Here is a 576,716-nt window from a genome sequence, read left to right on the forward strand (position 1 = left end):
AAAAAAGTTGTTAGAACAAAACATATGAGCATTTCTCATCCGATTCGGCATGTTAAAATCACCAGCTGACGCGAAATTAGTTTAATGCCACATATTCTAACACGTCCTAAATATATGAACGAAATTACTGGTCGCTTATTTGAAAGAGCAAAATTCCTTTAGAGCTTACTTTCTGATATGTGCGTTGTTAAGGTGTTGACGCGCTGTATGAGCCTTCTGTTTTGTTAGCGTGCCCTTTGCTCCCTGTGAACAGGAGATGGGATGACCGCTCTCCTTACCAAGATGGCCGCCGCGTTGGTACGTTGACGGATATTCCGAGACTGGCATTTAAAAGTCCTTTCTTTGTGTCAGTAGCTGGCAGTGGTTGCTGTTGTGCCGCCGCGCCCAGCAGCTGGGCCCGCCCCCGTGGCTTGCAGCCGTGTCTGCTCTCTGTGACTAACGCCTGTCATATGACTGCAGGCGGATGAAGGCTGATACGTGACCCAGCGCGAGGGGACCAGCCACGGCGTTCGCGCCTCCTGGAGGGGCACCAATATGCCTCCCACTCTGTTCCAGAAACTCTTCAGCAAGAAAGGGGGGCTTACCTCCCCCACAGGCAGCAGAGATCAGGAGTTCATCTTCAGGTAACAATACAGTGTGTAGTCCCCCCCCCTCTGCATTAGGAGATGGGGCCTCAGAAAATAACTTGCGAGAGGGGTGGATGACTCCATTCGCCCAACGGAAGCACAGAGTATGGGTTCATCTTCACTTCAGGGCACAATTTTGTGTCCCCCTGTAGATGGGTGCGGGAGTTGCTTTAGCTGCAGGATGCGGGCTCTCGCATGAAAATGAAGTGCAGGGTGTTCAGAGCCAAGCTCACCAGGACGAACTGGGGCTAGCCAGGATAGCACCTTCCGAGAACATCTGGGATTGGTAGCCAAGTGTTGTCCTACTAACTGCTCGACACACGGCATGCACCTTATCTGCTGTGATGATGGCTGAGTTGTGTCAAAGGCTGGTTAGGTGAATGCTAGGGTATGAACAGCGGAGACCACAGTGTATGTTCAGGTAACTGCACTGCGTGTTGCCACTTGTGGAAAGAGGAGAGGACTGTGCTACCTGAGCAGCAGATGCCAAGTCTACAAGTTATTTATTTGACAACAACGCACCTTGTTACTGAGGTGGTGGAGGGTGAGCTTCAAAGTGCATCCTTGAGGGTCAGCGGCGCGCTCCCCTCTATTTGGCAGCTACAAAGCAGTCCAAATAGTTTTCTACGGAATCATGCGTGACTAGATGTAAAATGCCATTGCACGAATGTCACTATTTGTCTTTGCAATAGCTACAGGACATAGTGTCAAGATGACTTGCCAGTCACATTTAGTGTGTGTGCGCGCGAGCACGTATCAAGTAAAATGCCAACCATTTCATTAACGTCCTGCATATACCTCTCTACCTCACTGTCTTTGTTGGCTTAGAAATACGAAGAAAAGCAGACTAGTCGTAGACATGTCATCATATTTCTACTATACGCCTGCTTCTTCTCACATATGTAGTAGTATTTTGTGAACCAGGATAGTTTGATCATATTCGTGCTCTTAAGAGTCAACTGTTACCAAGTTTGGTTCGCGTTCTGCAACGCAGCTGCGCCTCTCCACTTCGTTTGTTATTGTATGCAAATAGAAGTACTCGCATGTTTCACGGTTTGTGAAACTGTAAACAAAAAGTGCTTCTTCCAGCTTTATATTTGGTTAAACGTAGAAAGATACCTTAGTACCAGTCATAGTTGTAGAGAAGTCTTGGTGCTGTATTTTTTTATATTTTTATTTGTACTTCATAAAATGTATATATCGTGTTGTCATGCTGCTTTGTGATCTGCAATGACAGTATTGTACAAATTCTGTAAAAGCTCTTACGTTTGACATCTACTTGGTACTTTACTCAGTGTTTCTCTTTCTTTTTGTTAAATCTGTCCCTTTAATGCACTGAGAGGCGCTAGAGTGCCGGACAACATTATTGCCGCACATTTTTTCTGTTCCGTGCCCACCCCTGCTTAAAAAAAAATATATTATTCTCCCATTAATCCCGAGGACAGACGATCTATAATCAGTTGAATTGCTACAAGGAATCCCGATGTACTTAACGCGGCTGCTTATTCCGTACCTCGAAATCAGAATAGCCGGAATATTATACATTTGAAGTTTGTCATTATCGCTCCAGTGCCGAATAACTCCAAGAAAACCTGTTGTTGACGGAGACTTCTGGAAAGCTTACTTCTGGTGTGCCCAGCAAGTGCATGTAATCAGCCCAGTCAGTTCAGAGGTGGGGGAACGTGTATAAGCAGTACTGTTCCATACAGAAGGGAGAATTGGTGTGTGTATCATTCATTACAGAAGTAATATGTATACAGATACAGAGTCAACAACTGTAAAATAATTTGCAGTAATAGCCTACGTAAAGTAGAAGACTGTCTCTGTTATCACTAGAAGTTGGCTCTTTACATCTCTCGGGCATGCGCTTTGTCCAAACGCAATTTTCCTTTTTATAGTAAAGCAAATACTTGAGCATTGCAGAACTGACAGAGATGAATTGCTTCACAATGGCCAGTCTTTTAAAATTACTTTTATTATATTTGTGCCTATCGATGTAAAGTGTTATTCATGATTGTATGTATTTTGTATAGCCCGAGGGCTAAAACAGCAAATAATAATGGTCTATTGCCCTAAACAAATATATCACTATCAAGTAAATTGCAGTGAACTAAAGTCCTTTAATACATTGGTTTAAAGCACATTAAGTAAATATTTTTAGAATTGTGAGAGCCCAATTTCTGATAGGGAGACTAAGTGTATGTGGTTCTCGTGGCAGACGTTCTTGTGGGTTTTTGTGTGCATAACGAATATTAATGGGCATGGGTGGAGGCCTGTAGCACCCTGCAGTTTAATGGCTTGCAGGGGAGAAGACTCCTATGCAAGGTGAGTATGTTCAATCGAGGCATGGTAAACAATCAGACAGAAATAATGATAAAAGTTAGATGATTTCCAAACCAAGATAACAATACACAGGCTCCCCATCCACTGTAGAAAAGCTTATTTTGACAGTGAAACACATTCAAGGCAAATCTGAAAATCTTGAGGGTTACTCTGTATGTGACAATGTGCATGTAATGGGAATTCCTGAAAGAGCGATGAGCAATATGGAACCGTTGTTCAAGAAAGTAATATCTGAACTGTTTAATACATCTGAGATATCGAAGCATTGTACTGGACTGTTGAGCACATGTGTGGATCTCTCACTCTGGTTCCATTCAGCTTCCAAACCAATTATTGTTAAACTCTTCAGCTAAAAGTGTTGTGATTCTGTCCACCTACTCATGCTAGACTGTCAGTAATATAAATGTGTCTTTTTCAGACTTCGCACTTTAGTACAACCGGCCCTCTTCTACCGCTCGGAATTGGTAATTTTGGATGACCATTACACTTAGCATAAAGCCGCCTTGCTGGCAACTGCACATAGCACTTTATTTTACCTGTTGTACAGTCATATAAGATTCTTTCCAATTAAACCTGCTCTGGCAGGGTTGTACTTTTGCGATCCTTGCACACACAAGCTTATGAGACTAATAGCCTTTAGCTACTCATGTTGGCAATCACATTCTGCACTTTATTTTGCATGCTGTACGGGCATATATACTCCTCTTAACTAACTCTGCTCTTGAACGGTTGCACTTTCTGTGGTTCTTGTGTATATATAAGCCTTTAGTTCTCTATATTTTTAAGCCTTGGCTCGCACAATTATTAATCGTTTTTAGCTTCCTCATCAGCCTTTTGCATAGCTACTGCACACCCCTTTTAGACTCACAAAGCATTTATTAGCAGCTCCAGTGTTTTTACTGTAGCTGGACATGATCGATCCTGTCCAAGCCTCTCTTGCACGAGTCTCGTACTTTTGTTTTAACACATTCATGACCTGGTCCATTGCCCCTCCCCCTTATAAAACATAGCTTTAGTTCGACTACCGTGTAGTGTAGGACGGAGGACTTAGCCGTGTTTTTGAGAGTAGCTAAGGTGCTTCACTGTTTGTCCTCTAAGGCGTCTTGGGCTAAGCTGATAGCACTTTGATTCCTGAAACCATTGCAAGAAGGCAAACAAGCAAAAAGGGCTTGCGTTGACAGAAATGTCTTTTTCTTGGTAGTTTATGTATTATCTGGGGCCTGAACTATACATTGAATTGCACATTGGTTACATATGTAGGGAGTTCGATTGTACTGTGTGCTTTTATTATTGGCTTTATTGTAAAGTTGAATCAATACATTTGATTTGAAGCTGCCTAGAAATATTTCCTCTCTATTAAAGCCAAATATTTCGATTTCAAGTATGCCATCAAGTGTGCCTTTTTAGTTTTAGCAAAAGTATGTGTAAATTTGGATAGTCAGACTGCTTCTGTACCCCAGAAGCTGCTTTGATTTTGTAAAATTGTAATATGTATTCCATTTACAAATGCAGTAAGTGGGAACATAGTCTGTGGTGTAGTGAGCAATCCAACAAATCTCCAGAACGTGCTAAATTCTTTAGTACAGCGTTATGTTTCTTTTGCTGACTGTATTTGAATATGCTCATTCAGGGTAGGTCATGCCAATCACAGGGGTACCCCAACCCATAGTGTACCCTAGTGTATGTAGTTGTTTTCACTGTATTCTAAGTGTCTGTTTCAGTATAGCACTGGGCCTGGGTAGGCAAAGCCCCAGGGTCTGTAAGTCAGTTACCACCAGTACCAGTCAAAAGTTGGGGGGTGCCCAGGGTACAGGATGACTTTGCAACAGTCTGTTACTCATGCAGTCCATTCCTAGAGACAATATCAGAAGTGCTGCTCTGAACAATTTTCTGTCAGCCAAAATGCCAAATCAGCTCTTAGTGTATGTTATTTCTACTTTGCTCTAATGAACATCATAAATAAAGTGCAAAATTAGTGCAGTCTGGGTTTTTACAAGTCTTTTTAAGGAAACTCTGTATTTGAGACTAACATACACGCAGGAAATGGTTTTTATATGTTTTTCTCTACAAAGGCAGATATTCATTTGCAGGCAGAATAAGATTTTCTTCTAGCTGTCAGTAATAGTAAACTTTTTATGCCTCTGTGAAATTGCATGTGGAGATATAACTAGACTAGAAACAACATTTTGGCTCGCATTCATATGCACGATTCTGAAAAGGTTGTTAAATGGGTCAGCAGCTTAATGCACTTGTTACAGAATTATGGTGTATAGTATCCTAGGCAGGGAGCACAGCCTTTCACCCATTGGTGGTTCATGAAGTTTGTTTGAATGATTGAGGCCATGGTTCATTACAGTAGAATGACACACCTTTCTACTCTACATCTGTTAAGACTTATAGTTCTGTTCAAAGGCTTTTGAAGAATGAGGCCATCATTACTTTCACCCAGGTATTTTGGCTGCTGAAAGCAGCCAATATCTCTGCATAAAAGTGTGGACCAAAATAAGGAATTTTCAGGAGAATTTGACCCAGAGTTAAAGATTTTTCCAGCAATTCCTAGTAGACCCTCAGTGTTCATCTTATAATGGCCTAGATTTCTTCCACCGCTGGTATCAGTAATTCAGTTGAAAATACTGATCCGTTTCATAAGCCGCTCATCGTAGGTAGAGGTGGAGTGGAGAGCTTGATAATTTTGAATATGTGTCTACAGATAGCAGTATGTTTGCCTTTTAGAGGAGAGATTAGCTTTATTAAGATGACACAGCAAGGAAATTAAATTGTTGCCCAGCGACTAGCAGCGAGATTCTACTGTACAGCATTGAACCCCTTATGCCAGAAGTTCCTTAACTAGATAGGTAAGGAGTCTGTCAGACCATATTAGGAGTAGTGGAATGACAGGAACCAACAGCAAAGTTGAGTGTGGGCTAGGTCATCGACTGTCCCCTATTAGCATCACACAATGCAGCGTGGAGGGGTAGAGAAAGGTAAAGAACATTTGTGTGTGAATGGAATGAATGAATGCATGTGTGCGCTTAGGACATTGTTTGGGAAGTAGACTACAGCATGTCTGGGAATCGCAGTTTTTAGAGTCTGGTCTTGTATGATGTCGTTCCCCCACTTGTTGACCCCACAGATCCTTTGGCTTGTGTTTAGTATCTGGAAAGCACATATTCTGTGTGAGGGAGGCATTTCTTTATTTTTTCTCAAGGGATGGTGTCAGATGAAGTATTTTGTATTACCTAAATACTCACAGCCAGTTTAACTGCTGAACAACACCCATCAATTTACTTAACCACTTGTTAAATCATACCACACACGACAGACAAAGCATTACTGGAAAAAAACATGCCTTTGGTAGAAACATATTTTGTTAGCGTTTCTTAACTTAAAAACTACACATACTGATGTCGGCACAGAGTAAATAAGACATTTAAAAGTGCGCCAGAATTGTACACCAAAACCCCAGTGATTGAAATGGATGAATTCCCAATCTTAGGGTTAAGAGTGTAATCTGGAAGTTCTCTGTTGCCACTGTAGGAGAGTAAGGTCTGCAATCCTATGATCACCCAGATTTTTGCTTTTTGCTTCACTGGTTTACGACTTTCCCTGGCTGTGGGCCTGCTAATCAGACCCACAGCCTAGCTGTTCTCTCTATTCCAAATTGTACCCAGGTACTGAATTGGCACTGGGCCCTCTCTAAGTCCCTGTACCCAGGGCTGAGATGCACCCAGAAGTCTCCCAGGGGCTGCAGCAAGTATTATGCCACCCCTGGACTGACTAACCAAACAGACACAACTGGCTGCTTGACAGCTGGGGGCAAGGTGGTGTACTCACCCTTTGCTTTAGATATAGTATCCCTATATCTAAACCTAAATGGACACACAGATCTCCTATCAGTCACTCCTATGGCAGGCCTTAACAATCCTGAAGGCAGAGTGCTTGGAATCGTGTGAGATAGTGCTCTGGCATGAGCTGAGCCTGTCTGCGGCTTTCGGGATCCATCCCTTAGCCGTTTCCATGATATCGCATACCATATACTCTTAAGTGCATTATAATCCTCGCGGTTATATGCCAACTCTGGTATCGCTTTATCAAAACATGTCGAGTAAGGTGTCATACGAATTGGAATACTAACCCCTCGCCAATTCTGGCGACGGGGTTAGCATTCCACCCTTCTAGAGGGACACGACATGTATGTAACCTGTAACCCCGGTTAAAGTCAGACATAGCCTTAGCTTCACAAAATGGATGCTGCCACCAAGACACAAGTCTGCCCTCCTGCTGCTGGGAGTCCTCCCAGAGCAGGAGGCAAGGACAAAGGGTTTCCTGTCAGGGGCGGTGCCAGCACCGTCCCAGACAGGATTTTGTGTATCCTAGGTAGGCAGGGCTTTAGAGGAAGGTGACTGCAAGTGGCACCCCGGTGCTCACTGTGCATAGGCCGGCTGAAACCAGTTCCAGGGGCACTCCTGCCCCTGGCCTGGGGAAAGCCCGCCAAAGGAGAGGGGTGTAACCACCCCCCTCCTAGTCCCACCCATAGGGCAGGACTTAGTCGCATGCCAGCCCCTTTTTGCAGGATAAAGGTAGGAACTGGCCCCCTTCCAAATGAGATCATCTTTGAATCCTGAAACTACTTTCCACGAAAGGAACTCAAGACTTCTTCCTAAGATTTCTCCCTTGTGACTAAGGAGTAGTCACCCTGCAGCAGCAGGCACCAACCAAGCATCGCGGTCTGCTGTAAGTCTCCTCGCCGGATCAAGACTGCCCAGCTCGACGAGAACCGGCTTCCCTGGCACCTCTGACCTCTACCTGCATCATCAGCCCAGCTGTGATTCGTGGGTGTGACGAGACCTCGAGGGACCGGCCATCTACCAAGACTGCACGACGCTTGACCAGCACGACTCCCGAGTGACCCTCGACCGAGTGCTTTGGGGTAAGAGAAGCCCCAACCCTGAGCAGCTCCAGCACCGAAGTTCAGCTCCCCTGCATCCACGAGATCTGCGTGGGGCCCTTCTGCTCTTTGCTGCTCACCGCGTTGTCCAGGTCGCTTGCCCGTTGGCTAGTGGCCCTCTGACGACGAACTTCAACGACAAACACCGCTGGTCTGGTTGCTCCAGACTGGCCCTTGCTTCCCTCCTTCAGAGAAGTACCCTGGACCCTCCTGGTCCACTCAAGACGCCATTTTAGGTCCACCGCGTGGGCCTTGCATTTGCCAAGACTTGTTGCCCAATCCTGGGTCCAGCGACGTCGACAGTAAGTACCTTCGTGGGACAGCTCGCACCTCCATCCTGGTCGCCGACAACGCCTCCTGGTCCGAGAGACTGCAGAGCCCAGCAGCGCCCACTCACCTGGCTGAGGTGACTTTGTCCGGTGCCATCCTGGTGCCCACCTAAATCACTGGCTAGTGATTCAGAACTTGGTCCCCTCTGCTTACAGGTTTCTTCTTCCCTGATCCAGGCTTGGATCACTCCGAACTCTCTTCACTGGCCGCCTGCCAGCAACTCTTTCTTCAGGCTCCTGGATCTTCAACGAGGGTTTCCGACGCAACTTCAACCCTATGCAGCCGCAGCCCCTGGGCTAGGTAACCTGAGTACTCCGGTGCTCCAGCATAGTCCAACACCCTAAGTGTTCGGATCCACTCTTGTTTTCGACCCACCTAGTCGGGTTCGCCCGAGAACAGTAACTTTGCAACTGCTAGCCTCCATGGACTTTTTCCCGCCTTACGCGTGAGAGTTCCCACTCTGCACACGACGTCCACAGGCCTCCTGCATCTAATCCCAGTGTTTAGAATTGTAGGCCTAGCGATTCCTGAGTCTAGAAAAGTACTACTTACCTGCTAGCAAGTTCGCATTCCACTTACTGTGTATATGGTTTTTCGTGCCCCTAGGGCATTTGTGTAAATTGTGCGACTTAAAGTATTTTCGTAAGAGTTTTGTTGTGTGCTTAGCTCCCTGACTCATAAAGAGTTCAGGGTAGACTTGTTATAAATAAATATCTGTTTATTTTCATAACAACTTGTGTGGTGTCCTTTCACTTGGTGTTCAAGGGGTAATGTGATGGTAAAACAGCTGGCTTAACACGCCCTCTAGAGTCTTAGCCTTAGACTGCTCGTATCCATGCTACTAGGATAGCTGGTCTATAAGGTTGACTTACAACCAATCATCAATAAGGGTTGTTTGGACTGATACATAGTGATCACTAGAATAGTGAGCACTGCATATCAGGCCAACTTCTCACAGCCACCACGACAACTATTCTTTCTGAGGGCCCCTCTTTCTCTTTCTACCAGCAATGCTTTGGTGGTTATCCTTGAGAGAGAATTCCACTGTTAGATCTCATAAGCAGACACTATTCATCTGACTGTTCCTGTAAAGTTACTGAGCCTCATCTCTCATTTTCCTCTCTTGAATGTGCATACTACACACCCCACCTGTTAATAATGTCACATTTAGGTGAGGGTCCACAACGTGAAGTTTCATTGCCATTAATTTTACCTTTTGCGACCAACATCTTTGCTAGGTATTATTCAGGATCCCCAATGTGAAGTTCAGCAAAGGAGGGTTAAGCCCACGTTTCTCTACCACTGTTTCTTTGAGTGTAATCTCATTGGCCTCTTCTTCAGTGCTTGACATTGTATTGCTAATGCGCTGGACCTTGCATGTGATGCTAGAAGTTTTTGCTTCTGGGATCCAAGCATATCTCAGTCTGCTCTTAATTAATTCATGCATGTCAACTTTAAAAAGACCTTGCAATCTCATACTTCAGTGAATACACAGATTTAAGATGAGCTTCCTCAAACAGTTCTGTTTACTCCGTATCCATCACATACAGTTTATATTTCTCGATGACCCATGATTCTAAAAAGGAGAGATGAGTGTTCTTGATACACTTTTTGTCGCGGTTTTCTAACTGGGCAAATTACTGCAAAATAGGAAATTCAAAGAATCGTTACTCTAAAAAGGAGCTGCATAATGTCAACAATAAATTAGCAGCCAGAGAAGGCACAGGGTCCTCTGATCATCTAACATTTAGTGCAAAAAAATAGCTTCTTAAATACCTTGGTTAAACAAGGTCAAGTTAAGTATATGAAACCGTTGCCCTCTCAAGGCAAACGTTCCCTTTGTAATGGGATACATAGCTGTGCAGACAGTGCTCCCAAACGTTTTCTTTTTATGTATGCACAAAAGGAGGTCCATGACACTTCACCTTTTTGAATTGGTCAAGAATTGTATCTTTGTTAAATCATATTTCTTCATTGAAGGTTGTATATGTCTACAGCTGATCTAAAATAGTGGCATGTGTGAATATCTATCAGAGAAAAGCAGTAGCTAAGCTCGCCCTTTTTGTAATGGATCTGAAAGCAGAATAGAATTTAGTCTCCAAAGAAATATCTATGGTTCCTGAGAGAGCAACTAATATTCTGAATATCTAGTACAGGCTGTGTTAAGTCATCATTCAGGATTACACCCCTGTCCGGTTTCTTTTGACAATCATCTAGTTTAAGCCATATCATCGTTGGGACCTAGAGTCTATAACCTTCATGTGATTTCTCTCTACAGCATGGAAGGAAACTAAAGGGTGGTTTTTCCAAATGACTTGCAGTTTACACAAAATCGTTTCGCTCCCTTTGAAGATATGACCAATTAATCTTTCAAATTCTCTCATGTAAGTGATGCATCTTAATATGAGGAGTGCTCACACAATGGTCATTATTCTTATGGAACGGGCATAATTTTAATCAGGTAAAAATCTAGGCCTTATGACTAGGATGTTATTTCATAGTGATTTAATCTTTTCAGGAGTCAGAGTTATACAGTTACCTTCGTGCTGCAGTAGACTGTGGAGTGGAGGCTAGATGTGGCTACTGCTTTTTTGTTTCCACTTAATATGAATTTGTATGGCAACAGAGTGCTTAGTAAGCACGTGCTGCTGTCACCCATTAATGCACAGTGCCTACTGCCATTGTCTCACGCTTATGTTTGTTTTTAAAACATGTGCTCGGAGGTATGACAACGTCTTGACACTATTTACAGTGTGCATACTCCAGTGTATTGACCTGCTGGCTTTTTGGAAATGTGTGCACTTGTGATGCTTTTATGAGCTGACCGTGTCTATCGATTTCCCAGATCTGCAGCCCTTCATGGGTTTGATTTTATCTGCCATTTTAGCTCATGCTAATTCCAACATTTTACCCACATGTAGACTAGCACCCGCAATATTCTGTTTTTTTTATATATCGCAAACCTCATCGATAACTATTATAAATAAGAATATGACTCTTTGTAGAAAAAAAACCTCTTCAAGTTGACACCAAAGCTCTTTGTGGTGAAACCAGAGCTGGATTTACGCTCGCGCTCTCTGGTGTGTATCGAGTACACAAACGTAACAGCGCTTGATACTGCTCATATTTCTTTATTTTGCATGCATTTTATTTATTGTTCTTTACATGTTCATATAACCAATGGAAGGTAGATCTCAAAATCCTTAGTGACATCTAAGAACCATGCCGACTACTAAGGTATCAATCATGGAAGCATGAGGGGTGAATTTGACCTCACTAGGTTCAACCTATAACTTGCAGACTTAAACCAAGGCTGTGGAATTGGTGACCATGGTTCTAATCCTGCACGCCTCATCTATTTAGCACTGCAATGTGTAATCATGGTAATTTCTGCACCTCCGTTTTCTTAACTACCAAACCTGGGAGCACCTAGAGACTGGCTAAACACTGGTAGTGAGTGATAAGTCTCTCCCCAGCAGCCATTCCTTTCATGCTTTGAGTTAGAAATATTTTTAAAGGATGTGACCACTATTTTTTAATTTATATATATATATATATATATATATATATATATATATATATATATATATATATATATAATGTTTGTATTGGCTTTTAAGCAAGAGGCAGACCACTCGCAGGGTTCATGCAGATAGACAGCAAGACCAAAATAAAATATTTAGCAGCAGCCAAAACGTCAAACTTCACCATGAACAACTGTTAATCTTTTCTGGTAAGATGTCACACCATGAACAACTCTTGCTTGTCACTTCCTCCTAAAACAAAGAGCACCACCCAGCAATACAAACTGTAAAGGTGTCTTAATACACACTGTGACCAAGACTCTTCTGAACCACTCCATTCTGGAGATTCTAGGAGATCTCAACATCCAGATAGACAAGAAGAATCTAATTATAACCACGGCAATCGCATCAAATTCTGAGCCCTTCAACCTCCAACAAATTGTTTCTTGGTCATTTCATTGTCTGACTCGCTTTGGATGTCATATTCGCTCCCCTGAGGTAGGCCACTATGACTGATAATGCTCCAGGAAGCAGGAATGACAACACCATTGCCTTCGATAAACCCATTAATAAAAACACTTCAAAGATTACAACCACCACTAACATCAACAATTGCATCTACAGGCAACGGGTAAAAACTAGATGTCGTAAAACTCGACTCCAATCTCAAAAGAACCACAATACATAGGCAACCTCATTGGCCAACTAGATACTGTTATAAACTGCATCCACTGTCAACCACACAAAAAAACCATTTGGAATAATGAAAACTCAACTCTGTGTACTACAGTGCAAAAGGTGGGAATCAAGGTGATGAAAAAGACTAAATCATACAACTATATAACAGAGGTCACAAAACAATAGCAAGAACCACAAAAAGGCCATATTACTCCATATGCATTATTGAAATGACCTGCCCATCTAAAGAATGGCACAACATTCTAAAAAGATTCTATAATCCAGAAAGCCCACACGCTGAACCAACAGGATCGTAAGCCTTATGTGACAAAATCTCCATGGAAATGATCTGAAAAAAATTAAGGTAAACAATTACATTAGGGAGAATACATCTAACACAGCACCTACACATGGCTCAGCCACGACAAACAGGGAGAACACGCTTCCGCCACTAAATGCTCCCCTCAGAAAAAGAATTCAACAACATTATCGTTGCAAGCAGACATTCACTATCACCTTCAGACCCAGCACCTTCAAAAAATCACTACCCTTTTCTTTCAACATGTGCCGTTCATTGTGGTGTACTTTAAATAACCACTCCATCCCAGATACTTCAGAGCCAGCCTCCCCAACTGCTGAAGAGGGGAGGGTCACCATGACCCATTCAAGGCTTTGCCTCTCTTGAGTAATGACCCTCCGCACACTCAACCATGGTAATAAATAGCATATTACACTCTGCACATCTCTCATATAAATTTAGAGAGGTCTGTGTGTCCTTTTCTTTCTTTGCACATTTATATTAGTCACGGTTACCAAATATTCATTAGTTTAACTGTTCCAGTTTCGTTTTTAGGTCTCGACTGGCGTGGCTGCACACATGCGCAGCTCACTCGGCGAGATTTTATGTTTTTGAGGAGCTTTCAGTAACAGGCTTTAACTCCGCCCCTCTTTCCCATTGGCCGGCGTCACCGTTTATGCTAAACGGTGGCCAGCCATTGGGAAAGAGCTCTTTGTGACCTGTTCTTTTCTCTTTTTGAGCCGTCCCACTTGGACGGGCTCACCTACCTTCCTCCCGTCGCAAAAGGTATCATCTCTTTATGAGGCCATGTATTTCAAACACATGGCCCCATAAAGACAAGCTCCGGCGCGGCATCTTGTATCCCTTTTCTCCCGCCCTCCGACTCGCCCCTCCCTGCTCTCACCCTCCCAATCCTTGTTAAATGTTTGCTTTCGGTTTCATTCAGGGCTTCACCCCAGAGCGGCTCTCCTCCAACTGTTCTTTCCAGCCCTGCTAAGAACTTCTTCAAAAAGGCGGCGGCGGCAGCTTTGTTCGGCGAAAAGAAGGACAAGACCAAGTATTTGGATACTCGTAAGTGTCCTCCCGGCGTGGGATGATGGTGACTGAAAATTATATTTTAGTAGCTTTTCATTGGAAAATAACTGCTAAATGAGAGGCACGGTTTAGCTCTCATATCAAAGTGAATGCACTTTGACTGATTAATGGCAACGCGCTTTATCAAAATTTCCATGGACAACTAAAATATGCAATATACAAACAGGACGCATGTCGAGTACATTCATTTAGCAACTAGATTTCATCCTACTCTCTTTCATTGCACCGTTATTAATTGGGCTACACACGTGCACCGCAGACATACAATCCCCCCGTGACCTTGATAATAAAGCTTAAATGCCATATATTGCAGAAAAGCATCATATATGCGTCACGTGGGATTCAAATGAAATAACTTGCGTGACGCCTGGATTCATTTTAGTAGATACAACATACTTATGGCCCCAATTAACCCCAGGTGTCGTCAGCTGAGGGGTTGGCAGTTTTTTGTTTTTTTTATCTGTGAGAGGTGCATGTGACCCTGGGGTCAAGTTTGTTTTGCAGGCCCGCATCTGCACGCTACACCTTAAAAGAAGCACACAGCGGGGCAATGCATAGGCTTCTGTTCTTGCAGTGTGTGTGAACCGCAAAACCTGCGTGCAGTTGTTAGTACTCGCTGCGAGAACCGAGTGTGGCGATTGGATGACAGTAATTGCATTGCCGGCCAATGACCGTGCTCCTAAAAGGGAGTCTCCTGTAGAGGAGTGTGCGAGCAGCGCCTGCGAGCTTCACTGCCACGAGGACCCATTCGCCAAAGCAGGAGGCAGCATGGCCACAAAGACACCCGACCCAGTCAGCAGGCAAGTACACTAAGCTGTCCATTGAAAGTAGAACCAGGAAATGATCAACAGTGGGGTATATGACATAAGTGCCGCAGGCGGCGTGACCCACCGGCCAAGGTCCCAATCTAATGTAGCTGAAGATTATAAAGAAAGGTCCCACATGCAAAGACCAGAACAATGTTCTCAACAGCTTGTCTTCAATTACTGTAACATACTCTGTATTGGAGTAAACCACTTCTAGAGCACCTACAATAGAAGTAAAGCGCAGGGACCAACACCAGCTTCAGTGTATGGATTTTTGAAGCATCCTGCAAAATGTCATTTTGCAGATTGGGTGCTCCTATTCTTTTGGCAGTATTGATTTTTTTTTAGGCTGTTTATTGCAATCTGGCAGACTCTTGTGGCCATTTATTGTGACACACAAGAGAGTTTTCGCCAGTGGCCTTAATGTAGCAGCTGTTCTTACCAGAGAGTTGAAGGCCATTCACATATGCTGTGTGTACTCCCAGTGAGCCCCCAAACCAGTTTCACACTTCCTAAAATGCACAAGGTAATTCATCGAGGGGATCGGGTAAAAAGTCCAATCTGTCACCAACAGAAGTTTTTCAAACTTCCAGATGTATGCGTTCAAGGTACCAACCAAACTTTAAAAACAATTGATTCTACCCAGACTCCTAGATTGGAGCACACTACACACTGCCCCAAGAACCAAAATATGTCAACACGGTAAACAAAACACGCCTGTATTGCTCATAGGGCCTAAATGAGCTCACAAACCACATGTTGAGTTAGTAATTAAGCCTCTGTGGTGTATAGCACTTTATTAACAAGCATTTCCAATGCAATAGGTCTCGCATTTGCGAGAGTTTGAGCTATTTTTATTGTAAATGACATTGCCTTTTATTTATGTTTTGGTTTTTGAAACGTAAATAAAAGCCATTGTCATTGACCATGCCAATAGGTCAAACTCCAGTAAATGAGAGACCTATTGCATTGCAAATGCTTGTTCTATTGGGGCAATTGCTCAGTAAAACTATAAGCAACAAATGTGTAGCATGAAGCAGAAATACAGCTTGAGGAATTGATCAGCTTATTCATCAGCAAAGTTAAACTAACCATCAGGCAAAGCAGTTTGTGGTATTCTGTGATGCACCCCGTCTAAAGTCTTCGCTTACACAGTCTTCCGAGAGAGTTTTTCATACCATGTCGCACTTGTAGCACACACTTGTGACAAACTAGCACGAGTGTTGGCGTGCACGGCGTCATGCGGAGCAAAATACGCCCATGAATATTTTAATTCATCTAAACTGGAAAGGTCACATTTTAGGTAAATATTTGCTTTAAATCACATGTTAGTTTTCCCACTGTTCGTTCTCATTCTGCAACTAGCCTTTCGGCAGTTTTTTTGTGTGTGTATTGTATAAGAAGCTGTACTTCCTAGGTTAGCGTGTCTCAAGCTGTGTTTACTCATTTGATTTGTCTTTCAGTGGGAGCGGAAAACCTAATTTGCTAAAACACACTGTATTTTCCATTTACATCATTATATGAAAGGCTGCAAGGATCCTGCATTTTTGGCCGTGATTGATGGCAGTAATTCGTATTAATGCGTGATTTCAATTGCCATACTCTTATAAAATGCAATTAAAACCATTTGACTGTCGGCGGAGAGCTTATTTGTCTGATTGAAGTCCTCGACAAATGATATAAATAAATATATATTACGTGTGTTTCAGTATGGAATTCTGCATACTCATTTGCATTACCAATCTCTACTAATTTGTATATGTAACACAGCCTTTGGAGTAATTAAACTTAGTTAACCTTGAATGAGGTAAGTAACTTGTGTATTTTTTTTTCACAACAAATTTTTTATTAATTGAGTATTTTTGATAATCAAGTTTACATAAGGGCATTTTTGTTCCCCAAGACCACGTGTATCTTACACCCAAAAAGAACCTCCAAAACCTAAGCCTACTGTACAATTTTATGCATTAAAATTAGATGTAGAAAGGCCTGAAAAGCCCTTAAAAAAACCTGAGTCATAAAGCATTAGTTAAAGCCATGTTTTTTGTGTATCTAAAACGGTTGCTTGCTTTGTCCTAATTCGTACAATGGTTTGTATTTTTTTTTTCTGAATATTTCTGAAAAGGCTTTGGTTTAGCATTGTTTAACCTGTTTTCAAGATCTGCCAATGCAAAAAAATGATTCACATCATAGTGGTGCTCTTAATCTGCCGATCGTTCCTAATCGTCTTCTTTTATGTGTTCCGGAGTAGCGTGCTACTCACCGAAAAAGCGATTCGATGCCTCGTCAGGGGTACTAAGCGCTATATAAATGCATTTACAATACAATGTCCGTTCTCAAGAGTACCAATTACCAGTGAGTTAAACGTCAACCGGCCTCCTCTTACTCTTCTGTTTTTTTTCTGCCTGTGATGGTCACATAGCCTAACTTAGTTATGGGGTGCATGCTATGCTACTATATCCTAGGTATTTTAAAAACCCAATTATTTGAAAAATATCAAAAGCATGCAGCTTGTATAATTGAAACCTACACTTAAATTGCACAGTGCCGCTGCCTATTGCCATAGGCCCTCTACCAGCATGAGTGGTGATCCAAGCAGAAGCTTACCTTTCTCTGTTAATGACTTTTGAAAGGAGTATCCACATAGTCCGTCACTTCCTTGGTCAAAAGGTTTTCAGGCTGACGTTCTTATTTCCTTATTTTTTCATACCAGCCACTCAAAAATCTAACCCTTCCTCATGGTGCGCCATGGAAGGGGCACACGCTGGGTATGTTTCCTGCCAAATGCTTCAATTACTACACTTCTCAGTCCACAGCCAGCAATTTGGCAACCGTGCAAGCACACAGCATCCTCCTCCCCATGTGGTGAAACTGGTTATTCCTTGTAATCCCATAGTATCACCTATCATACTGCTGTAAGCTACGGCCCATAACACGATGACCCAAGTGGTCATCACACACAGTATTAATACACTTAAAATAGATTCATAAATAAAAACATCACCCTTCCAAATAGGCACCCTACAGGGTGTATTTTGATGACCATGTGGGTAACTGCTTCAACCACCCCACATAGGGGTCGTAAGTGCTGTACAATCTATTACTGTTAGTAAATTCTCATGTATGAGAACATGACCGCAATATTAATTACTTGTAAACATCGACTTTCTGGTTTGGCGTGTAACACATATTGCGGATTAACTGCACGTATTTGTACATTTTTCTTACTTTCTTCTCCCACTTTTGTACAGGAAGCAGGACATGAGCAGAATCACATGATTTTTTTTTAGTTCTGTGTCAGGCTTTTGCAAGACTTTTTGGCAGTTGAGGACTTGACTCTATCATTGTCACCGGACCAACAAGATAAACAACTGCTGTACTTTTTTCAGTTAAACAAAAAAGTATTTTCAGTCTTGCAACTGAACATTTACTAGCACTTTGATATGTTTATGTTCAATTGTCGTTTCGTGTACTACTGTTTCTTTCTGTTAGGTTTTGTTGTTTATTTCATGTTTGTGTTGTTACTTTTTTTTTGTATACCTGTAAAGACTTTCACAGCTTTTTTTTTTTTTTTTTATTTATTGTGCAAGACATGTATAACACAGAGGAATCATAATTTGTACACTGCGTCACGCCAACAACCCGGAGGCAGGCCGCTATGGTGTTCACATCACATGTCAGCAAGGAAAGCAATGGGTCAGTCCTGCCTCAGCGGGCACTGGATCATCAAAAACATTATATAAGAAACAGGATCACCATGGACATGAGCAGTGCAGATCGTGCACGGTAATGATCTTACATTTTATCAGTGCTGCAGGCGACAAGTGAATCTAAGGGTAACAGGTCCGCCTCAAGCATAGCAACAGGACACAGCCTGCTGAAGCGGCAGAATAAAAGAAATCGTCCACAAGCACTGTTTACACCCAACTTGTCCCAACATACAAACGAAACAACATGAACAGTAACCATCGGTGCAGTCGAGAGACATCGAGCATGCAATATCCACCCTCGTGTATGGCCTTACGCATGTGTGCCATGTAGCCGCGAATGAGTGTCTAACAGTGGCAGTATCTGTAGTCGCGCATGTGTCAGGGTCCAAGCGCTGAGCCAGGGGAGGGGGGGGAGAAAGGGGAAGGAGGGGGGGGACTTGGAGGGGGTCGTGGTAGGACAAGCCAGAGGGTCACATGGCCTCAGGGGTGGAACAGGGCAGGCCCGAAGGGTCGCATATAGGGAACATTAAGGGTGGAAGAGATGGGACAAGTCCTGTCAACAAGGAGGATCACACCAGCTCCGCGCATCCAGACAGTCACATCATACCCCTTGCACAGAGCTCTCAACCCATATCATCTGACACACCTACATCAGACAGATCATCGGAGGCTACCGATCCCAACTGCTCTCTGGTCCACTGTAGGAAGGGTTCCCAGATATCTTTGGGTCTAGAGGCCGCTGGCATCGTTTCCCAATAATTGGTCAGTTGCGTGTGTCCGTATGTCACATCTCTAATCCAGTCTGCGTACAATGGAAGGGCCCTCCTACCCCAGTGCAGCGATATCTGTCGTTTGGCATATAGGAGGAGCATAGCATGCAACTTTCTATCGCAAGGCTCCGTGTCCTTGACGTAGCCTAACAAACCCAACAGCGGTGAAGGGGCGTCGGCCCTGTGAAGAATTTGGTTAATAGCAGCAAAAACCGCTGACCAGTACTCCTCCAGGTTTGGACAGCTCCACGCCACATGAATGAAGGACGCGTCTCCTCCCCCACATTTCCAGCAAGCAGTGTCCTCACGGACTCCCATTCGGTGTAGCAGAACTGGCGTGCGGTAGTAGCGCTGCAGAAATTTAAAGTGAATGAGCCTAAGACGATAATTCGGGGATAGCGCCATGAGTTGTCTGCAGCAGTATTCCCACATGTCATCTGACAGTGGTTCTGGGAGGTCAGCATCCCAAGCCAGTTTGGCTTTGGACACCGTAATCGGGGCCTGCTCCTGCATGCAGTTATATAGCCTAGAAACCAGTTTTTTGGGGGTCGGCCTCGAAAGCAGGTTCTGAAGGGCATCCAGGGGCTGTGGCTCTTCAGGAAACTGGGGTCCCAATCCCTTACAGGATTCCCTGAGGGAGTGGTACAGCAACGCGTCCGCGAAAGACACGGGCTGATCGTCCGTCTCCGCTGGCAAATCAACAAAAGTGCCCTCAGGATAGATATCGGCAAATGTAGTCAGTCGCCGCCCGTGGAGCATAAGGGTACCTCCTCTGGCGCACAGGCAAGGTAGCATTGGATTGCCCCGTAAGGGGACAGCCGGCGCATACAATACGGAGAGTCCTGCTCTGTTTTGCAGTTCACGCCAAGCCCAGCGAATCATCTCTACCGTGTCCACATCCTTCGAGGGACGTTTGACCTTGCCATAAAGCGCCACTCGCAGCGGTAACGGGGCAGCAGCAGCGAGCTCCACCGCCACGTGCGGTTGGTAAGGGGTGGGGAAGGCCCAGAAATGAAGAAACTGTGCCTGTGCGCATAGGGAGTATAGCTTGAGGTCAGGGGCTCCGAGGCCGCCCTGTCTCAGTGGGAGCGTTAGCAGGTTCCAGGATACACGCGCCTGTTTCCCAGCCCAAACCAGAGTCAAGAGCAATGAGCGGACCCGCGCATGAAAGTGCGCCGTCAGGGGCAATGGAATATTAACGAACAGGTATAGGAATTTGGGTAGGACCACCATTTTCACCAGCGCTATGCGCGCCACCAGGGAAAGGGGTAACTTGTTCCAGACCTCGATTTTCCTCTCGAGCCAGTCCACCGCTCTGCCAAAATTAAGAGACCACAACTCCTGCATGTCACGACTGATCCAGATACCTAGATATTTAACTGCGTCAGTTTCCCAACGCAAGGGGTACTCCGATGACGGTTGGCTTGTCTCATCAGTGAGGGGGAACGCGACCGATTTAGTCCAATTCACGGACACTCCCGCGAGTCCCTCAAACCTCACGAACTCACGGAGTAATGGATTCACGTTGTCACTGGGGTTCACAATGTACAGAGTGACATCGTCTGCGTATAATGAAATCAGCAGACTACGGGAGCTGAACCCGATCCCTCTCGCGGTGTGGTGTTGCCGTATCCTGGCCGCAAGCGGCTCCATTGCTATAGCAAATAGGAGCGGGGACAGCGGGCAACCTTGCCTGGTTCCCCTAGAGATCTCAAAGGGCTGGGAAACGAGGCCATTAACGCTCACTCTCGCCCTGGGTGCAGTGTACAGCAACTTAATAAGGGTTATGAAATTGCGACTGAATCCCATTCTCTCCAATATCCGGAAGAGATACGGCCACTCCAGGGAGTCGAACGCCTTGGTGGCGTCAAGGAACACCACCGCCGCCTGTACAGAAGGGTGTAAATAGTGCAAGACAGAAAAAATAGTTCTGAGGTTATGCGATGTAGCTCGCCCAGGAACAAAACCGGATTGATCAGGGAGTGCGATGATCGGTAGCATCGGCTGAAGTTTATCTGCAATAATTTTGGCGTAGATTTTCGCATCTACATTGATCAGGGAGAGGGGCCTATAAGAGTCCAGGGACTGTTCGTCCTTGTCCGGTTTCAGAAGCGTAATAATTAAGGCTTCATGCATGGAATCTGGGAGGGAGTTCGATTCGAGGGCCTCCACGAACACCGCATGGAGTTTCGGTGCCAGCTCGTCAGCATATGCCTTGTAGAAGGACGTAGTCAGACCGTCAGGGCCCGGAGCCTTGTTGGCCGGCATGCTTTTGATGACCTGAATAATATCCTGCACGGTCACCGGGAGATCCATGTATTGCCTGTGGTTGTCGTTAAACCACACTAGGGCAATGGAATCTAGAAAGGCCTCCAAAGAAGCCGGAGCGACAGGTTGTCTGGAGGTATACAGGGTCGTGTAGAAGTCAGTGAAGGCTCGCAGAACCTCGTTTTGGCCCACAACCAGGGATCCACTACTGTCATGGATGGCGTGTATGTAGTGTGAATGCGTACGTGAAGCTATCAATCTAGCTAGAGTCCTGCTTGGCCTATCTCCCTCTCCGTATCTCCGAGCCTCTGCTTGCTTCCCTAGGAATTTAACTTCACGGTCTGCCTCCTCATTGAATTCAAGAAGCTTGGTTTTAAATTGACCAGCGACCTCCAATGACAGAGTGCGACTGAAGGCCCCATCCAGATCTCTCAACTCCCTTTCTAGTCGGGCCAGTGTTCCACGAATGGATTGCAGCACACCCGCTTGGCGCGCTATGCACTGGCCCCGGATCACCGCCTTAAAGGCGTCCCACACTATGGCCTCGGACGAAACCGATCCAGTATTTTCTGCAAAGTATGTAATAATATCTGTCCTGATCTCCTCAACAAATACCGGGTCCGTGAGAGCATGTGGAGGTAGACGCCACTGGAAACTCCTATGCATCGCATCAGGCACACATAACACCAACTCACACGGAGCATGATCTGACAGTGATCTGGCCTGTATGTCAACGTTCCTCACCCACGTCGCCACCTCAGGCGATACCAGCCAGTAATCTAAGCGAGACCATGCAGACTGATGACATGTGTAGCAGGTGCCCAACGTTTCCCTGGGGTGCCGAACTCTCCACACGTCTGAAAGCAACCCTTCCCCCATTACATCAAATATAGCCTGACGCGCTCTAGCATGGGTTGGCCTACCCACACCCCTCCTATCAATATCATCATCCAGCACCACATTGAAATCCCCTCCAACAATAATTGATTGGCAATCAAGCAGTGCAATGCGCGCCCATAAAGACAGAAAGAAGTCAGGATCATCCACGTTTGGGCCGTAGATGGCAGCCAGCACAACCGGTTTGCCCTGCAAAGAACCATTCAAGAGCACATACCTCCCATCTTTGTCCTGCTCGCAGGTGCGTTCCCGCCAGTCCAGCCCTCTTCGTACAAGGATAGCCACCCCCCTCGCATAATTGGAGAATATAGCAGAATACACATTAGACCATCTAGAATTACGCAGTCTAGGTGAAGGAACAGCGTTAAGGTGAGTTTCTTGCAGGAAACATATGCCCACATTATGTCTGGCTAGCATACCATGCATCAACCGGGCCTTCTTGTAGTCTCCAAGGCCTCTAATGTTCCAGGTCCACAATTTAACCCCCCCCATCATAGAAGTACAGTAGAGGCAACAGAACCCCGAACGGCAGCCAATCCCCATAGCCACCCATCCCTGCACACAGCACACATAATGCCCCTGCGCCAAGACATGAAAATAGAAGATATCTCTCAGTGCACCAGACCAAAACTACAAACAGCAAACTCTTCAACCCCCCCCGCTCCCCGCCTCCCTCACCAACCCCCCAAACAGGTGGTGACATACCCCACAGAACCCCCAACATCGGCGACAATGGGAAGCACCCCATGAGGCGTGGTGCGCCCAGCGTACACCCCCGTACGGACGGGGTGGCTACAATCAAATGTTAGATCTCCTGGTGACCAGCGGAACCCCCATCCCAGGGTCCACGAAACACTTCAGTTAACCACAGCCACAAAGAGAGCATGGAGTCAGCAGCCTCAGCTCGACGCCCAAGGGCGCCTCAGCGACTTACCACCACGTACTCAGTGCAGACGCAATAACTGCGCGCCCAAGGGAACCCAGGCGTCCCCTCGAGACTCGAAGGGGGGCGAAGGAGCAGTTGTGCAGTTCCACAGTATTAGCCCCTTCAGTCATTGTCACTCAGGTTTTCCGCAGCATCCTCCAATCTTGGCGATTTTCTCCTGGCCCCAGCGCAAATATGTTTAGCGAACTTTAGCGCAGATTTAGCGTCCGTGAAGAAGTGCGAGGTGTCTTCGTGTTGTACCTTCAGCTTCGCCGGGTATAGTAGAGAGTATGGCACACCAGCCTGCAGTAGAACTTTCTTCGCCGGCAGAAATTCCTTACGGGCCGCTTGCACAAGAGGGGTGAAGTCCGGGTAGAAGGAGATGGTATTACCTTGGTGCGTGATCTTACCCCTCTCTCTCGCCAAGCGTAGGATGAGGTCCCTATCCTGGTAGTTGATCAATTTAGCAAGGATGGGTCGAGGTGTGGCTCCAGGCGGAGGTTTTTTCCCAAGCGATCTGTGCGCCCTCTCGACCGTGAAGACTGGGGACAGATTAGGGTCGAATAGTTCATGTAGGAGGTCTGTCACAAACGTCTCCATCCTGCCAATGTTTGTTGTCTCCGGAATACCCGTAATTCGGATATTGGACCTCCTGGAGCGCGCTTCCAAATCGTCTGTCTTGGCGCGTAGATTACCTATTTCCCGCTCCAGTGACGTGATATGTTGTTTGGCCTGAGTCTGGAACTCGCAGCATTCAGTCTGCCTGTTTTCTAGGCAGTCCAGTCTGGTCTCGTGGGCATCCACTTTAGTTTTCACAGACTCCAGCTGCGAAGCCATGTTGTCGAGTTTAGCGTCAATGCTCTTCAAGCTGGACCTCACCTCCATAATAAGTGCCCCGAAGTCTATGTCTGGCGGTGGTCCTTGCGACGACTGTGCGCCGCCCTCCAACTCCGACGTTTGTGTCTTTTGGGGTCTCTTGTTGTCAAAGCTAATTTTGGGTTGCTTTGCCTCGTTTTTCCCCATCCTCGAGGCTCGGAGGTGTCCGCTAGCGTCGCGAGGGAGCAGCGCCCTTCCGCGCCTCTCCTAGTAATGTGCGTGTGATGGAACTCTTGGCGTCAAGGTGCACCTGCCCGACCCAAATGGCAGCAAGTCTCCGGCCAAGTGTAGAGCTCAATTGGTGAGACTGCCCAGTTTTGCTGTGAAGCTGCAGGGAAGGCAAGACAGCACCAAGTCACAAAATGGCGGGCCCCGGAGTTCAAGTAGTGAGGCAGTGCGGTAGTTTGCAGGTCCAGCAGTTCAATGGAGACCCGGGGACCCGAGTAGCAGGGCGCAGCAGCGTTCGACCGGCACTCAGGTCACAACAACGGTCGGCAACCGATATGTCAGGAGTACTGGCTCAGCGGGAGGGTTTAGACCGGTCTCCGCCTCTCCTCAGCTTCGCGCTGCTTCTGCCCCGTCCCTCGTGTGCCGGTCACCAATTGTGTCCCTGTCCCCCAGTGAAGCCCCTGGTTCCCGGATCGCTTACCGCGGCTTCGGGTGTAAGCTCACGTGCAGCACGGCGCCCTTTCTGGAGTCACGGTCGGAGCAGGGGCGGTCCACCTTCACCGCGGTGCCCAGGATCACAGCAGTCAGTCCCCAACAACTGCGCGATCGGGACTCACCGGTGCCTCGGATGGTCACAGCTTACTCTCCGACACAGATACCGGCTACAGCACAGCGGGTCCCCGGAGGCCCACGCAGCCGCAGTCTACAGTTCTCCGCAACGCCCAGAGGCCGGCACTTCCGGCCGGGAGCAGAGCGGGCGCGCAGGTCGGTCAGTGACTGGAACGCCGCCGCTCCTCAGGATCGTTGACGATGCGCCTCAAACTCGAGCCGAGTGCTCCCCCAGGCTAAAGACATCGATTCCGTGGATATCCAGGGTCCGCAGTCACCAGAAGTAGGATTAATGAAGGATCAGTCAGAGTAGCCGGCGGAGCTCACTCAGAGAGCGGCCATCTCGCTGCTCAGCTAGCCACGCCCCCAAAGACTTTCACAGCTTAATTGCAAGTATCTGCTTCGATCTTCTTATACCACACATTAAAATCACTAGTTTGTTTTATAATTACTATAATACTTGACTGATAATTATTGTTCAATCTTTCTTAAGGTCTGTGTAGGAGACTGGCTTAGTATATGGTGCCCACTCCAAGGAGTGATGTACCTTGCACTAATCCAGGCAACCTTTATGGTGATTTTAGTGGTCTTTGATAACCATAGAAAACTCTCTAAGTGGTAGCTGTGGAGAGCAGCCTTCAGGCTTATCTTGGAGTGTAAAGCAGCCTTGTTTACCACATTTAACCAACAGTGTAGATTAGATGAAAAAGAACTGCACAGTGTTTATAAAAATACGTTTATTTATTATGCAACACAATCACTAACACATTCGTATATCTCCTACCCATTGATATCAACAATACACACCAAAATATGTCAAAATAATCCGGTAAGTAGCACAAAGTAAACTGGTCGCCAGGGGATGATCAAACCGTATACTAAGAAAGTGGAATACTTACTGCAAAGGAGAAAAAAACTTGAACCAACAGATTTGGAGGAGCTGGGGACACAAGGAACTACCCATGGTAGGTACGCAGGAACCCCACGGAGGCTGTGTACAGAGTGGAAACAGCCATGTGCCCAATAAAGTCCTTGGAGACGTCACAGTTGCGGTTTTAAAGAAGAATGACCCTTCCTAGAGAACCCAGAAGAAACCCTTTGGAAGATGGAAGGTTGGAGAGCCACCCCACCTGTGGATGCCCCAGGAACCAGATTACCTGCACCAGGGAAGCTGGGTAGATTGAGGTTGGAGCCTGCCGTAGATGTCAAGGGAAGACTTTGAAGAATATGCTTCTGGAGAAGCTTGAGAAGGAGTCCAGTGGAATCCACGGATGGATTTGTGAAGAGGAGAACCTGCATGCCGAGGGGACAGAGTCTATGCGACTCTGAAGTGACCAGGAGGCACGGAAGCACAATACCCACAATGTCGGGAGGTTCAGGAGTGAAGACTGTGACCTTGTCGCTGCATCTGTAAGGACCAGGCGACTCCAAGGAAGACCAGGAGCTGTGCACAAGCTGTCTCACGTCGGATGTCGGTGTCTAGGTGTTCGCTCTCCGGCAGGACCACCAACAGGCCTGGGTAGCCGCAAATGATGTGGAAAGCGAAAAGATGGAAATGTTTTGACCAGCAAGGCTGAAGGGACTCACCAAGTGTAAGAGAGTCAAAGCAGGCCACGAGCAAGCAGAGGAGCCCACTGAAGCAGAGGAAGACCCTTGAGAGGACCCATAGGCCTAAGGCATTGGATTTGCCGAAGGACCTCAGGCAGCTCTCCAAAGATGGAGGCCCACGGTGCAAGGGATGCAGTGAGGACGCTGATCTTCGAGGGTGAGGTGCTGGACGCTGGATCTACTTGTATCCTGAAGATCTCTGGAGTGCAGAGCCAACAAGCCTTGGCAAGGGCAAGTCAACACGGTGCACAAGGATTTGGTCCTAGCGGTCGATGAGGGATACTGTCCTCAAAATTGCAGAGAAGACAGGGAAGGTCTCTAGGCACAAGCAGAAACACCACCTGTGTTGCTGGACCTCGGGAAGTCTGTAGGGCAACAGGAGCAGCGGAATGGTCCGCTTCATTGCAGTTCCTGCAGATGCAGGAGAGTGAACACGGGCTGTGCTAGAGAGATTTAATTTACACTCGCACGATGCTATCATCCTTTGTAATTTATTATTGTTGCTGACACAGTGCATTAGGCGTTTTAATCCTTATATGCAGCGCTGCTGCTCTCACGTTTACTGGGAGCAGCAAACTTCCAGCACACCAGAGCAGGTGTCTGGACCAGCTTGCAGGATATATGTGTGTAATATATATCATCCCTGACGCTTAAACTCGCTTGTGATTGCAATACAATGCACGAGTAACAACTCAACATAACACTTTAATGTGAACCGATCACGGAGCTTGTAGAGAGAGAGTACCCAGATAGATTACATCCATGGCCAAGGCCTCTTGTCCGCCATGGTTTAATTCTACCTTGAAGTTACCCTGCAGACAGCGGTACGTGGAGAGATGGCATGGGGGAGGCCTATGTGCACCACAAAGGGAAAAGTATTTCGTAGTCTTTCCAATTTACTGAACTTGAGTACCATTGATCAAACTATCCTGCAGCTCTGCATGGATTCAGTGCTCTTGGAATCGCAACTCTTGCTCAGAGAGTGTTACAAACTTACAGCCAGCATGAGAAGGACTGTACTACTCACTGTACAATGTAGAGTGACTGGTGGAGAAATGCAATCCAGAAACTCTCGGGTAGGCCACCTCCTTGCCCAGGCTCTTGCCTCTTGTGCTATTCCAGTAGCGGCTGGCAGGGAACAGGGGTGGGAAGTGGAGGGGAGGGGAGGGGAGGTAGAGGGTTGAAAAACATATATTTTAAAAAACACTTACCTTTTGACTGCAGCCGCTGTCTCTCCTCATTGCTTTGGTTCCGGACGCGTCCCGGAACCAGTAAGCTCCCAGGCTCCCCTAAGCCAATCGCAACGCTGCAATGCAGCGTTGTGATTTGTCTGAGTGCCGTGATTTGGTGCTCAGAAGGGGACTATGACCCTCTGCATGTTTCTCACCAGGCTATGTACTACAGCTTGGTGGAAAATATGCAAAGTGCGCATGACTGTTAGGCCGGTCCAATACGGCAAAGCCGTCATGCCCACTTAAAGTATGCAAACCTCTCCTCCCAGGCTCTGACTACAGCCCAGTGGCTACGAAAAATAAAATAACGGTTCTATCATTTTGTTTTTACTGCTCTGATAGCAGTGGGCGACTCTCCTCTGCCTTAGTGGAGAAGCACCCCCTGTTGGAGTATGATTACAACATGTTTGAAACCAAACATGACCAGGTTCGGTGCAGCCATAATATAGTTAGACATCTCATAATGACTATTGTCCACACTGTATCTTAAAATGGCTGACCACACTTACAAAGCCTGAAGAAACGACTCCTGAGTTTGTAGGGGTGTCCTTCTGATGCAGGGGAACCCTCACACTTATAACCAAGAACCCTGCCCTCCGGATTGAAGGGCCTGCCGTAGGGCTGACTTATACGTTTTAAATGTAGTGACCTCCGATATAAGGAAACTTATATCTGTTGTGAGGGGTGCAAGCACAGTCTCACACAGGCTGCGATGGAAGGCCTGTAGTCAGGGTTTAAGTGGACTCTCATGGGTGGCACAAAACATGCTGCAGCCCATGGGAGACCACTGGTGTACCTTTACCCTGGGTACTTCAGTACAATATACTGGGGATTTATACGGGTACACCAGTAGCCAAGGGTGGATGCACCAAAGTATTTACCAAAGCCGATTTAGGTGAGAGAGTACAGTTGCTGATGTCCTGATTAGCAGAATCACAGCAGACGACAGCCAAAACACACTGACACCAAGCAATAAGTGGGGGTAACCATGTTAGAAATATCCTACCTTTCTAGAGTCTGCTCAACAAAATTTGTATGTTTAACAGTGGACTCAAGCCGAATAAATCCTGATGTGATGTAAATCTAGATTAAGGAGTTAGGAAGAATAGGGAGCTAGAGCACAGATCCAAAGTATTTGTTGTGTAATAGACAACTTGACTGAAAGTACCAATCAACAGTAATAATCTTGCTATAGTTGTGTTGTGTAAATGTTCTATTGGCATACGTTGACACAAGGAAATTGTGCAGATTTTAAGTGGTATGTATGAATATCAAAGGATTGTATGCAGCAAAACCAGCCTGTAAAATTATTTGGGTGTTTCCCCTGCTGCTAATACTTCTATGGAAAGTGTTTCTGACTCAGCTCTAGTATTGCTTTTTTCTGACAATCTTACAGTTGAGGAAGCTGGGAGAGGATAGTTTCAAGACTATCAGTACACCCTCTCTATCAATCTGTAGTAACACAAAAAATACTGAAGTCCTAAGACTGGCTGTGAAATTCCAATGTTCCAGGAATAAATGCCCATTTCGGTCACTTTTCAACTCCTAAATATACCCCATCCCTTCCTGGCTGCGTTCAAGCTACAGGTTCATGTATTTCCCTGCGCCTTCCAGTATCGCACTAGACTGATCCCAAATATGAATTCCAGAGTGGCAGACTACACACTAGGGCAAGTAGCCTCTTTGCATGTTAAATATTTTATGTCATATGTCCAGACTAACAGAGCTAGTATGATTGACGGACATCAATAGGCCATTAAACACCAAGGTATCCTATCCCACTTTTTACTGATCTTCAGATAAAGCTTCCTACTCCATAGGGAGAACCATTCATGGTTTTAAATAAAACCTTACAAACCTTATTGGTGTCATGCCTCAACAATGATAACTTTGTTTAATGATTTATTTATTTATTTATTTGCGGATTTGTAACGTGCTTGAATAAACTCCCGGAGAAGTATCTCTGCGCCTGGGAGCAAGGAAACAAAGACAGAGCAAGAGTAGAATCAGATGGATCTAGATCTGGTTTCTAAACAGCAGGGTTTTGAGCTGCCTTCTAAATTTTAGGTGTTCTGAACATTGTCTGAGAGACAGAGGGAGCTTGTTCCACAGTGATGGTCCAGTTACAGATAGAGCTTTGCCTCCGTGTCTGGCCTTTCTTGCACGGGGCACTACCAAGAGAAGGTGGTTGCTAGATCTAAGAGATCGGGTAGGGACATATGGAATGAATTTGTTTTCCAGGTAGACCGGGAGGCAATATCCTGTAGTTCCTAGTGACAAAAAAACTCTCTCCCCTCCCCACACATGGTTGTGGGTTTTGATAAAAGCAAACAAAAAAGAGGGGTCCTACTCTGCCAAAGGGACAGGACACCAACTAGACACAATGTCTTAAAGAATTGATCCCTTTGGGAAACAATAGTTTCACACCCAATTCTTACTTCTCACTCCGCATCAGGGGACTAACACACTAGCCAATCAATCAAAGTATAAATGTTTATTTATTAATCATCAACATTTCATACAAACACTATTTTAAAATTCGATAACATAGAGCAATCCTGCTCTAACAGTCAAAGACAATACCACAACAATATGCTCAAAGTTATTGTACACTAGCTCATTCTAAGCAATATCAAAATTCTTTTGTTTAAAAACAACACAAAGTGCACATTAGTTTCACAAGTGAAAACACAGAGGTTTACTCCCCGTTATGGATGTGAGGAGTGCAAGAAACTCATTCTGGATGGGGTTACGATATTGGGCTATGTTTGCTTAGGCTGAGTGTGATGGGATATACACAATTTGTGTTATAGTGGTATTGCCCCCCAATGAGAATGTGGTGGAAATGGGACTGAGCAGCAGTGTGAGTATTTGCAGCCAACAGTCCGATTGTATATGTTTATTTATTGATTATTATGTGTGGAGAAATGTTTATCATGATATTGATGATTTATACATGCATATACCTATATATTTATTTTTATGTAGATTCAAAGTGCTGGGAGTTTTATACTGTTATTTTTTAGCCTGGAGAAGGTGGTTGGACCTGCTGTTACCACTGAAACGTGTCGCTTCTTGGTCAATTTTTAAAGAAAGAAATAACTAACTTTGTTGTCATTAACATGGATTTATAATGTATTGAACAACCGGATTTCGTCCTTTTTTTTTTTGGATGGAATGTGAATAATCATTTTCATAACTAATGTGCACTTTGTGTTTTTAAACAAAAGAATTTTGACATTGCTTAGAATAAGCTATTGTACAACACCTTTGAGCATATTGTGTGTGGTATTGTCTTTGACTGTTAGACCAGGATTGCTCTATTTATCGAATTTTAAAATTGTGTTTTTAATTGTGTTAGTCCTCTGTTGAGTGATAAGTAAGAATTGGGTGTGCAACTATTGTTTCCCAAAGGGATCAATACTTTAAGACATTGGTTTTTGAGAAAAGGACATTAACAGGCCAAGTAATTTCCGGGGCACATTCCTAGTCCTGATGAAAGCCCGGTACCCTTAGGGGCCTTTTTCTAACAAGAACTGAAACATGTCAACTTCAATAAGGCTTTAGGGCCATAATACCCCGGAATCACCCTAGATATATGGTTTTTATTCATACCGAAAACACATATTATTAAAAGGAATATGTGGGTGTTTTTGTGGTATTTTTATTCTCTAGAAAACCCTTGCAGACAACAATCTCGAAAGTGGTCCCTGGAACATGATTGAGCCCGTCCTATTTTTTAGGGAACAGGATGCGCCCCAATGATGAGACATGCTACTACCAGAGTGTTTGAGGGTCCCAAAATATAAAACAAAAGTTTTTTCGGTCTACGTGGGAGGATTATCAGATAGTCTGCCGTGACCTATAATTCGGATCTGTAAGTAATAAGATCATACAATACCTTTCATTATATTGTTATACATTTCTGAACACATATTCGAAAGTCACGCATAGGAAACGATGACAAACCAAAATCCAGTGTAGTATTGCAGTAGTGCATGACCAAAAGTGGATACTGATGGCCATTTGTGTTCTGGAAACAAAGTCACAGTTACTAGTTACCTGCTTAGCTTGACACATGCTGATGGCGGGTGGCTGTGTTGGAAGACTCTGTTATCTTGCAGACTGGTGCGCCCAAGTTTTCAGGTGCTCTATTTGGGGGAGACTGACTTCTCAACCTTTCTGCTTAAGGGCACAGCCAAATGTCTGATACCAACTTTCCGAGGGTTGCATATGTTCTTTCTCTATGTTTCCAAATATTCAGAAGCTTTTCTGAGGTTCCAAGCCATGGACTCATAAGGGAAATGGGATTCTCCACCCTTGCTTCTTTGGGGCTATATCCAAAATACCTGGATTCCTTCTTTCGAGGTTTTCTTGTGTACCTTCTAAGTTATTTTATCCGATTGCTTGGAGAATCACTTCCATGAGACAATAAGGAAACTGTCTACCAAACGGAGTAAAGCTCTGTGTCCCAGGCGGGGGAGCATCAAGATACAACAGTAAGTCAGCAGTGCTAGGCTCTTCCCATTTTGTGGCAACTTTCCTGTTTTATAGCTAAATGAATGCCAAAAAGCAATATTCTCGGTATTTTCCAAAATAGCAGAAAACTGTTCGAGCTGCTGGAGCGCGTTCCATTTGAACTTCTTTTCAATACCCTCGCATTCCTTAAACAAGTCGGGGTGAATGTGCCTGTAATTTTACTTCTGGCTGTCTTCCTTCCAGAAACCTAGCAAGACAGCTGTCCCAAATGGCTGCTTTTTCGGCAGGAGTATCCTATTGGGGTTCATTTACGTCTAATCCAGATTTACTTTGGACTAGGGATTTTTATTTGTAGCCACTACTTTAGGCAAGAGCAAGGTAGACCAAGTTTATGGAGTTGCAGGGTCTCCAGCAAATGAGTGACTTCTATTAAAAAAAAATGCCTGGTTTATACCAAAAAACCTAAATCCATTAATGAAATTGTTTGTAATGCTGATCAAAAGGCTGTGGCAGTAGAAATTCTATCAGGTGTCTAGGCTGATATAGGCAATTTGGGATTTTATACTTGACTTCGAACTTTAAAACAGCATGGTTTTCTTTTGCTCTGTGCAGGAAATGGGATTTTGGAATGTTACTACAGAGGCATGATAGGTTTCATACTTAACGTGTCTCAGTTTACACATTACGCACCTTATTTATTCAGATACACAGTTTTATAGGTGATTTAATGGTAGAAGTAAACTTTTGAACATGTAAAGTGTTTTGCTTTTTTTTCTAACATGGACTGCTATGGCCTGGGGCTACCGCAGTTAAGGGCAGCAGCCTTGATGCTATGTTTTAAGGTCACTCGTGTTTATGATGCAAATCCTCACTCTAGCCAACATCCGACATCCGAGTTTCATACCAATAGTGCAGGTTCTGCAAACTTTTAATTGCTTTACTTATAGGTTAGATGTGCCTATTGGGGTTAGGCAATCAGATATCCTATTTTAGGGAAGGTGGCACATGCAATGGACGGTGTTTATTTCCCATTGCATAGAGTCTGAATATGCCAGCAAATCCACTCCCTTAACAGCAAAATATAGTTGGAGAGACCAAACAAAAGGCACGTTTTCCTGCAGTGCCTAACAGCCATTGTTAACCAATTGAAAAACAGCGGAACCAGTTTGCTACGCTAAAGACCTATTGAGTCATTTGGAAAACTTGGGAACATTTGCAAGCATAGTGTATTTTCAGAATGTATTTTTATTAAAGGAGAATACCTCTGAACCCTATACAACCATTAATTTAATGCATGTGCATATTGCGTTCATTTTAGTCCTGACCTAGTTGTATTAAATTAATACATGGTGTGCTTGGGTATTTCCTCAATCTTCCAGAGCCCTGAGCAGGGTTAAGCAATTTGTTTGGGCATACGATCAATAGGAGAAACGAAGAACACTGTGAAGAGCATTTGTCCCCCCCTGCCCCCCGTCCCTATTTGAGTAGTTATAGTCTGAAATAGTGAAATAGGATATGAGTTCTTACACCTCTACCCTTGCAGAGGATTGTGAGAGGGTATTCAATAGCAGTGTTCTCCCACACAAGAGAGTACATGGCCATGAAGGGCCTTTGACTTTAACATTGTCACAAGTTTGCTGTTTAACTGGTTGTTTGTTTATTTTAATTTTTGATATGTAAAGCCTCTAAAGAGGCTTGATTCTTTCATGAAGCAAAACCAAAGGAAATGATGGACGGAGCGTTGACAATACAAGCACTCACCCCCAGTCAGCTGATCTGGGTTTAATCCATCACCATTCTTTAGCCCACTCTGCCACCCTAGTTCAGACATGGCCATATGCAAATCAGTCTGACCCTGTGCCTCATGGGAACAGTCCAGCCCGAACTGCCAAGCCATGCCTTCCCTGGACCGGAAACAAGCTTCCCAGGACCGGTTTCTGGCATTGCATCCGTCTTCAGCCGGGCTTGCTTGAATCCAGTGGCAAAGTGAGCAAGGGACTCACGTCTGAGCATACCCTGCCAACTTATGGCGAACAAAGCAAAACCAAAGGAAATGATGGACGGAGCGTTGACAATACAAGCCCCCCCCCCCCCCCCCCAGTCAACTGATCTGGGTTTAATCCATCACCATTCTTTAGCCCACTCTGCCATGTCTGAACTGGGGAGGTTTGGAGTACAAACAAACAATGAATTTAGGCCCAGATCTCTGTACTGGGGTGAATGTATGAAATTGTTCTGCATTCTGTCCATCAACTGTTGTTTTTGCAATTGATTCTTTCATGAAGCATATGCTTAGTGTTGGAAGAAATTGGCATTCTGAGGTGTAATTTTAAAATATTGTACTTCTTGCGTAAATGGCGACTGAAAACCAGGCTATTCAGACCGATATTCAGGTGCGTGTTACGGATAGTGATCACCTCTCACTAAACAAAAGAAGTTTGAAAGAAACTAAAAATTAACATGGTCAACCATGTGTGACCATAAATTTAGTTACTGGAAATTGCTACTCCACTCGACCAATTCCCCCCCCCCCCGCCCCTTTCTTCCCCCCCTCCCCCCCCCTTCTTCCCTGGAATGGAATTGTGTTTTTGAAAGCACTCGTGAAGGACCAAACAAAGACCCTTAAGGGTAATTTGACCTCTTCCCACTTTTATTATATTAAAATTATTTACTGATGCCAGAGGAGACTTAAGCCACTGCAGCGCGGAAATCCTTCCCTAAAGCATCTTTCGCAACCGGTAGAACGGCGATCTGGCACGCTCTCCAAAAATACTGAAACTTGGCTATCTTTTTTTATTTAAATTGTGTGTGAATTGATTTAGAATGTACCTGTTTTTAAAATCGTTCAGGGCAGCTATTCCGACACCCCAGCTGATCCCCCTCACCCCCGCGTCAGAGGAAATCACGCTGGTTAGGGGCGGAACTAGGGGCGGGGCCAGGAGACTTAAGCCACTGCAGCGCGGGAATCCTTCCCTAAAGCATCTCTCGCAACCGGTAGAACGTCGATCTGGCACGCTCTCCAAAAATACTGAAACTTGGCTATCTTTTTTAAAAATTGTGTTTGAATTGATTTAGAATTTACCTGTTTTTAAAATCGTACGTGGCGCACAGGGCGGCTATTCCGACACCACAGCTGTTCCCCCCCCCCCCCCCCCCCGCGTCAGAGCCAATCACGCTGGTTAGGGGCGGGGCCAGTAGACTTATGCAGCACCCAGCGCGGAGGCGCAGCGGACGCGCCACCGGCGCGCCAAAGGCTAGCCCGTCTGTGCCCGTCCGCCCCCTCCGGGACCAGGGGTCAGCCACTATGCCTGTCCCCTCACCTACTCTCCCGAGTCCCTCAAGAAGCTGCATGCGACCCACCTCAGACTCCCCAGTGAAATAGGTAGCCTTGCCATTGAGACAGGAATACACAGTGAACGCAGCTCCTTCCCGGAAATACGAAGACAGCCTAACTTAGCCATACAACCCCGCCAAAGGCAGGTCCAACCTAGCGCCCCCCCATTAGTCATTTTCTACCTCAACACCCGTTCCCTGGTCAAACACCAAATAGACATCTTCCTTCCACTAGACACGGACAAACCTGATATTTTGTTACTGACTGAAACCTGGCTGACTACCGATTCATCCCCCGATATTCTGGCAGCGCTACCCCCAAACTACTACATCATTCATACTGACCGTCCCCCAGGGAAATCAGGAGGAGGGGTTGCAGCAATTATACATGCCAAATTTAAATTCAACACCTTGACATGTCTCAACCTCCCCGAGTCGGAGAACCTTGTATTCAAATTGGAATCTGCCGGTGACTCATTTATCTGTACATTAGTCTGTAGGCCACCGCATCATAGGCCATCATTTCCCCTTTCTCTGAGCGAACAGATCGCCAATCTTGTCATCGACCATGGTAAAGATTTTCTTGTGGGCGAGCTCAACTATTGGTTCAATGACCCCAATGAAAGTTCTCACTCCTCGGAACTGACCGATCTCCTTACTAATTTGAACCTCACTCAATGGGTCTCCTCGCCTACCCATCAAAGAGGGCACATTCTGAATCAGATATGGTCCAACAATCTGATTATAACGACCCCCACTACGTCCCCTTGCATATGGTCCGACCATTATTTAATTAAATTTACGTTAACCCTCACCTCCACCAGGAAAACCCTGATGGGCACTGGCGGACTAGCTAGGAAATGGAACACCTTAGACAGGAAGGAATTCCTTGACACTCTGACTAGAACTCCCCCTCCACCTCACCCAGATGTCAATGTATCTGAAGCTAACTTCTCTAGCTGGCTGCTCGCTGCTAGTAATACGCATGCCCCTCTTAAAAAAGTTAAACTCGTCCACCGATCAGATGCCCAGAGATGGTTCACTCCCGCACTCAAGTCCCACAAACTGACTGTCCGCCAACTAGAACGGCAGTGGGGGCGTAACTACTCCCCAGAGCTGAAGCACCAGTTTATAACAGCACGGAAGGAATACATGAAGTCCATTCTTCAGGCCCAATCCACCCACTTTACCTCGTGCATTCTTAACTCGAATAACAGCTCCAAGGAGATCTTCTCCATTATGATCGAACTGTCCAACCCAGCCAGAGTCCTCCCCAAGGTTATCCCCACGCAAGCTTTGTGCGACTCACTCAATAGCTACTTTATTGACAAAATCTCGACCATCAAAGATAGCATCCCTAAACACCCCACTACTATTCCCTACTCCACTTACAAAAACAAACTCACAATCAACAGTTTTCCAACAATTTGCTTGGAAACCTTTCTGGAGCTTCTAGTTAAAGTCAAGTCAGGAGCCCCCACGACTGTTGCCCTTCTCATATATTAAAATACTGCCTCTCTGCCCGCCCAGATCCGGCTCTTACCCTCCTCAACGACTCTCTTGCTTCCGGCCACGTCCCTACTGCCTTCAAAGAGGCCACAGTGGTGCCTCTACTGAAAAAACCCAGAGCCGATCCAGCCTGTTTGTCTAATTACCTCCCTATTTCCCTGCTACCCTTTTTAGCGAAAGTTTTAGAGGCACACGTTGCTAGATGCTTCTCTAACTTTTTGGAAGAGTCTCACCATCTTGAGCCACATCAGGTGGGTTTTCGGCCTGCCCACTCAACAGAAAGTTATTTTAGCTGTACTGAACACTCTCCGCGAGGGCGCAGACCGTGGCTCCCCTTAGGCTCTTATACTCTTGGACCTCTCTGCCGCGTTCAACACGGTCGACCACACCATCCTAGTTGACCGTGTCGGACAAGCTGGGATCCAGGGCACATCCACCAGCTGGATAAATTCCTTTCTGAAGGACAGGTCGCAGGCTGTTCGCCTAAACAATATGCTGGCCCCCAAACAGAGATTCACTTGCGGTGTCCCTCAGGGTTCCTCCCTGTCCCCTCACTTGTTTAACCTTTAGATCCTCCCTCTGATTCAAGCCCTCAGAGATAGGAAGGTGACTGTCTACAACTATGCAGACGACCTCCAACTGGTCTTCATGGTTGATAACACTGACAGTTCAATCATCGACTTCAGGTCACAATGAGGTTCATTCAATTATGGATGGACCAAAACCACCTTAAGTTGAATCCTGGAAAAACTGAGCTCGTACTTACATGAGACAGTCACAAGTTTTGGGACCCGCACTACTGGCCTCCAGAAATGGGTTGTCCGCCTTCCCCTTCCTCTTCAGCAAAAACACTTGGAGTAACGCTTCATGGCGATCTCTCACTTAAAATACAAGTGGGTCTTGTAGTCTCCAAATGCTTCTTCCATCTACGAAAAATCAGGAAGATACGCCGCCTCCTCACACAGGTAGCTCTCATCCAAGTTGTGATAGCTACAGTTCTATCTCACCTGGATTACGCCAATGCCATCTATCTGGGCATGCCTCTCTACCTGCAAAAGCGGCTCCAACTGGTCCAGAATCATGCGGGCAGACTGATACTGCGACAACCCAGATTGCAATCAGCCTCCCCCTATTGAAGCAGCTACATTGGCTCCCTATCCCCCAACGCTGCATCTTCAAAACCGGTTGTCTGATTTTTAAATCCCTGTACGGCAAAAGCCCAAAATTTATCAACAATTTGATACGTAGACACATTTCTCCCCCCCCCCTCCCTCCCCTGTAACCTACGTTCAGCCCACCTCTCACTCCTCCACACCCCCACTTTCAGGCGGAAGCGCCTTGGAGGATGCAGATTCGCTGTTCTCGCCCCCAGGATTTGGAACTCCCTGCCATTGGGGATCCGAGCCTGCTCTGATCGCCTGAAAATTCCGAAAATCCCTTAAAAACTGGCTGTTTGAGCAAGCCTACATCAGAAGCTCTACTAGGTAACGGTTGATGCTCTTCCGACAGCGCCATGAAACCACCCGGTGTACGTGTGCTTTATAAAACATTTTTAACATTAACATTTAACATCTGCAATCGTATGGTTAAAAATAGCATAGGGGCACAAATGTCATACTGTGTGTTTGATACATTCTTGATATGAATGTGATTGACTGCATTTGAGAGTGCTCTAATCTTGATGAAAGTGGTGCATAGTTTGGGTTTAATTGTAAAGGTATGGAAAATACTCATAAATATAACATTTTCCTTTCCTTGGTTGGTTTCATTGTTATTTAGTCTGGAATAAAGTGGGCCAATCTCCTAAACTAGCAGTTTCTTGAATTGTAAATCGGTGGCAAATATGTTTATTGTTTATCACTACAGATTTTGCGAGTATGGGCATGTAAAGAAGTTTTCACCTTTTGCTTCCACATTTGGTTTTATATGTGTTGTATATTTTTCTTTTAAAGTTGCTAGTCCCACTTGTTCAAGTTTATCATTTATTGTAGTACAGTAAATGTTTGATGGTTTTACAGATATGTACAAAACCTTAAATTTACATTGGGTTCTGTTGGAGCGCTTGCAGTGTTTTTTTGTGTATTTTTTTTGTCTTGTGTAAGTCACAATTTCTTTGAACCACTACAAAACCTGTGTAGCCAAGTAGAGGAATGACCGACTGAGGGACATAGTTAGGTGCTGCAAGGTACTACAGCAATATCTTCTCATATTGTGCTGAGTGTTGAAACTGAACTTTTGTCAGATGTTTAGTACAACATTTGAATGACTAACCCTATCGAAATAAGTTAAAACCTTTGTCCGGAGCTACTTTTTCTTCCTCTGTACTTACTGCAGAATGTACTCACTGGAAGTTTGGAACTTCCTCTCACACGTTTTCATAGTCATGACATTTCAGATGGGGGCCTTAAAGTCTTAGAGTGTGCGAACTGGGATGGATAAATATGAGGTTAGCCCCCTGTGGATACAAGTTCATGCGTGTGTGGATCTCTTAAAGGTGAAGCCCAGCAGATGCTGACAACAGTGCTCTGGAGAACGTGGTGCTTGAAGAGAGAGGTTTGAGCAGCTGGATTAATGAGACAGCCAAGAATGACTGAGAAATTGTGGCTTCTATTTCAGGATTTTGTTAGTAATGTTGATTTGAGCTAGCAAACCGAGCGCTAACTTGAGAAATTCTCAAGCGTTATCTAGAAAGGCTGCATCTTCTGAGCTCAGTGATCTAAAGATGACAGCAGGAGAACACGGCTGTGGTGTAGATATGTATGAAGTGAGAAGCAGACCTCACGGCTTCCATTTATTATTGACATGGATGCAATTTTATTAGTCTCTAAATGGGTGTTAATTTTAATTACTTTTGGTATGTTCAGTAACACAGCAAAGATCCTTATTAAGCCATGTTCCGAACATCCCTTTGAGTTTAAAATCTACAGCAGCATAAAATATGGCACACCAGCCTAGGAATCTCTTGGGGCATTTCTGGGTAGTTTGAAGAAGAGTCTGTTAGAGGACTTAATGGGCTTCCCAAGGTCCTACAGAATAATAACATTTATTTTGAGTCTTATTTACTTTATCTATGAGAATCTTGAGGTCGAGGAGAAGTCGGAAGCCAATTTGATGTAAAATCAACAAATCTAATTAAGACAATTATATCTGTCAAGTAACTCTTTTACATAATTCTTTCACTTCTAGAGTTAAACGGAGCGCAATATTGTGAATTCAGATGAAAAAAAATGGTGAAACCACAGCTGCGATAACTATAGTAAGGAGAATCTGCCGGTTGGATTAAAAATATTGAAAAATAATCCGATTTCCAAGTAATCCAGAGACCCATCAAGTGTTCAAATATTAATCTCAATAGAACAATCCATTCACTGTATCTATTCAAATCTAATCCTCAAAATGAAAAGTGTGCGTAAATTTGGGTTTCTTTGTGTGATAAATTAATGTCTGTCTCTTCACCCATTGAAGCTGCAGACTTTTTCTTTTACCATAAGAAGTGATGTTTAGGAAAAGAATCGTGTAGAGAGTCAGAGATAAGGCCATGAATCAGTGCAGCACGATATTGTACTGCGTTAGATGGGATTAATTGGTAAAACTGTCCTTGATGAAGGAAGTTATTTAACCAGTATTCTTTTTTTTTTTTTCCATTTTTTAATATAGGTAGTTGAGTCCGAGGCACCTTCAGAGATATAATAGGGTGGTTTCTCTAAGAAAGAGTGTTGGGTGGGTGGCATGGAAAGGTTTGTGGGCATGACGTCTTGTTGAGAATTTGATGAATGATAATGTACTGTACATAAAAGTAATCTACAAGAAAGAGGAAATGGGTAGTCTAAAGCAGATGTAGGTTTCACAGTTGCGTACATTCACACGAGTAAAAATAAAGATGTGGGAAAATATATAAGGCTAGTTTCTTTGAAGTTGCATTATAGTAATGGCCGGTGTATTTAAAGATCAAGGCTATAGCTTCAATAAAGGTTTCGGTTAGGATGCGAGGCCTAGCAACTTACTCATAAACATTTCAGAGCAGTTTTGGTAAAAAATCTGGATTAAGCTTGAAAAACATTGGGGCTGATCTTCAAAACTTAGGCTGTCCCAGCAAGTAGAGACTGCTGTCTTCAGCCACACAAAGTGTCCAGTAACTCACTCATATATTAGACCCGTGGTCTGACTTTTTTAACAGTGCTATTTGTTGGGTACCTCTTAGCGTTTCTGCGTTTAAAGTACTCTCACCTTTTTTTCTGACTGAGTTTTTTATTTTGTTGGGGGTCAACCAATAAAAAAAAGTATTCGTTTTAAAATGTCCAGATTTGTTCACAAACCGTGATTTTTTTACTTCAAATCTGTTTTATTTTCAAACCGCAGGGTTCATAATAAATGCATTTGATACACAGCATTAAGCCTACAACCCGAGGCAGGGCCGGCCGCATAGATGTAGTCTAGTAATAGGGCCTAAATGCCCGCACAAAAAGACATAATTGACACAGCGTTTTGCCTACAACCCCACTGGGGCCGACCGTGTACAATGCTGTAAGTAGTGGCGACCATCATATATTGCAGATAGCCCATTTGACCGTTTTGTGCATAAAAGATAACCCAGTAACTAGTCCAACAAATAAAAGGTAGCCCAACGGGGCTCCTAGGTCATATACGAAGTTGAGAGTCTGAGAGGAAAACAAGAGGAGAAGAGGGAGATGTACTAGAGAGGGTAAGAACAGAGAGTATAGTGGAGAAGAGTGAGGCGTGCACCAGGGAGGAGAGCCTACGGGCAGGGGGCCGCAGCACATTGCCTACGCTATCAGAGGTGTCTAAGGCAGCAATCTAGTGGGGTTGGGCAGGGCCACAGCATCGTCGAAGAGGCACAGGGTCCTAAGCCTGGTGGGCATGTGTCGCGCGTGCTCTATGCTGCAGAGGTAGCTAATCAGGGGCTTCCAGACAACCCCAAAGCGTGTGTCGCGCGCTTGCAATTGCGCTATGAGAAATTCCATTGTTCTAACATGCCAGAGCTTTACAAACCAGGTTGCTATGGGGGGGCTTCGGTCCTCTTCCAGTATAGGGCCACGAGCTGCCTAGCTGCTCCCAACATCTGGAGCGTCAGAATCCAATCGCTACGTGTAAGTGCCTTAAGGCCGGCAGGTTTAATGCTGAGTAAGATCGTGCTCACGTCTTCAGGCAAAGGAAACCCCAGGACCCCCTTTATGTGGCTAAGGATTTCCTGCCAGAAGATAGACAATACTGGGCATCCCCACCATATATGGACAAAGTCGCCTGATGCAGATCGACACCTCCAGCACAAGGGGGAGACCGCGGGGAACATCTTGTGGAGACGCTGAGGGGTGTAGTACCACTGGGTCCAGAGTTTGTAAGCGTTTTCCCTCTGTGGGATGCACCGGTATATCTTGGGGATGTCTCGCCAGAGCCTTTCCCACTGTAGGGGTTCAATGTCTGCGCCAATCGCCAGGTGCCATTGATGTTGGTATGTATGAGATGGCATGTTTGTCGGGTGTTGCAGAATGTGATAGATCTTGGAGATCAGTCCCCTCGACCTTCCAAGGGAGCGCGCTAATTTCTCGAAGGGGGTAAATTGTCGCGTGGCCGCTTGTGACACACCCTCTTCCGAGACCCAGTACCTGAGCTGGCCATACTGCCACCTTGCCTCCCGTGGTACACGAAACTCTTCCCGGCAGTGCTCGAATGTTTTAAGTGTGCCCCCGTCGTACAGGTCACAGATTACCCTACATTCGCCCTGTGCCCATTTGTCGAAGGCGTGGGATTTGTGGGCTGGCGGAAAGTGTGGGTTCCCGACCATGGGGGTGTGTGGGGATGGGAACGTGGTGAGGCCCCTGGATACAGCCACCCTGACCCATATATCCAATACTGTCTTTGTGGGCATCGCCATATATGCACACCTGAAACGGGCCGTGCGATGCAGCCATGGTAGGTCCCAGATGGTTCGCCCCGTCACTGTTCGGTCCATGTGGAGCCATCCTTTCTCACTTTCCGTTACTCCCCACTGCACCACAAAGCGGAGGTGTGAGGACCAGTAGTAATGCACCAGGTTAGGGCAGGCCAGGCCCCCCCCTGTCCTGTGGCGACATGAGGAGCCGTTGCAAGAAACGGGCCTCCTCCCGCCCCATATAAAGGATGTAATTTCCCGTTGTAGGCTTCGTATGCAATGGAGTGGGATCGGAGTGGGTAGGCATTGGAAGAGGTTCAGGATTTTGGGGAGAATCGACATCTTAATAGCGTTCAGTCTACCCAGCCAGGACAGCATCAGGGGTCTCCATCTCCGCATATCCTTGAGGATTGCCATCCTACACTCCCGCCAATTCACCGACGTCCACTCACCCAGGGTGGGGGTCAATAAAAGGCCTAGGTAGCGGATATGGTGCTCAGCCCAATGATAGGGCGACGCGTCTTTAATAGCAGGCAGGTCCTCCTTTGGGATCGTACGATTGAGGGCCCATGACTTATCATGGTTGATCTTGAGGCCAGAGGCGCCCTCATAGAGGCTGAGCACCCTGTGCAGGGCCGGAAGGGATTCCAGTGGACGCGTCAGTGTAAGGATAAGGTCGTCGGCAAACAATGCCACCTGGTTGCTCCGACCTCCAAGGGTGATGCCATGTATGTCTGGCGCTCACCGGATACAAACCGTGATTTTTGAACTGTGAATTACTTTTTTGTCCATCCAGAGATTTTTTTTAATGACTTTAGAGTGATGCCGTGCAAAAACTTGCACGAAAATTGAAGATATGCAGCTTTCTTTTCTTCTTCTTCTTTTTTTTAAATTTTTTTTTAGCCTCTCCTAAAACAACTGAATGTGCATTCATTTTTTTTGAAGGGCAAGTTATGTGAAAATTTGTTAAAAGGGCCAAAAATATCCGCTATAAAAAAAACTCTTTCAGTATAAGTCTGGCTAAATCGTGACTGGAGAGTTAATAGATCAGCTTTACATATATATAGATGCATCTATATTTGTCTGTTAGTGTGTGTGCTTATATATATTTTCACACTGATCGATCTCATGTCTGTATCTCTTACATTGACTTTCATTGTTCTGATGTTGCATGATGCACAGGCCTTAATCCTATTGGTGAAGTATCTGAATATCGGAAATATTGCTTAGATTTTCATAGCCTCTGAGTACATGCATATTTCTGATAGGACAACAAAATTACTAGCATTACTACAGTGGGGACAACTGGATATCTGAACGTATGTTGATGGAGAAATTAAATACTGGAATGACGCCTATACTTACATCATTCTTCATTTAGCAAATGTGGTTACTGGATTTGATACTGACTGGTTACATATTGGGGCTGCAAAATATTGACAAATTCAGTGAGGACCCAGTTTTTTTTTTTAATCGCCCTAATTTTGTTTAAAAGTTTCTGTTATTATTCGGTACAATTGATTACACTCTTCCATTTTTTTGCTTTTTCTGTGTCAAGGTCTGGAAATCAATTATATATTGCGATAGCTTTAGGGCACCACTCCAGTAATGCAAACCAGTGTTTGAAATAAAGGTGTCTGTTTTGTAGGCGAAATGACATGCAGATGGTTTGTTTTAACACTAAATATAAGAAGTAGGAGTTCAGTGCAGTGTTCATGCTCTTTTTGTTCATTAGTCTTGCACCTCGTGAAAGTCAGTTTGGCTTCTACACATACTTTTTTTCTCTTGTTGTCTTCCCTTTTTAAAAGTCTATGTTGCTGAATTCTTTGGATTTTAAGGTAACGCTGTCTAATATGTTCTGACTCCCATTATGTACACCTCTCATTGGAGAGTACAGTTTTATTTGCGGTGCTTTAGTCATAACTGGAGTGAGGTATCCTAGTTCAGACAGACGCTCTTCATAAAGTGCATTAGGATTACACCATAATTTACATGACCAAGCATCAGAGTTAGTCTAGAATAGCGCCATGGGGCTACAAATGTCCATTGAGCCTCAAGAGTTTAGTTATCATGGCTCAAAGTAGCATTTTGGATAGAATTGTATCTTGGAAGGCCCAGTAACCTGGTTTGACCTTACCAGCCCCTCCCCATCACAGTTTCCCCTCCTTCTGGGCTTTTGACAACCCCCTTGCTTACTTCAGTTTATGTGGTGCCATTCCAAGCTGAACGGGCAGAGGTCTGTTGTTAGCAACCATGGCTGCGGCATGCTGGCAGTTTCCGTTTCAGCCGCGTGAACAATGGTGGCAGTGGGCCACAGAACTCTGTCCTGTAACCATCTGTGCGGTTGAGTCTCTCTCACCCTGCTCCAATACCTACTACTTCAGCCCCATAGATGAAACGAGACGCTCTGATATTCCAAAGAGCGCTTCAACTGTCACTCCCTCCCAGCAGTACCCAAAGCTCCCTTCAGCTCTTAATCTGCCACTCCCTGCGGCAGTTTTTTTCTGGTTTTCTTCCTAACCTCCTAGAGTTTCTTCCTCTATATCCTGCATGTGAACTTCTTGGTCCGATTTCTTAGGTCCTTGTCTTCTCTGTTGATGATTCTTTGCCTCCGCTTCGCTGGGATTCCATTCTGTTCTAATCCATATCTCTTTTAAAGCTTCTTAGTCCTTCTCTGACTTTCTGCTCGCAATATGCTTCTTCCTGCTCTTGCCCACAACTGGTTATACTTTGTGTTGCTTCTGTACCCAGTAAATGTCCAGTATTTGTAAAGCGAAAAAAATTACCCGAGGCGCTGTGGGCCATCGGGAAGATTAAGCTAGGTATTGCCCAGAGTCACATGGTGCTGGGCTGATCTGCCGCCGGCGATCGAACTGTGAGCCCCCGGGTTCCTGAGTCAGCCGCCTTGGACGCTGCACCACACCTCTTCCCTGTGCAGCAGGTAGTGAAGGGTAAGGTATTTACTTTGGTACTCCATTAGCCAAGGCAAGCTGTTAACTCTTTTTACAGCCCGACAATCATGGAAGTGTGCTTTGCTTCCAACTGCAGCTCATTAAAAAATGGAAGAACACTTATTAGAGCGTTCGTTTAAGACTGTTTATTGTTCAACGAGAAATGTGTCATGTGCAAAGCACGACTACTGCATTTTTCCATTCTCTGATCTGATTATGATGTGCCCAAGTTGTCACCTGTATTCACTGATAAAATAGGTCAAGAAGTTAAGGGCACCCGTCTTATAGCTGGAGGTTTGACATCCCACCAGAAATTACTTTCGTTCTTCTGAGGCTGATAAAGTGTACCCTTGAGTTGGGTAATTATAACCCCTGCTGTTAACAGTGCTTCTAAGTGATAGCCTTCAGTAAAATGCTGTATATAAACACTATTGTTGCCAGTTTAGCTTGTTTCTTCCACTGCCAATCCTCCTTTTGCAGGCAGTGTAACCTTTACTGGCCTAGCTTCAGAACTCTTGCTATCCCCGTCCATCATCTCCTCCTCGTCATTCTAATTATCTTTGCAGCCTACATTGCTGTTCTATGGGAATTTCTACAGTAAAACCTAAAACTTGTCGGGTTGTCTATTGCTGCAATGGCTGTTAAGCACAAGCTGCTACCATTCATATACTTGCCCTGTTTTTAGCCACGCATTTATCCCGAAGAGGCAAGATGTATCATGGCATTCTCTCTGCAGCTTGGCTATCAATCAATCAGCGGGTTATAAATCGCTCTACTCACCCGTGAGGGTCTCAAGGCGCTGGGTGGGGGGGGAGAGGTGCAGCTCCGTATCAGTCGAAGAGCCAGGTCTTGAGTACCTTTCTGAATGTTTGTAGAGTAGGGAAGCATCGGCTGTTCACCAGGAGCCCCTTTCAGGTTTTGGCCGCGATGTTGGAGAAGCCTATCCCGCCTGCTCTGTTTCTGCAGATGCGGGGGACTTCTGCCAAGGCGAGGTCGGCGGTGCTGAGGTTCCTATTGGGTACGTTGAAGGAAACTCTCTCGTTGAGGTATTTGGGTCCGATGTTGTTGAGGGATTTGTAGGCGTGGGTGAGGAGATTGAAGGTGACCCTCTTCTCGACGGGTAGCCAGTGGACGTCTCGTAGGTGTTGGGTCATGTGTTTGTGGCGAGGTGTCCCGAGGACGATTCTGGCTGCAAGGTCCTGGATGGTTTGGAGATTGTGTAGAAGAGTTCTGTTGAATCTGGCGTAAAGGGCATTGCCGTTGTCCAGTCTGCTGGTTATCAGTGCGTGGGTGACGGTCCTACTGCAGTCGGGTGGGGGGGTCCATTTGAAGGTCTGGTGGAGGATGCGCAGGCAGTTGAAATTGGCAGAAGCGACGGCGTTGATCTGGTGGTTCATGGAGAGGGAGGAGTCGAGGATGATGCCGAGGTTTCAGGCATGGTATGTAGGGGTGGGTGGATTCCCGAGGGCGGAGGGCCACCAGGTGCTGTCCCAGGCGGAGGTGCAGAATCTGAGAAGGAGGACCTCGGTTTTCATTGAGTTGAGCTTCAAGCAGCTGTCCTTCATCCAGGCTGTGACGTCCTTCATTTCTTCCTGGAAGCAGAGACTGGTACCTTCGGGATTTCTCGTGAGTGAGAGGATGAGCTTGGTGCCGTCGGCGTAGGACACTATGCTGAGTCCATGCTGTCTGACGATGGCGGTGAGGGGAGTCATGTAGATGTTGAAAAGCGTTGGGCTGAGCGATAATCCTTGGGGTACTCCACAGCTGATATCAGTGAGTTCGGAGAGGAAGGGAGGAAGTCTGATCCTCTGTGTTCCTGCCAGAGAAGAAAGATTGGATCCAGTTGAGGGCGGCTTCCTATATCCTTGCGTCGTGAAGTCTGGCTGCTAGCGTGCGATGTGAAACGGTTTCGAAGGCTGTGGAAAGGTCTAGAAGGATGCACTGTGTCCCTGGTCTAGTAGCATGCGGATGTTGTCAGTGGCGGCGAGGAGGGTGGTTTCGGTGCTGTGATTGCTGCGGAATCTCGACTGGGAGGCGTCCAGGATGGAGTTCTCTTCTATGAAGGCAGTCAACTGAGAGTTTATGAGCTTCTCTGGGACTTTGGCCGCGAAACGGAGGAGAGAGATGGGCCTGTAGTTTTTCAGATCCGTCGAGCCGGCCTTAGGTTTTTGGAGGAGGGGTTTAACCTCGCCCCTTTCCAGTCATCTGGGAAAATGCTGGCTCTGAAGGAGGCGTTGATTGTTCTTCCTAGTTCAGGTGCGATGGCGGAGGCGGCCCTGTGTAATGTGTGGTGGGCAGGGGTCCGTTGGGGCTCCTGAGTGGGTTTTCTTCATGGTCGCGGTGGTGTGTTCGGTGCGGGATTCCAGTGCGTGATGGTAAGCTTATCGGCGGCGGTGGGGAGGGGGTGGTGTCCGGCATCTATTCGCTGAAGTTGTCGTAGAGGACTTTGATCTTCTGATTGAAATAGGAGCTGAGCTTGTTGCAGAGTTCCTGAGAAGGTGTGACGTCCTTGGCTTCGCTCTGGTTTTGGTGAAATGCTGTATGACGTTGAACAGTTCTTTGGCGTTGGTCGTGTTGGTGTGCTTTTTGTCTCTGATGAAGGTCCGTTTAGTGTCTCTTATGCGCTGGTGGTATTCCTTCAGGGCGCTCCTGTGGTTGTTCCGTGCTTCCGTGGTTTTCTGGTTTCGCCATGTTTTCTCTAGGCGTCTGCAGGAGCGCCTGGCTTCTTGAAGTTCAGTGGTGAACCAGGCGGCCTTCAGAGGTCGTTGTTTGGCGAGGTGGCGGAAGGGAGCGAGCTTGTCGGTGCAGTAGGAGATCCAGCAGTGAAATTCTATGGCTGCGGCGTTGGTGTCAGTCGTGGCGCCGGGGGGTCTTGAAGGAGGGTGGTGTTGAGGTGTTCCTCAGTGACTGCTCCAGTTCCTTCAAGGAGGGCGTGGGGCGGGCTTGGGTGCGGTGGTGGTGTTGAAGGTGAAGTGAATGCAGTGGTGGTCCATCCAGAGGGGCATGGTGGTGTAGCTGAAACTGATGTTTGTCCCTCCTGCAAAGATGGCGTCGAGGGTGTGTCCAGCTCTGTGCCTGGGCGTGTTGGCGAGCTGCTTCAGTCCGATGTTGGTGAGGTTGTCAAGAAGAGTGGTGGAGTCGGGGTTGTTGCAGTTTTCGAGGTGGAAGTTCAGGTCACCGAGTAGAATGTAGTCTGTGGGGTGCGACGAGCTCGGCGATGGTGGTTGCGAACTCGGTGTTAGGTCCCGGTGGTTTGTAGACTAGGTTGCCGCATAGGGGCTGATCTGGAAGTGGAGGTGTTCTGTGTTGGAGTTTGGGTCACTCGTGCTGGAGGTGGAGAGTCTGAGGGGGGTTTTGTGTGCGATGGCGAGTCCTCCTCCTGTGCTGTGGGGGAGGCCCTTACTCTGGATCTTGTAGAGGTCGGGGATGGCAGTGGCGATGTCTGGCCGGAGGTGGCATTGGTCCAGGTTTCCAAGAAGAAGGTGACGTTGGGTGAGAGGGTGTTGATCAGGTCCCATATCTCTACAGCGTGTCGGTGTAGGGAGCGCACGTTGAGGAGGATGCATGTCAGGTTTTCGATGGTTTAAGGGGCCTTGTCGAAGGTGAAGGATCTGCGGCAGGTATTGCACGAGAACTGTTCATTGGTGGTGTTCGGCGAGGTTCTTTCGCAGTTGGTGTGTCTTCCGGGATTGAGTGCGTGAGGGTGGTGGGGTCTTGGAGAACCAGGGTTTCTGCCGCTAGCTGCGGTCGCGCAGCGGATGGGCGCAGACGGGCTTGCCTTAGGCGCTTTCGGTGTGCCAGCGACTTGACTGCACAGCAGCTGCCATTAGGAAGGGGAGGGACGATCCGCTGGGAGGCAGGATGGGCAGAGGAGGGGGCGGCCGCAGGTGTAGAGCGGCGGGAGAAACGAAGCAGGGAGAAAAGCTCAGCAGTAAGACACCACAATAAGCAAAGCAGTGAAGACACAACAATAAGCACAGCAGTCAAGACAACAAAACGAAGTAGTCCAAAGAGAATAAAATATTCTACTCAGCGGCAGTGACTGGCACGCAGGGGGCTCAAACCCCTCTCATGAGAAGGAGAGGAGGCTTTGGTGGCAGGGAAATTGGCGCGGAGCTGCTGGGGAAAGAGTATGTCCTTTACCGGAGCCAGGGGACTTACTCCAGACTATCAGACTTGGACTGCTCCAGCCATTGAGCATCTTCATCAAGGTTTCAGTTCAAACGCACAGCGACGCCAGTGTTGCAAAGGAGTTTCATATTACACATTAGAATACTGAATTCCTCCTAGACCTCAATTAATCTTCAGTGCCCCAGGATTAGTGCTACCTAAGTGGGATGTGGCAAGTCACTGGGGTGCACAAGAAACTCTGACACTCAGAGTGGAAAAGGGGAATGGACCTCTATATGGCAGCTGAAAGGGTCACGTACAAGAGTGGAGGGTGCCCCAAACAAATCTGCAAAAATCTGGGGTAACTGGATAGATCATTATGGGCTGGCTTACCTGGAGGAGGCCATACAGATAACAGAAGTTGGGGACCGATAGTGGACACTTCTAATTAACCTAACAAAGGGGAAGATCTGTCTGTGCTATGAAAGTTTATGCTTCTGTGAATCTTTTGTTATACTTGATATTCCATTCTGTTATATGCGACCACCGAGACTGTTTGGCATGGGCTATACCATAAGTCCACTATGTACGACCGGTTACAGTTACAGTTACAAAAACGTATGTTTTTCTTTTGAACCTTGAAAACAAAAATCTTTTTTCAAAAAATAGAATACTGAATTCCAAGAAGAAATTACTATGTTTTAAGTTGGTGAGGAAACAATATAACATAATCAATTACTTTTAAATAACCGTTTAGAGAAAACATTAGAAATAACCTTAAACATTAGAGAAGTCGGTGAATCTAAAACGTGTGGAAAAAGAAAGGTTACAATTCGAGGTAAAGTCGGAGTTTACTGGGGAGTTGTCATCTCGACGTGACTGAGAAGGAACATGTAGTAATATACTTGGAGACTTCCTGTGTATTTGAGCAGGTTTATTGCATGAGAGAAACAGCAGGCATCTTCATTACAAGCTGGCCAGGCACAAACTGTCTCAACCTAAAACTCTAGGAAGAGCCATCTACATTCTGGAATGTATGACACAGGTAAGATACAGAGGAAACTATAGAAATAAAAGTAGGATAAGTATACAACAGAACACCCCACGCATTTCGTGTGACTTTGCACTGTATCACACCGATTGGAGGTTTCTGTTTGGCATGCCGGTTGTCTTCGCTGACGCAACTTCACACAGTACCTCTCAGAATTCCTCATCTCTTGGGAAAAATATGCCCCAACCTTCAGAGAGAGCGCGGGGGTAAATAAAACCTCTAGGCAAAAGCTCCCTGCACACAACTGTGCAAACTACCTCAAACAGCAAAGATACATGGCGTCTACTGCTGCGATAAAATCTGCACAAGATTAAGACGGATACCAATGTATCTGGTTTAATGGGCGAAATGCATCTTTCACGCTGATGATCTTTAGCATGATGCACAACAGACATTCGCTATAAATTCTTTACATAAACGTTTTACTTTTCTGGGTGAGTGGTGCACTTGGATAAGCCTCTGCTTGTTGGAATTGCATATTTGGCAGTTCGTACCCAAGGGAATTACAGTACAAGCTTTTAATTTTATGTTGGATAGTTCTACCGAACATTGAGTGATAAACTTAGGGCAAATAACCGTTCCCAAATCCTCGCTTCAAGCAGTTTCCATGCTTCCAAGGAAAACCTGTTGGTAAACTAGGGTGACCAACCGTCCGTAAATTTCACGGACAGTCCGTAATTTTGGCCGTCTGTCCGTTGTCCGTGAAGGATTCTTTAACGGACGCCATTTGTCCGTAATTTTAACCGGGCACGGCTTCCACCAACCTCCCTCTTTGACTCCGATGCTGCACGAAAGCTCCTCAGATACTCAGCAGCATTGAGAGGCGCAGCGGGATGGCAGCCCTCACACCTCCAGCCCGTGATGACCTGTTAAGAGGTGCTTCGAAGGTGACTGAGAGGAGGGGCTGCAGGTTCAGGAGCAGGGACATCCATTCAGATGCAAACAGCCCTGAATGTGTCATGTCTCTGCTATTTAGAGGGGGCTCACACATTCCATTTCTACCCAGGGCCCCAAACATCCTGGACTCGGCCAGATTACACCCCTGATTACACCGAGGCAGCATGTGGTTCTCTCTCGTCACAGAGCTTAATTACTGTCACTAAATTGTAAGCAAATCTCGGTTCTTCAAACATGCCGTCTATAATGTAATAAAATAAAGAAATGGCACAATCGCACCCACACTGATTAACAAAGGACAATCCTCGTGCAAACGTCGCGCTCAGCGCCCATCACTCACTCACCTTGGACCCAGCCTCCTGTGAGCCGCCACGCCTCGCCGGACCCGCTTCGCGGGTCCCGCTTCGTGGCTGCAGCGGCTGCTGATTTCAGGGGCAATTTACGGACTGGTAGACCGGCAGGGCTGCGAGGGTAGAGCGGAGGACTCCACGGACCAGGAGTCCCCGCGCGCCCGTTTCCAGCTGGGCTCCTCTCCCTGCCGGCCCCGCCCCCACCATCGCAAGCCTTAAGGGGCTGAGAAGTGCACCTTCAGTGGAATCCTCGTGCAAACGTCGCGCTCAGCGCCCATCACTCACTCACCTTGGACCCAGCCTCCTGTGAGCCGCCACGCCTCGCCGGACCCGCTCCGCGGGTCCCGCTTCATGGCTGCAGCGGCTGCTGATTTCAGGGGCAATTTACGGACTGGTAGACCGGCAGGGCTGCGAGGGTAGAGCGGAGGACTCCACGGACCAGGAGTCCCCACGCGCCCGTTTCCAGCTGGGCTCCTCTCCCTGCCGGCCCCGCCCCCACCATCGCAAGCCTTAAGGGGCTGAGAAGTGCACCTTCAGTGGAATCCTCGTGCAAACGTCGCGCTCAGCGCCCATCACTCACTCACCTTGGACCCAGCCTCCTGTGAGCCGCCACGCCTCGCCGGACCCGCTCCGCGGGTCCCGCTTTGTGGCTGCAGCGGCTGCTGATTTCAGGGGCAATTTACGGACTGGTAGACCGGCAGGGCTGCGAGGGTAGAGCGGAGGACTCCACGGACCAGGAGTCCCCGCGCGCCCGTTTCCAGCTGGGCTCCTCTCCCTGCCGGCCCCGCCCCCACCATCGCAAGCCTTAAGGGGCTGAGAAGTGCACCTTCAGTGGAATCCTCGTGCAAACGTCGCGCTCAGCGCCCATCACTCACTCACCTTGGACCCAGCCTCCTGTGAGCCGCCACGCCTCGCCGGACCCGCTCCGCGGGTCCCGCTTCGTGGCTGCAGCGGCTGCTGATTTCAGGGGCAATTTACGGACTGGTAGACCGGCAGGGCTGCGAGGGTAGAGCGGAGGACTCCACGGACCAGGAGTCCCCGCGCGCCCGTTTCCAGCTGGGCTCCTCTCCCTGCCGCCCCCGCCCCCACCATCGCAAGCCTTAAGGGGCTGAGAAGTGCACCTTCAGTGGAATCCTCGTGCAAACGTCGCGCTCAGCGCCCATCACTCACTCACCTTGGACCCAGCCTCCTGTGAGCCGCCACGCCTCGCCGGACCCGCTCCGCGGGTCCCGCTTTGTGGCTGCAGCGGCTGCTGATTTCAGGGGCAATTTACGGACTGGTAGACCGGCAGGGCTGCGAGGGTAGAGCGGAGGACTCCACGGACCAGGAGTCCCCGCGCGCCCGTTTCCAGCTGGGCTCCTCTCCCTGCCGGCCACGCCCCCACCATCGCAAGCCTTAAGGGGCTGAGAAGTGCACCTTCAGTGGAATCCCCGTGCAAACGTCGCGCTCAGCGCCCATCACTCACTCACTTTGGACCCAGCCTCCTGTGAGCCGCCACGCCTCGCCGGACCCGCTCCGCGGGTCCCGCTTCGTGGCTGCAGCGGCTGCTGATTTCAGGGGCAATTTACCGACTGGTAGACCGGCAGGGCTGCGAGGGTAGAGCGGAGGACTCCACGGACCAGGAGTCCCCGCGCGCCCGTTTCCAGCTGGGCTCCTCTCCCTGCCGGCCACGCCCCCACCATCGCAAGCCTTAAGGGGCTGAGAAGTGCACCTTCAGTGGAATCCTCATGCAAACGTCGCGCTCAGCGCCCATCACTCACTCACCTTGGACCCAGCCTCCTGTGAGCCGCCACGCCTCGCCGGACCCGCTCCGCGGGTCCCGCTTCGTGGCTGCAGCGGCTGCTGATTTCAGGGGCAATTTACCGACTGGTAGACCGGCAGGGCTGCGAGGGTAGAGCGGAGGACTCCACGGACCAGGAGTCCCCGCGCGCCCGTTTCCAGCTGGGCTCCTCTCCCTGCCGGCCCCGCCCCCACCATCGCAAGCCTTAAGGGGCTGAGAAGTGCACCTTCAGTGGAATCCTCGTGCAAACGTCGCGCTCAGCGCCCATCACTCACTCACCTTGGACCCAGCCTCCTGTGAGCCGCTTCGTGGCTGCAGCGGCTGCTGATTTCAGGGGCAATTTACGGACTGGTAGACCGGCAGGGCTGCGAGGGTAGAGCGGAGGACTCCACGGACCAGGAGTCCCCGCGCGCCCGTTTCCAGCTGGGCTCCTCTCCCTGCCGGCCCCGCCCCCACCATCGCAAGCCTTAAGGGGCTGAGAAGTGCACCTTCAGTGGAATCCTCGTGCAAACGTCGCGCTCAGCGCCCATCACTCACTCACCTTGGACCCAGCCTCCTGTGAGCCGCCACGCCTCGCCGGACCCGCTCCGCGGGTCCCGCTTCGTGGCTGCAGCGGCTGCTGATTTCAGGGGCAATTTACCGACTGGTAGACCGGCAGGGCTGCGAGGGTAGAGCGGAGGACTCCACGGACCAGGAGTCCCCGCGCGCCCGTTTCCAGCTGGGCTCCTCTCCCTGCCGGCCACGCCCCCCCGGTGCATCCTTTAAAAAGGAGGCAGTAGGCCCGCTGCGCGGGAGCGCGCGGGAGCGCGCCGGGAGAAGCCCGGGACAAGGGCGGGACCGTCTGTGGCCGATAGAGGCCGGGCAGGGCCTATTCCCTTAATCCCTGTGATAATTACGAACTAAGTAATGCCCTCGCCATCACCAAGTGAAACCCCATCAAGGGAGGGGGCTTCTAGTATAGGGACGTTGGATAATTACTTTAAATCTGCCAAGGGAGAGGCGGGCAAAGAAACCTCACTAGAGAAACGTAGGGCGGAGCGTAGGCGCTCCATAGAATCTATGAAAAACAGATCTTCGACTGATATCATCCCCTACCCTATCTCTCAAGATGAAGGTACGCTTCCTGACAGCCCAAATCCCCTGACCCTTGAGGATTTTCCCCTCTTACTCAGGGAAATTCCCTGTACCTCAGGGATGGCACCTGGAAAGCAACCAGACCCAGTTGTCCCAATGCAATCTGTTATCCCAGTCAACCTGGTAACCCAATCTCCTCCTATGCAAATGGCTAAGAAGAGTAAGTCAAAACCGATTGTGGTGGTCGATGTGCATAGGCCACCGCCTAGTAAACGCATAAGGAAATCAATAGGGGGTGGGGGGAAACACAAACTATCTCATCTTGATTTTGGCAAGAAATATACTAACCCACTCCTACCGGGGAAGGCGGCCGAGAAAGTGCCTACTATTCCTCTTACAAAGGTTCAAAGCCCTATCATAGTTGCCACCAATAAGGATTTAGAGGCCAATGCATCAAACAAAATCCCCCCACTTACCTCTTTAGGGAGCATTGAAACTCTATTCCGCTCCCTCTTGCAGCCCATTAGCGATAGTTTGAAAAAAGTGGAGTCTAGGCTCACTTTATTAGAAACATCCCTTACTACCCTGAACACCTTAGTAAGTAAGCAAACTAAGCTAGTGGGAACCCATCTCTCTGTAGGGGATCCGTTAGAAGCAGGAGCTCAAACATCTGCCAACAAAGCCCCACCCCAGAGTGTGCCATTTGCCCCCCCCCCCTCAGCCACTTATGGCTATTAAATTTCAGGCGCAGCATAACAACCAAGCTAATGGACTACCACAATTATCAGACTACCCCCCTCAAAGATCCCAGGTAGAGCCTAAGGAAAGAGGCCAGGAAAACAGTAAAGCCACTCCATATTCTCCGGTCGGGCTAGCCCCAAGAGTACGGAGACCAGATCTCCCGCCTGAAGCCAATAGCCTAACAGTAGTCTTAGCAGGCGCCCCCCATTTAAGATCAGGGGAAAAGGAAGATTATTTATCCCTTAAGAAAAAGGTCATCAAATGGCTTAATTGGAACCGACCATTACCAGCTCATTTTAACAATGAGATTATTATGGTTAGAAGGGTCCCGTGGTTAGGGAAGACCAGAAAATCAATAATAGGGGACTGTATTCTGGTAACTTTTAAAGATCCGGGCACTGTGCTGCATATTTGTGAAGGAGTAAATAGATCACTGGATTCCACCATTCAGACCCTTCCAGTTTCCTTCTTCTTCCCTCCTACTCGCATGCATAAGGTCCCACTGCATGATGAATGGACAAGGGTGGACCATAGACGCAGTCACAAGGACCATATACAACGCCCGCATTCCCAACTGCCAGACACACCGTACTTCCATTTTAATCGTTTCAACTGCTTGAGTGGCCTGGATGGGGTCGACTGACTTGCTGTTCAAAAGCCAGATATCCGGGATAATGGCGCCTGCGGACTTTCGGTACCTTCTATCGTGGCTACGGGTGCAATCTCTGGCCTATCGAATGATCTAGTGACTCCTGATAATGACATCTGTGGCCCTTTCTACCTACCTGTGGATAATGAAGATACAGCTGAGGGAAGTGAACGGGATCTCCTGTTTGTGGATAATGGTTTGCACAGTCACTCTGAGCCATCTGTCCCTATTGCTGCCCCTGTCTTAGGCTTCCCGACGGAAGTGGCGCCTGGAACTCCCTTCTCCAACCCCCATGGCTTGGCCACCGATACCCCTGAACACTTGAAGTTAATTTGCTGGAACATTGCGGGTCTGGCCAACAAACTGGGTGAGCCAGATTGGGTAAATTACATTGAGACGGGTGACGTGTGTATGTTCCAGGAAACTTGGGCCAGAGAGGACTATGGGCATCAAGGTTATATGTCATTCTCCATTCCAGCAAGGTGGGAAGGTAAAGGTCGTCCGTCTGGGGGGCTTACGACGTGGGTAGCTTCTCATTTGGGCTGTGTGGCAACACGTTGGCCGTTTAATTCTAAAGACATCCTTGTGGTCTCACTACTATGGCCAAACAAAGCTAAACTTGTGCTGGTTAATATCTATTCCAGGCCGATGGGAATGGCAAAGGAATCACCAACTATTGATTGATTGATGACAAAGGACAATCAGTTAAACCAGTTCTCTCCTGTAAGTACTGTACATCACAGTGGGGGGGGTGGCATTTTGGACGGAGAGCCTGTCTTCTCGTTGTCTTGTGCAGGAGGGGGCGAGGAGCCCAAGATGATACTAGAACACTGCATGCCCTCCCCTGTGCCCACCCTGGTGGATAATGTTCCCTCTCCTGTGATGGCTCCTGCCCTCCCCTCAGTGATGGCTCCTGTCCCCCCATGTGGTGGCTCGAGTCCACCCCCCGCCTGTGATGGCTTCTGTCCCCCCCTTGTGAATGCTTCTGTCCCCCCCACTGTGGTGGATCCTGTCCCCCTCCCCCACCCCTGCCTGTGATGGCTCCTGTCCCCCTGTGGTGGATCCTGTCTCCGCCCTGGGTGGCTTCTGTCCCAGTCCTGGAACGGCCCCTGAAGCGAGGGTGAAGTTCTTGATGGGCCTCTTCTCAAAAGGGCTCAGCTCAAATTAATATGGAAAGGTGGGCGAGTGAGTAAGTGAAGGGATGGGTGGATGGCTGGTTGAATTAGTGAAAGGGTGAATGGATGAATGAAAAATTGAGAATAAATGGATAATGAGAGGATGGATGGATGGATTGATGAGTGAGGGGAAGGATGGAGAGAAAATGTAAATAGCTGGATGTATGGGTGGAAGGGTAGCTGGATGATGGATGAGGAGAACAATGGATGAGGGGAAGGATTGATGGATGAGTGGAAGGATGGATGGATGGATGATGAGGGGAAGGATGGATGATGGATGAGGGGAAGGATGGATGATGGATGAGGGGAAGGATGGATGATGGATGAGGGGAAGGATGGATGATGGATGAGGGGAAGGATGGATGATGGATGATGAGGGGATGGATGGATGGATGGATGATGAGGGGATGGATGGATGGATGATGAGGGGATGGATGGATGATGAGGGGGTGGGTGAAAGGATGGATGGATGGATGGATGGATGGATGGATGGATGGATGATGAGGGGGTGGGTGAAAGGATGGATGATGAGGGGAAGGATGGATGGATGGATGGATGATGAGGGGGGGGGTGGGTGAAAGGATGGATGGATGGATGGATGGATGATGAGGGGGAGGATGGATGGATGATGAGGGGAAGGATGGATGGATGGATGGATGGATGGATGATGAGGGGAAGGATGGATGGATGGATGATGAGGGGGTGGGTGAAAGGATGGATGGATGGATGATGAGGGGGGAGGATGGATGATGAGGGGAAGGATGGATGATGAGGGGGTGGGTGAAAGGATGGATGATGAGGGGAAGGATGGATGGATGGATGATGAGGGGGTGGGTGAAAGGATGGATGGATGGATGGATGGATGGATGAGGGGAAGGATGGATGGATGGATGGATGGATGATGAGGGGGTGGGTGAAAGGATGGATGGATGGATGATGAGGGGGGAGGATGGATGATGAGGGGAAGGATGGATGGATGGATGATGAGGGGGTGGGTGAAAGGATGGATGATGAGGAGAAGGGTGGATGGATGGATGATGATGAGGGGGTGGGTGAAAGGATGGATGATGATGAGGGGGTGGGTGAAAGGATGGATGATGAGGGGAAGGTTGGATGGATGATGAGGGGATGGATGGATGATGAGGGGGTGGGTGAAAGGATGAATGGAAGGATGATGAGGGGAAGGATGGATGGATGATGAGGGGGTGGGTGAAAGGATGGATGATGAGGAGAAGGGTGGATGGATGGATGGATGGATGATGAGGGGGTGAAAGGATGGATGATGAGGAGAAGGGTGGATGGATGGATGATGATGAGGGGGTGGGTGAAAGGATGGATGATGAGGGGGTGGGTGAAAGGATGGATGATGAGGGGAAGGTTGGATGGATGATGAGGGGATGGATGGATGATGAGGGGGTGGGTGAAAGGATGAATGGAAGGATGATGAGGGGAAGGATGGATGGATGATGAGGGGGTGGGTGAAAGGATGGATGATGAGGAGAAGGGTGGATGGATGGATGGATGATGAGGGGGTGAAAGGATGGATGATGAGGGGAAGGTTGGATGGATGATGAGGGGATGGATGGATGATGAGGGGGTGGGTGAAAGGATGGATGGAAAGATGATGAGGGGCAGGATGGATGGAAAGATGATGAGGGGAAGGATGGATGGATGATGAGGGGAAGGATGGATGGATGATGAGGGGAAGGATGGATGGATGGATGGATGGATGGATGATGAGGGGATGGATGGATGGATGGATGGATGGATGGATGGATGATGAGGGGGTGGGTGAAAGGATGGATGGATGATGAGGGGGGAGGATGGATGATGAGGGGAAGGATGGATGATGAGGGGGTGGGTGAAAGGATGGATGATGAGGGGAAGGATGGATGGATGGATGGATGGATGATGAGGGGGTGGGTGAAAGGATGGATGGATGGAGAGTGGGTGAAAGGATGGATGGATGGATGATGAGTGGGTAGGTGAAAGGATGGATGAGTGGGTGGGTGGGTGAAAGGATGGATGAGTGCATTAGATCGTGGGTGGGTGGGTGAAAGGATGAGTGGGTGGGTGGGTGAAGGATGATGGGTGGGTGGATGAGTGAAATGATGGATGGATTGATGGATTGATAAGTGCAAGGGTGAATGAATGTACGTATGAGTGAAAGGGTGGATGTAAGGATGGATGAGTGAGTGAAAGGGAGGGTAGATGGACAAAAGGATGAATAGATGTGTGAAGGAGTGAAATGATAGATGGGTGAGTGATAGGGTCAATGGATGGATTCATGAGTGGATGAGTAGATGGATGGATGGGTGGGTGGGTGGATGGATGGATGGATGGATGGGTGGAAGGAAGGATGGCTAAGTGAAAGGGTCGATGGAGAGAGAAAGGGAGGATGGATGGATGACTAAAAGAGTGGATGGGTGGAAGGATTAGTAAGTGAAAGGATGGCTGGATTGGTGAAAGGGTAAATGACTGGATGGATGGATGACTGAATGGATGGGTGGGATGAAGAGTGGGTGGATAAGTGTACAGATGGATAGGGTGAAAGGGTGGATGGATGGATAATGGATGGAAGAGTGAAAGGATGGATGAAGGGATGGATGAGTGAAATGATAGATGGAAGGATACATGATGGATAGGTTTGCAAATGGTTGAATATGTTTGGAAACGGCTGGGCTTAATTATATACTATTGCGCGACCTCTGATGTGTCTGTAAAACTTACCTATTGTCCTGAAGTTTTGTCCTGAATTTTGACCTCCTGTCCTGAATTTGTGTCCTGAATTTTTGCACTCACCGTCCTGAATTTGCACCAATGCCAGTTGGTCACCCTATGGTAAACAGAAGCGAGAGTGTAACCTTCTTTCAGAGCTTGGAGTGCGCGGCTCCCGCTTGTGTCTCGTGCACGCCACGCAGGACTTGCAGAACCGGTCACGTGTTGCAATTCTGGGAGTGCTCGGATCCGTACCTGCGCGTGTTCGGCGTTCCCATAACTGAGTGACCCAACCAACACATGACTGACTAGTCGCAGAGACGAACTGACACTCCCTTATCAGTGGAATCCTATGCCTGTCATTATGAGTAATCCGGGAGTAATAGTCTCTTGCCTCTCTGACTGACTGACAGCACACACACAGTAGCTTTCGTGAACAAGAAGTGCCGCTTGTAATAGTGGATGAAGGCAGAGAACCAGCGGCTGAGTGGCTATTATTGGAGTAAGGATTCCTGTTTTGTAATGCTAGTTTCGGCACTTGTCTAAAAAAAAAAAAAAGAAAAGTGGATGGGTCTGAATTTATCGTTTTATGTCTGTGCGTATTATGAATCTGTAATGACGATAAATAGAAACTAAAGAGCGCTGCCCAGTGCTGTCTCACTCCATCATGCCTTTATTTTTTGTATAATTGCTCTATCAGCTAGGCTTAACGCAAATGATTTGTTTACACCTTTTAACCCACGCCCGTAATTACGAAGGCCATGCGTTTTGCAAATGATACTCACGCGTCTTTGGCCACGCCCCCTTCAGACACCCCTCTCTCACACTCTTTACATCCCTCTTAAAGCCGTGTGATGCTGTCTACTGCCTACAGAAAGCGAAGTGTTGTTATTCAGAGGCCAACAGGCAGGGAATGTGTTGTAGCCATAATGTGCAGGTTGTCATGTGACTTTTGAGACACGCTTTCCCTTAGGCGTTGCTGCCCTGTTTACTCTGCCTGCAGCAAGCATCGTCACAACAATGTGACTGTCTGCTACTATAATTTAGCAACACATAGCTGCCAAGTTGAAGAACAATCTGTGTCAGGAGGGGGCTGAGCCTCGAAGGGGGCGGGGACTTGTGCCGAGAAGTACTTTAGGAGGCACTTTTGTGAACCCCCAGCCCGCCCCCAACCCCCCTCCTTCCACACAAAAAACGTACAGAGGCTGGAGCTGATATCCTGGGGTGTTTTCACGCCCTTAATGGACGTCAGCAGTTCAAAGCCGCTTGTAAACGTACTGGAAAACCCCTATTTACAGTGGTTTCAGCTCATTTCCCCTGCCATAGTGTGAGATCGGCTCCTCACCAGGTGATGGGAGCCGAAATCGTGTGTCGCACTGTGTCTCCATGTGAGTTAGCTGGTTTGACAACAGCACAGACATGTATGTTGCAACTCTATAGTTGCACCACGACCACAGCTAGTTAACCGTAACACTATTTAATCTACTTATACAGCACTTATGCTACCATGCTTCAAAAACCATTACAGCAGCTCTACCACAAAAACAAAAATCTATGAAAATGCTGCTGCTACGGAAACAGTATGACCATATAGCAATACAGCAATGCAAAGAACAACTGCTAAACAACAATAATGCTGTTTACATACATGTTTTGCTGACAACTCAGAAGCACATTGCTACAAGACCAGGGTTACAAGGACATTGCTACTGTGACACAGTACTTGACTGCAGCACAAAGAAATTGTAACAACACAGCGCTCTATAGTGGCATCACCAAAAATAATGCAGCAATTTTTCTGGTTCACTTAAAAGTTTTTCATTACATTGCCTGCAAAGCGATTACTATTTTTATTTGCCCTGCCTTGGGGCTACGTCCTTTGAATTTCATAGTAGCAGCAATATATGCACATTTCAGAACCACATATTAAGCCTCCATTTGCATCACAAAAACGTAACTTCTTGGTAAATTACGTTCTTCAAATGGCAAACACTGTAGGAGCAGGTTCATTGAGAAATGTCTGGTCAGAAAAGGGACCTATTTTGAATATATTCACTCATATTAGTGGCATTTGAAGTGTTCTGCAGGCCAGAGAGAGAATGGAAAACAAATGTGCTTTCTTTTTTAATATGTGAATAGATTGGCGATTTGTTCATAAAAGCCATGGAGCAGTGGATGTGCATTCCCTTAAAAGCAGGCTATCCAGGAAATGGATTGACTCAATATATCAGCTTTACAAGCAACACAAGTTTCTCAAAGCATGGTACGTTTGACAGTTTTATTTATGTATATGTCATGGCAGAGCTGCTCAAAAGAATTTGGAGTGATTTCACATTCAGCACAATAGAAGTAAAGTAGGAATAGTGTTCTAGAAAAGAAAATGATACTTTAAAAACGATATCTAATACCATTGAGGAAAAGGGGGTTTCTGATTATTCTTTCCTGAAGGACATGAACCAAAATATTTTAAGTGCTCTAGCAATGGCAGTGAACTCTATGGTTTTGAGGCCGGACATGAGCTTTGAGCATTTTTGGATATTTCCAATAAGAAGATGCATTTGCTCTTTTTGAACCTCTAGCAAATATCAATTCATTGTAGCACTTGTAGGGTTGAATGAGAAGAACTTCTGAATCTAAGATGTAACTGATAACAATTTTAAATTATTTTCTAATAGGAGCCAATGAAGCTTGATGGAGTGATGGGATATAAAGTCATTCTTTATCGCTTCTGTAAGAAACCAAAAACTGCTGCATGTAGTATGTACTTAAGTTGGTTACAGATGAATTCATTAATCCAACAATTCTATTGTGTGTCTCTGGGAGGGAAGATTACTGCTTGTCCTACCAATTTGAAATCTTTTGGCAGGATCATCCGTTTGTTTTTCCACAGATGTATCTGGTGAAGTTCTGTTTTCATGATTTCTTGCTATGTGATCTTGTAGGGTAATATGGGGATTGACAATTAAGCAAAGAGATTTAGCAGCTTGAGCCAGCGTAAGGGATATTCCTGTTGAATGTAACTATTCTAATCTTTTTTTGTACTTGTGGATAATTTACTGAAAATGCGAGCAACTTCCTTTTGGTTGGGGTTCTTTTGACAAGGATGTCATGCACAGTTTCATCCTGTAGATAAATGACCAGTTTCAAAGTGAAGAGCAGAACTATGTGCCATATGCATATTGGTGAACAGGTATTTCTCCATTTGATCTAGTGGTTCTCTGCATGTATAGAATACGGTTAATAAAGCAGAGGTTTGAAGCATGCCACAGAATAGGGGCAAAGCGAGGTTCTGAATGATTTGATTTTTTGGCTTGTATATAGGGGAAAGAAATGAAGAGGATACATACGTTCAACATTGTACCCTTTATTTCCATATTTGGGAAACGTTTGGTTAGCAAGGACTCTTGATAAGGAGCTCTATGAGGAGCCTAGACATATCGGAAAACTGTCTAAGCTATTCCTTAAACAGAATCTGCATAGTCGTGATCTTGAACCCTGACTGTTAGGTGCTGAGTTAAAAAATTTATCTAACAGTTGGGCCAGTCCAGTTGTTTCTGAGATCTTGCCTGTAAGTTGGAGTTGGTTATGAGTTTAGATTGACTCTCATATTCAAAATAATTTAAGAATGTACTTTGACCTAGTGAGGCATTTGACCTTTGGGTGCTGAGCCTACTATTACAAATGTAACAGTGAATTAACTAGTTGCACAGTCACAAAAATTATGCTCCGTTTTACTGGAGGCAAAGCAGTCCAATATACGAATTCGGTATCCAAGGCTGATATAAGGTACTCTAACAACCTAAGGAAACATCCTGCCAGCCCAGGCAGGAAATGTGGAACCCAGTAAAGTATGGCTCTCAATGGAAAGTAAAAACAGGAGTGGTTGGAGCACACTTCCAATGGTAAGCAAGGAGTAACACAAAACAAGGCAAATAGTCTTTTTTTTTTTAATGTGTGTTTTATATAGCGCAAACTAGACCCGAGAAATTGCGTAATAGGTCCAAATGGACACATTTTTTTTTTGTTGGGCACGGGGAGATTAAGTGATTTGCCCAGAATCACAGGATGTTGAGCGTTGCTGCCGAGACTCGAACCCGGTTCTCCAGCTTCGAGGTCAACCGCTCTAGCCGTAAGGCTACATCCTCTCCCCTGTCTGTCTTTAATTTGTTTTCAGTTGTACAATAGCCTTTTATTGCTTCACAACGGGTCCAAAAATGGTACAAGCATTACAGTATTTTGCCATGTGAAGAAATGAACAGCCAACACGCAGTTCGTATTTCGATTATTTATAGTTAATAAAGGGAGGTGGGCCTTATTGTCACACTTTGATTGAAGATCAACAACTTGCTTTTTGCCCATTGGAATCCTTCACACCCTTCTGATACTTCCATGGGATTTGATGTGTGCTTCGCCCATACAACATGGACTAATTTGACCGCTGGGTTTGTGTGTCTGAAGTACTAGAACATGTGAATGGCATGAATGCAAAATCACAAATCGTGAGGTAAATAATTTGAACTAAACCGATATGGAGATCTAATTTTGGTCTTGAAGAAATCCATTTGAACGTAAGGGGCAAAGTGTATTGGCTGAAACATGTCTACCTGTGGCCGCTGGATATACTTATTAATGCTCTCAAACTGTGCCTCCACCTGTTTATATCTTTGTCAAGGGATCCTTCTAATAAATCAGTATTAGAGTATCAAAGACTATTTTAATCATACTTTGGATCCTTGAAAAATAACAGTTTCTTTTGGGTTCAAGGTCGAGCCCATCCAGATACAATAGGTATCTGGGCAAGGATTCTATGGTGAATCATAGCACAAGTATTTTCCTCCTTTTGATTTAGGATACCGTTTGATTCTTGCCAGACAGAAAATACTGAAACCATTGTAAAACACCGTTTAGATGACCCACATCCTGAAATATTTTAGGCAGCCGCTGTTTATTGAGGCTACCTCAAGGCCTAATAAAATCAGTGGCCACCCGTTGAACCGATGGACCTTGATTTAAAAAGCAGATTAAAACATTTAAAATTCAATCGAAAGATCTGTTATCCAAGAGCGTTACAAGAAGCCCTCTCCATAGGTTTAACTTTTTACGTTCGTAATGTTTCAAATGTTTACTTTAATGTTACATTCTGAGAACAACGTTGTGTTGCATATACTTTGACTACTGTGCCGTCCATTTTCATTCGCTATCCTTGTACATGTCCAACTCTAGAGCTGCTGTGTAACTGGTGACCTGGCTCAACTCCAATTCAAAATTTGCGAACAAACGTGGCAAGAATTTTCAATTCTATTAAGGACACGGAGGCAAGGATTATGCTTTCTCATTTCTTTACTAGGAATGCTGAGCAGCCAATCAGAAGACAGTATAGAAAAATAACACTACAATACCCATGAATACTCTGGGTACCACCTGACAACCATAGAGTCACTAGTATAAAATGTCCCCTAGAGAATACCACATCCTCTTTCTTTGGTAACGTAGAGCAGTTGAAGTGGAGAAAAAACATTAGTCCAACATGAAGAACTTGGAGGAAAGGAAAATCCTAGAGAAACTGCTGTCCGCTGATCTGGAACAGAAGATGCAACGTTTGCAGTGGCAGAAAAAACAGGAACCTGTAGGTCCCCATCAGAGATGCCGAAGAAACCGGAAAGGAATCTTCATTTAGGATCAGAACCTGAAAAGAACATAAAGACGTAATATACCATTCCCCCATGGTAGAAAAGTTACAGTAAAAAAAGGGGGGGTAAAGAAAACAAGGTGTGTATATATATATATACAATATACAACATACATCTGTAATAAATAATAATAATATAAGCACAAGTGAAATACTGAAACCGGTTGGGATAATCCTTGCCTCCGTGTCCTTAATAGAATTGAAAATTCTTGTCACGTGTGTTCGCGAATTTTGAATTCTATGTCAGGACTGGAGGCTCCGATTATGCTTGTTCAAAGCTGAGCCACCACAACAGATGCAATATTTACAATCGGTTTGTAATAAAAAGTTTTAAACATAGAATCAGTCGACCAATCCGCTGCCTTCATAATGTCAGTTAAACTCACTCCCATGGAAAGAGCTTTAGAAGCCATAGCTCCCCGTGCCGAATGTGCCCCAAACATGGCAACATCAATCCCAGCTTCAGTCATGAGCTATCGCACCCATCTTGCCAGTGTAGCTGGTGTTGCAGGTCGGAAAGGCTTTTGCAAAGCAATCAACAATTGACCATGCATATAATGTCGAAAAGGAGCAGTACTCACCTCCTAATCCTTGATACATTGTACCACACAAAGTTTTGGAGTATTGGGAAAAAAGGGTAAGTAACTGAGGTCGTATTACACTTAGTGCGCCTAGACAGAAGAAAAGTAACTCCCTCAGGAGAAAAACTACGACCAGCAAGATCCAGAGCACGAACATCAGAAACCCACTTGCAAGAAACCAGACATAATAGCATAGTCAGTTTAGCCGAAAGCTGTTTCCGGGATAAAGAAGTATTGGAGGGCCAAGACTCCAAGAAACGCAAAACGATGGAAAAATCCCATAAGGCAACATACCTTGGACAAGGTGGCTTTACCAACTTGATACCCCTGAGCAACTTAGAAATCAAAGGATGTTCACCAGCAGATTTGCCGTTGATGGTAACATGACCTTCAGGAATTGCAGAATGGAGATTATTAACTGTCCGATAAACTAGACCAGAAGAAGCAAGAGATGCCAGAAAATTTAAGATTAAAGAGACATCTGCCGAAGCAGGATCCACCTCCCGTTGATCGCACCAACTAAATCATCGTTTCCAAGCTGCAGCATAACGTTTGTGTGTGTTGGGAGACCAAGCCTCGCTGATAAATCTGGAAGCGTCTCGCAAAAGGCCTGGGATTTGCCAGTGATCCCCGAAACCCGCCAAGCGATCAGAAGGAGTTGACCGGACACTATCAGGGGATGCGGGTGGTTGAGAGGGTCCAGCAACAGATTCCACCTTTGGGGAAGAAGGAGCGGCACTGCACAACTCATCTCCAGAAGACTGGGAACCAAGCCTGAGCCCTCCACAGAGGAGTGATCAGAATCGGCTCTGACTGATAATGCTTTGTGCGAGCCAAGACTCTGGGAATCTTGACAAACTGGGGAAAGGCATAACACAGGTGAGGGGGCCAGATTTGCAGAAAAGCATCCGTGGCCAGGGCTTCCGGATCCGGACGCCAACTGAAGAACAGGGAAATATGAGTGTTGAGGCGTGAGGCAAACAGATCGATCTGGCATTGACCCCAGAAGCGGGACAGGGACCTGAACACCCGAGGATGAAGCCTCCAGTCGCTGAAATCTGAGGTGACGAAAATTCCAGTCTGCAATAGGATTGTGTCAAACTGGAAGCTACTCTCTAATAATTGTGATGTTTTATTGAAGACAAAGATGCCAAAAATCTTTGGTAATTTGCTAGAATCCTGGACCTCGTTCCCCCTAGTTTGTTGACATAACAGACTGCTGACACATTGTCCATGCGGAGGAGTGTGCAGCAGTTCGTCATGCATGGAGACGAGCACCGAATCACAAATGACCCCGCTAGAAGCTCCAGACAATTTATGTGGAGAGACAATTCTTCCTGAGACCACCGGCCTCCCGTGGACATTGGACCGCAACAGGCTCCCCATATTCACTGACTGGCATCGGATTCAATCACCACTTCTGGGGATACACCGAACAGGGCTCGCCCATTCCAAGACTCCCTGTGTTCCAACCACCACAACATCTCCCACCTCGCTTCCTCTGAAAGAGGGATCTGATCCGAATATCGAGGCCTTTCTGGAGCTGACGGATTTTGAGACGCTGAAGCGCTCGATAGTGGAGAGAACCCGGGAAGATGGCTTGGATTGAGGAAACTAATAGACCGACAATACGTGCAATAGACCTCAACGATACAACCTTTTTGCATAAAATCAATCTCAACTGCCTCTTGATAGATCTGATCTTCTGATTGGGCAAGAGGAGTTGGCAAGATAGGAAATTGACAAGGAAACCCAGGAATTCCATTGACTGAGAGGGAACGAAAACAGACTTCTGAGGATTCACCAGAAAGCCGAGTTACTTTAAGAGAGTTAGTGACCATTCCAAATGAGCGATCAACAACTGAGGGCAATGAGCCATGATGAGAATGTCGTCCAGATATATTATTAGACGAACACCCCGGCCTCGCAGAGACTCTACGACAGACCTCAGAAGTTTTGTGAAGCACCAGGGTGCTGACGAGAGGCCGAAAGGGAGGACTTTGTACTCAAACCAGACTCCCTGCCATTGGAATTGCAGAAACCGACGATGAGGACCGTAAATGGGGATCGACAAGTAAGCATCCTTCAGATCGAGACGGACCATCCAGTCCCCTTCCTGAAGAAAGTCCCTGAGAAGATGGATGCCCTCCATCTTGAAGTGTCGGTACCCAACCGTTGAAGTCTTTGAGGTTGAAAACCAGTCTGGAACCGCCCCCTTTTTTCTGGACCAGAAAAACATTGCTGGAGAAGCCCTGAGGATGACTAGAAGTCCGAACTATGGCACCCTCTTTTTTAGAAGAGAATCTATTTCCGCTGAAATGACCTCCTGGTCGTGAAGGGAAAAAACAAGGGGAGAAGGCGGATGGGGTTGATCCGGACAACTGTAGAACTCTATCCTGTAACCCTTGACAGTCTCTAACACCCATGCATCGCTAGAGATCAGTTGCCAATTTGGGAGAAAAATTGAATCCTGTCCACCAACACCACCTCCGAAGCGGAGATCAGGCTCACCTGAAGTGGAGGAATCGTGATGTCCTCCTTGGTTTCCACCATAGCGTCCTTTCTTGAATTGGTTTCTGCCCTTGCGGGAGGGATAAAAGGACAACTTATTAGAGTAGTTGGAATCTTGACCTCCTCCACGATGGGACTGACAGCCACGTTGGGTATTTTGGTTGGACCCACGGCCGAACGATCGTCCCCTATATAGTCCGACCCGCCCAAAAACCGGATGAAAGACTCTTCTAAGGGACGATTGAGCCTTGTCCAGGCCACTAAAAGTTGCAACAAATTTGGTCAACTCTTTAAGGAAAGGTTGACCAAAGAACAATCGCTGAGCCAAAGGTCTCGACTTAGAAGCGGACAACTCAGCCAATTTCGGGTCCAATTTTAACAGAATAGAGTGTCTACGCTTACAGGACATGGCACAATTAGCATTTTCTAATTGACAAATGGCCCTCTGAGACCATCTAATTAACTCATCTGGATCAACTGAAGAAGACGAGGCTTTCGCAAAACCCAAATCTAAAATTTTCACGAGGGGACCCAACAAATCCAACAACTTGTCTTGACAAGTGTGCCATGCTCTGTCAATACCTTTTTAGGGTATTTTTGTATGTATGTATGTATGTATACTTGTAAAGCGCACTGTTACCTCGTTACGTGGCGTCCTGGCGCTGTATACAGCTGGGGAACCCGTCCTGGCTTTCCCTGTGAGAGGGCACCTCAAGGTGAAGCCAGGCATCCCCGGCGTTGCTGGGGCCGTTGTGGAGATTAAGCAAGCTATTGCCCAGAGTTGCAGAGTGGGACCCATAGTTAGCGTAGGCACCTAAGTGAGAATTATCGAGTCCGCGGACATTGACCCAAGACCCTGCCGCGTCGGGAATTGAACCCTGGTCCCGGGCCGACCTCTGCTTCAGGGTCTGCCGCTTCTAACCGGTGAGCTACACTTCTCTACCTTTTGCATATTTTTTAAGGTATGTGACCATAGTGGGATCAACCTCAGGAGTGCCAGCCAACTTATCGGCTAGATCCGGACGTGGACACTCAGACCTGAGACGGGCATGCTCCTTCTTATCAAAGGGTTGACGAATATGTGATTGGACATACTCTGCTACATCAGGTGAAGGAAGCCAAGATGATGAATTGGGATGAATAATATCAGAAGGGTCGAAGGTGAGAAGTTGCGGGTGAGAAGGTGAGTCAACAAAATGCTCTTTACAAGCTTTTTTAGCTGAAGGAGGAGAAGCATCGTGATCAGAAGACGAGGTAGAGGAAGTGTCACCATCGTCTGTATGGTGAACCTCAGATGCATGAGCCTCTTTGGAATGACCATGGGAATGCTCTTCTGACAACGACTTAGCCAATTTAAGGAAGTCGGACTTGTGTGGATTAACTTTGGAAGCTTGAGAGGAAGAACGTCCAGATGAGGCAGGCAACCAGCCCTGCTGCAAAGCATAATTTGAAAGATGACGTTTAAGGGGTTCAATTGCGCAGACTAGCGCCTTGTTGACTGAATACTGAACACCCACGTCTAGAGCCTCAACTAAATCTTGCTCCATGGAGCCTGAAGCCCCTTCATCGTAGTAGTACTCCTCCACATCATAATATTCTATGATAATTACACACCAGGTGTGAATAGTGCCCACAAGGGGATGGAATAAACTCTGGTAGTCCAGTAAGGCAAAAGGCAAATAATGGGGGAGTGGCAACCAACCCCAAGGCAAGCCAACAGCAATACAGGCACCAAGAAACCTGAATTCAAATGCAATACATTGTGGAGGGATGGCTTGCCAGCACTGACACCACTCTAGGCAGAGCCTATGCACAATTCTACAGCCAAACTGAATATTTGCAGCAGTTGTGCGTACTGTGGGACTCGTAGCAAGCTGTGGGCATAGAGCAGTAAAAGCGCTACTCTCGCGCTACAAATACCGAACTAAGTCGGAATATAAACAAATAAAATGGCCGCCTGTCAGTAAAATAGTGAAAGGACTATGCGACCAACGTGCGTAGTCCTAGAGCCCCGGGTCTCCCGCTCCACCAACAAACGAACGCGGGCGCTAAGCGCCCGTACCGGGGAGGCGTGTGCGTGCGCTCCCAGCCACACGGAGATAGCAAGTCTTGAAATGAAGAAAATACACGCCTGCAGCCGAAATGAATGAAATACAGCAGCGCACAAGGCGCGAAGCCTCTACAAGCGTCGGAGAGGCAAATTAAAAGCCTCTCCGTCAATCAAAGCAGGTACAAGCAATGAAGCATGCAAGCAAACAATAATACAGCAAATAAGCAATATAACAGGCACAAAGCTTAAGAGTAAAAAGTGAAGCACTTAACTGCCTGCGAGCAGCAAAGAAAGAGGATGTGGTATTCTCTAGGGGACATTTTATACTAGTGACTCTATGGTTGTCAGGTGGTACCCAGAGTATTCATGGGTATTGTAGTGTTATTTTTCTATACTGTTTTCTGATTGGCTGCTGAGCATTTCTAGTAAAGCAATGAGAAAGCATAATCGGAACCTGCGGTCCTGACACAGAATTGTAGTCCGTAATCTACATGTCTTTGTATCTGGTTGTTTCGATTTTAGGGTTCTTCTGTGCCCACGAGCATTTGGAGGGCGGGATCTGATCTGTGTTTGTATATTGCTACGTTTTGTAGCAGCCTGCTTCATTGAAGAGAACCCCTTGGCTGGATGGAGTGAACTGTGCTTGAGTGCAAGGCCGTGTCTGCCTCTGCTTTTCGCATCAGCTGGCTCGGTCCAGGCGGAGGAAGAGGGTCGGGGGACTGCAAACAGCTTTTATTTTGACGTACCACGGCAGTTAAAAACGTGGAAAATTGAGCGGAGAATAAACGCATTGAACTGCTCACGCCACTTGTTTGTACCAAAAAAGGCTTTGATAAAGCATCAAATTACGTTCTTAGTCAGCCCACAATAAAAACGCCTGCTTGTTATTGTTGTTCTTACTTACTGCCCCGACCCGTGGCTACAGCTGTATCCAGTAACGCAGTCAATATATTTTGTTAGAAATATAAATGACCGAAAATAGTATATTTTCAAGCAAAGTTTTAATTTTTGTACAAAGTACAACATAATTAATAGGAACGGACGACGATTTAAATATAATGGTGAAATGCTAGGTATTTGTGCGGTTGCGCCGACTGTGGGAGTGACACCTACGCGCGCGCTCTAGTTGTTGACACGCTCTAAACGATGCCCCCGCGTCTTCATTTGGGGAGTGCTGAAATGATGCCGCACGCAGGTGCGCGGGGAGCGGCGGCGGCAGGCACGGGCAGCCTTGTTTAGAGCCGAGCTGGGTGGCATGAGCTGACAGCTCGCAGTCACATGATGGCTGTTAGTGCCTGCGCTCCCACTTGTCTGCCGCTGCCCGTCAGCGGGGCTGAGCTCCGGCATCCCGCAGCTGCCAGGAATGCCACCTCGAGGGGGAGCTTGACACGACGCCGCGGCCCGAATGCCTGACAGATTTGGAGCCGGGAGCTGCAGCGCGGCAGCGCTCCCTGCCAGAGGCGCGCGGTCAGGAGGTTGAGCCCGTATCGGATTCTCCGAGGCGAGGATAAATTGAGGTGCCACAGGCGGGCTCCCCGAACCGACCAAGCCAGTGTGTGTGTGTTTCGATGGCTCGCTTATTCCCGGCAATCCAGCCCTGGCCGAGGCAGCCACGGAGGGGGGAGCTGCCCCCGTTTCCCTCCGCGAGAATGCTGGGTGTTTTAGCAGGCCTGTCACGGACAGTGTGCTGGCTGTGAGCTGCTAGGGATGGATCTTCGCGCCAAGGGGCAGCAGCGTTTGGGACAGGCGTCTTCGGGGCTGTTCGGCCGCTCGCTTTGGTGAGGGCGGAGCAGGTTGTATGCAGCATGGCGAGCCCTTTGGTGTTCAACTCGGACCCCCCAGCAGGTCACCTGACAGTCTTGTGGTTTGTGGATGAATATGGCTCAATGCTATAATTAACCCCGGCTGGCAACCACACAGGCTCGCAGGCTTCTTTCACGGAGATCTTGGAAAAGGGGAACAAGCATGGTACCCAGGTACAGCAGATCCTTACTGTAAATTAACTGGCTGGTTAGTTCATGCCTTCGACAGGGGGAAGTGGGGGGACTACGCCTGGAAAAATACTCCTAAAGTATATGCTAAAGGATAGTGTTTTCAAATAAACTCTTACTAAAGTTTACTTGTTATTTCTATATAATGTGATCAGCATGACATCTGAAAGATGCCTTCTGTAATATACCACGGCATAAACGCGGCATTGTCGTAAATGCTAATTCTTTTTCATCAATGGGGCCTTTTATTTTCCCTTCCAACACACGGAACCTATTCTCTGGCCCTTATTTTGCTAAGGATAATACATACATATTTACCCCATACATGTTCAATTTTAAACTTAACCATGTACTTATGCAGTGCTATGGGTTTCTAAACGATCCTTTAATTGTATTAAATACTTGTATATCTTTGAATTCATATACTTGTAAGGTTGGGGGTACTTTATGCAACCTTCATCTCTTTCTGTCAAATACCGTTGGTGCTGTGCAGTTTTACAAAATGTAATGTAGTAAGTTATGTATGCTGCTGTATTCCAATAAAGTGTAGTATTAACATTTGAAATGATTAAAAATAGCTGTCGTTTAGGTTGTTTTAATCTAGCTGTTGCCATCTTTTTGATTGTATTTTAAGATCCTTTTCATTGCACGACAACAAGGTCAATAAAAAGTTGCCGGAATGTACCATTAATATAATCTGTCAATCCACTAATTTGAGTGCTTCCACACCAAATGTTTTATGTACGCTTTGAGCCTGATGCATCCTATTTTTTTGAACACCCTAAGTTACTTAAAAAAAAAGTGTAAATATTTTAATGTAGATGCTTTGTGAGATAGTTGTGGCTGCCCTATCTAATAACCAGAATTTTATTCAGAGGATCCCCACTTCTAAAAATTGTGTTATTCTATGCAATCCCTTTGCTATTGTCTGTGTTCCCATATGCCAGACGTTCTCTAAAATGAATCACATCTGCATGAAGTGAGAGACAGCCATAACAAACATAATAAGGCGGCTTCAACTCTGATCTACAGAGTGCTAGAGTTGTAAAAGTGTTCAGATTCCAAAAGCAAATCAGGACATGGAAATTATGTCAATATGCAATGTAAACACTCGAGGGTCATCTTTCTCTATCAGACCAGTACAGCATTACCTCATCCTGCTTCTACACCTTGAAAATCCTTCGGAAAATCCTCCCTTTCATCCCTATGCCCCTTAGGAAAAATGGTCGTTACGGCTCTGATTTTGTCAAAAATTGACTACTGTAACTCACTCTACCTTGGAGCCAAAAAGAGTGTCATACATAAACTACAGACTTTGCAAAATGCTGCCGCCTGGCTATTACTAAAACTACCCAAATTCAGTCCCATTAGTAAAATCATTCGAGAACAACTGCACTAGTTGCCCATTTCGGCTAGGATCCAGTTTAAATCTATGTGTATCCTACACAAGACTTTGCACGGGGTGGGACCCGTACAGATCAGCTAATGCATTAAGCGCTACACCCCACAGGGATGCCTCCATTCCGTATCGGCGTCTCTGCTTGTAGTCCCAAGGGTAAAAACGCTGAAATGGGGCAGCAGAAGTTTCCGACACTTGGCCCCAAGGATATGGAATCCCATGCCTCTGCACCTTAGAACCCAAAACAACCTACTACAGTTCAGGAAGGAACTTAAAACTTGTTTATTTTCTTGCACCTATTCGGCTGCCTGATTTTCCAGTTGCACTCTATGGCAGCAAGCTCTAAGAAGCCACGGTAAACATGCGCTCTACAAAAACCCACTTTTCACTTCATTTCTTAAAATAACAAGTGACAAACATTGGTAGTACTTAGAGACTGTTTGAATACTTTTATTAAGCACCATATAAGTAACTTGTTTTACCTGTTCCATATGGCAACTATACACTTAACATGATCCCAGTTCCTTAATGGTGACACATTCCCCTAAAATGGATGCATTATTGTTCACTCTGTGAAATTTGCATCTCCACAAACCAAATCAGATTCTGTTCTGTGTTGAAAACCTTGGATCCACATATGAAGCTAGCTAAAAGCTACCGAAAAGAGCTGCAACACCATACCAATGGCAAATTACGTATTAAACATGTGCATATAACAACAATAAAAATATGTTCCTCCCTGTTTAGTCCTTCCGCTCTCCTATTACACATCAGCCCATTGGAATGACTTTTTGGGTTGGGAGCATAAACGATATCAAAACAACTGTAATGAACAAGCATGATTTCCCTCCGTGTCCCTCTCGTTCCCACTTCTCTGCTAATTCATTAGTCCCTTTTCATACTTTCAGGAGTTATTTGTCCGCCAAGCACTCTTTACAGTACCCAATTTGGCACAACATAATATGCTCCATGCCTTGTTCTCCTCCTTCGTCCTTTTAGCTTCTCTCCAGTCCTTTCTTCCTCATCTTATGACTCTTCACGATTTAACATGTGGAAATGACCTTTGGCCAGTTATGCCTCACCCAGACAGGCAACAGGGCTTGCATTATCACATTGCTTTCTGTGCTCACTCAGTTACTATACAGTTGAAAAGTGCACATGTTTAATGAATGTGATTGACGTTAATTTTTAGTCTTGAGGTTAAGGTGCTTTTTTTGTCCTTGCAGCAAGGTGGAATCTCACATTTGCTATCAATTCAGAAAAAGCTTACCACATCTGAATCCCTTCAACAGTACCAGAGGGTGCAACGAGCTTTAGTAATGAATGGGATCCTGTTGTGATACTTTCAAGTGCTGTTCTTGACCTTTTAGATTAATTTCTACTCCTGAATTGCTTGCCACTAGTACCGGAACACCTAGGCATAATTATATGGGGAATGTTATACACTTCTAAAATATAGTATTCAACTGCCTTATTAGGATTGCTTTGAAGACTAGCGGACATATTTCAAAATGCCATATTGCCAGGAACTCAGGTAGATTAACTCTACAGGGAGATATTTTCGTCCCCTGACTTGGCACAGCTGAACTGTACTCTTACATTTTAGAGCTATTAGAACGCGGTACACAGAAGATACAACAAAGCATTCTTAAAGTATTTTCAGATTAAAGTAACCTCGGATCTATGATTCAGCTGCTGGGCAACAGAGGAATGACCTAGACCCCGGCCTGGTATACAAATATATACACCCTGCTATCCAACCTTTGCAGATTAAAGTGACCTATTTATTGTTACCATTCTGTAGCTAAACCCATTTGAACTAAACTGTCCATCCCGCCCAGTGTACAAATTCTGACAATTTTTAGATATTCAATAGGGATGTTGTGTAGTCTGACTTCAGCACAGCAAGGGCGCATCTTTTTGCGTGTACTTTGAAATCCCTATCCATTTTTTGCAACAACATTGTTCCATTATGTTCAGTCGCTGAGCTCAAAAGAGATTTACCTAAATCTCCATGAGCTAAGCTGGGAGCTATCCAGGTCGCAGTAAATGTCAAATGGCTGACGGCTCAATTCCAACAGAGGTCTTGAAGGTGAACGTGCAGTTATGTTACTGCAGTGGAGCTCAGTGTAGATGGCTTTCCTGACCTGGTTTTGGAGGGCTGTTGTTTTATTGCCCCAACAAACATGTAGTAAATAAAGGGAATGGCAAAATCTTTGTGTATTTTAATGTTAAGTAAAAATGTTAACATATTGAAACTGGTATTCCATTTTGATTAGAATTTCTTTCCCTTCTCCTAAATGATGTGAAGAATATTTTTTTAAAACACATTTTATTTATTTTGCAGTGCGTAAAAAAATAAGGCCTGATGGGCCAACACGCAACAATACAATGATTAATAATAATAGAAGGACAAAAGGAATTACCTGCATGTACATACCCACCATCGCCCACTCCATGGTCAACAATAAACACAGCAATTTTCTTTTAACAGCCGTCTGCACTCTTTCCCCCTCCAGACCATTCCCATCACTCAAAGGTCCGGACTTTATCTTGGATCATTTGTCTTCCAGGTCGGCTGGGTTCCAGGTCAGTGCCCAAGTAGTCTGCCCACCTGTGCCATAATGTAGGGTGTTTCTGGGGCAAACCCTTGCATTATAAACTGCTATTTCCAACCCCATGGGATGTCTAGTCCCTTCTTCCAAGCTTCCAGGGATGAGGTGAGTTTCACTCAGCCACTCATGCTTTTAAATTCTTGCAAAAAATCCTATGAACATACTCTTAGTCATGAGAGCAAAGTTACACCTAACCATTTCATATGGCTCACCTATTACCAGGTGAAAGATGCAACGCTACTTGATTTGTTAGTAGTTTGGGCTACCCCAGTCAGTGGGTCAAGCTGAAATAAGATTGGAGTTTGGTCTCCAAAGACAGAGTTTGGTGTCACAAGGGGCTTTTCTGAAATGTATGCACACTGTTTTCTTTTACCCCTACTTCCCTAGCGAACAACTGCTGGCTAGAAATAACAACATCTGCTTATGCTGCTACTCTGAGATCCCATATTTCAACTTGCCTACATGATATTGACCTGCAAATTGGGCTTCATGAATTGAAAATGCCCAATTATAAAGTAATCCTAAAAACAAATCAAAGTTAAATCCCTTAATAAGGATAATCCTGTTTTAGCTGCAAACAATCATACATGGTATGTGATTAATTCACACCAGTCTGTACGCATCCAGCCATACCTAATGCCCATTTCTCGGCACAAATAAAAAACACATTTTTAAAAATAAGAATGGAAATAAACCCAACAATTTTTGAAGATTGGGGTCAGATCGGCTCGCCCGGCGCTTATTCTTTATCAGGCAAGTTGACTCTGCTGCTATGCCAATTCGTAAAGTTTTAAGTTGCTGCCGAAAAATGGTTGCTATCGACGTCCAAGATGTATCTTAATTAAATCCCATGGCTTCAAGAGAAATCTTGCATGCATTTTTTTTCTGCTTACTTGCACTGTACGGCCTCTGTAGAAGTTAGTGTTTGTGCTGCTAGGATAATAATTTGAATAGTAAATAATGAAGTTACCCTGTTTAAGAAATTATTGCCGCCCTTTCAGAACCTGTTTGCACAATGGAACTACTGTTTACTGCACATTTGCACTTTAATATGTAATGATCCAGCCCTTGTCTGATATATCCTATAGTTTATTTGTATAATGATTGATAAAGTTAATCTGTTTTGTTGCATAAATATATTCATAAATTGTCAAGAATATTTTTGTCATCGTTTTAAAAAGATGCTCACAAACAGTTTTATTATTGGCCTGTAACTACATGTGTTAATGTTTTTATATTTTGTCTGATTACTAAGATGTTTTCATTGTAATGATTTTTGTTAATCAAGCAATAAAGACTTAAATTACATTCACTCAACCACTCTCTTGCTGTGTCTTGCTTAGCTAGGGTTAGGCCCAAAAATATTGGAGATAGTCGATATCTGTTACCACCCAAGCCATCAGTAAGGTGCCCAAGGGTCAACTTGGTGCCCATCGGAATCAACCAGGAGATGACCTGTCGTAAGCAGGCCGTTACTCCACACCAGAATCTTTGTAACTCAGGACAGCCCCACACAGTGTGAATAAACATGCTCTCTCCATTGCCACACCAAAGAGAAACCGGGAAAGCCAATCAAACCCATGCACCAGAGTCTACGGCGTCTACAATAAGCCCTGTGGCGTTATTTAAATTGGATCAGCTTGAGCCGGCCTACAGTGGCAGGTACTTGAGGCGCCACCGACGCCTATGTCCAGTCCTCATTCCACACAGTTGTTTATCATGTAGCCCTAAGGACTGAAAAGGTGTCCGTGGTTTGGTATGTGTTTGATAATTCTTGGCAACTTTATGGTCTCCCAGGTCGCCCATAAGGAGTTTGCCCTCTAAAGTATTGAAATGACATTAAGATTTGCATGTGTGCTCTTCCGGAATATGTTGTCGACTCTGATCATGCAATAAAGAAATAAAAAAATAAAAAGGTAGGAAGGAACAACCAGACAAGCCTTTATTTTTAGGTTTCGCCCTGGGCGTTGCAACTGCGTAGCAGTTGCTCCGCCCACGACGAAACCTCATGATACTACATATGTACTTTGGTTCAGCCTCTGTCTACCATTGGCTAGCTCCATAAATAGAGGCTAGCCATTGGGAGACAGAGGCTGTCAATCACGCTTTCTCTTGAAAACGCGATTCGGGGGCGTTTCACGGTGGTTTTTTAAGTCCCGCCCCTTTGTCCTGGGCCGCGCTGTGATTGGCTGCCGGCCCGGGACACCCCCGTGACGTCATTCCCGGGCCGCGCTGTGATTGGCTGCCTGCCCGGGACCTGACTTGTTTTCAGTGGGATGGTTGGCGAGGCAGATGCTTTTGGTGTAGTGGTCACTCCTTGGACATCTGTATTCTGTTTGCCCCCGCAGCAAGTCAGATTAGGCCACGTTGCAGTTACCATCTCCCTAAAGTAGTATCCTGATCAGACCTCCTCTACCCAAAAATGTGCCTCCTCCGAGCGCATCTGCAAATTTTACCCACAGTTAAGACCGGTTGAAACTACAGGGTCTAATCCAAATATCAGACACTTCCTTCTCTTTGTGCATCTTTCCAAACCTATCTTCTCGACAAGTATACTTTACCCCAGGCATAGCTCGTGGTTATAAAGCAATTTATTTGCCCGCTGGTTTAATAATTTAGTTGCCCACTGTACGTGCAGTCGCTTATTTGATACATTGTAAAAATAGTTTTACAGTTTTATTGTGCACTGGCCACAATAAAAAAAATGCCTTCACAACAGCAATCTCCAGCGGCATCGAGCTGGCTGCTGTTGCGAAGCATCATTTTCGTCCTGCCTTTATAAAACAATTTAAGATATATTTGTTGAGGTTGCCTGGACCCTGTTCCCTTGCCCCTGCACGGGGATTCCTCGCGTGCGTAACCATAGTAACTGCGCTCACGTGCCCGCACATTGATGCCTTGCAATGTTCACTCTGACCAACAGAGGTTATTCTAATCCCCTTCTTCTCATTTTAATTTAGCAGCGCGCATTGCTTCGGTAATTAAAGTGACCTCATCCACTACGGAGTTCCATCTTAATTGTTAACAGGCTAATGTCTGTCTCAACTTGTCTCTATTTCCTCCTCGCTAATGCTGGTCTGTGTATCTTCGAAGCAGCCTAGCAGCAGCATATTGGTGTTACTGAGATGCTGCTGCAAATCCCATCAGAGGAGTGACGACTAAATTTATGGATAATATTTTGAAACTTTAAATACAATGTTATAGGGCAAATATGTTAAAATCAGGCTTATCACGGTTCCCCCACAGTCAGAAAGTCGGAGATGCGAGTGCAGCCTATTAACGCCAAGCGGGATCACGACTTAACAAACTGGTCCCAGAGAAAATTCTCGGGTTACTCGAATGTTTCATTTCATGACACTCTCTGTCTAGCCCTCTTTTCTCCATTCCTACCTCTCCTCTGTTGCACCCATCGCTCTCTCTCCACCTCCCGCCCCACGCCCCCGCCTCTTCGCCTTGCCTGACTCCCACATGCCAATGCTGAGTGACAAAGCCGGATCGGGTGAAGTTGTGCGAGTCCCCCGGTGCGGCGCTCCCTCCCCGGGTGCCGGAGGAGACCCCCCCAGGCTCCCGTGGGCCCCTCCCGCAGGACTGGGGCTCCCCGTTATTGGTGCTGATGGGCTGCGGTGTGCACAGCTGGAGGAATTCTAAAATGCACCCTCCCTTAGGAGTTCAACCCGGCGGATTCCCACAGGTGGCACTGGGAGGGAAGGGGGTGAGAGGCTAAGACTACCGCTCCCACGGGAAAATGGTTTTTACGAGTATGTGAGGGATTTGGGATACAGCCCTAAAGAGTATGGGGGTGTTAATAATGGAATAGGATTGTGGGGCTTATTTGCATATGCCTAGGATGTGGCTGTGTTTTGTAGGGGTCACTGGGCTTTGATGTCTGGACGTGGGATGGGGCTTTGTAAGATCTGATTAGGTTTTCACTCGGCGGGAAGGGGGGGGCGTGGGGTCTATCAAGGGTCTCATAACGGAGGGCATGAGGGGGGGTGGTGGGGTGCCCATACTGGACTTTCCAGGGTCTCATAAAATAAAAAAATCTGTTCAGGGTCTCGGATGGAGGGGTAGGAAGGGGGGGGTTCTTACATGGTTCAGTCCAGGATCAAAGAAGGTGGGGTCGTAGCTGGGAGTCTCAGACGGACCTGTTCATGGTTTCCCCTTAAAAGCAGATAAAGGCGATCTCCCACGGAGCTGTCCAATGTTTCACTCCCAGGAGGGGAGAGGGCGCGGATCTGCCGGAAGTGATGTTAAGAGGCATATATAAGAGATTATCCGTCATTAATAAACATGACACCGAAGCCTATTTTACATGCAAGTTTGTGCTCGCCATTAGGAAGTGGTAGTCTCACCCCCAGAGTCTACAAACATTTAGAATGGATATTTTGATGGAAGCAAGGGCTGCTCCATTTCTGTTCGATGACACCGGGTTTTTCACTTGCTGCGGCTACAACCCTGGGGCGCCAGTGGTATTACCGTGGAAAGTCACGCAAAACAGGTCAGGCTTTGAAAACCGTCACTGTGACAGCCTCAAATGTAAAACCCCAGGCGGGACAAGGTGTGGAACCACACCCCCACAGAGAGGCTGGTGCCACACCTCTATAGCAGGACTGCCTTCTTTCCATCATTAGGGGCATCGTATCCAGTCCTCATCCTTTGTCATCACCTAATGCATTATGGGTATTGTAGTCTTGCTTCCATTGAACTAATTAGACTAAAACACCTGAAAACCATGACTGCTCCAGTGTGTGTGTATGTGACTGCTCCAGTGTGTGTGTGTGTATGTGACTGCTCCAGTGTGTGTGTGTATGACTGCTCCAGTGTGTGTGTGTGTGTGTGTGTATGTGACTGCTCCAGAGTGTGTGTGTGTGTGGGACTGCTCCAGTGTGTGTGTGTGTGTGTGTGTGTGACTGCTCCAGTGTGTGTATGTGTGTGTGTGTGACTGCTCCAGAATGTGTGCGTGTGTGACAGCTCCAGTGTGTGTGTGTGTGTGTGTATGTGACTGATCCCGAGTGTGTGTGTGTGTGACTACTCCAGTGTGTGTATGTGACTGCTCCAGAGTGTGTGCGTGTGTGACTGCTCCAGTGTGTGTGTGTGTGTGTGTGTGTGCATGTTACTGCTCCAGAGTGTGTGTGTGTGTGTGACTGCTCCAGGGTGTGTGTGTATGTGACTGCTCCAGGGTGTATGTGACTGCTCCAGAGTGTGTGTGTATGTGACTGCTCCAGAGTGTGTGTGTGTATGTGACTGCTCCAGAGTGTGTGTGTGTGTGACTGCTCCAGTGTGTGTGTGTGTATGTGACTGCTCCAGAGTGTGTGTGTGTGACTGCTCCAGTGTGTGTGTGTTTGTGTGACTGCTCCAGTGGGTGTGTGTATGTGACTGCTCTGGGTGGGTGTGTGTGGGGCTCTGGGTGTGTGTGTGTGTGGCTCTGGGTGTGTGTGGCTGGCTCTGGGTGTGTGGGTGTGTGTGGCTCTGGGTGTGTGTGTGTGTGTGTGTGGTAGTAATTGCTGTCTGCTGAGCTCGTCCGTAGGGTACAATAGGTCTCACATTTGCGAGAGATTAAGCTATTGGCAATGTAAATGACAATGCCATTTATTTATCGGTTTTCAAAACCAACACATAAATACAAATTTTGTCATTTACAATGCCAATAGCTCTAACTTTTCCAAAGGCGAAACCGTTGCATTGTAAATGCTTGTTTGTTATTGCGAATATATAGGCCAGCGGTTTTTAACCTTTTACCTTCTGTGGCCCCCCACAGAATCCTTACTGAAATCCGGGGAAACCCACTAAGTCACTAATGGAAGCTGGCAAACACTGGCCTAAGCAGTGCCTATTATTTGAGCTTAAAAATAATATACAAAAATAAAGAATCGAGTATATACCAAATAAATGCTTAAATATTGAAATATCGACTATAGAAAAGTTTTCACGTTTTAAATTTTGCTTATTTATTTTTATATATTTTAATAATTTAAAATGTTATTTTGTAACTGTCGTGGGGGGGGGGGACACCCTCTAAGTAGTCTTCGCAGATGCCCAGGGGGCCTCTGTCTACAGGTTAAGAATAAATGATATAGGCACTTAACGTTTCCAAGTCGTCAATGTTTGGAATCGCACACAAATTAATATCAATGACAGCCCAAGGCTTGCATTTCTGACACTTTGTCAAGAAATGCCAGTTCATGGTATCAGCATTTCTATTTTACAATCAAGATTATAGGTACATGCATACTCTCCAACGTGACCCATCATATTTGAACAGTCTTTTTAGTCTTTATTGATTCAAATTTATAGCAATTGTTCTGGAGATATGGTTGATCAATGTCTTTTTGGCAGGCGGTCCTTTGAGTATCACTTTTTAGTGACCCTGAGTGCCAGATAAAGTGAATTAACTTCTGTACATCACATAACATAAATGCTACTGAAAGATTTGATGCTTCCTCTGTAATGATATGGTGTAAGATGCAGTTTACCTTCAGGTTCAAAATAGTGTACCCCAAATGGGAATAGGGAGAGCAAGTCTTTAATCAGCATTGTAATCTTGTGTACCATGACCCCCCCAGAATTAAAATGCAGTTGCTTGAAATAATTTTCTTATACTTTTTAGTTGTTGAGAAAAGCATACTTTTTTATGTGACCATACATTTAGGTGGAAACCTATCCAGGCTGCATGAAGCTAAACTGCGTTTTAAATACCATGCATGGGGCGGTATTTAGAGTGTGAGTCTTTATTTAGTGCTTTAGTTTATGGTGTTTTTTTCTATCTATTGAAGAGTTTCGCTCTTAACTGATATTTTACGATTGCTATAATAGAAATTTTGGTTGGTATATCATCTTGGGGTTCAAAGACTACATGGGCTAATCCACCAGTAGGGAAATACTTGCTGAACCCTTTTGACTCTATGGACACTGAAACAGCACCAGGTTATGTTCTATTAGTAGTGAATACAGTCTCGTTCATAGATTGTGATGAGGTTGTGTTTTGTTTCCCACCAGGTTGTATTTCAGGAATAAAAACACATCCACAAATCTGCTCAATGTCAAATAATCCAGAATTCCTACTCCGTTGGTCATTCTCCACGATTATATGCTTGGAAAGCTTCTTAATAGTAGAACAACTGTTTGGCCTGACTACTTGTTAAGACGGTTCATATAGAAACAGGTCTGTCCTACATTGGATATAATTGAACATTTCAGTTTGCCTGCCTTTTATGAAGCTTAACTACTGACTTCTTCGTTGGAGAACCTTTTTTTTCTTCTTGTTGGTAACTCACATATTTAAAGAAGGATGACGTTGAAAAATCGTCTCCCTGTTTGTATTTGCTCGAAAGATATATAGTTGTTAATTATGACTAAATATAAGCATTGCTTTGGGGCCTACAGCTTTCTTTAATTTGGTACCTCAGGGCAAATGAGCAGGTTTGTGCAGTGCTTGTACTGTTAGCAGTGGAGCTGCTTGGTAATATGATTTAACCCCTGGCAGGTGCTCGAAGTAAGTAACATAAGCAGAGGCTAAGAAGTAAACAGGTTAGTTTACCTTTATCACATTTGTGCTGTTGCAAGTAGTACATGTTTTATATATAGCTTACTCGCCTGCTCAACCTGCGCTTGCACATTTTCTACAACTTTGAAATCCCAAACTGTGCCTTTTCTACGGCTATCATTCAGAAAACACCTGTTGACAAAACGAAATAACACATATCAGCATAGAACGCACGGTGATAGCAAGAGGCGTTTTATTATAAGGAAAAGTAACCTCAAAGAAGCACTAAACACTAGCGCTTAATCTTTATTTATTTATTTATTTTAGCAACTTCCAGTTTTAAAGGTACATGGATTGGGCCACACGAAAAGAATGCCTAAAACTACAATCGCAGGGAAGTCGAGTCCGCATCTGGTCGTTAATTTGTAGTCCAGTGGCTATGTTGCCTGCTGTGAAAGTAGGTCTCCAGGCCGTATAACATTGATATTGGACGTATCGGAAACTCATGAAGTTCCTGTCGGTGCAAATGTGCGGTTAGGCCACGTTGCTTTTTTTCGATTCAGACAATTAACTGGTACGAATTACTTTGCCTCTCCAGTACAGCTGCGCTTAGAGAGTTAGTTATACTTATGAATCAGCCTTAAAACAACAATACTACCAGACATTTTCTATTCAGTCTATAATTTTTGCTGTACTTGCATTTACCCACAAAATCCACAAATGTGAGGCTTCTGCCCTAAGCATGGAAAATACAACCGTGGTTAAAATGTGGTCTGACATTTTGGACCTTATCTGTTGAGCGCCGAAGTCTTTGATGTTGCTCTGAAACTACTGAATACACGTTTGCGCCAGTGTGGTAGCTTGTGATGCAGATGTCCAGGAATTCCAAGTTTAAATTTATTCAACAAAATAACAGTAAGAGGATATTTTTCGTTTGTAATGAGACATAAAATGAAGGATGATATAGTGGCAAAGTGATCCAAATACATAGAACATCAGCCGCAAGAGCTTGTGTGAGTACCATTTTTGAGCCCCACAGATTGACTAGTGTATTTATACTCCCAACTGCTCCTGCTGATCCTAGATCGATAAGGGAAAGCAACTTCCTGGTTTGAAGGCCTGGGGTTTCTTCTAGTACAACATAGAAACACTACACAGTGGAAGTTGATCAGAGCCTAATGTATCTGTGTAATTGTGCGCTGGTTAAATGGATCACCACAAAAACAATATAAATGAGAACCGTACTGCCAAGTAGCTGGAATCTAACTGCTCCGATGTGGCTTGACCCTTCTGGAACAAGTATTGGCAAAGCCAGTATGTCTCACCTTGTCACCTGTTTGCCAATGCTTTTTCCTTATGCTGTGCAGCATGTTTGCAGATATTGTGCAGCACTAACAAAAGAGAAAAGGTATAGTGATGCAGCTGCGATTCGCAGCCCCATCATTCTGTAAGGGGAAGCATGTATGATGACACATGACACAGTTGAAATGACGTGGGAGAAGTTTTTTTAGGTCGAGCCTGCATGAGTATACGCTAGCAAGACTTTTGTGTTCAATAAAAGACTTCGAATCTGCCCGTTGTTTTACTGCTGGTTTGCTTCAGTGTCACTTCTCTTTACTGCCTCCTAATTGGCCAGCACAGGCCAAGTGACACTTATCTTCCTCTCTGTAGAGCATAGACCAAACACAGATTGATTCAACTTAATTAGTGCAGGTCCGATTGGTACTATTTCATTCACTGCCACTACTTAATTTTTTTTTAATGTGCTTCAGCCAGGGAATCTATTTCAGAAGATGGCTTCTGTGTAAATATTTGCAGCAGCCCTACAGCTATTCGCTTTTCTTTGTTCCCTTCCCTCGCGGGGCCGCTCCTCTCTTGCGTGCCTGGTGGGTCCCTTCCTGCTATTTGCCTATTGTCCATTAGCCCACTAGACCGTTCCTCTCATGCTTGCTGGGTAGGGTCCTTGCCTGGAGCTCCCACTGTTCTCTTACTTGTGCTGCCGAACCGCTCTCTCATAGCTTCCCAGTAGATACATTCCTGCCATTTACGCCGCTCTCTATTCTCCAGCGAGGATGCTCCCCTCATGCATGCCCAGTGGGTCCCTTTCACCTGTTCTACCTTCACCTGCCAAGCCACTCCTCTGATATGCATCCATGCGTGCAGCTCCCACTGCTCACTGTCCCTTCTCCCACCAGGCCACTCCTCTCCTGCGCCTGTTGGGTGACCCTTCTTGCAGCTCCCTACTACTCCAGCTGGACCTCTTCTTTCATGTGTACCAGACCGGTTCCTTCAGACTGCTCCTATGATCTCCATGCCTGCTATCATGTCTGCCCCCATACACTCCTAATTTTTGTTCAGAACGAGAATCCTATTAACTTTGCCAGTGCTTGTTGTTTAGTTATTCTCAAGCCTGATTTCTCCCCCTCACTGTCTTTCAGGTCCACAACTGCCCTCCTCTGCTTCTATTTATGCACATATTGTTAGGGCTAAGTTGTCTCTCCCCGAGTTCTATGCTGTCCTCCAGTGGTCCTGAAGGGTTAACCCCAATAAACCAGGGGACCTCATATGGTCTCCAGGCACCAGCAGCTCTCCTATGGTCCCCAACCCCCCCCCCCCTAAATTCGCCGACCACACCACAACCCGCCCTGACTCTCCTCCTATAAATCTCTATATTCATGTTCAGTGTTGGAGACTGAGTACCTATGATCTTCTTCTGTCCTTCAATATATTTAAATTGTAATTGCGTTTAAATAGCGCTTGTGACCCTGGAAAAGGCGTTGAAACATGTTTGCAATGCAGGGCGCTCTCTACTCCAGTCCTCATCTGCTCTTGTCTGTGTTTTTCCACAATCATGGATTTCACCACATGCCTCTTTCATCCACCACCAGCCCCTCCCTGCCCCCTCTATCTTTCAAGTTTATTTTTATCCTTGCCTTTTCTTTCTTTCTGTTTCCCCCATCTTTCTCTTGCTTCATCTTTCCCCTTTTTGTGTTTTTCTCTTTTGTTGGTTAAAGTCTAATAGAACTAATAAAATAAGTGCCAGTCCCCAAAAATTAGTGCTGGTAGGCCCTACCTGCAACCACTGGCTCAAATTAAATTCTGACTGACTACATTATTGTCTCTTGAGATGTGATCCTGCTACAGAAGTAGCACAAGAAGATTAGGGGGCAAACAAGACGTTACATGTCTTAGCGGAGGGGGGCTGCACCCGTGCACAGTCTAATACCCTGTCCCCCTCCTTAAGTCTGTACCATTGAACATTAGGTATGTCTGTTCTCTGTACCATTAAACATAGGAACTAGATTTTTTATCAGGAATGGGTATCAATGTTCCTACTTAGGAATGAGGGAAGACTTGGTCGGCTGTGCTAGGATTCCATCTCCTGAGTTTTAGGTCACAGTCTATATTGGGACATATGCAGGAGCATTCCAAGTTGGTGAAACACGAGGTAGCTGATCGGGTTAATGGCATGCAATAGTCAAGTGTACTTTTCCCCGATCCCTGAAAAATATCAAAGTCAATGCTCCGGCTAATCCAGTTTAAACTTCTCCATTGGGTAAATTACGATCGAGCCAGGCTGCATAGGATGGGGAGGGCAGCTTCCCTGGATTGTTCGAGATGTGTGGGGGGTCCGAGGCGACTTCCTACAAACACCTTAGAGCTGCCCCATCATACAGACTTATTGGACCGAGGTTGTATAAGAACTCCAAGCTATCCTAGAGGTCGATGTCCAACTTGACCCTAAGTATATCCTCCTGGGAATACCGACGGAGATGGATACCCCGTGGGCCCAACTCCTGTTCTGTAATCCAGGTTTGATTGTGGCAAAGTGGGATGTTGCCAAATACTAGTACAGGAGGTCCCCACTATCCGTGAATGGAAAGCGGGTATGGATATGTACATGGCAGCTAAACGAGTCACATATAAAAGTAGGGGGTGTCCCTGCAAATTTAGCAAAGTCTAGATTATTACTCAGGGGTTCCACTTTCCCCAATACTGGTCAATGGTGGGTGGTGATTCAATGTCCGGACCGGAGGCGAGGTTTATGCTCTACTCTATTTCCTTTCAAGTAGTCTTTAACAATAAACTAACAAAACTATCTTTCCCATGATGCACAGGGAAAATGGTAACCAATCAACAGTCCAGGACGCCCACAAAGGTAGGAGTCCCCTGGATAACTTCCTCTTTCTTTTCCTGATCTAGGATTTACGTCACCCTTTTTTTCAGCTCTTGCATTATGGTATAATTGTGGTGTTTTGCTTATTTATTGTGATACTGTTGTCCCGCGGTAGTCTCGTCACTGCTGTGCACGGGCCGGGAGAGTGCATTTCATCACTCCATTCGCGGTGCCCCTGAAAGTCTTGTGCCGCATGAGTACAGTGAAGGCTGGGCTCTGCTAGAGGGCGCATCAGACTAGTGCTCATCTCGTTGCTCCGCGAGGGCACGCTGTCAACAGTTTCACTTAATCTGACAAGATTGAGCCCCCGTGGAGCTTGTGCCCGAGCTGCCTGGAAGACTTCACTCCTGTTGCTACCTGGTGTCCGTGTCATTTTAAAAACAGCCTGATGCCCACGTATAAGTGGGTCAGTACCCGCTTCCTTGATTAGCGCTTCCAACACGCCTCCCCTGGTGCCTCCTTAGCGCCCTCCCCCACTCATCCCGGCTGTTTTAGGGGCCAGGCCCAGGCATAGGGACACCCGGTAACAATAGGGTGAGTCAGCCCCAGGGCACTAGCCAGTGTTTTTTTTCTCTTGCGCTCAGCATTACCAATATCTAGAGACTGTTGCGGTTGCCAAAATAACAAAGCCTTAAGCTTCTAAAAACGACTCCAAACAATTACATCTAAGTCAGTGTGGTGGTCTAGAAGTGTGCAGCAGATCCTTCTGTCCCCTAATTATTAAGCCTTAGATTTTGGTAGAGGATTATACAGAGGAAGAGTCCGTACAGGTCCTCCCCTGGGCAACAAATTCTTTGAAGCAGTGGATGCCTCCATCCACCAGGCATATGCCTACTTTGACCCCTCTCTAATCTGGGGACACCTCCCAATCTCAAGCGCGTCTAATTGAAAAACTGATCCTAGCATGGATTTGGGTGCATCTGAGCACGTTAAACAGGCTTTTCTGGCCCGCACAGCCTCAGGTACACCTGGTGCCTTCACAGACACAGCCGATCTATCCCCACCTCACAGCATGGACACAGAAGAGGATGATTCCCATGGTGAGTCCATTGACAAAGCTGCTCCTTCACTGACCCCAGCTTCCTTGTAGCATGTTTGTTACTGAAAGTTACTCCTAAAACAAAAAAGAAAAATACAATAATCAACTTGTGCTCTCAGGGTTACACAAGACGTGTACAAATGAAAAATGCAAATTATAGTGTAAACACACGATAATGGCGGAGGAAAAATTAGCATAAAAGTAAGTTCATCAAGTGACAGAAACAAAACACAATATATGCCTCCTCTTAATTTGCCAAAGGAAGGCGATGACGGCATTTCGACCTTGTAGTTCATTAGTTCATCATCAGGACAAAAACCAAACATTGGGAGAAACCATCAATTTAAGTTTGGAGACTCTCGAGTGGATTTAGAGCGAGCTTCCAGGAAAAACCAGTAGTCATGCTGCCAATTCAGGCAGAAGGCAGAAGTCACGATTAACTTTGCACACGGGGGTCCTAATGACACTTAACAGAACCGATTCCGGGCAGAAGTCACCCTTCAATTTAGGCCTAATAAGATTGCCATCTCCTCTTTCACGCGTCTCTGAGAATGAATCAGTAAGGTCATAGGAAAGGACATCAGGGCATGCCTTAGGGCAGAATGCCCCTACCACTCCCTCTCAGGCGGTGACCCCAGAGATTGATACCCGCATGGCCACTTTTTTGCAGAAGTATAGTAGAGATCCAAAGAAAGGCATTTATTAAATCCTCGAAGTCCTGCCAGGATAAACTTCAATGACTTCCGGTGTAGGTGAGCGCGATGGGGAGGGAGGAGTGGACAGATGAAGGAAAAAAAACGTTAAAAAAAAACATATCTTGCGCTCGCTGCATCGCTGAGTTGGTGATGCGGTGTTCATAAGGCAAGTGCTTTTCTTTTTTTCATTTTTATTTTCCCACATCGTCTGTCCTCTCCCCACCGTTCTTACTGCACCGGCTGTCACTGACTAATTTCTGGACGCGTGTGGGCTGATCACTAAAATATTGGATTAGGCAGAAGAGGTCAAGGCCTCCAACACCACGCTTTTGCCAGAGATGATTTCAGGTTGGGCGCAGCGTGCTATAGTCTTCCTAGGGAACGCGAACTGCCCTTTCAACACAGAGGCACTGTTCACTCCTCCAAATTGGGGTACCTGGCTTCCTCCGAGGCAGGTGCAGTGGAACAAGGTGGGCTTTTTGGTGAGCCTTCATTAAGGAACTGGGAAAATTCGTTGCTACGTTCACCTCCTTAAATGAGGAGCAGGTTTCCATTAAGGAAATCTTTCATCCCTGAATTTTTGTTGGGACCGGCTGTGGCTGAGGGCTGCTTTTATACCCAAAGCCCTCCTAGAGGCATAAGAAATCGCAAGACCAACCCAGACAGGGAGATTTCTTCCATACCCAGATAGACCACCCTGGACGTGTTTCCAGACGTGGTTCCTGAGGGCAATTCCAGCCTCAAGTTGAGAGTTTGCCTTCCCCCAACTAAAGGTGGGAGGGAGGTTAGTGCTATTTGCGCACAATTGGGAGTGGACTACTTCCTATGCATGCGTCCTACTGACCATCTAGGAGTTTCATGTATAATTGTACGGGACCCCAGTTCAATACTCCTGCCCTCGTGTGCTGGTTTTTGCAGAAGATCAGACCACCCTAATAGACCAAGAGGTGGCAGATCTGATGCAAAAAGGAGAGATTTCCCAAATCTCCCTCCACCCCCGGGGTTTCCTCAGACACATTTTTCTGGTGGACAAGGCAGATGGAGAGCAACGCCCAGTAATCAACTGAAAGGAGCTCAACTGGTGGCTGATCTTCCTCCATTTTAACATGGAAGGTATCCATCTGCTGCACGATCTCCTTCGTCCTGATGACTGGATGGTACATTTGGACCGAGAACACGTATCTGTCGTTCCTATTTTTCCCCAGCACCACAGATTTGTTCCGTTCAGATGGAGAGATCAGGTATAAGAGTTCACAGCGTTCCCTTTCTGATTCTTCTCAGCTCCCTGGTGTTTCACCAAGGTCCTAAAACGGGTGGTGGAAACCCTTGGGGCTCGAGGTTTTTGCCTCATAATTTACCTTGATGATCTCCTCTTGGACCAGTGCCCGTCATGGTTGACGTAACGGGTACAGATTGCAGTGGCTCTACTGCAGAGTTTAGGGTTTGTAGTCGAGAAGAGAAAGTATCTTCTGCTCCCGGCCAAACAAAGACCTTCCTCTGATTTGTCATAGATTCAATGCAAAAGACCTTAAGCCACCCTTCTCGGAAAGTATCCAAGATTCACAGGGAGTGAAGGAGAATGTTGGTCAGGCCCACAACCTCTCTCCAGCTGGTAGCCAAAGTGTTAGGTCTTCAGTTATCCTCTATCCAAGCGGTCTTACTGGGCCTTCTCCACTCCAGAGCCCTCCAGTGCCTCAAGGCCTACCATCTCTAAAGTGGCCTGAGGAACTCTGAACAAGTCGAGCTTACAGAAGAGGTGAAGGTGGAAATTGTATGGTGGCTGGGCGACATAAAGGCATGGAACGGATGAGCCAAATTTGGGTCAGATTTGGATATAGTTATAGAATCTGACGCCAGCAAATCCGGTTGGGGTACTCGCTGCGGGAACTCCTTTACAGGAGGAAAATGGTCCTCAGACAGACTACAACTCCACATCAATTGCTTGGAGCTCACGGCTGGGTCGTTTGCAATAAAGTGTTGGACAATGTGAAAGCGGTTCGCTACATAAACCATCTCAGGTGTACCAAATCCAAAGTATTGGCTGACTTAGCCAAGGAGTTTTGGTCGTTCTGCCTAGCTTACAGTGTCTCCGTGGCTACGGAGTATTCAGGTCCAGAGGGTTCCAAAGCAGATAATGGAAACCGGTGGAATGAAGCCTGAAGCAGTCAGGAAAGCGGACGTTATCCAGGGGACTCCTACGTTTGTGGATATCCTTGACTGATGATTGGTTGATGTGTTAACCTTTTCTCTGTGCATCATGGGAAAGATCGTTTTTTTGAGTTTATTGTTGAAGACTGCTGCAAAGGAAATAAAGAAGGTAAAGCATACTCCTTGTCTCCGTGTCCTTAATAGAAGTGATAATTTCCTTCATGTCTACTAGGAAATGTTAAGTTTTAGGCGCTTTGCATGATACACAAGGCCCTGCATTGCACTGGCCCCCTTTATCTGCCGAAAAGTTCATTCTTATTTGGTGACAACTCCTAAACAAACTAAGTCTGGGGTGTGGGGGTCGGATTTTCTCCTATCTCGTCAGCAAAGTGTGGACATTTGTATTAAAGAGCTCAACCGAGCCTCATCCTTATTAGGAAATCTGTAACAACCCGGCTGTCAATTAAGTTAGCTGTCTTTCTGCAGTCGTTTTAGAGGTTTGGCTTAGCGCTAAAACACTACGGTATTTGTGCGCTTTAGAAAATTCTTACTTACTTTAAATCTATGACCTTGATTACTAGGCGGGCAGAGCAGAATTACCATATGGAATTCTATTCCACGTGATCACGATGGTCCAGTATTCTTACACCCATTTTTCTCTAGGACAGAAACTCTGTATTAAGTTCCATCAGCTGGTAATAAGGGCCTGCAAAAATGTCAGAAAACTTTTACTGCAACAGCAGCAAATCCTCCTCCAGAGTCCCTCACAATGTTTTTGCTAAGCAGGGGGTACAATGTCCCCCTGCCAAAGCTATTTATCAATCCCCCCACCACAAACTGTTGCCCCGCCTTGCAAGGAAGCCCTGCTCACATTTGCCACCTACTCAGCAGGTGATAAGTAGATGGTGTTAACCCCATCAGAATATAGAATAACGTGTGGAATTTTGTACAATAATTCCGTGTCCATTCCTATGGAGTCTAACTCGAAATAGATCTAATTCCTTGTGAAGATACCGGCCTGTAGCACTAATTGTAACTGCTAGGAAACTGCACAGGCTTCCGTCTAACTCGTATCGGGGCATACATGTCTTGTTCATAACTTGACACTAACTATATAATGTCCCTCTCTTTGCGATTTCTCTGGGTCCTGCCACTTGTTCTAGAATTTAAGAAATGGATAGAGCTTTTTCAGTCTCTGCTGCTTCTCTTTGAAACCAAATGGCTGCAGCTCCCAGGTTAAATAGCAAAATGCTTAACTTTAGGAAGGCACTTAAATCAGTGCAATAATTCACAAAGCGCCAAGGTGCCTTCAGGTTTATGAGCCCACTATAAAACTCCACATATAAATACTTACAACTGAGATGAGTATAAATCTTATGCGCTATGTGGAGCACACAGGCATACGGGTAAGTAAAATGTGCAAACTCGCATTTGTCCCCTTCTTCGGCACAAGAAAACCAAAATAATTCAAGTGGAGAGATCCCTTTCCCAAATAAGTTCCAAAAAATGAGGATGTTTGGGGTAATCTCTTACACTTGTACCACCCCTTTTACCTCCTTGAATTAGGTGTAACTAGGATGCAATATGTATCTGTAAAAGGGGAAAAGGCATTGCCAATGTCTTTCGGCACTTGGAGTCTTAACTGAGTTTTAAAAACACTGGCAGTACTGCACCAATGGCATACTCATGGAAACAACTGTGTCCCAATAGCTTGATTCGCACAAATTTAGACGGACTATCAGTAATGTTTTCTGCAGTAGTATATGCTGTCTGTCCCATACATTTCTGCTGTTCCCATTTGTAGTGACATGTAACCCAGTTTGTATTACCTAGGTGCGCAGAAACCCCCTGTGTGACCGGCATGAGCAACCATTAATGAAATGGGGCAACCCAAAAGGTACGGACCTGGGTATATTGCGGTAATAATAAAACAGTGGTCCAAAACCTATTTCTTTTTAAACTGATCCAAACAGTCCATATTCATGTAATTGTTTGTTCATGGGCGTTCCCATAGAATCCGCACCTATGCACTAATGAACTCAGTTACTTCAAGCACAAAAAGGAGAGATATCACTACACCAGCACTAAATCAAATCAGAGTACAATATTTAATGTATTGTCTCTTGATCGTACAATTGATAATTCACAAATTTTCAGAATAAAAAGTTGCCCAAAGGAGCGTGCACAAGAAGAGTGATCAAAAGAGTGTATACAGTGAATAAAGGAAAAGGAAAATCAAAGTGATAATAGACAGAATGTTCACATTATTATTATACAATTACGGTTTCACAGTTTTCCGTATTGAAACTACCTGGCCACACAAAACAATCGTAACAACTAATGTCAGTATAATCCAAATAAAAAGACATAAATGTCAATTGTGTGCACTTTTTTATCACAAGTATGGGTCCACGGTAGAGATAATATCGTCGACGTTTCGACTCGACTTATGGTTGTCCGGTAATTTGAACCTGGACCGTGCGAGTCTTCATCAGGACAGAAATTGGATGGGCAACAGAGGGTAACAGGTGACCCCTCGGGTACAGGGCCAACAAGGTGTGCATCCTTACTGGACCGAGTAGAATTCACTTCTTTTTGATGATTAAATCATCCATCTCTCAACATATTCAGGAGTTTTCAGGTACTTCCTGAAACGCGGAAGACTTTTGGAACCATTTGGAATTTGGGGATCGAGTAGCCTGCAACTACGGCAGTACGCTTCCTGATCGCTTGGGACAGGAGCGGTTTGATGGTACAGACTGCAACCAGAAACCAAAGTCCATAGGCTATTTAAATTCCCCCTGGCTTTCTTGCGCCCTCATGTTGTTTACATGCAGGTCGTTGACTACCCCAAACCCCCCCCCCCCCCCAATTCATTTTAGTGACATTTACTCTCTGGCGAAAATGCATTTATTTCAAGTTTGGCAAAGATCAACAATTACTTCCTCCTGTAGGACTGTTGGTCTAGAGTCAGAACACAGTGCAGCTGAAAATAACTCATCAAAGTGGTTGATAATGCCCTTCTGAACTTTGACCACAGCTCCCCATTTATTCTTTTCTTCCCCAGTTTCACATCAGTGCTTGACAGCTTCAATGACCGAACCCTACTTCCTAATAGCTCGCTGCAAGTGGTCTTCAACATCACTGCCTTGGTTGGAGTCACGCCTGAAAAATGTAGCTAAACTGACCAGATGAGTTCCTCCCAGTCTTTTAAGGCCCCCCTATAATATGTGCCTTAATAGAAGGCTTTCGTCTCTCCCCAGCCGTTTTCAACTTGTGTGCTTAGCCCTTGTAATACCTAACTGCAGGCAATGACATATTAATGTAATGTAATTACCATCTGTTCTTGAAGGATCATGTGTCAGAGAAGTTGGCCAGTTGAACTCTTGCCTTGCTAGCATTCAAGCTGAGATGTCCTAGGTTCACCCCCCTTCAAGTTGAATACTTCTAAGAGGAATTCCTGTGTACTGCTAGCATCAAAAGACAGGCTCTGGTACTGAATTGGACAGCTTTATACCCATTTTGGTGACTGCTCCATAATCCCTGTGCTTCTAACCTATCTAAACCAGGTCCAAGAAAAAGACCAACCTTCACTGCACCAACTGCTCCTCTTCAGAACAGCAGTCTAGTTGCATGTTTACTCTCATCTCGATGCAGACGACACTCGTCTCTTTGTCCTTGAGACACATCTAAAAAGGCAGAAGACCTAACTGATTGGCGGTATTAAAAAAATACAAAATGTTTATGCTGACCACCAAAGTACTCTATTTGCTCTGCCCACATTACTTTCAAGACTGGCTGGATCATCTAGAAGGGTGTGATACATTCTCTACAGTAAAGAATAGACTTACATCCCAACCCTGGCAGCCCACCGTAAAGCAATCTCCGCCTCGTATATCTTTCGGTAATCAACCTGAATTTGGCCCCAGACTGACCAGCTAGACCCTCACCGGTTCTGCCCTGAGAAATAGGAAATTCTTTACTTGATACTCTGCCCTCAGTCTGACCGAGTAACCCACTGAAGCATTAAGAAACTTCTTTGATGACTCCTGTTCGATATTCATTAAAACGGTCTTTCTAGCTAATATTTGCAACTTAACCCCATTGCTGCAGCCATCGGCCGCTGAACGTTCGGAGCACTACCTGGATGATGCTGCGAATGTTCAACTGCCGACGCGGCCCCGCCCACTCTTTGGAACGCCCAGCACTGCGCTGAAATAACAGCCGCAACTAAGGCGTTAAAAAAGGAAACCATGTGGGTCTCACCTCTCATTTCACAGCTATCTACCTGGTTTCTTCAGGAGGCACTGTCAACTCCTCTGTTTTGACCACGAACATCACTGAAGCCCCCAGTATTATTGCTCATTCTCCTCAGGTTTGAGGGGAATTTGAGGATCTTAGTCACAGTGTCCCAATCTGCATCTTGATACACATCCAGTAACGTAGTCAATAGTTCATTGATTCCACTCATGTTCTTTTCCGCAGTTTACCCAGTGTTTTTATTCTCTTCTCTAGGATTGTCTAAGACACCACAGCATTGTCCTCCCAAATCGACAGTTGCTTTACATCTGGGACCCCTCCATCCTTTGCGTTTTTACTCTTTGGTTCTCAATGTTTGTTCTAACAATAGGACTCTGCCAGTCAGCACTTCCTGCTTTTGCTCCATGTCTATCAAGACTGTCTTAATAGTACAAATCTCCTCCTTCAAATCACTATGCAGTGCATTGATAGAATGCAACAAGGCCTTATCACACTTAGGCACCTCATCAGTCAGCTGGGAGGATTAGCACTCCTTAGCATTCTTAAATGTTGTGGCTTTTGGGATAGGGAACTGGTCCTTGCTTTTCCTAAGTCTTGAAATGGTTTCAAGTAGATGGCTCAAAAATGCAGGCAGAAGCAAAGGAGGCGCCTCTGTTCTTAGAGTGGCCTTCATCCACGGTTTTGTATTGGGTGCCTCAATGTGTGTCAAATAGCACTGCTCGTTAGTGGCCTCAAACTTGGTGAGAATCCCCAGTGCATTGCTATAGGCTAATTTTGAAGCCCAGATAGCTCATGGGCCTCAGGTCTCCAAACTGCAGGGGAATGCTTTCAGACAGAAGGCCCTTCTCTGTCACTGCCAGTCCAGTTGTGCCAGAGACTCACAAGCTCTGATTGCCATTGCCTCTCCTCTGGCAGAATTTCACCAAGGCCTCTTAAGCGGTCTCCTGCCTCTCACCTGGCGTGCTGACCTTTAAAAAAGCACCACCATTAGCACTGCTCGCACCTGCACGAGTGCCAGCTCCATCAGGCCATGGAGAGCAAGCAAGCCCCAGAAACAACTTGTCCCGCATTCTGTTGTGCTTCAGAACTTCTCGTCTGTACACCTATGAGCCTGCTTCTGTGGTTATTGAACGTTCCAGGAAGGTAAAGATGGCCAAAAATTAGGCGCAACCAGTCAATAGAAAATAAAAATAACATCCTAACATAAGAACGAAATCCTTCAGAAGCTTTAGGTCTGTGAAAAACCCTCATGAATTTGCTATTGACAAAGACTGTTCAAAAGCATTGTCCATCTATAACGCATTACCAGAAAGATCATCTATTGTATTATCAGGAAATAAATTCATCGTATTACCAGACTGGTCAGATACCACTATCATTGAATTACCCTCACTTTCATCTTCACCCGATTTCGGAGGAACACTATTTGCTAGGCTCATTCTGACCCCATCATCAAAACTGGAAATCTAACACCCTTCAATTTCTAGAAATATCTGTTTGCCAGGTTCTCATTCAAACATGCCTTTTGAATCACAGCAGGTCTCCGCTTGCTCCACCGTTAGCCATTTTCTTCCATGACTGCATGTTTAGTCACTCAAAAATTGTAGTGCTTTGATAATATTCCGAGGACCCCTTCCTAGAATTGGCTGGCCTTTTGATTTTAACCACATCCCCAATTTGAAAATCCAGCTATTTAACTCTTTTCAGTTGGTCATACCCCCACCCGCCCAAATCTTCTGCAACATTCTCACCCTTTCACACACCTCAGACATACACAGATGTTCATCTGTACCCCTGTTTTCTGGAGTACCCAACTGTTAGACTTGTCATCCTGAGGGTGGTCTTCCCCCAAACATTTTGTCTGCTTACCTCCTCTTTTTGCTGAATCTTTGTTGGCATTCGGATTCTGCACACTTTACCATTGCTGCCCAGTGCTAAAGTGCATGTGAGTCTCCCTAAACATGGTAACATTGGTGTATACACAATTTGTATATTTAATTTACTGTAAGTCCCTTGTAAGTGGTATACCATAAATCCAGGGTTTGTAAATTAAATGCTACTAGTGGGCCTTAAGCACTGATTGTGCCACCCACACAATTAGCCTTTCAAACTTGTCTCCGGTCTGCCACTGCAAAGCCTTTGCATGTATTTACACTGTCACTTTGACTTGCCATTTAAAACCCTTTGTCAAGCCTTAAACTCCCCTTTATTACATATAAGTTACCCCTATGGTAGGCCGTAGGTAGCCCACAGGGTAGGGTGCTGTGTAAGTAAAAGTCACGGAATGTTCTATTAGGTCTTGCATGTTCTGGTAAGAAAAAAACACCCATATACGAATTTCACTACTGTGAAGCCTATTACTCTCATAGGTTAACATTCGGAAGTCCTTAAATCTGTAATTCCTGATTAGAAAGGAGTAGTTGTCATTTTTGAAATCTTTAGAACAGTAATGATGAATCCTCTTTACTGGTAAAGTTTGATTTAACATTACCATTTTAGAAATACAACTTTTAGAAATTGAACATTACTCTGCTCTTACGGCTCTGTGTTCCTACAGCCTGTCTCCAATACACGTCTTGGGTGGGTGACAGCTTCACTTTGTGCATTCCCTCTAGACATCCACAAACACAAGAAGGTTACGTGTCTCCGAGTACTCATCTGCATTCTCATGGCTCTTCCTGGGCAGGAGAAAGGGAGGGAGGAATGACGCACCTGAATAGGCAGTGCCCTGTCCCACACAAAGAGCTGATTACCCCCTACGGATAGTCTGGAGGCAGGACCGGGAAGACAGGTCCTCTGTGCACTTGAAAGCCACTTCTTTGAAGTCGGTTCCACTTCAAATACACAGCTGTGTATAAGTACTGGGGCTCTGACAACTCTAAATCAGACACTTCTGGACCTACAACTGCTCTCCTTCAGAAGAACTGCTGTGCCGCATCAAGGATTGACACTCTGCTAGACTGCTGACGTGGAAGTCCTGATTTACTCTTGTGCTGCCCTGCTGCTCTCTGACCCTGCTGAGGAGTGCTGGACTCTGCCTTGCACCAAAGTGATCTCCAAGGGCTTATTGGCTTGCCTCCTGTTGCTTGAGGCTCAGCGCTATCAACATCTCTACCCCTGCTCCTGTGCCTGGTTCACTGAAAGTGGACCCAGATACTTGCATCAGGGAAATTGACAGATCTGCAGACGGCTTGCAGCAGAACCAGCGGAACAACTCTGTTGCTTACTGGAGTAGAATTGGCGCACCAAACTCTGAACCTCTGCATCGCATCCAGAACCGCCACTTCAGAATCAATGCATCGCCACCACTGCATGAAGAAGATTGGCGCATTGCCCCTCCAGCGTGGATTAACCTGGCGCCTCACCTTCAGAACCGCCACACTTCGAACCGGCGCTTCGCAATAGACATGACATTTCACCACCTCTGCATCAAGAAAATCGACACATCCCCTAGACTGTGGGCTCGACATAGACGCAACGTTTGTCTGCATCTTGCTGTTGCGACCTGGTTCCAGGTACTCTTCACCAGGCGTACGTGACTCCAGTCCCTGGCCTGTGCTCCATCACAGTCGGTTTGAACTGTTGACTTTTCCCTGGTCGAGCGAGACCGGATAACCCCCGTAGGTGTTTATTGTTTCTAAGTGCTATAACACTATTTATTCTTTAAAAACTCATAACTCGACTTCTATGTATTGGATTTTTGTTGTGTTGGTCTTGATTTATTTATAAAAAATGAATGTCTATTTTTCTAAACCAGTGTGGTGTTTTTGTGTGCGTGTATGTGTGTGTTGCACAAATACTTCACACGTCTCTTTAGATAAGCCTGACTGCTCTGTGCCAATCTATCAGAGGGTGAGCACAGGTTATCTTTTAGTGTGTATCTGGCTTACCCGGGTATAGTGGCGGTCCCTACTTGAACAGAGTGCATACATCTGCCTACTAGAGACCCCATTTCTAACACCAACCAAGAGAGTCTGTCTAAGGAATTCTTTTCACACACAAAAATGAACTATCTCCCACCAGTAGTACACTGAGGAGTGTTATGATAAAGATGTTTTCAACAGAATTTGGAATTTACATCAAGCCTAGACTTGCAAACCAACCGACTTGTCTCTTTCAACATGAAATTCACCCTGTCCACCATGAAAATACAATGCAGTTAACAAATAAGTGATGTACAAAGACTTCAAGAAAGACTCCACCTGCTGAGATAAAAATTGTACTCCAGTGTCAGAAGTAACTTCGGAGCATCCTCACAATGAAATAACATCAACAAATACTCAAACACATGCCACACGTTTGAAGTGCTAGTCCACTATCACTAGTCCATGCGTCATATTTACCTTCAGGTGATACATAGATCCCACAAAATGCATTCACAGCTTCACCCATGAAGAGTTTGGTAACTCTACAAAACACAAAGGTGTTTTGTGGATTCTCAGGGACTTATTTAAATTACATGAGGTCGTACAAGCACCCACAAGCATGTCCACCTCAGTATCCATCCTGGGCCACCAATACCCACCCTTCTTCGTTCTGTACACCCTGTTTGCCCTTGCTGAGGCTAGACCAAATGGTTGTTAATTATGGTGGAGAACTAAGGCCCCCCTCAAGATATCAGTTCTCCCGATTAAACCATTCTATCAGGGCCAACCACGGACTATGAATTCTTTAAACGTGGTCTTATACAAGTCTTTACCACTGCACTCTTCCCACTCCTGTTGCATGATCCTATACTCTGATGTCACAACATCATCCAGAAGTCCAATTACGTTCTTTACTTCTTCCTATTTATTATCCCCACCAGTATCCCAATCGAACACACTATACCAAAAATCTGCTCTAGCGTTCCTGCCACTAGGAATGTGTTTGATTCTGAAACTGAATTCATACATCTTGGATAACCGCCTGATGAGTATTGGACTCTTTTTTCCAATCCTCTGTCACTTAGCAGATAAACCAAAGGTTTGTGGTCCGTAACCAGCTCAAACTCTCTGCCCCACAAATGCATTGCAAAATGTTTGATTGCCCATACATAACCTAGTGATTCCCTTTCACTGGTATTATAGCAGCTTGTCAGCACCCGAAAGACATCCGAAATCAAAGGCCATTGTATTTTCTTTATCATAAGTATTCTGACTCCGCACTGCACCCAGACTAACATCATTAGCAACCACTGTAACAATCGAACAGGCATCATCTTAAACACTTGTAGAGCTGGTGCATTTATGATCAGTCATTCAATCAGCATTTATAAAGCATTGCTAATCCCCCAATGGGGTATCCAGTTCCTTGCAGGTCCTGGTAGCTTATTTGAACAGCCATGTTTTGAGGGCCCTTTGAAATTCCAGAAGTGAGGTGATTGCCAGAGTTTAGAAGGGAGGCTGTTCCAGGTCTTTGCTGTGGTGTGGGAAAAGGAGGGTCCTTCACTTCTGCAAATGCGGGGAGAATGGGCAAGATACAGAGAGTGCTAAATGTAGGTGAGTCCTTTGCAGTGTAGAGCCTTGTGTGCGTTGATCAGCAGTTTGAATTGGTATCTCTTCTGTATAGGGAGAGGTGTGGCGCCGCGGCCAGGGCGACTGACGTTGGAATCTGGGGACCACGGTTCGATCCCCGGCTCCGGCGGCAGGTTAGCCCAGCACCATGTGACTCTGGGCAAAAGCTCGCTTAATCTTCCCAACGGCCCCCAGCGCCTAGAGACCCTTACGGGTGATTGTGCGCTTTACAAATGTGGACTTAACTTTACTTTACTTTACAGGAAGCCAGTGGAGTTGCCTGAAATGGGGTGTGATGAGGATTCATCAGGGGAGTTCAAGGATGAATCTGGCTACGGCTTTCTGAATGGTCTGAAGTCTCTGTAAGAGGTGCGAGGTGATTCCTATGTAGAGCGTTGCTGTAGTCCAGTCAACTGATGTTGAGGGACTGTGTCTTGGTGCTTCTATGGTGCTTCTAGTGCACAGGGGTGATCTTACTTAGCATATGCAGCGGGAGGAAATAGGTTGATGAGACTGAGTTGGTTTGTGGTCTCATGGTGAGTTTGTTGACAATCACGATTGCAAGGTTTCTAACATGGTTGGAGGATGTGGGTGCGGGTCCTAGGTTTGACAGCCACAAGTAGTTGTTCCATGGGTTGCTGTTGTTGCTGAAGAGTGGTACTTCCGTGTTGTCCGTGTTCAGCTGCAGGCAGTTGTTCTTCACCCAGTCGGCGATGCTGATCATGCATTTGTGGAAGTTGGTCTTGATGGTGGTGGGGTCATCGGCGAGGAAGAGGATGAGTTGGGTGTTGTCAGTTTAGGAGATTATGTTGAGGCGGTGGTATCTGACGATTTTTTCTGGCTGGATCTTGCATGCTTTGAAGAGCGTGGGGTCGAGGGATGAGCCCTGCAGGACACCACAGGCGATCTCCCTTGGTTCACAGGTAAAAGGTGGGAGGCAGATCCTCAGTGTTCTATCGTTGAGGAAGGAGGCAAGCCATCTGAGCGCATTCCCTTGGATGCCAATGTGGTTTGAGTCTTTTGATCAGCTTGTGGTGGCATACGATGTCGAAGGCTGCATAGGGGTCGAGGAGGATCGGAGTTGCTGTTTCTACTTGGTTAAGGAGGGTTCAGATGTCGGTGGCTGTGATCAGGGCAGTCTTGGTGCTGTGGGAGTCTGATTAGGAGGTGTTGAGTATCTGGTTTTTCTCCAGACATGTTGAGTTCCCTTTTGATGGTCTTTTCCAGTACCTTGGCTGGGAATGGGAGCAGAGAGATTGGTTAAGGGTTTTAATTTCTCAAATGTTTTACTTTCCTCAAAGCCCCAGATGTATTTTGCACCACCCCTCAGCAAGTTCCTCAACAGTTGAGCATACAAGGACAAATTATGTACAAAGCAAGACTAGTACTCACATAGTACCGAAATGATCTCACTTGGTTCTTATCTTAGAGAAATGGTCCCTCCCTTTTTGCTTCAGTAAGGTATCTTTTTGGTCAATGCCTGAAGTCAACAGATGCTGACCCAAACAATCCTCCTCATCCATCAAAAAGTGACATTTGTCCCTTTTAACTGTAACATCATGCTGTTCTAAGATTCTCAATATCCTAACACATAATGTTCTTGAACTGGTTGTGGGAATATTGGGATTTCACCCTGATACGCCATTACTACTCTTTCCAGCGCCAAAAGCTTGTACATCAGTTTTTGAAATGCCAAAGCTGCTGAGGCTAGTCCAAACAGCATTCTCAAAAAACTGTATGTCACAAAAGCGTTGTTGAAGAAAGTCCAAGAACTTGAATCTTTGGGTCAGTTCCACTTGGTGGTAGACTGTCTTTCAATCTGGATTCGAAAATAATTTGGCTCTGCCCAATTGGGCCAACCTCTCCTGTATTTTGGGTAGGGCAAAGCAGTCAACTAGAATGTGCTTATTGGGGGACTGGAGAGCTACACACAGTTCCATGTCTCCATTCTCTTCTTTGCTACAACTACTAGAGAAATCTACTGAGAAGAATCAATTGATTCGATGACCTTCTCCTCGCCAAGATTCATTGGATGATGTTTAAACTCTGTTAACACCTAGTGGCATGATCTGTATCTTATGTAATACTGGGATAACCATGGGGTTTAAAACCATATTATGGGTAAAACCTTTATTGCACCTAATCTGTCTTTAAAATTGTCTTGTGTTTTTGTTATATCTCCCCCAACATACCACAAGGTATAGTTGTCACCTCTGTTAAGGAAATGGGCTCATGTGTACCTGGGTTCAGTGCCATGCCAAAAGATTCTTGATCCCTCTAGCCCAAAATATTGCTAACCTTTTTTGCCACAGAGACTTTTGGTGAACATTTCTTGGTCTTTTTACCCTATTTCCTGAAAATACCCCATCCTATCTGTTTCATTTCCTCCAAACGCCACTTTGCGAACGTCAGGCGGTGACTGCATCTGGTGTTGCCAATCCTCAAAGTACAATTTATCAGTAACAATTGTAATAGTGAAACAGAGTCTTCTGTGATACTCCATCCCACCTCACTCAGTTTCACTTCACCAACTGGATCACATGTGCTGTTGATCTTGCTTAGTGACTCGAACATCTCAGTAGATAATGCCACTCTGCTATTGTTCCTGCACTCTGCAGTCTTGCCATTGTCACTCAGCACTTGTTGCTCAGTATTCTAAAACACTTTCTGGATGTTGTTGCACATTCGATTGAAACAACCTATTTGAATGTCATGCACTTTTAACCAGTTACTGGACTGGAATTGTGATCAACGATAGGACCCCCTAGAACCACACCTATAACATGACCCTGAAAAATGATCTTCACTGTTCAATTTCTTGCTGTCACTATACGCATTCAACATATTTTTTAGTATTGCAGTGACTGAATGTACATTCTCGTAGTTACCACTTCATTTACGTTTCCCCAGTTATTTATGAAGCCATAACTGATCTCTCGGTCCCTCTGACAATTTCTAATGTCTCTTCCAAAGAAGGAGTCCTGCAACATAGTATTCTTTATCAAGTGTACCTTCCAGGATGCATAAATATAAAATCTGCCAATGTCACAAATTATAGGATGTTCTCAAGAAGAAATCGTAGGGGAGCAATGCTTGTGAAAATGTAAAAGTCTATTTCAAGACAAAAACGGCACTCACTGTCTTTTGGGTGGCAGTTCTCAACTCGAATCCCCAAGCAATAACCATGGCATAACAAATACAAACATTCCATAAAAAAAAAACATGAACCAAATGCAGCCCCAAATACAAATTGATAGTTACAACAGTAAATCCCAGACTTGAGAAAGGGAGCATGCTGGCGCAATGTCCTTCCAGATTTGCTCCCTCAAACTGTGCACTAAACTGTACCAAAGTGAAGACATCTGATGAAAATGGTATCCGCTTAAAGAATATATTTCTTGGGCACATAGTGCTTTGCTTAGAGTGCATCATCGTACTTTCTGGTGATGCTGGTCAAGTCATGTCCTAATCCAATATTGCCCTGTGCCAGTCTCGGTTCCTGGTCTACTGAGACTCATTGGTTTTGTCTCATAATGTGGATCCCCAACATTATTAATTTCAATGGCCTCAATGACACCTCCAGTTATATCGAACAGTTGAGTAAAGTCTTACTTAAATCTTATCTGTTGCTTATCTTCATCCCCTACTCACACTCCCTATTTCTGAAATTGGACACAAGTGTTCATTGTAACCTCGATCAAAGTTTGGTCTGTGACCCAGCCAGGAGGGAATCCTTGCTAGACCACTCAACTGTGCTGCTTCAGCAGAGGCCCTTGAAGGCCGTGTTCGCGCTCACTCTATGGGCTATGATGGAACCGTGATTTGTTGGCGTTCTAAATACCACTGACATCTCAGAGTAAGATATACAACTCCGTAGCTGCGACAATGCACTTGATTAAATGTTTTTTCCTAAACTTTATTTATTAATCTTGAACTTTTCTTCGCTTTTATGGAAGGAAATAAACTATTTTTATGAGAATCTTATCCCCTACCCAGAGCTCTTTCTGTTTTGTATTACTGCTGTTAGGTGCAAAATTAATTAGTAACTGTCTGGACATAGTGAACAATACTAAACAATTTTTGATCCATGACATTTATTTAGAAGCAGGCTACCATAGTTTCCCAAGTTTGTTTAATCATTATAAAACTAAGCATTCAAAGATTAGTTTAAGACCATATTTTTTTCTGAAAACTTTCCTTGCTAAGAGTGATGATAATTATGTGATACAGGATTATACTCTAATGTTACCGACCAATTTTAAATGCATGACAAATGTTCTGTGATGTTTTATGATGGTATCTAAATGGTGGTTTTAATTACCTATGTATTAATAAATTTGATTTGCTTACTGACTCTATTGACTCTATTCTTATCTGATAAGACCACATATATGGTAATTGCTATTTTCTAATGGCATGTATTTAGTTGTTCTCCTTCTTGGTTCAGTTAGAGTGATTTTGTACACTTCCTTCCAATTTCTCCTGAGTTTATTCCTTATTTGTATTATGTTGGTAGATTAAATAGCCCAGATGTCTAAAACAAAACAATCTACTGGTGTTTATTTGTGTCATACATTGGAATTGGGGAAACCTCTGAGCTGTGTTCACTACTGCGAACTCTGAGCATTACACAGTCCTTAGCCCATTCCATTCCCATCTTTTTTTAGGTCAAGTCTACCATACAGTGCAGCTGCCTGATTGTGAAAGACATATTGTGAGTTTCCCAAGAACATATAGGGGGTTGGAGCTCTCCATTGTTTACTATTGGTTAGCTTTCCTGTCACTCGTTTGCCTGCCTCCTGTTGGTGTCCCATCTTTCCAATTTTCTGTTTGTCCCACCCATGAAGTACAGCCTCTTTACCATATCACTGGCTTCCACTCTTCCACTGCTTGCATTTCAAGCACTACATTTTTCTTTTTGGGTAAACGCTTCATGAGAAGGCATGTTCCAGCTGTCTCCCTCATGTACTTCTCACTCCTTGCTATCTGTGTTGCTCACTGTTTTCCATGTGCTTCTCCCTCCCCCCTTCATGTTGTGCTTGCCTTATGTGCCCTACTCCATTGCTTTCTTGTCTGAGCTTCTCCCCCAGCTGTTCCACATTGCTCTCTTGTCCTTTGTCTCTTCCCTACTGCCCTCCCTGTTGCCCCCCCCCGCACACTCCTATGTTGCCAGTTACTTCTCCCCACCCTCTCTGACCCCACCTGCACCCTCTACATTGCTCTCTCCCATCCCACACCCTCCGTGTTGCTCCCCGATCCACGCTTTAAAAAAACAAGAGTGGTTTTGTGCTTTTTTCTCTTGAAATTTACCTTTCCAACTCAGACCGATAAAATAAACAAAAAAACTAATGGTGACATCAGTTTGTAGGAGCACATGAGTCATGAATTGATGCCAGAATGGTTTCAGTACTTGTATGGAGAGAAGGAAGAGAGATCCATAATCAATGTATTGATGGGGCAGAATTGAACCAGAAAGGTATTTTTTTTAAATAATTAGTTGGGCAGAACTCCGAGGGAGGTAAGTAGTCATGATGCCAGGTTCTTTAACTCCAAATAAGAATCTGCATGGCTTTATCATCCACCGCTACCGTCGTTCCCTTCTCCGGGTCCCAAGTGTATTGAGAGATAACCTAGTCTTTGCTCTTGTTATCTACTATGTAGCAGAAGATCCTCCGTGAGAACACATCCCTGTTTTGGATGGACCACAGTTGTATTTCATTATATCTTTACTGAAAGAAAGGGCATATCGTTGGGAATGTGAAGATTTGAGCAGCACACTTACACTTTTAGGATGGGGAGTCTATCTACAAGTCCCATCTTTCAGTTTGAAGACAATATGGTTAAGGTTTCAGTCATCATTGATTACTGAAGGTGCTTCGCCTTACTCCCAAAAATTAGCTCCCTGTAGTTCTCATGAGATGGATAACAGGCAGTGAATGCAGAATTTAAGAGAGAATCACTTGCCTTGAACCTTTAGCTTCTTAAGCAATTTTAGTGCTGTTTTCTGTTCAAAATGTCAATGTTTAGCTTCTTGTAAGATACGCCCGTCAGTAGGCTTTTCAGTTTTGAATGTTTAGTAGCTCGAACCCTTGATTGGATCTCCTTCAGGCATGCTCATTTACAGCCCAATACTTAACTGTTTACCTAGCTGGTGTTCTTAATTGGCTGGCTACTGCCATTCATGTTTTTTCAGTGTGTGCCTTGCTGATGCTAAGAAAGTCGTAGTACTTGTTAGTAACTCTCTCAGGTTTTGGAGTTGCACATTAAATATGTAGCTTTAGTGAAATACTAAAACATCCTATCCTGCCTGTCAGCAGCGAAGTGCCTTTGTAGTAGGAATTAGCATCCTTCATCATGCATCTTTTCTCCTTTCTACTTTCAGTTCATCAGCTTGCTTGAAACTCTCGCCTGCTTATTTGCATATTTATCAGCTGGCTATTACAAAGAAATATAAAGCTGGTATAAAAACGGGTGTTTGGGTTTTTGCAGCTATATAATGCGGAGTCCTCGGCAACTTGTGGTTGGTTATTTCTCCAGTAAGGGCAGAAGCTGTTTCTGTTTATCACATTGGTAGGACTGAGTAGTGTCCTAGTCCTTCCGATTTGTCTTAAATATGTAAGCACATGCCTATATATTTAGTCCCATGGGTACATTGTGAAAGCAGATCTGCCATTTTTCTCTTGCTTCTTCCCATTGCATGTCCAAGGGGGATACATTTGCCAGTCTTTCTGGCAATGATGGAACAACCCCCAGCTGAATGGAATAAGTTCTGACTAGACTAACCGGCTTGGTTCTTGGATGGTGCATGCATGCTTACCCACACACACCGGTACTTATATACAGAGATAACATACAGGTTCCCACACTACTCCTACATATGTGCACTTATACTCCTGCATGGCTGCCAAGTGGCCTCACGTCATGTTAACTTCAAAGGAAATGATCATAGGCATCCATGCTAAGGAAGCGGTTGCATGACTGCCTGAACTTTTATTTGTAATGAGTTTTGTTTTGAGGAGTTTCTGTTATGGTATTCTCCTTCCTATATTAATTGTCATTGCGCAACCCTGGGCCTGCGCAGCAGCGCTGCTATTGAAACACAAATATGGTTATAACTGCAGATAGCCTGTGATGCATCACTCGTGCATATTTTTCAACCAGTTGGAAAGCCAGAAATTGAATAAGCACTCGAGACCCCTTATTATTTGATCTCCTAAAGGAATTGGCCATAACGAGTACTTTAAACTGCATTCCGAAAGCCAACCCGAATGCTGTGAAAAGTCAGCGACGTTGCAGTGAACTATTCCCTTTGTGGTGGCTATTTCATTAGCCTTGGAATATGGTTGTACTGGGCTCTTGTCTTCCGAAGCACCCACGTGAAAATCAGCAGTGCATCGCTTCCACTGGTAGAGCAACTGCAGGAATCTTTCTGTACTAGGTGCATCCTTTTCCTGCTTCTTGGCTCATGATCAGTAGTGGAGAAGTTTTTGTATAGTGCTGCAATGTCACTTTGTGGGCTCTTTGGAATGCTGGACGCACTCATCCTATGATCTTCACATCTAATAGACTCTAGAAATAGGTCTAGCCATTGTTAATATCTCAGATTCTTTTTGGATGCATGGTGTTTGAATTAGTTTGAGTTCATTTCTTTTAACAGGTTTCTTTTGACTGTTGACAGAGAGTAGATTGGAAGTTCAAGGTCTAGTGTTGCTTAAAATGTCCACTATTACCGGGTGAGCTGCTGGTCATGGAGCATAAATACATCCAGTAGTTGCTTTCATAGTGGCGTTGGATTGTGTGTTGAGCAATATAAATCATTTAATTGAGTATTAGTAACAACTGTTATTTAAAGGGCTTAGCAATGGCAAAAGTTGTAGTGTAAATCGCAATATGACAAGCAAGTCAATATCATGGCTGTAATAGAAAGCAGAAAAATGTCCCACTGTGCTTTAGAGTCCAGGAACTGTACATCTTTCACTGGTCTAACCAACACGTATGTGCTCACTTGGCACAGTTGATAAGTCTTCAGTGTTATACAGACTGCCCATCTCCAGAACTGTGTCCGTATGGAAAACCTCTGAACTGTGCCATCTTAACATCTTGTGGTTGGTCAAAACTCGGTGTGTTTTTGTGCACCCGCAAACCTCCATGTATATATTCTTCTATTACATGCTTTGGACGTGGATGTTCCGGTCATGTTTTCAAGTGTTCCGTGAGGTTCTCCGTACATCAACCTCCGGTTTGCCACACATCACATGAGTGTAAGTGGCCTAGTACCGAGGGGCAGCTAGGGCTCTGACATGCAACTACAAGAAGTAGTATTCCATTTTATAACATTTTAATCATGTATACAAAAAATTGCAAACAAAATAATTTCAATGATCAAATGATGACTTTAGCATTTTATGGATTGAATATACAATACATTTGATTTTCATCTCAAAAATACATTTACATCATAACCCAATGCATTTCGGAACTTGTGTTCCTTCGTAAGGGGTTCTGTGAGGAAAGGAAATAAAGGAAACTAATTTAGACAATGCCGTTCGGTGTCATTGTTTTAATGTGTTATGAACTTTTAAGGCTAATTTTTAAGTCTCAATTTAGAAAAACTGACATGAATTATTGTGGTGGTCAACCTAACTGAATGTCACTTCCGTTTAGGAATCAACACGGTGGAACTGTGTTATGTAGTCTTAACATATTTAGATGAATGTGGTGTTTCTTAAACACACGAAATGTCAAGCAATTTGCCAATAGCATCTGTTGATAGATGTATAATAGATTTTAGAGCCATATTATATATGTCTGTTTAATCCATTTAGCAAAGAATGATTGCCGCATTTTATCCTACCTATCAGAAATAGTGCTGGAGAGTTGTTGGCAAAATTGTGACAACCTGAGGGTAAATAAACTAAGTTTAAGATCCAAAATTGTGGAATGATAAAAAATAAATGAGTTCAAAGTTTGAAAGTAATTCGATTTGGCGTTTCTCACCTGTGTGAAGGGAGAATACTCCCGATAAGATTTAGGGAAGATGGACGGGAGCCACGACCGTGGGTCCTGTGAAAAGGGGAAAATATGCTCGTTTTAGAATAAGGACGTATTTAAACATACGTTTTGGAGCATGTAGTCCGACGACAACATTATCTCATTCAAATTCAATCACTGAATACAGATTGAGGGGCATGGCGGCTTACCCGTAATTACGAATGTAGAAAGAAGATCCGTGCCTCATCTACGCTTCCTACCGGAGTCGGAAAGAGCGGGGTGAAGCTGAAGGTTTAAAATAGAAATAAACAGCAAACTGCCCGCGCGGCTAGTGGGAATGTGTGGAATTCTAAAGAAATAAGTTTCCGTACATGGAAAAAGACCCTGTTTTAGTGATGGATTAATTATTTGATGAATTAGTTGTTAGTAATTTAATTTAGTTATTCCACTCAAAATGTTTATGGTCGTCAAGTGGTGTACACATCGTCAATTTCAAGATATGACGATTACAAAGATTAGTTTGTTGCAATGTTGTCACAAAAGGCAACGCTCTTAATTCTAAATTAGTGTTGTTTTAGTCAAAAAATAACCACATGAGTGAAGATAGTGGATAGAAATATGAGTGGGAGACGGCGATTCCCGATAATGAACACAAAGATAGGACTATACAATTTCTTGAAGGCTTTATTGTTCAAACTTCACTATACTGACCATTTTACAGGGGTTTAGCATATGACTACTGCACATATAATGCAACTATTCAAGGGAAGTCGAATTCAGTGAACGAGAGATCATGTGATTATGCTGAAATGTGGAGATGGACGCTATGAAAGGGACTGAGGCTTTATCTCAACGCTAGCAGGCGTTAATCTGACATAGCACACGTACCTCATTAGCTGTTATACGTTTACAAAAGAGTGCGACTTCCACACACACACATACATCACACATCACATGAGGACACACATGAGGACACAATATAGTAGTAGCCCTGGGGGTTATCTTCTCTTCATTGATACCTTTTTTCTTGGTCACTATGGACTGCCCAATCCATATTTAGTGTATATTGTGCATATTACCACAACTATGAACCTATATAATCTTGTGGGATTGTAGTGGTATTAGACTGGTGACCAAGCACTTTTAGAGGCTGTAACCTGGTGTTTTTTGATGAATGTGCGTCTGAAGCAGCTCGTTCACTTGATTGCTTGAAGGTGATATGTGGACAACCTATTGGTTAACATTTTCAATCTCAAATTGGCCAACACAGCATTTCATGCTTTCAAGGTTGATGAACTGAGAACAGTTAGTTTGAGGTAGTGCATTTTTGTTGTTTTATAATTGTGTGGATAAATTGTGTTCTAACAAGTGTTTTATCAAACAAAGTATTACTCTGGTGTACACTGTGATAATGTGAAGACTGTGGTGAACTATAGGGAAAAAATCATTTTAGTAAAAGGATAAATATTAATAAATGTGTCCATTTGTTCCAGCTGGCCTTCTCCAGAGTTCGATCCAAGTCAGATACGCTTGGTTGTATACCAGGATTGTGAGAGACGTGGGCGAAATGTTTTGTTTGACTCCAGCGCTAAACGAAAAACAGAAGAAGGATCTGTGTCGGTAAGACACTTTGCTAATAATTTGGTGTGCCATTATTTTATGGTTCTTTTAGGAGTATGTGAGGTTGCAGACATAAATGCTTTGTAGTAATTGTACACTTCAAAGAGCGGCCTTTTGTACTATATATAAATGCAGCTTGTGTTGCTGGTTCGAGCTTTGTTTCTCCAAACAGCATAGCCATCATGTTATCCTTGGAAGACTTTTGCACTCTGAGTAAGCTTTGTGCCATGTGATGCCTTTGATTTTTTTTTTCTTCTGATGACATTCAGTAGTCCAGTCCCTGCCATGCGAGGTCATAGACTTGGAAGCCCTTTCAATTTGCAAGGCAAAGGATATTTGTCGGTGCCTAAGATAGATTTTTAATCATGTGGACGGCTTTTAAACAGCTGTTTGGTGTCTTATCATCTGCTTTGTATCTTGGCTCTTTCTGAAAATACCCAGTGTCCATAAATGTAACGTCTGCTTCCCCACCACTGAGGCATGAATGTTGAGCTACCACCTTAAGCTTAAATCTTCAAGAAGAAAAATATAATTACTGGACAGAAAGCCCACAATTAGCTGATTTAAGATCGATTATTTGTATTTTTGAAGAGCGATAGCTTTCATCAACTGTCCACCTTTGCACCACACACCTTCATGTTTTACAGTCCCCTCTCCATTCAGATCAGTGGCATTGATGCATCCAGCAGCTCCATCCTCCTGAAGAAGGCTTAAGAAACGTGATGCCCTTTCCCATACCACAGCATTTTCATTGACACAATCCCTTGTCACTCTAGAATCTACTCTGGCAGCACCCTGCTGGCAGACTTCTGAAATCCAACCCTTGACTCCTGGAGTCGACCCTATATGCTGCCTCTTAAATGGCACCATTCTTTCAATTGGGTTAGCCCAAACTGATCCCATTGCACCGACTCGCATTCAAATACTGAACCATCTTCGGACTAGCTTATTAGTGCCACAAAACTGTTCACTTAAGCCTCTGCCCCTCCTTCACTTACAAAAAATTCTGTGTATGTATCTCTTTTAGCACCCACTCCACACGAAGCAAGTTATCCCTTACACAACAGACCCTAATCATACATAAATCCAGAATATTGCACTGTTTTTGTGTGGCGCACCTCTTAAGCAGACATTCTACCCAACATAAAGTCAGTACCCCTATCCTCTCAATTTTTTATTTGTTTTTTTTAATATCTTTAAAAAAAGGCAAGTGTAAGATTTATCCACTGAGGTCAACAGCAGTAAAACAATGCAGCATGGAGTTAACATATACATTAGAGGACAGCAGCAGTCCAAAAGTAGTCACAAGAGGTATATACACATTTGAAGTTCACACCAGTCCATGAAGAATGCATGAATTTCTACTTATCATTCATCCAATAATACATCACATAAAGAATAAATGTAATATTTTACACTAGCTATTGTGTGCCTGTACAAGCGAGATGGATATATTCCCAAGCTCTAAACCATTACACAGGCCCTATCTAGTAAACCATCATGATCGCTTAATGACTTTGATTCCAGCTGTCCTTTCATTTAAGCTACTTGTAGTCCTTTATTCTCCATAATATAAGTAAGTTGTGCTTTTTCTCAATTCGAAGATAAATATGTATTTGTCTGCTGTTAATATATATTTTTGATTTTACTTGATCAGGTATGATGATATAGCAATGCACTACCCTCGCAGGACAGCAAAGCAATTTACTTAGGACAGTGGATCACATGCCGAAAAGTGCAGGTTAGAGAAGCTGGAATAGGTATTTACTAAAGGAAAGGGGTATTCGTTACGTAGGGAACATAGCCACAGTTGCAGACCAGGACCCACGGCCGGTTCCAGGATTTTTGGGGCCCTGGGCAGAAAGGGAATGTGCGAGGCCCCTCTATAGTGCATAGAGGTGACACACTCGGGCTGTTTGCATCTGAATAGATGCCCATGCACATGAAGCTGCAGCCCCTGCTCAGATGTGAGTCCCTTGCTCACTTTGCCACTGGATTCAAGCAAGCCTGGCTGAAGACGGCTGAAACACCAGAAACTGGTCCTGGGAAGCTTGATTCCGATCCAGGGAAGACATGGCTTGGCAGTTCGGACTGGACTGTTCCCATGAGGCACAGGGTCAGACTGATTTGCATATGGCCATGTCTGAACTGGGGTGGCGGAGTGAGCTAAAGAACGATGTTGGATTAAACCCAGATCAGTTGACTGGGGGTGAGTGTTTGTATTGTCAACGCTCCGTCCATCACCACCTTTGGTTTTTCTTTGTTCGCCCTAAGTTGGCAGGGTATGCTCAGACATGAGTCCCTTGCTCACTTTGCCACTGGAGTCAAGCAAGCCCGGCTGAAGACGGCTGTAATGCCAGAAACCGGTCCTGGGAAGCTTGATTCCGATCCAGGGAAGACATGGCTTGGCAATTCGGGCTGGACTGTTCCCATGAGGAACAGGGTCAGACTGATTTGCATATGGCCATGTCTGAACTGGGGTGGCGGAGTGAGCTAAAGAACGGTGTTGGATTAAACCCAGATCAGTTGACTGGGGGTGAGTGTTTGTATTGTCAACACTCCGTCCATCACCACCTTTGGTTTTTCCCCAAACCTGAGGAATGTGTCTTCTTGCAACTGGGAATGCCCCCCCCCCCTCCCCTCTGGTTCCCCTTGCTACACAATAGCAGTGAAGCCAGAGGAGAGGGGCCTCCAAAGGTGGCGCACTTGCAAGATGGCACTTTTCATGCCATGGTCTGACTATGGGGTCCTGGGCATCTGCCTACACTGCCCATACCTAGCGCTGGTCCTGCCAGGACCGGAGACTGGATTTAATTCTTGGAGGAGGCTGATCTGATACCATGCTTCTTGAAATTGTTTTGTGGGTTCATTAAATAAGAGGCATGTGTTGATGTGGAAACACAGATACTGTTCAAGTGCCAAGGGTGAGAGAGGAGATAATCAGCAGCATATAGTCGGACCAAGCTAGGATTCAAGCTGTCTTCCATTTTATTATGAACTCTATCTCGGTTGAATTCAGCTTCAGGAAGACTGAAGATATCCAAAATTCAGTGATGGCTAGGAAGTACCTTTGGTTCTGGGCATTAATGACACCTTCGCACATAGTTCTATATTGATAGGCTACTGGTGTAGACTTAAGTCAGACGGTAGGATAAGGGCTCAATGGATATTGTATCAATGGTGAAAGAAATTATACTTTTGAGGACAGTCATGTTTGAAACTGAGGAAAGGAGATTTAAAAGCATCCATTTAAGTGTTTTGGCCTAAGTGCCGGAAAAAAGACCAATCACTTGCAGATTTCCATACAGGAGCAGTGGATGTTGAGTAGACGTTGGTTGTTAACAATGACAAAGGCATCAGAGAGATCGTGAAGGATGTGGAGGTATGAAATTGCCCTTGTTTGTGATTTACAGGGCATTGCCTGCAAAACCGTGTCGCTGCTAAAGGGCACAAAAGTTGGACAAAAGTTAGAGAGATACACCTATAAGGGATTGTGACGGTCCTTGTGATCTTGCACTTGAAGTGCCACACCTCTTTTTGAGAACTTTAAGGAAGAGCAACCAGGTGATGGAGCAGTAATTGGTAAGGATGTCTGAGTGTACGTTGGGCTTTTGAGCAGGGAAAAATTTGGCTAGGGTTGATGGGAATATCCAGTGCAGGAAGATTTTTTTGATGAGTTCTAGGTTGATGGCAGTGTGGCGAAGGAACCTGATGATTCAAGAAGAGGCTTACTCGACTTTGTATGATGTTAGTGTTAGGGATGGCACAGTACTGACGAGATTAGGTGAGATGAGAGGCAAGAAAGCATACCAGGGTACCAGGCAGAGATTTTCCTGCAGGGAATGGGATCTTAGGTTATATACTGCTTTATTTTGTTAAGAAGAGGTTATTTTTGGTTGATTCATTTGTCAACAGCATTTGTGGGGTGATGGAACAGAGTACGTTTAGGGAGTATTTAACTGCTTTGATTTCAAATTTAGCTTTTGTTATTCATTACGCCATGTACAGACATTATGTGTGATTTTAGGGACTTACTGGTCTTCGGGAGAATTGGAAGAATACAATGCCTTCCTTAGTTTTTATTTAATGTGTATTTTGAGTCGGAGTTTCATCTTTTGGTTGCGGAGAGCTGCCGGGATCTCTGTTGGAGAGTGGTGGATAATGAAGGTCAATATGTCAAAAGGTGTACCAACTTAATTAGACGAGGGGAGGTGCAGGTCTTAAAGGAGTGAATCAATGGGGAATTTTGTGAAAGATCCGAGTAGTTTTTGCGGACGGCTTGAAATTCCCTGTGTAAGAGGGATGATGGGGAACGGTAGAGTGTGTGGGCCATCCTGTCGAAAGTGATGGGTTAGAGACAAATTAGCTGGAAAAAATGGCATTTAGAGTATTGCAGAGGTTATTGGTGAGTTCAGAGACGTGAAAGAGGAAGCTGCGTTGAGAACTAGAGGTTCAAGAGGGAGTCACATTGTTTGTTCTTCGGCTTGAGAAATATTAGAGTAGCGGGGCACGAGGTGAATTTGACCTTCCAAGTGCTACCTTTCAGCAGTTAAAGATGGCAAAAAGTGACAAAAGTTACACTGGAAGCGAAAATGACTGGGTGATTTGTGGTTTTATTGTGAGCCCATCCGTGCCCCAGAACGTGTTGGGTAAAACTTAACATTTAAGTAAGCATTATGGAAGGATGTATTGTAGTGGCCTTTACTTCCTTATGAAGAGTCAGCAAAATAAACACAAGACCTCTCAATAGAAACACCATGCTAGTAAATGCACAAGAAAAGGGAAATATGTGTCATCACCTTGACCACCATTACATCGACTGACTTATCCACTTGACCATTTCTTTGAACATGAAACTTGTAAAGAGTATGGCCATTATAATCCACCTGCCATTGCAGAGGCTGGGCGGGTTTTCAAAACTAACTCAATTTTTAAATATTTAAATATCTAAGCAATTAGGACAAAAGAAGGTTGGTGTGATGCTCAAGGTCAAAGTAGTGGTTAAAATCAGTAATGGAAAGCGCAAGAAAGGGGCATTGTTTAATCAATCAAAAAAGCTTTCAGGAATTGTTTGCACAAACACGCTGTCTTAGTGTTACAGAGAGTACTACATTGATTGTACAAAAACAATCCTGCACAACCAGTTGTGTGTACAATTCGCTAATCATAGAAAAAGAAGACATTTTATGAATAAGATTTAGCCTGATAGGTTTGCCTTTACATTGGCATGATGCGCATGAGCTAACTCGTAACTTTGGCTCACTTCACACCCATTAGGAAGAGAAGGCTGAGCTGACATTTGTAAACCCACTATAATCCCTCGTCCACACTTTCAGAGAAAAATATTGTGCTAATCTTCCTTTCACACAAGAAGCACTGCTGGTACAAACATCAATAACTATTAAGGGCGCGTGCCCCACCGTTCATGATGCTGGAGTGGGAGGTTCGGCATTGCGGTTTATGCACATCATGTACATCAACAGCAGACACATGCTCCAACTGTGAAACGTTATTTACCTGCATCTATCAGTTTGCACCTTATGTTCTGTTGTATATTAGTAGATCTAAGGGTAGAGTGGTCTTTGTCCACATGTATGGATTCTAGTCCTCCCTAGAGAAAGAGTCCAATAGAAAAGTTGCACAAAAACAACTAGCAATTTTATGAGCGCAACGCTAGATTATGTTGTATTGAGCTGTCGGGATCATGCACAGTATGTTTATCGGCGGCAACAAAATTCAAGTTAGCAACCGATATTTAACAGATAGGTAACATTTTCCTTAATCCAGCACACCATCTGATTTATGTAACATTTTCCAGTTGGTCTTTACTACATGCTAGGCTTTTTCCTAAGTGACTCGAATAACTAAACACATCTACCTTCGCAAAATCATCCATCACCATCTACAAACCTATTTTATTATTTAATTGGGACAATTTAGCTTTTATTACACTTCTTATTGTTGCTTCTTTCCTGTTCTTGCATTGTTGCTTATCGGTCAAATGTCATACTGACATTTTAATACATGCACTTATGCAGCAGCACATAATCTGAACAATTTCTTATAAGGAATTTGCTTTAACCTGGCGCCGCCACTGAAATGTATTTAAAGCAATCTAAAATCATAGCATCTGATTAACTCTGAAGGCAGAAGCCCAATAATGTATTTGCATCTGTTTACTGCAAGTATATTTTAGGTCGGAAAGAAACATCTTTTTCCCCTATAGATAGGCCATGAAATAATTTTGAGTGTGAGACACGCATGGGTTTGACATGTTGACTGGCCTTTGTTAGGAAGGTAAGATGTAACTTGATAAAATTATGCTGGTAAAAAGAGTGTGTGTGGTTCCCATCACCTTCCACACACTTGCTGAAAATTCCCTTGTTCTTCAAAAAGCTCACCCGGAAACAGTCATTCTCGGGCTGCAATCGTAAAGTGCTGAATTACATTCTCCCTGTGATTTGTGTAGTCCAAAGTGTACCAGCCTTCAAAAAAAGAGCTGAAACAAATGGTTCTCAAGCCATGCTTTCTTCCTTATTTTCGCAGTTTTTTCATCAGAGACTATAGCTCGAATGATTCTGTCCTTCTTTTCCAGCCTCTGCATGCCTCTTCATTCTGAGCACAAGCTACTTTAAGTCACATGCATGTTTACCTCAATCCCTATTATTGACTGTACAAATTCCCCACATCAAAGATCACAACCACGCCTTTAAAATTCATACGTCTGCAACTTAACAATACTTAAACGTCTGTAGCTCATCTATTAATACCGCCAACCAATGCATGAATTCGCATATCCCCCCTCTTTCATATAAATCACACCTAACTCCTATTAGTTCAATCTTCGACTTAGAAACTGAAGTAAATTACATGGCATGGTTTCTTTAACCGCTTCAGCGCTACCGCGAATTCCCGCCGTGCGCTGAAATTTCAAAAATGGCTTGTTTGTGACCAAGCCAGCTCGTCATGCGCGCAGCGCAGGTAACGCCCATGACGAGCTGGCTTTGTCACCCGCCAGGCCCGGTTCTAGAGGGTGGGCCGGGTGGGCCGGGCCCACCCAAACATGAGCCTGGCCCACCCAAACAGGAGCCTTGGCCTGAGGCCTGATGTGAGACGTTCCTCCCCCATCAAGTGTTCGGGCTGGCTCTCCTGATGTCAAGTGGCTGCTGCAGCCTCTGTGCAGCCCAGCACAGATTATCGCGGCCCATTGTCACATATAGAATGACAATGGGCCAAAGCCAGCAGGCACAGAATGTGGTGGGAGCTCCGGCCCTGGCCTTAGGGCACAGGTCTTCAAACGGTGGTGCACACCCCCTGGGGGTCCGTGATTGCATTCCCAGGGGGGCACAACTGCGTCTGCAAGGAAGGAATTGTGAATGAAGATCGCCTGCAAGCGTCGAGGTGTATCTGGTGAGTTCACAGGCTGTCTTCTTTTATATGCAGAAGTTAAACAGCATAAAAAGTTTGCACCTGTAATCCTGAGTGTTTCCTGGGGCGCTGTCAGTGAGTAGGGAGACGGGGCTCGAGGGTAAACACAACATGCTAATAACTATGTAATTTTTTCATCTTCATATAATTGCATATTTAAAAAAAAGCGCACACACAGTAAATGAAAAAACAAAGCAAATGGAACGAATTTTGCAAAAATATACTCTTACGTTATAAACCTCAGTTATCTAAAGCAATCACTGCAGATTTCTGTGTCTGACCAGAGAGTCGCCGATTTGAATCCTGGTTTTCACAGTGGGAAATAGTAACTAGTGTATTTATAGAGCTACACGTTCCATGCCTGTGGTAAAAAGCACTATGGTATCACATAAAGAATATATTAGCTCCTCGGCTGCTTTTATGTGTGTTGCTTAACCAGTTGCATAGGGTCCAGTGTCATGAGAGGCCTATTAAAGCCAGGGCCACTGGAATCATGCGGCAGAGGAGGACCAAATCATTTGGCAGGGTTGACTAAATTATGTGGCAAGAAAAGGAAAATTATGTGGGGTTATGCAGAACATTTTGTCATGCATCTACTTTGTCATTTTTACATTTGGTAAAAACTATTTGGGCATTGATTTTACCTCATTAATGCTGGTTTAATACCCAAATATAGCAAAAAGCAAAAGAAAGGTGACCAGTCAAGCTTTGCGTAGGGCGTTTCACAGAGAGATGAGAGCACCTTCACTGCGAAAAGGTGGGGACAGCACATTGGAGCTCATTATTTCTAAAAGGGAGGAGTTGTGTCCTAATGGCAAGAGCTTCCTACTTTGGAACCTAGTTCAGGTCCTCCTGTCAGCTCAACTCAAATCACTTAATAGTCCAGTGCCTAAAATAAAAAAATATATATAATACATTTTATGAACTTGTATTTGTGTAATGTAAATGGTGCTTATTTAAAGTTTCCCAATGCCCTTGGGCCGGGTCTTCCTTACGTAAAACCAAAAAAGTGATGGATAACCTGTTTCAAGATTGGAGTAATAGCCATGGTCGGTAAGTTGTGAAAGAGGCAGAGGAGGTAGGGGGCTAATTAGGGCCTCAGCTATAATTAGTGCAGAAAATAAAATTCCATTGGGGCCCAGGAGTGCGAGGGGCTCACAAGAACCAATTTATTGAGAGAACAGTTTTTTTGTCAATTTCTGTTATTGCTTGATGATTTTCCCTATCATATGTTTCACATTTACTGTGGATTATGAGCTACAAAAAAGTCCATGATATGATCTCAAAAGCTCTGCCTTTGCTCTCAGCCCTGCCTCTCCTGTTTTACGATCCTTGGAATAAAGTTTTGCAGGGGTCCGCAACTTCAAAACATTTTGCTTTGGGGGGCCCCATGCAAAAAAGTTTGAAGACCATTGCCTTAGGGTATGACAGTGAGGCCTCACCACGGGAGATGCTGCTACGACGGGCCCGAGTTTTCACTCCCCTTGGAACAGGAAGTGATGACGGCAATAAACAGGGTTTTGCTCCCTCCCTCCTCGCAGTGGATGGCTGGCCCGACTCCAACTCATTCTGACCAGGCAAGGCATCCTCACTTCTCTACCAACCTCCCATCTCAAACTCAGGATTTAACCAGAAACCAGCCCCCACCATACCTATCTCTTTGAGATGTGGCATTTAATGTATAGGCTTTGTCAGCAGATGCCTTTGGCAGCGAGTTTCCTGGGCCCTAGGGCCACCACAGTGTAACTTTTAAGTTACCTCAGTCAAAGGAGGGTCACCACAGAAAGTGTTATGGTTTTTCTGAGAGACCAAATGTTTGATCATGTACTCCTTCCTTGGAAAAAAAAATAAAGCCCTTTCAATCAAAACCAGCGAAACTGAACATGTTTACGCCATAGTTATTTGTTCAGACAGCACAGTCATTAACTGCTGCCTGCTGGGGTGTATTGATATAACCAAGGCCACTGGAATTATGCACCATTGGGGAGGGAGCATGGCTGCTTGCATCCTGGGCAGGAGCTGAGAAGCCGTGGCACCTGGTAAGCTACATTTAAAAAAAAGATATTATTAAATTACCCCCCCCCCCCCCCCCGCGTGACCCCTCTCCCTCCCCCCGCGAGTCATGGCGGACGCGACTAACTCAGTGGCCCACCCAAATACACCATTGGCCCACCCAAATAAAAATTCCTGGAGCCGGGCCTGTCACCCGCGCTGAAGGGGTTAAGAGTGCAAGGTTAATCTAATGAAAAATAAGCCCCCCAAAAAATTAAATGCACTTAACTTAGGTTCCAGAGCAGCGTGCTGCCCTACGTAAAAAGGTTGCAATGCTTCTTCAGGTGTAGTAAGTTCTATAAAATTGTGATTATAGTGCAATATTTAACACACACTAATACCATACACTTAGTGGCAGGGCAGTGGATTGTAGTTCATACAGACAACATAATAATTTCCTTATACTGCTTACACACGCTCACATGAGACAAACTGTCCATCACCCAGTACTGTGCCAGTCCACAGCAGTAAACCACCCATAAAAAGCTGAACAGGCATGGAGTAACTGAATAGATCTGTCACACATTTAATGGACAATTGGAGGACTTTAATCTAGTTCACCTCTGTGAGTCCCAACTAGTTAGGTGCTACAACCACCATTTGACATCTGACAATCGCACCCTGATACGGGATGATAGTAACAATTTCATCACAGCAGGTCTGTGATCCATGTTGTACTCTAACCTACGCCTGCTCAGGACCATAAACTTTATACAAAATATCAACGAATTGACAACCCAGTGCAGTAACCAGCTAAGTGGACTATGAAAAAAGAAATACCATAAAGGGACCCACAGAGCTGCTCAAAGCTGCCAGCGTACTGAAAACCATAAATTGCTCACCTCTCTCCCATATTTCTTTATCCATCACACTGCTAAGTGCCGCAACCCATTAAACGTGATAACTGCTACTCCGCGGTCCTCACGCTCGACATGGAAACACTTGGCACACAGGATCAAAACAAAGACAACACCCTCCGCACACACCCTATTCGGTGTAGCATGCTACCCATGTAGGCATGTGCTTCAGCACCCCACATAGGAGTAGTAAGAGCTATATATATATGTTGCAATGCAATATTTAACTGGGTATTTACAGTCTTAAAGGCTTTACTTCGCCTTCTCTACTGAGCAAAGGTTTACACAACTTTATGCTCACTAATTCCGAACTTCAGACTCCTAGAAACAATAAATGCTCTTTTGCCGTTTTTTCCAGAACCATTGATTTTATAAAAACTTGCATTATTTTGCTTATACTTGTGCATATTATTTTTCATATTTTTTTCAAATAAGCTGTTTATGGTTATGTGTGCCCTGCAACTCTCAACTTGTAAAGCTTTCTGAGGCCCTCAGCCCTTGTACCCGCTAAATAAAATGAGTCCAATAATTTTTTTTTTAATAAATGGAACATCTCTGGCTTAATCGAGGCGGCTCCCGATGTTTGCCGAAAGCAAGGAGCGATTGTTGAGCAGTTTCTTTTGCTTCTTGGATGTGCTTTGTTGTTGAGAGGACTTGTTTGTGACCTAGTATCAGACCTCCTTGGGAACATTGTTCGGCCCTTGCCCTTTCCGAGTAAGCTTGTGTGGGATGAGCACGCTCTCTTCGGAAAACTGAGCAGTTATAATAACGCCTACTGCAGTTAGCAACAGAGTCCTTGGTCTTCTGTTGTGCAAACAAGTTCTAACTATTGAAGTTGCCTTACACCACATCCAAGTAATAATATTGTAATAGGTTTTCTATCAGGAAACCTTGGAATTGGCAAACACTTTTCCGCTGTCTACTTATCGACCATAATTTTACTGGTTTCCACTCTCTGCCTAAACATTTACATTTTGAAATACATTAGGAATTGGAATTGTGATCGGAACATTGGATGTAAGCATGAATCCTGTGAGGTTGATAGTTCTGCACACTGTTTGCTGTGCTCTCTCATTCCTTTTTTGGAGTTGTGCAAGAACTGGAGCATTTCGAACAGGTATGGTGTACAAAAGTAGATCGCATGGTGTATTAGGACGTCGTCCTCATCCATCCATTGATTCACCCCTCATTAATCCATTTGTCGTTCATCCATTATCATACCTTGAATATCCTGCCTGAGATTTAGGACTTTTTTTCCCCAAAAGAAGTTTGGGGCTGTTACACACCTGTCTAACGAGTTGATCTGAAAGAGTTTGAATTATGTTGAAGCAACCAGAGTTTTTAGTTTTGTAAAAAAATATTCACTAAAACTGTTCCTTTCTTAACACATGTTTCTATTACTTTCTAAGCACTTTCAAAATTCTGGATTGGCCAAAGTCTCCTTGATCCAAACCTCCTAGAGGTGCATTGATTTCCCCTTTATAGATTTTGATTTATTGAAATACCAGCTGTTTTTGTATGAGATGCAACGTTTTGTTCCCACTGACTGTATGGTCTTGAGAAAGTAAGAATGTGAATTTCCTGTACTGTTGCTCTTTTACCTAGAATTCATAATTTAGCCCAAGTCAGTGTGCAAGGTAGATAAACACTTGAACTGACATTTTTTAAAACCATATTAGCAGTCAGTTGCTTCAGTTCAACCATACTAGCATGAACTAATGTAATTTGAGTAGTGCTGGTGCTGTGTAGATCATTGTTAAATTGACCATAACATATTCTTTCGGGTGGAGGGGGAATGGAAGCTGCATTAAAGGTAGTAAAGATGAAGCTTTACGTGTCTTCAGCCTATTGTTTCTTTCAAACAGCTCTCGTGAGGGTTTCACTCTCTGGACACTACTAGCAAGTCTGTAGTCATAGCTTGCTGATGCCCTGAGACAGATTGGTGAGAGTGGTCCGCTTGCTTTTCTGGTAGGAAAGATATATTTGTAACTTACAATGTGCTTCGCAATCCTTTACTTTAAGCAGAATTTCGTTGCCATCATGGGTGCCGAGGAACTGACTCGTGGTTTTCTTTCTGTGTGACTTAACTAGTATTACGTCTTAGAGGTTAGTAATTGTTTGGAGAAGTAAAACTTCTGGTTCCTCAGAGGCTTTTAGTGCACAGAATTAAAACAACGCATTTTGTAAATCATCAGTAAGAAACGTTCTTTAATATGTCCTGCTGTCTAATAGTTTAAAACTTCAGTGAGGGATCTAAGGATTCTACCTCGAAATCCATACTTTCGATTATTTGGATTCACCTTGTCTGGGATCATGGTCTGCAAAATGGGCGTGCCTAAAAGGGGTGACTTTATTATGGGGTGCCTGACTCTCCCCCGACCCACCCACCCGTAGTGAGAGTCCTCAGTGTGCATATTTGTAACCCAAGATCATACTGTAAAATTGTATATTTATATGTGGTTACCTGAAGATGAAAAATCAAAATAGATATAGAATATCTTATCCTTCCTGTCGATTGACCCCCTCTCTCTGACAGACATCCCATTGCGCTTCTTCAGTTCTCTGAGGTTCAGACAGGTCTTCACACAGGAGTTATGGAGGCTGTTGTGGGCAAGAAGCTGGAGATTTCATGAGTGCACCCACCGGGCAGTAAACTGCAGAGCTCCGTAGCTGCATTGATCGAGGCCTGCTTTCTCGAAACATGGTTTAGCTGGACTGGTAGTCCTGGGTTGCGCCTTTTAAGTACCAGGGTGTCCCGAGACTGGACACCGTGTTCACCCTCCCCAGACATCCAACAAAACCACATGGAGGTCAGGTGATGTGAGCAGTTAATTTCTCATCTGAGTCCGGCGGTCGGGCCCCCGGTCCCTTGCACCAGTGTCTGGGGGTGTCCAGCACACTTTGAAACGCAGGCAGAGCATGGCACATGGAACAACATCCTGCAGCCTAAGACCCGGCAGCCCTCCACAGTGAGCACGGTTTGTGAGAGGTAAGGATCACATACGACTGAAAGGTACCAGGCTGCAGTTCTTTGACTGGCGGTGGGTGCGGCAATGAAAAACTAAAGCTGGCACCCACTGCCTAACATGGCCAATGGCAACTGATCTCCTCAGGACCTGCGGTGCTGGAAAACAAGGCAAGGTCGGCATCTCCTCGAATGGATCCATGTGCTGTTTCCGAGAGGCAGCTAGTGCGTTTTTTAGGTCTCGGCTAGCGTAGGCTGCGCACATGCGCAGTCTCGCTGGCGAGATTTAATGACGCTGAGTAGCGAGGTTAAGCCCCGCCCCTCTTCTCTATTGGCTGGCCTCCTAAACGGCGGCCAGCCATTGGAGAAGAGGTCCTAGTGACAACATTCTTTCGATATAAGACCCTTCCTTTTTGGATTGGGGGGCGTGTTTTTGACATTCTTTCTAGGCTGTAAACAACAGTCAAAAAAACGCCCCCCAGTCTGAAAAGGACGGGGATTTGAGACAAATGGCGAGCGATTACTTTTTGGTTAACTGAGAGGTTACAAGTTGTTCTTTCTGGATCTGCACAAGATTGGCATCTTTTGGGCTTCCTGCGAAGCCTCCCAGCTTCTACACTAGAACTTGGTCTGAATACACATTCACGTCAGCAGACAGTAATTCCTCGAATCTGCTCAGTGTAATTTTCTTGTAACCAGAAGCGTGTTTCCCCTTTAAGGTCGGATTAGCTCCTGACTGTCCCTCCTCTCCTGGTGACAAGGCGGCTGTAAATGTCCTATCACTAAATTAAAGCCAAGAGGCTCCACCTTCCAGCCGGGGAGGCAGAGGGCCGATGGAAATGTAGCGAGCAGATTGAGACAGACAGTGAATCATTAGCGAACTGCGAGGCCACCATGAATTTGTCTGGAACCTGAAAAACGGAGGAAAAGAAAAGCGCACACACCTCCGTGAGCTTTGTTTATTTTTTTTTCTGGGTTTTGCGACGACGCCAAAGTGGATGTAAAAGCGGGTTGACCCCTGGTCCAAGATGCTGCTGGTATCCCAGTGGGTTGAAGCACCATTTTTATTATTATTTTTTTTTTAATTATATTTTAAGACCTTTATTGATCAACAGGAGTATCACACAGCGTTTCGCTTACAACCCATCTGGGCCAGCCGCATGCACATTGAGTTGTTCCGTAAGCGTTTAGTGAACACAGCCTCAAGGCCGACAACCCTTAGGTTCGGCGGCGTAAGTGGTCGATTCAAACATTATATAATTATTCATTCAGTTGGTGATGTGGAGAGGTGGGTCTGTAGAGTTTTTTCACTTTTTCGTGCGTAGTATGTGTGAACCCGTGGGTATAGGGCCATGCTAGCACTCATCGGTGTCTGCAAGTGAATTGAGGCCGGTTCGATACGCGTGTGGTATGAGGAGGAGTATCAGAGGAGCACGCCTCCCAAAGGGACGTGGGGTAGTATCAGTGAGGGATGAGGCCAGTCAGCAACCTAAGTGTGTCGGCGAGCGAACATCTATACAGTTTATCCACTCTGTTGAGGGTGTTTGGTGCTTGTACTTGTAATCAGAAAGGGTCATTTCAGCCATGGCTGTCACTCTCGAAGGCCCCATGGTGTTGCATGTATAATATCCAGCTTGGAAAGGTCTGGTCCAAAGGGGAACGGGACCAGTGTATCAATAAACTGTAGAACAGTAACATGAAAAATATATACTAGAGGGGAAGGGAATGGAGGTAAAGAGTGCCATGGGTGTAAGAAGGGAAGTGCGGTGACAATGCGGCGGTAGTGGTCCAGCGGGCGAGTAGGCAAGAGATCATGGCGGGTGGCTCGCCTGCATGCTAAGTGTTTAAGGGGGGGTCACCGTCTTGGGGGTGTGGTGGGTATGGTAAGACAGTAAGACAGTATTTGTTGTGTGGCAACCGGTGGCAGAACCCCCAGTGAAGGTCGGACGTGTGGGGGCGTGGACGCGGGAGGGGCAACATAGTGGGTTGAAGCACCATGCATGGAGGCTCATATCTCGGTAAGTGCCGTCCCCGGTTTATCTCTTCTGTTGCCGGTAAACGCCATGTGTTTCCCAGCACTCTGCAGAGACTTACAATATGAAGGGCAACTAACCCAGACGCCCCTGTCGTTAATAAAATTATGAACTTTCCTGCAAGTGTCTCTTGGAAAAATCTCCATTTCCCAAATAAATGTGCTGTGGTTTACACGCCGCGCCTTGGCTGCGTGTCTCTGCGTAAACACGGGGCGCGGGCAGCCTCGCTCAGCCTCATTACGGGGGCGAAGGGGTTTAAACGAGGCGTGGTGGGAGAGTGCACCCCATCATCTTCGCGTGCGGCTCTGGCTGGTGGGGACGGTGGGAGATGAGAGGAGGGCAGGGATTCCAAGCCCTCCATCCTGTCCGCTAGACGCACTGTCTCTGTCTGAAGACATGCTGCTCACAGCGAGGAACATAAGGATGTGTGTGTGTTGTGAAAGGTGTGCGCTGCCCTTTCTGCGGAGCCATGCACCCACTGGTGCAATGGAAAATACACTCCGCCTCTGCTGTGTGTGTGGTTGTGCGTTTCTTTTATCTCCTGTGTCACTGTAAATTTGCGCTGTGTGTCACTCCGTTTGTTTTATGCCCTGTGCATGTGTTGCGCTGCGTGTGATTGTGCTTCGGTGCCCCTGCTACTTCTCACTGAATGTCGTTCTCTTTCTGTATGTGATTGTGCATTTGTGTCATGGGCTGTGGGTGACTGTGGATTGGTGACTTGAGATCTATCGTGTTCGCTGGCGTTGCGTAATGTTTCTGCATTAGAATCATGTATTTATTTCATTTTTAATTGTGCTTCCGTGAGGTGTGCAGTGATTGCCCAGTGTGTTTTTTTTCTTTGCGTTCTGTATGTCTGTGCTGCTTATTTATAGCTACTGTGTGTGTTTGCTTCAATTATTTTATGTTTCTGAGTTTATCCCGTGTAGTCGATTGTGCACTTTCCATGTGCTGTGTGCCATTATGTAGTGTGTGTTTGTGTTCACATTCCTTGGAGGGTTGATCACTGAATGCTAGGTGGATTGTGTATTTATATCTTGGGTCGTGCCCTCCCTGTGTTGTCAGTTGCCCCGTGCAGTGGACGTGCATGGTGCGCCGCCGCCAGAGTTCTGTGTGAGGGAGTTGGGCAGGTCTCTTGCTGCCGCCAGCAGACTGAGTTCGTGTAGTGAAAATGCCCCTTTTGCTGAGACATCGTGCAACGCAGACCGATTACTTACTCATCTTTTTCAAGTGTTTTCCCTTTCCCAGCCGGTGATTACGAGATAGTTTAGTCAGTTCTCCTGTTTACTTGACTCGATGCACCCATTTTAACCTGCTCAGAGTAGCTTTTCCTTTTCCCAATTAGTAAATGAATGGGTTTTATTAGCTGTTGACGCGTGGAGGGGAGGGGCTATTGGGCAGGGGGATCTCTGGTCTGTCCAGCCCTGCTCCAAAAACAGAAGCAGGTCCAATCCCCTCACCTGTGTGTGCAACACGTTGAGGTAAAAAACTGTTCTCATTGCCCCAATCCACCAGGGGTGACACGCTTCTACCTGCCCCAACTCTCTGGGAGAGACCGGCGCTCCCTGCCTCTCACCCCAGTAAAGGGAAGAGGCTGCAAGTGGCCTTTACCATTAAAGAGGGAACGTACCTCCTCTGGTGAGAACTGGCTGCCAGTTCCGTTTATATGGTCGGAGCTTCGTAAAGCCGTCCATACAGCAGCCCGGAATACCCCCCACCCCCCTCCTATTTGCCCCCGTTCCCTGATCCATCCAGAAAAGAGGCTCCCCCTGCTCTGGTGTCCCCGGGGCCAGAATGTTGGATGCTATCAAAACCCATTCATTATGTTGATTTACATACCATGCATTGTTTGCTCACTATGACGCTTGGTTACCTGAGAGGCTAAAAAAGTTGGGGGTATAAATGCCTAAAACATTATACTGACGAAGAGCTTTACGAGGAAAACACACGTGTGACCATTCAGCTAATGCCTCTCAAGACCCCTTGCAGTCCTCCCATTCGTTTTTTAGGTCTCGGCTAGCATAGGCTGCACACAAGCGCAGTGGTAATTTTGGAACCTAGTGTCAACAAGTTCTACAGAAGGAATTCACATCTGTTTCTGTGTGGCTCTCTTCTCTGTTTGTGTGTGTGGCTCTGTGTGTGTGTGTGTGTGTGTGTGGGGCTCTTTGTGTGTGTGGCTGTGTGTGTGGCTGTGTGTGTGTGTCTCTGTGTGTTATGTGTGGCATTTGCGAGAGATTAAGCTATTGGCATTGTAAATGACAATGCCATTTATTTATCTGTTTTCAAAACAAACACATAAATAAAAATGTTTTAATTTACAATGCCAATAGCTCGAACATTCGCAAAGGCGAGACTGTTGCATTATAATTGCTTGTTTATATTTCAGTGAGAGACCATGTGGTCCAGCCCATACACACAGCCTTAGCAACTCCCATTGTCTATCGAAAGCCTGACAGCGGACCTAAAGAGATTGATTTTCGCTGCTATCAGATGAAAATGTCTGAGGTGCGGGCAGAGCAAGCCATATTAACGTGCTGGTACGCTCCTTTTATATTATGCAGCTTGTAGGAAGGTGGAATCTGACTATATGCTTACCCCAACTTTTTTCCTGGTGTTTTGCTGGTTTTCGACTTAGTTGGCGTGGGACCCTGCTGGTCAGGGCCCCAGACTATCTGCTTTCTCTATAAAATGGACTCCATGTACTTTAGGCACATACCAGATTGGTTACTGGGTCACCCTTGTGAGCCCCTGTATAGTGTACCATAGGTACCCAGGGCATAGGTGCACCCTAGGCCTACCATGGGCTGTAGCATGTATTGTTCCACCCCTGGTTTGCCTTCCAAACTGACACCACAGGTCTGTTCACTCAGCCTGGGTTAGGTGGTGTAAACACCCCTTACTTAGATATAGTATACCTATATCTAGACACATATAAGCCACTCCTATGGTAGTCCTCGAAAATCCTGGAGGCAGAGTGCTTGGTTTTATGTGAGAGGATGATCCGGCATGGGCTGAGCCCCTCTGCAGCTTTCGGAACCATCTGCATATAGCTGTTCTATGATATAGCCATTCCATATACTCTTAAGTGCATTATAATTCTCGCGGTTAATGCTAACTATGGTTTGGCTTTATCAAAACATGTCGTGTAAGGTGTCAAACACTTTGGAATACTACCCCCCCCCCCGCCAATTCTGGCGGAGGGGGTAGCATTGCACCCTTCTAGAGGGAAAAGACATGTATGTTACTACTTTACCCGGTTAAAGTTAAACAGAGCCTCAGCATCACAAAATGGATGCTTCTGCCACAGACACGAGTCTGACCTCCTGTTGCTGGGGGAAACTCCAGCAAGGGCGGCCTGGACAACAGGTTTCCTGTCCAGGGAGGTGCCAGCACCTCCCCAGACAGGGGTTTTGTGTATTGGGGCAGGGAGGGCTGCATTCAGTGAATGCTTCTAGACACTGCCTGGGGCACACCAGGTGCTCCATGCATAGCCCGGTTCAAACCAGTTGCTGGGGCACTACAGCCCCAGCTCTGGCGTGAAACTGGACAAAGGGGTAACCACCCCCTTCTCATGTCCACCCATAGGAGGGACCTAGTTAGGTAATCCAGCCCCCATCCTTAGTATAAGTATGGGAGCTGTGTCCCCAGGACTTTAGATTATCCTGGAACGAAACTTTGATATAGAACTCTTGGACCTTCGACATTCTATTCTGACTAGAAGACTGAAGACATCTCCCTTGTGGTCAAGGAGTGACCACCCTGTTCAAACAGGCACCAACAGCAACTTTGCCGGTCTGCAGTTTCAAAGCTCCCGCCGGAACCCGAAGACTCTGCGACTCAAGAACTGGACTTCCAGACTTCTCTGACCCCGACCCACATCCACAGCAAAGCTAAGACCCGCGGCGGACACGAGAGACGTGGGACCAGACATCTTGGACATCCTGCATTTTGCTACCTGCACTCCTTTCCTGAAGCCTCAGTAAGTTGTGCATTGGGGTACGAGAAGCCCCAGCCCCGAGCATTATTTGAATCGAAGCCCAGGCCCCCACACTCCGCGAGTGTCCCGTGGGCCCCGCCTTTACATTTGTGCTCAACGCGTCTTCCCGGCTCATTGCCCGTTGGCTAGTGAGCCCCCTGAAGACGCCATCTTGAATCTAACTTCCGATCCTGGTTGCTCCAGGCTTGCTCCTGCTTCCCTGATAAGGAGAAGCGCCACAGACCTTGCTGGTCTGCAACAGAGCCAATCTCGACATCCTGCGTGGGTTGCGGTTGCCAAGGCTTGTTGGGTCCAATGCAGATAGCGACGCTGCAGTCATCTAGATCCATTGTGGGACAGCTCGAATCCAGCTCCTGGTCATCGTGGATGCCTCCTGGACCTCGTGGCTGAAGAGACAAACTCACCTTCACCTTAAAGCACCCGACATCGCCTGGTTCCTTCCTGATCACTGGTTAGTGACCCAGACTGTGTCCCCTCTGCTTTCAGGTTCTTCACATCTCCGATCCACCCGGACACTTTTCCTCTGGGCGCCTGCAGCACTTATTTGCAGCTCTCCATAGAAAACAACGACGAAACCCGACATTCAAAAGACACCTATCCACCCGGCTTTCGTGGGTGAGGTAACACGAGTACTCTGGTAGTTTCGAGGGTATTGGCCCTCCTAGTGTCTAAGTCTAAAAGGGTTCCGTCCTAGTCCATCCAGAACTGTCCTTAACTTGTAACTTTGTAACTTTTACGAACTCCATAGAAAGTCAATGGGAACCCGCACCTGTGTTTAGACACTGCACGCGGCTCCCGTGGGTCTCCTACTTCTTAACCTTTGGTTGCTTAGTGTAGCCCCAGCAATTCTACAGGCCCTAGGCCTGCTTTCTAACTCTCACGTGGTACTTATACCACTTTCTTAGTATATGGTTAGTGAGGCCCCTAGGGCTTAACGTTTACTGTGCAACTTATTGTGTATTAACTGTGTGACTTGTATTGTATTTTTACCTCTGACCTCGTAAAGGGTGCAGAGGGGTTGTGTTTAGATTAAATACATATATATTTGATATATATACCTTGTGTGGTGTCCTTTCATTTGGTATTCAAGTGATTATATATGGTAAAACAACTTGCTTAACTCGCCTACTGAAGTCTTAGCCTGAAGACTGCTGGTTCATGCTACCACTAGGATAGCTTTCTATAAGGTTGACTTTACAACCACCATCAATAAGGGTCGATTAGACTGGTACAAGGTGCCCACTAGAACTAGTGGACATCATATGCCAGGGTAACTTCTCATACAGCTGAGCTGACGTTAGTATCAAGCCTCGTAGTGTGGTGGTCCAGGGGTCCTTATAATGCATGACTAATGCATTTTAGTGTGGTGATTCGAACACCAGCACTAAAATGGTTTAGTCTAACCACTGCGTGGTATTTGGCAGGGCTCCATATTGCACCCTCAAAAGCAGCAGAGGGTGGGAGGAATATTTTTCATTTTAAAGCGGGTGAGGGCAGGTAAAATTGTGTTCCACCAGAGCGCTGTCAGAGCAAGGACCAGCCCTGTTTTGCATACATGTCAACACACCAGATTCAGACAGGAGACTCCTAAGTTTTTCAGCCCCCAAACTGTTTTCATTTAACTGTTTCTCGCCTAAAATTGCTTCAGTAGAAGTCAGAGGGAAATCTAAATGCCCCCGTTTTTCTTTTTTTATAATAACCAAAATGTCGCATTCTTTCCAAATGCAGATGTGTGTTTTGCAGACCCTGGCCCGTTAATTTTCGCAGTCCTGTGCGTCAAAAAAAGCCTTTAAACCCTCGAAATCCTTGTGGTTTTAAATGAATAATCTGTGTACGTGCCTGGAGGCCGGGCCGATTCCTGGCACGCCTCGTGCCGCCGCGAATAGTGCCTGCTGCTGTCGCACTGTGATACTGCTTCTTGCACACCGTGTTGCCCAAGGGCGGTTTCCTCGCGGAAGGTGCCACAGCCCGTCGACATCGCTGTGGTTTTCTCACGTGACCCCGCACTTGGCCGGATACGTTGTTGTGATGAAGAGGAAACTCAGACGTTGCTCACGTGCTCCTGGGCAGTCATGAGACAACCATTCACGGGTTCCACCCCGTGTGTCCTCGCGGCGCGTCACGTGGTTGCTGCGAGGCTGCGACAATGCCATGATTATTGTGCACCGCCACTCGAGCTTTGCTTTTCGTTTCGTGCACAGCAAAGTGCTGCCTGCCCTCGAGGCCGCCTGTGGTAATGTGCCTCCAACACAGTCGTCGGCATGACTTATGTTCTATTGCATATGCAAACCGTTGTTCGCAAAGGAAAGATAATTTACAGGTGTGGAGACTACCCTCTCTCGCCGTGGCTGCAGTACTTGGAAGCCCTCCCACAATGTCGCTTTATTTTTTAAACATACGAGAGTAACTCTGATTTAACGCTCATTTCTTTGTTTATCGTGACTCTGCAGTGTTTTCGCCCTTTTGGCGTGGTGTCACAAAACTCAGTCCGCTCTTCATCTCGCGGTTTGTGACAGTGTTCGTACACTGCACCTGCTCTCTCTATCTCAGGTCTCAACTACCCTTACTGAAATGTGTGTTTTAAGGTCTTTAGTTTACATTATTGTACTAATTTGTCCTGAACGAGTCACAGCCCCCTTGCTTGCTTTGTTAAGCTTTGCACGCCGGAAAACGGAACTTTTGTTTTTCTTAAAGACAATGACCCCTTCACGTTCCTAGTTTATGGGGCTTTTTTTTTGCAGATAAAGAGATGCTCCGGAGGGCACCGCAGCGCAACGATCTGGAATCCCCTGGCTTTCCATTTGTATCTATCTACCATTAGTGCTTTAAAGGGGGGAAAAAATAGTCCAGGTACTCATTTATTTGTGGCGCGCCAGTGGGCGCGGCTAGGGGCGGGACTAAAGGCAAGACATGCTAAGCGTATTCATTTATATACTAGTTGCAGCACATACCAAAACTCGAGAAATTTGTTTCTATAAACAAAACCGGTTAATTCGTTATATAAACCAAAAGTCAAACACAGTGATATGTGAACATTTCCTTATTTTGTTATATTTCTATTGCTTTACTCTCACTTAAAAAAATGGCAAACACAAGCAGGCAAACAGACAAACATAAGCAGACACTCACTCAAAAGAATCAGGTGGGATTAAGGCCCTTTTAGCCTCCTAGCCTCCCACGGCTTTCTTAATTGCACTATCACTGGGCTGCCTCGATTCCTTGCAACACCGCATGACGGCGAACACCCAGATATCATGGAAATGAGCACCCGCTGAATAGTTCAGTGGAGGCTCAGCTCAGGGCTATAAAAGTGCTTTGGTTGTCAAAGAGACAGGCTACCAGCACTAGAGGCCAATGCGCCTACCCTTCATGAGTACTGGTACTCTCCACAGCAGTAGAGAAGTGCGGGTGCTCAGAGTGATAAAAATAAGAAATGCCGGTACTCCGTACCTGTGAGTACCGGCCCATTTAAAGCACTGTCTACCATGCCATATTGTGCTGGACTCGCAGGTTTTAAAATGCTTTTTGAAGACCCGCCACTGAGGAGAAAGGGAGGCTTAGAGCCTGGTTTAGATTGATTTTGGCGGACGGGGTGCTGCGTCTTAACTGTGACATGCTGTAGGCCAAAATATAAATCTCATAGGATATTTTAGGATTCAAATTTAGGCGGACGGGATATCCTGTCACAGTTATGACGAATTAACCTGTCCACCCATATCACCCCTTTGTTGTTTAAAAAGAACTTGATTTTAGATATTTTAGAGCTGCGACTGTTTTGAAAATCATGTGAATAGTTGATAATTGTTGAAGGCATCAGTGGGTTTTTAAAACTCGTATGGCACTTTCCCTTAAAGCAGTGCTTTAAATGGGCCGGTACTGAGTACTGGCACCTTTTTTTAATTTTGAGAAGGAGAGTACCTGCACTTCCCAAGAGAAACGTAATACTTTTAATTGGCGAGTACAGTATTTCTAAGAAACAAGCATGTACTCTGGTTCACAGCACCTGCACTTCTATTTTCTCATTTCAAGCACTGTTTTAAAGTAAGGTAATTTGACTTCACATATAGGATTCAAATGCCTTCCTGTCCTTGCTGAAAGTTTACAGGCTTCCATCTACTCAAACTCTGTTTCGCATGGGTTCCATTCAGCTTGTGTCTGTGCCTCAGCAGAATATAGTGAGGATAAACTACAATTATCTTAGAATGTACATGCTTCTACTTATCTGTGCAGTTTGAACCGCTTGACTATCTTTCTGTTCTAGGCTGCTGATGATTTTAAGAGATCGTGACATACAAGCTGTGTCACCATTACTCTAATTTTGTGAAATTCGTTGACTATGGCAAGTGACCTTCCTCTAGTTTAGGCGGCACTATGGTAAAGTAAAAGATCAGCACGCAAGGGTAGCAGAGTAAAGTAGACTTTGTCAATTGAAGGTAAATAAACGGGTAAAGGTTGACTCTTGCTCGTGCTGGTGGGAGAGGCCGTGGCAACTACAAATGCAACATTTTATCAGTTGCTTATGAGATAGATGTAAGACATCAGAATTCCCTTGGAAGGGAACGGTTATGCAGTGGTTGTGGAGGGGAACTTCATTCACGTTGATTTAAAGAAAGTCTCCATTAGTGGTACTGAGACTGTCGAACATGGGTCTGCCTTGTCAACTGATATGACTGCATTTACTGGTCCAGTCTCGAGCTTGCTATTGTCAACCAAATAATTGAGCCGAAGCATAGCATGCAAAGGCGTGCTCCAGGCGATGCAACCTTAAGACTGGTGTTCTATCCGAGATTTTTAAGGTTCTAGTTACAAGCTATATCGGGAGCAGTAGATTAAAGATTCCTTGCTGCCAGATGGGTTCCCATATTATTTCTGGGTGCAGAGGGCACACAGAGTGCTGTTGTGCAGCCGTACCCTAGCATTTGTTGCAACTAGTTCTCTACAGAAATCGTATTTAGCACACTGCCAGATGAAGGGGCTCAATCGTCCTGAATTCTTCTGAAGTCTTAATGTTTCCTGGATTTATAGCAAGTCTTCCAAAAATGCATATATTTTATTAAGCAGTGAAAATACAACTGTGTGCAGTGCACACCAGACTAAAGATAATCATTCATATTAAGACATGATTCCTGTCTGATCAATGGCTTTTGGAATCTATACCTACCTACCCCTGGAGCCCTGTCCAGGTTGGGCATCCAGATTGGCCTTGATGGATATTTTTAACTCCATTTGTACAGGGTACGTGCCATATTCTAGCACCATTGTTGCGGTGGGGGGTGGGGAAAGGTTGTCTGGGATAAATCCTCCATATAGGCAGTGAATGTTGTCTCGCCCACCACCCATCTCTCTACTGCAAAAGCTTGTGTGAGCATAAGCCATTTATTCACTAGCATCAAATGTGGGGTATGTTATGACGTTATGTTAGCTGCACATAGACTACCACCAAAGTGGGATTTGAAGCATTTAGCCATTGCCATTGTAGAGGTGCCCCTGTTCCAGGGGGATCACCTCAAACGAGATTTGAGGCCTAAAAAAGAGGAAGATGGAATATAATGTGGAGCATTGTGAAAGAGATTAAGGGCTTTTGGAGGGAGACCATTTTGATGATAGCAGTCTGAATCATTCAGTGCCAATGGGAATGGTTACCAGAATGCAAGGTCAGTTTACAGCCAAATGAACTGTGGAGCCAAGTTCTTTTGCTAGATTAGAGTAAATGCCATTGTATATTTAGACCACATAGACTCCTAGTTATGTGAAGCTCTCGGTTCCAATACTAGTATTTGTAGCTCATGCCATGTCTGAGGTCTAACCTCTGATTGGGAATAGGTGGACTGGACCATCAGATAGCTCCTCAAATGTATCCAGTGTTCTCAAGGCCTGGGGGCCTGATCCGTGGGTTTAACAGAGAAAAGTTAGCAGATCATCTGCATGCCATGAGACTCTCTCTTCGTTCTCCGGTGAACAGTCAAATACCTGTATTTGGTCATTTAGCCAGCTGCTTAGTGGCGAGGAAAGATAAAAGTTGTGCAGTGGATCCTCTTGTCTAATGTTTTTCATTATAGGGAACGCTTCTAATGTCACCCTGTTAACCCGTATGCTGGCCTGTAGAGCTATAGGAGGAACGTATAATTTAGGAATGCATAATTTAGGAATGCAGGATCAAAATAAATTTTTCTCAACACTTCGAATAAGTAGTGCCATCTATCAGAGTTGATTGTCTACTCAAAGTGACTTTGAGAAGAGCCGAGGAGGCCATGCCAATGCATGTGTGCTATGTAAGCACTAGATATTGTCTGGTGGACCATCCTGGCATAAATCTATTCTGTTGCATGCGGACATCGGAGTCGGTAACGGTTAGTTGATTTATGAAGACCTTAGTTAAAAGCTAGGCTTTGAGGTTTATAAGATATATCAGTTTGTACAAGCTGCATAGCCCCGGTGCACTGCCATCTGTTCAATCGCTCTTAATTTCAAGTCCCCTCGCGTCCCTTGGTTGTTTGCCAGCAATTATCAATGTCTCAAGCATAGCATAGGTGTGAGAGGTGGAAGAGGGGCCAATTGTCAACGGGATGTGCTTGAGAAACTCAATTGGGAATCCATTCTGACCTGAACTCTTGATGGTCTGAAGTTGGGTCAGTGCTACTGAACATTCTTAATCTCGGATCTCTCCTTCTAGAGACTCTCCATCTATCTTTGAGAGGTGTTGCATTTCATGTGTCAATATTGGCAATTTTTTTGTTTTATTATAGAAGTATGGGTTTTAAATTTGTTTTAGCATGATAGGATCAATATTTGATGTACACAATGTGGAAGAGTTGTACACTTGCTTGTACGAATAAGTTGTGTCCTCAGAAACATGTTTTTAACTTTGTATAATCAGATTATATTAATTGCAATAATACAGGCATAATAAAAGTGTAAATATTAGCATGCTTATGTTTTTGATTTAATACAATTCAGTGATGGACTGCCCATAGAACTCCAGTGAGCCTATAGAGAAGCAATACAGGTCGGGTGGGAGTATGTTTACTTTCTTTTTGTCTTTCCCCTCTAGCTCCCGGACCTACAAAATATGTTTTTAAGGGGAACCTTTCCACATATATTGATCACAATCGTCTAGGCCATTTGGTACAGAAGGTTTGGTCTTTGTATGTATAGGGCCTTGTATGTTGCAAAGATCTGGGCAATGGCATGTTGTTCTATCACTTTATATTTAATTAAATCAAGTGCATCTTTAATGTGTCTATTAGGTTTCACCTGTTTGCACAACCAGTGCAGTAATTTACTCGCCTTGTTAAACCACTAGTACACCTAACTTACGGAGGCGACCCAAGTCATCTTTAGCCCCCAAAAAAGAGATCCTACTTCAATATTATTTTATTATAGTCAATCTATCTGAGTATCTCAGGCGTTGGAAAGGAAAGATATTTAGATTCTAAATGTAGGAGTAGCACCTTTAGAAGTGATAGCTCTAACTGGTGATGCCTTTTGGGTCTCCTGATGTAGCTTGTGATGTGTCTTCGCCTGGAGACCTTAAAGGCCTCCGACAATATAACGGGTAAAGTAACTGATCCTTGGATCCATGTGTAGCAGAACTCTGCGTCTTTCCACACATTTTAAAACCATTGTCAGTTAACCACATGCATCGAATAACTTCCTGCCATGTCTGAACCCCCTCACCCATTTTCGGGTTCTACTTGGGAGTAATCTGAGGGGCCGCACGCCAGTGTGCGGGCCTGGCATAAGTTAACACTGCAGCTCTGGCATCAAAAAATAACCAACCTTCGAAAAAGATCCAGGAGTGCTCTAGTAGTAAATAAAATCGTGCTTGTCTGGGTGAAGAATTCGTCATATGTCTGAGATGCACACAGACTCACCAGAATTTGCCAGGCAAGTGGAAGCACGTGGAGGGAGTAGATAGGTTTTAGATCTGTTAATTTTCTCATTCAGTACCCCATTAAAGTCTCCCCGGTGCCAAAGCGCCACTGGGAATTTTTGAAGTTAGGTAGCCACCGGCTTCTAAGAAGGCAGCAGTAAGCAGAGGTGAGGCACACAGATTCAATAGGGACACCTGTTTCCTGTGTGGATGTCCCTGAATCGCAATGTAGCGACTTAGCGCATCTTTCCATGCTTTTAATAACTGGAAAGGTAAGTGTGTAGTCAGATCAAGATCGCCACCCCCTGGAACCCCAAACCCTCATGAAGTACAGTAGTGGAGCCATAATGGCCCAAGACATTATTTTGCGTCCCCATCCAGTCTGTCTCGTGTAAAAAGAGACTATTTGAATCCTATGTCTTGACAACTTTCAGAGAGAACCGTCACTAGTTTAATCTTTACAAGCCATTGACGTTCAAGTAGAGACAGCAGAGCAAACGGAGCGAGGCAACGTCGGTGTTATAGGACATTCCTATGGCGAAGTGCGACTCAATATTCAAACAATGTGTGTGTCAAGAGCCAAAGTGATGGCAGCTTGTTAATACTGAAACAATTACGATAAAACATGTAACTTTCTCAGCCTTTCCCCACTCCAAAACATTACATATCCGTCAATTAGATGTGTTCACGTCCTGCACCACTTGCAGGGCACATGAGCTGTCGAGATATCTACAGAATACGCCTTGTACATTTCAGGAAGGGCTTAAAGACCTGTCTTTTCAAGAAGTAGAACTCTCTCAGCTGTTGGCATTGCTTTGTTAGCGCCAGGAGACTGTTTGGGGTGTTTCTTGTGCTTTAGAAATGTAATAGCATAACATAACCATCATATACACCAATGCCTAAACATATTTCTGTTGTCAAACCATAGCACTGTGGCTAACAAAAAGTGGGCAATTAAACCAGAAAGACACAAAGAGAAACCGAGAGAAGGAAGAAAAAAAAGAATGAATGCGGGGGATAGATTGCAACTCACTACAATGCCTATTCTCGTAAATAACTATAACTAATGAGTATCACATGGCAAGTTATGTGGGTACCAGAGTCTGAACCAAGTGGCATACATCCCTAGTTCTGTCTGTGTTCGGTAAGACATTTTTCATAGCCTCCTTGACTCACATTTTTCCTGATCAGATCAGTCTAAAGTGGAGTCAGATTACGGATCTTGACATGGACTCTTCTCATGACTGCTAACTCCAGACCTTACCCTCCTCTGTTATCTACCAATTAATAGCTTCTCTCTAGGCGCAGCCTTCAATGAAATGGCCCAGTTCATTGGACCATGCTCGAGCAGATGTTTTTTTTTCCCTAGAATTTTTCATTTAACCAGCCAGTCCCAGGGCGCATCAGGAGTTCCAAAGAAGTATGCCTTGGAGTTCAGGAGTAGCTTGAGCTCTGCCGTGTAAAGGGGTCGTATTCAAGGTTCATCACCCTCAACTTTTGTTTAGCTCCATCATTGGTATTTCTTTGTTGCTGTACAAGCCTGTATGATCTAGTAAGATAAAAATTCTTTTAGGGCTGCTAGATTACCTCTTTTTTCAGACCTACGTGAAGGGTTGAATCCTAATCCTTATAATTAAATTCAACATTCTAGCTTTGAGGGATCAATGAAGGGCCCAGAGAGGGCCTCTGTACTAAAGCTCTGTGAGCTCTTTCAATTACGAACAGTAGAGCTCGGTACTAGGTAGCCAAGAGTGTTTCCAGGTGTCCAGAAATTGTTCTGGCCGAGACCACTCCACTCTGGCAAAATCCCACCATGTGAATGTTGTTTTGGTAGTCGCCTCCCTCTGTAATCTTCACACATTCTGATAGGGCCATGGGAGAGGCAGAAAGATTGTGAAATTGACCTGTTAAAGCTATGAACCACACCCTCCAGTTCAGATATTAGGCCTTCTGATTCAATGACTATGTAGACTCTGTTTGCAAGACTACATCGAATTCCACTTCTCTGATCTTAGCCTCCAGGATTTGTCAGTTATTGTTGATGGCTTGAGAAAATCATTTCTGTGTCAAACGAGTGTGTGGGTCCGGCACTATTAGATGCAGAATCAACTTTGCAGTTTCCATCAATAGTATGCCCCCTACTGGAGTAATCTGCTTGGCAGATATGTCGCTTTAGCTTGGTGAGGCAGTTTGTTGGAGTTTTTTTTGGTCATCACACCAACATCGGTTTACAAGTAATATATATGTGGAGTGAATAGAGAACAAGCTGCTGCTGCTAATCCTCCATGGTATCGAAGATGGAGGGGGGAAAACGCAAGTTGGTTTATTCCCTTGGACTGAGACACTTCGACCTCAGTCAATTTCTAAAGGCTTTTTTTTTGGCCGTCACCAGGGGTTTGGGAATCAATAAGTGTTCAGTCAGTAAATTCCCTTCTTTTGGAGTAACCACTCCCATTGCCTCTGAGCAAACAAAGACCAAGGCCACAACTCTGGCAGGTTGTTGTGTGATATTGCTTACTTGTCACAAAGGCGTAGGCACACATCTGTGCCTGCGCAGCACAACCCATCTGGAAGCCACTCTCTCAAGTCTGTTTTCATGACAAAGACGAATTTTGCGTAAAAATAGCTAAAAAAAAACTACAAGCGCCATGAACAATTGCTCACATTCTGGTTCTTCACTCTGTACCTGCAATCTATAATTTTGCTTCAAACAGCGGCATAATTAAACAATTAGTCTTAATGGCATGATTTTAGGAATTTCATGATACAAGCGCAATGCAAAATACTGTCAATTTCGCTGGCATAATTCCCATAATTTCAATTTTACCTGGGCCTGCTTTTTATTTTATTACTTGATGTTGGTGTGGACATTTAATCTCAAATTACTTCCGGCTCCATACTGCGAATCAGTACAAGTGTTTCAGCTGATGTTTAGCCAGTGCTGTGACACCATGCAAATTGAGAAATGCTGATTAATAGCACACAAAACTGAGGACTAATTCCTCGCTGCAGGACTGTCAGTACATTGGGCAAAATCGGTACTATTTCCAGGGCTGAACTGTGAGTTATTTGAAATGTATTTCTGCAGCACACAATTGCAAATCTTCCTGCTGTTAAGTTTAAAGCGCGAGATAGAAGAATCTGAGTGGATAAGAGTGAAAATATGAGATGAATTAATAACAACAAGAAAATGACAGCAGCAATAGTCAGCGGGCCAGAGTAGCAACAGAAGGAAAAATAATAGTTTTTAAAAGCTAGGTTTTTTTTAGAACTTTTTCTTTCTTATGGCTTTATTTGTAGCTTTTTCATACGTTACACTGAACACTATCACTTATGTAAAGAGCTCTGCCTTGATTCAGCTCATTAGTTGCAAGATATAAAGTTCCAGAGTTTAGCAGTGGCTAATTAAGAAAGTCGAAACGCCATAGATAACGGTTCTTGTTTTAGTAATCCCAAATAGAGCTTGATTTGCAGACCAGACCGTACATACAACCTGGCTTGAGAATTAGATTTATTGCAGAACTAAGCTTTTTTTTTTTTTATGAGGATTTTAAATATCTAGGCACATGGGCACGCTGAGAAACAGAAACAGAGACGGTGATGGCACGCAACATTGAAAGTGTGATGGACAGTTAAAAACAGTTAATACAATTTTTGGTATAATTTTCCCTATTTGTTAGCAGAAAAAGTGACATGGTGTATGGTTATGGTTAATGCCCATTGTCATTCCCAAGAGGTGTTTTGGTAAGTTTGAAAACGTGATGATCTCTCTTTATTGCAGTGGACGTGCCATCTGGGTTACACTCCTCCCACATAAGGATTATCAACTTAAATAGTTGTGCGCTGGTTTTTTGGAAGATCCGTGTGACTCAATTGCTACCTTTATTAGTTTTGCAGTGCTCTCTAATGTGCTACTTAACAGTACCCTTTGAGTTGTACAGACTTTGAGAGAAGGTAAACCAAAAACTTTGCACAGTTGGTCATATTCGTCCCAGAAATGAATGTAGGGTTATTTATTTGTTTTCACTATGATGTAGCTTGTTGATCGAGAATGAACTGAGTAAATTGGGCAACGTATATGTTCAAGGTTGCGCACTCTTTACGATGAGTGCAGTGTTTAATCTCTAAATTCTTAGTTAATTGGGTCGCTAATAAAGCCCTATCCTCTATTATTTTGCAAAAACTGCTGTGATATCGGATCAGGGAACATTTAAACTCTATGCCACAATCTCTCCCTTGAACAAATTTAGTGATCTAGACCGCAGAGAGCACAAAGGATTGCTCTGGCAGGACATGAAAGAATACATTTTGGCAAAACATTTGTGAGACTAGTTTCATAGAGTAAATTAGCGTTTTTTAATTCTACTATTATCTTTTACACGTTCACAAACCACATTATTGTGCGTAGTGGAGGCTTGTCTTACATGGGTGCAATTGTATTTCTTTGCAGTCAGTAGCATCTGTGGGTTGGACGTGCTCCTGGTTCATCTAATAGAATATTTTATTGCTAAAGCCTTCAACAAAAGGAGCATTGAGTGAAATAGTCTTTTTTGTTAAAACTTTATTATTGATACAATCTCCTGCAGTAGCTAGAAAACGAAACATGAAGGAACAAAGCCTCATTGCTATAATCTCTCTGAACTTTTGTATAAGGGTAGCTCTATTGATGTCTGTATTTAAAACAAGCATTTGCAATGCAATAGGTCTCGCATTATAAAAGTTTGAGCTATTGGTCTTGTAAATGACAATTTTTTAATTTATGTGTTGATTTTGAAAATAGCTAAATTAATAGCTTTGTCATTTTCAATGCCAATAGTTATAACTTTCGCACATGTGACGACTATAGCATTTGTAATGCAACATGTTTTGTATTTACGTGACTTAGATGTATTGATATTACAAATAGCAACAGCTTTTAATTTTTTTAAATAATTAATACTTAAATAAAAGTGATTGTAATTTATATTGGCAATAGCTTCAACTTTTGTAAATAACGTTTGTGAAGATTATGTTCAGTGTATTTTATTGTGATGAAAATCCAAGAACAGAAGTGAAATAACATCTTTTTGTGACATTTGTAATAAAGCTTGAAACATTGAGAGAACATAATTGAACCAGTTGTTGTTGAATGGTTGCACAGATTGATGCTGTGATGTCGCGGAGTGATGCTGTGGTGGTGCTGAGTGATGCTGGGATTGCGCTGAGTGGTGCTGTGGTGGTGCTGAGTGATGCTGTGGTGGTGCTGAGTGATGCTGTGGTGGTGCTGAGTGATGCTGTGGTGGTGCTGAGTGATGCTGTGGTGGTGCTGAGTGATGCTGTGGTGGTGCTGAGTGATGCTGTGGTGCTGCTGAGTGATGCTGTGGTGGTGGTGCTGCTGAGTTCTCTCTGCAACTGCACTCTGCAACTGCACTCTGCAACTGCACTCTGCAACTGCACTCTGCAACTGCACTCTGCAACTGCACTCTGCAACTGCACTCTGCAACTGCACTCTGCAACTGCACTCTGCAACTGCACTCTGCAACTGCACTCTGAATCTGCACTCTGAATCTGCACTCTGAATCTGCACTCTGAACTCTACATATGGTATGTTATGCTTACTTACGTTCCATATATTATCCATGTATATGCCACATTTAGTTAAGAATATATGTTCTGTTTAGTTACATTACTTTGTTTGTATACTTTTATGCTGCTCTAAAGTTATTTCAATGGGTGAAATGCGGAGCCTGGGTAGCAGGAAGGATAAGATAAGAGAGTGCATCGAGTGCGGACTTGTGAGCAAGCGCCTTAAGCCATCAGGATGCTACTTCAAGGCACGTAGACAGGGTCGTAATACCCAATGATACTCCTAAAGGTAGCTACAAAAAATGGCGTTAGGTTGTGCACACACCCTGCAAAGATGCGTGTAGCGCCTGAAGTCACAAGTTGAACCTGGTGTTGTTCGCTACAATAGACGATAGTTATCAGTGAGGTTTGTTCCACCATGAATCGAAAGTTGGCTGCCGAGAGTAACAAGGCAGTGCTGGGAGGGGGGCTGCGCACCAACTGAAGTGCTCTGGTTGCACGGCCTGCGGCCGTGTGAAGTGATAAGCCTTGAACGGCCTGCGGCCGTGTGAAGTGATAAGCCTTTGAAGTATGGGAGTGTGGGAGGAGTGCTGCTACGGCCTGGGGGAAGCTGGCTGGGGAGGGGGAGGAGAAATGAATGTAAGGCTGTGGGGAACAGAGTTTATAGCCCAAAAGCGCGTGCCTGTGGCCACGTGAACTTCAAGAAAACTGCAAGGAACGAAGCCCTTGGTTTGACGAGGATTTCGAGCACTTGAATTCTCGCTCCTCAATGCGCTTGCGCGCATTGTAGGTCACGAGACCTAAAAAAAATAACTGCCTCCAGAAAGAGACTTTGGTGTGTGTTGCAAATATATCAAGTCTTGACTACTGCATTAGTCTTTATCGCCTACCCGCATGCTGTTAATCTGCTCAATGCTGACTTTGCAAAATGTATCAGCCAAACTGCCCCATGCTCTTTCCTATAGAGATCATATCATTATGGGCTTAATGGCTCTGGTTCACCTGAGCCTTCTTCTAACAGCACCTTGCTTTAGCCCTCAGGTGCCAGCTTAGGTTTGGCCCAATACCCTTTAGTATCTTACGGGGATAACTCCTTAACAGTGGGGTGAACCTAAACATCGAATAATCTGCATTGATTAGGGTCCATGTTTTTTTTTAGGAAACTCCAGAAAGCTTGTTTGCCTGCATTGGTCTATCGTGACATTCAAATTCGTCTTCCATTCACTACAGCACACAGCATTTAACAATTGTTCAAGTCACTGTAGCAATTGCAACTTCACTGTGAGTGATGGCATTCTGCCCTTTCACAAGGAGCACATATACACACTAAGTACCGAACTTAAAGGCTAGGGACTGCAATGGAAATGTGTGCTTTTTGAAGTTAATTATTTTTTACTTTTAGACAATTTTTTTGAAGATTGACAGGAGACCAGCACCAGCCCCCAAAAAAAAGTTTTACAAAAAATATGGCTAAACAAACTGACAAATCCAAAAGGCTGGCAGCAAAGCCTAGAACTATTGGCTTTGCCAATGGTTGTTTTAGTTTGTGAACAGACCATGGCTAAAGGAACCATTACCACCTGGTTTCAGGTGCATATATCATGCATTAAAAGAGAAAGTAAAACATCCAGTGAAAGTTTTTTTTGTTACCTCTTTCCTGTAGCCACTCCCAAATATGGAGAAAGGCATTGATTAATAGAGACATAGTGAGTTGTATTCAGTCACCGGAAATTCTGCCTTTTATGCAAGCCATCCCTAAATTCGTGTAGGAGGCACTTTATTTGCAATATTCAATTTGAAGACTAGTTGTATTCTACTGATAAACTCAACAAAAACATTTGTAAGGTCCAGAAAAGTTTACATCTCTTAAATCCCCATCCTTTTTTGGTAAATTTATGTTGTAATATGAAGCAGTGTGTCTCAGGAATATGGAATTGTCTGAAAGGACAAATGTAAAACTCCCAAATGGGGAAATAGACTATAAACAGTGAAACCTGTTTTATGTATTTACACTGAGAATTCTGGTGAATGCAGTATTGCATTTTAAGAGTCATGACGATATCATCCAGAATTTGGGGTTGTGAGGCAGAAAACTCGAGTAATGTTGATTTTTGTGAAGTTACTGCGGTTTTGAATTTACTTCCACCAGCATCTGTAGTGGCGAGGGTACAAGTATACCCATGGCTCTTTCCCCAACTAACGATCCCAGAAGAGTGTATTTTGCTAGTCTTGTATATATGCGTAATAACGAGTATTTTACCATTAAATGTGAAGCTATGATACCCACTTTGGCACTTTAATGTGAATGTTTATATGGCTTATTTTACTATCCGTTTTCTTAATACACCACAATAATTTTAGTCTAGAGAGTGGGTTTTAGTGAATCTTTAAGTATACAGATCTAGATTGGTAGAGAGATTATAATCCAAGATTGGTAATACATTTAGCTACATATGAGTATTACCACACTGCACCCTTGCTGCATATATCAGTATTACATTGGTAGCATTCAATGTGAAGGAAATTGAAGTTGATGCCCCAGAACTTAATTTTAGTCTGAAAATGTCTAGTATTTGCAGTGATTAGTACAGCTTTTTTCACATTCTCAAACTATTCATTTCACAACGTTTGTTCAAAACACAATTTGGAACCATTCTTTTTCAGAAACTATGCAGTGAAGCTCAAGTGAGGGTATTTGGAAAATGCTGCCAACTGAATCCTGGAGGGGACAGTTCGACATCCTTGGATAGTTCAATAAATTCTTCCACATCTGATACAAATGAACCCTGCTTGAAATATCAGGTGAGCATTGTCGCCCTCTTTTATGTGACTTAGCATGCATGCATATATAGTTCAATTCAAGATGCTTAGCTGGCACCAGATATCCTTTCAAACACATTGACAAGTCATTGACTAGGTTTGCTCTCTTCCAACAGTAGTATGTGACAGCATGTTGGTGGTTCCAGCTCTCATTACTTTATATCCACAGAGGCACATGTTCAAGAGCCATTAGTTTTCCAGAGGTGTCACAGCTCAGCACTACTGACCAAGCCCCCCTTGTATCATGTACTAAACTCTCCCCATGTAAATGAATATCAACTTAAACAAGTAGTGATATTTTCTCTCCTCATCACCAGATTGCAATGACACTGAGTGCGTTGACATTTGTCAGTATATAGATTGTTTTTGAAGTAAGTGCTCATACACATGGGTCTGTCACTCTGACTCTCAGTACATCTCTTCTTTATTTTTAAAAAGCATTCATTTCTGGGTAAGGATAGTTAACACTAATAGGTTTATGTGACTGACCATTGATGGAACGCACTTTCTTGCATTCGGCATGAAGCGGATCGACCAGTAGTTAATGTACTGTCATCTTGTACAACCAGCCCAACCAGTCGGTTGGGCAGCGCAAGTGAGTGCCTCACAAATAAAAGCTACTTTTCCAGATGGTGGGCTCTTGACAGACCTGGTGTATTTCAGTCATAAGCATACTTGCCTTTTGGACAAAGTGCTGTATGTATGCCTCATTAAGGAATGGAGATGCTCCTTATAGACCTTTTCTACTTGATTGCTCAGATCAACCTTTAGTTATCATAACCTAGATCTAACTCCTGGTTTGAATTCAGATTGGACATATATTGTTCCAGATTTCTCCAAAGTTGGTCCTGGAAGGCAGGATCCATGCCAGATTTGTTTTAGCATATCCCCATTTAGATAAATGTACTTATCTTAAAAATCTGGCATGGATCCGGCCCTCCAGAACCGACTTTGGAGAACCCTGCAATAGGTCTTCGTAGCAAATTGATAAGTTTACTTTTATCATCAGTGTCTGCAGGATCCAGAATGACATAAGGGCTGTACAAGGTTAGAACATCGAACCCCTATCAAGGGACACATCTGTCATTTAATATGGCAAATATCGGTTACTTAGCCCCGATATGATATGGGGAGGAAAGAAAGCTACCACACTGAAAATAAAAGTAAGTGATTTGCTACATGTAAAGAGATTTAAGTGGGTATTTATAAAGTAAAGGATAGTTACCTAAAAGTCTCCCTTATGACTTATAAACCACAACACAAAAACGTTCAAGATGGAATTTCTTTTGGTGTTAATGGTGAAACATGAAATAATAGAAACCCAAATACACTTAGCAGAGTGCGAAAATCCCAGGTGATAATGGGTAGCAAGACTTCGCATGAGATTTCTATTAGCTCAAAGGAATCTACCCAAACCTGAAGATCATTCTCAGATTTGCAAAAACCGAAAATAGGCACAAGAAATATAGTGTTTCAGTATCAAGTCTCTAAATGCCACACAGTTCTGGTGAAGAAAGGGATTGTATTTTTAAGTAGTGAGGGATGACAAACGTGGCAGCTTGCTATACGCTGTGAAGTGAGATACTGATGTAAGTGGTTATTGTATCTGAAAGAGACACGTTAGTATTAGATTCCTTACCTTAGAATATCCCCAGGCGTCAGACTGGATCCGGAAATTTTTGCGTAGCAGTACCCTTGCGCATCGGTAGGCGTCGTCTGCGGCTCCGCGTCCGTCGTCGGCGTTGTGGGCGACGTGATGACGTCGTCGGAGTACTTAGGCGCCGCCTCCGCGTGCTGACGTCAGTTCCTCTTTTTTCCGCACCAGCAGCGCAGATCTGGAAAAAGTGGTACCTTAGTCACTTTTTGACTAAATCTTTTTTGATCTTTTGATCTCATTTTTCGAGTCTTCGACTCCGATTCGGTGCCGGTAGGGATGCCTGGTTTCAAGCCCTGTGAGGATTGCGACCGACTGATGTCGGTAACGGACCCTCACCGTCGTTGTCTCCACTGTCTCGGCGTCGACCACGACGACAAGGCCTGTTCCGACTGCCGGGCCCTCACTTCGAAGGCTAGACGGGAGCGGCCCCGTAAGCGACTCGAACTCCGGCAGTCGGCCCCGCGCCATGAGAGGTCCCGGTCCGGACGGAGGTCGAGGGACCGGTCGCGGGAGCAGGCCATCATAGCCCCGGGAGTCGACATCACTCCTCAGGGTCGAAGTCGTCAGGTAAGCACAAGAAGTCGAAGAGACGTGATCGCTCTTCCGACTCCCCCTTACGCTCGCGCGACGCGGCCGGGGGTTCGGGTCGCACCGCCCACGCGGCTCCATCGGAGTCGCAGGCGCCGCGTCCGGCTTCATACCCTTCGGTCCCTGGGGCTAACGCGACGCCGGAGGAGATCGAGCGGTTCCTCATGGCCATGAGGTCCCTCTCCTCCGACTGGCTCCGCGGCGCCTTCGGGCCCAGCGGACCCGTCTGGGGGGCCTAGAGGGTCGGGGGCTTCGGTCCCGATGCTGTCGGGTGCTTCGGCTCCGACGCCGCCGGCGCCGCAAGGTCCCACTGGATCCGGTTCCGGATCCGGGTCGCCGCTGGTGGACTTGACGACCATCCCCGGCGCCGACCCCCCAGGTGTCACCCCCGACGCCGCCCTCAAGCGGCGCCGTCCCCGATGCCTCCCTCGATCCGGCGCTGAAGCGGCGCCGCTTCAGACGCCGTTCTGAGAGTTTACTTTCCATGAACCGGCCCCATCATTTTCTGACCCTGACGATCAGGAGATGGGTGATTAGGAGTATTGGGAGAGGTCTGAGGACCCTCTGACACGTGAATGTCAGTCCCAGGAGGACTGGACAGGTCAACTTGGGGATGCCAGTGGTCTGGATACTTCGCCTGACACTGGTTTTGTCTCACCTCCTACCGTGGCTACGGAGGAGGGGGCAACCAACAGTGTGGTGTTGATGAGGGCAGCCAAGGCCTTGGGCCTTGATCTCCCCGTCGTGGCCGTGAGGACTAACCTCCTCACTGAGGTCCTTAAGCCGCAGTCATGCTCAGCTGAGCCTCTGCTGCTGTTTAACGAGGCCTTGACCGATGTTCTTTTGGGCACTTGGTCCAAGCCCGCTACAGGTTCGCCTGCAGATAGGAACGAGGCCAGACGCCACCGCCCGGCTCCGGGTGACCCATGTTTCCTGTCCACCCACCCCACCCCGAGAGCCTGGTCATCCAGGCCTCCAATTCCCAGAACGCATTCCCGTCGGCTCTGCCGGACAGGGAATCCAAGAGGTATGAGCAGTATGGCAAAAAGATCTTCTCCTCCCTTAGTCTGGGACTGCGGTCTTCCAACACCGCATGCCTCTTGGGCCGCTACACCCACTCTCTGTGGGATACGGTTGTGGAAGTGCTGCCAGAGTGTCCGTTGGAGGTACGGGCCAAACTCGGCCAAGCCCTTGTGGAGGGCCGGGATGCAGCCAGATATTCTATCCGGTGTGGGCTGGATACCACCGACTCACTAGGTAGAGCGATGGCAACGACAGTGGCGGTTAGACGTAACGCCTGGTTGAGGTCCGCCAACTTTTCGGCCGATGTCCAAAACACACTGATGGACATGCCGTTTGCTGGCCGTCGCCTTTTTGGCGACAATGCAGACCATGCGCTTGAGCGCTTTAAGGACTCCAGGGCTACGGCCAAGTCCTTGGGCCTCTCAGCCCCGTGCCAGCAATCGGCTGCCTTTCATTCCTTTCGTGGCCACGGAAGGGGTGTACCCACACGTGCTGCCAGCCACGCTCCGTAGGGCAATACCCAACGCGGTGGCGGCCGTGGAAACCGCCGTGGTGGCGGTCGGGGACAACGGCGAGGTCAGTCCACACCTTCCCCCGCAGCATCCGCCTCAAAACCCTCCTAGTCCATGCTTTCAGGCCCATGTGACGCCAGTGGGGGGCAGGGTTCGCCATCACCACCTCCACTGGCGCACAGTCACGTCGGACAGGTGGGTGCTGCAGATCGTCCGAAGGGGCTACTCCCTCCCCTTCGAGGCGACTCTTCCAGCCATGCCACCGCAGAACCACCGTGTATCGGGGGATCATTTGCGACTTCTGCAGGAGGAAGTTACGGCCCTCTTGGCCAAGGGGGCCATCGAGCGCGTTCCTGGGCCAGAAGTAGGGTGTGGTTGCTACTCCCACTACTTTCTGGTACCCAAGAAGGGCAAAGGGGGCCTACGCCCTATCTTGGACCTACGGAACATCAACGGCTTCCTCCGGAAGGAGAAGTTCAAAATGCTGACTCTGGCTCAGGTCTTAGCTGCCCTGGACCCAGGAGACTGGATGGTAGCGTTGGACTTGCAGGACGCTTATTTCCACATCCCCGTCCTGCCGGCCCACCGGCGCTACCTGCGGTTCACGGTTGGCCACGAGCACTTTCAGTATACCGTGCTCCCCTTCGGCCTTACCAGCGCCCCACGGGTATTCACAAAGGTGATGGCGGTGGTCGCAGCTCATCTGCGCAGGTTAGGGGTTTCAGTCTTCCCCTACCTCGACGACTGGTTGTTGAAGGCGGGCTCGCCCCAGACAGTCGTCAGCCACCTCCAGACTACAGCAGATCTCTTGCACCAGCTGGGGTTCTCCATCAATGTGCCAAAGTCACACCTGTGCCCCACAGAGCGGTTCTCGACTCGCCGCGGTTTCGGGTTTATCCACCCGAACAGCGGGTCCGGGATATTCAGGCTCTGATTCCCATCTTTCAGCCGTTATCCCGGGTCTCGGTCAGGTTGACGCTGCGACTTCTGGGGCTGATGGCCTCCTGCATCCTGCTGGTGCATCACGCCAGGTGGCGGATGCGGGCTCTGCAGTGGGACCTGAAGTTTCAGTGGGCCCAGCATCAGGGCAACCTGTCCGACCACGTCCTGATCTCGGAGGGCACTGCGAGACAGCTGCAGTGGTGGCTTACGAACCGCGATTGGGTCAGCGGCAGGTCCCTCTCCCTTCCCCAACCGGAGCACGTAGTTGTGACGGACGCGTCCCTCCAGGGCTGGGGAGGCCACATGGGAGAGGCGGAGATCAGAGGCCTCTGGTCTCCGGCGGAGGCCCGGCTCCACATCAACCTGTTGGAGTTACGGGCGATTCGTCTAGCACTGAAGGCATTCCTCCCCTCTGTCCGGGGGAGTGTAGTGCAGGTGTTCACGGACAACACACAGGGCGGGGTGGGGTCGTGGACCCTTTGCCAGGAGGCTCTGCGCCTCTGGCAGTGGCTGGAACGCCAGGGCGTGACCTTGGTGGCTCAACTCCTAGCGGGATCTCTGAACACCAGGGCAGACGAGCTCAGCCATCGGGGCATGATGGATCACGAATGGCGTCTGAACTCGGACGTGGCGCAAGGCATCTTTCAGCAATGTGGAGAGCCTTGGTTAGATCTATTCGCCACCGAAGAGAACGCACAACGCCATCAGTTCTGCGCGTTGGAATTTCCAATAGCGCTGTACTAAGTAGCAGACCAAGTGATACGAATCCACGGACCGTGGGAAGGTACGTTGGTTGGTTGGCCTTTTGGTTTTTACGCATTACTGTTAGATGAGGTGGACTACATATGCGTACAAATGGAGTAATACGATTCTTTAAACATTGACAGATTACTTTCCAAAAGCGGACAGAAAAGTCAAGGGACCGCCGCCATTGAATTTATTTTACATATGAGACAGGTAGGACATGAGCGTGAGCTCCACCGTCAAGGATTGTATTTCATGTTAAACTTGAGATAGGACAAATTAAACGTCAAAAATTCGCTTCCTCCTTGTAGGTGGAGACCCCTTTAACAAAAAGGAATGCGATAGCATAGAAGCTGCAAGCCCGCATTTCGGTTTTTCGAATGAAACCAACAGGTATTTCCCAGTGTGAAAAGTTGGTGGTGCGATCTATTTTTGCTCACTAAAATGGAGTGCAGGAAATAATAAAACTTTATTGTTTTTCTACATGTTAATACAGATAAGTGACAGAGCCCTGATGACAGTCTAAAGATTGACTTCTTTGGACCAGAAACGCGTCGGCACATTGGAAGGAGTTATTCGTAAACACTAATCGTTTTTAAGATCAAATCATTACTCCTTCCCTCATTTTGACTTTGTCTCTTTGATCTTCTGTATAAATATTGATTTGATTGTTTATGCATAAGATTGTTTTCAACTGAATGTTGTGTATGTTTTGTATTACATGTAGATTGTTTGCAACTGTATAATAGGATTGTATATATTTGGTGTTTTGTAGACAGTAATGTATATATTTATTGTGAGTAGTTGAATGTTCCTTTCTTCTTTGAAAAAAAGTATAAAAATAAATAAATACTAAAGTTGACAGGTATAAATAAATATACCAGGTCGAACAAAAAAAAGTAGTGTTTGTCCTATTGCCCCTAAATAATTGGCATTCTTTCAAAAGTTAAAAGTGGGTGTTGGCATTTTGTGTTATTTCGGAATTTCCAAGGCGGCACTCGCTCGGAGACGCTTTTCGTCGCGAGTGGAGTTGCGGTCTGTTGTACGCCTTTCCGCCTATACCACTTCTGCCCAGAGTGCTGAAGACGATCAAGCACGACCGGGCCCAAGTCATCCTTGTGGCTCCGGACTGGGCACGAAGGTACTGGTATCCAGAGCTACTCAGTATGTCAGTCGATCCCCCGGTTCGTCTGCCTCTTCGGGAGGACATTCTGTCACAGCAACAGGGGACGGTCCTCCACCCGAACCTGTCCACCTCCATGCTTGGAGATTGAGCGGCGACAGTTGAGGCCATTTGACTTGCCTCCTGAAGTCTGTAACGTCATTCTGGCAGCCAGGCGTCCCTCCACAAAGTCGGTATACGCCTGCAGGTGGAACAGATTTGTGGCATGGTGCACAGCAAAGGCTGTGGATCCTCTTGCTGCCCCTCTCTCTGAGGTTCTTCTCTTCCTTCTTTCTCTTGCCCAGCAGGGCTCTGCTCTGGGCACTATCAAGGGCTACCTTTCTGCCCTTTCAGCCTTTCTGAGGCTGCCTGATCAACCTTCTTTGTTCAAGTCCCCTATTGTAAATAGATTTCTAAAGGGCATCACACACACATTCCCTCCTGTTCCGTTTGTGATGCCTCAGTGGGACTTGAACCTGGTTCTTACGTTTCTGAGGTGCGCTCCCTTTGAGCCATTTCATAACTGTCCTCTCCGCCTTCTTACTCTGAAGACTGCTTTCCTGGTTGCCATCACCTCTGCCAGGAGAGTGAGTGAGCTCCAGGCCCTTTCTTGTACTCCTCCTTTCCTTTCTGTCCATCCGGACAAGGTTGTGTTGCGTACTAAGCCATCTTTCCTGCCCAAGGTTGTCACGGCCTTCCACATCGGGCAGTCTATCACCTTGCCAACCTTCTTTCCGCCACCGCATCCCTCTAAAGAGGAAGAGCGGCTCCACCGTCTGGACCCAAAACGTGCGCTCTCATTCTACTTGGATCGCACACGCCAGTTCCGGGTGGATGACCAACTCTTTGTTGGTTACGTGGGCGCTAAGAAGGGGAAAGAGGTGCACAAGAGGACCATCTCCCGGTGGATCATCTTATGTATCCAGGCATGTTACTCCTTGGCTGAAAAGGAGCCCCCTGTTGGATTGCGGGCTCATTCCACCCGAGCCACGGCGACTACAACAGCCCTGGGCCGGGGAGTGCCCTTACAAGACATCTGTCAGGCAGCTACGTGGGCATCGCTGCACACGTTTGCAAGACACTACTGCCTGGACAGCCAAGTCCGGATGGATGGCTTCTTTGGCCGTTCTGTCCTCCAGGACTTTCTGGTGTGATTATTGGTTCGCAGACCCACCACCGGAGTTGGTATTGCTGGGGTATCTATTCTAAGGTAAGGAATCTAATACTAACGTGTCTCTTTCAGATGCACAAGTTACTACTTGTGTAACGATATATCTGTAAGAGACATTAGTTAGTATTAGATTCCTTACCGACCCACCCATCCTCCCCGTTCTGCGAACCGATATCTAGGGTTTGGGTTAGGGTTATCCCCTTCAGGGCCCTAGTTTCAATGGCATCAGTAATGGTTTTTAACATGGCTCCGCGCTTCTGGCGCGGAAAAGCTGTGTCTAAGAACTGACGTCAGCACGCGGAGACGGCGTCCAAGTACTCCGACGACGTCATCACGACGCCGACGACGGACGCGGAGCCGCAGACGACGCCTACCGACGCGCAAGGGTACTGCTACGCAAAAATTTCCGGATCCAGTCTGACGCCTGGGGATATTCTAAGCTAAGGAATCTAATACTAACTAATGTCTCTTACAGATATATCGTTACACAAGCGATTCTTCCAGTATATTGCTCATGTTCAAGTATGTTACTCACCTGCAACATCACCCTGCCCCTTTGGGAAGTGCATGTGATAGACCTCATCAAAGAATAGCTAGTATTTCCTCAGTTTTCACCTGCATGCCTGCTACCAGGACATGAGATCGCCAGAGACCTTTGAGGGACCTGACAATAGATTCCTTCTCCATTGAGTATTGCTTGGCAGTTTATTTTCAAAGGTGTGTTTATGGATAGTGCTTCATGGGAGAGAACAGATTATGCAAGTGATGTAATCATATCAAGTATTGTACGTAGATCCAGATAATGCTCCAAAACCCCTCATTCCCTTTTCCAAAGCCCATATTAATCTGCGTTGAAAGCCTAAAACGGTGAAATTGCATTACTGTATGTGTCCTTTGGGCGCATGACCTACTACCTACAAAATGCCGGCCCCTTCACTTCACTCAGGCCAGATGTATTAAACACTGGTCACAATTTGCGAATGGTAATTATTGCGACCTGCGTGGTATTTTGTGAATTGACCTATGTACATATAACCCACTTGCAAAATACTGCATCGTAGTTGGTCGCAGTGTGACCTACCTCATGAATACTAATGAAGTAGGTTCCATATTGCGACCCACTATGATTTGCTGCCATCCATAGACGCTGGCAGTAGCGGTGCTGCAGAATCCCCAAAATAACCATTTTGGTTTTAAAAGGTGAATGAGCAATAAACATGCCTTTAAATGTTATCTTGTTTTAGAGGTCAAATGTCAGTTTCTGTTTACTGACAAATTACTGCTTATGTTTTTTTAACATGGAAATTGGCACTTTTTCTGACTGTAAAATGAGAGGATTTTGTAATGTAAATAATGTGACCCTCTCGCTGAGTGTGAAAGGAAAGGCTGAGGGGGGTTAGAAAAAAAAATAACACACAGCAAAACTTGAATTGTACAGATATTTCAAAATGTATCAGTAGTTAGGAAAGCTCAAATTAAGCACTTTGTTTTGTAATTCTGAAGTGTGATGGAAACAAATATTTTAATAGGATAGAAACAAATACATACCCTTTCCTTGATGAATAATGTTCAGTGGAACCCGCTTTCCACACATCATTGTTTGTGCGATGTATAGTTTTATCTGTGAAACTTAAATGTCTGTGTAAATTTAGTGTCCATTTCAATTAAATGTGCCGTCTGTAAATGACAGTGTGCTGCCACATCATGTTTAGTGATATATTTGCAACCGCGTGCTCAAAAATTCTCTACCAGATATTGCCACACACTTCACGCTCATCTGTTGAATCTGGTGTGACTCATTTGCTACACCTGTTCTTTGTATGATGTTGGGAATGGTCACCATTCATATGACTATAGTAATGTAACGCTGATTTCAGCACCTCTACTCTGAAATTGTTCCAGTACCACTGCTGCCATCAAAGGAACGAAAAATAAAAAAGCTATTGTTTTTTTTAATGTAGCCCGTTTTCCCTAAAGCAAAAAAAAAAGAGAAGTTTATCAAACTTTTTTTAGGCTAGACAGGGCTCCATGGAACCACTGCCTACAATTAAAAATGTGTTTTGTCAGCATTCTCAAAGGGGAAGAAGTGTCTTGCGATCCTCTTCCCATTTGTGAATCGTTTCCCACATCCTTTCAGTAGTTGGTAAAATATTAATGTTTTGTGACAGGATTTCAGTCATAAGACGTTAATAAATCCCATTCTAGATTGCATTTTGGAAGGGGGTCCCCTAAACACGCCCCTTCGAAATACTGATTTGATGTGTAGTCGCACACCCAAATTGTGATTAGGTAACGTTTTGCCAAATCGCAATTTGGTTTTTGCACATTCAAAAATGACATTTGTAGTCTGATTTTGCGAATTGGGCCCTTTGCGACCCCAAAAAGCCTTAGAACATCAGCACCGAGACCCTTTATGGATCCCAGAGTGAAGAATGTTGGTCTTCCTGTTTTTTTATATTATTTATATAACGCACAACTCAACCGGGAGGATAACCCCAACTGAAGCAGAAGTTGTATGGTCCGAGGCTAGGTGAATAGCGAGACTTCATTGTCTTGTTGAATTCAAGAACTGCGGAGGCGGATCTGATGTGATCTTTGTAAAGTAGAGGTATGGTGTAGCCCACGTTATCATGCACTGGAAGGTATGGACCTCTGCAAGTAGAAAAGGATGGAAAAAAGGTGTCCCTGGCTTCCTGTGTAGAGAATCAGTTCAGTGACTTTAGTGAGTTGTCGTCCTGTAATAGGAGGACGTGCGGGATGGAGGCTCCAGAGCCATGAATTTTGTAAAGTTGCGTATGTGTGTAATTTCTGTGTTTTAATTGTGCCTGCATGTGACGATTCAGTATTGTGTGTGGTATTTTGTTATACTGTTGCAAGCAGAAAATAGTAGTTAAGTCCATGCAGTGAGAAACTTAAAATATGTCCCATTTTTGCAATGTAAAGATCTGGACACAGCTGGTTTTCTCCTGAGCAAATTATTCAAGACCTCTCACCTACTTCCTTTGTCTGTATCTCACTCAGTATATCACCAAAGGAGTGTGTATACTTGGCTAGGCCCAGAAGCAAACACTGTTTTGCATAGAATAAATAAAGACAATATGTTTCGAGGTCAAAAGGAGTGTATTTGAAAAACAGAACTTCAACAGGCTCCCACTTGCTTTTGAGAATGTCTGATTTATTAACTAATAGTCCTTTTTCATAAATTCTTTATAAACAAAAGGAAGGCCAACAATGACTACCACTATTACATTTCTGCGAGATAACAACACAGTGGTGAACTAGTGAATAAGATTGATTAACCACATAAATAATGCACCTAAACTCAAGTGGGATGTTTAGTTTTCGGAAATTTAGTTTTTAGACATTAAACAACCAATAAACCACCATTAGAAAAAACTCAATTTTGAACAGTTATATCTGATATGATGCATATTTATTGGAACAAAATGAATTACACATAGCTTCCAAGGTTTCAGATTGCTTCTGTGTGACATTTTCATATTTTCAGTGTAATTATGAGTGACATTTCTACGACTATGAGTGACACTTTATTGTGAGCAGAATCAGGCAATGAAGATGAGGGAAACCTATAATTATCAGAAATCACACCTATTTGAGCACCAAGAAACTCTAAGCAACTCTTAAAACTGCTGCAAAGTACCAAAAATGGAAGGGCAACAGTCAGCTGACTTGCAGACTCAACAGATGGTCCGCAGCTGACCGTACAGTATTGGGCAAGCCTCAGGAGAGTGAGGCTGAGGCACACATAGCAGTCACAGCCAGGTTGTATAAATTCAAAAATAAATAAGTTCATCCTCAGCCCTACAAAAATCACTAGAGCAGTCTGCCCTGGTCCGGCGCTGCCCGCTACCTGCCAAGCACCCCCGCTGGCGCCCCCAGAGATCACACTAGCCGCAGCCTCTTACAGAGCTGTACACTACAGGCTTTGCTGACTCAGTGATGATTGGCGTGTTGAGTTCAGAAGTTAAAGTTGCACCACAGACAGTGGCTCTCACCAGACCCAAAATGAGTATAGTACAACTATCGCTGTTGAAAACTGAGTCGAGAGACTGCTGTGTGGTGCAGGTCTCATGTGAGTGTGACACCGGGCAGGCAGATCATAACCATGTGCACTGTAAAATACATTATTAGTATTCGCAACTTAAAGAGATACCTGTCACTCAGGCATGTACTTATTGCGAGGCTCAGGCAAGCTCAGCTCGTGGCAACTGGCGGGTCGTCTTGGCCACAACGACTTGGACTTCGCGTGACTCTTGCTCACCTACATTGTGATGAGGACTGCTGAGGAACAACTCCTGGGATTGGGTCCCATGGTCACGGGATGATCTCTGACTCACCAAACCGCTGTGGTGGGGGCAGCTGCTACTGCTGCGCTGCGATTGCATTATCTCATTCCAATTTGAGGAACTTCCGCAACTCCCAGTGGTGTATCTGATTTCTCCGTTGCCTCTGGTGTCGAGAAGGAATCCTAAACCTGTAAAATTGTATTGTGGAAGCACAGACCTGGGGACGGTTGCACTTCAGTCTCTAATGCTTTAGGTTTAGAAAAGGTCTGGACCACCTTAAAACCTCTTTACTGGAGTGATCTGCCAAATGGCTCCCAGTCAGCATTCGGAAAACATTCTGACTTTGGAAGCCACCTCTATGCCAGTATCAGCAAATAACTCACCTGAAGGCTGCAGACCATTAAGAAATTGACAGCCAAGATCACTCTATACCTCCCATGCCACACTGGCATCTCGCCACACCTGAAGGAGCTCCACTGGCTCCCTGTACACAAAAAAGCACAATTCAAACTCCACACCCACACTTTAAAGGCACTACATAACACTAACTCAGCATACCTCAACAACTGCATTCATAAGCCTTCCAGACACCTCCACTCGTCCGGACTCCTACTTGCACACATACAGAAAACCAGATCCGGCTATCAAGCCTTCTACATTGCTCCTAAACCGCAGGACAACTTGTTGCTACTCATTAGAGCTCCCTTCTCCACATTTCTTTAATTCTGCAAGAAGCTGAAGACGTGGCTTTTTGATTAGTCCCATTAGGCCCTAGGTTTGCCTAGACTCACACGTGTTCAGCGGCAGTATACCCTCCAGAGAGATAGCACACTCTACAAATCTGCATAACAACATAATGGTGCGACAGATGCACAAGGCCGAACACCTGGGCCAGAGAGACTAGATGGACAGACTAATATATTCTGAATAATTAATATATCCTGCTTGACAATGCTATTGTGAAAAACTCAATACGTGTATGCATGTAGCTAGTACTACTAAAATAGAATAAAAACAAGTGACTGTGTGTATTCTAAATAATAGAAAACGGAGCCATGGTAGCACACTCAGCACACTAGAAAACTTGACATGAATATTCTTGTGCATACCAAGCCGAGCATAGGGGGGGTTGTCATTGGTACCTGACCATGTTGTCCTGAATGGAATGGCTGACTCTCCTTTACTTTGACAGATACTACCAAAATCAGATGTTCGTGTGTAAGCTCAGGATGCAGAATTTATGTTGAAATTTAGTGTGACTACCGTACATGAGCGAGAGAGGGAGAGCACAAGAAAGTGTAAGGGTTTCCACAGCTAGGGGATGAGATAGAGGTTTAATTAAATTAAGACGTTGTTCATTGGAGAAGTAGAAAAGGAGATGTCCTGTACCCGGACAAATCAGACCTCTTCTGAGAAGGGAAGTTGTAACTTTTTCGGGACCCCAACGTGCATGAGTTCGGTTTTGAGTTGGTGCCTGCTCCATTTTTTTATTTAGAAATGGGGATTGGGAAAATGATTGCCACAGCAGTGGTCGAGGTTCTTTTGGGTGGGTTGCTTTTCCCACTACTTAATGGTGTCAAAGAAGGACGGAGGCCTTTGTCCTATTCTAGACCTGTGCACACTCAATTTCTTCCTCAACAAGGAGAATTTTGAAATGCTCCAATTGCTCAATGGACCACACTGGATGGTGGTGGTAGATTTGCAGGACACATTTCCACATTCCTTTCCTGCCCACCCACAGGCGTTACGTGTGGTTCACAGTGGGGCACGAGCACTTAGAGTTTACTGTGCTCCCTTTTGTTCTTAACAATGACCCTCAGGTGTTAACCAAGATGATGATGGTGGTTGCAGCTCATCTGCGGAGATCAGTGGTGCCAGTCTTCCACCTATCGCGATGACTGGCTGTTGAAGATGTGCTTGCCCCAGTCACAGACAACACCATTGCTACGTGGTCCTGCAGCAACAGGGCGGGGTGGGATTGTGGACCCTTTGTCATGAGGCCCTGTGTCTCCGGATATGGTGGGACATCGGGTCATGTCCCTGGTAGGTCAACACCTGGCTCTCTGAACACCAGCGTGGCGGACAAACATCCAAAGCCAAAGATGCCTAGCGGATCGACTTCTCCATCCGGAGGTGGTGCACGGTCTCTTTCAGCAGAGGTGAGTGCCATGGTTAGATCTGTTCGCCACCACCAAGAATGCGCAATGTCAGCAGTTTTTCGTGCTGGAGTTTCCAAGGCGGCTCTCGCTCGGAGACGCATTTTGTCTCTGTTGGAGCTCAGGCTTTCAGGACGCCTTTTCACCTAGACTACTCCTGCCCATTGTTCTCAAGAAGTTCAGGAACAACCTTGCCTAGGTCATCCTTGTGGCTCAGGAATGGCCTCAAATAGCTTGGTATTCCGAGCTGTTGAGCATTGCCATCAGTCGTACGAGCAGACTGCACCTTCCAGAGGATCTTCTGTCGAAGCAACAGGGGAGGGTCCTCCACCCAAACCTGTTAATACTGTGCCTTCTTGCATGGAGATTGAGTGGCGGCAGTTGACAGTTTTCGACCTTCCACCTGAAGTCTGTGATGTTATTCTGGCAGCCAGGTGTCCCTCCACCGGAACAGTATATGCTGCAGTCTAGGGAAGTTTGTGGCATGTTGTGCAGACAAGTAGGTTGACTCCCTTTCTTCTCCCCTTTCTCAGGTTCTTCTCTTTATTCTTTGCCTTACCCAGCTCTTCTCTGGCCCCTCAAAGGGTTATCTTTCTGCTAACTCAGCCTTTCTGTGGTTGCCTGACCACCCATCACTATTCAAATCGCCTGTTGTACATAGGTTCTTGAAAGGTTTGCAACATGTTTCCTCCTTCTTTCTTTATTGTGCCTGAGTGGGACCTTAATCTTATCCTAACATTCCTGATGTGTGTACCTTTGAACTCTTGCACAGCTGTCCTCTCAGGCTCCTTACCATCAAGAATGCCTTCCTGGTGGCAATAACTGCCCGGAGTGTTAGTGAGCGTCAGGCTTTGCATTCCAAGCCTCCATACCTGAACATCTACCTAGGCGAGCTGGTTCTACGAACTAGAGGTTCCTTTCTGCTGAAAGTCGTCACTCTCTTTCAGGTAGGCCAGTCCATCACTTTGCCTACTTTTTATGCTCTGCCACATCCCTCTAAAGAAGAGGAACAACTTGACCAACACAACTCAAAAAGAGCGTTGTTGTTCTACCTTTACCGCTCAAGAGAGTTCCGGGTGGATGACCAACTCTTTGTGGGGTGCAAAGAAGGGAAAGGCTGTTCAGAAATGGACCATCTCATGAAGGATTGTGCTCTACATTAAAATATGCTATGCATTGGCCAAAACACAACCCCCTGAGGGTTTGAGTGCTTATTTCACCAGTGACACCACTTTGTTAGCGCACAGAATCCCGGTCCTGGCCATCTACCAGGCAGCAACATGGGCTTCCTTGCACACGTTCACAAAACACTATTACCACAGCGCGCTTGGATGGTGCCTATATAAGCACCGCACATGTTGCTTCCGGCGACACCATGCAGAGCCAGTCAACGCCACCTACCAGCGCGCAGGTACTGCTCACAAAAAGTTTCAGGATCCAGTCTGATCTCAGTGGATAATTTTAAGATAAGGAATCTGTGGCTAGATAGAGTCTCTACCAGATAAGACATTACTGAAGGTAGGTAACTATTTCTTCATTAAGTCATTTGAAAGACTTGTGGCTTTGTGGTAGGGGGGATGGGTGAGCAATTTGTTACACTGGACTGTATAGTGCTTGTAGTTGTTAGTGTTATCTCAACCTGGGTTGTCTGTGTCCCTTTAAAGAACCAAAGATGGTGCATATGGCCATAAACGCAGCCCCAGCACCTGCACAGTCCAGTTCTTGGCGCTCAGTAGGAAATAGCGTTGAGAAGGCTCAGATTGTAAATTGCAGGTTTGTTAGGTAGAAGTGGAAGTGTTCTCATATTGGAGTGGGTGTCTGTTGTGGCTCTGTGTCACATGAGTAATACTGTTGCTCAAGATTGCTGAAATGTGTCATTGTACCTGTGTCTGTGAGACCACCACCATGTTCACAGTCTACCCTTGACTTAGGGTGAAATACACTCACGTTTCCTTTGCCTATTAAAAAGTTGTAGAGCAAATTTTTGCCTTGTCAATTCACTGGATAGAAACCACTGTTCCGGGTATATTAGAGTACCGGACATACGTAAATGTTTTGCAGGTGAACCACATCGGCCAAACTCTATATGACCCCCTCGTGTTTAAACTTTTTTGTAGAAACATTATTAATGAAAATGATGCCTTGTTTTTTTAACATGTTTTTGTTTATTTGCATATAAAGTGATTGCAAAGAAATACCAGCAGACCCAGTAGTTGGTTCCTCTCTCAACTTGTAGCAACACTTGTAGACTTACCTTAGACCCTAGTTTTTAGCTGTCTGCCCCTGTACTCTCTTATTTTTAAATGTAAGACTTCAACCATTCTGTGTTTTCTTTGCCTTCCACTTATACTTCCTCATTCTTCAGGCTTTTGATGTTGATGAGGAGAAGCTAGTTCAGAGCAGGTGTCAATGCCGAATCGGCTTAACCTTCAAATTGGAGCTCTAGCTCAAACTATCTGTGCTCCCTGAATAATGTTCAGCTTTATTAGAAATAAATTCATCCTTCTCTGACTTGTTAGTTTTCAGGTCTTCGTAGAGTGAGACGGTAGTCGTGGGAGAGACCTTGGGAACTGTTTAGGAATAAGCATTGATACAGGTGCAACACTTATCCCTGTTCTGTTTCTTTCTTGTGTGATGTTTACGCATGATCGGAATTCCAATGAAGCCTAGTTGATTTTGTCATTTTCAGGATTACCTAGTTTTCGTCTCCAGTAGCATAGATTCTTCAAAAGTGATAAGCAAATCGGCTGCGATAGGTCTCAAACTAAGGAACACCCTGGATGCCTCAAATCATAGGTAAATCAAACTACCCTCGATTTAGGAAACTACTTAAAATTGTAGTCTTCAAGAAACCATGTGTCTAATTCAATCCTTGGGGTTGTATTTGAAGAAGGTGGTTTGATGTACCCCAGTGCTTTGAATATATCACATAATGAAAACTACAAAACACCAAAGTCGACACATAGATCGAGGAACATTAATATTGCTGCAGTCAGAGGTGTTTCATGCTATAGCTATATGTAGAAAGCATACTGTATGTGTAAAGGCCCTGCATTCCTCTGTAAAATAGCGCTTTGAAGTTATCGCTCAATGACACTATTGTTATAAAAAACGTTAAATATATACATTAAAGGGTTTATTTGTAATCAACACAACCATCGGGGTTCATGCTACAGATCCATCCATAAGGCATACTGGATCAAAGGCCTTGTATACCTCCGAAAATTTCCACAACTAGACATGTTTTGTGCTAGGTGTTCTTAGCCGGTGGACCACCGATCCATAACGCCTATTCAGGGATCTGCGACTGTTTTGAAAATGAAATAATATTAGCATATCAATGCAGTATATATGCACAGCAAATAACCTTCTTGCTGGATGAGCCCTTCAGTTCTGCGTTCTGTGCACGTCTGACCCCCACATTAGTTAGACCTGGAGGTTGACCTCTTGAAAACACATTGGCAACCTGCAATAATCTTAATAATAATCAAGGTATTAGCCATACAGAAGACTCCAAGATGACTCCTCAATCAAATCTCCGAATTGTCATGAAGTGGCCACCATTTGGTCTTGTCTCCATACTGTTCGCCTTGCCTTTCTTCAGAGTGTCTCACTCCTAGAGTTGGCCTCATAACTTTGAAGCTGCTGCAATGCTTCATATTGTGCTTTACATAAACTGTAAATTAATTGAGGTGGTGGTATGTGCAACATTGTTTGCTACCAGCGGAGAATGGAATAAGAGGACATGTTATGTTTTGTTTGAAGAGCAAACCGCGTTATTTTTGCCGATGCGAAGAGCATTTGGCATACCTAGCAATCTGTCTTCAGATGCTGACACCACCAATCTGGAATTGTTCCTCATGCATCAGCACCCTAATGGATCAGGCGCAGAAATAGGACCTTGATCAGTCATCACTGGGAATGCTAGAGGAAGTGGACTCGCACGTAACATCATATGCTTTTCACTATCCAAAAGATGAGGAAACGAGCAGACGACTTCTAGGCAACTACATGTAATGAGACGATGATTCACTCTAAAATGACTAATTAGGTCATGGCATTGCAACCATTTTGAATTATTCTGTGTGTCCAAAGGGACGTGGTGTAAAATTGAAACATGTTATCATTATTAGATATTCACTTCCCAAGACATACATTTGCGTACTAAGTTTGTATGTAATATAACCCGGAGAAAGATGTTTAAAACGATCCCTACCCTTGTGAAAAGCATGCTGATAACCTAAATAATGATTGTAAAGGCGTTGTTTATTAGAGAAATCGATTTGTGTCTGCTCCGTGGTTGAAGGTTGTTTGAAAATAAACCAGGTGCACATCTAAATCTTGAAGCTCGCCTTTGTGACAATAATACATGATTTTCTTGGTTTTGTAGAGTTCCCGGTGTTCCTCGGATGCCAACATGCTTGGAGAGATGATGTTTGGTTCTGTAGCTATGAGCTACAAAGGCTCGACTCTGAAAATTCATCAGATTCGGTAAGAGTACACACCAGCTATTACTTTGAAGATATCTGCATGTTATTTTTTTTCTTCCTCTCTTAATCATTTGTGTCACAGTGCATACAATAGTGAAATATTGAAAGTTACTTAATGCAAATTAATATAAGTAGGATACATGAACATCCTCCCATTTCCAATTGTCATGCAGAATGAACTAACACCAAATGGTCAGTTGCCCACATAATGCGTGCAAAAATCAATGGATGTTTGAGACTTACTACAGAATAGTATTGCAAACTGGTAAACTAACCAGGCTCCCACTTACCTTATTGGCAAATAAATAAATAAACACACAGACTGCCCACCCACACACCTCTTGAAGGGATGTATGGGGCCCAGATGCGTCCTATTTGTTGTTTTTGTGAGCCTACCTGGCACTCCTTGAGGTATTCCTTTTCCCCCATACATATTTACCTCGGAAAACACATTTTTTCCCTTAGACAAAAATACTTTTTTTTCATTCTTATAGCATCAAAGATTGCTGTGAGCACCACAGGAGCAAGGAGCTTGAACGGTAAGTTAATGTAGCAGGTGTAGCTTGAAGGGGGATGCCCACCACAACAACCAAACACAGGCAGTGCACTTTTTTTTGCTGAGATTCTGTTTTGGCTCTTATTTTATTTTTTTGCAGACTTTTTTCTTTGTAACACAAAGAAGTGGAGATTGATCGACTCAGTTTGGGATTTACTGTCTTTTTACATAGTACTTCATTTAATCCAACAATATGGCTATCCCATCATCTGAGTCCTTTTGCAAGACCCCTATTGAACTTGCTTCCTAGAGAGTGTGTTGGGCAAAGTTATGAGACGTCAGACTATGGCTTTTTGAGAGCCAACGGAGATGAAAATATGATAGTTGGGTGCATTCCATGGATGAAGGACTGTCGTAGGCAAGCAAGCATTTTAAAGAGTGTTTCCATGACTTTGAAAAGTAGCTTTCCTTCCAGAGAGCGTATTTCATGGACTCGATAGCCATGAACAGAGCACTTGTTCAACTTTCCTGCATTGAACTCATGACCAGTGAATGATTATCTCACCACAAGTCATTGTGTAATAATAGTAGCAGGGTTCCCAAACCTAGACAATTCCAGTGAATTAAGTTGCAAGTAATCTGTGTATAATTAAAATTGAACCTGTTGTATATCTTGCCACCGCAAAGTAGTCAATTGTGAGGCTGAATGATACCGACAAAGTGAGCGACTGGTTGCTGGTATGGATTTAGTGTAAGGCAATCTTTGGACTCAATGCTATGGCCAGCTGGAATAATAAATTAAATAGTAACGTATGTAATCGTGACAGGAACTTTCTGTTTTCTATCCCTTGCCCACAAAGGCAGGCATTCTGACGCTGCTAAGGTGTTGTTACCCCAGAGGCTTCAATTTTTCTTTGAATAGGGGCATGTGTAGGTTTTATTCACCTGCCTGCTAGCATGCCCTTTCACAACATGGACAATGTAATCACAAAAACATATTGATACCCTTATTCTCCACGATCCAATAACCTGCTTACAGCTCATATTTTGTTTTTGCTGTTTTTTTTGTGTTTTTTTTTGGGATTATAAACTTTTATTCGTCATCCATGCACACACACAGCTTTCCGCCTACAACCCTGGGGCCGGCAGCAAACTATGATTATAGCAGTACAATATGCAAGTCCAATGCTCATGAAAGGGGGAAAGAAAGAAATTGTACCAAACACTGCACCGGCGTCGACTGGTCTAATTGTCCGAGCTGCAAATAAAACAACGACATTATTGTTGCATGAACGCCGATGCCCCAAATCCTTACCCCCCAGTTCTCCGGGAGGGTGAGTTCGGTGGCCTCCAGTGCTGCATTGGTAGTCCCATGGGGTGTGCGCATCCGACAACGTGGTCTAAGTCTAACCTTCCTAACCCAACATACCCACTAACTCCCCTCCCCTCCCCCCTAGACTGCCTGTGTGCCTTGTCCTTTGTGCTAATGCCTTCTCATCGTTATGTGTCTTATGCCCGAGCCTGAGCTTCCCGCACCCTCCCCACCCGCCCATTTCTCTCACTCACTTTGTGCTCCTAACCTGAATATCTCCCTGTATGGGCAGTCTATGTGTCCTGTGGTCTCTAGTGTCAGAGATACCTAGGTGTCCCACCCGTGTGGCCCCTCAGGGAACATTGAAGTTATCTATTCCTCGTTGCCCTCCCCCCCCCCTCTAGTTGCTCCTCTGTCTCCTCCTGATCCTCAACCGCGTCGTTCCTATTCGAATTGTATGTCAGGTATTGGTCCCAAAAGTTCCGCGGCCTACTCACAGGGGGAAGGAGCTCACTATACAGCTGAGATTGCGTGCAACTGTACAGCATATCCCTCTCCCATCCTCGTTTAGTTGGAAGCGGGCCACGCATCCAGCACCTCGCGACCGCTCGTCGTGCCATAATTAGTCCTATGTCAGCCAGGCGACGCGTAGCTAGAGGTAAAACTCTGGTGTGTCCCAGCAGAGCCAACGCCGGATCTACTGGGAGCTCAATCTCCAGTATCCGCCCCAGCTCAAGAAAAACATCTTCCCAGAAGTTGTTAATTCCCGGGCAGGACCAAGCCAGGTGTAGGAAGTCCGCCACTGACTCATTGCAACGTTCACATTCAGGCGTCTGCCGGAGCCCATATCTGTGCAAGCGTTCTGGAGTGTAATACACTCTCTGTAGAAATTTAAACTGAATGAGTCTATGCCTAGCATTCAGCGACACCCGTTTTGTGTTTTGGCAGCAATACTTCCACATTGTGTCACTTATCTCCGTCTGTAAGTCACGTTGCCACGCCTGTCGGGCCTTCGAGGGTTCTTGTGTTCGGTGACACTGCCCCATCTTGTACAATCGCGCTATCATCTTGCAGCTCGATTGTGTTTTTATTACGTAAGTCAGTTCTGGCAGTTCTGGGGGTTCCTCCATATCAGGCCCCAGCAGCTCCTGCAGTGCTGCGCGGACTCTGTGCAGATGGAAACGGTGCAGCAACGTCGCAGTGAACCAGGAGGGAGCGACCTGATCCCAGGTGACTACCCTCCCGTCCTTGAACAGGTCCCCCAACTTAAGTATGCCTAGTTGACTGAGGGCACGCGTGACTCCCTTTTCTCGCAGGGGTGGAAGCCATATGGCCCGTTCTATCGGAACCAGGGGGGAATACAGCAGCGAGCAGTCATGGTTTCTGGCCAAAGAGTGCCAGGCGTGATTCGTAGTCGTAATAGAATCCAGAGCACCCACCCGTCGCGTGGCCGGTTCAAATATAGTAGCCGCCGGCGGGAGGGGCTTCGTGAATAGCGTCTCTAGAATCACGTGGGGGATGTTGCGATCCCCATGTATCCAAGTATGCAAGTGCATCGCTTGCGCGACCCTGTAGTACCGTTCTACATCCGGGGCCCCCAATCCGCCTTGGTCATATGGGAGGGTCAGGACTTGCCACTTAACCCTAGGTTGCTTACCTCCCCATGCCAGTCGCGTGAGGGTCTGAATTAGCGTTCTGAAGAATGCCTTAGAGAGGACCACCGGGAGGTTGTTAAAGAGAAACAAGAACCTCGGGAGTACCAGCATTTTCATGAGCGCGATGCGGCCCGTGAGGGACAGCGGCAACTTACACCATCTGTCAACATCTTCAGTCAACTTCGTGTAGGCTACACCGTAGTTTTCCCTGACTAATACATCCGGGTCTGGGTGTATCTGTATGCCTAAGTACCTAACCGGGTCTTCCGACCACTGCAATGGGTAGTCCATGACAAATTTGTTCGTCACCGGAGTCAGCGGGAATGCCACCGATTTGGGCCAGTTCACCTTTAGACCAGATAGGGCGCCGAACTGCACTACCTCCCTTAGTACTGGTGAGAGGTTTAGTTCCGGGTCTCTGACGTACAAAAGCGTGTCGTCAGCGTACGTGGAGATACAGATCTTATATGTAGGGAAATTAATACCTGCATGACTGTGGTATTCTCGGAGTGCACACGCTAGGGGTTCCGCCACTAGGGCGTATAGCAACGGGGAGAGTGGGCAGCCCTGTCTTGTGCCCCTGCCTATTCCGAACGCCTCCGTGACTGTATCACCAATTCGTAGCCTGGCCGTTGGTTCGTAATACAAGGCGCCTATCATTTGTAAGAAGGGTTCACCCAGTCCCAGTTTCCTAAGCACCCTGGACATGAATGGCCATTCTACGGAGTCGAAGGCTTTCTCCATATCTAGAAATATTGCCAATGCCTTATTCTCCGGCTTCACATGCTGCATCGTCCCCAGGACCGTGCGAATGTTGTATGGGAGGTTCCTAGAAGGGATAAAACCCGCCTGTTCCGGGGCCACCAGTTCCGGGACGAGTAGTGCAAGCCGCGTCGCCAGCACCTTTGCGTACAGCTTAGCATCAACATTGATCAATGAGAGGGGTCTGTACGAGCCGCATTCCGTGTCAGGCTTCCCTGGCTTAAGTATCGTTATGATAAGTGCCTCTCGCATAGTCGGGGGCATGGAGCCTTCCAGGCAGATATCATCAAATAATGCTGAGAGTTAGGGGACCCGTTGTTCCTTAAACGATTTGTAGAAGCCGACAGTCAGCCCATCGGCGCCCGGAGCGCTACCAGACCGCATACTATCTAAGGCCTCCTCTATTTCCTCCCTTTGGATGGGCATCATAAGGAATTCTCTTTGCGAATTGGACAGTTGTGGCATCTTAATATAACTCAGGTAATCGTCAATTGCCCCTTCCATTCCCGTTGATTTCGATTCGTATAGAGCAGAGTAGTACCGCCTAAATTCCCCAACAATCTGTTCCTCGTCGGTGAGGATCTCTCCTGTGCTCGAAATCAGCTCGCCAATTAGGAGTGGCCGTCGCTCCTGCCTAATCATCTTAGCCAGGAGAGAACCAGGCCTTTCACCCTCGCCGTAAGTGCGGGCCGTAGCATATTTGCCCATGTGTTGTACCTATCTGTCTGCCTCTATGTGATATTCTGTTAGCAATTGTTTGATCTGGTCCAGTGCGTCTCCCTCTGGTTCCGCCTGATGCCTCCCGTCAAGGTCTGTTAGCTGGCTCTCCAAATATGTAAGCCGGTGCCTAATAGACTTCAGGACACTGGAGTGTTTGGCCATGGCTATCCCGCGTATGTAGACCTTAAAGGTCTCCCATAGCGTCTGAAAACTTTCCACGCAGCCCGTATTAGTCTCAAAAAAGTTTTCGATTTCATTCGCGAGTTCCCCTCGGAACTCCTCGTCCAGTAAAGAGTACGGGGGGAAGCGCCACGTAAAGGGAGGGATCCCGCGAACTGGCGTCTCCAGGATCAGGAGGAGAGGAGAGTGGTCAGACAGAGTGCGTGGCAATATTTGACAGTCCCTCAAGTTATTGGATAGCTGTTGTGATGTAAGCCAGTAATCTATTCTAGTGTGTAGTGCATGATACGCTGAATAATGAGTGTACCCCCCTCTGGAGTGATGTCTACTGCGCCATACATCTAAGAGTTCCAAGTGCACCATCTCAGTTTGAAGCGCCGTGGCAGCCGCCGACGGGCTCCTGTGTGGTCCCGCAGATCTGTCCAGATCCGGGTCCAGGACCAAGTTAAAGTCCCCGCCCCAAAGCATATACGTGTAATCATACTTCTTGCATCTCCGGGCTAAGTCCACGTAGGAATCAGGTGAATCATAGTTAGGCCCATATACATTCACAAGCAGCAAGTCATGCCCCTGGCCCCTGCATCTGCAGATTACATACCTCCCCTCTGTGTCCGTCTCTAGAGACGTCAATGTGAGTTTAGAGCGCGGGTTTACCCATATTAGTGTCCCCCTCGAGTGTGTGGTAAAGCCCGCTGCGACACTGCATCCCGCTATCCCTCTGTGTTGTAACATCCTGCTGGTGAGAGGTAAATGTGTCTCCTGTAAGAGAGCGAGATCTATGTTATGCCTGCGCAGGTAACTAAGGACCTTTCTCAGCTTCCTGAAGTCATTGAGGCCCCTGATATTCCATGTCAGTGCCCGCAGATGGGTCCGTGCAGTGTCGGACTGTGGTGTAATGATCTCAGCCCCAGCCATAGTTTACAGTATGTGTGTGAAGACTACTTTGCAAAAGTATCCATCGCCCCCGCGAAGCGAGGCCTGGCAGACTGCATAGCGTGGATTTGCCGGTCCCGAAACTAGCGGGACTCACCCAATTTGCAGCTGGCAACACCCCGGCAGTCAAACACATTAACAACTGGCATCTAAATACAAACCCCAACATTCCCCCCACCACCCACAGCAGACCCGCCCCAATTTGGCCTCGCAGAATCCCATCCCTCCCAGCCCTCCCCAGCAACAAGTAAAACATTCCCATGTGCATAACGCTCAGAGGCAAAGGTAGCCAGCCGGCACGACCCAAGCGATCAACTTCCGACTCTGTTGCCCGGCCCCCTGCCCTCCGCCCTGCACCATCAGTAATGTGTAAATGCACCAATCCTCAGGACAATGAGTGTAATTCCCTCGCAGTCCTCGTGTTAGTCCTCCTGCCGTCTTATTTCCATATGCAATCCCCTTACCCCGCCCGTATCACACCCGTCCGAGACCTCCCCAGATCCTGGGACCAGAGTGCACTCCAGTATTAGACATTCCCATGTCCATTCCCCAGCCCCACTTATCTGTCTCTGCCCATCTATGAGTCTCGCTTTCGAGGTAATCTGCAGCGGTCTAGGATACTATGGATCCCTCTCATGAGTTCACTGTGCTCCAGACAACATAGATTCAGATCACTCTTGCTCTTCAAGGCGGCTCGATTCCGCTTCCTGCCGTTGCTCAGCTTGTCCTCCCGTCTTCTCTCGCGCCCACGTCTTCAAAGCCTTCTGCAGGATTGCTGGGTCCGTGAAAATATGCGAGTGGCCTTGTTCACTCGCAATTTGGCTGGGTATAACATTGCGTAGTCGAGGCCCTGTTCCCTAAGACGTTTCTTGTGCGGGGCGAAGTGTTTGCGTGCTTCCTGTACCCTCGCTGTGAAGTCTGGGAATATGGAAATGGATGACCCCTCAAATTGCAGTTCTCCTTTAGCTCTTGCCAGTCTCAGTGCAGTGTCTCTGTCCCTATAATTCAATAGTTTAGCTATTATGGGGCGTGGTGGTAAGCCCGGATTGGGTTTCGGGCCTAGCGTGCGGTGTGCGCGTTCCACGACAAACATAGTTGAGAACACTCCGTCACCCAAGAGCGTAGTGAGCAGCCGTTCTATAAATAGTTCCATGTTCCCAGTCTGAGTTGTCTCTGGTAAGCCCTGTAATGCGGAGGTTGCAGCGCCTCGACCGCGCCTCCAAATCCTCAGTTTTGTCCTGCAATGCCCTTATGAGGTTTTCCGCCCTCCGTCTCGCCGTGTCCAGGTCTGTTTGTGCCTCCTCCACCTCCGTAATTCGCCGTTCGGCCATATCATGCCTTTCCGAGTGCTTGTCTAGACGCTCCGCCATGCGGTCCATTCGGTATGACATGGCGTCCATCTTGGACCCTAGCGCCGCTATATTTGTTTGAATGTTTTGTTCCATAGAGCGGAGCATCGTTTTAATGTCCGAGTGTTCATCTTGCGGAGTCGCTGTATGCACCTCATCATCCCGCTGCGTCGGAGTACTTTGCACTGGGGCTCGCCTCTGCGAGAAGGGGAGCTTACTCTGGGTTCTGTCGCCCTTTTCCATGGTCAGCAGCGTTTTGTATTGGCCTCGGAAGTCTTAGTTGAGTCCGCTGCGGCGCCAACCTTTGGGCCAGCGAGACACTCGGTGCCCAGTACGCGCAGTGTCTGAGGTCGGCGCGCCAACTCCACACCCAGTCCGCGCTGCAAGGCCGCGATTCTATTAGGCCTGCGTGAGTGTGCGTCTCCACTATGGCGGGCGATCAAGTCCCCGTGTGTCTGGATCGGGTGTATAGTGCCCTCAGGACAGCTGCCGCTGACAGGAGGGGTCCGGTTATGCACTGCAACGAGTAGGCACAAGAACCGACATCCACTGAGTCTCAGGTGTTCTAGATGTGTAAGAGCACCAATTAGTGTTGCTCCAGGCGTAGTGCGTGTGTGGGAGAAGGGCTGCTGTGTGGTCTCTCTCTCTGGTGCCCTATCAAGGAACTGCACCCCGCACCTCCAGGGCCGCCGCCGCCTCCTCCGCTCCGCTCACTTGCCTCGGTGTAATGGCGCCGCCGGATACCTCCCCGTTCTGTTGGGCAGACTCACCTCCGCTCGCCTGCCGTCTCAGCTGCACGGTCCGGGGCCTCCGCTGGCTCTTGGCGTCCGCCTTTAACTCCCGCTAAGTCCGCAGGTGCCGCCAGCCGAGGTGTAATCCGCCGGAGGGGGCGTAGTCGCGTTCTGTCGCCGCACGCCTCTTTACGCACCGCGGATGCCCAGCGCACCCGAGGCCGCGGTCTGAGGCCCACTGCACGCTCTTGGAAGCGAGCCGATTCCCGTCCTTTTCGTCGGTCGGATTCGGATTTTGAGCAGATCCCCCGGTTCCGCAACTGCTCCGACCCACTCGAGGGCGTCAGGGGGGTGCAATGAGTTGGATTCGTGCCGGATTTTGTCAGGATCGTTGATGATGCCGGCGGAGCCCGGGAACTATGCGGCCATTTCCTTCGCTCGCTAGCTCCGCCCCCCCTGTTTTTGCTGTTTACTAATATTAAACCTGCAAAAGAAATATTGCCACGTAATGCTAAGAAATGTCCTATTAAAACTTTGCAAATACATGATAGTTTACAAATTAGTCTGTTTCTTGCATTGAGATGTGCGTTGTTAGCTAAAAAATACAAATTAATCCTGTTTTTATATATGATAAATTTCTTTCTTGTTTTCACAAACGTAAACAGCTGATATTAGTACATTTGATTTTATTTCCAAATATTTTTTCTAGATCACCTCCGCAACTCATGCTTAGCAAAGTATTTACAGCAAGAACAGGAAGCAGCATATATGGCAGTCTAAACACGTGAGTACTGAGCAGTTAAACAGAAGGTATTCATGAGATGTGATTGCACCAGGGAAGGGCATAACCAGTCTTACGGAGGAGCTCAAAATTGAAGTGTTAGTAAGCAGAACAGTTAATGAAATTATTACGGTGTACTTCATGGATGTAGGGGTTTGGTATTAAAAATGTGGCAGATGCACAGTGAGAACTGAATGACTGTTGAGCAACTTGGCTATCTTAATTTTCAATCAGCCAACACGAGTCGCGCCACTGTGTATGTTTAGAGGTTCGTTTCATTGGTCAATAGTCGCTTATTTTCAAAACTTAAATAATGGCCCAGCGATTTTTCACCATTTTAGATTTTGAATTCATTTTTCTGTAGGTATTGAATCGAGTTACTGAAGGCATTTCCTACAGTTATTTTAGTATCAGAAATTCGCCTTGGCAGATCTCATTAAAATAACCAATTTAATAATAAAAAAAAGGCTAAGAAGAAATTGGGCTGGCAGTTTGCATAAGATATAGTATTAGTATAATTCTGTTTATTTTAAGGGCTCCAAAATCGAATGACATAATCATTTTCCTTAAACAGTGTATTTCTCCATTTTAATTTAACCCTCGGACTGTATGTGCGATACTTGTTGTGTTTATATTTGATTTTAGACAGTCCTCATAATATATTTTGAAAAGTAGGACTTTATGAAGCCACTCCGTTTTTAGCATAGCATATTATGCTAATAGTATTTACAAACACTGTTTGATCAAAACTGAGGAGAACAGGCAGGGCCGGATTTAACACTGGTGGCGCCGTGAGCGGCAATGTTTGTTGCCCCCCTCCCCCAATGACCACCTCTGACATGGATTCCCTCACTAGCACCCTTTAACAGTGCCCCTCAAGACTCCAGAACCACTTTCTCTCAGATTTATTTAGTTTTATAGCACCACTCATACCAGTGTAAGGTGTCAGAACACTTTACATCACACACATTACACAGAGACAATCATTTGTGTAAATCAGTGTATAGGAAATGTTACATCAGACAGGACTAAAAGGTGTAGTGTAGGAGTGACATGTCATCGATACTGGTAGGCAATATAGTTTAAGAGTTCTTATTCTGGAAAAGCACAAATTCAATATTTAACACATAACGTCATTTTTAGGGGTTCTCTTTAACAATAATAATTGTTTTCTACCCAGAAGAACCACTTTGGGAAGATTAGGGTAATGAAACAGTGCAAAATAATATATAGCTATATAGCGCTAACATATACCTTGCAGTTTGCATGAAGCTCTTTGATGACAGTTCATAGCTCAATGTTCTATATTAGGATTTTGTCTTATAAACGACAAGTAACAAAAGGAGCTCACTTGCAGAAGCAGTAACCCACTGACCTATTTCCATTATATGCACTTTATCTGAATGGTACACATTCTTAGCAGCAGGCATTTTAACCCTCTGCACTACCTTAGGATGAGTCAAAACTTCCACTAGACAAACCTCCGGTCTCTTTCCAGGAAGAGGATTAATCACGGGAGTTATCTTGACATTTTAATTGATGCTTGATAATTGTGAAGGCCAGGAACGCGGCAGCAGGTGCTTTTAAAATGAGAATATACTTGGAAAAATGTCGCCCCCACCCCAAGTCAGCGCACCACCCTAGAGCAGGCCCTGATGAGAACAGGCAAAGGTGCAGATGAGCTGATGGATTTTGAGTGGCATAAAAAACCATAGCGAGATATTACAGTAGGTGATCAAATTGATCACATATGGAGGGGTGTAAGCAAAATGGGGGCAAACCTAGCAGAGCATAAGACCCAAGCAAAATTCAGCTATTTCTGTGTTATGTGATTCTTCCAGCTTGTAAATTTACAGTTACACAAAGCATCAAGCAAACCACTGCTCTGTGAGAAAATAAAGACCACTTTTCAAATAATCAATTTTATTGCCAAATTCCAAAATACTTGACTTTGCGGTGGGAAGATCATTGCAGCACTAATTATGCCAGCATCATTACTGTGGCATCCCCTGTCTGTCACCCTCTGCCTACATTTTTTAGGTCGAGCCTAGACAGCGCATACGCTGTCTGGAAGACATGCTGTTTTCAGTATGTGGGCTTAAATCCCCCCCCTCGCAGCCGATTTGTTCTAGTACGTTGTCCTTAATGGTCCCACCTTCTTGTGTCTTGCTCCTCCCTTGGAGTATTGGCCTGTTACCGCTATCCTTTACCTTTACTGTATTTGTCTTGGCGCACTTTTTTTTCGTTGCTGGGTGCCCTGTTTTTGGAAGTTTCAAAGTAATCCATCTCATGGTTTCCAACTCGTCTCTTGTCCGCCGCTGCTGCAAGTTCCATTAATTTCCACTTTATCTCCCTGGTGGTGTCCCCCACACCATCACCTCCCACCGTCGCTGCTTGTGTTTGCTTTTACTGTTTTTACTTTACCCTGCACTGTTTCTTGCTCGCCTGCCTCCGGGATTGGTCAGCCCTAGCAGGCAGCTTAGTTTGTTTCGCCGCTTCTCTAAAATATTTTTGACTGTATGCTTTGCTGTAGAGAAACTGCCGGGCTATAGGGTTGCTCACAAACCTTTGACACAGCCATTGGCGGCTCTGTATGCAGAGACTCTCCCAGCTTCCCAAACCCCGTTCAGCATACAAGTAATCATCATACATAATGCACATAAAAATGAATACATGTTATCTACATGGGCGCTGTACTTATTGTTTCAGCACGGCGACGCTTTTTTATTCACACTACAGGGGCGGCCACATAGAGCGTCCATCATGCTCTACTATGGGGGCCGATTATCTCCACTTAATGCTAAAAATCTGTGCTTAGCATAGTGTGCCGTCAGATTTGTATTTTGCTGTTTGTCATTGCACCCAGCTATATGGTACAAGTAACATCATACCTACAACAAGTCAGGACTATTTTCTCCCTCCCTCCCCTGATGCTCAGTGTTTACATTTTATATTGAGCCTTTTTTGTCATTAAAATGCTTACAACATCCATGTCTCAGGCACGCTCAAGACATAGGAAACAACATCACGACACACACTCCCTGCCTCCCCCGTTTGGTGTCCATGTTGTAACAGTGAAGTTGTGCCTTGCATACAACCAAAATAAAAACAACATGGAGAGAATGGAGGAATTTTCATTTGTGAAGGCTGACTCTACTGCTCCATGAATCGCTGCTGCTGCGCACGACACAATAAATGCGGCCACTGTACCATATCGGCAACAAAAGGCAGAACGACTTCTCCTTAAAGCGTAGTGAGTTTGTGCTGATTCTTTGACTTTGGCTTTAATCAACATGAAAGCGTTTGCACAATATAAGAAGCCACTTTTTTTTTTTACAGTTCGATGTCTTCGCAGTACTGAATTAATCAACAAAACAATGACAATCTTTAAAGCCATATTTGAGGCTGTTTATACTGAAAACAGTTTAAGCTTGGTCTTCGCTATTCCACAATCCTGTTTTCTGTCTCACAAGTGCCGGGTTGTGTGCCAGGCCTCCAATGCCTACAAAGACCCACGTAATTGAGCTGAATACAGAAACATTTGTGAGGTGTTACCTGATGGCAATGAAGCTATGCCTTCTCCGCAAATATACATGTCTACTTCTTTCCATAGCACCTATTGCCAATATTAAAAATAAAAAAAAATGCAACTAGAGGGGTAGGCCCAAATAACCCTCCTTTACCTGGGCATGAAACATCTAAGATGTACAACAGAAAAAAGTAGTAAGGAGGGATCAATCAATTTTTTATTTTCGTACAAGGCACCATCAATTACCTTGACGCTTTCAATATTTTGTACATATAAGTATTCATGATTCTATTAGATACACGTATCGTATGGCGGGACTGGGTACAAAAATCAATTACTCATACATCAAACGTATTATATAGAAGACATAAACAAATACATAAGAATCACATATAAATCATAATCACTTCTATAGTACAATACATATACATAATATATACAAAAACCCTAATTGTTACTTATACTGATGTACACTTCTTATTCTGAGTAATACACTCCGAGGTAGTCCTCTTTGTGCCTGGGGTATCACACCTCTTTTCTCATTGGCTTATAGGCGCCACTAATCTAAGACCAAATTTAAAATAATTGGACTCCTCCTATATTTGTCGACACAGTCCCGTTTCAGCCCACAATTGTTTTCGGCTTCTTCAGGACAAGGGTATAGACATATCTACAATAGTAATCAAAATTAAAATTACATAACTATACATTTTATTAAATTCTACCGCTCTAGCTCTATCCCATCATTGCCCATACAGTGCTCAGAGAAGGCCAATACCACGTGAAATCAAACCATGCCACTTTCGGGGTGGTATTCTGGATGCCAAAAGTGAAAATTAATCCCAAAAATCCTCTAATCACAACATATAACAGGGTGTACTGTGTGTGTGTCACCATATCAGTGCTCACCCCAAATCAACACCGGGGAATCACCTAAGTAAAAACTGGAGAGTACCTGGAATCTTATCCTCACTCTCACAGCAAGTCCTATACATCAAGGGTACATGTTCCCCACATCACACGGTTCCAAGGTTAAACTAGAATCCTGCGATAACAACAAGAGGGCTAATATCGGTCAAATCAATAATCATTCCTGTCCAACAATATATCCTGAATGGAGCGCTATCCACAAACACATGAACAAATCAAAAAGTTACCTGGAATTATAAACTTTATAAGCCGCTCAAAGTAAACACCAAAAGCCTCCCTGTCGATGGGGGTTCCTTCACCTTGCTGCCTAAAGTGAAACATATACTAAAGTTATATGAACGTCAGTCACCCATAGCGTACTCCTACTTCCAGATAAAACTGAATATCCATAAGTCAGCAAAGATTACCTGTTATACGAGTCCCCAACAACAATTTAAATGTACATTCCTCACTCTTTTAGCCACCCCATCGAGATAGCAAACGCTCTCATACCTGGAGAGTTTCTGTACGCACAAGATCGCGTCATTCGCTTCCTGGTGGCGACATCAATGACAGACTCAAATAAGGCTCCGAGTCTTTTCCAATTCTGTGAAGGGGCCATATGTTGAAGAAAGACTCCTCAGAACTACTATAGATCTAATCCATTTTCGTACAAATCTTATCCCACTAATAGTGAAATATAAACTAAAACGACACCCGCTTTAAAAAAAACGGGAGGGCACCAATCATCTAATCCCATGTCAATAAAAATTATATATAAAAAATATATATCACCAAAAGCAGTCTGTAGTAGATTCAGTCTTATCTCTTACCAGTCTCCCATGTGCACAGATGGCACATTACAACGGAAATATAGATAAAATAATGTTAAAAGTCCATCTCACAGGGTATATCCACATATATTACTCCACCAGGACCACTATTCTAAAAAAGAGAGAGACAGGAAAAAAACAGACCCAAATGAGCTTATCTAGATCATTCCCGTGCCAAAGATTAATCGCGGGAAATTAAATAAGGTATTAAATAAGGTATCACCGTCTATCAGTGCCAACATGCAACGAATAATTACTTAAACTCTATACATGCCGTCTCGGTTATGATGCACAATAGAGACAAAATTAGAAAATATTACCATACATAACGGTCCATGAACGAAATAGCTCCCTCTATGCAGTAAAGGTGAACAACTACACCCTCGTATATCTAAGGGGCTTTTTGATACCCATAACCCTCTCACAAACTAGATATTCCGAAGCACTGTATGTTCAAATAGGGGCTTCCATTCTCACAGCATATCCATATATATCCTTCTTCACTATACACCCCCACTTTTATCCACTACACCTATATTTCCATTTCCAGATCCAAAATCTGGACACACACCTCCATAACGAAAAACATTTTCTTCTAAATCAGTGCCCATAATTCATCCCGGTCGTTAAGACTATCTACGGCTGTATGATATCTCTCTAAAAGGCGAGCTTCTGTACAGTTCAGCTTCATTTCTAATTCTCCTTTGTTGCATGCCTTTATCACCACCAATACAGACCAAACCAGATCGTCCTCACTATGCCCGCACTCAATATAGTGCTGCACCAATGGCTTTCCTTGAGTTCTGCATCTTATACGAGATTTATGTTGCAAAATTCAAATTTTTACAGCTTGGGTTGTTTGGACAATATATGACTTCCCACACGGGCAAGTCGCCACATACACCACATTTTTGGTGTTACAGTTCGAAAAAGTCTGCATCGAATTTTGAGTCTGTCATACTTATACATGTGACACAGTTAGTACACCGGTAGTGTGCAACCATTGTCGGTAGACCTAATAAACTTCTTGTGTCTTTTTTTATCAATGGTTCACTTATAGCTCTGACTAGATGTGGTCTTAGGATTTCTGCTTTTCCTAAAGGAAAAGAGCGGTTTGGCCATGTTAAGGTGTTCAATCAGTCTCCATTTTCTCAAAATTATTTGTTTGACTTTATTAGCTTTGGGATTGAAGGTAAGAACACATGTCATTTGTTCTACTTCCTCCTTTATTTTAGGTGTTAACAAACTTTCCCGTGGGGTATACCACACCCTTTTAAGGGCTGATCTCACCAGTTTTTTCGGATATCCTCTAGCACAGAGTTTATTTTGTAGGGTATCCGCATTTTCAAAATAATCATCTTTGTGGAACAATTGGGGCGAATCCTTAAAAATTGCCCATAGAGCAAATTTTCTTTGAGACTTCTGGGATGCCCACTGGTGAATTCTAAAATGATATTCCTATCTGTAGGTTTAGTATATAGACTAACCTCCAATTTACCCTCATTGTCAAAAGTCCATAGGTCCAAGAAATTAATCCTGGCGTTACTAACAGATTTAGTAAATTTCAAATCAGGAGTACGTGAGTTCAACCATAAATGAAACTGTTCAAGCTCTTCTTCACTTCCATTCCATATAAGAAATATATCTTCGTTGAAGCGAACCCATTTAAGCGTGTAATTTCTAAATGGGGCATCATCATCAAAGATATATTGTCTTTCAAAGTGATCCATCATGAGGTTCGCTATTTCCGGGGCGAAACAACACCCCATCGCCACGCCCTTTATTTGTAGAAACAACTCATTCTTAAAAGAAAAAAAGTTATTTTTCAAACAGATTTTAGCCAATTTAAGTATAAATTCTGTGGGGACCTGATGTGGTCTGACTCTTTGTTCTAGGACCATTTCCATTACCAATATTGCCAATATTTAGCAGGTTCCCCAGCACGTCTACTTTCTGTCTAATTAAGGGGCTTTAGAAAGCTAGTGATTTTCCAAAGATCACACTTTGATACAATGGGAAAGCTGTAACCGGAACCGTAAGAATAAGCTCAACTCGACTGCAAGTAATACCTTACTCCATGCAACAATCACTTCAAAACTTTACAGCGAATCAGGGCTTTAATTTGTGCTTCACAGAATAAGTTACCCAAACCACAAACCGATGAATTATGCAGTTACATATTTTGATAAAAAAAGGGGCTCTTCGTTTGCAGACAAGGCCACAGGGAACAATGAAACAACCACCGATTCCAAGTTAAATAATGCACGTTAAAACTTAGTTTTATCCCCTTAGACAAAGCGGAGTGTGACATATGCCTTTGCCAATTCAAAATTTTTAAGTAACAGCAATCATTTTTACATCATTTTTACATCTTTTTATTGTATTTTAATGTACATAGTAAGTTTCGAAAAGAATACTAAACTTGCAACAACTCTGAACAAACTCTTTCACCTCTCCCCTACTCAAACTTGTGCCCTGAAAAAACAGTTAATATTGTAATGTAGGAAGTAGGTTTTAGACAGCACTTAGTTTTCTCAAAATGTTGATTGAAATTTGGGCTGCACCTACATATCATGGCCACCCCATCTATTTTGAGGTACTCCTGCTGAAATGATTTTTGCAAATCCCCAGTTATAGCACTTCCTTAGTATTTTTCGGATCTTCTGACCCCCTATGTCACCACACGTCAGCTGAGGTCAGGTGGGGTAGGTTTGGTGTGTGTACCTGCTATCAAGAGAGCCAGGATGGGAGGTCGGTCTTTCCGCCTACTGGCTGCCAAGCAATGAAATGCCCTCCCGATGGATCTCCGGATGGAGGTCCAGGAGAGCTGTTTCAGGAAAAAAATAAAAACGTACCTCTTTCCCCGAGAAAAGTAGGGTGGTGGTAGTGGGTAACTGAATCCTGGCTAACTCTACCGCAGCACGGGGACACACTGGTCTTAGTGTAACCATTGCGCTTTATAAATGTGCCTATTATTATTATTAATTGCAATATCTGTAAGCTGCATCTCAGTTTGCCACAGTTAATATAAAATGAAACACATCCAGGCATCTGACTATTGCAAGAACTCAAGAGCACTGGAATATTTCGAGCAAATGCCTATGCCCAGCACCCCCACCCCCTCTTGTCTAACTGATCCCCCGACCAGTCTAGGCACTTTCAGACCAGCTCCTTTTGTCTGAGGAGTCCGCCTCGCTTTTTCGTTTCTGCTCCTTTACTCGCCTCTCTCCCATTTTCAGCTTCTGCCAAGCTTTCTCCTTCTGCTCCTTCTCTTGCGCATTTAACTGCTCCATCTCACACCTCTTTTCCGTCTTTCACTCTTGCTTTGACCCCCTTTGAGTCTCTTTTTTACTCTTGCCTCTCATATGCTCCTTTTCCACATTTTTCTCTACCCCCTCGAGCCTGGGAAGCGCATGCGCTACTTTGCGAGCAATGCTTTATGAACTTGAAGCCCCGCCCGCTTTCCGCCCATATTTGTCATTGGCTTGTTCACTTCTCCTTCCTAAATGCTGGCTTCTAATTCGTTAATCGGCTTGTTAGTCCCTCCTTAGTACTGCCTTGTCTTCATTTGTAACCTCCCGTAAGGACTGGTCCTTTTACTTTGATTGTTGCACATTGTCTTAATTACTTTGTAAGCACTATTTTCTTAATGGTTTCTCCTACTGCAGGCACTACATGCTTTCCTGCAACATTCAGCGTGCCATGCATGGTTTCACAGGGAACTTTACAAAAAAAAACATTTGTTTGTCAACTTGAAAAACAAATGCTTTTTTGGGTAAAAGTGCCCTTGCCGCACATTCCCTTTGATAGCGGCCTCGGACATTTCTTTAGGCACGGCTTGTCTTAAGAAAGAGGCGTGGCCTCCATTAACGTGAAAGCCAACATGGGGCGCTTGTAAACAACAAGCATTTGAAATACAATATGTCTCGAATTTTAGAAATTTTTACCTATTGGTATTGTAAATGACAATGCCTTTTATTATTGCAGGTTTTTAAAACCCAAAATAAAAGTCATTGTCATGTGCAATACCAATGGCTCAAAACCTCGCAATTGCGAGACCTATTGCATTGCAAATGCTTGTTTTAGACATATTGCACAGCAGCACTGGCTGCTATGCAACATTGCTTAAAGCAAAAAAAGTAACATGGCGCTGTCAAAGCTGGCCTTGTCATTGCGATTTTTTTTCATTTGCTTTAAGCCATTTTGCACAGTACCCGTGTTACTGTGAAACATATATATTTTTTTAAATGACAAAGCCAATATATCTCACGTAGGCGAAACCTATTGCCTTTGCCAATGCTTGTTCCTGTAGGGCATCTTTGTGGGTAACCTAGACCAGGCTAAAGTTATTTGTATCAATGCATTTTGTTGAAGGTAGGCATATCATTGAAATCAGTTTCCTGAATGTAAAGTTCCCCCAACCCACTTCCTGTTCCCTGACGCTTACCTGCAGCGCTCTGTCGCAGACTTTGTGTACTGAGAGTGCTTGCCATTATTTCCCACACTAACCGACTGATCGCGTTCGCTACTCCTCGCCAACGACGGCAGTAGCTTCTGCACCAACAGGACTCTATTCATTTAAAGGGGCATCCCACGTCTACTCTGCCCAAAATCATTCGAAGTCTGTTACTTCACCTGAAATTAATTTATTAACCACACTTGAACAAAGCCATAGATATGTTTAGAAAGATGCAAATAACAGTATTTTGTGCAGACTTAATTGGTGCATTTCTCTTATACTTAGTCAGTTGGAGTTTGACATACCTACTTAAAGTTCTGATGTTGTCGCTAAGTGTAACATTTTGGCTGGTGCAATTTGTCCTCCACAACACGAGAATTGGAAGAGGGCTTTATTAATATTTTTGTTTGCTTGATTTTTTAAACTAAAATGTCATGTTAATTGTTTGGAGATCGCTTACATAGCAATCGACTGACTTGGCAAATAAATTCTGTGATGGCGAGAAGAGACTGTTGATGAGTCGTAATGTTCAACAGTGTTTAACAAAGCATTGCTTTGTGACATTCATACACTCAATTCTCTTTGACTGCTGCACTTTGGCCCATTGATCTTTTTATCTTTTTAGTAATGCATTCCTCTAATTCACATTCGATGAAATCACTGCGGGAAAATGATCTCTTGCTCTTGCACTCGCTGTATCTGCAGAGTTATTAAATTAAGTGGATTTCTATGAATTTGTTCTTGATCTGGAAAATTAATTGCATAAAGTTAAACATATACTAACTATGCTATTGTACATTTTCTTGCTTTTATAGTTTGCAGGACAGCCTTGAGATTATCAATCAGGACAATAACACCCTGAAGCCAGACAACAATACGCTTATGAATGGATTGCTCGGAAACATAGGTACTGTGGATTGATTTCAGTACTCTTGTCTTGCAACTGTTATTAATGATATTTCCTTAAGACCCAGTTATTTTAGTTGACAGTAGCATATTATGTTTGTTGACTGCCAAATGTCTGGATGTACAAAATGATTATGCCCCATGAAGAAGACCATCTTTATCAGTTTTTGTAAAAGTCGGTTTGCTGTTTTCCACATTTACTGAGTACCCAAAAGTAGCAAGGTTCATCGGCTCTTTTATGTTGTTTTGTAGTGCTGTGTGTAGCATTTGAGCAGATATCCTTCAACTGAGTAATGGGTGGTGGTCCTTAAAAGCCTCGGCCTTGTAACGAATGTCTAAATTTGTGAATACAATCGAGGCTTTTTGTGCATTTCTTGTGTGCTTGGTCGTGAACTTGTGTAGGTGTGACCTTTGAATGGTGTTTAGAATGCTGGTGCTTGTTGAAGTATGCCGTCCGGTTTGGAATGAAGGTGTGATGACAGTTATGGTGCAAGGTATGATGAGGTACAGGTTGTTACAAGCATGTGTGGTGGGTGATGATGTGAACGAGTGCGTGGTAGACTTTGAAGCGTTTGGACTGTGCTGGGGATTGATTGTTTAAGAGATCATTTCGTCATTTATCTTGTGGCCAGGCCTCGTGGTCTGTAGTGATAGATTTCTGCTGTGCTCTGTGGTCCATGTTGTGGGTCCTTTGCTGCTGTGGCCTTTATGCAGTATTAGGTAAGTGGGTAATGGGAGAAGTGCCACTTGCAACCCCGATTAGAAAATCACTTCTTTCCACCACTGCAGCACACAAACTTTTACACAACAACACACAAAGCTTTTAGCCATAGAAATGCAGTACTTAAAGGATGGATTGCGTGGTGTGGTCTGAGACATTATGTTTTGTGGTACAAAGAAAGGAATTATGTGGGGGCTTTGCTGATAGGGAAATGGAGATTACTGTAGGGGTCTTTCAGAAGAAAATAGTCAAATTCCTATATGCCCTTATCCTGATTTGGATGTGGTTGTAGAATGACATACATTAGCTGTATAAGGCAAATAGTGAGCGAAAGGCAAACTCCAACTTGTATCCCATGATCCAGGGTGCGCCATAGATTGTTTTTTTATGCTCTGATGCCTGTCACCCATATTTACAGCTACATGATTGTTTTTTTCCTATTTATAAAGTCAATAATGTGTATTGTTGTGACCAATTAAGCAGTTTATAGTTTCTATTTCAATACCCACAGGTGTTTTCTACTGTTTCCATGTATGATCTCTTCAACTCTACCATAGTTGTTTGAAATAACATTCGAGTCCGAAAAGTAATCCACAGCATTGTCGAAAAATTAAGATGTACAGTAACTATTGAAGATCCTGTGGCCTATGTCCGATCCTATTGTCTGTTTACACTGCTCTTGAATACACCTCTCAAGCCTGCAAGGGGCACCGTGGCACTACAGTGTCAGTGCAAAAGCAGTTGTTGTGCAATGTGTTAGGTTAATTCCTACTGGGATTTTTACGCATTTCTAACCAACAGGTGTGATTTTGAACTATGATTGTTTTTCAGCTATTTCAGAAAGTAGTTTTTATTCCCATAAAACATTTTTTCCAGATCCTCTGTCTCATCCAAGTAAGGCAAGGCATGAAGTAAAATGTACTGAAGGGTGTACTACAAGCCCATGGAATGAAAGTACATTATTCTATTTGTATCAGCAGGGCAGTCACTGGGTCGAATTCAGTTTTTTATTTATTTGCCATGCTCGAGAAACCAACTAGCTCAATTGAGATTATGTAGTAGCATACAACCCAACTAGTTCCCCCGCCACAGTAGTGTTTAATCTGCACACTTTCTCTAGAGTCAACACGACCCTAGAACTCATGGAAGAGTAGAATGTGGCAATGCTCTCTGTCAAGGTTTAAGCATCCAGGCTCACTGGCATGCTGATTTCCAGAATCCAGGTTTACTTAGAACATTACAGTTTTCTTCTTGATTGGCAGTTCAGCTTCAGACTGAATAGGTCCTTGGAACAAGTGTTCACATGGAACTAATTTTGAAAACAAACTAAAAATATAAAATATTTGTACAGACAGATATGTGTTGAATCAATCTTTATGCCAACATTGTTAATTTGATCAGCATTGATATTTCATTAAAGAAGCAGCAAAAGCCAGTATTATTCAAAAACTCTGGTTCAGCCTAACTGAGTTTTATTGAAAACCAGGAGGATATCTCAAAATGTTAATTAAAAAAAACACTTTGTGAGTGATAGGAGGTCTCTTAGAAAGAGGCAAATGAATAGACCCCAGGTGTGAAGAAAAACCAAAACCGAACAAGGAAAAACAGTGAAGGCAAGTGTGCACATGAACGGTATATTGGTTGCTTTTTTTAAAAAGAAAACAATTTATATTCAGTACAATCACGGACACAGGGGATCAATCGGTATATCACAGTTCTAGAAAACGGTATGTCTTTCTACATGTGTCGACGACGTTTTGACACATTAAGGAATAAATGGGTCTCATCGGACTGTAATGACCTGGGGTCTGGGAGAGAGTTGATAAAAAGAAGAAGCATAATTAGGAGGATAATGGATAAAGTGTGCGCTAATGACGAAGGAATGAAGAATACATACTGGCTGGGTGTGTGAAGTGTCAAATCCGCAAAATAAGGACCCTCTCAGGAATTAAAACCTACGTGGACTGGTTGGTAAGGAGCGATAATCCCTTAATGTTAACTATCCTTAGAGAAAATATGACTTATGTGAGATAAGTCAGTCATTTGCTGCATATACAGCCATATAAGCTGGAAATTGTGTGGGGTATGCCATTTGAATGAGCGGAGTGTAGACCATGTACATGAGCAGTGTAGTGCACTTCATGCATACATGCCAACATTTTTGAAAGAGGAAAATGGGCGATTTAAAAAAAAAATCGTAAGTATGTATCCGCCTCTCCCTGCCCTCCTCCCCCCCATATCACCTCCCCCACCCTCAATTGAAGCGGGAGAAATACCGGGGCTGGGGGAAAAGCTGATATGGCACTCCTTGTGTTTTTTTCAGCTGCCATGCAATAGTGAAACACGAAAGTGGGAGTGTAGTTAAGACGCGCAGCCTCGAAATTAAAATAATGAAACCAATTAAAATCTGCGGTAACTCGACAAAAGCACACATGAAACTTAGTCGAAGCAAATCTGAAATAAGAAAAGGTGAAACATGAATCGCGGCGTGCTGATAAAACAAAAGCCGCTTAGGCATCAAAAGCATATAATCGAGCAAAGTTTGTTTACACATGCTGCCTTCTAGTTTCAAAATGCCAATGCCGTCAGCTGAGCACGTTTCGCTCCAAAAACACCACATTTCGTAAACTTACGCCAAGAAGTAAAAAAAATAAAATAACTAGTGTGCTGAAACTAACCTAAATAGACCGGAGGGAACGAGTACATGTAATGGGCCAGTCGCTATGGGGGGAAACAAACACCAAAAGGAGGGGGAAATACAGCCAGTGCACCACTAAAAAGCCAGGTTTTAAGAATAGCACACAAAAGCAACAATAAAACGATGGTCCTGTTCGAAGCCCACAGGTACAGCATGTCTCAAAGAGATGGCGCATGCAATTCCTAGGCGAGACCTAAAAAACACCTATGTCAAGGCTCTTGTAAAACTGTTATTATATTGTCATGCATTTCAGTTAATGAAGTATAAAAGACAGTCTTTGGCCAACTTACCTCTGTGCTTGAATTATCATGACTTTACTACCTTTTAATAGTTAATGATTATACGTTAGACTGGTTCGTGGTTTAAGAATGGATAACATGTTGACTGTTCACTTATGCATAGGAGTAAAGAAGGTGCTGCTGGATCTTACTTAATATGCATTGTGTTTGAAATCTCAGACTGGCAAATAGATTGTTGAAGTAATGAGAACGATGTACACACTTGAACATATCGCATACGTTTTAGTTGCTGTGTCTTCAGGTGTGAACATAGATTATATATATAATTATAGATGGGTAACCGTGAGTTATGGGGATGTTTTTCACTGAGGGCTTCTGAGTGACACCAAATAGAAAACTAGAGCGAAGCTCCGGTTGTCTATGATGTCCCTCAGAACACTGTTACTGTTTTCCTTCTCCTTCCTGCAGATATGCTTTCTGCCATAGCAGACAATCAGTGCTGCACTGACAGGCTCTCAGAGATCTCATCAGCCTGGCCTACAAGGCCATTGTGATGTAGCAACAGTGGTTTAAGAGTTGGTCAACCGTTCCGACGTCATAGCAGAGACTGAAATAGATCATATTCAGAAACTGATATAGATGATAGTGGCACACTGCCAGAGCCATACATATCAACTGGTTTGTAACTAGAAGATCATGCTTGTGACCACTGGTCCCTCCATGCATCTGCTTTGTACTTTTCTGTAAAATATCATGTTTTCCATTATATTAAAATGATGTTGGTCATTTTAAAATTCTAGATATATGAAACTCTAGCTATAGCTATTCTAGTATTCTAATCTCACCGTAAACTGCTTGTGTTAACTCTTGTTGCTCAAATCAATGTTTATTGATTTGTCTTTTGGGTTTTAGGAACCCCACATGTATGTGCTTACGTTTTATTGTTTTTTCAAGTTGAAGTACAGGTATTGTCAGATTTACGTTCTTGTTAATTGAATTTTAGCTAGCATTCTTAATCTTTAGATTTACTCTTGTGTCACCTGTATTTGAACGTTAACTGTGTGTAGTGTTTCTTTCTTAATAAAAGACGAATTAAAATTTGATTATTGCAAAAATGATTTTGCAAATCGTAAATTTGGTTACACTGTTAAAACAAATCTTAATGTTCCGATATCACTGACATTTCTCTGTGATGAGTACTTCAGCTTGAAATGGCAATGTGAAGTCTGACGAAGCCTTTGCTTTATGTCTGTTGGGCTTCTGTTAAAGTGCCCCTTTGGTCAATTGTTAGGTCATAAATACAACATGGTATAGAATAAATCTGACTCCATGTTTGCTTCTGTGCTGTGTTTGCTGTCAGCCTTTTCTTTTACGCACTAAGCAGAAGCTTGCGTCCATTGCCCTTCACCACTCATCAGAAAAACATTGCATTATTCTTGATGATGTGTGAAGGAGAGAAAGCATTGGTGGACTCTCCTCACCTTCTTTGGCTCTCCAGTTTCAGAGACTAACAAGTGTACTTACGCTTTAGTGCGAAGCAAAGACATCACAGAATTTATTCAGAGGATCAGATTAATGCAGTTGAGCTTCTTTGAAGGAAACCTATTTCTTCCAGATGTAGATTTCATATGTGTACAGTTAACTCAATTGCCAGTAAATGAAATTGTCATTAGCAATATCCTCTCTTGGGCTTTATCCAAAGAGAGTTTGGTTTCCTTTTGGTAAAATGTGTCTTGTAAATGCGCTGGAAACAAAACCCTCAAAGGACGTTTTTCGACCCTTAAATATAAAACATACTTGGCATTCCACCTCCTTTCGAGCAGGGCCCCTCTCATATGTTCATTACATACTGTTATTGACTCAATTTAATATACTATCTATGTGATTCATGCTGGATACAATTGGGAATGGTTACTCTCCTTTTTAAGGGCACTTGCGAGAGTGGCGCTAAAGCCATTCTTGATTAATGAAAGCTGATTTCTAACTTTCTGTTGGCACGTGTATAGAATACAAGACCGCATCTATGTTGTCAACCAACCCTCTGTAGACCTACTTGGTACCTGCTTTAATGTTAATGTGAAATAAAGCACCTATTATGTTTTCGTGGGGGTGCTGACATTTACATCTTATTTTATGTAAATGCACAACATATTTTTTAATATTGCAGAAAATGCAAATCCATAATTTCATGCTATATTTTAGTGCGTAATGAGACTTTGTAAATTTTCAGTGCAAGGGCGCATATTGCATTAAAAAATTATGTTGAAAAACAAACAAAAGAACAGTGAATAACTGTCCCTCACTTCTGTCGTCCCTGTAGGTACGTGGTACCTTTTTACTGCAAATTGCACATGTTACGTAAAGTAGCATTGTTGTGTAATATCGGGAATTTCGCATTACTAGCGTAATGTAAAATTCCCCAAATTACAAGAATTATGGTGGCATAAGTTACTTTTTGCCCATGCCTAGTTTTTATTAGTTGTGTTGCTCCTCTTTCAGATGACCATTTTATGTCAATAATCCCGAAGCACATTTTAGTATTTATTTAAGGAGTTTTGGATAGAAGTGACATGTTGCCTTTACGGTTATTTTAGCTTTGAGAGTTGCAGTTTATCACAGTTGAATGCCAAATTTGCTCATGTCATTTTGTGGTGATGGAGGTTCCTGCCACAAGTTTTGAAATCCACCAGGACAACATTTGACCAGATGAACACTTTAAGCCTCTACATATCTTTTTCCAGACTTGTTCTGCTTTACTAATTTCTTTCTTCCATTATGTATTTTGCATTTTGCCATGTAGGTCTCTCTCAGCTTTGCAGCCCCAGGAGGGCATTCTCTGAACAAGGTCCGCTCCGCCTCATCCGGAGCGCTTCTTTCTTTGCAGGTTTGCAATGTGCTGTATGAGTAGTCTAGTCAGAGTTGCAAAATGGTTGCATTATGTGACCCCGCTGTGGAAATGAAATGATCCAATTCTACCTAATACCATTAAACGTGTTTAGCTCACTTGTGAGGTTTACACATACATTTTAGATTTTGCACATGCTTATATAAAGTAATGTCTGTCTACTACAAAGACTTTTTGAAATCGCAGAGACGCAAACTCTGTTGTTGAGGTATGTAAGTGTTGATATAGTAGGCTGCCTTCAAATTGGCATTGCAAGCTCCAATGGGTTTTGCCAAGTTTTTCCCCAAGATACTTGACAATCATAGCTGTTCTTTGACCATCACATTTAATAGCCATTAGTAACCATTAGTTTTTGAATATAGAAAGTTTTATTTCCATGGTGGGACCACATGACAACAACCATGTCACTGATGAAACTGGGAAAGATCATCAAGCACTGTGGCGTGTTGCTTTTAAATTGGCAGGTATTATGTTTTATTCATCGAAAAATTACCCTAAAAAACAAATGCAAGAATTGTTTTAGAGGCTATCATTCTAGCTCCTAGGTCCTTACTTGTATTTCCCCCCATCTCAAGTCTGCTACTTTGCACTCTCCTCAGGTGCACCTTATTAAAAATGAATTCACTGCATGGACGCTGGTTGCATTTGCTGCAGTTGATATACGCTTGCTTCTAAGTTATTTTATTTTTTATTCTGGAGTGGATTTTATTTTTTACTCTGGAGTTGATTCACTCGCAAGCTCATTAATTTTGAACTTATTCATGAAAAATGGACTCTACACGTTTTATTGGCTGGAAAAAATATTGTCTTTTAGTTTAAGTATTTGGCTATGTGTAAAGAAGACTTAGAGGCATGTTCAACTTGGCAGCAATTCCTGGTGACGGGCTTTTGTATTGCATTAAAATAGATAATTTGAAATAATTAAGTATGCATGACGTAGTTCTAGTATTGCATGGCAAATTATTTGATAACATGTTTTCATATTAAATGGTTAATGAGTGCATTTTATTTTATAGTTCACAGTAACCCAATGGACATGCCTGGGAGAGGACTAAACGATGATCGAGACAGTGGCATAGCAAGATCTGGTAATGTGTTAACTTTGCCCTATAATGCACCACAATAAAATATTGTAAAAAGAACACAGTTTAGTCAAGGTAGCATTGCAGTGTAAAAATGTATTGGTACATATGCCCAAAATTATGCGATTAAATATTTGCTTCTGTGATATCGAATTAGCAGTCTTTAATCCAAACTAAATCTACACTACATTTGTCCATTTCCCATTGTAGTTTATATAATAGTTAAAATAACTATTGATCAGCTTTTGAATTGTGATTTATTCCAGTATAGTCAGTAGAGTAGGCTTATAATGCATTTCTTGCTTTGATTTACCCCCTATTTTTCTCCACAGTCTGACTTTCTGCCTGTTCTCCTTTTTTGTCACTCTTCTAGCATCGCTTAGTAGCCTGCTTATCACCCCTTTCCCTTCACCAACCTCCTCGCTTACCAGCAGCTGTGCCAGCAGTTATCAGCGACGCTGGCGACGTAGTCAGACCACAAGCCTGGAGAATGGTGTTTTTCCTAGATGGTGAGATGTCCTATGATTCAGTTGTATTTTTTTATGTGCACTTTATTAAATGATGATTTAAGACACAAGATATTGGGATTGACATTTTATGATTGTAGTTTATAATAGCTACCATTCCTGAAAAGTAATTTAGACAAAATAGTTCAACATTTCTTTTGCTTATACATTTCAGATTAAATTTGTTTTCAGAAGCTCGCCCTAAACGCACACGTTCATGGCCAGCTGAGGGATGATCACAATCTTGTGCTATTGCCTTGCTTTTATTTTATGTTTTTTACTCGTTTGCTTAACACCCACGTGTCACAACAAAAAATAGTACCCTAATAGTTTCTCAATTGAGTGTAATTGTCTTGATAGAACATAAATTCACAGATCACATAGAATATCTGAATCCCAAAGTTGTCTTAAGATCTTTAACACTTCCTCTATACGCAGGTGAAACTGTATTTTATATCCCGCATCACAAATGGGCATCATTTATGGATCCACTTCACTTAATCAACTAAACTGAGTAGACAATTGGGCCACAGACCACTAAATCAAAGCGTGTAATCTAAAGCAGTCTGTTGTAGAAAATGTACACTCTTTCCCCCATTTTTGATTTTTGATGACAAACTATATTGGCGCCTTTGTTATTAGCAAGAAGGGAGAGAATGAAGGTACAATATTTAATTTTGAGGGTTACTATGAGTGAAAGAAAATGTCAGTAATGCTGAAGATCTGTTTAGCAAAGAGTCTCGCATTGGCTATATGTGGAGGATATGTAAAATCTACTTCTCTGAAGGCTGAAGAAAATAGATTTCTAGGGAACCGTTCTGCATCCTGTTTTACCTCACTCCTGGAAACTTAATTTATCTCTGTAGAAGACACAATTAAGTTTGGGTCTCAGTATATGTTTAAATTCAACGGTGCGTTTAATCAGTGCAGTGCTTCAATGTGTTAGAATTTGGATGAAGCATAGCAAAGATCTTGACTTAAATAAATTAAACCTAGCCTAATTTATATAAGGCAATTCCTCATCTTTGCTGATGTATTTTCCTTTGTTTTGGGAGGTGATTGTGTATGTGATCTGGGTCTGGTCCATATTCAGCGGTTAGCGAAGCTCGTGAACTGCTGAAATGGTTAGTGAGAGTCTTTATCTTATTTAAGTCTTGTCTGAAAGTTTAAAATTACCTATAAGGTGATAACAATGTTAATAGTAACCATACACTCTCTCTTTTTTGGATTGCTATAGTCTAATATCCACTGGTTAGGCATTCCCTTGCGACATTTCCCCTTCTAAATGTGTCCAACTCATTCAACAACTCTTCATGCATTTCTGTTATTATAAAGAGACATTTATTAAGTATGTTTGTCACTGTTTAAAATTACTTGTTTTATACAATTTTACCTTTTTAAATCTTCTGGTTTTTTTCAGTCTAATGGTGTTTATTTTTGCCTTTGGAAGCTTTTTGGTGCCAACAGTAATGGCAAGCACCTTAAAGAGAGAGCCATGTAGATGTAATAGGCATTTCCTCAGTGCTGTGATAATAGTTAAATGAAATTTAAATGTTTTAACATAGTAATTTTCTATTTGTAGTTCATGTTTCTGATTCTACTAAGTTCAGATTGCTGACCTTTAAAATATCCCTAGGCACCAGGCTGGATCTGGAAGATTTTTTCTGCATAGTCCTTGTGTTGACTCCACCCAGGTAGTAGCCCCTTATAGGTGGCACCCCAGCATGCAGACATCAGCTCTGGTCTTTTTTCTCTCTTTCATACATGGTTTTGCGGTTAGCTCCTGCTTTTTCTTCTCATTTGACATACCTTTTTTAAATCTTTCTTTCCAGTGTGCAATTAGATATGACCCCTCCTAAAACTACAGGATTTAAACCTTGCAGGGACTTTGGCAGACAGACGTCAGTGACCGATCCCACACGAGGTGTCTCTCAGGTGTTTGAGGTCGAATCACAACTCTTAGTCATGTGAGCTATATGCTCCTGTGCACCCCAAGGCAATCCAACACTACCAAACCAAGCTCTACATTAGTGAACCCCATCAGAAGTCATGTAAAGGCCATTCCTGCTCAAAATCTAGGACCTAGTCCATGCCAGTCAGCGGTAGTTAATCGTCATCGTCAAGGTCTAAGTCTTTGGGAAAGTCAATGAAAAGACACAAGAAGTTGAAACAGGCATCATCCCAGCCTTGCCATTTTCCACCTGAGAAGTCACAAGGATGTTAAGGTTGCCCCATGGTTCTGTTTGCAGTTCCTGATTGAGGAACAGATTCCGCAACTGATTGAAATTCACCCCGAATTCCCGGGTCTGTTGGCACCACCACAGCTGGTTGAGATTTTCAAGGAGGCTATGCTCCTATCTGAATCTTTGGCATCTTACTGGCACTCTCCAGATCTGGAGTGGCTTTCAGTTAATTTATCGTTGGTGGGTCCATCCTCCTCTGAACCACTTCCACCACTGTCATTCAAAGAGGCCAAATGGGCCAATGGGCCAAACCTTTGCTCCTATCCACACTCGGACAAGCTCAAGTCACCACAAGTCAACTCTCGGTGACACTGCTTTTCTGGCACAGCATCCTACCCTGAGGGCCTGGTAGTAAATGCCTCCACTGGCAAAGTTAACTCTAATTCTTTTTGCCCCAAAACCCCAGAGAGAGTTGGAAAAAAATTGAGACATTTGGAATGAGGGGATGTTTTCTTCGGCCCTCAAATCGGTAAGTGCATGCTACATCCTGGATAGATACTCGTGCATTACGTTCACAGACATTTCACCAGCAGTCTTCGATGACCTCTGTGCCAGTTTGGCACAGACCATTCAAGATGGGCAGGATGCAGCCAAATAGGTCATACAGTTGGGCCTGGACACGACCGACTCAGCTAGGCTAAGTGGTCGCAACTAGTGCAGTGCTCCAGCGCCTTACATGGATGAAATCCAGGGCTTTCTTGGACAACTGTCAAACATTGCTGATGGACTCCTTTTTTAGCCTGAATTCAACTGCTCTATTCGAAGCCGGAGGCGTTAGTCCAGATTAACAAGCTCTACTCTGCCCCAAGCCCCATTAAGCGAGGCACCCTCCAAGGATGCCCGCTATCTCCGTTACTGTTCGCCATGGCATTGAGCCCATGCCAGCCAAAATTAGGCAACATCCTAGAGAGTACGCCATAATCTACCCCTCATCAAATCCTAATATCGTATGTGGACGATATTACTTTATATCTCCGTGAGCCTAGTGTTCGTCTTAATCCCATTTTGAGGCAATTCATTAGGTTTGGCCACCTGTCTGGAATAAAGTTGAATTGAAACAAATCACAGATTTTTCCGCTCACCCCCAACACTCCTAGATTCACCCCTGAGTTTCCGTTGCGCTGGTGCGATGACGAAATCAAATATCTGGGGGTCACCATCACCAGACACCCCGAAGAGACACTTAGGTCAAACTATGGGGCTGCAATTCAAACGATTGGCACGTGGATAGATCGTGCATGTGGATAGACCGCTGGATTACCCTTCCGCTCTACTTAGCTGGCAGAATGGCCCTGATGAATATACCTTATTACCCAGGGCGCAACTTTTTTAATACTCTTCGCTCCTTGCTCATCAAGCTAGCCTAGGGCGGGAGGCAGCGCCGACTAAGCTGGCAGCTTATGACACGGCCATTCTCTAGAGGGGGCTTTGAGGCCCCAGACACGGAGCTATACTATCTCAGTGCTCAGGCCTACTACACAATTTACAGGCTCTACCATCCACCTTACATGCCGCACCTGGATATAGAGCAAGGCTACATGGCGCCAACACCCCTAACCTCCCTGCTGGGGCACAGGTCCCAGGTGAAAGGGTAGCGCACCATACAGTCTCCTGCACCAGCAATGCTTGGAAACGCTTGACTAATGCAATGGGTAAGGCCCTACTTTACTCCCCTCATATACCACTGTCACACCTTTCACACGCCCCAGTCACATAGGAAGCAGTTTGTCGTGATATGCAGCGCAAAAGGGGATTGTACACATGGGTGGACCTGTATAGGGAGCGTCGGTTTAATGACCAAAAGGAGCTACTGATAGGGGAGAGAGTTACCCCCCTAGAGACGTTCCTTTACATAAGGCTTAAACATGAAATCCGGGCAAACACATTGTGCTTCCCGCAGGAACCCATCCCACTGGAGGTATTGCATACGACATTAAAAATGGCAGGCCCCTCACACGCGGTGTCCCGCATCTACCGGGTGGCGCTGTTGGAAAGCCTGCATGCACCACCAGGTGCCAGGGTCACTTGGGAACGGGACCTGGAATCCCCCTGGACAGATGAGCAGTGGAACTTCTGCTGCATGAAGCCTGCAGAAATTACAGCTAGCAGCAGGCTGCGCATCATACACTTTAAGTTTTTGCATCGTACTTACTATACACCCATTTTGCTGCGCAAATTATAACTACTAGACGATGACCGATGCATGAGATGCCACCGGGAGGGGGCTGATTTCCTACATTTGGCATGGAATTGCACTCCAGTTCAAGGTTACTGGCTGAGGAGCTGGAAGCACTGTCTGAGATGGTCTCAGCCCCCTCACATTTTCTCCACTGATGGGGTACACAGCAGACATTGCTAAGACGCATAGAAAGTTCACCGCCCTGGGTCTGCTTCTGTTTAAGCGGAGGGTGGCCTTTAGATTGGGCAGAGGGAGGGCTCCCAAATTCAAAGAGTGGCTTCATGATTTTATATATGGTAAAGACCAACTAACAACCTATGCAGAACTGTTGCTGGCTGCTTCCCACCCCAAGGATAGTTGGGAACCGCTGATTTCCTACCTTCGAGAGCACTACGAGAGTAACCGGGGAGACCCCCGCTGGGTACCCAAGCAGACACCTCCGAAATATAATACAGCAAATTGATGTATGGAAATTCTATAATGTGAGCATTGTTTATTACTGGTCTACGGGTAAACTGTCTGGGACACTGGACACTTCTGCCGGAGAGTTATCTGTGAGCCCAAGCCGGGATGCACGCAGGGGCTTTAGAGCGCACTATTCCTTAAAGTCACACAAATATGTATACACGAAGCCATGCTGTATACGGGAGTCTCCATGTATGTAACTGCCTTCTGTCATTCTGATGTATTGTGCAAGTGCTGATTCATGCTGATGCTATGGTTCATATTAATGTTTGACAAAACATGATGAATAAAGTTAAAAAAAATTAAATTAAAAATAAAAAACATTGCTGATGGACATGCCATTAGACGGTTCGCAACTTTTGTGCTAGAAGGCCTACTCTTCCATGGAATATTTTATAGAGAGTAGAGCCAATGCATGCTCGCTCTGTCTCTCCACACCCCAAAAGCAATATCCCAAATAATTTTGGCCCTTTTGAGGCATCACTTCCAGTTTTGCCTACAGGCAGCATCAAGGCCCTCCACCCTAATTCTTTGGAGGCCATAGTAAGTAATCCAGCAGGCAACGTCCAGTACCACAAGAACAGTGGCCCGCCCAGTCCCCCACTCTTTCATCATCAGCCTTCAAGTGACTTTAGTTTACCCTGAGTGGCACACAACCTCCCTGTTTCAGACAGGAGCAGTAATCTTCCCCACCGGGTAGCAGGCTATAACATCTGGCAGATGAGTTACACAGGTAGTCCAATAAGGTTATTCCCTCCCATTCCTTTTCATCCCCCACATCTTCCACCCTCATCAGAATGGACATTTATTCATTTTGCTGCAGGAAATGCATGCACTTTTGAAAAAAAGCCATAGATAGAGTCATCGCGTCGGAGTTTGGGTCTGGATGCTACGCTTGATACTTCTTGTGTCGAAGAAGGGCAGAGGCCTCCGTTCTATTCTAGACCTTCGACTCTCACTTCCCTTCAATTAGTTCCTGTGGAAGGACAAGGACTATTTGCCCACAACCCAAAAAACAGGATGGTGGCCTTGGACCAGCAGGATATTCATTTCCATTTCCTACAGACTCTTAACTGTGGTTCAAGGTGTGCCACAAGCATTGTCAGTTGGTTTCACCGGTGCCCTTCGGGTGTTCACAAAGGTGATTGCTGCCCATTTTCGAAGTTTCGACTTTCCAATCCTCCACTTCCTTGATGACTGACTGCGGAAGGCGAGCTTGCTACTGTCATTCATGCACCACCTCTAGACCACAGCAAACAACCTTACAACTATGGGGTTCTCTTTCACAGAGGTTTCCCTTCATCTGCGTCATTATTGATTTAATGCATTTTTAGGGCTTCCCTCTGGATCAACAAGCCCAGGACATTCAGGCTGTGATCCTGAAGCTTTATCCTCAGCCCAGGGTTTAATTGATGATAGCTCCTAGGATTCTTGCCTACTCACTTCCTGCTTCATACTCATCAACCATGCCAGAAGGCACCTCCGAGCTCTGCAGTGGGATCTAAAGTGTAAACGGGCCCAGCATCAGGGTACCTTGTCCGATTCTATCCAGGATCTGGAGTGGTGGCTGCTCGACTGCAATTGGCCCAGCTGCAGACTGCTGTCATTACCCCAATCAGAGCCGACTGTGGTCACGTATGCATCAGTACTGGACTGTGAATATAATCTGAGAGAGGTAGGGATCAGAGGGCTGTGGTCTTTCGCAGAGACCCACCTCCACATCAACTTCCTGGAGTTGAGGGTAGTAGTCTAGGCATCGAAAGCCTTCCTGCTGTCAAGGGGAGGCTGGGTCAGGACCTCTACGAACAGTACCACTGCCATATTGTATTGCAACTAGTAGTCTGTCCAGCCACCCTACACCACCTTCTTGCCAGACCAACTAGTGTTGAAAACTAGAGCTGCCTTTCATGTCGGTCAAAAGAGACTTCATCGCTTGGATACCAAAGAGTGCTCATTTTTTACATCTGTCATTCAGAAGACCTTTGCGCTTTGTGGTATTCTATGGGGTAAAGAAGGCCAAGGCAGTGCAGAGCAGAATAGGATTTTGTCCAAGTGAATAGTCCTCTGCATTAAGAGCTACTACATGATGGCCAAGCAACAGCTTCCAGAAAGGCGAGGGCCTATTTCACCAGGGCCAGTGCTGCTAGCACTGCATAAACACATGAAGTGCCTGCCCTGGATATTTGTCAGTTGCAATATTGGCATCAGTATACACTTTCATAAAGCACTACTCCCTTCACAACCAGATCCAATTGGGAGGGCATTTTGGCTGTCGGCTCCACAGGACTTGTTTTTGCTCTGTGTCATTTTACTGACCCACTCATGTGATGGGAGGGTTTATATGCTGTTAGATCTATCCATCAAGTGAGCATCTTAATTTCCTTTAATAACCCTATTTCTGGCTGATACTAAAAATTTCTCACCTCCCTTCCTCCTCCCCGTTCTGTGGAATGGAATCTTTTCCAGCTAAAAAGAAAACAAAGACATGATCAGCACACTGGAACGACTGATTAAGTTTTGAGCTCAGCGACAGTTTTCAAAAAGAAACTGACATAAGCATGCTGGCGTGGAACCTATATGTGGCTCCAGTCGTCACTTTCGGGGTGGAGCGAAGTTGACACTGAGTCACACAATGCCACATACAGCCGTGCAAGTATATGCTGAAACATCTAGCGTCAATGCTTATTCCCATCCATATCCCAAATATCTGCTGCATGAATATATCATGCAAGTATGACTGAATCCTTTTTCTGAGAAATCCACAAGCATATATCTACATATAATATGCTACTTTGTTCTGCATTGGGTGTCAGTATAAATTTGTTTAGCAGCCACTGGGCTATTTATAAATAGTTCTGGAGCTTCATTTTGTGTATTTCAGTTTTTCCAATAAATTTGTTTTTATAAACACACAGAAAAAGACTACAGTAAAAGCACAACATGATTCCAATAACTGTCCTGTCTCCACTTTTTGTAGGTCTGTAGAAGAAAGCTTTAACATGTCAGATGAAAGCGGAGGTTCTACCTCAGGAATTGTGAGGAAAAAAAAGATTGCAATTGGAGTCATCTTCACGCTATCACAGGATGAAAGGGAAGAAAACACATTTTATGAATTCTTTTTCTCACATTTCCCTCTCTTTGAAGGACACATGAATAAATTGAAAAGCGCAATAGAACAGGTAATCTTATTAGCATTACTAAATGTATTAGTTTTCATTCTGTACTCTGTTCTTCGTGGTTGGGGTCACTGGAATATGCTGCATAAAGTAGAGACACTAGAAGTTGGAAACTGTAACTCTCCACTCTTCTCCCAATAAGAAAGGCTTAAAGAATACATTTGGAAAAGAAGGTGTTACTTTATGGATTCAAAAGAATAGAAAGATAAGACGGAACATGGGAAAAGGATAAAAAGTTGAGATACAGCTATTCAAATATATGTAAGAATCAAAGACTATTTGGAAGATAAAGAGGATTAATTAAGGAAATGTGGAGAGTAGACTTCCATAAAACAAAGGACCTACCTATGTGTGACGCGACAAAAGAAAGATTGAGTAAAAAAACTGAGAAGCCTAAGAAAAGCACTTGCTATAACTTTTCTTAAGAAAGAAACAATATATAGTATAGGATAAGATGGAATATAATGTAATTGATAACTGTAGGAAAGTTTATAATCTGATGAATTCCTGGCGTAATGTTCATCTGAAACCTCATCTACAAAATCGATGAGATAAGGGAATATAGTAGCTGTAATATACATGAGAGTAATGAAATCAAATGTACACCGTTTAGTAGATGTTTAAAATTAAAACTGACTTCATTTCCCCCTGCCCAGAAATAAAACCAAGCACTGTATGAACGTAGAGGATTTGTCTATAATAAATTCGGTTATTTTCCTCTTCGATTGAATGATGTTTAAATGTGTCTTTTGTGCAATAATAGTAAATTAGAATCTTTAGACCATTTTATGTGAAAATCTTTCAGAAATTAGTATTTGTAGATGAATGTAGGAAGGTAGGATCCCTCTGCATGGGCACCCCCACTTTTTCTCTGGTACTAAGCTGTTTTGACTAGTCTGACTGGGATCCTGCTAATCAAGACCCCAGTCTATCTGCTTTCTCCCTAAACTGTTATTATGTACTTGGGTACTAACCATCTCGAAAACGGCTGCAAAAAACCCTATTGTGTTTGGTGTCAAACATGTTGGACTCATACCCTCACACCGGTAACCGGGTGGTATGATTCCACCCACCAGGAAGACCCTCCGTGGGGCTTTCGGTGTTCCCGGTACCAGCCTTCTAGCTCCAGACAGCACAAAATGGTTGCTGCCGACCAGAGACACATTTCTGCCCTCCTGCTGCTCAGCCAAGCTCGAGCAGGGGAAGGCAGGACAAAAGGCATCCTGTCACTGGGAGGTGTGATCGCCTCCCAGACAGGATTTAGTGTATTAGGACTGGGTGGGTGCGCTTGCCAGTGCCTGAAAGTCTGCAAGAGGGGCACATTAGAGGTCCCTGTGCATAGTTCAGTTCAAACCAGTCCTGGGAGCTGTTGGCTCCTGCTCTGGTGCAAAACTGGACAAAGGACATGCCAGTAACCTCACCCCTGTCCAGACCCTCTCCTGGGAGGGTCCCCGGAATCTTTCCAACCCTCTCCCGTGGGTAGTTAAGGGCTTACCTGGCAGTAGGACCTTAGATTTGTCGTGGACAAGATTCAGAATTGAAACCACTGCACTTCTATTGTCTGAGCACTCTGGACTTCGCTGGACTTCATCTGGGCCTGACTTATTCACCCTTCCAGTCTGCTGCATCGTCTGTGCCTGTGCATCCTCCAGGAACCTTCCAAGGCCGGTGAAGCATCAAGGACTACCGAAGTAATCTTCCTTGGAGTGAAGGAGTCACTTCCATGCATTCGCAGGCACTGCAACAAAGATGACTGGTCTGCAGATCCCGAGATCCTCCAGACTCTGTGGGTTCTGCAACTCAGGTGGTGGTTTTTCTCAGCCCCCAAGGCCTGCTCTCCCCTCTGACCAAGTTTGAGACCAGCAGCTCAAGTGGGGGTTGCAGTAACCGAATCCTAAGGTACTGCGTCACCTTTGCAGTTGCAAAGGCTAGTTGACATCTTTGTAAGAAGATCTTCGGGCTCCAAGTAGCCCCAACCCCAAGCACCTCCTGGGACGAAAATCATGGCCACACTGCATCGTGGCCTGCCTCTTTTGGTGAGCTGCTCGAGGTCCTCTCGCGACTCCTGTGCCGTTGCCCTATGGGTCCATTTGAGGGTCACCTTTGATTTCCTTGGGGGCTCCCCTGTTTGCTCAGGGTCTGCCCTGACTCCACTGCTTGGCGTGAGTCTCCTGGACCTTTCTGGCCCGAACCGTACACTTTCTTGACCTCCGGCGTGGATGGCCCTTGCCAAGGCTTTTTGGTGTTAACGTCAGACACCAACCCCTCAGCACTCGACATCCTTTGTAGGACCGCTCGTATCCGCCTCCTGGCTGTCCTCCGCATCACCTGGTCCCCGCAGCTGCAGAGTCAAGGTCACTGTCAACTATCCTGAAGCACCCGGCATCGGTGGGCATTCGTCTACCGAGTTCCTTGTCACTCTTAAGTGACCCTGACTCTGTCACCTATGCTTTCAGGTACACTTCAACAAGAATCCATGTTTGGATTCCTACTGGCACTGTCTCCTCTTCCAGCAGTGGCACTTTCCGGACGTCCTCCATTGGGTTCGACGGCGATTTCCGACACCGTTTCACACCTATGCACCAGGCTTCCCTGGGGTAGGTATTGGGTACTTCGGTATCCAAGGATGGGGTGGCTCTCCAACCTTCTGTCTTCCAGAGGGTTTTTTCAGGGTCCACGGGGAAGGGTCCCTAATCTTTAAAATTCCAGCTGCGACTTGCACATAGACTTGTGTGGAGCAGTCACCTTGGGTAGTTCCTTGGGGTCCCAGCAATTTTTCGACCTCTCAACATTGTCCTGACTCGATTTGTGGTTCTCATACCACTTTCTTAGTATATGGTTTGGTCCTCCCCTGGGGCCTGCTGTGTATTAGTGCTATTTACTGTGATTACTTTGCTAAAGTATTGTGTGCTTTGTGTCTATCTCCGTGTGGGAGATATTGTAACGTACTAGATAGTGTTAAATAATAAATACATGTTTTTATAACTACTGTGCGGTTCTCTTTTCATTTAATCTATACTTTAAGATTGCCTTCTGGTAAAACATGCTGCTTTACACTCCTTCAAGGCTAAGCCTGGAGGCTGCTATCCACAGCTACCATTTGGATAGCTATCTAATGTTGTCCGAAACCTCTTAAATCACCATAAGGGTTGTCTGGACTGGTGGAAGGTGCCCACTTACATTTGTGGACATTATATACCAGGCCAGCCTCTCACAATGAACAAAAGTAAGCTGTTGAAAAATGCAGTATTTCTCTGGGAATTCAATTAGTGGTATAATCAATAAACACAATTGAGCCCGAAAATTATGAGTTAATAAAGGAGAGAGCTCTCTTAATAAAGAGTATTACAATGGGCTGTCCATGAGTCACTTCTTCTAGCTTTGCCTAACAAGGCGAAGATTTGGTGATCACTTTGAAATTGGTTAACCTAGAGAAGCAAATAGCCATTTGTCCATCAATCACACAAAGGCTCAGTAGAGGGTAAACCCAATACCTTATTCAATGGCTTTTTGCAGAGGCAATAGTGGCAAATGTCTCTTTATCGGCAAAGGCACCAATCAGAAGCAAGGTTGTGAAGTGAAACATCTGCAGCAGCTATCCAATAAACCATTCGAAAACAATGCTTCCTTTTGTCCCCCACTCAGATAAAATGCAAAACAAAGAAAAAGCATTTTAGAGAATGGTAAAACATAACACAGCTATTGACAGCTCATCATTGTATTATGCACTAAGGTTTGCAAGCATGTTACTAAACTTTGTATCAGATCCAACGAGAAACCTCCATTTAAGACTTGTGACTACTGTTACTTGATATTGCTGTCAGTTACGCACAGACATGCTGATTTTATCTGCACTGTGTTGCAACATGGTTCCCGTATAAAATGCAGGCATACATACCAACCGAAGCAGGAAAGAGGGAGGTTTTGACATTTTAATTGGGGGCGGGGGCTTAGTTTTGCCCATTGATTGCACTGAAGAAGGAGCAATTTTAGGCATGAGGAAGATAAATTAAATCTGATTTTGGCTTAAAAAATCTGGAGTCTCATGCCTAAACCGGGTCTGTTGACACGTCTGCAGAGGGTCTTTCCAACAAAATGATCCTGGTCATCCCTTTAGTTAGGTTATTTATTTAGGAGGCTATACTAATTCTTCCCGAGCAGAGGCACAATCACTGTGCGCCACATCGAGATAGTGCCCGGTCAGTGCTCCCCTGATGACTCACCTTGGACGTGGGGGGGGGTGGGGGGGGGGGGTGAAGGGTTTCTGTGGACCCTTCCTCACATCCAACCTGCACACTAGTTCGTCACTCATTGCACCGGCCTGCATGGAGCTCTCTGCACCCTTTCAAATGCGTGCCAGGGTGCTGCCTGCAGTGTGAAAGGGAACCAGTGGCTTAAGAAACAGCTGTTCATTAATGCTCTTCCTCTAGGGCACGATGGTCGCCATGGTACCCAATTTAAAATGTACAGCACCTCACCATATCAGTGTCTGGAGGTGCTCTGACAAGGTGTGCCACGGCACAGACCAGGGCAGTGTGCCCGATCTGTAATATTGGCCCTGCTCTTAATTTAATGAGTGATGTAATTGATTACATGAATCTGAAAGAAACACGTTAGTTAGATTCCTTACCTTAGAATATCCCCAGGCGTCTGGCTGGATCCGGAAAGATTTTTCGGCAACAGTACCCTGCGCATCGGTATGCGTCGTCTGCGGCTCCGCGTCCATCGTCGGCGTTGTGAACGCCGGGATGACGTTGTCAGAGTACTTAGACGCCGCCCTCGCGTGCTAACGTCAGTTCTTCTTTTTTTCGCGCCAGCAAGCGCAGATCCTGGAAGAGCGTACTCTTAGTCATTTTTTTACTAACTTTTTAGACATTTTGTCTATCTTTTTGAGTCAACTTCGACTCCTGGTGCCGGTAGGGATGCCCGGGTTCAAGCCGTATGATGCCTGTCACTGACTGATGTCGGTTACGACCCCCACCATAGGTGTCTACTGTCTTGGGGCCGGCCACGATGACAAGTCGTGCCCTGACTGCCGGGCCTTGATGTCGAAAGCTAGGCGGGAGCGGTCCTGCAAGCTCCTCGAGATCTGGCAGTCGGCTCCGCGCCGCTCGAGGTCCCGGTCGAGTAGGAAGTCGATTGGCCGGTCGCGGAGCCGCAGTCCTCACCGCTCGTCGGGATCCAAGTCCTCGCACTCAGGTAAGTCGAGGCATGGCAAAAATAAGTCGAAGAAGCGACTACCCTCGCCAGGCGCGCGACTCGGCCGAGGGTTCGGGTGGCACCACTCGCGCTGCTCCGCCGGAGCCACAGTAGTCTTATCCGGCCCCACGCCCTCTGGTCCATGGGCTTCATGCGACTCCAGGCGAGATTCGAGACTTCCTCGTGGCCATGACGACTCTCTTCCCACCGTCGAGGCCTGCCGGCGCACCTCCGGGCCCCGCAGGTCTGACTGGAGGTCCTAGCGAGCCACAGTAGTCTTATCCGGCCCCACGCCCTCTGGTCCATGGGCTTTATGCGACTTCAGGCGAGATTCGAGACTTCCTCGTGGCCATGAGGACTCTCTTCCCACCGTCGAGGCCTGCCGGCGCGACTCCGGGGCCCGCAGGTCTGACTGGGGGTCCTAGCGAGCCGGCGGCTTCGGCCCCGTCGTCGACTTCGGTCTCGACACCACAGGCCCCTGTGGGATCCAGGCCTGTATCCAGGTCGACGCCAGTTGACCTCACGACATCTCCGCTGGCGTCGACCCCCATGGGCGTCCCTTTCTTCAGTCCGGCGTCGGAGCCGCGCCGCTCGCCGCTGTCTCTGGCGTCGATGGGTGAGCCTTTCTCCTATGACCCGGCTCCGTCATTTCTGTCCGTTTACCAGGACACGGATGAAGGGGAGGACTGGGAGGGGTCTGAGGACCCTCTGGCACAGCAGTGCCAGGTAAGTCAGGACTGGGCAGATGAGCTGTGGGAGGCCAGTGGTCTAGACACTTCGCCTGACACTGGTTTCATCTCTCCTTCTTCCATGGCTGCGGATGAGGGTGCTAATTATGCTGTGGTGCTGCGCAAGGCGGCCAAGGCCTTGCGCCTGGAGCTCCCTGCAGCGGCCGTGACGACTAACCTCATCACTGAGGTGCTTCAAATGCCAGTAAGCTCTTCGGAGCCTCTGCTGCGGTTTAATGAGGCCCTCACCGACGTTCTGATGGGCAATTGGTCCAAGCCCTCCACAGTCTCTCCTGTGGATCGGAAGGTGCCCCGGCACCACCGCCCAGCTCCGGGCAACCCCTGCTTTCTGTCCTTACACCCCACCCCTGAGAGTCTGGTTATACAGGCCTCCACGTTCCAAACCGCCTTCCCGTCAGCACCCCTGGACCGGGAATCAAAAAGGATGTAACAGTTTGGCAAGAAACTGTTTTCATCACTCAGTCTTGGTTTGCGGTCTATTAATACCGCATGCCTTTTGGACCGTTACACACACACTCTGTAGGATATGGTGGCGGAGGTGCTCCCCCAGTGTCCAGAGGAGGCCAGGACACGGCTCGCCCAGGCTCTTGCTGAGGGGCGAGATGCAGCACGGTATTCCATTAGATGTGGACTTGACACCAAAGACTCGCTGTGCAGAGCGATTGCAACAACGGTGGCGATATGTCGTCACGCCTGGCTGAGGTCCACAAACTTTTCAGGGGATGTCCAGAGCACTCTCATGGACATGCCCTTTGATGGCCGTCGCCTTTTTGGCGACAAAGCAGATAGCGCGCTGGAGCGCTTTAAGGACTCCAGGGCTACGACCAAGTCCTTGGGTCTGTCGGCCCAGCGCCACCAAACTTCTGCTTTTTGCCCCTTTCGTGGCCAAGGAAGGGGCGCCCCGCATGTTCATCCAGCCACAGGCCGCAGAACCAGATTCAACGTGCTCTCAGACGTGGATTCTGCCATCGCGGAGCAGGGTGACAGAGAGCCGGTCAGTCCACATCTGCTCCAGCAGCATCTGCCTCAAAGCTTTCCTAGTACGAGCTTTCAGGCCCATTCCACGCCAGTGGGAGGCAGAGTTCGCCATCACCTGCTCCACTGGCGTACCTTCACTTCGGACAGGTGGGTGCTGCAAATCGTCCGAAAGGGCTACTCCCTCCCCTTCGAGGCGACCCTTCCAGCCATGCCACCGGAGTACCACCGCATGTCGGGGGATCACTTGCAACTTCTGCAGGAGGAAGTTACAGTCCTCTTGGCCAAGGGGGCCATCGAGCGTGTTCCTGGCCAGAAGTAGGACGAGTTGTTACTCCCACTACTTTCTGGTTCCCAAGAAGGGCAAAGGGGCCTACACCCTATCTTGGACCTCGGGAGCGTCAACGCCTTCCTCTGGAAGGAGAAGTTCAAGATGCTGACATTAGCTCAAGTTCTGGCTGCCCTAGACCCCGGAGACTGGATGGTAGCGTTGGACTTGCAGGACGCTTATTTCCACATCCCCGTCCTGCCGGCCCACCGGCGTTACCTGCCGTTCACAGTAGGCCACGAGCACTTTTAATTTACCGTGCTCCCCTTCAGCCTCACCAGTGCCCCTCGGGTGTTCATGAAAGTGATGGCGGTGGTTGCAGCTCATCTGCGCAGATTAGGGGTTCCAGTCTTCCCCTATCTCGATGACTGGTTGTTGAAGGCGGGCTCTGCTGGAACATCAGGGCATCACCCTGGTAGTTCAACCCCTGGCAGGCTCTCGGAATGCCAGGGCGGACAAACTCAGCTGTCGGTGCATGATGGATCACGAGTGGCGTCTGAACTCGGACGTCGCAAGGTCTCTTTTGGCAGTGGGGAGAGCCTTGGTTAGATCTATTCGCCACCGAAGAGAACGCGCAATGTCATCAATTCTGCGCGTTGGAATTTTCAAGGCGGCACTCACTCGGAGACGCTTTTTGTCACAAGTGGAGTTGCGTTCTGTTATACGCCTTTCCGCCTATACCACTTCTGCCCAGAGTGCTGAAGAAGATAAGGCACGACCGTGCCCAAGTCATCCTTGTTTTTTGGTAAACAACACAAAATGCCCAAACCACAGTTACTCAATACAATTTTTTGATATAGGGTAAGAAACACTTTATTATCGCTTCCCTGGACACCATTATTTTGTGTCAATCATTTTATATTTTCTATAATTTGAAAAAATTGCTGACAGAAAAAAAGACATTGATTGCAAATATTTACAAATATTTACAAGGCTGGACTAATGTTAGCAAACATTAAAGGCAAAGACTATTTACACATTTAGAAATCATTAGAACACACAATAGAAAATATTCTCACATCAGATATTATTGAAAAAATAATAATACAAACATATCAATTACGAACAACAAAAAGCTAACAAACACTGAATGAGAGAAACTAGGGGTTGGGAAGATAAATGATTTAATATCTTGTATATTTTAGTGCTGGACCAGCCGGTCCTAGCTTTAGTGCAACAGTAATACTTTATATCTCCCAACCAATACTGCCGACGCGTTTCTAGACCAGACTGGAGTCACTGGTCTGTCATCAGGGCTGTATGTATCTTGTATCTGTGGGATACAAAAGCAATGTTTTGCTTAATCTAGTGTGTGGGCTCCTTTTTATCATACAGTAGCTGTAATGTCGGTGTGCGCTACATGCCAAGGCTGCTCAGTGTTGAATTTCAGATCGGGTCTTTTGGGGGTCCGTTTAAATGAAATAACGTGGCCAAGCAGAGAAGCCTGAAAGAATTTAAGGGATGTTTTTAATTTTTATCATTACGAAATTGGTACAATATATTCACTAGCTAAAACAAGTTGGGGAAGTGGAAGCATACCTTTTACTTTCAGTAGTGCCGAGTGCTGGCATGGTCCATTAAAAGCGGCGTGACCATCAGTTTGGGTTCTGAGATATGGGAAAGATTAATATTCAGGCGCTTAGCGGTGTGCACGTTATGTTAAACACTCGCTTGGAGAATTTGAGAAGGGATTGCCTACCTTGATTTAATCTCTCATTTGCGCATAAATGGAATTGTTGATTTCAGCATTCTACAAAGAAAAACAAAGTGCACCCTTAGTAGAATATTTTAACTGATTCAGCGCTCAGCAAGTCATCCTTGTGGCTTCGGATTGGGCAGGAAGATACTGGTATCCCGAGCTACTCAGTCTGTCAATCGATCCCAGCCTCTTCAGGAGGACCTTGTGTCGCAGTAGCAGGGGACGGTCCTCCACCAGAACCTGTCCAGCCTTCACCTCCATGCATGGAGTTTGCGGCGGCAGGATCCCCTTTCCGCCCCTTTTTCTGAGGTTCTCCGCTTTCTTCTTTCCCTGGCCCAGCAGGGTTCTGCTCTGGGCACCATCAAGGGATATCTTTCAGATGTTTCAGCCTTCTTGAGGCTTCCTGATCAGCCTTCTCTTTTCAAGTCCCTGTTGTAAATAGATTCTTGAAAGGCATTACTCACATGTTTCCTCCTGTTCCCTTTGTAATGCCTTAGTGGGACTTGAATCTGGTGTTAACTTATCTGATGTGTGCTCCCTTTGAGCCACTTCATAACTGTCCTCTTCGTCTTCTGACTCTCAAGACTGCTTTTCTGGTTGCCATCACCTCTGCCAGAAGAGAGAGTGAGCTCCAGGCTCTTTCTTCTAAACCTCCTTTCCTCTCTGTCCACCCGGACAAGTTGTTCTGAGGACTCGCCCGTCTTTTCTTCCTACGGTGGTTACTGCCTTTCACATCGAGCAGTCCATTACCTTACCCACCTTCTTTCCGCCTCCGCATCCCTCGAAAGAGGAAGAGAGGCTCCACCGTCTGGACCCAAAACGTGTGCTCTCCTTTTAGCTGGATCGCACAAAACAGTTCCGGGTGGACGACCAGCTCTTAAGTTGGCAACGTGGGCGCTAAGAAGGGGCGAGCAGTGCACAAGCGAACCATCTCTCGGTGGGTCATTTTGTGCATTAAGGACTGTTATTCCTTGGCTAAGAAGGATCCTCCTCTGGGGCAGCGGGCCCATTCCACTTTGGACACAGCGGCTACTACTGCCTTGGGACGGGGAGTCCCGCTGCAGGACATTTGTCAGGCACCTACGTGGGCCTCGCTGCACACGTTTGACAAGCATTACTGCCTGGACAGCCAAATCCGGAGGGACGTCTTCTTTGGCTGTTCCTTTCTCCAGGACTTCCTGGTGTGATCTTGGTTCGCAGACCCACCACCGGGGTTGGTATTGCTGGGGTATCTATTCTAAGGTAAGAAATCTAACTTACGTGTTTCTTTCAGATGCACAAGTTACTTACCTTCGGTAACGATATATCTGTAAGAAACATTTGGTTCAAGGCATATGAACTGCAGATTACACACTGTGCATAGATGGCCACCTAGTGTTGGGCCCGGATGTTTGCAGTTTGTTTTTGTTGTAGAAAAGTCTTTGGAAGTCACGGGACAGGTGACTCCTCCTTTGGATCATACTGCGCATGGGCATCGGCTCCATCCCCAGATTGTTTTTTTCCGCCACCTGGCTCGGATGTGTTTCCAGCGCTCTGTGTTGGAACCGATTTCCTTCGACGTGCAATCCTCATCAGCTTCCAGAATTTAGTTTTGAACACGTTTCCAGTCGACGCTACTCCAATCTTCAACATCGAAGATTTCGATTCCGGTCGTCGTCGACGGCCTTCGGGCCTAACTAGGCCTCGACTCGAGCTCATGGAAAGGACGCCATTTAAAAAGTGTCCTCAATGTGGGTCGAAGTTTCCCCACACCGACCTTCATGCGGTGTGTAACCTTTGCCTCTCCCCGGAGCACGAGCCCAGAGACTGTTCCGCTTGTGCCTCCTTCCGCTCCAAGAAGACGATCCGAGACCTAAGAGCTAGGAGAACAATGGCTCGATCTTCAGCTCCGATTCCAGACAACATCTTCGCAGAGGGCGTTGACGTCCCACAACAACATTGCGTCGACAGCAGCTCCGAGGCAGAAGATTCCGAAGTCGAGGACATCACTCCAGCACAGCAGGTCGTAAGTAAGACCGTCGACCCCGACCCTTCCTCGACACATCCAAAGAAGGGCTCGGGTGCACACTGGGACACTGCTTATACTGCCCCACCTTCGGGCCCAGCTAAGAAGCTAACTAAGCCGTCCGGCGATTTGGTCTCGAGTCGGCCTCCCCACGGTGCCGGCGCACACCTACCGGCACCGAAAAAGACAACATCACCTACCACGCCGGCATCGAAACAATCCGCGCCGAAGCATACCGCTAGTCCCTCGGCACCTTAACACAGGTCGGAACCAAGCAAACACGCTTCGGATTCAAAAAGACCACCGGAACCGAAAAAAACATCTGAGCCGAAAAATGCACCCGAACCGAGAAAATCATCGGAGCCAAAAAAACATCGGAGCCGAAAAAGACTCCTGCTTTGCCAAAAACCCAAAAGAAGCTACTTAGGTGCCGAAACCTCCCTCCACACCAAAAGATCGGCCTCCTGCAGAGGACTTCTTTCACCCAGACCCTGCACAAAAGACTCTGGTTAAAGATCCAATCACTGGTCGATTAACTCGAAGTTAAAAAAAAACAACCACTGGATACACTTGCACCGGCTCCTCATCCAAAAAAGGACATGGCTACCTATCCTCCAAGAGTTCCTTCCCCTTCTCCTCCACCTATGCCATCACCACCTGTGTCCCTACCACAACATTCCCCTACATCCTCTATTATACCAGATAATGACAACAGGGATGATAGCTCTGGTGATATAGGGGGTAATGCAGATGATCCATCTATTCCTCCAGGCTCACCTGACCCGTGGGATGATTATAACACCCCAGACATCCCAAATGTCCCTCAGAACGACATGTACCCCTCTAGGCCTTCCCCACCAGAAGACACTATGGGCTTCAATCAATTAGTATACAGGGCTGCGCAGTATCATGGGGTGGACATGCATACAGATCCTATAGATGGAGACTTCCTAATGGATACCTTTGACAATGCACAGAGATCCTCATCCATTTTACCCATGCTTAACCCCTTCCATGCTCATGACGAGCTCAGCTCGTCATGCAGTACACTGCTCGTGTGCTCATGACGAGCTGAGCTCGTCATGAACAATGGGAATAAATCAGAAGCAGCACAGAGGGGCAATTGCTGCAGCACTGATGGTGTTAAAGGAGTGATTAAGCATGCTCCTGAAGTCTTCAAAGACCCAGTTAGAACTCGGGTCATAAACCCATGAATAGAGAAGAAATATAAAGCTGCCTCTTCAGACCCAGCATATATTAAAGGCCCAGTACCACTAGACTCGCTTGTGGTTTCCAATGCACGCAAAAGAACAAATTCACAAACCTCAGGTGAAGCCCCCCCCCACCAGATAAAGAGTCTGAGCTCCTTGACGCATCGGGGGAAAAGAACTGCGTCTCAAGCAGCAAACATGTGGCGTATTGCCAATACACAAGCATTATTGGCAAGATATGACAGGGCACATTATGACGAATTGTTAATGCAGCACCTCCCTGATAAGTACAAAGATAGAGCAAATGAGCTTATCCAAGAAGGGAATAATATTACAAACACCTCTATTCTTTGTGCACTTGATGCAGCAGACACTGCCTCCAGAGCAGTTAACACCAGTGTTTTGTTGCGTAGACATGCCTGGCTACGCATATCAGGGTTCAAACCTGAAGTCCAAAGTGCTATATGTAACCAACCCTTCGATGAGCAACACAAATTCGGACCCAATGTAGATGTATCCCTTGAAAAGATGAAAAAGGATACAGATACAGCCAAATCTATGGGAGCCCTGCAGTTGCAGGCTCCCAGACGTTCCTTTCGCCGATCATCTAACAGAGGTGCCACCAGGGGATACTCTTCAGACACACCTTGTACCTCGTACAAAGCCCCCACACAATCCACCTATAGTAGGGGCTATCAAAGGGGTGTTTACAGAGGAAACAACAATAAGGGCAGAGGTAAAAACAACAACTCCCGCACTGCTTCTACCCCTGCCCAATGACTCCCTTCCCCCTCCCCCGCCCCATTCCACTCCTGTCGGGGGAAGACTACAACAACACTTACCAGCCTGGGAAAACATCACATCAGACAGGTGGGTGCTTCAAATAATTCAGTCAGGTTACTGTCTAGAACTAACATCCACCCCCCAAACATACCACCCAGGCAACGTCCAATGTCACAGGAACATTTGTCACTGCTCAGACTTGCACAAAAATGCAATAGAAATAGTCTCAATGCATCAGCAAAACAAAGGAGTATACTCCCTATATGTCTTAATCCCAAAGAAGGACGGATCTCTAAGACCTATCCTAGACCTCAGACCTCTTTTCATACAGTCTGATCATTTTCATATGGTCACACTCCAACAAGTCCTTCCGCTCCTGTTACAAAAAGAGTTCCTTGTCACTCTAGATCTCAAGGACGCCTACTTCCACATTCCTATCCACACAGCGCATAGAAAATATCTCAGATTTGTGCCGGACGGGCAGCACTACCAGTTAAAAGTGCTCCCATACGGAGTCACAACAGCACCAAGGGTGTTTACCAAATGCCTAGCAGTGGTAACAGCACACTTAAGAAGACAGCATATTCACGTCTTCCCATACCTAGACGACTGGCTCATAAAAGCCAGCTCATACAACCAGTGTGTACAACACACTCACGCTACGGTTCAACTGCTCCACGACTTGGGATTCACAGTAAATCACACCAAGTCACATCTGCAACCTTCACACATACAACAATATCTTGGTGCTACAATAAACACCCAACTAACACTAGCCTATCCCTCTCCAGCAAGGATAACAAGTGTACAAACACTCCTAACAAGATTCAAACTACAACACTCGCTTCCAGCTCGAGTGTTCATGCAGCTCATAGGAATGATGGCATCTTGCATATTTATTGTACCTCATGCAAGACTGCAAATGCGTCCACTTCAAGAGTGCCTAGCACGCCAATGGAACCAGGCTCGTGATCAATTAACAGACCTAGTGTTGGTAGACAGTCTGACTCATCGCTCTCTGCAATGGTGGAGCACCAAAAACCTTTCAAAGGGCCGACCGTTTCTAGAGCCAGTTCCTCAAATAATCATGACGGTGGACGCATCGCTCTCCGGCTGGAGAGTTCACCTACTGCATCACACCATGCAAGGCAGGTGGACACCGCAACAAAAGTTACTCCACATCAACCACTTGGTATCAGGCAAAGCTGTCTTAGTCCACGAAGACAATATGACAGCCATGTACTACATAAACAAACAAGGGGGAACACACTCTCTGCTGCTCTCTTAGCACAGCAGATATGGAGATGGGCTATACCACTAAAGATCTTCCTCTTAGCCCAACACGTTCCAGGAGTACAAAACACCATGGCAGATCTGCTAAGTCGACAAGACACAGCAGATCCACGAGTGGGAACTTCATCCGCAAGTTCTTCAACCGTTCTTTCAAATGTGGTGAATACCTCAGATAGACCTCTTCGCCACCCACGAAAACGCAAAATACCCAAACTTCGCCGCCAGATATCCACACCCGCTGTCCAAAGGCAATGCGATGTGGATGAACTGGTCAGGACAATCTGCGTATGCTTTTCCTCCTCTCCCACTACTTCCGTTAGTGGTACGCAAGCTACAGCAACATTCGCTAACACTCATTCTAGTTGCTCCAACTTGGGCCAGACAACTGTGGTACACCACGCTGCTGCAACTATCTGTGGTACCACACCAGAAACTAAGCCTATCTCCACGCCTATTAACACAGAACCATGGAGAGATCAGACACCCGGACCCAGCTCAGCTCAACCTAGCGACCTGGCTCCTGAAGTCATTGAGTCTAGTTACCTCAACCTTCCTCCAGAATGTATGAACGTTATTAAAGAAGCTAGACGTCCCACTACTAGAGCATGTTATGCTGCTAAGTGGAAACGGTTTGTGATATACTGTCGCAACAACCACATAAATCCTTTAGATGTGTCTATTCAACACATCATAGGATACCTATTACACTTTCAAAAGTGTAATTTAGCCTACACGTCTATCAGACTATACCTTGCTGCCATTGCATTATATTTACAAAATAGACAACATCTATCTCTTTTTAGAGTACCTGCTGTTAAAGCTTTCATGGAAGGACTCAAAATATTAATCCCTCCCAGAACGCCACCTTCACCAGTGTGGAACTTAAACATTGTTCTCACATGGTTAATGGGACCGCCCTTTGAACCGTTACATAAATGTGAATTGCAATTCCTAACTTGGAAAGTAGCTTTCCTAGTAGCTATTACTTCTCTCAGAAGAGTTAATGAACTACAAGCATTTACCATTCAAGAACCCTTTCCGCAAATGCATCATAACAAAGTGGTTCTATGTACTAATCCTAAATTCCTTCCAAAAGTCATTTCACCATTCCATCTAAATCAATCTGTTGAGCTGCCAGTATTTTTCTCGCAGCCACCAACAGTCGCAGAAAGAACTCTACACACCTTAGATGGCAAAAGAGCATTACTGTACTACATCGAAAGGACACAAACTTTTCGTAAAACTAAACAACTTTTTTTGTCTTTTTCGCCACCACATAAAGGCAACCCCATATCAAAATCAGGGATAGCTAGGTGGATTGTTAAATGCATACAAATATGTTACCAGAAAGCCAAACATACGTTAATTATTCCTCCAAAAGCCCATTCTACAAGGAAAATAGGGGCTTCAATGGCATTCTTAGGGAACATTCCCCTAGATGATATATGCAAAGCAGCTACATGGTCTACACCGCACACATATACAAAATACTATTGTGTAGATGTGCAAACTTAACAACAAGCCACTGTGGGCCAGGCTGTACTAAAAACTCTGTTGCAAACCACTGCAACAGATATGGGTAGTCGCCGCTAAAGGTGGGTACTGCTATACAATCTATGCACAGTGTGTAATCTACAGCTCATATGCCTCGAACGGAAAATGCTACTTACCAGTATGCATCTGTTCTTGGCATGTAGAGCTGCAGAGTTGCACACGCCCACCCACCTCCCCGGCTGCCTTTATCTGTTCCAGTATTATCTTAATTAGATACAAATAACATGGACATCACTACTACTTTTACAGCTCCATCACTTCCCTAATGGAGAAAAACAATCTGGGGATGGAGCTGATGCCCATGCGCAGTATGATCCAAAGGAGTCCCGTGACTTCCAAAGACTTTTCTACAACAAAAATAAACTGCAAACATCCGGGCCCAACACTAGGTGGCCATCTATGCACAGTGTGTAACTCTGCTGCTCTACATGCCAAGAACAGATGCATACTGGTAAGTAGCATTTTCCTTAGTTAGATTCCTTATAGCCCCACCCATCCTCCCCGTTCTGCGAACCAATATCTAGGGTTAAGGTCATCCCTTTCAGGGACCTAGTTTCATGGCACCAGTGTCGGTTTACTTGCATGGCTCTGCATTCCTGGCGTGGAAAGCTATGTACAGAACTGACGTCCGCGCGCGAGGGCGGCGCCTAAGTACTCCGATGTTATCCCGGCGATCACAACTCCGACGACGGACGCGGGGCCGCAGACGAAGCTTACCGACACGCAGGGGTACTGCTGACAAAAAATCTTTCCGGATCTAGCCTGACGCCTGGGGATATTCTAAAGTAAAGAATCTAACTAACTAATGTTTCTTACAGATATATGGTTACCGAAGAAAAGTAACGTGTGCTTTAAGGCATATTTGATACAGTTGAATTTTTAAGTAGCAACAGAGGTCTATTTGTTCATGAAACATTTAGCCAATCCCTGTGTATAATTTCTGTGTTTTTGTTGAAGGGAAAATGTCTTCTAGAAATGCATTGTATTTGTTTTTAATAGTACAGTTTTCTTCCATGGGTTTGTACCAGTTCTTTCCACAATGATCAGTTAAATAAGTAATTCTGTGCTTCTTTTGTGATTACAGGGCTTGATAGCTTCCTTCATAGAATTGTTAGTTGCCTAACGATTTTATGTAAACTTATTTGCATGATGAAATAGACGCTATTATTTAGACACATACATTGCAAGCTTTTCTGCAAACGTTGACTTTCCCAATGTTTACTTTTTCAGGCCATGAAAATAAGTCGCAGATCAGCAGATTCCAGTCAGCGGAGTTTGGTGTATAACAAAATTGTTGATGGCCTGAATGAGTTCAGGTGAGTGTCTGAAATGAGAGGTTTACATACATTAAAATAGACTGCATCTCTACTGTTCAGCTGCCCATAGTATGTCTTTCTTGTCATAAAACATACAGCAGTCTATATTAGATACCCATTCCTGCATCATTGGAACAGAGGTGCTTCCCCAGCATCTGGCTATGTTAGGTCTCGGAACAGTGAAGGCAGAAAAGCTGTGTGTGCTTCTCCAGAGGCTGGTCTCTTCAGATGCCTTGGGTTACTAAACGGGGTGTGATCTGCACCTTTTTCTCTTGTTACTTCTGACCGTCCAGTCCCCAACCTCTCCCAGTATCTCTGTAGAGTAGGGCACCCCCAGATAATGTGTAGCAAGGAACCCGTTTGGCCACAGCCCGTTAGGCAGCAATCTGAGTCACTGTGCCCCATTTTGTGCAATGCCGTCCTTGTGTGGTAGGGACTGTGTAGCATTTTGAGCTGGACTAGAGGGAAGCCTGCCCTAATCACCACTTCCCTTGGTAACTGTAGGCCTCGCTCCATGCGTCATCCTCCAGTCTGCCCAGGTCCAACACCCACCTGTTCCTAAGAGAATCAAGCTTGGGAAGGCTGTGGGTGAGCAATGAAGTGACAAAGACTGTGTACCTGTATGGGGGGAGGCTATAAACCTAAATTCAAGGGATGATTCCACCGCCAGGTCTTCCGGAGGTCCTTGTTTTTCGTAGTATATACTACATCTGCAGGTATAAAAGGTACTGACTCCATCTGTTTGTATGCAGCCTTCAGTTCGGAGGAGGCTATTTCCTCCCTCCCCCCTCCAGACATCCCACCCGCCCCCACAGTGGTAATTCCGAGAATGTTGAGTTTGTCAGAGGTGTAAAGCCGCTCCCTGGCTACCGGTCGCACTTAGCTGGAAAAAACTTATGTTTTCTTATCAAATCTTAACAATAGGCTCTTCATTGTTTTCAAAGTTCAATCATGTAAGCAATTATAGTTACACCAATTTCTTTATTGACTGATGACATTTGTGTAAACTTGTTATAATTCAATATTTTGATTAATCATCCATGATTCACAATGTTCTGTTTAAGCATAGATAAGTCCCAGAGTCCTGCCCAATGCATTTTGGGTCATCGTGGCCCTTTCTTCAGGGGCTTTCAAATAACGGAATCTCCTTGCCGGGCTAATTATTACTGCGTTTCTCCTCCACCAGTGTTAACAGGCAACCGAGATTGTGTCCCGGCTCCCTATGAGCTCTACCAAGAAATCCACCAAGTGCTGCATGTGGTTAGCGAGGACCCGTGCCAATACTTTTGCTTCTATGTTCAGCAGCAAGAGGGGACGATAGGATGCATAGACCTCTGGTGGTTTATCCTCCTTGTGTATGAGTACAATCAATGGTTGGCGTAGGTCTCCTTGCAGCACCTCCTCCCATCGTCCCTTCCGAAACATTGCACAGAGGAGGGGGTCAGGGGGCACTATGTGTGTTCGGAGATATTTGAAAAATACAGGATGCAGCCCATTAGGGCCCGGAGCATTTCTGGTTTTTAATTGTGCCAAAGCATCCATAATTTTACAGTTCAATATCTCTGGCTCCAGTGTTTTCTGGACCTCACCTCCCCAGTTGGGGGGTTGGAAGATCTTGGATAAAGTTATTGAGTCACCCCTCGTCTCTAGGTAAGTGCGATTGGTATAGTTCCCGGACGTAGTTCGCAAACACCCAGGCTATGACTCCTGGGATCTCCACCCTGGAACAATCCCACCCCATATATTAGGTATCTGTTTCTGCCATTTTCCCTCTCACCAAGTAGGCCAGCAGTATCCCAACCTTGTCTCCAAGTTTGTATGCTTGCCCCTGTTTTGCCCTAAACCTGTCTCTGGCTTCTTGCTGGGGCAGCGTTGTATAGTCTTCCTGAGTGTTTTTGATTCTGTTCACCAGTTCTGGATTTGGCAATGCAATAAACTAAGCCTCCCAGAACAATAATTGCATCTCTAGTTCGGTGCACTTTCGCACTCTTCTTCTTTTTCCCTACAGTATGGGCTACCAAGGAACCTTGGATTACTGCCCGTCCATAGTACCACCCCAGATTCCACTGAACCAGTGCTCTCCTCAAAGTAACATTTGGAGCCTCAGCCAGTCTGTAATCTCCCACGGGTCGGGTCTCTTGCTCGCCCTCAAGCAACCCAGGTGTGTCTGATAGTTTGTGATTATCGGGGAGTTGTCCGAGATGCCTCTTGGCAGATATTGGGTATCTCTTAACCAGCCCACTTGGTGGTGTGGGACCAGGAGGAAATCTAGACGGAAGAGTGACCTCATGGTGTTAGTTGTGTAAGAGTATTGCAGCTCCTCTGGTTGTTTTACCCTCCACAGATTGTTAGGGGTATCCTATTCCCGGTACCAGTTGCTGCTGTCTGGCAGCCATCAGCCGGTTCCCCTCTCCTTGTGATTTTGAGGGGGAATGTTTTACAGACTAGGAGCTTAACGCCCCTGGAGCCCGCCAAGAATAGTGTGTGTTCCACCAGTGTATATCTACCTCAAGTAAGAACCCACACTTTTTACCACGCTAGGTGTGCCATTTACGTTCTATGAGATAACCCATAGGGTCACTCCTCTCAGGCCCATGGCAGCCCATCTCCCCTACCTTGGATGACATTCCTTGCCTATCCACCATTGTCTCGACCTCCGTAGTCACAGTCTATTAGTGTTAGCTTCCAACAACAACCCCCCTTCTCTATATCCGTATGCAGTGAGTGTACCACATCTCCAATGATCAAGGCATCTGCCCCCCCCTTCCTTCTTTTCTTAACTACTGTCTCAGCATGTCCATGTGGCTCAGCAGTAGGTGAGTGATAGGGTGGATTGTAGTCACACTGGGTCTCCATTACCTCCTCAGACAATCATGTCCGAAGTCATGGGGTCTACCACCGGTAGCCTCATCTCATTCTGCTTGTTCTCTAGGCCTCCCCAGCAGTAGTGTCCTTGTTCGCTTCCAGTGCTTCTCATCTGTTGCCTGCAGACCAGGTCTGGTGACTTTGAATTTTGGCTACAATTCTCACCCTCTGACTCCGCTGTCTTCTATGCTTCGATCTCTGCGTCCTCCAACGCTCATAGCAGTTTCCTTTTGAGGTTCCCGGATATCAAGTGTCCCATCGCTTCCAACCATTCTCACATCTCCGCTGCAGTCTCAAAAAACGTTCAGTTGCTGCAGTTGTTGTTGACTTCGATGTAGGTTTCTCTTGGTTTTTGCACTTTTGTGGTGTAGTCAGTTATTTTTTTTTTTTAAGACATGGCACTTTTCACTGTCACGTGATTGTGAGTATATTACCATGTCTTCTACTCTATTAGTTGTTGGGACATAAAAGTCCTATGCATGGCTAAAGACCTGTACTCCTGCCCTGAGTGCCCAACTGTACTGTTGTCTGACAAAAAAACTCATTAGTATTAGGGATCCATAGGTAGACCAGGCTTATGAATGATTGCCATGACATAGGCCTGTCACACGGATTGCAGTCTTGTTTGACCTATAGGGGTGCCCAAAGCACTCCCCTCATAGTGGGGGAAGGCGAATGCCTTCACCAAGTGTTAAGCAGCATGAGCGTGCTTGTAGCAGCATACAGTGTAGTGAGCAGTAGTAGTGAACAGGGTCTCTTTATCCTGTGTTACTGTAGTGAGGCCTACAGGCTCACTCACCTTTTAAAAGTTCTGCTACAGTATGCTTAACTCACCCTTGGCTGTCATCATGTATATAAGGAGTGCTGCGCACCACTGGAGTAATCACTTGGTGCTGGATGTATGTGTGCCTGGGAAGGGTACAGTACAGTGATCGAGAAATACGGTGCAGTATACATGTGTAGTGCATGTACACCTAGAGGAAACATTACATGAGAGATGTAGTGCTGTGCAATGCATACGCAATGAAAAGCATGTGGTGGGTGTAGGTGTTTGAGCGTGAAGTACAATATATGGAGGGTGAAGTGTTGTGTAGCGCACGTGTGTGTGTGTGTGTGTGCTGGCAGTGTGTATGTTTTCAAATAGCACACCCTGGTACAAAACAGGAAAGCTAGAGTATTGAACAGTGTGCGCAGACTGAATGTGTGTGCTTGAATGTGTGTGTGTGTGTGTTTCTGTAGTGTCGCAATGCATTGAGGTAATAGTTCTAGAGAGTAAGTGTGCTCTGAATGTACACTAAGTGCAAGTGTGCCTGCAGTGATGATTACATAGAGGACCCTGGGTTCCATTTTGGGAGGGCCATGACTGCCTGGTGAAGACATGCATGAGGAGTTGAGGAATAACTCTTCCCCCCCCCCCCCCCCCCACCCCCACCCCCGACAGAATTGTGTAAAGTTGCATTCCTGTGAGCCGGGTGGGACACGTACTGGAGGAATGGACTCTTCAAAAGGTTTTATTCAGTGATAGATCACAAGGAAGGGGCCTGGACACCTCAAGAAAGAAGATGAGGCTGATATGGAAATCAAAAAGAGTGGGACTGAGAGCCCAGTATTAACCTTTTAGTGCCCATGTCTCTGTGACTGACATCCAGGTGTGAACTCTGGTCACTCCCATGAACTGTGTCATCTGACAATGAGCTTCAGTTTTGCCTGCTGCTACAGGCATCCTTTTGAGGGGAAAGAAGAAAATGAGAACTGGACACTTCAGAGGGAGCATAATCCCAACATACAATGTAGACCCTAAATCACATTTGGTGCCTGAAAAGAACTATAAGAAGGGGATGTTGAAACTCAAGATTTTTTTGTCATCTGCTAAGCACCCAGATGGGTTGTATGAGGAGGAGAAGCTCTGCAAAACTTCTGTCTGTGACCACTGGTCTGAAGGCCTGCTAGTCTCCTTGCTGGTTGAAGAGACATCACCCAGGGGACCCAAGGTCACCTGCCCTGGAACACCAGCATCTGCCTGCTTGTCAAAAACAGTGTAACCTGTGAGGAAGTGGAGGGCGTTGGAGCGAACAAGGTCCAGTAAGGGAGCCCGGCTGAGAGGACTCCCTGAACAAGGTGTGAGGGAAACTGCTGCATACTGATCGGGTCGTTGCCCGTGCACAGCAACGGTCCGGCGACCCCCTTATCCCAGGAGAGGCTGACATGATCTGAGCTGTGTAAGGAGTGCCGTCCTAGGCCTGCACCGCTTCGTTTGTGACCTCTTATGCCAAAAGGGGCCATGGTTGTAAGTATTGGGCCAGGAGCTTTGAGGACGTGCCTGCCTCTTTGTCTGTGACCCTGTATGCCAAGAGGGGCTGCTGTGATGAGGGTGATTGTACCGGAAGAGCCTGCACAAGGCTGTGAGTACTGTGACTTTCCCATATGCCTGGGTGGGCTGCCAGTAGCACTATGGTGAAGAGTTTGAGTAGTTGCCTGAACTGAAAGATTGCGGCTTTGACTGGCGAGTTAAGCCCGCACACCGAGACCTGCACCTGACTGAGATGCTGAGAATTTCTCACCCTCTCTGGGCTCTAGTTAGGAGCTGGCGGATCGAATTAGACATCCACCCACACCTCCCTAAGAGGGAAAGAATGACTTACCTTGTGTTTACTGAGCGGGAGCAGCTCCGATTGCTGCAACGAACTGGCAGGCCTGCACAAAGGAGAGAGTTTGCATCTGCTGGGTGTATAGCGAGCCTCCCTACTACACCAAATAGGATAAGGACTTGTGAGCTCCCACGGAGAGGGCACTTGCTGCGCCACTGAATGCCTCCATTCTGCTAAAGCAGGAAATACTGCAACTGGGCCTTTGGGGGCCCCTGGGGACTTGTTGCATCACCATAGACCCTTTTTACTAATTTCTAAGGAGTCAAAGGGGAACTCCTGAGTACGGCAGCCTAGTAAGAATTCCCCAGATGTGGCCAGCAGTGAATGGGCAGTAACCCCAACCACATTATATGAAGAAGGGTGGGACAAGGATTTGCCTGACCAGGACAACTGCCCTAACCACTTTTTTTTGTGGAGTTTAACACTTTACATGAGCACCAGTTGTGTTACAGGCGACACATTAATTTTGTTAGGAATGGGTAGATTTAGTGATTTGCACAGATTCACAGGATGTTAAGAATTCCTGCCGAGACTCGAACCTGGTTCCCCATCTACAAGGTCGACCGCTCTAGCCGTTAGGCCACTTAGAGGAGGATTTAAATATTAGTGAAAGTCGACGAACTGATTAATTTATTCTGTCTTTGTATAACTTGGAAGAGCTCTTTAGGATGAACAAACAGAAAGAGGGCGAAAACTGGGGATAGCGCGACTTTAGCAAAGAATAAAATGTCTAGATAGTGTCATTCGATAAAGTCCTCAATTTAAAGGCATGAGTTTGGACCAAATTTATGAACATGTAGTTTTAAATGGGCCAGATGTGTGGTTCCAGTTGTGTGAGCTTGTTTTGATTACACTTTGCGGGGATGATAACTTTGAGAATATTTGTGGAAGGGTGGGTTGAATGCAGTCTTCTGTGATACAGACTAGGAATGGAGAGTGAAAGAGCTTTTACCAGCACAAGAAATAGTGGTTCAGTGGGTGAAATTATCCACTGAGTAATGGATTTTCGGGGCTGGGCAATCTGAAGGAGAGAACGATTTCTGCTACAATATCTTAAATCTGCTGCTTCACCGCTGTCCAGGTTTTCCCCCTAGTCCCACAGTGTCAGACTGCATAGTTCTTTACATGAAACGTTGAAAGCAATGGTTGTTCGTAGTAAAGAATTACTGTAAATGGTATGGGATTCTGGAAAACACCCACTTCATTATTGGCAGAAAGACCTATTGCATCAAAACATCAACTTATACCCAAGTTACACTTAAGAGTTTTTACACAGTCTGTTACTGCTTGTATGCAGTGCATACGGTACCAAAAATCACTCTTAACATTTTAAACTAGGCGCCTAGTGCTTCCACAGCAATCAGCAGTTGACTGTGCCGCAGATAGTAGCTGGCTCACTTCTTGGTCCTCTTCTGTGATTTTGTGTTATCAGTCATTTCCTAAACCTCAATATTCCCAGCGTACGCCCTATCAGAAGAAGTCCTAATCCATGACAAACTAAATGTAAGTATCCTGGACACGTTCTTGCCCAGGCTTATCTCTGGGCTCTGACTCAGTTAGTGGTTATTCAACTGAGTTTCTTGAGGGTACTATTGTTTATCATCAAGGTTCCACTGCCTGTAGTATTGGTGCACTGCTAAAGGATAAGCAAGACTTCTTGACCAGTCATGCCTCACTCAAGGAAATGGTATAGATCCCAGCGATAACTCACAGTAAGGATTATAGTGTTCAGTCACTAATGTTTGTATAATGGGAATATAACTTTAATTAAAATCAGGAAACGATAGGGCATCTAAGATGGTCCCAAAAAATGAACACAAAACTTCCAGAGGTCTCTGCACGCCCGTAATTCAACATATGAGTCATTCAGTGTTTTAGGTTTTAAAATCTAAGTAATTGTTATATTAGGTTTTCATTCAACACTGGCTCAAAACAATGTTTGGGAGATCACTAAACAATAAATTGATCTGGCTTTACCTTCAGTAAATAGTACGGTTTTGTTTCTTACTTTCGAGGAATTGAGTAATGCCTTTTATATCTGTTGTCTTGTCGTCTGGGCTAGATTCTTTGATGGTAGTTGGTAAGGAGAGGCAGGTGAGCAAAAGCCTTTTGTCAAAGCTGTAGTAATCATCTCAAAAGTCACAGTGAAAATTGGAAGCAGTGGGTGGTTTGGTCTGAAATTTGGCTCTTCTAAATAAGTTATACTGTCCACATGCTCTTGGTAAAGATTAGTGGACACAAGATGTGATAAAGGGGGGCTAGTTTAGTGTCTTTCTGGATGAAGCTCATTTCACAGTTTCAAGGGAGGTGATGGAATGGAGTTGGTCCCTTAAAAATAGCACCCAAGAGTCCAGGATGACTTCAAATTCTGTATCTTGGCTTCTACTGGTTACAGTAAAGATTTGCCGGTGCCAGATTTATACACTAATTAAGGAGTATGATGAAGCTGCAGAATCGGAGGTGCGTTACCTCTCGCATAGACATGTAGCTAGGTCATATGGCGAGGGGGGAAGACCAGGTCGTAAGCTTGCAGAGAAAATTAGGACTCGTGAAGAATATAGCTACATTGATAAAATAACGGACGCCCTGGGACGCGAACACTATGCTCCCCTAGACATCGTAGAACAATTCACGAGTTACTATGCTGATATGTATACATCAAGGAGTGCGGACTCTCACCTTGATATAGAGGGGTTTTTGGCGGATATTGCTTGTGCATGGCTCTCTGACGCGCAGCGTGAGTATTTGTGTCAACCTATAGATGAGGAAGACATAAAGGCTTCAATTCAGTCCTTACCTAATGCGAAAGCGCTGGGCACGGATGGCTTGTCAGCAGAGTTTTATAAGGCCTACGTTGACCTCCTTGCTCCCTATTTGCTCGAGGTGTACGCGGAGGCGCATGAAACAGGCGTTCTACCACCGTCCCTCAGACAGGCGCTAATTATTACCCTTCTCAAGAAGGACAAGCCTCCCGATGCTTGTGAATCTGATCGGCCTTTATCGCTGATCAATATTGATGCAAAAATACTTGCTAAGATACTGGCCACGAAACTTCAGCCCCTTATGCAAGGACTGGTCCTCCCGGACCAATCAGGATTTATTCCGGAATTCTCCACCTCCAATAACTTACGTACCATTTTCGCTTTGATGCATGCGCTGAACCTGGATACACATGCTGCGGCGGTCCTACTGGACGCGGCCAATGCGTTCGATTCTATAGAATGGAACAACATGCTCTCTATACTCCAACGAATGTGTTTTCCTCCACTATTTCTGGGGTGGGTGAAGATTTTATACACTGACCCGTCTGCGAGGATTCGGGTAGGTGGATTGATGTCCGAGCATTCTTCCATCCAGAGAGGCACCCGCCAGGGCTGCCCCCTGTCGCCTTTGCTGTTGTTATTGAGCCTCTGGCGTGCGTGATACGTCAGCGACCTAGGGAGGCAGCTCTCAATTTTAATCTTCACCCAGTTGGTATTTCTCTATATGCCCATGACATGGTGCTGTTTCTACGAGAGCCTACTCAATTTTTGTCACAGGTGCTGAGAGAATGGGCTCTTATCGGGCCTCAATATCAACTGGGGTAAGTCGTTCATTATCCCCCTGACTGTATCTACCCCCGCACCTCCACTGGAGTATCCAATAGTGTGGACTGCGGAACCAGTTGAATATCTGGGTGTTTGGGTTCATCGTGACCCAGATGTGGTGGTGCAAGAAAATTATGGGCGAGCCTGTGAGACACTGGACCATCAGATAGATAATTGGATAGTGCTTCCGCTGTCTCTGGCGGATCACATCGTTCTTACTAAAATGGTGGACTGCCACGCTTTCTGTATTTTTGCTCCAATATCACTGTAGGATTGACGAAGAAATGTTTCACTACGTTACGAGCCGCACTGGGGCGACTTGTATGGGGAGGAAAACAGGCGCGAGTGGCATGGGCAACTATCATACTAGATTATGCTAAGGGAGGGTTTGGAGTGCCAGACCCATACATGTACTATTTGACTGCTAAGGCACAATACGCTTTTTACTGGTTCAACAGGCATGATTTCATCCTCCATGTGGCGGTGGAGGATGAGGACGCTAGCCCAGTAACCCCTCCTGAGCATTATCACCCATGCGCGGCGCACTACACCTAAAACACAAATAAATACCATAAACACTACCATTGCGGCATGGCAAGCGATTGGACATATTACAAATAAGCTGCCTCACTACACCCCAGCGATGCCACTCAAATATCATGAAGCACTATCTGTGATGCACGAGGCTGATCCTCTCTGACTACTTGAGGAGGTGGGCCTAAGCACTATGCAGGATATTTTCCTTGGTGGGACGTTTCTCGCTGATGCGGACTTGCAATACATAACCAATCCCTCACTGCTTTTTAGATTTTCCGTCCACCGGCTGAGACATGCTATTAAAATGCACTACCCTACATACCCATCGGAACCTCCGACCCTTCAAGCGTTACAGCTAATACTTACAATTCCTACACAAAAGAAACTCATTACAAAGTGTTATAGAGCTATTAGAGCTGAGAATCCACATATTTCAACTAGGAGCTTTGATCGCTGGAATGCTGCGCTAACTACCCCTATGATTGATGTGGAATGGGAGCATGTGTGCAGTCTGACGGGTAGGCTTACTCCTAAAGGGAATCTTCACATCATTCATTTAAAATATATACACCAGGTATACTACACGCCCCTGCGTTTACATAGATACGGGCTGAGAGACACCAGTAGCCGTAAACGGTGTGGGTTCGGGGAGGCGGATTTTATGCATCTAGTGTGGGAGCTATTGGGCATCAGTGATGAAAGCAATTTTGGAAATGTCTGGGGTGGAAATGCAGTGTACACCACAGATCTGTCTATAATGCTGTGTTCCTCAGGTGAAGGGAGTTACTGGGAAATGTATCCGTATTGCTCTGCTCCTAGCCAAACATAGAGTAGCTATCACATGAGATACTAAGCAGGCCCCAAAAACGACGCATTGGATTAGGGACATGGTATACTGCAGAGAAAACCTTGAGCTATATGCAGAAGAATTGCCGATGTCCTCTAGACCTAGAGACATCTGGGAGCCATTACGTCCGCTTCTACAACATCAGAACTTGCCTTACTTACAGGGTTAAATGGACGCGTAACATATGTATCAGCACACTGGGGCCGTGACTGGAATACACTGGGTAACGCAATTCAAATAGTTAGTTGAATGTTAAGTCTGGGACTGTTGACTGTTCGCAATGTATCTCTTGCAGAATTATCAGAGATGTAAGATTGCATAATGGTGTCGATGATTTTGTGGTTTTGATTTATTAATGGTTTCATTTTTGTTTTATTTGAAATACAATTAAAAAAAAATAAAAAGATTTGCCGGTGCCAACACGACCCACAAGAGTAGGCACCCAAAAAACTGGAAAGTACAGTAGAATTGCTGATGTCCTCTAGACCTAGAGACATCTGGGAGCCATTACGTCGGCTACTACAAAATCAGAACTTGCCTGACTCACAGGGTTAAATGGATGCGTAACATATGTTTCAGCATACTGGGGCCATGACTGGAATAGACTGGGTAACGCAATTCCAATAGTTGTATGTTAAGTCTGGGACTGTCGACTGTTCGCCAGGTATCTCTTGCAGAATTATCAGAGACGTAAGATTGCATAATGGTGTCGATGATTTTTTGGTTTTGATTTAATAATGGTTTCATTTTTGTTTTATTTGAAATGCAATAAAAACATGTTTTTAAAGATTTGCCGGTGCCATCACGACCCACAAGAGTAGGCACCCACAAAACTGGCATGTACAGTAGATTGGGTTCAGGATGACTTCCAAATAATTAACCGGTATGGTGGCATACCTGAACCAATAGGTTGTGGAATAATGATTCTTCATGGGCAGGGCTATCTCATGGATGGGACACCAAAACCAGATGTCCTGTTAAGAAGTAAGGTGGCCTACTCCTACTGTTCTGCTCTGGCCAGTGGCAGTTAGGCATAGGCACCCTCAAATTTCGAGGGTTTCACTGTACTTTAGAGATTTGGCACAGCCCTGAATGAGGTCAAGTGTGCTCTCGTCTTCTCTCATTGTGTCCATTGGGTGAACTGCGCGCCACCCACATCAAAATCAGGCGAGCACTCAAGCAGATCACCACAGTCCAAGCTCATCTCCTTCGTCTTTCATGTTTTTACTTTTTTCTGTGTCCACTTCTGAAAGGCATCGTAAAGCTCACTACAGTGCTCACATCATGATGGTTTCTTATATAATCGAACTAGATAAAGTAAAGCAATGTAGCCGTGCTGAAGCAATCACAAAGAAAATATCAAATTGAGCCCTCTCCTAAAATGGAGCAACCGCATCTCAGTGCTCCAAAGTAACCTTTCACCTTGGTTGGCATAAGAATCTTGGGACTATTAATTCAGCCTTCACCTTTCTTCAATGCCAGCCACACGTGGGCTGTGGAACAGCGGAAGACCCTGGACTTGGTGCTTTATAGCAGAGTTCATGAAAACCTCATCTTCTGCACCATGCTGTTCTTCTATTCCTCTGTTGCTACACCTCCAAGATTATTACAACGGGTCTGTAAATGGCCCCAGTGCGAAGAAAGAAAGCCATTGGCTGCTTTCCAGGGAGCCGAGTAATGAGACCTACCATGCTAGGAGACAGCTTCTTGGACGCCTGCTTTATCATGCGGCAGATTAATGGCAGAATACTCGTGACCAGGCCTCTTGCATGCCTGCTTCTAGATTTACAGTCGGATGTGTTGGCAAGCTGTGGACTAAAATCCTTTCCTAAATTTAAACCACTTTAGCATTTCTTGAACCCGCATACGAAATTGTAGTCTCATGCTGGTTTTATTTTCCCTGACTTCCCTCGGTTAAGGTCAAGGACGTCCTGGCTAGTGTGTGCCGATCAGCACGTGTACCTACAAAACACGTCCACAGCGTCCCCAGGGGGCAGAGGAATGTACAGTTTACGTCGTGCGTGCGAGTTTGACCTTTTGGTGAAACACGGTGTTAATGCGCAAATGTGTAAAAAAGCAGTTCGCAGGGCCGAAATCTGGTCTGTGTAGTTAGCTAATCGTTGCATAAACTCATTTGCAACGTGTGATAGATTAGTTATGGAGACTGACCATCCTCCAAAGATGCGCTTTGTTGTAGTACAGAGAAGCTGCCACCGATGCAACCTTTAAATGGTCTCTTTCTAGGGAATTGACTTGTTACTCTGTTAGTAGTCTGCTTTGTCATTTGTCATATTACAAAAGGTTTGGATGTTAAACAGTGGAAGTATAGAGTCAACGTTTGTGGTTTGCTAAGGACTACTCTTATGGAACCCCTTTCAGGACGAGGGAGCTAAAATCAAGACTTTAAAAATCGAAACGTAAACCAGCTACAGTGTTCCAAGAGTGTGGAGGGGTGCACATGCCTTGGCAGTCCTCCGACTCTGCTGGCTCCACTACCAGGCTGTCCCGAATAGAGGAATCCTTGCTGAGGAGTTTTTTCCCCACACGCAATTCTCGCCCCCCTCCCCCTCACTCTGGGCTTCTGCTCTGTTATTGCTGAAATGTCTGGTATTGAGGATTCCCTTCGCTGCAGTCACATGCTTGCTGGAGAGCAGCCAGCTGGAACCTGATCGCCCTCGGAGGAAGCACTATCCGTTACAGACCCAGCCACTGTTACCAGAATAGTAAATACCGTGTCATGGGACCAGGCTAGCTTTTCAACACAAACATGTATTTGAATGTCGTGGCATTATGCAAAGAAGTTTAGTTAAAGTGTGGAGGTTGTACCTACGTTTCTGTCTTCTTTCAGTTGTTTTAAATTAACTTTATAATGTTCACTGCTATGTGGTCACCGGGCTCAACTGAGCAACCTGGAAACGGGCAGGGTAAATCGAGCTTCTACAGGTATAGAGGTGTTTTTCCGGGACTGACACGTGCCATTGAAGGCCTGACAGAGCCTGGCGTAAATCGAGCAGCACCTTACCTGGGCAGATTCTGCCCTAGACTATACACCCTGTCTGTGATCGCCTGTGTGCGACTTTTCTCTTTACCTCGGATTGGGAACAGAAGGGATGTATTTGAAGGGGCATTTGCATTGCTGCACTTAGTACTTTGGCCCTAAATACAAGTGCCCTCGTAAGTTCGACAGTGGTTATTGCAGGATGTTCATTATTTTCAAATTGACATGTCGACATTTGTTTTGCAGATGGAGTAGTATTTGCCTTCGTTGAGGTTTTATTCAGAGTAGACTGATATTTATTGAGATATGCCTAAGAAGATTTAAACTAAAAAGATCAATTTGGAAATACTATTTCACATTCATGATTTGCAGAATTTTTCGACCGCAATGTGCACTTAATAATAATCAGTAGGAATATATACGTTTCCAGGGTGGAACAAGCATTTGCAATGCAATAGGTCACTCAATAATTAAGTTTGAGCTAGTGGCATTGCTAAATATTGCAGTGGAAAAAACTACCTAGGCAGTAATTCTAAAATAATAACACAGTAATGCAAGGACCAACACTAAGAGTGAACAGTTTCCAAATAGTTACACAAGTTTATTGCAATCACATAAACAATAGCTAAAAATATACATTTCATAAAAATCATAACCTAAAAATTCTTAAACATAGAAGAGTAAGTTGTGTGTCGACGCGTTTCGGCGACCAGCGCCTTTCTCAAGACAAATTACAACTTTCTGCAAAAAATAAAACAGTATATAGTTTAATTTTTTTCATTCTCAGTTATTACGATATTATCTTAACATAAATATGAATAACTTAAAAGATGACTAGTATAAACTACGTGTTCTATTTATACTATTAATACATGGTCTCTAACTTCTCCTTTGTATCTGTCCTATCTGAATGAAATTCATAGCTTTATCCTGATCACTTATGACTGATGTAGGCATTGAGAATTCTTTCTGACACGTAAATTGATGTATTTAGTTTGAGACTATCATGTTTTAGAAATAATTATTTGTGATATAACGTTCATTAAATATCAGGGAATGAAAGAATGAGACCATGTATTAATAGTATATTATGCCATCAATAGACTTTGGTAATATTCGAAATAGCAGCAGGCTACAATAGAGGTCATGTTATGTGATTTATGCTTCGCCAATTTTGGATTATCAGTTGTGTTTTGATTATTTTAGGACCTTTGTTGCTTGAACAGTGTTTCCTTGCTTAAATAGAACACGTAGTTTATACTAGTCATCTTTTAAGTTATTCATATTTATGTTAAGATAATATCGTAATAACTGAGAATGAAAAAAATTAAACTATATACTGTTTTATTTTTTGCAGAAAGTTGTAATTTGTCTTGAGAAAGGCGCTGGTCGCCGAAACGCGTCGACACACAACTTACTCTTCTATGTTTAAGAATTTTTAGGTTATGATTGATGTATATTCAATTTTTATGAAATGTATATTTTTAGCTATTGTTTATGTGATTGCAATAAACTTGTGTAACTATTTGGAAACTGTTCACTCTTAGTGTTGGTCCTTGCATTACTGTGTTATTATTTTAGAATTACTGCCTAGGTAGTTTTTTCCACTGATTTATTCCCTGACCTAGGGGTTGACTGTTATTTTTTCGTACAGGGAACCCTTGTTGTTTACAAGTATTGCTAAATATTGCAACACTAATTGCAACAAAAGTTTATAAATTGTAGGCCAAAAAAGTGTATTTATTTTTGTAGCAATGGTTGTATGCTGCGCTTTAGATGAATATGTTTAAAAGTAAAGTGCACCATACTACGATTGCTACAATAGTTAATTGTGGATGCGTTAACAATTGATGTGTGCACTGATGGCTGGTGGTGGTGTGTGCCTGTTGAAATTGTGCACTGATGGCTGCTGGTGTGTGTGCTTGGTGGAAGTGTGCACTGACGGCTGGTGGACTGTGTGCCTGGTGGAAGCATGCACTGACGGCTGGTGGTGTCTGTGCCTGGTAAAAGTGTGCAGTGACGGTGTGGTTGTGTGTGTGGTTGTATGTGTGGGTTTGTGTGTGTGGTTGTATGTGTGGTTGTGTGTGTGTGTGTGGTTGTGGGGCTGAGTGTGTATTGTGGGTGTGTATGTGGTTGTGGGTGTGTGGTTGTGGTTGTGGTTGTGTGTGGTTGGGCTTGGTTGTGCCTGGTGGAAGCGTGCACGGACGTCTGGTGGTGTGTGTGTGCGCGCCTGGTGGAAGTGTGCACTGACGCCTGGTGGTGTTTGTGCCCGGTGAAAGCATGCACTGACGACTGATGGTGTCTGTGCCTGGTGAAAGTGTGCAGTGACGGTGTGGTTGTGTGTGTGGTTGTATGTGTGGTTGTGTGTGTGTGTGTGGTTGTGGGGCTGAGTGTGTATTGTGGGTGTGTATGTGGTTGTGGGTGTGTGGTTGTGGTTGTGTGTGGTTGGGCTTAGTTGTGTGTGTGGTTGTGTGTGTGTGGTTGTGGTTGGGTGTGGTTGTCTAGACTGGGGTTGTGATTCTTCCAGTAATGTTTCCACGGTGGTCTTCATACCTGAATCACAGTTGGTGTAGAATGTTGGTTTAGAGGAAGAAGGGCTACTATCCATAAGGAGGGTTTGCCATAGCATAGCTCTGGGTCTTGTACATGGCGAGTGTGTAGTGGGTTGATGCTGCAAGGTGGTTGACAGGAGGGGGTTAAGGTATTGAGGCCATTTGCCCAACCATGTCAGCTGTTCTCCAGACATGTGGTTCTCACCAACTTCTTGCAGGTGGCTTGAGTTTTCTGGCTAGAACGAGTGGCTGTACTTTGGTACTTATGCTTACTGTTCTAACCTGAGACATCACAGAAGGCTCCTGGCTATTGGTAAGGGACTTCTGTTTGCATGACCCAAATGTTAAGTCTTAGTTATTTAAATATTTATTCTAGATCCCAAACCCTACTTTAGTTGAATCCTACCGTTTGCGCAGGGCCCAGTCTTTAATTCCCTGCTCTGACAAAGGTTAAAATGCCTGCAGGTCCACCAATAAAAAAAATCTGTCTATTCGAGAAACTCTGATTAAGGAAAGCTCTGATGAGACTATGACATAATTACAAGAGAGGATAAAGTTATGCCTCTGATGAATAAACTGTGTTGGTGCTATACTGAAACTCCGAAACAATGGAACTGAAAGGAACTTTAAAGCCAAGATCTCGGCCATATACTTTTATCATCAGGACTCTAAGACATAATACCTATGTGCTGTGCATTGCATTCGCCCCAAAAAAATCCCTGCTGCTCAGTAGATTTCGATTAGAATTTTAAAAGTGTGTCCCACGCTTAAAGAATCCGGCTTTCCAGCCCTTTCTTCTTGAGAGATTTGCCAGAACTTGGATTATTAGTTAGGAAGGATGCAATCCCTTCACATGTAACAAGTCTGCAAGTTTCTCTTAACTGGGACCCAAAAATCCAGTTGTAGCACTTGACACGGTCAGGAAATCGAAGCAAAGCAATCCAAGGTTTACTCAAGGGAGGTGGTGTGGGCTTCTAGTAGCCCAGCTTGTTGGTATACAACACTACTCAATAAGTAATTGTCACACCTGTGCTCTGTCTTACAAAAATGAAAAATACTTTCATCACACTACTTAATACTACCCTGAATGGGCTCATTCAACATCCTTACCAGCAAACCCACTGTTGTCAACAGTACCAAATCCCTAGGTGTCATCCTAGACAAAAGGCTCAATTTCCAATCACAAATGAACACCACGGGGAGAAACGTGCTTTTTTAATTGCCTGGTGAATTCCAGGCTTCATTCCAGAGCAAGATCTCAAACCTCCTGTTCCATCGCTTGGTGCTATCTAGAATGGACTACAGTAACTCTCTCCCTACTGGTCTTCCCAAGATTCCTCTTACTCCTCTTAAATCAGTCCTACATTCGATAGGACGTTTAGTCGCTGGGGCCAAAAGGAATGACTATATTCCACAGATTCTGGTTTTAGTTAACTGGCTGCCCATTGAAGCTATTCACAATATGGCATGTATCACTCGCAAGGCCTACACACACCCTCTCCTTGTTACCTGGCTGACGAGCTTGAATTATCCAGTGGTGATAGACCATCACAGAATAAAAACAAACCCCTTCAGGGTATATTCTGTATATCTGGATGGAAAGATGTGAGATATCAATGTGACTTCTGTAAAATGTTTTTGATGAATTAATATATTTCTATTCTGTTTGTATTATTGTATAAATTGTGCCTGTATACATTCGAGAGATATCCACCTGAGTAACATCAGAATATAGCAGGCTCTGTTTTATTCTAAACTAATAGCACACTTTTTAAAGAGAGGTTATACTACTACTATAATCTTAAAATGTAACATTATTACATATAATTGGGCTCAGTAGTTTAGTTTTCTGAGGAAGAGTGTGAATAGGTGTGAGCCTGGTGTGTAAGGAGATCAAATGTCATGTGGGGGACACCACCCTGATTTTGTCATAATCGACTGTGCCCCCTACGTTTGTAAGGGTACCTCTCAATCTATTGTGAATCTGCTGCTAGAATCTTCAACCTTTAAAAAGAAACCATTTACGGCCCAATGCTTTTCAGGAAACGTGAACAGGTTACGGAACTCCTAGTCTCCTAAACTTTGCAACATAGGCCATCTTTAACCCGAGCTGAAAGCCCTTTTTCAAAGACACTTCAGCAGGCCTCTCCTGTCTGTACCTCCCCGGTTTACTTTCCGCAGTGATCACCGCCTTGAGGCTTACCTCTCTACTTCGACATCATTGGACACCGTCCTTTACTTGGCACCAGTCCGCATCTTGTTACTCAATTTAATGACTGTTGCAATGTTTGCCATTCTTTAATGCTCTTAGATTACTGTAAATGTCCTAACATTTTTGGCTAATTTAATTTATGTACATTATGTAATCTATTTCTGTTGTGAAGTGCTCTGGCACCTGTGGGTAAAGTCAGCGCTATAAAAATACATAGGTAAACAACTACATTTCCGGGCGCCGGGCCGCCCCACCAGGCGCAGGCTCGCGGCGTTCTCCGAGACTGGTGTGGTGTGTACGGATTGCAGCCTCGGCTGATAAGTGACAGGGTGGCTGTTCGGGTGGCACTCCCCACTGACCCGCACCCTATCAACTGACATCACAGCCCTTCTGAGGCTCTTTGTCCCTACACTGTGGTTTACAGTCCTGGGTGTGGGGTAAGGGAGGAAGGCAGACAAGCTGAGTCCTGGTGAGAGCCCCAGGGCGGGAAGGGTGAATCTTCAACTCAGAGGACGGCTCCAAAGTGGCGAGGCCCAGGGGAGGGGCGGGTGCAGTTGTAACTCAGGTGAGACCCAGGTGAGCAGTTGACAGCCGGAGGACACTCCGAGGGGGGTGGGAGGTTCAAGCGAGGAGAGACTGCCCGTGCAAATCACAGAGTCTGCCGGGATCCCTCTATCCTCCCCATGACCCCGTGCGCGTCTGTGCCTGCTTCGCAGCTGACGTGAAGAATGTTTTTATCTGCTTGTTAAATAAAGAAGCAGATAAGAATGCTCTTTTACGCCAGCCACAAAACAGGGTACATTGTCCGGAAGGGCAGTGCGAAAAGCGGACAGGGTGGCACCCAAAACCCCTCTTTTCCAATGGGAAGCCAGCGTTTACCATTAACGCTGACGCTTCCCAATGGAAAAGGGGGCGGGCGGACAGTACCCTTTTTAGAAACAATATCTCTCACAGAGGCATGCCAGCAGCTTCGCTGCTCCACCCACGCCTCTCCGAGACCTAAAAAGGACATGCAAATCCAATATTGTCCAAGGAAAAGTTTCTCCTCTTAGATTTTTTTTTTTGTACTTTAATAAAAAAAAATGATTAAATGTCCTAATGCTCACACCTTATATACGTCGATTTCCGATTCCTTGCTCTGTGGGACAGTATGGAGGAGTCCGAAAAGTTAATTATCTACTCTTAATTTTTGCGGGTTTCCTAAAAGTTTGAAATTCATGCACATCATAACCGAAACAATAGATTTCTCACTTTGTTTGAAACTTTGTGAATCTTTACCGCAAGTAAAAGCCCTTGGTTTTCCATGCGCATGTCTTCATCTTGTAGGACGACTATTTGCAATCTGTACACTATGCCGCGGATCTCTGAGCCTGTGTGGCTGACCATGATGTCTGGGACCCCGGAGAAGAATCAGCTATGCCACCGCTTCATGAGGGACTTTATTTTCCTAATGGAGCATACTTCCAAAAACCAGTAGGTTATTTTTCTGTTTAATTGTATATAGAAACATCAGCTGTAATTATCCTTACAAATGCATTGTTCTTCCCGTTTTTTTTCTTTTAAACTCAAAAGCCTTTTTTGTTAGTAGCACTGGGACTGAAAAAAGCAGTGGCTGTGATTCCACGATTGGATCACTTGTTCATAGGTCAACACATCAGTTGAACCACCATAGTGTTCAGATTAAAGTATGTGAAGTGGCGATACCAATGAGCTTCAGGAAAATTACTTTAAAAAATGAACTGGCATGTCGTTTCAAGTGTAACTAATCATAGTGCACCACAATCACGGTTAAAGAATGACTAAACCTATAGTTGCATTAAGCAAAAGCACTTATAGCTAAGCTTTGCAGATTGTGCCCAATGCTTTTATTGTCCACATTTACAGCATATTGACTAACTGAGAACATTGCAGTGGCTTATAACAAATATGCTATTTTCTGAATCTGCCTGTTAGCCACCCACCCAGTAGAAGTTAAAGAGAATTATTATTTTCTTGTTAGGTTGTGAATACTAAGATGGCGTGGCTGGAGAGAAGTTGGTCTGATTGGTGACAGACTCATTGGAGTTCAAAAGGACACATTGTAGAACACATAAATCATATTCATTCTTTAACATATCCCACAACCTCACTTTCATTTTTGGATTCCCTCTACATATGACCATATGTGACAAATAAGTAATTTACCCTTTTTCGTTTTTAATATCGTGCTCCCATCCATGGCATAGTCTTTTATCCCGAGGTTTGCTAGCTGAGTTATTAAACCTAGAGCATGCTATGTGTGAAACGAGTTGTGTAGATGAGAAATGGAGAGCAATAGGAGGTGATGTCTACTACAGCAGTCTAGATTTGCTCTCACGGCCTGTACCTGAGCTTCAAACCTGCTCTGTGGGATAAGAGGAGAGATCACGCTTAATGGTCATAAATTCACTGCTAAAACACAAAATATTTTAGCTCTAAATGTGGTGGTTTTTAGGAACCCGAATTGAAAGCGTTGTGCACATCATACTAAATACAGAAATCTTTGGTTGGTGTTGATTCGGGGTCTATGAGCCTATCCTAGAGAAAGGCGGAGTTCTCCTTTTAGTGACTAGTGTGTGAGCCCCACCCACTGTATGAGACTCTGGGACACTTGGGGCTAATAGAAATGTGTGGTGAGTGGGTGAAGGCGAAACAAGCTGACCTATTGAGAAGAGTGTTTGCTCATTTTCAAGTGCAATTTTTTTAAGAGCGAAGCCAAAGTAAATCCTATTTTACAGCACAGATCTACCAAATAGACATTATTTTGGGTTAGCATGAACAAATAATCACACATAACACTGTAACACTGTGTTCCAATTTCTTTTGTCCCTGGTAAAATTAGGTTTGGCAGATATAAATAAGTCAACTCTGCGTAAAATGGTACTTTAATGTTGATATATGTTCTACACTGTGCGCTTCATGGTTCACTGCCCAACTTATCATTGTCAGGATTTTTTTTTCTTTGGGTGTCTTGTTGCCTGAATCACTGTCGCTCCACTTTTGGTTTGAGGTTGCCCTCTACGAGCTAGTTCACTTATACTCCCTGCTAGCCACTTGATGGCTGGCAAATAGGGGTTGGTATGGTGTATTGCGCCAGAAGCTACTGACAATAAATGCAGCAATACTTTTCTTGGTAGTCCTGACGAATCGTTCCAGAGGTTCTTATTTGAAGATCTTAACCATCAAGGTGCCATCCTTACCTATGCGTATTTCTGAACAGCATCAGCATAATAATCTCAGCTATGTGCGTGCCCTCCTTTTGCTGTTGGTGATGCCTTGACCCGATTAAAAAGCAATAGTGAGAAATCTACATTTTGCTGACAAACATCACTTTCAGATTTTCCCTGTTTCATTTTCGGAGTTCCACATTGTACATTCAGTCACCCAAAAATCTTCTGGGGGCCCATACACTTCAGCGAAAAGCTGAGAATTGCGCCATTACAAAAAAAAAAGAAAATAGGAGGCTTCTAGCATTCTCGACCTTCTTGTAGCACCCATCCTGCGGTGGCACAGAAAGAAAGATAGGCACTAAGTTCATGTCTCTGGGGAAAACGCTGATATTAGTAAGGATGATAAATAGGAAATCTGCATTTGACTAAGAAGTCTTCTCACTAATGTAGTTAATGATCCCCCCTCAAAACCCTGTCATCCTTTCTATACGGAAGTAATGAGGAAAGTGCCAATGTATCTTTTGGTAATAATACTGCTAAACGAGAAACCAATTTTTCATATAGCACTTCACACCACAGTCCCTTTGTGTCTGAGCACTGATAATAACACTTGTTGCTATTAGCAAATGTAATGATTGTTAAAACGTCTCAGAATGGTGATCTTGCAATGTGGGTTGTATGTGCGAAATGTTATCTTTTCTCTATCAAAAAAATAAACAAGAAAACTGTTTGGAATTGATCGTTATTTTGGGTCTCTGACTTCCCAAATGTGTTGCGTGTTTTCTGAAAGGCTAAAGTTCATCAGACTTTGACCAGTCCCATGGTCTGAGCACGTAGCCAGTAGTGCAGCCGAACAGCTACAGAGGTGAAATTGGGTATTAAATGTAATTTTGTAGCATGAAGGAAATAAAGGCTTGATTGAGGAACAATGAGAATGTATTTTATTGTAGCATTTATACACAGCACTTACTACCCATAAGTGGTTCGCTGAAGTGCTTGCCTACAAAAGTGACATTCTACGCCATGTAGGGTGTGGAGTTGTAAGGATGTTGTTTTTGTTTTGATCGATGTAGGAAGTGTTTCCTTGTCATGCGTGCGGACCCCTGAGGTGCCGTTATGTTATGGGAAGTGTTAAAGACCGACGTCGTTTTATGGTTTTTATCGTTCTTTTAACTTTGAACAGCTCTGCTGGTCCCTTTATTGTATTTCATATGATAGTCTGCTTAGTTGGTTACTGCACTGGGTTGTCCAATCTTAGATTTTGTGCATAGTTGTGGTCCTGAGCTGAAGGGAGAGAGAAAATTGGAGAGATATGTAGAGGCATTTTTATTATCATCCTATATCTGAATGTCTATGTGAGATGAAACTAAGCTGTCAGATTGTATAGATATTTGACCTGCAGTGAATGGACTATATTAACCCCTTGAATGCTCATGACGAGCTGAGCTCGTCATGAACCACGGCGCTCCGGTGCTCATGACGAGCTCAGCTCGTCATGAGCCGTGGAACGCTCGCATGCGGGGATAATTCCCCTGCTGTGCTGAGCGTTCCACGGGAACGGATGTCGCCGTGACGAGCTGAGCTTGTCATGAGCACAGGAGCGTCGTGCCTCATGACGAGCTCAGCTCGTCATGAGCATGTGAGCGCTGTGCGCGCCCCCCTCCCCCCCAGCACAGCGGGGGAATATCCCCCGCAGCGAAGGGGTTAAAGTCCTCCAAAATTATCCAGTAAATGTGTGACAGATTTCTTCATTTATTCCATGCCTGTTCATTTGGTGGTTTGTTTTTTTGGCTGTACAGTACTGGTGATGGACAACCCTCATAGCAGATATATATTATGTGAATTTAATAAGTAGAAGTTCCAATTTGATACTAACTGCTGCTTATTATGGTTTTAGTATTATTGTGTGCAATAACCGTTATATATAGAAGTAGATAACTACATAATGCCACAGTTATAAAGACTTGTAGCGCTCACTAATACTCTGGAGTGTCCTGGCGCGGGAGTGAACTGGGGTAGACAGATGGGAACCATTTAGATGAGCTGACTGAACAGATGTGTCTTTGTCACAGTGAACCATAGTTCAGCCCTTTTTTGCTTACCTGCACAACGAAAGCAATTTGTTGGTTAACTTGCTTGCATTTTGTGGGTTGTAGTCTGAGGATAGCGCTTGAAAGTGTGACTGTTTACTCTGTTGCCTGTATGGAGCAAAAGTAAGGTAATTTTGTTTTGATAGGAAGGGACACAGGCAAGATGGCTTTTTAATGTTTGTAAGTATAAGGGTAGCTGGTAGAGGGGTTAGTATTTATTGGTTTGGAGGTTCTACACAAACTAGTTTCATTTTGGCAGTATGCTAGGTAAATGATAGTGGGTGCGGGTGAAAGAGGGCTAAGTATTTGCCTGGCGCTTGAACAAGAGGTTTGGCGAACTATGGGAGGTGACGGGGGAGGTGATACTGCGTGTGGTGATAATTTTTTGCACAAATGAAGGGTAGTAGTGAGCAGTCAGCTGAGCTGTTTTGTATCTGTTGCAGAGACCCCTGATGAATGCATTGGGCATAAAGGAATGGTCCTACTCGGTTGTATGTTTTACCTTTAACCTTACCTTTACATGTTGCTGTGAAATGCCTGGGTGGGCACTCAGTAGACATATGAAAAAGTTAAATAAAGACATAAGGTGGAATTACGCTATCTCCGCAATGATTTTTTAAGCACGGAAGAGTGATGGAATAAGGACCTGGATAATCACTGGTATCTGAAAGAGACAAGTTAGTGATAGATTCCTTACCTTAGAATATCCCCAGGCGTCAGACTGGATCCGGAAAGTTTTGCTTAGCAGTACACTTGCGTGCCAGTAGGTGGCATCCTGCGGCTCTGCGTCCGTCACTGGCGTCGTCGCTGAGATGGCGTCACTGAGAGTAGTTAAGCGCCACACATGCGTGCTGACGTCAGTTCTTTCTTTTTCCGCGCCAGTAAGCGCAGATCCGGATTGAGCACGTACCATGTCCAGATCCTGTTGACCCAGTGGCTCCGCCACCGACTCCAACCCCTGCGCCGCTGGCTCCGGCCCCGGCGCCACGAGGTGTGGCGTTGCCGGCTCCGGCCGCAGTGCCACCCTCGGCTCCGGCCCCGCGCCAACTGGGTGCCTTTTATCCCACCTTTGCCCTGGTTCCCGGACCATTTTGTTCTGACCTGGGACCCACATTGGGAGCAGGCGCCGTTCCCGAATCTGATCGTCCCCTCTCCGGCTCCACCGCCGCGACTGGCCTCCTCTACGCCAGAGGCAGACGACAACTGGGAAGGGTCCGAAGACACGCTTGCTCGGCAATCTGACTCCGAACAAGATTGGGTGGACAGCTTGGTGGTTGCAGGCGACCTCGTTGTCTCCTCTGACCCGGGGTTCGCCTCTCCCCCTCCTACGAGGGAGGAGGGTGCCTCCTACATAATGGTGCTCCGTTGGGCTGCTGAGGCCCTCAACCTTGACCTCCCAACAGTGGCCCTCAAGACCAACCTCCTCACCGAGATGCTCCAGACAGCGTCTACTTTGTCGGAGCCGCTGCTTCCCTTTAATGACGCCCTTACAGAGGTCCTCTTGGGCACTCGGTCGAGGCCAGCCACGGGGGCCCGATGGATAAGAACGTCACCAGACGCCGGCGCCCGGTGACCCTGCTTTCTTGACCACTCACCCTACGCCTGAGAGCCTGGTCATTCAGGCCTTGACGTTGCAGAGTGCTTTTCCCACGGCCCGCCGGATAAGGACTCTAAAAGGCTGGACCAGTTTGGGCAGCCGTTGTTCTCTTCGGCCAGCATAGGGCTGAGATCGGTGAACACCGCCTGCTTGTTGATCCGCTACTCCGACACGGTGTGGGATGCCGTTGCTCAGGTGTTGCCTCCGTGTCCCGAGGAGGTGCAGGCTGCCCTTTCTCAGGCGATTGCTGAGGGTAAGGATGCGGCTAAGTTCGCCATTCGGTGTGGGGTGGACACCGCCAACTCATTGGGCAGGGCGATCTCTACGACTGTGGCGTTGCTGCGCCACACCTGGTTGCGTTTGACTGGGTTCTCGCCCAATGTCCAGAGCTCACTCATGGACATGCCTTTTGATGGCACCTGCCTGTTTGACGACAAGGCTGACCGTGCACTGGAGCACTTTAAAGACTCGCGGGCTACGGCCAAGTCCTTGGGTCTTTCTACTAAGAACCCGGCCACTCCTGGTTTTCGTTCCTCTCGTGGCCAGGGGAGAGGCACCCAGGCACGCCCTTCCACCAGGTCTGTGCAGAACTAGCCTCAGCGCGGCCGTGGTTTCCGCAGGGGTGGGTTCGGGAACCAGCGTGCGGGTCTGTCCACCTCCACCCCCGCTGCTTCCACCGCCAAACCTACCTAATCTGAGATTCGTGGAGCACCCCACGCCGGTGGGTGGCAGGATCCACCACCACCTCCACCGCTGGCACAAGATTACATCAGACAAGTGGATGCTGCAGATAATCTGCCAAGGTTACTCCTTTCCCTTTCAGTCCTCCCCTCCAGCCATGCCACCTCGGTGCCACCACATGTCGGGAGATCGTTTGGTTCGTCTCCAACAGGAACTCACGGCCCTCCTGGCCAAGGGGGCCATCAAGTGCGTTCCTGGGGCAGAAGTAGGGAGTGCTTGTTATTCCCACTACTTTCTGGTCCCCAAGAAGAACAAAGGGGGTCTGCGTCCTATCTTGGACCTCCGGGACATCAATCGCTTCCTCCGGAAGGAGAAGTTCGAGATGCTGACCCTGGCTCAGGTCTTGTATCGCCTTGACCCTGGAGACTGGATGGTAGCGTTGGACTTGCAGGACACATATTTTCACATCTCCATCCTGCCGGAGTTACCTGCGGTTCATGGTAGGCCAGGAGCATTTTCAGTTTACCTTGCTCCCCTTCGGCCTTACCAGTGCCCCTCGGTGTTCACAAAAGTGATGGCGGTGGTCGCAGCTCATCTGCGCAGGTCAGGGGTATCAGTCTTCCCCTACCTAGATGACTGGTTGTTGAAGGCGGGCTTGCCCCAGGCAGTTGTCACCCACCTTTAGACTACGGCCGACCTCCTGCACTTGCTGGGGTTCTCCATCAACGTGCCAAAGTCGCACCTGAGTCCTGCTCAGAAGCTCCCCTTCATCGGAGCGGTTCTGGATTCGACGCAGTTTCGGGTCTATCCTCCCGAGCAGCACGTCCGGGATATTCAGGTTATGATTCCGATCTTTCAGCCTCTATCCCGGGTTTCAGTCATGATGACCCTCCGGCTCTTGGGCCTGATGGCCTCCTGCATCCTGTTAGTGCAACATGCTAGATGCCATATGCGGGCTCTGCAGTGGGACCTGAAGTTCCAGTGGGCGCAGCATCAGGGCAACCTGTCCGGTCATGTCCAAATCTCAGAGGGCACTGCACGTCACTTGCAGTGGTGGCTCACGAGCCACGATTGGGTCAATGGCAGATCCCTCTCACTTCCCCAACCCAAGTTCACAGTGGTGACGGATGCGTCCCTCCTGGGATGGGGAGGCCACTTGGGAGAGGCGGAGATCAGAGGCCTCTGGTCTCCGGGGGAGTCCCGGCACCATATCAACCTTTTGGAGCTTCGGGCGATCCGACTTGAACTGAAGGCATTCCTTCCCTCTGTCCGGGGAAGTGCATTGCAGGTGTTCACGTACAACACCACCGCCATGTGGTATTGCAACAAACAGGGCGGGGTGGGGTCCTGAACCCTATGTCAGGAGGTTCTGCGCCTCTGGACGTGGCTGGAACATCAAGGCCTTACCTTGGTGGTTCAACACCTGGCAGGTTCTCTGAATGCCAGGGCGGACAAACTCATCTGCTGGTGCTTGATGGATCCCGAAATGGCGTCTGAACTCTGATGTGGCGAAAGGTCTCTTTCAGAAGTGGGGAGAGCCTTGGTTAGATCTATTCGCCACTGAAGAAAACGCGCAGTGTCATCAGTTATACGTGTTGGAATTTCCAAGGCGGCACTCGCGCGGAGACGCTTTTCGTCACGAGTGGAGCTGTGGTCTGTTGTACGCCTTTACCACTTCTGCCCAGAGTGCTGAAGAAGATCCAGCGCGACCAGGTTCAAGTTATTCTTGTGGCTCCGGACTGGGCTCGAAGAGTATGGTATCCCGAGCTACTCAGTATGAGCATCGATCCCCTGATCCGACTGCCTCTTCTGGAGGATCTTCTGTTGCAGCAGCAGGGGACGGTCCTTCACCCAAACCTGTCCAGCCTCCACCTCCATGCGTGGAGATTGAGCTTCGACAGTTGACGGCTTTCAACCTTCCTCCCGAAGTCTGTAATGTCATTGTGGCAGCCAGGCGTCCCTCCACTAAAACGGTATACGCATGCCGATGGAACAGATTTGTGGTATGGTGCACAGCAAAGGCTGTAGATCCCCTTTCAGCCCCTCTTTCTGAGGTTCTTCTGGTTTTTTATCTTTGGCCCAACAGGGCTCTGCTCTGGGCACTATCAAAGGTTATCTTTCTGCCATTTAGGCCTTCCTAAGGCTTCCTGATCAGCTTTCTCTTTTTAAGTCCCCGGTTGTTAACCTTTTCCTCAAAGGCATTACACACACGTTCCCTCCCGTGCCTTTCATAATGCCTCAATGGGACTTAAATCTTGTCTTGACTTATCTGATGTGCGCTCCTTTTGAGCCCCTTCATAACTGTCCTTTACGTCTTCTCACTCTAAAGACGGCTTTCCTGGTAGCTATCATCTCTGCCAGAAGAGGGAGTGAGCTCCAGGCTCTTTCTTCTAAACCTCCTTTCCTTTCTGTTCATCGGGACAAGGTGGTTTTAAGGACCCGTCCTTCTTTCTTGCCAAAGGTTGTCACGCCCTTCCACATCTGGCAGACCATCATTTTGCCCACCTTCTTTCCGCCTCCGCATCCTTCCAGGGAAGAGGAGAGGCTCCACTGTCTCGCCCCAAAATGTGCGCTTGCTTTCTATCTGCAGCATACACAACAGTTCCGGGTGGATGATCAGCTCTTTGTTGGCTACGTGGGCGCCAAAAAATGTCGGGCTGTGCACAAACAGATTATTTCCCGGTGAGTCGTTCTGTGTATCAAAGCATGTTACTCCTTGCAGGACATTTGTCAGGCAGCTACGTGGGCCTCGCTGCACGCGTTTACAAAGCACTACTGTGTTGACAGTCAAGTCTGGAGAGACTGCTTCTTTGGCCGCTCTGTTCTCCCTGACTTCCTGGTGTAATTTTGTTCGCAGACCCACCACCGGGGTTGGTATTGCTGGGGTATCTATTCTAAGGTAAGGAATCTATCACTAACGTGTCTCTTTCAGATGCACAAGTTACTACTTGTGTAACGATATATCTGTAAGAGACATTAGTTAGTGATATATTCCTTACTGCCCCGCCTATCCTCCCCGTTCTGCGAACTGATTACTAAATTCAGAGTTCAGAGTGCTCAATCTTCAAATCTCTAGCTGGTCCCCAATGAAAGTTACACTGGTAAAATGTTAAAAGGCAGCTTTAGTGATAGCCTATGGGAGAGCGAGTCCTTGCAGTATTGAAAAAACGAAATACACAGTATTTCACTATCAGGACATGTAAAACACAGCTGTACATATCCTACCTTTAACATACACTGCACCCTGCCCATGGGGTACCTTGGGCCTACCTTAGGGGTGACTTACATGTAAGAAAAGGGAAGGTTAAGGCCTGGCAAGTGGGTACACTTGCCAGCGACATGGCAGTCAAAAACGTTGCGTGCAGGCACTACAGTGGCAGGTCTGAGACACATTTGAAAGGCTACTTGTGTTGATGGCACAGTCAGTGCTGCAGGCCCAGTAGGAGTATGTGATTTACAGGCCTTGGGGACACACAGTGCACTTTACTAGGGAATTTTCAGTAAATCATATATGCCTATCATAGATAACCAATCATAATCACAATTTAAATAGGGAGCACTTACACTTTGTCACTTATCAGCAGTGACAAAGTGCCCAGAGTACCTAAATGAGCAAAAACGAAATCCAGCACTCAGTATAAATTACAGGAGGTAGAGACAGGCAGGGGAGACCACAGCAAGGATGCCAGGTCTAACGGGGGGCATATTTATAGGGGTTAGGGGCATGATTATTTCCCAAAGGAGCCAATTTTACAAAAGGTAGCATACTTCTAGATGGAGATTTTAACTCCTTTCTAGGATGACAGTTCGCCAGTGGGGAGTAAAATGCCTAAAAGCAACAGTATCATTATCGCAAAGCATGATAGATTTAAACCTGCTAAACATCTGGAGACAGCAGCCGATAGGGGACAAAGATATCACTTTTTTCCTAAACTATATAGATCATACACACGGATTGACAGTTTCCTCATTTCAAGGGGTTAGATCACCTAAGTACTTGCCACTTCAATCGAAGCTAAGGCCTTGTCTGATCTTGCTTTAGTATGGTGTATTAGAGATCCAATCGTACCACAAGCATCTTCACATTGCCCTTGACTGGGTAAGAAAATAGTCCTTTGGGACCCAAAACAGATTTGAAGAGGGGCGTGATTGGGCATTATTTTGAAGAGAATGATAATGGGATGGTGAGCTCGAACATTAGTTAGGATGCTATGATAGAGGGGGATACTAATTTCTCATTCATTAGCCTTTGAACAAATAGCAAACCTGAAAAACACTAACGTCGGAAACTCACCAAAAGCAATTAGAATCACTGCATGAAAAGAATACTTCTCTACGAATTTGAAAGAGATATGTGATAGGTTAAATGAGAGTTGGAGCTACTTGTGATGTGAAATGCAGCTAAGAAACTGCTACATATAAAGCAACCATATTAGCAGGGGGCAAGGCGAACAGACTTCTGCCTTACAAGTTTAGACAAATACAAATTAGAAATTGTATTAAGAAGATGAGTCAAAATCGGTACTTGCCACACTAGGTAACACACTGGTAATCCTTAAAACCTTTTCCACCTTCCACATGACTTCGTTCGTAGAGCAAAACTAGGACAAGAGCAGCTGATGAACCTCCTAGAGGACTTCACATTTGCAAATGAGCAGGTAAACTGTGTCCTCTTAGAGGGAAACATTTCTACAGAGATTAGGTTAAAGCAGCCATAAAAAGAAAGTCTCACCGCAAGGCACCTGGCTCTTATGCTTCCCGATGTAATTTTATTTAAAAAATGCAGATCTCCTGGTAGAACTGCTGTCTAAAGTTTTTTTATCACAATTTAACTACGGGCAAAATGACATGCGCTATGCTTGAATCCCATCTTGCCTTATTAGCAAATACCGGAGAAAGAACCTACTTCTTGGCCTTTCGTAGAAACTTTGCCCTCAATAACGATGAGAAAATCTTTACGTCATTGCTGGCTACCACTTGCATACAGTTTGGCTCAACCTGTTCTCTCTCCAGTAATCAGAGTTGTGTGAAGATTCGCTACATCCATCATAATACTAGACGAACGGTAATCGTCCTGGAAGTGGCGGAGAAGAATACACAGCTTGATGAGAAGGCCTTTGACAGCAATTATATTTTTTTAAATACTGGATAGGACCCCCATGGACCCAATAAAAACGTAACTAATCCTAGCCAATTTTATGAAGCCAGCAACTAAGATTAATGTGAGTGCTAATTACTCCAATAAGACTAAATATGAGGAGAACTAAACAAGTTTACCCTATCAATGGAATTCTTTATTCATAGTCCACAACAACCCAAAATAAAGGGGATATTTAAACTCATCGGTTTTCAAATGACTCGGAGGTGTCCCAGCCTTGAAGGAAGAAGTGGCCCTCTTTGGCAGAGTTTCTGGAGTTAAAATAAATTGTACAAAATCATATGGAATGGGTATTGTAGACTCGCCCCATTACATATTTAGACATATACCTACCCCAGAGTACATCGAATTTGTTTCAAAGCAATATTCTCCTTCTGCTTAAGACATTATGTAAAGATCTTCATTGCTGGGATAAAGTAGAAATATCTTGGCTAGGAAGGATGGAGAGTGTGAAAATAACCTGCCTCCCTTGCCTGTTATGCTTCACAGAGATTACCAATCAGGTTTCCCAAGACTGTATGGAAGAATCAGATTCACTGGTTTCTAACGGCTACACTTTTTCGTAGTACATCTGAAAGTGGGGGGTTAAGGATCAAGAATTTAAAGGTCCCAAGTTCACTCAAACCTTGATTGGAACCACAATCTGGGCAGCAAAGGGGTGTAAATGTTCAACAGAATTACACCTCTAATCTATCTGCAATGGCTGACAGAGAGCACGATCGGACATTTGATAACACTACAACAGTACTCTTAGAATATTGGCACCAGATAGCATGGAAAGAGAGGTATACGACTCTCCCCGACCAGTCCAGTTACTCACAACCCAGATTTCCAATCCCAGGAATTAAAAGATGCCTCCGAAGCAATCAACCCCTTGTTAGTGAATTGTTCTCGGGGATGGGGGATGATTAAACACGATGGAGACGATCCAAGAGAGCCTAGGTCTGAATAGAGAAGATGACTACCGTCTGACACAGCTCATATGCTGGATGGGCTCATGGAGCATAGGGAGAGTTGGTGGGCAAGGAAAGCACCTCTCTTGAAGCTATGCTTTTTAACCCCTTCTACGCTCATGACGAGCTCAGCTCGTCATGAGTTACGCCTCTCGTACGCTCATAACGAGCTGAGCTCGTCATGAACCGCGGGTTTTTTAAAAACTCAGCGCAGCGCGGAAATCTGCACCGCACGCATGCGGTTAACAAGCACATCCGGAAAGGCATCACTTGGTTCCAGCGACCCATAATCAACCTACAATTCCTGCACAAACCTGATTGCTTACTCCTTTGGGAGAGGGAGACTATGGGGTGAAGGTAGCAGAGAAAACCGGAGTCAAAAAATGGACAGTAGCATCAAAGTCATCTATTTGCGTGCAGCACTAAGAAAATGTGTATATATTGCTAACTAGTTGGCATCATTCTCCAACTAGGCTGCATGCCATGTTTGGTAGTCCCGTAACATGTTGTAAAAACTACGGTGAAATAGGCACTCTGTTCCGTATGTGGTGGGCTTGTGAAGACATATCAACTTATTTGAAAGAAATAGTGTCACAAATATAAACCCTCACAGGATTACACTGCCTTTGCAACTCCTTTCAGTATGCAGACATATTGGAATGAAACACTGCCAGGTATTAGGGCCTTAACAGGGATTACACTACCGTTGAAATTCCTTGCATACATGCAATGGAGAAATTATCAGCTAAATTGCATGATAGGGCCTACAAATTTGAAGCAGTCTGGCTGCCATTCATGATATGGAAAAGTTTGGCTTGTGGGAGGGGATCCGGTGAACATGTCAGAATTGTTATGCAAATCAGTTAGGCAAGCTCTCTTCCTCATCACCCAGTAACTCGAACGAAGAGGGGCACTGATAGAGGATTTCAAACTTACCTGAGAAACTCCACAAAGAGTGACTTATTGAACAGTCAATAAAAAGGATGAACGTGTGAACCACATGGGTACAATTTTGTAATGTTGTGTATGTATTGATAGCCAACTCTACAATCTTGTTACTGACTTGTGTGTATCTACTTTTCGCAGCGAATAAAAAGTTATAAAAAAGTTGCTGTAAGAAGCATGTAACTTGCAATCACTTGCAGATACTTTGTGATGAGCCTTGCACTGTTGTAAAACCTTCTGAAATGTAGGAGGCCAAAAATGCCTGACGGGACATTCGTATCTTGGGGCAATAAGCACCAAAATATGCATGTTTTACGCCACTTCTAGGGCAGTAATCGTAATTCGGTGCTATTTATCACATGCAATATATCCCGATCCCAGGGTGTTGGAATATATTGAGTTACAATAACCATCTCGCTCTTTTCCTGGTTGACTGTGATCGAGGCCTTAGTGTTTAATCATAGATACGAGTTGTTTGATCACTTTGTGCTCATTTCAAAACTTTGTTAAAAAGGCAGAAATCTTCTTTAGGATTAGTCCTAGGTTTGGAGTAAATGGAATACATGACTGTGTAAAATGTGTGCACATACAGTTACGTCCAGGTGGAATTCCATACAGAATTTTCCAGCACTAAAGATCACATTGAATTTCACTTGGAACGAGATAGTCCCGTAAATCACGGAGGTCTTTAACATTTGGAAGCATTTGATAGTATATGAAGAATTAAATCAGGTCTCGCGCAATAAGACGACACATTTGCATTACCTACAACTGAAAAACATCTTCACACAATTTAAAATGTGTGTTTATTTCTTTCTCTTTTTATTGAATATATTCGAAGCTGAATATACTCAACAGGGATTATTTCTAAATTCTGTGACAGTTTAATAGTGAGCGTGGATGAATTGGGAAGAACTCTGACATTACAATGGAGGAACGTGCAGCTGCGGTATTTGAATTGCTACCTTTGTAATAATGAAACCACTTTTATTAATACTGGATACTGTTGTCAATTTTATTTTGTACTGATCCATCACACGTATCTGTGTTTAAATTGTGTAACATCCAATCACAAAATAATGTTAATATACGGTTGTGGAGATAATAAAGCTGATCACTCAGACATATGAGTGCTCTCTTTAGTACGTTTTTTAAGCCAAACCTTTGATTTCTGTGAAGATGCATTACATACATCGCTACAGCATCGTTTTCTGATAGCTCTTTTTTGGGATTGCAACTTGACTTGCAAATAAATATAGGAAGTGGCAGGTGAGCCTCTGCTTTGCTCTTAGAATGGCTAGATTAGTTACTGCCAGAGCTTGGAAAGATAAAAACCCCATAAAGTTTAGAGCTGGTTAGCGTAGGTCTTATCGGCGTAAGGCTTAGAACTTAGAATTGCCACATTCTGTATCAAACTACAAAAATGTAAGTTTGGACTGATATTAAAGACGTCCTTCAAAATGATAATAGATGAGTCTCTGTGGTCGTTTCTTCCTTTATTTGCTAACCCATATATGAGATCTCGCCTTCCATTTCTTTCTCTTCATCACCTTTACGTTCCGAACAATGAATTTATTTTGCTTTTTTGTATTACTGTTTGGAGTGTTCTTTTAATATTTTCTCTTAATTTGGTTTACCAATTAGCACCATAGCAATGTCATGTTGTAAATGTTGTGGTGCTTCCTTACTGGTTGCACATTTAAAACCTCTATCCTTGGTTGGCAGCTAAAATTCATTCTATTGGTGCAGTGATTAACCTCCGTACAACAATGGCAATGTCCTAGGATTAAGTGGAATCGGTAGATCGCATTCATGCTATGGCTTCCATCTCCTACAATGTCTTCCAAAATCGAGCATTGTGAGAACTTCAACTTTTTTAATAAAAAAATAATAATAAATATTCTGCAGCACATAATGCAAATTCCATTAAACCTAAAAGTTGTGGGTGTAAATATGTTTGTGCAAAGTGCCCCACCCAAAAACGTTCAAAAAATTGCTCCTAAATCTAAACTAGAAAATAAACCACTGCACCACATTGCAAACATACTTCAAATGCCACATTACCAAACAATACCACCAGTCCTAGTTCTCTGAATCAGGATGTGGGATTTACATATAACGTGTCTTTTTTGGTCACTTAAGTACGACTTAAACTCGATGAAACTTCTGAGTCAGGCCTCCTGTGTTAGGAAAACTATAGTTATGGCTGTTACACGCCTTTAACAAAAAAAAAAAACTTAAACTCATTTTTGAAGCACGGACTAGCCAGACACAATATTTTCATTACTGTGACATTGTTCTTTGTTCAAACTTCACGTCGAGATCTCGTGCTTCCACAACCCATTCCGAAAGGTACAGCAAACAAATATCCTCCATCAGGCTGCAGGGATAGTGGGACTTTGGGTGGCTAAAGCCAAGGAAGAAGGAGGTGTCCTCTGCCTGTGATCCAGTTATTGTGTTGATTTTCAGTTCACTGTGTTTTTGTTAGGACTCAATCTGTCACGTAGTCATAGACCAGCATTGTTGCACAGATTTTTGTTCTTGTAAAAAGGCATTTTAGCCGATACAATAAAATCAAACTTAACTTTTCTATTCATTAGTTGCCTATAAATGCCTTTACTCTCTTGGAACGTAGAAATGAGTGAGCCTTTTCCCTCTAAATGAGTGTTCTCACAACTGGCACACAGAATAACCTATTTATGGCCGCACAACAAAACACAATAAGGTACATGTAGGAAACTAATGACTTGTCACTGTACTGCGAACAATTATTTTCTTTAGGACATTAACCCACTCTCACCCAAGGGTGGCATGCTTCATCATCCAGTCCTTCCTCACACCAGAACTAAAGGTATCTGGTGTGGGCTACAACTCCCTCTATAGTGGAGGAGCTCTTGAGGAGTTTTTTTAAGCGTACGTATCATAGTGAAGTAATGGTGTGATTGAGTAACGCGTACTGTATGGAGTGTATCTAGGGAGTTAAAACGACCTCTTGGTCAGCTAAGCCAACAATTCTTTATTGTGGTGCCTCCAAGAGATAGAATAAAAACAATATAGATCTATATAAGTATGTGTGTGTGTGTGTGTGTGTGTGTGTGTGTGTGTGTGTGTATATATGTATATATAATTTGCTTTTCATAAAAAGAAACCATAAAAGCATATACAAACAAAGATAGTTTTTGCAGTCATAACTATAAACAAATAAACGTTTGGGCTCTAAACCTGCCAGTAAAACCTAATTATTATATAGCCATTTTTTGCTGAGATGAATCACGGATCATAAAAAACTAGAAATCATACTGCAAATCGATAAAGAAGTGAGTTGTAAAAACAGTAATGCAGGGTGGAATTGTAAAAAAATATATAGTCACGAAGGCTAGGCAGTATGAAACGTTTTGGATAGACCTTATAGAAAGTGCAAAAGAACATAATGTGTAAGGTGCATTAGCTAGATAGATCATCACAGGGGCATTTAATCAGTACGTTTGACCAGTCATTAGTTTTAGGAAAAGTGATTAGACTGTGAAAAATGTCTTATCTAAAACTCGTCAAAATTACCCAATGATGACAATTCTGCACGGAATAAAGATATGGCTGCAGATCATCAGTGACCAGAATCATCTGTTTTTTCATAACACTGGATTTCTCTAATTCCTGAGATAATCTTCGTTCTTTGAGCAAAACCAGACATTGTTCCTTTAGTTTGTTTCGAAGACAGACAAATTATTTATCTGTAAGGCGGGAAAGAACCCTTGTGATTGTGCTCCCTACCTGACTCATATCCCTATTGAAGTTCGAGGCTCAGCTATATGCTAAAATATTGGTAACTAAGCTCGAACTCCTATTGCACTACAACATAAATACACCCTTGACCAATCAGGATTTTTACGGAACAGATGTTTCATATTGTACAATGATGATCACTAGATCTGCATGCATACGAGGGTGTCTTCATAATTGCTTTCCAAACATGTTATTTTCATAAATATGGTAATATTGGTTATACTCTGCTTAATTTTAATACCTATCCCCGCGATTTTGGTGAGTAAATCTTTATCTGCAAATGGTTTGGAGAAAAACATTGGGCAGAGTTATGACTTTAGTTGTGTTCCAGTGGTGTAACGGTGCGGGGGCCCCCGAGCTCCAGGGGGCCCATTCTTATTAGGGTGACTATATGACCCGTTTTTCCCCGGACAGTCCAGGTATTAAATGGTTTGTCCCAGTGTTCCGACACTTTTGATAATTTTAAAAATATGTCCCTATTTTTGGAAGAAAGTTACGTGGTTTTGCATTGCAACACGTTAAAGATACTTTAATTTTCACAGGCAAAAAGTAATTAATCATGCTTCAGCAGCGTAGGAGGATTTCACTTTGAGCCCCAGTTCATGCTACCAGAGAGGGAAGGTGGCTCGGGGCCAGGGACGATGTCATGCCATTTTGCCATTGATAAGGTTTTTTTTTTTTTTCCAGAGTTTTATATAGCGCGAACTATCGGAGCGGTTTACATAGCACCAGTTACGTTACATGAGGACGGACACACATTCATTTTAGGCACGGGGAGATTAAGTGATTTGCCCAGAATCACAGGAGGTTTTGGCGTCGTTACCGAGACTCGAACCCAGATCCCCAGGTCCGAGGTCGAGCGCCCTAGCCGTTAGGCCAACTCCTCTCCCAGTTTTGAAACTGAACAGTCAATCGAATTCAACTTTCAGAACGACTCTGTCAAGCACAATTATGCAGGATGCACGAGATCCAGCTTCCTTTACTTACCAAGGTGCCAAATATACACCCTAGGTAAAAGTAACTTAAATCTGTATGTAAACGTACCAGAGATTTAGTTTCAATGATTTTGAACTGCAATAGTCAGTCGGAATGGTTTTCAGTGTTTAAAGGTTACTACCACTCACTGTATATGCATGTATGTGTGTGTGTATGTATATATATATATATATATATATATATATATATACATACACACACACATACATGCATACACACACACCTTATATGTCATCCTTTAGTCCTACTTCTATGTCTGGCCTGCCCCGGTTTTTGCTTTCATAAATCTGGTCAGCCTACCCCCCCTGGCACAATGCACAGGAGGCAATCCCCTGGCATGAGAGCTCTTGACTGGGTACGGAGTGAGAGGGGCCCCTCCATGTACATTGCAAGGGGGCCAGATTAAATGTTGCTTACACCACTGTCGTGCTCTTTACTTTACCAAATGCCCTCACCCAAACTCACCTTCTGTTATCAGCACTAATGTTCCTGCCTTTACTCCTATAATGCAGAAAATCAGCGTTAATTACAGAATTTTCAAATATTGCATAAATGTGCTGTTCGCAACCACGGTTGGGATTTGGAAGTCAATCATTGTTAAGATTGTGAAACTAAACTTGTGACATCAGTCAGTGACTGCTTCCTTTGTGCTGTGTCGATTTGCTGTTGGTTTAAAGTGTTGCCTGCAAAAACGTAACTTGGGGGTCCTTTTTTCTTTTCTCAGATTTTTACCAGCCCTGCTGACTGCCGTTCTGACAAACCACCTAGCATGGGTCCCAACTGTCATGCCCAATGGACAGCCGCCCATCAGAATCTTCCTAGAAAAACATTCCTCTCAAAGTGTGGACATGTTGGCAAAAACTCATCCGTATAATCCACTCTGGGCACAGTTGGGTACGTCTGAAAGATGTGACTAAACAAAATAATCTTTTTTTGTCTGTTTATCCTTTACATGAAATTAGGTTGGTACTGTTCCTTTAAACAATCTAAGTGCTCAACTATTCAAGCATGAGCAAAGATTATTTTTCAGGATTATTATTCACTAGTAAAATCTTTGTAAAGTGGCTCGTTAAATATGAAATAATTAACTATTTCTTTGACAGTAAGCAAGATACTTTCTATTAATCAGAAGATTGGACGCCTAGGTGGTATCATCTTGTGATGCCTCTTGACAAGTGTTTGACTATAGATGATTACCGCAACACTCCCTCCCAAAGGGCCATAACCTCCCTGACTATAGCGGATGCAAATTCTGGTTTAAATTAACCACATTAAAATTAAATATGATCTTTTGTGTGTATACAATCCTTGTATATTTGGGGTAGCACCACATGACACAATCCTTACATACCTATTTAAAAGAGGGTGAGGATAATGACATCCAGGATCCGAGAACCTGGACCAGTAGAGGAGCTGCCCCTTTATTATCCTCGTCATCCTAATGTGATTTTTGCTTTAACCTTGGTATAGGCAACCCTAATAAAAATGTTAATAGTTAACTGATAGGTAATTTCATACTCTCATTTTCTGTGAATGCCCTTGCTCTTCTTGAGCACAAAGGAACATGCTTTGTTCTAAGACTTTCGATTGTTCAAGTCTGTCCAAAATGACATCCATCTTTATTTGGATGAAAATCAAACCTGATAATGAAGCATGCTACTTTGGAGGGTAATGATCCTGCGTCTTACAAATAAGCCTATCCTTTGAGATTAGAGTACACCATTGATCTCTAATTTCTGTAGAAGTGTTGATTATCCAGATCCTCCTCCATCTGTTATATTATTGGTATTTACTTTTGTTTCTTAACTGTTTTTGCATAATTTATCATTGTGATTTTCACATCACTGAACAGTGTTGTTACTAATTTAATAAGATCTCATACCAGAGGTTGAACAAAGGTAACCTTTTTGAGGGCTAAGTTGGGCCTCCTCAGTCATTCTTGCCTCCTTTCCTGATGGTGAAAAAAAGACATCGGTCACCACAGGGGTTTTGGTCTTGTAACCTTCCTTACCGTTCTCTTATGATATTTGTTGGGGCACTATAACATCTTACATACCTGTAAAAGATGAGTCCTGCTGGGTTTGGGTGAATGTTCCGAGTGCCAGTGTTCCAATGTGGAAGAGGCCATCCTCCACTCATTCAAATCATGACCAAACACTTCCCTTTTCTTGGCTTGCGTCAATACTCTATAGAGAATGGACTGCTTAAAGGTGCTTCTTTGTTGGACTGCGCCTAGGCTGAAAACTGGCAGATTAAAGCACTTTGGCTCCCTGTCACTCCCCATATCACCTCCACCGCGCCAAGGGAAGCCGACACCCCTCATCTCAGCTGAGAGAAATGCAGAACAAACACAAGGCAGTAGTGCAGCATTGCTCTTTCAGACGATTGGAAATATCACTGGAAGTCCTACATCCCTCATAGGGATCAAAATTACTCCTCTTGGTTAGAAATTGGGAAGCGAAAAGGAACAGATTGAGGGACACACTGATGTATTCTGTTTAAGTACTTAACATTCTCAACCCATACATTCTCTAAAACCTGATGCACATTGTTTATTTGTGGAGGACATGATTGGCCGGATTAGATGGAATGTTGAATCATAGGAATGTTTCTTCTCACTATTTTGTTTGTGGTGCATCCTGTACATTGGACACCTTTTCAATGGTGCTACATATGGTTCTCTAGTTCTGTATGTGCATACTTAGGATGCTGACATAGTCCACTGCACAATATCCTTGAGCCGGTAACACTACCTCCCCCATATTCCACACCTGTCCTTGGATACTAGCCTCACTGCACTTCGGCCTAGGAGCAGTAACCAACCACACAGCACTTCAGGGTCACAAACCTCGTGTGCTGCATCCTAGGGATGCAAACTCACCAAAGAGCACTACAGGGTCATTAGCATGCTGCATTGCATCCTAGTGACATTAGCCCCAAAATATTTTTTAGGCAAATGAACTCTAACCCATCATGCTGCATGCCCTTGAAGCGACAGGAACTCACTTCAATGAACTCAATTTCAATGATGCTAATCCTTTCAGCTGCCTCTTTAGAACGTTGTCCCACCACAATACACTACATGTTAGAGGTACTAACCAACATAATTGGGCTAATTCCAAATCATGCCAACATCCACCGCTCAATCGGTTCTAGGGTCTTGAATCCACTGCATCACATCCATGTGTCACTAAGACATCATAATACACTGTCCTATATTATTGCACTGCAGTGCGTCCACAAGACATACCCCTGGTTATGGTGGCCTTCCATAGTCTTCTGGCAGGATTTCCGGCGTTGAGTGCCTTATTAGACAGTACACGATCTCCTCTGTCCAATCGACCTTAGATACTTATGTTTATCACGTGTCTGAGGCATGCCTCCTTGATTGAACCTATCCTATGGACTAGTCTTGTTTTCTGTTGGTGCCACGTCCAGAGAACTCTAAGACACACATGCTGTTTCAGGCCCCTGTATGTTTCTCTGTGACATGCTGGACGAAACGCTCAGCACCACTTCCCTGTCTGAAACCCCTCATTTCTAACCCTGGTTTTTAATGAATCCTGCATAGAATTTGTGGTTGCCATGGTTGGTACTGATTGAAAAAGGGTTCTTAGCAAAATTGTGAGGATTCCATGTTATTCTCGAAGATAAATCAATAATCTACATTCACATTCAGTCCAGTAGAAGATTCAAACCGATAATGTCCAACTGTAGCCCTCTGCCATTATCACTTGCGCAGCATATGCTACTTTTACTATGGCATGTACTGGTGCCAGATTTAAGAACACTGATTAACTTTACGACATTTTGTTAATAAAGGAACAGATGCCACACAAGGTATCAATAGAACCTGCATTTAAGAATCCTGCAATGCTGCAATAGAATCAGGCCCACGTATAAATAGTTGGCAAAAATTATGATTTTGTTTTAAGTCTGCGGCGAAAGGTACACAGATATTGAAAAATAAGATATGAGTAGCTACATTACTTTAAATGCAGTATGTATTTGTCCATGGGAAATTTCCTCCTGGCGTTCCTGTTGTATGCATGGATAGGCTGTGTTGCAGGTTGGCAGTGCCTGTATCGACCGCCACAGTGTGTGGCATGGCTGAGGGCCCTCGTTGAGGTGTCGGTCTGCTTGCATTGTCTACAGAGGCCTGCTGGGACGACGTAGTGTGCCGGCAGGTGTCCGCGGGCAGGAGCATGACTTGGGTTGCTCCTCCCCTGCATTCCATACATCCCAGATCTTTTGACTGGGTGTGAGTGTTTGATTGGTTCAGATGCTCCGTCCATCACCACCCCCTTTTGTACCGCTTTGTTCGCCATAAGTTGGCAGGGTATGCTCAGACATGAGTCCCTTGCTCACTTTGCCACTGGATTCAAGCAAGCCTGGCTGAAGACGGCTGAAATGCCAGAAACCGGTCCTCGGAAGCTTGTTTCCGGTCCAGGGAAGGCATTGCTTGGCAGTTCGGGCTGGACTGTTCCCATGAGGCTCAGGGTCAGACTGATTTGCATATGGCCATGTCTGAACTGGGGTGGCAGAGTGGGCTAAAGAATGGTGATGGATTAAACCCAGATCTTTTGACTGGGTGTGAGTGTTTGATGCTCCGTCCATCACCATACCCTTTTGTACCACACATCCCAGGCAGCCTTTGCCAGTAGGTTATGTGGCTGACTTGTCAGTACATGCGCTGGTGCTGGTGCTGGTTGGATGGAGTTTTGTCTGCTTCTGGGGTGATGTATTTATGGATTCACTCCTCTGATGGAGTCCTGTCATTCTGTCGGTGGGTCAGTATGGGAAAGCTTACTGATGAACGCAGGTATTGTTCTCCGCTTTCTTCGTCGTCGTCCTCCTCCGATGGGTGGGCCGAATTCAGACCCTCCCTTGCGAAAAAGTAAAGGGAGTGATGATGGCCAGCTGCGGAAATTGATTTTGGAGACGGCTGCTATAAGGCAGAATAAGAAGTCGGTTGGTGTTTGCTCTGGAGAGGGGCATAACGTCTGTTCTGACATTTCCAATTCAGATTCTTCTGATGAATCCTCCTTGGGCTCTGTGGACATTAAACATTAAAGGGAACTATATCTCTAAGGATTTGTTGCCAGACATTCTTTCCCATGTGAGAGACAATATGGGTTTCCCAGATGAGGAGGTCGCCAGCTTGTTCAAAGACATGGTTTTGCCACGGTTTTAGAAGCAGCCTACGAAAGCCCTTCCCATTTGTGATGGACGATGTTTTAAAGGAATGGAAGGATCTCGAACACATCCTGATGCCTCGCTTCATGTCTAAACTATAACCCTTGAGAGACATGGAGGATACAATTCCGGAGACGGTTCATGTGGACTCTATTGTGGCCAGTCCGGTGGTGCGTCCTTCCATGGCTGAGGTTAATGTCTTGAAGGATGGTGCATATAAGAAGATTGACTTCTCTTTGAAGAAGACTTATGTGACGTCCCATCTTGCCATTCATCTTTGGTGTATGTGGCGCATCCTTTATTACCTGACTTCAAATCTTTTTTCTCTACAATGCATGAAGGTGGGCAGTGTCTTGGCTTATTGGAGTCCAAGGAACGTTAGGCTGAGTTTCTTTCTGACACTGCTTTGGACTCTTTTGGAGCTTTCGCTTCATCCTGTGGGGCTTCCATTGCTGCCAGACGTAATTTGTTGCGGAACACGGATGATGCTCAGCATTCCATGGCTTTGAGGTTGCCGTTTACTGGTCCTCTGCTTTTTGGAAAAGACCTTGAGGAGAAGTTGCATCGAGATTTCAAGGGGCGGAAGCATTCCATTTCTTTTCGGAAGCAGCAGCGACATAAGGAGGCTTTCTTTTCCTCAGCGACAACCTTCTCGCCAGTAGAGGAATAACTTCAGGAGCCAGAAGGCCCAGGGCAAGGGTGTCCAGGGAAATTTTCAGAGGAAGCTTAATCCTTATTCTGGACCTTGGGGTCAGCGTTCCAGAGTATGACGCCTCCCAAGGTCCTGCTGGCATGCTGCCAGAGGTTGGTGGGAGACTGCGCAATTTGCTGATGGCATGGTGACTCTAACGACGGACAATTGGATGCTGATTGTCATGGAAAGGGGTTACCAGATTGAGTTTCTGTCCCCCGTTCTGCCACCCCCTCACCCCCTCACCCCCTCCTTCATTCCCCCACCCCTCCCCCACTTTTGGCACTGTGTGGGCTCCGATTCTGAGCGATGTTTCCAGTCTGAGGGCTCTGTTGGAGGGGTGTCAGCTGTTGATTCTGAAGAAGGCATTTGTCCCTGTGCAGAGGTCGGAATGGGGTCAGGGCACTTACTTGATCATCTTTCTGGTCCCGGAAGTTACAGGGGGTTTTCGAATTGTGATCAACCTCAGACCCCTGAACAGGTTTTTCTGGAATAACCCTTCAAAATGGAAACCCTGCAGCGAGTGATCCTTTTGATTCAGACCGGCTATGTGATAACTACCTTGGATCTTCAGGATACATATTTGCTTGTGCCTGTGGCGTTGGTGTTCCAGACATTTCTGATGTTCTCCCTGCAGGGTCATTGGCAGTTTTGTGTCCTCCCTTTTGCCTGCGTTTCTCACCCAGGGTCTTTACCAAGGTGGTGACTCACCTTCACCTCTAGGGTCGCTGTGTGCTTCCATACCTGGAAGACTGGCTGCTGCTGGTCCCCTCTACTCTAGTGATAACTCCACATCTGGCTTGGACCATACGTATGCTAGAGAGCCACAGCTTCCTCCTGAATTTTCCGAAATGCAATCTTCAGCCTGCCACTAGGTCTTTTATAGGGGCGGAATTCTACTCTGTGGGCAAGGTGTTTCTGATTCACTCCCAGATCTTGCGTCTATAGACTTTGTTGGGGATCTGTTGTCTCGGTCCGCTACTTCATTGTATAGTGAGTGGTACAGGGGCACATGGCCTCTGTATTCAAGGTACCGTGGACCAGGTTGCATCTTTGACCCTTGCTGTGGCATCTTTGCTGCTTTGTTAGTTTCCCTCTTCATAATTGGTCCTTGGAGATCCTGTTGTCTTCAGATGTGTTGCGCAGTCTGCAGTTGTGGCTGGACTCTTCCAGTCTCTCCAGGGGCATGTGGTTGCATCTCACACCGCTGGTGGTTCTGGTGCCGGATGCCAGTGCACTGGGTTGAGGTGCGAGACTGTGTCAGTGGACCATTCTGCCTCGTTGGCAGGAGTCTGAGCGTAGGCGCTCCTCCAACTGGAAGAAACTGTTCGTAGTAGAAGAGAACTTCAGTACTTCCAGGGGCATCTGTTGGGTTGCAATGTACTGGTGCGGTCTGACAGTACTGTGACTTATGTGAATCATCAGGGCAGTACTCAGTCATTGTGTGCATTGTGTGGCCTGTGCTATAGCAGGTTGCCCGGAACAGTATCTCCAGGCCATTTCGACTCAACACATCAGGGGCACGGACAATGTGGTGGAAAATGCCCTGAGTTTCAGGTTTCCTTCCTGTCTGATGTTGTCTGTCTCCCAAGGGTGTTCGCTTGGTTTGCCGTAAGTTCTTGAATCCCAAGATGGTCTTGTTTGCTTCAAGGACCAATGCTCCCCCCACCACTTTTGTTCTTGAGTTCCAATGAGGGGGGCGTGGGGTGTGGAGGCTTTGTCTCTCACGTGGCCTCAGTGGTTGCTCTATTTCTTCCCTCCCTTTCCTCTCTTTCTTGCGTTCCTGTTGACGGTTCAGAGCGTGGGGGGCGCGTGTGGTGGCTGTGTTGCCACACTGGCCCTGGAGGCATTGGTTCCCGCTGTTGTTGAGTTTAGCAGTGGGTTCACCTTGGATCTTGCCGCTTAGTCTGTCTCTTCTGAGGTCTTCCACTCCTCACCTGCTGGTCCCTCTCACCTTAGTGGTCTTTAGGTTGGACAGCAGTCACTAGTTGGGCGGGGTTTGCCAGACCATATTATTTCTGTGGTTCAGGGTTCTCGTAGATCGTGCACTTTGTCTCCTTATTCTAAGCATTGGCCTGCTTTCAACATTTGGTGTTCTCTTCATGATCTGTCCTCTATTTCTTGTTCTGACTGACATTCTGCAGTTCTTTTCTGACGGTTTCAGTAAGGGTTTTGCTTTCTATATTCTGAAGAGCCAGTGGACGGTTGTCCAGGCTTTCAGGGATCCTTCTTCTTTGTCCTCTGTGGACGACCTGTTGGTGTCCAGGTTGTTCATAAGTTTTCTCTCTCCTCCTCGGCTGCCTGTTCTTTGGTGCCTGCCTGGGATCCTTCTCTAGTCTTACATACTATTCAGTCCTCTCCTTTTGAGCCTTGGTTGTCTTTAGATGTAAAATTCTTGTCTTTTAAAGCAGCTTTCCTGGTGGCCATTTCGTTGGCCAGGGTGTTGGGGTAACTTTCTGTTTTGCGTTGTTCTCCCCTTTTTTTGAGGTTCATGGAGGATACTGTCGTGTTACGTTTGGATTCTGGTTTTCTTCCGAAAATTAATTCTAAGTTTGATAAGACTCAGGAGTTGGTGTTGCCTTCTTTCTACCCTGCACCATCTTCTTCTGATGAACACTTGTTGCACACTCTGGATGGGAAGCGTGCTTTGTCTGTGTATGTGGACAGGTCTGCTGTGTTTCGTGCTTCTGATTGGGACTTTTTGTCTGGCAGGCTGCAGCAAGGTTGCCTCTTGACTGACCCTGGGTGTTGGATCAAGGCAGCTATTTTTTGGCTTATCAGGGCTCTGGTTTGCTGTGTCCTTCAGTGGTCCAGGTCTGGTCCACTACAGGCACCTTGGCGTACTGGGCCGCCTTTAATGGGGTGGCTTTGGATGAAATCTGAGGTGCTGGGACTTGGACTTCTAACTCAACCTTTATTAGGCATTACAAGTTGAATTGCACTATGGGTGACCGGTTGAATTTTGGGTGTGGTGTTTTGCGTGCTGTGGAACCTGATGCTCTTCTCTCCTGTGTGATGGCTGTTTTTTCTACCAGTTTTCCAAAGGCCTTCTCTTTGAGGGGTCTGCTTTGGTATTTACCCCAGTATTGGAACTTTCATAGATTCCCATGCTTTGTATCATTCCCCGTCGTCGGAATGGGAGTCTCGGTAACAAAAATACCATAGCTGTAGGTACAAAAGACCAAGGAAAAAGGCCTAGGCCTCATTCCCTTTTGTAGCATATCACCCTCTTTGTGTAAAAGAGACCAAACTCAGGCCTCAGCTAATCAGAAGTGCCTCACCCCTTAGAACCTTCCTGAAGGAACCTCAGAGCCTCAGATTTTCTACCGCACGTTGTGCTTAGGGAGTCTCCTTTGAGCTCTGCTCAACTTCTACTTTTACAAAGGATTTCTCCAGGATTATTTCTTCAAAATCTTCAACTTCGCTTCAGAATTGTTGGCTGCCTACCAGGATGTCAGAAATGGAGAAGAAAAAAGCCCTTTTCAAGCCTTGTTCCACCTATGCTAAGAAAAGGCTTTTTGTGGAGGAGAGGCACAAAGACTGCATTTACTGCCTCTATCCTGACCACCAGGCTGCGGACTGTAAAATCTGTCGCACCTTTTCGGCCAAGACCCTCCGGGACCGTGAGGGAAGACTCTTGACATGGCTCCATAAACTGAAGACCAGGAAAGATACTGTCTCCAGTGACAGTGAGGATGCAGCTTCGATGTCTTCTTCAAGAAGGTCAGTCAAAAGGGGTAGGGGTTCCCCTTCGCCTTCTATGGAAAGATCTTCCAAGGCCTCAAAAAAGACTCCCAGTGAGTCTGAGAGCCCAGGTCCCAGCAAATCTCCTCACCGAGGTGTAAAGGAGAGGGAAGGACCAGATTCGCCTTCTAAAGGTGAGAAGACTGTCACAGCCTTCAACAAACCTTCACCCCAGTCTTCTGAGAGGAGTTCCAAGACCTCAAAGACGTCGACGGCGGAGGTTCCGTCGCCGAAAAGATCAAAGGCTGCATTGATGTCATCGACGATCCCGTCGACAGGGGAGTCGTCGACGAAGGTTCCGTCAACAGCGGTTTCTTCACCGTCGACGGCGGCGACGACGAAGACGCCGTCGAAAGCGTCGCCATGACGAAGGCGCCGACGACAAAGCCGTCGACGAAGGTGTCGATGACGAAAGTGCCGACGACGAAGGTGCCGACGACGGCAGTTCCAATCTCACCGTCGACGATGGTGCGGACGACGATGACGACGACGGTCTCGTCGACGAGAGCATCGACGACGACGACTTTAACAACGACAACGGCTGGCGTGTCGACCATTTCCTCGTCGACGACCCCGATCTCGTCGACGCGTATACAACCGTCGACGACGGAACCGTCGACGATCTTATCCTCTGAAAAGAGAATTACCATTTCTGTGACACGAATCACGCCGGAGGTTACTTCTCCGAAGGCTATGTCTCCTCTACTGTCAACCATGCTTCTGCAGGAAGGAGATTCTGAGGAGGAGGACCAGGACTCATACAGCTATGCTGATAGTCCCTCCCAACTATTGGTCAAATCCAGGACACTGACTCTGAGGGCGACTACGGACGCGTGGAAGTGGGCCATCATCAGTCGGCCCAGTCACAACATCATGCTGAGCAGGAAATGGTTTCAGTGCCATCTTCGTTTCTCCAAGATCTGCATAAGATGCTGCAGGACTATAAATCTAAGGCGAGTATGCCTACTCCGGTGCCGTCAACGCCAGTAACTCCTGCAGAGATGTCAGCCTCATTCGTGACGCCTTCCACTCCAGCTCCAGTTTCCCCTCGGCCTCAAATGTCCATCCATCATGAGTCCTCTGGGTTTCAAGACGTCCATGATGATTCCTCGGATGAGGGTCAGCAATCGGATCATGGCTCTAGTCCCGATACCGAATATGACGAATATATCATTCCGGATCCAGCATCGCCAGTCCCAGAGCCGGCGGATTCCCCGCCTGCAGACATTGGAGGCTTCCATCAGCTGATGGAGAGAGCCGCTGCGAGATTCAAATTGGCCATGCCTAAAGTTGCCACAGAGTGCTTTTTATACGATTTCAAAGAGCCTTTTATGAAGTCAACTAGGTCCATTCCTATTGTGGATCATGTGTGGAAGGAGGGCCAAAAAGCCATGAAGAACCCGGCGACGGTGGTCCCGGTGCTACCGCGTCTAGAGAAAAAAAACAAAGCACCAGTTGATGGCCCGGCAGCCTTAACGGGTCATCCCAGACCAGACTCTGTGATCTCGCAAGCTGCGCAGAGGAAATCCTGTAACTCCTCTGCTCCCTTAGCAACTCCTCCGGACAAGGAAGGGCGGAGGTTGGATAATGTGGGGAAGAGATTCTCGTCGATGGCAAGTTTGCTGGTACGAGCGGCAAATGCCCTGGCAATCATGGGTAGATACGACCGCCAGCTTTGGTGTGATGTCGCTCCATACCTTGACCAGCTGCCTCCGGAATCTACGACTGAGGCAAAGAAAATCTCACAGGAGGGAGAAGCAACGTCGATGAAAATCATTGACTGCGCAATGGATATTGCGACAACGGCGTTCCGTTCTTTGGCTGGGGCGGCAGTCCTCCGCCGCCAAGGGTGACTCAAAGCTACTTGGTTTAGGCCTGAAATTCAAAACAAGGTCCTGGATCTTCCCTTTGATGGGGAAGCATTATTTGGCAAGCTTGTTGACGACACTCTACGGGACATAAAAAAGGACACAGACACTGCCAGGTCCTTGGGGACCCTTCAATACAGAGAGTCTCCTTTTAAAGGATCTCGAGGTAGAGGTGGTAACTACAGAGGATCCTATCGCCAACAGCAACGCTATTCCACCACGGGCTCAGGTTCCCAGCAATACCGTCAGCCTTATCAACAGCGGCAAGGCCAGTCTACCAACTACTCCAGGCCTTACAATAAGGGGAAACAGGCTGGATGAGGACGAGATTCGTCCAAACGTCAATAGCGGCCTCCTGGCTCTTCCTACTGGACCCTCCTTCAAGAGATCATCAGTTGGAGGCAGGGTCACCAAATACCTTCACAACTGGTCCAGGATAACATCGGACCGTTGGGTGCTAAACATCATTCGGAAAGGACATACCCTGGAATTCACGCAAGTCCCTCCACCCAGCCATTCCATCGAAACACCAGCGTCTCCTGCGGCTCGAGGTCCAACAGATGCTCAGGAAAGGAGCGATAGAGCCGGTCCCTGCAAACCAAAGGGGACAAGGATTTTATTCCAGGTTCTTCCTGGTGAAGAAGACGCAAGAAAAGTGGCGCCCCATTTTAGACCTCAGGGAGCTAAACACCTATCTCATCTCCCTGTCCTTCCGGATGGTCTCTCTCCAGGACATTTTGAAGCTCATCAACCCGGGGGATTTCATGGCCACGCTCGATCTCGAAGATGCGTATTTCCACGTTCCGATTCACCCAGCACACAGAAGGTTTCTGCGATTCACAGTAGCCAAGAGCCATTTTTAGTTCAGGGTCTTACCCTTTGGACTCCGTTCAGCCCCAAGAATTTTCACAAACGTGCTGGCGCCAGTAGCAGCTTTCCTGCGAAGGAACCATTTCCAGGTCTCCCCCTACCTGGACGACTGGTTACTGAAGGCTTCGTCCAGAGAGGCAGCGCTGGAGGCTGTTCAAGCTTGTACCAATTTGTTTCAGAATCTGGGGCTCACTCTGAACAACGAGAAGTCTTCCCTGCTCCCGTCCAGGAAGGCTCGCTTCCTGGGAGCCATCTTGGATTCCAAGCTCTCAAAAGCCTTCCTTACTCAGGAAAGGAGAGACAAATTACGAACCCTGGCTCAGGACTTGCGCACAAAAAAGTGTCTTTCAGTTCGCCGCTACAAGTCTCTGCTGGGGGTGATTTCATTGTGTATCCCTCTAATTCCCCATTACAGACTAAGGATGTGCCCTCTGCAGGAGCAACTAGACAACCAGTGGCAGCAGGTCCACGGTTCATTCGAAGACAGAGTGGTGATCACTCCAAGCATGAAGGAAGCAGCTTTATGGTGGACGAATCAAGACAACTTGTCCCAAGGTCTATCCTTCGCAAGCGACTCGTCTCCGCAGGTGATAACAACGGACGCGTCGTTGGAGGGTTGGGGGGCAGTGATGCAAGACCTGCATGTCAGCGGTCATTGGTCGCCCCAGGGGAAACGCCTCCACATCAACCGGTTAGAGCTACGGCGATACGACTGGCTCTGCAAGCTTTTCTTCCTCGCCTGCAAGGTTCACATGTGCTTATCAGGACGGACAACACCACGGCCATGCACTATGTGAACAAGGAAGGGGGAACCAGATCTCGTCCATTGTCGCAAGAAGCTCAGCAGATCTGGGAATGGGCGATCCTTCAGAGGGTTTCGCTAAGAGCAGAACACTTACCAGGCGTCCTCAACGAAAACGCCGACAGACTGAGCAGGTCATCCTCAGTCAGCCACGAATGGGAATTGAATCAGAGATTCTTGGAGGAGGTCTTCAGCCAGTGGGGCAGATCAGAGATCGATCTTTTTGCAACTCCGACCAACAAGAAATGCCGGTCTTATGCAAGCAGGCTTCCCCATCGAGACTCTCTGGGGAGTGCGCTTTCGATAGCATGGTCGAGGACATTAGTCTACGCCTTTCCTCCCATACCTCTGATCCCACGACTCATTAAGAAGATCAAGGTGGAGCTGTGCAGGATGATCCTTATAGCCCCTGCTTGGCCGAGGCAGTTCTGGTTCACCAAATTCCATCTGCTCTCGATAGCCCCACCTCTTCCTTTGGAGGTTCTTCCAGATCTCCTCACGATGTCCGAGGGACAAGTTTGGCACCCGGATCCGCAGTCCCTACACCTGACTGCATGACTCCTGAGCAGCGAGAATTTATGAACCTGCCCATTTCTAGTGAGATTAAGGAGGTCCTTTTTTCATGCAAGAGCTCCTTCTACGAACAGGACTTACCGTCTTAAGTGGAAGAGATTCTGTTGCTGGTGCAAGAAAGAAGGCATTGATCCTTTCGCTTCCAAGCCTCATCAGGTCCTTCCTTATCTGCTGTCCTTGGCCAAATCGGGACTAGCCCATTCATCAATTAAAGTCCACTTGGCGGCAATGTCGAGGTTCAGGAGGACGGACTCTGGACCCTCCTTGTGGTCATCCAGAATTACAAGCCTTGACTATCCAAGAACCTTTCCTTCAATTCAAGAGAAACACTGTCATCATGAGAACTAACCCGAGGTTTATGCCTAAAGTTCCCTCGGACTTCCATTTGAATGAGCCGGTCATTCTGAAGGCATACTTTCCTCAACCGGCTACACCGGCAGAGAGAGCATTACATTCGCTCGATGTGCAACGGTGTTTGAAATTCTACTTGGAGCGTACTAAGAGTTTTCGGAAGTCCTCTCAGTTATTTGTTGCCTTCGGAGGTCCAAGCAAGGGCCTTCCTCTTTCCAAGCAGGGCATTTCCAGATGGATCACGAGTGCCATTCTGCATTGTCACACTGCTGCAGAAAAACCTCTGACTGGAAAGGTTCGAGCACATTCCACGAGATCTGTGGCTTCTTCTACAGCCCTCTTCGCAGGGGTACAGATCAAAGACATTTGCAGAGCTGCTCCCTGGAGCAGCGTTCACACATTTACCAGACATTACTGCTTGGAGTCCCTACAACAAGGTGATGTGGCAGTAGGACAGGCTGTCCTGAGGAACCTCTTCCAATGAGTGGTGAGCTTTCCTTTCTTTCCCACCTTCCGTCTTTCACATTTTGTATCTTTGTCATGTTGCCTATTGCTATTGGTGATGATGCAAAATGTGGTTCTGTTACTAACTGCTTGCTACTCTGATACAAAGCATGGGAATCTATGAAAGTTCCAATACTGGGGTAAGAAAACAAGTTACTTACCTGTAACTTTGGTTCCCCAGTATTGGTAACTTTCATAGATTCCCATGCGCCCGCCCACCTCCCCGAGGAAAGCTAAGCCTACAACAGATATGGTTTCTAAGTACACAACGGCTACGAAAATCTGAGGCTCTGAGGTTCCTTCAGGAAGGTTCTAAGGGGTGAGGCACTTCTGATTGGTTGAGGCCTGAGTTTGGTCTCTTTTACACAAAGAGGGTGATATGCTACAAAAGGGAATGAGGCCTAGGCCTTTTTCCTTGGTCTTTTGTACCTACAGCTATGGTATTTTTGTTACCGAGACTCCCATTCCGACGACGGGGAATGATACAAAGCATGGGAATCTATGAAAGTTACCAATACTGGGGAACCAAATTTACAGGTAAGTAACTTGTTTTCTTCTCATGTGTAAGGGCTGATTCGAGGATGAGGGACTTAGAGGTAATGTCCTAATTACTTACCGGTAATCCTACATTACTCAGGGCGTTCTGCTCTTTCACAAGAAGCACATAACTCAAGTAGTTCCATTCAGTGACTGGGACTACTGTGGCAACGTGTGCTTTTTGAGTGCAAGAGTTATGGCAGTTCGACAGGAAAGTTTCATAGAAACTGTGGCAAAGCAAAATAAGCATTGATTAAGACAGAAGGCTTGCAGCCAATGCCAGCGTCGCTTTGCCAATGCATATTTTCTTTGGTGGCATGCAGAGTCCATGATGGAAGGCCGGGCAAGTAAGTTCTCCTATAGTTTAACCATCTACCGTAGCCTTTTTTGAAGCCATGAAGCAATAGTTTTATTAGCCAAACTGCCATTAGAAAGTAATGTATGCACACATACTCGTACATTTATAAGTCGACATTGTTTAAGCTAGTTATCTATTTGATTTACATTTGTCCAGCATGAACCCTTAATTCACAGGCATTAACCATTAGGCACAGCTTCGAATTCTTCTAGGATTTGCTTAATTTCTTCATCTGTTAAGCTAAAATAATTCCTGAAACATTGTGCAAACGTTTCTAACTATTGTATGAAAGGTGTAATTGTTGCATGCAACATCTTAAAGGTGATAACATGTTTCTACTTCGAACCTCTGATATACTTGCTTGTTTCTTAGTCAAAAGGGGCGTGGTATTTCATGAATCGGTCAGAATTATTTTGGACATGCTTGTATTTATGCAAACTATAAGGTTAAAAATAGAAATCTAACAAAAATGTAATATGGACGGTGGGGAGCATTAGTTGGGCACAGGAGCAGCACATTACATGAGTGGAAATAAGTTCGTCTGTTACTGTTATGTGTTACTTAGCTCTGAATAGGGGGAGGGTGTGGCAGATCATTATTCACAGTGCAATGCTGCCACCTAGTACCCGTTTGGAGAATGACAGCTATAGTTTAACGTCTTCCAGATTGCGTCACAGCACATTAAAACCTACATTAAAACCTTTTTCATGTTTTCATTGTATCTGCATGCCTTGACCTAGCTCTATTGTTTAGCTTGTGTTTTGCACGTTGTAGTGTATGGGTTTATATAAACGTTTGCCTCGTATGGCTGCTCAACATGCATTTAATGTTCAGGTGCAATTCCTCCGCATCAAACATTTTCCAGTTTGTGTCTAAAGTGGCATAGACAAGGCCGCAAGCTCGAAGACCATGCTATGAAGTGAGTAATTAATCAGGTTGTGTTTGTGTCACTCTTTACACTTGAAAGAAGGGACCCTAAGATATGTTTTCACAAGAGAATATTTCTGCTTCCCATTTCATGCTATACCCTCCCCTTTTGAGCAGAAAAGGAATTGCTCGATCTAGCTGACCTACGGTTCTGCACTGTGATGGCGCACTGTCGTTTGTGTTCCACATATAACGATGCACGACGGATAATGGGTGCACTTAGCGAGACAACTTGCCTTTAGTAATAAAATAACATATTTAACATTTACCATCGAGGGGCGAGTAATCCTGCAAACAGTTGTAACCAGTTTCTTCTTGTGATATGCAAATGTCACAGTCATCCTGGGGCTTCTGTAGTGCTGTGGAATAATACAAAGATTCTCAAAAGCTAACCCCAGCGCAGTGTGAGAGTTTGAGATTGGCCACAGGAATAGGAATACAAGGTCTGCAAATAGTGAACATTACTGTAGGCAAAGTGAACCCACCGCGGGGCGTCTAAAAAAGGTAGATGTTACTGCCCTGATCACTCCACCCGTATTTAACGTTTCATGTCCTAAAGCAATTCTTTTTCAAAGAAATTGTCTTAGGAAAGACACCTAAGAATCCACCACCTTGGCGTAAATGAAGGGCACAGACAATTGCCAGGTCTTTTCCTAAAGCACAGTCTTGACGGTACTTCTAAGGGAACAGTCCAGCCTGAACTGCCAGGCCAGGAACGGGTATACCCAACTTGTGAGCCCTTATAAGGGCAAAACTGGTCTTGGGTTGCTTGTGTTCCGGTTCAGGGAGGGCCTGGCAGTCTGGGCTGTACTATATCCATTGGTGCGGGGTCAAGACTGATTTACATATGGCTGGATCCAAACTGAGGTGGCATGTGTGCATTTAGATGTGGTTTGGTATTACTCTATTTTAGAGCCTGCACATATGTATTTTGTTGCATAGAAGCCGACAGATAACTGTAGTAGACAAGGGTTTTGACGTTGGCCACCCACTTTGACGAACCCTTGTGGGACACTGATGATTCTTGTTAGGCCCTGTTGAGAGGGATTGTATATTTATTATTTATTTTATTTAGCGATTTATAAAGCGCCTGGTGACCCGAAGGCATCCCCGCGCTGTTAATTTAGTGTAGACCGAGGGGGAGGGGATACTGTAGGGGGTACTATTTAGGGAAAAGGAAGGTTTTCAGTCTTTTGCGAAAGAGTGGGTAGCGGGGTTCCAGACGGAGGCTGCGGGGGAGTGAATTCCATCCTGAGGACGCTTTTACCGCAAAGCGTCGACCACCGGTGCGTGCTTTTCTGAATCTGGGGACAGTGGCCAGGCGTTCGTTGTCTGAGCGCAAAAGTCTAGGGGCTTTATAGGGGGTGACCATGTCTTCCAGAACGGCAGGGCCTACACCGTTAATGAGTTTATAGGCGGTGCACAGAGCCTTGAATTCTACCCTCTGACGTACTGGGAGCCAATGTAGGGCTTTGAGGGCTGGACTGGCTGGGGCTCTGGAAGGAAGGCCCATAATGAGCCGCGCCGCCGCATTTTGAGTCCGTTGTAGTTTAGCCATGGTGGATTCAGGTGCGCCGAGATAGACGGCGTTGCTGTAGTCCAGCCGGGCAAGGATAAGGCCTTGGACCAGTAATTTCCTTGATACGGGGGGAAGAAGTGGAAGGATCTTGCGTATGGATCGCATGAGTCCAAAACAGATTCCTGCTGTTTTGGCTGCTTGGGTCTTCATGGTCAGTTCTGGTTCCAGCCAGACTCCTAGTGTCTTAATTTCTTTTTTCGGGGTTGGTACCTCACCGAAAACGTCTGGCCAGACCGACGGGGGAATAGATGTCCATTTCTTGCCCATGAGCATTATTTCAGTTTTTGCTCCATTGAGCTTCAGCGATGACTCGCACATCCAGAGGTGGATGTCCTGGAGGCAGTTCAATAGGTTCTCTGGATGGTTGTCAAGGTGAGATAGTGAAACGACAAGTTGCGTGTCATCCGCATAGCTCACTGTTTTTATCCCATAGGGGGCAATGACATCTTCCAGGGGGGCCATGTAAACATTAAACAGGGTGGGACTAAGCGAAGACCCCTGAGGGACTCCGCTTAAGAGTGGAAGAGGGGCAGAGTGTGAACTGCCGTCCCACACCTGGAATGAGCGGCCTGATAGAAAGGAGTCTATCCAAGCGAGCGCCTTACCTGCGACTCCTGCCCTCGCCAGCCGATGGAGAAGCACACGGTGGTCCACCGTATCAAAGGCTGCACTGAGGTCCAGGAGGATCACCGCCACTGACCCTCCTGAATCCAGAATGCACCTTGCCTCCTCGATGACAGTGAGGAGTGCGGTGTCCGTGCCATGGCCAGGGCGGAATCCCGTTTGCGACCGACGCAAGAGATTGTTAGTTTCAAGGTACTGGGATAATTGCCCATTAACCAGTTTCTCGGCCATCTTGCTGATGCAAGGGAGAAGCGAAATCGGTCTGTAGTTGGCCATGTCTGCAGGATCTAAATGTGTTTTTTTGATGAGGGCCTTAACGACAGCGCTCTTCCAACTCGGAGGAACACAGCCTTGTGAGAGGGAGATGTTGATAAGTTCCATGATAGTGGGAGCTATGGTAGGGGACACTGTTTTTAGAAATCTGACAGGGGCCGGGTCAAGAGGAGAGCCGCTTTTCATCTTGGCCAGTGTTGAGACTACTTCATCCAAGGATATTGCTCTAAATGTGAGCAATTGAGGGTGTAAGCTCTTACCCATCGTATTGGAAGTCACCTCTTTGTCCGTGTTGAGAGATGGACTAGGAGGTGGGAGGGAGGCTAGTATTCGTGCAATTTTGGAATTGAAGTAGATAGCCAGTTCGTTGCTTCTGTCCACAGGGGGAGGGTGCGAAGAGGGAGGAACTGGGATTTTAAGCAATTCTTTGGCGATGAGATAAGATTCTCTCACCGAGTTGGTAGAGTTTTTTATTCTGGCATCATAGTGTGTGGCTTTAGCGAGCTTTAACGTAGATTTATAGACTCTCACTGACCTGCGATAGGCATCCTTACTGGCATGGAGCCAGTCCTTTCTCCACAATCTCTCTGCCCTTTTGCACTCTTTGCGGAGAGATCTGAGTTCGGGGGTATACCAAGGGGCAGATCCCATTTTCCCATTTTTCTCCTCACGATTTTTTAAAGGGAGGATGGAATCGAGAGAGGTGGAGATCCATGTCCTGAACTGTTTGTCGGCAATATCCGGATCAGCCGGAAGGGTAGGAGTCGAAGAGTTAAGGGTTCTGGTCCAGTCTTCCGCCGAAAGTCTGGCCCATGTTCTGTCCCTGGTATATGTAGCTAGTTTATGTGGTTTCCTGAATACCCCTGGTAGATGAAACGTGACCATGAAGTGGTCCGTCCATGGGAGGGGGAGGGACTCTTTAGTAACCAGAGAGTGGATATTAGTGAACACTGGATCTAGCAGATGTCCCTTATTGTGTGAGGCTCCGGAATTAGTCAGGTGGATGTCATAGGCTGCCAGGGCATTGATCAAATCAACTGCGCCTGTGTCTAGAGGATCGTCAAAATGTATGTTCAGGTCTCCTAAAATAGAGAAATTAGAGGTAAGATGGGCTAGAGATGATATGGCTTCAAGGAGAGCTACCGCAAAAGGGCCATGGTGGCCCGGGGGACGATATATCAGTAGACCAGACAGCTAACTTGTCGGGGCTAGCTGGATGGTGAACAGGCAGCTTTCAGCATCCAAGATTTGGGCATCGTTAGCTCTGCACGAAAAGTAGTCCCGGTGAATGATGGCTAATCCACCACCTCTGCCGGAGGGGCGGGGTTGGGACTGAATGAGAAAGCCCGGAGGAAGGGCTATGACTATATCCGCCTCCGAATGGTCGGTAATCCACGTTTCTGTAAGAAACAGAATATCCAAGTCATGGTCTGCTATGAGATGGTTAATGAGCAGGGCATGCCTGGGTAAGGACCTGCAGTTTAATGCGGCTAGTTTTAGGCCTGGGGGGGGGACTGGGGGTTTAGGGAGTTGTAGCTGAGCTGGGTAGCAGATAGTGCAGCTCGTAAAAGGTCCTTCCAAATCGTGTACATAATTACAGGTGCTATTATTAGAAGGTCTAAGACTGAGAATGTCTCGGCGGGAATAGCTTACCCTTGTGGGACCCAGATCCGACATAGGTTCTGGCCCTGAGCCCGGTCGTGCGCGGACGGGCGCAGACGGGCTTGCCTTAGGCGCTCCTGCTGCGCTCGTCCGCTGCGCTTGCATGACTGGCACATTTATGGGGGTGTTGGGGGCGTGGCCTCCGGTGTGGGCGTGTCTCCGCCTACTGACTGCGAAGAGGGGGAATCCCTGTTTCAGCGATAATATCCGCTGTGTCAGGGGGTCTGCGGGGGACTGCTCAGCGAGGTGCACAGTGCCCGTGAAGTGAGTAAAGAGTTTTAAAAGTATCAGCAAACAACAACAGTTTTAAAATAACTTTGTAAGCGTTTATTTTCCTCTCCAGATTTGTAGTTTACATCCATCAATGACACAAATGGCACTTTAAGTATTAAGCCAGACCAATTGGCATTGTCGAAGAGTGTTATAATTTGGTATTTACTTTTTAGAATATTTTTGTATTTAAATATGTAATGCAGTATTTTTTCACCTATGTTTGCTTATACAAAGTTGACTAATGCCATGAGAAACCAACTCCTACATTGTATATTCTTACATCATAATTTTTCCTTTAAACAGATCTTCCTGTTTAAGTACTAGAAGGCTACCGTAGCATTTTATCATCAATTTTGACCAAAGTCGGGTTAGAAAATGTGTTTAATGCACAGCTTCTGGCACATGCTTTTATGAGTACCAACTAGTTTGCAAATGTTATTTTGTCTAAAACTAATATCCAATATGAAATTAGGCTGAATAACAAAGCCAAAAATGTAACTAATGTGTTTTATTATTCACAGGAGACTTGTATGGCGCAATTGGATCTCCTGTCAGACTTGCAAGAACAGTTGTCATTGGCAAAAGACAGGAACTTATCCAGCGACTTCTATATTTTCTCACATATTTCATCAGATGCTCTGAGCTGCAAGAGACCCACTTGCTGGAGAATGGTGAAGATGAAGCCATTGTTATACCGGGGACTGTCATCACCACTACTCTCCAGAAAGGTGAAGTAGAGGAATCCGAATATGTTTTTATCACTATGCATAAAAACAAGGGCTGTTCCTTTTCGAGAAATGTAGAAGAATCAAATACAATGGACAGTCACTGTGTTTGTTGCCATTGTCCCCTGTATGCTGAACAGGATAAAGGAGGTGGTTCCAAAGAGACGAAAGCTACGCCCACTACACAAAATGAACAGTTGAACACTCCTTTAAAGGAATCCCAGGAAGTTGTGCCTTCTTCGGGTCGGGAAGATAATACACCAATCCGGCTACATAAAGATACTTCAAGCCCTTGTTTGGAGCCCAAGGTGGAGCGCATGATAAGTACAGGCTCAGCTCCAATTATTAGTGCATCAGCTCTGGCAGACAAATGCATCTTAGCAGAGACAGATTTGAAGGTGAAACCAGTAATGGTAGAAAACAGATTGTCGCCAGACACTGGGCCAATACTCGGAGCTTTGACATCACCTGGGATTGCTGTTGAGAAGAAACCTCCAGATAAGGCGTTGTCTGCAGCAGTGCCATGTACATCTTCCCAGGTTCAGTCCAAGGTGATGTTCCTCATTGGAGACTCTATGTCACCAGACTCTGATACTGAGACCAGGAGTCAAGCCGTGGCAGAGCAAATCAATAAACATCATATCAAACCGAGGAAAGAAATGGCATCTGAGAAGGACCAAACCCAATCTTGTGGAACATCGCGGGTGTTCCCAAAAGTTGCCATCACATGTCCGGATTGGAACCCTTTCAAAACTGACAACAGTTTATTTGATGAGTATTTTCCAGATGATGGTTCAATAGAAACCAGGACTATTGATGATATTGCACCACAAAACAATAAAGTAATTTTGGGTCACAATTGTAAGGTGCAATTTCCTAAAAGATTGTGTACAAAGTTATGTAAAGCACCTAGTGATTTTTGTACTTTTAAGTGCTCTCGAATTAATCAAGACTTATGCAAAAACTGTTTTGCTGAATGGGACCAAAAATTGGGGAAATCTATTCATGTCCCCTATGGGGATAAGGAGGGTTTTGGGAAAGATATTGGTGCCAATCCTGAGTGGGATATTCCAAGGAATGAAAGCTCAGACAGCGCCCTCGGAGATAGTGAAAGCGAAGATGCAGGTCATGAGGGGCAGAGATCAAGCAGTGGCTTTTATGGCGGTGGAAATGAAGACTGGACAGAGGAGGATGAAATTCCCTTTCCAGGGTAAGTTCTACATCCTCACAATGTCACCTCTACGAATAGATGCGTGTGAATAGGTAGCAAAGAACGCTTGCCTCAACACTTTTGTTATGAGGAAAACATACACTTCTGGTCATCAGTGCCGCACAAAATACAGCTGAATTACTTTAAGATGTGTACTCATGTTTTCCTGATACAAAATTGTTTGCTTGAATGCGCCATTGTTTATAGCTTGTAATATGTAATTTAGAAAAAAGTAATCCGCACTTTACTACAATGTTGATTATGCATATTGTTATGAATAATTCTGACTCAACCATAAATCAGTTAAATTATCATTCTGTAAAGCTAAACGTGTTTAAAAAAGGAAAAGTACTCTCTCATACATTATTTATGGTTTCACCCACAACAGAGAAATATTTTTTTGATGTGTTTGATACGAAGCATCTATAATAATGGGGTTATGTAGCGCACTGCCTTGAGGCACAGCTGTGACAGATTCCATCATACTGGAGTAATGTGGCGGGTGTCTATTCTAGATTTCTAAAAGTTCAACCACGGATGACAAATACACGTCAGAGTTTTCCAAGGCATGTATTTATTCAAAAGCTAAGAAAAGCATGTTAATCAGTCTCATAGGTCGATTAATTCATATATATATATATTTAGCATAGCAGTTTGATGGTTGATATCATATAACCATATTTTCTATTACCTCAGAACTATGAATATGAAGACTAAAACATAAGTGCAAAATGCCCCTTTTAGTATAATTGTAAAACCTACTTATGGCTGTATCTTAACTACTTGACTAAGTCCTATCTTCCTAAAGATCAGGGATTAACACCAACATCCTTTAAACCTTGCTGTCAAATCATTACCAGTGCTTTCAAAACATTGAGTAATCACAATAAAAGCCTATTATCCTAGATAGTACTTATGGAATAGGTGAAAAATTAGACTCTCAGGAAACACCCAGAAAGAGGGGATGATTAGGAGTTAGAAGAGTGAGACATATCAACCAATATATAAACAAAATTTATATTTCTCTTGAAACAAAAAGAATTTCCATATGGAATTGAATTGATCCTCTTGACCTCTCAGTCTAAAAGTTATTTTTTCTACTTGTGTTAAAGTCATCATGCCTATAATCCTCATATAACTGTTGGTTTAGATGATGATTTCCTTGATATCCGAAGTAAGCGTTGGGCTGTCATTATCCATTATATCATGAATAAGTCAACTTCTTAATATAATTGAGCAGAATTCCATTTTTGATTACAATATATTCGATCCTAAGACCATGCACCACTCTTGAAACATACGTTGGAAACAAGCTTGTTGCGTGCTTTTGAAATTTTATGCAGCCTTAATTTCAGAGTGACTTTTGCTATTTGATGCCCTCTTTTGTAGGATTTGCTAGCGATTGTCTGCGTTATTTCCTAGAGGCAATTTTGGTTATTTCGGAGTCGGATTTGAAAAGCAGCAACATGATCTTCTGTCTGCACACTGCTGGCTGACCCTGCCTTATGTGACTCAATTTGTAGCTTATATAATGCATACTAGAAATTGAATCTATTCTAGTTGCTCATTCTGTTTTTTGCTAGCACATGAGAGAAAGCAATGACACTACTGCATGAGCAGGTGTTTTCCCTTCACATCCCAAAGTCAAGGCTTTTTGCCAGGCAAGGAAAATCAGTGTATTGGGACAGTGATGGACATACTAAGGATAAAAGGGTTGACGTCAGAGAAACGCATTAAGAGACTAAAATACATGATTCCTATGTTTGTGCCAGATAAGTTGGTTCAGGTGATAGATTGGTACACTTATGGTGTTCTACATTCTGTCGATATAACAGACAAGGCTATAAATGAGTTCTGTGGAGAGAACGCTGTAGTCTCAATGGGCCTCATTGCCCAGTTTAACGGACAGATTCGAATGCGATCTGGCTTTGTAGCGAGTGCAGGGCAAAAGCCGCGAGAGGTCATTCTTATACACGGATTGTCAAGTTGTTATTGAAAAGATGCTTCTCTGGCAGGATGTGGATTGCATTTAGAGCTTTTGAATGTGAACACCTATTGGTGGGAAATGAGAGGCATCTCCCATCAGTCTTTTGCAGCGCAGAGCAATCAAGTAGCCTTGTAATGTTTTTCTTGACTGTTTTGGTACTGACGTTTACTGTCATCACCCTGGCTCTACGTGAACCAGTGCAAAGTAGTGGGCACAGAGAAAAACTATTTTGGCTTATGGAAATTCTGACCAGCAGCTACATCCATGCGCCTATTTTTCCCAGGTAAAGTAATATTGAAGTGATTGTAGTCGGGCGCCATCTTACCCTTAAGTAGGATATGGTTTCAACATCTTTCTAGGCATGGATGTGTTCTTTGTTGCCTTTCTTTATAACTCTCATGAACACAGAGTGCCTACTGTTTTACTGTGTTGGGTTTCCAAAAATGGGTACTGTGGCTGAAGTCATGCTGATCCCCAAGTCATTCAATCTTGTGTATGTCTTTCCATCGTTTCCATTCAAATACATGTTCTTAAAACAGGTTGAGTTTTCTGATGGCTCTGAATAGACATATAAGGATTTGCTATCCGATTTAAAACTCTATCTCCTCAAAAGCAAGACACCTTTTAGACTACTGAGGTCAGATTTGTTGCATGAGGACCACAATCCATAACTCACACAGGAGTTATGCAAACCACAACTCGCACACCAAATGCAATGCTTATGATTTCAATATTGATACCTATAAATAACCAGGTTTAAAATCACAATGTAGTTAAATAGAAATATTTACACAAATCAATAAATCTGCATTCACAGTTGGCTCAGTGTTCAAAGCTAGTATTATACGTAATCTCATCTGTAAGATTACTTGAAATTGTGTTTGCATCTGTCATATCAAGTGTTAGGTCATGAGCATTGCTTTTGGTGTGCAAGTTATGGTTTGCATAACTGTTGTGAGTTTTTAGATTGCAGTCCTAACCATAATTTGCAAATGTTATTTTTTTGTCACTTCAATTTACAATCATAGTTGCACGTATACCCTTTATTATGTGTATAAACTTTAACTATGTATGTAATCGTGCAGAGAAATATGGTATTTATTACAATTTGTTGAGTGTGGGCAGGGGCTTTGAGTCAGGAGAGACAACACTTCAAGTAGGTGATGATGCTCTTCCCCTGCCTCCGCAAAGGTAATAAAATTGAATATTATACCTTACACAACTACATATACGGTTTATGCCATAGTAATTTTTCACTTGTTTTAACAAAAAATACTTCACCAAAAGCAAGAACCAAGGGATTAAATGTGTGCTCTCTGGGACAAGCCCATTGCAGCGACCTTGTGACATATTAGTACATTTTTGTCTGTATAAAGCAATTGTTCTATATATATGCTTTGAGAGAATCACTCTAACTGGGCCTCCTGCATTTAAAGAAAATAATTCTGAATAGGCTGCATGACTAATAGAAGTTGTTAAATTGATACCCTGGGGAAATTGAGTTTTGGGAAATTACCAAAACAATTGAATGTTGAAACACTTGACTTAAGAGGTTGGAAAACGTAATCATGTTTCTTTGACAAGTATTTATGACTTCTAAAAGTCAGTCTCAGAAAACTAACCAAAGCGTTCAACATCTTGACATCCTTCTGTTTCTAAAAATTTTCTTTTTGAGCAAATTTTTTCCTCTGTGTATGTTGTAGTGTGTAGCAAAATGTGGTTGATTTTATAGAATTCTAACCATTGTCATGGTTTTTACAGGCCCTTTCCCAAAATGTAGCTATTTAGTCTTTAACTACAGCTATAGCCCGAGGCAGAAGAGCTACAGCGCTGTTAGAAACTTTCCACCTACTCAGAGAAGAATTTTCTAAATTAAACTTGGAAAAACTAAAAGACCAATGTTGCTGTGTGGAGCATACGTTTATTGACCCTGTGCCTCTCAACTGTTTTCATTGGATTGCTTAACACTCGAATGTTCAGATTAACCGTGGGCAGTAACAACTGTTAATTACCCTACCTGTAGTAATGGACTTAAGCCACTGGTGAGGGTGCATATAAAGAGGGGTTCATTAACAGTTGTTGTTGTTCAGTGGGTATTGGCAGTAAGGCTACTAACACCCTTCTGCCTCTTCCCCCGCCACACAAATTAGGGAGTGCAGTGGGGACAGGAGCCGGTTCTCACCAGAAACAGTGTTCTAATAAATAGCTTGGTTCTCCTGCAGCGTTGCTTCAGCTTTCCTTCTCTGAAGCACCTACTTCAGAAACGGCTGTTTGCTCTCTTCCCCTTCCTTTTGGGTGATAAAGTGAAAAAAAATCATTTTTATTTCTTGACTAGCAAGCAGGGAAAGCTGCTATTTTAAAAATTGTTTGTTTTGAAACGTGTTTATTGGCAAAAATTCAGTACACTCGCGTCTTGACATCTCGATCTGTAAATATCATTCCAATGAACATGGCTTACAAAAGAGAGCCAGCAGGTGTATAATCAAAGGTGAAATAACTGTGGTAAAAGTGAGTTGAATTTAACGAACCAGTATAGAACAATACTGACAATTATTCCCTCCATTTTCCACCCGCTGGGTCTCTGCTTAGTTGTGACCTAAAACACACATAATGCATGGCTTCGAAAGAAATTAAAATGTTCCTCCAAGTCTCACTGTCATGTAGACTAAGCGTCAGAAATAAAGGGGAGGGAAATCACAGATGCCATCATATGAAAAACTAATAACAGAAACAGGAAACCAAACTGTCTCAGTGGTCGCACATGGCAATTTTTAAAAGGGAGGGTGACAGAACAGATCCGGTGAGGGAGGATAGCCTGACCGAGATCTTTTGGAGCTCCTGGGTTGTCCGAGCCTGAGGCAGGAACTCAAGCGATTGGGGTGGAATGGGGGACATGGCTAGCAGAGCTACTATCTAAGGCAGGTAGGGCAGCCAAAGGGCACATGAGGCTGTTAACTCTAAAGTCTACTCTCTTTTTCCGAGTCTTCTTAATCCCTCTCAGCCAATCCATCTATTGTGTCAGGGCTCTCTTCTGTGGCAGTCCCTGGGTGTTGCCAAGCCTCCAATACCTCTGACCACAACCCTTCTCCCGTCGCCGCACCCCTCCAGTGTCTTCATGAATCGGGGCCCTCTCCTCAGCCCTAGCCCACATGGTGACATCATTCGTTCACGTACCCATCACTGGCCCCACTGCTGACTTCCGAGCTATTGCAATTAGTCTTCAAGTAAACTCTAGGGCTAAATCCAGTATTTGTGAACCAACCTTATATTTTCGGGGTCTAGGCAACACCCCCAGTAAGCAGTCCTCCAGATTGCAAGCGAGTACTCAGTTCAGGGTGGCATTCAGAGGACATATCACTTCATTCCAGTACGGCTGTAATAGGGAGGAGCTCCAGGTCATATGGCAAAAATACACATCCAAATGTTTACACCTGGGTCAACTGCGTGGGTCACCTCCATAGATTACCTGTAGTCTGTGGGGTGTTAGGTATGTCATATGAATATAATTCAATTGAGTATACCTCAGTCTCATATTTCTGGAGACCTTTTTAGGGTACGCCAGAACCCTACTCCATTCAGAGTCCGTAGGCCTCTGCCCAATATCTCTCCCCACCTATGCCTCAACAGGTCCCTCCGGACCATACTGGTTAGTGACATATAAAGCCACTTCACTAAATGCCGTGCCCATGGACACGAAAGCGGTTATCACCTTGTGTCATTGGTTCAGCCGCCCACTGGCCCACAAGTCTCCAAATGTCCGTGACAATGCTTCAAAGGTTAGGAATTGACCTGGGGGTAGATCATACTGAGCCACTAATTCCTCCATCTGGAGTAAGATTCCCAATTGAAAACAGTCACCGACTGTTATCAAGCCAGTATCTATCTGGGCTGACAGCTGCCCAGTTGTGCAAAAAAGTGAGAGGGTCATCATGGGTGAGACCAACCAGCGGAAGACAGGCAGGTAGAGGGTGTACCCGTAGTCCTCTGCTTGCAAAGCCTCGAACACATCAAGGCCATCACTAATAACACCCTAGGTCAAAGAATTGCTGTTGCTGGGCAAAGTAATTTTGCCAGCAGCATGGTCTGATTATGAGCCATTCCCATCAAACACAACTCTTGACGTCTAGCCCCATCGAGCTAGTGGGTGACCTACTGGAGTTGAAATTCCAAGAAATATAACTCAAAATCATGTGCACCCTGCCCCCCCATATCAGGTGGGCACCAAAGGACCTCCAGGGAGAACCTTAGACAGCATCCATCCTATATCTGTTCCCAAAGCAAATAATCTAATTGCCGGGACCTAGACCGAGGCACTCCAATGGGGAGATTAATAAAAAAAATACAATAATCTCGGGAGCATAACCATTTTGAACAACAAAATCCTGACCATAATGTGTAACTTAAGAGATCTCCAGAAGGAGATGCAGGTCTTAAGTGATCTAAGGGCCTTCCGCAAATTGCCTCACCGAAGGTCTTCAAGGGAGTGGAATATCCTAATTCCCAGGTATTTAAAAGATGTGGTAGACGCAGTTAAGTCCAGTGGAATATCCAACGGCAGCAGAACTCCCAGCGACATGGGGAACAAGCAGGTCTTGGCTTTGTTGATCCGAAGGCCTTAAAGCAGAGCAAATTCTCCTAAAAGATGTAAAGTGGTATCTGCACCCGTTTGGCGATCGGCCAAATAAAGAAGACGATCTTCTGCATAAAGAGAAATATGTTCCTGGCCCTCTACTGCCACGCCTGAGCACACCACCTCCCATCGAAGAGCTCCACAACTGCTCCATGGCTAAAGCAAAAAGAAAGGGGGACAGAGGGACATTCTTGTCTGGTACCTCTATAGACATCTAATTGTGGAGAGATGGTAGTGCCCATCCTAATGTGTGCAGTCCGTGCAGAATAAAGTAGTGACCCAATTAATCCAACAGCACCCGCGTACCAGCTGATGTATCACCTGGTACAGGAAATGTCACTGCAGTGAATCAAAGGCCTTCTCAAGGTCTACTGACATACGCATGGCCTGACAGACTGCACCTTCAAATGCTAAAGGACGTGGTATAGCCTCAGAAGATTAAGGGAAGCACTGCGAGATGGAATTAAACTGTTTTGGTTCTCGTGTTATCAATGCAGACCTGTGGGGAAGCAGCTGGAGGGCCAGAACATTGCTAAGAATTTTGAAGTCCATGTTGAGCATGGACAGATGGCGGAACGCCGTGGTACAGGCACCCAGGATCTTAGTCTTGGGGAGTGGGATCACAATTGCATCTAGTGTGGACGCAAGCAGCGCTCCATGCTTTAAACAGAATACAGCAACTCCTGTTTTGGGGCAAGGGTCCCTGCAAACGTGGAATACAACTCAGCAGGCAGACTATCAGGACCTGGGGTCATCCCAGTAGCCATTTCCTTAATGGCGTACCAAGTCTCCTATGCCATCATAGGCCCCCTCCATGCTTTCCCGTGACTCGTGAGTAAGCACGCTCAGTGGCATTTGCCGCAGAAAGGCAGCCTGTGTCTCCAATGACAGAGCTTCTGGACGCCTATACAGTGTTTTGTAATATTCTTGAAACAAAGTGGTAAAGGCCGTGGAAGAATACAGAGTTATGCTGCCCTCTATAAGAATTTGTGTAATAAGGGCCCCACGGGCCTCCGGACGAATGAACCAAGCCAAATGCCTCCCCAGCTGTCCCTCCGCATCATGTGCTTTGGCAATATAGTTCTTATAATAATGACAGCGGAGACGTTCTAACACAGCATTATATTGCTATCAAGCCTCAAGGAAGTGGAGCGCAGCATCCCCATCGGATCCCAGTGCATTTTTTAGCTCCTGCAACCTGCCATCCAGAATCCATAGTTCCCCTCCTAGTTCACCTTCTTACTCTGACCGAGTGACTCAAACAGTGACCCCGAACAACCACTTTAAGGGATTTCTTCCCGACTAGGCCTGAGGAAGCAGAACCCTCATTGAGTTTGAAGTACTGGGCAATCATTTCTCCCAGAGAGTCCTGAAAACAAGCATCCTCTAAGAACAGTGGGTTAAGTCACCACATACGGATCTCTGGACGCTCCTTAACTGGACAGAAGCCCAACAACAAGGAACTATGGTCTTCGAGGGTGCGCCCCAAGTACTCTGTGTGCATCCCGTATTGACTAAGCCTTACCCTTAAGTAGGACATAATGTCTCTTCTGGTCAATGGTGGAGTGCATAAGCTCAAAGGGTGTCCCCGATCTAATCCATATCAATGCCCTGGAGCATAAGCGGAATAGGAGGTATTCTACAACTGGCCCCACATCTAAGCCTCAAGTGCTCTACCTCACTACCAGGTGAGTGGCCTGCAGCATAGCCCCCTGCACCCGCTGTTGCCGCAGATTCCTGCGGATATCATGGCATTTAGAGGTTGAACCCATCCCCCGGATATTCCAAGACAGAAAGGTTAGTGTATGACGCTTGTCCTGCATCTGAACAGATCACATGTGTGTCCACCGCTGGTCTCCCCGGCGGCTCCTAGCAACCAAACCTCCCCCATCCATACACAGTGCAAACCCCAGAGAAAAACTATAAGAACCTGAACTATGAACTCCCAGACCCAAGAGTAGCCCAGCAACAGCCGACCACCCAACATGTAAAATAAAAACATTGTTAGTAGAATGCCACCTCCAGTCACCTGGTAGGGACATATCTGAGAGAGGTAGGCCATGCTGTATAGTGTAATCTAATTCCGTACCAGCCCCTCATGTACTCACTCAGCGGGCAGGTGTCCCCGCTCACTTCCAGCCACAAGAGCACCCCTATCTCAGAGCCCTAGAGGAGATCGGAAGAAACCCACAGAGGTCACAGCCCCATGCTTGAAGCTCCTAAACGACCCCGTTTAGGGATGCGTAAAGAGCACATTTTGGCCTACAATTGCGCAGGTAGCACTCCTGAGGGAGAATGCAATGAGGATAGGCCGCTCTAGTTGCTGCAGGGGTCACCAGCGCAGAGGTTGATTATGGCACCTCTCTGGCCTAACGTAGTTTCAGGGCTGTGTTGGCACCATTGAAGCCCTGCCTAACTGGTTATCCTTCTTTTTCCGCGGTTGTACAATGGCAGTAGTATTACACCCAAATCTGAGTGGGTGGCATCTGTTGTACATGTCGGGTGCCTGGATGGTCTTCGGCTGCAAATCTGGACTGATTGGAAAGGATTATTTGAGGATCTTATACAGGCTGGCTACGTAGCTCACTAGATTTTGTTCGATGTGGCCACCATCTTGGCTTCAACCCCAAAAAAAGGAAAGCTGTCTGTTGGCTAAAAGACCGGTTGTCAGCTTATTGTGGGCTTAGAGCCTGCCGTCTGCTTACTATTGGATGGTTTTGCTGTCTTTCATTTACTTGCTTTTCCTTTGTTTGTGTTGGCTCTCCTTCCTCTTAATGTGTTTATCCCTCCACTGAGCATGGGCACATTACTTCTGTCCTTGCACTGCTTTTTTTTCAAGCACAGCCTTTTTCTTTTGGGTTAATCATTCCATGAGAGTGCATGTGTTTTTCAGCTGTATGCCTTGTGTACTTCTCTCCCCTGGCCGCACTCCGTGTGGCTGTCTGTTTCTCTTGTGCTGCTCTCCTGCCTTTTCCACGATGGTCTCTCTCTCTCTCTCTCTCTCTCTCTCTCTCTCTCTCTCTCTCGCCTGATGCTTCTCCCCCCCACCCTTTGTGTTGCCTTTTGATTCCCACACCCTCTCTGATGCTTCCTGACACCGCCCTCTGTGTTGCTTCCTGAAGCCCATGCTCTCCGTGTTCCTACCCACCCACCCTCAGTCTGTTTTGCTTCCCCCTGCCCAGCTCCTTTGTGATGCTTCCTCCACCAGCGCCCTCTTTGTTGCTTCCCCACTCGTGCTTAAAAACATTTTTGCTCTCCCTATATTTTTTTATTTATCGGGCTGACTCCGTAATGTTCGAGGCATATGAGCTTCAGATTACACACTATGCCTAGATCGCCACCTAGTGTTGGGCCCGGATGTTTGCAGTTGTTTTTGTCCTGAAAAGTCTCTGGAAGTCACGAGATAGGGGACTCCTCCTTTGTATTACACTGCGCATGGGCTTCATCCTTAGATTGTTTTTTTCCGCCATCGGGCTCGGATGTGTTTCCTGCGCTCCTGTTTGGAACCGATTCTCCTTCGGCGCACAATCCTCACCCTTTTCATTGGTATTGTCTCGAACGCGTTTCCAATCTACGCGACTCTTCACAACTTCGAAGTCTTCGATTCCGGTCGTCGACGAAGGCCTTAGGGCCTACCTCGGCTCTATCTTCTGGCTCATAAAAAGGACGCCATTCAAGAAGTGTCCTTAATGTGGGTTGAAGTTTCCCCACACCGATCTCCATGAGGTGTGCAACCTTTGCCTCTCACCGGAGCACGAGGCCAGAGACTGTTCTGCTTGCGCGTCCTACCGCTCCAAGAAGACGATTCGGGACCGACGGGCCTGAAGAACCATGGCTCGCTCGTCATCTTCGATCCCAGACGACCTCTTCCAAGAGGGCGTCGACATGCCAGAACATGAGCAAGAACATGGCGTTGACGGCAACTCCGAGGCCGACGACTCAGACGTCGAAGACATCACTCCGGCACAGCGGGTCGTAACTACACACGTCAACCCCGACCCTTCCTCGACACTCTCCAAAAAGGCTTCGGTCACACCCTCGGGCCCGGGTGTACACCGAGACACTGTTTCCCATGCCCGACTTTGGGCTTGGCAAAGAAGCCTAATAAGCCTTTAGGCAAGCCTACTCCCGGTGCCGGCACACACCTACCGGCACCGAAAAAGAAGCCATCTTCCTCCTCCACGCCTGCTGCTTCCACATCTAAGCACTCTGCGCCAAAGACTTGCACCGGCTCCTCCGCACCAAAAACACACTCTGAGCCGAGCAAAAAATTGGCACCGAAAGGACCCGACTTCCAAGCCTCGGAGCCGAAAAAGGCCTCGGAACTGAACACACATTCCACCGGCCAAAGACCCTGCAAAAGAACATGTTTCAAAGCCAAGAGATGCTACCGGTTCGGTGCCGAAAAAGCCTACAGCACCAAAGACCTCAGCACCAAAGGATCTACCTTCCACAGAGGAACTGTTTCATTCAGATCCTACACAAAAGACTCTTGTTAAGGATCCCAAAACTGGTCGATTGACTCTTAGTTCTAAAAAACGACCATTAGACACACCTGCACCGGCTCCTCATCCTAAGAAGAAGGACATTGCAACCTCTCCTCTAAGGATACCTTCTCCTCCTACTCCACCACCTCTTCCTCTGCCACATCACTCCCCTACACCATCTCCTACTCCTTTAGAAGATGATGACAACGGGGATAACACCTCTGATGACACGGGGTGGTGCAGATAATGAGCCACTAGATAATCCTAGTCCTCCTGGCTCACCTGACCCTTGGGAAGATTATAGCACCCCAGACGTCCCTAACATGCCACAAGATGACATATACCCCTCCAGGCCTTCCCCACCAGAGGAAACTATGGGATTTAACCAACTTGTCCTTAGGGCTGCCCAATACCATGGGGTTGAACTACACACTGACCCAGTAGAAGAGAATTTCCTTATGGATACCTTTGACACTACACAAAAGTCCACCTCAATTCTACCCATGCTTAAAGGGGTCATTAAGCATGCGCCAGAGGACTTCAAAGATCCAGTCAGGGCTCAAATCATCAACCCCCGAAGTGAGAAGAAGTATAAGGCCGCCCCCTCAGATCCAGTCTACATTAAAGGGCCTGCACCACTAGACTCCCTTGTAGTCTCCAACGCACGCAAAAGAGCCAATTCCCAAACATCAGGCGAGGCTGCCCCACCAGATAAGGAGTCTAAACTCCTGGACGCCTCAGGCAAACAAACGGCATCCCAGGCAGCAAACATATGGCCTATTGCCAATACTCAGGCACTACTAGCAAGGTACGACAGGGCACATTATGATGAGTTAGAATCCATAATGCAGCACCTTCCAGACAAGTACAAAAATAGGGCCAGCAAACTTATACAAGAGGGTAAAACTATCATCAGTACCTCTATTCGTTGTGCCCTAGATGCAGCAGATACTGCTTCAAGGGCAATTAATACCAGTGTCCTTTTACATAGGCATGCCTGGTTACGCTTTTCAGGATTCAAACCTGAAGTCCAAAGTGCCATCCTCAATCAACCCTTTGATGAGCAACACTTATTTGGGCCTAATGTGGACTTATCTCTTGAGAAAATGAAGATGGATACGGACACAGCTAAATCTACGGTAGCCTTGCAATCGCAAGCTCCCAGAAGCTCCTTTTGTCGCTCATCACACAGAAGCACCACCAGAGGCTACTCCTCATATAGCCCTCTACTTTTTACAAAGCCCCTGTCCAATTCACCTTCAATAGGGGCTACCAAAGAGGGGGTTACAGGGGTAACAACAACAAAGGGAGAGGCAAAACTAACAATTCCCGCTCTGTCTCCACCCCTGCCCAATGACTTCCCTCCACTTCCCCCACCACATTCCACGCCAGTTGGGGGAAGTCTACAACAATTCTTTCCAGTCTGGACCAACATCAGACAGGTGGGTGCGACAAATAATTCTATCAGGTTACTGTCTCCAACTAACATCTCCCCCTCCAAACATACCACCCAAACAGTGCCCAATGTCACAAGAACATGTGCTTCTGCTAAGGCAGGAGGTAATATCCCTCCTACAAAAAAAAGCAATAGAACTAGTTTCACCACATCAACAAAACAAGGGAATTTACTCCATGTACTTTCTTATCCCAAAAAAGCACGGCTCTCTAAGGCCTATTCTAGACCTCATACCACTAAACCTGTACATACAATCAGACCACGTCCATATGGTCACACTCAAGCAGGTAATTCCTCTCCTTTTACAAAACAACTTACTTGCCACTATAGATCTCAAGGACGCCTATTTCCACATTCCCATTCACACAGCTCACAGAAAGTATCTCAGATTTGTACTGGACAGTCAGCACTATCAATTCAAAGTACTCCAATTCGGAGTTACAACAGCACCAAGAGTGTTTACCAAGTGCCTGGCGGTGGTAGCAGCATACTTAAGAAGACAGCACATTCACGTCTTCCCATATCTCGACGACTGGCTCATAAAGGCCAGCTCATGCAGTGTGTACAACACACTCACACCACCATCCAGTTACTCCACGACTTGGGGTTCACAGTAAACCACACCAAGTCCCATCTGCAACCGTCTCACATACAACAATATCTCGGTGCCACAATAAACACCTCAACAGCGCTAGCTTATCCCTCTCCTGCCAGGATAACAAATGTGCAAGCTCTTCTAACAAAATTCCAACTGCAACACTCTCTTCCAGCTCAAGTGTTCATGCAACTTATAGGAATGATGGCTTCTTGCATATTCATAGTGCCTCATGCAAGACTACAGATGCGTCCTCTTCAAGAGTGCTTAGCACGCTAATAGAACCAGGCTCAAGGTCAGTTAACAGACCTAGTGTTGGTAGACTATCGAACTCAGCGCTCCCTGCAGTGGTGGAGCACCAAAAACCTTTCCAAGGGGCTACCGTTCCTAGAGCCAGTTCCTCAAATAGTCATGACAGTGGACGCATCGCGCTCTCCGGATGGGGAGCTAACCTACAGCAGCACACCACCTGGAGTTACTAGCCATATTTCTAGCCTTAAAAGCATTCCAAAAGCAAATATCTGGCAAAGCTGTCTTAGTCCACACCGACAACATGACAGCCATGTACTACATAAACAAACAAGGAGGGACACACACTCTGCAACTCTGTTAGCGCTGGAGATGGGCTATACCTCTAAACATTTTCCTCTTAGCCGAACATGTTCCAGGGGTACAAAACACCATAGCTGATCTGTTAAGCCGTCAAACACAACAGATCCACGAGTGGTCACTTTATCCACAAGTTCTTCAACCGTTCTTTCAGATGTTGGGACAACCTCAGATAGACCTCTTCGCCACCCAAAAAACACCAAATGCCCAAGCTTCACCGCCATCCACACCTGCTGTCCAAAGGCAATGCGATATGGATGAACTGGTCCGGCAAATTTGCGTACGCTTTTCCACCTCTCCCACTCATTCCACTAGTGGTGCGCAAACTACAGCAACATTCCCTGACTCTCATACTAGTTTCTCCAACTTGGTCCAGACATCCGTGGTACACCACACTGCTGCAACTTTCTGTGGGACCGCACCAAAACCTATCCCTGTCTCCACGCTTCCTAACCCAGAACCTTGGAGAGATCAGACACCCGGACCCAGCTCTGCTCAACCTAGCGATCTGGCTCCTGAGGTCCTAGAGTACGGTTACCTTAACCTTCCCCCTGACTGTATGAACGTTATTAAAGAAGCTAGACGTCCCACCACTAGGGCATGTTATGCAGCCAAGTGGAAACATTTTGTAATATACTTTCATAACAACGACATCAATCCTCTAGATGTCTCTATTCAACATATCATAGGATACTTACTACACGTCCAAAGATGTAACTTAGCGTACACATCTATTAGACTGCATCTTGCTGCCATTGCAGCATACCTACAAAATAGAAAACATCTATCACTTTTTAGAGTACCCGCCATAAAGGCTTTTATGGAGTACCTCAAAAGAATAATTCCTCCCAGAGCACAACCTTCACCTGTGTGGAGTTTGAACATTGTTCTCACACGGTTAATGGGACCTGCCATTGAACCTTTACATAAATGTGAACTACAATTCTTAACTTGGAAAGTTGCTTTCCTAATAGCTATTACTTCTCTAAGAAGAGTTAGTGAGCTACAAGCATTGACCATTCAAGAACCTTTTCTGCAAATGCATCATAATAAGGTTGTTCTCCGAACCATTCCTAAATTCCTTCCAAAAGTCAATTCGCCCTTCCATCTCAATCAATCTGTAGAGCTGCCCGTATTCTTCTCGCAGCCACAAACGGTCGCAGAAAGAGCTCTTCATACCTTAGACGTCAAAAGAGCATTGCTTTACTACATAGAAAGAACACAACCCTTTCGTAAAACTAAACAACTTTTTTGTGTTTCTCACCACCACATAAAGGCAACCCCATATCAAAATCTGGGATAGCTAGGTGGTTTGTCAAATGTATACAGATTTGCTACCACAAAGCTAAACGTATGTTATCTGTCGCTCCTAAAGCCCATTATACAAGAAAGATAGGGGCTTCAATGGCATGTTTAGGGAACATTCCCTTAGATGATATCTGCAAAGCAGCTACATGGTCTACACCGCACACATTCACAAAACACTATTGTGTAGATGTGCAAACTAAACAACAAGCTACTGTGGGCCAGGCTGTACTCAAAACACTGTTTCAAACTACTGCAACAGATACCGGTGATCGCCGCTAAGGATGGGTACTGCTATACAATCTATGCATAGTGTGTAATCTGCAGCTCATATGCCTCGAACGGAAAATACTACTTACCAGTATGCATCTGTTCTTGGCATGTAGAGCTGCAGAGTTACACACGCCCACCAGCCTCCCCGGCTACCTTTGTCTGTTCCAGTATTATCTTACTTAGGTACAGCTTACATGAGCATCCTTCCTGTTTCTTACAAAACTCCATAACTTCCCTGCTGGCGAAAAACAATCTAAGGATGGAGCCGATGCCATGCGCAGTGTAATCCAAAGGAGGAGTCGCCTATCTCGTGACTTCCAGAGACTTTGCAGGACAAAAACAACTGCAAACATCCCGGCCCAACACTAGGTGGCGATCTGTGCATAGTGTGTAACTCTGCAGCTCTACATGCCAAGAACAGATGCATACTGGTAAGTAGCATTTTCCTTTTTATAAAAGTGATTGTGTCATAGTGGCTTTTTTTTTCTTTAGCCATGCAAAACTTAATTGGGGATGCTGTCCAAAGGCATGATATATTGGCTTTGCCAACACTTGTTACTTTAGCTGAGCTGATAATTCGCATCAAAATGTTTACAAGCGTCATATATATATTTCCTGCAGGTCAAAGTTAATTGATATGAACTCCGTCATGCCCAGCATTGCAAATTTTGGCAGATCACTGCTAGCTGGCTACTGCTCGTCCTATGTTCCGGATTTTGTTCTGCAAGGGATAGGAAATGATGACAAAATAAAACAAAGCTTGATGTCAGACTTGTCACATGCTGTGCAAGTAAGTAATATTGTATGGTATTTACTATGTTTTTAATATGTTTAAAGCAGTACACGTTTTTTTCAGTTGGTTGGATTATTCAACACAAGTGGGACCAAGACCCTTTTTTAAAATAAGCATTGTTTAAGCCAGTATGTGCTGAATAAAACATTTATAAAAGCCTGCTGCAAAGTACAAACAAAACAAGAAAGGGTTTCTTTTTGTTAACATTGTGATTCTATGAGGTAACACATTTTTGTTGATTCAGCCTATTTTGATCTGTGAAAATAGATCCTTGTGCAGTGCAAGCCCTCCATACTAGCCAAAATGGTACAGCAAACAGCCATTAGAATGATGACATTTGAGTGGAGGGTTGTGTACAGCTGAGGAAACGGCAGGTAAGTGGCTCCTTATGGGTGACCCCCTAGAGAGTCCTAACCATAAGGATCTTCACTCAGCAATCCTTTGACTCGGTGATCCTTTGCCTGTTCTCCTTCAGGTACCTGTGTAGAACCCCTTTGCAGTTGTCTTTCTTTTTTGCACTGCATATGGTGTGACATAATGTGAGCTGCGCTGTGGTGACTGCCCTGACGGTGGCAGATTAGTGGACCTTTTTTAAGGATGTGGTATTCATACTCTCAAGTACCTCCAGCTGTCACTTGCAGCCTGACTTGAAAGACTTACTGGCTAGTGTGGCTTATAGGCTCTGGAATAGTTGACTTTACAGATTAACCCACCTGAACTTAAACCAATATATCTAGTGCTCACAGCTGAAGGTTCCAGGCTAGATATTATTGATTATGATGTTCATCAAGGACGTGTGCCAAAGTCTTGTTATTTCATATAGAGCCCATAATAATGTGCTGAATCGCAAAGGCAATCAGTGGCTATTTGGCTGTCACTCATCAGTGAAACATATCCTCCAGGAATATATGACGCTACTTAGCATGCCATTACTTCGCATGCTTGTAGTGCGATGTTTTTACATCACATCTACCATTACTCCGCATATTTTTTATTAGCAAACCATTACTCCGCAAATGCATTAGTAAAATTAGAAACTGCTTTTACTGAGCAGTTAATTACTTCGCAGACCACTACTCCGTAAATATGTACCATTTTTTTTTGTGTGTAAATAAAGTAACCTAACCCCAAAGACCGTATTACAGGGAAATAGGGTTTTTGGGTGGGGGAGTATTATTAAATATAGTTTTAATATTAATAGTTGGTTATTAAATTTAATAAACTTCTTTTTTTCACATTTTTTTCTTTTTATAAACACCCAAACACTTTGAAAGGTTTTTAATTATTTTTCTAACTTTTAATAAATAAACACCCCTGCACTACGCAAAATACAAATTGCAAATACACTACACTACATAAACTTTTCATCACTACTCTAATCCCTTCAACACTACCTTTAGCACGACCCCACCCTATGCCACAGTCATGCCCCTACACGCAAACACTTCCCTACACGTCCCCCTGACACTACCCTAAACCCTAAAACCCTACCGTACACGACACAAACACTACACTACCCTAAAACACTACCCCCAGTATGACCCTACCCGTAGCTCCAGTCCGACCCCTACACTGATAACCTACCCTACACAACCCCCTTACACTACCCTAAACCATAAAACCCTACACTACACACACTACAACACTACCCTAAACCCTAAAACACTACCCCCAGTACGACCCTACCCGTAGCCCCAGTCCGTCCCCTACACTGATACACTACCCTACACAACTCCCTTACACTACCCTAAACCCTAAAACCATACACTACACTACACAAACACTACAACACTACCCTAAATCACTACCTCTATCACGAACCTACCCCTACTACCAGTCCATCCCCTACACTGAAACACTACCCTGCACAACCCTCCGAAACTACCCTAATCACAAAAAACTACGCTACACTACACAAAAACTACAACTCTACCCTAAACCCTAAATCACTACCCCCCAGCACTCCCCTGACCCTACTCCCGGTCCATCGCCTACACTCAAACACAACCCCCTGACACTACCCTAAACCCTAAAACACTACCCTACGCTACACAAACACTACAACACTACCCTAAACCCTATAACACTACCCCCAATACAACCCTACCCCCGTTCAGTTTCCTACACTGATACACTACCCTAAAACACTACACTACATAAACACTACCCTAAACCCTATAACACTACCCCCAGCACGACCCTAACCCTACTACCAGTCTGTCCCCTACACTTAAACACTACCCTACACAACCCTCCGACACTACCCTAAACCCTCAAACACTACCCTACACTACACAAACACAACCCTAAAACACAAGCCCCTGCACTACACTAAAACTAAAAAAACTACTACTCAAACACCCTTAACAAAATACACACTCCCACTTACCTCTCTCCTATTTGCAAGTCCCGTCGTAGTAAAATAATGCGGAGTAATAGCATTTGCGAAGTAACAGAATGCTATGTAAAATCATGAGAAGTAAATGGAAACGCAAACTAAAAAATGCGTAGTAATAGCACTTCGTAGTAATGGTGTGTTACCATCCTCCAGACAAAATTCTGAATGTAAGCTGAAGGTTTCATAACAAGAATTGGACCAAGTTCTGGAATGCATCTTTAGCTCTATACAACAAGCTAGAGAGGAGTCCCGTTTCGCCTAGAATATACTATGTGACCATAGTCTACATAGAAACCTGGATAGGACCCAATTTACTGAGGGTTAATTTGACTAATTCTTGTTAATCTCTTCTAGTATTAGTTATGTATAAGGTAATTTACAAGCTAACATATTACAGTCTAACAGTAATCTGGTGGCGTAAGTACATGCTTACCAGAGGACCTCTTGGTTTATATTGAAGTTTACAAAGCTGTTACTTGTTGATTTTGGGAAATGCCCACTAGGAAAATCGGTCATTAAAGAGGCTTCTCAGTAGATTAATCATCATAAGGTTTCAAAGAAGCCTCTACTTTCATACAAAGTGCTAATTTCGTGAAAATATGTCGTATTATCCTGGGTACTTCTTAGCACTCGTTCTCGGAGCAGAAAGTTAGAGTGGCCAAGACTAATGGCAACTTTAGCAGAACACTATTGAATAACCTTTTCATTCCTTTGCCGTGTTTGTTATCTGCATTTTTAAGCAATTGTAACTAATGCCCTACTGTTAGAATGGAATAGGAACATGTGCTTGAAACGGTGGCACCAAAACATACCCCCAGACCAGTGGTTCCCAAACTTTTTTGACCTGTGGCTCCCCTGACCTAATCGGCAGTTGGCCGTGGCTCCCCACCATTTTTTTACCGGTGGGTGGGTGGGTGGTGTGTACCTCCTGTTATCTTCCTTAAAGTATTTGGGACGCAATGAAGGTATTATATTGGTTGGAATGCTTGAATTATTAATCGCATCCACTGGCAATCACTTTGGCTGCATCCCAATCCATCATTTTTTCCCCAACAGAGTGCCTGGTACCCTTATTTATGCCAGCTGCTGCTTTCAGTACCTTTTGGTACTGAGACCCGCTCTGAGAAAATGGAACATTGAGTTTGGTCTGTCGTAATCAGTATCCCCAGCCTTATTTTTCCACTAAAAATGTCTGTCCTTCCATCTGTGTGCCCATCTATATCCAAACATATTCAACCATTTGCACACCTATCCACCATATATCCTTCCGTCCATCATTCCACTCATCCATCCCTCCATCCACCCTTTCACTCATCCATCCATTATTCATCTACCCACCCTTTCACCCCATCCATCTGTACAATCATCCATGCATCCACTTTTCCACCCAGCCATCCATTCACTTACTCATCCATCCACCCATTCACTTACTCATCCATTCACCCAGTCATTTATCCTTCCACCCATTCACCCTTTCAGTCATTCATCCTCCCTTTCTCTCTCCATCCCCCTTTCACTTATCCATCCATCTACCCACTCATTTACTCATCCATTCATGAATCCATCCATTGATCCTATTACTCATCCATTCTTTCACTCATCCAACCATCCGTTCACTCATCCAGCCATCCGTTCTCTCATCCATCCACCCTTTCACTTCACTCATCTATCCATCCTTTTGTCCATCTACCCCCTTTCACTAACTCATCTTACATCCACCCTTTCACTCATCCATCCATTCACCATTTCACTTATCAATTCATTCATCCACCCATTCACTTGCCCATCATCTACCCTTTCATTCATCCACCCATCCATCCTTTCACACACCCATCCACCAATTCACTCGCCCATCAGCTGCCCTTTCACTCATCCATCCATCCTTTCACACACCCATCCACACTTTTACCCATCCATCTACCCTTCCACCCATACATCTACCCTTCCACCCATACATCCATCTATTTACCTTTTCTCTCATCCATACTTCCATTCATTCACTCATCCATCCACCCTTTCTTTCATTATCTATCAATTCCCCCTTTCATTCATGCATTCATCCTTTCAGTAATCCATCCAGCCATTCAGACATTCCTTCACTTATTTACTCACCCACCTTTTCACATTATGAGCTGAGCCTTTGTTTGCAGAGTTGCAGGCAGAAGAGTCCCATCAAGAATGAACTACAGCAAGGGGTGGGCTGGTGGAGAGTTCACTATGCCCCTGCAGATAGGCAGACTGAAAACGTAGAAGTCATGCATGATGCACAGTGCCAGGATGTGAGGTTACTGTAACATGGTGTTGTTTCCAGGGCTTTAAGCGGTGTAAAAAACTGGGGGTCTCTTCAAAGGGGGTGTTGGATGTATTTAAGAGCGCAGTTTAAAACACCTAGGATAAAAATCTGCGCTTAGCATAGTGTTCCGCCTCACTATGTTGTCTCTGTCATTGCATCCAGATATATAATACAGCAAGTATCATTACACCTCAACAAGCCAGGACTATTGGCTTTGTCAATGGTTGCTAGTTCCTTAAAAAAAAAAAGCAGCAACCATGGCTTTGTTGAATACAATATTGAAAATACTTCTGTTCTAAAATGACAGGACAGTGGGAGAACGATAACCCGTTCTTTTTAACTTGTTTTCCAGGCTTCTTTGAATGGTGTTTTCTGACGTTTTACTTTTTATCGTACAGAATGCCCTTCTGTACACTGAGGCAGGAGGAGGCCACTACATGGTGTCACACCCCCAGACTGCCCCATTGTCATTCAGTAAGTGGCAATCAGCGGCATACTGACTGACAATGGGCGGGAGGGGCTGCTCTTGTTCTCCTGGAGGAGTGCGAGGCGCCTCCAGCAGCAGGGATGAGGCCTCTCACAGGGGAGCAGCGCTGCTCCCTGTGAGAGGCCAAAATTACAGACAAAAGGCCCGTGGAATTTACGGACGGTTTGTCACCCTAGTGTGCGCGGCGCCCCTGGCACCTCATTACGGCGCACCGGGGCGCCGCGGCGCACAGTTTGGGAACCACAGCCCCAGACGGATACAATTTGAGTTTTAAGGTTTACAAGTTTTGTATTCCGCGTTGTCACTTGAACAATTCTTGCAGGTACCTAATTATTGAGAAAGAAGAAAGTTGGATTGACTCATTTCTCTTGAGGTCAATTGGAAGTTCTTGTTTACTGTGTGAGACATTTCCTTTCGAGATTCCAATTTCCTCTTTTTTAATAAAGCGGTTGTCCTTGGCATGGCAGCATGCCTCTGGAGGTGGTATTGAGAACATTTGTAATTAAAAAGTTTGACTGTGACTTATACCCACAACCAGAGGGCTTCCTCTAACATTTAGAGGTTCAAAATTACCACTTGGCTAATCAAGTTGGTAGCATCAATGTTGAGTTGCATAAGGGAGCAGCAGATAGATAAGACAACTTGGGTGCAATACATTTATTTCTATACATCAGGTAATATTTTTTCCTGTCCATGTTTAGCAGCCCAACACATCATCCCTGAGCCTGCTATTCTGCCTACCATTTACACATCACATCCATCCATATCAACCATCCTAACATACACACATCACCCATACTATGCAACATCATACCACACATCTCTTCTCTTTCACATATAAATTTAAAAAAAAGCAATTCAGAGCAACATTCTTCTTTTATTTCATTTTCATTCATCTACCTAGGCTATCCTGCATTGTCCTCACTTGAGTCTCAGCATCTCCTGTGTTGTCACTCACTCAACAGACATCCTTGGGATTCCTTGCACTTCCGCCACACAGTACATATTTTTTCTCTTTATCAAACCTTAGTGGGATCTCCTCATTAGTTGTAACCACATTCTGGCCCTTGATATACCTCTGTAAAAAATAAATGGTTGTCCAGCGACTTTCACTTTTGATTTGTGTTTTTGTATCATTAGAAAAGTCATTTTGCTTAGGTAGACATTGCTAATCCAGGCGACTTTTTGTGGATGACATTTTAAAAAATGGCGGATGTGTTGCATTGATGATGTAATGATTCTGGAACCATGAGACCTATATAATTCATTTTGGTGTCAAAACATAGGTTTGGGGGGGGTCAAGTAGTCTTATAGAGACAGAAAATAACTCCTCAGAGCAACCCTTCTGCCATTTTCCACAATGGCAGCTCTTTAATTATGTTTCTGATAGAGACTACTAGCCGCAGATTCCTTAACATAGAATTTTTCCTCAGGCGTGAGACTGGATCCAGAATTTTGTTTTGCCACAGCATCCCCCCCGCGCCAGGGTGACTGCATCACGCGACTCTGCCCTGGCGTTGTCCGCGTACGTGACGTCAGGGAGGTCGCTTAAGTCCCACCCCGGCGCGCCTACGTCAGTTTTTTCCTTTTCCGTGTGCAGCCCAAATCCAGATCGTGCTCCTGGCCTGTTTCGGACCTTTCCCTTTCGCTTGTTGCGTGTGTGTGGGAACAGTGTGCGAATGCCTTTGGTCTTTAAGACCTGCTCGTCTTGTGCGCGCCAGATGGCGGCGGATCCTCACACCATCAGCATGTGGTGTTTAGGAGAACACCACTACTCCACTGATTGTGAGGCATGTCAACAGATGAAACCGAAGTCCCGGCGGGAGTGCTGGATGAAGCTTCTGTCAGCCCACATGTCCAGGTCGGCATAGTCTCCACACCCGGCCCCTGCGGAGGGTTTCAGTTATACCCACTTCCGTCTTCAACATCGCCCTTCTCCCAGGCCGCAAGAGCGTCATTCACCTGTCGGTAAGTGTCGGAGTTTGCCCCGAGGGCTGGTTCCCGGCCTGTTGGGGGCGAGGGCTCTCCGCGGGTGGGGCGGCCCCGTGTGGTGTTCCTCTATTCGCCGTTTCCAGGTGTGGGGGCGTCCAGAGCCCAGATGGAGACTTATGCGGCAGCCTTGCAGGCCTCGCTGGCTTCTCCTCCCCCTTCCCCTCCTGGGACGTCTGGGGATCCCTTGCCGTGTGTGGGGCCCTCCGGTGTCTCCAGCCCGGCGCCGACTGGTTCGGATTCAGGTTCGGTTGTTGTGGTGCCGTTAGGGTGCAGCCCTTCGGGGGTCTCTCCTTCAGATCACGGTGCCTCTGCTTCGCTGCAAACTCCTCCGGGAGTCCCTTTGATGTTAGATTGCGGACTCGAGGGCGTCAGGCCAACGTCGGGTCTTTGGACGCCTCCTCTTCTCCAGAGGTTCGGTGCTTGCTGGTTTCGTCCTCATCGGAGACGGGCCGCCGTGTCATGTCTTTTTCCCCGGCGTCGTCTAAGGACGGCTCCTCGCCTTCGCCGGAGTTGCCACAGGTCCCCCACTCCTCGGTCCCTCTTCCTGATTTCTGGACCTGGCCCTTCCTTCCTCTAGTTGGCTTGGGGGACGGCCGCCTTAGCTTGCAGCCGTCCCCCACTGATGAGCTGCTTTCTCCACCGCGGGACCCTACAGAGGGGGGTACTGCCTTTACTCGTGCTGTTTCCACGTCTGTGGGAATCTTGAGCATGGGTGATCCAGCTGCCCATTTCCCCGCTGATCATCTTCTGGAGGTCCTCCATCAGGGTTCTTGTGGTAGGGAGCTGCTGCTTCCCTTCCAGGGTTCGCTCCATTCTTCTCTTCTGGGGGCTTGAGGACGCCCCGCCACGGGGGACCCGGTGCCCCAACACCTTCTGCACCGCCACCATCCGGCGCCGCGTGATCCGGTGTGTTTTTCCCTCCACCCTTCTACCAGGGGCCCTCTTTTATAGAATGCCTTCCCCTCCCTGCCACCGCTGTTGTCTCCCCCGTCACGGGAGGCCCACTGGCTTGACTCCTGGGGACGTAATGTGTTAGCCTCCACCAGTGGGGCTCTGCGGGCTCTTAACACTTTTTGTTTTAACTAGGGCCACTTCTTGCTAGTGGGACTCGGCGGAGTCCCTTATGTCTGCCACTTCTCAGGAGGGTGTACCATATGTTGGATGGTTGGGAGCTGGCGGCGAATATTCTTCGCTCAACTCTGGACATCTCGGAGGTGCTTAGTCGTGCCATGGCTTCTTCGGTCGCACTATGCCTGGCTCCGGGACAGTGTGTTCCCAGAGAATGTTCGAGAACGGCTGGTGGACCTCCCCTTCGATGGTGCTCTTCTGTTGCACGCCCCTGCTGACTCGGCCTTTCAGAGGTTCTTGGTGGGGCTTCAGTCTCCTCCTCCTTCTCCCACTCAGTTACCTGTGAGATGATCTGGTTTTCCGAAGGTCTACATCCGTTGCGGCGGATCCGAGTTGTGTGATCTGTGTCATTACTGTGCATTCTAGTCCTCCTTCTTCGGACTGTGGTGTTGTTGGCTGCTGGCCGGCCCTTTTTTGACTGTGTTTTTTTGGCTTTTTCTAAGCCGTGTTGGCCCTGAGACTGGGCCTTCTGTTGTTCTTATTGGCTGATTGACAAGCCGTCTGCGGGTTCTCCGCAGGTCTTTCTGTTGTCTTTTGATGCATATTTTTTTTCCGAAGGGGGTTCCCATGTTTTGGGAAGTGACACGCCCTATGTGGGGTGGGGTAACTATCATATAGCTCTGTCATGTGCTGGGGAGGCGTAGTCGCTGTTCGGGCCTCTTCTCTCCGTGGCGTTAGTGTGTTGCAGGTGTGATCCACTTGCTGGTAGTTCTGGATTGGCTTGAGTTGCGCCCCGGGCTATCTTCTCCTGGGTAGCTGCATTGTTGGCCTGGTCTGGCCTGCTATCTGCGGCCTTGCGGCCTGGCTCTGCCTAGTTCGACTTCTTTTTGGGCTGTGTGTGGATTCCTCCCTTGGGGAAGTGTCTGGCCCTTCTTGGCCTTCCTGGTCTCTGTCTTCGGCTGGCATCTGGCTTGACCGGAGTGCACCGTTCTGTGGTGTTGTCGGCGTCTGGCCGTGCATGCCGGTGCCGTCCTACTGTTTTTATGCACCATTGTGCCTTCTGGCATTTTGGCGGGACAGTCCTTCTTGCCGTGCCACATTCTTTCAGTGGGCCCCACCTTCAGTTCTGCCTGTCTTCCCTAGGGGTTGTACTGATTCTTGAGTTCCTTTTCCCTCTTGGGGCGCAGTCTGTCCTGCGGGATGTTGGGTGATTCTTCCTAGATGACCTCGGGTTACCCTGCCGGCTCTCACCTGCCCTACTCTTTGAGGGCGCCGTTCTGTCTGGACTGTTGCCTTCTGGCTGTTTTAGGCTCGGCTGCCCTCTTCAATGGGCGTGTTCCCAGTGCGGGGGATTGCCTTTGCTCTACCTCTTCTCCTTGGAGTCTCTAGGTTGTTTTTCTTCCTAGGTGCTCCTCTTCCTTCTTGAGCCTTGGGGCTTCTGAGGGAGGTTCTTGATACCTTGAATGGGTGTGAGGCGCTCTGGCCTCCTTTCGCCTTGCCCTCGTTTCTCCTGATGGATGGCGGGCTGCCTCTCTTCTTGTATTTCCGCATCCCCTTTGGGGTTGGTGGTCTTCTGGATGCAGGGGTACCCCTTGGCTGGGGGGGGGGGGGACAGGGCTCTTTTACCTGTCCGTTGGCCTCGTTCCCTGTGGGACCCCCTAATATGTCCAGGTTGGTGGGAACCTCTCGCAGACCATCCTTCCCCTTGGGTATGGCTAGGGTATCTATTCTACGTTAAGGAATCTGTGGCTAGTAGTCTCTATCTTCGGTAAAGATGTATCTGGTAGAGACGATTCTAGCTGCAGATTCCTTCACGGTCCGCCCTTCCTCCCCGTTCTGCGAGGACCTTTGGCTTGGTCTTTTGCATTCGCTTCCCTGTGAATGGCTATGCCTTTAGTGAGTGCATTTTGTTGCTCTTTCTGACAGGATGTTCATCCTGTTTATTGTTTCCTTCCTCCTTTTTGGCGCATTGGAGGATATGTGTATAGGTACTTCTGTGCCTTGTGCTCCAGTTGCCCCAGGTTGGGGCCTACCTTCTACCCCTGCCCCCCTTCCCCTTTCATTTCTAGGGGTTCTGGCCCCCTTGCTATCTCTAGGTTGGGGTCTTTTGGCCGGGCCTCTGTCCCTGTTCCTTATGGGGGAGGGCACTGGCTGTGATGGGGCTGTCTGGGAGTCTTGTCCTGCCTTGTTTGTCCTGGACTGGTTCCACTTCATTGTCGTTGGTTGGGGTTCTAGTCCTGCTGCATGTTATCATGATGCTTTTTTGTATACTCTGTCTCCAGGGGGACTATTTCCGCACTGGCGGGGTTACTGTTCAGCGCTGTCCTCTTCTTTCTTCTTTCCCTGCTTTTGGGTGCTGCAGTGTCTGGCACTGCTCCTTAGGGTATTGTTCCTTACCATCCCTTTTTTCAAATTTTTCGGCTCTTTCGCAAACTGTTCCTATACTCTCACAGTCTTGTCTGTTGACTCCGCGTTGTGCCGTGGAAAAGTTCTCCGGAGAAAACTGGCATAGGCGCGCCGGGGTGGGACTTATGTGACCTCGCTGACGTCACGTACGCAGACAACGCCAGGGGGAAGTCGCTTGATGCCATCACCCTGGCGCGTGGGGATGCAGTGGCAAAAGAATTTCTGGATCCAGTCTCTCGCCTGGGGAATAATTCTACGTTAAGGAACCTGTGGCTAGAATCGTCTCTACCAGATACATCATTACCGAAGGTAAGTAACTCGTACGTGTTAGCCATCATATTGGTCATTTATAATTTAATACTGTTTTTGTTTCAGGTTTTCTGTTGATTCAAATTCGTAACCATGAGCGAATCAGGTGGTGGCAAAAGATCTTTGCCTCCTAACAGAGTGCTGCTAACTACAAAATCGAAGGACTCCAACAAAGAAGAATGTGCCATATGCCAAAAATAATCCGAAAGAAAAACTAACATCAACTGCGGCTGGACAGAAGAGTGTTTGAGATGCTGCAGAAATACGGCAAGACGAAGTTCACAAAGGATTGAAACTGATGGGTGAAGAGGATCAAATATTTTAGCATTATGACTAAAACTGCTACAAGTCGTATACAGTGGAAAAAAGCCTGGAAAAAAATCGTTAAAAAATAGCAGAAACCAGTGACACAACAAGAACCCAAGCCTTCTGAGAAAGCGACGACAACCAAACCCAATGCTCATCCACTTAGAAGATTGATGGCTACCCCTCAGTCCACCTCCAACAACTGTTCAGAAAGCAGTGGATCTTCATTGTGTTATCTGTGGTGTAGCCGGAACAGGGGCCAAATTTGAGTCTCAAAGGGCAAACATGTTTTTATCTGTAGCCAGTTTCTTCCAAGATGAAGTTTTCAGCTGAGTAGCTGATCTAAACAGTGAGGTCAATGTATTTCCAGTTCATTTGTGTGCCACTGAACGGCATGTGTGCATACATTCGAAAATATGAATGTACAACGAGCTCCCAGTAGAAACGTAACCACCAGCCCTCAGTTAAGTTTGCACTCTTTGAAAAAGCAAATACGGCTTTAACGCCAAACTTCTGTGCTGGCTACTGGTTCACACTCCATGAGATCAGAGAAATAATGGTTAACATTGATGAAACTGCTGATCCATAATATTGAAATTAAGATTTTTCTGGTGAGAATGAACAATCACAGAATTTTGTTTTGGTCAATCTGACAAAAAGAATGAGCCGCTTTTGGTGTTCTCAGCTGATTTGACTCCTGAAGTTCTTGCTTACAAAATAAGTTCACAGGATGCAGGAAAATCAGCAGGAACCATTTTAATAAATGTCCTGAAAGATTTACATTTTGGACTTAATGACACATTTTATGATGCCCTACACCTCTGCAAATCATGGGAGTCAACAAGAATGCCTGATGTTGTCTTAACATTTTTCACATCATTGTTTAATATTAGCAAAGCAAAACCGTTACAAATTTTCTTGAGTTAGGAACAGAAGCCCACAATGTTAATGATGGCTTTAAAGATATAAGCAACGAAGTTGAAAACAGGGTTATGCTGTGCAAATGTACTGTCTTATCCAAATCATGTTTAATTAATTGCATCGCAGCAAAAAGAAAACTCCGCTACACATGACTGCCCTCGCAATCCATGATAAATGCAAAAGTAGAGAGCTAATCACTTCAATGACTAAGATTGGTGTATCAACAAGTTATAATGCCATAGTATGGAGCAGGAACTTGTCAGCAGCTCATGCGGTAGAACCTTGTGAATCCGACAACACACCACTTCCAAGTCACTTTACCAGGAAAGGATTTACAATTGCTGCTCTAGATAATTTTGATTTTGAAGAGTGTTCTTCTTTGTCTGCAACATCCAGCACACATGATACTGCTATGGTGCTTTTTCAAGAGTTTACCAACGAAGTAGCTTCTAGAAAACAGGCTGTGTCTGCTTTAGGCATAATCAAACGAAGCTGCAAACTTATAACCCAACTGCCTTGCCAATGTGTGCAAAATCACTACAAGACATCAACATGTCCCAGTCTACCTGAAAGTTTCAAGTGGCTGTGCACACGGATCTACTAACCGATGCTGCGGTCACAAAGCTGAACTAATTGAATTTATCATATCGCCTTTTTTGTGCGGACTGAAGGATGAAGAAAAAGCAAGTTCCTCTGTGGCCTGGAATTCATGATCTGATCTCCCAGAATACCATCCCACTGAACAATTTGTGTTTTTTTACCAGTAATACCATCTCCAGTCAAAAACTATGTAACAGTATACACAGCTCTAAAGAATTTCCAAAATGGGCATGGTCTGCTTGAAGACCAGCCTACCCTGCCAATTTTCTGCGATGAAGGTGTTTTCTGTGTTGTAGCTGACATTTTTATGATCAATCCAGTAAACTTTGCAGATCTTTATCAAATGATAGACGCTTTCTACATAGCAAAAGTTGTGTTGTGTTATGCAAGAAGTTAGCTCAGTGGATGTGGCATAGACAATGCAGTTATTTAGGTTGAATTCTTTGGAAGCAACACTGTCCAGTCCGTATTGAGCTGAACTCATTATGTTTGTTTGTTACAAGGTATACTCCTCATATCCGAGGATTTAGAAACATTGTGTTGGAATGCTTTCTGGAACAAGAATGACAAATTAGGTTTTGCATATCTTATCCCAGAAGTGTACAAAGCACAGGGAGCACTTCATTCAAAAGACATAATGCAAAGCCAGTCAATGTTCAGTAAACTCAGTTCAAAATCAGAAAACCAAGTTTGTAGACTTTGTCAAAGAATGTGAAGAAAAATCAGAACTTTGCAAGTACAGGGGAAATATCCTCATGATAGCTCTAGTGAAAAACTTGGTACATACTGATCGGGAGCTGCACATTAAGACTGTGGAGCCAATGATTACTGTTTCGCGAATTTGATTGCATAAACTACCTGAGATATTTGTCCTGGTAATTGGAAAGAGTAAAGAAGCAAAAGGTGGAAAAACCATGCCTCTACAGCAAGTTCATCCAAAGACATTTTGTGGTGAAAGACAGATAGGGAAGGTTCAATGCTGTGGCTCCATTTTGAAACTGAAACAGATGTTCAAGAGATCACAGAAAAGCTCCAAGATAATTGTTGGTCAGACACGTAAAATATGTTGCTCAATGGCAGCTAGTTTTCCATGAAGTCCTTTCTATTCCCAATGTTTTCAGAGAGATGACCAATTCAAAATGAATGCACCGTTGCGAAACTGTTCATCACCTCGAAGTTGTGGAAAAGAGAGGGGAACGTTTTATTAAACATGTTGACAGTATTCTTCATTTCATGCAGCAGCAAGGAAACCCCTTTGAAATGACTGAGCTTGTGCGACTACACAATTTCGTGGCCAAACAATATGTGGATAAGTATAAAAAACATGTCTACTAGATTTGCTGGAACATGGATCGGAACTATATGCCGAACTTGAAAGAGAAAAATCTGTTTGACATAATCACTAAAGCTAGTCTTCCATGCTTATAGTAAGAGTTTCGTCCATTCAGCCACTACAAAACAGGTTACAAAAAAACAACTTTGCAAGCACATATAGAGATAGATGTAGCAGAAGAAAGGGGTGAATTCATCAAGGACATCCTGTCGAATGATCTTCTTCCAACAAATGCATTATCTGATGGAGATGCTGCAACCAAATCAGTGTAGCACAAACTCGTACAAGAGCTCGAAAAAACCTTTCACCTGAAGAATTCAATTAAAAAAGGTGTCCTCATTGAAAACTGCTGTTGTGCTGGACTGCTATAAGCTAATGAGGTTCTCCCAAAAAGCGTCAGAGGACCTGAGAACAAATTCAGTCTAATCAACAATTGGCCCTGACGTATCTTTTTCAAGCCAGCTAAAGGCGCAAAGGACTAGAATATTCAATCCAAACGGTCATTCATTTGGTTATTCTATACATAGAGAGATACACCTGAGAGAAAAACCAAAGACAACTGTATTTATAAGACAAAATCTTTTTGTTTATATGATCCTTATAAATAGACCATATTCAATAAGTCATCTTTACAGTAGGCGGTTGTCAAAAAGGAGAGTGTAAAAGTGCTCATATGCAATGTGAACATGGAAGGATAGCAATGTGAACATGGAAGGATAGAAGAAAAATATGAAAATAAGGAACATAATATCCTAATTTTTACATATACAACACTGTTTGGAGTGGATTATAAGTAAACCGATCCAATGTTAGGCCTGTATACATTATCATTTTACTATATTAGTCCTTGTCTCACCTCTTTTCAGAATAATACCATGTAATCAGGCATGCATCATCCCAAATGTTAATGAGATATATTACAGGCCAAGAGAGAAAATTGTCAATGTTTCCACCCGTCTTGGGCAATGAGGGAAATTTCTACCTCTTCATGCTGGTCTTCATGAGGGCATAGAGACAACAGTGGTTGTAGACTGGACAATCGATAACAGTATGTTGTCCGTGTTGATTGGATTAAATCCTATTCACAGAAAACGTATTGGGTGGTCCCAACACAAGGATGATTGGGCTCCCAAAAGTGCTTTCAAAAATTACTCCCAAAATTCAGTGAAGAAAATTTCAGAAGAGATCTGTTGCATGTCAATACGCGGACACCTTGCCAGAGAGATCTGAATGCGAGCCCGATCAAATGATGGTCTGTATCCTTCACTATGTGGAAAGAAAACTCATCCTCAAGGGGGCAAAGAGCCCAACACCGTATTAATCTTCCTTAATGCCGTGCCTGCAAATAAGAACAAAAACCTCCCATCCATGCGGGAGTAGAGCCGACCTGGGTCCCAATTGCAAATGGTCAAGATTTCATCCGTGGAGGGAGGAGCCACGCTAACAACCAAGATGGCCGCGTAAGCTCCCGGCTGCGCTGACCTCCGCCAGCAGCTCGAATATCCTGCCTTTAATCCTGCACTTACACCGGATTTCCTTGTTCATGAAGTTATTCTGCTTCTAATGGCGCAATCCCGAGTTTTCTACCTCATCGGCTGACGAAGATACGCCGTGTTTCCATTCTCGGCCTAACAACGTGTGGAAGCCGGGGTCTCGATTTCTAGCCTATCCGGGTTGGAATTGATCAACATCGGCTGTGAGACCTGGACTGAGCCCGGTCTCCCGAAGTGTGCTGTGAATTGTTGGTTTTTGGTGACGATCCTGTGCATGACCTACACCGAGGACGCACCAGCGTGTCACACCGGCTGCCGGGGTGGGGGTCCGGTGCCCGAAGACCTTGCTGCCCTTCCGGGGTCGACGGGCTGGGGCCCTCACTGTCGGCGTAGGTGTGTTCTGCTAGACGAGGAGCGCCCACTGTTCGACATCAGATTTGCGTGGCCTGTTACCCCAGAGTAGCCGGCCTCCGGGGTTCAAGTCCTGCTCTGTCGCCTACTGAGAGGGGATGGTGCGGACGGAAGGCACGCCATCGCTGCAGGCCGTTATGGCCGCCATTGGGGCGCTCCATTCGCATACCATCGCTGTGTTCCGGACACTGATTGTGAAAGTGGACGGTATCCTGGAACCGGAGGACGACTCTGCGTTAAGTTTCCAGCTAGCTGTGGTACCAGCGGTGCACCGAACATCTGGAATCGAGGTCCCCGTGCAGATCCCGGATTTAATGAGCCTTGGCGGTCCCGTGCAGATCCCGGATTTAATGAGCCTTGGCGGTCCCCAATTAACAGCAAGCCAACCCGTGCTTATCGCCAGCGTCTCCTGCTCGATTCTGCTGCCGCCTAACACATCTATGGACGGTCTTCTGTGTGGTAACAAGTTCCTCAGTAACTGTTTGAGATACTCGCTGTTCTTGGACACCTTTCCTCGTTCGATTCGTGAACTTTTATCCTGTATTCGATCCTACTGCACTGACATGAACTTTTATGAACGCTTTGCCTTTTCCGTCAAGATGGCGGCTCGAGTGAAGAAGACTCTTATGAAAGATCGTACTGGCCAGGGCTGAACTTGATCGCTTAGATCTGATATAATAGCTTTATGCAATGCCGGGGTTGTGCCTATACTGTGACGGGAGTTGGGTGGTTATTGACTATACTCCCCCAACTGGTTTGTATATTTTGCTGACTATTGGTTTTACCACGTCTCGGGGTGATCGCTGGTGGCGGGGGGTACGGGAGACCGGGAGTGTGTTTGCTTTCTCCTACTCCACTTTCTCTCTTTTTCCCTTCTTTTAGGGTAGTTCTTGGACGACAGGCACGCTGTTAGTGGGGTTAGGCCGTAGCCATTGCAGGGGTGCAGGGTTAGAGGAGGGGTTTTTTATTTTGCCTTTGTTTTGTTCTATGGCCCTTTTGTCTTTCCTTTTTCCTTTCAACGAGAGGTGGGCTGTTTACTCTCCCCAGATCCTTTATTGTCCGGGTGTCTACACTGGCTTTAATTATCCTGTATAATTGAGGTCAGGGTCGCGCGGATGGGATTGTTTTGGATCGTATAATTGACTGTTTATATCTCCTTTTTAATGTGCGTAATCGTGATGGGCCATGTGTTCCTTATGATGGTTTTTGTATGAATATTTCCCCCGCCTGTCCCTGTTCTGCATTTTACCGTTTGACACCTGATGTCTGTAATGCCTACTCTTGTCTTACTGTTAAAATAAAAAAATATATAAAAAAAAATAAAAAAAATATTTCATCCGTGCAACTTCAGTGCAGCCGTTCAGACTATTCTGTAGATACCAACACACTGTCTTTGACAGTTATCTTGAAGTATCTGATAAAGAATCTGAGAGAATCCGACGAATGTCTACAAGTGGATGAATTGACCTTGCCTGCATCAAAAATTTGACGCATATACCTGTGCAAATTGCAAATTCTGGTCATCAACATGGAACAAGATGAACTTGGAGATGTTAACTCGCCAAAACATTACTAATGCTTCATTTAACAATGAATTTCCATATTGGCTTGTGGAATGATTGTTACTGAGGGGTTGGTGCCTGCAGATATGTATTCAGAAGGATACAGGCCATATTGTTCAATAATTTAACATCAAATTGGAGGAATCTGACCTTCGTGTTGTGCCACATGTTGAGTGGGCTGTTCAAAATGGTTTCAATAGTCATTGTACTGTCAAATGACTCGTATGTTATTATTATGCTACTTAGATTTGTTGTAATGTTCATATGTCAAGGAATATGAATTCGTTATGGAAACGGTGAGAAAAGACTCTTAATCCCGCTTCATATTATGTTGAAGAAACTTGACCCAGTGATGCCCAGTGTTTTTATCAAGGCACATATTGTTACGGGTGATGACACTATGAGCAGCATTGGAACAAAGCTGGGAACTTTAACTACTGAACCTGTGAAGTTTCAAAAAGGACTCGCAATACCGCACACAACACTAGAACACTCTTCGCGGTCTCACACTATCTGACTCCGACAGAGAAAGCTGTAGCAGTTATGCTGGACGCCGCTAAGGCATTTGACTCCATTGAATGGTCCTATTTAATCACAATACTGCATAGGATGGGCTTCCCACTGGTGTACATTCAATGGATCCAACTGTTATACACGAGACCTACTGCTAGGGTCAGGATCAATGGCTATGTCTATGAAGCTTTCAACATCGGTAGAGGGCCCAGACAGGGCTGCCCTTTATCCCACCTTTTATTTGCCCTCGCCCTAGAACCCCTGGCTTGCATGGTTAGGCAGAAGAGTCATCATCTGGCGCTACAGTTCCCAAGCAGACCCCTGCATATTTCCCTTTATGCGGATGATATGCTACTATATGTTCGCGACTCTGCACGCAACCTAGATCCTCTTACGTACGTACATTAAATTTGGTGGCTTTGCGGTTTACAGATAAATTGGGACAAATCCTCGATAATCCCACTCACTGATACTACTCTACCACATGCAATAGAATACCCCTTAGAATGGCAAACAGACCCCGTACGCTATTTAGGTATATGGTATCACAGGGATCCGGATATAGTCATTAGGACGAATTATGGCAGAGCTATTGATGCCCTTGAGGACAAAATTAAGAGATGGATTCAACTCCCATTGTCCCTGGCCGATCGAATGGCGATAGTAAAACTGGTACTACTTCCCAAACTTCTTTACTTCTTCAATAATATCCCCATTCTACCGCCGAGAGAAGTATTTAAGCGCATAAATGTGATGGTTCTGAAGCTGATTTGGGCGGGTAGACAAGCACGTATCAAACTAGCTACGTTAACACTACCGTCTTCCAAAGGGGGATGGAGAGTCCTGGACTTTTTACTATATTGCCTATGTGCTCAGGCACAATATGCCGCTTTCTGGTACCATAAAATTCCATATCTGACTTATGTAGCTGTTGAGGAGGGCGATGCTAATCCTATTCCACTTGACGCTATCATCACGCACGACAGACCGCCACTTCACAACAGGGACATCAATACCATTGATGCTACGAACGCAGCATGGAGAGGATTGGGTCGATTAGCCCACAAATTGCCGCTCTATGCTCCTGCTCTTCCGCTCCACTATCATCCCGAACTGTCAGTGACAGCTGAGCCGGTGGGTATGGGCCTGTTAACGCAAGTGGGACTAGTTTCCATGGGGGATTTATACAAGGATGGAACCTTTCTCACGGAACCTGATTCAGCTTACACACAAAACCCATCGCTGTTATTTCACTTCACATTTCATAGACTGAAGGTGGCGATTCGACACTTATACCCTTCCTTTCCAGAGGAACCACCTACTCTGAATACATTACAATTGGTGCTCACGACCTCTAACACGTCCCACTTAGTATCTCGGCTTTATGCATCAGCTCAGACAGAGATAGGACATAACACTGCCAGAGTTCGGGAGCGTTGGAACCTGGTGCTAGAGGACCCTCTCACTGAAAAGGACTGGGAGAGTGCTTGCACGCTAACTACACTCCTTACACCTAATGGAAACTTGCGGATCATACATTTTTAATACCTACACCAGGCATACTATACTCCGGCTTCTTTGCATAGGTATGGTTTGAGTGAAGATGCAAGATGCAAACGTTGTAACTATCGCCAAGCGGACTTTATCCACTTAGCATGGCACTGTGCGAAGATACAGACCTATTGGTTGGAGGTCGTAGCCATGTTATCTGAAATGGTGGGGGTCACTCTTGAATGTACCATTCGCTGTTGTCTCCTGGGATTATTGGGAAAGATGAAACCAATGGCGCGTAAGTTTTGTGCGGTGGCCATACTGTTAGCCAAGCGCAGAATCTCAATGTGCTGGGGGAGTACAAATGTGCCAACAGTCAAGCAGTGGCTGAGGGATATGTCTTACTGTCAAGACACATTACGTACATATGAAGAAATGTTACCACCTAGGTCCAGACCAAAGGATTACTGGATGTATCTGACTGCTTATCTGAATGCCTGTGAAGATAATTAAATGCCGCATCACATTGGCACTGTGAGGTAACTCCCGCAAACTCTATGTTGACCATGATATAACGGCACCGTTAATTGATTTACGCTATACTGCTGGATGGGTGGGGAGTGTGGTAGTGGACTGATCCAGTTTGGTTTAAGTTTGTTCTGCATTGCAAAGTGTAAAACCTCAAGACCTAAGGTTACTGTTGACGCGGCCGGCCCGTAGTGGTTGTAGGCGGCTTGCTGTGTAATAATGCGTTCTATCTACAGATTCTTTAAGTGCTATGAATGTACCTGATTATAACGCTGCCGGCCTATTTACGGTTGTAGGCACAACGCCGTGTTATCTGTAAAATGCATTTTCAATAAAGGTCTTAAAATAAAAATAAAAAAAAGTTTCAAAAAGGATCTGCTGTGACAAAAAAAAAAGGTGACTGTAAAGACGTACATAAATATGTTGTGTGCGTTTGGAAAACAAGTTCTGACTGTCACACATTTGACTCTCTTCGGTACAGTGAGTTCAAGAGAGGAGTCCCGCTAAGTTTCCTTCCACTGACGTCATATTCTGTGCGTGGACACATTAAAAATGTGTTCTCCTTGATTAGAAGATGTGTAAATGATTTGATCATGCATTTGTAGAGAAAGATCCATGTGAATTTGGTTGGGAAGATATTAATGGGGTTCTAAAGCCTATGAAATTTCTAAAGCCTCTACACACAGAACTTACACATACATGTACTTGCAAAACCTGTGCTACAAAAAGATGTCCCTGTCGATATGCTCTGCTCAAATGTTCAACATTCTGCATATCTACCATGTACAATTTCCGAAACAAATAAAGTGAACTATGAAAATGTGCCTAAAACAGGAGTGATAAACATTTTTTTCATATTCTGATCATAAACCTTGTTTTGTGTATACATAAAAGGATTAAAAAACATTATTTGTTTCATTTCTTTGTCTCCTCTTCCTCTAGTATAGCCACCATTTTTGCAAATGGCAGAAGGCTTGCTCAGAGGAGTTATTTTTTGTCTCTATAAGACTACTTGACCCCCAAAACATATGTTTTGTCACCAAAATGAATTATATAGGTCTCATGGTTCCTGAAATATGACATCATCACTGCAATACATCCTCCATTTTTAAAAATGTCATCCAGAAAAAATTGGCGTGGATCAGCAATGTCTACCCAAGCTAAATTCTCAAATTATCCAAAACGATAAAAAATGAAAATATCTGGACAACAATTCTTTTATGGAGGCATATCAAGGGGCCAGGATTAACTTTAGTAAGAATCATGTTCCACCCCTACTTAGAAATTCACACATGCAATTAAATCCCAGTGCTTTTTGCTTCGGTCTGATTTCACTGTGACCGTCATATCTTTCTGTGAATACATGAATAATTCTCATCTTCGCTATTAACCAGTAACAATATCTTCTAGGCCTAAATGATTTCTGAACTTCTTTACATCTCCCTTGCTTTCACCACTCACAAGTCCATCCTTTCCATCTGTTAAACTTCTCTGAATACCACATGCAGCATCCCCTAGCTACACACAATTTGCAGCCTTTCTCCTGTGATTGCAGGATTTGCATAGTTTCTTGACCTCTTGTAGTTAGCCTTCGCTGCAACACTAATTGAATGTTTCCCTTTAGCATGTTTTTGATCCTGGGCACCCACCTTTTTAATCTTTTAATCGAAGATGGGGCAAAGTAGCTCTGTGGTTTGAACCCTGAACCTTTAAAGTAACCAACCATTTGTCTGTTGATAAATGGCACCGAATTATCATCAACACACCAGAGTACCACCATCATCTAAATACACCTTCAAGAACACTATTCCCATGCTTTTTAACACTCCTATGTAGCGATGCTGTGAGCATCAACAATCACTGTCTCATATCACAGTTTTATACTTGTTTGGTGCGTTAGTTCAATTAAAGCCACCTTAAATGATGCCCCTGAAAGCATTTCCAAACTTAAAAGTCCTCTTACCAATTATTAGTATCTCATTGCTGTTTCTCAATTTTGGATTAAACTTTTTCAAAGCGCTCTTCATCTACCTCTGGTAAGCCCAAATAAATTGTCCATATTTCTTGTTTGCCTTTATCAGCCACAATGTGCTGCTTCACAGTTTCTAGCCTGTATCTTGCTTTTGTCAAAATGTTCTCTATACCATCATTCCTGCATTGTCGCCAAAAACAATCATTGTCTTAGTTTAGCAGTATGTGGCTGTTCACTCTTGTGCATCAGTTCAGTGATCTAAGAACAGCATACAGTCTTGCATCACCTCGTTCTCTGTCGGTCATCAGATTAAATACCACCCCAGTAACTGGTAAATGTAATGGACCAGGATGAATGTGAGGGAGTCACATAAAAGCTTACTTATAAGGAGATTACACACTTTGTTCTATTGCATGAGATTATTTTTATAAATGTACACTTTTTTTTCTCTTGGAACAGGTTTTATCAGACAAAAGACAAGTCAATAGTAAGGGTATCTTGGTTCTTCATTGGGTACCTCATAAGTAGTATTAAGAGGTCGAACTTCAAGGGAATTAAAGTAAAGAAAGGTCAATCTGGTTTTGTCAGTGTTCCATAACTCCATTCTTCCTAGGTCTCCCTGGGTTTTCTCCCACTCCGCCTCCCATTCTCCTATGCATTCTCTTGACTACCAGTATCAACCCTCTGGAAAATAAAACGGACCATGAGCGCATATTCTGACCGTCACTCTTTTCCCCTTCATCAGGCACCACTGCCATGCTCACAAGAATAAAGAGTTTTATTGTGTCTTTCACAATCTCAACTGGTGCTCCATAGTCCGGTCTTTGTGTTCTTACCAACCCTCAGTACACCTAGTGTCACCAAGACCCCCCTTATTAATGCCACTCTGTGACTGAATATTAAATCACTTGGCTGGTGCCATGGCTCCGATCCCGGGCTGTAGTGGTTGGGACCTCTGCACCTCATTTCCTCCAACTGCTGGGTGTATGTGTTGTTAATCCATAGTGCTCTTGTCAGATGACTCCAGTCAGCTCTGGACCTTCTCCAAGCTGGTTCCCTTCGCTTGTCCCCTTTCCATACGGCGACTCGTCAGCCCCTCTTGGGTACTCTTCTCGCTAGCTGCTCTTTGTTTCAGCCGTCCTCTCCAGTGGTCCGGCATCTTCCTCTTTGCTACTCTCCATATCCTTGCTCCGTTTTGTGTACTGGTTGGGCGCAAAGTCACTGGACCGAGTTCCTCGTCTGCGTGTACACCTAAAGCTGTACTCTCTTTCTTGTGTTGGAAGCAAGTGGCAGCATGTTGGATTTTACGCAGTCTCTCCCGCCATCCCTTTCAAAACTCTGCCTTCAGCTTTGAAATACATGTAGCAAAAGAACCATTCAGATCATTTAGGCATGACAAGATAGTGGGCATGTTAAATCTACATATTATAGAGAAATCATGTTCACAGGGAATAAATAAGTTATTTTGTCGCCATCCCTTTCAAAACTCTGCCTTCAGCTTTGAAATACATGTAGCAAAAGAACCATTCAGATCATTTAGGCATGCCAAGATGATGGGCATGTTAAATCTACATATTATAGAGAAATCATGTTCACGGGGAATAAATAAGTTATTTTGTCGCCATCCCTTTCAAAACTCTGCCTTCAGCTTTGAAATACATGTAGCAAAAGAACCATTCAGATCATTTAGGCATGCCAAGATGATGGGCATGTTAAATCTACATATTATAGAGAAATAATGTTCACAGGTAATAAATAAGTTATTTTGTCGCCATCCCTTTCAAAACTCTGCCTTCAGCTTTGAAATACATGTAGCAAAAGAACCATTCAGATCATTTAGGCATGCCAAGATGATGGGCATGTTAAATCTACATATTATAGAGAAATAATGTTCACAGGTAATAAATAAGTTATTTTGTGCACCAAAGATACTACAATCTTGAATTTCATTTCTTTATGACCTACATTACATTCACCAAGACATCTACATTTGTTACTTCTGCATATGTTGCCTCCATGTGCAGCATATGACTTTAACTGTTTGCAAAAGAAGTAGTTTTAACCCAGCATCAAATAAATAAAGCTCTAGCATACAGTTTGACCCTAACAGCTCTATGAATTAGGATGTTGTAACTAGTTATGTACCTCTAATCACACTTTAACGAAACACTCCAGCATCATGAACTTCTCTGTTAAGGTAAAATCTTGTTCTCTCCATCAGCCAAGGTTCAGCCGCTGTGCAGGATTAGAGTTGTAATCGTGAAATCTTTACGGTCCCTTATAGCAGCTTCAAACATCCTACCAGCCTTTTCAAACATCTAAGGTCGGAAAAAAACTAAAGGGAAACAATAAAGGCAGGTTAAAAAAGCAAATTTTGTTCTAACCTCCAGTCAGTCAATTGTCTCAAACCCCAGATCACATATTTCCTTATGCCCAGAATATTGAAGCATTAGGTCAATATTAAATGTTTATTACCTGAACCAGTTTCTCTTGTGGGCTGTTTCTGCATGATCACTTTAGCTCCAAAACTTCTACATATTGTTTAAGTATTTCATACAGAAGCATCTCTTAAAGAATGTGACTTCCATTGTTCTGTCTTGCTTCGTTAGACCAAAGACTAGCTTGGCCTGTGACTGAGGAGTGGCATTTGAGAGACAAAACGGCTTCCCAAACTGCACCACTTCATGCCACTTGGTTAGCTATTGAGGAAGCTTTCAGCACCCTAAACCAAAAAGGTGTCAGTTTTGCCTTTCCTACGATCAACAGCTCAAGGTCTTAGTGTCAAGTAATTTTTGATTTAGCCATGGCTAGAGCCAGTGGCAGAGTTGCTGCCTTTGAAGTTAGAAACTCAAGATGGAATGTACTGCCCCCACATTCTGAAAGCAGATTCCTCAACAATTGTAGCTTGCAAAGTGGATTGCCTATTGCATGTTGATCTCAATTCCCAACTACAGAGGTAATATTGTTGGCCTTCAAAAGAGAAATATCCACTTATCCACTGCAGATATTCTTAGGAGAGTGACGAAGTATTACTCCCTGGATGCATCATTCAGAAAGGATGTCGTTTTTAGATGAGAATTTCTGTACAATTTGTTTTGAATTTAGGAGGGATGTATACTGCGCACCTTCTAGTATATTAGATTGTAATATTAGCTTCCCAGAGCGACTGATTAAGAAACAAACTGCTTTCATGGGGATTCTGGTTCTATTAGACCTAGCTTTCCCATCTTCACACGAGCTATCCACAGTTGCCCTTGAAGCATATTCCTTACTTGAACCTTGCACAACACTTGATAAATATGAAAATATTGGTAATTGACTTTTATAGGAAAACCTAAAATGTGATCACTTCTTATATGAATACCAAATTCTTAAACATAACTGTTTTCTTGTAGCACCCGGTTTTGGATGAGCCCATTGCAGAAGCTGTCTGCATTCTCGCAGACCTGGATAAATGGTCAGTCCAAGTGGCCAGTAGTCAAAGAAGGGCAACTGAGAATAAATTGGGAAAAGAGGTGCTGGTATCAAGCCTGGTATCCAATTTACTTCATTCCACGCTTCAACTTTATAAGCACCAGTTGTCACCAAATTTTGTAAGTATGCAAACATTTTTATTTAGAATTTAAAGAACCTAGAGCATGAAAAAAGTGAGCATTATTTTTTCTTTTCTATTTTTTTGTTTAAATAAGCAAAATGATTCCAATGAACAGCAGTCCCTCTTTAGTTAGTGGCCATTTAGCATTTCCACTGGAATATATTTTTGGGGAGTTCTGTATAACCGTGGATTTTGCATAGCATGTTCTGATCTACATCTGTTCTTTTATAATAGTTTTGAAGACAAAATCATTTTCAAAATACATTTCATCCATTCAGCATGCTACTTTTTCAAGAAGGCTGCAATGGCTGGGCTGAGACATGTTTAAAGGGCTACTTAATTGGGTGGCCCAGTCAGGGCTGCAGGCCCATTAGTAGCTTTTAATTGACCGGCTCCAGTCACATGTAGTACCACTTTACTATGGAGTTACAAGTAAATCAGATGGGCTAATTGGATGTAAGCCAATTCAGCCAGGTTTTAAGGTGAGCACAAACCCTTTAACAATGGTTAGCAATGGTAAAGTGTGCAGAGCCTTAAAAGCCAACAAAAACTGGTTCACTAAACAGGAGGGTGAATGCAAAAGGTCTGGGGATGATCCACACAAAGGGTCAATTCCAATACTAAACAAGTTCCTTCCCTCAAAATATGCAATTTCTGAAACAGCACATTTTCACGATGTGCTAAAGTGTTAACATCATACAGATTCCCTTTATTTATAAAATTACAACATTTTCGTTGGCTGTACATCTCGGATCTGGTAGATCTGACAAGGCCCCAGCTTCTTTCAAGGTAAACCTTTTGCCAGGCCCAATCCTCCTTTTTAAATACATACAAGTCACCCCTAGGATGACCGTGAACAGCCAAGAAGGCAGGGTGCAGCGTATTAAAAAGTAGGACATGTACTTTTAAGCTTTACATGTCCTGGTAGTGAAAAACTCTTAATTCATTTTTTCACTACTGCAAGGCCTACCTCTCCTATAGGATAACATTAGAATACCTTATTACATTTAATATGTCATAACTTCCAATTGGGAGCAGGTAGACCCGTTGAGTTTGGTGTCTAAAGAATTGTAATTAAAAGCCCTATTTAATTGTAAAGTCTGATTTTTAATCATAATTCTGAAAATGGCACTTTTAGAAAGTTGGCATTATCTTGTTCTACCCATTTGGTACCTGCAGCCTGAACCTGGGTCACATGAGTAGGTGTAGCTGGCAGTTAGTCTTTGTGTATTGCTCCGAGACAGTGATAAAGAAGGAAGCTAGGTGTTGGAAGGATGGGCCACTCTGAGTTAACAGCTCCTGATGGGCATCCTATGATTTAAGATTTTCCATGAGTCTATCAGCCGAGATCGGTGCTGTACTCTTTTAAGAGTCTGCAGTTCTTTGAGGTTGTGTTAGATACCACAGAGACCGTTTACAATTTCCCCTTTCTCAGAAGTCATTGTAGGTGTATAAAAACGATATGTGCCTATGTCTAAGTGTGGAGAAATGGTGTTGGTTCGAGAGTATCCTAGTGACATTTAGTATGAATTTTCTCCTCATGTCTAAAAGATAATGAAGGTTATAGAAATTCTACTCTCCTTTGTACGGAAATGAATGTATAGATCTAGAGATGGTACTACTCCATTTCCTTAGATATTAATTTGCTCTCTTTGTACATTTATTATTCAGATCTCCAATGTTATCTTCTTAAATACTAACTAATTTAGCCTCATTTAATTTTGGTTGTGGTTACTGCTGCCACAACCTTCCTGGGACAATACTCAGAGGAAATTACATATCTGTGTAATAGAATTAAATGCAATATTCATTTAACTGATGTAAACACTTCCTCCCAATCTTTTAACTGATGTAAAGACTTCCTCCCAATCTTTCCTGGAAAAGTCACTTCTGTATGCATTCCTATACTTCCACTGAATCGCAAAGTAATTCAGAGGATACTAGTCTGGCATATGGATTTTTCTTTTCAAATAATCATCTGGCAGAGAATAGGTTCCTTAACTTTCCATGGGTCATGCTGTCTTAACACACCTAATGCGGATAGTATTATTACAAGACTTGGAGCAGCACAATGTATCAATGAAAGGCTACATCATGCTCACAGGTATTGATATCTGAGATCTACAGGTTAAACAAGCATACCTCTCTGGAGTGAGCCATCATCTCTCTAGGTTGTTATGAGTGCTTGCCATTTGTTATTGATGCACTTGTCCCTGTCTGGTAATCTCTGCCTCTTACAAGATCAGAGTTTGGTGTTAGTCATGATGAGTAATAAATCAGCTGTTCATCTCTATCTGTGCATGTGTATATATGTATAGTATACTTATTTATGTATGGGTGCGCATGTGAAATATGGACTGCAATTCTGGTATGTGTGGCACTGACACAGAGGGTAATTCTCTGTTGCTTGACTTGCAAAACACAGCTTGAAGCAGCAGGCTGAGTGTTCTATATTGTGATCAATATCCCAATAAGTGCATATTTATTTGATGTACCTACCTTTTTTCTAAAATATATATTTTCCTTCCAGCTAAGATGCATTACATTTTATGATCCATAAAGTAACACAATACAATAAAATACGATACATCGAGAAACTAAACAGTTGTGTTTTAGATTAACTGATCAGAAAGTAAATATTTAAAGCCTGAAGTTAGTTTTTGTATCGCTAATGTGAGCTAGGAGGTGGAGAGTAAACATAATAAAATTAGTTTTCAATTTGATTTACCTTTATAGCACCTGTACAATGTAAGCCAATGTATAGCCTGTTGTGGAGGTACTTTGTTTTCAGTAGTTTTGAACTAAACTTGCATGGAAGTGAGACGAGGGTAGATTCCCTACTATCATGACCTTCACATCCCCTGCAAATCTGTTTCTGTGGGTCATAACAGGCCATATACGCCGGGGCAATATTAAGTCATTTCATTATGCTTTTTTTTTGTTTCTCTTTAGTGCATCATGCACCTTGAGGATCGACTGCAGGAGTTGTATTTCAAAAGCAGGATGCTCTCAGAATACCTAAAGGGACAGGCGCGAGTCCGTGTGGAAGAATTGAGCAAGGTGTTGGGGTATGTCTTCCTTTGTAATATTTTTGGGAGATCCTCAGCGACTCCATGTAAAAGTGTATCAACAACAAATGCTCCAGGTATATCACTCTACTTGTTTGTTTACAGAGAACCTCTTTGATACCTGCTTAACTGATGAGAGTAAAAGCAAATAGTAGAAAGAGGTAGAGTGAGAGTGAGTGAGAGAGAGAGAGAGAGAGAGAGACCTGTATTCATATGGACATAGGATATGTCATTACTGCAGTAGCATTTTATAAGGGGACAATTGACAAAACCACTGGAGCACATATATGCGTAAGAGTCTGCTTCTCTCACAGTGGTGTTAGTGGGTCATGGGTCTCAAAGAGCCAAGTCTGATTCGGAAAATTTTAAGAATGTAAAATGTCATTGTCAAGGGGAGCCTTTTTTGCCATGGGCCTCAGAAGTTGAAAGTCCTCCTGTGACTCCATCTGTGCGCGAAGCGTAATGCCCAGTGGGTCTAATGCTACTGTTGAGTGGTTATGTTTTGAAACGATGACTTGCATCCTTGACTCTTTACATAGAGGTTTTGTGAGATATAATGGGCTAAGGGCTCGTGACAGGAAATGCCTTATGCTCTGAGGGAAATTACAAAATGTCAGTGACCCCATCCCAAGACAGTTGTTCAAAAGAGGGAAAATATGCATAGTTGACTTCACTCAGCCTTAATATACAGTTGATACATCCAAGACCTGTCCAGTTAAGGGGAACTATGTTCTTTAAGATTAAAGTGTTTCACAGCCCTTGCTTGAGGATGGTAAAGCCTGTCACTGTGAAGTAATCCATGCTGATATCTCCAAAAGAATATGTATTCATCTTTCTTCTGTTCCCAAATTGAGGGTGTCCTGTCAACTAGTAGTGGAATAAGATGTGCTTAATTGTGTGTTTATTACCTACCTCAAGTTCAAATCCCCTGGTTTGTGACATTACCCTGTAAGTGAATGGGAGGTGGGCAACTGATTTTTCTCTGTTCCTCATGGTTCTGTTACTGTCTAGTGTGTATTCTTTTGTTTGCACCTCTGGCTTGTTACACATATTTGACATTATAAATCATTTTCTTGAGACATCATCTGCTTGTGCGAGAGGATCACCCCCTGTCCTCCCAAGAACACTGCATCCTTTGTATAAAAAATAGTTCTGTGTCCAGTGTCTACCTAGAGACTGCACAGATGTCGAATATTTGAATAGTTATCTAGTTGGACCGAGAAACACAAAAAGTGATGGGTGGAATGCTTAAATTAATCTATTACTCTGGACAACATCCTAGGCCCTAGTTTCTTCTTTTTTTCCGGCCATCGAACAACTCAAACAGAACCAGACAGGTGCAAATGGGCTTTGGTTCTGCTACAGAAGGAAGCATCCAGCCCAAACTGGCAGGCCACGTCCCCTCTGAACAGGAGCACATGTAACACATATATGGGCCTTGTCAGTAGTGTAAAGCTATAGCACTGTTCTATGGCACAGTAAACATGGGACCATTGCTTAATTTCAGGTGGTTGTAGGTGGTGCCTACCGGCATTCTGTTTTTTTGGGGACCAGGACTTCTTTCTAATCATCAGGCTTTGACCCAGAGTACGAGAGAGGAAGGCAGAAAAGGGGGAAAGAAAGAAGATTAGAAATAAAAGATAACCATTAAAAATGGATAAGATCGGGCTGAAATAACCCTCCAGAGCGAGATAGAGAAGCAGGAAGTGTGTGGTGGTGGATGAAAGAGGCCTGATGTGGAATAAAAACTAAACAGCTTTGTTATTCTATAAAATCAATATTAGGCAGTGGGATTCTGAGAAAAAATCCGGGCCCTTTTTCTTTTAAAAATGAAGCACTGCGTGGGACGTATGTCTTGGAATATCTGTTGGCATCTTAATGCACAGCATGTCTGACAGGAATTTCCTAAAATAGATGCACAACTTTTTTTTTCATCGTCCCAGGTCAAACATCACAATTAAAAAGGATTTTGTTCTGGACAGATTACCACAATCCTAGATCCTAATGAAAGTAAAGAGTATTTGATTTATGATGGAGCCTTTGTTGGACTATGAAGTTACATTTGTGGCCGCATGGAGGTGAGAGTACTTAATCCAGGTGTTAGAGAAACACAATTTTACACTCAAGACTAGATCAAGTGTAACTTTCAAAGAGTACATGAGTAAAGAATACCTAAAAGCTCAACATCCAAGAAATGATCATGTGGCCATGTCATTCCAGGAGGTTTCATCAAGGTTTATGCAAAGTAGTTCTCGTCAGATGGGAGTTGGCGATAGTCAAAGCAGACACTTCCAAACTCCTGCCACCTTTTATAGGATGAGCTGGGCTGCAGCTGTACTTTGTTGGCCTCCGGAGACCAATGAGTTAAACTCAAAATCAAGTAATAAATTTGTGTTCACAATCACTCCTTGTCTGCAGTCTCCCTGTTGGTCTTGATCACTTCAGTCCACAAACCCCACTTCAGTATTATTAACTCCATTACTAACACTCCTAAGCAGGGGGAAAGAGGTTAGGGGCTCAAGATTTTTTCGATGTGGCTGAATAGGCATATCTTCTTGGGTGCAGCCATACTGTATCTCCATATAGCTGGGACCCGGCTATTTGGTGGTTGATTGTGGCAGAGGAGTAGGCCTCCTCCATACTAAAAGATAGGGGAGAATGTGAACATGCTTCCCAATCTAAGGGAATGCCAGAGGTGCCCAGGTGAATACACGAGTTGTTGTTCAGGCTTGCCAGCTATGTTTTTTATTGTAGAAAATAAATAAAAATAAGTTATAAAAATAAAGATGCTTTTCAATAGATCTCTGATAAGGGCCCGTCAAACATCCTAAATGAAAAAATGTCATTCTTTTAGGGTGCGAAAAATAGCAAAGTCGAATAGCTGGAAGAAGATGCTGCTGGTTTTCATCTTTAAAATACAACATAATACATTTACTTTTTAGGTAGCTGGTTTTTATTTTGATTGAAGGCATTCAGAAAGGTCTAAACTGAAGTACTGCCAAGGAGTAAGGTTTATTCATGTTACAAGTCCCAAATGGCTAGTGGGCGGAGAGCTAGAGTGTTGCACAGCCCTCGTTGGGCCTTCTATGGTGGGACCAGATGCACATGGGTGTGGTTAAACATCATTCTTTGAAGCTGTTCATGACTCTGCCACAGGTTGATAACAGGGGAGAGACTTTTGAAGCAAGTTCTTGTTTGTCACCCTGTGCATTAACAAAAAAGTTCATAAACACCTCCTGTAATTTTCATATACTTTCGGAGACACTTCTATTTTAGAACATGGGAACTGCCTACCAAATGGGAATGTACCACCTTTTAATGTCATCATTGTATTAGTATTGCATATTGAATTCATATCATCATGTGGCTGGCAATAATCTTTTTTTTGTTTGTTATGTTTGCTTTTTAGAATTGAATCCAACGATCTACCATTATTAGCAGCTGTTGCAAGCACTCACTCTCCATATGTTGCTCAGATACTACTTTAAATGCCACTCCGCAGAAAAATAGACTGTGTTTGTTGAAAAGTAAATGAGTAAGATGATGCAAATCCTGCAGAACTCAACTCCTTAGCCGAAGGATTTTAACTGGCAAATTCACGTGTACATACAAAAAAATATTTTTGCACATCTGGCAAATTATTTAAAAAAAATCCCTCAACAAAAGCATCATATTGATGATTGTACAGGATGGACGACAGTGTCTGCCATGGACCCTAGTTCAAGCAAGGAAGACTGGCACCATGTCCCAAGTGGCGTACTAAAATACAGCCATATATGGCTTGTTGCTCACACTTCTGGGCTCCGGCGCCACTCAACTAATGATAAACACCTGTCGGTTGATGAGCTATTTGACTGCCTTTCAACATTTGCTAGTAGGGCAATGTTTATTGAAGAATCCAATCATTTTTAGTAATATCTTGACATAACCCCTGCTAGTAAATATGAATTGAAGAACTAGAAGCTCATGTTCCGTTTTCCGAGCTGCTCAATTTTTACATTTGAATTCAACACTGCAGATGACTGTGCTTTTTTTTTGTTTTGGAGGTTGGAAGGCCACAACAGGTTGTTTTTTCCGACATCCGAACAATTCTCTTGGTTATGAAAAGTTTGTTGTACATAGGATTTTACACTTTGCTGATTAAAATTAAATAATGTATTGTCATAAAATAATTTGTTTGAGGCCTTCAGCTGCTAAATGACCTTGGACAGTCTATCAACGAACAGTGTGCAAAAGGGAAACAAATATATTTTAAATCAAAAGGGTCAAAAGCAGACTGAAAGCTTGGGAATTTTGTTAAATATTTCATTAGTACAACTCATCATATATTTAAAAAGTATCTTGATTGTCAGTGTCTCAGAGCAAATCCATTTGTATTCATTCTTGGAGAAAATAGATTTGTATTTTCTGAAGAGTTGCTGCAAAATGATTGCTTTATGTTCAATTTCACAGCCTTATGTACTGATGTCACAATTATACCTAAAATGAAAATCATAATGCTACTAAATTGTAAAGCAGTTTCCATGTTTTCCAAACAAAGTCTTGTGTTCATCAGCAAGAAATAAGTGTGGTATTTCTATCCTGGTCACTATATGTAATGTGCAAACCCATTGGCAAGGAGCTGCCAGAAGCATTTTGTACAAACACCGTCCATGTGGAGTATGTCTTTGGTAATGTAGTTGGCTGTCAACAGATGTTGTCACCAGTCTGTACTACCTCAATCTATTTTGACATCTTGTCTCTAGTGTTTTTATTGGGCTTCTTTTTGTATGTTTGTTTCTAGTTGACCTTCGTGAATTTCTCAAATTTCTCCTCTTTGAAAGCTGGACGGATCTGCTGTAACAAAAGCAGCATACAGAAATTACCTTTATCTCCTGTTATTTATTTAGACCATGCAGCATGCAAGACAAGTGGATGGCGGATTGTAAGCTGGAGTAACTGGAGTTAAGTTTGCTAGATCCTAAATAAAACCGATAATAGATGCTTTTCTGGAGGGGTGCAGCAGATGGATCTTGGTTCAGGCTCCTTTAGCACTCATTAACATTCTGGACTTTAGATGGCCTGTAAGTGCTATGAATCTGATCTGATTTCAGAAACCTTTTTAAAACTGGTGTGTTAAAACGTTGCCTTTCAGATCCAGCTCCTCATTCAGAAGCAAAGTGACCAGCATCAAGAGGGAATTTTCTTGATGCTGTATACCGTTTATATACGTACATTGAAATTAAATATGGATACATAGTGAAAGTCTCCTCTAGTAAGGCTTTTCATTGCCTGCACAACAGATTGGACACTATTTAGACCTCAGCTCTACCTTACATATTCCAACTCTTGATCATTCAAAAGTCATGTGATAAAAATCTGCTAAATTTAATTTTAACATTAGGCAGGACTTGCCACCCCATATCAGAGGTGTGGCTGGACAGCTAAAAGCAAGAACAAGATGTGTACAAATTCAAATTTGTTTTTTCCTAGCAAGCTTGTCTGGTCATCTTGTTTAGCTGGTTAGATTAGCATCTCCATGTGTGATGCACTTTCTTTTCACGTCTATTTACATACTAATTGTGAGAGTTATGAACATATAAGTTATCTAATCCAGTGAGCATTCGGTGTTCTAGGCATGACCATCAGTCCATCTCATCAGAAATATTTTTAAGTAAAGCATGAATCCCAAAGTCCTGTATAAGAGCTTATCCGCTGATGTCCATGTGTACGTAATGACCGTGAGCTGCATAATTTCTGTTGTTTAATAGTGCATGTTCAAACATGAACGTTTTCTTGGCTTTCATTATTAGTACTACATGTAATTTCTCTTACAGCAGGACCAGGCATTACATTTAATTTTCCATTCACAGTGGATTCCTTTGTTTATGGGTTCCAAAGCCTTTGTATGTGCCATTTCTGATCCTCCCCCTGCACTCTAATTTTAATAACAATGTGGCTACACTTGTTGCTCATGCGCGCCTGTCGGATTTGGAATTGTTAATGAGTGGTGTTTTAAATTTGAATTTCGACATGATGAGAGCCATGTGGTTTATCTTTCCTCCCATCACTGTGAATATATTGGTACAAAACAAGATCCAACTTTGCACGCTTGGGTAGCAAGCTCCCTGATCTTAATGCAATCTGCAGATTTTCCTGCAAAGTAGAAAAGCAACTTGAACGTTAATTCAAATTGGCATAATGGCTGTATGATATATACAGTTGTTGAGGATGTTATGGCATTTTGGCAAATCAGATAAGATTTCAGTCCATCTATTCTGGATGAGTACAGTATTTGCTCATCATTCGCCTGTAAAATGGGTTCCCTCTCATTCGTCAATATAACTAACATACATGCACCTTTCCTGATACTGTCAGTAGTCAATGTTGAAACAAAAATGGGGGGATCGTAACTATAACCTTTTAATAGAAAAATAAATTGCACAATCATATCCTGCAGCCATCAAGCTCGAACTAGATGTCCCTTAGTGTAAATGTTTCCAGAACTTACTGCATCTTACTTGATTGCGTACAAAAGCCATTGTTAACTAAGATATCTACAGGGACGTATTACATGGTTTAAACAGTCATGTGCAGCCCCTGTTTCCTCATTCTTAATTTAAACCTGAATGATACATTCTTTAAAAAATACATTTCAATGTGTAGCCTCATGAGGGGCTCTTAGAGGCGTTTTCTTTGTCCAAGCTAGCAATAATGCATTTATACCAAGTGCCAGAATTACCTGGCTGTTGCACTACCACAGACTTTATAAAGTCTGAGGCTATTTCTCACCAGCACATCACTGAGGACATTGTGTTCTCTCTATCATACCAATTTATATTGTGAGAGGTTTCACTTATCTTTGTTTATGTTGTATTTCCTTGTTTCTGTGATCATTTTCCAAACCATTGTTCCTTGTGTTTTCACTTTCAGTATCGCCGTCTCTGCAAAAAGAAAATCTAGGATTTATAGAAACTAAAAACAATTACTACTTTTACATTTTCAAATTCATGTGTACTCTGTCTGCAAGTTCATTAGCAAAACCTCATCTTCACAAAGAAATCATGTATTAAAATATAAAAGAAAACTATTTTTGTAACGCAGCACTTAAATATACAGTTTTGACTTTTGCATATATTTTTTCTCTCCTTTATAGTAAAGACTCTTCTGTATTGTTGGTAATGCACACTTTGATAAGTAGCCCCATATATTTATACCCTCAAACATGAACAAACATAAAATCGTTCAAAAATATTGCATCTTTTCATTTATGGTTTCTGAAAGTTCTAGACGTGTTTTAAAATAATTACTGTCCATTTGTGTGTCTTCAGACTTCCTATGTATGACCTTTCTTACTCTTCCTGTCAGCTTCAAACACAGATATGTAGTGTATTTGAAGACATAAAGGGGACGGATATACAACGAAGTTTCTGATACATATACTCAATCACATAGGCAAACATCCCTTCATAGGTGGGCAGTTTAAGAACTTTGCACTGCACAGGGACACAAGACGCGTGTTTCTTTTACTTTTATGCCAGGAAAATCTTTGCGCTGTAATGTGATGAATAGCGCATTGTTAGATTGCCTATCGGTGCAAGGTGGCCATCAAATAAACAGAATTGTTTAGAATCATCATGCATACTGTCAAAACAATTGGTTGCTGTTGCAACACACGTGTTTTTCATAAGCATCCTGTGTCTGTAAATAAATGTATAGCAGTCGCACCTTTACAAATTCATAACAAAAAGAGTGTATTTTTTAACAGATTAGTTTTGACATTTTCATATTCACAATTTGTCAGCATGTAAACACATGTACTGTTGCTAATTTACAATTTACTAAATTTGCTTTCTTGATTGCCAGACAAAAAAAGAAAACATTTTAGCGCATACAGTCGGGGCTTCCTGGTTTTGCAATCTGCAAACATTGGGATATCAAACAAAAAATATGCAAGTAAATGTATGACCGATATTTTTCCTCCATCTGTGGCAGATGTTTTATATCTATTTTTGCTTTGTTTAAATTATTCAGATGGCATTATGTGTAAAATGCTGGATACATGTACATAGCTGTTCTATACTTGCTTTGTAAATATTTTCCAAGATGTGCACTGTATTGTAATAATCATTCTCAATTTTTGGGGAATTTTGTGCAATAAATACAGATGCAGTCTCTCAGTTACCTTGTTGCTGTTAATTTTTGCCTACTTTCCGGATGCGATATTTGAAAATGCAGTGTGATGGTTTTGTTAATTGATTAATGTTTTTACCCTAAACAAAATCACAGTCTATTTTAAAAATCTGGATATCGTGTGACACGTTGTTTTTTCTCTCTTGATGATTGTTGTACAATTTGTGTTTTTGGTGCTATCCCTGTGAAACTGTGCAAGTGAAGTTAATCTACACTGTGTGCTAAAGTAGTATTCAAAGCATAGATAAAATGAGTCTCACTGAAAAATGTAATTTTCTGTAACCATAATGGAACGCAGCCTTGAGGGATTAAATATCTTTATTGTGTATGCCATAGCTTATTTTGATATCCAGATTGAAAATATATTCTCTGAAACTTTTAAAATGTTGCTTTGCCCTCTGCATTGGAGGCCACTGTTTAAGTAATCATTGATGAATGTAGTGGTTTGTAACTATGCAGAAGGTGTCACAAGTGTACAATTACAAACTTTCAAACTTATTCCCCTGTACTTCAAAAATGCATAATATTGGTCCTCAACCAAAATATAAATGGATAAGTTGGTATAGGTTAGTAATTATTGTACACCTACAGATAAGGTGGTGGATTGTTGAAAATAAGCGAAGTGTTTGAATATGGTAGCAAGAAGTACTTACCACTATGAGTTGATATTAGAGGTGCAGCACAAAAAACAAGCATTGGCATAACCAAAAGACCTTTTTGGGGATGCAATGACAAAATGACATCAATGGCATATGCCCTTTTTAATTTTTTTTACCAGTCCGAATTGGGTTGACATTTTTATTTTATTTTTAAAGCCGGTGGCAGGAAGCAACACGGGGATGGAAGCAAAGTGGGGGGACAGGGGCAAAGGAACACTGGGGGCGCAGGTGGAGTTAAAAAACATGGGGAGGCTATTAGAAAGCAACGTGGAGGGTGCAAGTGAGGGGTGGGGAAAAGCAAACTGGCGAGAGCGGGAAATGTGGAGGTGGGGAAGAAGCACATGGAGAGAGAAATCAGCACATGGGGAGAAGCATACAAAGGCAAGCACGTCACGGAGGGGGGGGGGTTGTGGAAGAAGCACAAATACAAGAGAGCAACATGGAGCACGGTGGAGGGAAGAAAAGCATACTAGGGAAACCGCTCCAAAACACATGCAATCTTTTTGAGTGTTTACAACAAAAGAAAAAAAGATGTTTCTAACCGTGAGCAGTGGAAGGACACAAGTTAAATGGCAATGCTCCAGGGGAGGTACAGACACAGGATGAACAAGGCAAGTCATCGTATAAGAAATAGGCAAATGAGAGTGACAGTAAAACCAACCAATGTGTAAGCAACAGGCAGGCTGCAAGCCTCCACATGCCTACAATAGGTCTTTCCAAAACAGACAGCTGCATTGTCTAGTAGGCTGGACCTAAAAATAAAGAAGCTGCAGCATGTATTTTTTGTGGTTTGTTTCTCAATTACAAGAACAGATTGAGAGCAGTACGCTCTGTATCTAGATATGAATTCCAGAAATAACCAATCACTTGAAGTATAGCATACTTACTCCAGTATTGGAACTTTCATAGATTCACATGCCTGAATCATTCCCCGTCGTCGAGACAGGAGTCTCCGGTATATAAAAAAGCAGTGCTTAGTAGTATAGCAAACTGAAAAGAGGCCTAGGCCCATTTCCCTTTTGCAACCCATAGCCTTTGTTATGTAAAAAAGGCCCAAACTTTTCTCTTAACCAATCAGAGCTCCTCACCCTCTAGAACACTCCTGAGAGAACCTTCTGCCCCTCAGATTTTTCTACCGCACGTTGTGCTAGGGAGTCTCCTTTGAGCTCTGCTCAAACTCTTTACTTCTACAGTATTTTGACTTGAATTTGAGGTTTTTACATCAACCATGTCTGATAAAGAGAGAAAAGGATTATTTAGAGCTTGTTCAACCTGCTCCAAGAAGAGGCTTTATACAGATGACCCTCACAAGGACTGCATCTACTGTCTCTACTTAGACCATAAGGCAGCAGATTGTAAGGTATGTCGTACCTTTTCAAATAAGACCTTGAGAGATCGTGAGGGAAGGCTACTGATTTGGCTTCAGAAAGTCAAATCCAGATAGGAAATCCTCTCAAGTGAGAGTGAGGAGGAGTCTGTGGTGTCTAAGAGATCTCAGAAGAGAAGTAGATCTCCTCAGACACATTCCTCAGGGGAAAGACCTGAGAAGGCCCTAAAAAAGACCACCCCTGGGTCTTCAGGGCGCAGTCCCTCAAAATCCCCTTCAGTCTCATCTAAGGGGAAGACAAGGGGGGGGAGAGAGGTGAAAGGAGCAAAATCCACCTCAGATCCACCACAGTCACCTCAGAAGATCAAGATAACCATCAAACGATCTTCTTCTGCGCCTTCTGAGGAGAAATCAACTCCGTCGACAGGACCGTCGACTAAAAAGGTGCCATCGACGACGACGAAAACACCACCGTCGTCGACGAAGAAGGAGAAGGCTGGTGAGAAAACGGCGTCGACGATTTCACCGTCGACAAAGGCGTCGACGGCTGTGTCTACGGCAGCGTCGACGACGGTCGTGTCGGCAGCGTCGACGGGGACTGTGAGGACGACAACGTCGACAAGGACAGCGTCAACGGTCACTACAACGTCGACGGTAGCGTCGACGACCATGACTTGGTCGACGACGGCGATGGGAATCTCGTCGACGAGGGGAAAAACACCAGAAAAAGGGTTGGTGCCTTGGAGAAAACCTATAACACCCGAGGTTACATCTCCGAGCAAGGTCTCCCCATTGCTATCGTCTCACTTACTGGAGGAAGAAGATTCGGAGGAAGATGAGGAGTATGGTATTGCCAGTAGCCCTTCGCAGCTACAGGTCAAGTGCCAGGAATACGATTCCGAGGAAGAATATGGGGGTTATCAAGAATAACCCCAGGAACAACACCGATATAGACAACAGCAACGAGAGGAGATGACCAGTGTACCATCCTCTTTATTGAAGGATCTCCAGGGAATGTTGGAGGATTATAGGAATAGATACCCAGCGGCGCCAGTCGCTCAACAGACCATGGAGGCTACTCCACGTCCACGGTCGGTTCCAGGAACTCCGATTCGTAGGAGAGAGATTGTGCCGGAACCTACTGTTAGGTCACCACCACCGACAACACACCACGATACCTCCGATGAAGATCAGGAGGATGGTGAGATTACGGACACAAATACAGAATGGCATGATTATATCGCCCCATCACCTGCAACTCCTCCGCAGAGACCAGTGAGCTCTCCACTGGAGGACATTGGTGGATTTCATAGTTTGATGGAGAGAGCCACTGAGGTTTGCACTGACCATGACAGAGGAGAAAACTGAATGTTTTCTATATGACTTTAAAGACTCGTATCGGAGATCTGTGCGATCTCTACCCTTAGTGTCTCATATCTGGAAAGAAGGATTGAAAGTTATGGAGACGCCAGCGATGGTAACACCGGTACTGGCCAGACTGGATAAAAAGTATAAAGCACCAGTCGATGCTCCAGCTTGCCTTTTAGGTCTTCCCAAACCTGATTCTGTGATCACGCAGGCGGCACAACAGAAATCCATAAACCCATCTGCACCGATTGCAACACCTCCAGACAAAGAGGGCAGAAGGTTGGATAACGCATGGAAGCGTTTCTCATTAATGTCTGCTCTGCTTGTAAGAGTAGCTAATGCCCTTGCCATATTGGGGAGGTATGGCAGGCAGATGTGGTGCGACCTGTCTCCCTACGTTAACTTGGTGCCAGATCCAGAGAAGCAGGAGGCGAAGAAAATTCTCATGGAAGGAGAGAGGACTTCGGCTGAAGTCATAGACTGCGCTATGGATATAGCGACCATGGCTTTTAGATCCCTGGGGGGAGCGGCTGTCCTGCGCAGGGGCAGGGTTGGCTGCGAGCAACAGCATTTAGGCCAGAGGTACAAAACAAAATATTAGACCTCCCTTTCAATGGAGAAGAATTATTTGGGAAGCATATAGATGATACGCTGGAAAGTATCAAGAAGGATACTGATACGGCAAAGGCTCTGGGTACACTGCAGTACAGAAAAACCCCTTTTCGTGGCTCCAGGGGTAGAGGTCAATCCTCGTATAGAGGAGGATACCAACAAGGGAGATATTCATCTTCTTATCAGTCCTCATCGCAGCCGTACCGTCAGCAATATAACCAGCGTCGGTCAGGAGGATACCCAAAATCAACTCCAAGAGGACGTGGTGGCCGAGGAAAGGACAACACACGTCGGCAATGACAACCTCCACCTTCCGGCTTTGTCAGATGCTCCCCTGGATGGAAAGATTGCTCACCATCTTCAAAATTGGCGGAAAATAACAACGGACCAATGGGTCCTAAAAATTGTTCAATTCGGTCACACCCTAGAATTCCTTCAGACGCCCCCTTGTACGCCACCGATGCATCAGAGAGCCAACCATCTGCATCAACTCCGGCAGGAGATTCGGACAATGCTCCGAAAGGGAGCAATAGAACCGGTACCGAAATCCCAGGAAAACAAGGGGTTTTACTCAGATCCTTAAACTCCTATCTCAAGAAACAATCTTTCAGCATACTGCCAAGACCAACACAACACCTTTGCAGAGCTCTTGCCTCTCTCATGCCGCCCAGGAGACATATGGCAGCCACTGGTACACTATTTGCTTAAACGCTCAACGGGAGAGGAACAGTCAAGCGATGCACCCGACGCTCCCCAGCTGCATTGACACTCTCGTGGACCTAGATATCTGCCCTGGGGTAAACAGATAGGCTCTCTTACCCCCTCCGAAGCCTGAGCATCCTCCCCGCTGCATGAGCCGGAGGTCCCCCTCCGAATGCCCTATGCTCTTCGTATCCTGCTACTCCTGCAGTTTGCACCCCACGGACTTCCACCCACACTACCCATCCTGCTCAGGACAGATAGGTTTCCCCGCGCAGCGCCACCTGCCAGGACCGCCGCGATACACCACTGCCATACATTCTTAGGACACAGTCATGTAACACCTCTCATTTTGTTAACATGTTGGGATGGTTTATGGTTTTTTGTTTCATGGACATCAGAACAATGACGAGGCTATGCACCCGTTCACGAAAAACCTGTTCAACTGCTGCTTATCCTTGCTTGGATTGGCCTCTGCCGAGTACCGGACAGTTACAGCGGCATTCGCTCATGCGCCGCCGGGCCCCCGGGATGCCGGCTGTCAGGCTGTGTATTGTTACTACTGCATTGCTGCCGGCCTCCGGGTTGTGGGCGCTCCAAGCTGTGTATCCTTTCGCCTTTCTCTTAAATAAAGCAGAATTGAACCCCAAAAAAAAAAAAAAAAAAAAAAAAAAAAAAAAAAAAAGAAACAATCTTTCAGGATGGTATCCCTACAGGACATCCTTCCGTTATTGAACCCAGGAGATCATATGACCACATTGGACCTACAGGACGCGTATTTTCACGTGCCAATACATCCTGCACACAGGCAGTACCTTCGGTTCTGGGTAGCCGGAAGACATTACCAGTTCAGGGTGCTGCCATTCGGCTTGAAGTCAGCGCCAATAGTGTTCACGAAATGCCTGGCTCCAGTGGCGGCTGTGTTGAGGAAGCAAAGACATCAAATATTTCCGTACCTCGACGACTGGTTAGTCAAGGCACCATCGAAGACACAAGCCAGAACGTCGACGCAAGCTTGCATAGACTTATTCGCCAATTTAGGATTGACTCTAAACGAGTGAAAGTCAAACCTCCAACCAGCAAGAGTGATTACTTTTCTGGGGGCAATATTGGACACGGAATGCAACAAAGCGTTTCCCTCCGAGGAAAGACAACTGAGGATTGTGTCCCTCTTCCAAGACTTGGGAAAAAGAAAGTCTCTTTCAGTCCGCAGGTACAAATCCTTACTGGGCACAATGTCCTCTTGTATTCCACTGGTACCTTGCTGCAGGCTAAGTATGAGACCATGGCAAGAACAGATCGATCTCCAATGGCGTCAGGCGGAGGGATCCTTCGAAGATACAATACAGGTGACACCAGTCATGCTGCAGGCTGCAAAGTGGTGGACTCAAAAGGCAAATGTGTCTCAAGGACTGACGTTTCTAGCAAGAGCAGCTCCGCTAGTGGTAACGACGGATGTGTCGTTAGAAGGATGGGGAGCTTTCCTTCAGGTCAGCGGCCGTTGGAAGGCAGAGGAGCAGCAATTACATATAAATCTGCTGGAACTCAGGGCGATTCGCTTGGCATTGCTGGCTTTTCTGCCAAGGATAAAAGGTGCGCCGGTGTTGATAAGAACAGACAACACCACGGCGATGCATTATGTAAACAAGCAAGGGGGAACAAGATCTCTCTCCCTGTCTCAGGAAGCCCAGGAAATATGGGAATGGGCTATTCAGCAGGGAATATCACTGACAGCAGAACATCTCCCGGGGGATCAAAACGTCAAGGCGGATACTCTCAGCAGGCTAAAATCGTCCTGCCACGAATGGGAGCTAGACCAGGGGATCCTGGACAGCATCTTTCGAAGATGGGGAACACCGATGGTAGACCTCTTCGCTACGAAGGAAAACAGAAAATGCCAGTACTTCGCAAGCTGGCTTCCCCAGAGGGGATCTTGGGGGAATGCGTTTTCCATGGCATGGTCCGGCATCTTTGCCTACGGTTTTCCTCCAATTCCTCTTCTCCCCCGCGTACTGGTGAAGATCAAGAAAGAAGTGTGCAGGCTGATCCTAATTGCCCCGTGGTGGCCCAGACAGCACTGGTTCACGGAACTGCTGCTACTGTCGGAGGACCGTCCAGTTCAGTTGCGCCTGATTCCATCGCTTCTGACAATGTCCAAGGGGCAGGTGCGCCATCCGGACCCGAAATCCTTGCGATTAGCAGCCTTTCTCCTGAACACTGTGAGTTTAGCCATCTGAACATCTCACACAAATGTAGGGACATCCTATCCAAGGCCAGAGCGGAGAGTACCAACAAAACCTACAGGAGGAAATGGAAGAGGTTTTGTCTGTGGTGTAAGAGAAATGGTGTTCACCCTCTTACTGCTGCACCTCATCAAATTATACCTTACATTCTGCTGTTAGCAAAGTCAGGATTAGCACACGCCTCCATCAAGGTGCATTTGGCTGCGATATCCCGCTACAGGAGGTCATCGTCAGGCCCATCTTTATGGTCCTCAAGGATTATCAAACAATTCATGAAAGGGATATTCAGAGTCTTTCCACCAGTAAAGCCTCCACCTCCTGTATGGAATCTGAATATTGTACTCTCTCAATTGATGAAGCCACCATTTGAACCGATACACAGGACAGACCTGAAGTTCTTGTCCTGGAAGGTGGCTCTTCTCATTGCATTGACTTCTGCGAGAAGAGTAGGTGAACTACAAGCGCTCACGATTCAGGAGCCTTTCTTGAAGTTTCAAGAGGATAAAATGATTCTCAGGACAAACCCTAAGTTCATTCCGAAGGTGCCAACTGATTTTCATTTGAACGAACCATTGGTGCTGAAGCGTTTCTTTCCTCATCCATCAACAGCGGCAGAAAGAGTACTGCACTCGCTGGACGTTCAGAGATGTATGAAATTTTACTTGAAAGAAACTAAGGCGTTTCGCAAGTCTTCCCAGTTATTCGTGGCCTTCAGCGCACCCAGAAAAGGTTTCCCGCTGTCAAAGAGGGGAATTGCCAGATGGATTTCCAGTGCAATCGTCTACTGTCATCAAGCGGCTGGAAAGCCTTTGAATGCACGAGTCCGTGCCCATTCCACGAGGGCAGTGGCCACATCCACTGCATTATTTGGAGGAGTGCCAATCCAGGACATCTGCAGAGCAGCAACCTGGGCATCTACGCACACCTTCACCAGGCACTACTGCTTGGAGGTGGCCGCAGAATCTGATGCGGCGGTGGGAGAGGCGGTACTGCGGAATATCATCCAGTAACGGTGAGCCTTTCTTGCATCCCTCCTTCCATAATTTCTTGTGTTTACAAAGTCACATTTTATATAATTATGTATATATGTATATGAGATTATGCTTCATTCTCTAATGGTACTGCATGGTTATGTAATGCATCAGGAAAATGTGCTTTGTTTTTTCACTGCTCGCTATTCTGATTCAGGCATGTGAATCTATGAAAGTTCCAATACTGGAGTAAGAAAACAAGTTACTTACATGTAACTTTAGTTCTCCAGTATTGGAATCGTTCATAGATTCACATGCACCCACCCTCCTCCCCTGAGAGGCTCACCTCGGATTTAGCACAATAAGTGTGTTATATGCACAAGTGCGCGAAAAATCTGAGGGGCAGAAGGTTCTCTCAGGAGTGTTCTAGAGGGTGAGGAGCTCTGATTGGTTCAGAGAAATGTTTGGGCCTTTTTTACATAACAAAGGCTATGGGTTGCAAAAGGGAAATGGACCTAGGCCTCTTGTCAGTTTGCTATACTACTAAGCACTGCTTTTTTTTATACCGGAAACTCCCGTCTCGACGACGGGGAATGATTCATGAATGTGAATCTATGAAAGATTCCAATACTGGAGAACTGAAGTTACAGGTAAGTAACTTGTTTTCATCACAACAGTGTGCAGTGTCATACAGAATTAAAAATACATCATTATTCTGATCTGAAAGAAACGCGTTAGTTATAGATTCCTTACCTTAGAATTACCCCCAGGCGTCAGACTTGATCCAGGAAAGTTTTTTCGTCGCAGTACCTCTGCGCGACAGAAGGTGGCGTCGGTCGGCTCTGCGTTCGTTGTTGGTGTCGGGTCGTCGGTATGACGTCGCAGTAGCTACTTAGATGCCGCCGTCATGCGCTGATGTCAGTTCTTTCTTTTTCTGCGCCAGCCAGCGCAGATCCGGAGAGAGCGGTACCTCCAGTCACTTTTTGACTGACTTTCTTGACTTTTGTCGACTTCTTTTTTTAGTCCTTCGACTCCTGGTGCATGAGGGATGCCCGGCTTCAAGGCATGCAGTTTCTGTAACTGACTGATGTTGGTGACGGATCCGCACTGCGTGTGTCTCTTTTGCCTGGAGCTTGATCACGACCCCAAGTCGTGCTTCAACTGCCGGTCAATGGCGCCGAAGGCTTTGCGGGAGCGGTCCTGAAAGCTACTCGAGTGCCGGCAGTCGGCTCCGTGCCGGTCGAGGTACCGGTCACTAGGGAGGTCGAGGGACCGGTCGCGGAGCCACCACCATTCATCCAAGTCATCGAAGTCTTCACACTCGTGGTTGGGAAGTCAAAGCATAAGGAGAAGTCGAAGAAGCATCGTCGTTCTTCGACTTCTCTTTGTCAGTTGGCCGACCCGACGAGGGAGGCGGGTGGTGCCGCTCCCGCGACTCCGCGTGCGGAGCCCGAAGAATCAACTCCGCATTTCCCCCCCTTCCCGGGACCCGAGCGACTCCCGCCCAGCTTCGTACATTCGAGATGATGCATGCCATATTTGGGTGGCCCAAACCCGCCGGCGCGCCTTCGAGCCCTGCGGACTCAGTTGGGGGGCCTAGGCCTTCGCCGACAGCTCGGGCCCCTGCATCGCAGGCCTGGATCCTGATCGGCACCGGTTCACCTGATTACGCCTCCACCAACGCCGCTTCCTTTAGCACCACTTCTGCATTCAACGCCAGTCAGCCCCCCGGCTGGCGTCGACCCCGGCCTCCATCCTGATGTGGACATGGAGCTGGACCAGCGTCAGCCGACGCAGGATCCGGCGCTAAGAGGGGTTTTTGTGCCCCTGTTCACTCCTGGGTCCCTTTTCGACCAGATTGGCACACAGAGGATGAAGAGGAGGACTGAGAGGGGTCAGGTGACTCTCTGACTGACCAGTTGGACAGTGAACAGGACTGGAGAGAGGAAGTGGGGATGTCAGTGGTCCTGACACCTCCCCTGACCTTAGCATGTTGTCTCCTCCTACCATGGCTGCGGAGGAGGTACGCAGTGCTGTTGCCTAGGGCGGCCAAGGCTCTCAACCTCGAACTCCCTACAGTGGCAGTCAGGACTAACCTCTTGACAGAGGTGCTTCAACCGCAAGCGAGCTCTTTAGAGACTCTGCTTCCGTTCAATGAGGCCCTTACTGATGTACTTTTGGACACCTGGTCCAGGCCCAACACGGAGGCTCCCATGGATAGGACGGGTCCGGGCGACCCCACTTTACTTTACCAACACGCCACTCCTGAGAGCTTGGAGATCCAAGCAGCTGGATCATCTTGGAAAGAAGATTTGCTCTTCCGCCAGCTTTGAACTGCGGTCGCTAAACATCACATGCATATTGGAAAGGGAATCCAAGAAGCTGGATCATCTTGGAAAGAAGATGTTCTCTTCTGCCAGCTTTGGACTGGGGTCGGTAACGCCACATGTCTATTGGGCCGTTATTCCCACTCTTTGTGGGGCTCGGTTGCGCAGGTGCTTCCTCAGTGTCCGGAGGAGGCCCCTACAGTGCTCTCCCCGAGCTATTGCCGCCGGGAGGGATGCAGCCAAGTTTACCATCTGTTGTGGGCTGGATACCGCCAATTTTCTGGGTAGGACGATTTCTACGTTGGTAGCTCTTCAATGCTACGCCTGGATGAGATCAGCTGGCTTTTCTGGGGATGTCCAGAATACCCTCATGGGCATGCCCTTTGATAGCCGTCGCCTTTACGGCGACAAAGATGACCATGCTTTAGAGCGTTATACGGACTCACGTGCTACGGCTTTGTCCTTGGGCCTCTCCAGCCGCCCTGCGCAGTGCGCTTTTTGCCCCTTTCGTGGCTACGGAAGGGGTGCCCTGCACACATCCCACCTAGAGCCACAGGCCCCAGCAAGTTACCCAACCTTCGCGCGGCTGGTGATGTGGGAACAAACGTCGTGGTTCCAGGGGCCAGCGGGCAGGCCAGTTCACCAACCCCCCCTCTGCAGCAGCCTCCTAACCTTCCTTTTCCGACATTTCAGGCCATCAAATGGCAGTGGGCAGCAGGATTCGCCATCACCTCCCCCACTGGTACACCATCATGTCGGACAGGTGGATTTTGCAGATAGTCTGAAGGATCTACTCCCTTCCCTTCGGGGCTACCCCTCCAGCCATGCCACCACAGTACCACCGCATGTCGGAGGATTATCTGGCCCTTCTCCAGCACGAAGTTACAGCTCTCTTGGCCAAGGGAGCCATCAAACGCGTTTGTTCCAGAAGTAGGTTGTGGTTGTTGTTCTCACTACTTTCTGGTTCCCAAAAAGGACAGGGGCCTGCGTCCTATCTTGGATCTCAGGAACGCCAACCGCTTCCTCCGGAAGGAGAAGTTCAAGATGTTGACGCTTGCTCAGGTCTTGTCTGCCCTCGGCCCGGAAGACTGCATGGTAGCGTTGAACTTGCAGGATGCTTATTTTCACATCCCCTTCCTGCCGGTCCACCAGCGTTAACTGAGGTTCATGGTAGGCCACGAGCATTTTCAGTTTACAGTGCTCCCCTTTGGCCTTACCAGTGCCCCTCGGGTGTTCACGAAAGTGATGGTGGTGGTCGCAACTCATCTGCGCAGATCAGGGTTTTCAGTCTTCCGCTAACTTGATGTCTGGTTGTTGAAGGCGGGCTTGTCCCAGGCAGTCGTCTCCCACCTCCAGACTACGGCCGACCTCCTGCATTCGCTGGGGTTCTCTATAAATGTGCCGAAGTCACACATGATTCCCTCTCAGAAGCTCCTCTTCATCGGAGCAGTTCTGGACACGGCGCGGTTTCGGGTCTATCCTCCCGAACAGCGAGTTTGGATTCTTCGGGCTATGATTCCGTTCTTTCAGCCTCTATCTCGGGTTTCGGTCAGTCTGACCCTGATGCTGCTGGGCCTCATGGCCTCCTGCATCCTACTGGTCGCTCATGCCAGGTGGCATATGCGGGCTCTGCAGTGGGACCTGAAGTTCCAGTGGGCGCAGCATCAGGGGAATCTGATTGCATTCAGATCTCGGAGGGCACTGCACGACAACTGTAGTGGTGGCTCACGAACCAGGATTGGGTCAATGGCAGATCCCTCTCCCTTCCCCAACCAGAACACACAGTGGTGACAGACACATCGCTTCTGGGAAGGGGTGGCCACATGGGAGAGGTGGAAATCCAAGGCCTCTGGTCTCGGGGCAGTGTCCAGGCACCTTATCAACCTTCAGGAGCTCTGTGCGATTCGTATGGAAGTCAAAGCATTCCTTCCCTCTCCGGGGAAGAGTAGTGCAGGTGTTCACGGACAACACCACCGCCATGTGGTACTGCAACAAACAGGGCGGGATGGGCTCGTGGACACTATGTCAGGAGGCCCTCCACCTCTGGACATGGCTGGAACAGCAGGGCATATCCCTGCGGGTCAACACCTGGCGGGTTCACTGAACGCCAGGGCCGACTAACTCAGCTGCATGATGGATCACAAATGGCGTCTTCACTCGCAGGTGGTGCAAGGTCTCTTTTGACAGTGGGGAGAGCCTCGGTTAGATCTATTAGTCACCAAAGAAAACGCGCAAAGTCAGAAATTCTGCAAGTTGGAATTTCCAAGGCGGCACTCGCTCGGCGCCGCTGTTCGTTGCGAGTGGAGTTGCAGTCTGTTTTACGCCTTTCCGCCTATACCACTTCTGCACAGAGTGCCCAAGTTATTCTTGCGGCTCCGGATTGGGCACGAAGAGTCTGGTATCCCGAGCTGCTCAACATGCCATCGATCCTCCAACCCGTCTGCCTCTTCGGGAAGATCTTCTGTTACAGCAACAGGGGCGGTCCTCCACTCAAATCTGTCCAGCCTCCACCTCCTTGCGTGGAGATTGAGCGGCGGCAGTTGATGTTATTCGACCTGCCTCCCGAAGTCTGCGATGTAATCTTGGCAGCCAGGCGTCCCCTCACTAAGACTGTATACCCCTGTCGGTGGAACACATTTGTTGCATGGTGTACAGTCAAGGCTGTGGATCCCCTCTCTGCCCCTCTTTCAGAGGTCCTCTTGTTCCTCATTTCTTTGGCCCAGCAGGGATCTGCTCTCTCTACTATCAGGGGCTATCTCTCGGCCATCTCTGCCTTCCTTAGGCTTCCAGTCCCCAGTGGTAAATTGTTTCTTGAAAGGCATAACTCCTCTCTTTCCTCCTATTCCATTATGCCTCAGTGGGACTTGAACCTGGTTTTAACTTATTTAAAGTGTGCCCCCTTTGTGCCGATCTCACAACTGTCCTTTGAGACTTTCAACTCTCAAAACTGCATTCCTGGTGGCCCTCACACCTGCCAGACGAGTGAGTGAGCTCCAGGCTCTTTCTTCGAAGCCTCCTATTCTATCTGTAAAAAGAACTATTGATGGACAGAATGCAGAACAATGTCATACAGTCTCCCCAGTACAGAGATCTGGGCCTGCATCCATCGTTTTTTTGCTCACCGTGCCATTCCAGTTTGGACCCAGCCATATGCAAATCAGTCTTGACCTTGCGCCTAATGGGAACAGTCCAGCCCAAAAAAGGTGAATTTAACCCAGATCCTTGTGACTGGGGGTGAATGTTTGCATTGTCCAGCATTCCATCAATTGTTTCTTTTGCATATGGCGCCCTAAGTGGGAACGGTATGCCCAGACATTGGTCCCGTGCTCACTACACCACTGGATTCAAGCTAGCCTGGCTGATGAGGGGTGATGCCCGGAAACCGGTCCCAGGATGCTTGTTTCCGGTCCAGGGAGGACCTGGCTTGGCAGTTCGGGCTGGAGTGTTCCCACAAGGAAAAGGGTCAAGACTGATTTGCATATGGATGGGTCCAAACTGGGGTGGTGTGGTAAGCAAAAGAATGATTGATTTAACCCACATCCTTGTGACTGGGGGTGAATGTTTGCATTGTCCAGCATTCCATCAATTGTTTCTTTCGCATATCCTTTTCTATCTGTGCATCCGGAAAAAGTTGTCCTCAGGACTCTTCCATCCTTCCTGCCCAAGGTTGTCACTGCCTTTCACATCGGGCAGACCATCACTGCCCACCTTCTTTCCGCCTCCGCATCTTTTGAAAGAGGAAGAGAGGCTCCACCGTCTGGACCCAAATGTGCGCTTTCCTTTTATCTGGATCGCACCAAAACAGTTCCTTGTGGATGACCAGCTCTTTGTTGGGTACGTGGGTGCCAAGAAAGGTCGGGCCGTACACAAGCGGACTATCTCCCGATGGGTCGTTTTGTGTATAAAAATCTGCTATTCTTTGGCACAGAAGGAGCCTCCAGTAGGGCTGCGTGCTCATTCCACCAGGGCGACGGCAGCAACTACTGCTCTGAGATGAGGCTTTACTCTGAATGACCTCTGTCAGGCAGCTACGTGGGCTTTGTTGCACACTATTACAAAACACTATTGTCTTGACGGTCAAGACCGGAGAGATGGCTTCTTTGGCCGTTATGTTCTCCATGACTTTCTGGTGTGATCTTGGTTGGCAGACCCACCTACGGGGTTGGTATTGCTGAGGTATCTATTCTAAGGTAAGGAATCTATAACTAACATTAGTTAGTTATAGATTCCTTACCGCCCCACCCATCCTCCCCGTTCCTTGAACTGATTTCTAGGGTTAAGGTTATCCTTTTAGGGCCCTAGTTTTGTGCACCAGTGGTCAGTGTCTTGCATGGCTCTGCGTTTCTGGCGCGAAAAGTCGTGTACAGAACGGATGTCAGCGCGCAAGGGTGACATCTAAGTAGCTACCATGACAACCCGGCGACACGACGCCAACGACTACTGCGGAGCCAACCAACGCGCAGAGGTACTGCTGACGGAAAAACGTTCCAGATCCAGTCTGACGCCTGGGGGTAGTTCTAAGGTAAGGAATCTATAACTAACTAATGTTTCTTACAGAGGTAAGTAACTTGTTCTTTAGGCAGTGCGCTAACACTTATGAATTAAAAAGTGGTGTAGTGTGCTTGTGCATGATGAGGAGAATCTGTTTCAGATTTAAGTTGTTATTGAAATTGTTCATGCCTTCTCCACAAGTGCAATAGAAACATGAATGCTACATAAATTATAGAAACAACTGTTGTCAGTTTACAAAGTTAAATTAGTAGTCCTTACCTCCACCTGGCAAACAATTGTTAATCTCTAACAGCACCTAAAGCAACAAGCATTGGTAAATGCAATAGGTTTCGCCTATGTGATTAATAATACGCTGTTTTTTGTTGTAAGTTGTAGTAGCTTGGTGAGTAGTTATGCAATGTAAGTTACTGAAACTCTGTTAAACAGTTATGACTTGTATATTGGGAAAAGCAATATTGTGCTGTTACTGGTGATATATATTTAAAGTGAGGAGTTTGGGTAAATGGAGGAGAACAAAGAAAAAAAACATGTACCTGATGAGTACAGTGTGAATACAGATGAGGTCATGAAACGAGATTAGGTGAGACTTCGCCGCATGTCGCTGGCTGCGCCTTGCTCTGACTGGAAAGACATCTCACAGCGATAAATGCTGAGTCGTGCCATGGGGGTCCCTTGTGTACCTCTGCACAGAGGACTCAAAGTTCCTCCCTATAGTTTGAAGGGAAACTATTTAAAAGGCCCAGAGATTCGATTATTGGATGGGGGCGAATGGTGTCAAAACGATGGAAGCTGTAACTGTGGAAACAAAAATTAATAAAACAACGGGGTAGGCTGCAAGACACTGGGAGGAGAGAGAGAGACCTCCTGCAAGTGCATTCATAAGGAGTGATTGTTAGGCAATTCAAACAAGCAACACAAGTGAAGAGGCTAAGTGCAGGCGAGCTCTGGAAGGATTTCAATTCTCGGCTTTGCCCCAGAAAACATTCTTAAGAGATGTGAAGAGGTTATAGTGTAGCAGTCAGAGCTGCCGACTTAGGAGCTGTGGACCACTGTTCAAGTCTTGGTGTCGGCTCAACATCCTCTGATTCTGGGCAAATCATTTAATCCCCCCATGAATACAAAAAATGAATGTGTAATGTAACTGGTGCTCTTCTAAAGTGCAAAGTACATTTCACTAAGCTGCAAGAATGAGAATTTAACTCCTTATAAAAGCATAACAATTACCCCTCCCTCACACAACAAAGCAAAGAAACCGTGGTGAAATCAAACTGTGCAGCCAGCTGTAAATAGTGTTTTTTTAAAACAGGCTGTTTGTGGAGTTTTGCAGCGGTATAGCTTGTTTTTTAGTGCCGTGTAACAGCTCAGGTGGACTGGGTAAACAGTTTGAAAGAGATGTGATTTGGTTCGAAGGAGCTCTGCATAATAATGGTGTTAAGCAGCTTCCCTTGGCACTTGCAGCAAGATCATGCCGCTGCTGAAACCAAATCTACCAAAAGGGTTGAGTTCAGTCTTGGAAGAAGGGGAAGCGGAGGCCATGGAGGGGTCAGGGTGAAATGAGTGCTAGCACCAATGACGAGGAAACAAAGACCACAGGAAAGCAAGAAGAAAAAGCCCTTGCTGATGGATGTTGCTTGCACAAAGTGCATTTCGAAAGGGGACAAAGCTGTAAACTAATTTTCCCAAATTAACATGACTCCAAGTTGTTTTCAAGTTCTAGAAATCTTGTCTTGGGGCAGATGATATAAAAGCCTAAGACTTATTGAAAATAAAATAATGTTGACATGTTAGCCAATTGGTCTGGTCATTTGCAAAGCCACCGAAGTGAAGGGGCGATCCACGATGCAGTCAAACGCAGTGTACTTTGGAGCTTATGACATCCTTACTAAGTCTCCTGTTTGGCATAAAGCGATTCAGACAACTGAAGAAAGCAAGGCTTGGAGAGAAAGTGAGAGCTTTGCAGGCAGAGATGCCGTCTTTAAAGCTGGGGAACCAGGTTTGAGTCTCTGCATCGGCCTCACATCCTGTAAGCAAATCGCTTACTCTTCCCATGCCTACAAATATAAAAATATGCAAAGAACTCGCACCAAAAAAAAGAAATGTTAAATTTAAATTCCATAAGCAGCACGACACCAAGAAGTGGGTTGAAAAAAGTGGTGTGTAATTAAAATAACAAAAGATATTCAAGCGACTGTAAAGGAATACTTAGGTTATGGGACACTGATAAGAAGAATACACGGTGAACAATAGGAAATGGTATGCAACAACCAATAGAAACAGAGTAAACCTAATTGGCAAGCACAGGAATGAATGAAAAGGAAGGGAGGAATGTTATCCCTTGTCACAATATACCTGTCCGGGAGGAGGAGGAGACTGATGACCTTTTTCCCTCTTATGTCTCTCCTGTATTTTGTTTGCAGTCACCATGGGAACAATCATCGGAGGACGGTAGCGGTGCCTTTAACTTCCCATAATTCCGGGAGTCCGGACCGACCCATGTGACGCCATCACATGCTCCAATGGCAGACAAGGATGGCAAGGAGGACCTTATAGCCGGAAATGTGGGGAACGAGAGAGAAAACTGGGAGTTTCGAGAGGACGAGGAGCCAAGGACGGAGACTGTGAACAGAGATAGCTACGATCCCCAAGACCACGACGGTGAATCTCCTGTGGGGGCCGGACGGAGGGTGACGCCGACAGTTCCAGGACTACGAAGTCGGGACACCAGGAGGAGGGAGCCGGACCCTATCCGATACCACCTGCATGCCAGCCACACTCTCCGAGGTACAAGCCCGCATCCAGGGGTGGTTCAGTAAAGGTAGCCCAGCGGCGAGAGAGCCAGGGCCGGGGAGGTTTAAAGCGCATAACAGGCATCCCTTAGCAGCGTAGTCATATAAGCAGCGTGAGTGGGTGTTCCTCTCTCACTCCTCTCCCCATTACATTGTGCATAAAACTGAGTGCACACACTAAATCGTATTTTGTTTTGTTTTGATGCCCCCTGACCACATCCTGCTGGGACGGAGACGAGGTCCTGCACTGAACCCTTCCTCTGACTCCAAGACTGGCGGGAAACCAAGCCAAGTTATACCTTTTTCTCAAAGACTTTAAATAAAGCCCTTTTTGCACTGCATCTACTCTGGTTGTCATTGCCCATTCGCATCTCTTTTTAAGATTATATTAAATACAATACATTTCAAAGGCACAACTCAAGTGCTGTGCAGGCAAAACCGAAAAATGGGATGGACACAGTAAGCTTAACCAAGAGTTTACTTTTCTTGGTTGCTATTACAAAATGCATAGAAAAGCAGACAGGACCTAGGAGTTCCATAAGGTCTTTAAACTTGTGAGTGGTAAGATCCCCAATCGAACGTTTAGAAACTATACTTTACCAGCTTGTATTTAAAAGTAATTGAGGTACTCCTCAAAACCCCAACATGATTTAAAATGTTCATACCTAGAAGTTAGCGAACCTGCTTTGCTGTCCTTAAGTCTTGACAAACGTATTCAAGTAAAAGAATCACTTTTTATCTTTTCAATTATTGAATTAGTAATCAGGGATTGGAACACAGATATTCGTAGCCTGAAGTGGCTAATGTGTTTCACACTTATTTGAACTATGTGAGATCTGGTCCTTTGGGTCCACCCAAAACATCTGTCAGGCCCATCCTATAGTCAAGTAGAGATGGTGAAACCAGGGTGCTAAACCTTAGCTGCACGCATTGTATGTACACTGCAGATGAGAGATAACTACCAGGGAGATAATCATGTTTGTTCCGACCTGTAGGTAGAAGTAAAAGAGCAGTAAGCTTCTGCACAAAAATATATGTTCGAGGCATGTGTGCTGTAGATACACATGCTTTGCATACTCCTGCCATTTAGTGTTGGATCCGGATGTTTGCATTGTGTTTTTATTCGAAGAAGTCTTTGCTAGTCACGAGGTAAGGTGACTCCTCCTTTCGGTGATCGTGCGCATGGGCATTGACTCCATTGTTATATTGTTTTTTTTCCGCTATTGAGTTCGGATGTGTATTGCTGCACTCCTGTTCGAAACCCTCTTTCGGATCTCCCTCTGTGCGCAATCCACTGTACCCTTAACAGTATTGTTCTGGCACGCGTTTCCCTCTCCACGTATCAATTAGATCGGGAAAGTCTCATCTTCGGTCGAAAACATCATGGGCGGGCCTAACCGCGTTAATTCACCACCTCTGCCAATGGAACGGCACTCCTAGTATCCTCGCACCGATCTACACCAGGTCTGTAACTTGTGCTGATCACCAGAGCACAAGGAAGAAGACTGCAAGGCCTGTCGTTCGTTCAGGTAAAAAAAGACTCTTCATGATCATCGGGCTCAACGTCGAGAAATGCAGTGCCAAGGCACTCAACCGACTCCAAATATCTTCAGGAAGAATCTGAACAGTAGGAGGTGGCAGCTGCAGAAGAAGAGGGGGCCCTCTCAATCCCAGAATCAGATTCCGACCTCAAGATTGATTGGGAGTCAGAACACATTTCAGGGTGTCGTGAGCACCAAAAACGCCAGTACTCCAACAACTATCCCTTACCAAACATAAGGCTTCGACACCCCCTCTGCCTTCGGGCCTTGGTCGGCACGGAGATGACGTTTCTGACGCCCCGCCCTTGGGCCCGGCCCCAAAATAAGCGCTCAAGCCTTCCGGCTCAGAATCGAGCCGAGATAATTGTCTTTGGACCCGTTTGGGCCGAAATTCTCAGTTTCCAAACATAGGGCGGCTCTGGAGCCGAAACCTTCTGCTTCCAAGGACAAAACAGATCAGTCCTTAGAAGATGATTTTTAATTTGAGACACTAGGGTCTTCACACACATTTAGTCAGTCTTCCTTTGTTAAAAAGCATGATGAGACATGCAGAGGACATTTTTAAAGACCCGGTTTGGGCACACATTTTAACACCTAGGGTTGATAAAAAAATATAACCCATCACCCTCTGATCCAGTTTGCATTAAAGGACAACTCCCACTAGATTCTCTGGTAGTTTCCGAAGCTCATAAAAGAGCCAACTCTCAGACCTCTGGGGATGCACCTCCCTGAGAAATAATCCAAGCTTATCGACACCTCTGGTAAAAGTGTAGCTGCTCAGGCTGGTAATCACTGACGCATTGCCAAAACGCAGGACCTACTAGCTAGTTATGACGGGGCACACTGGGATGAAATGGAAGGTCTACTTCTGTACCTCCCAGAGGAGCACAAGAGCTAGTTCAAGAAGGGAAGCTCTTTTCTAACTCTTCTATTAGATGTGCTCTTGATGCTGCTGGTACCGCAGCGAGAGAAATTAACACCAGCATTCTCATACGTAGGCATGCCTGGCTTAGAATTTCAGGCTTTAAAGCAGAAGTCCAACAATCTATTTTAAACACTCCTTTTGACAAACATCATCTTTTCGGACCTCAGGTTGACAAGACTTTAGAAAAGAGTAAGGAGGACAGAGATGTGGCAAAATCCATGGTAGCTCTTCAAACTCACTCATTATATACAGCAGGGTCTGAAAGTACATCCTGAGACCAGAACACTTCCTTGTACAAATCCAACACACACCTATCCTCAGGTAGAGGCTTTTTAGAGGAGGGTAAAGAGGAAAACATTTTAAAGGTGGGTATAAAGGCAAGCCAACCCATAACTCCCCTTCCACCAATAAGCTGTGACTTGCCTAAGCACTATCACGGAAAGAAGGCGTCTCATTACCTCGTGACTAGAAAAGACTTCTTCAAAGAAAAATAACTTGCAAACATCCAGACCCAACACTAGGAGGACAACAGCAGGAGTATGCAAAGCATATGAATCTACAGCTCTACATGCCAAGAACAGATGCTTACTGGGTAAGTAGCATAATCCTATTCAACTATCCTGTACACGGATTCAGAAATCAAGCATGAGCTCTCCTCACCTCACTCAATTGAACACAGTGCTGAGAAAAAATATCAAAATAGCTAGAAGAGTATAAGAGGCAGGTTTAATCAGAGACGGCTTGCTGGAGGAAGCATGAAACATGATGCTAGCGCTTTGAGGCAGTTCAGGCTGGACAGTTCCCATGAGGAACAGGGTCAAGATTGATTTTCATATGGCTGGATCCAACTGAGGTGGAGTGGGGAGCAAAAGAACGATGGATTAAACCCAGTTCTTTGTGACTGGGGGTGAATGTTTGCATTGTTCAGCATTCTGTCTATCATTTGTCCCTTTTGCTTTTGTCGCCCCAAGTGGGAAAGATTTGCCCAGACATGGGTCCCGTGCTCACTGGCCCACTGGATTCAAGCTAGCCTGCCTGATGAGGGGTAATGCCCCAAAACCAGTTCCAGGATGCTTGTTTCTGGTCCAGGGACGACCTGGCTTGGCAGTTCATGCTGGACTGTTCCGTTGAGGAACAGGGTCAGGACTGATTTGCATATGGTCGTTCTCAGCTAGGGTGGCGTGGTGAGCAAAAGACGATGGATTATACCCAGATCTTTGTGACTGGAGGTGAATGCTTGCATTGTTCAGCATTCCGTCCATCATTTGTTCCTTTTGCTTGAGTCTTAAGGCATCAAAAGGTATGCAGGAAGGCATTGCATGACATGGCATATTAGCTTAAGCATCTTGGTGAACAGCCAAAACAGACTCAATCATGCCGTTAAAAGGCTGATTGCAATCAATTAAGGTACAATTGTTAGTAGTAGGGATGTGTGATCTAATGTGAGTGAGGCGTGTTTGATCTTTGCCCTAATACCCATAATTATTGTGGAGCTGTTTATTATAATTACAATTATTCTAATAGATTTGATTTATAGACAATTTATGTACAATAAATAGTCATACAGTGAAATACCATCTATTGTGTGTGCTTAATGATTTTTGGGGGTTCGGCTGTGGTTCCAAATAATGTACCTGTGAGTGAATGATTCTCTGACTGGTTGGTCTGACTCTGAACACTCCCTCTGACTCGAGCTTAACTTGGTGATGGCAGGATGAGTCATCTGCCAGTTCTCCTTTTCTTTAGAAAGGCTGTTTGCGATTTTAGGTGCTTGAAAGATCTAAGGGGGTTGACCCCAATAAATTGGGGAGTAGTTACGTAACACCATGAGGGATTATTTACAAGTCATCGTTCAAGTCAACCATAATCGTACAAAACCCCACTTCATGCTCCCTTTATTCACCTTTCTTTTTCTTCTACCGGTCTGGAAGTATCTATAGTTCCCGGTTGAGAGTTTGAAAGTATTTCACGGGGTGTTTAAGACCTAAGATTCATGTAACAGAGCATGTTTGGAAGATCCACATTGGTGCTCTAAAGCAGTGATACTGAGAAAGGACTGAAGACTTTAGATTGTGAACTGCATCTCGGAAGTCAGACTGTATTTCTGGAACTGTTTTGAGGACTTTGACTATTGAAGCTTTAAAAATTGTACATAACTTCTGTTGTCGGAGATAATGTCCCTTTCTCTGTCTTCATCATTGTTGAAATTTTTGTTGCTGGACAGGACTTCGCTAAATAATATCTTCAGTGTAGGTATCACTATCTATTACTAGACTCGCAATTCGTTTAACTTGTGTCTGTCACTGGGTGGCAACTTACTGTGGCGCATGGTACCTACTGTGGCGCAAATACCGTTGAAGTGTTAAAACTAAAGGACTTTAAAACTAATGAGGGTAAATGCTGGGGTATAATACCACCAAACACAACAATGATGGACAGAATGTGGATCAATGTCACACATTCACCCCAGTCCAAAGATCTGGGCCCAAATCCATCGTTTTTCCACTCCACACCACCCTGGGTTAGACAATGGCGATATGCAAATCAGCGCTGACCCTGTGCCCCATGGGAACAGTCCAGTCCGAACTACAAAAGCCATGTCCTTCCCAGAACGGAAACAAGCATCCGAGGACCGGCCCGGTTTCGAGGTAACACCTCTCATCAGCCCGGCTAGCTTGATTCCAGTGGTGTGGAGTGCCTGGGACTCAAGTCTGAGCATCCCCAGTACACTTAGAGCGGTACCTGCAAACACAACAATGATGGACAGAATGTGGATCAATGTCACACATTCACCCCAGTCCAAAGATCTGGGCCCAAATCCATCGTTTTTCCACTCCACACCACCCTGGGTTAGACAATGGCGATATGCAAATCAGCGCTGACCCTGTGCCCCATGGGAACAGTCCAGTCTGAACTACAAAAGCCATGTCCTTCCCAGAACGGAAACAAGCATCCGAGGACCGGCCCGGTTTCGAGGTAACACCTCTCATCGGGCTGATGAGAGGTGTTACCTCGAAACCGGGCCGGTCCTCGGATGCTTGTTTCCGTTCTGGGAAGGACATGGCTTTTGTAGTTCGGACTGGACGGTTCCCATGGGGCACGGGGTCAGCGCTGATTTGCATATCGCCATTGTCTAACCCAGGGTGGTGTGGAGTGGAAAAACGATGGATTTGGGCCCAGATCTTTGGACTGGGGTGAATGTGTGACATTGATCCACATTCTGTCCATCATTGTTGTGTTTGGGGGTATAATACCACAGCATAGAGATTAGATCTAGGAACCCTTTTGATCTCAAAACACAGGTGTTTAGGAGCCTGGTTTTGGTTTGAGGATGATGCCTCAGATTTGGACTGTACTGTTGTGGCACAAAGGCAAAACTTCTCTATTTCTTAAGAGGAAAAAGAGACCTTAATTGTTGTGACAATCTCTTTTGTTACTCAAAATGGTGTAATTCATGCAGAAAACTGTTAAGCCAGCAATGGCTCCACCTAAAATTTCGGATTCAAAGATTTTGAACACAAAACAGCAGAACATTCTTTTAACTTCACAAATCAATGAGGTAGAAAGATAAAAGTACTTGAAGTCGTTTTCTAACGGATTGTCTGGGTCATGAAAATTATCTGAGACTTGCAAAATTAATCAGAAGAGTTCAGACATAACTTCCAGACAAGAGGATCTGAATCAAATTGAGAAACTTTAACACCAGAGGGAAGCTAGCCGAGCCTGAAGATTGACACTATGCTTTGAGACTCAAGCACTCGCTCACTTCTTAGCTGGTTTCCCTGACTGGTGGTGGTGATGGTCTAACAGGAAGCTATAACAGTTGTCCGGCCAGTGATGTGGGTTGTTTGCCAAAGGGTGTGCTCTGACTACCATTGACAGAGTGACCATAATCTCTCTCCTCCAAGACAGGCCGTGGCCACAAAATGCGTGGGGGTGCTGATGCAACCTGTTGCAGCGTTGGTTTACATTGCTGTCTGGATCGCTTGGGGCTTGGACTAGCATCCCTGAAGATTCCATGGAGTCCAGCATTGGATCTGTTTTGAGGCAGATTCATGCTTGTCAACTTACATGAAAGGAGCCCTTTCCGATATTCACTTTATTACATTTAAATAACTACTTCCCTGAACTCGCTGTAAACTGTCTCTAAAAGTGTCACACACAAGACAGTGAAATGCCATTTATAAATGCACTGAAAACCTGTGAATGTCACACTTAAGCAAACTGAAAACTTGGCAGTTATGATGGTGTTGTGATATTGGAGACCTTCCTTACAAACTCCTCTATAATGACCAACTCATCAAAGTGTTGGAAACTTTTTTTTGTTAATCTGATATTATGGTTACACTTTTAGGTTTTGGAGGAGGGGATTACTCATTATTTTGCAGAAAATGCAGGGACAACCGAGACGAGAGCACTGGGATGGGATGCTTTCAAGGTGGTTATTAGGGGGCTTTGCATAGGAAAGTATGCAGGAGTGTGAAGGCTACTCTTGAACGATTTGACTAAGGCCGATAACGCTTTACGAGAGATTGAGCTCTTACGACCTGGGCGCCCTGCGCTACAAGAGAAAGTTAATGCGGTGAGAGAGGCAGTGGCAACGGAAGTAGAACGATTGCATAGTTTTGACCTTAAGGCATACATAGCAAGGACCCATGCAGAGGGTGATCAAGCAGGGACTTTGCTAGCTCGGTTGGCCAACCCTGTCAAACGAAGTTCCCCCATTGTGGCCTTAGAAACGGAGGGAGGAGAGATGGTTTACACCCAAAACGGGATTTTGCAATGCTTCACACACTATTATGAAGCTCTCTACAAAAGTAGGTTGGAGGCTGGGGACCCGGCCATAGACATATTTCTCAGGGATCTACAATTGCTGGCACTGGAACAGGAACAGGCGGAAGAGCTAGTGAAAGACATAGAGCTAGGAGAAATACGAAGCGCCATCAAGAGTATGGCCCGCAACAAAACTCCTGGATTGGACGGACTGCCCATAGAATTTTACGCGAAATACGCTGACTTATTAGCACCCAGACTCCAGGAAGTCTATAAAAAGGCAAGGGAGACAGGTCGTCTACCACAATCTATGCGCGAGGCGTTAGTGATACCGCTGCTGAAACCGGGGAGAGAAGGCAGGAACACTGCCTCTTACAGACCATTATCGATGTTAACTACTGACTATAAAATATTGAGTAGGATCTTAGCGACCCTCTTGACACAGCACATGACCGCGCTAGTCCACGAAGATCAGGTGGATTTCATACCGACGCGAAACACAACTGCGAACATTAGACGATTAGTGCGACTGTTGGGAGAGGACCGCCTGGAGGCGCAGCACCCAATGGTATTATCGGTACACATCGAAAAAGCCTTCGATAGCTTGGAGTGGGATTATCTCTATAAAGTGCTGGAACGCTTTGGCCTGGGTGATGGTTATTTGCAGTGGACGAAAGTACTCTACACGTCTGCAATGGCCAGAGTAAGGGTAGGCACGTTAATTTCCTCGCAATATCCGGTAGAAAGGGGGACAAGACAAGGGTGCTCATTATCCCCATTGTTATTTGCTCAGGATGTAGAACCCCTCGCGACTGAGATAAGGAAGGGAGACCACTATAGTGGATTACAGAGTAGAATCGGCCGACAGTATGTCTCCCTGTAAGCAGATGACCTGCTACTATTCCTTGCAGATGCTGACAAGGCATTGACGGGAGCTGAAAGATTGCTCTCCAACTTTGGGGAGCTATCGGGATTGAGGGTCAATTGGCCTAAGACATGCTTGTTTCCAACGACGGGGGGAGTTGCAGTCCGTTACGGCACGACTGCTGCGATGGGAGCCCACCTGAAATATCTGGGTGTATGCATTTATCATGAGACAGCGGACTTGCTGGAGGGTAATATAGGACATAGTATACGGGCTCTGAAGGGCAGCATGGCCTTTTGGGCCACCCTCCCACTGTCAGTGTCGGGCCGTATAGCACTATTAAAAATGATAGCGCTCCCTAGATTTGTATATTATTTCAGAACACTGCCGGTGTGGATACCTAATCACATTTTTAAGTCGTTGAAATCGCTTGTAGTTTCTTTCCTCTGGGGCTCGGGGCGACGCAGAGTAGCACAAGCAACGCTCGTAAGGCCTAAGATCGAGGGAGGGCTGGCGGTACCAGACTTTGAGCTGTATTACCTAGCGGCCCAGCTACAGGTATTCACGCAAGAAGTAGTTAGAGTCTTTAGGGGGCCGGAGCACAAAAGGAACGTGGGTACCCCACGCCATGTCCTTTCATTTATTGTGCTGCAGCAGAAACTGAGACTTGGGGATCTGACATTGGAAGAGAACACACTGAGACTGTGCTGGAACCGTTCTCAACGCAAAGCGGGGGTGATGCATCCATATGCAGCCGAAATTCCCCTTGGCATGATAACGGCATTGCCATGTGGAGGAGACTGGTCGCACTTACAAGGGTGGGAAGAGGCAGGAATCCAGGTGCTGGGTGATTTATTTGAAGATGGAATATTACTACCCTATCAGACACTCCAAGAAAGATTTGATATACCTAGAGGGGATTACCTGCTCCACGCAGCAGTGACTAGAGCGATACAGGCACACTGGCAGGAAGGGCTGATGGAACCTAAGACGACGCGAGCCTGCCAATATGTGATGATGGCGGCGGCGGGGACCTTCAAGGCAGTCATGTGCCTGTACACCAGAATGCTCAATGAAGCACTATTGCCTTTGGATACTTTGAAAGGGAAATGGGAGGTGGATGTGGGAAAGCCATTCCTGATTCGGCCTGGGCGCAAATAGTGCGGAGGGCCTGGAAGAGTACGAAAAACGCTAGGTTCCAATTGGTACACTTCTACATTATTCACCGAGCATACTTGACGCCAGGGAAGATTAAGAAATTCTTTCATGTAGAGGAAGCAGCGTGCCCGAGATGCATGGGAGTAGGGGTGGAGCTGGAGCATATGCTATGGTCCTGCCCAGAGGTGGGTCCATATTGGCAGGAGATAGGTTGCACATTAAATGCGATAACTGACCGGCAGCTAGATTTTGATATGGCCGTCAGCATCTTGCACTGGTTCCCTCACACATCCAAAAATAAGATTACAAGCAGGTTTGTGGACATGGGGCTCATATTGGCGAAGCGCGAAATCACAAAGCACTGGAAAGCAACTGTGGGCCCCAGCATACACAGATGGAAGAACGACATTTTTTTAATGGGCTAGCAGCGAAAGCACATTACGTTATCAGCAGGCGCGCAGGTTCAACAGTGAGAAAATGCTAGAAGCTGCAACGGCATGGGAGGCATTGGTGCAGGTGCTACGAGAGTATGGGACACCGGATAATGATGAGGAATAGATTTCTGACTGGGGTAAGACCTTCGACCATGACAGGGCATCATATAGGCAGACACACATTCGATCCTGCGTGTCACTATCAAGAGGGGTTGGACATAATTTCTGTCGTTGGTGACTGGTTTAGGGGAGGAGGGGAGGGGAGTTGGGGGATTGATAGAAGTATATTGGGTTTAAACATTCAAAACATGGTTTAAATGGAGGTTCTGACAGTAAGAATCGATACATTTTCATGGCATATCGTTACAGGGGTTGGGATGATGAGTGTCATGTAATTGTCAATGTATGTTTTGTGTAGAAAAACAATAAACTATGTTTTGAAGAAAAAAAATGGTTACACTTTTAGGTTGGATGTTCATTGGAGGTGCTGTGCAGTTTCTATGTGTCTTCCTTTTTGATTTAACTGCATGTCCCCAAAAGTCAAATAAGAAGTTGTGGCTTCTAGTGGTTTCCTTAGACTCACTCCTGTGAGAAGGTGTACAAAGAATGAGAAGGGCTTCTAAATAGGATAAAAGGTACTACTGAAATTCACCATAAACATGCATTTGTAATTGAAGTCAAGACCTCCCAGATTGGCTATTCAGTGGAGGCAAAATTGGATGAACTGGCTTGGTGTAGTCCAGGGGTTCAAGCTGGCCATGACCAAGACTGATGGGAAAGTAGATAGTTTGGAACATTCTCATAGTACAATGGAGGCCACCTTAAGTGACCTTGTTCTCAATGTTGGAATCCAAAGTAGAAGTCTGAGGATCTGTTCAGTAGACTGAAGTCCTACATGATCTGACTAATGAGCAAGTTCAGGTGTCTCTTAAAGGGTTTAGTGGATGATTTGTTGGTTTCCAGATGGACCCTGGACACCAATTGTTATACCTCCTTGCAGGACCCTAAAAACAGATCAGCAGGAAGCAACTGTAATGAGGTTATCTGAATCAGATAATGCGAGCTGTCATCAAGAAGTAGCTATTTTTTCGGAGGTATGCCCTGATTTTAGCATTGAATCCCTCAGTAGGAAAATATCTTTTAGGTGTCAAGAAATAACTGCAGAAATGGGATCGATCAGTGGCCCCTTGTTATCTTGCAAAGCTCAGAGTCCTACAACAGTGGAAAGTTTTCCTGTTCACCCAGAAATGTTTTAACACTGAAATATGCCTGGGACATTTTATTTATTTATTTATTTTAAGCGTTATTTATCAGTTATAGCATAACACGATGTAGTCAACTCAAACTCTGTACTTAATAACCAGCGATATGTCAAGCAATAAGATACCTTCAGTGTGCATATTCTAGCCATGATACCAGCCCCATAGAATTATGCCCTCCACTCATCTATCCTTTGGTGATATCTGTCTTTTGTCAGATCGTAGTGCATAACAAACAAGATTTTTAGACTTCTATATAGGGTCGGCTGCATCTTCTTGCTCGAGAATTTGTCTTGCAAGGTAACTTGTCAGTGCCCCTCAGATATCTTTGGGTGGAGACTTCCTTGGCAGCAATGTACTATATAGTTCAGAGTTCGTATTGCACAGTGCTAAGTCACTTAACCATGTTGCCATCACAGGGGCCAGACTCTCGTCCAATGCCATAGGCCACTAGCCTTTCACCCAGCAGCAAAGCCAACCTGGCAAACTCCCTGCTATGTTCTGGGTATCCTTTTCAATATCTTAAGAGTGCAGGCAGTGTCTCTGCCTGTAATTTTAGCTTCACAATGTTGTTCAGTGTTGAGAAAATCCGACTCCTGTAGTTTGCAATTGGTTGGCATTCCCAAGACAGGTGGATAAAATCTGCATCTGGGTTTCCACATCTCTCACAAATCGCATTCTCTCTCCCACCACATTTATGCATTTGTACTGGCATAAACACACACAACTGATGCAGAAATTTATAATGTAGGATTCTATGTCTATCGCTCATAGATTGTGTATCTGACAATTGTTTTCCCAGATCCAAGGGCCAATTGACTGTAGACTGGCATATCACTTTCGGCATGCCTCTCATAGTTATATTATACATCATGGTGAGTTCTTTGGTAAAGATCGAGCCAGTCACACGTAGTCTTAACAGTCTCCAGCCTGCTGGTTCTTGGGTGTTAGAAATGGGGTTTCTGGTTAGCTAAAGTATGCACCGAAGTTAGGCAGAACCCACCACTCTAGTCAGGGCAAGTAAGTTACACACCAAAGATAGTCTGTGATCAACCTTCGGTAACTTGGCGCAGAGCAGGCAGGTTTATCATCAGAGGCAATGTGTAAAGCGTTTGCGTAACACACTCGCACAGAAACATAATGACTGCACCACAAAAGATACTCTAAAAGGGTATATATAAAAAACAATTATATTGTACATAAACACCAAAACGATTTATACTATACATCAGGGAATTAAATGCAGCAGTTTAGGTTTAGAAGTAAAACTTATAACTTCACCAAATCTCACCAGTGGTACATGCATCACAAAATATCACCATAAGTCAGTAACAATAAGCCCACATAGGGACAAGAACCCCCTGCACTCCTCTTAGCGGGGTAACCATAATTTTTATGAGCCTGGTGGTAAAGATTGGTTGCTGGCATAAACCTTAGACCGCACGGGCACATGCACACTTATTACAAGTGATAGTCATTTGTTTTGTATCAACAGTGGTCCCCCAATCCCAAAACAGTGCACTTTTGTGTTGGTGAGACAATGCTTCCATAGCCCTGTCACCACAGTAGGAAAGAGAGGCAGGCCCCAACTTGCGCCACTCCGCGGGAGACCTCATTCAGTCCTCCCCGCATCCAGAGGACCTAAAAGCAGCTGTCTGCGACACGAGACGCAGCTGCCACAGGATAGTACCTGCCAGAAGTCACCGGTGTTTCTCCCAACCCGGGCAGCGGTGTCCTTTTCTTAAAAAATAAAATAAATGAAAATAGGGGGAAGGCTCATCAAGGCTGTAAAAGGAGGCAAAGGGTCCTGCGTCAGGAGCCTCGTGCTACCTGCACGCTACAACCTGGCGGGGGCGTGCCTCAGAATGCTGGTCTGCCCCTGGTTAGGGATAACGCATTGTCCGAGGCCCACCCAGAGGGCTTCGTACGGCGCTGCAATTCATACACAGGTTATCAGGCCCATCCTGGCCTCAGCTTCCTGCTGATGGTACCTGAGCTCTCCTGACGAATGGTCTCCTTAGCCCAGTAAGCACATAGTGCTCATTTCCTCCCTTTACAAAAAGGGGCGCAGAAGTCACAGAGTGCTTCCTTTATGAAGCTAGGAGTGATGGCATCTATCACCCCTTAGAGGAGGCAGTGTTAGGGCCGGAAGCACTCACTGTGCTGACATTTGCCAAGTGTCACACGACTGGCTTCAAGCCATTTTGAATGGAATCCCTGTGATTCCTGAGCTCTCCAAGAAACGGGGGGAGCAGCCAATCAGCCCCTGGAGAACACTGGAGGGCACAACAGCAGGTAGGCAGGCAGCAGCCAGCACATAAGGTAGATTGCATTGTGGCAGTCCTTTCTACAGCCCAGCAGGCCAGCACAACAAATAAGTATTCCAAATGACGGTTACCTCTGCCAGCATAGCAGTCCTCTGGTAATGTGCAGTCTGTAGAGCCAGTAGCGTCTGTTTACAAGTCCTCGCAGTTTCTAAAGTCTTGGGGTCAGAGTCCCTGTAGTTATACACAAAATCAATCGTCTTTGTTCAGGAGTGATTTCAAAGGAACCCTTCGAAGTGTGCAACAATCCCTTTCAACCCAGCCCTGCCTCCAGATGTCAGTAGGGGGATAAATCAGCTCTTTGTGTGAGGGAGGACACAATCTATACAAATGTAAAGTGTAAGCGCCCTCTCTCAGCCCAGGAAGACCATCAGAATGCAGATGTAACGCCAGTCGCACCCGGCCCTTCTTGTGTTGTGGCTTTTGGGAAAGTATGCACCAAGTGTAGCTGTCACCTTAGCTCAGACATGTATTGAAGTCATGCTGCAAAACGCATTCATAAGCACATAGAAATGCCCACTTTATAAAAGTAAAAGAGAAACAATTGATGGATGGAATGTAGAACAAATCAAAACATTCACCCCCCACTCAACAGATCTGGGTTAAATCCATCATTCTTCTGCTCAGCATGCCACCCCAGTTTAGACGGGCATGGCCAGACGTGGGTCCCGGGCTCACTGTCCCACTAGGTTCAAGCTATCCTGGCTGATGAGGGGTAAAACCCCGAAACCAGTCCTACAATGCTTGTTTCCAGTCCAGGGAGGACCTGTCTAGGTAGTTCGGGCTGTACTGTTACCATGAGGCACAGGGTCAAGACTGATTTACATACGACTAGGTCTAAAATGGGGTGGCATGGTGATCAAAAGAATGATGGATCTAACCCAGGTCTCTTGACTGAGGTGAATGTTTTGATCTATACTGCATTCCATCCATCAATTGTGTGTCTTTCACTTTATAATAGTGGCATTTCTAAAATACTAATGTAAAATCCGACTACATCAGTGAGTAGGATTTATCACTACCATTATAAACATCAATCAATCAATCAAGCATTTATATAGCGCACTACTCACCCGGAGGGTCTCAAGGCGCTTGGGGAGGGGGGGTCCGCTACTGCTCGAACAGCCAGGTCTTGAGCTGCTTCCTGAAGGCGAGGTGGTCTTGGGTCAGGTGGAGGCGGGTCGGGAGGGAGTTCCAGGTCTTGGCGGCCAGGTAGGAGAAGGACCTTCCTCCTGTGGTGGCTCTTCTGATGCGGGGGACGGTGGCGAGGGCGTGGCTGGTCGATCGAAGTTGGCGTGTAGGAGTGTAGAAGTTGAGGCGGCTGTTGAGGTATCTTGGGCCTCGGTTGTGTAGGGCTTTGTGTGCGTGGGTGAGGAGACGGAAGGTGATTCTCTTGTTGATCGGGAGCCAGTGCAGGTCTCTCAGGTGTCCGGAGATGTGGCTGTGTTGGGGGATGTCGAGGATGAGTCTTGCTGAGGCGTTCTGGATCCGCTGGAGACTCTTCTGGAGTTTGGCGGTGGTTCCGGCGTAGAGGGAGTTGCCGTAGTCCAGTCGGCTGGTGACGAGGGCCTGGGTGACCGTCTTCCTGGTCTCGGTGGGGATCCACCGGAAGATCTTACGTAGCATGCGCAGGATGTTGAAGCACGACGAGGAGACGGCGTTGACTTGTCTGGTCATGGAGAGGGAGGAGTCCAGGATGAAGCCTAGGTTGCGTGCGTGGTCTGTGGGTTTGGGTGCGCTGCCCAGGGCCGAGGGGCCACCAGGAGTCGTCCCAGGCGGAGGGCGACGATCCCAGGATGAGGACTTCCGTCTTATCTGAGTTCAGTTTCAGGCGACTGTTCATCATCCACTCGGCTACGTCTTTCATCCCTTTGTGTAGGTTGGTTCTGGCGGTGTCGGGGTCGTTGGTGAGGGAGAGGATCAGCTGGGTGTCGTCGGCGTAAGAGATGATGTTGAGGTTGTGTTGGCGTGCGATGGCCGCGAGGGGGCTCATGTAGACGTTGAAGAGGGTGGGGCTGAGTGATGATCCTTGTGGTACTCCGCAGATGACTTCGGTGGCCTCGGATCTGAACGGGGGGAGGCGGACTCTGTGTCCTACCGGCGAGGAAGGAGATGATCCATTCTAGTGCCTTCTCTTGGATTCCGACGTTGCTGAGGCGCTGCGCTAGGGTGCGGTGGCAGACAGTGTCGAATGCCGCGGAGAGGTCCAGGAGGATGAGGGCCGCAGTTTCCCCGTTGTCCAGCAGGGCTCGGATGTCATCATGACAAACATGACAACTCCACTCCTTTCTGATCAGTTATTACTACTTCAAAACATATTCGGGAATTCCCAATGCTAGACTAGGAGAGAAGTAGGCCTTACAGCAGTGAGAAACATAATAGGCAGTTTGTCACTACCAGGAGATGCCACACAATGAAGGCACGTCCTACCATTTACTTACACAGCACCCTGACCTTAACTCTACCTGGCGCCTACCTTAAAGGTGACCTATGTGTAATAAAAGAGGGGTTTAAGGTTTGTCAAGTAGTTTTTAATGGCATGTTAAAGTGGATGTAAACTGTGGACACAAGCCCTGCTGTGGCAGGCCTGAGACAGGTTTGAAAGGCTAAGTCAGTGGGTGCACAAATAGTGCTGCAGGCTCGCAAGTATGGGTATGCTCAGACGTAGGGTGGTGTGGAGTGCAAAAAAACGATGGATTTAGGCCCAGATCTCTGTACTGGGGTGAATGTATGACAATGTTCTGCATTCTGTCCATCACCTGCTGTTTTTGCCTTTGTCGCCCGAGTGGGATGGGTATGCTCAGACGTGAGTCCCAGGCTCTCCACACCACTGGAGTCAAGCTATCCAGGCTGATGACGGCTGATAGCCAGAAACCGGTCCTTGGATGCTTGATTCCGGTCCAGGAAAGACATGGCTTGGCAGTTCGGACTGGACTGTTCTCATGAGGCACAGAGTCAAGGCTGATTTGCATATGGCCATGTCTGACCTGGGGTGGTGTGGAGTGCACAAAAACGATGGATTTAGGCCCAGATCTCTGTACTGGGGTGAATGTATGACAATGTTCTGCATTCTGTCCATCACCTGTTGTTTTTGCCGCAGGCCCGCAAGTAGCATTTTATTTACAGGCCCTGGGTATATTGGATACCACTTTACAAGGGACTTAGAAATAAATCAGATATGCCCAACAGGTGTAAACCAATCATACCATGTTTAAAGGGGAGAGCACATGCACTTTAGCACTGATTATCAATGGTAAAGTGCCCAGAGCCCTAAAGCCAACAAAAAGAGGGTCCGAAAAATAGGCCGAGGAATACAAAGAGTTTGGGGATAACCCTGCAAAAATGGTGAGGTCCAACATTGGGGACATGTGGGGAAAAAAATCTCCTTAGCCGATACCTATGGCATAAAAAAACATCTAGAAATGTGAAACCCCTCTTGCAGATAGCCTACCAGTAAAAGGAATTGTCCCTCAGTGCACTGATTGTTGAGGGTGGTAAGTTGTCTGTCTTGCATAGTCGGTATCAGAGATTCACTTGTGATGGGCATCTTTCGATATTGTATATGTGGCGAGTACAGTGTATTTACGTAGCATATCCAAGCCAGTTGTGCCCAGGCTCATATTGTAGAATTTAAAACATGGATTTTGTTTCGGGGCCAGGTCCAGGTCTTCAATATGACATGTGTGAGCCTTTTAGGTGTTGTAGTTCCAATTATAGGCCCCTCTGAAGTACTCGTCTGCTATTATGAAACCAATGTGTGGCAATTTGTGCTTGTGCAATATAATAATAAGCTCCAAAATGTCATGCTGCAAATCCTCCCTTCTCAGAAGGCCTCTAATATTTTCCAGCGAATCCATGGCTGTTTGCCTGCCATTGTTAATTTTAACAATGACCTCGAACATTTTAGAGGTTTAAAGGCAAGAAAGAGTATCAAGATCGAAAAAAATTATTAATAATAATTAAGAAGCCGAAACAGACTAATGCAAAAGAAAATGAAATTTTGCAATGCACTCAGAAAGAGTATTTCAAACATAACTAGTGAGTAAATGATAGCAGAGCATTCTCTTCATGGGGGAGAAGTGGAGCGCGAACATGTACTGAGGAAACCATAAAAGAACATGAGAGAGTTCACCAGATCATAACTAAGGCTCCCTGTTTTCCGTTTTTACTGATTTTCGCAGACAGAAAACCATTTATTTTCTTGTCTGTTTTATTTTTTAATGTGGATAAAAACGGAAATTGGGTGCTTTTTTGAATAATTCTAAATACACTTTGCCATGACTGTTAGGCCAATAACTGTGTGGATTGATAGTAAAGGGGTTAAAAAAAAGTAATTTTAGTAAAGAGGCATAAACAGCAGTAGATATGCACAAAGCTGAAACGGAAATGTGCATATTTATTATAAGTGCATTGATTTGTCCAAGGTGGATGTTCATATCACTGAAACCTGGCAGGCATTCAAACATGACTGCATATTTACTGGTTTAAATGTGCAAATATACCAGTTTCCGCCTTATTTTTTTCACATAACCCATAATAAATATAAATAAATGCAGATAAAGTTGCCAAAAAAATAAATATGGACAAATACAGACGGAATTGCCCCAAAAATAAATACCATAAAACCGGGAGCCCTAATCATAACACAGGTATACATTACATGCCCTTAACCGATGACATTTCTGTGTACCATGCTGTTTGAAAACAAGCAGCAGACATCTACAAACCGAGTAAGGAGATCAATAGGAACCTTACTTCTTATTGGAAACGCATATTTTTCCTTTTTATTGTAGCGCTTACATTGCGCAGGCCTAACAGCATGGCCGTCTGATTGTTTAAACAGTTATTAGCAGATGTTACCTGAAGAATGATAAACATATCATATGAGACACACGGTAACTGGAATGATAGTCGGAGAGGTAGAGTCTAAAAATGTGGGATTTTTAGGTCCCTTCTGAACTCCAGGTTTGTGTTGATCCTGATGTGGGCTGGTAACATATTCCACCATCTGGGGGCCAGGCCTGAGAATAATTATTGGTTTTTTCTTTGCAGGGGGTATCTCCATTATTGGCCAAATCTTACTTCCTTTTGACATGTGGCCTCCTTTGGTATGCAGTTTTTCTTTTAGATGAGAAGGGAAGCCACTATAGAGGGCTTTGTAGGTATGCAAGCTATTTTAAATTCAGCTCTTTATTTATTTTTATTTACATTTAGAACTAAAGTCTGGTGGGGGAATGATTGAGTGCAGTTCAAATGATACACTTAGGCTTTTTAAGAGTAAAAAAACAATACAAAGTTCCCTTGATCCAACTGTCACACAATATATCCGATTACTATAAAAGGGATTTTCTTCGGGAACCGACACTCGCTGGCTGGAGCTTTTCCTCGTCTCGTCCAAAAAGAGGAAGACGACAGAAAGATACCCCAAAATATAGAGACGGAAGTGCCGGTCACTAAATATAGCGCACAACAATACAAACATGCAGTGGTTCCCGAACGCATGTCCACCAAAGAATTTTAAATGGGCCGTATAATAAATCTAACATGTGGCGGTGAAAACCAGAGTGCATTGACCGGGAGTAATTACCTATATCTGAAATATACCTCGGATTAAGTTCAAATTGAGCATTTAAATCGACACGCAACAAGAAGATCGGAATACAGCACAGCGAGTGCTGTGTAAAACGAGTGCAGCGTCCATTGACCACATATAGGACCATATAGATGCCCATTTGGGGAACCAGGGACGCCGCACTGTGTATACAACGACTAAGCTACTGGAAATAGGTAAGAAAGTAGAGTTTGGTAATAGTAATTGCAACCCCGCTAAAACGAAGGCTAATAAGGTTGGGAACATTAGACTAAGCTGTGGATTGATCAACTGCAGGTCGCTGGTCAAGCATTACACAGAAATCTCTATACTGATTGAAGATCTGAAGCTAGATGTATTATTCCTGACCGAAACCTGGACTCGAGCAGATTCCGCACTCGAAATAGGACTTGCCTGCCCAAAGGGCTTTAATATTCTACATAACCCAAGGCCTAAGGGCAGAGGAGGAGGGGTTGGAATGATCTATAAAGAAGAACTGCATTTCGCCTCAATAAAAGTGGAAGAGGTTAGTGGGCTAGAGCTTATGGGTTTCTCGCTACAGGAACCCAAAGGTAGCCAACTCACGGGATTGATCTGTTACAGACCACCTGGGAGCGTCACTCATTATCAAGACGCCCTGGATACTATTACCAATCTATCCCTTGCACACTCCAGAATGATTATCCTTGGTGATTTTAATTTGTGGGAGAATGCCTCTTTGGGTAAGCATCTGAGAGAATTGACACACACCTGTGCCAACCTAAACCTGCAACAACTGGTTAAACTCCCAACTCACCAAGGTGGTCATATACTTGACCTGCTCTTTGCCAATGCCTTGGAGACTGAGGTTCTGAGTGTTACACCTCAGAACTGGACTGACCATCACCTAGTCTCATTTCAAACCCTACTCCCAGAACACACGGGACAAGCCAAGACACCAGTGGCATTTAGGGTCGGAAGAGAATGGGCGAAGCGGGGTAGGTCAGGGGCCACACTAACTTCACCACCAGACAGCCTCTTCTGCGCCTCCGCATCAGTGAAGACTAATTATAACACTTATCAGAACTTTATCATGAGTGCAGTGGATCAAATAATCCCGATAAAGAAAATCAAAATAAGAAATAAAACATCAGCACCATGGTATAATGATGAATTGAGACACCTACGTCTGCTGTGTAAGAAGGCGGAAAGGAAATGGAGGAAGGGCTACCTGGAAGGAGACAGGCTTGAGCTGAAAGCAGCACAGACTGCGTATAAACAACGGATCCTAGGCTGCAAGGCCCAGTTCTATGCTAACTTCATCTTGCACGCCTCTAATGGGACTAGAGAACTCTTCAGGCTAGTCAGAGACTTATCAGCTCCAACATATTTGAGTACTAAAGTGGTGGCTTCCCAGGAATTGTGCAATGACATTGCTCTGCATTTCCTGGATAAAGTGGGAAAGATTGTTAGATCACTTGAGATGCTTAACACCGACACCCACCCCCATAGACCATTGAAGACGGAGGGGGTCCCGAGCCAATCATACACTCTTGATGGTTTTCAGGCTCTCTCTGACTCCACCTTCAGTGAGGTTGTGCAAAATATACCCTCAGGATCTCCTTCGGACCCTTTGCCACAGAAAATATGGAAAACCTATGGCCGTGAAACTCTCCCCTGGCTTAGACAGATATGCAATCAATCATTGGAAACAGGAACTGTCCCGGGGGAATGGAAACACGCGGTGGTGACACCACTGATTAAAAAACCTTCTTTAGACCCCACAAACCCAGTCAACTTTCGCCCAATCTCGCTGCTTCCCTTTCCTATTAAAATCTTGGAGAGGGTTGTAAGCAGGTCCTTGTCAGACTTCTTTGAGGAACATCACTTGTTGGACAAGGATCAGTTTGGGTTTCGGCCGGCACACGGGACAGAGTGTGCTCTCTTGACTATGCTGGACAACCTACGAATGAGGGCCGACAACGGGAATGGTGCAGTATTGGTACTTCTCGATATGTCGGCCGCGTTCGACACGGTAAGCCACCCAATCCTATTAGAGAGACTGGAAAAGATGGGGGTCAGGGGTAAAGCCTTGCAATGGCTTGGCTCCTATCTGACAGATAGAGAACAGACAGTTTCTATGGTACCTTTCACCTCCTGCAAGACGCCGGTCACTCACGGGGTGCCTCAGGGTTCTGCTATCAGCCCTGTTCTCTTTAATGCCTATTTACAGCCGCTGTTCTCTATCATCAAATCGTTCGGGGTTGACTTAGTCAACTACGCGGACGATACGCAGCTGGCTTTCTCTTTAGAAGGAGAACAGGCATTTCCCTGGAGCACTTCCAAGAGTGTATGCGCCACACCGCGGATTGGCTGCGGAGGAACTCTGCAGTTCAATAGCGGAAAAACTGAAGTGCTCTACTGCTCCCCTGCAAGGCCGACAATCTGTTCCCCATTGGAGTTGAGATTCACTCCGGAGGAAGATCCATTGACCCCGGCCAATACAGTGCGGAACCTGGGGGTCCTAATAGACAAAAACCTCCAGATGGAATCGCAGGCATCCAAGACTGCAAATGTGTGCTTTGGTCTGTTGCCCCTGCTTCGTCGAATACTCCCCATGTTGCCAAAGGAATTGCGCACTATGGTAGTAAGCAGCACAGTGCTGAGCAGACTGGACTATTGTAACTCTCTATATTTAGGAGCCCCCCAGTACATCTTTCAGGGGCTGCAAAGAGTCCAGTCTGCGGCGTCAAAATTGATACTGGGGTTGCAACGTGATTCTTCCTCCACCTCCGCATTGAGGCAGCTCCACTGGCTACCAATCAGGGAAAGGGTTCTCTTCAAATCACTCTGCCAGGTATTTAGGGCCTCACATGAGATGGGCCCAATCCTACTACAGGAAAGATTCTCCTGGTATCTCCCTCAGAGACATCTCCGGTCCTCTGGTACCGGTTTGCTGGCAGTCAGAAAATGTAAACGCTCCCGGATGGGGGGGGAGGGCTTTTAGTGTGGTAGGGGCACAGTTATGGAACAAGGTACCACAAATGATCAGACAGAGTGCTTCGTTAATCGAATTTAGGAAAGGTCTGAAAACCTGGCTTTTCCCAAAACTCTGATCTATGTCCCACTCTCTCTCCTCATCACCAGCTGACCAAGTATCTGGACATCTAAAAAGCGCCAGGATACCCGTAGGGTGGCAGTAGCGCTATATAAGTATAGATACAATACAATACAATACATATATACTTGAAGTAGAAGGAAAGAAAATACTACATGTTGTTGAGACAGTAAAATTGATTGTCTTGAAAAAGATGGTATAAATTTATGAAAAACCATCGAATGGCGTTGACACAAAAATGAGTACAATCTAAAGGACAGAAACGAAAGGGTTAAATACAGAGCTATATTGTATTAGCCAGCGTTTCTCAAATCCAAACTGATGTACAATAGGATCGGACAAATATTGTGTCTAACTCTTGTCTGTCTCGATTATGCTGGTCATAATTGATTTATGTGAGGAAATATCAATGTAGTTTTATTTATGATTTAGGAGCTTTTTTAATGATTGTAACAAGAATTAGCTTTATTGTGCTTTGAATATATTTTTAAATAATACATTGTGTTTTAGATTTCATGTGATGTGTTTATAAATGAAAACAATAAATCTTGTTATATTTTTTGAATAAAGTGTTATTGAAATATATGAGGTTAGCCTATACTAGATAGAGCACTGTTTTTATAGTAATCGGATATATTGTGTGACAGTTGGATCAAGGGAACTTTGTATTGTTTTGCTATACGTACCTCAATTCCCTTGATAATTTTAAGGGGTCCCTCTTATTTTTCTGAGCTTTCAAGAGTAAAGACAAGTTTTTAGGTCTTACCTGAGATAGCTCTTGTGCTCTCAGCGAATTCTTTTTTAAAGAAAAAAAAGACGGGCTTGGAGAGGGCCCATTACTTAACATTGCTTGCCATTAGTTGGTTTCCACGACACTCTTGTTTCCTTGCTTCTTATTGGTCAGCGCCTCCTACTTCCTTCTGGAGCTTCAGCATTTGTCTCTGCTGTGGAGCATGGACTAGTTGCAGCTTTCTGTGTGCGGCCTATGTCGTCCTCTGGTGCAGTGATTGTTCAGTAATTTGATTTCTTTTTACATTTGGTTATGCACTCCATAAGTGCATGTATCTGCAGGTGACCTCTACCGTTAAGACGTTGCACTGCAGTGTAACTTTGACAAAGTCAATAGATCTCACATAGGCTAAACTTATTGACCTTGCCAAAGCAATTACTATTATAGCCTAGTATATTAGGAAGGGTAAGGAAACTTTTAACACCTTGAATGCTATGGGGATTTTTCTCCTGTGCTGGGATCCTACAGATACCACTTTACATGACGAGCTGGGCTCGTCATCAGCGTAGCAGGAGGCTACTGCATGACGAGCCCAGCTCGTCATGAGCGTCGAAGGGGTTATGGTACCGGCCATGGCTAAGGCACTGAGGCCACATATGGAATCGAAAGTTCACCATGTGATCCTCTATTTGTGCATTCACATGTGAAACCAGAAACACTTACAGTCTCTGAAGCCAGGAAAGGGTTTTTGAACTGAGCTATTACATGTGGTCCAGCATTCAATGAATAAAGCAAGAAACTGTACATCTTTGGAAAGAAAAGTGAAGTTCTGCAGCAGTGTCATTGTGCCTATCGAATTAAACCGCTCTCTTAACTAGATATCATTACAGCAATGGGGAGTTCAGTTATAGAAAAAATATTTCAACAACTTCCAGATAACACAAAGGACGATTTCCATCTTTAGTTAAAGAAGGAAAATTGCTTTCAAATACTTGCTTTACATCAGCACTGAACGGGGTTGATGCAACATGCTTTATTTCAATTAAGCAGAAGCAATGTAACAATAATACATTTTAATCTGGTTTCAGGCCATGATTATTAATATACCCTGCAGTGGCGAATATTTGTTTGATCAACTGATAAATCAAATGCTAGAACAAGTGAAATGAAAAAAGACCATGAAACAGTTAGCCATTGCAGTCTTACAACACAAAATACTCTTCTCCTAGGGGAACACCTACCCATAAACAGGTCAGACAACCTTGTAGCCTGTACCAGTATGGACAACGACTGGGTCAATGTGGAAAAAGCATATTGATGCATCACGGCAAGAACCATCACAACCTCGGACACAAATATTGGAAGCAAAAGAGCAGAGCCCAATAGACTTCACCAACACCTTCCTCTGATGATACCACACTGGTCCTGGGTGATCTGAAGCACTTATGGAAAGCTCCCGGCCACAACACTACAGACTGAGGGGGTTCCTTGCCACCATAAACCCAGGATTCTCTATAGATTTCCTAAAATGTCCTCCCAATATCAAACCAAAAAAGAAAAACCAAAAAGTATTATTTTCATCTGTTATTGGAAGAAGTTCAATTTCCGATTCAAAAGGGAGTTTCTACAAAAAGTCCCTTCAGAAGAAATAAATCGAGGGATGTACTTAGTTTGTTTTTAACAAAAAGAGACTAGGCATTAAGACCTACCCTGGATTTTACAACCAGTGAACAAGCATGCCAAGCTATAAAATGAAGTTGAAAAAGTTATAATCCCGCTATTTGAAAAGCACAACTGCCTTGCCACAATTGATCAATTTAAAAGATGCTTTTTTCTACATCCTTGTTGTAATGGGGTGCCCTCTCCATGGTATAGGGGCTTGATCTCCTGCCTTGAGTGCCAGACCAACTATGGATGTAGTATCCTGACTTGTATTCTGTCGTTTGCGATATGTTAATCCAGTAGGTGCACAGAGGTCTACGCCCTTCTCTCACTAAGCGATGTCCAGGACCTGTCCTGTGACCTGGAGTGGTGCACCAAGCATGTCCTCAGAGTGCCAGGACGAATACTCTCCCTGTCCTGGGTGTAACGCATAAAGTGGTGGTATCTGCATACCACCGTTTAAGATGGATACTCTAACCAGTTCTCTTAATTCCTGTCAATCAGAGATATTCACATAACGAAAGAAATTTACACAAGAGGCACTCTTATGTAAAGTTCTGCTGTAATGTGAATGCTCAGAACATGTTGCTGACATCCTGTGTGCATGTTGAGTGTATTTAGCACATGTGAAGCAGTAGGACTCGGTTTGTATGAATCTGAGAAGTGAAGCCGGTGAGATCCATTTTAGATGACCCTGGTGTGGCACGGCACAAGAGGAAGGATGACGACAGCTTCCCCAGACAGTGACACTGCATTGCCTTCATTCTTGTGGCTAAAAAAGGGAAACCAGGCATTGAAACAGGAAGGATGGAGACACGCCAGCCTTTAGACATTTCTTAAAGACTTTGTAAGCACGGGGTACCTGATTATTTCTTCTTGAGCACTGCCATTTGGTGAATGGTAGGGATTAAGGGGGCACATGCATCAATATTGCTTTTTGCGATTCCTTAATTGTGAAAAATAAGGAATCGCAATTAAGGAATTGCAAACTGCAATGCATCAAGAAATCGCAAAAAAAAAGCAATTTCTTAAAATTCCTTAATTGCGATTCTCTAATTGAGAATCGCAATTAAGGAATACCTCCCCATTCATTCCTATGGGCCTAGAGGCCCATAGGAATGAATGGGAAGACATTCTCAATTTGCGATTCTCCATTAGAGAATCGCAAATTGAGAATGCAATTTCAAGGGTGCAGGGGTGTCCAAAGGACACCCTGTTGCACCCCTGAAATCTGCCTATAAGTACATCTTGCACACCCACATGCCCCAAGGGCATGTGTGTGTGTAAAATGGAACTTTGAAAAATGCACTTTAGTGCATTTTTCAAAGTTTTCGCAAATTACCATGAAGGTCAACTTCATGGTAATTTGCTCCCCTTATTAGCGAAATCGCTAATTTTTTAAGTTTGATGCATTGCATTTAAGGAATCTCAATTTGAGATTCCTTAAATGCATTCAATTTTGCGATTTCCTAAATTGCGAAAAGTACAAAAATGATGATGCATCCCAAAAGTTGAAATTGCATTCGCAAACGGCCGAATTTTGCGATTCGCACCATTTGCGAATGCAATTTACAATGATGCATGTGCTCCTAAGTGTGGGACTGCTGTTTCTGTTGTTGAAAGTGGGAAAGGTTTTGGTTAAATCCTGCCCTTTTGCCTAGCCATGATTACTGCATCACAGTGTCTGATAATCGGAGGCGAAGAAACCTCATACTTCATTGTTCACTTGTTGAGGGGTCTACAGCTTGGTGACCACCCCAGTGCTAACTGCTATTAGAAGCATCGCTTCACAAAAAGGTTGTCTGTAGAGGAACCCGGGAAGGAGACCTGACAGATTACCACCCGAAACTAGTTCAAAAGTTTGAAACAGTAAAGTGTGTTTTGCAAGTGTGACCAGATTTGTTGTCTGTCTGACAACCAGCCTCCCAGACATCACCTACAGTCTTCACTTTCTGCTGGAGGAGCTCAGGATTTGCTTAATGCCTAGATGCCTTCCTGCAGAGGGAGGGAGGGAAGGAAGCTGCCTGGCCGGGCAGACACTGTCCAAGTAACTACAACTGAGTACTGTGGGCCTCTGCTTGTGGTGGAGTTAAGCTACTGAGTTTGTGTCAGTCATGTGCGAAAAACTAAGAGACTGATTTCCCAGCTGCTATACCACAAGGGTTTAGAATTCTAGCAAATAATGATCTGATTGTGGGACGCTAAAACCTACACCTAACCATTATTGATATTTATACCATAAATTGCTGGGGGATTTTTTTTTTAATTAGGGTCACCCATGTGGGAGATAGCACCAAAGAAGATAAAGGAAATAGCACCACGAGAGAGTTGTGACCAGGATCACTACCATGTATACTGGGTTGTATTGTGTAGTATTGAGTATTGCTATGAGATTAAAGGTTCTGTATTTTCTGCAAAGGCAAGCTCTGGGTTGGACTTTAAAATTGTATCTCTTTGTTGATTGTTGAGTTCTAAGCTCATACCCAAAACCTTAATCTGCCTCCCTAAGAAGCCTGTGACTGCTCGCCGATGCCCTCGCTACCCTTGGAGTGCAGAAAGGGTTGAGCGTGTCCCAATTTTGAGAGTCACAGTATTACAGGCCCCAGGACACCAGTGGCAAATGACCTCAACCACCACGATTGGGGATCAATATCCCCGGTCTGCCCCGTGTGAACAGGGTCAAACATTCCCAATATGTTATAGCAACCATTATACATTTAAGGTGCTCCTCTCTGGCTAATAATTTCAACAAGCGAGACTTGGGTCCTTACTAATGTCATACCCAGGATATTTACCAAGTGGTAATTAGTAGTGTCAGCCCCAACACCACGTAGAATTCATACATTTGTGAATCAAATTCTCCTTTCCAGATGTCACAGTTTCTGACAGTGAGAACTGTGATGAAATTAAAGGGATTGATGGCTCCATGCATTCATCTTGTATTACATGTGTGACTACACGTTAAACCAGTTTGGGAATAGCTCAGTGGTTACGAGCAGGTAGGAATGGCAAAGATCTAGTGGTTGTGATTTATATTATGGGAACATATTTACATTATTGTAACTGTCATATTAAAATAGCAGGGAGAGCTTTTATAGATCTAGTCTGTACAGTGGCTATCACAACAGATGCATCCCACAGGAGAAGGAAGGGCACATGAACGACCTCTACATGAGTGATAATTTTAATCCTACAAAACAGTGCAACCTATTACTGTTCTTGAACTCAGTGTTGCATAGATGGCATTAAAGGCTTCTCTAACTCAAGTGAGGGGAACATTAGTGCTGTATTCTCAGACAATAGCATGGCCTACCTGGACAAGCAAGGGGGTATAATGTAATACCCCATGATTGCTATGTTGTGGAAATACAGAATTGGGGCACTATTAGGCATTATTACAAGTCCCAGGAGACAACAACCTCTGGAACTAACTTTAAGAATACAATTAAGTGTGTTACACGGATGAGAGTTGCATCAACCATGTGTATAAGACATAGTTGAACGAGCCCTCACAGAACATGAACCCTATATGAAAACACATGCTGAAACGGCAGTCGTTAGAAAGCACCAAAAAGGTATCTCTAAGACAGGTTCCATCTTCAATGAAACAGTGGGACTGCTTGTTTTCATAAATATATTTATATGATGGGATGATTACATACGCTCAACAATTCTTTAGTGTTCACAATCTTCAGGTAAGGCAAAAACCAAGGGTATAATTGCTAGATAGTAGGGATATCGCAAAATACTATTCATTGGCTAGTAACATTTAATATTGAGCCTGGGAAAAAATGGTGCACTTTTAGCATTCTTAAGAAATTCCTGACATGCAAAGATTTGTGCTGCAACAACGTGGTTATCTATACATACTTTTATTAAAAAAACACATAGATGTGCAATCAAAGCAAGAAACAACAATTGGACAAGCTGTTTTTGAAATTGATCTTCTTTTGTGTAGGATCCCCCTAGATTTTTGTTTCACTATCCTACTTTTTTTTTTAACCAATTTTGGTTGATAACCAGTGGTAAGGTACTTGTGCTCTCTTTTCCAAACATGGTAAAATTGGTACACGCCTAACTGGCACATTTAATTCACTTATAATTCCTGAGTAAATGGTACTACGTATACATAGGGCCTGTAATTTAAATGCTGTAAGTTGGCTGTAGCTCTCATTGTGCCACCCACTAAATTAACACTATAAAACATATCTCATATACTTAGTTTTCACATGTCCTGGCAGCGGAAAAAAAGCAAAGTTATTTTTCACTGTAGCATGGCTAGCTCTTTCATAGGCTAACACTGGGGAAAGCTAAATAAATACTTCTTCCACTCATCTGAATTGTAATTGAAAGTCCTCTTTAGAAGTATATTCAGATTTTAAATTGCAGTTTTAAAAATGACACTTCAGAAAGTTGGCATTTTTCTGTCTAAACCAAATGTGCCTTTCTGCCAGTGTCCAGAGGAATATGTGACGTTACAACGCATGTCATTACATCGCATGCCGCTGCAACGCCAACCTTTACGCCGACTTTCTGTCGGGGGAGAGCTGGAAGTTGGAATAGATTAATTTTCTGTTCCAACTCCAGTGTGTGCAACACTAGGGAAGGTGTTGGAATTAAATCCAACACCTTCTGCCCACTGCTGCATACCTTTTTCGTTGCAACGGCATGCGATGTAATGGCATGCATTGTAATGGTTGCGTAGTAAAGTCTGTTTCCCGGCCAGGGTCACATGACTGTTAATGGCTCTGCTGTGGTGTGAGGAGTAATCCTTCTAGATGGGGCCCAGAGCACCTTGGGTGTGGGGGAGGGTGTTCCTCTCCTAAGAAGGATAGCCTGGAGTGTTGTACTCAGCCCTCCCTGGACATCAAAGGATAGCCTGTGAGTTGTAGCAACCCCCCTTCCAGACTTCAGAAGATGCCGGTCCTGTTACTGGCAAATGCAGCTCACAGCTGGGCCTGTCTGCCCTTTGTTCCACGAGACAGATTGAAGTCAAACCCAGGGGAAAAGGAAGAACTGACCAGAACTAGTTTAGGTTTAGACAAAGGGGTTGCACAGTGGAAAAAAGTGGCACCCTGAGAACCCCTCATCAGAACACTCCTGGACCTGTAGAGACTCAGAAAAAGGATTGCCTTGCTGTCTGAAGGAAAACCAGATTCAGACTACAAGGCAGAGAGAGAGAAGTGTAAAGAAAGCGTGTTCACCTTCCCAAACAATAGCTATATTAACATAAAAGAACGAGTTCATACCTACTCAGTTACAGTTGGAAGGATGGATTTCTCATAATTCTTAAGGCAAATGCGTCTTGGAACCCAAAGGGTGGTTTTAAAGAACCCTCACACACCAAGTTGGTGAGTGAGTGTTCTTTAAAAACACCCTGTGGGAGCTGGCTGCTCTCTGTAATGTTTTCCCAAATTGAATGATTTGATTTATTTATATTTTTCAAGCAGCACAGATTGCTTTAGGGAACACAGGCAGCTTGAGAAAAAAAAAGTATTTCCATTTGGAACTGCAAACACCGGGAGGATTATCTGCTGTCCCTTGTATGCCACTATCTCTGTGTATTTGTAGCCAATCACAAAAGGTATAATTACACTAACTAGCCTTAAAGCAATATAAAGCAGATAACAAATACTAAACACCAGCATATGTTGAACAGGCTCCATAGAACAATTATACTGTTGCACAGTTAGCATAGAACAGAGTCCCACTCACAGCACTTGGTTGGTTAGTAAGTGGCACGGAACAATTTTCTAGCGAATATCCACTCTGATTTAAACTGATTGAAGTAAGAATGGACAATTTTCCCTGAGGTGGTTAGGGAGGATTTCTTTTATTTTTGTAATATCTTCATTTTCATATATAGATTATATCCGTACAAACAACATCGTAAAAGTGGTTGTTTGAACTGCTAGCACATAACACTATTTTTAGGCTTTCCTGTTTTCAGTTTCTATTTTTGGTAAATTGTGGTGGGGTTTTTTCAGTGTTTTAAATATCTTAAAAAACAGTTGTTATCAGTGGTTACACATTTTCGCGCCACTAAAAGCACCAGAAAAAGTGTTTTTCTGGTGTTTATGGAACGTTTTGCTTTTATTCTTGCTTGCTTATTGCACTGAAAGAACATGGTATATAGACAGTGTACTTATAGTGTATATGAGGTCCAAATAGATTTTTGCAAATTAATCTTATTGTAGTACACCATACAATACTTCTTCAGTGAGTCTTTGGGTCATGTGCGCTCGCCCTTTCATTCCTATGTAAACGTATGTGAAAAGGCCCTCTCAGCATTCATAGCCCCTTGGGCTGAGAACCATCAGCTAAGGGACACAGTTGGAATGACTCTTTCTTTGATGACACATAAAGCACAAAATGATAAATATTTGCGTTTTAGTTCCTGTGCATAAGAAAACAGTGCACCAGAATAGACTAAAAAGTCAATAGCATCCCTCATTAACTCTGAAGATTGTAAATATGCTTTCAGCATACCATCTAACAAGTGGCAAGGATCTCCTACAGGGAATCACTTCAGCTCGGGTATCAATTTTGACAGGTCATCACACAACTTTTTTTATATACGTAGCTGAATCACTGCAAATACAAACAATATCACTCCAATCTTTGTTGAACTTGGAAAGAACCTTTGTTGCAGAGCATTACAAGTGACAATGCGTTCCATATTTTCCAAAAGTCTGGTGTCATGTTTTCACCACTATCTCTGATGCTTGGTGATATATATATATACTTGTCACTATACCTTGCATTGAATGTTTGAAGCCTGAGGTGTCGGCAATTCACCTACTATCAATACTGACTCACTAGAAACTATGGTCTGATGTGTTAAGGGTTTTTACCCATTCTCTGTGGGTAAATGTGATGACACATATTAGGAAAGATTTTTATGAAACCAGCCATTTTACCTATCAGTGAAACAATCAAATGCAGCCAAAATATCAAATATGATTTTGATATTTCCTGATTCTCTATAGTTTATAAAATGGTTAAACTAGACCTAAAACATGAAACTAAACTCTGCATCTTTAGACCAAAGGCCACAAAACCGAAAAAAGTAAAAGGAAGAAGAAACACTACTTTTTAGTGGCATCCCTAAAGAACAAAACTCAAACAGAATAATATTAGCTAGTCGTTCTTACTGCTAGCTTGTATAACAAAGTTACATTGTATTGACCCCTTCAGGAAGAAAAAATGACACTTTCACTCTCTTTTTCCTTTCTTTGAATGGCATTTAGTATGTGGTTTTTCAGGTGTTTTTTCAGTGTTTATATGTTTTCACCGGTGAGGGCTATTTTTCTTTCAGTGGGGTTTTATCAGTTATTATAGGTTGAAACCTAAACCCCACAGCCTAACTATTTTGTTGTTAATACTCCTGTCCCCTTATTTTTCCTTTCATCAGAGGTATTTTAAATCACAAAAAGCCAGAGATTTCACAAGAATTCTAATTTTCGCAGGATTTTAAGTGGCTTCCAAGATGGCTAGGACCTTGAGTTTTCTTGGAATAACGATTGAGAGCACCCAACCACAGGTGGAAGTCTAGTAACCAGGGTCATCATGCTCCAAGTCTAGGGTGGGCTCATCCATTGATGCTTGGTGGGTGCCATGTTTCTGTGCTTGTTTGTATTGGTCTATGATGTATACAATGATTGTAACTGCATGTGCAAGAATACAGGACTGAGTTATGACACCCAAGAGCCAGAAAAGGTACTTGTGTTCTGCAGCCTTAGTTCCATGACACCAGTTTGGCACATAGACCTCCACAATGTGGCTTTGTACTCCGCATCCCTTCAACCAAAATGTTTCTGTCCTCTGTGTTGACCTAAATTTCACCAGCTAAGAAGTCCAAAGATGTATGGTTCAGATTGAATATAAAGTCCAGTAGTGCCCAGATCTGAACCTTATTGTGTTCCGCTTCAGATGTGTTTCTGAAGCATCTCCATGTCTATCTTCTTGGAGACCAATGGTTCAAACACCTTTTAGCTTGGTAGTCAAATCTTCTTAACACTCAACATCAGGACCATAATGATACAACTGCATAATGCACCAGGGGTTCCCAGGGAACTCTCTGCTTATGGAAACCCAACCCTAGCAATCACCAACCTTCAAAAACACACCCAAACCAGACAGTCAAAAACGAAACAAAAGAGCATGTTATAGCCCCTGGATCAGAGTGCAAAGTCCATAGGACATCCCACAGCAACCTCCACCTGCTAGTCACCAACTGCACACCATCTTCTCAGAAGTGCCAATAAACATGCTTCTGTTGTGTTTCAATAAATTGATAATCTCTCAAATCCTCAGGTCCTGAAGGCCTCACAGTTACAATGCCTCACAACTGATAAGTCTATATAATGTCTGCTCTCCACCAAAGACCAGAAATAAACCCAAGTAGTGATACAGAATCACAAGCTGCTCATTTATTTTCAAGCATCAAAGCTGTGAAATAAGTGAATCAAAGAGTGAGCAGGCAGTTCTCAGAACTACCCCTCCCAACAAAGCAACATCTCCTTAACCTACGCAACTCAACCATCATCTAAAGATGTTTGTCTCACCCTGTAATGTGACCATTGTCTCTGTCCTTCTGGGAAAAACTTCTCTCCAAGTGATCATAATTTCCAGGAGAAGATGAGCATTCAGATACTCCCGCACCTTTTCAGTATGAAAGATTTTTGGGCCAAGTTGGAACTATAATCCACAATGCAAGGTCCACCAGAAATCAACATTTTTGAGTGACGTTCAGGTCCCGGCCATTATGATTTCCATGACAAGATTTTAAGAAGGCTCAGATGCTCATACCAAAACACAAGGTCTAGTTTCATAGCTTCCCTCAGGTGCTGTTTGACAAGGTTTCTTTGACTTTTTAGCATCACCCTGTCTCTCAAGTCCGGCTTCATGTGCCATTTCTTCCATTTCAGCGATGTTTCTTTTAGTTGCCCTCCTAATAAGGCTCTCAAGGCCCATCAGTGCAGTTCTTGGTTCAACACCCATATTGCCCAAAATAGATGCTCTAATTAGTCAGTGTAAGAAACCCAAATAGGTCACCTCAGCTTACATTTTCTTTGCTGAGAGTATTCACTTCCCTGCTCCTTTAGGGCATTGTGCATTTTATGCACAAGGCACTACAATCCCATGGTTCCTTCAAGACTGTGCTTTCTTTGATACCCCTTGAGGTTTGGGGCTGCATTATCAGCCTTAAGGCCCCTACCATGATCAGGATAACAACCACTCCAGAAGAATGTCACCAACAGGTTTAACATGGAGCAGGAGACTCCGTGAGGGAACTGGAAAATAAGTTCACCCACCCTTGTCAACAGCAAGCCAGAGGTGGGTCCCATGGTGGGAGCCACTACACTTTGTGGAGCTTATAAAAATATTCCAACAACATCATTGCGGAATCTGTTGGCGCTGGCCCAGATCATTCATCTACAAAAGTCCACTCTATATCATGCTCGAGAAATACTATAGGGCGGCCAAATATTGAAGATGATTAGATCCCAGACGGTTCCACTTTCTTCACTGACATTTTGCTAGACTGGAACAATTTTCAGCTCAGAGTCAAATGTTGTTCTGATTCCTAACATACTTCCACATGATGAGACGGTAGGCAGCTTGTTTTTTCCCCATTATACCCATGATGGCCCTTACCTGGAACGACAGGATGCCAGTGGCTTTGACACCTCCCCTGATTCCGTCCTTGATGTGGAGCATGGGCCTCGTATTTATGAGCGAGTTTCCTTTACATTTGCCAATAGCACTTAGGAAGTGTTGGAACTCCCTCTTCCATCAAAGGAAACCAAACCTAACTTGCTTATGGCGAGCCTACAGCCTGGGCCCTTTACTTCGGAGCCTCTGTCAAGTAAAGCGCAAACCCTAGATATACTTAACATACGGGGTTTATTCCTTATAAAAGCACCACCGAGAAACACATCTTCTCGCAGCTACTGTCTCAGCGCTGACACCTTCCTTCTTCAATAAAACAACAACAAAAAACAGTTCTACAATAAAACTTACAGAAAACACAAAACAGAGATAGCAAACCTATATGCATGACCCCTCACAGGAAAAGAGGTCAATCTGCAAACCCATTATGTACACAGACATAATCAAACATCCACACAGGTTTCTTTTGAATCCTCTTATCCCCAGAATTCACATTAACCACGTTCTCCCGGGTATCCACATTCCCATGATAGTTCTCTCTCCGTTGTTTCACCACATCCATATTTCTGTGCAATTACTTTATTATGGGGATCTTCATCCTAATCATAATTACGATACAACTTGGAATTTTCCTTACTGTATACATCTTACTCTCCTTTAAGCATAGCAATCTTACTTAGGCTCCATACTTTTCCATCATTTAGTTTCACAGCATTCTTTAAAACGTCTGCTATTTCAAATGGCCCCACAAATTAACTGTCGCCTTTTTTTTTTTAACCCTCCAAGGCTTCTTAACTTTGACCACCATTCCTACTCTGACACTAGAACTATTCATAGATCCTCTTGAATCAAATTTCGACTTGTAGGTCTTGTGCATCTCCTCTTTTCTGTCTCACCACTTCCATATCCACACTGGTAGCAGTCGATTCAAAAGGCCATGATGGATTCCTCTTAGCTCTTGGTAACCTGCCTCTCATAATTTCAAAGGGGGAACTTCTGGTCGTGTTAAGGTTAGTCCTATACAGCCCCACTGTCTTGTATACTTAAACTTTCCAACCATCATTGTCTACAGCAGCAATCTGTATAGCACCCTTAAGCACTCTGTTAAATCTTTCTATCGTGCCATTCCCACTGGGATTATGGAGAGATGTGGTGTAATGTTGAATGCCCACTCTCTGAAAATAATCCTTAGCTTTGTTAGAAAGAAACGATATACACCATTGTCCATGATGATCTGTACGGAAAGTCACTTATCTGTGAAAACTCGATCAGGGAAGGATAACACAGTGTTCTTGTCCACAATCCTTACCACAGGCCACCATGAAAATATGTCAATGGCTGCAACAATGTATTGAGAATTAGAGCCTATAGCTCCCATAATGTGCATAGAAATAGTCTTACATGGGTTTTTCAGAACAAAATGTTCACTCGTATTGGGCCTTAGTGTCTTCAAAGACTTGTCCACATTGGCACATGTCACATAATGCCTAAGTAGGGACTCCATGAAAATGTCCAACCTGGCCACCAAAATCCTTTCTTTACAGATGGTGTTATTCTTATGATACCTCCATGTCCCTGATAATACTGCATAACTATGAACCGTCTTAATTTATAAGGAGGCACCGCCAACTTCCTACTCCACGCCAAGTTGGAGAAGGATGTCACGGAATGAGTGCAGATGGTATCAGTAACCGTAGACCTCGAGGATTCAATGGATTGTTCTTCAGCAGAAAGTAGTAAAGGTGACTAAGGGGTTAATGTCTTAATTTGGTTCTTCGTATACTTTGTGATTAAAAGCCAATAATAATGGGGGCAGGAGGACCTTTCTTCTTTATAAGTTTCTATGTTGACCATCAAATGTACGACTCCCCACAAAGACAATCAGATATAAGATGATATTAACAATTCCTATTTCAGAGCTGGCTCCACCATTTCTCCTTCCGACCTACGCCTGCTCAGTACCATAGACTTTAAACAAAATATCTCAGAACGGACAACCTAGTGCAGTAACCAGCTAAGCGGACTATAAACATAAGAAATACCTCAATGAGACCTGCAGACCTGCTAAAACCTGCCAGCTTACTGAAAAATCATAAACTGCAGGCCTTTCTCTCTCCCACCTCTTCATTCAACACAATACTAAGCGCTGCCTTCAATAACACGATAACTGCACATTGGTGGTCATCACCCACGACACATAAAATCAAAACAAAGATAATGCACTTTAACCACAAACTCTACATGGTGTAGCATGCTCCCCATGCAGGAAAGCACTTTAGAGATCCACATAGGTATCGTAAAGGATATTCAAATGTTGCAATAAAATACATATTCACGAGTTTATGAAGCGATACAATATGTACTGTTCAAGCTCAGTATCTGTTTATTGAGAAATAAATATAAATGTTTAAACAAAAAAAAAATCAGTGGAACATCTTTTGCTTTTCATTGGAGCTTTGACTGCCACAATTAAATCAGTCTGGGAAAAGCTTCAACCTGTTCCTGCTATGGTAAGGTATAGAGCTAGGAATATAGACCTGCTCCTTGAGATCCATCATTTCCACCTGCACATCTAATACTTGAGTGGTTCAGCCATCATTGTTTAAGCGGAGTCAGAATACTTTCCTTACTGTGCATCCTGACAGGGAATTAAAGAAAATAGGCTCTGGGGATGAAGAGTTTTTTTTCTGAGAGCCTCGCTTTAGGACCCTGCAATGCAGGACTTTAGGCTTTACGACCGAACTACGTTTGGCATTAGATTGGTGACTTTTTTGAACTCTACAAGAGATGCCATATTAAGTTCCTGATGTTTGTGGTTGATTTTTTTTTTTTGCATGACCATGGAATTGGCATAAATTTACTTTCTAAAGTCTGTAATCCCAAATGCTACAAAAAGATAAAACTGAAGACCTCTTTAGTCATGTACATTAAATGACGGAACATGTATACATGTATAAACATTATAATATCCAGGATATTTCTGTATACATGCCCATTTGGGCCAGACCTATCTTCCCTATCAATGATCAGATCTTAAAGCACTGCACCAAACAGGAATTGTTGTGTTGGAATATCTGACTGGCCTGCATAGATTGGCGAATTTTGCTGCAATACATCAATTTCCCTATGGAATTCCGAAGACCAAATTGAATTTGATATTTACAGAGACATCAACAACGTCTCCACTTCTGGAAAACATGATGAAATCTGTATGTTTTTAGGGTCCAAATCTATTATGGATTTTTATAGAAAGCTACTGAACTAGGTGGAGGACAACCCCCAAATCCACTTTAACAAGTGGACTAGTGATCTTGGCTCCCACAATTCAGCAGAAAATATGACTACTTCTCTGATACATACTTACATTCATGATGTAGAAGGTGATTTTGTGGAGTGGATGTTTTAGTAGGACAATATTTTATCACTCAATATTGTAACACACAACTGCCTGAGAAGGCTAATAAATTGGGGAGCACAGAGAAATTAAAATGCAGTATGGCGAGGCAAGCACTTATCTAATGCTTATGCTGGCTCCTTGCCCCTTACTCAGGTCTTTTTGCGAAATTGTCTTCAGTATATCCACTGATAGGTATGACTTTACTACTTGAACCTGTCTAATATCCACTTTCAATGTGTGAAGCCAGATGAATGTACCCCTTTATTTTCTTAGCATTAGTAATCACTTACACGACCCAGACCAGGTGTTGGCTGAAGGCATGCCTCCCTCTCTGCACAGACAGATGGCACCGAGTCCTTATGGAATAAGATGTTGTACTGTAAGGGCTAGAACATATATGGAGAGCTGGAGCGCACAAACACCAGTGGTTTTTCCACACACAGCAGTCCTGTTTGAGTCGCTAGGCTGATCTGCTTCTCCATTGACACACACTTATCAGCAGCCACCATGGAATAGTCTAATGTTGACATGGGTTGGCATCCATTAAAATGGCTGGTGTTTTGGGTAGAAGCCAAAATCGTGGTGAGAACTCTGGCAACACCCTCCTGCCTCCGACTGATCCAATTTAAATATTTTCACAGGCTTTATTTGGACTTGGTGCACTGGTGGAAATTGGACTCCTTTCCCGACCCCTGCTGTCAACGTTGCAAAGCAGAACTGGGCACTTACATACATATGATTTTGGAATGTCAAGAAATAGCTAGGGACTGGCAGGCAATTCTGAGCTGCAGGGTGGTGGGTCGCCAGACTGAATTAGAAACACAAATTATATTATTGGGAATTATGAATGAATGGGAGGCCCATGGTCCACTAAACTCTTGCCCGTATTGGTTTGTTGATATCTGAAAAACATATCTCTAAATATTTGCGTTTCCAAGATGGCCCCATTATGAGTGAATGGGCCAGAGGGATGGACTTTGGTGCCATTACTGAAGAGAAGATTTGTCGAGCCAGAAATTGGGGACGATGGTGGGACGTGATGTATTAAACTATGGATAATGTTGTACTATCCTTACTGGAAAGTACACTTTATTACTCCTATTTTGTTTCGTAGATTTCACTGTAAACTTTGCATATGATATTCTCCACTGCAACTATGGTTGTTGTACGTTACAAATAATAAAAAAAGAGTTCATTAAAAAATGGCTGGTGTTTGCCATGGCGTGTAGGCTGTCGATCGTGGATTGGCCACCATCTTAATGAAGCAGGAAACACCACCTGTCGAGCGCGCGCGCAGGCGTGCTGACACATTAGCACTTCTGAAACATCTCGAGTAATTATGTTCGTTCATCATCTGTCGCGGATATTAACGCCAGGATTCTTGCTTGGATTGTCTAAATATCTTCCTGGAATCAGCAGCAGGGAAGCAGATTTAACAATTTAACACAAAACACATGCAGTATGACAACTGTTTGGAGCGATAATGAGCAGAGGCCTCTGGCTCTGATACCGAGGAGGCCTATGTGGTTAGGTTTTACATGGCAGGTTTCCGGATTGCTTCACTTCCTTGATGCACAATGTCCATAGCACCTTCCCGAGCAGCTCAGTAATTACCTATCTCCTTATGACATCACTTAACATGTTCACATTTCCAAACGATTCACTTGCAGTGTGCAAGTCATGTCAACACCAAATAATTAGCAAAGAAAGAATATATCATTCATAATAGGAAACCAATTATTACCAAAGCATTGTAGAGGTAACAAAAATACAACAGCGAAAATCATTTGCACCTTATCTTCTTTTGTAATAGGGAATAGAACAACCTACATTTGCACCAGGATAAAACATGGAAAAAGCAGATTTAATACTATTGTTGCTATGTTTATATAATCAGATGGGGAGCGCAATCTCCCAATAATCTATGAGAGATTATATTCTCATTATAGAAGCGTTTTGACGCCAGAATGCACTTGTAATAAGAAAATGGCATCACTACCTATTTGTAATGAGTAATTACAAGTAAGAAATTATGTCTGCGGGGCTGAGCCGGGGCAGAGGCCAGCATGCGGTGCGCCAGGAAATAATAGAGGCTTGGAGCTGGTGATTCTGTGCTCGCGCGTTACTGCCCGGGTAGCCGGCTCCATGCGCTTTTATTATAATCCACGCATAGTGCTCGGACAAAAACCAATCCTGGGCACGTCGGAGGGGAGACACCAGATCTCCCCTATGTCTACAAAAGTACATTCCTACTTAATTGTAATTTTTAAAAACAGTTGTACACCACCGAAAATGTGTCAGGGATATAACAATCATTTCGCAAACATTTCAGGATGTCAGTGGTGTGTGTGCACATCTCACAGGCTTTCAGACCAGAATGTTCTTCAACTGGGCCGCTAGGGCAGGAGCAGGGAGTGATGTGGTCATGGGAACATGGTTTTCTGGCAGAGGGACAGAAAGCGTGGGAAGTGTGCTCTCCTCACTAAAGTCTCCTCTGGCTCGCTTGAAGAATGAAACGGGAAGGGTGATATCTTAATTTCGTCGACGAGCAGTGGTCATGGTGCCTCTCTGTTTGATGACAACCAAGGGGTGACATTCAAATGGCAGTCTAAATTTGTTTCCAGTGTGCTGGTCCTTTAGCAATACTCGGTTGCCTGGCCGGATGCTAGGTGGCCGAACTCTTCTAGCAGTACTGACTGACTATTGGTATCTCTCCTCCTTTGAAAAGTCCTGGCACTATCGATAGGGTCTGGTGTCCACCACAAGTGTTCAGGGATTGTGTCGGTGACTACTTGTCTCATACTGGCCTGCCCAGGAGCTTGTCCGGTGATGGAATGTGGAGTCCGTCAATATTCTCTGAGGAACGCCTAAATGGCTGTTTCAATGGGTTGGTGATTGGGATGAGTGATGCATATTACCTTGTTCAGGGTGCGTATAAAATGCTCCTCGTCTCCATTGGCTTGTGGCCAGCGAGGGGTTACCTTGAGGTGGCTGATGCCGTATGATTGCCTGTTTTGAGTTTGTTCATACGACTGTGTGTGGCTATCATCGTCCTCATCTTCAGGGTGACTTTTGTGGCTGCTTGAGACGCAACGAGCTCTATTTCTTGATACTTAGTGTAGTCGTCTATTAAGACGAGGGCGTATCGTCCATCAGGGAGACAAGTGAAATCCAGGCTGGTGCACTCCTAGGGCTGCTGGGGGGCAGGTTCAGTGAGTATAGGAGCTGGAGCTTCCAGGGTGCCAGACACTTGGCACCACTGACAGGACCTCACAGCCGCTTCCACAATCTCATCCATACATGGAAATCAGACTTTCGTCCTGCGTCTGTTTTTTGTCTTCGTCATACCTTGGTGGCCCTGGTGGGCATGCTGCACTGCTTGGTCTGTTAGGCTTGTGGGTATTACCAGGTGGGGTCCCCTTAGCAAGCACCCACCAGTGTCAGCAATGAATTTCTGACTCACGTTGAGCAAAGATTCCAAAACCTTTTTCGCTTCTGGGATTCTCTGTGATAGATGTTCTTTTACCACATGCCACTTCCCTGACTGGATCACTGAAATGGGCAGCGATTGGGCCTCACCAGCTTTTGTGGTAAGTCATAGGGCATTTAAGGAAAGAGGAAGTGACCTTGATCTCTCTATTATATATCGGACATATTCTTCTGTTTCTTTGGCGTCTTCTGCTTCTTTCTGGGTGGTGAAGCAGGAGTGCCAGGAGAGGTAATCAGCTGGGTTGTGGGCACCTTGTCGATATTCCACCCGGCAATCGTACTCCTGTAATTGAAGCTTCCACTTCTCAATGCAGGTGGCAATTTGGACATCTAGCCTAAGAACAAAGGTATGCGGGGCTTGTGGTCAGTGTTGACCATGAAAGGGTGTCTGTAGATGTATAAATGAAAGTTTTTTTTTTTTTAATTAAACAATTTTTATTGGCATTTCTAATCACATACATACAATTGGCATAGAGTCTGTCACCATGTCATAAGATTAACAATAATACAAGTTGGCATTTGTGTACGATGCATAATATTATCAACAGTGGTCATTTGGCACAAATTATTGTCACACGTAGATTCAAACCCCAGTATAATGGCATCATATGTATCAACAGTATATTACCCTTCTCCATTGTCACCCTCCCCTCACCCCATCGGTTATTTACACTACGGCAATTTACATTTATCAGCAATATCCCGGAACCCTTTTCCACCTCAACTGCTTGTCCTTTTATTTTATCTATTCAGCCTCATTTTATCTATTCAGCCTCATGTCCACCCTGTTGCGTCATGTGCTCTCGTATATCTTCCAATTCCTGGTCTGAGCCCCTGTCCCCAGAATCGCCGTCGCCCGTCACAGGCATCTTTTCCAAATACAATGCCCAATAGTTCTTTGGGCGGTTCGTTGGGGGGAGTAACTCACTATACAGTCCTGTTTGGGTACAACAATATAGCATATCCCTGGACCATCTGGCCAGTGTTGGGGTAGGTCCCTTCATCCAGGTGATCGCTACGCAGCGTCTAGCTACCAGAAAAGCCATATCCACAAGCCTGCGAAGCTCTTGGGGAACATCTTTAGAGTTGCCTATTAATGCAAGCATCTGTGAGGGAGACAAGGACAAATCAGTAACCCTATTCACCTCCGCGTAAACTGCATGCCAGAAATCTGCAATCTTCGGGCACAGCCAGTCTAGATGTAAAAAAGTTGCAGTTTGCTCCGGGCACCTCTCGCAGTTTGGAGCGTCTCGTAGTCCATATCGGAACAGTCGCTCTGGTGTGTAATACGCCCTATTGAGGAATTTAAAGTGCAAGAGTCTGTGTCGGCCGTTAAGGGAGACTCTTTTAACGTTAGCGCAACAATATTTCCATTTGTCCTCTGATAGTTCAGTCCCTATGTCCGTCTGCCATTCCAATCTGGGTTTTGCATAATGTGACGTTTTCTCCCCCAGTGTGATACTATATAGCCGCTATTAAATGTGCCGGAGTCTTAGCCGTGGTCACATATTTATGTCAGTATCGTAGGTGGTTCTGTCATGTCCTCCCCTAACAGTGCTCGAAGGCCCAATCTCACCCGGTGGAACTGGAATCTAGCCAGCGGCGGTGCGCTCGGACTATCTTCCGCAACCACTTCTTCCCATGTGCGAACCGCTCCGTTAAGAAACAGATCACCCATAGTTGTTATATTCAGTTTCGCGAGTGATGACAGGACACCCCTGTCTGTGCAAGGTCCCAGCCACGAGCACCATTCCTGTCTGGCCTCCGGTGCGTACAGCAGCGAGCAAGCCTGTGCATCTTTCAAATAGTGCCAGGCATGTGTCACAGCATTCAGTGAGTCAAGTAAACCCGTACGCCTATCACGGGATCGAGCCATGAGTGCTGGTAATGGAGTAGGATCAGCGACTATACCTTCTATGAGAATATGAGGGGCGTTGGAAGGGTCGTGCATCCATCCGTACGCGTGTGCGCTCTGTGCGGCGCGATAGTATAATTCAAGGTCCGGGGCTTGCAGGCCCCCGTCCTCGTAGGGTCGTATAAGGATATTCCATGCCACTCTTGGCTGTTTACCAGCCCATACCAGTTTTAACACAAGTGTGTGTAACTGCCTGAAAAACACGCTAGACAGTACCATAGGAATATTGCTAAACAGAAACAGAAAACGGGGAAGTACAATCATTTTTAGCAGTGATATGCGACCCATCACTGAGAGAGGAAGGGTAATCCATTTCTCTACATTCTCTTCAAGTTTGGAGATAGCCACTCCATAATTCTCATGTAGTACCACCTCCGCGTCCATGTGGAGCCGTATGCCCAGGTATCTGACCGAGTCATTGGTCCATTGTATAGGGTAGTTCGAGTCCACTCTACTCGTGGCTGGGGTGAGAGGGAACATTACCGTTTTATTCCAGTTCACTCCAATACCAGAGAGCAAACCGAATAGTACAACCTCTCTCAGCACTCGTGAGAGGTTAGCCTCCGGGTCACGCACATAAAGTAGCGTATCATCTGCATACGTAGACACTATCAAATTGTACCCTGGGAAGGGAAAATGCCGCGGTGTCCATGATACTCCCGTAGGGCACACGCAAGGGGTTCCGCCACTAAGGCGTAGAGCAGGGGGGAAAGTGGACACCCCTGTCTAGTCCCACGCCCAACACTGAAGGGTTCCGTCGTGAACGCACCTATGCAGACTCGCGCCGTCTGGGAATTGTATAGTGTGTTTAATAATTGTAGAAAAAGTTCTCCTACCCCCATACGTAGCAATACTGCGTGTAGAAAAGGCCATTCGACCAAATCAAATGCCTTCTCCATATCTAGGAAGACCGCTACTGCTGAGACCTCCTGTCGCGTGTGCTGAAATGCTGCAAACACTGTGCGTAAATTATAGGTCAAGGTGCGATTAGGGACAAATCCCACCTGCTCAGGGGCCACCAATGTCGGTATCAGAGGACTGATACGGTTGGCGATGACTTTCGCAAAAATCTTCGCGTCAACATTTATAAGCGATAATGGCCGGTAGGAGGCACAGTCCTCCGGGGGCTTGCCAAGCGCTATTATGACGGCTTCCCGCATTGTTGGTGGCATCTGTCCATCTTCCGCAATCTGTTCTACAAGTTTCAGAAGCTTAGGAATAAGCAGGTCAGGGAAAGCCTTGTAGAAGGAGGCTGGGAATCCATCGCTACCCGGCGCGCTGCCTGCCCTCATGGATGACAACGCCCAAACAATTTCTTCACGCTCAAACGGACGTGCTAAAAACTCACGGTGAGTGTTAGTGAGCCAAGGAAACTGGATATGAGTCAAATATTCCATAATACGCTCGTCTGATATCGGCCCTCTAGAGGAATATAGGGTGGCATAATATTCTCGAAACCGGGCCGCTACATGAACTTCGTCCAGCTCTACCCCGAAGTTTGGTAATCTAATAGCTGGTAGCGTCACAGTTTGCCTGCTCTGCTTGGCCATCCTGGCTAGGACCACACCGGGACATTCGCCCTCCCTATACGATCTGGCAATGGCATATTTCCCGAGATGCTTCACCTCAGCATCTGCCTCTTCATGATACTCTCTAATCGTTCGTGCTAGCTCCTGCGTCACATCCTCGTTTGGTGCGTTCAGGCTGTCGCACCTCTATATCTCCTAGCCTGGTCTCTAAGAGCGTCAGACGTCCCCGTATGGATTTGAAGACACCGGCATGTTTGGAGATAATGACTCCATGGATGTATGCTTTAAATGACTCCCATACCGTTTGGAAGGAGTCCACAGTACCCTCGTTCCTGTTAAAGAAGTCCTCAATTTCAGTGGCCAGTTCCTCTCGGAAAGCATCATCCAGCAATGAATATGGGGGTAGTCTCCATGCAAAAGGAGGAGGTCGGCGCGCTGGGGCGCAGAGAGTAATCAGTACCGGGGAGTGATCAGAGTATGTACGTGGCAGTATCACACAAGCCTGTATTCTATGAAGGAGATGCTCAGAGAGCAACCAATAGTCGATACAAGTGTGGATGTAATATTGCGATGAATAGTGTGTGTATCCCCCTTGTGTGGGGTGTATGACACGCCACACGTCTTGTAATCCCATCCGAGTCATTTCTATATCCAGGGCATGAGAGGAGGTAGAAGGTCTCCTACTAGGTCCGTCAGATCTGTCCAAATTTAGGTCTCCACCCCACATTACCTGGACTTCGCCCAAAGTTCTAATTTTACGGGCAAGTGTCACGTAAAATGAGGGGCAGTCAAAGTTGGGGCCATATGTGTTAACAACGTATAAGGTCATACCCTTACCAGTGCATTTTGTGATCACATAACGTCCTTCTGGATCGGCGTCAACGGGGGTATATGTCATAGCGGACCTTGGTTGAACCAGGTAAGCACCCCCCTTGCACTCGATGTAAAACCGGCAGCATGGATGTGATTGTGTAACCCTCTGTAACGTAGCGTCGGACTGTCGGGACGTCAATGGGTGTCTTGTAATAACGCAATATCTACATTGTGTCTCGAAAGATACCGAATCATTTGCCGAACCTTTCTGTGGTCATTGAGACCACGGACATTCCAGGTCAATGAGGTAATGGAGGAAGCGTCGTGCGCTTGCTGTGTCCTGATGGGGGATGGGGGGCATGGGGGGTTAACCTCATTTCTGCCTGTGTGCCATGCCATGTCTAGGATAGTGTTGTAGTATATAGACGAGTGCCTTGCCCACTGTAGAAGTACATGTCATGTATATGTCAGCATCCCCACCAATAAGACTCTCAGTCACATCAAACATAAAATCAAAAACAACCATTTGCATGACCAACTTTGAAAAAACACCCTGTTGCTGTGCCCAACACCCCACCCACGCATGCCTAACCTCAACCTGGCCGCAACCCGCATTCCCACCCTTCCTGCCCCCCCCCATCCCTGCTTAGAATCATCAACTGTCTCTGGGTGCTTGCCTTCCCCGCCTCCCATCCCAACCACTCTCTGAGTACCCTGCCCACTCACTCCCCCCCGTCCCCCTCCCATCATCCCAATCATACAACAAAAAATCACAAACAAATAACAGAAATCACTGTTACTTAAAGAAGTGAGGTATACTCGAAGGGGCGCAGGTAGCTCGCTCATTGTGTGTCTATAGCGACGCTAGTCCAATATATCAGCCACCGCGCCCTGCTCCTCCGCTTCCATATAGGAGAAACTTAGCCCCTGTCAGCGCCTCATTACAAAATGCAAAATAGAAGGTGAAAAATAGTGAATGTCGGTCATAGTTAACCCTAATAACTAGTACTAGAGGACAGCATCCGTATATCACCATTTCGAATGCACACGTAAACTCTGGAATACCTGCTGTTGGCCCACACAACTATAACCCAATAATCTATAATCTATACAAGGCCAACTCTATGTATCTATAATAACCCCTGTTCTAGGGCAGCACCTGTAAACCTAGCATGAAAACAATATCAGTGTAAGGTGTAGTTCGATATAGTCACTCTTGGTGGGGTACCAGCCACCCCTTTTCGGCTACTTTGACTAGGTCTAAATCTTCTATCATGTATACACAGTGTGACACAATCCCTGTATAATCTATACAACCAGCCTAGCAGGCCTTGCTATCTGAGTTGTATCTAAAGTTCACGTCTATACTGTTCATGACGTTCAAACACCTTACATTTTCTCGGAGTACCGTTTTAGTCCTGGTCCTCCATGGATCCCCCAGCAGCTTCGTCCAATCCTCCCTCGACGTCTGCTTCACGTGTGCTCCTTTGCCATCCCTTCATAGCCTTCGGATCTGTGAAAATAGTGGACCTTCCCTGTCTGTTGACCCTGAGTTTGGCGGGATACAGCATCGCGTAATCGAACACCAGATCACGCAATTGTCTCTTCATAGAGACAAACTGACGTCTCGCTTCCTGTACTTTGGCAGTAAAGTCTGGGAACAGGGAAAGTGCGCTTCCCTCGTAGGTGAGTGGCTGCTTTTCATGTGCCAAGCGCAATGCAGTGTCACGGTCCCTGTAGTTGAGCAACTTGGCCACCACAGGTCGAGGAGGGGCTCCAGGTTTAGGTTTCGGTCCAAGTGTGCGGTGTGCACGCTCCACGACGAACATGCTCGAGAAAACAGTGTCGCCAAGTAATTTTTTGAGTAGCGCCTCCACGAATAGTTCCATATTACCCGTTTGGGTAGTCTCCGGCAGTCCCGTGATGTGGATGTTACATCAGCGTGATCTCGTCTCCAAATCCTCGGCTTTATCCTGTAGGGTCTGGATCACCTTTCCCAGTTGCTTGTTATCCGATTCAAGTGTAGTTTGCGCTTCCTCCACTTCCCCAATGCGGCGTTCGGACATATCAAGGCGCTCCGCATGTTTGTCCAGTCGTTCCGCCATCCGATCCATCCTGTAAGTGAGGGCGTCCATTTTCGTGCCCAGAGAAGCTATTCCACCTTGAAGGTTCTTCTCCATGGCCAGAAGGATGCAGCGAAGATCAGGCTCAGAGACCTCCTCTGCGCCTGTCTTTCCGGTTCCCTCCATCGAGTCGTTGGACGGGTGGTCCTGGGTTTTGGATTTTTTGTTGCTGGTGGTGTTGAACGACAGTTTGGGTTGCGTGCGATCCGGACGTCCCATATCTGCTGCAGGGCGACCAGGCGTTCTGTCCCCCAGCGAACCCGCTGGTCCGGCGGCTGTGACAGGCGTGCGCAATGAGAGCGCAAGTGGTCTACTGTGGTAGCTATTCGGCGGACGAGAGCTCCCTCCGTGATATGACTGCACGATACGGCCTCTTTAGTGGAGATATAAGCTTACAGGTGCCTGTTACGAGAATATAAAAGCAGAGTTATCAAGGAGAAACAGGACTACTTCACCAACCTGACCAGTTCTCTTACGTCATCTAAAGAGCTCTTTAAGATCGTGGGCTCCCTCTGCTCTCTTCAGGCACCTGACCCTGTGGTAGTCTCACAGGAACTATGTACTAACATCTCAGATTTCTTCTATAAAAAAATAGATGACATCTATCTGGCTCTACAATCTCAGAGGAATTCCCTGAGTGAAGAGGACTCCTCTCGAGTTAAGCACCTGGAATCTTGGGATGGTGATTTCTCCCAAGTCCTTAACCACTTCCCTGCACTCTCCATGGATGGACTTAACCTTCTGTTAGATAGAACGAAATCAGCCTCGCCTTTGGATCCTGTTCCTCTGAAAGTACTAAAGGACTGTAGGGACATCATTCTTCCTCCTATGTTGGAAATAATGAATGGAGCTATGGAACAGGGTACCTTCCCTATGGCTTGGAAGAAGGCCGGTATACACCCGTTACAACGGATCTTTTACTCCGCACTACCATTACAACGCGACCATTACTCCGCATACCATTACAACGCATTGCGCTGGGGGGCGCTCTAGGATAGGGAATAAGTATAATTTACTATCCAACACCTTCCCTAGGGTCCACGGGGACTGGAGTTAGAATAGTAAATTATACTTACCACTATCCAGCGCCCCAAGGCGCTATGCGTTGTAACGGTATGCGGAGTAAAAGTCGCGTTGTAATGGTCTGCGGAGTAAAAGTATGCGTTATAACGTCATACATCCAAGAAGGCCATCGTGAAACCTTTACTTAAAAAGCCTACCCTGGATCCTGGGCTCCTGAAGAATTTTAGACCAATATCTCTTCTGCCGCCCCCTGCTAAGATGTTGGAAGCCCACCTGAACTGTCATCTCTCCAACTTCCTGGACGCCTCGGGGTTCCTGGATGGGTCCCAACATGGCTTCAGAAAGCTCCACAGCACCGAGTCTGCTCTGACTAAGGTCGCAGATAACATTCGCCGGAAAGTAGATCTGGGCCAAACCACCGTGCTAGTACTGCTGGACCTCACAGCAGCATTCGACACCCTGTCTCCCTCTACTTTAACATCTAGGTTAAGGGAGGCAGGGGTAACAGGACCGGCCCTCAGTCTCCTGAATTCCTTTCTACAGCAGAGAGAGCAGCGTGTGATGCTTGGAGATTTCCTCTCCCCTGCTAAGTCTCTGCAATGTGGGGTGCCACAGGGGTCGGCACTGAGTCCGACCCTGTTTAATATCTACGTGGCCCCCCTTGCAAGACTAGTAAGATCTCAGGGGATGGAGGTAGTGTCGTACGCCGATGACACGCAGATTATGGTGTCCCTGACCCACTCTGTGAGTATCACCGCGTCCAACTTTAGGTCCTGCATGCAACTTGTTGCAGAGTGGATGATCTTCAACTCCCTAAAGTTGAACAGTGACAAAACGGAGGTCCTGGTCTTTGGCAAAGACCAGGGCATGTGGTCAGGTGAGTGGTGGCCTTCATCCTTAGGCATCTGCCCCACTCCCACACAATCTGCCAGGAATCTTGGCGTCATCTTCGACACTCGGCTCTCCATGGAACTTCAGGTTAACAGGACTGTGGCCACCTGTTGGGGTGTCATCAGGACTCTGAAAAGAATCCTTCACTATCTTTCCCCACAGGCACGCAAGCAGGTTGTGATTGCTCTTGTTGGTTCAAGGCTCGACTATTGTAACTCACTTTATGCCGGGGCCAACAAGGGCCTTCTGTAGCGCCTACAGGTTGTGCAGAATGCGGCGGCGCGATTTGTTTTGGCCCTGCCTTGGCTGTCCTCTGCGACCATGACAAGGAAGAGTCTCCATTGGCTCCCTATCACCTCAAGAGTATCTTTTAAGCTCCTTTGCCTCACTTACCGTGCCCTCATGGTTGGCCATTCCGATGCTCTTGGATCCCTGCTTACTCGGTATGTTCCGAGTAGATGTCTACGCTCTTCAGAGCTTAACCAACTGGTAGTCCCGCGCTCTAGGAAGGTTAGATGGGGGAGTAAGGCTTTTTCCATCTTGGCACCCCAATTATGGAACACACTTCCCCTCGAGATCAAATCACAACCCTCATTGGATCTCTTTAGGAAAGCTCTTAAAACCTGGTGTTTCATTAAGGCCTATCAGTAAGCTCCTGTCACCTGGTGTTTTCAGCTAGATTTTGAGTTAGGCGCCTTGACGCCCATTGGGCTAAGTTGCGCACGTATAAATTCCACTTCATTCATTCATTCATTCATATTCAGAAGCGGATTTGTGGCTCTTTATCCATCCAGCACGTGCTCACCATAGACAGCTTCGACTGTCGCCGTTTTGTACTGCGCGGTCTCCTGTTTCGTGGTCGTCACGCTGCCGATCCACTGGGCACGCGCCGCAGTAGTATGTCCAGCCCACAATGTTAGCCTAATGGACTGGTTAATACTATGATCAGCCACAGCTGACGTTATGTATTTTTCACGGCAGCTACCGAAAGTACGCGCCAAAAGTTCGTTTTTCCACCCAGTGCAGTGTGCCGTGGTAAACTGTATCTCCTAATGCTCTGCTTGCACTCTGGTTTGGAACGAGAAGGCAAGGTTCTTAATAGTCGGGCCTCCTTAGTTTCAATTCGCCCCAAAGGACAACGCCAGGTTGCGCAGGCCTACTCCGCCTGGGGCTCAAAGACTGACAATTGGTCCGCAATGTAGAGCTATCCTCCAGTCCGTGCCACTTCCAGCTGCCCCAGCTCCAAACTGCAATCTCTGTGTGCCTGCACTGCTCCCCGGTATCGTAAGTAACCTCAGGCCCAGGCACCCAGCATCCCGCAGTTCTTGGCGTTCGCCAGCAGCAACATGGGGTTCCGGAGTGTGTGGCCTGCAGGGTCTCCTCTGACCCCAGTAGGTCGCTCAGTGCCTGTGCGCCGTGCGTTTATGGTGCCAGTGTCCCCCAGGCTTGGGTGTCGGTTGTCTCGTGGTCCTCTAATATTGCTGCAGCCAAGCAAGGGACGGGGGGCTCCAATAGTGCCCCTCGCGTATATCGAGTGTACCACAAGGCCCAGTGAAAGCCGGGCCTCGAGTAGTAGCTCACCCCGAGCTAGGCCTCGAGGCGTGGGGAGTGTGGCCGCTTCGCGCCCCCTGACTGCTGCCTCCTACCTGTGGGGCGTGTTCACTCTCCAAGCGGGACCGGGCGGGCAGTACAGGCCTCTGGCAGGCGCTGGCTGGAACTTTCGCGATGCGTCCCGTTGCAGGCCCACACCACAGCGCTGAAGTCTCTTAGATGTCGTCCACGGTCGATAACGCGACACGATGCACGGCGGTATCCCCGCACATCAGCCGCAATCGAGGGGCACAGGTCTGGATCTCCTAGCGTTCCGACGTGTCTGGATCCCGCTTAGGCACCGATACGGAGCCAACAAGGCAGGATAATATGTAGGATAGTTTTCGTAGCAGAGGAGCCGACGGGTTAAGCGGCCATCTTCTGCGCCGGCTAGCTCCGCCCCTTATGTATAAATGAAAGTTCCTGCAGGCCCAGAGTATGAGGATGGCCTCTCTTTCAATCTGCGAGTATCGCTGTTCCGTCATAGTGAGTGACCACAGGATTCCAGGCACTTTGGTGTTGCTGTTGGGTGAGGACATCCCCCAGTTATTTTGGGCATGCGTTGACTGTGATGGTTGTCTGCTTCAGTGGATCAAAGTATGACAGCATGGTGTCTGCTGAGTGGGCCTTTTTTGTTTGCTGCAAAGCCTCTTCCCATGCCATGCCCCAGGTCCACGGAGTTGTGGTCTTTGTGAGTTTGCGGGGGCTTGGTGAGATCCGGTTTGAACCATCCGTAGTAATTCACTTTCCCCAGAAAGCTTCTCACTTCAGAAACTCTGGTCAGGCAGGGGTTTCTTGTATGTCGCTCACCTTATCTGGATCTGGGGCCACTCCTTGTGCTGAGAAAGTTTAGCCAAAGAAGCTAATCTGTTGTTTTATGATTTCACACTTCTACTGGTAGAGGGTTAACCCTGAGTCATGGATTCTCAGGAGTCATTCGTGGTGCTCCCTCATGGATTTGGCAAAGATCAGAATGTCACTGCTGAAATTGATGACGCCTGGCAAACAGTGGCGTAGGAAGGGGGGGTGCAGTGGGTGTCATCACTAAGGGGGGTGACAAAATGGCAAAAATATGTGTTTTAAACATATATTTTTGCCATGTTGTCAAGCCGGGGCTGACAAGAAATTTTCCGCACCAGGTACCACCTGACCATGATACACCACTGCTGGCAAAGCGTTGACCATTTCCTGGATGGTTTTCTGGAATACCTCAGTGGTGCTCGATATCTCAAAATTGAGTCATCTGTATCTACTGAGGCCTACATGGGTGGGAAATGTAGGTACCTGGTGGTGTCCAGAATGAAGATCAATTTTTGAGAACCATTTTCCCTCGTTGAGCTTTCCTATTCTGTCATCAACTGTGGGAGTCAAATGGTGTTCTTGCTTGATCACCACGTTTGGGAGCCGCATGTTCACACAGATGCATACTCCTCCGGTTTGCTACCTAAATTGGGGATATCCACAGTGTGGGATTATTTACCTTCTTGATGATGCTACCTGGTTCTAGCTTGTCCCGCTCTTCCTCGACCTTCAGCCTGAGGTGGAATGCAATATGCCGGGGGCATAGAGCTAGTGGCTGTATCGACTGATCGATATGCAGTCGCCAAACTTTGCCCATCAAACAGCTAATCCCTTGGAATACTTCTTCAGATTCTGTAAGGATGTTCACCAGCTCCTCGATATGCATGCTCAATGCAAAAAAGATCAAGTCCAATGTTTCCACGGTGTGACCACTGACTAGCATGCCATAACCTCCATCTGCCTTGTAGATTGTCATATCTACACTCGCTTCTCCGTGGGACACTGATAACCTGAAGCACCCCATCACGGGCAGTGGCTAGAATTGGCTGCATGCAAAAACCCTCACCCCGGCTTTTTCAAGTGTTGGGAGGTTCATCAGCACATGGTAGGTGTCTGTGGACATGAGAGCTATAGAAGTTCCCATGACGATCGTTGTGACGGTGTGATGTCCTTCTTGGATCTGGCACTGTGGGAGCAAGCGGTGTGTGGGGCGAGCAGCCCACATAGCGAAGACAGTGTATATTGTGTACTCAGCCACGCCATTGTTCATGTCATCTGGTCCACATGATGTCTCGGTGACAGCTTGGACAGTTTCCTCAGAGGGTGCACGTTTTGATGTCCTGTAGACTTTGGCAAAGTGATTGTACTTGCCGCAGGCTGTGCATTTTTGGGCTTTGACGGGGAAATCGTTCAGCCTGTGGAGCTGCCCCCAGCAATATCCACATGTCTTTTCTGTATCTGGTGTTCATTTTTGGGTCTCAGTGTTGCATTGATAGGTTCCGTATTGATTGCTCTGTGGAGGATGGCGTCCATATGCAACCCTCGAGCTTTGGATAGTTCTTTTGACAATCCTAATATCAGGATGTCTCTGAGTGACTGCCCAGACTCTTGGAGTATATTCTCTCTAAGTTTAGCAAACGCACAGCCTTGGTTAATCTGGCCCCTGATCTCTAATTCATTGTGAAAACCTCACATGCTCACAAGTTCTTTGCGTTGGCCATAGAAAGTGTTGAGCGACTCTTCAGGTTCTTGGCGGCTTGTCTATAGACGAATCTCTTATGGTCCATGTTTGCGATAGGTTCAAAATGCACATTCAGGGCTACAACCAGCATTGCATATGTCTTGGGAGTCACCTCCACATGAGCTGTATAGACTGTTTAAATGTCTTTGCCTCCTAGATGCAGCAGGAGGGCATTGCGCTGTTCTTCCGCTATGTCTGTGCCTTAGAATATAACCGTTGGTATTCCACCTAGTCACTCCACTTGGGCGCCTGTGATGAGAGTACACCCTCAATGATGAAAGGCTATATGGCAGGGACCGTGGCTGTGATGTCACTGTCACTGATGCGTGCTGCTGTGTAGGTGGCTTCACAGACTTACTAGCGGGTTGCGAGGGGTCTCTCGCAACACGAGCATTGTTCCATGAATTGGATTCGCAAAACAGATGTTTGGCCAAGGGATAGCGATGCCAGAGAGGCGCCTTGAACCCTACGGGGCACTCTCTAGGACGATGGGCAGGAGGCTCACCTGTAAGCCGTGGTTCCCAAACTGTGCACCGTGGCACCCCGGTGCGCCGCAATGAGTGGCCAGGGGCGCCGTGCACGATTTGGGAACCTACGGGAGAGTTAGAAATGCCCCCTTCATCATCCTGTATGATGGTTTGGGTGATGAGCAGCATGCCTACGTACACGTTGTACGTGCTTTCCGAAGGTATAGTCTCCGCCATTACTGGCATACGGCCATACCTGGTGTGTGCCGCGTTTGAGCCTCGTTTCTGCTGCCTGCCCGCCGTGCCTCGTGGGGACCCTCTGCTCAACTCTAGGAAATTGGTAAGTGAAGTCCGCCGCCGTAATTGAACAAAAATGCATATAAAAGGTGACTTGTGAGGGTAAATTATAGTCCGGTTCTCATAGCTGCCATGGTTTCGGATTGCTTTGTGTGACATATTCATAATTTTGCCGGTACTCGTGATTTATTGAACTAAAGTGCACAAAAGTGACTTGTGAGGGTAAATTATAGTCCGGTTCTCATAGCTGCCATGGTTTCAGATTGCTTTGTGTGACATATTCATAATTTTGCCGGCACGCGTGATTTATTGAACAAAAATGCATATAAAAGGTGACTTGTGAGGGTAAATTATAGTCCGGTTCTCATAGCTGCCATGGTTTCAGAATGCTTTGTGTGACATATTCATAATTTTGCGGGCACTCGTGATTTAGTGAACTAAAGTGCACAAAAGTGACTTGTGAGGGTAAATTAGAGTCCGGTTCTCATAGCTGCCATGGTTTCAGATTGCTTTGTGTGACATATTCATAATTTTGCCGGCACGCGTGATTTATTGAACAAAAATGCATATAAAAGGTGACTTGTGAGGGTAAATTATAGTCCGGTTCTCATAGCTGCCATGGTTTCAGATTGCTTTGTGTGACATATCCATAATTTTGCCGGCACTCGTGATTTATTGAACTAAAATGCACAAAAATGACTTGTGAGGGTAAATTATAGTCCGGTTCTCATAGCTGCCATGGTTTCAGATAGCTTTGTGTGACATATTCATAATTTTGCAGGCACTCGTGGTCGGCTTACATCCCGCCCACCGGTAAAAAATGGTGGGGAGCAGCCGTGGCCCGTGGAGTGTGTTTCGGTGGGGCAGAGAGGCGGGGTGGGGGGTGCTAAAACCCGGAGTATGGATAATTGAAGGTAAGTAAACAATTTAATTAATAAAACAAAATTCGTAGCGCGTCCTGCATCGCAAAATGTGATGCAGGGCGCGCTACGAAATTCGTTTTAATTATTAAATTGTTTACTTACCTTCAATTATCCCGACTCCGGTTTTTAGCACCCCCCCACCCTGCCCCTCCCCCGCCTCGCCTCTCCGCCCCACCGAAACTCCCTCCACGGGCCGTGGCTGGTGGGTAGCCACGGCCAACTGCCGATTAGGTCAGGGGAGCCACAGGTCAAAAAAGTTTGGGAACCACTGCCTGTAGGGTAGATGACCGGGCCGGAGCTTGTGGTGCTCGGTTGTAGGATGCCACTGGTGGACAGATGGAGAGCATGTGGTGCTGAGTGGCAGGATGCCACAGATGCCCAGCTGCCTCCTCCTTAACCCAGGCTTCCTGTGAAGTCCCACTGCAGGGGAAGAGAGGGGGTTCGTGCCAATAGTGCACATGAGAAGGCCTATGACAGGGGTTCTCCGCCATGGTGTTTGGACCCGGCGGTATGCGGGCTGAGCAGGACGCAGGCCGGACTGGCCCTAGCGGACACCGGCGATTCCCCGGTGGGCCACTAGGGTGGGGGCCGGTTTCGGGCCCCTGAGGGCCTTTTTTGTTACCCGGGGTCGGAAAAATCGCCCCCCTGTAATAAAATCGGTCGAAAACAGCTATAGCAAACCGCTCAGCTGCACCCCCCTCTCCCCCATTGGGGCTCTGCCGAGCAGATTGCCAGGGCCGGTTTCGGTTTCCAGTCCGGCTCTGGCGGGACGCTGCTGTTCTCGCTGCCGCTGGGTGGTATTTGGCCTCCAAGTGGCCAAACTACCGGGATCGACGTTGGGGCAAGGGCGCGGGAACAGCTCTGGCCTCGTCGCCAATGTGGGTCTGGGCCAAGGCCAGCACGCAGTGCCCCAGGAAATATTAGACAGAGGCATAGAACTGGTGATTCCATAGTTTTGCGTTAACTGCTGAGGCAGCCCCATCCGTATGCTTTTATTCTTCTAATTCGCGCGTAGTGCCCGGGCCAAACCAATTCCAAGGACGTCGGCGGGGGAGTACCAGATCGCCCCTTTGCCTACGCGCTGGGAGTTACAACACTACAATGTCCTGGTGTAGTGTCCTAGCATGGACACGTTCTAGTGTTCAGGAGTGATGTAATATACTTTACACCCACCCACCACAGACGTCATGGTGTCACATGACGCTGCCAATAAAAGGGGCAGAGCGCACGTGCTCGAGGCCATTCCCACTACCCCTATCTGGTGTCCGTGTCTACATCATTGCTGCTCTCCACCATGCGGGCCTAGGGCCCTTCGCAATTTTACACTGGCGACGAGGCCGGTAGTGCAGCCCATGCGTGCCGCTACCCACAGCAAAAGAAAAGGGGAAGAGAGCTGCCCGCCTAGAGGGCACCCCCTGCAACACGGCGCGACGCGCCGAGAATCCTGTGGGCACGTCGGAGCCCCGCAGCGACCAGGAAGCCCACAGCAAGCCGACCGGAGCCCACCCGCGTCGGCCGCCACCACCAAGTGCCACCAGGAAGGAGCGGACCGCCCAGTGCCCACCTGAGACGGCCGCGAAGCAGTGACCCCCACCGGAGAAGTGCACCGGCCGGGCGGAGCCCACCCACCACGACCGCGACGGAGTATCAGGCCCTCCGGCCGAAGGTGAGCCAGGGCGAAGTACATGCCCATGAACAATGCCCACTTATAAGCAGGACCAGCGGAGCTCACCCGCGGCCTGCCCGAGTCGTCCCCTACCCCCGCCGCGTGTGTGAGTGGAAGCGGCGGGGCACAGAGACTAGAGACGGCGTGGAAAGGGGCGACCGGACCCGCAATCTAGAAGAATAACGAGGGGGAGGGAGCGGAGTAGCTAACCGCCTCCCGACCCCCCTCGCAACGTGTTCTGGACCTTCCACAGGCCAGCGGAGCCCGCCGATAGCCCCAGCAAAGACTGCAGAGCCAGCGGAGCCTACCCGCGGCCTGCGACGTTTACGGCAGGTCTCCGCCGCGCAGCGTGTGCAAAGAGAAGCTGCTGCGGCGGGAGACCGGAGAGCGGAGCCTGCAGGGGCCGGATAACTACCAGCGGTTGAATAGGCAGAGCCGGCGGAGCCCACCCGCGGCCTGCCTCGAGCGCCCCCGCCCAGGGAAGTGTGATGGGAGCGACGCGCTCCCCGCCTGAGGGAAGCATCAACCACCCCCCCCCGCCCGCGTGAGGACTGCCGAGGCTGCCGCGGGCTGGGAGGGGAAAGAAGGAAGCGCCTGCATGCGGCCAGCGCCGCCGAGATCTGATGTGCCTCCACCTCGTGGGCTCCATGAGAATAACAAAGTGCATGTAAGCTGCCAGCGCCGCCAAAAATAAGCTGTGCCAACTGCGAGAGACACTGAGCCTTTTCATCCCCTACACAGCACATACCCACAGAACTGCCTCTCCATCATGCCTGCGCCCTCCCGCCCCCAAAAGTGCACGAAAACAAGGAGGGGACTCACCAGGTGGGCAGCGTGAGGCCAGGTTCCCAGCAGTAGCTCCAGCCCACACTGAATACCGGGAGGAGCAGGGACAGTAGAGTGCACAGCCAGGGAGGAGAGTATCAGGCACAACAAGCTTAGGCTGAAAGGAAGCAATCCAGCATCACTGCCACCCAGTGGCCAAAAGCAAAAGTGCACCCGCATCCATAAGAACTAAAACAAGCATTGCACAACACAAGAGAAATCAGCAGCAGCAAGGGGCAACAGACTGAGCAACGCCCCAACCAAAGCATCCAATCTCACGCAGCAAGTAAGTGCACAACCACGCTGAAGACACCCACACACACCAGCAAGGAGTCGGCAGATGCCACTTCCAACGCGACGTGGGAAGAGGCACGAACGCCTCACTAGGCATCCACGCACTGACAGAACGTCTGGAGGAAACTACTGCCAAGCACTGGAAGTACGTCCAGGGAAAAGACTGCCGCGATCAAAGGACGGAGAGAGCAGCGACGCCTTGTGGCCACAGGCGCTCACCGCAGCATCAACTACTCCCGCCAACGGTCCAAAGCAGCAAGTACCTGATGACAGCCAAAGCAGCAAGTACCCAACGTCACGCAACAGGCGTCCAAGAACCCTGAACAGTAAGTGCGCAAACAACGTGCCACGTGGCGACGCACAGCCACCGCAAGGAGAAAGAAGAGCGCAGGCAGCGCCATCGCGCAGAACAATTATCGCGGACGACCACACGACATGGCGCCTCCCAGGAGCCGATCCGCAGAATGATCGCCCATCAAGTGCTGACCCATGACGGGTCCCCAAGAATTGTTGTAGCGCAAAAGGACGACCACACGACGTGGCGCCTCCCAGGAGCCGATCCGCAGAATGATCGCCCATCAAGTGCCGACCCGCGACAGGTCCCCCAAAAAGATTGTTGAAGCGCAAAGTCCGACAGGACGACCAAAGGCAACCTGCCAGGCATCGGCAGAAGTGGACCGCCAAACGGTCCAGCACGTTCAACCATGAAAAGGTCTACGGACGTGGACCCCCGAACGTCACCAACCAGAATCAAGAAAAGAAGGTTCGCGACACCAACTCTGGCTGCTGAGGAAGAAGGAGAAAGTGTCCCCGACGGTGACAAGACCAGGGGTACACATGCAGAGTGCACGCACTGCATGGAGGACCCAGGTCAGGAGAGAAGATACAAGATCGGTCCAAGTGATGTCGCGATGCAGGAGGAAGAAAAGGAGAGATCCGAGTGGCACGTCTGCCACCGCGAAAAGGAAGGAAGAAAAGGAGAGATCCGAGTGGCACGTCTGCCACCGCGAAAAGGAAGGAAGAAAAGGAGAGATCCGAGTGGCACGTCTGCCACCGCGAAAAGGAAGGAAGAAGAGGAGAGATCCGAGTGACACGTCTGCCACCGTGAAAAGGAAGAAGGAAGTATATCCATGTGGCCTGTTGCCACAGTTAAGAGTGGAAGGAGAAGTCAGTGCGAAGCAACGTCCCCACAGTGAACCAACTAAGGAAGGAGAGAGGAGTGCAGGAAGACCACTCACACTCCCGAAGAGAAGGAAGGCGACAAGTGCCAGGACAACGGTGCGAGGAGCACGAGGCCGGAAGACCACCAGTGGCAAAGAAGACCAGCTGATAGACGATGTTTTCGCACACCCAGGATCTGCGGAGAGGAGCAAGCGAGACCGTTTGTGACATCCACCTTTGGGGTCACACGGACACTGGACAAGTGCCAGCCGTGGTGACTCAGGGGCAGAGGCCTCCGGGACGCAAGTCCCCGCGACGAGAGACGGTCCTCCGACGCCCATCCGAAAGGTCCGGGGAGGGCGAAGACATCGCAAGCAAAGACAGAAAACAACAGCTACCTCGGGACAAGGCTGCGGAATCTGAGGTGAGGCACATCGTCTCCTCCATACCCCCACTGACGGCGGCGTAGGAGCAACCTGATGTGGCACATCCAGCCCAGCGCAAATCCGAGAAAGAGGACCTCAAGGACATCCCGTGGCAGGGGAACACCAACGAGAGGGGTCATCCTGGTGAGAGGGATGCCTTGCAACGGATCTGCCTTTTGCCAAGTAGGACACAGACTACAAGTGAAGCCAAGGCCGAGACCGGAAATCGTGCATCATTCCCCGGCGAACGACAAGAACTCTAACTGCACCCGTCGCCATGGGAGTTAGCAAAAGAAGGACTGTGAGGACAATTTTGTCGCAGAGTCATCAACAGACTGGTTCCATCGAGCACCCCAAACCGGTGCCACTGTGAACTGATGTTCCCCGCAGCAGATTGAACATCATCTGTGATTCCAAGCAGCGGCGGATAAAAGGACTCAGCGGAAGTTGAACACTTTACTGCATCCTGATACAGTTTGTTTTTCCCACAGGTTGATTTCTGTATGTGGGTTTTTGCGATTAAAAAAATGGGAGGGATGTAGTGTCCTAGCATGGACACGTTCTAGTGTTCAGGAGTGATGTAATATACTTTACACCCACCCACCACAGACGTCATGGTGTCACATGACGCTGCCAATAAAAGGGGCCGAGCGCACGTGCTCGAGGCCATTCCCACTACCCCTATCTGGTGTCCGTGTCTACATCATTGCTGCTCTCCACCATGCGGGCCTAGGGCCCTTCGCAATTTTACTCCTGGTACATCTGTGTTTGCTGCTGCTGGTGTGAAGGACTCTCCCAAACCTTCACACTGACCTCACGGAATAGAGAGCTTGATACAAAGAGAAACAGCCTCTCAGGAGAGGCCACACTTGGTGATGCCTGACTATGTGAAGACGCCATGCATTTTGGGACCTGAGTTTCAGGGAGACCGCACACAGTGACTGCTGAGGCACTGAATAAATGGGATAACATACCCTCAAACGAATATATTGTAAGGATATAGCAACTGAAAGCAAGACAATGACCTATTAGAGGTCCTGGTCACTGTGGTCTATATGGCCATAACTGCTCGGTGACTTTTAATAGTCTTGTCATGCACGTTTAGCAGGTGTTTTCTCCAAACCTTAGAACTCAAACAGCAAACAATAATTGCCATTTTTGGCAATTATGCAATTTCTGAAGTATGCTACCATGTTTTAAGTTTATTCTTTTCCAAAGGGTTTTTATATGCTAGTTACAAATACAATTAATGTCTGAAGCTAAGCTCATCTTTCCTGTAGAAAGTAGTTCTGATTGTGGCGAAACCAGTAACTAATACGAACTCTCTCGAATTTTACGCTGGAGTGGCATTTTTAAATAATAACATTAAAATATGTTAAAATGAAACAATACCTTTTGTTTTCGCTGCTTAAAAACAAGCAAGACTTCAGGACAATGGGGCAGATTTACTACTTCTGGCGCATCTCTGCTAATCAGCAGGGATGCGCCAGAAGAGTTGCGACGCATTTGCCCACCAGTGCGCCACCACTGATGCGCCGCATTTAAAATGCGGCGCACTGTGGCGCACGTATGGGCAGATGCGTGTCGCATCCCCCGGCGAAAAGGCGGCACATTGCTGGAGTTGCATCACAAGTGCAACACAGCTCCAGCAAGGCTCGGGGTGCCCCTATCCCCAACATGCTGTGTCAATCCTTACGCCTGCTTCAAGCAGGCGCAGGGTTTTGACGCAGCATGGCCGTAAAAGTGACTGAGTGAAATCTTGTAGATTTCACTCAGCCACTTTTCGGAGGCATTCCTGCGCCGGAACGCCCCCCCCCCCCCGTGCAGGAACGCCCACATGTGGCGCAGGGCTTTACAACGTGACGCATCTCCCTAGATGCGTCACGTTGTAAATAGCCCGCAGCATGGCGCTGTCTTTGAGCTGCCGCTGCGTCACAAAAGTGACGGAACGGCGGCGCAAATCTGGCGTAAGGGGCTTGTAAATTTGCCCCCATATGATTATTCATTGGTGAATAACTCGATTTTTAGGTTCCTTGTTGTAAACTCCAGTAGACGAGCGGGTTCTATCAGATCCGGTTGCTTGCATCTGGGATTTTGGGGTCCTGATTTAGTGACGACTTGCATCTGGTTATTGGTGTAGTCACGTGCGGTTTATATTTAATTATTTCGTTTTCCCTTGTGCTTTATTATCTGGAACGTTAACAGTTATCACCCAAAACCCCGTATGAGGAAGTCGAATCCGGAAGAAACTATTTGCAGCTGTTGGAATCCCTTCTCCACCCGGGATGTTGATGGTGTCAAAGCTCATTCCCGCCACCAGGTGGTGATGAAATACAAAAAAACACACTGAGGACTCATAAGTCTCGAACTAACTACACACTTTCCCCAGTTGTCTGTGTCTACAGTACATAGTAATATATATTGGGGCTGGGTCTCATTAGACCAGTCCTGGAAACGAAAAAGAAATACTCGGGTATCCCCCAACAAATTGGGGATGACGAGGTAGCATCAGAGAGGGGTCAGAGTCACAACAGGCGGAGTCACGAGGAGCGGCGTCTGGCAGTCAAGGTATACATTCATTTTTCAAAAATCTCTGCCCTAAAGAAATTTGCCAACTAAGAGATAAGTGACAGTAAATATCTGCTGGCTGACTTAATTGTCGCACACGTGCTGACGTTTAAAATAACATATGGGTAAAGGCACGTGCTGCAGAGATCTTGGGGGCAGATTTACTAACGTTTAACTGGTCTCAGCTCAACAACCAACGTTGCTGACTCACTTGTGTGAAAGGTCGAGAACAGAACAGCGCACCCTGGACGCAAAGTATCGTGAAGTAGGCCAACTTCCCATTTGGCGTTGGGTTTAACCCAGTGGTAGAAGTGGGCGGGAACGGAAGGGCACGGCGTGCCCCTACTTCTAAAAATTATTTCAGTTCGTTCCCGTACTTCTTACTTTCAAAAAAGCATCGCGGGATGGCAAGAATAGTCCTACTTAAAAACAATAACTTTTTTCATTCATATTCCAGGGGCTGCTCGCACTTCTCTGTTGAACTCCGGAGGCTGCAGCAGCCCCTCCCTGAGCTCACACAGACTGAGGGCAGGCCCATTGTCATTCCGATTGAGGCAGATTATCCCCTTTCAAATGACAATGCGTCTGCCCTCTGCCTTTAGCAAATCAAGTGCCAGTGAGATCAGAGTTAGTGATTACAGAGGAGCTTTCCCCAGACAGAGTACTGTGGGGAACTTGACACCTTGTGTAATTTGTTAATGTTGTGCACAGAGTGAACTGGGCAGGAGCAGTGACTGGACAGAAGAGGTGACAGGAAAGGAGAGGTACTAGGGCAGGACAAGTGACCGGGCAGGAGAAGTAAAGGGCAGTAGAAGTGACAAGCAGGAGAAGTGACGGGCAGGAGAAGTAACGGATAGGAGAAGTGACGGGGCAGGAGAGTTGACGTGTCAGGAGCAGTGACGGGACAAGAGAGGTGACAGGAAAGGAGAGGTGATGGGGCAGGAGAAGTGAAGGGGCAGGAGAAGTGAAGGGGCAGGAGCGGTGATTCGGCATGGGCAGGAGCGGTAACCGTCTGTAGCAGTGAACGGATAGGGGCAGTGAACGGATAAGAGCAGTGAACGAGGAAGGAGAAGTGATGGGACAGGAGAAGTGAGGGAGCTGGAGCGGTGATAGGGCAGGAGTGCCGACCGGACAGGAGCAGTGAACAAGCAGGAGCAGTGAACGGGCAGGAGCGGTGACGGGGCAGGAAAAGTGACAGGGTAAGAAATGTGACGAAGAAGGAAAAGTGACGGGCCAGGAGCAGTGACGGGGCAGGACAGGCAACAGGAAAGGAGAGGTGACTGGGCAGGAGAGGTAACTGGGTAGGAGAGGTGACCAGGCAGGAGAAGTGACGAGCAGGAGAAGTGACAGGGCAGGAGAAGTGACAGGGCAGGGGAGGTGACGGCGCAGGAGAGATGACGGGCAAGAGAGGTGATGGGGCAGGGGAGGTGACGGGCAGGAGAGGTGACAGGGCAGGAGAGGTGATGGACATGAGCTAGAGCGGTAACCGGGCGGGAGCGGTGAAAGGACAGGAGTTGTAAAAGGACAGGAGCGGTGAACGGGGCAGGAGCAGTGAACGGGGCAGGAGCAATGAACGGGGCAGGAGCAGTGAACGGGGCAGGAGCAGTGAACGGGGCAGGAGCAGTGAACGGGGCAGGAGCAGTGACGGGGCAGGAGCAGTGACGGGGCAGGAGCAGTGACGGGGCAGGAGCAGGGACGGAGCAGGAGAAGGGATGGGGCAGGAGAGGCGAGTTAATGTGGAAGGAGAGGCAACAGGGCAGGAGAGGTGACCGGGCACAAGAAGTGACGGGCAGGTGACATGACAGGCAGGTGATGTGACGGGCAGGAGAGGTGATGGGCAGGAGAGGTGACGGGGCAGGAGAAGTGACGAAGCAGTAGAAGTAATGGGGCAGGAGCGGTGATTAGGCATGCGCATGAGTGGTAACCGGGCAGGAGCAGTGAATGGGGCAGGAGCAGTGAATGGGGCAGGAGCAGTGAATGGGGCAGGAGCAGTGAATGGGGCAGGAGCAGTGAATGGGGCAGGAGTAGTGAATGGGGCATGAGCAGTGAACGGGGCAGAAGTGATGGTGCGGGAAAAGTGACAGGAGAAGTGACGGGACAGGAAAGTAACGGGACAGGAGAAGTGACTGGGAAGGAGAAGTGACGGGGAAGGAGAAGTGATGGACGGGGAAGGAGAGGCAACAGGGCACGAGAGGTGACCGGGCAGGAGAAGTGACCGGGCAGGAGAAGTGAAGGGCAGGAGCAGTGACCGGGCAGAAGAAGTGACGGGCAGGTGACGTGACGGGCAGTTGACGTGACGGGCAGGTGACGTGACAGGGCAGGAGAGGAGAGGTGACCGGACAGGAGAAGTGACCGGGCAGGTGATGTGACGGGGCAGGTGACGTGACGGGCAGGAGAGGTGACGGGGCTGGAGAGGTGATGGGGCAGGAGAGGTGACGGGGCAGGAGAGGTGACGATGCAGGAGAGGTGACGGGGCAGAAGCAGTGATTAGGCATGAGCAGGAGCAGTGACCGGACAGGAGCGGGGAACTGATAGGAGCGGTGAACAGGGAAGAAGCGGTGAACGGGGCAGGAGCAGTGAACAGGGCAAGAGCAGTGAACAGGGCAGGAGAAGTGACGGGCCAGGAGAAGTGACGGGCCAGGAGAAGTGACGGGCCAGGAGAAGGGAGGGGGCAGGGGAATTGTCAAAGCAGGAGTGTTGATCGCGCATGAGCAGGAGTACTGACTGGACAGGAGCAGTGAAAGGGCAGGAACAGGCGTTTCCCAGGACGACTGGAAGGGTAGAGGGCCAGTTTAGTTTGGGGGGACTGGTTTTGTACAAGTGCAGGAGTTTTAAAAACACTGCAAAGTTCTTTAAATATTCAGCAGGTTTCGGTCAACAATACAAGTGCCAAGATAACTTTGGTGATCAATGTACCTGCTGGAGAGAGATGGGAGCATGTTTTGTCTAGTGGCTGTTTTACTCATCTAAGGTATTGCAGAGGGGTAATATGCCTGCTGCAAAGAACATGTACCATGCATATCAAAGAGCAATATGTTATGTGCATAAATCAGTGGGTACTGCTTTGTGTTCACCTCCCGAATGAAAGGACACTTGAATACATATGGCCTGGCAGTTTGGGCTGGACTGTTCAGATTGGGCGCAGGATCAAGACTGATTTGCATATGGCTGGGTCCAAACTGGAATGGCATTGTGAGCAAAAAACGATGGATTTAAGCCCAGATCTCTGAACTGGGGTGAATGTATGTCATTGCTCTGCATTCTGGCCATCAATTGTTCTTTTTGCATTTCTCACCCCAAGTGGGACAGGTATGCTCAGACATGAGTCCCGTATTCTCCATGCCACTGGAATCAAGCTATCCTGGCTGATGAGGGCTGAAAGCCTGAAACCGGTCCTAGGATGCTTGTTTCCACTCCAGGGAGGAACTGGCCTGGCAGTTCGGGCTGGACTGTTCCCATTGGGTGCAGGATCAAGACTGATTTGCATATGGCTGGGTCCAAACTGGAATGGCATGGTGAGCAAAGAAACAATGGATTTAGGCCCAGATCTCTGTACAGGGGTGAATGTATGATATTGTTCTGCATTATGTCCACCAGTTATTCTTTTTGCTATATTATTATTGAGCAGCTAGCTGGCTGACATGAATATGAAGGAGCCTTTGTGGGTTTCCGTGAGTCTAGATTCTCCTGAAGAGTCCCTTTCTCTTCTGAGCCCTGCTTAACACATGTGTACAGGAGGAGCCCTGTGTTCATGACCTCAATATTTGAGACAAAAAATAATCTTGGATTTCTGAACAATGAGAGTAAAAGCATTAAGGTAACATGTTGTTCCTGCTTATATTTCACACGCTTTACATAAACCTGTATTCCCTATGGGTGTTTGCTTTTTCCTTAATTAAACCTCAAATAAACATGTTTATCCATTGTTTTAATTAAATAACGTTATAAGCTGTAACTGGACAGTGAAATGTTAAACGTACTAAACATTGGTATGTTTTGCTATTTCTAGCCACACCCCTGACTCTGCCCACTGATTCAATCTTCGGTTATTCCCGCCCCCTGATTCTCCACCCACAGTTCCCCTACTTTTTTTTCCCACTTTGACCACTGAAGGCTAAATGTGTTAGTGAATCTGTGCCTGTGTGTGGCGCAAGCTCTGTGGTATACTAGTGGTAAGATAGCTGGTGGCCAATGCACTTGCTGAAGAGTTCTGTATGCAGTTCTATGCAGCTTTGACTCATAAGAGGGTTTAGTGCCTGCTACTGTAGATTATGCAGTTCTGAGTTTTTGCTTTGATTGTCTGAAGCCAGCAGATGAGTGTAAGCAAGTTTGTAGATTTATATAGCGCGGCTTATCACCCTTGAGGGTATCCAGGCACTGTCCATGGACACAGGGAGATTAAAGGGGAGATTTACTATGATTTTATCCCGTGTTTGTGTCACATCGGTGCAAAATCTTTTTTTCCAATTTAAATTTAAGTGCTAAGCTTGTTTAGCACTGGAAATAACATGAAATTAAAGCAAGGCAGCGCATAGTTCTGCTTTACATTACTAAGCGCCAAGGGGGCACACCATGTGTGGTTCCCATGCAACCACCCAAGGTTTCTGATGCTAAACCCTATTTACTAAATAAAGTAAACAGGTTCCTGGTTGTTTCTCTAGCTATTGTTTTTTCTCCAGTTTCACTCCCAAGGACCATTGATCCTGAGTCAGCTTTCCAAACTCACCACTATGTCTATGAGAGTATGCATGGAAGGGTATTTCTTACCATCCTAGTGCGTTTTGTTACGGTGACAAACTTGCTTTCCCTTGGTCGCAGTACATCACTGGTTCTCACATGCAATAGGAATTGCTTACTACATACAGTGCATTTATCGTGCATTGCTTTCAGTCATATAAACCTTGGCTTGCAATTTCCCTCAGGCAGGTCTATCGCCCTCAGACAGCGCAATGCTTCCTACCTTGGCATGACCATCACACAGGTCAGGTGCCTAAGACCATCTTCAGCTTCTTCAGCCCGATTTTGCAGGACTCTTGCTTTTCTTCAATGCTTTCTCTTCACAACTCTTTACTTACATGATAGCTCAAAACATGCATCTCTCTACCCACAGAGCAAATCTTATCTTCCACTGTCTTGTCTCACTTCTTTGGACATAGGCAGACTCAAGATACAGCACTCATGGAGAGCACATCCCTGACCCCCAATAACAATAGCAAAAACCTACCATGTGAGACACACTCAACTTTTGCATCCCTTCTAGGAGGTCACAAAATGAGTACCTGTGGGCAATGCAACTGACTGACAATATTCACCTCTTCTAAGGAGCCTAGTGTCTGGAGTAAATCTCCTTGACAAAATAATTTGGGGTAATGGGTGTGCAGTTATTTTTTTTTTTTTGAGAAGAGTGGTTTCAAACTTTTTTTTTTTACTATTCTCCGTGTGGAGGACGTGGATTTTACATCCTCTGTACTACCACTATAGTGCTGAGGACGTGGATGAAATATCCTGGACCCACTTGGCAGGGGAACCCTCATTTACCAAAGCTGAGGGCTTCCCCCATAGTGCTCCCACCCAACTGCAGAGCACAATTGCTTCTGCTACCCGCAGCGATGGGTAGAGCAATATTTCTATCAATCACACACCATGTACATCCTTTTGATTTGCTGTGTGCTACTATTAAGTCTGGCTTGGGACAGCTTTTGCTGTCTTGTAGGTGTTTAGATAATGTATATAGAGCTGTTAAAGTTCAGCCCCCGCCATTGGATATTGAACATGTCATTCACATATTGATCAGTTCAAATTCATCTGACACTGGTTGTTGGCGGGAGCATTCCCATAGCACCACTAATATGAGTCCTCGATTGCATTGCATGAAAGATGAAGCATTCATTTGTTGCACTAAAATCGCGTTGATACCCTTTATACAAATGGCCTTCACTATCTTGCCCTAATAGCTGGAGCATTATGTTTTAGAGCAGGGTTCTCCAAAGTCGGTCCTGGAGGACCGGATCCATGCCAGATTTTGAGCAGATCCCCATTTAGATAAATGTAGTTATCTTCAAAATCTGGCATGTATCCGGCACGGAAAACCCTGTTTTTGAGGCGTTCACACAGAGTGATTGTGGTGTCATTCATTGTCATGGCAGTAAGAGGTCTGTGGCTGGGGTGGGATTTAAACCTGGGAAAGGATCAAATTTGGCTAAAAACGGCCTGAAGATGACAACAGAGCCCTTGGGCTCTGAGAAAAGGGGTGTACAATGGGAAAGAAGAGGGCCCAGGATTTAGGGGCTTATTTAGTTCTTGCCGGGTTACTCCATCACAAAAGTGACGGATATCCTGTCCGCCAAGATCGAAATCAGGCCCTTAGACTTGTGCGATACCCACTGGCAGTGGTCTGGATAATGACGTCTCAGAGGCCTGAGGAACTAAGAAAGAATGCTTGGTGAGGTACGAGGTCAACCAGTTGTGTGACAGGCCAATGACGACCAGTTAGTGTAGAAAGGACAGAGTAGGATGATCAAGTGTTGAAGGCAGTGAATAGATTCGGAAGTATAAGGATGCAACATAAGGGATTCATATGATATCCAGCGGGGATAAACTGGGTGGGGTACAGTAGATTCAGGTGGTAAAGTGTTAGATGTCTGCAGATAAATTGTTATATTATCACGTTCAACAAAAGGAATTGAGAGTCTTGGCAATAGATTGGGGGGGTTGGTGAGAAGAGAAAGTGATCAATCAATCAGAACTCATAGAGCGCGTATAATCACCGAGAGGGTATCCAGGCGCTGAGAACCTTGCTGATCGGCAGTAGTATTTTTCTTCAAGAATAGCTGGTACCACTGCAGATTTGGAACATGTTGGATTGCTGGGTATGTACCCGATGTGAGGGTTTAGTCAAGATCATTCAGACGGAGAACACTGGACATGGCTGCAGGAGGGGGTGCCCAGGAGTGGGCATTTTCACAGCGAAAAGCCAGGAAGGGTTCCACAGCGGTATGCGTACAGCGCCAAGACACCTCAGGGTATACGTGCGCTATACAAGTACGAACTAATTACATTTCATTTCATTTCATGATAGGCGGAGGACTGAATGGGTCTGATGGTACACAGGGTGGTGCGTTTGTAGCGTTGATAACTGCAATGACTTAGATTAAGGGAATGGTGACAAAGTTGCAGTGTAGCTGAGTAGTATTGGATTGTGGTGGGAATGTGAGAGGACGCCATTAGAACTGTAATTAGTTTCATATATTAGTGTATTTTGAGGAGAGATACAAGTCAAAGCCCAGAGCTGAATAGGACAGATCATCAATAAGTGACCATGGAGGAGAGAGTAAGTTGTTGACAGTGTGTGGAAATACTTAAGTGCAAGACTGAAGTGAGTTGAAAAGGTTTTTGAAATCATTAAGGTTTGGGATTTTCAATGCAATTTGCTAGTGTCCTCTGGGGTTAATAGTCCTCAATTTGATGTGGACCTATTCCTGTGCCACTTAAATAGAAGTACTATTATGTGGCAGGGGCCGTAGGTTGATTTCTTTGCTTTACTCCGCAATGCGTCGGGACACAGAGCCGCCGGTCCAGCCTGCGTGGAGTGCTTGGAAAACGGATCTCGGGGAGACCCTGGAGGCCGGGCAGCGCCGGCGTATAGGGGGTCTTACACGTAAAGTGTCATGTAATGCACGATTTAAGCTTACACATTTTAATTTTATGCACCGCACTTATATGACACCGGTCTCCTTGCAGCGCTTCTCGCTAGATAGGGAGGACACCTGTCCCAGGTGCGGCGCTGAGAGGGCTGGTTTCTACACTTGGCCTGGCAGTGCGCCTTGGTGCGAAGTTTCTGGTCAGAGGTGGTGGGACGTATAGCAGCTGCTACCGGCCTTGCGATAGACATAACACCGCTCCACTGTCTGCTGACTCTGGTTCCCCGGTCTAGGAAAAAGAAAATCCCTTATAAACTATTGCAGCTTATGTTGGTTCTGGCGCGGCGAAGAGTGGCCATTACCTGGATGGGGCGGAGGGCCCCGGAGATTTCTGCATGGCTGAGGGATGTTCGAGAGTGGTCTCTGGCGGAGGAGACTCATATGCAATGCGCACGTAGGGATGGGAGACTGCAGGAAGACCTGTTGGCATGGAGAGTAATGTGCACTGCTGGTCTGTCCGTGAGTGATTCTGAGGGGACTAGTGCAGAACTGTTTACACCTGAGGGGTCCGGAACTGACGGGGAGGGGGAGGGTAATGGGGACGAGTAGATCTGGGTTGTCGTTTGCACTCGGCTGCTACCTCATGTTCACTGTTGCTATGTCCTGATTGTAATGTATGGTTCTTCTTATAGTCCCAATGTCCGATTTTTGCCCAATGATATTGTCTCCCTAATGTGCCTTAATGAGGTCATCGTTCTGTATGCAACAGTTCTTGTATGATGCCGCAATTGGGGGGGAATGTTTGTGTTTTTTCTATTGTACAACAAAAAATAAAGTTTATAAAAAAAAAATAGAATTTGCTATTATGTTTGTTTGTTGAATTTTTTTTTAAAGGTAGGTGATTGTCAAGGGTTTGGATGTGAGGCGGGGAGAATGTGGTTTCTAGATAATGCGATATAAAGTTTATTTCACAGTATGTCTGAAATGAATTTGTGATGGGATTAAGTAAAATCACAGTGAACTTGAGTAGTGTTTCCTTTCGAATGGTGGAGGGGGGTGGAAGGGGAATGCTGACGAGCATGTGCAATCAGTTCATGCTCAGATGAGGATTGGTTAATGGTGGATTTGGAGTAGGGATATTGTGTTCCATTCAAGTGTCAAGTTTAGAGGGTTCCTCTCTGAATCTGTTGATGTGAGATATGTATTGATCAACAGGTGATCAGAGAGATGTGGAAGTAACTTGTGTGGCAGCTGTTATTGAGAATTGAGTTGAAATCACAGAGAAAGACGATAGCACTGAATGGTGAAAGTCAGTCAATATAGTGTGGAGTTGGTCTAATAAGTGATCAGTCATAGTTGGGGCAAAACACAGTCCTGCTTCCTTGAAGGGGCCAACAACTGATGCACAATAGTATTTGAAAGAGTGTGGGAGGGTGATGTAGGAGCTATATTGGATGTGAGCTTTAGAGGACATGAGAAAGGGAACTGCCATTCATGTATCATTAATATTACTGTTCTCTGATCTGGTCAATAATGTAATTACCCCTACCCTCCCCTGTGACTTTGGTCCATTAGTCTGTTGATGGCCAATAACAGCATTATTGACTGACTCCAAGGGTCTTTAATGCAATAGTTGAGTTACAGCAGGAAGTGCTTTGTCGGATTATATGCTGCTCCTTGTACAATGTCATACATCATTTTAGGAGGTGTGTAGTTTTCTACTGGTGTAGTATTGTGCCACTAACAGTCATGGATACCGTTTGCAATTCCATTGCCAATGTGTCTGTCATGTTTGTGAAATGGAATTCGTTTAAGAAAGTGAAAACATGGATGCTTTTTGCAGTTGATTTATAGATAAGGTGGTTTGTGCATGTGACTGAAAACCTAGCCAGGATTCTTATATACTCACTGATGAACTGTGGCAAAAAACAAAGGCTCTGTACCCTTGCTGAGATGTATTATGGACAGAATAAGTGTTGTGTTGTGTTGTGTAATTGGTCTCTTTTCTGAAGGTCTCTTCTGAATAAGTATCTACTGTTTTGGAATGTGCTGTTTGTTTACTGTTGATGTATGTTTTAGCTAATGCCTACTATCTGTATCGAATGGTAACCCTACAGTCAGTTTTTAAACCCAGGCCTGTCTAGACATCGTCATGTGGCTTCCACGAGTCTGTATGTCGCCTTTGCACCAAATACACAATGCAAAGTGTGCCAATAAAGAAATCTATGAAAAAAATCACTAAATTCCATAAACCAAAATGCTCATCCCTACCAGTCCCTTTCTCAGGATGTTTGTGACAAACTGGGTGAGCTAACCATTACAAATATAAAGCAAATATGTTGGATACCTATTTATAGAACAAAAAACAAAGGCCCAACCCATTGCTGACAATACCCTCAAGCCAAAGGCAAGCATGGCAAGTACACACCTTCAAAAAAACTATCACCAATTGAATTTCTGAATCTTGTCAAAGCAAGCAAGCCAGCCAACTGCCCCTCTGATGCATGTCTACCTCAAATCTTCAAAAACATCTTACTATCAACTTCAGGGGCCACCTCGTCAACAACTCCTTAACAGTAGGAGTATTCCCAGAAAACCTAAAAAAGGTATTAAAAAACCTCACCTGAACAACCAAGACCCCAACAACTACAGACCTATGTAAGTGGACAATTCCTGGTAAACTTATAGAAATAGCAGCGTACACCCAGAAAGCACAATTCATTGAAGACAATTCAATACTTTCCAACTTCCACACTGGTTTTCTTCCAGCAAGAGGCACTAAATCGGTACTAATGTCCGTCTGGAATGACGTTAAAAAACACAGTGGCCCAGAACGGAGTTGCTGCCCTTCTTCTCTTGGACTTTTCATCAGCTGTTCACACAGTGGATCATTATACACTCATCCAAAGACTTGAGGAAGCTGGATTAGAGGGTACAGCTCTCATTTGATCATATCCTACCTATACAGCAGAACCAATATTATAAATACACCCCCACCCATTCTCTTCCAAACCATACAACATTAAAGAAGCAGTCCATCAAGGCTCAATCCTCTCACCTATGCTTTCAAGATCTACATGAAATTACTACCTGATCTGATCAATGGGTTTGATATCACATGTTATAACTATGCAGATGACATGCAGATACTTCTGAAATTGGAAAGCCTAAAGGACATTAAAACATCCAAACTCTTTGATTGCCTTTGTGCCATTAACCAAGGGATGACAATGGAGCCACCTCAAATTAAATGCCTCCAAAACTGAGATTCTCGTCTGTGACGACTGGGAAACCTACATCCATCTTTGTGCCTGGCCTGACAATCTAGGACCACCTCCAAAAATATTTTTTCAAAACCTTGGAATTACAATGAACGCCAAACTGTTGTGAATCCAGAAGTGGAAAAGGTAGCCAAATCAAGGTATATAAAAATGAAAACACTGTGAGTCATCTTTCCAGACCTAGGATTCTCACAGATGGTTCAATCTTATGTCCCATCAAAATTGAACTACACTAATAGTCTGTATCACAGCTCAACTTTGTCAACTATAAGAAAACTGCAAAGAATTCAGAGTGCTGCCAACAGGCTCTTCCTACATGTAAAGCCACAAACACACACCTCTCCTGCCTTCAGGGTGCTACACTGGTTACAAGTTGCCGGAAGATCCTCCTTCAAGCTACTTTGTATCACACACAAAGCAATACATGGCAAAAGGCCATTCTTCATCAAAAAGAAAATCAACAGATACATTCGACAAAGGAATCTAAGTTTAAGAATGGCTCCACGCCTCATAGTTCATACATACAAGAAAAAAATATGGGTGGAACATCTTTTTCTGTTCAAGCAGACAAACCATGGAATTCCCTACCTGCAAACATTTGATCCACTGACAACCATCTCAACTTTAGAAGATTAGTCAAATGCTGGCTCTTCTTTACATGACAACTATTCTTGCAACTAAAGAATGTACCACAACAGCATACTCAGACATGACCAACTATACTTCTCACGGTATGGAAAAGAGCTGTCAGATGAAAAGTCCGCTCTCAGCAGGTGGGAACATTATTCATGCTCTCGCCCGCTGGGAGCGGACTTAGTGTTTGCTCCCGCTTGGTAGGAGTTTTGAAATTGCTTCTGCCAAGTAAGAGCAAACTCAAGTTTCCCTGACAGCCCCAGTGCAGGCAGGAAAACTGTTATGTACCGGAGGTAGGCACCCTGGTACATAGCATATGAGCCGGCGTTGGAGTATGAGGTCCCCAGGTCTAGTAATGGCTCCCCAGGGGGGCCGGATGGCCCACCTCCCCTTTGTAATTGAGGCCCGGCCCTGGGGGATGGGGTAGCCAGGGCCAAAATTGGCCCGGGGAGGGGGGCTGCATACCCCTCTCCCTTTTTGAATCTGCCCGGCCCCAAAAGATAGGGTCCCCTGTGCCAAAATTGGCCAACGGGTGGGAACGTGCCCCCTCCCACTTTTTTAAATGGCCGGGCCCTGGGGAATTTGGTCTCCTTGACTGGAATCGGCCCGGGGGGGTGAGGTCCTTGGGCTGAAATGGTCCTGGGAGGGGGCCGCGTGCCACTCTCCCACTTTTTTAATAGGCTGGGCCTTGGGGGATGAGGACCCCAAGTAGGATAGGACAAAGGTTGCTCTGCCAGGGGCACTCGGGCAGCTGGGTGCAGGGTGCTTTTCAGCCGTCGGGCGCTGAATGTTATTCAAAGGAGACCTTGAAAAGGGAACAAAGGCTGCAGGCTCGGGACGGAGATTCTTCAGGAGCGACCAACACTTCGAGAGGTAAGTTGGGATCTTGGAGAATAGGTAGGCACCCCGGAGTAAGGCACAGGAGGCCGGGCGGCGCCCGGTGCAGGGGTGTCTTTTGACGTCGGGAAATCTTACCCACTGCTGGTCGCGGTTGGAGGGGTCCCTGGTTCTGGAGCTGCAGGCGTCGTCTGGGTCATCGAGGAGGGACCTTGGGCACTGGATTCCAGGTCAGAATCACCGGGGGGACATCCTCAGGGTCTTTGTCCACTCAGACACAGGCCGGGCTCGGCGGGTGCAGAGTCTGCTGGATCCGCGGTGCCTGGCTGGCAGCAGGGGTATTGCTGTTTGAGCAGAACCACTGCTCATGGGAATCCCAGTCTCTAAGAGGGTCAAGGCAGGCAGGTCCTCCGGGGTTCTTGAGGAGACACCGGGATTTAGCAGGAGCAGGTTCAAGGATCAAAAGGCCGGTAGGGCTGGGGCCAAGTCAGTTGGTGTTGTCCTGTTGTTAGCAGCTGCACGGGGTCTTCTTCTTCTTGATCTTCTTTCTTCTTTTCTTATCGGGATCTGAGGAAGGAAGGTTCAGGGTGCCCCTAAATACTAAGTTCAGGGGCGTAACAAGGAGGGCAAGGGCAGGGACCAATGGGTCCCTGTCCTGGGGTGGGTACACCCCCTAGCCTGCTCCTCTCCTGTGGGAGGGGGGAAAGAGCCTAGCTGTGATTGGGCAGGGCTCCCCATCTTTAAGATGGCCGGAGCCTGGGGTCATGCTTCACCTCGCCTCTCCCACCTGAGGGGTGGAGTTGGCACAGGCTGGCACACCCCCTTTCCTCACGTAGGGTTTCATGCCAGTCTTCCCGCCAGAGGGGGGTCAGAACCGGCAAGTGGCCTGGAGAAGCTCACAAATGCGGTATGCCTTTGAAGCTTCCCCCTGCCCATCCCGGGGGAGGTGACCTAGCACCTCGCCCAGGATGTGCATTGTTGCCGGCCCAGGAGAGCGGGGGGCTCTCCACCCAGGGGTCCAGCAACATGTCTGCTGTGTCGCAGCCTAGGCAGCCTCTCAGACAGGACGTGCATGTAGGTTTCAGGAGGCATCTCTAAGATGCCCTTTGTAGTGCATTCTACATTAAATCCCACACTGGCATCAGTGTGGATTTAATGTGCTGAGAAGTTTGATATCAAACTTGTCAGTCTTCAGTGTAGCCATTATGGTGCTGTGGAGTTCGTAATGACAACCTCCCAGCACCATATACTCTTAATGGCATCACTGCACTTACAGTGCCAAGGAATGGCCCTGGGTACTGTGAGGGCACAGGGCTCATGCACCTGTGCCCACACCACTGTCATTGGGCACCCAGCTAGAGGGGTGACTGATGTATGCCATGTTGACTCTTTGTTTAGTTCTGCACCATGACACTCAGCCTGCAAAGGCAGTGTGTGTGTGTCAGGGTGCAGGGCCCTGAAGGGTGGCACAATAAGTGCTGCAGCTCTTAGGGGTATTCTCTGGTCACAATGCCCTGGTTACCTATGGTACCATTTACCAGGGGCTGACTTGAGGCCAGAGATGCCATTTGGGTTTTAGCTTCAATACAGTTTTAGGGAAGGAACACAGGCCCTGGGCTCCTGATTAGCAGGAGCCCAGGGCACACTCAGTCAAAGTACATCAGCAATTCAGCAAAAAGTGGGGGCATACCATGCAAGAAAGATTGCACTTTCTCACACGTCCTTCTTCCTTCTTCCTTCTCCCTCAGACTCATCCCAAACCTTCTGTCTACTGTGAACTTCCAAACATCCTTCTCAATCTTTCACCCCTCCTTTTTAACCTTGCCGCTCAACTCGGAGACGCACAAGACCGTCACTTACAACACAACTCACTAACTTCCCCTTTCAAATCCGCTCCTATCATTCTAACAGCACTAATGTACAAGAAAAAACAAAACAAAAAACAATTGTACTAACCTCATAACTACTAAAAAGCGCTTTAATGTCTTGTCATGGGTAGAAAGCACTATATAAATATATTTAAAATTTACAATTACACAACAAAGGAAATGCGGAAGTTGATATGGACAGAATTCATGCTTTGACAGACACAAGCACATAATTATACTGTGGACCTCTACCGTTTCCTCCCCCTCTAATGCTTATTTGGGAAAGCATTAATTTTTCTTTGAGTTCTTTTCTTTTCTTATCTTTTTCTTCCTCTATCTTATTCTGCAGATGTTCATAATATTGGGCTATAGTCAAGGTCTGTGTTGGTGTTGCAGCAGGCCACATGCTTTCGCTACTCTGTAACTTTGTGGAGATGGGTGGCAACAATCCTTTAACAAAAGTCTGAACTAGTAAGTATCGACCTGTCTCAGTCATCGCGTCCTGTCCACTACAGTCAATAAACACCCGGCTGAGGCGGGAGAAGTAGTCCGATGTAGTTTCCTCAGATTTTTGTTTACAAACAGTGATGGCTGTCCAATCTACTTTTCTAGCTGGAATTGTGGCCTTCAATTTTTTTTTACTATGTTACCTGGCAGCTCTAAAATAGCTTCTGCAGGCCTTTCACCTGGTTTTCTGTCCCTATCCATTGTCGTCAAATCCTCCCACTTATGTTTTAACAAGGCCTCATCGTCAACTTTCCTTATGGGTCTCCAAATATCTGGGGGCAGAATTAACCCAAAGAACTGATCTAGGTCAGTCAGTGTCATTGTATAAGTGGTAATAACCGTGTCCAGCCTTTTGTAAAATCCCGTAGGATTCTTCCGGGGGTCAGGCAAGTCCTTTTTGAAAGCTAAGATGTCAGCTCGAAGCCACGGAGTGTACACCCAATTATATAACGTCCTACTTTTGTCATCTGGACTATCCAGTCCCTCAGCAGTACATGCCCCTCGAGGGGGGACAAAGACTGGAGCTGCTTCCCTTATTGGTGCCATATGACCTCCAGTCGCACCCTCCATTACTAGTGGCTTTTCCTCTTCCTCCTGGTCTCTCCTTAGACCCTCCATCTTGTAGCGAGAGTGCTAACAAACGGTTGCTTTCCTCAACACTTCCTCTCCCCTTTGTCAACTTACAATACAATCCTCTAACATGGTCTGCTGGTGTCACTTCGTGGCATTTCTCATAAAGAGAGAATATTTCGTAAGCAAATTGTTGTAGGAAGTAACCCTTTTGAGGTGGTGCATAGGCCTCATAGATAGCACAGATCTGGCTAGAGGTGAAAAGATCCTCCAGGCAGGTGGGAACTAGACCATCCAAGGCCTGTTTCTGTGCAGATGTAATGCTGGGTGTGTGGGATCGAACAGAAGATGTGGTTTCGGGGTCACATTGAGCGGGAGGGGCAGTGGGATCAGGAGGTATGGGTTGGGCATTTTCAGAGGGTACATTTCCATCGGCCTGCCGTGGGATAGGATGGGGAGGGACATGGTACGGTAGTGGCAATGGATGGAGGAGAAGCTCCTCTTCATAGGGGTCTGCTCGTGCTAGTGGTGTATGACGCACAGGATACTGACCAGACGCATTTAACCTGTGTTCTCTGTCTGTACACATGAGGTTGGACGCAATTTCTTCCTGTTGTAATTCTATTAACGTCTGTTTATCGCTCTTTCGAGCCTCTTTCTGTAGCCTCGCCTGAGCCCTTCTCTCTCTTTCAGCTCCCTCCTTTTTCCATTGTCCTAGGACATCAAACATAGCTTGTCGCGACCTTCGTCTAAAGAGATGTATTTCTACAGCCTCAATTTTGTGAGATTCAAAAGAACCATATATGGGCCACTGAGTCTCTATCCTTTTACGTGTATTTATGCCATAATGAATTATACATTATGGGAGAAAACCCGTATTTTATGCACATATCCTTACTTGAGGTACCTTCTGGGGGAGCCGGCTGCCTATCTTCCAGCACCCTCGATCAAGATATACAACAACCAAACTGTTGTGCAAATTTACTAAACGTGGGCATGTTTTTCTATGTTAAAAAACGTCTCTACAAATTTCTAGTTCAGACAAAAAGTCCACATTACCTGCCCAATATCACTTTTTGCGAAGAGTGACTTCTTACTGAAGAAAACCAGATAGCCAAACAAATAACAAAAAAGTGTCGCAAACCAGCAACCCTATCAGAATCCTTTGTCTCGTTCTCCAGGCGGTCTCTTTACTGCAAAGATCGTCCAAGTCTATCGGGGGCCCAAGTCAGGACCGGAGCCAATTGCGGGGAGTCTTTTCGGATGTAGTGAAGTTGGGGTGGTGGCTACAAGGGCAAGGGTCTTTTTCGCGTAGGCATGCCCCACCACCGTCCGTTCAACTTCCTCATCGGGACCGCTCGACCGGGCAGAAGCGTCGCTGATGGGCCCCACGTTGGGCACCGATTGTGGATTTGGGGGTCTTTTGGGGGATCACCCAAAGGTGCAGGGTCACCCTATAGTCCACGGGTCCGGAATACAAACTGAGACCAACACTGGAGCACAGAGAGAAAGGATATGTATTACAATCTCATGTGAGATAAAGCATCAACAACAGACATCCATAGCTGTCTGAGGAGGCAATCTGCTGAGTGCTTTGGTTCTGCACCTTATATACCCTTCATCCCCACCCTTTGCGTGCTAGGTGAACAATTAACAAACACCCATAATTTACAGACAAGCAATGGTCAGTTTTGATACAACCAACAGGTGGTGGCTGTTTGGCCCCTGCAGGGCATAGGTGAAAAAGGCATGATTATATGTCAAACAAAGGTTAATCTGATAAGTCCACAGATGGTAGTGGTGAGGCCCCTGCAGGGTGTAGGCGAAAAGCATGTTTAAACGACAAGTAGAGTTCAATCTGATAAATCCGCAGATGGTAGTTGTTGGACCCCTGCAGGACACAGGCGAGAGGAAGGATTACACAGCAAGGAGAGGTCAATCTGATAGGCCTGCAGATGGTAGCTGTTGGACGCCTGCAGGGCGTAGTGTGCAGGGTGAGGACGATAAACATCTGGGAAACTCCCTGTCCGACTGGTTGAGCATGGGCTGGTCAGTTTGTGGTAGGCCAAAGCACGAACAGGGTGTGAGCATCCGTGCAGGAATGTGGCAGGTCAAAAGTGGAGCTCCCAGTGTATCGCGCAAAATGGCGGAGTGAATGGCAAGATAACAGACCTACTTTTCCATACATTTGAAAGATAGAGTGTGAGAAGCAGTGGCATCACCCCATTAGGAGGGAAGCACTACGACTCCACCGCAACTCGGGAGCAAGATGGAGAGTTGCTTAAGGGTAGGATGACCCTGGCCCAAGCTGGGAGCGGGAGCTTGTTTTTCTCAGCTACTGCTGTCATGAATGATGGGGTGGTTAACCCTGAGGGTGGCTCAGAATGGATTAGACCATCCACCGAGGACTAAGGGCCACAGCGTTATTCCGCGTGTATAACCCTTGTGCCATTGAGAGCCAGGCTTATCTTTAAAGTGGGGTCTCTTGCCACTATAAAGCACCAAGCACCAGCACGAAAATGACTTTAGAGGTGGAGAAGAGGAGATATCAGTCCTGAGAAGGAGCATTTGAGCCCAAGGGCTTGAGTGATCCGGTTTAGTCCCTTGAAGGTCTTGACTTCTGGACATTAATGACCAGGCGAACCGTGTAGGCAGAGCACTGAGATCCACGGTTACAGTTTTTCAAGGAGAGAAGCCAGCATGTCTTTGGAATCTTATTTGAATCTTACATTTATTTGTTTATTTTGTTTTGCAGATATGAATAGATCTCTTATAGTCGTTCGGCCTCATTCACAAAGTTGCACATTTGTTTCTGTAGGGTTCATCGACTTCATTAGCAACTTTTTCAATTTTCTTCAATTTCACGCAGAACTTCATGCGAACCTCTGGGAAGCCACGACTGCAGCAGCTTCCCAGGTACATTGACATGCCCAAATATTGAAGCCTTCAGAAATATAAACAGTGTCATGTCTGAATAGAAATTTGCAATGCACAATTGGATTTGCATTTTTTCTACATTGTCTTGTGTTTTCTCCGCTGTGAAGCATTTTCCCCAAGAGAGAACTTTTGCACTGCCAATTCTAAGTATTACAGCGCCGAAAGGCGCTGGAAACTACTTTTTGGGCTATTTTGGGCCTCTAATGAGAAAGCCCTTTTGTGGAATTGGATGTCTTTGTGTAAGTTGGTGGTCAGCATTGTCTGGCCCTCCTGTCACATAAAGAGGCTGCCTGAACTCTGTTTTACAAGAGTAATGAAGTGAGTGTCAGTGTGTCAAAGTCACCTTTCTAGCTCCATGTTGCTCACGTTTTCTGTACTAGTAGAACCTGTGACTCCCATGCTATCATGCCTGGGCAGAAGGTTGGTTGCTGTGCACTCTCACAGCACTGGTGAATGGCTTCTGGATACAATGGCTGAATCACAACACATCAGTATGGGCATTAATGGTGGTATTGGTTTGTTAAGTTCATGTACACCACCGAAACGGGCTCTTGGTGCAGTGGAACACCACAAGACTGCTGGAACCTAGGATAAGCTGTTTCAGGGAAAATTATGCACTTTCTATATACATTGAAATGGAAATTAGGGAACCAAATTACCACAGATAAGGAGTGTAATGGAGGTTGTCCTGCACCCAAAAGGCACCGCCGAACAGACAGATCCTACAGAATTTCGAAACCAAGTGTTGCTGCTAGTATGCGATTAATACTACCACCATGTATATATGTGTTATACTGCTATGCCAATAATGATTACTTGAATTTTCAATTTTCAGATACTGTAATTGGAGAAAATTGAATAAACTATGTTAAAAAAAGTGTTGCTGCTACCTTGCTGCCTGTAAAGAGCTAAAAATGTAATTGCGTCCACCACTATAGAGGGACCTGAATGAACAGACAATACCTATATTGTTCCGAAAATTGTGGTATCTAGTATAGGTATAAGGCGCCACTAGGCAGATTCACACACCCAGACTATTGAGAGTTTGAGATTCTAATTACAGCACTCCAAACGGTCACAGATTATTCAGTCTGGGCTTAAGTATGGAGCCCTCAGCACAGAGGCTCTATCTATCATAGAGATTGGAATCAAGAGGACAGGCAATATTCCAATAGATAACCAGGATCCAAATAGTCCAGGATGAATTCAAGTAGAGTCCACTTTGAGTTTCTTCAATATTTTTCTTTATTAATATTCAAATTTCATAAAATAGATTCTCCCAGCATGTACAGTGCCAACACGTGTTTCGTCCCAAACAAGGACTTCATCAAGGCATGAATATGGTGGAGAGATATCTTGTATGTTCACCAGGTTAGTAGAAATAAGCTGCAGTCTATACAGGGCAGATCATCAATACGTTTCAATGATGAGTGGAGATCTGCATGTAAATCATCAGAATAGATTTCAATATAGTAATTACGGCAACATCAGTTCAAATACGGCGACGTGACCAAGCAATAAAATTGAATGATGAGTGAAGATCTGCATGCGAATCGAAGTAATTCTCATGACCAGGTCATTGCGGGCTACTGGCTGTGCGAGAAGCGGGATTGTCAATGTGCCGATAGCAACTTATCAGGGTTGTGAAAATGAACATTCACTGAATAGCGGTTGGTCGTTGGTACATATACCGAACCTCATTGCAACTGGGGATTGACATCTTTGAGCCCATCTTGCACTTACTTGCTGGGTTACGTCGCCGTATTTGAACTGATGTGGCCGTCATTACTATACTGAGAATTACTTCGATTCACATGCAGATCTTTACTCATCATTCAATTTTATTGCTTGGTCACGTCGCCGTATTTGAACTGATGTTGCCGTAATTACTATACTGAAATCTATTCTGATGATTTACATGCAGATCTCTACTCATCATTGAAACGTATTGATGATCTGCCCTGTATAGACTGCAGCTTATTTCTACTAACCTGGTGAACATACAAGATATCTCCCCACCATATTCATGCCTTGATGAAGTCCTTGTTTGGGACGAAACACGTGTTGGCGCTGTACATGCTGGGAGAATCTATTTTATGAAATTTGAATATTAATAAAGAAAAATATTGAAGAAACTCAAAGTGGACTCTACTTGAATTCATCCTGGACTATTTGGATCCTGGTTATCTATTGGAATATTGCCTGTCCTCTTGATTCCAATCTCTATGATAGATAGAGCCTCTGTGCTGAGGGCTCCATACTTAAGCCCAGACTGAATAATCTGTGACCGTTTGGAGTGCTGTAATTAGAATCTCAAACTCTCAATAGTCTTTGTGGCATTCACTTTCTGTGTATGCATATAGCACCTTGAGGTAGTAGGTGCCCTGAGTTTCTTTAGCACCCTCTGTGTATCTAATTATGTTTTGTTGTTCCATATATATCGTGTATTATGTGCATATATAATATTATTGTATTACAAAGAATTGTGCGGACGCTTCCCTCGGGAACACTACTACCTAATCCTTGTCCAGATTCACACACCCAGTTTATAAAATTATTTTATACTTTTGTAGGCAGTGCTAAAGGGTGTGGAGAACCACCTAACTCCACAGAACAAGGCCTCAGCCTTCTATAACAATTTAATCAACTCCCTAGCACACGTCAAAATTAAACAAAAGGTCTCCCGGTTCTCACAATAGCAAATAAATAATGATATGTCAAACAGTGAAACACAAGTTAATTTCTTGTTTTTTCTTTTTTTTCAAGATTTATTCATGTAGGCTTCCGAATCAGCTCTCAACAGCCAACACGTGTTTCTTTGTGTGTGGGGTATTATCCCGCAACTTCATCAAGGCTATAAACTTCAAGTCGTTATTCCTTTTATTTGTGGTGATACTGCCAGACCACAAAGGGTTCCTGTATCCGAATGGTTTATCCCATGTAAAATCGTTTTATTCTTCCTGGATCCGTTTCTGAATTTAATTAATGTTTCCTCAGTATTCCAAACACTTAGTGTGGGTCAGCGTAAACGTCGTCGCCCGAGTACGGTATACCACGCCAAAGAATCAGATGACTTGAAGTTTATAGCCTTGATGAAGTTGCGGGATAATACTGGGAGACCTTTTCTTTAATTTCGACCTGTGCCAGGAAGAGAGAATACCTGCATGCACTATGGAAAGGGGATTTAACCCTGATACCACAGGGAGCCAAATAAATGTTGTCAGAGTGGGAGTGTGAACCTCAAGGCAAGTTGCATAGTTCTTAAGTCTGCATTTTTCTCAGAAAATGAAATGCAAACCTGAAAATTGGGCTCATGGCAGTCTAAGGCCCTGATTACGAGTCGTGCAGAGCAGAATTGTTGCATGGAATTCGCGCTGCCTGATTCTGAGTGGGCCAGTGTTTCTGCTCTTGGTATTCCTGTGTGTGGGAACACTGGAAACGATTTTCCAGGTAGAACCCAGGAAAATTGCATGAGATTTTGGCTACATTAGCAGCCAAACACCATTCCTTGTTTTTTCTGTCAGAACTTACCTATCCCTTTACTCTCCTATTCCCCACACCCCACCCTTCTCCCCACCTTGCCCTTAGGTAGAAGCATATATTTACCACATGCTCGGAGCATGTGGTAAACGTATGCATTAAACGCGACGGAGTTGCGAATTCCTGGTGGTTTTACAATCAGTAAATATAGTCTCACGTGATAATTCCTCATTCCATGAGGATTCATTTATGATTACACAGTACTGGTGCGGATCTACCACACAGTAAAGGTAAATTCCCAATGCGAGCTTTCCACCCCGCCAATATTGTCCCAGTTCTGATTCTCCCCAAAGTCTGATAATAAACACATGTACATAAAACAGTGTAACTTTCGTCTTTGTTATCTTTGCACTTCTTTGCACTATAGGGTTGACCGTGCTCCTTTCTCAATATGTGTAAAAGATACTTACTGCCTGGACCTTGAAACCAGCAACTGTTTAAGGTTTGTCTAGCACTGCCCATATGGGCACCTATGGTACTAAAATGGGAAACTGTGCCTAAGACACACAGGGGCATATGTACAATGACATGTCAGAACGTGGAGCTGCACCAAATTTGGCAGTGCAGTGCTCTGACATTTCCAAAACACAGGGATGCACTGTGTTTACAACAATACGGCGCATCCCTGTGTTTTCCCTAGCGCTGGTGCCAAAATTAGATGCCTAGCACAAAAGCAAGCACCCTTGCACCATAGTACAAGGGTGCCTGTGTTGCAGGGAATGATGGTTTATGCGCAGGAATGTGTCCCTTCCTGCACATAAACAATCCATAATGGTGATTTGTTACTTCTATGTGTGCTGCAGAATGTAGCACACACAGAAGCAGCAAATTGTCATTATTAAATGATTGTTCAAGTACAGGAAGGGACACCGTCCTGCACATACACAACCATTAATGGTGTTTTGCTAATTATTTGCGTTTTGCAGAATGCAGCACACATAGAAAAAGCAAAAACCTGGAGAAATCAAAGTATTTCTCCTCGTTTCGCTATTCTAGTGCCTGCTCTGGAATGGCTTTGGTTTTTGGCGCTGCATCAGATTTATAGATCCTTGTAAATCTGAGATAGCGTCAAAAAGCAATGGGTGTTGTGGTGGCACACCCACACCAACACCCAATGCACGCCCCTTTCATGCTACGTGATGCGTGTAAAGGGGCCCTCTATACAAGGCGGCTTAAGCCACAAAAAGTGGCTTAACGCCGCTTTGCAAATATAGTGACGTTCTGGTGGCGCCAAACCCTTGTAAATATACCCATGAGTGAGTGAGAATTTCACAAATAGAATAAAGGAAATATTTTCAAAGCTACCCGTGACTTGGCAGCAGCAATAGGCAATGCATATCGCGAGCTGCTCCAGCAGGCGTTGAGCCCCATCGGAGAAGTGAGACCTTTGGGTGCCAGGTGGACAGCTGGTGGGTGACCTCAGCTGGCCCCGTCACAGAATGGAAGGATACCGCCTCAGGATGCGCGCTGCGGCTGTACCAGCTGCTTCCGCGTCCAATGATTGTCTGGGGGGACCAGGGTGCCAATACTGCCTAGAGCGTCCAGGTTAGCAAGCCATCTCCACCGAGCTCTGCTTGCAGATTGGTTTCACCTTCATGCTGCTTTTTCATCTCACAGGAAGCAATACTTAAACCAGGCACCTTCCAATTTGGGTATGTTCACGTACTTCATCAGATTACTAACTCATTATTTTTCTTTTCCGTTACAATTAATGACTTTTTTTCTTCTACAGTGCCCCGGGCGTCAGAACGATAGGAGCTAACTCACTGGCAGCCATTGCCCAAAAAACGAGTTCTCTTCAAACAGCGATTCTCCGGGAAGCTGGGATAGGCAGGCCTCTGTTTTTCCTCTCTGCACACATTCATGTGCAAACCAAAACACACAGGTTCCCAGGGAATGCTTATCAATGGGCGCATTGTGCGGGCCTCGGGTTTTCCTGCTCCAGAATTCTTTCATAATAGTCATGCCTGGGTGGGGCAGGCAGCAGGCAGCAGGCCTTGTTAAATGGATGCTGCCGTTTGACACACAGGCCTGCACGGGGGGAGCAGCCCCGGGTGTGGGTGACACGGGCGAGCGTCAGAGGGCCTGGCATGTGGGGTAGAGCGCGGGAGAGGTACCCTCGGAGGCACTGGGGGGGTCCCTGCTGCTGTGGGTCATGGAAGTGATCGCATTCACAAACGAGAGGGTGTGGAGAAGCAACCGGTGCGTGTGTGTGACTGACGTGGTGCACATCATCAAATGCATCTCCACTGACAACAAAAACACCATTGATGCGCGAGCTCAGTCTTGTGACTGCGCCCGTCTGTGGAGCAGAACAAAGCACAGACACGAGCCTGCAGGAAATAAAACCATGTTGCTTTTCCTTTTCGGCTGGAGCAAGAAAAGTTTCCATAATAGAAAACTGAAATCATTCACAAAAGTGGTGCTGGGTGAAATGCATCTTAGTCAGTAGTGAACGAAAGCTTTTGTTAGCCGGATTTGATTTATAAAGAGGTTCGTAAATATTCAGGGCCTTATTTATGAGGCCTTACGCCGCCGCTGCATCACTTTTTTGTGATACTGCGGTGGCGTAAACAAAGCGACACACCGCCATATTTACAGATACGTCCCTTTGTAAACCCCTGCGCCACATTATACCTGCGCCAGGTATAATGTATGTAGGGTGGGAGTTCCCCCATAAAAAAGGCGTGTAGACGTGGTGCAGTGAAATCTATGCGATTTCACTGCGCCAGTTCTACGAGTTCACAGCGTCAAATCCTCACATCTCCTTCACAGCAGGCATAAGACTGACGCAGGCCCTTTTACATGGGAATCTCCCATTTGTAGTTACACATTGCTGGAGTTGCGTCTGTTTTGTGACACACTCCAGGAATGTGTCATTACTGCTCCACCAGATATGTCAGGAATCCTGATGTATCTGGTCAATCCTTGCGACATGGAGCGCCGTACTGTAAATACAGTGCATCCATGGTGTCACAGGGAGGGGGCACTGAAAAGTGTGGCGTCGATGTTTTCAACCAGCGATGCAATACTTTTCATAAGTAGGCCCTTCGTTTTGTCCATGTTTTACAAAATCCTCATTTGAGTTTGTCCGTTTTGAGCGAGAGTTCAGAACAAGGGGGCACAGTATGATGGCGGGAGGACCGCCACTGCCGGGGCCGCAGTGGCGATCCTCTCGCCATCACAATGAGATTTACCCACCTCCAAAGTAGGATGGCGGTAGGTATCGCGGAGGACGCAAAGTCCGTCTGCCGCTTTTCCGCCGGTGGCAATCGCACCGATTGCCTGGCAGGCGGGAAAGGCCACTAATATGGTGGCGGTGCCTAGCAGGCACCGTCCGCCATATTAGGATGTCGCCTGGTAGAGGCCATTATCATGGCGGAGATGCCGCCATGGAAAGGCTGGCGTGGATTGGGTTTGGGGGCCCGTTGCAGGCCCCTTATGTGTGGGGGGAGGGTGTAGGTGCACTGGGGGGTACTTATGCTACCCCCCTACATTTCAATGCACAAGGTGGCAGGTACCGCGTGGTGCCTGCCATGCTGTTCATGGAAATGTACATCGTGGCATTTTAACATTGCAAATGGTGCTGCAGCTAGCAGCACCGTCTGCAATGTTAAAAGGCCAGGATGCGCCTGCCATACTGGCGGTTCCATCCTAATTGGGCTGGCAGGCGGTCCCAGCACTGCTATGATGGCAGGCGAACTGATGTCAGCCCGCCATCATAATGAGCCACTATCGATGCTGAATTACATGCACTGTTCAAGCAAATGGTGGTTGCTGCACCAACATGAATATTCCCTTGCATTGAACTGTGAGGTGCAATAATATTGGCATTTTTTACTCATGTGGAAACTGAAAAACCAAATTTCTGAAGTCCTGTTTTGAAAGGACTGCCAACTTTCAGATGTAACGTCGGACCCAGGATCCGACTGCCCTATATGGCAGTCTGACAGGGCCAGATGGGTTGGTCTGACAGGTCAGTGTGTGTACCACTTTGTTAGGTTTTGTAGGCCTGTTTTATGGTCTGGTGGGTCGGTTTTACTGTTGATTTCGTGATATGATCATAAACATTGCCTGCAGCAAGCACAGCCTTTCACACCTTACACGATACATCTATAGCATGTCTTTACAAGTTCAAAACTGACATGATTTGCAGATATTGTTGACTTTTTTTAGATATCTGATTTGTTAATTTGGGGCCAAGTTTTTTTTTGGTGCCCAGGCATATTTTCTGTCCCTGGGTGACACCACATATTTCTGACAGCAGTTATTCTGGAAGACCCTTGGAAGATTGACTAGTGTTTCCCACATGAGATTCCCTCGCTGGTGGACTTGGACCTCTCTGCAGGGTCACCCCCAAACGTTTCTCCTTCACCTCTCCTGCTTTTGCTGAAATTCGTTTTTGTTTGCCTTAGGACTCAGCACACTACCAATGCTAACCAGTGCTAAAGTTCTTATGCTCTCGCCTTAAAACATAGTGAAATTGACTTACACCCAATTGACTTATTTATTTCCTGTAAGTTCCTAATAAAGTGATACTACAAATTAAATGGTAATAGCGGGCCTGCAGCACTGATTGTGCCACCCCCTTAAGTAGCCTTTTAAAGCATGTCTCAGGCTTGCCATTGCACCTTGTGTATGCAGTTTTATATTGCCAATTCAATCTGTCAAAAGAAACCTTTTGCCAGGCCTAAACATTCCTTTTTACTACATATAAGTCATCCCTGGTGTAAGCCCTAAACAGCTCTTAGGGACAGGAGCAGTGTGTCTAAAAAGTTAGATATTTACTTTTGAGTTTTACATGTCCTTATAGTAAAAAAATAGTTTTTCATTATGGCAAGGCCTATCTCTCCAGTAGGATACAATTGGATTGCCTTATCACATTTAATAAGTGATAACTTTTGACTGAGAGTAAAGAGGAATGTTGATGTTGGTCTCTTAAGAATTGTAATTTAAATTCCTCTTTAATGGTAAAGTCGGACTGTAAGTCACAAATCTGAAAATTGCACTTTTAGAAAGTTTTTTTTTTTGTCCTAACCATGGGGTGCCTGCAGCCTTCTCCTGGGTCACATGAGTAGGTATGAATGGCAGTTTGTCTTTGTGTATTGCTCCTACACAGTCACACAATACAGAGACTGGGTGGTGGTGGTGGGATGGGCCATCTAATCAGGATGGGGGGCGGGGGGCAGAGCTGTGACCTTCCATGCTTGCACTTTAAAGGCGCTGCCTCAGCCCACTCACAAAGGATTTCACAAAAGGTCATTGTGCCCCCAGACAACCCGGGACCAGGGAAATTCCAAATATTTGTTTGGGTTAAAACTCCAGACGTTTCTCCCACTTCAAAGGGGGCACCAGGTATAAAAAAGAGGACCCTCAGACAAACTCTCCAGTTTACTTCCGGACCTGTAGAAGGACTCTCAGAGGAATGATTTGCTGTCTGTGGCCTGCTGTGTGTTTCAGAGGACTTCCATGCTATACCACCGGGACTGCCCTGGTGCCTGAAGTCTACATTGTGCCCTCAGAGGTCTGCCCTGTTGCTTGAGACCTGGCTTTCTGCTTGCACCAGGATTGCCTGCGACATCAAGGCTAATTGTCTGGCCCCGTGATCAGAGCCTCAAGGACTGAAAAGGCTGCCGCTATCTTGAACCGGCACCTGGGCCCAACCTAAGTGAATCCTGGCAGGGCCAGACTGGCTGTAGCGGGCACTGGACGTTTCCCCAGTGGGCCGCCAGGGTGGGGGCCGGTAATGGGCCCCTGAGGGGATGTTTTTGTTCTCGGGCCGTCACTATAGGCCCCCTGTAACAAAATCGGCTGACGCCGGCCATAGCAAACAGCTCGGCCGCACCCCACCTGCCCCCCAGGGAGGCCTGCCGAGCTGATTCCCAGGGCCGGTTTCGGATCCCAGTCCGGCCCTGAGTCCTGGCCCTCCATGTGGTGTCCCTTCTATCCTGAACCCGTGGAAGTGGGCTTAAAGATGCTGTACCAGCCTAACTGAAGTTCCATCAACTCTGGCCCAAAGCGACAAGAAACCCTACAAATGAAAACCGTGCAAACATAAGGTACAATCCTCAGTGGGTCAGACTTAATCCTTTGCCTAGTCTGCATTCTATTGTTGTTGGCCTGAACTTATTACTTTGTCCTGGTGCAGCACAACGAAACACCCTGAGTTGGTGATCTGCACTTTTTGTTGCTACTTTCATTGAAATCTTTAAAATTACATATCTCTATTCCTACTGATTAGATTTTTTTTCATGTTGGTCTCAAATTATTAAAATACACTCTATTTTACTAAATTGGTGTGGTATTTTCTTGTGTTGTGTTACCACGTTATTACAGTTTTAGTGCTGCATAAATAGTTTATTCATTGCCTCTAAGTTAAACCTGACTGCTTTTGTGCCAAGCTACCAGAGAGTTAAGCACAGGCTAATTTAGTGACTTTATGTGGTTCACCCTGACAAGGATAGTGGCTGATGCATGAGAAGGGCTCACAACCCCCTCAACCAACAAACCAATTTTTCACACTCGCCATAACGTACATAGCATACATAACATGCATGTGGAGTATCAAAAGTCTTAGACCATGAGGCAGATTTACAAGAAAGTGCTGCAGCGCGGCACCGCAAGCCATTTGACTGCGCCACGCTGCGGCACTTTCAGAGCACAGGAATGTAACATATTTATAATGATATGTTGCATTCCTGTGCTCTCACCTGCACTGGCGCACAAACAGCTGCCATGCGCCAGCGCAGGCACCCTTGCTCCATGGTGCAAGGATGCCTGCGTCATGGAGAGATTGTTTTTGTGCAGGAAGGGGCACCTTCCTGTACGAAAACAATCACTACAGGCATTTTTCTCTTTCAATGCGTGCTGTAGAATGCAGCACGCATTGAAAGAGAGAAAAAAAGAGGCGAAATGAAAACATTTCTCCTCGCTATGTAGCATACTAACGCATTTCCAGGTTTACGATTCCTCAAATCTGGAAACGTATCTGGTTCAATGGGTATTGCGTGGGAACACCCACAGCAACACCCATGGAACGACCCTTTCACGCAAAGTGCTGTGTGTAAAGGGGCAGTATTTACAAGGACAGGAAAAGCCACGCAGGGTGGCTTTTCCTGTCCTCGTAAATATGGGCCAGAGAAATGCGCTGCCAGTGTGTCATAAAAAGTGACATACTGGCAGCGCAAGGGGCTTGTAAATCTGCCCCTGAGTATTTGGACAGGAATGTAACTACACACCTTTGAGTAGTGTGGCATGGAGAACCACTTGATGATGCATGACACATACATGAACTTGCCTGGCATGTGTCAAGGGCTGGATGCAAGAACTTCTCTGCTAGCTTGGTTCTTAAAAGCCGAGGACAAGGGCTGTTGATGGTTTTTTAAATGTACATTTTTGGGTAACAATCAACTTTGAGTATTCATGATTTGTATGATGAATTTTAGATCCAAATGATGAAGTAGTAACATTGTACTTAAAACTAGTGTAATGTGATATTTAGAAGTGTGTTTATTAATGTGATTTAGTAGTGCTACATTTTACGAAGCCACCTTTTTTTTGTTAACAGGGATGCTGCTCTGTTCATCTTGCTCCCGCTCATTTCCTCCCCCATCAAGTCTCCCTGCGTGCCTTCCCTCCCCACAGACCACAAAACACAGTGACTATCTGGGTATTTTTCTTAGAGAGCATATATTGTGAATGAAACTTTCTTTGTGTTCTAAATATTGCAACCTCAAGGACATTTCCGCTATGTGGGCCTAGGAAAATTCAGTGGTTGCTTGGGAATTGCACAAATAAAGTTTCTTATTGTGGCGTGCCTCTCCAGACAGCAACAACTCAGTAGTTTCTCAATGCTTTCCTAAAATTGAGTTAGTTTTATGTATTTAAATCTTACGTGTCATGTTTTGATTGGCCCAAAATTTATTATCTCTAGTCATCCCACAGTGAAACTGCAGGCTTTGCTAATTATGTATGCTGAAATTGTGTATAAAAACCCTTGGTTTCTGGGGTAAGCCAGAGACTTTCCATTTTCTACTAGAGATGCTGTTGGTTTGTCTTATGATTCTGACAGAGACCTTTCCTTTTCTGGCAAAGACTCAATTGACTTTTCCCAATCCTTTAGGGATGCTGCCTGATCTTTTATGATTTTGCTGTTCATTTGGAACTTGGAATAATTCTGATTTCTTATAATCTATTCTGCATATGTGTCTTTATGGCATTTAACATTTCATCTGTATCACCTGAGTTTTAAGAGTTTATAATAAACCATTTAATTTATCTCTGATCTATAAGTCAGTTATTGAGTGGTCGCAGTTACTTATGATCTTACTCTGCTCAACTAATGTTGAGCCTCACGGTGAGAAGTGTGTTCTTTTTCGCAAACTCAAGGGTGATGCAGCAGAACTTCTAGAGGTAAAATTTGGAGTGATCTACATTTTGGGGTGTCATTGAATTTGGAGTTCAGGGTTCAGCTCCCACACGGCAAATGCCCCTGGTTGGCCACTTTGATCTCACATAGTAATACAGACATGAAAGGGAACTATGTCTGACGAGCGGTTATGCTCAGTGGAAAGGAGGAAAATGCTTTAGGTTGAAAAAAAATCCTGAGAGGATCCCACGAAGAGCAGGAGAAATAGAGTACAGAAAGGCACAAACTCAAGAAAGACCAGCACAGCAGGCCAGAAATAGCATGACAGCACTGGCTCAGTTTGGGGATGTAACAGGCTTGAAATGACAAAGAGAACTTAGACTTCGTTGCAGAGATTAGATATTATCAGCTTTCTTACGTTCCTAAAGAAATAGAAAATAACCAAGAGGACTAGGAAGTAAAAGGCTGTTCTGATGTGCGGGTAAAAATCCTAAAAAAAGAATATTGGAAGTCATCTTGGATTGGTCATGTTGGGATCAAATAAATTTGGGCATGGATTGGCTTAAAAAATCAAGTCCAATAATAAGGAGCATCAGGCAGCACTAAATCTAGGGGTGCATGCACCAAGACGGACAATGCAACCCAATGGCCACAGCCATCAACATTCCCCCAAGACCGCATGGCCAGAACAACACAGGTGAGAGGAAGCTGCCTGGGTGCTCGGAACAGCGTGGGAAGCAAATGGCAGGGATGTAAGTGCTGAGACCAGATGCAAGGTAAATCTGCATCTTCTCGGTTGGTGATATTCTGTAGATACATCTGCAACAACATATTTTATTTATTTATAAAGTTTTATATAGCGCGTTACATTTACTCACTTACACAATTATACACACAACACCTAATTTATTCAAGCACATAGTAACTCGTTCATATAGTTACTCTCACAATCACTGACTCTTACATCTACTTATTTAAATACACCAACTCTCACATACAATGCCTATGATTCTGAATACTAAGAACAGTCATGGCTAATGATTTCTATCCATGATCAGTGTGAAAAATGACAACATTTTTGTTATAGTCCTACAATTTATGCATGTCTGGATTTACTGATTTTAGAACTCTGTGCACTAACCACTGCTAAGGTGTAGTAAAAAACTGCTTCAGCTCAAAAACGATGGGCCTCATTTATGAAGCCTTGCGTCAGTTTTGCGCTTCTGATGCGTCACTTTTTGTGACGCATCGGCGGCGTAAAACATGCCTCTTGTTGCGCACTATTTACAAAGTGACGCATCTAAGCAGATGCGTCACTTTGTAAACCCCTACGCTACATTTTACCTGCATCAGGTATAATGTATGCAGAGGGGGCGTTCCCCCGCAAAGAGCCTCGTAATAGTGACGCAGTGAAATCTATGAGATTTCACTGCGTCACTTTTAGGACGCTGTTGCGTCAAAATCTTGCGCCTGCCTCACAGCAGGCGTAAGACTGACGCAAGCCCTTTCACATGGGGCTTTCCCCATGTGAAAGGACGCATTGCTGGAGTTGCGTCACTTTTGTAACACACCCCAGCAATGCGTGACTTTTGCGCTTACAGATACGTCAGAAATACTGACGTATCTGTAACTGCTTGCGACATGATGCGTCATACTGTAAATATGACGCATCAATCATGTCGCAAGGAGTGCGCACTGAGAAGTGATGCATCGCTGCTTTCACGCAGCGATGCGTCATTTCTCATAAATGAGGCCTGAGCTGTACATTGGAGCTTCCTATAGGGCCTGTTTAATTTCCCTGTAAGTCTCTTGCAAATGGTGCCTTAAGTGCAATAAATGCTGCCCATACATATGGTTTGTAACGCCTCCTTGTTTAGAGTAACAACTCACCTTTTAATTGAAGATTTGTCTGGTATTATTTATTTATACCTTGTGAATCATTTGTTTTTAGTTAGAAAGATAGTTTACATTACATAAAACCCAAATGGAGATAAGCACTGTTGAATGACTGAAACATTGATTGAGTCTATTCATTTCGATTAATATTGTGCATGTTATTGATTCATCTCTTCTCCACTTGATTTTTTCTTAATTTTTCTTTATTCCTTGATTGGAATTGAATTGTATCACAAATGCGGATACTGTGTTAATGTACATATGATATTGAAAAATGCGGATATTGTGCAAATGTACATATGAAATGTTCAGATTTGTGTTTTATGTAATAGTGTTGTAATACTGTATAGTTATTTGAAGTATGTTCCTTTGTTTGAATAAGTGTTTGTACATGGTATGTCTTTTCGTATAAACTATCTTTCTAACTAAAAACAAATGATTCACAAGGATAAATAAATAATACCAGACAAATCTTCAATTAAAAGGTTATTTGTTACTCTAAACAAGGAGGCGTTACAAACCATATGTATGGGTAGCACTATTCTTTTAAAAAATTGACATATGGTCCAGCTGTCCGTACGTCCCAGGACCTAACTCCCTGTATATAATAATATTAAGTGCAATAAAGGCATTGAAATTTAAATGTGATATTTGGACTGCAGTGTGTATTAACACTAGCCATATGTATGGCACAAATATGTTTCTGCCAGTAGCACCACTGTGCTCTGGCTAGGCTGCAGGTAGGGTAAATGCACTACAGTGATATATCGCACAGAAAAATAACTTTGACATGTAGGGAAAGGCTGTTTTTATTTATTCCTGAGTCACCTTGAAAGTATGCCTTGTAGGCCCACAGGCAGGGTGCGTATATATAAAAATGGCATACTGAATATTGAGGTTAGTGTACCCTCACAGTGAAATAAAACCTAAAGGCTAGTTGACCATGTATGCCAGGCTAGCCTTTTTAGCCTTGCTAGGATTAAAATCTTTATTTTCTACAACCGCTTAGGAAAGGGCTTCAAAAGGGCTTCACAGATATTTCCTGCTTAGTTTAAAATCTGACTTTAAGTATAGACAGATTTTTGATAACTTAAACAGAGAAGGAAATTTAACAAAAATGTACTTATGCTGCCTGAGCCAGAACCAGCTTAAAAATGCATCCTTGGCTGGCGGAGTTCCCAAGTGACCCAAAGAACAATGGCTTGCCTCTGGGCCCAGGAAAGCCAATGAGTGTTAACTGCTGAACACTTAAAATGAAACCACTACAGACTAGCTATCTCGGAGTGGAGAGGAACATTTGTCAAAGCAAAAGGTGGCTTTATCATTAACCCTTTTGACTTGAAGATGCCAGGTAGAGCTTATCCTTTTTATTCACTAGCCTATCCAGACACTTTTAATGACGTTCCTATGGCGATAGGGGCTTCACCTTATTTACAAGGCGGCGTTAAGCCACTTAATGTTGTTTAATGCCGCCTTGTAAATAAGGCACCCTTACACGCTATATTTATCGGGAAAGGGGTGGGCAATGGGTGTTGCGGTGGACGTCCCGCCGCAACACCTATTGATTTTAATGCTGGCCCCTATTTACAAGGGTGGCATAAAAAGGAGGCAGCCCCAAAATTAAGACCAGGGAAAACCTTACTGCACATAAACAATCATTCCCTTGACGCTGGCACCCTTGCATTATGATGCAAGGTTGCCTGCGTTGGCGCAAGGTAGCTTAATTTAGCGCCAATGCTAGGAAAAATGCAGGGATGTGGCATATCTTTGTAAATACAGCTCCTCCCTGCGTTTTCGAAATGCCACTCTCCGCCATTCCCTTCTACTTATGCCCCTAGGTTCCTAGTCACACTATGGAATAAAACTAGTTCTGCCACATATAACACTTCCAGAGCTGGAATACACAACTTTGGCTGGGAAAGTAAGCGACTCCGGCACAGAGGACAGTGGTTTGCCTCTGGGCCCAGGAAATGCCAATGGGTGTTAACTACTGACTACATGGATTAGCTACCTGAGAGTGAACTGTTGCCAGAACAAAGGGCAACTTTTGCATTACCTCTTTTGACTTGAAAATCCCAAAGAGTGAAAAGCATTTTTGACTCTGTTAGGTAGGGGGTGGCCCAGAACTGTAGACAGACCTGTCTGGTGGCAGCTAGGCCCCATCATATTGAACCATGGGGTTGCTGGGTAATTTTCTCGTAAGGCAAAGAGGAAGTTCTGTGAAAGGAGGTGGAGTACTGCAAGAAAATTGTTGAGATTGGGGGAAGAAATTTCTGCAATCACTGGCTATTGCACTGGATAAATCTGGCATCTCAATTCCCACCTCTACAGAAAATGTCTGGACCTGGGAAGACTGCCCTACTGGAAAAATAATCTTTTCTTCTGACTGCTGACTTCTGTCTCCTGCTGGAAAAATAGGGCTCACACAAGGACTCATGGTCCCCTCAATTTTGCTGGCTTCCACTGCAACTGCTATCCAAGGGTCAAGTGGTTGGCCTCTTCCTTACCTGTTTCAGGAGCACAAAAAGTAGATGGACATCCAAGAGGGCTTAGCTGACTAAAGTGGACTATGCCCTGCAAGAGACCTGACTGGAGAGAGGCCTTAGGCCCCGAAGACTGTCCTGAGCAGCTAGGAGCTGTAGGAGTGACCAGAAGAAGCTTTCCCATTAGAGACAAAGGGCCCAGTTTTTATGTTGGCCGAAAAGGTACTCCATTGCACGACGATGGAGTACCCTTCCCACCAACATAAAAGTGTGTCCGCCCGATTAAAATGCTGGCGGGCATTTGGTGTAACCATGGCACAGACTACTCATTCTCTGTCGTGGTTACACCCCTCTGAAGGCCTGATGGAGTAAGGGCCATCGGAGGTTGATCTGTATGTCCGTCCACCTAATTTAAAAGGGAGGACATACAGGTCAGTTTTCACTTAGGGCGACTATAGCAAAACAAAAAGATGATGTACGGAATGCTAAACATTGTTAAACATTCACCCCCAGTCACAGATCTGGGTTAAATCCATTGTGTTTATGCTCACCATGCTACCCCAGTTTGGACCCAGCCATATGCAAATCAGTCTTGACCCGGCTCCCCATTGGAATAGCATAGCACGAACTACCAGGCCAGGTCCTCCCTGGACTAGAAAAAACACACATGCTGGGACCGGTTTCAGGGTATCATCACTCAGCAGCAGGATAGCTTGAATTCAGCGGCATAGCGCGCATGGGACCAACATTCGGGAATACCCTTCCCACTTAGGGCGACTATAGCAACACAAAAAGACGAAGGACGGAATGCAGAACATCCTCAAACATTCAACCTTGTCACAGATCTGGGTTGATCCATTGTTTTGTTGCTCACCATGCCATCTCAGTTTGGACCCAGCCATATGCAAATTAGTTGTGACCCTGCTCTCCATTGGAACCGTCCAGCCTGAACTGCCAGGTCCTCCCGGGAACCGGAAAACAAGCATCCTGGGACCGGTTTCGGGGTCTTATCCCTCATCAGCCAGGCTAGCTTGAATCCAGTGGCAAAGTGAGCATGGAATCCATGTCTGGCAATACCCTTCCCACCTAGGGTGACTATAGCAGCACAAATATATGATGTACATAATGCTGAACATTGTCAAACATTTACCCCCCAGTCACAGATCCGGGTTAAATCCATCTTTTGGTTTGCTCACCATGCCACCCCAGTTTGGACCCAGCCATATGCAAATCTGTCTTGACCATGCACCCTATTGGAATAGTGAAACAAGGGGAGTAAAAACTGCAAAAGGCCCCCCTCGCCATGGAACATAACTCCCATGACGAGGGGGGCATTGTTTTGTTTAATTTTCAAAAACAAAATCCCACTTTGGTTTTTGTTTATGGAAAAAAAATGGTATCTTTGACTTACAGCTCTGTCATGTTTGATGGAGCCATACGGCAAAGTTACAATCAATTTATATGATGGCGAATCCTGTCAATGTATTAAATGCCCTCCAGCCTGACAGACATTTATAAATTTGGCAGTCGCATCCTCTGCCAGGGTGATGAAGTAAAGCTCTGGCAGAGAATGGTTCGACTGCCAACAATATAGAGCCCTAAATCTGAAAGTAAAATCTTTGACTAAATCGACCCGCTTGATATTCTTACCGTCGTTCCATTGTGGTTGGCCTGAAATTGCCCCTAAGTCCTGGTCCACCTCAAACTATTGTTTTTCCATAGTGCTTGACTTCCTTCCAGGTGCCTTTTGCCTCAAATTTTAAAATTCCATATCTCTGATTCCCCTTTACCTATTTGCATGATTTTCTAGTGAGGAATGCCTGCTACTTGTTCTATAGTTACTACTGGTTGGGCATAGATTCTCTCAGAACTGGGTTCTAACCTAATAGAGAATTACAAGAGCAACCCAAATGTCCATGTGAATATGGGTTTCAAGCTAAGACTTGGAACAGGTGTTCAGATTGGAATTCATGTTTTAAACAATATAAATGTGACAGTATTAAACCGTAAAGATCTTCATTCCAAGGCGATTCATGGACAGAGAGCACGCCTGACTGCCACTTGTGCCGCCATATCCTACTTGCTGATTAGGGCCTCCTGCAGCGTTATACTATCCATAATCACGGGGTTAAATCCTATGAGTATAATTTATTTATTTTCCTTGCACCTTGGTGCCAGTAACTATCACATTTATGCTCACCTCCCCTACCTCTTGCGGTCTGGGGGTGCTCTAGAGCTACACCCTTCACCCAGACTCACTTAAAGTACCTTTGGAGCCTCACTTTCTTTGACGCTCCGGTGGGATAGCGCCATTTTCAATATTTGCAAGGTTGCGCTAAGTCACTTAGCGTGGCTTAATGTCACCTTGCTAATATTCCCCTTTCTGCCTCAGCCCTCTGCGGCAAAGGGGCATGCAATAGGTGTTGCTGTGGGTGTTCCACCACAACACTCATTGCTTTTTGACGCTGCCCCAGAGTTACAAGGAGGTGTAAACCTGTGGTAACACCAAAAACTAACGCCATGCAAGAGCAGGCGTTAGATTTGTGCACAAGGAGAAATGCTTTTATTTCTCCTCCTTCCTGCACATAAACAATCATTCCTTTCAATGTAAGCACCCTTGCACTATGGTGCAAGGCTGCATGTGTTGGCGCTAGGCGTTGGTGTTGTTGAGTGTCTTAGTCCCTCCTGAGGCGGAAGCCAGGAGGTTGTGTTGCTCTGTGTTGCTCTGCTTTTAACTTTGTTCTTAATTGGAAATCTTGCAAAAATCGGCGCTTTTAATACTGAATAGCAACATTGCCTAAATTGCTTGACTAAAGAAGCTTTTTACTGCTAACTCCTTTCCCCCTCCTCCCCGCAGCCCTGGGCCACTCCCAGCCGAGTATTGACGCTGTGGAGTTGGTCCCGGGTACAGAATAGCGGCGGCCATATTGTGTGTGGCTGGGATTCCTCGCGCTCTAGTTGCGCATAAAAGGGGACGTCCATGCCTCCGCGCAGCGGACGCGTTCAGCGGACGTGCCGGATTCGTGCCGGAGTCGTGCCAGAGTCCTGCCCGTCTGCGCCCGTCCGCGGCCGGACGGGCCCAGGGGCCAGGTATGCTGTCACTCCTCTTACCTACTCTCCCTCTGCCCTCAGGAATCTACAATCTGCACATTGCGTATTATCTCCGGCAAGCCTAGATCGTGTCTCATCACTCGGCATTGCGCGTAAAGCATCTTTGCCACGTCATAGCTGTAAGCCCTCAGCCTGCTCCAGTACTAGCGAAACACGCATCCGTGTATTATACCTAAACACACGTTCATTTGTAAAACACCAGGCTGATTTCTTTCTTCTCCTCACCGATGAAAGCCCCGATATCCTTTTAATCACCGCGACCTGGCTGACTGATGATTCCCTCCCTGACATCCTGGCAGCATTGCCCCCGACTACTACATGCTCAATATGAACCGACCTTCTGGTCGCGCTGGTAGAGGGGTGGCAGCTGTCATACGAAAGGAGTTCAAATTCATCGCCACGTCTTCTTTTTCCCTCGCTGATGTGGACAACCTCATCATCAGCCTGGAAACTGGAGAGGGAGCTCTTACCCTTATTGTTCTCTATCGCCCCCCCATTCTATGCCTCTGTTCCCCGTCGCTTTCAGCGAACAGCTAGCCAACCTGATTACCTCATCTGCCCGAGTCGCTATCCTTGGCGACTTCAACTACTGGTACAATGATAGCGACGCTGGCCCCCATGCGGCCGAGCTGTTTGAATTTCCTCTAGCCTTAACATGACCCAACTTGTCACTTCTCCCACCCATATCAGGGGCCATATCCTAGATCATATCTGGACCCACAACCTCACGCTCTCCTGCCCCGTGATCACTCCTTGTATCTGGTCGGACCATCATGTTATGTTATGTTATATAGTTACTTGTAGCACGCACTGTTAGTCGAGACTGTCCTGGCGCGAGAGTATGATCGACACTGTGATCGACACTGTGATCACAGTCAGGGGTCGTGTAAAGGTTCCTCCTCTGGTAGGTGGGGTCACTCGTAAATGGAGCGCCCTTGATTCTCAAGGTTTTCTTTCGTTCTTGGCTGAGACTCGTCCCCCGCCGTGCAGTGTCGCGACTGTCCATACACTGGAGGAGGATTTCTCCAGCTGGATTACCAAAGCCAGCCACCATTTCGCCCCCCTCTCCAGATTCCCTCGCTCCCGACACAGCAAGTCACACAGGTGGTTTAATACCACCCTGAAAATTCAGCAACTTGAGCTGCGCCAGATGGAACGCAGGTGGAGACGTAACTACTCGCCCAGCGACAGAGAGCTATACGTCGCTGCACGGAAAAAATACAAAAGTGCAATTATAGCAGCAAAATCCTCACATATTTCTGAAAGGATCCTCATCGCCCCTAACAAGTCCAAGGAGATTTTTAGAGTCATGAGTGAGCTCACGTCTGACGCCAGAACCCTCCCTTCTCAGGCCCCCACCCAAGAGTCCTGCAATGCATTAAACAGTTTCTTTATCGAAAAAATTATTAAGATCAAGAATACCATTCCTCCCGCCTCTTCTGCTGCCATATTAGCTTCCTCTCCTGGAAACCCACTCTCTCTATCATACTTCCCCGTCCTTGATTCTACTACTCTGGCCAAACTCGCTGCCCGAGTCAAATCTGGCTCGCCCAATGATTGTTGTCCCCCCTCTGTTTTTCACGACATCTGCCTGGCTCTGCCGGATTGCATTTTGCCTCTGTTAAACACCTCTCTTGAGACGGGCACGGTACCCAACTCCTTCAAGGAGTCTGTTTTGGTGCCCCTGCTGAAAAAACCTGGAGCCGACCCGGAGGACCTCGCCAACTATCGGCCTATTTCCCTTCTGCCCTACCTATCCAAACTCTTGGAGGCACACGTCACCAGTTGCCTCTCTCAATTTATCGAGTGTTCCAACTACCTCGAACCTAATCAAGCCGGTTTCAGACCAGCCCACTCCACCGAGGCTGTGATCCTGGCAGTTATGGATTCTCTAAGGGGTAATGCCGATAAAGGGGCACCTCAGGTGCTCGTCCTATTGGATTTGTCGGCGGCATTCGACACGGTGGACCATAACATCCTTCTCCACCGTGTCGAGCAGGCCGGCATTCGGGGCCTGGCCTCTGCCTGGATTAAATCCTTCTTGTCGGGCAGAACCCAGGCGGTCCGTCTAGGTCCTTTCACGGCCGCTAAGGAACCATCCACCGGCGGAGTACCCCAGGGATCATCCCTGTCCCCTCTGCTTTTTAATCTCTACCTCCAACCGCTCATCCACTCTTTGAAGAGGTGGGACATCACCGTCTTCAACTATGCAGACGATCTGCAAATTATCTTCCCCCTCAACACTCCCACTGCAGCTCTCGACTGTCAAGCGGTTATGTTACACATCCAGCAATGGATGAATCTTAACCAGCTCAAGCTGAACCGGGGGAAAACAGAGCTAATTCTCCCGGGCAACAGCCCCACTTACTGGGGTCCACAGTTCTGGCCGGTGGAGCTTGGCTCCCCGCCAGCTCCGGCTAAGTCAGCAAAGAGTCTTGGGGTCATCATTGACACGGAGCTCTCCCTCAAGCCTCAGGTGGGTGCTGTCGTGTCATCATGTATGCTCCAGCTAAGAAAAATCAGGAAAGTCTCTCACCTCCTTACACCTGAGGCTCTGATACAAGTCTTGATTGCCCTGGTGCTCTCCCGCCTGGACGTTTCAAATTCTCTGTACCATGGCCTACCCAAATCCCTTCTCCACAGACTCCAAATTGTGCAGAACCAGGCGGCTAGATTGGCCTATAAAATCCCGAAGTGGCAGTCTGCGAAACCATTACTTCGCAAACTCCATTGGCTGCCGGTCATACAGAGGGCTGCGTTTAAGATCGGCTGCCTGACATTCAAAGCTGTGTCTGGGACTTCTCTCGCCTTCATTAAATCTCTGGTCACTCTCTACTGTCCGGTATGCAACCTACGGTCTTCTCATCACCAGCTTTTAGTTGCCCCCCCAATCAAGCTTAAAAAATTCGGCGGACGCAGATTTGCTCACTTGGCTCCCAAACTCTGGAACCTGCTGTCCCTTCCGCTTAAATCTTCCAACTCCCTTCTGGAATTCAGAAAACTCCTGAAAACCAGTCTTTTCACACAGTCTGGCTAGACCCCCGCTTTTACACCTCTCAGCACCCAATCAGCACTAGGAAACTTATGGTGTCAGAGCGCTATAGAAAACCCCCTTAAGATAAGATAAGATAAGATAGGCAGCTAAGTTTACCATCAGCGCTAGGGAAAACACAGGGGTGCCGCCGTATTGTAGTAAATTCGTTGCATACCTACTTTTGAAAAAGTCAGAGTGCAGCGCTGCCAAATTTGGCATTGCTCAGCGCTCCGACATTTGCTAGTGAATATGCCCCCTTGTATTCTAATCCTCACACTGTGGGAACTGCCCAGTGTTATCCTTCACTATGTGCCAATGAGACTGTCTTGTTATTACCAATATACCATTGATCCTCACATGTCTTTGTCACATACTTAATTTCTCTTATGGTTTGTCACTTGGGGCTTCCAGCCAAAATTTTCTCACAGTTCACTTCACTGTGTCATCATGCTTTTGAAATGTTGTTACTGTTTAAACCTCAAAATTAAATTAAAATCTGGCTGGATTGGATTATTCTTTACAATACTGATCCTTCTACATTTGTTTTTGGTATTGATGGATTCATGACAGATAGTTTCTGTCTCACTATCAAAAACATGTTTTAGATTAATTCCTGATGGTTTAATTCTGCTCTGTGTTTTGACCTAGTCAGAGTGGGTTTATTGAGTGGGTAAGGATACTTCCTCTCCCAAATTAATTACCCAATTTTTGACAATCAGCAACTGCCCATGAGATTAGATGCATGTATGCCTGCATTGGAAAGACTATTATCCCCTTAGAGCCAGAATGAAGTCGAGAATGCCGGGCTTGTACCCTCCACTTGGCTCCAGCACACAATTTGCCATCATCGCACCGCTATTCCTGGAGGGCGATCACCTGTGGGTAGCAGGCTTTCTCTGCCGGTACCATTGAACTGACCGAGTGCCGGTGAAGCTATCTGGTCTGGTAATCCAGGGTCCACTTGTGTCGATGTAGACCGGGCGGCTACCCTTTCAACGCCGTCCCCGGGACCACCCCAAGTAACTGTTCCGCCGCGTGCGCTGCTCTGGACCTACTCAGTAATCGATTATCGGAGGCCCTTAATGTGAGTGTGGTGATTGCCAGGAGCTCCTTCCTGAACAAATCCCCCCCCCCGATCACCCTGCCTGTGGTGAAAATCAGATCCAGAGCCTCTGAAGACTTGCTCAAGCAATGGTACTCGTCCACTGGTAGCCCACGTAACAAGACTTCCCCCATTTAAGATGGGCCAGGCACCCAGCTGACAGCCAAAGGGCCATCCCTAATATGGCTTTCTTCTGCCTAAAGTACCATTGGCCTTAGAAGATGTTTAGGTTCAATGCTGCTAATCATATAAAGATACACCTCAGACACATGTGGCGGCCCTATGATGGTCTGTTCATTGTGTTGGTCAAATGCCAAGCCATACAGTGTGGTCTTCATGTCCTGCGCAATTTGCACACATTACTGATTTTTGTTGTTTGCCTGAAACTTGGCAGGCATTTCTTGTGAGGGTATGTGGTCAGGTACATCTCCATGTAGTCGGTGTTTAGTAGGTACCTTGTCATCTTTAAACATAGTGGATACATGCACATTACTAATATGCCGCATACAAGATTTCTAAAAAGGCCAGGACAACTTTGATTGATGGTGCTCTGGCTGTGGGTAGAGGGATCAGACCTGCTGTTGGGGTTGGTTAACTTTCTGATGGATCCATGACCCAGGTTAACTGGCTGTATGGTGAAGCAGTTGTCCCGATGCGTGATTGTTATATGTATATATTTATGTATACAGTATTTCTAAAGTGTGAACCTAGTCAAAAGGCTGTACATTTTCAGGGTTAAGCATAAAGTCAGCAAGCAATAGGAGAGAAAGCTGGGTCGTGGACAGTTAATGCTTCATAATGTAGTGTTCTTGAAAGAGGTGAGTTTTAACTCTTTAACTCTTTCCTGAACTGGAGCAGCACTTCTGTTATAGTCATTTTGGTTAATTACTCCAATCAGGCAACCATTAAGAGGATTCCATAATGACTACACATGACATGCAAAATACTTGTCCCAGCTGTATGCAAATTGCTGTGTCCATGTGACAGTGATTTGTAACTATGGTAGTTCTCCAGCTTTATCAGTTCTATTTTGTAAACTTGGCTGTCTGACTACAAAGGCCATGCTGATGACAATCTAAACCCTCGCCTTTCATTGCCAGATCAACATAGAAGGGGCACTGTGTCAGGAGGTCTTCAGGGATCGGGACTCATACCGTGACGGGGATACTGACATATTCCCGCTTCGTGCACAGGGTGTGAGCGGCCCCTTTAAACAAAGCAGCGAAGGAGCAGAGGAGGAGTGCCCGGAGAAGACGTCATTGAGATTCGTCCTATCCCAGGGAGAGACGAGGGATAATACAGAAGACGCCGCGTACTGAGTCGCTTTCGCCGGGATTCCACTTCGGAAACCAGAGAGCCCGTGGAAGACACCGGGAGAGTTGGAGGGAAGCGGCCAACCTGTGGGAGGATCCGAAGAAGCCACAGAGGTGCTGAAAGACGCCGAGACTACAGGACGCCAGATACACCACGCGACGCCCCGCCACTCTCCAGGAGGAGCGTGGCTGGAGCAGGTACGTCGCCGTATACGGGGTTTTGTTTTACCACGGGGAGGGAACGGGTAAATGGGTGGAGGGTGGTCACCGTTTGTTCTTTTACTATCAATTCACACGGTGGTGGAGCTCTGTGCGTCCCTCACAACCCGTCCCTGCTACGACCTTAGAGAAGGTTCTCCCCCACTGACCCCTGACTTTTCTTTTTTTTTTCCTACAACGCTGGTCCTCCGGAGGGAAAAGAGAAGCCTCAAGTAACCCACGTGGACCCCCACAACAAGGGCAGAACAGCAAGCCAATATCCCCATGACTGCATGTTCTACAGTGGACTTTATTGTTTTTTTTTACAATAAAAGTAAAAGAGCTCTACTATTCGGTAGTCCTGCCATATTGTTTTTGAAGGGCAAGTTCAGGGTGTACCATATAACCCCTCCCCAGACCTCTCGAGACAAAATTGGTGGAGAATGCGGGCAATTTTTACCAGCCGATAAAGGCTGGGAAACCTGATAGCCCAGATGAGAGAAAGCCAGAACAAGTTGAAATGGGCAATGGAAAAAAATGCAAGCCAGGCAGAGAGGGATCGGGCAGTGTTCTCTTCGGCGATACAAACACAAGCAGACAATTTGACCAAGTTGGCCTAGGGACAGTCCCAGTTAATGTTAGCCCTTACCCAAAGTAAAGCCCCTACATTACCAGGAACGATTATTCCACTCCAGAAATATGTTCCAGGTGACGACCCTATCTCTTTCTTTCTGAACTTTGAGCGAGCCGCCAGGGCCAGCGCATGGCCCGCAGAGAGATGGCCGTTCTATTTGGCCCCCTTACTCACAGGGGAGGCCCAGGCCGCATATCAGATGGCTAACAAGGATGGCACCGCCGCATACGGGCACGTGAAGCAATTCATCTTGGATAGGCTGGGAGTTGATGATGAAACCCACCGCCTAAAGTTCCGACAAGAAATAGGAGCCCCAGGAGACACACCAAAAGCGTTATTCTACAAGTTAAAGGATGCGGCCGATCGTTGGCTCAAACCCTTAGAGTCTACCCCAGAAGAAATAATGAGTAAGATTTACCTTGAACAGTTCTTGGAGGCCTTACCTTATGGGACACAAAGGTGGCTTCGTCAACATGCCGGACTGACGATTGAACATGCAGTGGAAATGGCCACCTTCTACGACAGGGCCCAGAGTAGGAACCTAATGCGAGAGCCAGAAAAAACCCCTAAGACCCCTCTGCCCACAAAGAGTGAAAGAAAACCAACTAAAACCCTGTCGGAATCCCTAATACCGCGTTTAGGGAAAATTGAAGCCCTACCTTCGTCTGGACCTCAGTGTTACGAATGCAGCGACTGGGGACATATCCCCAGATTTTGTAAAAAGAAAAGAGAAAAACAAGAAGAAGAACCCATGGATGTCAGCTACTTGTGCCAGTCCATCTTATATGCTCAAGAAACGGGTCCAGTATTCTACGTGAGTCTACGTATGAATGGTCAACCGGTAACCGCCCTACTAGACTCAGGGTGTAGGCATTTGGTAGCAAGAAAGGAGCTAATTCCCTATAAGTATTTCATCCCTGGAAAAATGGTAAGGATCAGATGTGTTCACAGAGACATAAAAGCATACCCGGTAGCTAGAGTCATTCTCCGAACTGAAAATGGTGTTGAAGTCTGGGCCGAGGTAGGAGTCTTGCCTTTTCTCCCTGAAGCTCTTATAATAGGCATAGACAACCCTTGCTTCCCTGGTCTCTTGTTAGGGAATCTGCAGAACAGCCCCGCTAGGAAAGACCCCCATTATGGCCTCTTAGCCTCAGAGCCCTGGGCTATAGATACCCATTTCAGGACCGCCCAATTAAACGATAGCAGTCTCAACAATGCTTGGCAAAACGCCAAAGAGACACAGAACTCCCCTCATCAGACCTACCCATGCTTCAGGGAACGCAAGGGTCTTCTGTATAGAATAGGAAAAGAGGGGGAGGAACCACAGTTGGTAGTTCCATGCTCAAGTGAAGAAGTATTGCCAAGAGTGCCCAATATGCCAAAAAAAGAACCCCTACATCCCTCCGAAGGCCCCACTGAACCCCCTCCCCATCATTAGTAAGCCTTTTGACCGTATCGGAATAGACCTCATCGGGCCTCTTCCTAAATCCACCAGAGGTTATCAATATGTCCTGGTCATAGTGGACTATTCAATTCGGTATCCGGAAGCCCTTCCCTTGCGTTCTGTTACCTCCACCACTTTAGCACAACGACTGATCGAGGTCTTTTCACGAATGGGGTTTCCCAGAGAAATCGTTACCGACCAAGGGACCCCCTTTGTCTCCCGTTTAATTAGACAAGTCTGTAAACAGCTAGGTATAAAACACATCAAAACATCAGTCTATCACCCCCAGACTGATGGTCTGATAGAACGCTATAACGGCCACCTAAAACTTACCCTCAAGAAAATGTTAACAGGGGACGGAAAAAACTGGGACCAGCTTCTCCCTTTAGCACTGTTCGTTCTCCGAAGCTAGGTACAAAGTAGCCTTGGGGTCTCCCCCTTCGAACTCCTCTTTGGGAGAAAACCATGCACGCTATTTGAGATAACTAAGGAAAGCTGGGAAACCGATGGGGCACAGGAAGCGCATTCCCTACTGAATTATGCCAACCAGATAAAAACCTGATTGCATAAACTTAGAACACTGGCCTATGACACCTTAGCAAAAGCCCAAGAAAAACAAAAATACTTTTATGATAAAGGCAAAAAGTGGAGAGAGCTGGATATTGGGGATTGGGCTTTAGTTTTATTGCCTTCCTCTACACATAAGATGAGGAAGGAGTGGCAAGGTCCTTTCCAAATTAAAAAGAAAATCGGAAAAACGACATATATCTTAGCCCTCCCAAATTCCAAAACACAGATGTACCACATCAATCTTCTTAAAAAGTGGCCGGGTCCCCTCCCTAAAGATACACATAACGTCTCCACTATGGAGGATATACCACATACTGTTGATGTTACGGTCATCAATTCTGAGCTGACTGAAAAACAAAACAAGGAAGTATATGCACTCCTCCTTTCCTTTAAGGATATCTTTTCAGACCAGCTGGGAAGAACCTCCCTGACCACACATTCCATCCCCACCCAAGAAGGAAAATAATCAAGCAAAAACCCTATAGAGTCCCAGAAGCCCGTCGGGTTGCCCTCCAGAAGGAGGTATCCCAGATGCCCTCCCTTAGCAACTGGTGTTCCCCCATAGTACTAGTACCTAAGCCGGATGGTAGCATTCGGTTCTGTATAGACTTTAGGGCCGTGAACCTGATATCCAAGCAGGATGGCTATCCCCTTCCCAAGGTTGACGAGTTAATAGAGCGCCTTGGTGAGGCCCGTTACATCTCCACAATCGACCTCACCAAAGGCTATTGGCAGATACCCTTGAACCCAGACGACCAGGAAAAAACAGCTTTTGCCACCCCTGACGGTCTCTATCACTTCACAGTGTTACCCTTTGTGTTACATGGGGCCCCCGCCAGCTTACAGCGGCTAATGGATGCACTCCTAGCACCCCACCTGAAATATTCATCCGCCTACTTGGACGATATAATGGTATATAGCAAGTCATGGGAGGAACACCTAACTCATCTTGAGGCGATCCTTTCTGCCCTCCAAAAAGCAGACCTACACATAAATGCCAAAAAATACAAATTTGCTTTTCAGAAAGTGAGATATCTGGGTTACCTTCTGGGAGAAGGATAAATAGAACCTCAGGAAGAGAAAGTACGGGCAATACAAGGTACACCTTTTCCCACGACAAAACGTGAACTTAGAGCCTTTCTAGGATTGGCGGGATACTACCGGAGGTTTATCCCCCAGTTCTCAGAAGTTGCGGCCCCTCTCACCGACATACTAAAAAAGAGGACGTCTCCAAGCCACCTCCAATCCCCCTCGCCCCTTGAAAAACAGGCCTTTCAGAATCTCAAAATAGCTCTAACCACCTCTCCTGTGTTAACCACACCTGACTTCACTTAACCATTCATCCTTCAAACGGATGCGTCAGGGGTGGGCATCAGAGCGGTTCTATCACAAGAAGATAGTGAGGGCGTTGAAAGACCTATCCTTTTTATCAGTAGGAAGTTATTTCCGAGGGAGAAAGTCTATCCTACGATAGAGAAGGAGTGCCTGGCAGTCAAATGGGGAATTGAGAAACTACGTTGTTATCTTGAGGGTAGATCCTTTATACTATACACTGACCATGCCCCCTTAACTTGGCTCCAAAGGAACAAAGGATGTAATGATCGAGGTCTTTCCTGGTTCCTGGCCCTCCAGCCATTTCAATTCGAGGTCCGTCACCGTAAAGGTGTGGAACAAGGGAACGCTGACTATCTGTCCCGTTACCCTCTTTCCCCCGATCGGGGAAATCCTAGGGGGGAGATGTGTCAGGAGGTCTTCAGGGATCGGGACTCATATGGGGATACTGACATATTCCCACTTCGTGCACAGGGTGTGAGCGGCCCCTTTAAACAAAGCCGCGAAGGAGCAGAGGAGGAGTGCCTGGAGAAGACGTCATCGAGATTCGTCCTATCCCAGGGAGCGACGAGGGATAATATGGAAGACGCCCCGTACGGAGTGGCTTTCGCTGGGATTCCACTTCGGAAACCAGAGAGCCCGTGGAAGACACTGGGAGAGTTGGAGGGAAGCGGCCAACCTGTGGGAGGATCTGTAGAAGCCACGGAGGTGCTGAAAGACGCCGAGACTACAGGACACCAGATACACCACGCGACACCCCGCCTCTCTCCAGGAGGAGCGTGGCTGGAGCAGGTACGTCGCCATATACGGGGTTTTGTTTTACTTACTATCAATTCACACGGTGGTGGTGCTCGGTGCGTCCCTCACAACCCCTCCCTGCTATGACCTTAGAGAAGGTTCTCCCCCACTGACCCCTGACTTTTCTTTTTTTTTTCCTACAACGCTGGTCCTCCGGAGGGAAAAGGGAAGCCTCAACTAACCCGCGTGAACCCCCACAACAAGGGCAGAACAGCAAGCCAATATCCCCAGGACTGCATGTTCTACAGTGGACTTTATTGTTTTTTTTTTTACAATAAAAGTAAAAGAACTCTATTATTCGGTAGTCCTGCCATATTTTTTTTTGAAGGGCAAGTTCAGGGTGTACCATATAACCCCTTCCCAGACCTCTCGAGACACACTGCTCCCCTCCTTCGGTCCTCGGGTGAATGCAGATTAGGAAATTGTTGGGCTATGCCAGGTGGAACAGGTGCAGCTCGAGTGACAGAGCAGCTTTCATGCCATAATAGAATGGTCAACACTTGTTCAGTGGCTGACCTACAGGAGGAGGTGAGGAGCAAATTGCTGCAGGAGTGCCTGTATGCTAAACTATGCCCTTTAATGGTAAGTGAGCCAGGAACATCACTGAATGTAGTGTTAGAGGTAGAGTGATCCTTTGAGCTTTCATATACCAGGGCAGCCCACTTAGAAGCCATCTTTGTAGTAATGGCTGCAGAGACCGGTCTCAAGGAATTGAATTGTGTTGCACAAAATATCTATCAAGCAAGACAAAGGAAAATTGTGCAAAACATTAAATTGCAGTGGTGAGCTCCCTCATGAAGGCACTAGCCTATTTAAGAGATGTAGCTTTTCAGTATTCAGCCACATTTAGAGTCGTAAGACTGAGGTGAGCAAACATTTTAAAAGATAGATTTCAGTCACCCATCTAACGATTTTCAAGTATTACAGTGCAAACCGTCATCTATAACTGAGGTAAAAAATTAGTATCACATCCTTCTTAAAGTAGTTTCAAATGGAAATAAAAACTCTATTTAGGAAGAAGCTCTGAAAGACATATTATCTAAAACAAATAAGTCAATAGTATTCCTATAGCTATAAAGAGGGAACGTCTCATCATCTACCATTCAAATGGGGCTCAGAAATCACGCTGAATACATCTTCATCCGGTGATTAAGTATTCACTAAGTTGATACAAAATGATTTAAAACGGGGGAGGGGGGTGGCGTGGCCAGCCATCATGGCTGACTTGAAGCTCTTTGGTGCTGCTCCCGCCAGCAAATATCCTGCTTAAATCTCTACCCACCGGGGCTGCCTTTGTCCCCTCAGCACCAGAATGAAGTTGAGAATGCCAGACTTGCACCCTTGACTTGCCCATCATCGCACCTCTATTCCTGGAGGGCGATCACCTGTGGGTAGCAGGCCTTCCCTGTGGGTCCCATCGATCTGACTAAGTGCCGGCGAAGCCCGGCCCGAGGACTATCTGATCTGGTAATCCAGGGTCCACTTGTGTTGGGTGTGGACCAGGCAGCTGCTCCAAGTAAGTCTTTTGCCTGCGTGCCCTACTCCGTAATCGGTCATTGGAGGTCCTCAATCTAAGTGCGGTGTTTGCTGGGAGCTCCTATCTGGACAAATTATCCCGTCCTCCCTGATCCGCTCACCTGGGGTGATCAGCAGATCTGGCTCATGCAATGGGACTCGTCCACTGGTAGCCCACAGAACAAGACTTCCCTCATTCAAGATGGGCCTGGTACTTGGCAGATAGCCGAAGGGCCGTCCCTGGAGCTGGGCCCCTTACATTACAGGAAACTCCTGGCCTGCAACGGCGCAAAGGGCCACCATCCAGGCACTTGGCGCGTTTTCCCTCTACCCTGCTACCTGCAAAGACCACTGCCGGCTGCTCACGGGGTCTGATCTTTGATCTGTGGTCCCGGTGGGGACACTGCTGTCTGGCCTCAAATGTCCTTATTGACATTGCCAACACCCTGGATTTCTCATTTGCGGTGTGAAGGGGGAGTGTTCCCACTTGGCCCCCACTCTGGGGATCTGTGCTGTGGCCCCCTGATGGGAGTGGGGACAACAGCAGCCACCTCATGTGGGCAGACCTGTTGAACAGCAGACCTACCCCGCTGTGGCACGCTGGTCGACTTCACTACTACTTAACTGCCAGGTTGGTCGCATGGAATGTGAAGGAGGCACTGCTGGACTGAACTGGAACAACTGGCTGGTTCCTCCAGAGAACCACCTTGTCCTTACCTCTCACCAACATTGTCAAGGACATTGTGGCATGTGAGTAGCGTGCCCTATACCCACACAACAGTGAGACACACTGCCTTCCTCTTGCATGCTCCCCGTGGCTATGTTCACAAAAGGCTTGTCAGAGGAGGCTAGTTGCGCCCCATCCGCAGGAGTCTCCTGGTCTCGGGAAAGAGAACGACGAGCCGACGAGATCACTAGTAGGTCACCCAAAAATCAGAATTCGAATCTTCGGACACAATGGGGAAAGACAAACTAATCAAACAAGCACAATCCAACAAGATTGTTAACTACACTCATACTGTTCACCTGGGAATGGTGTGGAGAGGGGGCCAACGGGTGGTGACGGAGCGGCAGCCGACCCCCACCCCCACGCTTACAGACCTAATGACAGTAATACAGAGCGCCAGAACTGAACTGGCTACCAAAATCGACTTGTTGCAATTGACATCATGCTACTTTGCGCTGATCTCTGGAAGGTTGCAGATAGGGTCACCAATGCGGAGGAAAGTGTGGATGCCCTGCAGCAAGAGGTCCAGACCCTTCGGGGCACAGTCTCTGCCCTCTAAAAACTAACTACATGCCTTGATGAATGAGTGGAGGATGTGGTGGGCAGATCCCAAAGAAATAATCTAAGATTTGTGGGGCTTCCAGAGAAAGCCGAGGGACAGTCACCAGAATTATTCCTCGAAGACTAGACCACCAACTCCCTGCGCCCCAAAAGTCTGTCAAAGTTCTTTACATTATAGAGGGCACACAGAGCCCTAACTCCCCTGCCAAAACCTGCTGCTCCTCCAGGGCAATAATTGCCCATCTCTTCAACTTTCAGGAGCAAAACCCCATTCTTCAGAATGTACACAAACAGGGCTTACCACTGTTTGAAGGAGTGCCCTTTTCAGTATTCTCTGATGCAGCAGAGGAGCTTGAGTGCTTGCGCCTCCACCTCCGTTGGGGTCTGCTCTCCTGCACAGTGCAACAGTTTTGATTTGTGTTCACTTCAAAGTTTATTTTGTCGCATTTTGTTATATGGGTTTTTGGGAATGGGGCGGAGACAGCTAACTCTTGCTTGGGTTGTTGCCACAATGGTCACACAGGTGGAGTTGCCATTGGGAGTTGGGAACATATGAGTTCTCTACCATGGGTTTGGGAATTACATTCTGCTCTTGTATAATGTGGTTCATGTTTTTGCATTTCGGGGTCAAGGTGGGTGACAGATGGTGGGGATTGTCGGCTGGTTTAGGGGTCATCAGACTAGAACTGAAAATCGTGGGGCACACTTTTAAATTTATGTCACGGAATGTCAGCTGTATTGCTGGATATGAAAAATGCCATATGGGTGTTTGCATATTCAAAACGATATGAAGTGTCAATAGCATTTCTACAAGAAACACATGTATGGGGACATTGTATTCCTTTCCTTCGCCAAAGGTGGAGAGGACAACTCTATGACACATCCTATTTGGGGCATGCTAGAGGAGCGTTAATATGGGTGGCCCCGGGTGGGCCATTTCACTATGGAGCATATATCCTCAACCCAGCAAGTACATGTAGAAACGGACACCAACAAGTAGGTCTTCAATTTTACTTTATTGTCCAATACAGGCCCGGTCCAGTAGAGAGCACAAGCAACAGACTGCTCATCTTCCAACTTCCCTCAACGGCCAACTACCTCTCCTCCATCAGCATTCCACCTTTCATCATAATACATTAGCTGACAAGCAAGTGCCTGACACTAGCGTGTCACGTAAGGGACAGTACTAGTGATATACCTTTGTGTGATGGCTACATCACAACAGTAAATATTTGATCTTACATGGTGAATTGAATGGCCACGAGCTCTATTTCATTAACATATACGCCCTACAATTGATACGCCGGACTTGTACGCTGCAGTGTCCACAGCTGCATCGCAATACCCAGACACAGATATCATATTAGCCAGTGACTGTAACTGCTTCCTTGTTGGGATGCTTGACAGAGATCTACCTAGACTCCACACTAATCCAACATGAATGGTTCTTAGTGGGATGTGCTGCAGGGCCTCCGCCTCATGGATGTATGTCAGGAGAGACATCTGTTGGAAAAAACGTACTCCTACTATACGCCATCTACAGCAACTCACAGCTGCCTACTACTGCCTAGTCTCCGGCAGCATGGCAAGAGATTTAGGACATTTCCTACCTTACCTGTTTACATCTGGGACAACTTCCCTGATCTGTTGAGCTCTGAGGGTGAGTGGGGTCGCTCCATGATCCCTCTCTGGAGACTGAGGGTGGAGGCGTTGTAGGATCCTCCGTTTGAGGCCACTGTCCAGGAGTTGTTATATCACTACTTTGCAGAAAACTGGGGCAGTGCTAGTAACTGAGATCTAGACTGGGAGACAATGAAAGTGGTACTCAGTGGGATATGTTTAAAAAACATACGGAGTGCGACAACATCTAGAGAGGGACATCCAACAACATGAGGGTGATCTTGATTATCATTGAGAAAGAACTGCACACTCACCGAGATAGACTGGACGCATGGCGAGTGAGTTGTAAGGTGGGGCTTGATGGTTGGCACTGTCTTGAATGGCTCAGGACTCTCAGGTGAGCACCCAACGCAACATAAACCAGATATTTATGCTTCACCTAAGCAAGACTTATGCTTGACGGGGAGGGGTGTTGGAGGCACAACTTGTAGAATACTTGGTGGAAATACTACTTCCATTGTTAGACCCAGCCGACTTTGCCCACCTAGACAGCCCCATCACCCGGAAAGAGATTCTGATGGTGATTAGACACATGAAGCCTACGAAATCCAAAGGCAGTAACGGGCTATGCATGGATTTTTATCCTCAATATGCCGATCAAATTGCAGATAAAGTATTAGAGGTATACCAAGAGGCTCTCCAGAGGGGGACCCTCCCACAAATGATACATGTGGCCTTAATAATAATTATACAAGGACCCCTTTGAGGCTTCCTCCTATCGCCTGATATTGTTATTGAACGTAGATGTCAGGCTCCTTAGCAGTTTTCTGGTGGCTCGCCTGCTTCCTCATCTTCCAAACCTAATTCACCCAGACCAATCATGAATTATTCTTAAACGGAGTACCCTCCATAATCTATGGCGGCTCTCGCTGGTGTTCCATGCCCCACAGTTGCGACAAGACACTCTTGCTTTAGCTCTCTTAGATATGGAACAAGCATTTGACTCACTGCACTGGTCCTACTTGAAGCAGGTGCTGCAGCATATGGGCATGGGCCCTAAATTAATCCAGTGGGACCAACTATTGTACATGGCCCGCACGGCAGGGTGAGATCCATGAGTGAGTATCGAAAGCATTCTCACTATATAGAGGAATAAGGCAGGGGTGTCCACTGTCACCCCTCCTCTTTGCGCTTGTCATGGAACCGATGACAGAGAGGCTGCGCAAGATCCTACACCTCTGGGTAATCACAACGGGTGGGACCACCCATGTAGTTTCCTTATACACAGATGGTGCAATAGTTTATTTGCCGCAACCTGAATATTTGGTCCTGATACTACCCCTCTCCTTAATATGTAAGGTCAGCATCACCTAAATGATTGTGCTTCCTAGATGCCTGTATGTCCACCAGGGAACCATTTCCTTACCCAGCACTACTTCAAAACCCTAGACAACCTAATGGTGGAGCTACTATGGGCTAATAAACAGAAACAGGTTGGCCTCTCAACTCATGAACCTGTGGGCAGGGAGGCCCTTGAGGTCCCCAGTTGGAACTGTATTATGTGGCCACACAGTTGCAGCATACACTCGACTGGCTGGACCCAGAGGACAACCGGGAGAAGAAGAAACTCTTTCATGGTTCACACTGGGATACAACTCTCCCCATCCAATTGACAAGGGGTGCAAGGGTGCTACTGGAAACTCCTTTCCTGATACGCTCGATCTGTGACTTATGGGAATTGAATTGTCAGGTGAGTATTGTGTTGGGCGCGTATGCCCCGACATGCCGTTATGATCTCTTCAACCCTTTTTAAAAATAGCAGATTCCATGTCCACCCAGAAATGAAAAGATGGGGGCTGTAACACCTGCCGGACGTTCTATCTAAAGGAATGACACAAACCTCCTTGTCTCAGAGCTTTCAACGGATACCACTGATTCCTGCGAATATCTAGCCTTCTCAGTCTGGAGCAACACCACCCTCCTGTGCAACCTGCACACTTTTTACCACCCCCCAGGCAATAACAATCAATTCACTGACTACCTCATGGAAATTATCACGGCTAAGAACTCCCCCAACTCCAAAGACATCTTCCTTGGGGACTTCAACCTGCACTGGAACAACCTTAACGATCCTCATGTCAACTCCATTAAAGACCTCATGGCTGATCTAGCCCTGACCCAAGCATGCTTACTCCCTACCCACTCGAAAGGGGCTACTCTCGACTGGATCATCTCTAATGAGAATACTGTCAAGATCATATCCACCGACCCCTGCGACTGGTCAGACCACCATGCCATCGCCTTTCTTCTACCCTGCACCCTCAAAACATGGGCTCCTCAACCAGTGCTCCCAAAACGCTGGGTCAGAGACACCAAAAACCTAGACCTAATTGAACTTGAGTCACGTTGCAAATCCGACCTCCCACCCCCTCCCCACATCACCTCAGCCAGTGACCTCAATGATCACTACACTGTTTCGATGTCGAACATTTTGGATGACCTCGCCCCTCTTAAACTAAAAAGGACTCAAGTCAAAGATAGAAACCCATGGTTCACTGGCTCCCTCAACGACGAGATAAGATCCCTCCGTCAAACCGAACGAATCTGGAGACAGCACCCATCGGCAGATCACCTGAAACTTCTTCGCCAGGCCAGAAATGCTTACAACAAAAACATCCTCAATTCAAAAAAAGAGTTTTTCAGAGCGGAACTAGGAAATGCTGAGAACAGGCCTCACAAACTCTTTGAGATGATCAAACTCCAGTCAAACAAACTGTCCATAACAGCGAAAGAAAACCCCAAGTCTCTCATCTCCTCCGAAGATTTCTCCTCGTTCTTCGCAAACAAAATCATAACCTTAGATACCGAACTCAAAGCTGCCTCACTCCCCCCACCAAAGACACTGACCATCCGCCTCCTCCGCCACTGCTACTGACACTGACCTCACCCAAGAACCTAGCGCACTGGTCTGAATTCTTACCCTACGATGAAGACTCCGTCGCAAATATCTTCTCCTCCTTAAACCCGACTAACCATTTCAACTACCCGCTCCCCTCGAACTGTCTTGCGACGATTACCAAATCCATCATTCCTTGCTGGACCGCGATAATCAATGCCTCTCTCCGGCAGGGAACAATACCAATCTCACTAAAAGCAGGACAAGTTCTCCCTATTCTGAAAAAGCCATCGCTGGACCCAGCCTCCCCAAACAATTTTAGACCAATCTCCAACATTCCCCTCTTGACAAAAGTGTTGGAAAAGTGTGTTCACATACAGCTAAGTCGTCACATAAGCAACTTCCATCTACTCGATGACTGTCAATCCGGCTTCCGACCAGGACATAGCACTGAAACCACCATGCTCCACGTTGTTGATGATGCTCTTCAAGCCCTGGACCAAGACAAAACGTGTCTCCTAATCCTCCTGGATCTATCCTCGGCCTTCGATACTGTCAACCACGAGATGCTACTCGAACGCCTCAAACTTAGGATGGGTTTAGACGGCACAGTACTCGACTGGTTTAGTTTGTTCCTCCAAAACAGATCTCAGATATTCCTAATCAATGGTGAACTTTCCTCCTCCTCCATGGTCACAGTGGGAGTCCCTCAAGGATCAACGTTGTCCCCCACCCTGTTTAATCTCTATCTAGAACCCCTTGCTGAAATCCTCCGCAATGCTAATATCTCCTTCCATATGTACGCTGATGATACTCAGATCTACATACAAATCTCATCTCTTGCGGAGATCCTCACCATGAATGAGGCCTTGAAGTTGGCCGTCCGTTGGCTAGCCTCAAACCAACTCAAACTCAATGCTAGCAAAACTGAGTTCCTTCTAATCTCCCCGCCCAAGAGCAACTCTGAGATACAGACTTGGATCAAAGCTATCACAGCCCTAAACTGTTCCCCGACCATAGTGGACTCTGCCAAATCACTGGGAATCACCTTGGATTACAACCTAAACATGCGAAACCACATCAACTCAATGGCCAAATCTGCCAGATTCCACCTGAGTTACCTATGGAAACTGAAACCTTTTCTAGCTGCTCCCGACCTAAAACTAGCAGTCCAATCTCTAGTCATCTCTCGGTTGGAATATGGCTGCTCCACCCTCTCTGGTTTACCCAAGATCACTCTGGCACTTTTAAAAGCCTGCCTCAATGCAGCCGCCAGACTACTTACGGGCTCTAGAAAATTTGATCACATCACCCCCCACCTGAAAGTGTTGAACTGGCTCCCTCTCGAGGCTAGGATTCACCTCAAGTTGGCATGCATCACGCACAAGGCCCTACACGCCAACTCCCCTGCGTATCTTGCACAGAAGCTCGCAATATCCGGAGGAAGCAGAAACTCTCGATCGGCAAATACCTTCCTACTCCTGCCTGCACGTTTTAAGAAAAAAAAAACTACAATCGCTCTTTCACCGGTTCTGCTCCAAGAATATGGAACGCCTTCCCGCCTGACATTAGAAGTATCCACTCCCAGGCACGCTTTAAAAAAGAGGCCAAATCCTTCCTCATGGGTAAATTCCTTGGCTAACCTGCTCCACAAGCACCGAGAGACTTATTACCTTTGTGATACCCTGTTCTATTGTATGATACCCTGTTCTATTGTGTGATCCTTGACTCTTTAAAGATCACTGTGTTAAGTTATGATCATTTATTCTGGAAAATGTTCCTATGTACCTTTTCACCCCCTCCCTCCTTGCACATACCCCTTTGACTTCCTGCCTACCATATGACCCCTGTTTCTGTATATCCCCCCGATTTATTGCTATCATTTTGTCAACCGATCTTTCTGTATTACTCTTTGAACCTGTAAATCGCTCTGATACCCTCACGGGTCAAGTTCGCGCTCTATAAAACTTTAAAATAAAATAAAAATAAAATAAAATTATGGCCTCTGGCTGTCATACCCAGATGCACCATGCCCCTCTGAAACCCTGGTGATGCTGTTAGGTATGGCAAGGGGGTGCAATTTGATTTCCAACATTTGCCAGGCCCTGGGTGCTGACATCCCAACCGAGACACTCCGAATTCAAACTAAAAGGGAGGAAGCGGGGGCGTGGCTAGCAGCCATCGATGGCGGCCGCAGCTTAGGGAGGCTCCAGCGGTAGGGCGGCTTCCCACCTAAATCCGGCACATTAATCCGTGCATTTATCCACGCCTTCGGGGCGGAAAGGGTCTGGTGACCGTGCGGCGCCCGGCGTGAAAGTTTGGGAGAGTTGGCGGCTCCGCAACTGGCAAAGCTCCGAGGCACGAGGAAGGGCCTGCAGCCTTCGCAGGGACAGCGAGGTATCCTGTGGACGGTGGCTGGGCGGAAGTGAGGTGAGGCCGGGCGCGGACGCCGGAAATGGCGGACCCCCGGCGGACTCGCTGACTGCGCGAACGATCTATCCCCCTGGAGAGCCTGTGGACTGGCGGAAGGTGTGGACACCGGTGCCGCGATACCAACGCGGCTCCGGGGACGGGACGGCGGCTGGGAGCGGCGGAGTGGCCCGCGCGTCGGCGCACCCGGGACTCGATCATCCGGACCCCAGGCGGGTAGGTCCGCCACTGAGTACAGAGGAGGGGGCCCCGGAGGTGTCTGAGGCGGGGACTGGGAAGGGAGATCTGCTGTGGACCGCGAGACTCCGCGAGGGCCGCACTCCCCCCCCCCACGTTCGGAAGCACCGGACAGCGCTGGCGACGGCCGCCCGTCGGCCTCCTTGATCCGGCCGTCCCGCTGAGGGCCTCCCCCTGACAACGGTGATTTCCGCGACGCAGAGCAACACAGGCACGAGGTGAGGGGGGCCAGGACTACAAGCCTTGTTCCACGACATTCGGATTGCCTGAGGTGTTGGTAGAACTGGAAAGTGGGGGTCACATAGGCGGGCTGCAGCACAAGTGAGAGGCAGTCGCGAGTCCTGAACAGCAGCCGTTGAGTGCGAAGATACCGTCCAGGAGCCACAAGTGCGACTTCTGGCCCGAGCAAGTGACGACCCCAGGTTGTGCCCACTCTACTTGCAGGCTGTCCACGATGGCGAATAGGGGCCCTAGAAACAGCTCCACGCAAGCCAAATTAGACAAGTTTGCCTACGAAAAGCACACTCCCCCGCAGGAACAGCGCAGGCAGCCCGTGAAACCGGCGGACGCGGAAGGGTCGAAGAAGGCTACACTAGAGGACGTCCTGACGGCGCTGGCTCAGGTGCAGGCGACGGTGGGGGCGACGGCGACGGAAGTTACCCTTATCCGCGCAGACCTCCAGAAGATTAACGAGAGGGTGAAAAAGGTCGAGGTGGTAACCAAGTCACTGGTCGAGGATGTGTCAGACCTCCAAATTGAAATGGGGAAGCTACGGGCGGACAACAAACTACTCAAGGAGAAGCTGGACGACCAGGAAGGACGTTCGCGACGGAACAACGTCCGCATTTTAGGGGTACCGGAATCTGAAACTACGGGAGCCATGGACCTCTATGTGGAGGATATGATCAAGAATAGACTGCAAACGAAAGGCCTGTCACATTTCTTTTCAGTGGAGAGGGCACACAGGGTGCCAGGGGGAAAGCCGAAAACGGGAGGACCCCCGAGGCTGATCCTGGCGAGACTCTTTAACTTCAGAGACCGGGACGCCATTTTGCAGGTGGCTAGGGTGGCGCCGGCCATTCAGGTTCAAAACTCTAAGGTATCCTTCTTCCCGGACTACACAGCGGAGGCGGCCCGAAGGCGGAGGACCTTCCACGAGGTAAAAAAGACGCTACGTGAAAAAGAACTGCCCTACTCCATGCTATTTCCGGCCAAGCTCCGTGTAGTTGCTGATGGAAAGGTCTGGTTTTTTGACTCCCCTGAGGTGGCTAGAGATTGGCTCGAGGGCTGGCATACTGCGGACAGGAATCGGAGGAACCACAGACGCAATACTGATCACCGTGCGGACAGCCGGACGGGGTCACAAACCTCAGGAAGAGGAGGGCCGGGAAGGTCCCCAACTCAGGACCTCGTGGAAGCAGATGGAAATGAACACTTGGAATAAGAAAACGGTGTACCGCTGTCTCTTCCTTGAGGAACTACTGTTTTGTAGCTGCAATTGGACGCTGGCCTGATTTACCCCGAGAGTGAGCAGGGATGCCGCCTGCCGAGGGAGACATTCTCCCCCCTACACGCAAGTACTCTGGTTTTGGGAGGGGATAAGCACTCTGCTAAGTTGGGGAGGCGGGCAGTTGGAAGTCCGTTAGGCAGGGGGGCAGGGAGGGGGGGTTGTTTTGAAGTTGATTGGAGCACACATGTATGGTCAAGAACTGAACCTCAACACTCACGTGATGTAATGGATCATTGGTTGAAACGCAGGTGTAAGGGCTGCTCTATCGGAATGCAGGCCGAACATTTTAGAGACTTTGTTGCCATACATGGCGGTTAACCCTTCAAATGCACTGGGGGACATGGACCCGAATCCCCGGGGACCCCCCCTAAGAATAATGACATGGAATGTACGAGGGCTGGGGGATAAGATCAAACGGGGATTAGTGTTGACCACACTGAAAAGACTGAAACCCACTATAGCGATGTTGCAAGAGACACATTTAACGGGTGGGACGACTAGGGCTATGGATAGGAAAGGGTACAAAATGCTAGTACACTCGGAATTTACGTCCGGATCACGGGGAACCGGTATACTAATACAGAAATCCTCACAGTTCATTCCACTACAGACTAAGATTGATGATCAAGGCTGCTTTGCCACAGTGCAGGGGCAATGGGAGGGTAGACTCCTTAATCTAGTATCGGTATACATTCCCCCTGCGCTCCACTCGGTGCAGCTCCTGAAACTGGCTGACTTTTTACTGGCCCTTCCTGGGGGAGAGGTGATTCTAGGAGGGGACTTCAACGCCATAGTGGACGCCCAGTTAGACAGGTTCCCGGCGGGTGGCTCCACCGGGGGATCTTCCCACTTCCAGCGCTTCATGTCTGCCATGGGTCTCATCGACATGTGGAGGCGTTCCCACCCCCAGTCCCAGCAGTTTACCTACCACTCCACAGTGCACCGAAGCCTTTCGAGAATTGACCATTTCCTGACCCCTGGTAACAGCACCCAATGCATAGACACCGTAGACATTCACCCCAGGGGTATCTCTGACCACTCCCCGATCACTCTGACAATATCCACCCATGAGAAGGCACGCCGGCGAATATTCCCTATACACGCTACATACCTAAAAATCCCCAGGGTCCGAAAGGCTCTTAAGACGGTGACAGCACAGTATTTTGCTGAAAATGTGGATTCGGTGTGTTCATCAGAGGTCCTGTGGGAGGCCTACAAGGCGGTGCTTAGGGGACAAGCAATAACCTCGATCACGGGTCACAAGAAAGAGAAAGCCTTAGAACTCGCCACTTTAGAACTTACTTTACAGGACCTGACGACAGCACACGAACGGCAACCCACGTCAGCTACAGCACACGCACTTACCATCCAACAGCAACTCTACACAAATCATTTGAGAACTCAAGTGAAAGGCCACATCTCTGACGCACAAAATAGGGTCTATGAGTTAGGGGATAAGGCGGGTAGAATGCTGGCCTGGTTAGACAAGCGGGAGAGTGGCTCCAGGGGCATCCAGCAGGTGAGGGACAGCCAGGGGGTGTCTCACACGAGCCCTGAACTAATAGTCGAGGCGCTGGCGGCCCACTTCGAGGGGGTATATACCCCTGAGCGGACTGTAACAACTGAAATGGCCAGAGAGGCATTGGAACGGATTGAGGTCCGGACACTCTCCGCAGAGGCTACAGCGGACTTGGAGGCTGACATCACGGCAGAGGAGGTACAGCTGGCGATTAACGCATTGAACCCGGGCAAGGCACTGGGCCCAAATGGTATACCTATTGAATGGTATCAGGCAAAGCCTGAAGTACTGAGCACCCATCTCCTAGCTATGTATGAAGAATGTCTAGAGAAGGGAATGCTCCCGTCAGAGCAAAGACTGGCCACTATAGTAGCCATCCCTAAACCGGGGAAACCGCCGGAGGACTGCTCCTCTTACCGCCCCATCTCGCTGCTAAATGCGGAAGTTAAGATCCTCGCCAAACTCTTGGCGACCAGACTTATACCGCATCTGCCCGATCTTATACACCCAGATCAGTCCGGGTTCATGCCTCACAGGTGCACGGCGCTGAATCTGCGCCGACTACACGAGATGCTGGCACAGGCGGAGGGGATTACGTCGCCGGCGGTTATACTGGCCCTTGACGCCAGGATGGCCTTTGACCTGGTGGAGTGGAATTACCTGTTTGAGGTCCTGTCTCGGTTGGGCTTCGGCCCCAAGATTATTGCGTGGATGAGATTATTATACACTGACCCGGTTGCCCAAGTGGTGGCCAATGGCCATATCTCACGCACATTTCCTCTGGGGAGGGGCACTCGTCAGGGATGTCCGCTCTCGCCACTGTTGTTCGCAATTTCGTTGGAACCATTGGCCACCCTGATACGAACCACTCCACTGTTGAAGGGGATCTGCTGGGCGGAGGGCTGGGAGGACCGGCTCTCCCTTTATGCAGATGATATGCTGGTATATCTAACCGATCCGGAACGGGGGTGCCGGCCCTTCTACAACTCTGTGACAGCCACGGGAGTATTTCTGGCTATACAATCAACTGGACCAAATCGGAGATGTATGTCCTGAGGGCCCCGACTCCAGTGCTGAATTTGGAAAGCCCTCTGAGGATCGCAGGGTCCTCATTCAAATATTTAGGCATCCATGTCACTAGGGATCCAGCAGAGTTTATGGACAAGAATTTGGGGCCCCACATTGAGCGGCTAAAGCAGGATGTTAAATTCTGGGCGGGGTTGCCCCTCACATTGCTAGGGAGAGCCGCTCTGTATGAAATGATGTCCTTACCTCGATTTCTGTATGTACTCGAAAATACCCCCTATCCAGTGAACCCTAGGTTCTTCCAAAAAGTGGCGGCGCTGGTGTCGAATCTACTGTGGGGCAATCTCCCACCACGTATCGCGCAGGCCAAACTGAACAGAGGATGGTATGACGGAGGAATAGCGCTCCCCAACTTGAAACTGTACTATTGGGCTGCGCAATTGAAGCATATCAACTACTGGATACATACTTCCCAGTCCGAGCCGGCATTTCAAGCAGACAGGGCACAACTAGGCACGAACAGTCTACTGGCCCCACTATATGATAGTGCTAAAGCGCGCAAACTGAAGGGGCCCAACCAGACTAACTGTGGCGCTGTGGCGCTACGGCAACAGCAACGTTGGGCTGGAAGGGGAAGGTAACGAAACTTACGCAACTGTGGGACTCAAAAACCTTTGGCAACATGCGAAGCAGTAGAGGCTTCTCTCACTGGGACTTGATAGGAATCTCCACGGTTGGGGATCTTTGGGAGAATGGTGCAGTAGTTCCTTTTGACAGATTGCGAGAGCAATATAACCTGGGAGAGAGGGAACTATACAGATACATTCAGATACGACACGCACTGCTAGCGCTCATTCCCCTTGACAGTACCTTGCCGGAGGCATCCCCGCTGGAAGACAGGCTTCTTACGGAATACATGGTTGAGAGGGCAACCTCCCTTACGTACCGTAAATTACTCAACAACCTACCGGATCCACTAGCTAGACTGAAGGAGCAATGGGAAAGGGACGCCGGGGAGATGGACGAACATGAGTGGAACGAGGCGATAGCATCTCCTAAAGAAGTGGGTATCTCGGCGAGACTGAGACTGGTGCAATTAAAAGTCCTGCATAGAGTTTACTATACTAGAACCATGCTCCATCGCATACACAGAACACAACACCCTTTCTGCCTTCGTGGATGCGGGGAAGAGGGCACATTTTTCCACACTATATGGGACTGTCCCCGTATCCAGGAGTTTTGGCGACGAATCATGCGGACGATATCACAAGCGTTGGAGATTCCGCTGTTGCCCGATCCGAGGCGGTGTCTCCTAAATATATGGGAGGCGACCGACGTCTCTAGACATAACCAAACATGGGTCACAGTGGGCTTAATAGTGGCCAAACGAGACATCGCACAGAAATGGGGCTCAGCCGAAGCACCTACTTCGGCACAATGGGGTCTTAACATGGATAGGGTCATGGGGACGGACGAGCAGTATACTCCAACAGGGCATGCCCGGGGAAATGGAACAAAATTTGGTCCAAGTGGAACATATACAGAGGGGAGATTTGTGCTCCCTTAGCAGAGGAGGAGCAGGACGAGTCTGAAGATGATGAGGATACGGGATAAAGGGCCACTTGGAACACACGAGGGAGGGGTCCACGGATCTTAGATTGCATTGACACACACCGGACTTGTCCTGGGCGTCCGAGTGGTGGCGTCACCATAGGGATGATACCGTGGAGGTCCAGCACACACCTGATAATAGGTTTAGGGGATGGGTGGAGGTACAAGACAGGGAATAAGTACATGGGGGGATCGTCCCTACGTAGTCATGGAACCTAAGTACCAATATTGTACGACTATAATGTGCTTCCTTATGTTTTCTTGTTATGTTCTTGTTTTTGCAAAAAAGAAAAAACCAAAAACCACGATGATTGATTGAATAATGGAACAGCTGTACCTTTTCTCTGAGGCGGTGATAATGTAATGTAGGAAAAACGACAATATGATTCGCATTGGATATTACTGCATGCTGACAATGCTACTGTGCTGGCGGCCAGCCCGGATGGGTTTCTGGCCTATAGTTGTGTAACTTGAAAGGTACAATAAAGGTTTTTGAAAAATAAAAAAAAATAAAAAATAAAAAAGGGAGGAAGCACTAGACAACCCCATGACCACGAAGGACTGGACACAAGTACATGAGGGTGTGAAGATGCTTAGCTCCAATGCCAGATTTAATTTATTACAATACAATTACGTAGACCAAACTTATGTTTCCCCCAAGACACTATATGCCATTTACATAGCGATAGTTGCCCACATTGTGGGAGGACAGAGGCAACCTTTGTACACATGGTATGATCTTACCCCACACTGACACCCTACTGGAAATCAATAGTGAGAGACTTAAATAGGGCCACTGGGTGGAATATTCAACTCACAATGAAACAGATATTATTATTAGGACTGATCCTCTCTCCCTCCCGGAAGAAACTTAGCAGAAAACGAATACTACTTTGTATTTTGTTGGCAAAACACTGAATAGGTATTACATGGCTTAGTTCACACACCTTTAAGTAATTGGACTGGCTCCGCTCCAGGATGTTACTGAACGAGCAACTGTGGAGGAGATCCTCATGAAGTACGTCTGCAAAGATGACAAACTTGAAGACAACCTAAGGGCATGGGCGGCCATGCTACTCGCTTTAAAGGAACCTCCAGATGGGGAATAATGGGTGAGATGTTCCTCAGATTCTCAATAGCGCCAACACAGAGAAGGCTTGTACGACCCAAGGGCCGGTTGGCGTGTTCCTTAATACTGCCTCATGATCCATCCACAACCATTATCACTCTCTATTTGTTATGTGAACCAGCACAAGAGCAATCGGGACTTGTCGGTGAATTGCTGCTCTGTTATTATTGTAAGGTCCTTTGAATAGGGCCTTCTTGGATACTTGTCAGCACTCAAGTTTTGTGGACGAAATGTTTACTCACTTTGGCATTAACCATCAATGGGTAAAGTTTCATCTTACATTCATCATCCCACATAGCATGGAGAGCATCTCCACACTTTAAAAAGAGTATTTATTTGCACATATTTGGGGATGGGGCAGCTAAGCTTCTGGATTAGGTTGCACCTTTTATTTAAATGTCATTACTGTATAAGTGTGACTTCAGCAACCAAGCTACCGTCAATAGTTTCAAAAGGAGTAGACACAAATTATGACAAATAAGAAATTTAGGTCAATGAGGTGCATCAAAGAGTAGATCAGCTGAAGCTGCAGATGACATATGCATAGATCATCACTCTGCCAGAACTCAAAGTGTCAATATGTTTCCATTTTCTTTCTAGGTCTTTTTGTTAGCTTATTTGAGGTGATCTGGTTTGTTAGTCATCTTGCATTGAGGCAAATCCTGGGGGAGAAGTGAGGGCGTTTGTAGTGCTCCCAATAGACACATATATACAGTGGGATTTGTAGCTTAACATTTCCATACTTGGATGTTGTGGTTCAAGAAGCTACTGTGGCAAGGAATGCATATGGGCAACAGAAGACTGACCATAACTACAGGGCGCATTCTAGATTGTAGCTAGGCACTTGCTCCATTCTTGCACTTCTAGGTTAACATAGATTTACCTTCATTCAGTAGCAGTTTGCTCAGTGCTGTGGTGCCTGGCCACACAGTGAGGTGTGCAGGTTCTTGGTTCCATTCAGTTCTTCCCAACATTTGTTTCCATACATGTCTTGTCTTCTTCCTTTGTTTTCCATTTTGAGATCCTCCATTTGTTTCTGATCCTGAGTATGTGTGGATCTGCATCTTTAGCTTTCCACTAAGCATTTGCTCTGATGATAGTCCTGGATGCCTCTGTAAAGAATTGATAAACCTCTTGGTCTTTTCTTCTTCTCTTAAATGTCTAATAAGTGTTCAAACTTTGTTATTGAAAAAATGGGTGGATGCGACATTTACTATGGACACTATTACACATGTTACACTACTTTTGTATTAATCAAATATCCAGGGGTTCAAGTACCTCCTTGCATATCTTCTATATTTGTTTATGTTTTATTCTTAAAGAGGTGCTACCTTTTTCCTTCGTAACAAGCTGCAGTGAAGGTTTTTAGAACTGGCTTTGTCGTCTACCGCTGAGGCGTTTTCAAGTCCTGCATTACAGAATGTACAGTGTACAATGTAACTGACAGAATTTGCTCTGAAATTGCTATGAAAGAACCTTAATTTGATTTGATCAAAATAAAATCAGTTTGTCAAAGACAGCCATGTGATGCGTTTCGAGACAAGGCAAAGAGCATAACACAGCCTTGTCATCTTCCTCAGCTTACATGCCCTAGCCGTTAAGCTTAATGTATTGATATATTACACATGTGTGGGACATATCTGTTCTTTCTTCTTCCTAACGAAAGTCATTGTATGTCTAAGTGGCAATGGGAACCTAAACAATACATAAATGAACTTTGCAAACGTTTTTCCTACAGAATTCTTTTTGACCAAAAGTGATGCAAGAGAGAGTGGCCTCACTTTTCCAAATGGTCAAAAAATAGGGACATTGTTGAAACAGTTCAATCTTGCCTGATGATTCAAATAACTCCAATTTGCTACCAGACTTTGCCCAGTGATGAACGGGCAACTTGTTTTTGTTGTTTATACTTCAAGCTGGGAGGCCAAGTGGGCTAGCGAAGAGTTAAAGGCGGTATCACCTCACCAGGAGCTTCTGTCCTAGGGAAAATGAAGGGTCCACTTTGAGATCCTTTTCAAACTTTGACTATTTTGAAGGACACTGAAAGGTCATGTCCCTTGTTTAACCAGCAATGAATAAAGACCAAGGCTCAGAGAAAGTGTATCCCTTAGGTTGTGGGTATGGATCATGCAGGGATGTTTCAGACACTCATCCATGTTTTGACACTTGAAGGAACATCCCACTTGTTTAGGGTGTCAATGTATTCTTCACATTCAAGCTGCAATGCAACTTCTAGTTTCTTTTTCCAGGCTGTTGGAATCTTCCTTGTTAGTCCTCCTGTTACTGATCCAAGCCCTTCATTCTTGGCTTCCCTCTTTGTCCGCGGCTGCCATGTTGTGCAGAAAGCTACTGGGGCCCCTCACATCATCTTGCTAGCGGCTGCCATGTTGTGACGCCTCCTCTGGCACTGATGACAGGTTCACTGCCAAAAGGGTATTCACCAGCACGGAGTGTGCCGGGACGACATGACCGCAAATGGCCTGAGTGGTATCCACGCGAAAAGCTACAGACTGGAGTTTTAAAGCTACAGACTGGAGTTTTTCATTCAATGCGAAAAAGTAAGAATTTGCTTCTATGTGTTTCCAAATGGTTTGGCAGATCCACTGAAATCATGTTATTTATTCACCACAATCACATTTTTTAGCTATTACTCATACCAGCTCCCCTGCAGTTTAATCCTGTAATGCAATCTGCAATTAAATAATAGCCCAAAACTAGATCTGCCCGAGGAACACAAGGAGGTCCACTGAAAAATAAACATATGACTCAAGCGACTGTGGCAGGCTGCTCCACTCTGGAGGCCAGAAAATGTTTGGCATTTGCAGTTGTAAGACTTTATCGGCCATTTTACTTTCGTTGTGCTCCTCCCCTTTTTATTTAGATTGTTTACCAGAGCGTATGAGAGCATTGGCCATGTAAAGTGAGCATGACTTTTGGCCAAGGGCCCGAGGAAAATAAAAACCCAAGCCTTCTTTTTTACTTAAAGTACTTAAAGCCTTTTGATGCGAATGCGCTTTTCCAGTAAGGATAACAACTATAAACAAGAACTGATTGTAAATAGCAAATTACACATGGAAAGGATGGTTAAGGCCAGACCAGCATTGCTTGACCTCATTAAACTCAGCTTCAAGTATTGTGGCAAAAGTAATGTCTTTAAGACAAGTCTGTGACTCCAGTGGTGGTCTTTGAGGTCAGCGCAAAGGACATGATGGTAGACCATGGGAAGAGCACCTATTCCTTCTAGGAGGGGATGAAGACTAACGGTACAGACTATAAAACTAGTCTTGCATACCTTCCACAACTATAAGAGGAAAGCAAGGGGTTTCAGAAGGATCCCCCTGAATATTTGCTGCATTTAGAGTGTTTTCCACCTTACAGGTGTATACTACCTGGCACCGTGAAGTCTCGATTAAACATAAGGGGCCAGATGTAGGAAGGTCATTACCGGTCAGTAAATCGGCCGTTACCGACCGGTAATAGGCTTTTCCTGGTATACACCCGTTACAACGCATCTTTTACTCCGCACTACCATTACAACGCGACTTTTACTCCGCATACCATTACAACGCATTGCGCTGGGGGGCGCTCTAGGATAGGGAATAAGTATAATTTACTATCCAACACCTTCCCTAGGGTCCACGGGGACTGGAGTTAGAATAGTAAATTATACTTACCACTATCCAGCGCTCCAAGGCGCTATGCGTTGTAACGGTATGCGGAGTAAAAGTCGCGTTGTAATGGTATGCGGAGTAATAGTATGCGTTATAACGTCATACATCCGCTTTTCCTATGTAGGTGGTAAATTTACCGATTCTGTAAATACCGAATCGGTATTTACAGATTCGGTATTTACCGAATCATCATTTACCGATTCGGTATTTACCGAATCGGTAAATGAAATTTAGGAAGCACTTTGAAGAGTGCTTCTGTGCTTACTATTAGTTGGTGGTAAATAACGAATACCTCTGTAAATGCAAATCTGTGCATTTACACCTGTGCCATGTGACAGACATACATGCCCTTAGGGCATGTATGTGTGCCACATGTGCACACAAGCATTATTCAGGGGTGCGACAGGGTGTCAAAGTGACACCCTGCCACCCTTGACTCTGTAATTGATATTCATTCCTATGGCCTCCAGGCCCATAGGAATGAATGGCAATTACCGAATCGGTAAATACCGATTCGGTAAATACCGAATCTTAACGATTCAGTATTTATTACCGAATTTTTATCTACATAGCATTGACCGATTCGAAAATACCGAATCGGTAAAATTCGGTATATTTGAATCGGTAAATTTCAATTACCTACATCTAGCCCAAGGAGTCCTATTCACAAAGTTAAATTCTGTTCTAAATCTACCTTTTTGACGAATTTTCCTTTTTATGTCTACAAGGAATTCTAATATCTCCTGACAGGTGTAAGCCCATTAACGTGTGTGGAGATCTCAATCACAAGTGCAGAGTTATCCATACCCGTAAATTGCACTCAAAGGAGGGGAAAGTTGGAATTCGAAGCCGTGGTTTGTGTTAGAAGTTACTGACCGCGCACAAACAAGGATATTTGCCAGGATTCACAAGCTAATCTCATTTCCCTTCCCCCCCTGGAAAGGCTCAGATTTACTCCAACCAAGGAGTGGTGTGAATCCCTTCCAAGGGTTGAAAGTAAATGAAGCTCCCTCAGATTTGAAGAGGGGTGTATTAGAAGCAAAACATGTCTGTTAGCACAGGGAACCTATTACCCCTATCTGACATTTCCCACTATGGGGAATGCTGCACAGTGGGAACAAAGACCCCTCTCGTATTGTCACATAACCTTCCCAGGAATAAACCTTGAAATGTGTGCCTGGCTAGCTGTCTTTGTCTATTTCTGAGAATGATTGTGAATTTCAGAAATTAGTCATTCTAAACTCACACCTAGGTGTAAAACACCAGCAGAAAACTGATATTCTTTGTGAATTGGGCACACTAGAGGATTAGTTTGTAGCACCTTAGTCAAGAGACCCACTCAACTAAGATGATATCCTATTCCCCAGCAAGGGCTCTTTATACCGGCTATCCAACTTATTCAAATGCCTAGCCATCACAGGGAAAAAATTGTTGCATTTACAAAGAAAGGGCCTAGATATCTCTATGTATATACTCTTCTCGTACTCATTATTGCTGGACATAAGAACATTTTTTCTTGGAATTCCAAACTTAAACCGTTGATGGTTTCTTGATGATGTTATTTCGAGTCTCTTAGGTTATTTTTCTCTAGGGTGGAGAGGAAGTGCAACGATCATACCCTGAATTTCTTATTTTAAATGTCCTTTGGCTCTGGTTAATGGAACAAATATGTGCTAGTGGGAAATTATTAAGTTAAAGTTTGCCTGTATGCAGTTCATCAAAATAAAATGTTTTTCCATATTTCATAAAAAGGTAATTCAAATCCAAAACAAGCTAAAACCTACCTATGTACGTTGTAGTAAAGTACACTGGGAATTATTGGCACAGATAATAAGATTGGTCACCAAGGCCAGTGTTTTGATTTTCTGATTACACGTATGTCACTCTTACGGTACTGGTTTTGGGCTCATTCTCTACAGCATGGGTACTCATAAAGATTTACCCTGGGGCCATCAAGTATGGTCTGTTTTGTAACCGAGGGCCATACTGTTGCCAGCAGGGTGGGGGTTAGGGGTGGTAAAGGTGGACATAGGAGAAGTGAAGTATGTACATGTTGTGCACAGTGAGTTGTGGAGTTATCATGAGGGTTTTATTCCACACTGCCCTCTGAATTAAGTCCCTAGTATGTAGAAGATTCGTATATTTAACCATACTGTGTTATGCGGCATTCGAGTTTTTTCCACATACATTATCCATGCAAAATTTGCATCCTTTTTTCCAACATCCTGAGGATTCTCAAGGTACACAGGGTTTGAGGATTTCCCCGGTAGGCACATAGAAAATGGCTACATTTTAGGCTTCTAGGGAAGGCCTTGCAAACTTCAAACTGGCTAAAACACAACCATTTTCCTCATATTACTGGGAGAGAAAGATCTGGAATCGGCACAGATCCACAAAAGTCCTTCCACTCAGTGATCCGGCACTTCTCCTGATAACAATACTACCCTACTTATGTGGTTTTACCTAGCACCTGTGATACAACTTGCCCCAAAACACAACGTGGAGACATCAATATTTCCTGTCAAACAAGAACCTGATTTGGTGATGGGGATAGTTGCAAAACTTGGGCCCAGGTTCAGATGCTTCTCAAATAAACCTACCTGAGACCAACATTTTTTTAAACTACACACCTGGGATTGTCCGGAGTGGTGTACCGTGCATGGATCCCATGATATGTTCATACTCACAATGCCTTGCTAACCTGAAACTTTCCCTAAATTCACGCAAGTTCTTCACATTTCTGTGATGTAAACAACCAGAATCTGCAGCGATCCACATAATTCCTACCACGCAATGTTTACACACTTGTTCCAGTACAAACACTACCCCACTTGTGTGACTGGGCCTCAGGGTGCTTGGGATAGAAACGGATCATACCAAGTCCAATTAATGTCCTTCACAAGGACTCCTATTGTCCCTGGTTTGATTAGTTCCTGTAAAACTAAAAATATATCCCTGGTGGAAGTGGGCTTTTCGCCACCCCGGTGAGCAAACATGACAAACTTCCTATCTGTGCTGTAGGGGGACAGAAAGACTGTGTTGCCCCTTTTGGGGCAGGGTTATGGTCAAATACCAGGGTGGGATGCGCCCCCTTTTTTTCCCCACTGTAAAATCCCTGGTGTCTAGTGGACTTTCCACCTCAGGCCGCCCCCACGCCCCTCTTGGGGCAAGAGTTTTGGGTGAACCCTCATTTAGGACAAATGTCTTATCCGGGGGTGCAGAAACACTTTATTGCCCCTTCTGGTGTGGGGGCATTGCCCAATGTCAAGGTGGCCCCCCATTTTGGCAACATTTCAAACTCCCTGTTGCATAGTGGGCTTTTATGACACCCAGGGGCAAATTGAGGCAAACCCCCATCTCACCCAAGGGGCAGACAGACAGTGTTGCCCCATTCCGAGTTAGGACCATGATCCTGTGCCAAGTGGGCCGCTCACCACTCCTTTACAAAATGTGGCCTAAATATCCCTGGTGTCTAGTGGGATAGAAAATACCCTGTCGTCTACTGGGCTTCCTCAATCAGCCTCTTGGGGTAGCAGGAAGACAGTATTGCCTCCTTTGGGGTGGGGCATATCCCTATACCAGGGTGGGCTGCCCCTACGACTTTTGATTTTAATCCCTGGTGTCTAGTGAGATTTAGACACTCCTGGGGGAAAGCAGATTAAGAACAAACCTGTAGTGTGGCGGTCTAGCTCCCCACAGTCACGTGACCCAGGGGCAAGGATCGCGAGAGATCGTGACGTGGGGGCTAGACACTAGAGACCGGGACACAGAGGCAAGCAGACCGGCTCTCCCCTTCTTGTAGTGCACTTATATGCATAGTTCAATAAAGTACAGTTAATGCGCCCCATAGTGTCTTGCCTTATCCTTACGAGGGACTCAGTATTTCTCCCCTCCACAATGGCAACAAAGGTGAACGGACCGGCACACCGCTCGATTGCGGTAAGGTAGCGGAGAGCCGGCGCTTGCCACCAGGCTGGGCGGCGAACTGCTTCCGCGCTCCTCACAGCCCCTTTTCTCAGCGGCTACACCTCTGCGGTACAGCTCCTCTGCCACTAAGTTGCTGGGAGCGTGCTGGCGCGGTCCGCGGCCCTCGCTGCTTTCATCTTGGCGCGCAGTTCGGTGCGCGGCGGGGCTCCACCCCAATTAAGCCAATTCCTGTGCCACGCTGTTGGTGCAAAGAGCAGCCACCTCCTGGCCCCATTTAATGAGGAACCAGCTATCAGACTGCCCAGCATGCACACTACAGGCAGCCACCACCAGGCATGAGCATCAAGGAAGCAGCTAACCACTGCATGAGGCCGTGCACAGTGCTGTGCTGCCAGCACACAGAGCAGCCGCCTCCTGGCCCCATTTCATGAAGAACCAGCTACCGGACCGCCCAGCGGGCTGACTACAGGTTGCCACCTCCAAGCTTGAGCATTAAGGGAGCAAGTAGCCACGGCGTCAGGCAGTGTGAAGGAGCACTGCCCCCAGGTCCACCTTCATGGGTGTTCTCCTCTGCACGTAGTCAGCTCGGCGCGCTTATTGGCGCACACCACCCATACTGCCGGCATTCCCAGAGGGCTGTGTTTTCTCCACTGCCTACTACACCAAGGGACCTCGGACTGACCTGCAACCCTGGTAGTGGGGCCATCCCAGCCCATGTAAGAAAGCCCCACCCTCCCAGCCAGGAGGAGCCCCTGGAGCTCTATAAGAACCATACAGAGCCACTGCTGCCCTTCACACGCCCCCAGTGTGCCCAGACCTTCTCCTTAACCAACCCCGTGCCATTCCTACCAAAGCCTGGAGAACCTGCCATGAAGTGGGCTAATTGGAAGGGGTACTTCTTGAATTATCTCTCAGCGCTGGAGGACGAGGGCGAAGAGGAATTCTCCAGCAAGCGGCGGAAGAAGATCCTGCTACATAATCTGGGACCAGAGGGTCTGCGCGTTTACGACCAGATGGTGAAAAAGACCAGGGCCTCGACCGACGACGACATATTCCAACATGCCCTCGAAGACCTGGACAGCCGCTGCCAGCCCGTGATATGCATGGCCATCGACGTTACAACTTCTTCCAACAAAAACAGGCGGAAGCAGAGTCAGTGGAGGACTACTTGGCGGCCCTCAAGAAACTGGCTATCAACTGCACGTTTGGCACCCTGCACAATGACTTCATATGGGACCAAATCATCATGCACTTCACCCACACGAGTGCCCAAGAAAAGCTCTGGGTAAGCGGTGATGCACCCCTTCCAGAGATCATCACGATAGTGAAACGAGCTGAGTTATCCAAATGATGCACCCTAGCTGCCTAGAAAGACACATCATCACAAGCCACAGTGTGTAGAATCTCCGACCATAAGTTTCCATCTCCGAAAACCATGACGGACTCCGCTGTCCCCTGCCAATCTACGTCTAGGAGCAGAGGTCCTGGTCGCCCCCCTCCGGGCAAACAAGGAACCTGCTACAGATGCGGCAGCCACTCCCACATGGGTAATGACAAAAAATGCCCGGCGTTCCACTTCAAGTGCTCCTTCTGCGGAATCACAGGGCACTTTGGCAAGGTTTGCCGTTGGCAGCCCAGAAACGCAGCAGTCAAAAACGTCCAGGACGTTTCTGATGACCAAGAGAGGGCGGAGCTCTCAGACCCAGACAGCATTCTGTGCATCGAAGATTACATCCTGGGCATAGGGGGTGTCCCAACGAAGAAACCCTCCTGCAAGTTGTCCATAGGCGGCGTCCACATCGTCATGGTAGCAGACTCGGATCGCCCTACACCATCATCCAGAAACAGATCTGGGATCAAGACTTCGCCCAAGTGGTGGTTGACCTTCTTTACCCCTCAGACCTCCATCCAGTCACATACACGGGAGAAAAGATCCCCATGGTGGGCTTCCGGCAGCTCCTGTTTGAGTTCAATGGATGACACACTACAGCGAAGTTGTATGTGGCACACAAGGGCCCTTTGGTCCTAGGTTGGGCTGACCAGGGGGCTCTTGGTATTCAGCTCAACCCCGGTGGCAACACGCAAGTGCTCCTAACGGATGATATATCCATGCCATCCTCACTCCAAGCAGAGTTCCCCACAGTCTTCAGCGACCAGATCGGGAAGATGTGAAGTTCTCCCACAAGATCGTCCTCAAAGACGGAGCAGTACCAGTCGCCCACAAAGTTAGGAACATCCCGCTCAACTGCCGAGAAGCGGTACAGCTAGAACTCAAGCGCTTAGAAGACAGCGGCATCATTGAACCAATCGAATGCTCCGAATGGCTCGCGCACTTGGTGGTGGCACGCAAACCAAACGGGAAGATCCGCCTCTGCATTGATCTCTGCAAACTCAATAAAAATATCATTGTGGAAAAATTCTCGTTGCCAAAAATCAATGAATTACTCCCCCAGACCAAAGGTATCAAGTGGTTCTCTACCATCGACCTCAAAGCCACCTACCACCAGGTGTCACTTCATCCACCATGCCGGAAACTTACATCCTTCATCACACCCTTTGGGTGCTACATGTTCAGACGCCTGCCCTTCGGCCTCGCATCCGCGGCGGCAGTCTTCCAAAAACTTATGCACAAGCTGTTCCAGGGCATCCACGGCGTCCTCTACTTCCAAGATGACATCCTCGTCATGGGAAAATCCAAAGCTTAACACGATGACATCCTGCACACTGTCCTACACACGCTCGCAGCCAATGGCCTCACTGTTGAATTAGAGAAATGCAGATTTGGTCTCCGCAAGGTCACATATCTGGGGCATGAAATCAGTGACACGGAATTCACTCCCAAATCGGCGAATGTGGAGGCCATCAGGTCAGCTGCATCCCCAACATCCAAAGACGACGTACGTTTGTTCCTGGGGCTGGCGGAGTTCTATAGTAAATTTGTCAGAAACTTTGCGACAAAGACGCACAACTTACGCCAGCTGCTCAAGGAAAAGAACAGTTTCGCTTGGTCTGAAGAAACGGAAGCGGAGTTCTTAGCCATCAAACAGGACATCTGCAAGGTGGTTCCCTTACACGGGTTTGACGGCGCTGCATCCAGCATCCTCACCACGGATGCCAGCGACAAAGGGCTGGGAGCAGTCCTCTCCCAGAAGGTTTCCGAAGGCACCGAGACCACGGTGGGGTTCGCATCACTATCCCTCACCCCCAGTGAAGAGAAGTACAGTGTAATCGAGAAGGAAATGATAGCTACCATCTGGGCGATGGAGAAATTTCGACAGTACCTGTGGGGGTCAAGGTTCACACTCCGCACCGACCACAAGCCTCTGATCAAAGTCCTTACATCCAGCGGCAATGTAACCGCCATGCCACGCATCGCTAAAATGACATTGCGTCTGTTGGACTTTGTCTTTGACGTGGAATACATCCCAGGCCCACAGAACAGAGTGACGGACTTCTTGAGCAGAACGGCAGCCATGGAAGAACCCGTCACATCATCGGAGTGGGAAGAGTACAGTGTCGCCTTCATGACAGATGATGAACACACCATCAATGCCCAAGATTGGGCAGAAGCCTACATGCAAGACACAGAACTCTCCCAGATCAAGGGGTACGTCATGCGAGGCTGGCCGGAAAAGAGACACATTGAAAGCAACCTCAGAAAATTCTGGGAAGTCCGCGAAGAACTCTCCATTGGTGAGGATTCTATATTCCTGCTACGGGGCAACAAAGTGGTGCCCCCGAAGGCGCTGTATGACCGCATTCTTCACATCAACCACAAAGGTCACCTGGGCATCGTAAAAGACAAAAGGCGGATAAAGCTGCTATACTGGCGGCCCGCCATGGATATCGAAGTGGAAAGGTTTGTGAGGGACTGAGCCCATTGCGCCAGAGCGGACAAAACCCTTGTCACCCTGAGGCCCCCCATGGGCGAGTGCTCCACTCCCAAAAACCCCTGGGAGGATATGTCCATCGACATCATAGGCCCGGTCCTAGACAACTGGGGTACACCCAAACACCTCATCGTCGTTGTGGACCGCTATTCCAAGTGGCCAGAGGTCGAAATCTGCGACTGTAGATTCTGATGTCATCATCACTTTCCTCACCAACATCTTCTTGAGGGAGGGCATCCCCAAGTCCATCACCAGCGACAACGGACCCCAGTTCACATCTGCAAAATGGACAGCCTTCACCAGCAGAAACAGAATCCAGATGAAGCACACCCCGGTCTACCACCCTGCGGGTAACGGCCAAGTAGAACGCTCTAACCGGGGGATCATGGGCTCGATCCAAGCAGCCATCAGTGCCGGAAAAACTGGGAGTCTGAAGTCAGAAACACGGTATGGGCATACCGCATCACACTCACCTTGACAGGCTACAGCCCGTTTAAGATCTTAAGAGGCAGAGAACCATTCACCAGAGACAACACAGCCTGTATGACCATGAGACTCCAAAGCAAAGGGTCAGCAGCCATTGTCCGCAGCAACATAGCGAAGGCACAAAGTATCTACAAAGCACATTATGACAAAAGAAACAACATCCGCGACACCTCATCGGCAGAGGGCGAGTGGGTCAGAGTCAAAAAAGGCCAATCAGGACTCAAAGGAGACAGCAAATGAGCCCCTACGGGTGGTAGAAGCATACTCCTGCTCTGCCTTATTGAGTGACGGCAAGGTCTGGTCCCAATCCAGATGGCCAAGTGCAACAAGATCCTGCACTGGGGCATAGGCGACAGTGAGCTGGGAGTAAACCCCAGTGCAGCGGGAGCGGCCGCACCCTCTACAGACCATGTAAGTGATACCAGACCAGCCAGCACGGAAGGACAATCACCTGGACCACCAACACCGCGTCTGCCCAGCCAGGACACAGAGGAAGGGGGCATCCCAGGTGAGACACTCACCGCCTACTGGAGAGATCAGGAAGAAGGCACAAGGTCAGGCGGACCCTGTGGAGGAAGAGAGCAGGGGACCGAAACACACACCCGCAAGGGCCGTGTGGTGAAGCTACCGACACTCCACAGTGACTTTCAGTTGTAAAACCCTCTCTATTTACTTTTCTCCATCTTTCTCTCTCTCTCTCTCTCTCACTCTCTCTCTTGCTCTCTCTCTCTCTCACTGTCTGTCTCACTCTACCTAGCTCTCCCCCACACCTGTGGGTGCACCTACTGTTTTGTCTGCGATTGTTAAGGGGAAGATGTGTAGTGTGGCGGTCTAGCTCCCCGCAATCACGTGACCCAGGGGCAAGGATCACGAGAGATCGTGACGCGGGGGGCTAGCCACTAGAGACCGGGACACAGAGGCAAGCGGACCGGCTCTCCCCTTCTTGTAGTGCTCTTATATGCAAAGATCAATAAAGTACAGTTAATGCGCCCCATAGTCTCTTGCCTTATCCTTACGAGGGACTCAGTATTTCTCCCCTCCACTAAACCCTCATATCTGCCATCCAAGGCGGGGCAGCAATTATGTCTTCCCCTTGGGTTGGGGGTTGTACTGGTCTTTGCACAAGGGATTCTCCCACCTCACCAAAATGAGCCCTGGTGGTCTAATGGAGGTGATCCCTGTTTTGGGATTGCTCGTTCAGTGCGATCCCCAATAAAGGATCCACTAGGAAGAGAAAGCTCTGGAAAGGGTACCTTCTCCCCTTTCTAGCGCAGCCTCTCCGGCAGAAATCGGTGCTTGGGGGCAAATGTATGCACCCCCGCACTGATAAAAAGCAGCCGCCGTCATTTGTGCAGACTACTTTCTCTTGTGTTTTGTTTTGAAATCAGTGTGCCATGCGCACTGGAGTTACAGCAAAACCAAAAGAAATAAAACTTTTAAAAACAGATGCTTTTTCTTTTTCAGTGCTGTGGACGACCTGTTCACATCCTCCTCACTGCAGATGTAGTGCTGAAGACATCAACAAGTCATCCTCAGCATTATGAGGTTAAGTGTTTCTGTGTGCATGTGTACACATATGTGCACTATTATGTAACTGTTGTGTATGTGGCAGGCATAGTGTCCTCCTTGAAAAACACCAAATTGATATTGTCCCCCTAATATAAGGGATTCTTCTCTATCACTTAATTATGACTATTGCTGGCATAATGTTAGCACTGGCATAATAATGGCAAACCTTGATATATGATGAGCATCTTTGGAGTAATCGTGATATAATGGCACCTATCTTTGCCATATAGTCAGCTTGCTTGGCCTAACTGTAGTCATCTATCACCTAATGGTGTCCATCCTTAGAATGATAATGTCCATGGCTGGCACAAATTTGGCCCGACATAATGGTGGACATGCTTGGCATGATGTAAGCATCTCTAGTATGAGGGTGGGCGGCCCTGCCATTATAAATGCCTGGGTAGGTGGGGTAGAAATTGTCAAGGAGATAAATTAGTATTGGGGAAGCCACAAGCTAACGTATGAGAACCATGCATAAAAACTGATTTTTGAGGTAAAAATGTAGGGCCATATTATCAAGCATGGGCGATACATTATCGCCGCTTTTATCGGCAGGAAACTGCCGCTAAAGCGGCGATAATGGGCTTGATAATATGCTCTTGTGAATTCCCATAGAGCCCAGGTTCTGGTGTTAACCTGGGCTTCTATGGGAATTCACAAGGGCATATCATCAAGCCCATTATCGCCGCTTTAGCGGTAGTTTCCTGCAGATAAAAGCGGCGATAATGTATCGCCCATGCTTGATAATATGGCCCTTAGTCTTTAGAAAAGACAAGATTTCCTTTGAGAGTGTTAACCCAAAACGGAAAGGGCATTTTTTATAGAAAGCATGCATTTTGAGCAACTGATATAATTATGTTTGAAAATAAAAAGATTGACATTCCCAAAAATATTTAAGCCCCGTCTTTGCATGGCAGGTCATACTGAGTTGGGGAGATGTCTGTTAGTATTTCCTTTGTACAAGTGGACTCTCGCTGCTGTGGTTGTTATTTTATTAGTCATGAGAAGGTATTTTGTATTGATATGTATGTAGATATGGAGTAAAGAGTAGTAAAACAATACTTTCCATATTCATATGTACCTTCATGATATTGTACTAGTCAATAATTCTGGATGTTATATTTTGGCATGACAATATTTTTTCACTTGATATTGTGACATACATCTGGTTGGTAACTGCTAGTAATCTCTGGAGTCTCTATTGTGTTTGTATCTGATGTGGTTACTACTGCAACAATGGTCAAAGCCTTTAGTAGCTCAGGACTACTTTCATTAATCTGAAGTAGCTGTCATCTTAGAGAAGGTTGGAGACCCCTGGTCTAGATACATTGCACCATCGGTACCACTTTCACAATAAAGTATTACTGTCCAACCAATGGTTGTGTGAACACAATAATGTTAATACTATTTCAGATGTATAAAACATATTTGTAAATAAACAGAAACACAGCGAAAACAGTAACAAACACAATACTAAATATAATACTGTGTCATTACAATGCATCAATAATGTCACAAGGAGAACAGTGATCTCGTATGGGTTTCAGTGGGGTAACATAAGCCCCCACAGCTGCTGCATTGCCGTGTGGGGGGGGTGAGATCCGGGGGCCCCCTTCGGCACTGGCAGATCCCTGGCCATAGAGCACTGGACTGTGTCCGGAGAATGGGGGGCCCCCTGAATGTACAATGCATGGGTGGCCTTCAAGTTGTGTTACACCACTGACTGGTTTAATTAGCAGCACTGAGCAGATGTAAACACAACACAGTACTAAAACCAGGACTTATATCTGAACCCAATAAGGTGTTTGTGATCAGTGCTAATTTCCGTTAAGCTCTGTTGTGTGCATAGTGTATCGGGAATGGAAAAGAAACAGAACGAATGAAAGCAGTACAGATACAGACTTACAAGGCTCACAAACAGCTGATGTTCAGAGATCTTTATGAATATAGACAAGTAGCTCACAAATGGAGGCTCTTATCCATCCTAACACTCTGCATCTCTTTGTTTTTTAAAAAGATGTTTGCTCGGCACATGATTACTACTACGACAGACAGCAAACACAACAGTATGCACATTGTTAAAGGTAGCTACAAGGAAGGGAGACCGTGCATCATAGTTTGTGAACATACGCAGAGGTGTAGCATGATGACCTTGAGTGTGTCATAAGACACTCAAGGACAACATAGGACTCACAATGGACCACAAAGAGCACCCAGTAGGCTAGTTAGCTATCCCACTAGCTAATGAGCCAATAGTATTCTGGACCGCAACACAAGACAAGTCAACACAGAACTAGGAAATGGATAACATTGATAAAATGTTGTGCTGAAACAGGTGTACTTGCCACATTGAGAAAACACTGTTTACTTGCAGTTGTAGTGGACTGTCTCTCATGCTCCCCACTCATCTCATGGTTCAGGATAGAGGCTCGCCGTTGCTATCTATGAACGCCAACAATCATCAGGCGTGAATCTCCAGCAGCCCACCTCTCTCTCGTGCCTCTGGGTGTCTTCGATCTCAGCACTCCTTCGACTTTGTTGGGGCTTCAATGCAAGGCAAAGTCAGCAGCAGCGGAGGATCCAAGCATAGCTTCAGCAGGACCACAGCCTTTGTGTGGTCAAGAGAGTAGCATGCTGGATCCATATTCTGGATCCACTTCAGCAGCAATGATCCCTATAGGGCCAAATCTAGAAACTATCAGTGAGCCGCATACGCACAAAGGTCGGCAATTAGCTGGAGCCATGATAACCCTCAATGACCAGGGGACAATTTCAAATTCCAAGGTTCATCTAACCGGGGTGTGATCACGGTTCCCTCCCTAAATAGAATTTTTGCATAGCAGGGGTCTCTATGCACTTGCAGGGATTAAGGGGAAAACCTCCGCCAGCTTCTCTGGTGGGAGACCAAGGGGCATATTTAGAAGCCTCTTGCGCCAACAGAGCGTCACTTTTTTGATGCAGCACGCAGCAATATTGATAGATAATTGGTAAAAAGCAAAAAGGCTGTCTGATAATTTGTCCCCAAAAATTACTTCGGAACTATTGTAAAGGGCATCTCTGAAATTGTTCCCAGCTTTATTTCCATGCAATTACCAATTAACTTGTAGAAATACATTTCTATCTTATTGATATCGTTAAGCTGCATGGGAACAAAATTAAGGTATTTCCACTCAAGCACGTTATCAGTGATTAGCATAACAAAGACAATTGAGTCTCGCGCAACAGAGAGTTAAAAACACAAGATACAATTGTTATAAGGCTTTTGTGCAATTGTTAAAAAATATAGCATTTGAAATGAGTGGAAATGCAGTTCAAAACTATGGGGCTTATTTACAAGCCCATTGCGCTGCCGGGGTGTCCCTCTTTTGGACGCAGCGGCGACACAGTCTGCCTGCCCATATTTAGCAGGCCAGGCAAAGTCAACCTCCGTGGCTTTTCATGGCCTTGTAAATATGGCCCCCTTTCACGCGTTACTCTGCGTGAAAAGGGAATTCTATGAGCATTACTGTGGGTGTTTCCAAGCGACATCCATGGAATCTGACACATTCCCAGATTTACAAGTTTTCGTAAACCTGGGAATGCATCAGATTCCTACGCCTTCCCAGGGGAGGCGTAAGGGAGGCACAACGAGGAAAAATACCTTTAGTTCTCCTTGTTTTTTCTTTTTCTATGTGTACCGCATTCTGCATGATCCTCATGATTGTTTTTGTGCAGGAAGGTTTCCCTTCCTACACAAAAACAATCACCCCTACAGCGCACGCACCCTTGGACCATGGCTCAAGGGTGCCTGGTGTGGCCCATGGCAGCTCATTGTGCGCCAGTGCAGGGGAAAAGGACAGGAATGCCCCATATCTAAGAGATACGGCCCATTCCTGCCCTTTTCTTTTGACGCAGGTCAGCACATCAAGGGGCAGATGTATCAAGATTCCATTTTGCGATTTCTAAATAGCGATTTTTAAGGAATCGCTATTTAGAAATCGCAAAATGGAATGTATGTAGAAAATCGCTATTTTTTTGCGATTTCTTAGTCTTCCTTATTTGCGAATTCGCATTTTTTGAATTCGCAATTAAGGAATAATTTCCCATGCATTCCTATGGGCCAGGAGGCCCATAGGAATGATTGTGAAATAATTCTCAATTTGCGATTCGCAATTTGCAAATTGCAAATTGAGAATAATTTCAAGGGTGCAGGGGTGTCTCAAAGACACCCTGCTGCACCCCTGAAATCTACATGTGTGTGCATATGGAGCACATACATGCCCTATGGGCATGTATGAGCGTCACATGCCACCCTCACAAATGCCAAATAGGGCATTTTTAAAAGAAATCGCAAATTACCACCAACTACAAGTTGGTGGTAATTTGCGATTTCTTAACCCAAATTCGCAATTTCTAAAACCTACATACATCCCATTTAAGGAATCGCAAAATTTTCGATTCCTTAAATGCTTAAGCAAAATAAGGAATCGCAAATTTTTGCGATTCCTTACTTTGCGATATTTTGATACATGTCAAAAAATGCTAATAAGCCTTTTGCGATTCGCAAAGGCCGAAATTCGCTGAATTCCGGCCTTTGCGAATCGCAAAAGGCTTGATACATCTGCCCCCAAGATTCCTTGCAGCACTGCCCTGCGCCAAAACCTCGTAAACGAGGCCCTATGATTTTATAATAGCACAAAGGTATATAGAAAGCATTGTGTTGGACTTGGCCTTTTCCCCTGAAATTTTTCGCTTTTGCCCCCCTAATTTGGAATGTCTCCCCCATGGGATTAAACCTGTATAGGCCATGAGTGGTGTGAGACATCTTGTTAAATTGTAATGCTATGTAATGGTGGGAGCACTTGTAAATACCTCTCATGGTAAAATGCACCTGACTGAAATGTCCTATGTTTAAAATGGATGCCATGGCCAAGGGTTTTGCCACTGGACTGCCATAGGTCAGCGGTCTAGATGATATTACCCAGCTACCCCTAGCTTTTGGAGGGAAAGCCTGGCACCCAGGGTGCTCAACCCCTCCCCTTGAACCAGTTTAGGCCAGCTTTGCCAACATTCTAGAAGGTTCTGGCACTGCCTGGGAGGAGGGTATAAGTAAGGGGGATGTGCCACCAGAGAGTCAGTCAGCGCTGGGACAAGAAAGAGAGGGGACCTGCTGCGAGGAGCTACCGCCACATGGGCCTGTGAGCTGGGCCCTGCACCCCTAAAACCCCCTACTCTACTGTCCCCTGGGCCCCTGACAAGGGAGGGCCCCTACCCAGGTCCCTGACACTGTGGGGACCGGGAATTACGCCAGTGCTGCGAGGAAGAAGTGCCCAGGAGGTGAGGAGTGGGACTGTCTACCCCCCTTGAGAAGCTGTGGCCCCTTTGAAGCACCATGGGGAAGATTGTGCCCCCAAAAGAACTGTTGCTGGCTGAGGTGCTGTGAGGCCCTGTGAAAGCGCTGGGCCCTGGGACTGTTGTGGCCCTCTAGTGCTGTAAAGCCTGCCTGTCAAGCGCTAGAATTGCGAAGAGCTGAGGAAGAGTTAATTTCCTGCCCCCTCTGCGTGGCCTGAGGAAGGAGCTGAGGTTGTGGGCAGAGGGAGGAGCAGTGCGCTGTGAATAGCGCCATCCTGCTGAGGAGAATCGCGCTGGAGGAGCCTACCCTCGTTTTGGCGCGCTGTTTGCCATATAATGAATTAATTAAAAGGGAGCCTACCCCTTACTGCCGCCGAGGAGTGTTGGCGATACCTTGCGCCGGTTGTGAATAGGCCGAAATCACCGCCGCGGCCCGGCGCTGTCGTGGGGACCCCCCCACTGCTTTGGGCACCGTTGCGGCGGCCCCCGGTGCCAGGAGAGGGCCGCCGATGTGAGGAGAGGGCCGCGCTAGGCCCTGAGGCCGTCAGGTCCCCCATCACGTGACGGGGGCCAGGCCGCCTCATCGCCCGCCCCCGCCAATGCCGCGCACGGATTGGCCTGCGCGGCCGTGATCCTTGAAGGCCGCGCAGGGATTGGCTGTCGGCCGGGAGAAGCCGAGTCGAAGCCCCGGGTCCCCGTGAGCTAAGGAGGGGGACCCGGGTGAAGCGCCGGTGTGGGGCCCCCGTGTCGTGGGGGAGCCCCGAAGCAGGAGTGACCGGAGCGAGAGCCCACCCCGCCGGTCTGTGCCCCGCGTGAGGGGCCGGTGGAATAGGTGGGGCCGGGGCACACTGTCGGTGCCAGCCCCGCCTCCCCAAAACAAAGCGGCCGGAGGAGCCGAGTGCCTGCGGGGCTCCCGTGCAGACGAGGGAGCCCTGAGTGAAGCGAGTGTGGCCGCCCGGAGGCCGCATTGATTCCCCCCCCCCGGGCCCCTGTGAGCAGGAGGGGCTCGAGTGACGCCGCGGGAAGGAGAGGGGGCCTCGAGGCACATTGCCGGTGCCTGCCCCCTCCCCTCGAAAAGAGTACCTGAGAGCCGCAGCCGGGGGCCTCGAGGCACATTGTCAGTGCCTGGCCCCTCCGCAGGGAAGATCTGGCTCCTGGAGAGGGAGAGAGTGCCCCGCGTGTTCCCTGCGCCAGCCTTGAGGAAAAGGAGTGCCATGAGGCAAAAGAGGAGCCCCGGAGTAGCCCGGTGAGTGGGGCCCTATTCAGACTGTGTGAGGGGGTGGAGAGGGCAACGGGGCACAGGGTCGGCGTCCGCCCCCCCCCCCCATGACTTGGGATATTAAAGACCTTGGATGGTAAACTTACCCTGAACTGGACAACAGCCTGAAAAGTGCCAACTGGTGTAGGCTGGAGGTCAATGCTGTGCCCCTGGGTCCCCCAAGAAATTATTAAAGCCCCAAGAGTTAGGGCCAGGATTTATGCTAATGCTGGGTTGATGTTCAGGCCGATGGTTTCGCGCCCAGTGGGCTTATGGCCTAGGGTTAATGCCCCTGTTAGTGGTGGGCATCCCCAGGCGTTATGCTGATGAGGCTGACTGCCCCCTCTAGGGAAGTGTTAGTCGCCTGAAGAGGTATTTAAGGTGGCCCTAGTAAAATGTTGATTCCTGCACAGTGACCAGGTGTTAGGAAATGTTTAAGGGTACCCCCTGTTGTTGATGTTACTGATGCCAATGCATATTAATGCTTCCTGCCTGATGTTTGATATCCCTATGCTGATTTATTGCAGGTGTTCCTGTATGTTGGGATTTACTGTGATGCCCTGAAGTTTCCTTTACAGGGGTCGGGCTGGAGTTATAGTGCACGGTGTGTACTCATGCTAATGGTATTTTGCATTACAGCCTATCACTAAGGATGAGAGCCTGAGTTGGCCCCGCCATACTGGCCCCAGGTTCAATGGTAATTGAGTCACATTTTTATATTTCAGGTATGGACTTACAGACTCAGCCCTTACTTCCCATGTAAATAATTCCCCCCTTGATACACTTGGCTCTGGTGCCAGTTGGCGCCATGTGATGATACCACTGTTATGCATTTTTGCTTTGCAGGTTGGAGATACTAAACTTCTTAATTTTCCAACTCAAACTGGTGTCCTGCCTCTTTTGTGGTGTGCCTGGTGTGTTGTCTGTGGGTACTGCGTGAGTGCTTCACATGTCCTCGAAGTTTGTCCTGCCCGCTTGGTTCCATGCTACCCCTTTGGAGATTTGGGTAACCCCATTTCTTACATTGGTGGCAAGCGGTGGGATAGGACTTGTGTTTGCGCAGTACCACAGCGGCCACAGTTTACACCACAAGTAGAGCCTTGTTGTGGGGATTATTGTTGGCTGAAGATTGTTTGCTACTTTGCTTCCTCCTGAAAGTGTTTTGTGAAATTGTGTTCCCTTGTTCCACTGTGGGTGTGTCCCGAGAATCCTCACCACGATGGGGTTGGTTTATGAGGAGGTGGAACTGATGGAGTACACCGAACAGGAAGTGATAGACTTCCTCCAGGAGAGAGGCATACCCCCAGTAGGAAACATTAGGAGAAAGCTGTTTCTTTATGAGGCCCTCAAGAGGGGAGAGCCCTTAAAGATCGGTGGGGACCTGTCTGATTACCCCCCCGAGTATTTGCAGGGTGGATTCGTTAGAAGCCAGTGGGAGGGCTCCCAATCCATATCCCTGGAGGGTAATTACCTGGATGGAGAGGAGGAAGAGTTTGGCAGGGCAGAGACGCCAGTAGCTGTTGAGGACACCGTAGATAGGGAGTCTCGCACTGGGTCCTGTCCCGGGGGCACTGCCCCATCCCTTTCCCTGTCCCCAGAAGAGTGGGTAGATAGGAGGGAAGAAAGGGAGCATCAGCTAGCGCTGGAGAAGCTCAGATTTGAGCAGGCCATGGAGTTAGCGCAGCTGAGGATTCAGCAGCAGAGGCTAGAGACAGAAATGGTCCTAGCCCAGGAGAGGATGGCAGAGGCGGAGAGGGCCTTTGCCAGAGAGAGAGTAGCTCAAGTGGGTAGTTTGTCCCTTGAGAGTGGTTTTAAGAGCCTGGATACACCGGAGAGGGTGGGATCCAGTGGTGGCAGCGAGTGTAGGTCCAGTGCAAGGAGTCCCATTCCAGATGCCCAGGAGACCGTGCCTGATTCCCTGGAAGAGGGGGACGGGTTAGTGTTCAGGGGCTGGGGAAAACTGTCCCACCAGTCCTGGGGAGAGTTTGAGGAGGAGTGTTGGACTACATTGGAGGATTGGGTGGTGAGGAGAGCAGTGGAGGATTGGGAAGGGCTGTGCCATGCCGTTATCCGGGAGCACATGCTGAGGAGTTGTTTCCCAAGTCTGCGTCACCATCTGTTGCAGCGTGGGTTCTCAGACCCCAGGGAACTTGCACGGGAGGCAGACCTCTGGGTAAGTGCCAGAGCGTCTGGGAAGACATTGGGGAGTGAACCTGAAAGGAGTGGTGCAGGGATCTTCCGACCCAGCGTGGCGGGAGAGGTGAGAAGCCCAGCTAGGTCCCAGGATAGTGAGCGGGTTGTAGGGCCTCACATCCCATCTATACGAGGGAGTGAGACGGGGAGGTGTCCCGGTGTGCCCCAACTGCAGTCACAGGGCCTGGAGAGTTCTTTAAGGGAACCCCAGGTTGGGAGTCTAGGCTGTCCCGATGTGCCTTCTCGTGAAGGGGATCCCCTAGTGTCAGGAGAACCCGGAGTATCAGTAACCAGAGCTCCAGTGGTTCGGGGGTCTGACCAGTCACAGGGTTTAGATCCTGGACTGGGGTTCCAGGTTCAGGGGTTGCCTGTCCTGAAGGGTGGGGTACCTGTAACGCAGGTCCCTACCAGTTTGACTCCCAGGGGTACTTCTCCCGGTGGGAGGGTGCGGAACTCTGGGAGGGGGTGCAGAGGGAGGAAGGTCTCTCCTCTGTCACTGGCTCAGCCAAAGGGCGCAGATCCCGGGTTGGGTGGCCAGGTTGAGGGTTTGCCGGACCTGGCGGGTGGGACATCTGTGTTCAGAGTCCCCCCAAATTTGACTCTCAGGGGTACTACTCCAGTTAGGAGGGTGCGGAACTCTGGGAGGGGGTGCAGGGGGAGGGAGGACTCGCCCCTGTCACCGGTGCAACCTGAGGGTTTCGACTCCAGGTTGGGGAGAGAGTGGTTGTTTGAGGGTGTCCCCAGGAGAAGGAGATGGCGGAACCCTAGGAGAGGTAGGGCGAGGAGAGCCTCGCCCCTGAGAGCTGGTCAGCTTGAGAGCGTAGACCCCAGGTGGGTGGACCAGTGGCAATTTGGAAAGAGGAGAGTGGTCCAAGTTCATTACGAGCCTGAGGCTAGAGCCTCCCACTCTAGGAAGAAACAAGGGCCAGAGACTTCTGGATGGCCTAGAGGCCAGACCTGGCCACATCCCACTAGGGAACACCAGTGGGGTGGTTTTATTGGTGAAGGGAGGGTTGCGAGAGAGAACCATGTAAATAATTCCCCCCTTGATACACTTGCCTCTGGTGCCAGTTGGCGCCATGTGATGATACCACTGTTATGCATTTTTGCTTTGCAGGTTGGAGATACTAAACTTCTTAATTTTACAACTCAAACTGGTGTCCTGCCTCTTTTGTGGTGTGCCTGGTGTGTTGTCTGTGGGTACTGCGTGAGTGCTTCACATATCCTCGAAGTTTGGCCTGCCCGCTTGGTTCCATGCTACCCCCTTGGAGATTTGGGTAACCCCATTTCTTACACATTGCATTTCATATATAATTCAAATGCCCAGCAAATAAAGTTTAATGCAGGTGTTCTCCGTGCCACCAAATATGCAAGGGGCAGCTCCTCCAAAAAGCGCTTCCCAAACGTTAAAAATAATTGTAAATCCCATATGTTTTTATGCTTAAATGTTTTTTAAGGTTACATTTGCAGAGTCATTTTGTTGGCACTAAAGTGGCAATATCATTCTGGAGTGTCCTTATGCAATGAGTCTGTCACCTCTCCTTCCCCACCTCGGAAAACACAACTTTAAATTTAGTGGAGTTGTGCTTCAAGCATAACATTTTTATGATTAAAAATATTTTAAAATCGAAATCCATGGAGGGACTTTTGTTGGTTTAAATGGCACTGCTTCATTGTACACTTTCTTTGTCCCGTGAGCCTGTTACTTACCGCACCACAATAGATCTCCCCAAGAATAGAATTCAGCAAAGAGGAGTTCTGTGATGTAGTTCCATCATCATCAAAACTCCCAGTGGGGTATGGCAGCATGTCTTGCCCAGTTCAATGGAGTTGGCCATCAGGTTTGGCGACAGGCAACTGATTCATAACTGAACTCCTCTGCCTCAGATAACTGTGTGCAAAACAATGAATAACTCTTTTGTATATACTGTGTTTGATTGAGCTCTTCATTCTACACTTCTGCTGTGTTTTTTGACGGAATGTCAGTAACTGGCTCACCGACCGCAGTAGGACACAAAAAGCCTTCTGTCCTACTGCGGTCAGTAAATCGAGTAAGAATAGCTTTGCCCTGATTCAAATGTGAAACTTGCAGATCAGATGTCTTAAAGGAATGTTTAACTCACTGAGCTCTATTAATTGTTCTGTGTTGTTCTCCTGGAGCTACCAGAAGAAAGGTCCTGCAGGAAAACGAGTCAGGTCTCTTAAGACCTTGGGAGCTCTGGAGCACTTGGACGGTCCTTTTAACAAGTATTGCTGTTGACCCAGGAACCTCAAGAACCAGACCCTACTTCGGGCTCGCTGAATGCCAAGGTCCTCCTCTTTCGGCTTTGATTCACCGCAGTAGTGGGAACGAGTAGTCAAGGTGTAATCCTGGTTGGTGTTGTGAGGCTAGACACTCAGATACTGGTAGAAGTTGAATGATGACAAGCATCTATCTATCTATCTATCTATCTATCTATCTATCTATCTATCTATCTATCTATCTATCTATCTATCTATCTATCTATCTATCTATCCATCTCATAATAATTTTATTCAATTAGAAATGCTCAAATAGCATGGTAACATGTAATAGGGAGATATTGCATTGTTTTAAATTACTTTTCTCCCTATAAATTGTAACAGGCATTTTGGGTCCTTCCAGTGGGCATGGGACAATATGCAGCTAGGAGCATCTGCTAGTAAACTAATACAGAATTTATAGCAATCTAGCCTAGGTGGTGTGTTTAGACTGTGCGATAGGGTCAGACATTCTGGTTTGGTGTTACTGTATTTCACTGTATACACAACCGCACATTGGGAGTCTTTCCTGTTGTGGTTGTGAAGAGCAGTGTATGGCATAGTTGGATATATGAGTCTTGCTCTCTTTACGAACATTAGAAAGCCATAATCCAGGGGTAGAGGGGTACAGGGCTACGCTTGAACAACAGAAATAGTGTGTGGTCTCTGGAGTGATGCAACCTCTGTAATTCAGTAGGGTAGCACTCTAACACCACAGAGGCCATAAGGCAAGATCCACAACTTTGTAGATCACAAAAAATACAGAGGACTGCCACAGGTGGAAGGAAACCATATCAAATGACCCGGACAGAAACTGTGGCTCACTCTCAATGTTGCTTGAGTTCTACCATCATGAGAGACAGGGGTAGCAGCTGGTCCTAGCACAGCTCTTGCTACCCCTGATGTAGTATTTCCCCTTCTGGGCCCACTTCGGTTCTCTCTTGGTTGCGTGTATTAGCATCTTTAAGCTGCCTTTGCTTTGCACAGCCACACATACAACATTTGTTTTGTGACATGGTATTATTTTAGAATTACGCTGCGCATATTATTTTTTATTTAGTGACTCTTCCTGGGATTCAGTCTGAACATTACAGAGAAGGTCGAACAACATGGTGTACTGTTTTTCTGTGCCCGGTCAGCAATATCTCCTAACGTTTTTAGACTCAGCACAGTTGCACAGGGGCAGACTTTGTAAAACAACAGTTCTTATTATATGAACTGTGTCTCAGCCCTTTGGAGGTTTGAGGGGAGAATCCTATCAGAGAGACCAGTCTTGGAATGGAGACAACAGCCTTGCGTAAACTGAGTTTGCACTTATGATACGGACCCCTAACCACACATACCAGGTGGGGTTCGGCGCTAAGCCCAGAGATCGCTATTATATCCCTGTACTCACATAGTGAGGTTATGCTTAGATAGGTATATTAGTTGCCATGGTCGGTTTGTTCATTGTTTACAGCCTGTTGGTAATGTTGATTATTTTTCTCAGTTGTATCTGTTTACTAATCGCAGCAAACCTGCTTCAAAATAGACTTCTATAAATACATTGTAAACTTCCTTCGTGTCTTTCTTCTGCTTATTATAGGCATGCACAAGTGAGAACGAAAGATGATAATCTGTTTCCACGGTTCCCTTGGGAACTAGAGGTTCAGATTCTAGGTTGCCGAAATCACCAGCTATTCTGGAAGGGTTAGGAGTGCAGGAGAGGCACTGTGAAAAAGTTGGATTTGGACCTACAGGTATTGACGTGGTAGAGAGACCCAGTCCCTACATTCTGACGTCCTATTCTCCCAAGGCACAGTTCTGTTTCCAAACAGAATCCCTGCCACATGGCGCCACCAGAGATGGTCTGGCCAGCAGGTGTCCGAAGTGGTGCTTGTGCGCGCTCATTGTACCCTCACACCAATCACCGGAAACGTCTGTGGTGTTGGGAATATATCCTCCACAGTATTTTTAGGAAGGACCTAATTTGTTCTGTTTGTTGTTCAAGCTTGAACCTTTAAACCTTAAAACGATTACCCATATTTGTGTTTGCACTTTATTTCCATTACTTTTGTATTAATGGTACACAACCAGTCCCTATTGCTGACAATTGCAGACCTGCAGTGCACACGTATGTAACTCTGCATAGCCTTACAAATGCAGGCAGTGACTTCATCTTCATGGTTGAAGCCCATGATGGCTATCATTTAGAAGTCTTTTAATCGGGTCAATTTTCCAGCTGTTGATGCTAATACTAAAACATTTCATGAATACACAAATGTTAATCCACCAATAGTATACAGAGCATAAATGCTCTTAGAAATACCATTATCACATTGGGAACATCAGAATTGGTTCTGAGGCGCCCTTATACATGTACTTGCACCAGTACGCATGGGTCCCCTTAGTAATAAAGGGCCATTAGCTGATTGTACAATGCTCCCCAATATAGCGAATCTTAATGCTCAAGAGCTACAACAATTATACACTGGTCTAGAAAGACTATAGGGACGCTTAACTCAATATGTTTTGTGCACCTTGCTGGTTGTCCCAACAAGTGCCAGCCTAGTAGGGCAAGCCCAGTTGCCTGCAGTGCCAATACCCACAAATCGTGAAGAATTTCCTTTTTGAATCGTCAAAATAAATGGATCAAATTGAAGCTGTGTTTCCCTTACGGGACCACAAGAATAGCACAGAATAGTGACTATGTGCTATAGTTCCCATAATAGGTGACTGTGCTTCTTGGGGCAAAGTCTTTGCCGCTGTCTATACCATAACACATGGTATTCCATCTATGTCAGTCTTGCCAGAGATGTTAAAATAAATGCAGAACGAATAAAGGACAGCATCTGCCCTGGATTTAGGGATTAAACTAATGGGACCCTTGCATAATGAATCTGTTTAACATTAAAGGCAAAACGGCTTCTCTGGCTATACGCCAACCGCTCGATGCACCGCTCAATTTGGAATTGAGCTTGTAGGGCAATAGAAACCTGGGGAAAAGTACATAGCATTTGTTTTATTTTAGCCTCACAATAAATGATGATGGGAGGAACAGAACCAGTGGCACTTTAAAAACAAGCAGTGGCAAAGCCAATCGATCTCAGCAATGCAAGAGCTTTTGGCTTTGTTAATGTCAATCTGTTTAAGCATTGCATGGCTAGATGGTAATTGTTCCCCAGGCAGATGCAGCACTCAAGTGCCCGCAGCTGATGTGCCGTCATTCCTTTGTGTAACCACTGGTATACATGAACAAGGCATCCCAATTTACAATTTGATAGAGAGCAAAACACAATATGAAATGTGTCAATTCCCTTTATCGAGTGCTGCCAAAATTACCTACCAAAATCATGATACTTATTTTGTTCACCTCTCAAGAATAGAAAGTACCATCTGCCTTAGTGCAATTCATATTTGTGACTTGCATGTTACTCAGACATGACTGCTTCAGGCACTCAGCCCACTGAGCTATCCGACTGGCTAGAAGTATCACAGCAAACAATCTTCAAAATGCAGAGATCATTGCATGCGTAGATTCAAATTCAGGAATCCTTTATTATATATATTCCCTCTTCCTACTATATGGTTTTTTGTGTGTCACTGTTGTGTCTATCTGGTTTGACATAAACATGGTATAGTCTGACCATACCTCCCTTGCAGTCAGTACATTGGATTTACAAGGACCACCTAAATGTCAAGGCCATTGCAAGAAAGTGGTAAGCCAACTCACCAGGCCACTGTTCTGTTATCACTGGGTCACATGTCCGGATCCTTGCAGGGCAAACTTGGCCTTTGGATGTTCTCAGGTTGATAATATTAATCCTGCTAATTAGTGTAACAGTAAATAATTCTTGCAGTACTTAGATATGTCAGCCATAAAGTGTTATGTAGTAGTATTCTATTCATTTTTACCACTCTAATTATGGTGTACATGGGGCCTAGAGACCGTGCACATGCAAAGTACCTCTTTGTTGCCCCTGTATGTAGTAGTATTCTATTCATTTTTACCACTCTAATTATGGTTTACATGGGGCCTAGAGACCGTGCACATGCAGAGAACCTCTTTGTTGCCCCTGTATGTAGTAGTATTCTATTCATTTTTACCACTCTAATTATGGTTTACATGGGGCCTAGAGACCGTGCACATGCAAAGTACCTCTTTGTTGCCCCTGTATGTAGTAGTATTCTTTTCATTTTTACCACTCTAATTATGGTTTACATGGGGCCTAGAGACCGTGCACATGCAAAGTACCTCTTTGTTGCCCCTGGTAGGTTGCAGTTTTCAAACTCTAAGTAATGTGAATTTACTTGAATGCTGGCATCAAAATTTACCAAATCTACATTTGAAGATAGGGTGCCGTCTGTTGAAAATACTTTTGTTTTATCTTGAAATTAACCTTTTACTGATCATTTGCTTGTAACCTGTAATTCTGCAACGTAACAAACCATGTGAGTGCTTAGCTACTTTGCGCTGTATTCTAAACCACAAAACGCTTACTATGCAGAGGCACTCTGGGCCTAGCAGTGCAGTTGGTGGCATGTGGTGCTTTACAATGGCCATTCAGTGAACTGAAACAAGCCATTCCCGGAGCCTGTTTTATTAGTAGACCATTAAGAAGTGCAAATTCTCTACTACTAAAACCTCAGACCTTTCTCAAAAAGAGAACAAGGCACAGAGCTTTCTCTGGCTTGGCACCGAAGATCTGGAACTCGCTCCCACTGGGAGTCCGCACAATCTCCTCCACGGCTGCCTTAAAACACGAAGTAAAATTAACCCTTATGAACAAGTTCTTGCCTTTAATGGTCATGGCTCGTCTGCTTTCTCAATGTCCCTCTGACTACATTATTTTTGGTCTGACAACTCTAAAGCTCAGGGTTGTCTGATATACCCTAATTAATAATGTTTGTTTTCATCCTGGTACATTATGGTATTAGCTAAATATGACATTCTCTGTTACCCCCTTTGCTATTTTCCCTGTACTTTGGTCCTTCCCTTCTAAAATGTGAAGCGCTCTGATACCCTTTCGGGGTCATGTTCGCGCTATACATACAACAATTTCTAAATAAATAAACCCGCAAGTTTGTTATGACGTGTTCCTGTTTTTTGTAACTTTCTCAGGGGTGGGGATGGAGGTGAGAATGAGTGAGTGAAGGGCAGCTGAAACCAAGTGGTCATATGACCTTGCAGGGCAATGGCGACCATAGGAGGGATTGCTGATGTACTGTGCGCTGTCTTGCAGACTACAAAACTCTTACTATACAGATGCACTCCAGCATTGAGGAGGGCAGTTGGTGGCATGTGGTACTTTACAATGAACATCCAATGAATTGAAACAAGCCCCTCCCGCAGTCTGTTTTATTAATAACCAGCGGGCCCTTTATGATGTGTTCCTGTTTTTTGTAACTATCTTAGGGGAAAGTAGGGGGTTGAGAATAAGTGAGTAAGGGGCAGCTGAAACAAAGTGGTGACGTGAGCTTGCAAGGCAATGGAGGTGATGGAGAGGGTTACTGATGTACTGTGCGCTGCAATCTAAACCACTAAACGCTTACTATACAGAAGCACTCCAGTGCCTAAGAGTGCAGTTGATGGCATGTGTCACTTTACAAAGACAATTCAGTGAATTGAAAGTAGCCCTTCCTGCAGCCTGTTTTATTAGTAACAAGTGAGCCTGTTATGATGTGTTCCTGTTATTTGTAACTAACTCAGGGGTGGGATGGAGGTGAGAATGAGTGAGTTAAGGACAGCTGAAACGAACAGTCATGTGACCTTGCAAGGCAAGGGAGACCATGGAAGAGATTGCTGATGTACTGTGCGTTGTATTCTAAAAAACAAAACTCTTCCTATACAGATGCAATCCAGTGCCTAGGAGTGCAGTTGGTGGCATGTGGTGCTTTACAAAGGCATTCTGCAGCACACATAGAAAGAGCAAAACACCATTAATGATTGTTTACATGCAAGAAGTTGTCATTTCCTGCACATAAACAATATCATTAAATGACGATTTGCTACTTCTATGTGTGCTGCAGAATGCAGCAAACATAGAGGTGGCACATGGCCATTATTGATTGATTATATGCAGGAAGGGGAACCTTCCTGCACCTAAATAATCATTTCCTGCAATGCAGGCACCCTTGTGCTATGGTGTAATGGTGCCTGCATTGAAGCTAGGCAGCTAATTTTAGTACCAGTAGCTATTATAAACAAAGGGGTGAGCTGTATTGTTGTAAATATGGCAAACCCCAGCATATTTGAAATGTCAGAGTGCAGAGCTGCCAAATTTGCCGCCATTTCCTTGTAACTATGCCATTTTCAGTTGAAGCATTTAACCACAAACTTACGGAATAAGCTTGCAGGCATTGTAAAACCATGGGACTTATTTATGAGCCCCTTGCACCGCCCATACATCACTTTTTTTCATGTTAAAATTGATGAGCCTGTGACGCAAGGGGCTTGCCCCCACGTTTGGCATGCAATGCCCTTTGTAACACCAACGTGCAGAGGATGTTTAGAGTACCAGTGGCACAACTTGCAAGTGGCACCCCACAGCAGTTGGAGGGATGGTAAAATGGCATAATTTTAAATAAGGTCTGGCTAGCCGGGAGCAAAATTGGTAGGGCAGACAGGTTTATCTTTAGTGATATAATCAGGAATTGGGTACAGATTTAATTTGTAAAATCAAACCTCTGGAACAGCGTTACTCAATGTAGGGCCCTGGAGCTGCTTGCCCCCTCATGAGCTTTACTTGGGGCCCACTCGTGAACAGCAGCACTGGACTGCTGTTTACTTGACTGAGCACTAATATTCAGAAACCTGTTAAACAGTCAATACTTTATTGATATGTTAACTCAAAGGAAAAGAAGCAAAGATGGTGTCCTGCACCACTTATCTTTAGGAACTCCTTCATTTTCAAAGACATTATTCACCAAACATGTAATATTATCATAAAGTCTCTTTAAATTCAAATTCTTTTTATTTCATTAACATGTAAAAACATTTCACCTTAGTACATCAGATCATATTGCTGAAAGGTATTTATTACAAGTGATAGTTTTCAAACATGAACTTATGGGCACATTTACAAGGGGACTTCATCCCCTGAGCCTTACTTTTTCAGACGTAGCAGTGGCGCAATGCCCTACACCATACAAAGCGGCATTAAGCCACTTTGCATGGTTTAACGCTGCTTTGTATGTATGGTATTCTTTCACACAGATATCTGCATGAAAAGGGCATGCAATGGCTGTTGCTGAGGGTGTTCCACTGCAACACCCATTATTTTTTAACACTACCCCAGATTTACATGGATCTGTAAATCTAACGCCATTCAAAGGGAGGCATTAAATTGGTGCAACGAGGAGAAATACTTTTATTTCTCCTTGTTTTTGCTCTTTCTATGTGTGCTCTATTCTGCAGCACACACAGAAAGAGAAAATCACCTTTAAAGATCGTTTATATTCAGGAAGGTGTCCCTTCCTGAACATAAGCAATCATTCCCTGCAACGCAGACACCCTTGCACCATAGTGCAAGGATGAGGGTGGATGATTCCCTGCAATGCAGGCACCCTTGCACCATGGTGCAAGGATGAGGGTGGATGATTCCCTGCAATGCAGGCACCCTTGCACTATGGCGCAAGAGTGTCTGTGTTGGTTCTAGGCAGCTTTATTTAGCGCCAGCGCGAGAGAAAACACAGGGGTGTGTGGTTTCACATTGTGCAATTCAGATTGGTATCTTTGTCTCTCTCTCATTTTGCACCAAAGTAAATGCTTTGTTGCAAATTGTTGGCACATCAAGTTAGAGCATGGGTGCCAGACAGAAACCACATAAAGGCTCGGCTCAGCTTGGGCTTGAAGATCCAAGAGAACCTCGAACTGAGCCAGAGTCCCAGCATCTGGCTCGAACCATCAGTGGCTCGCCCATCTGTATCACATAACAGCAATTAAAGGGACAAAAACATATGAAGAGTATGGTTTGACTTTCATCAAACAGTTTAATGAAGCAGGAATACCAACACCACATTACAGGACTCCTGGTTTTCATATTCATGACGTTCTTACTACACCTTACTTTAGTGAATGGCTATGAGACTAGGAGGCAGATTTACTAAGATTTATGACGTATTTGCAGCACAAAATTGGCGCAAATTGGCAAAAATCTTTTTGTCTGATTTTCTTTCCAGCATTAAACTTGTTAGCGCTGGAAAAAACGTGCTGTACAGCACACATGCAAAGTTGGAAAATGTTTAAAATTAGTCTAAGCACAGTATTTTGTACTGGAAGGGTAGTCTTAAAGTAAAGTGTTGTGGGGTTGAGTGTAGTGGCATAAAGTGGAGCAGAGTGGAGTGGTGTGGTTTAGAGTGGAGTAAAGTGTCATAGAGTGGGGGCGCTAAGCCTGGAGTGTCATATAGTGGAGTAAAATGCAATGGAGCGTAGAGCATAGAGTGGCATAGAATGCCGTAGAGTGGCTAGAGTGTTGTATCCTGGAGTGGAATAGAGTATTGTGGCATAGAGTGCCGTAGAATGGCGCAGAGTGGAGTATCATAGAGTGGAGTGGCATAGGGCACTCCACCCTAGTGTCAGAGAATAAAAAGTAAACACCAAGCTCCCTCAGAAGACAGAGCCTGACATTCGATCCCTGTCTTTGAATGCACAGCTGATGTGACAAGATAAGGACAAAATTTAAAAGCCTGTTTACGGAAAGCAAGCACTCATGGATCAATACGGTAAACAGGCTGTGCTTCACAGGAGGGACAAAGACATGCTTGGCTGCCTAAAATAAATAAAGCCAGCAAATAGAAAACAAGCAAATAAGAGTTACAAACCACAAAGCCAATGGTAAGCAATGGGCGAAATGCAGTCTTAGGTCAGCTTTCAGAATGTCCCCAAGAAGTCTTTAGCAACCAGATACCTGTGCTGTCTGGTAGGCTTTGACCTAAAAAGGTTCAAAGAAATATGTTGAGGAAATTGATTACCTAAGAGTTCACGGTTTGCCACAAGAGGAGGCCGATATTAATAAAATAAATATGTGTTCTGGTTCCATAGTTTCCCTCTTGTTCATTACACAAGAACTGGGGTGTAAGTGGGTCCGATGATGAGACTCAGGACTACTCTCACAAAAGAAATGCCACTAGACTGTGAAAATCAGTACATTCTTTAAAAACATAAAAAATAGTGTTCACAATCATCATGTTTTGGCAAAGTGATGAAGCCAGGATTAAACGTCAAGTCTCCGGGTGTAATGACTAAAACTTTCCCACTGTCCCATCTCTAGTCGTGGAGGTTGGGTGCTTGTGTCACCAACCTCAGTGAATAGCACACCTTGTCGGGGATCTTTTTAAAGTATTTTTCTTGACACTAGCTGGTTTAACTGAGCCTGTTTCTAAGAACTCGTAATGTTTTTAGGTAAGAGACTTAGGGCCAGATGTAGGTCGCCATTTACCTGTCGGTAACGGACGATTTCGGCCGTTACCGACCGGTATTTGGGATTTGGCATGTAGGGGGCATCTCATTTACAGAATCGGTATATTTACCGATTCGGTAAATATACAGAATCGATAAAATACCGAATCGGTAAATTTACCGATTCTGTAAATCAAGATGTAGCTGGCACTTCAAAGAGTGCCACAGGCCCTTTAGGAGTCGGTATTTACCACCCAATCCTATTGGGTGGTAAAATACCGAATTCCAGTGTACATGCACATCTGTGCATGTACACCTATGCCATGTGACACACAGACATGCCCTTAGGGCATGTCTGTGTGCCACATGGCACACAAGCCTGCATTTGGGGTGCTACAGGGTGTCAATGTGACACCCCGTTCCCCCTGGCAGGATTCGGTATTTACCGAATCGGTAAATACCGAATCGGTATTTTCCATTGTTTCCTATGGGCTTCAAAGCCCATAGGAATCAATGGGAAATACCGATTCGGTATTTACCGAATCGGTAAATACCAAATCTTACAGATTCGGTAATTGTAAATTATATATTACCTACATCTGCCACCTTCCAATTTACCGATTCATAAATACAGAATCGGTAAAATTCGGTATTTATGAGTCGGTAAATTAGATTTACCTACATCGGGTCCTAAAGGCATAAGGAGACTGTGAAACCTATTTCATTCACTTTCAATAATCAGTTCACTGTATTTGTACACTAGACTCTGCAAAAGTAGTGATAGCAAGCAGGATAGGCTTACCCCAGGTGAGGTAGAGAGATAGCGACTCAGACACAGTATTGTCAAATCTATGACTCATCTAGAGGCTAGGGGGCTTAATTTAGTGAGGAGTATGAAAGGAAACCCTCAAAATAACTCCACAATTCACTGTCTGCACCATGTACATGGGCTTCCCCTGCGCACACCTTAAACTTGTTGCGCCTCACTCTACCGGCATCAATGCATCCCCCGGTCACATCATAGAGATCATCCTTTTTGGCCCTGAGAAAATGTTTGAGAGTATCTACGCCCTGGAAGGTCACATGCCAAAGTATTAGTGCAGGAGAGTTTGACTAAACCTCTGTCCTCCCATCATATGTTCACCTGCTGCTCGGTTGTTCATCTTTCCATCCCTTGGCATCTAAGACTTTAACACCAAGCACAGCCAACTAAGTGACAGCAAATCACTACTGTGGGCAACTCTGGAACACTAACCTCCTACTTTATGCATCTTTTGACAGCTAACCTCATGAAACATGTGCCTGTGCTGCCATATCTAGCATTAAGTACTGTTGTTTTTGAGCATCTTCTACATCTCCCACATACCTACTTTGTCATCCTAGCATGTCTCAATGTATTACTGTGTTCACCATTATTCATATTACCAAAATAGTGTTGTAAACCCTATAGCACTGATCCTACACAGCCAGTCTTCTTGTCTCAGAGCGCTGCTCTGCTGCTTTCAGTGATCCAATCTCCATCAATAAAGAGATTAGACACAAAAAATGGCCAACTTGGCCGATAGCTGCTTACGAGAGAGGTACCTGTTGCTAGGCCATTCCGATAACAAATTTAAAACCTCATTAACGTCCCAAAGGACGGAGTACCTAGGTTCCGATGGGAGGGATAACCGAATCCCCTGGAGCAATTTCTTGACCAAAGGATGCTCTTCAACAGGCCCGCAACCGCTGCATGGCCTGCTGACATCACCGACTGAAAGGTGATGACTGAGCGATAAGCCATTCCCTCTGACACAATGGAAGCTCCCACGGGATCCAAACGTTGTCGCAGACAACAACCCATACAGCGAGACCAGGCCAAGTGGTATCTCTTAGTCATACTGTCTGCCCAAGCTCGAAAGAGGAGGTCTGCTACGCTTCTCAAAAGGCCTGAGACGGGAGGAGCTACGCTACGAATCAAGATGGCCGCATAAGCTCCCGGCTCCGTCAACCTCCGCCAACAGCTCGCTTATCCTGTCTTTCATCCTGTCTGCACACCTGATTTTCTTGTCTATGAAGGTCTACTGCTTCCAGAGGTGCAATCCCGAGATTTCTACCTTATCGGCTGACGAAGATACGCCGTGTTTCTATTCTCGGCCTAACATCGTGTTGAAGCCGGGGCCTCGATTTCTAGACTACCCGAGTCGGAGTTGAACAACATCGGCCGTGAGACCTGGACTGAGCCCGGTCTCCCGAAGAGTGCCTGAATTGTTGATTTTTCTGACGATCCTTTGAACGATCCACACCCGGGATACGCCAGCGTGCTACGCTGGCTGCTGTGGTGGAGGCCCGGTGCCCGGAGCCCTTTCTGCCCCGTGGGGGTCGACGGGCTGGGTCCTCCCTGACGGCGAAGGTGTGTTCTATAAGACGAGGAGCGCCCATTATTTGTGATCAGATTTACGTGGCCTGTGACTCCGGAGCAGCCGGCCTCCGGGGTCCGAACCCGGCTCTGTCGCCTACTGAGAGGAGATGGAGCGGACGGAGGGCACGCCATCACTACGGGCCGTTGTGGCCGCCATTGGGGCGCTCCATTCGCACACAGTCGCTGTGTTTCGGACACTGATGGTGAAAGTGGACGGTATCCTGGCACCTGAGGACGACACCTCGTTTGGTCTCCAGCTGGAGATGGTACCAGCGATGCATGGCATCTCAGAGGTCGGGGTCCCTGTGCATCGCCCAGACTTTATGATTCTCGACGGTCCCCTATTGCCGGCTAGCCAGCCCGTGCTTCTCACTAGTGTCTTTTGCCTGACCCTGCTGCCACCCATCACTGCTATGGACAAACTTCCATGTGGCCACGAGTTACTTGCTGATGGTTTCGGATGCTCGCTGTTCTTGGACATCTTTCCTAGTTCGAGCCATGTACTTTTATCCTGTTTTCGATCCTCTTATGCTGCAAAGAACTTTTATGGACGCTCTGCCTTTTCCATCAAAATGGCGGCTCGAGTGGCAAGGACTCTTAGGACGGACCGTACTGGCCAGGGCTGAACTTTATCGCTGGGTTCCGATATAATAGCTTTTATTAATGCCGGGGTTGTGCCTATATTGTGATGGGAATTGGGTGGCTGTTATTTATCCTACCGTGACTGGTTTGTATAATTGCTGAATATTGGTTTTATTGTGTCTCCGGGTGGTTGCTGTTGGCGGTGGGCATGGGAGTCCGGGAGTGTGTCTGCTTTCTCCTCCTCCGCTTTCTCTTTTCTTTCCCTCTCCTTTGGGGCAATTCCTGGGCGACAGGCATGCTGTTAGTGGGGTAGGCCGTAGCCATTACAGTGGTGTAGGGTGGTGGGTGTGGGGGGGTTTGTTATTTTAGTTTGTTTTGTTCTATGGTCCCTTTCTTCTTTTTCCGTCTGTTTCTGGGAGGGTTCTTTACCTCTTTAGTAGGGTTGGCTGTCTTTCTTTTCCTTTTTCCTTTCTTATAAGGCTTCTACACTCAACTATGCCTTTAGGTTACTGGGGGGCGAGTTTTCAGAATGGTGCTCTGCTTTATTGTTTGCTGTCGTATTGTTTTTGCTCTAGGTCCGCCTCGGCGACTGTATTGTTTTGACGACTGTGTGGTTCATCAACTGATTCTCTTTGCTCTGCGGGGTACGTCCCCCCCTTACCTTTTCTTATTTTATTATGTGGTGTGACGCCATTGCTCCTGCAGCCGTTCCTACTCTATATAACTTTAAAAAAAACGAAAACCTCATATATCCTTATGCTTTGCAGTGCGCACTCACACATGACGTATCTATGATATTGCTTTTTTCGGTCGTGTTCTTGTTTCTACATCCTGATTCATTTGATACGCTTGCGGCCGGCCCCTGTGGTTGTGGGCCTGCGCATGTAATACTTTGCAAGTTCCAATAAAGGTTTTAAAAAAAATAAATAAATAAATAAAGGCCTGAGACTTGCCATTGAGACAAGTAATCCTCCACGCCATAAGCGGGAGATTGCCGTTCCTCACCAGGGGGTGAGGGTTGCTGGCTGGATTGCTCAGGAGGTGAGGCAATGGGTGTAGACAGATCGGAGCAGCCCAGGAAAGTTGCATCAAAATTGGAAATCACACTTGCAACTTCCATACTGGAGTGATCACCACCAAATCCACCTTCTGTCAGCGCGCCTGAGCCATCAGCTTCATGATAATGGCAAACGGAGGAAAAGCATAACCCTGCTCCATCGGCCAGTTCTGGAGGAAGGCATTGGTTGCTACTGCCCCCGGATGCGGCCTCCAACTGAAGTACTGGGGAAGTTGGTGATAGAGGTGTGACACAATCATGAAGTGGCCCCACAGGGAGAGAAGGGACTGAAACATTGGAGGGAACTGTCGCCCCAGACTCAAGTCCTAAAGATGACAGGATTGCCAATCCGCTACCTGGTTGGCCGAACCTTGAAGATGGTCTGCTGTCACTGAAACCTGATACTCCAAGCAGGACTCCCAGACGTTCTTGGCGAGATCCGCAAGAACTGCCTTGGACCACGTGCCCCCAGGTGGTTGATGTAGCGGACCACCGTCACGTTGTCCATCTTGAGCAGGACACAAGACTGCACCCAGTCCTTGGTCCAACACCGGGCTGCAAAGGAACCTGCTATCAACAATAGGCAATTGATATGGAGCAACAGTTCTGCAGTGGACCACCTGCTGCCAGTGGTGAAGTCTCCACAACGTGCCCCCCAGCCCAAACCACTGGCGTCAGACTCGATTACCAGATCTGGCTGTGAGTCGAAAATGGCTTGTCCTTTCCACGTCTCCAAATGGGAGAGCCACCGGTTGAGCTCCTCCCTGGCATTGTCGGACAAGGACACCTGCTGGGCGTATATCAGGCTGTGACACCCCTGGGATGCCTTGAGCCTTTGCAGGGCACAAAATAGAGGTGACCCGGGAAAATGGCCTGGCAAGAGGACGATAAGAAACTTACCACCCTGGCAATGTTGTGCAGGAAGGTCTTTGGCCTTGCTATCATCCATCGTACCTCATGGCGGATCTTCACTATCTTCCGGCTGGGTAGAATGAGCATAGCCTCTACTGAATTGATCACAAAACCCAGAAAGGTGATCGAACAGGGGGGCAAGAGACTGGAATTCACGTGGCTGATAACAAACCCCAGTGACTGAAGAAGCTCCATTGCATTTGCAGCTGGTGAGAGAGGATCCGAGGACACTGGTGCATGAACAACATGTCGTCCAGGTATGCAATCCTCCGTATGCCCCCTGCCCTCAGGCCTTCCACCACTGGCCGCAGAATCTTGGTGAAACACCAAGGTGCCAACGACAGGCCGATAGGAAGAGATGTGAACTCGAAAGTTTGGTTTTGGCATTGGAATTTGAGAAACTGGCGATGAGGTGGGAAAATCTGGACCATGAGGTATACTTCCTTGAGGTCCAGCCGGACCATCCAATCGCTGAACCGAAGGAGGTTATGGAGCAGATTAATCTCCTCCACCTGGAAGTGGCAGTATACAAGCCACTCATTGAACTCCCAGAGATTTATTACCAGATTCTGTCCCCTGTTTGGCTTCGGCACCAAAAACAGGTTGCTTAAAAATTCTGACGGATGTGGGGTGGAAGGACAAATCGCCCCTTGGACAATAGCACCTGTATCTCCCACTGAATGAGAGTGGCTTCTTGGCCTAAAAAGAAGAGTGGTCGGGAGGGGACGGTGCAAGGAAGACCCATAGAACTCCACCCAAACCCTTGCACTGTCTGAAGCACCCATGCATCAGCTGTAAGAGCCGTCAGTTGTCTATGAACTGCGCTAGCTGACCACCCAAAGCAATAGAATGGGACTATTAAAGAACTCACATTGGGAGTAGGCGGCTGCTCTGCTGCAGGGACCATTGCACTGCCATCTGTGGCGTGATCGACCCCCCGGTAGGGTAGAATCCTCCAAAGCATGAAGAATCTTGCCACTGCCCTCTTTGGAAAGGTTGGTCTCTGCCGTTGGCGGACTGGGAGGAACGGACAGCCGAGTGCCCCCTACCACGACCGGTTTCGGACAAAACACACATTAAAAATGCGCTTCACAGTTGATCGGGCCTTATCCAGGGAATTGAACACGGACACAAACTTGCTAAGCTCCTTAATGAATGGATCACCAAAGAGCCCGACCTGAGCCACCTGATCTGCCTCTGACATAGCTAATTCCCCCAACTTAGGATCCAATTTGATGAGCAATGACCTGTAGCTTTCCGTGGAAATGGCACAGTTGGTGTTACAGAGAAAAATAATCACTCACTGGGCCCAACTAGAAAGGACGTCAGGTGGAATCAGAGCCCTAGATGCCATAGCGTCCTCTGCCATATCAAAGATGTTTACCAAAGGGCCGGTAATATCCAAGAGCTTATCTTGGCATTACCACCACCAGAAGCAGTCAATGCCCTTCTTCGGGTCCTTGATGTATTTGGTCAAGAAGGTAGCCATACAAGCATCTATCTCTGGCGTTACCGCCACCTTGCCTTCCAAAGAAGGCCTGGGGCATTCCACCCTGTCGGGATTGGACCTCTTGGTCCAGTGGTTTATGCAGCCTACTGGCCACATACTTGGCCACTTTATCACAGGGGACCCACTCCGAGGATCAGGCCTGTAAGAGATCCTCAGGCTCTAAAAGTTCTGACTGGGCATCCCGTGGGACATCCGTAACAGGGCGTGAGTCAGGGGGTAGGTTGGAGGAAGGGCACCAGGACCGGTCGAAGTCCATATCCCGTCTAAGAAAAGGTAAGGTGCAGCACTTCTACAATGACTGTGACAATTAGCCTAGGAGTTTTTGTTCTTGCTGAAATTCCAGGTGTCACCCGAGACACAATTGTTTTTATTTAAAATAGAACTTCAAGTTCTGTATTTTAGATAGAAACACAGCCGCCAAGAGCCAGATTCCTTTCCCTTGTGAGTAGCTCCATCTTCTGCTCCATAGTTATCACCCAGGGAAGCCTACTATATGGGGCAGATATCAATTCCCTCACTCTCTCCCGATTAATTTCTAAACAGATTATTACATTGATCGCAGTCCAATTCAAAGTTAATAGAGTTTCATTCAGAATTTTGGACCAAAGCCTCTCCTCTCCGAGGGTTTTAGTTGTTATTGTTACATTCAGATTCTACAGTATGCTGGGTTTTATTTTGGGGAATCCAGTCATGACTGTAGGAGCACGAGGAGGTAGAGGACTAACCCCGGACAGACTTGTGCATTGCTGCATTCCTGTGAGCTGGGTGGGACACACACTGGAGGAAGGAGATCCAGACTCCTCAATACATTTCAAAAGGTGCTCTTTGATTCAGGGAGAGCACAAATGAAAAAAGTAGAGAAGAGAAAACAAAAATAGAAGGGAGGAAGGAAAATAAATGGGGAAAGGAGAAAGACAGAAAGGAAAGGAAGGAAGAATGCTGAAAAGGAAAGAATTATTGCAAGAAAGAAGGTGAAAGATAATAAGAGAGATTAGAAGGGAAAAAGAAAAGTATCGAAAAAAAGATAACTAAAGAAAATAAAAGAGAAGAAAAAAGTAACACAAACAAAGAAGGGGAAATGGTGGAAAAGAAAAAAGTAGAGGTAGAAATGAGAGAAAAGAAAAAGTAGAGAAAAACAAAGCAAAAAAGACAAGAAAATAGAAAGAGACAGAAACTTAAAAGGGTTGCACAACAAAGTAGTAGGGAAACAAAAAAGAAGTGTAAAAAGGTAGGACAAAAGATAGAAAGGAGAAAAAGAGGGAAAACAAGAAGGAGGGGAGAAAAGAAATCAAGAAAGGAGAGAAAGACATGAAAGAAAATAGAAAGAGAAGGAAGGAGAAGCAAGAAAGATAGGAGAAAAAGAAAAAAATAACTTTTCAAAGAGGAAAGGCTGTATCTTCCTGTACTGTCAGCTATCGAGCCCTCACAGAAGTGACACACTGTTTTAAATAGCTGCTTTACCAGGTGCGAATCCCTACAACAGACGCACCAACAGGAATGCCAGCCGGTTCACCCTGGACCTCCAAACAAAACTTCTGAAAACTAGAGAAGAAAAGGCGCCACAAACAGACACCGGAGAACCAAGCAGCCCACAACAAAGCCATGTGCCAACACCATCACCTCATCAGATCCTCCAAAAAGACCTCCTTCAAGGACCGCATCGACAACAACGCACACAACAGCAAAGAGCTCTTCAACATTGTGAAGGAACTCTCCAACCCCAGCTCCAACACCAACGACATCCCACCATCGAAAGACCTGTGCAACGCCCTCGCCTCCTTCTTCCAATGCAAGATCGCAGACATCCACGACAGCTTCAACAACCAGACCACCACGACAGCCAATGACACCTCAGACCCCACAGCTACCACCCACAGCGACCCCCTGCTCACCTGGACTAACATCAACAACAACGACACCGTCAAAATCATGAACACCATCCACTCCGGCTCCCCGTCAGACCCGTGCCCTCACCACATCTTCAACAAAGCCAACGCCACCATAGCACCCCATCTCCGCAAGGCCATCCTTCGAGACCCCGACCTTCCCGGAAAGCTGGAAGCACGCTGAGATCAACGCCTTGCTCAAGAAAACCAAACCCGACCCGAGGGACCTCAAGAACTTCCGGCCCATCTCCCTACTCCCGTTTCCGGCGAAGGTCATCGAGAAAACCGTCAACAAACAGCTGACCCTCTACCTTGAGGAGAACAACATCCTGGACCCGTCCCAGTCTGGGTTCCGTAGCAACTATAGCACAGAAATGGCCCTCAGTGCCGCCACCAATGACATCAGGGCCCTGCTGGACAACGGCGAGACCGCGGCCCTCATCCTCCTGGACCTTTCAGCCGCCTTCGAAATGGTCTGCCACGCATCCTATGCACTTGCCTCTTCAACGCAGGAATCCGAGGCAAAGCACTGGACTGGACCACCTCCTTCCTCTCCGGCAGAACACAGAGCGTCCGTCTCCCCCCTTTCTGATCCGAAGCCTCCAAGATCATCTGCGGCGTACCCCAAGGATCATCCCTCAACCCAACATTGTTCAACATCTACATGGCCACGCTCGCCCACGTCGCCAGACTGCACAACCTCAACATCATCTCCTACGCTGACGACACACTGCTGATCCTCTCCCTCACCAAGGATCCTCGCACCGACAAAACCATCCTCCACGAAGGAATGACAGCCATCGCAGAATGGATGAAGAACAGCAATCTAAAGCTGAACTCGGACAAGACAGAGGTTCTCATCCTCAGCTCCACCCCCTCAGCCTGGGACGACGCAACCTGGGATTCATCCTCGATTCAACACTCTCCCTGACCAAGCAAGTCAATGCCATCTCATCCTACTGTTTCAACACCCTCATCATGCTCTGCAAAATCTACTGGTGGATCCCCACCGTCACAAGAAGGACGGTCACCCAGGCCCTCGTCAGCAGCAGGCTGGACTAGGGAAACGCCCTCTACGCGGGAGCCCCGTCCAAACTGCTGAAACGACTGCTGACAGGAAATGATGATGGGTGAGCTACTCAGAGGAGCATTAAGAGCCTGGCAGCATGCAATCGTCCTGTTGGAGACCCCTGCTCTAGTCACTCTTATGGCCTGGGTTGTGGGGCTATCAGATTTGGAGTAGCTCCTTTTGTGACAGACTACTTTCATGTATAAGTTCAAGTTGGTGACCTTGAATGCCAGAGGGGCCACCTCGAATTTAGATGTGGTCAGCATCACTGCCTGCGGATCGAGCCGTAGCCCATGTGCTGAGTGTAGTCAGCCACCAGAAAGGAGTTGGACTGTTGCATGGTTCAGGTCATCATTAAGTGGAGAGGCTGCCATGGTGACCCCTGCGGACCCGAGCCCCAACTGACCATTGAAACTGGAGCAACCTAACTGCCATCTGAGGGAAGGATCAGAGCAACTCTCCGTCTCACCTGAGGCAGCACTATGGATGCCCAGCCACTGCAACTGCAGAGCCGCATGTGCTACTAACCAACAGCGGCTGCTTCCTCACCCTGCAGAGACTCCATTCATGCAGTCCTAGCAGCGTGAGTAAGACTGATTGCAGGGATGGAAGGCCCCGGGGGAACTTGGTCTGCCATGTAGAACACTTTCGAATTTATCAGAGTCGAAGTGGGACTCCTGAGATTTGAATTACTAGTGGGTTTAAACTTAATGACATCTGTAAAGAATAGGTAATTACAGCTAGTGAGAGGGAAGTGGGACTCAGGGACCTAACTATTGAACACTAGAGCCCTGACTTCAGGGGGCCGTGTGTATTGTTTGTGTATGCCATATTTCACATTGTCTTTGTCCATTAATACATAAAGGCAAGATTTTGGACAATAATTTATTGTTGCTATTGAATGTATTTTGAGTTGTGAGCCTCTGTTCACCCCCTTGTATCTACCTCTCCCTTCAAGAAGCCTTTGACTGCTCGACCCGCGCTACCACTGAGAGTGGAGTACTGAAGGGTTACTTGGCCCAGTTGCTCAGGACCTATAGCAAGTCAGGACTCAAGATGTCAGAAGTAAATGGCCTCAACCCCCACAGTTGGGCCCAGTAGTTCCTGCTTGCTCTGTGGCTCTCTGAAAGGCGTTATGACAGCAGGAAAGGGGGTGTATTTTGTACATTCAGCCAATTTTTGCAGTTATGACAGACACAGCTCCAAATATAGGAAAATTGGTTTAATATAGGTGAGATCATATAAAAGCTGCACAGGCACATACTTGCTGTCTGGAGAAAGCAAAAGAAGGCTCTTTGTCAGCAATTTAAAATAATATGTTCAGTACGACACTACTGAAGAGGCTGGGGCTGCAATAGACAATGGCAGTCATTCTCGCAGGGGAGGCTCATCTGTTATGGATACATTATCAAAAAGGAAGCAGATTTCTTATGTACCAAGCAAGCGAGAATTCCTTATTTCTACCCACTCCCAAAAATTCATAAAAGTAGGCTACCACCACCAGGCCGACCTATGGTGTCAGGCATCAATCCCCTTCTGGAACCCCATTCTTGCTTCTGTGATTTCTTTCTCAAACCACTAGTTCAACAAACTTCTACTTATTTACTTATTTGAAAGACAAAAAAGACTTACTGAAATTACTTAAAGAAATGGGGTTCAACCCACAGCCCAATTTGCTAATAAGCATGGACGTTGAGACCCAACATACAAGTCTCCCGCAGGATGAGACCATCCAAGTGATAAGGAATATCCTAGATGACACCTCCGGGGAATATCAAACACTAAGACACTTTGTGTTGGAATGTATGGAAATTGCCCGTAAAGAAAATTTCTTTGAGTTTGGGACAAGTTATTCCTGCAAACCCACGGAACATCCATGGGTAGTATTTTTGCCCCAAGTGTGGCAGGGCTCTATGTTTTTGACTTAGAGAGAAGACACATCATGGATGCTAATAATTCCTTCAGGAGAAATATTAGATTCTGGAAACGATATATTGATGATGTGATTCTTATATAGGAAGGAAGAGAAACCGTGTTCCTAGAATTTTCAGAATGGTTGAACAAACTCAACAATAACTTGAAGTTCACACACACTGTTCACACACACTATAGGCACGGAGGAAATCACCTTTCTGGATGTGACAACTTTCTTTGAAAATGATGTTACAAACAAATACCTATTATAAACCAACAGCGGGGCGTGGCCAAGATGGCGACTGGGTAAGACATGCTTTGTTTGTTTCCCTGCTCCCGTCCACCCGCTGCAACGCCAGCTGACATTACAGAAATGCAAAGTTTCCCCACATTGACAGGGGACACTGGCGCAACCCTACAGAGTTCCCAACAAGAGGTGCCGGTGCTGGGGTACCACTCTATATCGGCCCGAAAACTGTGGATTCTGAGGAGCAAGATGGCAGTGGCCTCCTGAGACCGTGCTAGTGGGGATACGCCCTGCGAAGACCACTTGGGAAGAGCAGCCCTGGAGACTGGGTGACTTGAGAAGAAGTAAGAGAGGTCTATACTAGCGTGATCTCTTAGGTTGGGCCAGGTACAAGGAGATGCAGCCGGGGAGCTAACGGAGGCCAGGGAGGAGCAGATGCGGAGGGCGAGTACAGCGATGTGCCCCGGGCCTGAGCCGCATCCAAAAGTGACAGCAACTTGGGCAGCCACGACGGGGATGCTCAAGCATATGTGAGGCTGGCACGTTAGAGTACCGACCCAAAACCACCTAGAGCCCCAGAGGCACGAAAGGAGTCCCACTCAGCATTAACTAGACCGGTGTGAGCGAGAAAGAGGACGGCCTTGGGAGGCGTGCCCACTCCGATGGGTTACTGGCCGGCAGGGAATGGAGTGTTTGGAGCGGAGGACGTCTAGCGAGGTAGAGCACAGTCTCTGGGACAGGGCACGGACCAAGGTCACCCGATGCAGTGCAATCATTTGGACAAAGGTAGAGGCTTCTGCGGTGGGGCCTGTGGCCAGACATGCCGTGCTAGCACGGCGGGCAGCCCACACGAGGGACACAGAGAGGTGGAACCCTGAGACCTGCCAAGGTCAGAGAGGGGAGGCTCAATCCTCCTGACAAGCAAGCAAGAGGGGCAGAGTCTGGTCCCTGAGGTAAGGAGAGGCCATACGAGGAACCTGTGCATCTGGGAGACAGGTTCAACAGCGCGCTGTCCTAACCTTGAGAGGAACAAATAGAACAAAATAGGGGCGAGGGGGCTCCCCCCACATCATATCCCTGAATTCAACCACTGATTACCCAACAACCGAAGGAGAGCTTAGGGAGGCAGCACTGAAGCGCAAATATAAGATGCCTAGAGACGTTCAGGTGCAGGCCCATTGCATGTGGAAGCTCAACGGGTGAGATACATTTGGAAGAGACTGGAGGGGGTCAAAACCCGCAGTTAATGCTACAGAACTCGGCCCCTTCCTATCGGCTAAACTGCAGGAGCCCGCCCCATAGGGGCTTTATAGAGAACCGACAAAAGATATCAGATAGTCCAGAATTGTTACCATAACTAGGAGGGTCTTGAACATTCTTAAGGTGGCTCCACGGACTTGGTTTAGTCATGTCTTCAGTGAGGGGGAAGAAAGACAGGAATTTTAAGGACATGCTAAACAAGCTCCTGGCGGCAAGTGGAGGAGTGGGGCAGGTATCATCTACCATGCAAATGCTGCAGGAATCAGATACTGCTGAAGAGCCCGTCACGTGCTCTTTCTTGGAAACTTTGTTTAATACGCTACAAGAGGATTTGCAGACTCTCAGAGGGAAGTTCTCGAAAAAGCAGAAAGAGATCCGATAGAATGTCGATGCAGTGGGGGAACGAGTGACAAGTATCAAGGACCACGAGCTGGCCTGCTGCGAGGAGGTGAAACAGCTACAGCAGGAGGTCGTTCGACTATGGGCCCAGCAGATTGACATCCTGGCACATGCCGAGGATTTGGAAAACCGTTCTCAAAAAAATAACATTCGTATTAAAAAAGTTACGCCCAAGGAGGAAGGCTCGGACATCTGGCTTATCTACAAGACCTCTTCAGAAATATATTGGAGACCCCTCCAGATATTGAAATCAAAATAGACCGTGCACATAGGGTGGGCTTGCAAAGGAGATCGCCTCCTCCCCCACTGGATATTTTGGCTTATCTACCGGATTTTCAGTTAAAAGAACAACTTTTACGAAAAGCTAGGGATTAACAGCCTCTTAACTACCAGGGTCACTTCATTGCTCTTTACCAAGACCTGGCTATGATAACTTTACAGAAAAGATGAGACTTCTGGCCGGCTACGACACACTTGCTCAACCTTGGAATCACATACTCATGGGGACACCCCTTTAGAATGATCTTCAGATGGGAGGGAAAACTGAACCAAATTAGATTGTTACAGGAAACATGCTGTGTCCTTGGCATCAAACACTCTCAACAAGAGGAACCGGAGAGAGGTGGGGCCATGGCACCTCGAGATCGATGGCGGTGGGCCTGAGGGGGTCGACCCATGGAGCATAAGGCGAAATCAGACCTGTGACGATAGCGCAAGAGAGACAAGCAATTTTAGAAACTCTCCAAAGATGGCACTTGAAATTTCAGGGAACAGATAAGTGGACAGAGCGGGGCTTGGCGGGTGGCGGGAGAGGTTCCTGGGAGCGAGGAGAACACTTATCGGCCACATTATGCACCCAACTAATTTGTTTACCAGAGGTCTCAACCTGCGGTTCCTGGACTAAATGCTTTTTTCTTTCTTATCTCCAGTTGGTGTTAGGGAGGACTTGGTTGGGAGCCGGTATTCACAGAAAAGGGGCAACAGAGGTAACACACGTTAAAAAAAGGGGAAGTGCAAAACTCCAGAAAAGGAGAAAAGGAGGGGAAATAGCGGTTCATCGATAGCTCAGCCTAGCCACACATAATCCCTCTTAACATTTCAAACTACATATTGAAGGTCCTTTCTATTAACGCGAAAGTCCTTAACAAACCCATTAAGAGTCGGGCCATCCTTTCATATTTAGAAAATTCTGAAGCAGATATATGCCTCCTCCATGAGACCTATCTCTTAACTAAAGATTGGCACCGCCTACGGTTGTGTGCCTTCCCCAACAATTATTCTCTTCTACCCCAGATAAGAAAGCGGCAGTCGCTATCCTGATTGCTAAGCGCTTTAGAGGGGAGGTGAGAGACAAGGTAGTGGAAATAAAAAGGAGACAATTAATTTACACATTCTATGTAGGGGGTAATTCTATGGTGATAGGGTCAATTTCCGCACCTAATTTGGGACAGGAGCTCTTTTTTTTGAGTTTCAAAAACCTTTATTGTAGGAAAATACTGTTGAACACGGCAGGGTCATAACTCTTGGGTGTATGGGATTTATAGGCGCTCATATAATAGTAAACACTTAATTTCCCTTCACAGGTATATTAGTCTGGTGCATCCAAAGTTTGGGAAGAGAACACCCTACTTCCCTAAATTCAATCATAGATTGAAAAGCTATAAAAACAGTGTTTTTTGGAGCACACAAGCACACAATTTAGAGTCTTAGTTATGTAAATATCACAAAATTAATTTCTCGAAGATAAACAATGGGGCTCTTGTAGTTCTTTTCTTTATTTTCATCACATTCCAATCCCTTGTGCCAACGCGTTTCGCCGTGGTTGGGTTAACCTGCGGCTTCGTCAGGGCTGGAAATAATACAAAATTTACATTTGTAATACACAAATTAGGTCCTTAGGTCTATGTTGTTAGAGCCCACATCATTGCAACTACCTGCAAAGGAACTAGACAACATGTGCAGTGTATAGTATATCAGAGTCTTCTCTTATCATCAGGTATCATACTCACAATGTACAAGCATAAACATAAATCCGGAAAAATACACACATATCCAGGTAATATTTTCAACATCTAATTCAAAGTGACAGTGTGATCATATGTCCATTATTTTAAAATAACCTCAATGACCAAAGTGTTTTAAATGTATGTAACCCATGTGCAAAAATATATAAATCGTGCATCAATTTTGATGCCAGTACCTTAGACTTCTCACATTTATATTGCCTGATGGAGTAGAGGAAAATTGCTTGTTACTAAACAGAGTATGCGAGGCAAGGTATATTTAGAAACTGTCTATCTTAAGATTGCCATGAGTCACCAAAACAAAAGGTCCTACCTCGCTGGAGTTGTTGCACGCTAGTTATCTCCGTCCTCAAAGGTTTATGATAAGTTAGTCACAACTTCAAAGTCTAGTAAACAGTTTCCGTGTGTCAGTCAAATATAAGCAGCAAATTCGGTCTAGAACAAAATCATGTAACGTCCTGATTAGTTTCATTTATCCCCTGTGTTTGCACAAAATCTAAAAAGTTAGTTAGTTAGTTATAGTGGTATTATAACTAACTTTGGAATAGAGGAGTATCTGTGATATTAACTTAAGGTAAGAGTTCATTTTTTAATTTTTTTTACGATACACAACTAGTCACTCTGTTGCCTGTGGGCACCAGCGTACGTGATGATACCGTTTGGATTTTGTGCAAACACAGGGGATAAATGAAACTAATCAGGACATTACATGATTTTTTTCTAGACCAAATTTGCTGCTTATATTTGACTGACACTCGGAAACTGTTTACTAGACTTTGAAGTTGTGACTAACTTATCATAAACCTTTGAGGACGGAGATAACTAGCGTGCAACAACTCCAATGTCAATGGTTTCTCCGTGGAGACAAACGGCCTGAGGAAGACCTGTTGAGTTCTGTCCGTCAGGAAGGATTTCACCCAAGCCAGCGGGTCCCTCCTATGCCCACCTCGCTGAGGCGGTTCAACAAAGTGTCATGCGATATCGTATCGAATGCTGCGGATAGGTCGAGAAGGACCAGGATGGCCTCCTCAACCCTATCCACACACTCGCAAATTGACTCAGACACTTCCAGTAGGGCCGACTCTGTACTGAAGTCTGGCCTAAAGCCTGACTGGGAGTCATGTAGCATCTGGTTAGATTCTAAATATTCGGACAGTTGATCCTGTACCGCCTTCTCCAGAACTTTTGCTGGCTTGGGTAAAAGTGAGATAGGCCGATAGTTACTGAAGCATAGTGGATCAGCATCTGTTTTTTTTAAGATAGGTAGCAGCATCGCATGTTTCCACAGAGAAGGGAAGAGGCTAGATCGTAGAAAGGTATTCCATATTTCTAGCAAAGAGTTAATCAGTAGCGGGGCAAAGTCACTTAGAATTTGAGCCGGGGCCGGGTCAAGCGGGGAGCCTGATTTACATTTTAGGAACAGAGACAGAGCATATTCTTTGGTCAAGGGTTTAAATGAGGTAAACACTTCATCATGAGAAGTGTCATTGTCTACAATCGCCGCTGAGTGATTCTGATTGATTGCTGCCGAAATGTTAACGATCTTCTCATAGAAAAAATCTGACAAGCCATCACAAAGCGATTGACTTGAGACAGCAGAGCAGGCCAAGGCAGGAGGGTTAGAAAATTCTTTAACAATGTTAAAAAGGGTCTTAGTTGAGTGTTTCGCCATTTTAATTTTTACTGCAAAATGATCTCTCATAATGCTGCGCTTGAGTTTATGGAACTCTTTAAGAGCTGATCTGTAGAGGGTTTTGGCCGCCGGGTCATATGACCGGTGCCAGGCACGCTCCAGTTTTTTGCATCTACTTCTATCCTCCCTAATTCTTCTGTGAACCAGGGAGCCAAAGGCTTGGACCTTAGGGAGGTAAGATACTGCATTGGGGCAATTTGTTCAATAGCGGCAGGAAGGTCATTGTTAAATTTGGATGCCTCAGTGTTAAGGTCACCCGACAGTGGGCCTGTTCTGCTCATATATGTTTGTTCCAAGGACTTACAAGTGATCTTGTGCCATTTTCTGCCCTGTTCTCTGATCCCCGATGCGGCGGGCGAGGTGAGGATACTTCAAACGGGATCAAGAAGTGTTCAGACCACGTGAGAGGCAGAGAAGGGAGCACCTTGAGTTCAGCCCAGTTGGAAAAGATCAGGTCAAGAGTGTGGCCTGCTGAATGTGTGGGACCCCTGACCCACTGGGTCAGATTCAGGCCTAGCAGGGAGTCTAAAAGATTCTTAGCACGTGAGCAACTGCTTACATCAACATGAAGGTTAAAATCACCTAATACGGTGAAATGGGGGGTGTTTAAGTGATAAATCTGCAATTGCCGCTAACAGAGAGGCCATGGCGAATGGAGGGGTTCCGGGAGGGTTATATACAAGGACACCCGAAAATATGGCAGAGGAGGCGTCCAGGATGGAGAAGTATAGGGCCTCAATGGAACCTACATTGGGAATTTTCCTGGTAGTGATCGTCAAGTGAGATTGAAGAATAACAGCAATTCCACCACCAGCCTTCGAGCCTTCACGGTTAATGCCTATTAGTCGATAGCCCGGAGGAATAGCCAGGTTGATGTCTGGATTAGAAAAATCCTTAATCCACGTTTCTGTAAGGAAGAGTAGATCCCAGGCCTTCGACGAGAGCAACAGCCATATATCACTAGAGTGACACGGCAAGGAGCGACAGTTCAATAGGCCAGCCGTGTAGGTTCTACTAGGTATGGAAGGAGTGGGGACATTTGCTAGTAAACCTGGGTGATTTTTTATGGTGGTAAAGGAAAAGGTACAGTTGTTGCATTTGAAATGGGGGACACAGCGCGCCGCAAGATTGCACTGTACCTGAGGAGTACAGGCCCCCTTGTTCATCGCCATAAGCTGAGATCTGGACCAGGCTTGCCTCTGAATAGAGTGGCAACTGGCAGCGTGCCTGGCCCTAGGCGCGGTACTGGCGCGGACGGGCGCAGACGGGCTTGCCTTTGGTGCACTTCTTTAGTACTCTCCGATCAGAACTGATTAGATTGGTTTGGGGCGGTAAACAGCCACGCATCCAATGGGACACACTTGTACGACCTTATGCACAAGGAGGCTTCGACATTCCAAATTTTGAATGATACTACATAAGCGCACAGGCACACTTCGCTCACTTCTGGTTCCATTCCCCTCGTGTCACCACTGAACATTGGCTTGCGGACCCTATTCCACTTAATGGCATTTTGCTCTCCAGTGTTGAGCCCCGGGGGCGTAGTCCTACCTCTGTGGACTGCATGAAAAAAGCTTGGGCTCGCATCGTAGAATGCACAGCCGCAACCTGCATCTATTCCCCTCTGCTCCGATGCACCTATCACCCCGATGTGACACTATTGCAGGAAGGCATATTTAGGAAGATGGCACACACATGGAATATTCAATACTGGGGAGACCTATAAGTCAAGGGCAAGTTCCGTACCATCAGCAGTTGTGTCATGACCCCCCCCCTTCTACCATGGACACCTTCCTGTATGCTCGACTACGTCATGGTATACAGGCGTGTCACCCCACGTTCCCTTCTGAACCAACCACTTTGATGCCGCTGCACCAAATCTTGCTAGCAGATTCCGCTTCACATTTAGTATCTACACTTTATCACACCTTGTATGTAGATAATGAGTACCCGCCATGTACCTCCCGCGCTAAATGGGGGGCAGAGTTGGACCAGGAATTAACTGATGAGCAGTGGGCGTACTGCTGCAAGCAGATGGAGCAGTTCTCCTTGAATAGCAGGCTTCATGTCATACACTACAGATTTCTCCATCGTAGCTACTATACCCCAGTTCGGCTCCACAAGTATGGCCAGTGTGACTCAGATAGATGTGAAAGATGTCGGGCGAAACATGCATATTTTTTACACCTAGCGTGGGAATGTCCTGGGGTGCTTGACTATTGGCTCCAAGTCCTCACAGCCCTAGATTCCATGACTTCCGCACCTATCTCCAGATCACCTCTTATCACACTCCTAGGGTATACTGAACATATCCCTGTCACGTATAGATAATTAGTGTACTTCTGTTTGGTGCTGGCTTAGCACCCAGTAGCCTGCAGGTGGGGCCGTGGCCGAGCACCCAAATTTAAGGAATGGCTAGGCAATATGATCCTTTAGAAAGATCAACTTTGCACATACGCGGAATTACTTCCTCATTCCTCACACCCCATGATATATGGGGCCGGCTGCAGTCATACCTACTAGAACACCCTATCATTGCTGATGATGTACCATGAGGTCTATACGCTTGGAATGTTTTAAGATGTGTCATTTCCCCTGTTGTGGGGAGACCTGCTGTGGGAGTCCTCTCCCGTTGTTGTCCTCTTTTACTTCAAGATGCCCCCCACCTTATCCCCAAAATGTGCATGTGTTTATTATGACAACTAAACAGAATATTCTGATATTTCCATTTATAGTAATATTGTATGTTTGCAATTTATTTTGATCTCCATTGACATCAATTTACTCTAAATGTTACAGTTCTCCATTTGACGATTGCATCTTGATGCTGCTTATAACAAATTTGCATTTCTACTGTACATGTCCAAATATTGATTGTATCTTGCTGACGGAAGTTTAAATAAAAAAATAAAATAAACAGTTTCGGCTGATAGAGCATTTGTCATGGCCTGAAGGGGGATTGGTAAATTACTTCATATAGGATGATTTGGTATCCATGTCTTACTCATCAGTAAATGTGGCGATGTCCCAAGTAGAAAGGGCAGGAAAAGGGGTCATCCAGCTTCTAACGGTTCACCTGGACTAATTTCAATTGCTAGGTATGCAATTTCAGAGGCAGTGGTACGTGGACAAGGCTCTGCCAATGGGATGTTCCATCTCAGTTACACTATTCAAACGGTTCAGTTCCTTCCTTCAGTGGCTTTTTTCTTGGCACACTGGATGACCCATGTGATACAGACATGGTCCCGCTCCCTGAACCCAACCTGTTAACCCTAGGAAGCCTTAACCCTACACCCAGAATCAATCCTCGCCTACCTCTTTCACTCCAGCACGTCGGACAACGCCAGCAACTCCTTCCCTTTGGGAAAAAAGAAGAAGAAAAGGTTAGCGTCTTTAGCGAGAAGCCACTGACAAAAGAAGAGGGCGGAACTTTGGCCAACTAGGACCAACCACAAAGAAGAGCGGGGAGCCCATAGAGGACAAACGGATTGGCAGAGGAGCAAAGGGGGCAGCACCCGAAAGACACAGAGAAGAGCAGCATGGAGTCGAATGGCTTGGAGAGGGAGAGGAACCGAACCATATTTGTGGAGGATGACAAAGGTACTGAACAAGGAAACAAAGAAAGAAGACCAGCCCCCAAAGACGATGACACGCCAGAAGGCTGGAGTGAACAGTGGTGGTCGCCTTGGGAATCGTGACTCCCCGCCGCAACTCAGGAGAGTTGCGGCTCTCCTGGTATGTGTGGGTACAGGGAGGGAGAGACTTAGGGAGCGGCTTGGAAAAGGAAGACAGATTGAGACAGGTGGAAACAAGAGGAAGGATTAAAGCACTGTACTAATTTTAGACTGAGGAGGGGGGATATCTAAGAAGGTAGTTTAAATACCAATGCCCATGGGTGTGGTGGTGGCCTCTATCCCTCACAAATGAAATCCGCCAGACCTTTACTTACCTTACTCTCCCTATCTCTTTCCTGAACCAACGGAGAATTAGAGAAAAAGGTTAACATTGGAAGAGGAAGAATCCAGAGACCATAACGACAACCACAGGACTATTTTGCTTTCCTTCTAAAGACCTACTTCTCACATTTGTTTTGTGTTCTGCTAAAAAGAAATAAACGCCAAAATAGAGAAGAGCATCAGGCCTTCTAGATTTGTATTTCGCTCATCCCTCCCACAACCCATTACTTTTTTGTTTGCCAGTCAAACTGACTCGGCAGACTGTCAGCGGTTGCTGATAAGTTTTCAAGAGCTCATGGGTGATGTAGGAGTCGCTTTGGCACCAGAAAAGACAGTGGGTCCCAGTAGGGTGTTACTATTTCTAGGGATTGAGGTTGACTCACAGGAGATGCAAGCGCAGTTGCCTCATGGCAAGAAACAGAAAATGCAGAGCCTGTTGCATGATATGTCGGGGAGAGAAAAGGTGAAGGTGAGGGAGGTGCAGGTGCTACTGGAGGACTTTTGGCAGACGTTTGAGCATGGCCATGTCTGGTTTGTTGCAGCCACATCATCGCATTCATTTGTCGGTGGGGTTTAAGGAAGATTTCATCTGGGGTTTCTTTTTGATTTTATTCAATGGGATTCCATTGTGCAGCCCGGTGGATACAGATTGGAATGTACAGATATTTTCAGATGCGGCAGGGGGCATGTGGCTTGACCTCTATTGGCAAGGGTGGTGGTGCACAGGTGAATGGCTGGCACAATGGAAGTCTGGAGGCAGGAGCATTGTGTTTTTAGAATTCTTTCTACTGGTGGTAGCGATCACATTGTGAGGCGCAGAACTGGCACATCTAAGGGTGTTGTTCAGGGTAGAAAACATGGCCATGGTCCAGATAGTGAACAGTGATAGTGAAGTTGTTGTGGGTATTTGTGCTTGGATGTCTGAGGAATAACATTTTGTTTAAAACAAGACACAGACCAGGAGGGGTCATGATATTGCAGAAGCTTTGTCTCATTCACAGTGGGAGAGATTCTATGGACTGGCCATGGAGGCGGACAGACACAAGATGCTCATGCCGAAGGAACTGTGGACAATAGGAAACAAAGGGTGCCACAACTGGTGGTAGGGTCGTTGGCTGAGTCCACCCTGAGAGCATATGGTCATGTGTGGTCAGAATGTCTGGAATTGGTGGCCCAATGCAGACTGGTGGGTGGAGGCGGACAGAAGCTGCGGTGCAATTCATACTGACGATGACTGAAAGGGGGTTGTCACGGGTGACAATAGCAGAGAAGCTAGCGGAAATTGCCTTCATAGGCAAGTTAGCATGGGGTTATGCTCCATCGGCAGGAGAACTGGTGGAGAAAATGCTCAAAGGATGGGCTCAGGAGCAGGGCCGTGATCGATGGAAGAGGTAGCCCTTGTCATGGTAATTGTTTAGCAAGGTGTTACACATATTGCCGGTAGTGTACGGCAGGGACCAGGAGGCATGTTTATTCACCATGCTCATGTCCTGGATGGTTTTTGGAGTGTTTTGGGAGTTTCAACTGGTAGGAGAAAGGGGACGGAAGTGGTTGTGCTGGGAGGATATTGCCTGAAGGAAGACAGGTTGGTAATAGGGCTGTGTAACTCTAAAGTGAACCAGAGGTCAAAGGGCAGGAGCGTGACTCTGCCGATATACCCGGTACCTTACCGCTGCCTGGATTCTGGGGTGACAAGTGGCGAGGAGCACCAAGAGTGTCAGGTGGGGATGTTTTCATGAATGTGGCAGGTGCCCTGGTTATGGTGTTCCAGCTGCTGGCGGTTCTGAGCAAAGCCTTACTGAGGTTGGGGGTTCCGGAGGCGGCGTATTGGACACATTCATTTTGCATTGGTGCAGTGATTGAGGCTGCAAGAGGGGATGATCCCATGGGGACATTATGCAGCTGGGAAGATGGGCTTTGGACTGCCTTTAGAGATATGTGCAGTTGGAAGGATAGGATGGTTGAGATGAGGGGCCACTGTTTTGAAGTATTGGTTGTTGCTATCTGTTTCAAGTTCCATCGCGGGCCCCACAGCTGAGGACATTTTCATTTGGGTAGTGGGTCATTCATCAATAAAGTGGGCAGAAAAGCAAGCTCTGCAGATGGGACATCGAGCGAATCTGGACTTTGACCATCAGCTGTTCCGAGTTAAATGGTGCGGTGAAGAGGTCATGTGGTGGTAAGAGTTTTGAGAGAGATGAACTCTTCATTGTATGATTAATAAAAATCTTTACAATATAGGTAAAACATTATGCATAAAATCCATTATATCCTAAAAGTCATTTAAAAGAAAAAAACTGTCTCAGTTATTTAAATACTGGGTGGAGAGCCAAGATCAAAATGTAATAGCAGCTTCTATGTTCAGCAAAAATAAATAAGTGCAAATCAGTGTCTCTAAGAGAGAACAAGTGGCATGACTTCTTGAAACTGCAAATTTTTGTAAATTTTTAAGCAGTTCATTATGAGCAGAGTAGGTTTCCCAGATGAAGCGATCAGGCCCATTCTTTAGGAGATAGCGTTCTCTATACTCTTGTTTCATGATATCCATGAATTTGCCGAATTTTGCTAACACCAATTGTATTGCCTTGTTACAAGTTCAGGTGCCGTGAGAAATAAACACTGGTATTAACAGTCTATAGAGTAGTGTAAGAAGTACAGTGCAAAAACAAAGTAGATGGATAAACAGATTTGCTTTTATAGTGGCAAAGTCTACAGTTTTCTATTGCTTTGAGAGATCACTATCTTGAGTTGAATTGCTTGATGTGTAGGCCCATTAGCCTAGCAAAAAGGATTTGTTTTGGGGGCGTGGCCAAGATGGCGGCGGAGTAGGACGTGAATCTAAGTCCCTCCGGCGCCGTGACCTGCTTAGCCTTGAATAGCTATCTCCCTCGGCCATCACGAGCGATCTGCACACACGAGCTGCCTTCCCGCCGCAGCGAGGATCCCGCTGGGGGCTTCTGCTCCGTTCCCGGTGCCCGGAGTGCGGAGATTGAAATCGCGGCCTGTCTGGCGGCCTGCGGCCTGGTCGGTGTCCGGACGAGCGGAGGGGCGGGCACTGGCTCCCGGACTGGGGCTGTTCCCCGGAGGGCTCCCATCCGCCCAGTGCATGCAGCCCCGGTGTCGCCTGTTGCCCCGCTCGCCGGAGGATCTTTTTTTGAGCTGTGGCGTCCGCGCCTGGAGCGGCCTGTGGACAGAAGGCCAGCCGCGCCTGGTGAAGAGGTGGAGCGGCGGCGGAGACTACTTGAGGCCGCGGCTTCCCGGCCTGCGGGGTTCGCCCGGAGGCGGGGCTGGACTGCTTGGGCGCCCCCCCTCCGAGGTGCACGGAGCAGCCATAGCCGGGTGGAGTGGTGCAGCACGAGGGCCCTGCCCCGCTCGGGAGCGCGAGCCGGCCGACACAAACCTGACCCTGCCTGAGACCTGGAGCGGCCGGTGGAACGGGGGCGCCATCCCAACACGGCCTCTAGGGGATATCAGAGGCCTGTTTAGCTCTGCGCTGCCACTGGACCGGGATTACCGCTCCTTGGGGTGACGGGGCTGGATCCTCTGGGTCACTCCGGCGCCCCTTCTGCCCTTGGGAGTGACCGATGGTGACTCTGGACGCCTCCCGGACGGTGGGGGTGGCTTGCGGGGCCCGCCACGATAGCTCAATCCGAGCGCGCCCTCTAGGGCCTCTTTGACTGGGACGCCCGGCGGCCCCCTGCCTTTCTAACCACCTGAGGCCTCAGCGTTTACTTTGGAGATCTGGCGGCTGGAGTGGTGAGGCGGCGCTCCACTGGACCCTGGGCCCGGTAGGCTGGGTCAGTGACACGGACCGCGGCTGGTGCCTTCTTGGACTGGGGGGCCTGAGTTGCTCCCTGGATCAACCTGTGGGGTCCTCCCTGGCTCCGCATCGGCTAGGGGACGCGTTGGGCCTACAGAGCACTGGCTGAAACTCAACGCTGGTGGCGTGCTGAGACCCCTTGCACCCAGCGCGCATTCTGGCCGGAGCTGACTGACCCCGCCGCCTGAGGTGACCTGTACCACACTGACGTTGAGGCCTGCAGAGCGCGACGAAAAACGCGCAGCTCCGGAGCGGCTCTTAGCAATCCACACCGACGACGAAGAATCGAATCGGATGCTCCGTCTGGTGTAGTAGGGCGGACGGAGACGGCGCAATGTCCACCAAACCCCGCTGAGGGGGGCCCAGCAGACGGCATCACCGGGTCCCAGCGTCTCGCCCAAACTAAAAGACGATGAGGCACCCGCCACTAAGGCCTTCATGTTGGAACTTTTCTCTGCCATAAAGGAAGACATTTCGGAGCTTCGCTCCCAGCTTGCTTCGGACCTCCGTGAGGTGAGGAGAGATGTGGATGGCATTGGAGAGCGAGTGGCCACACTGGAAGACCATGACTTGGGTACGGCTGGCGAGGTACACCAGCTCCAGCAGGATGTGATCCGGCTCACAGAGCAGAACTTAGACCTCCAGGCCCACGCGGAGGACTTGGAAAACAGGTCCCGCCGAAACAACATCCGCATCCGAGCCGTGCCCTGGGACGGGGAGGCTGGAGACTTGCGGGGCTACGTGGAGGCCCTTTTCCTGCAGATTCTGGGAGAGGAGGACCTTCACGAGATTCGTATGGACAGGGTCCATAGAGTTGGTCTGCCGAGAGGCGGGGGGGCTCCACCCCCTGATATCCTGGTCTGCATCCACAACTTCCAACTGAAAGAACGCATCCTTCGGAAAGCCCGAGGGATTCCTTCCTTGCAATTTCGGGACCATCGTCCCCAGCTGTTCCAAGACCTGGCGGCTGATCCAGCGGGCTATAGAAAATATATCATAAACTATGCTACCCAACTACATAACCTATAAACAAAATTCTATATTAAATATGGACCCATTTATGAACCTGATATATTTTGGGCCTACTGAATCAGGTGGTCAGAATAAATCTATATATACATTATCTACACATTATATACATATTTATACATTTGCAGAAAGAATATTGTCATTAGAATAAAACCCAATCATTTAAACGACCACCATAGGCGACGTGATCTAGCTAAAGGTAACCTACACTTCTGAATAACCAAGACCAGCTTGTTTGTCAAAAGTAAGATTTTATTTTCTATTTTAGGGTATATAAGTTGAAAGTTTTATAAATGAAATTTATATGCAATATAGCAAGCATGATGGTAAGAAATATGAGAAGAATTACAATTTAAGCAATTGAATCAATTTAAAGAAATTATATAAAGTTTAGCATTTCTAAAACCTATTTCCCTAACTCAGCTAAATAAACAGAAATTAAAGTAAAGATCTTTGAGGATTCTTACGTGCTCCACGCAAAGTCCAGCAGCACATCACCCTCATCGGAAAGTCAGAAAACAGCAGCCAGCCCAACCCTAAGGGCATGACTTTTTATACCTTTCTACGCTAACTAAACTAGCAAAGGAAAATTTTCAGAAATCCTCGACGTCCCATTGGCTGAGAGTGACAAGTGACATGTCACCCGATTCTTAAAAAGTTCCACAAAATCATGTCTTACAAAGACCATTGTCTCTTCCACGTGAAGCCAGAAACTTCCTGCGATTGCAACTTTGTATTAAGTCATCCTCGCAGCTTCCATAGCCTTTCAGTACAACTTCCGCGGATGCCAAGTTAAGGACTGACAAAAAGTTCACTTTCGACCTTGGCCATGTCCGACAGAATGATGTCAGCTCATCAGTTTTTGCTTTGTGAATGCAGCTTCAATAAACGTTTTAATTCAGAATGGGCGTCTCGTGACTTTCTGCAGAATTATAGATCAGCTCTTTTCCTGCGGCTCAAATAACTAGGCCCAAAAGCAGGCAACTTATGTTTTCTAGTATAAAACAAACACAAGAAAAGTATTAATGTAAGAAATAATGTAGATTCTGTATCCACCCCATGGTTTACTAATTAATTAACCCACCCGATTAATCAAAATGTTACCTAGCCATTGCAAACAAATAAAGCAGCGTTTATATTTACCAGTCTCCGTTTTTCTATGAGACCCATATGCACCTAGAATAGTAGAAATGACATCACACAGACAAGGAAAAGCAAAACAAGCACATGCTTATTTTAAGTTTGCAGCAGTTAGTAATGACAAAAACGAAAACAATAAATTATTTTATTATTTTGCACGAACAAAAAGATGCAACAAATATGCACGTTTATGAGCACACATGTTAGTCCCCCCACGTGTAAAGTTTAATCTAAGTTGTATTAGTACGACATATCACAAATCATTAATAATTTTATTCATGTTATGGAAATGTGACTTTGCGAGTTTAAACAAAATTTTGTTTTCTATCTCGCTCCATCAACTCCCTCATCTGGTGATTAACAAATCACCACACCAGCACTCAAAATTTTGGTAAATTAAATTTTTAAGAAATCGATTCAAATTCAATTATTTTAGTAAACCTAAAAATCTGTTTCAGCATAATCTTTGCAATTAACATGACGCTCTCTATGTAACTCCTGTAACTCGATCTCCCTTTCCTCTTCTTTTCTTAGTTTATAAATTCTCTTCTTTTCCTTTAACTGTTTCTTTCTTTTATGTAACAAACAACCTACTTTAGTCAAAATAAAAATGAAAAATATTATAATCAAAGGTGCCAAAATCTTGCCAAGAATTGAACTTCCGATATTATGAAACCAGTTTTTAATTGCTTGAAACCTTTTTGAAAGTTTCCCTGTAAAATCTTCTTCTTCTAAAGGAATTATCTCTGAATGCATTTGTGTAATATTTTTAATATACATTTCGATATTCTTACTTTCATCCGGTATATATGTACAGCAATGTTGGACATGTAAAATGCCACAGACTCCTCCCTCTTTTGCTAGGAGTATGTCTAAAGCAAGGCGATCTTGAATTACCATGGATCTAATTGCAATAACTTCAACGTTCACTAATTGAAACCCATCAGCAGTGTCGGTTGATAATCTATCAACTATAGTGGACAATTTTCTGATTCTCCCTGCATTTAGGGTTATACCAACAAAAGGAATTACAGCTTGAAAAATATCTCCCAGAACTTCAGTAAAAGTTTCTCTTTTAGCTCTATTTACATAATTATGAATTTTAAACAATCCTTCTGAATCTCTGTCAACATGAAACACTTTAGGAAAAACAATTCCCACATAACAAGTTCCATACCAGTGGTCAGGAAGGTTATAGTAAGCTTTGTCACCACAAACAAAATAAATTCCAGGAAATATAGGATCTTTTCCACCTTTAAATCCCCAACCTCCCATAATCTGATAAGTATCTTCACAGTTGCTTGCACCTACAAAATAATTATCAAAAAGTGTATTATCTCTTCTAATGCAAAGCTTTCTACTAACAGGTTTGTCTATGTGAATTGCAATATTTTCAAGCATTTTGCCATTTAATTTCTCATCCTCTTTTTGCCAGAAGGATGACTTAGTCTGCTTGACTAATTCATTTCTCTTATAAATTGTTCTTCTCTCCTCAACCATATTCAAAAATTTCTTTCCTTCAGCACTTAATTTACATGTTAGATTATTCTTGTAAGCATACTCGTAAGTGAGTTCGTTAGTAACAAGGAAATATTCTCTCAATTGTTTTGCTTTCTTATGCTTATTTAAAGCATTATCAATCTTAACATTAGCAAAAATCTCATCATAATTTGAATAGTAATATTCTAAACGTCCAGTTTGATAAAATAAACTAGTTAATACACTACATGTTACAGCATAAGTGAGAGGAAGCATATTATATGTTACTCCCTCAGAAACAGAAGCAGGTAACTTAACACAGACATAACAGTCCTTTGCATCCATTACCTTTACATATTCACTCAAAAGCTTTGTGAATGTATTGCTTGAAAAATCACCTATTGATTTATCTTGATGGATGTTAGGCTGATGATCAATTACTTTTGCAGATGCACCATGTTTAGTTTGGCTAACCAGAGCTTTGCTTGTTATGTTAACTTTGTGTAATTCTCTATTCATTTCTAAAGGGATAATCACAGCTAGTACTAACCAGAGCAGAACTAAAATGAGCAGACACACCAGAGTCATCTTACAGCATCTTTTAAAAACAGAACATTTTGAAGTGCTCTCTTTAACATAAGGCATTTTTAGGTTAGTTTTAGCCTCAAAAATAAAAATAAATTTTAAAATTTATATACACCCCCCTTTTAAAATATATTTTTCTTTTATGACCCTAAACAAGATTTCTTCGACCTTCTGTCATACATAAGTTTTCTTAAACTAAACAGTTTTTCTTCGACCTTGTGTCAACTAACAAGATTTCTTCAGCCTTTTGCCAATTTAATAATTTTGTACTTCAATCATTGTCACTAATTTCTTGGATTTCGTTTTCTTCTTCACTACTATCATATATGTCAATAACAGGTGGAATTACTAAGTAAGTCCACTCAGGAGACTTATATTTCTGGTTTGGTCTAATTATTCTCTTCCCTTTTCTCGATATCACTTCAATTTTTCTTCCGACTCCAACTTCTTTTCCTGGACTCTTTTGACTACTTATTTCTTCAACTTGTTCTATTGGCTTTTTGATCAATCTGACTCTCAATCTTCCACCAGGCCAGTAGTCTGCTTTTCTCACGTACTTCTTCTTTGGTTCAGAATTATTTGATTCTGACTTCCAAGTCCTTTTCTTTCCGTTTTCACTTCCACCTTCCACGTCACTTTCTTCAGTTTCGTAGTCTGAAATTTCAATTGACTCAGGAACTTCTCTATTCGGCAATTTCACTCCTTCAGGAACTTCACTTTGTCTTCCATCACTGGTACTCGGTAATTCGTTCTCCTCCTCTTCCTCAATTACCTCTAGCTTCCCAGATTTTGGATTTCTGTTCCTTACTTCAGAGCTTGTTCTCTGCCTTTCGATACTCTCCTGGTCTGAAACTTCTTTTGGTTCAGCTTCTTTGTCTTCAATAGAGACAACCGAATCCTCAGTTATCTTTCCTTTTAACAGATTCTCTTCTCCTTCAGAATCTATTTCAATTATTTCTAAGTCTTTTCTTGTCAGATTTCCATTCACTGGCACAGTTTCCAGATGTCGACTTTCTTGTCGATCTTCAGAATCTGGAATTACTTCACCTTCTGTTCTGTCTTCTGCTTCAGAATCAGAATCATCTGTGGTATCACTTTCAACATCAGAACTCTCAGGAGTTGGTACTGGAATAGTATGACTTGGATGAATCCAGCGTTTCAATCCTCTGCACTTTACAGCATTAGTAGTGATCAAAATTATCTGCCTAGGTTTCTGCCATCTAGGAGATAGACAATTCCTTCTCCGATGTACTTTCGTTCTGACCCAGTCTCCAGGTCTCAGATCATGTGTCAAAACTTTGTCATTTGATTGAGCTTCAGTTCCCACCTGATTAGACACAGAAGTTACCATATCAGATAACCTTTTACAGTAATCCAAAATTGCACTGTCATTTATGCTCAACAGTTTACCTACAGGTACAAAAGCTTGCCTCATAACTCTTCCCATTATAATTTCATGAGGACTCAGACCTGTCTTTTTATCTGGTGTACTTCTTAATGACATCAAAACAAGTGGAAGAGCATCAGTCCACTTAACTCCTGTTTCTAGACACATTTTTCCAATTCTGTTTTTGATAGTTCCATTTATTTGTTCGACTACACCTGATGCCTCTGGTCTGTATGCACAGTGTATTTTCTGCTCAATGCTCAAAGCTTCACAAATTAACTTCAACAGTTTGTTATCAAAATGGCTTCCTCCATCACTCTCAATGGTGACTGGAAAACCGTACCTTGGGATGATTTCTCTGAGCATTAGTTTTGCTACTGTAATTGAATCACAATGTCTTGTAGGGAAAGCCTCTACCCATCTTGAGAATAAGCATACAATTACAAGTACATATTTCAAACAGTTGTGTAAGGGCATTTCAATGAAATCTATTTGTAACCTGGTAAAGGGACCACCCTCTCGACCAATTATTCCTGTCCCCACCACTGATTTTCTGTTTGGATTCATTTGTTGGCATGACAAACACCTTTGACAAAAAGATTCTGCAATGGTTCTAAATTTTGTATTGAACCATGTTTCTCTAAAAAGTCTGACCATAGAATCTCTTCCTAAATGTGCAGGACCATGATATAATCTGGCCATGTCAGCAATCAAGCAATTTGGTAAGACTATTCTGCCATCTTTGTAAACCCACACTCCATCTTCTTCACGTGGTCTACAATCTGATCTTAACCATAGGTCTTTTTCTTCATCATCTGCTTCATTTTGTAAATCCCTAATCTCATGCCATGTTTCTACAACAGTTGTTAGCATTAATGAATTTGAATCAGTTTCTTTACTCCTATTCCGATTGTATGAATAATTTTTCCTTGCGCAGTACTTTGCTGTTTCATCTGCGAAGGCATTTCCCTTGGAAATATAATCAGTTCCTCTAGTGTGCGCTGCACACTTGACTATGGCAATTTCTTTTGGTAATTGTATTGCTTCAATTAATCTTCTAATGAAAACTGCATTTTTAATTGGCGATCCTGTTGATGTCATGTATCCTCTCTGTGACCAGAGTTGTCCATAATCATGCACAACTCCGTACCCATACTGACTATCAGTAATGATGGTAACTCTTATATCTTTTGATATTTCACATGCACGAATTAAAGCAATCAATTCAGCCACTTGTGCTGAACGAACTCCTTCAAGACATGATGCTTCTTCAACATCTACAACTGTACAAACTGAATATGAAGCTTTCAAGACACCTCCTTCGGATCTTAAGCATGAGCCATCTACAAAGTAGACAAAATCCGATTCAGACAGAGGTCTGTCTTTGATGTCTTTTCTTGGTTTAGTACAGAATTCCATGACATCTAAACATTCGTGTTCTGTCTCAATGTCATCAACAATTTCGGAATCAGGCAGTAATGTAGAAGGATTCAGATTCAAACATCTTGAAATCGAAACATTATCTGCTCCCAGTATGATTTTCTCATACTTTGTCAATCTGCTACTTGTTAAATGTTGAGTCTTACCTCTTGTCAGTAATATTTCAACTGAATGAGGCACAAAAACTTTCACAGGAAATCCCATAATGATTCCTTCACTTTGTTCAAGGCTGATACTTGTAGCTGCAACTGCTTTTAAACAACCTGGTAATGCTTTTGCAATTGGATCAAGAACTGCAGAGAAGTATGCAATAGGTTTCTTTAAATTTCCATGTCTCTGAATTAACACAGATAATGCACATCCTTCTCTCTCACTGCAATACAGTTCAAAATCTTTCTCATAATTTGGCATACCCAAAGCAGGAGCTTGGCATAAGCTCTTTTTCAGGTTCTCAAAAGATTCCATCTCAGCATCATTGAGAATAATTGGATCTTTTACATCTGATTTGGTCAGTCTTTGTAGTGGTTTTGCAATTACTGAAAATCCACTTATCCATTGTCGACAGTAACCTACCATTCCCAGGAACATTCTGACCTGTCTTTGTGTTCTTGGTGGTAACATTGCTTGAATCATTTTTATTCTCTCTATTGTTACTTGTCTTTTTCCCTTTGCAATTCTGTGACCAAGATATTTTACTTCTTGTTTGCAAAACTGTAGTTTTGCTGGGGACACTTTATGTCCTTCTTCTGCAAGGCGATTTAACAGAATTATTGTGTCGGTTACACAATTTTCTCTTGTCTTTGCAGCTATTAACAAATCATCAATATACTGCACCAGCGTAGACCTACCTGGTAAATCTAAATCTTCTAATGATCTTTTTAACAATTCATTAAAAATTGAAGGACTTTCTGTATAGCCCTGAGGGATTCTTGTCCATCCAAGGGTCTTACCTTGGAATCTGAAAGCAAAGATTTCATAACTGTCTGGGTGTAAGGGAACAGTAAAGAATGCATTGCAAAGGTCAATGACTGTGTACCATTCAGCATCATGTGGAATCTGAAATAGAATTACTGCTGGATTTGGAACCACAGGACAACATGGAATGACAATTTGATTAACCTTTCTCAAATCTTGTACGATCCTAAACGTTCCGTTAGACTTTTTAACTCCCATAATTGGTGAATTACAAGAGCTACTCTTCATTTCCTTTAATACACCTTGCTTGATTAATTTTTCAATTATAGGTGTAATACCTTCAATTGTCTCTGTTTTCATTTTATACTGTGGAGTGTTTGGAAATTCTATTCCCTGTTTCAATGCAATTTTAACAGGATCTACGTTTTTCATCAGACCCATTTCATTCCCAGTAAAATCCCATATTTCAGATTTCACTGTTTCCTTTAGCTTTTCAGGTAAATCCTTTTCTTCAAATGCAGGAAACAATTTTGTTTCTTCTGCTTCCATCATCATCATTGTCATTCTGTACAAACCATCTTCCTCCATTGTTTGTAACTCAACTCCTTCAGGAGAACAATATATTCTACAATTCATTTTACATAGGATGTCTCTACCTAATAGATTTACTGGACTACTATTACAAACCACAAATCTGTGTTTGTCTCTGTAATTTCCAATTTCAACTGGTACTGGATCAGTTAAGTCTGTTTTAATTTGCTGATTACTTACTCCCACAACTTGGATAGTATCCCCAGAGAGAGGTAGGTTTTCAATTTCCACTGATCTAACAGTAGAACGGGTAGCACCAGTGTCCACTAGAAAAGTGATGTCTACATCATTAACTTTCCCGTTTATATAAGGACCAGACTGGTCAACCTCAAGAGTGGCTCCAACAACACACTCTTCCTCCTCTCTCGGGCACCGTCAGCAATAATCATCAGAATCACTGTCTTGACTTTCTGTTAATAAAAATTGTTGTGAAGCATTTTGCATTTGAACCTTTTGCTGCTTTTGCTGTTTTTGTGGTTTTATTACCTGTTCACATCCCTGAAATCCCACGTTTGGATTATATTTTTGGACTCCCCCACAATTCGGAAAAGGTGGTTGTGGCAATTGGTCTTGACGATTATTCACCTGTTGTTGTTGTTGTTGTTGTAACTGTCGCTGAATATTAAATTCATTTAACCCCTGTTGCATCTGTAGCTGTTGCTGCAGGTTAACACCATTCTGCATCTGTGGATTCAATAAGGGATTCTTTGAGTTTCTAGGAGGATGAGGACACTCGTCCCTCCAATGTCCAATTTCGCCACAATTAAAACAAGGTAATCTTTGTTTCAGTTCTTCTATCTTTGGGCTAAATTTCTTTGGGAAATTATTACCTTTAAACTTTCCTTGTATCTGGTTTGTATTTCCAGTTTGAACAAAATTAGTGTTCTTATTTCCCATGTTGGCAATCTGTTGCTCAGCCACCTTTACCTGAGCCCACATGGCTTTCTCCTTCAGCTTTTTCTGTTTTACTTCTAATTCATCGCTACAATATTTTGCTTTTCTTAGTATATCATCTACAGATAGTGCTTGCCATCCGACAATACTAGTTCTGATCATTTCTCCAATTTCAGGTTTTAGTCCATAAACAAATCTATAGATAAAATGACTCATGTCTTTTTCATCTAATTTTTCATAACCACTGTATTGTTTAAAGATTAACAATAGTCTTTCATAAAAAGAATGAACTGATTCTTTTGTTTCCTGTTCTGTTCTTTCTATTTTAACCCAATCAACTTCTTTGGGTGGAATTTTGTTTTTCATCCAAACAATTACTTTCTCATAGAAATCCATTACAAGTGGATTTGGGGCACCTGTTTCTTTAATTCGTTCAGGTTCTGCTTTTGGCCAACTAATAGATATTTTACATTCTGTCCAAAGATCAGATGGGACTACAATGTCAAAAAATCCATCCAAATCAATCCACAGAACTTTTGACACCTTAATAAATCTATCGACTTGCCTGTACCACTCAACTGGTTTCTCTCTTAATTTTGGAAAGTCATTTGTGAATAACAGAATGTCTTGTCTCGACCATGGGACATGAACATATCCTCCACCTGCAACTTCTCTCATTGGAAATTGTTTTGACAATTTTTCTAATCTTTCATCTTCCTTCCTTTTGGTCCATTTCACTCTCCATTTGTTCAGTTCTCCTAGCTTTTTGATATAGACAATCAAATCTTTAATGTGAACTATTCTTCCCATTGAGTTCAAACTCTCAATGTCACTTTCTGAAAAATCTAATCTGTAATGTTTTGCAAAATTCTTTTGTTTACTTACATCGATTTCAAGTTCTGCAGCTAGATCCTCTAATTGATCATATTTATTTTTCGTTTTCCACTGAATACTTTTGCAAATGAATAGTAGTTCATCATCCCGATAGTAATTTAAACTATCTGGACCAATTGTTCCAATTATTAATTCTTCTATATTCGCTTTTAATTTGGCCACATCAAGTTTTGGTGTGGTTACCCTGACTTCGGGACTTCCTACATCTGACATAGCACCCATTGGTGTTTTTGGAGATAAATCCTCATTAAAGGTTAAATCAGGCATTCTCGATCTAGAAGTGTTTAATTCAGTCAAGTCTGAATAAAATTTTTCAGTAGGCTTTTGAATTTCTGTATTTAAAGGAATAGTTAATCCATTTTTGTTTGTATCTCTTTGATCAAATACAGGCTGAACAGGACCTATTGTTACTGGAACTGTGACAGCTTCCATGCCTTTTGTCATTCTTTTAATTAATTCTTCTTTAGACCTTAAATATTCATTATAATCAACATCCTCAACATTTCTTGTCTCTCTTGCATAATCTTTTGGAGGTTCCCTTGCTCTTGGAGTCATTGAAAAATGTCTGCCTTCATTTCGAGCATTCTCAAATTCTGATCTTCTAGGTGTTTCAGTGATTTCACTATTATTTGGATAAAGTTTAGGAGCTTCACTAATTGGAGGTGCACTCGGTGAAGTTTCAGTAGAAACCACCGGAGTAGACCATGATCTAGGAGGTCTCAAAGGCTGATTAGGCTGTTTCTTTCTAGCAGTTGTATATATTTCTTCCATAACTGCATCCTCAGATTCACTTTCCATAGATTTTCCTGTAGGAGAACCCATTACCATTTCATGAATTAAATACAATCCTTCACTCATGTTTCCCTGTCTCCACATTCGCAATCTATCTTCATGAGTTTCTCTTTTCCATGATGGATTTTTAGAAGGTCTTTTAATTCCACTAGCTTCTCTTTGTAACTGATACATCTCGTCTTCCCACTCAACTAAAGCTTCAAATTGAGTTGGTCTCGGTTTTGGAACAAGAGCATTCATTTTCTCTCGTAAATTTCTTAAAACTCTTACATTAAATGAACCATCATCAGGCCAAGCTAAAACACCGTCGTTTTTAGTATAGCGTTTCCAACTGTCGAACCATAAGACAGTATGATATCCGTATTCACCTTCCATATACGCTGCAGGTGTTTTATACTTATGAAGTAGTTTACCACCTCGCGTTTCGATTTTCTTGTCGGGTGAAAATAAATTCTTAAATTTCTGAAATAATGTTGTCCTTTTCTCAACATGTTTAAAATGATAACTCATCTTTAAAAGTTAAATTTAATTCACAAAATTGTTCGTAAATTATTTCCGGGATGTTCCGCGAAACAACCAATCCGTGCGCGAAACACACCAACAAGCCAATGGCAGTTGAGCTACGTCACTTTTCAGCTCGACCAATAAATTTGGAGAATTTTCGAAGGACCAATCAGCTCACAGGCCGTCAGAGACTCAGGAGCCAATCAGAATACAACCTGTGACGTAGGTCACCCAATCCCAGCGCGGCTCTGTGACGTACACAGCAGCTGCGGTTTCTCGCTTCTCACTCCTGGCGCTTACCCCTCCTTCACAGAATCTTTTCACAGCGCCATTTTAAGGACACTTTTCAGTGTAATTTCAGTGTAAATTAATTCTTAACAATGACTATAAAGACAACATCTGTTCGTTTCACTAATTAGGATAGTTTACATACATTCAAGTATCCACACTTCGGAATAGTCGGCGCTATTCACACTAAGGATAATATTCAATTGTCAGTAGAGTAACCTTACCCCACCCTTCTAACACGTATAATTATGAACTCGCTTTGCTCTGAACCCACCGCGAAGTGAAAGTTCTAAGAGTTCCACTTGAACATAAAATACAATTCAAACTCGCACTTTTACACGGAAAATTCCCTAAATTCAAACACACATGAAATCCGTACAGGACTCTCACCTGTTTATAGAATTCATGCACCGTTAGCAAAACAACGACGTTATCCGTACAGGGCTCTCACCTGTTTATAGATATGAAACATGTACCCGTACAGGACTCTAACCTGTTTATAGATATTCATGCACCGACGTTAAATTTACCCTTCACTCAAGCTCGGAAATAACTAATACTCTCATCACAGTGAGTTTTATGGAAGGCACTTTGTCCCTATTCTCATGCTGCTTTGATTTCTTAGAAAATCCTCACTATACAAGATTCAGACCTAGCCCTATAACTGTGCTGCTCGGCGACAACACTATGGTACACGGCGATACCTCTTGTGATACTCGGCGATATCACTACAAACTGAACAGATGGCTTGCGTGACTAAATTCTCGCCACACAATCTATACCGGTATAGTTTACAGATATGCACGAAAAACGAACTTAACATGTGTTAAAACATCGATCCTATTTCCATACCATGACGTAACTCTTAGTAACCAACATATTACCTTGGTTACCTCCTAGCAACCATCAATTTCTGCTACCAGAGAATTGATCCAGCGGGCTATAGAAAATATATCATAAACTATGCTACCCAACTACATAACCTATAAACAAAATTCTATATTAAATATGGACCCATTTATGAACCTGATATATTTTGGGCCTACTGAATCAGGTGGTCAGAATAAATCTATATATACATTATCTACACATTATATACATATTTATACATTTGCAGAAAGAATATTGTCATTAGAATAAAACCCAATCATTTAAACGACCACCATAGGCGACGTGATCTAGCTAAAGGTAACCTACACTTCTGAATAACCAAGACCAGCTTGTTTGTCAAAAGTAAGATTTTATTTTCTATTTTAGGGTATATAAGTTGAAAGTTTTATAAATGAAATTTATATGCAATATAGCAAGCATGATGGTAAGAAATATGAGAAGAATTACAATTTAAGCAATTGAATCAATTTAAAGAAATTATATAAAGTTTAGCATTTCTAAAACCTATTTCCCTAACTCAGCTAAATAAACAGAAATTAAAGTAAAGATCTTTGAGGATTCTTACGTGCTCCACGCAAAGTCCAGCAGCACATCACCCTCATCGGAAAGTCAGAAAACAGCAGCCAGCCCAACCCTAAGGGCATGACTTTTTATACCTTTCTACGCTAACTAAACTAGCAAAGGAAAATTTTCAGAAATCCTCGACGTCCCATTGGCTGAGAGTGACAAGTGACATGTCACCCGATTCTTAAAAAGTTCCACAAAATCATGTCTTACAAAGACCATTGTCTCTTCCACGTGAAGCCAGAAACTTCCTGCGATTGCAACTTTGTATTAAGTCATCCTCGCAGCTTCCATAGCCTTTCAGTACAACTTCCGCGGATGCCAAGTTAAGGACTGACAAAAAGTTCACTTTCGACCTTGGCCATGTCCGACAGAATGATGTCAGCTCATCAGTTTTTGCTTTGTGAATGCAGCTTCAATAAACGTTTTAATTCAGAATGGGCGTCTCGTGACTTTCTGCAGAATTATAGATCAGCTCTTTTCCTGCGGCTCAAATAACTAGGCCCAAAAGCAGGCAACTTATGTTTTCTAGTATAAAACAAACACAAGAAAAGTATTAATGTAAGAAATAATGTAGATTCTGTATCCACCCCATGGTTTACTAATTAATTAACCCACCCGATTAATCAAAATGTTACCTAGCCATTGCAAACAAATAAAGCAGCGTTTATATTTACCAGTCTCCGTTTTTCTATGAGACCCATATGCACCTAGAATAGTAGAAATGACATCACACAGACAAGGAAAAGCAAAACAAGCACATGCTTATTTTAAGTTTGCAGCAGTTAGTAATGACAAAAACGAAAACAATAAATTATTTTATTATTTTGCACGAACAAAAAGATGCAACAAATATGCACGTTTATGAGCACACATGTTAGTCCCCCCACGTGTAAAGTTTAATCTAAGTTGTATTAGTACGACATATCACAAATCATTAATAATTTTATTCATGTTATGGAAATGTGACTTTGCGAGTTTAAACAAAATTTTGTTTTCTATCTCGCTCCATCACGGCCTCGACGCTTCAGAAAAGGCGCGAGTTTAGGCCTGTTACAGCCTTCTTGCGCGACCAGAATGTGGCCTACTCCTGGGGCCATCCTTTTCGCCTTATCTTCAGGTGGCAAAACAGATTGGTCCAGGTCAGATCCCTACAGGCTGCCAAGGACCTCCTGGGCTTGGATGACGCTGCTCCCTCCCCGAGAGGAGGGAGCTCCCCCTCGAGGCGGAGACGGCGCTCCCCGTCCTGGCAAAGAGTGGGTCCAGCGAATGCATCGAGGAGGCCGGACCCCACGGTTAGCCTGCCGGAGAGAGGTGCAGCAGTTGCCTCTGTGGCGACAGTGACAGTGACACAGTCGCAGGATAGCTCCGGAGCAGCCTGAGCTTAGGGAGGAAAGTTGGTTGGCGTCGGAGGGACACCTCCCTTTCAGGTACCGTGGGTACTTATGTACTTTTGGGAAGACACCCCGGGCCGGACTTCTGGGGGGACGTTAACTGTTGCCACGACCCCCATCCCCTGAGGGTGCCCACGAACGTCCACATACTGGGATCGTCCATTCCTCTGTTCTTCGTTGTGTTTTTTTTTATGAGACTCTTCGATGCTTCATCTTGTTCTGTTGGTTTTTTGGTAGGGCTCCTGGGTCTTGGGGGGGGAGGGAACCTGGGTGGTCTAAGGAGGGGGTTGGGGGAGTTGGGGGATGGGGGCAGTGGTGGTGACCAAGGTGTGTGGGTCTGTACATCTTCCGGCTTGTGGTGTGATGTGTTTCTGCCTTCTGGCCAGTCAGGGCTAGGCTCTGGGGCACTGAATGTCCGCGATGTCGACTTCGCTGTATTGCTGGATGTGTGGTGTTGGGGTCCCGGTGCGGTTGGGGAAGGGGTGGAGAGGTGGAGCCCACGGATGCTCAGGGTTGGGGTGTGGAGGGGTGTGAGGCTTGGGGGCAGGGGGGGGAAGCGGACTGTTGGTCGCAATGCGTTCTCCCAGATCCTGTTTTCTGCAACAATACTCGCTGTGGCGCACTAACACCACTTGGGCGTTGGCAATTTCGGATGGGGGAGGATGAGAGGTTTATTTAATGTCTGCTGGAGGAAGAGGGGAGGGTCTCTACTTCGTAATGCCGTTGAACATGGAATGTGAAGGGTCTGAATTCCCTGCAGAAACGTCAGAAAGTGTGGAAGTATTTAATTGATCATCAGCTGGATGTGGTGGGCCTTCAGGAGACTCATTTGGCGCGCAAGGACGAAACCCGTCTTAAACATAAGCAATTTCCCCTTATTTATAGGTCATCCGCTCCTACGAAGCATAGGGGGGTGGCACTTCTCTTTCGCTCTGTCCTCCACTTCCAGCCCATGGGTGTGCGTAGCGATAAGGAGGGCCGCTGGCTCATGGTTAAAGGCCTGCTGCACGGTAAACTATGCACCTTTGTAGTTCTGTATGCCCCGAATGTGGGCCACAATAGCTACATTCAGGACCTGTTACGAAGGGTGGAGGACTTTGTTGAGGGGGTCCTGTTTTTGATAGGGGACTTTAATTTGGTATGGCATAGGGAGTTGGATAGCTCTCATCATCAGAGATCCGATAGTGGTCTGTTCTCCGCTGAGACGCAGCGGCTGGTCGGTGACATGGGTATGGTGGATGGGTGGCGTTCTCTCCATCCCCATTCTCGGGACTTTACCTTCTTCTCCCATGTTCGTCACTCATATTCCCGCCTGGACCACATTTTTTTAAGTCAAGCCCTTAGGGGTGATGTCCACGAAGCTAGAATATTCCCGCTCTCTGTATCTGATCATAGCCTGCTCGTGCTCTGTCTACACTGGTCGGTGGGGGGTGACGGGCAACGCAAGGGGTACTTCCCGGCCTCTCTTGTCCGAGACAAGCCCTCGTGTAGGCGCTGCGTAAGGCCATCCGGGAGTTCTTTGATCTCAACCCAGTGACTGATACGTCGGTGTTCAACACATGGGACGCCTTTAAGGCGTCGATGAGGGGCACCTGCTTGGCCCGCAATGCTAACCTTAACAGGCTGCGGCGGAAGGAACGGGAAGAGTTGGAAAGGGAACTATCCACTCTTGAGCAAGCGCATAAACAGAATCCTACCAGACTAACACTTCGCCCACTAACGGCGGTCAGGGGGAAGCTTAGGGCTCATTATAATAACAGAGCGGAATTTACCCTGCTGAAACTGCGGCGCCACTCCTATTCCCAAGGGAACAAGGTGGGGAAACACTTAGCTCGACAGCTCCGGGACAAGAGAGAGAAGGACCACATAGGGGGTATCCGGGATGCGACGGGGACTATGCAGCACCGAGACGAGGCCAAAGCTGATCTCTTCGGACAATTCTATGCCGCGCTCTATGCGGGAGATACCCTTAACCCCGAGACACAACGAGACTACTTAGGCGGCCTTCCTCTGCCCCAGGTATCCAAGGAGTGGAATGAGTTACTCACTGCCCCATTCACTAGAGATGAAATTTTGGAAGCCATTAGAGCTCTGAAGCCCCATAAGGCGCCTGGACCAGACCTTCGCCGCCGAGGTGAGCGATTTTCTGGTGTGCCTTTTTAACGACATGGCTGAGGCAGGGGAAACGTCGGGATCCATGGCTGAGGCCGTGATTTCGATTACCCCCAAATCGGGGAAGGACCCATCCAAATGCTCCTCATATAGACCAATATCCCTCCTCAATATAGACGCCAAACTGTATTCCTCCATCATTGCGAGCAGGCTCCAAGACCTAATGTCGGCACTCATTCATCCAGACCAATCTGGATTCATTAAGGGCCGCCAGACCCATGATAATACTAGGAGAGTGATACATCTGATAGAGAAGGCTAACAGATTCCGAATCCCAGCAGTCCTGGTGGGCCTTGATGCAGAAAAGACCTTCGACCGGGTGGACTGGGGCTTCTTGTTCCACACCTTGTCAGCCTTTGGCTTCTCGACTAAATTCCTATCGATGATTAGAGCGAACTACAACAGCCCCCGATCTAGAGTGGCGGTTAATGGCCACCTATCAGCGTTTTTCTCGCACTCCCGAGGCACCAGACAGGGCTGCCCCCTCTCCCCCCTGCTTTTCGCTCTGAGCATTGAGCCATTAGCGTTAGCAGTACGGGAGGACAGGGAGATTTGTGGACTTCCCTTCACAGGGGAGCAGCACAAGATTACCCTATTCGCTGACGACGTTCTCCTCTCTATTGTGGCATCCTAAACAATAGCTGAGGCGCAAAGAGGCCCAACGCACTGTAAAAGGCGTATCTGTTTCGCTATTTCTGGCCTCACAGAGCTACCCACCCCGACTCCGCTCTTGCTTCTGTGGTCCCTCTACAACCATAGCATGAGGTTGTCTTATTGCTTCTTTGGACTGCCCTTCCGGGCTAGGCCGTGGTGGCTCTCTAGACTACTTGCCTCCCTGCTTTTTGCCTCTATGCTTGCCCCCTGTGTGGGAAGTTGTGCGGGATTGTCGCATATTTTCTATCTCCTTTAACAAAAAATAAAATAAAGATTTTTTTTTTAAAAAGGATTTGTTTTAAGCAGCCTTTGTGTAGTGCACTCAACAGCTAGGGATGTGGCCTGAGGAAATCTAATTGTGCACTAAAATACAATCGCTCCAAAGCTAACAGAACACTCAAGTTTTTAAGTTTGCTCATTTCTTTTTCTTTGGCTAGCCTCTAGATTGTTTTTTTAGGGTGTGTTTGAGCATGGCGCATGAGAGCTCGCATTATTTTCTGTACACGAGAGCTGCGGGCCATTTAACACCTTTTGGTCAATTTGAAGAGTTTCAATTGCACGTTGTAGGTGTTGTAACCAAGGTCTCACACTTTGGCTGAAAATAGGCTGAATAGCTGCTTTCATTGTGTTGGGCGATACCTTGGTTATCCTGTGGTAGTAGCTTACAAAGGACGCCATGCTCGCCCACATTTGGGTCACCAGAAAAAATTCCAGCCTTATCAGGCATTTTCTTAAATACGGAGGAAGACTAAAGACTCTTTTATACGCCTTGGCTTGGTATTTGTCCAAGGTACGTACTAGCTGACTCAGATAGGCCTCGTGTCCATCAATAATCGTTGGGAGCAGAGTGGCAGCCCAGACCCATCTTATTGAAACAGTGGACGGGCTTTCGAGAGATTTGTTCCATTCACTCAGATTGATGAGGATGGCTTCAGCTTTTGCAATGGCATGTCTCAGTAGTTTTTTATGTCCACTTTTAATTGTGAACCATACACCCAAGTAGATATAGGAGTCAGATTTTTCTATTTGTAATGCCCCAAGCTTCACCTAGGAGTTGATTTTCTGAGTTAGTGGCCAAAGGTGGGTAAGAGTTATTGCGCAAATTGAAACAGCATGTTGGCAGATAGGAGATGCCCAGATGTTCTACTTATTCACCTTGGGAAAAATTACCTAGTGGTAGAGAAGGGTGTGGTGCTGTAACCCGCAATGAAGCTGGATTTATCGGAAATCAAGAGACAGTAGGCCGTATGCTTTGTGATATGGGCAGAGTTTAATCCTAGATGGAGCTGGAGGGTGGCCAACAGGCCAGTGGAGATTGACACGGTTTGCAGGAAAGTAAACAGGTAGATAAGAGCTTTCTTTAGAGATGAGGACTTTGGGCGAATTAAGCATGCAGTCATCAAATATGAAAATGTGGAATTTTTCTGGGAGATGGCGTGCCTCTCTCCAGGCCTTTTTTGGGTGTCAGTGCCGGGAAAGTTTTGCATGCATTTACATATGTTTTATTGGCCTTGCCATTAACAAACCATGCTGCAAGAGAGGGGGTGAACAACCTACTACCTGGCATAGTCTGGAAGTTGTAGGTGATGTACAGGAAATCAAGGGGTTGGATGTTAATAGAAGCAGTCATAGGCTGTAGAGGAAAGTTAAGTATTTTTAAACTCATTAAATCACAATCCAACAACACCGGTACACACTCTTAGCACCCGGCTCGCCCACAACCAAACTACGATGCAGTGGGTGAATTCTTCCTTGAAAAGACGAACAAAATCGAATCAGACCTACGGTCTGCTACACTCACTCTCTCGCCCTCTCCTGACTCCTTTGTCTTCACACCCCTGCCGTCCCCTCAGGGCCTCTCACTCAAAAACAATGCCACATGGAGTCACTTCACTCCCCTCAATGACTCAACCATCCTCAACATTCTCTCTACCCTCAAACCCTAAAATCAATGACCATCTCCCCCTAACTTCTTCAAAGAAATGATAGGTTCACTAGCAACCCTCTGGTCCAAAATCCTCAACACCTCACTTCTTCAAGGTGAGATCCCTAACTGCTCAAAAAACCCTTGGCTGATCCTGCTGACCTGAACAACGACCGCCCAATCACAAACATTTCAACCCTGGCGACACTTCTGGAGAAATGCGTTCATGAACAACTTCGCACATTGAGCAATTCCAGCTTCTCAACCTATTCCATTTGGGTTTCCGTAGTGGCCACAGCACCGAAACAGCCATCACTCAAGTTTGACGCTCTCACTTTACTTGACCAAAATGAAGCCTGCCTTTTAATTCTGCTCGATCTCTTATCTGCATTTGACACTGTCAAACATGACAATCTACTCTTCCTCTTGGAACGCAGAATGGGGCTATCAGGCACAGACCTTAAATGGTTTGCCTCTTTCCTCAACAACAGAACACAAAGGATCAAATCCACCCAGTCTCTCTCCAACCCGAGGCCCTGCACACTTGGTGTCCCCCAAGGATCCTCACTCTCACCCACTCTCTTCAACCTTTTCTTTGAACTACTGACTGTAATTCTTAAAGCCTCCAACATCCAATATCACATGTATGCGGACGACACCCAACTTTACATGAAAAATTCCTCCCCCGAGGACATCAAATCTCTCAACTGAACCCTTCTCAAAACCCTGAACTGGCTAACCACCAACCATCTCAAATTAAACGCCCTCAAGACGGAATTCCTCCTCATTGCACCCAGTAGGCAAACCCCCACTGTGTTGCAACTTCTCTGTAATCTCACCGCCCTCAATTGCATACCACATATCATTGACTCCACTAAATCACTGGGAGTTGTGCTGGACAAAAACCTAAACATGCAAGAACACATCAGATCATCGACCAAAGGAGCGAACTTTCAACTCTGCATCCTAAGAAAACTCAAACCCTACCTTACCCTAGATTACTTTAAATCGGCGGTGCAAGCACTTGTCATTTCCAGACTTGAATATGGCAGTGCGACTCTTTGCGGTCTGCCGAAACTCAGTTTAGCACCTATCAGAGCATCTCTAAATGCTGCCACTAGACTCATCTCGGGTTCTAGGAAGTCCAATCACATTTCACCTGACCTTAAATCGCTCAATTGGCTTCCTTTTGAAGCTAGGATACAACTAAAGATCGCATGTATGACCCATAGGGCTCTTCACTTCAACACCCCACTCTACCTGACAAACAAGCTGGAATTTTCGGGTGGCTCCAGGTCCACAAAGAGCACCAGCAAACTGCTGCTCAAGCCCAAGAAATGTAATAAGCTTAAAACTTACAATCGTACATTCTCAGGCATCGCCACGAGAATCTGGAACTCCCTTCCAGTGGATACAAGACTTATTTCCTCTACTCTTGCCTTCAAAAGGGAAGTCAAAACTCTACTACTGAACAAACTCTTCTAATAAACTCTGCGCTGAACCTGATGCTTTCTCATATTGACTCTAAGTGACTGTTTTTGTATGGTATGCTCTTGATCTATATTGCCTTACTTGTCGCTTTTACCCATCCTGCTTCCTCTGCACTCCCCAATTTCATCCTGCTCCCGTTGTATATTGCCCCACCTTTTCCATGATTTCTATCACCTTGCTGTTTTCCTTTGTCCACCAAAACATATGTAAAGCGCTCTGATACCCACCTGGGTCATGTTCGCGCTTTACAAAACTTTAAATAAATAAATAAGTATAGAAACTGCACAACTGCAGCACAATAGGAAGTAGATAGTCATACATGCCAACATTTTACAAAAGGAAAGTGAGAGATTAAAAAAAAAAAGAAATCGGAGAATGAATTACGCCCATTGACTTCTATTGAAGGAGAGGCTAGTTCAGGCAACAAACATAATGAAGTCATTTTAAGATACAAAAATCAGGAGTCTTCCACCTGATTCGGGTCTATTGGCATGTATGGATTGTTGTGTAATTAGGTATGTAGGGGGAACATTAGGGGTCAGGGTAGGAAAATAGATAGTTCATGATTTGTTTAGTGAGGTTTTAGTTTTGTATGGCGGAATGCCCAGGGAATAGTTTTTGCGATGTGCACCTGCTTCAATAAAGCGGCCTTTTTCACACAAAAGCAAGTGGTCTGTGCTTCACTCCTCTCTCCCAACCTAGGAGGACCTTGAGCAACAACAATTTGAAACCAGTAGATAGTTTATCAAACTTTCTCTGAAGATACTCTAAAGAAAAATCACTTTACTGCTTAAGATTTGTTTCAGCGTAAGCATAGTAACATTTTTATGATATGATTGCTCTCCATTACTACTCTAACCGTACTGGACCCTTTACAATTAGACAACCTGCAGCATTTCCAGTTACCACAGAGGCAATGTTCGTCTGATGACTATTGCTCCGCCATAGGTGGGGTGGAAATTAGGGTAACCAGACACTGGGTTAGCTGTCCAATGAGGACCATTAATTGACAGCCAACTCAAAATTTTAGGTCAGATTTAGGTAAACCATTCTTTTTTTTTAAACCTTTATTTTTCATTTTACAGTACCAACACGGTGGGTGCACATTTATGAGAAGACGGCCAGATTGGATCTGAGTACAAGATTCAGTAAGAAGAAACAATAGAGTTAGACAGTTTCAAGTGCCAACAGCCTTATATCAAGGGGCCTAGAAATAAACACTGCAAGGACATCTACTGTCCTCTATATCTGTCCCACTGTCATGTGCATCCGATTCATGTTGATCGCACTCAACATCCTAAATAGTTAAGAGATCCCTGCAGAGTTCCCTCCATGTCTCGAGATCTTCTTCAAATTTCTCATCCCTCCTGCTAGCTTTCATGTGAACTGCCTCCGCAAGCGACCACTCACACCCATTCCTCAACCAGTCATTCACTGAGGGGGAGGCTTTCCCATCCATGCTATGGCAATCCTTCGTCTCACTAAAACCAGGTGTAATTACAACAATTTGTACGCCATCTTGCGTTTTCTCGGATTCCTGACTTGCCCCAGCAAGTAGTGCAGTGGAGTTACCTCCACCCAAAGGCCAGTTCCTGCCCTCACCTGCTCAATCACATGTCCAAAATTGGTGCACCTAAGGACACCCCTAAGCTAAATGCAGAAAGTCCGCCCCTTCCATGCCACATCTAAGGCAAACATCAGTCAATACTAGACAGGCTTGTGATGGTCATGTACACGCGGTGCTGGTAGTTAAAGTGTATCAACTTAAAGTGTTCATTACAGGATACTGTGTGTGTTAGCGCGCAAGCTGCTTTCCATGCCTTGTCACCCATGGGTGTCGACAGATCCCTGTCCCACTTGGCCCGAACCTGTTGAGTTGGCCCTCATGGCCCTATACAATAATCAGATTAATCGATGCCTGCTCCCACATGTGAGCTTTATATCAATTGTTTGAGTCGTCTGGGGTGCGTTTGGGTATGTGAGCCATGTCGCCCTGGCCAGGTCCGTGAGGCCAGCATGCTGAAGGTTTTGACCTTCACCCAGGCCAAATCACGCACAAGCCTGCTCGTACGAGATGAAGGTCTCATTTGGGCACTGGTCCGCCAACACCTTGAAACCTCTCTCCCTCCATGCCTGAAATTAGATGTTTTCCTTCATTTTTCGCACTGGGTGAGAATCCATACATTTAGTTCCCAATGAAATGGCGTATGCCTAAGTATGCACTCCACAAAAGGCTCGCCACACATTTGCGGTCTGTTTGACCACTTAAGGCAAGTCTCCAAATGTTCCTGCCCCCTCCTTCAGGGCCGTTGGAAGTCTATCTGGCTGGACTCGTCCTCTAATTTGTTGTTTTTCCCAATTGTCCCCCTCATCCAGCCACCAGGCTGCATGCTACAGGTGTGCTGTGTAATAATATAGATTCAGTCTGGGGGCTTCCAGACACCCCTCTACATACCGCCTTCTTAAAACATGCAAGGCCAATCTGCTGCACTGACCCGCCCCATACAGGGACACCAGCACTGAGTTAATCTGCCAGAACACCCTCATGAAGATACTGAACACGTATGGGCAATGCGGAAGAACAGTCATCCTGGACACTGCTATTCTTCCCATAAGAGAGAGCGGCAGGGTGTTCCAAAAGGCCACCGACCGCTCCAAAGATTCAATCGCCCCGGTCACGTTCATCTGTAGCAACTGTGATTCCACAAGTGCAACTTGTATGCCCAGATATCAGAAGTGTCCAGTCTCCAAATGCAATCCAAGCATTGGAAGGCTGTCTGGTGGCAGTGCGGACAATCCCGCTAATAGAAAGATCAGAGACTTGCGCCTGTTGAGGTGCAAGCTAGAGTAGTCGGCAAACTCATCCAGAAGCTGCAACAATCTAGGGGCCGCAACGCCGGGGATGCAATGTAAAATAGAGCATCATCAGCATACGGTGATATTAAATGGGATCTTTCCTCTATGTGTATTCCCCATCACTCAAGCTCCCGTCGGGTCCATACTGCCATGATTTTGATGGCCGAAGTGAAGAGCAACGGCAACAGCGGGCAGCCCTGCTGTGTTCCTTGCTCCAATGTCCATTTATCGGACCGTCTCTGGCCCACTACGAACCCGAACACATGGCTACATATAGAGAAGTTTGACCTACTGACAAAACAGCGGGCCGAAACCCATCGCCCTCAGGACCTCCTGAAGATAACCCCAATCCACAGTGTCAAACGCCTTCTCAAGATGAATGGACACCAACTCCAATTCCTCACCCTCATTCTGTACCTCATGCATGACATGTGATAAGTGCCATGCATTCATGCACGTGCTGCGGCCAGGGATAAACCTGCACTGATCCTAATGGATGAGGTGAGACTTGTGCGGGCCAGTCCTCTCGACAGTACCTTACATAGTATTTTAATGTTGGAGTTTATCATAGTAAGCGTGCGGTACACCACCTGGTCCTGACCGTCTTCCCCCTGTTTCAAGATCATGCATATTTTCCCTTCCTGCAAGGAAGGGGGTAAGAGTCCCCACTCAAACACCTCATTATATACTTGCTGTAATGGTTGCACAAACCGTTCTGAGTAGGCCTGGTAAAATATTCAGTCAGAAAGCCACCTTGGCCCGGGTCAGCTCATGCAGTGCCTCAAATATCTCCTTGGTCATTATTTGTGCCTCCAGCTCCTCCTTACTTGCCAGTGGGAGGCACGTCAGTGTCAAACCCTCCAGCAACGGGACATATTGGTCCTCCCAGACAGATGGGTCCGCAGTGTATACCTTCTGTAGATGCTGTGGGAACACTTCCATTAGTCCTACTCTGGAGTGAACCATGTCGCCTGCTAAATTGCGCAAGCGCATCATTAACGGGGGGCCTGCTCCCTGCGCACAATCCAGGCCAGTAGGTGATTGGAATTGTCACCCTCTGCGTGGAGCTACTAGTGGTAGCGAGAGAGCGTGTATTTGTCCAGCCTGTCCCAGATGTCGCTAATTTGTTCGTACAGTGTGTGTTCTAGGGTGCATTCGGTAGGGAGCTACTGGTCGTCCATCTGGGACTCTGCTAGAGCGTCCTCCTTGTCCCTTAACTTCTGCTGCAACTAGTGACGGACTCCCCAAGTGAGTCCAATAACCACTCCCCGCATCACCGCTTTCATCGCCTCCCATTCTGTGCAACTACTGGACGTACCATTCCAGTTAAGTGCCACATAGTCAGAGAGTTTCTGGGAAAGTGTTCCCCTTCCATCCTGGTCCTCCAGGATATTGAATGGCATCCTCCACCATTGGGGACCCTGTATAGGGGCGTTCCACCATATTACACAGCACACAGGGGCGTGGTCTGATAGAAATCTAGCCAAGTGGATCACCTCTGCGTCAGGAAAGGTGGGTGTTTCCATCACTAGCAGCCTGTCAAGCCTGCTATAAGTGTTGTGTGTGGGGGCGAAGCATGTATAGAGCTTCTGAGTAGGGTGCTGTGCCCGCCAGACGTCCTGTAAACCTATGTCCCTCATTACTGCACGCAATTTTTTGGTCATGCGAGACTTTGTGCCAGTTCTGGGGGGATGTCTGTCCAAGGCAGGGAGAACACAGTTAAAGTCACCCAGCCATAAGAGCAGTATGTCCAAATCTGCAGATATTAGGTCCTGCATTGCTTGGTAGAAGGCTGATTTGTCTGTGTTAGGGGCATACGTGTTTAAAATAGTAATGTCACGGCCATCAAGATGTCCGCGCATGAGCACATAACGGCCCTCTACGCCAGCCTCCATATACTGGAGAGTGAACGGAGTTCCCAGGGTCACCCAGACCAGTGTACCCCTGGTGAATGTGGAACAGAAGGAGTGAAATGTCTGGCACCGCCACTTTTTCGCTACCCCAGAAGCTTCCATGTCGTCCAGATGCATTTCCTGCAAGCAGGCAAACGGAATGCTGTGCCTTTTCAGAAAGGAGAGCACCTTGTGTCGCTTCATGCATGTACCCAGTCCCCTGACATTACAGCTGAAGGAACCTAACCCCTTTTGGCATATAATCACAGCTCAGCATTCACCTTGTTCGTGATCCATCAACCATTGCCCAGCCCCTCCAACCGCTGTGCTTGCAACCATCAACAAACTTAGAAACAAGAACTCCCCACCCCTCACCCAACATCACTGTCGAGATTGCCCCCACGCTTGTGCCAGGACATTGATCCAGCGCTCTGACTGAAAAACTGTCTCACCAACGCTACCTATCACCACAATATTCACCATTTATCATGAAACACAAATTAGGCCCATAACACTAATGAGACAATATTTGAGCGTCTGAATCATGTGGCCTGATTAATAAAATCTATACTTATACTATTTACATTATTATATACATCTGCAGTTTAACTGTTTTCACCATGGTTTCTATCATTTATCATTTATTAACAAGCCACTAAGGCGAATGGATCAACTAATGGAAACTAAATCATGAATAAACAAGACCAGCTTGTCTTTTCAAAACTAATTTTATTAACTTTATTCTTCATAAAGAAAAATAGCATTAAAGGTTTAAAGTCTTTATTTTATAAGCAATCAAGAAAGCAGCATTATATTACGAAAATGAATTAATTTACTGACATTATGAAGGCAAGCTCAGAAACGAGAGTTATTAGCAGAATAACAGTTTCCATTCCCTAAACCTATTTCCCTGTCTAATTCTCACTTCACCTAGAAAGGAAAAAATCATTTAAAGTCTGCTGTCCTGACGTGCGCTAAAAGTCCAACAGCATGTCACGTCAATCAGGAATCAGAAAGCAAGAGTTTTTTCCCTGCTCTCTGTGGCAGGTTTTATACCTTTCTTTCTAGCTAAACTTTCTACATTTTACATTCTTTCAATGAAATCCAGACTTCTTATTGGCTGAGCCATGTCTATCCACAGTTAGGTCACCCGCTTTTGACCATGTCCAGGCTTCACATAAGCCTTATTGTTCTTAACTTCCACATCCTTTTGGCTTCCTCAAGAATGATACTTTTTTCTCGAGTTCAGAACATTACTTCCTAATCTTGGCAGACAGTTCAAGTTTCAGTCCTTGAGCCTTCTCTCCATGAGCACGTTTAACTCGACCAAAAACTGTTTATCCATTTAATGATGACTGTACAGCAAAAATCTCCACAACTGCGCATGTGTGAAGTCTTCACTCTGGTCAAGTTCTCACGTCTGCAGCTCTGTCAGCCATTCTCTAAACCATCTTTAGGCCTCACCTCGGAAACTATTATTAAACAAACACAAGACATCAATTAATTAAAGAATTGAGACCCATTCTGTTACCCACCCCCTTTACTAATTAACTCCGTTAATTATGTTACCTAGCAAAGCACATACATGCAGCTTTTATATTTAACTCTCCTTTGGGAATCAAACGAACTCCATTTGCTTTTATCACAGAAAAGACATAACATAAGCACATAAATAAGCACATGCCATTAGTTAAACAGCCGCATTTAATACTGACAAAGACAATAGACAAGGTTAATATATTATTTTTCTCTTTGCGTTTGCGACATGAAGCACATTAGTTTTCCCCGTGTATGTCAATGTATGTAATCTTAAACTAAGTTGATTAGTAATTTCACCACATGCTTATTAGTTCAATTATTATTATGGGAGATTAACTTCGCAAGTTTGAACAAAATCTTGTTCCTCACCTTGCTTCATCAACATACACAGCTTACCTAATAGCCCAACTGGGGCTACTGAATAAAACCACAGCACAACAAGCTTCCCCAGCAGCCCGCCCAAAAACACACCAGCAATTTCTCATCAGCAAGGTACACCACTCTTAAACCCTTTCTGTAGGAAGACAGCAAAGCAACAGGAAGTCCAAGCCTGAAGAAGCTTAGTCGAGTCAGGATTATGCAGACCAAAAGCTCTGCGACAGCAACGCAAAACAAAAGAAGTAACGCTCAACATTCTGTCAGAGCTTGCTGATTCTCCCTACAACACATTAAGTCATTAGTAAACAGCACAGTTTGAATGGAAGAACAAATAGGACTCAAGAATAGACTCAGACAGATATTTGATTAATTTGGTTATTGTATTAAAGATTCAAAGTTCATTGCCACAAGCAATTTCTTGAAAAGTTCAGTTAAAAAATGTCACAGCTTCTATAACGTGCTAAACATGGAAGGGTATGCAACATAAGGAATCAGTTTTTCTCTTGTATTTACGTGAATATGTATTGTATTCATTATTTGATTTATGGACTTGAATATGTACTGGTTCTCATTCATTTTATTTTGTTTTTGTTTTATTTTTGGGTTATGTATATTTGTTATTTTTTAGGTCTGTTAGAGGAAGGATGTGTTGTGGGTTACTTAAGTTCCATTTGCATTAGAACCTTATGTTGGAATTTCGTGGCGATGATGCTGATGGATCGTTCCAAGGCATATGGTGACTCTTCCTCGGATGACATGCTGGGATGGTCCTGTGCTGTCTATGGTGAAGGAATCTACAGAGTTTTAACCTTCGAACATGTTTTGTACTTTCTCAATATTAGTATTTCTAAGCTTTGGTTTCATCTGTATTTCTGCAACTTTCATATTGAGTTCTATGAAATTCCTCTAATTCTATTTCCTTTTCTTTTTCTTTTCTCAGTTTGTAAATTCTTTTCTTTTCCTCTACATGTTTTCTTCTCTTGTGTATCACGCAACTAATTTTTAACAAAAGTATCACTATAGCTATGACTATTAAAGGAAAGACTATTTTACCTATGATTGAACTACCAATCTCTAGAAACCAGTGTTTGATTGCTGCAAAACTTTTACTTAAACGTTCTGAAAAACTATCATCTTCTAAAGGTTCAATCTCACTATGTAATTCAGTGATATTCTTAATATACATTTCTATAATCTGACTCTTGTCAGGTATATATGTACAGCAATGTTGGACATGCAGGATTCCACAAACTCCACACTCTTTTGCTAGCAAAATGTCTAAAGCAAGACGATTTTGCATAACTATGGTTCTCATAGCAATAAGCTCTGTATTCACTAATTGAAAACCACTTGCAGTATCTGTGGACAATCTATCAACAATTGTAGAAATTTTTCTAATTTTGTTAGCATTCAGGGTTATTCCTACCATAGGGATTAATGCACCAAATATGTCTCCCATTATTTCTGTAACACTTTCTCTTCTAAATCTATTCAGGTGACTACCAATTTCAAATGAACATTTTGTATTTCTATCTACATGAAACATTTTTGTAAAAACTAAACCTACATAACAGGTCCCATACCAGTGGTCGGGAAGATTATAATAAGCTTTATTCCCACAAACAAAATAAATTCCAGGAAAGATTGGATCTTTGCCTCCTTTAAATCCCCATCCCCCTATAATTCGATGTATCTTCACATTGACTAGCACCTACAAAATAATTATCAAACAAAGTATTATCTCTTCTTATGCAAACTTTTCCACTAACAGGACTATCTATATGAATTGCAACATTTTCATTTTTGCCATTAAGCTTTTCATCTTCAATTTGCCAAAATTTAGACTTAGTATGTTTCATCATCTCATTTCGCTTGTAGATTGCCCTTCTCTCTTCCACCAAATTTAAGAATGTTTTCTCTTCAGTTCTCAATTTACATGTTAAATTATTTCTAAAAGCCTACTCATAAGTGAGTTCACTAGTTACTAGGAAAAATTCCCTCATCTGTTTAGCACGTTTCAATTTATTCAAGCTATTTTCAACTTTTAAGTTAGCAAAAATCTCATCAAAATTTGAGTAATAATATTCTAAACGACCTGTTTGATAAAACAAACTAGCTATTACGCTACAGGTTATGCCATAAGAGGAAGCATATTATATGTAACACCTTCAGACACAGAAGTAGGTAACTTCACACAAATGTAGCAATCTTTTACATCCATCACCTTAACATATTCAGATAAAAGTCTTGAAAAGGTATTACTAGAAAAATCACCTATAGATCTATCTTGATGAATTTCTGGTCTATGTACAATGATTTTATCAGACTTTTCGACTTTTTCATGTTTAACCACAATTTTACTAGTCATGTTAGTTTTATACACCTCTTTATCTATTCCAAAAGGAAAAATGACAGCTAGAATTAACCAAACTAAAATTAACAAGATTACACATATTGAAGACAATTTGCAACATCTTCTGAAAATTGAGCATCTCGAATTATTATTAGTAGAAGGCATCTTTACTTACAAACAAGAGCCTTTGAAAAAAAATCACAAATTAAAAATTAAAAATTACTAAATATACTCCCCTCTTTTTTTTTTTTTAACAGTTTCTAACAGCTTTTCTTCGACCTTATGTCATACATCAATGTGTTTTTTTCCAGCTAACACAGTTTCTTCGACCTTGTGTCACATAACACAATTTCTTCAACCTTGTGTCACCTAATGAACAAAATCAATCATTATCATCATCATCCCTGGCATCATCTAAATTTATTTGACTACTATTCACTTCAACTACTGGTGGAATAATTATATAAGTCCATTCAGGGGACTTATACTTCTGATTTGGCTTTATTACTCTTTTAGCTCTGCTGTTTATCACTTCAATTTTCTTTCCTGCTTGTTTTTTCTTATTAGAGTCTTCTTCTTTTTGACTTGTGATCTCGTTCACCTGATCTTTTGCTCTATTCACTAATTGAATTTTAGGCCTTCATTTTCATTTGGCCAATTATCTCCTTTTCTTTATAATTTCTTTTTTGGTTCTGCTAGATTATACTCCACTCTCCAAGCTCGTTTCCTTGATCTTTTCACTCTTGATTCATCTCCACTTTCATCTGTTTCACTTTCTGTGTTGTCAGCTTTAGATCCAGGGTACTTCTTTACTCGGCAGTTTCACTCTGTTAGGAACATCATCCTTATAGCTGGTACTTGGAATTTCTTCTTCTTCTTCTTCTTCAATTACCTCCAATTCAACAGTTTCAGAATTTTCGTTCTTGCTTCCAGAGCTTCCAATCTGCTTTTCAATACTCTCCTGATGTTGATCTTGAATCACTCTTTGTTCAGACTCCTTTTCTGCTTCTTGATCTAACAGATCTCCATCATCATTTTCAGAGTCTTGTATTACAATCTCTTCATTTTCTTCATTCTATGCCTCATTCGCATTTCAATTTTCCAGATGTCGACTTTCTTGTCGATCTTCAGGATCTGGATTTCTTTCTGGTTCTTCTTCAGAATCTGAATCAGCTGTTGTATCACCTTCGTCGAGATTCTCAGGAGCTGGCACACGTATGGTGTGGCTAGCATGAATGCATCTCTTCAATCCCCTACACTTTACTGCATTTGTTGTGACTAATATCACCTGTCTTGCCTTCTGCCACCTTGGTACTAGGCAGTTTCTTCTTCGATAAACTTTTGTCCTCACCCAGTCTACTGGTAACAGATCATGAGCTTGTTCTTTCTCTTTTGTAATTACTTCAGTTCCCACCTGATGGAACACAGAAGTTACCACATCAGATAGATTTTTGCAGTAATCCATAATGACGCTATCATTAATGCTCAACAGTTTATCAACTGGAACAAATGCTTGCCTCATGACCCCGCCCATAAGGATCTCATGAGGGCTCAAACCTGTTTTTCTATCTGGAGTGCTTCTTAAAGACATCAAAACAAGTGGAAGTGCATCAGTCCACTTCATTCCTGTCGCTAAACACATTTTTGCTATTCTGTTTTTTATTGTACCATTCACTTGCTCAACAACACCTGATGCTTCTGGTCTGTAAGCACAATGCAGTTTTTGCTTTATATCCAGTGCTTCACAAATCAATTTTAGCAATCTGTTTTCAAAATGTGTACCACGATCAGTCTCGACCGTCACTGGAAATCCATACCTTGGTATGATTTCTCTTAAAAGCAATTTTGCCACAGTAACTGAATCATTGTGACGTGTTGGGAATGCTTCTACCCATCTCGAAAACAGACAGATTATCACCAAGACATATCTGAGTTTGTTGTGAGGTGGCATGTCAATGAAGTCAAGCTGTATTCTGGTAAATGGACCACCCTCCCGTCCTATGGTTCCCATGCTCACAACAGTTTTTCTGTTTGGATTGATCTGTTGGCAGATTAAACACCTCTGACAAAAAGATTCTGCAATTACCCTGAATTTTGGATTGTACCATGTCTGTCTAAACAATCTAATCATTGAATCTCTGCCAATATGTCCTGGACCATGATACATACGAGCCATGTCAGAAATCATACTATCTGGCATTACTGGTCTGTTATCTTTGTAAACCCAAACCTCATCTTCTTCTCTCTGCCTGCATCCTGCTTTTAACCATATGTCTTTCTCCTCGTCATTTGCCTCATCTTGCAACTGTTTTACTCCCTGCCAAGTCTCAACTACAGATGTTAGCATAAGTGAGTTCAAAACATGTTCATTATCTTTTTCCCGATTAATTGATACATTTTCTTTTGCACAGAATTTTGCTATTGTGTCAGCATATGCATTTCCTTTTGTTATGTAATCTTCTCCTTTTTTGTGTGCTGTGCACTTTACCACCGCAATTTTTTCTGGGAGCTGAATTCCATCGATTAGTCTTTTGATCAATTTTGCATTTCTTATTGGTGATCCCGCAGAAGTTAAATAACCTCTTTGAGACCAGAGCTGGCCATAGTCATGGACTACACCATAACCATATTGACTATCAGTCACTATGGTAATCTTTTGCTCTTTTCCCAATTCACATGCACGAATCAAAGCAATCCATTCTGCTACTTGAGCTGAACGAATTCCTTTGAGACAGGAGGCTTCAATTACATCTGCAACTGTGCAAACTGAATATGCTGCATTCAGATTTCCTCCATCTGTTCTCAAGCATGAACCATCAACAAACAAAACATAATCTGATTCAGGTAATGGGACATCTTTAATGTATTGCCTAGGTTTGGTGCAATATTCTAATACATCCAGGCATTCATGATCAATTTCATCCCTGACTTCTGTTTCAGTACCATCAGGTAATAATGTGGAAGGATTTAAATTCACACATCTCGCAATTGATACGTTATCTGAACCAAGGATAACTTTTTCATATTTTGTTAGTCTATTGTTTGTCAACTGCTGTGTTTTGCTTCTTGTGAGGAGAATTTCAACTGAGTGTGGAACATATACTTTTACAGGAAATCCCATTATTATTCCTTCACTTTGTTCCAAACTTACACTAGTTGCAGCTACTGCTTTCAAACAACCTGGTAATGCTTTTGCAACAGGGTCAAGAACTGCTGAGAAATATGCTATTGGCTTTCTCAGTCTTCCCTGTCTTTGAATCAGAACTGATAATGCACATCCTTCTCTTTCACTGCAATACAGCTCAAATTCTTTTTCATAATCAGGCATTCCTAATGCTGGAGCTTCACACAAACTTTTCTTTAACTGCTCAAAAGCTTGTAATTCAGTTTCTGTTAGACTAATTGGGTCTTTTATATCTGCTTTTGTCAGTCTCTGCAGTGGTTTTGCGATTACTGAAAATCCACTAATCCATTGACGACAATAACCTACCATTTCTAGAAACATTCTAACCTGTCTCTGTGTTTTTGGAGGTTGCATTGCCTGAATCATTTTTATTCTTTCAGTTGTCACTTGTCTGACTCCTTTTGCAATTCTGTGACCAAGATATTTTACTTCTTGTTTACAAAATTGTAATTTTGCAGGAGACACTTTATGACCCTCATCTGCCAGATGATTCAAAATTGTAATGGTATATGTTACACAATTATCTCTTGTTTTTGAAGCCACAAGGAGATCATCTATGTACTGCACTAACGTAGATTTTCCAGGTAAATCTAAATTTTCCAAGGATTTCTTTAGCAACTGATTAAAAATAGATGGACTCTAAGTGTGCCCTTGAGGGATTCGACACCATGCTAAGATACGCTCTTTGAACCGGAACGCAAACATTTGTTGACTATCTGGATGCAATGGAACAGTAAAGAATGCATTACATAAATCAATAACTGTATACCATTCTGCATCATGCGGAATCTGATATAAAATTACCGCTGGGTTTGGTACAACTGGGCAATATGGAACAACAATTTTATTAATTTTTCTCAGGTCTTGAACAATCCTGAGCGTTCCATTTGGCTTTTTAATTCCCATAATTGGTGAATTACATGGGCTACTCTCAATTTCTTTTAGAACGCCTTGTTTTATGAATTTGTCTGTTACAGGTGTGACACCTTCAATCACTTCTGCTTTCATCTTATACTGTGGAATGTTTGGATAATCTGCTCCTTGTTTTACTGTTATTTTTACTGGGTCTACATTTTTCATCAAACCCATTTCATCTCCAGTGAAATCCCAAATTTTCACATTCACTGTCTCTTTTAATTCTTCAGGTAGATTACTTTTATCAAACACAGGAACTAATTTACTTTCTTCTGCCTCAACCATTAACATTGTTAATTTGTAAAGCCCATCTTCTTCTGGAGTTTGAAGCTCTATACCATCCGGTGAGCAATATATTTTACAATTCATCTTGCAGAGGATATCCCTTCCTAACAAGTTTACTGGACTGCTGTCACAAACTACAAATCTATGCATGTCCTTAAATTTACCAATTTCGACTTCAACTGGTTCAGTTAAATCTGTTTTTATTTGTTGATTAGCTACACCTACTACTTGGATTTTTTCACCAGAGAGAGGGAGGTTTTCTATTTCCACTGATCTAACAGTAGAACGGGTAGCACCTGTATCCACTAGGAAAGTAATTTCTACATCATTCACTTTACCATTTACAAATGGACCAGATTGATCTACCTCAAGAGTGGCTCCAAGCACACACTCTTCCTCCTCTCTCAGGCACCGTCAGAAGTAATCCTCAGATTCACTCCCTCCATCTTCTTTCAACCAATATTGTTGAGAAACATTTGGCACATTCACTCTTGGCGATCTGTTTACCTGTTCACCTCCGCTCAATCCTGTTTCTGCACTGTATCTCTGCACATTTACACAGTTTGGAAGTGGCGGTTGTGCTATCTGACTTTGCTGATTCCCTACCTGTCGCTGTAGCTGTTGCTGCTGATTTATCTCATTCTGCATCTGTGGATTTAATGATGCATTTTTAAAAAAAATTCTGGGCGGATTCTTACATTCGCGCTTCCAGTGTCCAATTTCGCCACAATTAAAACATGGGAGTTTCTGTTTTAACTCTTCTATATTTCCCATCAACTTTGGCTTATTATAATTACCTTTAAATTTCCCTTGATTCTGGTCAACTTTTTTATTTCCTAATGTTGCTATTTGTTGTTCAGCTACTTTTACCTGTGCCCACATAGCCTTTTCTTTCAGCTTCTTTTGTTTAGCATCCAATTCGTCGCTACAGTATTTTGCTTTTCTCAAGATATCATCTACTGTAAGTGATTGCCAGCCAACTATTCCAGATCTTATCATTTCACCAATTTCAGGTTTTAAGCCATATACAAATCTGTATATAAAATGGCTCATATCTTTTTCACTTAAATTTTCATAACCACTGTATTGTTTAAATGCCAGCAGTAATCTTTCATGAAATGAATGTACTGATTCTTTTGGCTCTTGAGTTGTTCTGTCTATTTTAACCCAATCTACTTCTTTTGGGGGAATTTTGTTTTTCAACCATACAATTACCTTATCGTACATTTTTATTACATCTGGTGAAGGAGCACCTGTTACCTTATGTCGAGAAGGTTCTTCTCTAGGCCAATCTATAGAAATGTTACATTCTGTCCATAGATCTGATGGGACAACTATCTCAAAGAATCCATCAAGATCAACCCACAAAACTTTTGAAACTTTTACAAACCTGTCCACCTGTCGATACCATTCTACAGGTTTTTCTCTCAATCTAGGGAAATCATTTGTGAACAGTAAAATGTCCTGTCTTGTCCATGGGACATGCACATACCCTCCTCCCGGTATTTCTCTAATTGGAAACTCATTTACTACTTCTCCTTTTTCTCTGGCAGGAAAAGCTAAGCTTGTTCTGTCTTCCTCTCTTTTCTTTGCCCATTTTATTCTCCATTTACTTAATTCACCCCATTTTCTCAAAATCAGAATTAATTATTTTATATGAGTTTTTCTTCCAATTGTATTTAAATTTTCGATGTCTTTTTCAGAGAAATCCACCCTATAAGTTTTCTGCAAGCTCTTCTGCTTACTCAAATCCACTTCTAATTCAAAAGCTATTTCCTCTAATTGATCATATTTATTTTTTCGTTTTCCATGTTATACTTTTGCAAATAAACAATAATTCATCATCCTGATATGCCTTCAAACTGTCAGTTCCAATTGTTCCAATTATTAATTCCTCTATATCTGCTTTCAATTTTGCAACATCAAGTAATTTAGATTCTGGGCTTTGTGTTAAATCTATTTTATTCAGGCTCTTTTCTGGAGTTCCAGAATCAGATTCTGCACCAGATGGAGTTTTACATGACGAACCTTAATTAAAAGTTAAATCTGGCATCATTTTCTCTCGATGTATTTCAGACAAATCTGAACAGAATTTTTCGGCCACTCTCTGTATTCCTGAATTTAATGGAACAGTTAAAGCTGAATGTCTAACTTCCCTTTGATCAAATACTGGAAGAACAGGTCCAATTGTTACAGGTACTGTTACTGCTTCCATGCTTTTAGTTAACTGCTGTATTAATTCATCTTTTGAACGAAAATATTCTGAAGTATTTGGTAATTCTTCACACCTTTCTTTTCTCATTCCATTTCTTGGGGTTTCATTTCTCTGAATTGGGGTTTCGGAATTATTTCTAGGGGTTTCAATAAAATTTCTATTTTCTCCTGATATACTAGAATTACATCTTGTTTCTACTCTTTCAGGTGTTTTTCTATTATTTGAATTTGTTTTGGGAGATGTCTCATCAATAATTTCTCTTGGAGGGGCACTTGGGGAAGTCCATGTACAAACTGGTTGATAAGGTGGCGGTTTTCTAATAAAAATTTCTTCTAAAACCACATCCTCAGAATCGCTTTCCTCATTATTTTTCTTTTTCTTTTGGGCACTCTTTTGTCCAGTTGCCCTATCAACTAATCTTGCTGGGTACAAACCATCACACATATCTGCACGTCTCCAACGAAGCATTCTATCCTCATGTGTTTCTCTATGAAGACCTAATCCAGTACCTCTTGGTATTCCTCTATTTTCTCGTTCTAATTCAAACATTTCATCCTCCCATTCAGCTAAAGCTTCAAATTGAGTAGGCCTAGGCTTCGGTACAAGTTTCATCATTTTTTCTCTTAAGTTTTTCAAAACCGCTATGTTCAATGATCCATCTTCCGGCCAAGCAAATACACCATCATTTTTTGTATATTCCATCCAATTCTCAATCCAAAGGCAAGTATGATAACCATATTCACCTAGCATATAAGCTGCAGGTGTTTTATACTTATGAAGTAATTTTCCACCTCGCGTAGAAATTTTCTTGTCAGGTTTAAATTTGTTTTTCAATTTCTGAAACCATGAAAGCTTCTTTTTCTCTTTCATATAATAGTAATCCATGTTTTTAAACAATTTCCCTTACTTCGGTAAAGATCGTAACAACTTATAACAAGGAAGTTGTTTTTCCGCAACACCAACAAATCCGTGCGCGAAACTCACCAACAAACCAATCAGGTTAAGCCACGTCACTATTTTGCTCAACCAATAGGATTACTGTTTTCAGGATGAGCCAATCAGCTGTCAGCTTGTCTTAGTCACGTGAACCAATCAGCGCGCCTACTGTGACGTATGTTAGCCAATCACAGCACGACTCTTGTGACGTATGCAGCTTCTCTGTCCCTCGCTCCGTAAACTCACACCTCCTTTACAAAAAATTTTCACAGCGCCATATTTACAAATCTTTCAATTGAATTCCGTTAGTAACTCCACAAAAAACAAACCATTTGTCCGTTTCACTAAAATAAAGTGATAGCTTTCTCAAACATTCAAGTATTCTTTTCACGTAGAATAGACAACGCTATTTTCACAGAATATTTAAATTCGTTGATAAAGTAAGGCTACTCTACCCTTCTAGCAGGTAATAACGAACTCGTTTCTCTCTGAATGCTCATATAGAAACAATTCAGAGTTTCACTTGATCATATATTACAAATTCATTTACGCACATACATACAGAAAAATCCCTAACCATGCATAAATAATTCTTTAGTAGGACTTTAACCAACCAATAGAAATCCTCACTCGCCAGTAAGATAGACGACGCTTCCTTACCCTTTACTCAAGCTTAGATAAATTCTACTACTCTTTTCACAGTGAGTTTTAAAGCAGGACATAAGAAGTCCCTATACTCGAAAGCTACGATTTCATAGACAATCCTCACTATCGCATTCTACCTTTCACATCTGAAATCCCTAAACTTGTGCTGTACCTCCACAACACCTGTGATATACGGCGATAAAACTATTTTGAAACAGAACAAATGCACTGTGTAACTTCACCTGTCACACTTCCCATGCCGGCAAACCAGGAATTTTCACACTGCTGGAAAAAACCTTTCGACTACATAGAACAACTGAACAAACTTAACATGTTTTAGACATGAATCCTATGTACTACCATGTAACATGTTAGTTACCATAGTAATCGAACTCTGCTACCAAGAAACTGATCCAGTGCTCTGACTGAAAAACTGTCTCACCAACGCTACCTATCACCACAATACTCACCATTTATCATGAAACACAAATTAGGCCCATAACACTAATGACACAATATTTGAGCATCTGAATCATGTGGCCTGATTAATAAAATATATACTGATACTATTTACATTATTATATACATCAGCAGTTTAATTGTTTTCACCATGGTTTCTATCATTTATCATTTATTAACAAGCCACTAAGGCGAATGGATCAACTAATGGAAACTAAATCATGAATAAACAAGACCAGCTTGTCTTTTCAAAACTAATTTTATTAACTTTATTCTTCATAAAGAAAAATAGCATTAAAGGTTTAAATTCTATATTTTATAAGCAATCAAGAAAGCAGCATTATATTACGAAAATGAATTAATATACTGACATTATGAAGGCAAGCTCAGAAACGAGAGTTATTAGCAGAATAACAGTTTCCATTCCCTAAACCTATTTCCCTGTCTAATTCTCACTTCACCTAGAAAGGAAAAAATCATTTAAAGTCTGCTGTCCTTACGTGCGCCAAAAGTCCAACAGCATGTCACTTCAATCAGGAATGGGAAAGCAAGAGTTTTTTCCCTGCTCTCTGTGGCAGGTTTTATACCTTTCTTTCTAGCTAAACTTTCTACATTTTACATTCTTTCAATGAAATCCAGACTTCTTATTGGCTGAGCCATGTCAGTCCACAGTTAGGTCACCCGCTTTTGACCAAGTCCAGGCTTCACATAAGCCTTATTGTTCTTAACTTCCACATCCTTTTGGCTTCCTCAAGAATGATACTTTTTTCTCGAGTTCAGAACATTACTTCCTAATCTTGGCAGACAGTTCAAGTTTCTGTCCTTGAGCCTTCTCTCCATGAGCACGTTTAACTCGACCAAAAACTGTTTATCCATTTAATGATGACTGTACAGCAAAAATCTCCACAACTGCGCATGTGTGAAGACTTCACTCTGGTTAAGTTCTCACGTATGCAGCTCTGTCAGCCATTCTCTAAACCATCTTTAGGCCTCACCTCGGAAACTATTATTAAACAAACACAAGACATCAATTAATTAAAGAATTGAGACCCATTCTGTTACCCACCCCCTTTACTAATTAACTCCGTTAATTATGTTACCTAGCAAAGCACATACATGCAGCTGT

The 576,716-nt window shown here is 45.5% G+C and overlaps 1 protein-coding gene across 6 annotated transcripts; it reads left to right on the plus strand.

Annotated features, from left to right (window-relative positions):
- The first annotated feature begins 387 nt into the window (after window positions 1–387).
- On the plus strand, window positions 388–333,826 carry FNIP1 (folliculin interacting protein 1). Of its 6 annotated transcripts, none has more exons than XM_078653128.1 (19): window positions 427–623; window positions 113,036–113,162; window positions 148,594–148,731; window positions 167,402–167,502; window positions 167,996–168,040; window positions 176,349–176,423; window positions 186,966–187,057; window positions 193,515–193,598; window positions 194,636–194,707; window positions 195,075–195,210; window positions 203,072–203,273; window positions 220,297–220,382; window positions 239,955–240,101; window positions 258,744–258,913; window positions 279,373–280,786; window positions 296,750–296,918; window positions 322,400–322,597; window positions 325,552–325,667; window positions 329,077–333,826. In XM_078653128.1, the coding sequence occupies exons 1-19, from the start codon at window positions 535–537 to the stop codon at window positions 329,153–329,155; spliced, it is 3,540 nt and encodes a 1,179-aa protein (XP_078509254.1). In that variant the 5' UTR covers window positions 427–534; the 3' UTR covers window positions 329,156–333,826. The 6 variants fall into 6 exon arrangements, with proteins under 6 accessions (XP_078509255.1, XP_078509259.1, XP_078509260.1 ...); XM_078653130.1 differs by lacking the exon at window positions 427–623 and adding an exon at window positions 73,083–73,225; XM_078653129.1 differs by lacking the exon at window positions 167,996–168,040 and having other exon boundaries at window positions 388–623.
- Window positions 333,827–576,716: the final 242,890 nt, after the last annotated feature.

Source organism: Lissotriton helveticus, chromosome 7 (assembly GCF_964261635.1).
Source record: "Lissotriton helveticus chromosome 7, aLisHel1.1, whole genome shotgun sequence".
NCBI classification, from domain to species: Eukaryota; Metazoa; Chordata; class Amphibia; order Caudata; family Salamandridae; genus Lissotriton; species Lissotriton helveticus.

What these genes read in the sequence shown, in the direction of transcription:
- FNIP1 (XM_078653128.1), top strand. Translation starts at nt 535, where the DNA reads ATGCCTCCCACTCTGTTCCAGAAACTCTTCAGCAAGAAAGGGGGGCTT. An exon ending in AGGAGCAAGGAGCTTGAACG is followed by an intron (nt 168,041 to 176,348) that starts GTAAGTTAATGT and finishes TATTTTTTCTAG; the next exon opens with ATCACCTCCGCAACTCATGC. An exon ending in TCCACTCTGGGCACAGTTGG is followed by an intron (nt 258,914 to 279,372) that starts GTACGTCTGAAA and finishes TATTATTCACAG; the next exon opens with GAGACTTGTATGGCGCAATT.